Here is a 500,418-nt window from a genome sequence, read left to right as displayed (position 1 = left end):
AATGATGAATATTTTCTTGAAATGGATCAAAGACATAAATTTAGAAATTCCATATTGTGGGGACGAAACGGCATTAAAGGAGACTCAGTTCATGTGGATAGCGATGAAGTTTATATTTCTGATGCCTTCATATTATATGTACCTGACTAACTTCATGGTAGTTTTTTCCAACTATATATTATTCAAGTTTAAGCGATACGGAATTTTATAGAGAGGGGTTCACTAGTCCACGGGTGCACTAGTTCGCCGCTATAGGAAATACTATAAATATGGGTATCAATAAACCTAACCCAACCCTTAAAATTATAGATATCGTCGGACTAATGAACCCACGGAATAGTGATCATTTCCCATTATATATAAATAGCGATGACTTCACAAAATTAAACCAAAATGAAATGATGTTGATCGTCCTACTTTTCTGCACCGACTGGACTAATGAAGACGGAATTAGGCCGTACAATGTGCCATGGTGGCAATTTAGTCCATACAGCGGCGCCACGATCTACTTTTATTACGAATTACAGCTGCCAAGGGTTTCCGTCCGATCCGAACGACTAGACACTTCCCCTGCCTTACAACAACGGCAGCCTCCCCAAAACACAGGGACGGAACTAATAATGTCAGAAATACTATAAAGCTTAGTTTTGTCAGTGTGTATACTAGCTGACGATGTTATACAACCCATAGAATTATATTTCACCGATATCTTCCGGTGTGGTTCTTCCTCCCTTGTCGTTGACGTTGTTACAGGACGGGTGTCTGGCAGGGACAGTGGCTAGTCCTTCGGATGGTATAAAGGGTTATTTTTTTAGATCGTCAGACACTTTCTGAGCGATTTCCGGCTAATAAAATTACTCAGCAAATGAAGTGAAATTTTATTCCTTTTCTAAATCCCTTACGATGGTGGTTTCCTGCGATACTGAACTTGACAAATATACTATTCAAAAAAAGTAGGGGATATTTGATTTTGGGGGCATAATACTAAAATATGCAAATGGAATGCAGGTGATGCTTGGGATCATCATGGGGGTCCAACCCAAGATTTGCACGACTCTGACTTTGAATGTTACAGTCATTGTGGCATTGAATTCCAGGGTGGAAACATCAGTTTAATTGTTTTAGTGACCAGAAAACAAATTTTGATATGCGTCGGCTTACCCAAAATGAAAGGTTACGTGCCCTTGGCATGCTACAGATCGGCACAACACAGGCGGTTGTGGCGCGGACGATGAATGTTTCTCAGTCTGTCATAAGCAGGCTATGGTCCAGATACCGTGATACACAATCTGTACAGGACAGACCACGCTCAGGTCGACCAAGGGCGACAACTGAAGCCCAGGATCGATTTATCCGTACCTTGGCCTTGAGAAATCGTGTCATCACAGCAAATCAGATCAGCGCTCGTCTTCAGACAGACACTGGTGTGAGAGTGAGTGGCCAGACGATTCGGAATCGACTGCATAGGGGTTACCTTCGCGCCCGACGTCCTCGCGTGATCCCTTGTTTGAGAGATCATCACATTCAGGCAAGACGTCGTTGGTGTAGGGATCGTCAACACTGGGATAATCGACGCTGGAGCAATGTGATGTTTTCAGATGAGTCAAGGTTCACTGTTGATTTTTGTCCCCCGCCTTTCGAAGAAAGCAGGGGACTATTAAAATGGGTTCGTCCGTCTGTCTGTCTGTCTGTCTGTCTGTCCGTCTGTCTGTCCGTCCGTCTGTCTGTCTGTCTGTCTGTCCGTCTGTCTGTCCGTCACACTTTTTGGGACACAATAACTCTCTTCCTAATTGAGCTAGAATGTTCAAACTTGGTGTATGTGTTTATTAGGTCAATGCCTTGATAGAGTTCGAAGATGAGCATTTTCCGCTTAGGGTAAGCAGAGATAAGCAATTTGATTGGTTGATGCTTTGGGACACGATAACTTTAGTTCTAATTAAGTGAGATTGATGAAACTTGGTGTATAGTTTCATTACAGTAATACCTTGACTAAGTTTGATAATGAGCATTTTCTGCTCAGGGTAAGCAGAGCGATACGCAATTTGATTGGTCGAGACTTTGGAAAACAATAACTGTCCTACTTTGATTGTCCCCCGCCTTTCGAAGAAAGCAGGGAACTATTAAAATGGGTTCATAAAAGCATCAATTGAGCAATTCCAATACAATCCAATACAATGAATATAGGCAAGGTAAATAAACAAATAAATGGAAAAAACAAATTGAAAAAGAAACTATTATAAATTAATTAAATATGTAGTATGCAATAATGAATTGACATTTAATGACAGAAAGAAAACAGTGAACTTTGCACAACTTGCAGCAAGATGGAAAATAGACCCGTTGATACAACCAAACTCTAGATCTGTAGGCATAGAGCATGTTTTCCCCTTAATATGCTATAATTATTCCATCAAAAACATTGTATGCTTAGACTATAAGTAAAGATATACTGTTTGATTGTTCAATACTTTGTAAAAGATAATTTGTGATAAATTTATATGTGTCCTCTAATTATTTTCCTATTTCGGCGGGGGACATCAGCCTCACTGTTGGCTTGTTTGGACAGACGTAGGAGGGTGTGGCGTCGTCGAAACGAGCGCTTCCAAGACGTTAACGTCATCAGATATGATCGATTTGGGGGTGGTTCTGTTATGGTGTGGGGAGGCATCACTGTTGCTGGAAGAACGGCTTTACATGTTGTTGCAGGGCGTGTTACAGGCCAGTACTACCGGGACAACATCTTGGCAGTCCATGTTGTGCCGTTCGCACGACGTCATGGCCGCCGTTTCATCTTCCAGGATGACAACGCAAGATGTCACAGGGCCAGGATCGTTACAGGTTACCTCCAACAACAGAACATCACCACATTACCTTGGCCAGCACTGAGTCCCGACCTCTCCCCCATCGAGCATGTCTGGGACATGCTTGGACAGAGGTTACGTCAACGTCAACAACGTCCTGCCAATGTCCAAGAACTTGCTGCTGCGTTGCAACAGGAATGGGACAATCTGGACCAAAATGACCTTAGACGTCTCATTAGGAGTATGCCACGTCGGATCAATGCTTGTTTGGCAAACAGAGGAGGATTTACCCGTTACTGACTTGGTTGTGATGCTGTGGTAACTTTGCTGTTTGGCCCCGGGTATCATTTTACCCTTATAATGGTCAGTCTGTGCCTTACTTAGTCTAACGATCATTTGGAATAAATCGATGAATGTGAACTTCATTTCATTTTGTCATTTGTTTCTTCGTCAGTTTCATTAGGTGACTTTAATAACACTTAAAAATCAAATATCCCCTACTTTTTTTGAATAGTATATATGCATAATAATACCAAGGTTGTGGACACGCTAGATGTCACAATCTTTATATACGATTTTGATGAAACTGACAATGTATGTTTAAAACCGAAAGATCTCGGTTTGTTTCGATATTGGCGCATATAGGATCATCACTTTAGAGCTCACAGTTTTTATTTGATTGTACAAAAACCGTTCAAATATATCATCGTTACACCATAATTACGGTTGAGTGCAAATTTCGTGAAAATCGGAAAGAAACTGCCCGACAAAATCTCCGCTACCCTTAAAAGCATGTAATACCCAGGTTGTTGGATGAATTTTCATCCAATCTGATATATCCCAAAGGTCTGGTTTCCTTTGGATATTGTCTGGATTATAACCCCTGATTGTAAGAAATACCATGTTTTTTAGCTTGTGGGCCCGCTAGAGGTCACCATTTTTTTCATCTTATTTTCAAACCCATTCAAATATATCACCCTTACATAATAAATATGGGCGAGCCCGAATTTCGTTAAAAAAAAATCCAACCAAAACTTTCAGTCAAATGGCCGCTCCGGTATCCTCTTTACACAAATAGTATAAACGCATTGAGTGGCCAGGTTGTGGACTATGTAGAGGTCACAATTTTTATCCGATTTAGATGAAACTTAAACCGAGTATCACTAGTTCTTGAATGGGTTCAATTTTGGTGTGCAGTGACCCTCTGCCTTTTACACAAAATGTGAACTTTTGTCCAATTTATGAGTAACCCAATATCATTCAAAGTCTTCGACATTGAAAACACGAATTATTTGTCAATTTAAATCAACAATGATGTTGTGATCTTACTGGGAAAAGATGGGCTTTTGATATCTAATATTTAAGACAAAATAAACATTTTACCATCGTGTACCATAATGCGTTTCAGCGCTATTTGTAACAAGGAACTTGAAGAACGAGACCAGACATCTTCCACAAGTCATGCCAAACGGTGACGCCATATTCTTATCTGGAATAACCAGACGCTAGAGATTGCCATTCGGTTGAGACTTCTGGCATATTTCGCGGAACATATTAAACAAATATTTCAATTGAGTTTCTGCTGAATTATTGCAAAAAGTTCACTCTTGGCTTTTTTATTAAAGGAGGGAAGTAGCTAACTCAATATCGTCCATAATCTTTGACATTGCAAACACAAATTATTGATGTTGTTATCTTACCATGAAAAGATGAGCTTCTGGTATCTAATATTTAAGACAAAATGTACATTTTAAAATTGGCACACAAATTGCGTGCCAGAATGATTTTGAGCGCAATTTGTAATGAAGCGACTCAATGAAGGGGGGTAAACATATCGCATAGGAGGATACTACCGGCGTAGACTGGAATAACCAGATGCCAAAGATTGCCATTGATTTCACCGAACATAACTACTGATTAGAAATTACAGTAAAGATAGGTTGCCAGGCAACGAAACATACGCCCACAGCAGCTAAATCGTCCGGGCAGTCAACAAGAGTTGTCGCATTTTCTTACTTTTTTCGGTAATGAAATATTTATAATACACTAAAATCTGATTAAGAGCAACAACTCATTAAGTAATTATCAGAAATTATTGGAAATCGCTGAAAATCAATAGGATTCTTCGTCTCATGACCTTAAACACTGTGTATAAATTTAAGGTCAATCGGATATTAACTTTGGCCTCTAGAGCGTCCACAAGATTTTTTGAAGTGATCAAGGGCCATAACTCTGGCAGTAATTATCAGAAATCGCTGAAAATCAATAGGCGTCTTCGTCTCATGACCTTAAACACCGTGTATAAATTTAAGGTCAATCGGATATTAACTTTGGCTTCTAGAGCGTCCAAAAGATTTTTTGAAGTGATCAAGTGCCATAACTTTGACAGTAATTATCGGAAATCGCTGAAAATCAATAGGCTTCTTCGTCGCAAGACCTTAAACACTGTGTATAAATTTAAGGTCAATCGGATATTAACTTTGGCCTCTAGAGCATCCACAAGCAATTGTGGACGCCGGACGGACGGGGGCGACGACAATATACGACCACATTTCAATGTGGGCGTATAAAAACTGAAGCAATTGAATGTAGATCAGTTTATATACATTTATAATACATTATTATATGTGTTGCGAATTACGACCCATTTGTGTCCATTTCGAGGTACCAAAGAATAGCGATTTAGCTCCTTTAAATATTACTTTTGAACATTACTGGGATTTTTTTTGTCACCCGGTATTATTTTGTTGCCCTGCGTTTAATTTTTCCTCATACCTAGCTCTAAATTCCGAAGTTTTTTTTAAGAAATATAAATTTTCACAACTCTCCATGAAAATGCACATTACTGCATTTCCCTCTCCCTGAGAGAATCAAAACACAAATCTGATATGACCAAAACCGGTTTATTGTCTTTTATCAAGAAAACAAACGAATTGGTGGTAATTCTGTGAATTGGTATAATTGTTATTGGTCTAGAATTACCATTAAAATATGTTAATAACATCATGACCAAAATAAAATCATTTGAATGATTGAATTTCAAAATAAGAAATACAACTTTACAGTCACTGATCGTCTAATTTTTCACTGCTTCATCCAAGCTAAAATGTTCTCAAATTGATTTTTTAACATTGAATGAAGAAAACAAATTCATATTCCCATGGCTGCAATTGCATTAAAAAGATTGTAGGCGATGCCCTCTAATTTTTTTACCATATCCAGTCAATATCCTATGCAAAGGATGCCAAATGTTGACAAGTACTAAGCAGATTTGAACCATTTTGGGCCATTTTTGAAACATATTGTTGTTTGCAAGACAGTAAAAAGCCTTCAAATGACGATCAAAGACATGAACAATAAAAAATATTACAAAATATATAACAAATTTAGAATTAAAATTAATGCCATTCATGCCTTTTCACCCTCTGACATAACTGTCTACAATAAACATCATAAATAAAATAAAACAAAATAAAATGGATGTATGACAACCCTTATGAGCACGTTTAAAGTGCAGTAAGATCACATGAATTACAAGCACAAAAAAAGGCCTCAAAGGAACAAATATTCAAATCAATTGAATGGATAAATTTTATAAGCATGGTTTTTTAAATAGAGGAACATACTGTTTGAGTAATTAACATATTGCACATAATAATCAAAAAGGTCATCTCAAAGTTGACCATACAATAATATTCATAATGTTCATTAAAAATGTCAGGTATGACTCCTATGGAGCCTGTGAATATTTTTCTTTCTTCTTTGTTCGTATTGATATTTTATACATATACACGTCTGGTACCAATGTACAAATTTTACATGCAACTTCAATAGTGATGAATTTTTGTCAGGTACAAACAAAATTGTTATGTCCAAGACTGATAATATTATTATCAGGCTCGGAACCATGATTTTTTCGGGGGGGTGGGGGGGGGGGCATACATTGGAGCATTAGTGGTTTGGTGTAGTCCCCAGAGCCTGATTATGGAGTACTATGAAAGCTTACTACACAGTTTTCGGTGTCATTTATATCACATGCCTAATAATATTCAAATTATTACACTGTGTCTTTGAGGGGTTTCATGTGAGACAAGCAAGACATACCCCACAGTCAGTACTAAGTATCACATGATTGCCAGTCTACAAAACTGGAGGTCATATTGAATTCCCATCAAGAAGTAGTAATGCAGCAATCAAGGGACATTGTCAGTTCTCGTGAAATTATACAGGGTATGATCTGTATAAATGCCCGAGTAAAGAGCAACAGTGAATGCCCTTGAGGGTGACAACTATTCCTGGATATTTAAAAATATGGAAGATAACAATAGGGTATGGGTTGATGCAATTTTGGCCACATAATAAATATGAATTAGCCCCCCCCCCCCCCCCCACAAAAAAAATATACCAGTGTTTATGGTTACTTGACCGACCTTTTTAATTGAGTCATAACTGCCGACATTAAACATTTTTTCTCATTCTCAGTCTTGGCATGCAGAACATTTCCAGCAATGAAATTTGAGCATTTATAACAGTCTGAATCAGCACTAATTCCAGGAATCTTACTCAGAAATTGAGCTGGAAATGCTAGGAAATAAATAGAAACTCTTTACCATATTTAATATGATATGACAAAGGCTAAAGAATCATAATGCAAGTATCGTTGTAGGTTATTAGAAGATTGATTTACTAGTTCAGTTATTTCTATCCAGTATTACTCCTTGATCGTCCCTATATTTGGGGTCAAGTAACCAGAAACATAGGTATTATTACTTTGTGTTGTACTTTTATGTTTCTATCACATTTTCTGTAACAGTTTTTAAAATCACCAAGGTGGAGTTTCACCAGATACTTCCTTATTTAATTTAATCAGGCCATTCATAATTCTATCTTTATACGCAATTACAAAGCTGGTTATCTTTAAAATTTTAGGCCTATAAGGTGGAGTTTCAATAGATGCTTTCTTATTACATTTAATCAGATCATTCATAATTCATTCTATATACAAACCTGCAAAGCTGGTTATCTATAAAATTTTAGACCTATTATCTAAATTCTTCAGTACCTTGATTTAGTTTAGTTAAATGTTATTAAATATAAATTGTACCGATGTACAGTGTACTGTTAAAATTTCTATTTTGTGTTAGTTTCAATTTCTTTCATAAGACGGAGGACAACTTCTTCTTGATATGGTAGAGCTATACATTGAACATTTACTGGTAGACCCACACCATTTTGACAAAACTGTAAAAGAAGAATTAAAGATATATACTATATGAAATGTAACAAGCCAACAGTGAGGCTGATTGATGTCCCCCACTGAAATCCCAAAATAAATAGATGACACATATTAATTAATTGCACATTTATTTTTTTCAAAAGTATCAAGCAATCAAACTGATTATCAACTATGCACTAAGTTTCATCACTCTCTATCGGATAGAATCAAAGTTATCTTGTCCCAAAGCATCGACCAATGAAATTTCTTAGCTCTGCTTAGCTTTAGCTCAAAATGTTAATCATTGAACTCGGTCAAGACATTCACTTTAAACATTCTACCTTAATTAAAAGCAGAGTTGTTATGTTCCAAAGTCTTGACCAATCAAACTGTTTATCGGTCCTTAGCCTAAGTAGGAAATTCTCATCATCGAACTTAGTCAAGGTAATGATATAATGAATATATACTCAGAGTTTCATCATTTTCACTTAATTCAAACAAAAGTTATCGTGCCCCAAAGCATCAACCAATCAGATTGTTTATCTCTGCTTACCATAAGCAGACAATGTTTATCATCGAACTCCACCAAGGCATTCACCTAATGAACACCTACACCAAGTTTGAACATTCTATCTCAATTAGAAGGAGAGTTATTGCGTTCCAAAGTATCAACCAATCAAATTGCTTATCTTTGCTTACCCTAAGCAGAAAATGCTCATCTTCGAACTTAGTCAAGGTATTGCTTATCGCTCCGCTTACCCTGAGCAGAAAATGCTCATTATCAAACTTAGTCATGGTATTGATGTAATAAAACTATACACCAAATTTCATCACTCTTACTTAATTAGAACTAGAGTTATCGTGTCCCAAAGCATCAACTAATCAAATTGCTTATCTCTGCTTACCCTAAGCAGAAAATGCTCATCTTCGAACTCCATCAAGGCATTCACCTAATAAACACCTACATCAAGTTTGAACTTTATAGCTCAATTAGAAGGAGAGTTATTGTGTTCCAAAGTCTCGGCCAATCAAATTGTTTATCGCTCTGCTTAACCTGAGCAGATTATCGAACTTAGTCAAGATATTGATGTAATGAAACTATACACCAAGTTTCATCACTCTCACTTAATTAAAGCATCAACCAATAAATTGCTTATCTTTGCTTATTCTAAGCAGAAAATGCTCATCTTCGAACTCCATCAAGGCATTGACCTAATAAACACACACACCAAGTTTGAACATTCTAGCTCAATTAAAAGGAGAGTTATTGTGTCCCAAAAAGTGTGACGGACGGACGGACGGACGGACCCATTTTAATGGTCCCCTGCTTTCTTCGAAAGGCGGGGGAAAATAAATATTACTAAGGATGAAGTGAATAACTTATAATCAAGGCTCTAACTTTAACATTTTGCGAGCCAGTTTATGTTTGCATTGTTTTAATTTAAAGCCTCAATGCACCAGTTAGCTAATAATCATTTTCCATATTTAAATTTAACAACAAAGAGGATGAAATGTCTTCTTTAGATAATAATCTAGACAATTAAATTTGTGTCAATCCTTGACACTCTGTGCACATTTCTTATTCTCTGCGTCTTTGTACTGTTAATTTTGATAGTTTCAAAATGTTATCTTTTAGTACTTCAAAATGTGATTGAGACAAAGTTAACACTACTCATATAAAGAGTTCTATTATAATAGATTAATGTTCAAACATTATTAACATAGTATAAAGTCTATTGTCTCCTGAAAAATTTCTAAACCTTGTGATTGCTCTTTTGCAAATGCACCAACAATACTACATTATTCTATGTTATTGTACACTGCTCACCATGGATGCTTTTACGAAATACAATTTATTTCATATCACATCAAATTATGATTGCAAATTAGGTTACCTCTCTTAATTTTCTTTCAAAAGCTTTTTTTGCAGGATAAAAATCTGCATCATTTAACTGTTTTTGATCATTTTCAGTAACCTTGGTAACAGGAACACTACCAGCAGGGAAATTAAGTAAATTCCACAGTACTGTATATGATAAAACAGCTGAAATATAATTGTTTATCTATTTATTATATATTTCATTCACCTCATGTGGAGAGTGTATTGTCACAAAAATATGGTGGGAAGACTAAGACAAAATGTAACACTGTCACTGGTTGTATTTGTTTCTTATTTTCTTCTTAGGACTTGTGTACTTGTGTATATTTTTTATCTCCACTGTTAAGACGGCTATCTTCTCATTAATTAAGACGTTTGTCTTACCAGGAACAACAAGACAACAGTTCCTTTTTACACTTTTTATATCAAGCACTGGTTACATAAGATACAAGCATAGGTTACAATAAAGTCATTCTCTCAATCCCATTCCATCTAGACTCGCTGGGAATCAGTCGATAGAAATTACTACATCTTCTCCCTCTGGAATCTAGCGACTGTCTGGCGATTGCCCAGAGATGTGATAGTTTTCTAGCTTTGAGGTTTGGCTGTAAATTATCTAATTGGTCAAATATGACGCAATTAATTATAATGACTGGTCATTAAGCCTAATGATGTCGAAAAGCACCCTTATATAGACAGTGAAAACTTACCACCAGGAGTGTCAGACGTGTTATTTTGTTATTAACCCAAAATTAAAATGTTAACCAAATTATAGCTGATTTTATGTATCAACTTATCAATCATTCATTTGAGTGTATTAGATCTGACTTCTCTACAATACATGTATATGGACCCAATAATTATTTAAAGATATAATATAATGCTATCATTAATTTATAGAGCAAAAATTCTATCAAACTTATTACAAAAAGTGACACTGTGAATCAAGAGCTCTCCTCATGTCATCTATTAGAAAATAAGCCAACAGTGAGGCTGATGTCCCCCGCTGAAATCCCAAAATAAATAGATGACACACATTAATTAATCGCACATTTATCTTTTTCAAAAGTATCGAGCAATCAATCTATACACAAGTTTCATCACTCTCTATCAGATAGAATCAAGATTATCTTGTCCCAACAAAGTATCGACCAAAGAAATTGCTTAGCTCTGCCTAGCTTTAGCTCAAAATGTTAATCATTGAACTCAGTCAAGACATTCACCCAATGAACATCTTCATCAAGTTTAAACATTCTACCTCAATTAAAAGCAGAGTTGTTATGTTCCAAAGTCTTGACCAAGAAAATTTGCACCATCAAACTTAGTCAAGGTAATGATATAATAAATGTATCTTCAGAGTTTTATTGCTCTCACTTCATTATACCAAAGTTATCGTGCCCCAAAGCATCAGATTGCTTATCTCTGCTTACCATAAGCAGATAATGTTCATCATCGAACTCCATCAAGGCATTCACCTAATGAACGCCTGCACCAAGATTGAACATTCTACCTCAATTAGAAAGGGAGTTATTGTGTTCCAAAGTCTCGACCAATCAAACTGCTTATCTCTCTGCTTACCCTCAGCAGAAAATGTTCATTATCAAACTTAGTCAAGGTATTGATGTAGTGAAACTATACACCAAGTTTCATCACACTCACTTAATTATAATTAAGTTATCATGTCCCAAAGCATCAACCAATCAAATTGCTTATCTTTGTTTACCCCAAACAGAAAATGCCCATCTTCTAACTCCATCAAGGCATTGACTTAATAAACACCTACACCAAGTTTAAAAAATTCTAGCTCAATTAGAAGGAGAGTTATTGTGTTCCAAAGTCTTGGCCAATCAAATTGCTTATCGTTCTGCTTACCCTGAGCAGAAAATGCTCATTATCGAACTTAGTCAAGGTATTGATTGAAGTAATGAAACTATACACCAAGTTTCATCACTCTCACTTAAATAGAACTCAAGTTATCTTGTCCCAAAGCATCAACCAATCAAATTGCTTATCTCTGCTTACCTTAAGCAGAAAATGCTCATCTTCGAACTCTATCAAGGCATTGACCTAATAAACACCTACACCAAGTTTGAACATTATAGCTCAATTAGAAAGAGAGTTATTGTGTCCCAAAAAGTGTGACAGACAGACGAACGGACAGACAGACAAACCCATTTTAATAGTCCCCTGCTTTCTTCGAAAGGCGGGGGACAAAAACAATAGTAAGACTGATGTCCCCTACCTTAATCTTGAAACAAATAATTGACACTTATTAATTAATTGCACATTCATCTGTTTATAAACCATCAAGCAATCAAATTGCATATGACTATGATTAACATGAGCTGAAAATTCTCATTATTAAAGTTATGTGAAGATCTAAAACTAATTTTATTACATTCAGTAAATCATAATATACCTCTACTGCTAAGAGTTATCAATATTCCTAGTATTAGTAAGTCAGACAAACTTATAGATATCTATATTTAACAACCAACACACAGTCTAATTCATTTTGAAGATGTACCATTTCAGAGCTTTGATTTACTCTTTCTCAGGCAAAATTTATAATGTGATAATTGCAATGTTTACCACAGAGTTGACAAAAATAAAACGTTACTTACTAGAAACCTCTAGGCTTTTAAAAGTTGGTAAAGCAGGACAAGCAAAGCCAGGACTGATAACAGCATCCAGATTCATGTCTCTCCAGTGTTGAATGAATTTACTTTTGTACGCCTGTTACAAATACATTTTTTCATTAATATATACTTGAACAGATATTCGGAGTACATAGTCAGAATCCAGAATGTTTGAGGATTTTATGCAATTTGCTTGAATTGTAGAAGCCTATCAACATTTAGAATGGTCCATTAGTAATAAAAATGTGCTAAAACAACAAAGCTGTCAGTGATGAATGCATACCCTGTTGTTCGGCAATGCTGAGTTTTCATTAACTATAATGGCCAAAATGTTTAGTAACTTTATAATGTTTAAAGGGACAATAACACTCTTGCTGGCTTGAAAGCTCCAGAAAATAAATAATATCTCTATCTAAGTACTTGATGTTTAAGTGTCCTACCTGTTGTGTAAATTATCCATTACATCCTATTTTACTTGTCCAGAGGGTTCAAAAATATTTTTAAATCGAAGTTTCATTTGAAAAGGTTTACATTAGACGTTTCAAACCATTATGTTGAATTATTATGTTGAATTTTTCAAAATTTTTAAATAAGGTGTGTTAAGATGAAATTTGTATCATCAATTAATTGAAATATTCTAAAATAGTACAATTTGTTGACCAGAATAAAGATTGGGACATATTATTCAGTTACAACAAGAATGGTATTGAGCCTTTAAATCTACACTTACTGTTATTTCATCATACAGATCCCACCAATCAAGCATAGCCCTATTGAAAACAAGCACAAAAAAAAAGAGAAAGAAATTAACTGTTTTTTATAGCATATAGAGAAGACCTATTCTTAGTGAATTGTTTCTTACAAACTTAAGTGAGGTTGATGTCCCCTGTCGAAATCCCAAAATAAATAGATGACACATACTAAGTATTGAACATGTATCTTTTTGAAAAGTATTGTGCAATCAAACTGATTATCTATACTTAAGTCTAAGCAGAAAATGTTCAAGATCAAACGCAGTCAAGGTTTTGAAGTACCTGGTAGTGAAACTTTACACTAAGTTTCATCAGTTAGAATCAAAGTTATCTTGTCCCAAAGCATTGACAAATGAATTACTTAGCTCTGCTTAGCGTTAGCGAAAAATGATAATCATTGAACTCAGTCAAGATATTCACCTAAGGAACACCAAGTTTAAACATTCTACCTCAATTAAAAACAGGGTTGTTAAGTTCCAAAATCTTGACAAATCAAATTGCTTATCACTACTTGGCCTAAGCAGAAATTCTCATTATCGCAAATAATCATTGATATAATGATGAATCTATATTCTGAGTTTCTTTGGTCTCACACAATCAGAACCAAAATTATCCTGTTACAAAGTCTCAACCAATCAAATTGCTTATCTCTGCTTTATAGCCTTAGTGGAAAATACGCCTGATCGAACTCTGTTAAGGCACCTATTAGACACCTACACCAAGTTTGAACATTATACCTCAATTAGAAGGAGAGTTATTGTGTTCCAAAGTCTCGACCAATCTATCGAACTTAGTTAAGATTTTGATGTAATAAAATTATACACCAAGTTTTATTACTCTTACTTATTAGAACCAAAGTTATCATGTCCCAAAGCATCGATCAATTACTTATCTCTGCTTAGCTTAAGTAGAAAGTGCTCGTCGTCGAACTTCATAAAGGCATTCACCTAATAAACACCTTTATCAAGTTTGAACATCCTACCTCAATTAGTAGGAGAGTTATTTTCTTCCAAAGTCTTGACAAATCAAACTGCTTACTGCCCTGTTTACCCTGAGCAGAAAATGCTTATTATCGAACTTAGTCAAGGTATTGATGTAATGAAACTATACACCAAGTTTCATCACTCTCACTTAATTAGAATCAAAGCCATCATATCCCAAAGCATAATTAAATTGTTTATCTCTGCTTACCCTAAGCAGACAATGCTCATCTTTAAACTCTATCAAGACATTCATCTAATAAACACCTACACCAAGTTTGAACATCCTAGCTCAATTAGAAGGAGAGTTATCGTGTCCCAAAAAGTGAGACAGACAAATCGATTTTAATAGTACCCTGCTTTCTTCGAAAGGGGGGACAACAAGTTAATGTCCAAATGACTGAGAAATAATTTTCGACATCAATGAAAACTTACCAAATTCGCCTTTGACTAACTACCTCTCCAGCTAAACTATCCTGAAAAATAATGGAAGGATATGTTTTGGTATACATGAAAGTAACAAGATTGAACACAGGACATAATATTCAGCTGTTTGAATAACACTGATTAAGCAATAGGGCTCCTACGGCTAGATGGATAACCGTAAACGGTTAGAATTGAACGGTTAAACACTTCGAATTGAACGGTGCGGTTATTTGGAGATGTCCCCCATTACATAGAGTTGTGTCCCATTATATTCCTCTTTATAACAAAAGTTGTCCATTGTCCTTTTGTATTTGAAAATCTTAGAATGTAACTGTCGTCCTACGATGTCGACTGCTAAAAAATAATACAATTAATAGCACACGTCGTGGTCTTACGGCAAAGTCAACGGACCTTGTTCTGACTTTTGCTATTGTTAATCCAATCCAAATACTTCTCGGCATTTCTAACTATATTCTACCTTTTTTAATATTTATTTAAAAACGTAAACACCATTCAAAATATAATCATAAAGGCTAGAAACTGACATGATAGTAGATTTGTTGCAAAATTCTACATGTTTCATATCTCGTAATTTCTCACGAGAATTCTACTTTGGATTTTAGTTAAATTAACCAATCATAAAAATTCTACTTGCAGGCCCGAAATTATTTCTTTATTTTCCAATCAATAGACGCCTTCCAATTTACTTTATTCTATTCTTAATAACATTGTGTAATTATAATTTTATCGTCATATGTCACATACAAAGGGAAACAGAGCATTGTCTTGTATATTATCGTCGATATTGAATTAAAAATGGTTCAAATGAACCAAGTTAACCAGGTAAACAAATATGTATACGGCCTTCGATAGTTTAAATTTTCATTAAAGAATTGTACATTTCTATGAAAAGTTTCCCGAAATTTTTGTGCGAGTAATGCCTTTTTAGGCGAGTATAGCGTTTGCGCGAGTAATGACTCGCACCTACTGACAAGGTCTGTTTTATGTTGAAAATTGATACCAAACGGTTAAACGGTTACTAACCGGTTAATAGCTACATTTATCCGAATAACAAAAAGTCCTAACCGTAGGAGCACTATTAAGCAAACATGTACACTGCTAAAAACATTAATGGAACTGTCCCAAAACAGGAGAAGCCCATCTGTACAAAGTGTCAAAGTGTCATTAAACAACTGAAGTCAGATATATTTCAGTGAATCAAGACAACATTATTATGGAGATATATAAGTATTTATTTTATACGTTTCTTAAAGGAGCTAAAACTATTTGAGTTCAATTGGTTTGATATCAAGTGTAAGGTCCATTAGTGATGTAACAAAGATCTATTTTAGTTTTGATATATTAAGTGGAAGTTGTTTTGATCAGTAACTTTGGTTTTGTTATTGGTTTAAACTGTTGAAAACAAAATCAGTTATATCTCAAAACTGGCTCTTTCTGTTGACCTAACTTCTTTAATATAGACAGATCCACACTTTGCAAATTTATCATCACATGAATTTTTTTTTGTTAAATTGACATTTTCAGTTGTCGTCAAAATCAAAATGGTCTAGTTATTTTAAATTTATATGCAAGAAATAAAACTACTATATAAATTGACTGGTTTGAATTGTTAAATGAGATTCCATTCTGGCATACAAATTAGGTGACAAAATAAATTTGACATTTTTTATAAATGGATTACCTGAGTCTTCATTAATAGACCAAAAAACATGCGAAGAATAGTTGGAAGAGTTTGATATGTGTGGTACATCAACATATATGATCGATCTATCTCATCATCAGCACTTAAATTAGAAAAAGACATATCACAATTGATGCAAATCTTTAATCAACAAGATGCTGGACTGTGCTGGTAATGATATAACAATTGAAGATATTTATTAAATAATATTTGCATCTATATTACCAAATCAATTCACATCCATTTATTATGTAAACAAGCCCCAGTGAGGCTGATGTCCCCTGTCGAAATCCAAAAATAAATAGATGACACATATTAATTAATTGCACATTTATCTTTTTCAAAAGTATCGAGCAATCAGAATGATTATCAACTAAACACTAAGTTTCATCACTCTCTATCAGATAGAATCAAAGTTATCTTGTCCCAAAGCATCGACTAAGTAAATTGCTTATCTCTGCTTAGCTTTAGCTCGATATGTTAATCAATGAACTCAGTCAAGACGAACATCTACATCAAGTTTAAACATTCTACCTCAATTAGAAGCAGAGTTGTTATGTTCCAAAGTCTTGACCAATCAAAATGCTTATTGCTCCTTAGCCTAAGCAGACAATTCCCATCATCGAACTTAGTCAAGGTATTGATGTAATGAAACTATACACCAAGTTTCATCACTCTTACTTAATTAGAACTAAAGTTCACTGTGTCCCAAAGCATCAACCAATCAAATTGCTTATCTCTACTTACCATCAGCAGAAAATACTCATCTTCGCACTCTATCAAGGCATTGACCTCATAAACACCTACACCAAGGTTGAACATTCTAGCTCAATTAGTAGAGTTATTGTGTTCCAAAGTCTCGGCCAATCAAATTGCTTATCCCTCTGCTTACCTTGAGCAGAAAATGTTCATTATTGAACTTTGTCAAGGTATTGATGTAATGAAACTATACACCAAGTTTCATCACTCTCACTTAATTAGAACTAAAGTTATCGTGTCCCAAAGCATCAATCAATCAAATTGCTTATCTCTGCTTACCCTAAGCAGAAATGCTCATCTTCGAACTCCATCAAGGCATTGACCCTTATTAACACCTACACCAAGTTTGAAAATTCTAGGTCAATTAGAAGGAGAGTTATTGTGTCCCAAAAAGTGTGACGGACGGACGGACAGACCCATTTTAATAGTCTCCTGCTTTCTTCGAAAGGCGGGGGACAAAAAACAAAACGAAATATAGATCTGTATTTTAATCAGATTGAACTCCACCAAGGCATTCACCTAATAAACACCTACACCAAGTTTGAACATTCTAGCTCAAAAAGTGTGACAGACAAACGGACGGAGCCACAAAAATAAAAAATGGTTTGTTATATTTAACGTCATTATATCATTACCAACATAACGTCAAAACAGAGATTTACATATTCAGCAGTGAAAGTGTTAAAGAGAAAGTACAACCCAACTGTAATCAAAGATACCTTGAATTATTTTTTTTAAATGACAACTTACAGAAGACCAGCCGCTACATCACACCTTTCAGCTAACACTGTCCTTGTATATCTAGCTACAGCTGCGTGGACATCGGGTGGAGAGAATGGTACCATCTGAAATTTATCAACACATTCATGTATAATTACTAATCGATAATAATATCACATTTGTAGTGTGCAATGGTTAACTCCTTAAATATTTACTTCTGAATTCAAATATTCACTTTTGAAATCAAAATTAGTTTCTCTTGCAGTATCTTTTGAAAACAAGGTTTGTACTTTGACATTTCAAAGCTCAAAAGATTTTTTGATCCAGAGGTTCAAATTGATTTCTTTGAGCAATTACATTCTGCGAATCAAGGAATTTCAACAAGGTTTCACAAGTCGTTATCAAGCATATACACAAATAGATAAAAAATGAGAAAGATATGAATATATATATATATATATTCATAGATTAAAAATGAGAAAGATATGAAAATATATATATATATATTCATATCTTTCTCATTTTTTATCTATTTGTGTATATGCTTGATAACGACTTGTGAAACCTTGTTGAAACGTCGCTGTGAAATAAACCATAATAATTGTTATCCATAAAAGTATGTTTTTGAAGGAATTTATGCATAACCAAATTAATACAATGCAATTGCAATTGATATAAATGCATATTATAACCATTTTCATACAACCCTACAGATGACTACCATCTAGTTAATCACTTGTTTATTAGTTATTCATATTGCTTAGAAAAGAGTTGTAATTGACAATAGCACAAGGTAGGTGTTTTTTTCCATGTTTAATTTTGGTAAGTTACAATCCTGAAATGAGTACTAGTATCTAAATTGCTATTTCAACTTCCATCCTCTGTGCTCAACAGAATTTAGTTTCATAAAAAACGTAACATAACTTACTATATGTCCAAGTTTTTCTAAAGCTTGTTTAGCTTCATGAACAGCTCTAACACAGGCTGGTACTGGTGTAATGATACCATTATCGGTATAATATCCTATACGTAGTGGTACCTTACTTTCATATACCTGAAAAACAGTTATTTTTTGGCCTAATGTTTGCTTTTAATGATTATCCCTGACTTTGGCCCTCCGCTGTTTCACATGGAGACAATTTCGACTACTTCCTTCTGACATATGATTGGTTATAACATACCTTACCATACTTATACTAATTCCCAACAAACATGCATTATGCAAGAGCTAAATCTGCCTATTGCAAGTCTTTCTTTAGGCCTGAAATGTTATCTAAATTATCAATTAGACATTAATTAACTTATCCAGAACATAATAAACTCTCGATGTCAAGGCTAGCCTTCGATGATGGCTGGATTAGATTCCTATATGCCGCTAACGGCCATTGATAATTAAATAAAAAAAAGTGGATAATCGAGACTATGTTGTTTATATTGATGATTTTAGTAATGATGACCGAGACTATGCAAAAATTTCACCCGCTTCTTTCTCGGCTCATCGTGGATCAATTTGACTGAAATTTTCAGCAAATTACCTTTACACTATTTAGTTTTTAACTATTATAGCGAGAACTGCCATCTCTTTATCTTATCTCCCATAATGTATCTTTAAGTTCTCAACCAATTTAATGGGTTAAAGATGGACCGTATCTGTTCAGTCACATCACAGGCATTAATTTTTTGTCCATGCCATCAAAACCTTGTAACTACTCTAAAGGTCAGAGTTCTTCAGATCTATTTGTCAAAGTTCCAGGACTCATGTCTCATAGACATGAACCATGTTGAAATTCAAGTCAAGGTTTTTAACTTATTTTATTTTTCATGTTGTAATGTTGATCACTTCATCATCCATTTGTTGAGTTATTGCTCTTATTGAACAATTTGGTCATTGTTCTATATGTATGTTAGATTTTTATTTCAAATTTGCCATGAATCTGGACAAATTATCTCCAAAACATTAAAATTAGGACAAATGTTTCACTGCCTGCTGACAATCTATGTTTTAATGTATAAGGAGACCTACCTGAGTATTAAATTTTAGTGGAGGTACAAAGGGATCCAGTATAAATTGGGTGTCATCTAATAACACTTTCATGGCTAATACAACACCATCTACAGAATTAGCCATTGGACCTCCAGATGGTTTTACTAAATAGAAAAACAAAACCATCTAAGATCATTATCTAATAGTGGTACACTACATGTAAGTACCCAACAAAGAGAGAACAGCACAGGCAATCCAAAATGGAAAAAATAATGGCAAACCCTTCACTGTCACAGAAAAAAATAATAAAAAAAAGATAATGCACCCAGTTCTAACAGTAACGTCAACACAAAATCACATAACAGGTAACATGTTTATACAGGTCAAACAATATCTTTACTTCTTGACAGCTTAACAGTTTGTCAACAATCTGATTAAAACACAGATCCTATTTCGTTTCGTTTTTATTAGTTCAAAATTTCATTTTACTTGTCTTTACTATACTAGGATCTGGAAGTGTTGTTATATAACCCATGTTCTGGTTGATGTGAGGGATTAGCCAATGAAACGGCCAGTTGTAGTGAGATCTTGGCGTGCGATTCATGGAAATGTGGGTATCCTACTAGAAAGATAAACACTGATTGGTTAATCTAATGTCTAACGTCATAGGGACAAAAGCCAACCTTGTGACCCCGGACGCGACATCCCACTACAACCAGTCAGATCTTCATGTAGTAGAGACCATACAAACTATAACAAGCCAACAGTGAGGCTGATGTCCCCCGCCGAAATCCCAAAATAAATAGATGACACATTAATTAATCTCACATTTATTTTTTTCAAAAGTATCGAGCAATCAAATTATACACTAAGTTTCAGCACTCTCTATCAGATAGAATCAAAGTTATCTTGTCCCAAAGCATCGACCAATGTTAATAATTGAACTCAGCCATGACATGACAGCAGAAAATACTCATTATCAAACTTAGTCAAGGTAATGATATAATAAAGCTATACACCAAGTGTCCTCACTCTCACTTAATTAGAACTAAAGTTATCGTGTCCCAAAGCATCAACCAATCAAATTGCTTATCCCTGCTTACTCTAAGCAAAAAATTCTCATCTTCACACTCCATCAAGGCATTCACCTAATAGCCACCTATGCCAAGTGTGAACATTCTAACTCAACTAGAATGAGAGTTATTGTGTTCTAAAGTCTCGACCAATCAAATTGCTTATCTCTGCTTAACCTAAGCACAAAATGCTCATCTTTGAACTCCATCAAGACATTAACCTAATAAACACCTACACCAAGTTTGAACATTCTAGCTCAATTAGAAAAGGAATTAATGTGTTCCAAAGTCTCGGCCAATCAAATTGCTTATCGCTCTGCTTACCCTAAGCAGAAAATGCTCATTATCGAGACTTAGTCAAGGTATTGATATAATAAAGCTATACACCAAGTGTCCTCACTCTCCCTTTTAATTAGAACTAAAGTTATCAGGTCCCAAAGCATCAACCAATCAAATTGCTTATCTCTGCTTACCCTAAGCGGAAAATGCTCATCTTCGAACTCCATCAAGGCATTGACCTAATCAACACATACACCAAGTTTGAACATTCTAGCTCAATTAGGAAGAGAGTTATCGTGCCCCAAAGTATCAACCAATCAAATTGCTTATCTCTGCTTACCCTAAGCGGAAAATGCTCATCTTCGAACTCCATCAAGGCATTGACCTAATAAACACATACACCAAGTTTGAACATTCTAGCTCAATTAAAAGTTATCGTGTCCCAAAGCATCAACCAATCAAATTGCTTATCTCTGCTTACCCTAAGCGGAAAATGCTCATCTTCGAACTCCATCAAGGCATTGACCTAATCAACACATACACCAAGTTTGAACATTCTAGCCCAATTAGGAAGAGAGTTATCGTGTCCCAAAGCATCAACCAATCAAATTGCTTATCTCTGCTTACCCTAAGCGGAAAATGCTCATCTTCGAACTCCATCAAGGCATTGACCTAATAAACACATACACAGAGTTATTGTGTCCCAAAAAGTGTGACGGACAGACAGACGGACAGACAGACGGACGAACCCATTTTAATAGTCCCCTGCTTTCTTCGAAAGGCGGGGGACAAAAAGATAGGTTGCCAGGCAACAAAACATATGCCCACAGCAGCTAAATCGTCCGAGCAGTCGACAAGGATTGTCGCATATATTTTCTTTTGTAGGTAATTATGGGAATTTAATAGACAATTTCATACAGATGACATTATAATTTTCATCGTTTGAGGGTTCACAAGGTTCTAAAAACTAAAACAAGGGCCATAACTCTGGAAGTAATCTACAGAAATTGTTGAAATTCGACAGGCTTTTCGTTTTACTAATTCAAATAATGCATATAAATTTCATACAGATCGGATGATAACTTTAGTCTTTCTAACGTTCACAAGGTTCAACAAAGTAAAACAAGGGCCATAACTCTAACATTCAATAGGCTTCTTCATTTCACTAATTTAAATGATGCATATAATTTCATACAGATTAGGTGACAACATTTGTCATTCAAGCGTTCACAAGATTCAACAAAGTTAAACAAGGGCCATAACTCTAGATGTAATTAACGGAAATTTGCTAAAACTCAATAGGCTTGTTCGTTTTACTAATTTAAACGATACATATAAATTTCATACAGATCGGATAATCATTTTTGTCAGTAGAGCATTCACAAGGTACAACAAAGTGAAACAAGAGCCATAACTCTAGAAGTAATTGACGGAAATTGCTGAAATTCATTAGGCTTCTTCGTTGCACTAATTTAAATGTCGGATATCAAATCCAAACAGATCAGATGATAACTGTTGTCATTAGAGCGTTCACAAGATTCAACAAAGTGAAACAAGGCCATAACTCCTAATGTAATTAACGGAAATTGATGAAATTCAATAGGCTTCTTTGTTTTACTAATTTAAATGATGCATATAAATTTCATACAGATCGGATAATAACTTTTGTCGCTAGAGCATTCACAAGGTACAATAAAGTGAAACAAGGGCCATAACTCACGCATAATTAACGGAAATTGCTGAAATTCAATAGCCTTCTTCATTTCACTAATTTAAATGATGCATATCAATTTCAAACAGATCGGATGATAACTGTTGTCATTAGAGTGTTCACAAGGGCCAGAACTCTAGATGTAATTAACGAAAATTGCTGAAATTCAATAGGCTTCTTTGTTTTACTAATTTAAATGATGCATATAAATTTCATACAGATCGGTTGATAACTTTTGTCGTTAGAGCGTTCATAAGGTGCAACAAAGTAAAACAAGGGCCATAACTCCAGAAGAAATTAACGGAAGTTCTTGAAATTGAATAGGCTTCTTTATCTCACTAAAGCAAACAACATATATGAATTTCAAAACAATCATATGATAAATGTAGTCTGTAGAGTGTTCACAAGAAATTGTGGACGATGGACAGACAGACGGACCGACAGATGGACCAACGGCAATATACGACCACATTTTCATGTGGGCGTATAAAAACGAGATGAAATATAGATCTGTATTTTAATCAGATTGAGTTTGTCAAGTGATGTTGCTCATACGTAGAAAATCTCTCTACACACCATCTGAAATAAAAATTAGATGGCTTACCATGAGTTTGTCCAGTATTTATCGAAAGTGATCCATTTAAACTACAAAACAAAAGATGTAATTCATACACATGAAAGTAATGGAGTGAACCCGCTACATTACTTTTTTAAATATAATAAATTTGCCAATATTGGTGTTGCACTGTTTAAATCCAAAATCCAAGCCGTTGATGGATTAACTCCTTAATGACAGTAAAACAGATGGGTGATACGGTTGGTGATAAAAGATAAAATTAATAATTCACAGGTAATTTAATATTCCTCAAGGAACAAACTTGACAAGACTGTATTTTAAAATACAGCCAAAGGGTGGGAATACACCTATGCAGCAGCTATGTCTCAACAACAGATTATTTGAAAGGATCTAGGACCCATCAATATAAACCTGTAACGGTAAAACCTGAAACTTAAGAGATGACCAAATTTAGTAAGGATCTAGAACCGATCATTATAAACCTGTAACAGTAAATCTCTTTGATTTTGGGGTATATTCAATGCCCGGAATAACTTGCCGTCTGAAAGTCAGGAGCGGCTTTGGATATATACAGGAGAATTTGGGGTTATTCTTCTGAAAGTCTTTCTCTAAGCCCTTAACGGGTTATTCTTCCTGGGTAGTGTTTTTTTCCCCATAAGAAAACATGATATAAGGTTTTTCTTACAAGTATTCTGGGATATTCTCATTTTGGGTACATGTAAACACTGTACATGTAAACAAAGACGGTTTATAAGCAAGATAAAGTCCTCCACTTCGGTTATGCTGGGGAAGAAAGACTTTCCCCAGCATAACCTCAGTCTCATTCTTTATCCTACACAAAAATCTCTTACATGGCATCTATACAAACAGTCCTACCTTGTTAAAGAACAATCCTATAATTCAGTTGTGTCTGTCGAGAAATTGGCAAATATATTATTTTCATATTTAAATCCAACATTGACTTTTGCGGTATTATCATCACGTGTGCAAGTTTGAAAAGTTGGCTCAACCAGGCATCATTATCCTTATCTGTTTAACCAAGGATCTTGACAATTAAGTTGCAGAGCACTGAAAATCGATATGGTTCTTTCTCTAGCGTTTACGAGGGGGAATAGTTATAACAAAGGGTCAATTCGATACAGGTAGTTTTCTCATGAACCTAATGCTTCCCACCAATTATCAATAAAATCAGTTAAAACTACTGTCTCTTTTAGGAGGACGGATCAACCGACAAACGGACATGGGTGACAAAAAAATGACTATAAATAAATGTGAGAAACTTCCCATGAATTGAAACAGGTAATACAAAAATATTACAGACGGTTTGATGGGATAAATTTTGACTATGTCAAAATGATGCATTCCATATTAAAATAATTAATAGAATACAATATCAAAAACCCATGGTTTTATCCAACATTTCGTCAGTAAATATACTAACTTTTTCAGGGAAGATGATTTATTGTTGAAATCCACATGGCTTCTTCAAATTACTATATGGACAATGCAAATAAATTTCATGCTGATTGCTAGAGCATTCAAAACATTCTGCAAATTAAACAAGAGCCATATACTCAGGCATCGATAATTCCGCGCACATGCGCACGGCGTGCGCAGGCACAATCATTTCAAAAAAATTTTTGCAGGCACATTTTTAAAGATGTAGCCACGCCGGGCGGTGCCTGCGCCCGGCACCATTTTTTGCCGCCCAGCACAAAGAAAAAATCGAAGAAAGCCGCCCAGTCGTATTTAAACCCCTTCGTCCTTCTCTGTACACAAACTCGGCGCTCGAAATTTACCACGGCAAAAACGGCAAAGCCATGGTAAAAGCTGACGTACGTACGTACGTAAACCATGTCTGACACGGCATAATTTATTTTGGTGTGCCGTAGTAGACCCTATCATCCCAAATTAGTTTAAAGAAAGATGTATTGGTATTTTGTTTATTTAGACTTAGAAGATGTGTAGGCCTAGGTCTATTCATTTTACAATTATTCTACGGTCTTTATATTTGTTTATATGCCGTAAATAGGTCACCCAGACCAATTTACGGCACTCCGATGTTAAAGGTTTGAATGTCGTAATTGTCCAACAAGTGCCTGCAAATTTTCACGTTTCTTATCTTATTTCTTACTCGTGTTGACCGTGGATTTGCTACGGCCCGAGAGTAGGACTAGGAGGACGATGAGAGCTTTCTCAGTTTCTGTCTGACCTGATTCTCATTCCACCGTAATAATAATAATATTCGTGAGACACGTACAACAACTTTACAAACAAGTCAAATAATACAACGTGTTTTAATTATCAATATCTACCTGTTGTCATAGATCGTTGTACTCAAATAAAAGTAATAAAGTAATATTTGAAAAAAAAACCCCAACAAAACAACAAATACCGAAAGGTCCTCAACTTATCTATCCAGAGAAACAGAGTGGGGCGGGACAATTTTATGCTCAGTCGGGTGGTGTCAAAAAGTTTTTAGATCCCTGTATCATTGATGAAAATTAAAAAACCCCAAAACAACAAATACCGAAAGGTCCTCAACTTATCTATCCAGAGAAACAGAGTGGGGCGGGACAATTTTATGCTCAGTCGGGTGGTGTCAAAAAGTTTTTAGATCCCTGTATCATTGATGAAAATTAAGTGAATTTGGTAAAATTTGAATATATAAATGGAAATTTGATTTGCACTGAACCAAATACAAAAGGCAGCAGATGCTCTGAAAATACACAAAGAAGGGTTTAATTTTCATAAAAGACCACGCCCCCCTCCCAAAAAAATTTTTGGACTCGCTCTGCTCGCCACATATATTTTTACAACACTCACCAAATCATGGCTACATCCCTGTGTTTCAGTATGACCCTGCAGGCACATTTTCAAGTGTGTGCGCAGGCACACTCAACTTTTATAGAGCCCTGCATATACTCTTGAAGATATAAACAGAAATTATTAGCATCTTTATGTCAATAATTTGAATAATTCACATAAATTAGAGCAAATAGGTTATACAAAGTGATTAAGGGCAATAACAAACCTTAATCTCTGTTCTGTTGGCTTTAATCCTACAATGCCACACATATGACATGGTATCCGAATACTACCACCAATGTCGCCTCCGATACCTAAAAGAGAACCTCCTCCCCCAATAAGTGCTCCTTCACCACCACTAGAACCACCTGGAGATCTGGTAGAATCATGGGGATTTGTAGTAATTCCATACAATGGATTTGAGCACTCAAACCTGTTAACAAAAAGTGTCATAAGCTTAGAAATAATTGAATAGTATTAGTATACAGGCAATCTTTGCACCTTTTAAACCAGACATAATAGACAAGGTACTTTACAGGTATGGAAGTCAAAGGGAAATATCTGCGGCATAATGGAAATCCCATAGTGAAATCCGGAGTTTAAAGTGACAAGACTATGGATGACTGTGACACAAAACTCTGATTCATTCCCATCTAAGACTATAAGCAAACTGTAGCCGTCCAGTCACAGTAATGCGATAAAACCACTGTTTGCAATGAAATTATGCAAATCTGATACAGCTGGTGGAACTTGAGGAATCTAACATTGACATCAATGGTGTAAACATTGAAAATTGGCTAGATACTGATTAAAATATGAGGTCATGGTAGTTTTGAATTTATAACAATTTCATCAGGAAATCTCTAGATTTCGGTCCTAAATGAGTTATCTCCCTTACAGCTATCCCCTGGATCCATTCATTGAATCTGATATGTATATGTTTGTCTGTGATATCTGCGTATTGTGTCTTGTCCATAGATTTGTTTTGTGTGATTATGTGTGGTGCAGTCCCACTGCACTCACTATTAGAATTTAGAAACCTGTAGTTTGTGTAATTCCTTAATTGTTCCCTATTTTATGAGATAGTCAGCATTATTAATATTTAAAGACAATTCTAAAAGAAAGACTGGTACATGTAGAAAGTGGATAATATATTTGAAATAATTTAAAGTTATGATAATAAAATGTAATGATGCTTTATGAACTTATATAAATTAAACTTACGTCATCATTGTTTGTGGTATATTTGTTCTAACAAAAGGAATAGCACCAGCTGCTTTGATTACCTGATAAAATTACACAGAGTTAATAAATGTGAATAGTTAAAATATGATTTATAATTGGGATTGGCTTACCATCCTTGGAGCCAGAGAGAGAGAGAAATGGGGTTTAACGTCCATTCAACACAAACTAGGTCATTTCGGGAATAACACATGGTTCAATTTTATTTCAATAATTCACTTGCGCATTGGGGTCTTTAACAGTAGGAGGAAACCGGAGGACCCGGAGAAAACCCACAAGGTTGGGCAGGCGACCCTACTCTTGTCATGTACAACCATCCTTGGAGCCAACAAGTAAAAACAATATAATTGTTTAGTAATACCTGTATGCTTTTTTCTGATATTTTTAATTACTAAATATATATACATGTATATGTAAAATACTTACCTTTACTAAAACTGCATCATCATCTACAACTTTATCTAGAAAATAACTCATTCCAGCTGTCACAAAATAACCCTGCAAATACAGATTTTATATAATGTTTCAGAAGGCAGTGATACTACATGGCAATATAGGGGGGGGGGGGGGTGCTTGAGTGTCAGTTCGGAATGTCCCAAATTGACAGAATTGCAATCAAGTGATATGGAATTCAGCCCTGTCACAGTTCTGCCAGTCCCGACAACTGGGGTGGTGTGAGTAGAATCGTGACGTATTTTAAGTAACAAATATGTTTCAGCTGTCATGATTGGTTGAGATATTTTTTATGCAGTCGGCACATGTGTTGTACTGCGAAATTCTCCTTTTCACCCAGTTGACACTATTTTTGGAATTGAGAGAATTTAATTCCGGAATGTTCAATTCAGTATCCCCATGCATATGTATGACAGTCTAGTGGCAAATCTTTAAATATACCATACCTTTATACTGTAGCATTCTTTAATACTTATAGGGATACCATGTAGTTTTCCTTTTGGTCCAGTTTGGTTATCTAATTCTCTTGCCCAAACCTAAAAAAAAACAGACAAGAATCAAACTTGACAATAATAATCTGTTAATCTTAAGCTTACATGTGTTGTACATAATTTAACAGGCTGCAATAGGGTACTGTGCAAGACAAGAAATTGAAATGCGATTTGAATGAAGGTGGTTGAGACCTACTGTATTCTCTTATCTCAAATTACAACTGGATGGCTTATTTCAAGTTGAACAAAGAAGTAATACACCAGTTGAAATATCGGATAATTACTATTGTTAAATAGTTTCAATGGTATTTAGTAATTGAATTGAAAATACACAGGACACAATTCTATATAATACAATTACAGTTTCTTACTGATTAACTTTTTGACTAAACTTCTCCAGTCTTTATCATACAATTACTATTTATTACTGAGCAATGTTACTTTTGACATAGCTTCTCTAGTCTTTATCAAGCAATGAAAAAAACATTAGATTTTAACCATATAAATACCTCTGCTTCTTTTATTGGTTCAACTATACAGTTTGTTTTATCATTTACTTCAAGAGCCTGTAAAACACAAATTGTATATCAGAACTTTGTAGATTCCATGGGGCAAATGTCTACATGCCTTGAAATATCTTTCAAATGTGTGTCTGACACCATGTCAGGCTGGATAAACATTGTGCCGGACATTTAAAACTTTTAGTCGGACATAATATTCTGACATTTGGGTTGGCACAATGTCTATCAAGATCTGTTGACTGATATCTTTTGCTGCAATCCACATCGAGTGAGCCAGGCCAGTTTTGCTTACTTTTCGGTTTTTCGACGAAATAGGTTTTGATTTGTCACTGATATAAAAATGTTAAGCATTAAATTGCCGCGAATGTCGTGATACTTGGGGTAAATACATGCCAGTACCCATTAAGATCGTAACTATTTGTTGTATGATTAAATAAAAGATGATCGAGACTATGAGCTATTAACTGTTCGTTACAATAGAAATCCCTAATTTCATTGGCACATATCATTCAATAATATAGCTTCCCGTCTTTGACAATGTTGGCCTAATCGCGCGATAATTTCCTGCCTTTTCTATAAAGGGTTGAAAATACGATCTTCTTATTAATTAATAAAGTATTATTTAGATCAGCAGTTAATAAATGTTGAAAACGATACGAATCTTGACCAATCTCCCATTTTATTTTGACATAGCAAATTCTAAAATATAAATCCCTGTATAAACTGTAGTGGCTACTCAATCTATGTACACGTTACCATGAAAACATGCAGAGATTACTACGCCGTAAATACGACATTGGAATAATAATAATATAATAAGGAACTTCTGGTGTATGGATAATTATTTCACTTCAATTTATGAACATGTAAGAAATTAACAGGAAGCCTTTTTTGTAAATATGCAGGAATAGGTTTCATCAAAATTTTTAATAAAAGGTTCTATGCTGAAATACATACAACCGAATTACACCATTCGACTGACGACTGCTTAATGCGTATCAGCATTGGATTTATTGAGAAAATATCAAATCTCTGAAGCGTGACATCGTATAAATTCCACAACAATATATATTTCATCTCGTAAGATTCCCTTGAATATATGTGACAATAATCGGTAAATTTCAGTATTCGGCACCTATGATAAATTTACTACACCCGTCTTCGAGACATTGTTGTACCTTCACTCATTGGGTTGAACCACGATATCAAAAATATTTGATTGCCCATCGAGCATGACCCTGTCAATATTTGGTTTCACATAGTTTTTTTCTGGTTATGACCTTGTTAGAATAGTTAGGTTAACAAGCCAACAGTGAGGCTGATGTCCCCCGCCGAAATAGGAAAATAATTAGAGGACACATATAAATTTATCACAAATAAGCGGAACGGACAGACAGACAAACAGACAGACGGACGAACCCATTTTAATAGTTCCCTGCTTTCTTCGAAAGGCGGGGGACAATCAAAGTAGGAGAGTTATTGTTTTCCAAAGTCTCGACCAATCAAATTGCGTATCGCTCTGCTTACCCTGAGCAGAAAATGCTCATTATCAAACTTAGTCAAGGTATTACTGTAATGAAACTATACACCAAGTTTCATCAATCTCACTTAATTAGAACTAAAGTTATCGTGTCCCAAAGCATCAACCAATCAAATTGCTTATCTCTGCTTACCCTAAGCGGAAAATGCTCATCTTCGAACTCCATCAAGGCATTGACCTAATCAACACATACACCAAGTTTGAACATTCTAGCTCAATTAGGAAGAGAGTTATCGTGCCCCAAAGTATCAACCAATCAAATTGCTTATCTCTGCTTACCCTAAGCGGAAAATGCTCATCTTCGAACTCCATCAAGGCATTGACCTAATAAACACATACACCAAGTTTGAACATTCTAGCTCAATTAAAAGTTATCGTGTCCCAAAGCATCAACCAATCAAATTGCTTATCTCTGCTTACCCTAAGCGGAAAATGCTCATCTTCGAACTCCATCAAGGCATTGACCTAATCAACACATACACCAAGTTTGAACATTCTAGCCCAATTAGGAAGAGAGTTATCGTGTCCCAAAGCATCAACCAATCAAATTGCTTATCTCTGCTTACCCTAAGCGGAAAATGCTCATCTTCGAACTCCATCAAGGCATTGACCTAATAAACACATACACCAAGTTTGAACATTCTAGCTCAATTAGGAAGAGAGTTATTGTGTCCCAAAAAGTGTGACGGATAGACAGACGGACAGACAGACGGACGAACCCATTTTAATAGTCCCCTGCTTTCTTCGAAAGGCGGGGGACAAAAAAGTAATACTATTGATTAATAGACTTTTATGTCCATTTTCCGATTGTGGGTTGTGACATGCAAGTTAGAGAATATAGAGCTACACGTACGACAGCAAGTAAAGTTAGAAATTCACGAAAGGTAGCAGTCTACCGTACATTTATTTTCTGAAAATGGCCAAAAATCTGCAGATAAATTTTTCCTACGACAAAATGACAGAACATTTGGAAGTTTCGTGGAATTTGACGGGATTTTATCCGTGTCCGACCAGTTATTTCCAGACAGGAATGTTTATTCTACAGAAATGGAATAAAATGAAATGGAGTTTAGCGTCAAACCTTTCTGCACCATCTGGGCATACAGCATGCAAATTCTGCCTACTATTCATCAAATTCTAGTTCCCAACACTTCTTTTATGTGTATTGCATGACATTTCCAGAAAGTTGCCAAAACACATTTGCTACATGTGATAGTCTATGTAAAGGATCAAGTTGAAATATTTTCAAGCCAAATTTTTCCATTTTATTACGTCATAATAGAATAGTTGCCCTAAAAGTCATTCCATTAAAAAACCGATATGTCAAGATTCTGTTATGTGTCAATACATATCTGCTTGAAAAGCTAGATTCCATACCTTATATTGATAGGCTCTTAATACATCAATGGCTTTCAATTCTCCATTTTGAAGTTTACTTTGTAACTGTGTTATTGATAAATCTGTTATTACTTTACTCTTTGCTTCATTTATCTGTAATATAAAGTTATATTTGAAAATCCTGCCAAAGTTTATTGTAAAGACAAAATAAACATCAAGTCTTCAATCTTGCAAGTATTTCTTCAACCAGCGGCTGCCAGGCAGGCTACGCCCACATTTTCGAGAGATGGATAGAAAACAAGCTAAAACGAAAGTGATTTTTCCTACAATCATGGGCCATAATTCAGGAAGTTCCGGTCCGATATGCGCGAATATCGAAAGGAACCGAGATCTTTGGGTTATAAACTTACATTTCAAGTTTCAACAAAATCGGATAAAAATTGTGACCTCTATAGGGTCCATAATCCTTGATATACCATATTCTTACGCTATTTGAGAACGAACGGCGGCCATTTGCCATTTTGTCTGTCAGTTTTGGGCCGATTTTCACGAAATTCGAACTCAACCGTCCTTAGGGTTTAACGGTGATATAATAATACGTTTTTTTTAGATCGGATAAAAATTATGACCTCCAAAGGGTCCACAAGCCAAAAAACGCGTTTTTGCGTACAATCAGGGGCCATAATTCAGGAAGTTACGGTCCGATATGCGCAAATATCAACAGGAACCGAGATCTTTGGGTTATAAACTTACATTTCAAGTTTCAACAAAATCGGATAAAAATTGTGACCTTTACAGTGTTCACAAGCCAAAAACTTGATTTTTCGTACAATCAGGGGCCATAATCAATGACGTTATGGTCCGATAGATGCCAATATCGAAAGGAACCGAGATCTTAGGGTGATAAACCTATATTTCAAGTTTCATTGAAATCGGATAAAAATTGTGACCTGAAGACTGTTCACAAACAATTGTGGACGGACGGGCGGACGGATGGACAGGAGCGACGACAATATACGTCCACATGAAAATGTGGGCGTATAAAAAATTAATACAAACACAGACTTATCAATATTAACGGTTATCGTCTCTAAGAATGAAATAAGTTAATTAATAAACCAAAATTCAATCTTACTCCATCATTCTGTAACTGTTGACGTAATCTGGCACATGACTTTTTAACTTCATCCTTTCTTTGTTGAATTCTTCTCTTACGATTATACTTCCTGTAAATCTGTGTTGCCAATAATACACCAACTCCTAAACCTGTGAATACAAATCAGATTGATAGTTTATAGTCTTTGCTAGACTTACATTCTTTAATTAACCCATGGGTTTCAAGCACATTTGTTCAACTGTTTGAGACAAACAATCTCAACTGGCATATATGCCCATGTTGTAAAACCATGAGCATCGCCCTTGTATCTAGATAAGTTGTCAAGTTTTGTCCTTGTTAGATGTATCTATATTTCAAATATGACCAAATCTGAATTAATGTAACTACTGATGTAATGTCTTACCAACGAGTTTCCAATGTTTCCGCAGGACAGATGCACCACCTCTGAAAGCATGAACGGGCATAGGCATCTTTTCTTCTTTGTTGATTTATCCTAAATAAATTGAATACTGTAACTAAAAAAAGTAAAATCTATTGAGACAAGAATTACCTATTATGTGTACGTATGTGTACAATTTAATCCTAATCCCATGTTATGGTATATACATGTAGTATAAGTAGAATTTTTAAACTAATTAAGCTGTTTGACAGATCTTACAACAAAATTATAAAAGGATTTTTACAAGTATCATGTACAAACTTATTCCACGAAATCCTAGAGCTGGCAAGTGGGAGGAAATTGTAGAAAGACTGTGTGGTAAGACTACTTTGACTTTGTTTTTAATTGAGGTAAACCTATCATACCCACTTAATTCTTAACAGTGACTCAAAGAAGTGACACCATAATATCTAATGTCATTGAACAATGTAAGCATCACTACAGTAGTTGAGATAAATCATAGAGTATATTATATGTTAACATGGTATGTTGTGTTTGGTAATGTTGAAAGTAGGTCAGAGCTTGGGTTTTCAATAATACTTAGTCTAAAATTGTTTTGAAAATTATGGAAGAATAAGTTGAAAATATTATTCAGTTTAAACAATATTTTATTCAATAAGCTGAATTGGATTGAACAACAAGCAAAGGCCTAAATAAGTTCTCTCTAAACATATAAAATTGTTGAATCTTATGTTTACAAAATATTATTTCAATGTTTACAGTTCAAATATACGTATTTTAGTTTTACAATTTGCAATTTTCATAGCTCTACAATACCAATGTCACAGTGTTAAAATATAGAATACACTTTTCAATAATACAAATACAATATAAGTTATTTTTTATACTTCTCCATTCTGCATTTTGCATTATAGAAAAATGCATTATAGAACTTAGCATATTAGAACATACATGTATAACTTATATGGAATCTACGTAGGACTGGACAATAATTTCAGTAAATCAATATATCGCAAAATGTAAATTTTATTGACAATATTTTTTTTACCATTAAAAATACATGTACCACAATAATCCAATATATCATTTGACTCTAGATTATCGCCATTCCTCTAACAATATTCTTGTTTTTTTATTGGTCATACATAAGAATTTATACTTCATAAATCCATACTCCACGGAGCTGTATTAAGGCATAAGAGCTGGACAATAACTTTTATAAATCAATATATCGGAATATGTAAATTTGACTGACAATAATTTTTTGATACTGCAATAATCCAATATATCGCTTGACTCTATATATCTCTTTCTCTAATAATATTCTCTTTAGGAATATCATATTTTATCTAAACATATGTAAGCTTGACCTTACAATGATTTAAATTAACATTCTTCTCATATAAATTTGATTGAAGGGTTTGCCAACCCTTTTCCAGCCTTTTGTCTGGAGAGAGAGAGATAGAGAAATGGGGTTTAAGGTCCACTTGACACAAACTAGGTCATTTCAGGACTAACATATGGTTCTATTTTATTTCAATAAAGTGCTTGCGCATAGGGATCTTTAGCAGTGGGAGGAAACCGGAGGACCCGGAAAAAACCCACAAGGTTGGACAGGCGACCCTACTCCTTGTCACATACAACTGGGGAATCGAGAGAGAGAGAGTAATGGGGTTTAACCTCCACTCGACACAAACTAGGTCATTTCGGGACTAACACATGGTTCAATTTTATTTCAATAATTCGCTTGCGCGTAGGGGTCTTTAGCAGTGAAAGGAAACCGGAGGACCCGGAGAAAACCCACGAGGTTGGACAGGCGACCCTATTTTCATAGATTTTGTGCTAATCATAAAACATTGAAAATGGACTACTAACCACAGAGCATTGGGATTAGACCCTGATCAATTAAAATTATGAAATAAAGTGTGTTTGTTTATATGTTGGCCACAAAGTTGACTATAATTGACAAGGATGTTGTGCCTAATATAATTTATTAAAATATATATAATATACAGGGTATTTACAATTGTGGGGTGATGATCAATTGTTTCCAAATTAATGATGTCTTCAGTTGCTATTTTTGTTGTCCAAACTCAAACAATCGGAAGGTCGCGCAATGTTGTGATTGCAACAGACGTGATTGTCAAAATTTGTCAATCATTAACACACCTTCATCATATTAAGATGGTTTAGCTCATCACATGATGTACAATGTTGTGATGAACACAGTCAAACTTCTTTTTTTGTTGGGATATTTAATTGTGCAATGGCTTTTATTCAACCGGAGATGATTTCAAATACATAAGCAAGTTTTTAATAACAATTTTTCAGTAGTTTATTCACAATACAATCGAAGAAATCCATTTAAAATTTACCACGGTTCAGACAGTAATTTTTGTCCTAGTCCTGACTTTTTCCGAATGCAAATGAGGTTTGTCATAAATTCCTTATAAAGTCTATGTTCTAATGTGTTGGGCACCAAATGCTGGGAAAATTTGGGCACACAATTGTACTTTGTAAAAGTTGTATAAAAAAATATTGTGTTCTTGAATGCGTCCAATTTAACAGCGAATTTAAATTCAGAGTGTCTATAGTTAGGCAATTAAAGGACCTAAGTCCGTAACTCAAAATCCTCCAAAATCTTCGACATCGAAAACACGAATTATTGGTCAATTTAAATCAACATTGATGATGTCAACTTACCGGGAAAAGATGAGCTTCTGATATCTGATATTTAAGATAAAATAATTTTTTTAACATTGGTACACGAATCGTGTACCATAATGCGCTTCAGCCCCAGTTGTATTGAGAGACTCGAGGGACGAGGCTAGACACATTGCACCAAATCAAATGGAGTTATGTAGACTAGAATAACTAGACGCTAGAAATTTGCACTCGATTGAGATTGCTGACTTATTTCGCCGAACATAACTGATTTGAAATTGGAGTAAAAACGGAAACCATTAAATGTAAATCAGTTTATATACATTCATAATACAGTATTATATGCGTTGCGACCCACTTTTGTGAATTTCTAGGTCCCAAATGTTAGCGATTTAGCTCCTTTAAATAGAAATCTTAAAACTCGAACCCTCTATTGTTTGGAGTACAGTAAGCCACAAATTATAGTTACATAGACAACTGTTTTTAGTTGTGTATATTACAAGTAAATAAAATTTAGTTCTCTTTTATTGATGATTTAGAAATTAAGAACTTATTCATCGCAAAAGAGATATTATGATTATTATGTAACATACTACGAAACCTAACTACATTTTTGGGGCACCAACCACCACCGCCCCCCCCAGTAAAAAATTTTCCCGTACGCCTATGTCTATGCCTATAGGCCTAATGCAAATTGCAGAATGGAAAAGTGTAATGTAATATGCAAAAATATAACTAGTATCATTATACTGTAACTGTAAGCCTAAGGTATTTTGTACTATTGAAAAATGTAGGCCTATTCTGTAGGCCTATTTTATTACTGTGACATTGGCGTTGTGGAACAATGGATATTGCAAATTGTAAAACTAAAATACGTACCGGTATTTTGAACTGCTGACATATGCAGTTTGCAGAGAATGTTGAAATAATATAGGCGACGTTGATCTTCCATAGAAAATGTACAATTTATTTAGTCTGAACTACTGAAAAAGAAAAAGGGCAATTTTTGGCACTGTCGGTCTTATTTTGTTATTCCTAACCTAAGAGAATGTCTACCTTCCATTTTAAACATAAATGAATAAATCGTCGTGAATTTCGGCGTTTATAGATGTAAATTTGACATACACGTTCGAAATGACGTAATAAATCCGCACGATTCACTATCTCCTCAAAACATCCGAGCGGTGCAAGGTGTTGGTAAATGATACTGATAGATCCTACGAAGCGAGACCGCTCTAGAGCGAGGCCGCTTAATGTCAGTCAATTTGATTGACAGTTCGATATACGGCCTGAAAATTATGTATAGTACTAGAAGCGGTTAAAATGAGAATTTGGATGTTCCTGCACCTGTTCCTTATGATTATATGTTGGATCATTTTTATACGCCCACATTGAAATGTGGTCGTATATTGTTGTCGCCGCAGTCCGTCCGTCGGTCCGGCGTCCACAATTGCTTGTGGACTCTCTAGAGGCTAAAGTTAATATTCGATTGACTTTAAATTTATACACAGTGTTTAAGGTCATGAGACGAAGAAGCGCTAGCCTATTGATTTTCACGATTTCCGATAATTGCTGCCAGAGTTATGGCCCTTGATCACTTTGAAAAATCTTGTGGACGCTCTAGAGGCTAAAGTTAATATCCGATTGACTTTAAATGTATACACAGTGATTAAGGTCATGAGATGAAGAATCCTATTGATTTTCAGCGATTTCCGATGGCCCTTGATCACTTTGAAAAATCTTGTGGTCGCTCTAGAGGCTAAAGTTAATATCCGATTGACTTTAAATTTATACACAGTGTTTGAGGCCATGAGATATTGATTTTCAACGATTTCGGATAATTACTGCCAGAGTTATAGCCCTTGATCACTTTGAAAAATCGTGTGACGCTCTAGAGGCTAAAGTTGTCATCCGATTGACTTCAGATTGATACACAGAATCTTTATGACTTGAAACAGCTAAATCCATGATGTTAAAAGTTTCGTATACTAAACGGTAGCATGGGACAGAACTTTATAAAAACCAAACAAATTCTAATGGTTTTCTGATAATTACTTAATGAGTTGTTACTCTTTTAAAATCAGATTTTAATTTATTATAAATGTTTCATAACCGAAACCAGCGGCTGCCAGGCAGGATATGCCCACATTTTCGAGAGATGGATAGAGAACAAGCTAAAAAGAAAGTGATTTTTCCTACAATCAAGGGCCATAATTCAGGAAATTACAATTCGATATGCGCAAATATCGACAGGAACGGAGATCTTTGTGTTATAAACTTACATTTCAAGTTTCAACAAAATCGGCTAATGAAGACAGGCATACGCCTACCCATATCCATAGCATCTTCGACATCCACGAAATAGCGGAATTTATCGCACATCGGCCTCGCTGTAGAGTGAGTCTTTTTCTTTTATTTTGAAAGATTTTTGGGTATTTTTCGATTAATTTATATTTAAAAAAAATATATTTCAGTAAGTATTATCCTGTATATCTCAGAAATAGTGACATTCATCACCCTATATCACAAATAGAATACAATTACCCTTGCTGTGCAGTGTGCAGTCAGACTTTTTTTTGCGTTTGAAAGATTTGGGAGTATTTTTTCAATTGATTTTCATAAAATAATATTTCTTTCGAGTGTTTTGCATATATTATTAAGCACATTATCCTATATATCCCTGAAATATGGAAATTCATCATCCAATACCGCGTATAGAGCCTAATCGGCCTTGCTATGCAGTCATCACATTTTGAACCCAATCGGCCTCGCTATGTAGTGAGTCTTTTTATTATGTTTGAAAGATTTTAAAGTATTTCTTTCGGTTAATTTTCATAGAAAAAAAATATTTGGGTAATTTTATTATATAAATTAAGAAAAGTATTTTATATATATCACAGAAATAGTGAAATTCATCACACTATACCACATACGCATTCGGCCTTGCTGTGCAGTGGGTCTGTTTGTAATGTTTTAAAGATTTGGGGGTATTATTTTTTTCAATGAATTTCCATAAAATAAATGGTATTTGATTGAGTAGGCCTATATTTCTTTATTCCCAGAAATTTGAAATTCGCCACCCTGTGTAACATATAGGCCTAGAATCCAATCGGCCTGGACAGGCGCGGATCCAGGATTTTTTGCAGGGGGGGGTCTAGGTTGGATAATTGCTTAACTAATTGCGGTGGGTGTAGCCCACCGCCGCGAGCGCCGAAGGCGCTAAACTTTGTAAAGGTGGGTCTTTGGGCCCTCCCCCAGAAAAATTTGGTAAATTAGATTCAATTTGGTGCATTCTGACGTATTTCCGGAAGGTAAATTCCAAAATTACAGGTCTAAAAATCGCCAATAAAATCGCATAAAATGTCCTTTAAATGTTGATGGGGAATGCTCCCTTCACAGGTGAGGAACAAAATATCTTCAGAAACCATATTATGGTTGTTCTTAACAAGCTTTATTAGCAGTATCAATTTACTATTAGAGTAACCATTTCATTTAAGTATAGGAAAGTTTGACCCCCCCCCCCCCGTGATCCGCGCCTGAGCTGTGCAATAAGAATTTGACGTACTTATTTCAATTAATTTACATGCAATATTTAAATGATTGTATTATATAATTAAGAATATCTTCTTATATATGACATATATATGCATATTAATTTACATAGGCGTACGGGCTCGATGACAGTTAGGGGGGCATAACCCGAAATGCCCGAAAAAATTTCGGATTTACAGACAGCGGCGCGGTCTTCCTCGAGAGGCGAAGAATCGGAGCTTACCTTGTGTGGATCCCCGCTCCCCCAGCCCGTGAACAAAGCAACTTCAAAGTGGTCTAATATAGGCTAATTAAGATGGCTGACTCGAATTCCAATCAAAAGATCAATCGTTTACAGAGACGGGACCGTTGGGAGAAAATTTTGAAAATTTAACTGCCGCAAACGCGTTTTCCGGCTATTGCGGCCTGTGAATACATTGCAGCAACTTAATTTGGTCCAATATAGCCTGTCTGGCTGACCCGAATTTCAAACAACCAACCAATCGTCGCGGGGTATGGGGGCCTCACCCTCCCGGAGAAATTTTTGAAAATTTAACCACCGCATATGCGTTTTCTGCTATTCTAGCCCGTGTAAGCAACTCCAAAAGTATCCAATGGTTTTGTAACCGAAATCCTATTCTGAATTCCAACCATCCAATCAGACTGTTGCAGCTGCATTCACAAATAATAATCGATGCCCGAAAAATGTCGCACAAAGTAGAGTGGCTCTAGACAAAATGTTTTAATCCATAGTTAGGGTGGCCCATGCACCTACAGAAATACAGTCAACCGCTGATAGTTCGAGACTACCACTGAAGCGTGCACATTCGCCGTGTCGAGGCCAACTTTCTGACAGTATGATACTATAAATAGCCATGGCACGTGCAATTCTCTACAAATCTATCAACTATTACAGCCGTAAAAAATTTATTGTTGACGATTTTGAATAGCAGTAAAATTAAGCTTCTTGGTTATTACAGCAGATTTAGAAATTACGTTCGTTTCATTTTTTATATCGCTTTATCATTAACTGTACCGTTAAGAGCGGCATCTTTTGGTTTAGTACAAATACTATCTCTGAAACACTCGGGTTAGACAGGAACATGATACTAGCAGTAGTTTCATTTTACTTTTACAAGCTTCTTAAAACAATTGTTGAGCTAGCTAACGTGCTCATTTCTTAATTCAATTTCTTGTTCTAGCTTTCTATTATGTTTCGTAAAAATGTAGTCTTGATTATCCCGACCTGTCAATCAGCCTTAGAATGGTCGATAGACTGGTTAAGCGACTCTAATTTCAAAACAAGGGCACGTAACCTATCTTTTACTCAAAAGTGTCTGGATGTTATGGACGACACATGGAACCAGTTTTCAGTCTATTATTTATAGATGATTAATATTCATAGCTTATTAAGTACAACATGATCGTTTATTTAGTGACTATAATTGTGTGAAACTGATTTGAGGCTTGGCATATATATAAATATTGTGGCGAAATTGTCGAGATATATGGAGATATTTATTTATGGTGGGTCACCCTACCATAGTCAACTCAGTACAAATTCGTGGTATTCAATTAAAATAAAAGTAAAATTAGTGTTTTATTAGGGCTCGATGACAGTTAGGAGAGCAAAACTAGAAATGCCCGAAAAAATTTCAGGTTTACAGACAGCGGCGCCGGTTTATGGACCTTGTATGGACCCCCCAAGAACATTTTGGAATATTTGAGGGCCGCAAACGCGTTTTACTGCTATTCCAGTCCGTAAAATTAGTGTTTTATTAGATTTCGGGCACTTTATTTTGCCAAGTAGATGAAATAAAAAGTTTTTTTTCACTTTACCCGTCTGCCCGAAAAGTCAGCTTGCCCGAAAGTTAGGGGGGCAGCTGCCCCCCCCCCCGCCCCCCTGGCTCGTACGCTCATTATTATTAAATGATATTTGAGTGATTCACGTATGTTTAGAATATTAGACTATATAATATTCCGGAAATGGGGAATTTTATCGACCACCTACTCCGAGATCAGTAGGCCTACGACCGTTCAGGGGGGGGGGGGGGGGGGGGTAGGCAACATTTTGTCGCTATTGAACTTTCGCACTGCTAGTAGGCCTACCTCGACCGTGGTCGTAGACTTGAAATTTTCAGGGAGTGTAGGGCGACTATTGTTGATTACTCACTAGGACAACGGAAACCACTAGGTACGAGCAGGTTTTGACCCTATGACGCCAGACATTATTAACCAATCAGTATTGATGTTACTAGTGGATTACCCACAGTTCCATGCAAAACATGCCTAAGCTAGCCGTAACAGACCGTTTCATTGGCTATAATTCAGAAAGCCATTCAGAACACCCAATGGTACAGATCCCAGTGTAATAAAGACAAGTAAAACGACATTTTGGTATAAAAAAAACCGAAACGAAATAGGATGTGTTTTAATCAGATTGCTTGACCTGCAAATAAAATGGTGGGGTTGGATGGCTGAATGGTTAGCACGTGCGCGCTGTATCATAAAGCCTGTCATTGAATCAACTGGCGTGGTTTCGAATCCCCGGTTGTACGTGACAAGGAGTAGGGTCGCCTACGTCCAACCTCGTGGGTTTTCTCCGGGTCCTCCGGTTTCCTCCCACTGCTAAAGACCCCTACGCGCAAGCGAATTATTAAAATAAAATTAAACCATATGTTAGTCCCGAAATGACCTAGTTACTGTCGAGTGGACGTTAAACCCCATTTCTCTCTCTCTCTCAAATAAAATGCGGGGGGGGGGGGCTTAAATAAGAAAGGGGCGGGGCTTAAATCTGCCTCGCTCAGCAGAATCGTCAAAATCGGCCTCGCAATGAAGGATCGGCCATTTACCTGGTTGCGGTGGTATCTGAGGGTAAGGGATATAACTCTTTTTAAATAATTGTGAGCTCTTTAACGTTTGGAGAGCAAAAAGGGTGTCTGGGTTATGGTCTCGATGAGCCAGTCTTTATTCCCTTCTTCTGCCAATTACCCCTAAGTACCACTAGAATTTCCAGTCAACAAACTCGGTCGATGGTTGGGCTAAAATTTGATAATAGTTTGTTTGACTGAAATAAAAAACGCACTAACTCAAATATGATTACATCGTTTTTTGTCTATTTTGATTATTTTCCCCCAAGTTCAAATCTGACAGTTGAAGTCACAATTTTATTGAGATTTTCCTTCCAATAGCAATACCCTAAACAACGTGTTGACCTCTCTTTGCGAGTAAGGTCGTCATCTAGGGTTAAGGGTCAACGACTGACGTCATCAACTGAAAACAATGGCCGTACTAATATAAACAACTTGAATTAAGTCTGTGTCCGATGCATAAAACTGATGACAGCATAGTATCTAGTCGCTTCAGTATTTGACATTTTCATGTGGCCTCGTCCAGTCGATAAAATCAATCAGTTAGTTCAGTCGAATAATCCAGTCGAATAAACCAGTCGAAAAGTTCAGTCGAATACTTCAGTCGAATAAACAAGTCGCTCAATATTAAGCAGCGGTGGCAGCGGGCTAAGATAATATAGTAGCAAATCATGCTCGTAGCCATAGCTGAAGGAGCCGGGGCATGGGGTAGGGACCGGGGGGCTTCCCAACTAGTTTCAAGAAATGAAAAGAAATGAAATGGGGGTTCAACGTCCTTCTGTTCTGCTTGGAACTGGGCTAATGAAGACGGGCATACGCCATACACTGTGCTATGATGGAAATTTTGCCCGGACAGCGACACTACGGCCTACTCTTTTATCGAATTCCATCTGTCAAGGGATCTTTTACGTCCACTCCAATATATACACGGGACCTCGGTTTTTCGTCCCATCCGAACGACCAGACAGCTGTACTTGTCCGCCTCGAAAAGAATAGAGTCCCTATATATGATATGAACGTAGAAAGGGGATGGGGTGGGGCGGGGATGAGGTATTTGACATTTTCATGTGGCCTCGTCCAGTCGATAAAACCAGTCAGTTAGTTCAGTCGAATAATCCAGTCGAATAAACCAGTCGAATAATTCAGTCGAAAAGTTCAGTCGAATAAACCAGTCGAATAGTTCAGTCGAATAATTCAGTCGAATAAACAAGTCGCTCAATATTAAGCAGCGGGCTAAGATAATATGGTAGCAAATCATGCTCGTAGACATAGCTGAAGGAGCCGGGGCATGGGGTAGGGACCGGGGGGCTTCCCAACTAGTTTCAAGAAATGAAAAGAAATGAAATGGGGGTTCAACGTCCTTCTGTTCTGCTTGGAACTGGGCTAATGAAGACGGGCATACGCCATACACTGTGCTATGATGGAAATTTTGCCCGGACAGCTGCACTACGGCCTACTCTTTTATCGAATTCCATCTGTAAAGGGATCTTTTACGTCCACTCCAATATATACACGGGACCTCGGTTTTTCGTCCCATCCGAACGACCAGACAGCTGTACTTGTCCGCCTCGAAAGGAATAGAGTCCCTATATATGATATGAACGTAGAAAGGTGATGGGGTGGGGCGGGGGATGAGGTATTTGACATTTTCATGTGGCCTCGTCCAGTCGATAAAACCAGTCAGTTAGTTCAGTCGAATAATCCAGTCGAATAAACCAGTCGAATAATTCAGTCGAAAAGTTCAGTCGAATAAACCAGTCGAATAGTTCAGTCGAATAATTCAGTCGAATAAACAAGTCGCTCAATATTAAGCAGCGGGCTAAGATAATATGGTAGCAAATCATGCTCGTAGACATAGCTGAAGGAGCCGGGGCATGGGGTAGGGACCGGGGGGCTTCCCAACTAGTTTCAAGAAATGAAAAGAAATGAAATGGGGGTTCAACGTCCTTCTGTTCTGCTTGGAACTGGGCTAATGAAGACGGGCATACGCCATACACTGTGCTATGATGGAAATTTTGCCCGGACAGCTGCACTACGGCCTACTCTTTTATCGAATTCCATCTGTAAAGGGATCTTTTACGTCCACTCCAATATATACACGGGACCTCGGTTTTTCGTCCCATCCGAACGACCAGACAGCTGTACTTGTCCGCCTCGAAAGGAATAGAGTCCCTATATATGATATGAACGTAGAAAGGTGATGGGGTGGGGCGGGGGATGAGGTATTTGACATTTTCATGTGGCCTCGTCCAGTCGATAAAACCAGTCAGTTAGTTCAGTCGAATAATCCAGTCGAATAAACCAGTCGAATAATTCAGTCGAATAAACAAGTCGCTCAATATTAAGCAGCGGGCTAAGATAATATGGTAGCAAATCATGCTCGTAGACATAGCTGAAGGAGCCGGGGCATGGGGTAGGGACCGGGGGGCTTCCCAACTAGTTTCAAGAAATGAAAAGAAATGAAATGGGGGTTCAACGTCCTTCTGTTCTGCTTGGAACTGGGCTAATGAAGACGGGCATACGCCATACACTGTGCTATGATGGAAATTTTGCCCGGACAGCTGCACTACGGCCTACTCTTTTATCGAATTCCATCTGTAAAGGGATCTTTTACGTCCACTCCAATATATACACGGGACCTCGGTTTTTCGTCCCATCCGAACGACCAGACAGCTGTACTTGTCCGCCTCGAAAGGAATAGAGTCCCTATATATGATATGAACGTAGAAAGGTGATGGGGTGGGGCGGGGGATGAGGTATTTGACATTTTCATGTGGCCTCGTCCAGTCGATAAAACCAGTCAGTTAGTTCAGTCGAATAATCCAGTCGAATAAACCAGTCGAATAATTCAGTCGAATAAACAAGTCGCTCAATATTAAGCAGCGGGCTAAGATAATATGGTAGCAAATCATGCTCGTAGACATAGCTGAAGGAGCCGGGGCATGGGGTAGGGACCGGGGGGCTTCCCAACTAGTTTCAAGAAATGAAAAGAAATGAAATGGGGGTTCAACGTCCTTCTGTTCTGCTTGGAACTGGGCTAATGAAGACGGGCATACGCCATACACTGTGCTATGATGGAAATTTTGCCCGGACAGCTGCACTACGGCCTACTCTTTTATCGAATTCCATCTGTAAAGGGATCTTTTACGTCCACTCCAATATATACACGGGACCTCGGTTTTTCGTCCCATCCGAACGACCAGACAGCTGTACTTGTCCGCCTCGAAAGGAATAGAGTCCCTATATATGATATGAACGTAGAAAGGTGATGGGGTGGGGCGGGGGATGAGGTATTTGACATTTTCATGTGGCCTCGTCCAGTCGATAAAACCAGTCAGTTAGTTCAGTCGAATAATCCAGTCGAATAAACCAGTCGAATAATTCAGTCGAAAAGTTCAGTCGAATAAACCAGTCGAATAGTTCAGTCGAATAATCCAGTCGAATAATTCAGTCGAATAAACAAGTCGCTCAATATTAAGCAGCGGTGGCAGCGGGCTAAGATAATATAGTAGCAAATCATGCTCGTAGCCATAGCTGAAGGAGCCGGGGCATGGGGTAGGGACCGGGGGGCTTCCCAACTAGTTTCAAGAAATGAAATGGGGTTTAACGTCCTTCTGTTCTGCTTGGAACTGGGCTAATGAAGACGGGCAGACGCCATAAACTGTGCGATGAGGGAAATTTTGCCCGGACAGCGGCACTACGGCCTACTCTTATATCGAATTCCATCTGTCAAAGGGATCTTTTACGTCCACTCCAATGTAGACACGGGACCTCGGTTTTTCGTCCCATCCGAAAGACTAGACAGCTGTCCTTGTCCGCCTCGAAAAGAATAGAGTCCCTATATATGATATAAACGAAGAAAGGGGATGGGATGGGGCGGGGGTGGGGGGGGGGATGAGGTATTTGACATTTTCATGTGGCCTCGTCCAGTCGATAAAACCAGTCAGTTAGTTCAGTCGAATAATCCAGTCGAATAAACCAGTCGAATAATTCAGTCGAAAAGTTAGTTCAGTCGAATAATCCAGTCGAATAAACCAGTCGAATAATTCAGTCGAAAAGTTCAGTCGAATAAACCAGTCGAATAGTTCAGTCGAATAATTCAGTCGAATAAACAAGTCGCTCAATATTAAGCAGCGGGCTAAGATAATATGGTAGCAAATCATGCTCGTAGACATAGCTGAAGGAGCCGGGGCATGGGGTAGGGACCGGGGGGCTTCCCAACTAGTTTCAAGAAATGAAAAGAAATGAAATGGGGGTTCAACGTCCTTCTGTTCTGCTTGGAACTGGGCTAATGAAGACGGGCATACGCCATACACTGTGCTATGATGGAAATTTTGCCCGGACAGCTGCACTACGGCCTACTCTTTTATCGAATTCCATCTGTAAAGGGATCTTTTACGTCCACTCCAATATATACACGGGACCTCGGTTTTTCGTCCCATCCGAACGACCAGACAGCTGTACTTGTCCGCCTCGAAAGGAATAGAGTCCCTATATATGATATGAACGTAGAAAGGTGATGGGGTGGGGCGGGGGATGAGGTATTTGACATTTTCATGTGGCCTCGTCCAGTCGATAAAACCAGTCAGTTAGTTCAGTCGAATAATCCAGTCGAATAAACCAGTCGAATAATTCAGTCGAAAAGTTCAGTCGAATAAACCAGTCGAATAGTTCAGTCGAATAAACCAGTCGAATAGTTCAGTCGAATAAACCAGTCGAATAGTTCAGTCGAATAATTCAGTCGAATAAACAAGTCGCTCAATATTAAGCAGCGGTGGCAGCGGGCTAAGATAATATAGTAGCAAATCATGCTCGTAGCCATAGCTGAAGGAGCCGGAGGCATGGGGTAGTGACCGGGGGGCTTCCCAACTAGTTTCAAGAAATGAAAAGAAATGAAATGGGGTTTTAACGTCCTACTGTTCTGCTTGGAACTGGGCTAATGAAGACGGGCAGACGCCATACACTGTGCGATGAGGGAAATTTTGCCCGGACAGCGGCACTACGGCCTACTCTTATATCGAATTCCATCTGTCAAAGGGATCTTTTACGTCCACTCCAATGTATACACGGGACCTCGGTTTTTCGTCCCATCCGAAAGACTAGACAGCTGTCCTTGTCCGCCTCGAAAAGAATAGAGTCCCTATATATGATATAAACGAAGAAACGGATGGGGTGGGGCGGGGGTGGGGGGGGATGAGGTATTTGACATTTTCATGTGGCCTCGTCCAGTCGATAAAATCAGTCAGTTAGTTCAGTCGAATAATCCAGTCGAATAAACCAGTCGAATAATTCAGTCGAAAAGTTCAGTCGAATAAACCAGTCGAATAGTTCAGTCGAATAATTCAGTCGAATAATCCAGTCGAATAATTCAGTCGAATAAACAAGTCGCTCAATATTAAGCAGCGGTGGCAGCGGGCTAAGATAATATAGTAGCAAATCATGCTCGTAGCCATAGCTGAAGGAGCCGGGGGCATGGGGTAGGGACCGGGGGGCTTCCCAACTAGTTTCAAGAAATGAAAAGAAATGAAATGGGGTTTAACGTCCTTCTGTTCTGCTTGGAACTGGGCTAATGAAGACGGGCAGACGCCATACACTGTGCGATGAGGGAAATTTTGCCCGGACAGCGGCACTACGGCCTACTCTTATATCGAATTCCATCTGTCAAAGGGATCTTTTACGTCCACTCCAATGTAGACACGGGACCTCGGTTTTTCGTCCCATCCGAAAGACTAGACAGCTGTCCTTGTCCGCCTCGAAAAGAATAGAGTCCCTATATATGATATAAACGAAGAAAGGGGATGGGGTGGGGCGGGGGTGGGGGGGATGAGGTATTTGACATTTTCATGTGGCCTCGTCCAGTCGATAAAACCAGTCAGTTAGTTCAGTCGAATAATCCAGTCGAATAAACCAGTCGAATAATTCAGTCGAAAAGTTCAGTCGAATAAACCAGTCGAATAATCCAGTCGAATAATTCAGTCGAATAAACAAGTCGCTCAATATTAAGCAGCGGTGGCAGCGGGCTAAGATAATATAGTAGCAAATCATGCTCGTAGCCATAGCTGAAGGAGCCGGGGGCATGGGGTAGGGACCGGGGGGCTTCCCAACTAGTTTCAAGAAATGAAAAGAAATGAAATGGGGTTTAACGTCCTTCTGTTCTGCTTGGAACTGGGCTAATGAAGACGGGCAGACGCCATACACTGTGCGATGAGGGAAATTTTGCCCGGACAGCGGCACTACGGCCTACTCTTATATCGAATTCCATCTGTCAAAGGGATCTTTTACGTCCACTCCAATGTAGACACGGGACCTCGGTTTTTCGTCCCATCCGAAAGACTAGACAGCTGTCCTCGTCCGCCTCGAAAAGAATAGAGTCCCTATATATGATATGAACGAAGAAAGGGGATGGGGTGGGGCGGGGGGGATGAGGTTTTTGACATTTTCATGTGGCCTCGTCCAGTCGATAAAATCAGTCAGTTAGTTCAGTCGAATAAACCAGTCGAATACTTCAGTCGAATAATTCAGTCGAATAAACAAGTCGCTCAATATTAAGCAGCGGGCTAAGATAATATGGTAGCAAATCATGCTCGTAGACATAGCTGAAGGAGCCGGGGCATGGGGTAGGGACCGGGGGGCTTCCCAACTAGTTTCAAGAAATGAAAAGAAATGAAATGGGGGTTCAACGTCCTTCTGTTCTGCTTGGAACTGGGCTAATGAAGACGGGCATACGCCATACACTGTGCTATGATGGAAATTTTGCCCGGACAGCGGCACTACGGCCTACTCTTTTATCGAATTCCATCTGTCAAGGGATCTTTTACGACCACGTCAATGTGGACACGGGACCTCGGTTTTTCGTCCCATCCGAACGACCAGACAGCTGTACTTGTCCGCCTCGAAAAGAATAGAGTCCCTATATATGATATGAACGTAGAAAGGGGATGGGGTGGGGCGGGGATGAGGTATTTGACATTTTCATGTGGCCTCGTCCAGTCGATAAAATCAGTCAGTTAGTTCAGTCGAATAATCCAGTCGAATAAACCAGTCGAATAATTCAGTCGAAAAGTTCAGTCGAATAAACCAGTCGAATACTTCAGTCGAATAGTTCAGTCGAATAATTCAGTCGAATAAACAAGTCGCTCAATATTAAGCAGCGGGCTAAGATAATATGGTAGCAAATCATGCTCGTAGACATAGCTGAAGGAGCCGGGGCATGGGGTAGGGACCGGGGGGGCTTCCCAACTAGTTTCAAGAAATGAAAACAAATGAAATGGGGGTTCAACGTCCTTCTGTTCTGCTTGGAACTGGGCTAATGAAGACGGGCATACGCCATACACTGTGCTATGATGGAAATTTTGCCCGGACAGCGGCACTACGGCCTACTCTTTTATCGAATTCCATCTGTCAAGGGATCTTTTACGACCACGTCAATGTGGACACGGGACCTCGGTTTTTCGTCCCATCCGAACGACCAGACAGCTGTACTTGTCCGTTACTTATTGATGATAATCTTAATAATAAATTGTCAGTGCGCTTTGGACAGGAGGTATGATATCATTTAATTCCAAGTTTTTAGTAAACTTGTCTCTGTAGTTTTGAAGCATATTTTATTGATAGACACTGTGACTCATTCCATCTAGATAGCAATACAGAACTAAATTAAAATATTTTGCATAATGGTCAATATGAATTTGGTAATGGATCCGGGTCAATCAGTTTTCCTTCTTTTAGCTCTTTAATATTTATCACATTTATTTATGATATTTATCACATATACTTGTATCACTACGAAAGGTTCCAGATTTAATTTCAGTTAAGCTCTACTTTCAATGTACCTTAAAAAAAAAAAGCGTCTATAGCATACCCCCGTTCTCGTTTTTAAGAGAGTATGGGACACGCCTTTTTCCAATATTATGCAAAAATTAATGGATTTATATGCCTAAATAGTATAGAAAAAATGATAAAATAATGTAATTATAAGCCCGAACCATTACATTAGCAACGGAAAGAAAATACCTCCGTCTGAAAAGTAAATGATGTTGTAATACTTACAGTATGGTCATCAATATCATCCATATTTAACGGCACATTGTGTTAATTCCATGAAATATTATAAAACACTACGTTCTAAAAACGTTAGGGGCACGTATTAACTGGCCTACTACTACTATGCTATGTGTTTAACGTCCACTTCCACATATATGAAATGTGTCCAAAAGGGGGCTGCTTTTAAGTATGTTTTTTTGTGTATTGCTTGTGAAGAGCTAGACTCAGTGTCTAGACTCTGAGTCAAACTCTTCTTCGGCAATACACAGAAGAGGCAATTAAGTAATAAATTTAAAAAAAAAACAAAAGAAAGTAATAAAACATCTGTAACTAATTACGTTGTGAAAAAGTCTGCAAATTTGTGACAAAATTTGCAACAAGTCCAACTAATCAAGATGCAATACAGTTCGGTCTACAACAAAGAGAAACAGAATAATGAAAGAAGTAACAGGATAATAAAACCAGAAGAATGATCAAAATACCCCCCCCCCCCCCACGCACACCAACTCTAAAACAAACTAAAATATCAAAGTATCACCTGTAAATAAATAGATGTCTTTGAATATAACGTTATTAACGAACTATATATATATTGAACTATCTATACCCCATAATCTTGTTTCATACATATACGAATTAACTAATTGTCACATATTTCTGATTGTATATACTATATAATAGTGTCGAAAGTTTATTATTCTTATATCCGTTAATTTTAGAAGGATATTGAACTTTCTTTACATAATATTAGGTGTTGTAACTTCAACTGTATAATAATGGGGAGCGCCTTGCATCTCTAATTGAAGATCTTTTTTTCTTTATTTTTCTTTTTTTAAATTTGTTTATTTACAGGCTCTTGTATATGATGGCATCCAATGATATGATGATATTCAAATATATAATTCCTAGAAAGCTCAGTATAGTGTAAGTTGATTCGTTATCATTGTTGATTCGATCTTGGTCAAATGTGTAACCCTTTCAACGCCCATGTATATAATATTGAAATCTGTATATACTTGTCATATGGCATTATGTTTATGTTGTTTTCACCTTTTTAAGTTTGTTGTTTGAAATACAATGTATTTATATTTCTGTAAATAATTTCTTACGGGAAATGAAATTACATGTATATAAGACCTGGAATGTTTTCAGACCCCATAAATAATGTATCTTTAGATTATGTATATTATATTGATTGAATAAATCTTGCTAGAAAAATTTACAGATCCAATTATTTAGTTTTATTCTTTTATTTTATTTCTATATTTATTTTAGAATCTTTTAATACTTTTAAAAGACTAATTAGAACTTATACCTAATGTCAAAAAACAGATAACTTAAAGTTGTTTTTGTGTACAAATTTTTTTCTTTTTTATCCTTTTCCATGTGAGCACTAAATATAACACATTGACACTGTGAGCTGGCTCAAATATCGACCGAATTATACGATTGAGTTATTTGATGAGACTTCTTCTTGTATCCTCATGCAAGTCGATAAAACAAGTCAGATACGTGAGTGTCGTTAACACTAATCCAATATGGGGTCATAGGGTAGTAGCTGGGGGGTGGGGGGCTTTCAAACTAGTTTCAAGCCCAATTTTTTTGGCAAAAGTAGTTTGATAATATAGGTATTTAAGCGATGCTTAAGCCATAACCGTAGGAGCCAGGGGATCGGGAGGAGGGGTGGGAGAGGTCTTCACCAGTCTTAAGTGATACATGTACTTAAGTAGATACTAATATTCCCCCGCCCCCCCCACCCCCACCTCGAAAAAAATAGAGTCCCTATATATGATAGAAAGGTGATGCGATGGGGATACGTGGGGATGAGGTATTTTACTTTTTCATGTGGCCTCGTCCAGTCGAATAATTCAGTCAAATAGTTCAGTCGAATAATCCAGTCGAATAAACAAGTCGCTTAATATTAAGCAGCGGTGGCAGCGGACTAAGATAATGTAGTAGCAAATCATGCTCATAGCCATAGATGAAGGAGCCGGGGGCATGGGGTAGGGGCCGGGGGGCTTCCCAACTAGTTTCAAGAAATGAAATGGGGTTTAACGTCCTACTGTTCTGCTTGGAACTGGGCTAATGAAGACGGGAATACGCCATACACTGTGCTATAAGGGAAATTTTGCCCGGACAGTGGCACTACGGCCTACTCTTATATCGAATTCCATCTGTCAAGGGATCTTTTACGTCCACGCCAATGTATACACGAGACCTCGTATGTCGTATGTCCGTCTTCATTAGCCCAGTTCCAAGCAGAACAGAAGGACGTTAAACCCCCATTTTATTTCTTTTCATTTCTTGAAACTAGTTTGGAAGCCCCCCGGTCCCTACCCCGTGCCCCCGGCTCCTTCGGGTATGGCTACGAGCATGATTTGCTACTAATTATTTTAGCCCGCTGCCACCGCTGCTTAATATTGAGCGACTTGTTTATTCGACTGAACTATTCGACTGGTTTATTCGACTGAACTTTTCGACTGAATTATTCGACTGGTTTATTCGACTGGATTATTCGACTGAACTAACTGACTGATTTTATCGACTGGACGAGGCCACATGAAAATGTCAAATACCTCATCTTCCCCCACCCCGCCCCACCCCATCCCCTTTCTTCGTTCATATCATATATAGGGACTCTATTCTTTTCGAGGCGGACAAGGACAGCTGTCTAGTCGTTCGGATGGGACGAAAAAGATCCCTTTGACAGATGGAATTCGATATAAGAGTAGGCCGTAGTGCCGCTGTCCGGGCAAAATTTCCCTCATAGCACAGTGTATGGCGTATGCCCGTCTTCATTAGCCCAGTTCCAAGCAGAACAGTAGGACGTTAAAACCCCATTTCATTTCTTGAAACTAGTTGGGAAGCCCCCCGGTCCCTACCCCATGCCCCGGCTCCTTCAGCTATGGCTACGAGCATGATTTGCTACTAATTATCTTAGCCCGCTGCCACCGCTGCTTAATATTGAGCGACTTGTTTATTCGACTGAATTATTCGACTGGTTTATTCGACTGAACTTTTCGACTGAATTATTCGACTGGTTTATTCGACTGGATTATTCGACTGAACTAACTGACTGATTTTATCGACTGGACGAGGCCACATGAAAATGTCAAATACCTCACCCCCCCCGCCCCACCCCATCCCCTTTCTTCGTTCATATCATATATAGGGACTCTATTCTTTTCGAGGCGGACAAGGACAGCTGTCTAGTCTTTCGGATGGGACGAAAAACCGAGGTCCCGTGTCTACATTGGAGTGGACGTAAAAGATCCCTTTGACAGATGGAATTCGATATAAGAGTAGGCCGTAGTGCCGCTGTCCGGGCAAAATTTCCCTCATCGCACAGTGTATGGCGTCTGCCCGTCTTCATTAGCCCAGTTCCAAGCAGAACAGAAGGACGTTAAACCCCATTTCATTTCTTTTCATTTCTTGAAACTAGTTGGAAAGCCCCCCGGTCCCTACCCCATGCCCCGGCTCCTTCAGCTATGTCTACGAGCATGATTTGCTACCATATTATCTTAGCCCGCTGCTTAATATTGAGCGACTTGTTTATTCGACTGAATTATTCGACTGAACTATTCGACTGAAGTATTCGACTGGTTTATTCGACTGAACTTTTCGACTGAATTATTCGACTGGTTTATTCGACTGGATTATTCGACTGAACTAACTGACTGATTTTATCGACTGGACGATGCCACATGAAAATGTCAAATACCTCATCCCCCCCCCGCCCCACCCCATCCCCTTTCTTCGTTCATATCATATATAGGGACTCTATTCTTTTCGAGGCGGACAAGGACAGCTGTCTAGTCTTTCGGATGGGACGAAAAACCGAGGTCCCGTGTCTACATTGGAGTGGACGTAAAAGATCCCTTTGACAGATGGAATTCGATATAAGAGTAGGCCGTAGTGCCGCTGTCCGGGCAAAATTTCCCTCATCGCACAGTGTATGGCGTCTGCCCGTCTTCATTAGCCCAGTTCCAAGCAGAACAGAAGGACGTTAAACCCCATTTCATTTCTTGAAACTAGTTGGAAAGCCCCCCGGTCCCTACCCCATGCCCCCGGCTCCTTCAGCTATGGCTACGAGCATGATTTGCTACTATATTATCTTAGCCCGCTGCCACCGCTGCTTAATATTGAGCGACTGAATTATTCGACTGGATTATTCGACTGAATTATTCGACTGAACTATTCGACTGGTTTATTCGACTGAACTTTTCGACTGAATTATTCGACTGGTTTATTCGACTGGATTATTCGACTGAACTAACTGACTGATTTTATCGACTGGACGAGGCCACATGACAATGTCAAATACCTCATCCCCCCCAACCCCGCCCCACCCCATCCCCTTTCTTCGTTCATATCATATATAGGGACTCTATTCTTTTCGAGGCGGACAAGGACAGCTGTCTAGTCGTTCGGATGGGACGAAAAACCGAGGTCCCGTGTGCACATTGGCGTGGACGTAAAAGATCCCTTGACAGATGGAATTCGATATAAGAGTACGCCGTAGTGCCGCTGTCCGGGCAAAATTTCCCCCATCGCACAGTGTATGGCGTCTGCCCGTCTTCATTAGCCCAGTTCCAAGCAGAACAGTAGGACGTTAAAACCCCATTTCATTTCTTTTCATTTCTTGAAACTAGTTGGGAAGCCCCCCGGTCTCTACCCCATGCCCCGGCTCCTTCAGCTATGTCTAAGAGCATGATTTGCTACCATATCATCTTAGCCCGCTGCCACCGCTGCTTAATATTGAGCGACTTGTTTATTCGACTGAATTATTCGACTGAACTATTCGACTGAAGTATTCGACTGAACTTTTCGACTGAATTATTCGACTGGTTTATTCGACTGGATTATTCGACTGAACTAACTGACTGATTTTATCGACTGGACGAGGCCACATGAAAATGTCAAATACCTCATCCCCCCCCCCGCCCCACCCCATCCCCTTTCTTCGTTCATATCATATATAGGGACTCTATTCTTTTCGAGGCGGACAAGGACAGCTGTCTAGTCGTTCGGATGGGACGAAAAACCGAGGTCCCGTGTATACATTGGAGTGGACGTAAAAGATCCCTTTGACAGATGGAATTCGATATAAGAGTAGGCCGTAGTGCCGCTGTCCGGGCAAAATTTCCCTCATCGCACAGTGTATGGCGTCTGCCCGTCTTCATTAGCCCAGTTCCAAGCAGAACAGAAGGACGTTAAACCCCATTTCATTTCTTTTCATTTCTTGAAACTAGTTGGGAAGCCCCCCGGTCCCTACCCCATGCCCCCGGCTCCTTCAGCTATGGCTACGAGCATGATTTGCTACTATAGTATCTTAGCCCGCTGCCACCGCTGCTTAATATTGAGCGACTTGTTTATTCGACTGAATTATTCGACTGAACTATTCGACTGGTTTATTCGACTGAACTTTTCGACTGAATTATTCGACTGGTTTATTCGACTGGATTATTCGACTGAACTAACTGACTGGTTTTATCGACTGGACGAGGCCACATGAAAATGTCAAATACCTCATCCCCCCCACCCCCGCCCCACCCCATCCCCTTTCTTCGTTTATATCATATATAGAGACTCTATTCTTTTCGAGGCGGACAAGGACAGCTGTCTAGTCTTTCTGATGGGACGAAAAACCGAGGTCCCGTGTCTACATTGGAGTGGACGTAAAAGATCCCTTTGACAGATGGAATTCGATATAAGAGTAGGCCGTAGTGCCGCTGTCCGGGCAAAATTTCCCTCATCGCACAGTGTATGGCGTCTGCCCGTCTTCATTAGCCCAGTTCCAAGCAGAACAGAAGGACGTTAAACCCCATTTCATTTCTTTTCATTTCTTGAAACTAGTTGGGAAGCCCCCCGGTCCCTACCCCATGCCCCCGGCTCCTTCAGCTATGGCTACGAGCATGATTTGCTACTATATTATCTTAGCCCGCTGCCACCGCTGCTTAATATTGAGCGACTTGTTTATTCGACTGAATTATTCGACTGAACTATTCGACTGGTTTATTCGACTGAACTTTTCGACTGGTTTATTCGACTGGATTATTCGACTGAACTAACTGACTGGTTTTATCGACTGGACGAGGCCACATGAAAATATCAAATACCTCATCCCCCCCCACCCCCGCCCCACCCCATCCCCTTTCTTCGTTTATATCATATATAGGGACTCTATTCTTTTCGAGGCGGACAAGGACAGCTGTCTAGTCTTTCGGATGGGACGAAAAACCGAGGTCCCGTGTATACATTGGAGTGGATGTAAAAGATCCCTTTGACAGATGGAATTCGATATAAGAGTAGGCCGTAGTGCCGCTGTCCGGGCAAAATTTCCCTCATCGCACAGTGTATGGCGTCTGCCCGTCTTCATTAGCCCAGTTCCAAGCAGAACAGTAGGACGTTAAAACCCCATTTCATTTCTTTTCATTTCTTGAAACTAGTTGGGAAGCCCCCCGGTCCCTACCCCATGCCCCCGGCTCCTTCAGCTATGGCTACGAGCATGATTTGCTACTATATTATCTTAGCCCGCTGCCACCGCTGCTTAATATTGAGCGACTTCTTTATTCGACTGAATTATTCGACTGAATTATTCGACTGAACTATTCGACTGGTTTATTCGACTGAACTTTTCGACTGAATTATTCGACTGGTTTATTCGACTGGATTATTCGACTGAACTAACTGACTGGTTTTATCGACTGGACGAGGCCACATGAAAATGTCAAATACCTCATCCCCCCACCCCCGCCCCACCCCATCCCCTTTCTTCGTTCATATCATATATAGGGACTCTATTCTTTTCGAGGCGGACAAGGACAGCTGTCTAGTCGTTCGGATGGGACGAAAAACCGAGGTCCCGTGTCCACATTGACGTGGTCGTAAAAGATCCCTTTGACAGATGGAATTCGATATAAGAGTAGGCCGTAGTGCCGCTGTCCGGGCAAAATTTCCCTCATCGCACAGTGTATGGCGTATGCCCGTCTTCATTAGCCCAGTTCCAAGCAGAACAGTAGGACGTTAAAACCCCATTTCATTTCTTTTCATTTCTTGAAACTAGTTGGGAAGCCCCCCGGTCTCTACCCCATGCCCCGGCTCCTTCAGCTATGTCTAAGAGCATGATTTGCTACCATATCATCTTAGCCCACTGCCACCGCTGCTTAATATTGAGCGACTTGTTTATTCGACTGAATTATTCGACTGAACTATTCGACTGGTTTATTCGACTGAACTTTTCGACTGAATTATTCGACTGGTTTATTCGACTGGATTATTCGACTGAACTAACTGACTGATTTTATCGACTGGACGAGGCCACATGATAATGTCAAATACCTCATCCCCATCGCCCCCCTAACCCAACATATCATATATAGGGACTCTATTCTTTTGGAGGTGGACAAGGACAGATGTCTAGTCGTTCGGATGGGACGAAAAACCGAGGTCCCGTGTACACATTGGCGTGCACTTAAAAGATGGGGGCATATGGGGATGAGGGAAAAAGTCAAGCATGACTTTATTAAGCCGCGGTGGCAATAACTAAGATAACACCTTAAAGTTTTAATTTGAACAATCAAATTTGAACATGAGGGGACGTAAAAAATAAACAAAAACAATGATAAAAGATATTGGAATTAGTGCGTTTTTTCTTTAACTTATACAGATTACAAACGATTCCAAAATTTTAATAAGCCATCGACCGGTTTATTCGACTGACTATTTGTTTTGGACTTAGGGTCGACTCACTCTCTTCTGACTTTTATTACTGGATAATCCAGAATTTTGTGAGCCATTTTTATTTCCTGTTTGAGCAAACTGCACTAAAAATTTCGAATTCATCATAAAGTGCTAAGGAGAAACATATTCATTAATTGTCACTAAGTAAGGAAAAAGCATTTCTATTTATCTACTACTGCTCATTTTCAGTACAAAGAACAACATTATTTTTGTCGTGGATTTACATGGCACCTAGTACTAGTAGATTAAAACCTAGTAATAGTAATCGTATTAATATGTAACGGGCATTGCCTGAGTAGAGCGAAGCTGATTATTGTCCATTACAAAACCTTAATAATTAATTTTCTCAAGTGATACAAAAAATGTTAAATAATTTAGTTTTTCAAAATTGATTTTTATTTAGATCTCAATTTTATACATTAATTTTGTTTTTAAAAAAAAAAAAAAAAAAAAGTGTGACGTCATTGATTAGACGCATCATAGAAATAGTTCTATGAGGCGCGTAATCTCGCTTGGACGAGATTTGGTAAGTTGACATGCGCATTGCCTGTTTTCTCCAGTGTATACGGTTCCGGTCTGAATGGCTATAGTATATGCATACATCACACCGAACTAGACAATACAATAAAAAAAAAAGAACAGGAATGGGCATTTCTCTCCATATCCGCACAGCCAAAAATAGCATGCGCACATTCTGTCTCATGTGATCATACGTCAATTTCTAAATAAGCTTTACTTTAATAGTAAAAAAGCGTAGTAGTAGCACTGCCTTATGGCTTATAATATAAGTGAAGCAATGGGTGGGGTTTTACGCATGCAATATTTGGGGAGATTTCACCTTGGTGGTGTCATGGCGACTTGTACATTACAAGAAATGTTGCTTCGAAAATGTAGAATGCATTACTGTACCACAAAGAAAAACTATTCGGTAACTATTTTAGTGGTCCAGTCTTCAATATTTTTGATATAATTACTTATTCCAATACAAACTGTAAAGTGTAATGATATGTGTTGACAATTGTGCTTTTGAACCTATTTCTACTTACGCAAGCCCTTTTTATTGTCAATTGTAGCGCTAAACACAGATTAGCTCGAAATATTGTAGCTTGCCGATATCCCTGAAATATCGCAATATTAAAAAAAACGGCAAAGTATCTACTTCCGCTATTTTACCGTACATCGTTTCTGATTGGCTAATTTGTATGATGATGTCATACCTTATTCAAAATGGCGGAAAGTACAGATGTTCTGAAAATAGGAGATAAATTTGAACCCTAACCCTAACCCATTTTTCTAATCCATCAAAATGGAAAATTAAATTAAAATAATTACAATAGTGTGTTCTTAATTTATTTTCAAATTTTGGGATTATACTGACTTTTAAGATAGCCGTATACGGTTAAATTCATCTCATGTACGGTCAAATATTCCAGGAACTGACACTTGATAACGTCACTATATTCCAGCCAATCAGAAACGATGTACGGTAAAATAGCCGGAAGTAGATACTTTGCCGTGTACATGTACGGTTAAATATCCACTCCGTAAAAAAAAAATATAAAAAAAATGTTTCATAATTTCAGTTTACCACCCTTCATTGTCAAAATAAAAAACATGTATAAAAAGTGGGACGTACCCTCTGAGGTCTATTGATTTAACGCATTGTGTAGTCAATATTTATTTAAAATATTTAGCATAATGAAATACAGTATTACAAAAAAATGATCAGACATTGATATATCACGAAGATTTGTTAAAGATGTGTAGTCTATCTAGATCCAATTAGCTGCAATTTTGTGGGAGTCTCTTGTCTTGTCCGCTGATACACCCTTCGAGGCTTTACGCAAGTAAAAAGAGCTTCAAACACACAATTCTCAACATTTACAATGTATCGTCACAGTTTGTATTTAAATAAGTAATTTCTACTACAAATAGTGAAGAATGGATCATTAAAATAGTTACTGAACAGTATTTCTTTGTAGTACCGGTAATGTGTTCTACATTTTCGAAGCGATATTTCTAATGATGTACATTACGCCATGACATCACCCAGGTAAAATCTCATCAGATATCACTTCATATAGCCCCAGCCATTGCTTTCTTTACAAGGATTTGTTTACTATAACCAAATACCATTAGCTCATCTAAATATATGCATGAAATCCATATAGTGTAAATGGAAAATGATGTTTGATCACATGCGACTTAGTGCACATCCTAATTCTCGATAAATGACCGTTTTAAGTACGAAAATGAATGAAATATTAAGTACATGTAGCCGTTGGATTTTATCAAATCAAATGATTATGCTATTAAAGGTTTCACCTTTATTTCAATGGGAATTAGTTTATTATATGTTAAGCTGTATGCAGTACAGTTCATTGTCAATTTAATGATTACAAAACTTGCTCGAATTAAGTCCTTAGAACGATACACTTCTGTGGCTGGTGCAAGAATATCTGTAGTGGAATCATTTCTAAGATATGATGTGCTTGTTTTAGCTACGATTGGAGCATATTCATTATTATTCATATTTTCTTATTCAAGTGTATGACCTCTTGAAAATTCAGTTTACAATACAAGAACACTTAATTAAACTTAACTCATTCAAAGGAACTATAAACATCAGTTGCAATTCTGTCTCAAAATGTATTCATTTATAACCAAGTCATGTAGGGATTTTTTGGATCACAGACTGCCATGACACTGATTATCAGTCGACTGGTACTATCAATGTACATGTAATTGGCATTACTTATATTTCTGCCTTATTCTAGATTTATGTGAAAAAGGCAATCAATGATTCTTTTGAAAAGTCAAAGCACCGATATACACAATTCGTCAGTGGACAGAAGTAGTGGCGATTCTAACAGTACAAGAAATGTTTCCAATTGTGGATTGTTTATCAATCTGATTAAAATACAGATCTATATTTCGTTTCATTTTTTTTTTTTTATACTTTCCATGGCCTACACTACATGAAGATCTGACTGGTTGTACTGGAAGGCCGCATCAGGGGTCGTATGTGCGGCTTTTGACCCCACGACGTCAGACATTGATTAATCAATCAGCGTTGACATTTCTAGTGGTTTACCCATTGGCTAATCCCTCACTTCAACCAGAATGCCAGTAATATAACAACTTTTCCAGATCCTAGTGTAGTAAAGACAAGTAAAGTGAAATTTTAAACTATAAAAAACGAATCGAAATGGGATCTGTGTTTTAATCGGATTGGATTGTTTATGAAAAGAATGCCGTACTGCCCGTACATGACATGTGTTTCTTTGTATCTGTAATTGTAATATTTCTGAATATTTAATATATAATCAAAATATTGCCATGAATTTATTAGAAATAGGCCAATTCAAAACAAGAAAGAGGATATACCTTTACCAACTTACGGTCTTTGATAATCATCGTTTACTGTAAAAGTAATATATTATAATAAAAAAGACTAATATGCTGATGAATTTATTTGAAAATGACCTACCCAAAAGAGAAAAGAAGATATTTAAACGACATGCACAAATATTTCAAGTCCCTACCATTTTTATACGCCCACATTTTCATGTGGATGTATATTGTCGTCGCCCCTGTCGGTCCATCTGTCTGTCCGTCCGTCCGTCCACAATTTGTTTGTGGAAACTCTATAGGTCACAATTTCTATCTGATTTGGACAAAACTTAAAATATAGGTCTATCTCCCATAGATCTCGGTTCCTTTCGATATCATCATGTATCGGACCATAACTTCATGGATTATGGCCTCTGATTGTACGAAAAATCAAATTTTTAGATTGTGGACACTCTAGAGGTCACAATTTTCATCTGATTTTGATGAAACTTGACATGCATGTTTATAACCCAAAGATCTTGGTTCCTTTTGATATTCGTGCATAGCAGACAGTAACTACCTGAATTATGGCCCCTGATTGTATGAAAAATCACGTTTTTACCTTGTGGTCCCTCTAGAGGTCACAATTATTATTCAATTTAAAAAAAACGTCCAAATGTATCACCGTTACACGGCAATGTTGGTTGAGTTTGAAGTTCTTGAAAATCGGATGAAAATGGCCGCGCCCTCTACGCAAATAGTGTAAACATCTGGTATACATGTATCAATTTTGTGGAACCTCTAGAGGTCACAATTTTGATGCGATTTTAATAAAACTTGAAATGCATGGTTAAAACCCAAATATCTTGGTTCCTGTCGATATTCGCACATATCTGATCGTACCTTCCTGAATTATGGCCCTTGATGTATGAAAATCACTTTTTGTTTAGCTTGTTCTCCATCCATCTCTTGCAAAATGTGGGCGTATCCTGCCTGGCAGCCGCTGGTTTAGTACGACATTGACGGCTAAAAATATCAATTATTTATTTATCCTGTTGTTTTCATGGTAAATATTAACCTGGTTATGAATCATGCTACGAATCATATAATAGTACCTGATTCACAATACGTATTGTATAGTGACTGCAGTGGCAATACCCAGCACTATCTTATACCAGTTTAAATCATTGCCTGAAGACTAAATTGTATGATGATTATGTTTCAGAAAAGCTGACTTGATTGTGTAAAATGGGAGAAATTCCTAATGATATGAAAGTTAATGTTCGTGCTGTGTTGTTATCACAGGAAGGTGGTGTACTTGTTAGTCAGTTTATAAAAGATTATAAACATCTTATACAAAAAACCTTACCCTACAAAAATCATGGTTTTGATAATCTTGAAGATTTTTTCAAGGCAATGCCAGATGTTGTCAGGTATGTATTGACTGCCGTGGGCCAAAGTCCTTTCTTTGTTTTTATATGCCCACATGGAAATGTGGATGTATATTGCCATCGCCCTGTCCATCCGTCCGTCCACAATTTCTTGTGAACGCTATCATGATTCGATTGTTTTAAGATTGATAATGAGATGAAGAAGCCTATTTGATTTCAATGATTTCCGTTTATTATTTATATGCATTATTTGAATTAGTGAAAAGAGGAAGCCCATTGTTTCACCTTGTGAACGCCGAGGCTCTAACATCAAAACATATCTGCCAATCTGTATGAAATTAATATGCATCATTTAAATTAGTAAATCCTATTGAATTTCAGCAATTTCCATTTATTACTTCTAGAGTTGTGGCCCTTGTTTCACTTTGTTGCACCTTGTGAATGCTCTAACATCTTAAGTTATCTGCCGATCTGTATGAAATTTAAATGCATCAATTATATTACATTAGTAAAAAGAAGAAGAATCCTATTGAATTTCAGTTTATTACGTCTAGAGTTATGGCCCTGTGGATGTATATTGCCATCGCCCTGTCCGTCCGTCCGTCCGTCCGTCCACAATTTCTTGTGAACGCTATCATGATTCGATTGTTTTAAGATTGATAATGAGATGAAGAAGCCTATTTGATTTCAATAATTTCCGTTTATTATTTATATGCATTATTTGAATTAGTGAAACGAGGAAGCCCATTGTTTCACCTTGTGAACGCCGAGGCTCTAACATCAAAACATATCTGCCAATCTGTATGAAATTAATATGCATCATTTAAATTAGTAAATCCTATTGAATTTCAGCAATTTCCATTTATTACTTCTAGAGTTGTGGCCCTTGTTTCACTTTGTTGCACCTTGTGAATGCTCTAACATCTTAAGTTATCTGCCGATCTGTATGAAATTTAAATGCATCAATTATATTACATTAGTAAAAAGAAGAAGAATCCTATTGAATTTCAGTTTATTACGTCTAAAGTTATGGCCCTGTGGATGTATATTGCCATCGCCCTGTCCGTCCGTCCGTCCGTCCACAATTTCTTGTGAACGCTATCATCATTCGATTGTTTTAAGATTGATAATGAGATGAAGAAGCCTATTTGATTTCAATAATTTCCGTTTATTATTTATATGCATTATTTGAATTAGTGAAACGAGGAAGCCCATTGTTTCACCTTGTGAACGCCGAGGCTCTAACATCAAAACATATCTGCCAATCTGTATGAAATTAATATGCATCATTTAAATTAGTAAATCCTATTGAATTTCAGCAATTTCCATTTATTACTTCTAGAGTTGTGGCCCTTGTTTCACTTTGTTGCACCTTGTGAATGCTCTAACATCTTAAGTTATCTGCCGATCTGTATGAAATTTATATGCATCAATTATATTAAATTAGTAAAAAGAAGAAGAATCCTATTGAATTTCATTTTATTACGTCTAGAGTTATGGCCCTTGTTTCACTTTGTTGAACCTTGTGAACGCCAAAAGTTATCCGATCTGTATGAAATTGATATGCATCATTTAGATTAGTGAAACCACACAGCCTATTGAATTTCAGCCATTTACTTGTACAATAATTATGGCCTTTGTTTCACTTTGTTCAACCTTGTTAATGCTCGATTGATGAAAGTTATCATCCGATATGTATGAAATTTATACATGTATGCATTATTTAAATTTGTGAAACAGAGGTCTATTGAATTTTGGCAATTTCGTCAATTATGGTCCTTGTTTTACTTTGTGACCTTGTGAACGTTGGCCTGACAAAATTTATCATCCGATCGGTATGAAATTTATATGCATTATTTAAATTAGTAAAACAAAAAAGCCTGTCAAATTTCAAAATTGTCTGTAAATTACCTCCAGAGTTCAGGCCCTTGTTTCAGTTTGTAGAACAAACAACAAAAATTATAATCTGATCTGTATGAAACTGTTTTGTAAATGCACCCAATTATCTACAAAAGAATAAATATGCAACAATCCTTGTCAGCCGCTCGGACAATTTAACTGCTGTGGGCGTATGTTTGGTTTCCTGGCAACCTATCTTTGCCTTAGTTGGTAGAACATGTATCAGATAGAAGCTCACATGTAGATTTAAGTACTCTTAGCAAATACCGTGGGCAATGCATTGAATAGGACTACTTAGCATGTTTAAGTTAGGTGGGGTAGTGGATGGCCGAATAGTTAGCACGTGCATGCTGTATCATAAGGTCTGTCATTGAGTCAACTGACGTGGTTTTGATTCCCCAGTTGTACGTGACAAGGAATACATGTAGGGTCGGCTGTCAAACCTCGTGGGCTTTCTCCAGGTCCTCAGGTTTCTTCCACTACTGAAGACCTACATGTATATGCGCAAGCGAATTATTGAAATAAAATTGAACCATATGTTAGTCCCGAAATGACCTGGTTTGTGTTGAGTGGACGTTAAACCCCTTTTCTCACTTTTTTAACATGTTTAAGTATTGTCATGCTGTCGTTAGAGCCAGATTTGGTTAGATTGTTCTTCACTCCACTGACTCCATCCATGTATAGCCCACATTACATTATCCTAAGTTATTATATAAAGATATGTACAACAACTGTATAAAGTAATATCCACATTACATAATGTAATTTATCTTTACTCTCTAACTTTAAAGAAGCTGAACCTGTTAATCAAGATATTCCATATTAGACTTTGAAATATCTTGTTGACGCTCTAGAGGCTAAAGTTAATATCTGATTGACTTAAAATTTATATTTGAAAGTTTAAGGACATGAGACGGAGGAGCTTTTTGATTTTCAGCTCTTTCCGAAAAAATTTCTGCCAAAGTTATGGCCCTTGATCACTTTGAAAAATCTTGTGGATGCTCTAGAGGCTAAAGTTAATATTCGATTTCCGATAGTTACGGCCAGAGTTATGGCCCTTGAAGACTTTGAAATATCTTGTGGTCGCTCTAGACGCTAAAGGTAATATCTGGTTGACTTAAAATTTATACACAGTGGTTAAGGTCATGAGATGAAGAAGCCTGTCAGATATCCCAACTATCTCAGTCCCTTTCCTTATTCACACATTTCAGACCATAACTTGCTGGATTATGGCCCCTGATTGTATGGACACTCTAGAAGTCATAATTTTTATCCGATTTTGATGAAACTTGATATGTATGTTTATAATCCAAATATCGTGGTTTCTTTTTTATATTTGCAAAATGTGGGCGTATTTTGCCTGGCAGCTGTGGTTTTAAACTTGTTCTCTATCCATCTCTTGCAAAATGTGGGCGTATCTTGCCAGGCAACCGCTGGTATAATCAGTATAATCGTGTATTCTGTGGTTTCAGACGCCATTTGTAATGAACAAAGAAAAACATATCCTGCAAGACAATGCGGAAGTTATTAGTAATGGTTGACTTAAAATTTATACACAGTGGTTAAGGTCATGAGATGAAGAAGCCTGTCAGATATCCCAAATATCTCAGTCCCTTTCTTTATTCACGCATTTCAGACCATAACTTGCTGGATTATGGCCCCTGATTGTATGGACACTCTAAAAGTCACAATTTTCTATCTGATTTTGATAAAACTTGAAATGTATGTTTATAATCCAAAGATCGTGGTTCCTTTTTATATTTGCAAAATGTGGGCGTATTTTGCCTGGCAGCCGCTGGTTTAAAACTTGTTCTCTATCCATCTCTTGCAAAATGTGGGCGTATCTTGCCAGGCAACCGCTGGTATAATCGTGTATTCTGTGGTTTCGGATGCCATTTGTAATGAACAAAGAAAAACATATCCGCAAGACAATGCGGAAGTGATTAGTAATGGCTGATTTACAAAAAAATAAAAAATTATTTGAAAAACATGTAGAATGGGCTAAGTAGACGTAAACAACTCGTTTAATTTGAACTGTTCACATATTTCCCAGAACCTAATTAATTAGAAATTACAATTAATTTTTTTTAAAAACGAATATAAATCTCTTTATATACATTCATATTACATTATTATGTACTTTTTTTAGAGACCCATTTACGTCTATTTTATAAATCCAAAGAATAGAGCCATACACCCTTTAACATTAATAATTTAATTTGGATAAATTTTATGTAATTGTCAGGCAGCTATGCCAAAAATGACTTAGTAATACTAGTAATAGTTTATGATGTTACCCTCAATTTGCTAACTTGTGTACACATTTTTTCTGCCCTAAAATAGGCCTTTGGTTCGTGGTTTCAAAGAATCTGCAAATTTTCTCTGAAATACTGATTGGTCCGCAATCATCAAGAATGTTATATATAATTCACAGGCGTGTACATGTACAAAAAACTATTAACTAATTAGTTTACAAATTATCAGTATTTGTATCAGCCTATACATGTAGTATCTTATATAGGTTTTTTCCATAACAGCCTTATTGGCTCATCTCTAAACTCAAACAACTAAAATCATTATCTGATTACGTTAGAATTTTAGTATAATAAAAGTTTGCACTAGGAATAACTAATAGGCACTAGAAACCAATACAGTTTTAATTATTTATGGTAATTACTTCATGAGTTGTTACTCTTGATCAGGTAAATTATAGTGTTTTCCATTAGCAACAAAAGAACAAATATGTGATAGCCTTTGTGGGCTACAGGGACAACTTAACTGCAGTGGGAAAACAAATCATTGCATTGTATTTCAGATTGGAATACTCTAAGAAAGACATGGCTTACAGAGTATATGGAATAATTGACAAAAATACATATACACCATCTTGGGTGGAAAAATCCCAAAAAACCCAAGAAGAAAGGCCAAAAAATAGACATCATTCAGTTAGAAGTAAAAGTAATGGTATGTATAGCAAATACTTCAATTATATGTGTATCGGGATATTTGGTGAACTTAAAACCACTGATTGTCATTTGCAGTTTTGGGTAAATGTATCTACAGTCCAAATGCTGATTACACTATTTTGCCTTATTACACTATTTTGCCTTGTAACACTATTTTGCCTATACCGTTTTTTTAGGACTTCGAATTTTGTCTAATGGTTTGGATTGTTCGTACTTGGTTTTATTTTATTTAACTTTATTTTGTTTTTTGTTATTTTTTTCAGGCAAGTCGGTACCAAATGGAGATGATTTAATACCAGATTCACGTAATAGATATTCGGTAGTATATCCTAGATCTAAAACACCAGACTATACAGATAATGTAAGTAACATGACTAAGAATTTATTATTGTACAGAAAAGAAGGTTCTCAAAGTCAGGTTTTAGACTACTGCTATCACATTCTTGTCCCTATTGATTGCTATTTTGTGATGTTGTTAATTCCCATAAGATGGTTATAAATTGTTCTTGATTTCTTGCAATGTGGTGTAATAAATATGTAAAAGCTAAAAAAAATGTTTTTTTGATTAGAAGGTTTGGACCAGCATCCCTTAACTATGACTTTTAACAATAATCTCTTTGAAAAACTACCAATCTTTGTTAAATGAGCTTTCTCACCATTTCTGTATATGAGTCATGACCACTAATTTTAATCAAATATGTTTTAATAATATGTTTCTATTCAACAAAGTATACTGTATTCACAAGTATTTGTAATATATTTCAGGATGTCAGAGAAAGATTTAAGAACACTGGTAATGTTTGTGATGTTCATATGATTGAAAAGTAAGTATGTTTAGACTCCCTAAACTTGTATTTAATAAATTATGTTTGTAATGATCAGCAGATTTCAGTCTTAATTGCCTAATAAGCTGATAATAAATAAAACATGTTCAGTATTCAGCACTCAAAATTAACTCTGGCACTTGACAGAATCATGATAAAGCTGAAATTTGTATCTGATTATTGGTGATATTATTAAAATTAATTCAGCACAATTATATTGTCATTAAAGTTATTATTATACACATTTCTATAGCTCACTTTACAAGGACAGATCAAGACAATATTTCATTTACATAATAAAATGAGATAACAAAGAGCATACTTGATCAAATATATACCGATAAAGATGTATGAAAAGGATCACTGTGTAAAAACCTTTTTTGTCCCCCGCCTTTCGGAGAAAGCAGAAAATTTCCAGCCATGAGAATGTACTGAAGATGCTGCGTAGTGATCTTTTACCCAAGAACTGAAATATGCTTACTCTGAATCGTGTATCATATTTCACATTTCATTACCATATCATATTCATTTATTCTGTGTAAATTGCATTGGACATTCATAAAACTTGTCCCTGGTTTAACACACAGGCTTTGGATCAAAAGGTCTGTCTTTGACTTAAGTGGTGTGCAGGGCTGTCGGTAATTTTTCACAGATGATTAGCAGCACTGCTAATCAAAAAGTCCAATTTTGCCAAATTTGATTAGCAAATTTAAAAATTGATTAGCTGTTTTTCAGTTTCAACATAAAACACCTAAATAACAAGATTATTTTAATTTTAATTTATAAAAAATGATTAGATTTCATTCTTAAGATTTTTTTAGAATTTTAGCACTGCTACAGGTAGCTGTGAACATTATGAATGTAGACTTTTGGTTAGACCTTATGTCTGAAGCCAATTCTTGGCAGTGGATTTCGAAGTCCCACTCATTTTAATTCTTATTTCTTCGTTAGAAAACAATTTCGTCTGCTTTTTATCGTGTTTTACTATTTTTTTTCAATCGGAAGCACAGTATTTTACGAATAATCTCGATTAACTAGACGCACGCGATATAAACAATAATAGTTTACGGGAATTCTTACTTTGATTTATCATATTTAAATTAGTGAGACAAAGAAGCCTATTGAATTTCAGCAATTTCCGTTTATTACGTCTAGAGTTATGGCCCTTGTTTCACTTTATTGATCCTTGTTAACGCTCTGGGCGTATGTTTTGTTGCCTGGCAACCTATCTTACAATATGTTTACACATATTTATTTTTTATTTTTTATCTACAAGACGTGTTGGATACACTGAATTTATTTTTTTTTTCAAATTGAATACTGATATAATTACTCGAAATTGACATGTCTCGCATTGTGAGTGGTACACTTGATGCCTTATATCCGGTTTAATACAGTAGGACATTAAACCCCATTTCATTTCATTTTCATTTCATTTCCGGTTTAATAGTCCCGATTCATAGAGTTATGTCCCTGTATTATATTGTATTATGAATTGAGTCTGGGTAGTTCGAGAAGAAAATGTCACACGGAGAATTCCGTTTTGTTTATAAAATTTATTTGATATTTTATATACGTTAAAAGTGTTGAGAAATGTGGATAAATCTTTGTGTCAATATCCAAAATGACAGGCATGTTAATGATTCGCAGTTACTGCAAATCAAAAACGTTTCTGATTAGCAACGGACAAAATAGTATCGCAAATTGCGCTGCGATACTGGTTGTCGGCAGCCCAGGTGACATGGTGTATTGTTGTTTGTCCAACTTCATGGATTTCCCCTCTTCACTCAAGCGAATTATTGAAGTAAAATTGTACCATATGTTAGTCCCAAAATGACCTAGTTTGTGTTGAGTCGACCTTAAACCTCATTCCTCTCTCTTTAAGTCAAAATTACCCTTGCTAACGACTAAATGGAATATATTAACCTTATAAAGATGTCCATAGATATGCATTACTATTATGTTAGTCTCAAAATGACCTAGTTAGTGTCCAGTTTCTTTCATGTCTAAATTATCTTTGCTAACGACTAAATATTAAATTTGTAAAGATGGCCATACATATACTTCATCTTATGGTATTGATAAACGGAACATTTTATCCCAATTTTTGGTGTTTTCAATTTATTTCTTCTGTTTTTATTATGCCTGTTCCAGTCATTTTTATTTTTTATTTTGTTAGTAGGAAGGTTGCTAGTTGTGGGTAACAGTCAACTTTGGTCCTAGTCCCTGCAAAGTGGTCCTACTAATGCCCAAAATTTTGTCTGAACAAAAAAATTATTATCCGAATAACAGATCATCCAAATTTGGTTCCAAAAATGGCCATTCTTTGCTTATTTTTCCGTTAATATATATTTTCCAATTTCCGAGGTCGGTGTCAACTGAATCAATCTAATATTTTGTGGGGATTATCTGGGTACTTACCCATATCACAGAAAAAATTTGGTCCAAATCCCAGACCCAAGGGTTATCACCCCCTGCATGGTGCTCTTGCGGACACGCTCTTAAAGGCTATGGTACAGTCATATGGAAATTTATTTCATGTAGCAATTACAAATACATGTATGACTGGGAAAATTTGAAATCTGTCATGTCCAAGATTTGATTATTTATTAGTCTGATTTTACTATCCATACATGTATTATTTGAGACTTACTGATGATATATATTCTTTTCTTAACATCTTTCAGGTGGATTTTTGTAAGGTACAGGAACCAAGATGATGCTCGGAGAGCCCAGCAAATGTACAAGGATGAATTGGATGTCCGTTTTACTGATGGTAATAAAGGAAAATCATCAAAAGATAACACTGCCAACAACAGTAGTATGCTAAGCCCAGAAACACAGAGTTTTGATGGTTCCTTTGGCGGATCATTTGGAGGTGGTGTAGGAGGTTCATTTGTTGGAGCATCATCCGCCAGAACCCCATCAAATTTTGTAGAACGAAAGAAGAATGAATCATTCTCTGAAGAAAAAGCTAAAACTACAGGTTAGTCTGGTTTAAATTACATTTATTAATTAAGCAGGTGTTTGTTATTTCCTTATATACCAAATTTATACACAGGAAGCTGTTGACATTTGCGACAAAATGTGTAATATTGAATTATGATATTCTTGGCAATATTCTTCCATGAATCTGGGTTTTGGTGTTTGGGAAAATGTGATTTACATTAGGGGAGAGAGAGAGAAATGGGGTTTAACGTCCACTCGACACAAACTAGGTCATTTTGGGACTTACACATGGTTCAATTTTATTTCAATAATTCGCTTGCACATATGGGTCTTTAGCGGCGGAAGGAAACCAGGGGACCCGGAGAAAACCCACAAGGTTGGACAGGCGACCCACTCCTTGTCACATACAACCGGGGAATCAAAACCCTCGCCAGTTGACTCAATGATAGACCTTATGATACAGTGCACACATGCTAACCATTCACCCACCTCCCACCCCATTTACATTAGGACATTGTTGTGAATCGTGTTACCAATCATATTGCGGTACCTATTGCAATCTGATCATGATTGAAGTCAGAATACCGAAAACTAGTATATCTCCCTAATTATAGTAATTGATTAGGCCGCGGTTAATTAATTGTTAGTTTCTCATGACCCGCCCGCATGTCTGTTTTCATCCGTAATAATTACGCACTTCCATAATTATTTGGTCAAATTTAGTGAGGTCCAAAATTTGTCCTTTAAAACTATATTTGTTTGCCTTTAAATATGAACAATGAATTGATGCATTAAAATCCACTATTTTTCGATGAACATGACACCGTAGGTGATAAGTAAAGTACTTAAAAGTAGGCTAGAATGTGAATGTGAGTCCATCCGCAAAACGGAAGTGATAAATCCGTATCATATCTGTTATCCATACCAAGGAATGGTAGCTACAACATTTACCAAAAACCACATATATACTCTATAAGGCACTTGTCATTTGTAATAAAATTCACAGAAAGATATAAATGTCTTTTAATTCCTGCTAAATTATTTTTTTTACTGACTAGCAACGGTCCCAGAACTGCCGCCATGAGATACCGACTGGTTAACACTGCTTCACGCCCTTCATGGTATTTCATTAACAACACTATATAAACAGTCTCAAAAGGACACAGATATACAAATAAATGTAAACAGTTTGATTAAGATAGACAAAATGCTGATGTGCCAATGATGGGTTCAAAGTTGACGACAATTAACATACAGGCTATTGCCATGGCATTGGTACTATCTTCCCTCACGGCTAGAGAAAGACCACGTGTGTAGTAAATTCTTTGACTGACTTGTTAAATAATCTAACTTATTTTGTATTTAAAAATCCAAGTGTATGCTTTTAATTATTTATGTCAGAACAAATCATCAACCAGTTTGGAACAGGTCATTTTGTAACCTGTCAAAGTAGGGAAGGATAAAGAAATGAAGTGCCAAGAATGAATGAATTAACAAACTGTTAACTTAGAAGCATATCACTAATAATTTAAACTCATTTATTATGATCAAGTCTTCCGATGTGCTCAGATATTGTGCAACAGATATTTTAATCTATAAATATTTAATAAAAATGTGAAGAAATCGCAGACACTGGTTACCGTTGTGTTGGGTTTCCAACGACCAAGTAACTGACATTAGTTATTGCTGAAAGAGAAACAGCATTAACCTAAAAAGATTAAATTTCATCTCAATAATTAATAATTACCGCATGTAGCATGTATATTTCACAAACTCAGGTCATGAGAAACTGACAATTAATTAACAGCAGCCTTATATATCTAGTAATGATTTATTTGACCAAGTGGAAGTAAAACTAATGTCTTCATTATTCATTGATTTTAGTTCCAATTTTTTTTAGATTCAAACACGTTTCAAGTCTATATTGGAAACTTGGCTAAAGAAGTAACTGAGGTATGTAAATAAACAAGTATATTTTAAATTGATGAGAGCAAAATCATGAATAGCATAGTGTATTTATCGATAACCTGATATGCAACAAGACATGCTTCTCTTCATGCCAATGCTATAGATATTGTATTTTGTTCAACTTAATTACAGTCTTTACATAAAACTAATTGATATTAATTTTGTAGGTTGATTTGGTAGATATTATTAGTGGTAAACCAGTTACTCGTGTGTGTATTAAACGGATGAACAATGGTTCAAAAGTGTAAGTCTTACAATTGTATATACTATGAAGCAAGCAAACTTGACGCATATGAACAGATTGTGAAAAAAAATGCAAGCAGTGAACTGAACGGTGTTTACAAACTTTATTTCTGTTCATCTTCCATCCTTTTGTATAGAATGGTCATTGTGCTCTGCTTCAAAGTTAAAACTACTCAGTATGGTAATCTTCAGTATTCTTCAATTGCACTACTTGACTTAATTTAATTAACTTCCAGCAAATTACAATGACTTTATCTTGCCTTTAATGTTGATATAAAATGTCAGTTGTAATAATTGAATTTAGAAAAGATTCCATGACTATTTGTATCATTTCGTGGGACTCTACTACACCTGTATTTCCTGTCATGGATAGAAATTATAAAAATCAACCACTATGCTTCCACTTTATATCATCTGAAGAGGGTGCTGAATTTTGACAAATTTTCAATTCATATCATGTAAATACTGAATTAGTAAAACGAAAAAAGCCTGTCGAATTTGAACAATTTCTGTAGATGGCCCTTGTTTTAGTTTTTAGAACCTTGTGAACCTTCAAACAACGAAAATTATAATGTCATCTGTATGAAATTGTCTATTAAATTACCTACAAAAGAATAAATATGTGACAACCCTTGTCGACTGCTAGGACGATTTATCTGCTGTGGGCGTATGTTTTGTTGCCTGGCAACCTATCTTTGTATATCTTGCGACCCATTTCTGTCAATTTCTAGGTCCCAAATATTAGCGATTTAGCTCCTTTAAATGATGAATGATGAATGATAAACAGAAAACACATCAATTATAGTAAGAAACAAAGAATATCAAATTGAAAGTCTGTAAAGATATGGTGTTTTCAATTTTTATACGCCCACATTGAAATGTGGACGTATATTGCCGTCGGTCCGTCCGTCCATCGGTTCGACCGTCCATCGTCCACAATTTCTTGGGAACGCTCTAACGCCAAAAGTTATCATCCAATTGTTTTAAAATAGATATATGTTGTTTACATTAGTGAGATGAAGAAGCCTATTTAATTTCAATAATTTCCGTTTATTACGCCTAGAGTTATGGCCCCTGTTTCACTTTGTTGAACCTTGTGAACGCTCTAATGCCAAAAGTTAACATACGATCTTTGTGAAATTGATATGCAATATTTAAGTTAGTGAAACGAAGAAGCCTATTGAATTTCAACAATTTCTGTTTATTATGTCTAGAGTTTCACTTTATTGAACCTTGTGAACGCTCTAACTCCAAAAGTTATCATCCGATCTTTCTGAAATTTATATGCAAATTTTAACAATTTCTGTAGATTACTTCCAGAGTTGAGACCCGTGTTTCAGTTTGTAGAACCTTGTAAACCCTCCAACGACAAAATTTATAATCTGATCTGATTATTACCTACAAAGGAATAAATATGCGACAACCCTTGTCGACCGCTCAGACGATTTAGCTGCTGTGGGCGTATGTTTTGTTGCCTGGCAACCTATCTTTAAACTGGCATACCTTTTATAGTTTGTAATGGATTTAAAATCCCTCAAGTCATGATCACAGCCTTTTCTTTGAATTGAGTTTACAAATTTCTATTTAATTTTTTTAATTTTAGTGTTGGTTTTGTATCGTTTACAAGCCAGAAAGATGCTGACGATGTTATTGCAAAATGGAATGGAACGGTATGGCATGGTAGAGACCTTTTAGTACGGCACGGTAAACAGAGACAAGAAGGTTCAAAGGGTTTGTACTTTCAAATTATGATACCTTTCATACTTTATTATTATTAGGTGTCACAGCTCCATTGCCCGCGTTGGAAGAAAGTCGTTTTTTCCGGATTTGTAACCCTTTTTTAACTTAACGTCAAACAGTGGCTACTTTTTTTTTTGTAATAATTTAAAAATATTTTGGAAGCCGATATTATGTTCTTTTGTTCGATATAATTTTTATATACGTGTTCGTTTTATTTATTTCATAACCGTAAGTTGAAAAACGTCAATTTGCCGTGTTTTGACGTTACGCAGAAAAATTTTGTCACGTTTTTAAATGAGGGTACCCCACTTCAAATGCTCGGCGAGGTCACTCATTATTAATATTTCTTTTTCATTTTAATATCATTAGAAAGATAATTGAACGATCTTTCGATCGGTCAGGGGTGCTTTGTTGACATTTCAAAATACCATGCTTTTTTTTTAAGTTGAGCACTTCAATTCACATAATCTTTTTTTGAGGAAATTTGCCAATATAGCACCCCCGACCGATCGAAAGTTTGTTTTATTGCCGTTTCGATGCTATTAAAATCAACAAAATCGGATCATGTCAAGTGACCTCGCCGGGCATTTGAAAATGGTATACATCGGAAAATGTTTTGGAAAATAATTAATAACGTAGTTTGGCATGTGATGACGTCATTTCAACGCGCGAAGAAAAAAATAATTTCAAGTTCCTAAGACCCATATTCACGGTAAATTACGTCTCAATGCAACTCATTGTTCATTTATGAAATAAGCGTTATGTTATATGAATAAATGACTTGCCTGAAAAGACATAATGATAGATAATTCCATTATTTTGATGCCTGATCTCGACAAGGATCCACAATGTTTACATCACGTGACTCATATTCGCGCGCTTTTATCGAAGGGAAATTTCCTCTCGTCTCAGCTCCTATTACACACGCCTTTACGTTTAACACCAAATATTTTTCAACCGTTAAAAAATTGCCAAACATAGACAAGTATTTCAATGTTCTGAATTACTTAATTCTCTGTTGTTCATGCCTAATTTGAAGTATTTAATGTGCACACGAATGAAAGTGAAATCGGAAAATATCAACACGGTATGGGAGAACCATTTCCGGTTGCGACTTGTATTCGTCTGAAGGAACGGACATAGGATAATAATAACATGATTTCTGACCATTGTAATACCCAAATAAAGTTGGAATGGCAAAAGAATTAACACCAACAAAAAATAATTTAAATAATGGCTCAAATTCTGGAATTTCCGTTGACGATTTACAACATTTCGTTTGAGATTAGTGCCGTGGTAAGTCAATAAAATGGCCATACAGTTACAAAGGCAATTTATTCAATATTTTATCATTATATATCGGTTTTCATACTAATTATTTATATGTTTAATTCATTGTAATTTTGGGAAAATACATTTATTTAACACCAAATTTTATTTGTTAGCCAGTAAAAAACAAATTGAATCTAGGCCGACAAACACAGGGTGAAGGCTTTATTAAATTTAATAGGCCTAGATTTGATGTTGTTGACGAAAATATACGAATAAAAAAAGGGTAGTTGCTCCACGATAGTCTACATTTGGAGGAATAATGAAAATGTTCAAATGTAAAGTAGACCTACATTGTAAAAACAAAACAATTCTTCCAGTCAAAATCCTAGCATTAGTGCCACCCTAGGCCTACATAGTACATGTACCTTAGCCTACTGACTGTCGTATGGGTACCTACCTAGTCTTCTTTTAAAAGTTTTAGAGAATTATTTAGATGCACCACAAATAATTTGGTTTTTTTGGTCAATGTTGTTAGATAATAATGTATATACAAAATAGAAATGTTCTTGTAACATGTAAGCAATAGGCCTACATGCAGAGAACAAACAATAGTTTAACAACAGTTACCGGTATGTTATTTTTAAAATTATATAGTTGCTATGGCAACCACCCAAAGTTCTTAATATTTTACTAAAAATTATGCAATTTATAACAATTATACAATTTATAACATTTAATATCACATTGCTTTTAGATGCTAAAAGCTTTCTTTAAAATGGGTGATCAGTGATCACATGTTTCATTATGGTAAAAACCCGTACCATTGTTTTTCGTTTTGGTTGCTGACAACAAAATATATGTTAAATATACAAGAGTAAAGATATGTAATTTTTAATATTCACAAACTTCTGGACTTGTAAACAAAATTCACTTCAAGATTTCAATTCCTTCATATTTCATTTACAGTATGTCTTAATACCAGCCAAATAAATGGCAATTTGCTACCACGGAATGTTTTCAAAAGGGAACCTCTTTCCAGCTCTTGAGAGAAGACATATTTATAAAGATTTTGATTTTATTTATTTTTTAAAATCTTGCCCAATAGCTTCTGATTTTAAATAATACAATTATCAATATTGATGTCATAATTATTGAAAAATAATGTTTTTTTAAAAAAAATATACAGTGGTTGCTATGGTAACCACTCAAACTCCTTAATATTTTGCTCAAACTTATACAATCCATATCATTTGACATTATATGGGTTTCAAATATTTTAAAATGCTTATTTTTAAATGTGGTGATCACTTTTTGGGTCATGGTAAACGGCGTTGAAAATGGTCAAAAATTGCATTTTTTGTCCCCCGCCTATCGAAGAAAGCAGGGGACTATTAAAATGGGTTCGTCCGTCTGTCTGTCTGTCTGTCTGTCTGTCTGTCTGTCTGTCTGTCTGTCCGTCTGTCTGTCCGTCACACTTTTTGGGACACAATAACTCTCTTCCTAATTGAGCTAGAATGTTCAAACTTGGTGTATGTGTTTATTAGGTCAATGCCTTGATGGAGTTCGAAGATGAGCATTTTCCGCTTAGGGTAAGCAGAGATAAGCAATTTGATTGGTTGATGCTTTGGGACACGATAACTCTCTTCCTAATTGGGCTAGAATGTTCAAACTTGGTGTATGTGTTGATTAGGTCAATGCCTTGATGGAGTTCGAAGATGAGCATTTTCCGCTTAGGGTAAGCAGAGATAAGCAATTTGATTGGTTTATGCTTTGGGACACGATAACTTTTAATTGAGCTAGAATGTTCAAACTTGGTGTATGTGTTTATTAGGTCAATGCCTTGATGGAGTTCGAAGATGAGCATTTTCCGCTTAGGGTAAGCAGAGATAAGCAATTTGATTGGTTGATACTTTGGGGCACGATAACTCTCTTCCTAATTGAGCTAGAATGTTCAAACTTGGTGTATGTGTTGATTAGGTCAATGCCTTGATGGAGTTCGAAGATGAGCATTTTCTGCTTAGGGTAAGCAGAGATAAGCAATTTGATTGGTTGATGCTTTGGGACACGATAACTTTAGTTCTAATTAAGTGAGATTGATGAAACTTGGTGTATAGTTTCATTACAGTAATACCTTGACTAAGTTTGATAATGAGCATTTTCTGCTCAGGGTAAGCAGAGCGATACGCAATTTGATTGGTCGAGACTTTGGAAAACAATAACTCTCCTACTTTGATTGTCCCCCGCCTTTCGAAGAAAGCAGGGAACTATTAAAATGGGTTCGTCCGTCTGTCTGTTTGTCTGTCTGTCCGTTCCGCTTATGGTAAGCAGAAAAAACAAATTGAAAAAGAAACTATTATAAATTAATTAAATATGTAGTATGCAATAATGAATTGACATTTAATGACAGAAAGAAAACAGTGAACTTTGCACAACTTGCAGCAAGATGGAAAATAGACCCGTTGATACAACCAAACTCTAGATCTGTAGGCATAGAGCATGTTTTCCCCTTAATATGCTATAATTATTCCATCAAAAACATTGTATGCTTAGACTATAAGTAAAGATATACTGTTTGATTGTTCAATACTTTGTAAAAGATAATTTGTGATAAATTTATATGTGTCCTCTAATTATTTTCCTATTTCGGCGGGGGACATCAGCCTCACTGTTGGCTTGTTCCATTTTAGTTTAAAAATTCACAAACTTTTTGACATATTCCCATAATTTCACTTGTTTATCTCCATTCCTTCTTATTTTACTAATGACCCAAAAACGCCCCAAAAATAGGCAATTGTGTGTCGCGGAAAATTGTTCAAAAATGAACATATATTCAGCTCTTGAGAGAAGGCATTTAGATATTTTTACTATTTTTTTTTCTGTTTATCTTACTTGATAGCTACTGACTTTAAAATGCATAACAACCAGGTTCAATATTTCAGATATAACATGGACAAGACCATTTTTAATGAAAAAATTGACCAAAATCACTTTGACAAAATGGAATTTTTGAGAAAACCTATGTATTTTGGAGTTGCTGGGGAAATCAGAGTAATTGTTACACAAATGTGAAAATCGAAACATAATTAGCCTTAAAGTTGTATTTCATGAATTTACATCTACATTTTTGATAGTTTCGATACGAAATGAAATATAGCATTGCAAAAAACACCAAAAATGACTTTTTCAAGGTGTTTAAAAACCTTTCTTCCGCGAAAAGTCAAAAATCACAACTTTGAGCCTCCATAAAAAAAAAATGTTCATCCGATTTTGAATCTGTAAAAAGTTTTGTGAGAAGAATGATGAGATCTACTTGAAAAACTTATAAAATCAAATGTATAATCATAATCTCAAAATCACCTTTTCCACCTATTATTATGGCATTGTTTATTTTGATCATTTTGGCTATTGCTGTTGTATTTTTGTACCAGATTTTCCCTTAGACCCTAATAAATATTAAAAATAAACCCTACACTACCTTTTAAATTGTTGTGAATCCTCTTTTTACATGTCGTGATCTATTCAGATATATTCTGATAACTGATTATTTTGTCCATTATGTCATTGTCACTGGGTTTGCTGATTGATTACCAGTGGTTATATTTATTGCTATTGTGTGTGAATCTGTCCTCCTGTATCCTATCCACTATCAAATCCTCTTTAAGTTTTGGATGTTTTTATATACCCACATTTGTTTGTGGACTCTCTACAGGTCACAATCCTTTCCGATTTTGAAGAAACTTGAAATATAGGTTTATCTTCTAAAGATCTTGATTCCTTTCAATATTGGCATGTATCGGTTTAGTGCCTGACAAAGCCTGAATCCTTGCCTGACATTGTCTGTGACAGATGCCTTATTTCCAGGCCTGAATACAAAGATCTTGGTTTCATTCAATATTCGTGCATATCAGATCATAAACTTCCTGAATTATGGCCCTTGATTGTACCTCTAGAGGTAAGGTAACACTCTAATAAACCATAACACTCTAATGTTGGTTGAGTTCGAATTTAGTGAAAATCGGACCAAAACTGCCAGGCAAAATGGCCGCCCCTCGTACGCAAATAGTGTAGATATATGGTATTTCAAGGTTGTGGATGCTCTAGAGGACACAATTTTGATCCGATTTTGATGAAACTTGAAATACATGTTTATAACCCAAAGATATTGGTTCCTTTTGATATTTGTGCATATTAGATCAGAACTTCCTGAATTATGGCCCTTGATTGTATGAAAAATCATGTTTTAGCTTGTGGACCCTCTATAGGTCACAATTTTTATCTGATTTAAAAAAAAAACATGTTTGAATATATTACCGTTACACCCCAATGATGGATGAGTTCGAATTTTGTGAAAATCGGACCAAAACTGCTGGACAAAATGGTCGCTTCTTGTACACAAATAGTGTAAAAGTCGGTAATACCAAGATTGTGGACTCTAGAAATCACAATTTTTATCTGATTTGGATGAAACTTAAAATATATCTTTATATCCCAAATATCTCAGTCAATTTTGATATTCGCTCATTTCAGACCACAACTTCCTGGATTATGACCCCTGATTGTACGAAAAAAAATTTTGTTTACCTTTTTGTCTATCCATCTCTTGAAAAATGTTGGTTTATCTTGCCTGGCAACCGCTGGTTGATATATTTTGTAAACTTATAGTTTCAGAATTCGGGTCATCTAAACAATCTGAAAACAAAAACAATTTGCCAAACAGTATGAATACTGCCAGAAAAAAAGAGAAATCAGACGATGAAAAAAGCATAAGTAGCATTAGTGACAATTTTAATAAACTTCATGTGAACCCCACAATGAAAGATAGTAATGACAATAATATTCAAACATCAACACCAAGACAAATAGTTTGTACAAATGGCAGTAGTCTAAAAGTCACCAAAAACTGTCCTTCACCATTATTTGTTCCTACACAAGTCAGCAGACAAAGTTCTAGCTCATTCAAAAAAAATTTACACACCGATACAGAAGATACAATGCCTGCTTTAGAAGAGATGATGCCAGAACTGGAAGAGATGATGCCAGAACTGGAAGAAATGATGCCTGAGTTAGAAGATATTAAGTCACCAATAGAAGACAGTACATTTTCTAGTAATGGTTATGTGGATCAACCAACAGCAGTATTTGTTGGCAATTTTCCTGCTGGTACAACTGATGTAAGAATTCATTGTTGTACATTCATGATTGTTTGAATGTGGATGTGTGTATATTGCAGTAAAGTCTATGCTGTTATCTTTATTTTCCATCCAATTTTTTTATCAAACTTCGCATATGACTTATGTCTATGAGATCTAGATGAACAGTATTTGTCAATTAGTGGCTGAATTAATATTATAGCCAGTGAGTGACTTTGATCAAAAATAGCTTGTGAACACAATAGTCTGTATTTTTTATCTGTATTTGACTACTGCCATGCCAAAGCCTTAAATGACCACTTGCTTTAGAATAAGTTATCAAGTGAGGAAATAATGTGACTTGATCATGCTCCAATTAAAACAAAAAACTAATAACATTTAATATAATCAATCTATTGGCAGTCACATTAATTTTAATACACAGTATATCAGTAATATTGCCAAGCTTTACACCCATCACAATGATACAGGAATATATTGATTAATCAGTGTGTAGAATAATCAACTTAATGGATAACACTATGATATTTTATAGCAAATGATTCCTACTAGATTGGTAGCATTTATGTCAATTTGAGGTCGCAATAATATGGTACATTTTTTTCTTGTCGAATATGTAGTGAAATCACTTCAAATCAAAGATCACTGTCAAAGTGATAAGTGTATCATTAGAAATATTTTGCATGAGTGAAATTAATACAAAAAATGTGTATGAGTATGACCAGATATATTTATTGACTCAATGGAAAGTTAACTGTTTTAGTTCATTGTAGATAGAGAGAAGTGTGTTGTTATTTTGTTAGTAAATATAACATATATATAATTTTCAGAGAGAATTGTATGCCTTGTTTAATCGTTATGGTGTTCTACAAGTAAAAATGGTTAATAATGCATTAAACCATGAACGAGGCTGGTAAGTTGTTATCACATATCAATATGTCTGGGTTTTTTTACCATCTTGTAACTTTGACTAGAGCATTACATCAGGCATATTAAAATGAGATTGTGTGCAAAATTTGAGATAAATCTGCTAAGTCATCTCTAACAAGCTCTGCAGGTTTTCAAGCAGGTGTATTATGTTTGAATTTTGTGACTATATAGTATAGTTATTTTTAAAATGACATTTTCTTTGGTGAGAATGATAATGCCTCTTTATGTGTACTGATCCATATTCAAAATAATGTTCTAGAATGTGTGTTATTATTTGTGAAATGTTTTCACCTCAATCTTTCTTCAAATTTAGCACTAAAGCTTTCGTAACCCTGGAAGGATTAGATTGTGCTGTTGAAGCTATCTTAGATTTAGACCAGACACCGTATATAGATCGTAAATTATTGGTATCTGCACCACATGGTAATGAAATGTTAAAAGAAATAATTGATAGTAAATTACAGGAATATATGTCTGATACTGGATCATCATTTTGTTCATCTGCTCGAACTTTTTCTAATAGAAGTAAAAGCACCCCTCCATCAACGTGTAAGTAACCTATATTTTTAGTTATTTAAAATATTCTTTGACAATGTATGTTACAAATTATAATTATTATTATATGACAATATGAAGCATGGACATATTTAAGAATGAATCTTTTTGGTATATAACTATATCAAGCTAAATGAGATGCATATCATAGGCCCCATGAAACATGTAATAATGAAGTGTTTATGAGAAATGCACACATTTTACTACTGTTGATGATTGCTTTGGATTTTTATACGGCCGTATTGAAATGTGGTCGTTTATTGTCGTCGCCCCTGTCTGTCCGGCTGGCGTCTACAACTGCTTGTGGACGCTCTAGATGCTAAAGTTAATATCTGATTGACTTTAAACTTATACACAGTGTTTGAAGTCATTAGACAAAGAATCCTATTGATTTTCAGCAATTTCTGATACTTATTGCCAGAGTTATGGTCCTTGATCTCTTTGAGATATCTTGTTGATGATCTAAGAGTCTATGGTAATATCCAATTGACTTTAGATTTATACACACTGTTTAAGGTCATGAGACGAAGAAGCCTATTGATTTTCAACTATTTTCAATAATTACTGCCGGAGTTATAGCTCTTGACATCTTTGAAAAGTCTTGTAGAAGCTCTTGAGGCTAAAGTTGATATCTAAGAGGCTAAAGTTGATAGAAATTCTGTATTTTATTTCTAAGACATTCAAATTGGTATGCAACATATATGTAATAATCGAGATATCTAGTTTGAAGGTTTTTTTTTGTTTTTTTGTTTTTTATAACTTACATTTATGCATATTGAAATGTATGTAATTGTATATTTGTATATATGTTATAGTTTAACCATTATTTCTCATAATTCATATTGTATATACTTTTCTTTGTACTGGAGAGGGGTGATATAGGCTCTGTCCTGTTCCCCAATCCTATTCACTAGTTTGAATAAAATATTGTTTAAAATAAAACAAAACAAAAAAAACCTTCAAACTAGATATCTCGATTATTACATATATGTTGCATACCAATTTGAATGTCTTAGAATACAGAATTTCTATTTATGCACAGTTGTGTTTGTTCTGTAACTTAGAATTCATCAGTTTAAATGCATTTTTGGATAAACTGTAATTAGACAGAACTTTAGTTAAAATTGATCATTTTGAATAATCTGAGGATCAAAATGTATTTTTTTTATTGTAACCCAAAATGGAAATTTCTTGGATTCTAATTGGTCAAAAAGTGGCGTTGAATAAGTATAACAGTCCTCTCAATTTCATTGGCGACTCACTGCATATGAATATTTTCTCGGCCTCTAATTAATGATTTAAGCGGTATCAACTGGACAATCACAGTCCTCTGAATTCTAAACAGTAATTTTAATTTTGTATGATCTTAATACACTATACTTAACCATTATTCTGGCATGTTTAATTCGGATTTCTAGGTCAAGATGTCACTAACATGAGTTCCCAGGAATCAGCTGCTTTATTAGAAACTTTTACTCATATAATGGCCAAGATGACAAGCAGAAAGCCACAACCGATTGAGGTCGGAGATGAGATAACATTATGTGTGACTTCATGGTTAATAGAACAGTTCTACTTTGCTCAAAATGGAAGTGATGTATGTTATTTTATTGTATCTTTAAATTTATAAAGGGGAACAATTGTCAAAAATGATGGTTGTCAACTTCTAGAATTATGACATTATATTTATAGCTGTTTCATAGTCAGACACTTGTTTTAGGAAATTTGAATTGTACAGACATTTATTGTCCCCTGCCTTTCGCCCTTGTCGTCCACTATTTGTTTGTGGACACTCTACAGTTCACATTTTTTATCCGAGTTTGACGAAACTTGAAATTTAGGTCTATCTCCCAATGATCTTGGTTCCTTTCGATATTGGCATGTATCGAACCATAACTTCATAGATTATGGCCCCGATTTTGATGAGACTTGAAACACATATCGGACCTGTAAAGGTCACAATTTAATCCGATTTAAAAAAAAAAACATTTGAATATATCACCGTTACACCCTAATGATAGTTGAGTTCGAATTCTGGGAAAATCGAAAATGAAACTGCCTGACAAAATGGCTGCTCTTTGTACACAAATTGTGTAAAAGTATGTAATACGAAGGTTGAGTTTGAATATCGTTAAAATCGGACCAAAACTGCCGGACAATTTATGTTTATATCACAAAGATCTTGGTTCCTTTTGATAATCGTACATATCCGAACGTAACTTCCTGGATTATGGCCCCTGATTGTTCAAAAAATCGCATTTTGGAATTGTGGATTCTCTAGGGTCACAATTTTTTATACGATTTTAAAAACCGTTTAAATATATCACCATTCCACCATAATGAAGGATGAATTTGAATTTTGGGAAAATTGAAAATGAAACTGCCCGACAAAATAGCCGCTCTTTGCACGGAAAGTGTGTAAAAGTGTGTAATATGAAGGTTGTGGACCCTCTAGAGGTCACAACATTTATCCGATTTTGATGAAACTTAAAATATATCTTTATATCCCAAAGATCTCAGTCCCTTTTAATATTTGCGCATTTCAGACCATAACTTTATGGTCCCTGATTGTACGAAAAATCACGTTTGTTTTTAGCTTGTTCTCTGTCCATCTGTTGCAAAATATGGGTGTATCTTGCCTGGCAACAGCTGGTTTGAAATTGTTATGAGTTGGTTAGCCCTTAATTGTTATATTGATTGAATATTTGTAGAAACACTCAGTGAAGGAGTTGTTAGATATATCAAGAAATATACAGAATTCAGAGAATCATCTAGGTAGACCTAGAGGACTAGGTAGATGTGTAGCTCTTTATATGGGACAGTGGTATAGGTAAGTACACATAGAATACTTTAAAATGAGTTAAATGTAGACAGTTGGAGATTGGATGCTCAGATTGTTAAAGTTGCAATTTCATATTTTTAAGTTATATTTTTAAAATTTATTAAAATAAAGCCTTAAAATAGATGGTATCTATAAACAGTCCTACCTTGTTAAAGAATAATTCTATTAATCCTATAATTCACTATTGCCATTTGAGAAATTGGCAAAAATATCATTTTCATCTTCAAATTCCAACGTTTGAAGATAACTACTCCATGGTGGAGAATAGAAAACAAGGGAGGTAATTGGGAGGTAATTGTGTTATTATTTCCGGTGTAAATGAGTTTTAAGTGTGAGATTGACACCTATGATCGTATCATAGTGAGTTGACATCCTATTGACAAAAGACATAGAAAAAATTATGTTTTGACTTTCTTAGGAAATATGAAATTGTAACTTTAAAGTTATCTTTCACTTGCCTTTAGATTTATGCACTGTTTATGTTCATTAAGAAGCCTAGTGGCTAAAGTTATTGTCTGATTAATTTGAAATTTATACAGTGTATATGTTCATGGGACTAAGAATCCTAAATTCGAACAGCTAAAATTATCATCTGATTGCCGGTACATGTTTTTTTGTCCCCCTCCTTCTAATTGAGCTAGAATGTTCAAACTTGGTGTAGGTGTTTATTAGATGAATGCCTTGATGGTGTTCAAAGATGAGCATTTTCTGCTTAGGGCAAGCAGAGATAAGCAATTTAATTAGTTTTATGACACGATAACTTTAGTTCTAATAAATTGAGAGTGATCAAACTATAACATTCCATAACGAGCATTTTCTGCTCAGGGTAAGCAGAGCGATAAGCAATTTGATTGGTCGAGACTTTGGAAAACAATAAATCTCCTTCGAATTGAGCCACAATGTTCACACTTGGTGTAGGTGTTTATTCGGTGTATGCCTTGAGGTAGTTCGGCGATAAGCAATTTGATTGGTCGAGACTTTGGAAAACAATAACTCTCCTTCTAATTGAGCTACAATGTAGGTGTTTATTCGGTGAATGCCTTGATGGAGTTCGAAGATGAGAATTTTCTGCTATGGGTAAGCAGAGATAAGCAATTTGATTGGTTGATGCTTTTGGACACGATAACTTTAGTTCTATTTAAGTGTGAGTGATGAAACTGCGAATATAGATTCATTATATCATTACCTTGACTAAGTTCGATGATGAGAATTTTCTGTGTGGCTAAGAAACGATAAACAATTTGATTGGTGAAAATTTTGTAAGATAACAACTCTGCTTTTAATTATGGTAGAATGTTTAAACTTGATGTTCATTAGGTGAACTGAATGTCTTGACTGAGTTCAATGATCAACATTTCCGGCTAAAGCTAAGCTCTCTTAGCAATTCCATTTTATTTTAATTCTATCTGATAGAAGTGATAAAACTTAGTGTATAGTTGATAATCAGTTTGATTGCTTGATACATTTGAAAAAGATAAATGTACAATTAATTAATATGTGTCATCTATTTATTTCTGGATTTCGGCAGGGGACCTCATGCTCACTGTTGGCTTGTTTTATCATACGCCCACATTTTCATGTGGACGTATTATTGTCGTTGCCCCTGTCTGTCCCGACGTCCTGTCCGTCCATCCCAAATTTGTTTGTGGACACTCTATTGGTTACAATTCTTATCCGATTTTGACGAAACTTGAAATATAGGTTTATTTCTAAAAGATCTTGGATCCTTTCGATTTCAGCATGTATCGTATCAAAACTCCATGGATTATGGCCCCTCAAGAGGTCACAATTTTTAATCCAATTTTAAAAAGCGTTTAAATACCTTATGGTGGTCGAGTTCGAAAATCAGACCGAAATGGCCACTCCTTGTACGCAAATAGTATAAAAGTATGTAATACTAAGGTTGTGAACTCTCTAGAAGTCACAATTTTTATCCGATTTTGATGAAACTTAAAATATAACTTTATATCCCAAATATCCCAGTCCATAACTTCCTGGATTATGGGCCCTGATTGTGCAAAAAAAATAAATACGATGGACTTGTATTTGTCCGGGAGGCCATTTCAGAAGGGCCTTGGTTCGATGTGACTCTGATCGTTTTTACCTAAAATTGATTGTTCCACAGAAAGTTAATACAATTTGCTACCAGATGGCGCCATTAACCGGGGTTCGTTGAAAAAGTGACTTAAATCATTCTTCCCCGGGGCTGTTCATATGTCATTTGTTTTTTGAATAAATGATTTTCCTTGATCGTTGAGATCCAAAATACATAACCTTAGATTTGAAAATATATTCAGACTGTGGGGAAAATCTATTTGTTTTCCAAGACCGGATTATACATATAAGCTGATGAATGGAGATGAGAGAACAGAATACACCAAAATAGTAATAGCCGATTGACACACTGTAATAGTTAACTTTTTTTATAATTTATTATGGGCTTATGATAGAATTTTAGTTTTCCATGTCGTCGGTCATATGCTTCAAGATAACTTGTTCTCTATCCATCTCTTGCAAAATGTAGGCGTATCTTGCCTGGCAACCGCTGGTTATACATATAATAAATGTTAGCACTTGTAGTAATAAGAAGGTGATCAAATTTTAATTGTTTCTGATAATTATTTCATGGAAATTACTCTTGATCAGTTTTTAGTGTCCTGTAAGTAAGATAATAGATATTCATCCACTGTCAACCTGTCTTTGTGGGTGTTAAAGGGTCATAAGATTTTTATTGGTTTATTTTTTTATGAACAGAGCGTGGATACTAAAAATTGATGATCAACCAAAATATGGCAATGTAAAAGTATTTTATGTCGATTATGGTAATGTCAGTATCATTCCATTGAGTAATACCAGAGTTGTACATAGTTCAGCATGGGATTTACCAGCACAAGCAAAACCTATTAGAATTATGGGTAAGTTCATTTCATTTCTAAGACTTCCTAATGTCAATATTGTTGTCGCCTTGTCTATCCATACCCACTGTCCAAGGGGATAATTAAGAGACATGTCAAATAAACATTTGTGTTTCAAGCTGAATGCGCATTTATGATTAATCCTCTATATTTTAAAATTTGACATTTTACGTTATCTTGTCTCAGGTGAAACTGGATTTAGTGAAAAAGAGCTGGTTGAGAAACAGCTTTCAGTTACAGTGACCAACTTATTAACAGTGGATAAGGTATTCATAATTCTTCTCTTAACTTTTCGTATAAAATCATAATATTAGAGTGGGGAGAGGGGTTGCTGTTTGTACTCTAGTTTGGTTGATGACATATTCTGCTTAAAAGACAGAATCAGAAACAAAATATATTACAAAATATATTAATTTTACAGTATGAGAAACATAATATGTGAATTTTACAGAATCAAAGACGAAATATATTATTTAAAGAGAACGAGATCTATTCAAATCACAAGTCTTAATGATATGACAGAAATTGAGTTTATTAATATAGATAGTATCAATTAATGTGGAATTTTGTGGCCGCGGTCTATCTTCATGAGGTTTGAGGGTAAAATGTATAAGATTATCTAGGTTTAACCATAGTATAACCAGAGTACCCAAATTGTAGAAAATGTTCATGAATTCTCACTGGTTAAACCAAGTTAAGAAATGAACCAAATCTCTACGACCTCTTCAGAGAATATAGAATTCCGCCGACATAATAATTTGAAGAAAAGAATAAAATAATAATAACAGCTACAAATTGAACATTAAAATAACAGCATAAATACTAATGACCAACAATACTAATGATGAAAAGATAATGAACATATAACCAATCAGGAATCAAACAGGAACATAACCAATTAAGCTTTCATAACCATTAAACATACCAAGCCTGAAAAGAGAAAAATAAAACCCGACAAAGTATCGCAAGGCAAAAAGAGGGCGGGATTTGGGCGGGAAAATTGATGAGTTAAATCAAGCAAAAATTTGACTGGGTCTTCTTAAAAACGATAACAGTGAAAGTGGGGCTGGGCAGACGTCGTCTGTATTACGTCACAGTCAACGTGTGAACTACGTCATTTATTTTCCAAATACGGTCATGTCACGTAACGTGCTATTGCCCAAACATAGTCAATTTACCTCCGGTATGATCACGTGATCGATCACATGACCAAACGGGATCCCGTTCCTAAAATAAACACAACTATGGGGTAAACCATAGTTGATATTATTTAAAGAGAACGAGATCTATTCAAATCACAAGTCTTAATGATATGACAGAAATTGAGTTTATTAATATAGATAGTATCAATTAATGTGGAATTTTGTGGCCGCGGTCTATCTTCATGAGGTTTGAGGGTAAAATGTATAAGATTATCTAGGTTTAACCATAGTATAACCAGAGTACCCAAATTGTAGAAAATGTTCATGAATTCTCACTGGTTAAACCAAGTTAAGAAATGAACCAAATCTCTACGACCTCTTCAGAGAATATAGAATTCCGCCACAAGCAAATTAACCACAGTGAATTTGTCCCCCAATTCTATCGAAATTCGTGCAACCCACCACGGGCATGAAACCGTGAACACACCATACCACGTGCTCAAATATACGAACTAAAAGTTCATAAAGCCCACCGTACCACGGGCATGAAACCGTGAGCACGCCATACCACGTGCTAAACAATACGAACTAAAAGTTCAAAAAGCCCACCGTACCACGGGCATAACACTGTGTGCACACCGTACCACGAGCACACCGCTTGGTTAAAACATAGCCCACCGTACCACGGGCATGAAAACCGAGAGCACACCAAACCACGTGCTCAACTATACGAACTTAACGTTCATAAAGCCCACCGAACCACGGGCATAACACAGAGTGCACACCGTACCACGTGCACACAGCTTAGTTAAAACATAGCCCACCGAACCACGGGCATAAAAACGTGAGCACACCATACCACGTGCTCAACAATACATACATAAAGCCCACCAAACCACGGGCATAACACCGTGCGTGCGCATCGTACCCCGAGCACGCAGCGTATGAACATAAGTTTAAGACAGCCCACCGTACCACGGACATAGCAAACCTAAACGTCAACACGATTTAAAATTACCAACCTGCTGTTTAATCTTCTTTGAGATCGACAGCGGCATCAAATTTTACAGAGGTGGGGTGGGCTGTAAAAGCATTTATAGCCTGTATGAAACTTGCAATCAAGCGATCCTTGCCAGAATTCGTCACGTGAACACCATCGCCTCGAAAAAAATGTGGAGTGAAACGTGTGATACTGTGAGATATAATATGACCAGGGGGATTATTAACTACGGCCCTACGGCCTTCACGATTAATCCTCTTTCGTTTAATGTCCAAAGCTCTAAGAGCATGATTTACCTCTCCCTCACTTAAATTACAAGTTTTATCGTTAACTCCCCGCCACGTGAAACGAGGGAGTATATCCGACCATATTAAAGAAGTTTGAGGAAATATCTCCCTCAAGTAAGCCACATCCTTTGCTATTGACTTGGTCAAATCAAAAATAGACTTATCAGTTAAGTCGTTCCCTCCTAAATGTAATATAAGCATATCAGGAGGTCGCTTAGCTTGTAGCATCAAAAACTGTATGTTTGGTAATAACCCAGCCCAGACCCCACCTCTTTCTCCCTTCATCTGCCATGTTTCCTGCAGCACACCAGTAGCTTCAGCTCTGTGTTTAGCCCAGAAAATAATGGAACTTCCCACAAACCAAACAGTGTTACGTGTATCTACAATTAGAAATATGGCGTGTTATACCTATACTATAGAGTACAATTACAAGCGAATATAATTTTTATACGCGCTGGATTTCCACCTGCCCATTCTCATGATATCCTCCTCCTTGTAACCGCGGCTAGCAAGGTCCGTTGCCCTACCTATCCTGAATGAATGCGATTTGAATCGACATGCTGGGAGATCCAAAGATTTAGTTGCTTTGAATAGAATTGCACAAAATTGACTTCTTGTTAATGGTTTCTGATCAGCATGAGAAAAGTAATATTGAGCGTCTTGGGGTCTCATTCGATCAAAAGAGATGATAGCTCTAACGGGGCACGTAGAGTGATTCAACGCTGGTATACGTAAAGTAGTCGGTGGCCCTGACTGATTGGTTTTTGATGATGTTATTCTGATCAGCAAACTACGTTCGCTACCAATTCCCTCGATAGTGACATCGCCTTGACGAAGAGGGCGATCAGCATATGTCGGATCAGAATACACCAACTCACCAATACGCATCAAACCATAATAAGCCAACTTAAATGCAGATTCAAACAAAGTTGCCTCAAAGGAAGTATAACAAATAGAAGGTAAAATCGAACAAACAGCTCCTAAAATATTTAGAGTTAACGGTGCCCTTATATCCTTAGTGACTCGTTGTCTTCTATAACCAACCAAAATCTTTTTAACCAAAAAATGTGATGTATAATCATTAAAGTTCTGAATTTTGTTGAAAAAACTGATTGCCGACAAGTAAGACGTGATTGTTGCAGGAGCATAACCCTGATGGAAGCATGAGGAGATATAACATATTAAATCCTGCAATGACGCCTCAGACAATGAGTTTCCTTTACGGAATTTATTAAAATGTGTGATAGCTTGCACATATAATATTCTGGTGTTAGGAGCCAAGCTTGATTCAAGTAACTTTAATGTGGTTCGCTGAATATCTGCAAGACATGGTTGGGTACTGGACTGGGTTCTAGCTGTGCGTCTGGTGCCAACACACGAAATCGATCCATCTGAAAACGAGAGAGACTGTCTGCAATACCGTTATGAATGCCCTCAACGTGCTCAGCTCTGATGATTATATTATTTGAAAAACAAATTAAGGTTATTTCGCGCACAAGTTTCATAACATGTTCAGATTTTGATGTCATGGAATTGAGAATTTGTACAACTGCTTTGTTATCTGAATGCAAAAGAATCTTTTTATTTCTAAAATTAGGAGTCCAAATGAAAAATGATACAAAAATTGGGAATAATTCAAGTAGCGTTATGTCATCTAACAGACCAATCGCTTCCCACGTTCGTGGCCATGCAAGGTTAAACCACTGTCTGTTAAAGTATGCACCGCAACCTAAATTTTTCTGTGCCGAACTATCAGTAAATAGATGCAATTGTGCGTCCGTCGACCAGAAACGATCATGAAACAAGGAAATACCATTATATCCCGACAAGAACGTTTGCCACATCCTTAGGTCGCTTTTTATACCAGTTTTTAGTCGAATGTGATGATGAGGCTTTGATAATCCGCATGTCGAGTCGATCAATCTCCGACAAAATGGACGGCCAGGGACAATTACTCGACACACAAAATTAAGCGAGCCTATCAACGACTGTACCTGTTTAAGAGTGCACTTGTTACACCTTAGCATTGATTCGATTTTGTCCAAAATATCCTGAATCTTATCATGTGGAATGCTTAGTGTCATATTAAGCGTATCAATATGAATGCCCAAAAAAGTTAAAGCTGTTACCGGACCAACAGTTTTTTCCTCGGCAATCGGAACACCTAAGCTTGTTAGACAATCCTTGAAAGTGTTCATCAATAATGAGCATTCATTAGAATGTGGAGAACCCCCAAACATAAAGTCGTCAAGATAATGTAGCAATTGATCACTGCCAGCTTCCGAACGAACACAATATTCTAAAAATCTAGCAAATTTTTCAAATGTTGAACAACTTATAGAACAACCAAATGGCATACATTTGTCAAAATAATACAAATTGTTGAAAGTAAAACCTAGCTGATCAAAATCTTGCCTACGAACTGGAAGTAGTCTAAATGCACTTTTAATGTCAGATTTACCCAAAAGACAACCCTTCCCTAATGATTGCACCATGCCTAGTGCTGTATCGAAAGGCGTATATTGTACAGAAGCCATTTCCGGGCTAATAAAATCATTAACTGACTGACCAGCTGGATACGAAAGATGGTGAATCAGACGAAATTGACCAGCTTCCTTTTTTGGGACTAATCCAATGGGCGATAATCTTAAAGTAGGAATAGGTCGCTCACTAAAAGGCCCTTCGATTCTCCCGGCAGCTAACTCAGCTTTTATTTTCTCCTGAACCACTTCAGAATTTTTTAAAGCTGATTTCAAATTCTTAACATCTGAAGGTTCACGTGGCCCAGTATAATGGAGCGGAAAACCATCAGAAAACCCCTGCAATATTTCCTCCGCCTCTAGCCTATTCGGATAATTATTCAACTTAAACCGCAGATGATCAATGTTGATTGGAGACTTAGCAAGTGAAAAAGAAAACCAACTGGAATTATCTAACGAATCAACAGAACTTTGAAACACATTATAGCAAGAACTTGAACGAACGAAACCACCAGAAGAACTAGTATCTGGACGACTTTCCCCTACGAAATGAACCCCGCTGAAAACCCCTATTTGCTGTTTGATTGAATTGTTTATTTGTTGACCTGGGATCCTGAAAATCAGATCCAGTTCCACGATTATCAACAGCTGTGGTTTGCTTCAAGCAACTGCTCTTACCATGACCATGGGACCCGCAATTCCCACAAGAATGCTGATATTTACATGGATTATATGAACAATAACCTTGTTTATTGAAATCAAAACAGAGAAAAGGTTTAATGCCTTCTTTCTGTTTATAGCTAATTTGTGCACCGTACTCCGAATGATTCTTTGGCCTAGTTACCATGAGGCGCATCCAGAGATCTGGGTTTACTCTTGCCCAAGACTCACATGTATGCCTCTGTTGCCTCAATCGAAATTGCTCATCATACGAGCGCCACGCCGCAACAGGATACCTCGTGGAAGCTTCTCTTATTACGGACATATACTGCAATAAATCCCCTATTCTTTCAGGAAATTTCTCCCAATATATTCTGGCAAAAATTATGAACGCATTTGTCCATCGATCGATGTCCAAAATCTTCTCCGTAGGCTTCGGCTTAGTTACGATGGCTCCTTTTTCCAAATGTAGGACCGTTGTCAAGTTATCTTGATACTCAGTACCCACCTTAAGTAAATGTGCTAAATTTATGTATTGACACGACCAAATTTTATTTCTTATTGCAACGGGTACGTGTAAATAGAGCGAATCGTCCGCCGCAGATATTACACGTGGCGGCTCTTCCAAATCATAGGCGTTAAACTCTGTGCCAACTACGTTAGCCTGCTCTGACTCGGCTACTATTGGACAGTCATTAGACAAATCAATAGTCCTAGGATTATTAGGCCTAGCAACATAATGATAAGTGTCATTGTTTAAAACTGTAAGGCCCTGTTTTTGAGTTGGAGCAAGATTTGACTGATTCTGGGCCTGGTAATTAGGCCTAGGCCCGTTTGAGTTTGAAGCTACAGTACTCGCAGTAGCGCGTTGATTTTGAAAGAAATTTGTTGATCTTAATGCCTGCTCAAAATCTACAAAACCGTACTCACCCGGAGTATGCGTCTCATTGTTTGTAAGCCTGCCTCCGGTGGCTTGATATCCAGAACAGGATGGCAATTCTTGTGACACGTCCATATCTGTAGGCCTATCACCGGACTCTAAGGCATCTTCGGGGAGCGGAGGGCATAATTGTACATATTCAATAGGCCTATCTGAAGCAGTTTCAGGCCTCGGTATAGTTGTCGTTGATGACTTGGCCCTAGACGGTCTGCCGACAGGCCTTTTCCCTTTCTTCGATAGGCCTAAAACATCCGAATTTTTTCCAACTTTTCCGTTTTTCCCGATCGGCCTATTTAGCTGAACATCTCGCAAAGTAGGTCTCTTCGACATCTTGAAATACAGATTTCTGTCGGATGATTTTAATCAATCGATGATTAAATTACAATGAAAAATTGATGAGTTAAATCAAGCAAAAATTTGACTGGGTCTTCTTAAAAACGATAACAGTGAAAGTGGGGCTGGGCAGACGTCGTCTGTATTACGTCACAGTCAACGTGTGAACTACGTCATTTATTTTCCAAATACGGTCATGTCACGTAACGTGCTATTGCCCAAACATAGTCAATTTACCTCCGGTATGATCACGTGATCGATCACATGACCAAACGGGATCCCGTTCCTAAAATAAACACAACTATGGGGTAAACCATAGTTGATATTATTTTAGAAGGTGAAACCAGATACATACCAATACAAACCTAATGTTTATCACGCTTATTTAATTACTTACTCAAGTTGTTTTATATTACAGTGTCCAGTATTTGAAGTAACTGTCAGTGGTATTGAGAGTTGAAAGATGTTTGACTCAGATAAAGTGTTTGGTGAAGTATATGGCTGTCGTATAACAATCAAATTAATTTACATTAATTTCTTATGTCTTTTACACCGATTGGTTAAGTTTCTTTGTTGGTTGTCTGTATTGGTTTATGTAAAGGGAATCTGTACTTCATATACAATAATGTCAGTTTTCTTTAAATCGTCAACTTACATATGAAGAGTCCAGGGGAAGAACAATCCAAGTCACATTTTTGTCTTTTCGCATAAACAACTGACTTCCACTTTTCAACCAAATTAAGGTCAAATAAATACGATGGACTTGTATTTGTCCGGGAGGCCATTTCAGAAGGGCCTTGGTTCGATGTGACTCTGATCGTTTTTACCTAAAATTGATTGTTCCACAGAAAGTTAATACAATTTGCTACCAGATGGCGCCATTAACCGGGGTTCGTTGAAAAAGTGACTTAAATCATTCTTCCCCGGGGCTGTTCATATGTCATTTGTTTTTTGAATAAATGATTTTCCTTGATCGTTGAGATCCAAAATACATAACCTTAGATTTGAAAATATATTCAGACTGTGGGGAAAATCTATTTGTTTTCCAAGACCGGATTATACATATAAGCTGATGAATGGAGATGAGAGAACAGAATACACCAAAATAGTAATAGCCGATTGACACACTGTAATAGTTAACTTTTTTTATAATTTATTATGGGCTTATGATAGAATTTTAGTTTTCCATGTCGTCGGTCATATGCTTCAAGATAAGAATAAGTTCTAATTGATTTATAATTGAAAATATTTATATTAGATATTAGCATTGTTTTACTGCATGTTAGAAATGAAGTTCAGGTTCCCTTTGATAAACCATATACATGTATGTTTTAAAATGTAAGCAACTAAGTTGTGTTGTTATTTTAATTGGGTTTGTTATATTGATGATATGGTAATAATTTAATAATTATGTTTTGAAATGAAACCATGTATGTAATGTTTTAATTGGGTTTCTAGTAAATTAATGGTTTTAAAACAAAAGATACCATTCTCATTCTGTGCCATAATCAAGCCTAGTATTTTCAGCAAAGTCTCTGATTCTCATTTGCTTAAAGATTATTGCAGATAATTATTTGAAATCGTGCATTCCAAACATTTTCACTTGCCCATTTGTTAGACATGCTGATGGTCAATTTGTTTAAATATAAAGACATGTTTTAAAAAATCTTGTTACTAACATGAGAAAGTTCCTCAGGATTTCCCAGAATAGTTTTCCCTTGTTAGTGTGCCTGGCAAGGTTCCATGTATATGTTGACGTGAACATCTAAACCTTAGTAGTTGGAATTGGATGAAGAGTAGGCAGAAATGCTGCCGTCTTGGTAAAGTTACGGTTATAGCACACTACATGGCTTATTAGCCCAGTTGGTGCAGAAATTCCATATAATTTAACAGGTTTCTTTTTATTGCTGTTGTCTTGTACAGCAACCTTTTCCCCCCATTTGTTTTCCTTTTCCTTTGCATAAAACAAAAATGTTTGAATTTTAAAATTATGGAAAACTTTGGTGTAGTGTTTAGTTTGTATATGTATTATTTGAGGGCAAGCTTTTTTAAAGGTGTTCACTTTCGATTGTTTGTTTATGTTTACATAATCCAGCAGGACTTGTTAACACATAGTTCTTGTTTCTGTTCTGTTCATCTTGGCACTATAGCTGATACTGGTGAATACTTGTGTAGTATGAATACAACTATGGAGTCCATACAAAGGGAGCTTTTTACTCGCTTCATGCTCCTATATGAAGGCATCATTGATTGGCACAAATCCAAATCTAGATTTGTTTGTTTCCTATAATTTTCAAATCTAGATACTGGTAATATGGATACCTAGAATACAAGTAAACCGTTGGACATGTCGGTCTACCACTGACCCGCAACTGGAAAGGCAACCTCAGTTGAGTTCCATGGCAATCAAACATGGCCTTAAGTTCTGTTCAGAAGTGCATAAATTGTTTTGTAATGTAATATGGTAGACAACCCAAATTGCCCATTTGCTTTTTCCGTTGTTAAAATGTAATTAAACCTTACAAGTATTTGATATCAAATCAATGAAATATTGGTAAAATATCGGTTTTGGTGGTATGGAATATGCCAAGTTGTATCATCTGATTAATCTTATGAAAGATAATATATATCTTAATATGCTTGTGGCTTTAATCAAAAATCACTTAACAATCTTCAAACATAAATTATTAAAGTAAAAAATTATATTATTAATTAAAAAAAATTATTGCAAATGGTCTACCATCAATGATGAGCTAAAATGCATCATGAGCAGATCCATATGGCTACCATTTCAACTGTTAGATTAAGTGGAAATTTGCATTGGTTTCAAAAACACCGAATTGTCATGTTTTCCAGAACTTGAATTGGTATCAGAAATTGACATTTCAAAGGGTGTTGTATCATACTAATGGGAATATTTTTTCCTTGAGCTTGAAATAAATAAGTCATTTGTGAAAAACATTTACATGTTATTTATTTAAGTTCTACATCTAAGAGTCCTATAAAGATTTCCTTAATTCTTATATATTAGAAATATATATTTTAATAATTTCCATTATACTTATCAATTAAAAATATATATTAAGAAGGGCAAGTCTTAAGGGGTGAGGCTACCCGAAAAATGCTTTCTGAAATTCTAAAGCTAGTGAATTGAAGATGGCACAAGTAGTTAGGAAATGTAATAAACACGAGAAAACTAACATTAAAAATAAAGAAAAAAAAGTTGTTGCCAGTTGGAAAAAGTATGAAAAAAGGTAGGTACACCATATCTCTGGCACTAATAATTAAAGATATTACATTTCCTATCTACTTGTACTATTTTCAATTCAATAACATTAACATTTCAAATTAAAAAATTTCTAATAGCCTCCCCCCTTAATGAATAAAAGGAGGAGTACATATATTATTTTAAAAATTTCATTAATACTTACATATTAAAACAGATATTTAGAGAAAAATAAAGTAATAAAAGTAAAAGTTCTAATAAATACAAAAGGAGGATTACATATTATATATATATATATATAAACTATCCAAGAGACATTTTTTACCATCATGTTATTAGGAAATCAAAGTCTGTATTCATGGTTATTATGGATATATCAGAAGTGCCTTTTGTGTACAGGCAGAAAACATTCCCCCTTGTGATATTATTTCACATCCAACTTGAAATAGTCTTTAAAGCCATTTTGTCTAAGGGGTAATTTTTGCTATGAATACAGGATTTTAAACAGCCTTAAGTATTAAATGAATGCATGTACTGTCATATTTATCATTTAGGGGGCTGTGTCATATGATATGGCTCTATGTGCAGATATAGCATTTTCCTTACCCACAATGTATCCACACTTTTCCCAGACAATTCAATATAAATTCAAACCATTTATTATAATTTATAATATAACAATGTTAAAGATTAAAAAAAAAAAAATTAAAGATGAAAGAATTCCTTAAATATATCTTCATTTATTTGAAGAAAAAAAATATAATCATCAAATTTTTTTAACTTGCTTATCAAGGTTCTTTATATTAAATCTACAAAATAATTGTATTTTTCTTAATCCGCGTAGAATTCCATTTTGTCGTCAGATATCATATCCTCTGTGAAATCCTAAAAAATTGTGAGAAAAAAAAAGTAATATTAACAAAAGGTTTTATAAAAACAAAAGGAGGATTACATATATAATTTATAAATATTAATATTATTTCTTGGGGAATAAAGTAAAACATCCTTGTGACATTTTTTACCACCAGGATTTTAGAAAGACTTAAGTATTAAATACTTTCATATTTATCATTTATAGCACATTCAAAGAGGGGTTATTTCCTTACTCACCCTGTATCCACACTTGTTCCACACAGTTAATATAAAATCAAGCCATTTAGTATAATTTATGATATAACAATGTTAAAGATTAAAAAAAAAATTGAAGAACAAAATTATTTCATTATATTTTCATTTATTTGCCAAATTTGAAAAACAAAATTCATCAATAAAATAAATTATTATCAACTATCCTTAAATTCTCTGAAATCTACAAAATAAATGTATTTTTCTTTATCAGCATAAAATTTCATTTTTTCATCAGATATCAGATCCTCTGAAATTCTAAAAATTGTGAAACCAAACATTTTCCTTCATCTGTTTGGAAAGACAATTTTTCAGCATGTGTGAAATTAAAAAAAAAAACCTCTGTAACAAAATATTTTCCTTTATCTGCATGGAAAAAGTAGTTTTCATCAGATATTCAACCTGTGTATCGACATTGTCACATCCTCTGTGAAATTAACAAAACTGTAACAAAATATTTTCTTCCATCTGCATGAAAAGAGATTTTTTCATCAGATATACAACAGATGTATCTGTGTTGTCGCATCCTCAGTCAAATCTACAACACCATGTCTCTAAAATATTTTCTCAATATGCTAAATGATGATATTCTATCTTGTTCATAAACTTCTTGAAAATAATATCTTATTGCAATTTTTATTCTACTGCATTCAATATATTTTTGGGGTGTTTTGGTTTGTATTCGACTACATATTGCATGATTTTGGTTAATTCCATGACTCAATGTGAACTTTTCCATTAGCAAAGTTCCCCAATTAATCACAATACAGCATTATCTTGTGATTTCCCACATATTATGTATGGAAAACAGTTGTTTAACAAGTTCACCTCTTTGGTATTTAACCCATTATTGTCACCAATTGTAAGAAATGTTATATAGAGTTATAAATTTTGTAATTTGCAAATTCTTCTTTCAAATGATCACCAAATCCTTTGCCTGGGTAACTAGTTACATTGTTGAACAGTGTGATGGTGAAACCAGAGTTTGTATTTAAATATTATCAGCTACCTTATAAGTGAAATAATTTCTTCGAATTGAGTATTGTCAATCTCAATTAGTTCATTGACCATTATTTTATGTCCATCCATTAAAAAAATATAATATATTGACTGAACAATGATTGATATAAATCTACTCGGAGAAGATTTGTAAATCCTGTTTAAGGATATATATTGTCTACTCAGGATTGATGCCAGTAATATGTTTTCATGATGAACACAGAAGGCAGATTTGATTGGCTTCCGCTGACAGTCAGATAAATTCTAGTTTTTTTGCTTTATTATGTGAAGAATAGAAAACTAGACACAGCTTTTCAGCTATTTTGGTACATTTTGACATTTAATTTGCAGGCTTAAACCATTTCTAGGAACAGTTAATCTGTGAAATCTTAAATTGCTCCTTCAAAGAATCCAGAATTGGACTCTTCTTAGCCATAGGTGACCCTAGTTATGGATAGTTTTGAGTCAGGGTGGCTCTATCTCTACTTAATTACATACGAAAACAGATATTTTGGGCATTTACTCTGAGAGTGAGAGAGACAATGCATGTAGTATTACTGGATTGTGGTCTTTGACTTTCACCATTGTGATGTTCTTCCAAGACCTAAACAACAGACTACTACAGTTCAGGTCCTTTTATGATTTTATTTTTTAATAACATCTGGCTTTGATATTGCTGTTATGATAGTCTGGGTGAGCTATGTCTAATCACAGTCCCGCTCTCTTATTTAAAGCTGCCAACACCCCTAATTGCATAATGTCAAAGAATGACTAAAGTACTAATTTCTAAATTTGGAATAGACACGCCCCATACCTTGCAAATTAGCAGGAACTATTACCTAATTTGGTCAACTAAATACATTCCATTACCATTGGTGCAATTTCATAAATAAAAGAGGATATGATGTGTTTATGATAACCAAAAAGGTAAATGACCAGTCTCTGTATTTTGTTAACCTATGGATCATTTTAATATGTCAAAATATCATATATTTCCATAGTGTTATGTGATGTCCTATCTAATAAAACTCGTTTATGAATTTCAAACCAATAATAGGTCAAGGCCATAATATTGTTACATGCGTCTCTGACATTGGTATTATTATAATAAAACAAATGATAATGAATATTATTGCCATATTTACCATTTTAAAAAAAAAATGTTTAATTATTACAATATATTATTTTATAGAAAAACAAAAAGAGGAGCTGTTCCATATTTTCTATCTTTATGTCCAGTTGACATTTCTTGTTTCAGGTGGATATCAGAGTATGTCCACCACTTGACTCTATTTTATATGTAGTGTAAGAGATGTGCAACAGATTTAAGTAGTTTGTTGGACAGATTCTTTATATTCTTTGAATAATGGTTTAAATTTGTTTGCCTTTCCCCAGCTTGTGTAAATTTATGAATTTTGTAATGTTCCGTCTTCATAATAAAGCATTGTATACTGAATTTTAATATAGTTTTTAATTAGATATTAACATAAGTTTGTTTCATGTTCCTGTAGAGGACAATTTTTATGTATCTGATAAATACTTGGTATTTTTGAAGTATTGCTTTTCTGCACCATATATATTATATGCTAAATTGCTATGTCCTATGTAATGGTGTTTTTGATATAGTTTAGGTGAAAGAAGTGACAATATGAGTTTTGGAATTTAGGCTTTTGTACAGATTTTTATACGCCCACATTTTCATGTGGACGTATGTTGTCATCGCCCCTGTCCGCCCGACCGAATGTCCGCAATTTGTTTGTGGACACTCTACAAGTCAAAATTTTTATCCAATTTTGATGAAACTTAAAATATAGGTTTATATCCCAAAGATCTTGATATTGGCATGTATCGGACCGTAACTTCATGGATAATGGCTTCTGATTTTATGAAAACTCACATTTTTAGCTTGTGGACACTCTACAGGTCACAATTTTTATCCAATTTAGATGAACTTGAAATGTATGTTTATATCCCAAAAATCTCGGCTCCTTTAGATATTCACGCATATCAGATTGTAACTTCCTGGATTATGGCCCCTGATTTTACAAAATATCCAGATTTTAGGTTGTGGACCCTCTAGAGGTTACAATTTGTATCTGATTTTAAAAACATTTAAATATATTAGTGTTACAACTTAATGATGGTTGAGTTTGAATTAATTGAAAAAAGGAACAAAACTGCCAGACAAATTGGCCGCTCCTCCTAACGTAAATAGTGTAAAAGTATGTAATACAAGGATGTGGGTGGACCCTCTAGACATCAGAATTTTTATCTGATTTTGATGAAACTTAAAATATATGTTTATATTCCAGAGATTTTGATTCTGGATTATGTTCCCTGATCGTAGGAAAAAGTGCTTTATGTTTAACTTGTTTTCTGTCCATCAATTGCAAAAAGTGGGCGTATCTTGCATGGCAACCGCTTGTTCTGTTAATTGTATACTTGTACTGAATTTATGTCTTATATATTTTGCTTACAAGAATATTTCGCTTTGCTTTAGAATTTTTTATATGCCCACCTTTAATGTGGACGTATATTGGTGGGCCCAAAAAGCCCCTGTCTCTTTCTGTTTTTTTTTTAAAAAAAGATATCTTTCTCTGCCACTTGCATGTGGTGATTATAAATCGTGAACAATTTCATAATTATTCTTTTCTTTAAAATAAAACTTCTTTATTGAATTATTGATGTATGTTATTTATCACCAATATAAAGTTATACAAGAAAATTCTTATTTATGTAAGGTGTTATCAGTTGTTTTAGCAAGAGCTCAGATACACTTTTTATAGGCCTACATTTACATGCGGACGTATATTGTCGTCACCCCTGTCTGTCCACAATTTGTTTGTAGACATTCTACAGGTCATAATTCTTATCCGATCCAAAAGATCTTGGTTCCTTTCGATATTGGCATGTATCAGATCGAAACTTCATGTATTAGTGCCCCTGCTTGTAGGAAAAATCATGCTTTTAGCTTGTGGACACTCCAGAGGTAACAATTTTTATCCCATTTAAAAAAAAATTCTGATTTTAATGAAACTTGAAATGCATGTTTATAAGTTAACCCAAAGATCTTGGGTCCTTTCGATATATGCTCAATTGCCTGAATTATGGCCCTTGATTGTACGAAAAATCACATTTTTACACCCTAATGATGGTTGAGCTCGAATTTCGTGAAAATCGGACCAAAACTGCCGGACAAAATGGCCGCCCCTCGTATGCAAATAGTGTAAATATATGGTGTATCAAGGTTGTGGAGCCTCTAGAGGTCACGATTTTGATCCGATTTTGATGAAAACTTGAAATACATGTTTATAACCCACAGATCTTGGTTCCTGTCAATATTCACGCATATAGGATCGCAACTTCCTAAATTATTGCCCTTGATTGTACGAAAAATCGCGTTTTTAGTTTGTCTCTCAAGAGGTAACAATTTTTATCCTATTTAAAAAATCGTTTGAATATATAGATAGAACTCAATGACCATTGGACACCACTGTATTCAGTGATATTTTCTTGTATTTGCATGTAGTTATAGAATAAATCACCGTTACACCCTAATGATGGCCGAGTTCGAATTTCGTGAAAATGGGACCAACATGGCCTCCCCTCCTATGCACATAGTGTAAATGATATATCAAGGTTGTGCACCTTCTAGAGGCCACAATTTTGATGAAACTTGAATTACATGTTTATAACCCAAGATCTTGGTTCCTTTGGGTATTCGCGCAGATCGGATCGTAACTTCCTGAATTATGGCCCTTGATTGTACGAAAAATCGGTATTTTACACCCTAATGATAGTTGAATTCAATCTGGTTAAAACAAAGATCCTATTTTGTTTCATTTTTATATACTATTCAAAAAAAGTAGGGGATATTTGATTTTTAAGTGTTATTAAAGTCACCTAATGAAACTGACGAAGAAACAAATGACAAAATGAAATGAATTTCACATTCATCGATTTATTCCAAATGATCGTTAGACTAAGTAAGGCACAGACTGACCATTATAAGGGTAAAATGATACCCGGGGTCAAACGGCAAAGTTACCACAGCATCACAACCAAGTCAGTAACGGGTAAATCCTCCTCTGTTTGCCAAACAAGCATTGATCCGACGTGGCATACTCCTAATGAGACGTCTAAGGTCATTTTGGTCCAGATTGTCCCATTCCTGTTGCAACGCAGCAGCAAGTTCTTGGACATTGGCAGGACGTTGTTGACGTTGACGCAACCTCTGTCCAAGCATGTCCCAGACATGCTCGATGGGCGAGAGGTCGGGACTCAGTGCTGGCCAAGGTAATGTGGTGATGTTCTGTTGTTGGAGGTAACCTGTAACGATCCTGGCCCTGTGACATCTTGCGTTGTCATCCTGGAAGATGAAACGGCGGCCATGACGTCGTGCGAACGGCACAACATGGACTGCCAAGATGTTGTCCCGGTAGTACTGGCCTGTAACACGCCCTGCAACAACATGTAAAGCCGTTCTTCCAGCAACAGTAATGCCTCCCCACACCATAACAGAACCACCCCCAAATCGATCATGTCTGATGACGTTAACGTCTTGGAAGCGCTCGTTTCGACGACGCCACACCCTCCTACGTCTGTCCAAAAAATCAACAGTGAACCTTGACTCATCTGAAAACATCACATTGCTCCAGCGTCGATTATCCCAGTGTTGACGATCCCTACACCAACGACGTCTTGCCTGAATGTGATGATCTCTCAAACAAGGGATCACGCGAGGACGTCGGGCGCGAAGGTGACCCCTATGCAGTCGATTGCGAATCGTCTGGCCACTCACTCTAACACCAGTGTCTGTTTGAAGACGAGCGCTGATCTGATTTGCTGTGATGACACGATTTCTCAAGGCCAAGGTACGGATAAATCGATCCTGGGCTTGAGTCGTCGCCCTTGGTCGACCTGAGCGTGGTCTGTCCTGTACAGATTGTGTATCACGGTATCTGGACCATAGCCTGCTTATGACAGACTGAGAAACATTCATCGTCCGCGCCACAACCGCCTGTGTTGTGCCGATCTGTAGCATGCCAAGGACACGTAACCTTTCATTTTGGGTAAGCCGACGCATATCAAAATTTGTTTTCTGGTCACTAAAACAATTAAACTGATGTTTCCACCCTGGAATTCAATGCCACAATGACTGTAATATTCAAAGTCAGAGTCGTGCAAATCTTGGGTTGGACCCCCATGATGATCCCAAGCATCACCTGCATTCCATGCGGTAGCTATTGGTGCGTTTGGGCGTCACATGTAACTGGAAATGTTTCTTCTGTTAGGTTCTATAGTGACTTTTTTCGTAGTCATTTGCATATTTTAGTATTATGCCCCCAAAATCAAATATCCCCTACTTTTTTTGAATAGTATAGTTCAAAATTTCGTTTTACTTGTCTTTACTACACTTGGATCTGGAAAAGTTGTCATTTAACTCGTGTTCTGAATGGTATCAGCGATAAGCCAATGAAACGGTCTGTTACGGCGAGCTTTAGGCGTGTTCTGCACAGAACTGTGGGAAATCCACTAGTAACATCAATGCTGATTGGTTAATGAAATGTCTGACATCATAGGGTCATAAGTCGGTCTTTTGACCCCTGACGTGACCTATCGCTATAACTTGTCAGATCTTCATGTAGTGTAAGCCATCGAAAGTATAAAATAACGAAACGAAATATAGATCTGTATTTTAATCAGATTGGGTTGAATTCGAATTTCGTGAATATCGGACCAAAACTGCCGGACAAAATGGCTGCCCCTCTTACGCAAATAGTGTCAATTAAATATATGGTATATCAAGGTTGTGGAGCTTATAGAGGTCACAATTTTGACCCGATTATGATGAAACTTGAAATACGTGTTTATAACCCAAAGATCTTGGTTCCTGTCAATATTCGCGCATATAGGATCGCAACTTCCTGAATTGTGGCCCTTGATTGTACGAAAAATCGCGTTTTTAGCTTATCCCCCTAGAGGTAACAATTTATATCCTATTTTTAAAAAAAAACGTTTGAATATAATATCACCGTTACACCCTAATGATGGTTGAGTTCGAATTTCATTTTGTGCACCCTAAGGGCAAGAAGGTGGTTTCAACTTCCAAGGTGCTCTAATGGACATATTTGATTTAGTCTTTATCTTTAACTTTTGATCTTTCGTGAAAGGCATGACACCTTTCTCTAACTTGGTTAAAGATCAAAACCGGTGGCAATACAAATAGTATTAAGAAAGGCCATACATCCATTGTCGAGGACCGAATGTATGAGGTGATATGTCTTTTTCCGGTCAAAGATTTCGACAAGAAACTTAGTTTCATCTTCGAACTGAATAAACTGAACATTGAGATATAATATACAGACATTTGCTAGTGTCATGGCCTATAAAACTAACTCACAGATTCTGGAGCCGTGGTTTGGAAAACCTGTTTAGCGCTCCTTGAATTTTGTCTGGTACCTTTGGTTCACAGGGTGTCTGGTATTCAAACAAAGCTCACTTCCTCGATAGTTTCCAATTCAGGGCCAAATGTGTCTGTTGGACAAGAAACTCGCTATGTACAGTTTACACAACATTCTTTCTATACAGACAAGATCAGGCGGTGTCGAGAGATTTACAACGACTACGAATATACCGCAGAATGTTGTAGTCTGACAATGTGATTGAAAAGAGCGTGCTCTCGGTGGTAAGAACCCGCCAATTTCAGATTGATTCGATTACTGATGCAGTCAACAGACCAGGCATCCCGCACTTACGCCAAGAAACTTATGACAGTTACCTTATCAAGTAAATGGGTAAATATTAAGCGTTTTAACAGAAGTTAATGTTCGGGGGTTTTAATATTAAATTTACGCCGTTTTTGATGAATTGGTAAGCAAGGTTATATCTCTGGAGGTTTGGTACTTAGGATATACTCTAGAAAGCACCATTTACAGCTACGAGAGAGTTGGGGCCCTTTACTGGGTCGGGCGGCTATTCGGCCCACGGTACCTACTGCGCCCCTGAGATGTATGCCATGTAATAGATATAAAAATTGACAAAAATATGTTTCTTATAGCCTTACATCAGAAAATATGGTTCTCTGATCAGTCATTTGAGAAGAACACTTTAAACATACATAAACAACCTTAATTATTAGAAGATTAAAATACAAATACAAAACACTTCTCCCTGTCCCGTCTAAAACAACACAATTCTAAGGAATTCATTTTTACTTTTTTTTACTGCCCTCTTACAAATAATATAAACTTATTCATAATTTGCAGTTGGTGCAAATCTTGTATGTATCTACGGAAATTTATATTTTCAGACTTTGTTTACTATTAAATTCAAACTTGAACTCGCCCACATTACAATGATCATGAAACTTTTAAAACAAATTTGATTTGCTCCTTTTAACTATTGTATGAAAAATTAAGCATGTTTTCTGTATCTTTTTGATGCAATATGTCAATGATAAAAATACATGTGATATTTTCAAGGGATTTCTGCCGTAAGTAATAATTAATGAAAGTCTGGAAAACTTCCAGAAACGTCTATGAACTTAAGGTCTGTTGTTAATGCCTTTATTTTTGGTGCACGCCACTATATGAATATTTAATTTAACCACATAATTTTCTTATTCTATTAATTTTAACAGAGCTGTATAAAAAAAAAAGACAGAACAGAATGATTTACTACTCATTTTTCTTTTTGTCCCCCGCCTTTCGAAAAAATGGGTTCGTCCGTATGTCTGTCTGTCCGTCCATCCGTCACACTTTTTGGGACACAATAACTCTCTTTCTAATTGAGCTAGAATGTTCAAACTTGGTGTAGGTGTTTATTGGGTCAATGCCTTGATGGAGTTCGAATGATAGGTTGATGTTTTGGGACACGATAACTTTAATTCTAATTAAGTGAGAGCGATGAAACTTGGTGTATAGAGAGATAAGCAATTTGATTGGTCGCGACTTTGGAACACAATAACTCTCATTCTAATTGAGTTAGAATGTTTACACTTGGCGTAGCTGTATGGAATTCAAAGATGAGAATTTTCTGCTTAGGGTAAGCAGAGATAAGCAATTTGATTGGTTGATGCCTTTGGAGACGATAACTTTAATTCTAATTAAACATGCATTATGCAAGAGCGAAATCTGCCTATTTCAGGTCTTTCTTTAGGCCTGAAATGTTATCTAAATTATTAATTAGACATTAATTAACCTATCCAGGCCATAATCAACTCTAGATGGCTGCGCTAGCCTGCGATCTTTAGTGGATTGTAAGCCGATTTACTGCATAACTTTCCTTCTCATTAAACGATTAAATGGATAATCGAGACTATGCTGTTTATCGTACTGACTTTAGTAATGATGACCGAGGCTTATGGGAATTTCAGTCGCTTAGTTCTCGGTTCATAGTGGATCAATTTGAATGAAATTTTCACCAAATTGCCTTCTACATTATCTAATTTTTAACTATTATAGTCAGAACTGCCAACTCGTTACCGAATCTCCCATAATGTATCTTTAAGTGAGAGTGAGGACACTTGATGTATAGCTTTATTACATCAATACCTTGACTTAGTTCGATAATTAACATTTTCTGCTGGGAGTAAGCAATTTGATTGGTCGAGACTTTAGAACACAATAACTCTCTTTCTATTTTAGGTAGAATGTTCAAACTTGGTGTAGGCGTTCATTATTAGGTGAATGCCTTGATGGAGTTCGATGATGAACATTGTCTGCTTACGATAAGCAGAGATAAGCAATCTGATTGGTTGATGCTTTAGGGCGCGATAACTTTTGTTATAATGAAGCGAGAGCGATGAAACGCCGAATATAGATTCATTATATCATTACCTTGACTAAGTTCGATGGTGAGAATTTTCTGCTTAGGCTAGGAGCGATAAGCAATTTGATTTTGGAACATAACAACTCTGCTTTTAATTGAGGTAGAATGTTCATTGGGCGAATGTCTTGACTGAGTTCAATGATTAACATTTCGAGCCGAAGCTAAGCAGAGCTTATCAATTTCATTGGTCGATGCTTTGGGACAAGATAATCTTGATTCTATCTGATAGAGAGCGATGGAACTTAGTGTATAGTTTGATTGCTCGATACTTTTGAAAAAAATAAATGTGTGATTAATTAATATGCGTCATCTATTTATTTTGGGATTTCGGCAGGGGACATCAGCCTCACTGTTGGCTTATTTACATGGATTTGCTCTGGTCATTTCTTTCGTAAGTCAACGGGGTATATTTACTGCTTATAAGGGGTTTGCCGTTGCAATAGGAATTAGGCGTTCCTACTTGTAATCCAAATTTATTAACAAATTTGTCATCTCTATAATCCATTTAATAATTTTATAATAAATCAAAAAAAAGAAATGTTACCTTTTCGTTAATGTTAATTCTAACTGGGTATTATGGTTAATGTTTTCATCATACCGGGGTTTTCAAGTACTCAATTTATTCAAATACTATACAATGAATAAGTTCAATGACAAAAAAAAACCTTTTCATATCATTTAAACAAAGCACAGTTTTCAAATTTCTTGCCGTTTTATTTCACATATACGTCTGCATTCCTGACAACATGCATCACTGACAGATGGGGAAAATAAAAAGGTAAGAATTCCTTCCCTTGACGAACTAAATTAAGAAATATTTCAATAGTATCGTATCATTTCTTGTCTTCAAGTTTCGTCTAATATGTACACAATTATTGCATTATGCAACTTCCAAGGATTCACACCTGGTGGCCAACGTTATTAGTCAAACCTTATTTGCACATTTTATGTTAAACAAGGGTGGATAACTCATTCCGGTTGATAGCCATTGCGACTGTCCGATTCCGTGATGTTCGGCCGTCATACACTGGTAATCCATCATCCGAACGACTCTTCTCTACACGCCAATGGTATGTATTTTGCATAACACTAAGAATACAAAACAAAAGACTGATTCCGAGTATAACTGTACACGCCAGAGCTGCCGTTGATCGGAATTTCATAACAATAAACAGGGCTAAAGCTGAAAATAGAGAAAGTCAATTAGCTTTAATGTACCAAGAATGCTTTAGAAATTTGAACAATTAGGTTTGGATTTTGAAAACCCCGAAAAAAAACTAACTCAAACAGCCCCGTAATTAATTCAAAGGGCTGATCATTGCCAGACTTCGTGAATACGCTCGTGGTTTCAGATAAAGGCAAAGACAAATCTAATGCACGTCGATAAAAAAAAACACTAACACGTTTAGTGTCTGACAACGCAATGAGCTGAATTAAGACAAAAAGCATAGGGACCTCCCCAAGAACCTTTCGAGAAATAGATTCGATTTGGTGCATTCTGAGGTATAATTAGGCGAGTAATACAAGTTAAATAAGATATAAATATTAAACATTTTTTTGTTGTTATTCAATCAAGATATGAATCCCATTTGTCCTACTTTGCTCTCCCTATACTAAAGCAAAATCATATACTTTTCCAAAGACGACCTTTCTATAATTTATCTATCTGTCCAAAAGTGTAAATCAAAAAATATGCCTGAATTTTGTACCGACGTGTGAGGTTGTTTTCTACACAACTTCCAACATAAAAGTCGTAGCAGGGTCTACAGTATGTAATTTTAAAAGATAATTCGATAAGCTTTCGATCAATTTTGAATATACTTGTATTGTTTTTCAGGAAGTGGGTATGTATGTGTGATTATTCTCAAAAGCTCGGTACCTTTGCGGGTTCTAAAGACAAAGAGACTTCACCATTGTGGATACCACCTGACCGTCAGTTCTAAAATTGTTATCGAAAAAAGGTCAGGGAAAAAGTCAAACATTTCCGACTACATGGCGATATCATTTCAGCTCAAGACGATATCTTATCCCTCAAAGGGCACGTGTATCCTCTTTTACTTTATTTTGTCAGATGCAGTGTATTTCTCTCTCGTATAATATAGCAGGCAATCTCATGTCTGGCTTTTCAAGGGATATTTCCTGATAGGTATATCATATATACTAAAGACCATTGTATGCAATATTTGGGCTTATAAACACGTCGTAAATTACCGGAAGTGTTGGCCGAAGAATGTTGATTGTGTAAAACACGATTATACTTACCCACCATGTATGCTGGAATGGACAGGAAAAAACTGAAAACGGCAATAAAACGACTGCTAGCACATTCTTTTAAATACTTGAAAGCCCTGTAAATGAGAAACGAATGAGTTGATATTGCCATTACCATATCAGATTATTCATGCCTCATTTGGAGAAAGAGACAGAATATCAGGAATATCAAGAAATGATTTATTTGTAATAATGTAATCGGCTGGCGTAAGTAGGCGATATTATGTGATACTAGTGATAATAGATGTATATTTCCAAATAACTGTAAATTTAGGATATTGCTTAATCTGATTGTCCTCATATCCATTTAAGAAGAAAACGGGATATCAACATCGACTATGGCAACGAACAAGATCGATGTAAGATTGCTTGCATCTTCAAAGAGGTGTAGAAGTAATTAATTTGTAAAGGCAATAGCATACCTTTCAGAACCTTCGTACGTTCTGAGTATTTTAGCAGTGAAGAATAATTGCATAGAACACACCATCAAACAGCACAAATCCAACCCAATAACAAGAGTCGCCAACGAAGTTGTCGCTTCATAAACCAGGGAGTAAGTAGCAGAGGAATTCAACATGCCATCGTTTGTAATGTTCCTATAATCACCATCTAGCTCCACCAGAGATATCAGTATCTGAAGTGATAAAGCTGAGAGAACCAAAGAAGCTATAGACAACACCGCCAAACTGTAAATAAATTTGACAACACTGTTGTCCGTCTCGGACAGGGAGATTCTGGAATCGGCGTCCAGGCTTTGACGTGATAGATTTAAACTTCGCCGTGAAAAACTTGATGGTCGACTCAAATTTCCGTTGGTTCTGGCGAGCAATGCTGATATTCTTGACCCAGCATCACTTCTGGGTTCGTCTGTTTTCTGTAATAAAACATCTAGAAGATCTCTATCTCGACAACTGTCTGTGGACCGATTTATATCTTGCATAATCCTATTGACGTCTTCATGTCACCAACCTCTTCCACACCGTATGGTGCTCTGGCTCTCTAATCTGAAACTAGATAAAAAAAGGAGTCTTGTTTTGGTATAAATAATCCCTATTTAAAGTATAAATTGGAACAGTATAGAATTTGAATACCAAGTGATTTCCCCATCTTTAAAATACTAACATATAAAAAAAACAGAAGTCCGCGTTAATTCTAAACCATTGGTTTTTTCTGTAAATGATTTGTTTTGTTTCACCAGCATTCGAGATGGGCGAATTAACTGAAATTCTGATCACATTATTGACTTGACAAGGGCTTAGCTTGACGTTTTATCAGCTTTTTACCCCTCTACACAAACAGATCAATGGGCCAAATTTGCTTTTAGATCGAGTTTCTTCACTGATGGTTTTTACATATATCTTCTTATATTTCAATGTATTCACATCCCGTTTTCTTTTTTCTTGATATTTTTAAAATTCAGTCAACATTCAGTAAGATATATTTTAATGTGTTATACAGGAATACACAGAGACAGAGCATTAAAGAAAGTGGTGTATATCTCTGAAAGGATAAAACAAAAAATTTATATTGTGGCAAATCCCAAGCCGCCATCTTTTCGGCGTACATGTTGAATTTGTTGCTGATTCCTTAACTCAAGGACGTCAGTTTGTCCGGCCCGCCGTTGCATGCTGAAAAAAAAACATGCTTCTAACACTTCTTACGTAACGCATATAGTACACTGAGTCAGTAACATCACGCGCTACGGGTATGCATTGTATAAAATGTTTTGGTGAGATTAAAATATTTTATTGTTTTTAGTAATTCGTGTATTTCATGTATTGATAAATAAATAGAATGACTATCCTTATTTTTGTGTACATTCAATGTATTCTGTATTCAGTGTATTGAACAATATATATATTTATCCGGCCCGCGCTCGGCATTCTTTCAGTTATATATCTGGCCCAGTATGAAAAAAGTTTGGTGACCCTGGGATTAAACCAACAGAGATTTCAGGAGCAGCAGAGGATGAAATGTTTGTCTATCGAATAATGTATGATTGTATCCGAAATAGATTTTTATCACATAACTTATCAACCTTACAGAAACTTGTACCTCTTGTGTATTTATTACGACAGTCCATCAATATATTAGACATGCTTTATGGGAGTTACAAATTGGTTGACGCTCTTGGATTAAATGTTATGCCCCTAATTCGATTAGTTCAGTTTAGGGTGCCTTGACCTGACAAAACGTAATTTCGATTGACTGTTTTTAAACTACAAATCAGACATTTTTTTTTATCAACAATTGTATTTATATTTACTTCCAATCCACCATAATAAAATATTTTTAGTGAGTAAGGCGTTGGACTGCTAACTTGGAGATTCCGGGTCCGATTCCGGTGCTGGTGGAGAAAGTTCCTTTGGATTTTCCGGCGCCGTTTCCCCTTGAAAGCGGTGCGAACGAATGGGACAAAAAAACGAGGCCCCGTGAGAGAGAGAGAGAGAGAGAGAGAGAGAGATGGGATTCAACGTCCACTCGACACAAACTAGGTCATTTCGGGACTAACACATGGTTCATTTTTATTTCAATAATTCGCTTCCGCGTAGGGATCTTTAGCAGTGGGAGAAAACCGGAGGACCCTGAGTAAACCAACGAGGTTGGACAGGCGACCCTATTCCTTGTCACGTAAAACCGGGGAATCGAAACCCCGCCAGTTGAATTTCCAATATAACTAGCCTCAAATTTAATAGCACCAAAGAAGTAAATTAAGTCTATCGGACACAAATTCAACTCAATATAATTTTTTTTTAAAAATTAAATCAGTTATAACAAATTATAATAAGAATAAGAAGGCATTAAACATTTTCTGTATATGTAATACCTTTTTTGACATGTAACCTAAAGGGTGGATTCCTGAAAAGATGTATATTGTAATCAAAGATTAGTGCTAATTTTGCAGGCAATTACTCAGTCAATCAATAAATCAGTTAGATTAAAAGATATCTTAATCTAAAGGTAACAAATGACAAATCAAACAATGGCCTTCAAGTATCTCATCATTTTATGGTTACTTAATATAAAACAAATATATATTTTGTTTTAGAATAATGCTGAATAATTCATCAGTAATACAATTACTATACACATATTTGGATTGATTAAGAATTTTATAAAATTACATTTAAAAAAATACAGTTAATTAATAATTTATACCTTCATGTCATTTTTCAAGTCAAACAGTGAAAACATCAGTTTTTGTCACCACTGCCCGTCACTTGAAAATTTGACTTGATGTTATAATATATAGAAATAACAATAATTCATACACAGATATCTATTGTAATTCAAGGATTATTTTCAGTTTGATTTTTGTAGGCACTTCATGGCAGAAAAATAAGGTTGTCTTTTTAATTTCTATGAAAAATGTTTTTTATTTATATACTCATAAAGTAATGGGTTATGTTAATTTATTGCTTTCAATGTAATGGGTAATGGTAATTAATTACATTGCTTAAAATGAGAAAGTAATTGTAATGATTACATTTAAAAAGTAATGTTAATGTAATTAATTACATTGGCAATGTAATGGCACCAGTCCCGCCTTAGAGCCGAGCAACTAACTCAATATACGTGATACGTTTTCAAACAACTTAAACCCGCCAGTCAGTCTTCATCTGGAAATGGAGACCGGTGTCCCAAGCTGTATTATTCGGTGTCTGGATAAAACCAGACTCTTATTGTATAAAAATAACCTGTAGGTGAAATTTACCTTTCGTTATCAAGTAATACGCCGTAAAGACCTCTAAACGAATGGCAATAGATTATCAGGTCACCCAACGAAAAAATTGACCCGAAATCTTAAAAGTGTTACGTGTCCGGATAAGCGGATTTGACGTTCACGTCCAAACGACTTTATATTTTGAGCTGAAATTTTGAGACAAGTTAAATACACTATTTCTCTATATTTTGGCGTTTATTTCTGAGACTTTGTTAAAATCGGGATGGTCCCTTTAACTATTATAACGAAAACTGTAAGCTCTTTTTTCTGAATCGTACATAATGCATCTTTAATTTAGCCAAAAATAAGAATTGAGAAAGTAATTTGAGAAATAGGTATTCGGTCAAATAGTGGTCCTTAAAGATACATTATGGGAGATTAGATAAAGAGCTGACAGCTCTCGCTACAACAGTTAAAACTAGATAATGTAAAGGGAATTTGCTGAAAATTTCAGTCAAATTGATCCACTCTGAACCGAGATTTTAGCGATTGAATTTTCGGCCTAGCCTCGATCATCATTACTAAAGTCTGTATGATAAAAAAACCATAGTCTCAATTATCCATTTCATGATTAAATCAAGAATGAAAGTGGAGCAGCAAATGGTATCCAAATCCAGTAAACATCGCAGGCTAGCGATCACGTCAAGAGTAGATAAATACTACAATATTGGACCTTTATAGGTGCTTCCCGCTACTGGATGATTCAGCCGTTTAGTCGTAGAGTATACTGGCCGTTTACATTAGAAGCTCTCCTTACGTCACTCGAGAATCAGACTGCCAGTTATAGGGACATGCTTACATTTTTGTTTTATGGGAGCTCCATGGGTATTTTTCAGGGGATCCAGTATTTTTCTAGTAAGATTGAATGTCTCTACTTTCCATATATGCCATACTTTTATTTGAAATAATTACCATATAAATAATTTCGTGGGGATGTATCTTTAATAAAAATAATTTCAAGATTTCCTGCCTGTTAAAAGAAACAAAGTCGTATAATATCAGAACACGGCCCCTTTTCCTGTATAAGCTCAAAGATACAAGTCGATTGAAATTTAACCCTGTTATTCGAGAAGACGTCGGAACTAATTGTGATGGCGAAGCATATCCCACTTACTCAACTGGTGTTTGTCCAAAATTAAAGAAACACTATAACCATTTGTGTCTTACTCTAAAAATCTCTCAATATAGACAGAATGATTGAAAGCTGCTTAATTTTTCAAGAAAAAACATAGATCAATCTACGATGGAAAATATCGATTTATCAAAAGTCTTGTGATGGATCTCTAGTTCTTTTATTTATCTCGAATAGTTATGGAATTGAAAGTTGAATATTCACTCCATGATGTTATTCCGAGTCGTGGTCAGGCACTTATTGTTATCATAAATATAAATGAAAATGTCTGAATCTATAAAAGCTTATTAAAAACATACGTTCATATAAACCGAACTATGGAATAAAACCCGTGATGTTTTATAACAGACGACATTGTAATATGTGGAATAATGTAGAGAATCTGTAGATATTATATCAGGCTGGCAGTACGTGTTGTGTAATATATTACTATGGGTTATGAGGATCCTGTGTATAATTGATTTCGTGCTACATTACATCCCATTGGTATACTAGATACCTATCACCCAACGATAATCGAAAACTTCGAAACAGATTTCAGACAAACGTTTCAAAAATGAATATTTTTTATTAAAAAAAAACAAAAAAAAACAACCCGATATGATTTTACACCATAACAAGTTCTACTCACTTCCGATGCCTAATAAACTGTTCCGTAATGGATATTACTGTAACTCTAAGATCATTGGAAAATATGCCAATTGGAGAATCTTCTACAATGATGAAGGGGTATGCATATAATAGCCATTGTTGAACAAGCTTTTGGCTGGCTGCTGGCCATCTAACGCATTAAAAAGCGATAGTTCACAAATTGCATTCATTTTCGAAAACATGCGAGATTTAATATGTATTTTCCCACACAAAAAGTTGACTCTTATACATGTTTAACAAAATAATTTTACATATTTGAGTCTTGTATTAAAACATAATACACTGAGATCAAAAACATCTTTGGTTTGTGAACTATAATTTTATATAATAAAAGTCATTCAAGATTATTTCCCTTCCGTGACAAATAACAGGCTATTTTATTTTGTAGCAAATCGACCATTGAAAGGTCAAATCATCAATCAAATAGAATATAAAAGTCTGGTCTCATTGTGACATTTGTTATTAGCCTCAAATGGGAAGTGGTATCGAATGTGCTGACAAAAAGTAAGAATTTTAACCTAGATTTCAAAAGCCAGAACTACTGGGAAATAACTGGCCTTTGGTGACTGGAGAAAGCTGTTCTGAAAACTGCTCTACATAAAACAAGAAAAACTTATGCTAAATGAAATTTTTTCGAAGACAGATTATGGATATCTGATTGAATTCTAATTATCGATGTGAGTGATGTAAAGAAACTTGTGTGGTATCTATATTTAGATATTTTTATAAATCAAATTTCATATGATCCCAAGGGTGTCTAAACAGTGAATACGAACTCACTCTGACAAAGATAAGACAACAAGTGTCGTATAAACGAAAAGCTTTATGACAGATTTACTATAATATAAAGGGATGGAATTCCTTTGAATTAGTGTTATTGCCCTGGCAAAAATGATTCCAATTTCTACGTTTTTTCACTCAAAAGGTTCATCCAGAAAGGTAACATTCACTTATACCATGAAAATTTCAGACCCAAATTTCCCCCGTTAATCCTATTGTTCTCCTATTTAACAATCTGATTAAACAAAGATCCTATTTCGTTTATTTTTTTTTTATAGTTCAAAATTTTGTTTTACTTATCTTTACTACTTCGTTTCGTTTTTATAGTTCAAAATTTCGCTTTACTTGTCTTTACTGCACTAGGGTCTGGAAGAGTTGTTATATAACCCGCGTTCTGGATGATGTGAGGGATTAGCCAATGAAACGGCCTGTTACGGTGAGTTTTTGGCGTGCGGTGCACGGAACTGTGGGTATCCCAGTAGAAACATCAACGCTGGTTAGTACATCAAAAGTCCGACGTCATGGGGTCAAAAGCTGCTCGTATTACCTCCCACTACAAATGGTCAGATTGTCATGTAGTCTAGGCTGTCGAAAGTATAAAAACCGAAACGAAATATAGACCTGTATTTTAATCAGATTGCCTATTTAATATTTATTGCTACACGATATTAATAAAGAATTGTTTCTTCGTCTCTTTTATACAGTTTACACGTCATGTACAAAAATATGGTGTAGTTGATCTAAGAAGAATCCTTAACCCACCTCATTTTTTTCCTTTATCTTCTGAATCTGGGACATTCATCCAAATCCAGGACAAAGAAAAAATCTTTCCTACGTACATTTATGTCTTAAATAAATGTTAAATTAACTATCCTATGAACAAAATGACCAAGGCAAGGTTCGACCTCACAATCTCCCCCTTTAAGTATCAGTGGTTATCACCTATACTGCCCATAATCTCCATCCGAACTGTTTTCTGGGAAATATTTTGAGACATGAAGAAATAAATGTTGATGACCTCAATAATTCCATTGTCTCCTACGATTGGAATTCCATATTTGAAAATGAACCATTACTTCATAAGCTGGCGGGAAAAGTACATGTTGTTATTTTATCGGTTGTTATTCCATCAATTTGTGCCATACAAAATCGTAACAGTGAGACAAAGCGACCCCTAAAGGATAAATCGAAATATTTGTAGACTGAATCCTATCGAAAAGGGGAACACAAAAAATGGCTTTAATTCAGATAAAATACGAAAATCAAAACTTGATGACAAAATAAATAAGAATAAATTCCTCCTTTAAAATTCAATGATTATAAATATTTTGATAATACAAAGCCAATGTTCTAAATGATTATTTCATCTCGCAGTGTTTCGACAAGTAGCCAAACTTCTTACCACGTTGACCTCAACGGAAACCATCAAATTCCAATTTAGTGTCATCTCTCTAGTCAATTACAAGTAAAAATATAATGGGTCGGGCAGCATCAATATTAGGTATATCGCTCACGACAGTTTCAAATACAGGTCTATCTGGTTGCTAAGCGCTCTGGGTAAACACTTTGAATCACTATGGAAACCATTCACATTGGTTTTTTTAAAAGAAGGAACTCTTATCCCTTTTCAATCTGGGGCCTGTTTCACGAAATTTTTAACTAAGATAAAATCCAAATTTTAGTAATTTAATTGGATAATATTAGGTTGATTTTAGTGCTTAGCCAATCAAAATTGAAGTATCCACTAAAATTTGGATTTTATCTTTAGTTAAGATTTCGAGAAACAGGGCCCTGGCTTTCAACCTCAAAATCAAGTCAGTTGTACATCAACTTTTTTTATTCTTTATATTTTTTATAAACAATACTTTTATTCAGATTTACATATATCTGAATAAGGATTTGGGAACAGGCATAGTCTATATAAAACCCCTCCCCTGTCAAATACAAGTGAAAATATTTTTACAGAGACTTTGTTATATTTGTCCCTGTAACCTGGTGACTTCGAGTTTTCAATTCCGCCGAATAAAATAGTAGTGTACTTCCGTGCAGGTGTCCGGGATGACGTCACAATAATCAAAATGAGGCAAATTGAAAGAAGTATAGATGTTTTGTATCGATGTACGGTTTAGTATATCCTAAAGCAATTGACAGATTTGCTGGGTTTTGGGTTTTTTTCAATAATGTCGTTAATATGTTTATTTCATTTGCAATTTCGTTGAAAAGTTAATCCTGTATGATCGGAGACCTCCTCAAGATAGGAACACTTCTTAGAATAAGGGTAGGTAAAATAGGATTATGTTTTGTTGTCAGTGCTAGTGCTTAGGTCTTTAGTGGTTGAAGGATACCAGTTACGTTTTAGTCCATGGGTTAATTTTATCCAGGTCACTGTTTTGAATTTGCGCATTGGATAGGCTCATCAAGTGTATCAATTGATAGAGTTGGGGCTGTGATATTAGTAAAATATTCGTTCGAGTCGGTCACCAAGGCGTACTACACAAAATCACATCAACAGGTATTAGAAAACTTATAAAACTTTGTTAGTTATTTAAAACAATTGCTCTCAGAAAGTTGTCTTGGATAGTAAATGTCAAAAGCTGTAACTTTTGGATTGTGCCCACCTCTTTTACCATGTCTATATACACGATATTGTAGACCATATTAGTTCCAACGTTTTCTTTCTCAGAAAATCCTAAGTGACGATATGAAGCAAGTTTATAATTGGTCAATCAAATGGAAATTAAATTTCAACCGATCGAAAACTAAAAATCTGACCGTTGCAAGGAAGTTGTCTACTTCATCATTCAATCTTTCCTATACATGTAGCTGTACACACATCGACCATTTAACACGCAAAATAAGTATCATGGTAATACTTATATGTTCTTCCTATATTTGACAATCCTGACGTCTGGGAAAATAGCACAAATTTTAATGAAAAAAATGAACAACGAGAGATGAAGTTTGGATACAATAAGAACAATCACGGTTTTACTTAACGAACCTGGTATCGTCACCCTCTCTCTGCTAGATGTCTCAAATCTCATTTCACTGCAAACTGCATCACATCAATTGAAAAACCCTAACAATATTAAACAAATAAATTGCAAAAACTCACATTCTCCAAATTCTTTTTACCACCAGTAATCAAAGACTGGAATAATTTTCCTAGCGACATGAGAAATTCGCGAACGTTATATCACAATTTAAATCAAACTGCATCAAAATGTTCAGTTTAGCCAGCATCCAAACTTTTTTTTATAGGACGAAACCAAATCTTTCACAGTAAATTGCGAAATTTCAAGTGACCTGAAAATTGTTAGTGCATATATCGTATGACCCACTTTGTTCACGTGAAAAATTTACAGAGGGCTGTGCACACTTTTTCATTCACTGCACCAGATTTTAGCAAGTTAGAAATAAAAAAATGAATAATTTTCTATCAAAACTAAAAACAGCCATTCCTTAATTCAGGGACAAAGAAGCAACATCTTTTTTACCGCACCTTCACACGGACAGAGTCCAAATTACTCCAATGCGAGGTTATGTTTAAGATTTTAGGATTATTGAAATAGTGTAAGTAGTAGTTATACATGTACCTTCCTCCTAGAATCTCAGGCTATCAAGGGACTGGAGTTTTAAGCTGAATATGGCGAACCTTACGCGGTGTTTAAAGGACAATATTGGTCATTATCGAAATGAAATGAAATGAAATGGGGTTTAACATCCTACTGTTCTGCTACTATACTGAGCTAATGAAGACGGGCATACGCCATACAGAGTGCTATGAGGGAAATTTTGCCCGGGCAGCGGCACTATCGCCTACTCTTATATCGAATTCCAACTGCCAAGGGATCTTTTACGTGCATTCTAATGTATACACGGGACCTCGGCTTTTCGTCTCATCCGAATGACTAGACAGCTGTCCTTGTCAGGCCCTCCATTCTGCACCACTGACAAGGGGAAACCACGTCGGAAAATCAGGATGAACTTTCTCGGCCAATGCATGGATCGAACACCCGACCTCCAGGCTAGCGAGCCAGCGTCTTAACCACCTAGCCACCGTGGCCCCTGTCAGTCATTATCACATATGTGATAGAACTAATTAAACACGTTCCAAATATAATTTTAACACAGGCATGACTCGTGTTTTCCTTTGGCGTCCCTCACTTCCGATTCAGGAAACCTGTATTACTCAGCTATCGTAACAATGATCTCTGTGTTAAAATTATATTTGGAATGTGTTTAACCAGCTCTATCACATATGTGATAATGACTGGCACCAATATTGTCCTTTAATGTTTAAGCCAACCTCCAGATAGCAATGGGCGTCTAGTATAATGTGTTTATAATCAACGTGATATATTTTTACACTATAAAAGGCACCCAGGATGGTATTGGATGCTATTACCGACAAAGCTTTCTCTCGGAAAGAAAACCAAGATCACGAAAGAGGAAATCCAATTTTGAACTTTTTATGGATACATATCATCAAGTTTCCTGCAATACATGCAACTTGCTGTCAGTTTGTTTATGTTACACTCTAAATCGATATCTCGGTCGAGAATTGTAGATTTTTCTCAATAAACTACGTTTAGTAACACTTGGTGATTGAATGACATGATCATCCATATGGTTTTTCTTGGCAGCTGATGAAGCCCTCATGATATTGATAATGGGATTGTTGTTTCCTTATTATGATACTGAGAAGTCGACTCCAGCAACTGATTTTACATGTAACCTTGATACTAAGACATTAAAATTTGTGAAGTTTTCAAATGACTGCTGCATGGGCGTAATCATGATGTATCAAAATCTAATCAAAACCTCGCTTAAGTCTAAGGGATGAAAGGGTAGTCAATAAATTTTTAGAACTAACAGGATCTAATTAACGGAAAATATTTTACAAAATTGTATAAAAATTAACGAAATAAAGACTCATACCTTAAGAACATCGTAATTTAAGTCCACCTTAGAATTAAATCCGACGGCTATGGCAATCAAAATAGTTACGTTAGACGTGATCTTTGGTCATACGTTACGTAATTTTTTTGCCAGATTGTCATTAACACTGTTTGCCCGTTTGCAATCCGTGTAATAAGAAATCAAGTTGTGCACCTAAACACTTCCTTCTGTCACTTTGTACATATGTTGCACTGTTTCTATTTCAAATGTAAATATATTAACCGTATTGTAAGACCACAATCTGCTAGAGCAAACCTCCCGCTATTCGTCATTCTACATTCCTGATTTTATTCCTTTATTTCTTTACATGTCATTATTACACTCTTGTTACGTGGTGGAGATGTCGAGGAAAATCCGGTACCAAATGGCATCATATCTCTCGTGCATCTAAATGTAAGAAGCTTATGCAATAAACTTGACATTGTTTCCGCAGAATTCTCTGAACATTTCAATTTGATCTTGTTAACTGTGACATGGCTTGACACAAGCATATCATCGGACACCCTTTCTATCCCTTGTTTTAATGCACCAATTCGCAAAGACAGGACTGTAGGACAGGGTGGGGGAGTAGCAGTGTATTCTCGCAACAACATTTTAACAAAACGTAGATCTGATTTATAAACCGACAATACAGAGGGCATTTGGGTAGAAATTAATATTCATAATACACATTTTTAATTGGCACCTTTATAGACCCCCAAATTCCACTGTTCAATTAAATAATTCTATTTTTAATTCGTTTTCATTGGCAGGAGCAGACGACATAAATAATATCTTTATATTAGTTTATTTTAACATTGATCTCTTTACAAAATCCTATACTTTTATTCATTCGGCAGGCAAATGTTCTTTTTGATTTTAAACAAATTATCAAGAATCCAACCAGATATGGTAATAATGATAACAATACATTGATTGATCTAATATTAATGAATTGTTCCGGTTATATTTTTGATTCAGGTTGCTTAGACAATTCCTGTCGTGATCACTGCCCTGTGTACTGTCGGTTAAATTTTCATCGTCTGAAATCAATTAGCTTCACACGTACTATATGGAATTATGATAAGGCTGACTTTGACCAACTACAACGTGACGCTGGGAGTATCTTATGGGACTCCACTATTGAATAAAATTTTATTGACATTACATGTACCGCCTTCACAAGGGAGTTAATAAATTTGGCAAGAACACATATTCCAAACAAAACTGCAACCATTAGATCAAAAGACAAACTTTGGATGAACAACACTATTCGGAAAATGAGCAAAAAGAAAAACAAAATTCACCGGAAAGCAGTAAAATCAAACTTGGACCTCGACTAGAAAAAATTTAGAAATATTAGGAACGTTTATATTAGCTTGATTAGAAAATGCAAAAAAGAATACTATGAAAAAGTAGACCAGAAATTAAATGATAATCAAAATTTTGGCAAAAAGGATCGGTGTCATATAGTCAACTCGTTTGTGAAGGGTCAAAAATCTGAAAAGGGGGTATTCCGCCTCTTATGAATAATGGGGTTCCATATTTTAATCCGAAGGACAAACCAAATTGTTTAAGCGAATACTTTATTAACCAATCACCGCTTGACTACATAAAGGCACAACTTCCTGAACTCGAACAAAATCCTTTTTCACTTTGTCACCTAAAATTAACACCTAAAAAGGTTGAAGGCATGATTTCTATTATTGATTCTTCAAAAGCTACAGACCCAGATAATTCCTGAAATTCACCTGCTTCGAAATTAGCAAACCTTTATGTAACATCTTTAATCTTTCACTTGAGCTAAAACCGTTCCTAATATTTGGAAATCATCAAATGTAACGGCAATTCATAAAAAAGGCGACCCATCTCTATGCGGAAATTGGCATCATAATCAAAATTTTCGAAAAATGCATCTACAAGCATTTAACTACTTTAAGGATCACAATATTATTACTAATTTGCAAAGCGGTTTTTTTTTGCAAGGAGACTCAACTATTTATCAACTAATAGATCTTACGCACTTCTTCTGTCAAGCCATCGATCAAGGTCAATATACGAGAACGGTGTTCTGTGACACCAGTAAAGCTTTTGCCAGAGTTTGGCATGCTACACACTGTCATAAGCTTGGGGCCGTTGGGGTCAGAGGGGACTTGTTAGAATAGTTCAGAGACTACTTGTCTAACAGACAACAGAAGGTTATAGTCAACTGAGCCTCCTCTGAGTTATTAACGGTCTCTGGTGGTGTTCCACAGGGCTCCGTTTTCGGTCAATTAGTTTTCATTATATACATCAACGATATAGTAAATAATATAAAATCAAACATTAGATTACTCGCTGATGACACTAGTTTATATATGAAAATAACTGACTAAAACAGAATGTGCAGAAGTCTTAAATAGTGATCTAGAGAGAATAAATCTTTGGGCTAAGACGTGGCTTGCATCTTTTAACCCGCTGAAAACGGAAACACTAGCACTAGCAAATAAAAAGAATCCATTTCTTCCGACACTAAATCTGGACAATGTTGCAATTAAAGAAGTTTCTGAGCACAATCACCTGGGGCTGACTTTCCAAACAAACTGCAATTGGGATACTCATATAAATAAGATTTTGGCTAAAACAAGTAAACTGGTAAATTGTCTTCGCTCATTAAAATATAGGTTAAGTCGTAGATATCTCCAAACCATGCATACCTCATATATTCTTCCTCATTTCGACTACTATGACATTATTTGGGATGGGAGTACCGCCGAACTAACACATAAATTAGATCTTTTACCAGGACTATATGCGGTGCTGTGAAAGGTGCAGGTGAGAAGAAGGCGACAAAAATAATTTTATTCTACAAAATCATAAACCATATCACTCCCGAATACTTATATAAATTCTTATCGCCTACGAAACCAAAGCAACATCCCAAGATATTTCTGCAGAACTTCTTTATTTTTTTCTTCTTTTATATCAACTACAATTAGAGAATGGAATCTACTCGATCTCTATACTAGAAACTTACCTACTTTATCCTCTTTTAAATCTAAACCTTGATCAAATTATACCTTCAACATATTACTCTGGAAGCAGGAAAAATCAAATTCACCATTCTCGCATTCGACTCTGTTGCAGTGATCTAAACGGACATCGTTTTCTCAGACATATTTCTGACAGCCCTACATGCGATTGTGTTCACGCTTTTGAAGACTGAACATTTTCTTTTAATTTGCCCCTTACATTCACATGCACGATCTGCGACAAATCAAAACTCCCACAACTTTCTCAAAATTTATCATTCGGAACTGAAGACAGAAACAATTCTGAAGAAATGTTTTTGGTAGTACATAACTTCCTCGACATCTCCCAAAGATTTTGAAAACTCCTTATGAAAATGTATGAAATATAAATCTTCTGATTGTGGTTTGTATATATTTTATAATTTAATCGTTCCTCTACTTTACTTTCTTTTCTTTTTTTTTTCTTTTTTACATCTTGTCAATATATATTTATGTTTGTACTGTTATGGAAAGGGGGTCTATAGGCTTCTGCCTGTTTTCCAATCCAGTTTCTGTGAATAAATATTGTTTAGAAAAAAACAACAAGAATCATTTAACGTATAAGCTTATTTCTGCGTAACATAAGTCCACTAAACAGATTTGGCATGCCTATAAATACAGTGTTGGGATTTGAGACATAAGTTTGGGTGGAAGAATCCATTTACACGGTAGAAGCTATTTAACACCATTGTTTCCGCTGCTAATTTTGTGGGAAGAAAAGTCAATATCTGTTATACAAGACAGTCACTTCTAACCCATAAAATGACGAATTCTGGCGGTTACGCTAGTAAAACACACAAACACAATGTCGTACATCAGAAATCCCATTTTGATCAAAATTTAAAGATATATCCCTTATTAAATAACTAAAACAACCAGCGCACAGTAATGATCTGAGAGAAGTTTTCAACAAAAGCAAAAGATCGAACCTCTTGACGAAGATCGCAGTTCCTGGCATGTCAAGGATAAATTGTCATGTCCCAAGATCCTTTGGTTCTCTAGTTTAATGTATGCTATAAAAATTTATCAATTGATTAAAAAAGGTCAATCTTATATTGTTATATTGAACGTTTGAGGGACAATTGTCAAGAAAATTTTTTTCTGAATTCAAGTATTTGGGCATCGAGACTTAACTAATGATATACGATTTCAGCTGAATACGGTTCGTGGATTAGTTGAATATTGTTAAGTAAACAACAAAATTGTACCATTTTCCTAATTTAATATTCTGAGTATCAAATATGAAAATTTTCTATAACAAAATGAAATTGCACATTTTAGTTTAAAGTAATATCGACAAGTTTATCGCAAGGAAGTCTTTAGAAAAATAATAAGATTGAATCAAGATATCGGTTGCGAACCTAGCTAATGCCCCAAAACATTGTTTTGATCCATTTCCGAGCACCAAACATTATTTCACTCCTTAATATCATATCAGTGGTTGAAAAATAATACCAAACATTCTTACGAAACATATACAAATGGACATAATCTTGCTTTTCGCCAGAAATAAGCAATCCAGATCGTTTTTAATTCGTAATTTCAAATTGCTATTCTTATATGTGAATTGAAATCTATGTAATTTATGATTCATATAATAAATTTTCAGAAGGAATCGATATATTCATATCCGTCACTAGACTCTCTCTTATTATCTTATTGTTTGATCAGGATTAAGAATATGAATCTTCAAGGGCATAATTAAGCCTTTGAATATGCTTCAGTATAACAAAATGAACACTTACCTTCAATAATGAATCTCAGCATTTCTAACTTGTTTTATGTGTGATAGAGTACAAGTTAACAAGAGGTGACAGTTCTAGAGGCAACAGGTTCTATTTGGAGGTAATCAGGAAACATTATATAAACTGATGGTGTGCCGAGGGCGAGGGGGAATTCGTAATTCCTGTCTGTCTATCGACCGGTTAAAATGCCGCTGCATCCATACTGTTCTGGCTTCGTCGTCTCCTATATTGATCACACTTCGACTATGTCCCTGATGGGTGAACGAAGCCAACCTTATTCTGAATCACAAAACACACGGAATTCCCACGTCTCGTGTTAAAAATCCTAACCCAATTATTCAAGTCATAAATTTTACCAGCTTGATCGTGCGTTTCCTGTAGATTTTATTTTGTAGCGTTGTGCGAACCAATCGTCTGCTATTAAAAAAAACTATACTAAAACTAGTTATAAAACATGGTTGCATCCAATAAACAGTGAGTAGATTGGTTCTGAATCATGTACCTTTTGACACCCTTAAATACAATAGTAAATTGTGGCAACGTTTACCCTTCTTTCGAGGATCTGATCATGATATACTGAGATAATACTTTATGTTATTGAACCGTGGTTATCTCTGAAATGATTTCTCGGCTCTGGTAATCTGGACAAACTGGATTTTTATCACACAGAGTCAAATTTAGACGAGCAGATTTAAGTTTCTGAGACAAAAATATGTGCCAGAGAAATATGGCATGCATGGACAGAATAAAACATTAAAACGATTTATTTGAAAAAGGATAGATTTCATAACTTTCTGAGCGATTACAAGACTTGATTCCTGCGAACACAAACTTTGAAAATTTCCAGAATACTTTAACAAAAAATTGCAATTGAAAAGTTGACACATTTGGTAATTCACACAATCACGTCACCTCACAGAAGCTTTACTAAATATGTTTTCATTCACATTAAGACAGCTTGTGTAAAATTAGCTTAAACAGTGGCATGTTGGGATTTGGTGATGTCCGCGGCCAACTCCTTGGTTGTATGCCCCCAAGACTCTGGTATATGGTCTAGTACTCAGAAATGTGAGGAAGGAAAACATCATAAATATGTCAAAATATATGAAATATAAAGTAAGGTAGCTACTACAACAGAGTTAACGGTGATAAAATTTCAAATTAACCAAAAAAAACACCTTTAAATTGACCCTGAAACGGACGCCCATGCTACGATAGATGCGTTATGAAGATTTCAAGAACGGGAAGTGACGAACGGAAAAGGAAAACACGAGTTATCCTATTGTTTAAACTATATATATAACTAACTGACTGAAGTGACAAATGATAACAGATACACGGTCGAATTTCTGCTCACTAATAATACCTTCAAAGACCAAAAATTGTTATGAGACTGTGGTCATATTCCCGAAGCAACGGCCCGAGAAATTCCTCTCTGGCCATTAATGGATTGGTTTCTGATACATGAGCTTTTGAGGGAGTGTGTCTATTCTTCCCGTTCAATCAAATCTGTCCCAAGTACAGCAACATGACAGCCCTTCGTTTAATCTGGGGTCTTCCTAAAACTTTGGACGGTGATTTAAGGTATTAACCAGCGGCTGCCAGGCAGGATACACCCACATTTTCGAGAGATGGATAGAGAATAAGCTAAAAAGAAAGTGATTTTTCGTGCAATCAGGGGCCATAATTCAGGAAGTTACGGTCCGATATGCGCGAATATCGAAAGGAACCGAGATCTTTGGGTTATAAACTTACATTTCAAGTTTCAACAAAATCGGATAAAAATTGTGACCTCTGTCCACAACCTTGATATACCATATTTTTACGCTATTTGAGAACGAAGGGCGGCCATTTTGTCTGTCAGTTTTGGGCCGATTTTCACGAAATTCGAACTCAGTCGTCCTTAGGGTCTAACGGTGATATAATAATACGGTTTTTTTTTAAATCGGATAAAAATTATGACCTCTATGGGCTCCACAAGCTAAAATCGTGATTTTTCGTACAATCAGGGGCCATAATTCAGGAAGTTACGTTCCGATATGCGCGAATATCGAAAGGAACCGAGATCTTTGGGTTATAAACTTACATTTCAAGTTTCAACAAAATAGGATTAAAATTGTGACCTCTATAGGGTCCACAACCTTGATATACCATATTTTTACGCTATTTGAGAACGAACGGCAGCCATTTTGTCTGTCAGTTTTGGGCCGATTTTCACGAAATTCGAACTCAGCCGTCCTTAGGGTGTAACGATGATATAATAATACGTTTTTTTTAAATCGGATAAAAATTATGACCTCTATAGGGTCCACAAGCTAAAAACAAGATTTTTCCTACAATCAGGGGCCATAATTCAGGAAGTTACGGTCCAATATGCGCGAATATCGAAAGGAACCGAGATCTTTGGGTTATAATCATACATTTCAAGTTTTAACTAAATCGGATAAGCTAAAAAGGTGATTTTTTCGTACAATCAGGGGCTATAATCCATGAAGTTACAGTCCGATACATGCCAATATCGAAAGGAGCCGAGATCTTAGGGTGATAAACCTATCGGATAAATCGGATAAAAATTGTGACCTCTACAGTGTTCACAAGCTAAAAACGTGATTTTTTCGTACAATCAGGGGCTATAATCCATGAAGTTACAGTCCGATACATGCCAATATCGAAAGGAGCCGAGATCTTAGGGTGATAAACCTATCGGATAAATCGGATAAAAATTGTGACCTCTACAGTGTTCACAAGCTAAAAACGTGATTTTTTCGTACAATCAGGGGCTATAATCCATGAAGTTACAGTCCGATACATGCCAATATCGAAAGGAGCCGAGATCTTAGGGTGATAAACCTATATTTCAAGTTTCATTGAAATCGGATAAAAATTGTGACCTGTAGACTGTTCACAAACAATTGTGGACGGACAGGGGCGACGACAATATACGTCCACATGAAAATGTGGGCGTATAAAAACGGTGAAAGTATTGTTCATCTCCAAACAGTATTGTTTACATTGTATTCGTTTTGATAGCCTAGTTTGTCACGCAATTATTTTTCTGCAATATTATGCTATGCACTGGTTAATTGTCATTATAAAATCATGAGTCATGACGTAACGTTATGTAAACATTTGGTCCAATTTGGAGCTCTGTTTAAAGCGTAATGATATTGTTATGCAGTTAGCTATTGGTTGTTAATGGGACTATTGACCAGTCATAATTTGGAACAGAAATTTGCTCCCTTTACAGCAGTGTTCAGAGGGATTAGGTATAATCAAATGAAACATTGCGAGGAGTATGGACTGTAGGAGGATATCTGACAGTTTAAAAATATAATTGACTGTCACTGGACAAGAGAAAACGAGAAAAATACAAAAAATATATTTGGAACGTGTTTAACAAGTTCTATGAAATGAAATGAAATGAAATGAAATGGGGTTTAACGTCCTACTCTTCTGCACCTAGCCTGGGCTAATTGAAGACGGGCATACGCCATACAGTGTGCTATGAGGGAAATTTTGCCCGGGCAGCGGCGTTACGGCCTACTCTTATATCGAATTCCAACTGCCAAGGGATCTTTTACGTGCACGCCAATGTGTACACGGGACCTCGGTTTTTCGTCCCATCCGAACGACTAGGCAGCTGCATCACTGACAAGAGGAAACCACGCCGGAAAATCGAGATGAACTTTCTCGGCCAATGCAGGGATCGAACACCCGACAACTAGTTCTATGACTGACACCAATATTGTCCTCGAATTAGAACAGTTCGACCACTTAATTTAATTTAAAAATGGTTAATCGAGACTTTGTTTATTATCTTAACGAGAGGTGCTCACTAGTCCGCGGGTGCACTAATCCGCGGGTTCACTGGTCCGCGGATGCACTAGTCCTGCGCTATAAAAAATACTATAAATATGGGTATCAAAAAACTCAGCAGGCATAGTGGCTGATTGGTATCATGTCGTGATGTCCCGGTGTCGCCCTTCATAAGGCGCATGACCTTTTAACCCGAAAATACGACATTTTTACCCGACACCTCGACATTACAAATGTCGTAATGTCGCGTAAAAATGTCGTTGTCCTGTTGAAATGTGATGTCGGCCATCTTCCTCTCAATATACAGTTTGATTATGTACACTGATCCTAGTGTTGGTCAAGAAAGTTCCCCGAGATTTTGCAGCTTGGTTTCGGACTATTGAAGATAGGCATAGGCCTGCCCTACGCAGAGTGCTATGACGGAAATTCTCTATGGACAATGGCATTTCCATCCCAAACTTAGCTAGCTCCATCTGAGAACAGGCCCAAAGCTAATTACCCGACATTTTAATTCCTACATCGGCGGTTTTAGTCGAAAACACTGAGTATGCTTTTAGTAATTTTAAGAAGTATTTATTTCTCTTCTATTGTCATATTGAATGAAAGTAAATATGTTTATTTAGGCGCTATGCGTATGAAAGATGTCAAACTAATCAAAGCCGAATCACAAAATAGTCCTCTAATTATTCAAAATGGCGGCGCCCATAAAAGGTAATTTCAAAGAGGTGGTTTTGTTTGCGAAGACAAATTTAGGAGTATCTAACCTTGTTATGAAAGATAAACAGATTGAAACTCTAAAGACAGTTTACAATGGCAAAGAATGTATTGCAATATTACCCACTAGTACATATTATATATATATCGTTTTTACCGGATTGGCAGAAGTTGACGTTTTGCTAAGGACATGTGTTTACATAAAACACGTGCGTGCTCGGGTTATTTTTACTCTGTTGTGTACACAAAGCTGTGGTCCGGTCGATAAGTCCCGCCCCAAAATGATCACGTGAGCGTTTTAAATGGCGGCTAATTGGGGCAGTGATCATAATGACGTATGACGTAGATGGATCGCTGCGTGCAGTTTGTGGCATTTCTTCATCGAATTCCAAATGTAAAGGGTTCTTTTATGTGCACGCCAATGTGTACACAGGGGCTTGTGTTTTTGTCACATCTACACAACTACACACTATCCTTTGCCAGAACGTTCGTTCTGCACTACGGACAGGGAGAAACCACGCAGCAAAATCCCGGGGATGTTTCTTGATCAGCACCAGGATCATTGTAATAATGATACTATATATTGAGAAATTGTTTCAATGGTATTTAGTAATTGAACTAGAGTATACAGGTCACAATTCTATGGAATACAATTACTGCTTATTACTGAGCGACGCTTCGACTAGGCTTCTCTAGTCATTATCCAGCAATGATAAAATATGATAAGGCAATATGAAATACGTCACGCGAGTCCAATATTTCATCTAGTATAGATAATGTACGATTGGCAAGTTGCCCGTACATTATTGGAAATAATGGTACGCCAACATCAAAGGCTGACGTCACATCTGTATTTTAAATGTATATATTGCCTTATCATATTTTATCATTGCGAGGGAAGATGGCCGACATCACGACATTTTAACCCGACATTATATTTTAAATGTCGTGGTGTCCGGTGAAATGTCGTGTTGTCGGGTTAAATGTCGTGATGTCGGGTTGAAATGTCGTGATGTCGGGTTGTTGGGTTGTCGCCTTATATGAAGGGCGACATCAGGACGTGATACCAATCAGCCACCATTCCTGCTGGGTATTTTGATACTCATATTTATAATAGTTTTTATAGCGGCGAACTAGTGCACCCGTGGACCAGTGAGCATTCCCCATCTTAACGGTAGCAGTGAGAATATAGAGGCTTCACTCAGCTCCGAGTGAAGTAATTTGACTGAAATTTACAACATATTCCCTTTTCATTATCTAGGTTTTAACTATTACAGCGAGTACTGTCAGTTCTTTATCTAATCTTAAATAATACATGTTTAATGAGAAGCATACATCCAAAATATGGTGATTTGAAATTATTATAAATTCATAACAAATTTGCTTTTAAGAGGACACCGATAACCACAACCTATCACTGGAACGTGGTCGTTCATTATTAGCAAACTAAACAGGAGGTCCTGGGTTCCAATCTGTAGGTAGGCGAGATTTTCCAGCGTGGTTCCCTTGTCAGTTGTGCAGGTTGGGGGGTGGGCTGCCAAGTAAAAGAGTCTTGTCGTTCTGATGGCACTAAAATCGAGGCCCCGTGTATGCCGCGGCGTCCAGGTAAAAGAACCCTTGGCATTTTGTAATTATGCCCTTCTTCATTATTCCACTAATTCCAGTTGGTGCAGAAAAGTAGGACGTGACTAATTAGACCTGTTCTTTATACAGTTGAAAAACAAACTTAATTATTGGGAAAGGTTTAATATATTTTTAACTTCTCGTTTTCACAAGAATTTATTCCTATTGATCGAGGATGCATGGAAAAAATCTATTATTTATTTACCATGACACTTCCCTTTCCCTTCCGGTCAGTCTACCACAGACACATTCTTAGTTTGTTTTCTTTATTAACCATCCGTTCGTATTTCAATTACCTAAAATCAATTCCAATCTTATATACGTCTGCATTAGGCACCTATATAACATGAACTCTTCCAGTAATCACCTAATACACAAATTATTACAGCTTTGTAATGTGCGTATGAATCCTGTTGCATTTCGAATAGATTTTTACTTTATTATATCTTTAAAAAAATATATTAATTCAAATTCGTGTCAGAGACGGTTATTGAGGGGTTCACTCATCAGTTCAACCCCCAATCAAATATCGAATTTAACTAACAAAGAGTATTTTGGTTTAAATTATCTTTTGTTAGGTATATGTGAACTATCCAAGAGCGAGAGAGAGAGAGAGAGATGGGGAGGGGAGGAGAGTAAACGTCCACTCGACACAAACTAGATCATTTTGGGACTAACACTTGACTCAATTAAATTTCAATAATTCGCTTGTGAGGGGTATTTAGCGATGGGAGGAAGTCGGAGGACCCGGAGAAACCAACGAGGTTGGACAGGCGACCCTAGCCCTACTCCTTGTCACGTACAAGTGGTAAATCGAAACCACGCAACTTGACTCAATGACGGACCTTTTAATCATTCGGCCACGCAACCCCCCTCCTCAAACGAGAAACGACACTTGAATTCCCCATGTTCGTTGGTAATTGTAATTGCAGAATATCGTCGGCTTCCGAAATTCAAGCTGAAACTACGACACTTTACACTTTGATAATCAGTGACCACTGATTTGCATTAGGCGGTGTGTGGTTACTTTTTCAAGCAAGCTTGCTTTTCACCCATTTGAGTTTAGATCTTATAGACATTATTGAATGACAAAACTAAGTATACGCCAAAATGTTTTTAATGTGAAATATAGGTTACTGGGACATGATGAATTAACATTAATATTTTCAATGAATATCTCAAATACCTTTTCCAATCAAAACCAGTTGGCGGCTTTCATTAAGTTATATTCTATAGTGAACTCAAGATCGTATTTCACAATTTCAAGTCTGTGATTGTGCCAAACAATTGGATTCGTTAAACGATCCGCTATCCTATTTCAAGCCAAGAAAAAATCCAATGCCATTACTATATCGATCTTGGCGAAATTGTAAAATCAAATCGTGATTTGTCATCGTCTAAGTCAATATTTTAACTTGACTGCTATCTTTTTTAACCTCATGGGTTGAGATATTTGTTTATTATAATCAGATTTAGACTGGAAATTTGGATGGTATCATAGTCAAATACAGTTAAAGCGTTTAATTCGTGGATATAATCTATTCTGTTCGTCGGCTACATTCAAAATAATCACAGTATTAATTATATTAATATTGTCAAATAATTGAAGACGGGGTTCGCTGTAGTAGAGTGAAGTAAATCGGGGTTAACGAACTACTTTACTGCACCAACCAGGCTATGAACAGAAATTTTGCCCGGACGGTGGCGTTTCTGTCAAGGGTTCTTTTACGTACTCATCCTATTCGTAGACATTGTTCCTTTTCAGGCACAGTGTCCGCATCAACGACAAGGGTATACGAGACTGAAAAATCCCGAGGAACTTTCTCGGCCAACAGGTGGGTCGATCCCCGGACCTCCTGGCCAGTGAGGCAGTGGTCCGGGGGCTGGATTGTCTCCTACAATGCCCCGATTTCGAGTATCGCCCTTAGTCGAGAAAACCCTCAAGCCCGGCTTTTATTTGTTATGTGTTTGGTGCATGTGGGTGGGACGAAAACCTGAGGTCCAGTCGTATACCTGGCGTGTATTTATAAGAACCTATCACAGATAGAAATCTGGGTAAACGAAATTAAAATGATATGAAATGGGGTTTAACACCCTACTGTTCTGCTCCTACTGGGCTAATGGAGAGGGGCATACACCATACAGTGTGCTATGAGTGAAATTTTGACCGGACAGTGTCACTACGGCCTACTCTTTTTTTTTAAATTTCAACTGTCAATGGTTCTTTCAAGTGAACTCGGTTTTTCGTACCATCCGAACGACTGGTTATGCGTTGCCCCTTTGCCAGACCCTCCGTCCTACACCATTGACAAATCGTATCCACGTCAGGAAATCTCGATGGACTTTCTCGGCTATCGCATGGGTCGAACACGGTTAGCGAGTCAACGTTCTACTCACTGAGCCACCATGGCTCCAATATGTTAATCTCAAAATGAACGAAGTGCCGTTTCGACGATCTGATAAACCTCGAAGACTCATACAATTTGATATAGCTTACAATTAATTAGTGGGTTCAAAAACAACTTAAAAGATCATACAACTATTAATGATAAAAGACGGACTAAGAGACCCTCACATTGCAATACTACTTCATCTCAATTCGTCTGAGTGATCGTAGACACATAGGCTAATCACTAGAATTTCTAGTATCTTATAAAGAAATGATTTACCGCTCCACAAGTGGTGAACTCCTTTTCTTCTTCTTGAAAATCAATCAATAAAAAGAAGAAACCATCGGCGTCACATGATTTGTCTGGGAGTAACACTCGCAATGATGATTCTATATACGAGTGGCCACCAAGGCTGATACGAGAACATATAGTTTTCAGAATCGGGAGCAGTCGACAAGACTAGTTGGGGGTGTCAGATTTTCAAAGTGGAATCAGATATTTGAATATTATGTAGAGTGAATACGTGGTATTGCATGAGCGTTCACTATAGAATATAACTTAATAAAACCCACCAATTTGATGGAAAGGGATATTTAAGAAACTCGTTAAGAATATTAAAGTTAATTCATCATGTCCCAGTCACCTACATTTCACTTTAAAAACATTTGGTGTAACAAAGGTCCCGTTTTGGCTATATCAAGATATGTTTAAAATGTTCGCGTGAAAAAAATCTTCACGTCCATTCTCGGTACATAATATTTCATAAGATGTGTTTATTTTGTGCTTCAATGATTATGCTAAGCTTACAACGTTGGTTACAATAGTTCGAATTCGGGCGTTCTACGCGATTGACTCTCGGGTTTTCCAACTCGCGAGTTACGAGAGTTGATTACCCGAACGCTCTCGAGTCACTCGGGACTAGAGTTGATCGTACGAACGTTCTCGAGTAAATTTCCAATTCCAAAATGACAGCGCCAATAGACAGATTTGCAATTTATGCTTTTCTGGAAGAAATATTGAATGAAAATGATGACTATGAAGACAGTGACATAGCTCCAATTATTCCTGCATTAATTTCCAAAAGACCAAGTGTGCCAAAAGTGGAGGGTTTCACTGAGCTTGTGATTAATTTGAATGAAGAAGATTTTAGGTATCATTGCCGACTAAATAAAGAAACATTCATGCTACTTTTGGGAGAAGTAGAAGCATATCTGGTACCAGATGTTATTTACGTTGGTGGAGGTTATGATTCAGTTCCGCCTAAGAAGCAACTACTCGTGTTTGTGTGGTATTTGAGCAACCAATGCAGCATGAGAAATATAGCCTTCAACTTTAAGTTGTCAAAATCTACTGTGCATAGTATTGTTCATCACGTAGCAGGAGTTATATCAGCTTTATCATATAAGTTTATTCAATGGCCGAATAATCAAAGGAGAAGAGAGATAAAAGGAAAATTTACGAAAATACCTGGCGTCATTGGTGTTATCGATGGAACACATATAAGAATAACGAACCCAGTTGGCAATGACCGGTCTTACTTGAACCGAAAAAAATTCTGCTCAGTAGCGTTACAAGTTGTGGTTGATGATATGTTAATGATTAATGATGTTTTTGTCGGTTATCCAGGGTCAGCACATGATGCCCGTGTTCTTCGGAATAGTCCCATTTATGAAAAGGCGGAGGACCATCGCATCTTCGAAGATGATGACCACTTGCTCGGTGACTCCGCTTACCCTGTGAAAAACTGGCTAATACCCCCATTCAAGGACAATGGACAGTTGACACCCCATCAGAGAAATTTCAACTACAATCTCTCTAGTGATCGACAAGTGGTTGAAAGGGCAATCGGCCACCTTAAAGGGCGATTTAGAAAACTCCGAGACATTCCATTCACAGATCAGTGTGGAGATAGGAGCAGGCTGATGCAACATATCTGTGAATTCATCATTTCGGCTTGTGTACTCCACAATATGTGTGTGTTGGCTCATGATGACCTAGATCAATACATCGATTTAGAAGTACTGGGTGATGAACCAGGACACCAACCAAACGTCCTCATCAATGCGGCTGCTGGATATCAGAAGAGAAACCGTTTAGTCGCCATCGTAAATCGTTGATCCTGTATTGAAATTTGCTCCGAAAATACAGGCCTTATAAAGAGCTTCACAATAAACTTGTTTGGAATTTATTTAAAACATTTATTTTTTAACTTTTGTAATAAATCCGATATTACAATAAAATATACATTGAATAAAAAAAGCTAAACTAGCAAAAATGTGAATTTTTCATCCACGCACTAAGATACGAAATACAATTATGTGGCCTAACTGGAACATCAACTAATTCAGAAACACCGTCAACGACTCACTGTTCAACTGACATGAACAATGTTTTTCAACAAATCTTTGAACATGATAATTATGAAAATTAAAATATTAATAAAACAATTATACAATGTTCTCAACGTATCTTTGAACATGATAATTATGTACATTAAAATATGGATAAAAGAATTATACAGTGTTTTTCAACGAATCTTTGAACATATGACCATTAAATAAAATATGAATAAAACAGTTATAGTTTTTGTTATGTATCGTTTTACGTGTACGACGAATATCGCAACAAATTGTGTTCATTCCTTATCCTTATTGCCAAAAAGTGAGAGGAGCTTATCAAATCGCTCCAACTTATCCTGATGTTGTTTTTCAGCTCGGTCTTCCCGTTGTTTGAATTGCTCTTTTTGATCTTCTTGGTAATTGGAAAGCCATTTCAGAACAGCAGTGGGTTGGCCTCTAATCCGCTTTTTTCGCCCTGGAACATCTTCACCCTCATCATCCTTCTCTAGTTCAATACTGGTATCGGCGTCCTCTGTATCTGCATTATTTTTACCCTGATTCTTAGCCATACACTTGAACTTTTTGGGGGCTGGGGGTTCTCGCTTTTCATTCGCCAAAGTAAACAGGGGTTTTGCACTGTCAGAGGTACCGAACACTTCATCAAACTCATCGTAAAATTTACATTGTAAACTGTCTTTAGAGTTTCAATCTGTTTATCTTTCATAACAAGGTTAGATACTCCTAAATTTGTCTTCGCAAACAAAACCACCTCTTTGAAATTACCTTTTATGGGCGCCGCCATTTTGAATAATTAGAGGACTATTTTGTGATTCGGCTTTGATTAGTTTGACATCTTTCATACGCATAGCGCCTAAATAAACATATTTACTTTCATTCAATATGACAATAGAAGAGAAATAAATACTTCTTAAAATTACTAAAAGCATACTCAGTGTTTTCGACTAAAACCGCCGATGTAGGAATTAAAATGTCGGGTAATTAGCTTTGGGCCTGTTCTCAGACGGAGCTAGCTAAGTTTGGGATGGAAATGCCATTGTCCATAGAGAATTTCCGTCATAGCACTCTGCGTAGGGCAGGCCTATGCCTATCTTCAATAGTCCGAAACCACGCTGCAAAATCTCGGGGAACTTTCTTGACCAACACTAGGATCAGTGTACATAATCAAACTGTATATTGAGAGGAAGATGGCCGACATCACATTTCAACAGGACAACGACATTTTTACGCGACATTACGACATTTGTAATGTCGTGGTGTCGGGTAAAAATGTCGTATTTTCGGGTTAAAAGGTCATGCGCCTTATGAAGGGCTTTAGTTGCCGACTCGCTCCAAAAATGCTGTTCTATCCCACTTGTACTCTGCACTGGTGCCTTACTCGCTTTTTCATTACCATTTATTGGAGCTTTACAGCTGTGGTTCTGGATTTCATCTAGCGTGTCTGTGATAAGCTCACAGGCTTCACATTTAAAACAAATTTCGTTCGCCGCCATTTCATTCAGAAGATCACGTGTTCCGATTCGACTCGATTCGACATGCTCCTCGTGGAATGGGGAGTATTCGTGTAGGTCACTCGAGTTGGTCACATGACCCGACATCACCGAAACTCGGGACGCGCGAACGAAATCGAGTCGACTCAAGTGCCTCGAGTTGGACCGCCCGAATTCACCCATAGTATGTGCGGTCTCCTTCGTCAGGGGGTGTCGGATATTTCCAATGCCTCGCAGATGAAAGTAACACTTTTTGCATAGGAAACTGACATGTGTTTCGTTAAGGGTGAATCCAACCAAACCTCAATATTTTTGATATTGGTCTGTGTTTGAATATCAGAGTTAACAATCGTCACCATTGTTGATTCAAGTTTTGGCAGATTTTTATTTGTACCCACAAGTAGAGCGCCTGTCTTGTCGTTCAATTTAGGCGTGTGTGATGTCATCCACGACTTGGCTTGTTTAGAAGGAATCAGCGTAATGAACTGGTGAAAATTAGTCAATAAACTGAGTGTCATCCGCATACGAGTGATGTAAAAGGTCATGTAGATTATATCTGAGAGTTGGCTGGTACCGGGCCTAATACAGATCCTTGTAGTACTCCACAGATTAAGATAATCTTTCCGATAGTTCTCTACACTTAGAACTGACCGAGTGTGGACATAAAGATACCCCCAAGAGGGTTATCACTAATACCACAGTGGATAGAAAGATTCTCCGGTAGATCACTGTGGCCTATCCTATGGCCTCAAAGGATGCAAATAAATCAAGCATCGCATCACAAGGGAAGCAACATTCCCACAGTCTACAGCACAAAGCAGGTCATTCACAGCCCTGAGCAAAGTTGTGTCTGTGCTATGGCGTTGCCGGCATGCCAATTGATATGTCCAACAAAGAATTAGCAGCAAGATGTTCATTTAGACAAATTTTGATTGCCTTTTCAAGAATCTGATAGACGGGTGACAGTTTTCCAGGATATTTTCCAGGTTATCCTTTTTGAGGAGTGATGTACCACAACCGATTTGAAATTGTCAGGAAAAACTACACTAGCTAAACTGTTGTTGATCATTTGAATAAGAATGGTAATAGTGAGTCAAGAAGTTGGAAAACTAAACATCTCGGAATCGGATCTGACAAACATGTACTAGGTTTTGATGACTTGATGATATCGTTGACTTCATTCTCGTGGAAAGGTCTAAACCTATGCAATTTCTGTCCATGAAATAAATATGTTTGAGTATTATCAATCTCTAATACAAGACTGCTATTGCTGTCATAGCTCGGAAGTTTTGGGTCGGTTTATGTACAATAAGCGATTTCAAAAAGCTATGAACTTTACGAGGAACGTTGTTGCAATTTTTGTCTTACAAACGAGCTTCAGCATATCATTTACAGCTTGGCAATAGATCTGATGGTGGATTTCTAGACCGGTCTTCCGACATTTACGTTCAGCTTGACAACCTAAGTGTTTTGATTGTTGTACTTCATTAGTGTACCATGGGGCATTATTCCGAACTATCACAGTTTTGGTAGCTGCCGGTGCATACTTGTCGAGTAATTTTTAAACGAGCGTGTCATTATACAAATCAACTCGGGCGTTATGTCAGTAATCGGATCCGCTACCCGGACTCAGACTAGCAATTATTTGCCCATTGACTTCAATGTTAAATGACTGTAACATGACAGGCTGTAGCTTTCTGCTCAACATTCCGTTGGTTCCAATCTTTATAGGCACAATGGGGACCCCATTTGGCAATCTCCTCATCATAATTTTGTAGGGGGTTGACCGTTTAGATTTTTTGCTGACTTGATGTTGACTGGGTGAAAATCTCACTTCCTAAACAATGATTGCTCTGCAGAAAGACACTCTAAACCCCCTATCCCGTCGCTGTAAAATCAACTGTATTACCCAAAACTGCTATGAAATTGCAAATTTGATCCCTTTTCTCTAATTCTAGACCAAAAAGTCAACCCAAAAATGCAGGAAGAGGGGATAAAAGGAAAAATTGTCTATTTATAACTTACACTACATCATGAAATAAGGAGAAATAATTACTAGTCTTAGTCCACCTTCTAACACAGAGTTATCTCCCATTTGCCAAAAACCTTGTGAATGTGATAGCCGCTACAGTTTTTAATGCATTTTTTTTTTCAAAATTGGTGTGAAGCATTGAGGACTGACAGATAGGGGTTACAGCAATATACTACTACATTTCAATGCGGGCATATTATAAGAACTAATCAATGCATTAATAATAACCTCATAATTATAATACTATTTACTACTAATAATCATAATAATAAATCTCAAGAATGGATTTCAATCCACACCTTTACATTTACCAATATATATTCGGTTTATTTCCAGAATATAAATATAGAATGTATAAAACAATGTATCTGAATGTTATATATACATATCATAAAGTAGGAGTTAAAGTTTCTTCTCCCCTTTTTTTATGAGCAGCTTAAAAAGCATAAACAAAAGCCAAATTTATAAATTTCAATACAAGATCTATTAACTCTAATACTACAGACCCCTGTGTGTTATTCAGAAGTTTTAAACTTCGTGCAAAAACAAAACTGACCTGACAGTCAAAGTCTTTTTAATATTTATGTCATGGCACCTTCTGGAATAGAGGTGTTAGGATTTGATTCATACATGATTCTTTGTTTTATTTTCTCTTCTATTTGGAGCCAAATTAATTGCAGAAGGAACAAAAGCGACAAAGTTGGAGATGAGAACCAGATTACTGATAAACTACATATTTCTGTCCATATTTCATTACATTTAAATTACAAATGACAAATCCTGTGAATTTAGATGTTGGATTTAATTTAAATATTCATATTACTCCTAGATAGAATAAGGCTTCTATATATGCAGGATACATTTTGATCTAATATAACATGACAATTATAAAATGACCAATTTATGCAAAAAATTCATTTTGGATAGAAATTTTAAATTGTGATCTGATATCAGTTTAGTTTGGTTCAGTTTGTTGCCAGTTGTTCAATAATATCCCTAAAACACCTCTAATATTGGAATGTTTAAATGTAAAATATCAATGTAAAATATCAATAAAATAAGTTTTAAAAAAGCAGTAACCGGTATACAGGTGTTTAACTAGATGTCATTTAAATATTTATAGAATAAAAATACAACCCGTTACAATAAATGTATACATAAAAAGTTCTAATATTTGACACAGAGACTGGTGAAAAATCATCGTATGATTCATATACACATATAAAAAAGATATTAAATTATTTTTTACATCCTTTTTAAAGATATCTAATAATTTGAGGTCATATGTTCATCTATTGCACTTTCGAAAGTTTTGAAGTAGTTTGAACATCAATGGTTAAATAATTAGGCTTTTATAATGTTAAAGATGCATTATGTAAGATTTAGATATAGAGTTGGCTGTTCTTGCTATTATAGTTCAAATTTCATTTCAATTACTTTATTCTTAGCAATGACAGAGAGACAGAGAAATAGGGTTTAATGTCCACTCCACAAAAACTAGGTCCTTTCGGTACCAACATATGGTTAAATTTAATTTAAATAATTCGCTTGCGCATAGGGGTCTTTAGGAGTGGGAGGAAACCGGAGGACCCGGAGAAAACCCACAAGGTTGGACAGGCGACCCTACTCCTTGTCATGTACAACCGGGGAATCGAAACCACGCCAGTTGACTCAATGACGGACCTTATGATACAGTCCACTCCTGCTAACCATTCAGCCATCCACCACCCCCCTCCCTCACCCCTGACCTGCAATAAGCAGATTTAGCTCTTACATAATGCATCTACACTTAATTACCCTTTCCATAGACTTAAGTCAATAAACAATAAATCTAATTTCTTAAATTTGTTCGTTTGATGTAGAATTTAATGGTTAAAATTTCTACATGATATCCACATTTGTAATTTGTAGATCAGCACCTAACTAGGTTAAAATGAAGTGTTGTATTTAGTTGATCTGTTTTATTTAGTTGAAGTTATTTCTCTTAGTGACAGGTAAAGCTTTGTCATATAGGAAAAACAAAATGAAATTAATATTTCCATTATTCATCCAAATCCAAAAGTTATGTTCTGTTATACAATTTTAGTTAAATTCACATATTAAAATTAATATTTGGCTGATCTGCAAAAAATAGACATAATATAAAAAAGTACACAAATAGAATACACTGACTATGCATGAATGAAGATTAATATCATCATTATTAATGCCAAATTTGGAATTGTCTTTGGTTGGGAAATGCATGCAAACCAATAAGATGTTGTTAATCCATTTAATCTAACAAACCTGAGGGCTATTTTCAATTCAGTCAGACTTGAGTGAGACTGTGAATGCAACAAATGAAATTTAGTACATACCACACAAGTTTTCTATGTTCTTTTATAAATGACACAATGTAGTTTGTACCATACATTAACTCAAATGGATAATAAATGTTCAAATTTAGTTAAAGCTACTGTCATGAAAACTTAATCACACAATTAATTATCACAATAATCACAACATGGAGAATAAATATGGAAATTTCTAGGCTGATTTTTTTTTCTCACTGGTTTTCGATTTATATCCAACACCAAGTTTCTTCTTTCTTTGAATATACATATAGTTCATCATTTTGTAGGCAGCTAAAATAACAATATCTTAATTTCAAAACACAGTAACTTCAATAAGAAATAATGTATACATAATAAGATTGTCTGCCAGGCAGGGAAACATATGTTCACAACAGCTAATTGCTGTCTGAGTAGTCCACTAAAGTTGTTGCATATTTATTCTATTGTCAGTAATGAGAACATTTACATGAAACTAAAGATAGGTTGCCAAGCAACGAAACATACACACATAGCAGCTAAATCCTCCGAGCAGGTAATTGGAGCATTTACAAGACACTGATATTAATTTCATACAGATCGAATGTTCACAAGGTTCAACAAAGTGATCAACAAGGGCCATAACTGTAGAAGTTACTAACAGAAATTGCTTAAATTTAATAGGCTTCTTTGTTTTACTAATATCAATAATGCATTTAAACTTAATACAGAGCAGATGATAACTTTTGTCATTAGTGCTTGAAGCGTTCACAAGGGGTTCAACAAAGTGAAATAAGGGCCATAACTCTAGAAGTAATTAACAAAAATTGCTGAGACTCGATAGACTTCTTTGTTTTACTAATTTAAATTATGCGTGTAAATTCAATACAGATCGAATGATAACTTAAGTCATTTGCTGAGATTCGATAGGCTTCTTTTCTTTACTAATTTAAATTATGCATGTAAATTCCATACAGATCGAACAATAATATAAGCATTCACAAGGTTAAACAAGCCAACAGTGAGGCTGATGTCCCCCGCCGAAATCCCAAAATAAATATATGACACATATTAATTAATAGCACATTTATTTTTTTCAAAAGTATCAAGCAATTAAACTGATTATCAACTATACAATAAGTTTCATCACTCTCTATCAGATAGAATCAAAGTTATCTTGTCCCAAAGCATCGACCAAAGAAATTGCTTAGCTCCGCTTAGCTTCAGCTCAAAATGTTAATCATTGAACTCAGTCAAGACATTTACCTAATGAACATCTACATCAAGTTTAAACATTCTACCTCAATTAAAAGCAGAGTTGTTATGTCCGAAAGTCTTCACCTATCAAATTGCTTATCGCTCCTTAGCCTAAGCAGAAAATTCTCACCATTGAACTTAGTCAAGTTAATGATATAATGTATCTATATTCAGAGTTTCATCGCTCTCATCAAAATCAGACAATGTTCATCATCAAACTCTATCAAGGTAATCACCTTATGAACGCCTACACCAAGTTTAAACATTCTACCTCAATTAGAAGGAGAGTTATTGTGTTCCGCTTACCCTAAGTGGAAAATTCTCATCTACTAACTCCATCAAGGCATTATTGAATTTAGTCAAGGTATTGATGTAATAAAACTATACACCGAATTTCATCACTCTCACTTAGAGAGAGAGAGATAGAAATGGGGTTTAACGTCCACTCGACACAAACTAGGTCATTTCGGGACTAACATATGGTTTAATTTTATTTCAATAATTCGCTTGCCCATAGGGGTCTTTAGCAGTGGGAGGAAACCGGAGGACCCAGAGAAAACCCACGAGGTTGGACAGGCACCCCTACTCCTTGTCACGTACAACCGGGGATTCGAAACCACGCCAGTCAACTCAATGACAGACTTTATGATACAGCGCGCACACGCTAACCATTCAGCCATCCAACCCCCCCACTTAATTAGAACTAAAGTTATCACGTCCCAAAGCATCAACCAATCAAATTGCTTATCTCTGCTTACCCTAAGCAGAAAATACTCATCTTCGAACTCCATCAAGGCATTGACCTAATAAACATCTACACCAAGTTTGAACATTCTAGCTCAATTAGAAAGTGAGTTATTGTGTCCCAAAAAGTGTGACTGTAAGACAGACGGACAGACAGACGAACCCATTTTAATAGTCCCCTGCTTTCTTCGAAAAGCGGGGGACAAAAATAGTTAAAATTTGCTTGGCTTCTAGTTCTTACTAGTGCTAACATTTACTGGTAATCAGAAGACAACATCAGCTTTAAGGTTCTTTGTCTTATGAACATAGCCTATAGCAAGTCCATAAAATTCTAACAACAATATCATAAATCTTTGAAAATCAATATGCTTGTTTGTCTGATGAACATCAACCAAATAAATGTATGAAAACTAATATTTATATGATATACATACCTAGAGCTAAGAGAACTAAATATGCATGTAAAAACCACGGGAAATAGAGGATATATCTGTCACTACCAGGATACATAATACTGAACTTATTACTTTGTTCAAATAATGGTATACTCATAATAACTACTGTCCCTATAGAAAAAAAGTTTGATATGCCATTACAAGAGAGATCAGGACAAGTAAAGAAACACTGTGCCATGTTCATAAATTTCTAACATACAAAAAGGTAATAATAAATTAGCATCCATTTGAATTCAAAAACTTTCCCTGTGGCATCATTTTTGTTACTATCAGGATTAATCTTAAAAAGCTGAATTGTTTTTATCATAGCATTTCTATTCATGTGTCATTCAAGATTGATATGTATTGCAACCAGTTTTGGTTTGTTATGTTAAATATGTGATGTATAATTCGTATGTGTGCCTCTCCCACCTACTGTTTCTGACATACAGTTCATGTTAAAGGTAGACCATATTTTTGTATACTTATGTCTTTATTTCTGACACTTCTGCACTATATTCTTGAAATTTTGCTGGCTATTTTACTTTTGTGTATGTTCATTTACATGAACTATAAGGATCAACTCCAGTCTAAATAGACAGAAGGGCATGGGGATTTAGAGGTATTTTTACACATTTGAAATTAAATGATTTACCATCTGAACAAAAAGAACACTTTACCTTCCATAAGAAAACCAAGTGGATATAAAGGTATCCATAAAGTATATCTTAACCAGGTTAAAAGATTAATTTCTATATTAGAACTGCTGAACATATAGTATGGGTATCTACAATATAAAAAATAAATAAATAGTCATGAATTGCTTTAGAGTACATTTAAAATTTAGTTTAGTAATATATTGAATTGCCAGGGCAAAAAAGCAATCATATATGCATTAATTATAAACAGCCCAAGTTTGTAAAGGAGAGAGGGGATTTAATGTCCACTCGACACAAACGAGGTCATTTCGGGACAAACATGGTTAAATTTTATTTCAATAATTCGCTTGCGCTTTGGGGTCTTTAGCAGTGGGTGGAAACCAGAGGACCCAGAGAAAACTCACAAGGTAAATCTATGTAGGTGCTAAGTAAAAACTTTCAAAACCAGCGGTTGCCAGGCAAATTGCGCCCACATTTTGCAAGAGATGGACTGAGAACAAGCTAAACAAAACTGTAATACTGTAATTGTTCATCAAGATTGGATAAAAACTGTAACTTCTAGAGGGTCCACAATCTTGGTTTTACATACTTTTACACTATTTGCGTATAAGTAGCAGTCATTTTGTCAAGCAGTTTTGGTCCGATTTTCACGAGATTTGAACTCAACCAACATTAGTGTGTAACGGTGATATATCTAAACAGTTTTTTTTAAATCAGATAAGAATTGTGACCTCTAGAGGTTCCACAAGCTAAAAAATGTGATTTCTTGTACAAGTTCCATAAAAATCAAATAAAAAATTGTGACTTCTAGAGGGTGCACAACCTTGGTATTACATACTTTAAGACTATTTGCATACAAGGAGCGGCCATTTTGTCCGGCATTTTCAGTCAGATTTTTATAAGGTGTAACGGTGATATATTTAAACGGTTTTCAAAATTGAATACCAATTGTGACTTCTAGAGGGTGCACAAGCTAAAAACTTTATTTTTCGTACAATTTAGGGGCCATAATCCAGGAAGTTACAGTCTGATATGCAAGAATATCGAAAAGGAACCAAGATCTTTGGGATATAAACATACATTTCAAGTTTCATCAAAATCAGATAAAAATTGTGACCTTTAGAGTGTCCACAAGCTAAAATGTGATTTTTCGTACAATTAGGGGTCATAATCCATGAATTTTACGGAGATACACCTATATTTTAAGTTTCATTAAAATTGGATAACAATTGTGACCTGTAAGTGTCCACAAACAAAATGTGAATGAACAGATGGACAGAAACATGGACGGACAGGGGCGACAACAATATGAAATGAAATGGGGTTTAAAGCAGTGATGGGGTTTTTTCTTGTCGGACAATCGGGTTATGAAGACCATAATCAAGTGTCTTAAATTACATGCTTAAAACAAAAGGTCCTCGATGAGGGGCCGACATTTAATGCAAGTGTGTGTCCTCAATAGACGGTGTTGATAAAGGGTCCTCGGTTTCCGAGCGTGAGTCATGTGTGACATGCGCAAAATCATCTTTGTGTGTCCTCTCTTATAGAAGAAATATTCTCATTCTCAAAAACAGTCGGAGGGGATATAGTGTAGCAAATATGGATAAAGAATTGAATTTATATTCTAAAATTGTGAATCATTTCATCGAAATATTGTTTTAAACGCTGTCCTCAATTTGGCATATATATACCGATGTTGACTACATACGGGTCACTGGTACCATACAATACAGCACAGCGTGTGATAGAAATATGTGTAGTGAATTCTTTGGAATTAACTGATGTTAAATAATCCAACTTAGTTTGTATTAAAAAACCCAACGGTATGCTTTCAAATATTTATGTCATAACTAATCTTACAAAGTATTAGGGAAGCTACCGTGCAAGATGGAGAAATGAAACATCAAGAATGAATGAATGAATGAATGGAATTTGTACTGACTGTTAACTTAAAAGCTGTAATACTAATAATTTAAAAAAATATTATCAAGTCTTCCTGTGATGCAACAGATATTTTAATAGAAATTTTTTATTGTTTAACCGGTTGCGGTTGGATTTTTCACCACCAGTTAACCGGTTCAATAATTTTTTAACCGTTTGGCATTATGTCCCTTGAATAACATTAGCACACCAATTATAATTTAAAACAAATTAAATCATATTCTAATATATGAACATACATACCTAACTAATTCTATAAAACTCCATACAACAAATAAATACCATACAACTGGAGCTATTTGTATCAATGGCTCTTGTAATACCAGAAGAAATAAGATCAGATTTCGACCAAATACCTTTAAAACATATCCTCCAAAATAAAGTATACTTTATATAGATTAATAACAATACCAAAATAGATGACACTCATCAATTTATCTTTTAATAAAGCAACCGAATTTATTGCCGCTCTTCTTAACCTGTGCAGTAAATGCTTATTATCAAATCAAACTTAGTTACAGTGTTCCAAAGCATAGATAACCTAAGTAGAAAATGAAAATGCTCCTCATCGAACTCAGACATTCACCTAACTAACATCTACACCAAGTTTGAACATTCTACCTTTTAGAAACAGACTTATTGTGATCTACTACTTTATATTGATCATCAAAGTCAAAGAGTTCTAGCTCCTTTAAATACCTGTGCAAATGGTGCTACCCAACCAGTTTTCACAAGACCTATCATTGGATGTACCACTTCCAATATCGCTACCATTTGACACAACATCACCTGGTTACCAACATCTTCAAATGCTGTTGTTTTGGCATCTGTTAATTCAATATATTTATAAAAATATTCAAGTTAAACAACATTTATTAGAACTGTCATATTATTCAAGGGAAGTAACTTCTATTCTTGTCTTCTCCTGTTTGACTACATTTGAATTTTTATCAGGATGTTTATTTCATGTTTCATAGTAACCTTTTTAATACACTAAATTGTCAGAAATAAATCAAAATGATTACCTTCACCATTTTGTATAAACTTATACTGTAATCTAATGAATATATAGAAAAAGCCAAGAAATTGAAATAAGTTGTATAAGAAAGTGTAGGTTAACTTGAAATTCATTGGATCTGCAAAGAAAATAGGAAGAATTATGACAAAGAAAATCATTATTGTTTGGTTATGAAATATTTATTATTAAAAAAAATAACTGGTATTTCTGTTAAGAATGTTTAATATGTCACAAATTAATAAACTAGAATATAAAGTAAATAGTAATATTGACACACTTACGTTTATCTTTATCATATAAAAAGTTTTTGTCAAAGTCTTCCATTACCCCTGTTTCGTTGTTCTAAATAATAAAGAAAACAACACTAAATAAATATCATTTATAGTTATATTTCCTTCAATAATTCTCTCCCACATTTTCAGCACAGAAAGATTTATGGTTATTATATTAATGTTACTAATAATTTGCCATATATTGATACATCTCTTACACAGACAACAGCAGGAGATAGATAGTTACCAGTTGCCCCTGTATCCTATCAAAACTCTCAAAAAGATTTGTTCCAGATTTTCTTCCAAATAAATTATTTTAAGAAATGTCTCAATGTCATTATACAGACCCTTTCATCTTCAGAGTCATCTTCAAGATGAAATTTATCAAAATCTATTTTAAGCCAATGTAATTTGATTGTTTTTTCTGTCAGTCTTGGCCATATCTCTCCCACACCATTTTTCCATAATTGAACCTCTACAGCCTTTTCAGTCACCTTATATTTACTCTTCTACAAATAAAATAACAATTAGATTTAACTACTCCGTAACTGATGACTTAAGCAAAAGATAATGATATGACAATAATAATAACTACAGCTCAGATTTCTGTTTACAGCATGGCTTGAAAATGGGTTATAGTGAAGTCCGGTATAGTGACATAACTTATAAGGGTATCAATATAACAAATGAAATGAGGTTTTATGGTCTACAGTTCTGCTCCTACCGGGTTAACGAAGAAGGGCATACATACACCATGCAGTGTGCTATTCAGGAAATTTTGCCCGGACAGCATTGCTACAGCCTACTTTTATATCGAATTCCAACTATCAAGGGTTCTTTTATGTGTATGCCAATGTGTACATAGGACCTCAGATTTTCCTCCCATCTGAATGACTATATGCTGTCCCTTGCCAGACGCTTCATCCTGCACCACTGACAAGGGGGAACCACACTGGAAAATCCTGATGAAATTTCTCAGCCGACCAACGTCTTACTCACTGAGCCACCACAGCTCCCCTTATCAATATAACAGACACACTGACAAGGGGGAATCACACTGGAAAATCATGATGAAATTTCTCAGCTAACACTTGGATCAAACACGGGACCTCCCGGTTGGCGAACCAACGTCTTACTCACTGAGCCACCACAGCTCCCATTATCAATATAACAGACATAGTAAATAACATCAGCGTTATAATAAAGCATCGTCTTACTCACTGAGATACCACAGCTCCCCTTATCAATATAATACAGACACACTGACAAGGGGGAACCACACTGGAAAATCATGATGAAATTTCTCAGCCAACACTGGGATCAAACACAGGACCTCCCGATTAGCGAACCAACATCTTACTCACTGAGTCACCACAGCTCCCATTATCAATATAACAGACATAATAGATAACATCAGCGTTATAATAAAGCATCATGTTTTTTTATACAAATTTGTATGTACATGTAAAGGAAATATCAGCGTTCTAATAAAGCACTATGTGTTTAATACAAATTCATAAAGGAATATATTTACGGATATCAATTACCTTGGTGTCAATAGGTAGATATAAGTCAATGTCAATAACATATTTATTTTTTCCCTTTACACCAACTGCAACAGCTTCAAACTTGAATTTGTCTTCTGTAATATTAACTATTTCATCCTGAAATGGTTGTGAATAAATTAAATTATTACAAATTTACATTGTAATGTACAGTTAATAAAATTTTGAGGACAGGCTGGAATACTACTGACCATATATGTACGGTGGCCCATATACGACTTTTAAATATTTTTTAGTTTTGGGTTTTGTTTTTTAGTTTTAGGTTTGTTTTTTTAGTTCTCACCTAGGTGAAAACGTTTTATCACTTAAAGATGTTTATTGCTCTGGTTGATTTACATGTATTTTGTTACTCAGTAATTGATAGGTTGTTTAAGTGTTTGTTAACAAATCGCAACTGAACACATAAAATGCCTTTCGATCCAGTAAGACTTGTGTTGAAACTTTAAAACAATAGTGAATCTAACACTTGCCAAAGATGAAGGCATTGACAGCGGATTAGAATATGTAACAGGCACTGCCTGAGTAGAGCGAAGCTGATGTGATTGCTGTTAAATATAAAACCTTCATTATTAAGTTTCTTAAGTGATACAAAATAGATAATGTTAAATAATTTCGTTTTTCCGAATTTATTTTAATTTAGATCTAAATTGTATAATTAATTTTTTTTTTTAAAAAAAAGAATAAAAAAGTGTGAGAATTATTTTCATTGACATCAAAAATATGTGACGGCTTTGATTAGACGCATCATAGAATTTCTATGAGATGTTTAATCTCACTTCATCGAGATTTGGAGAGTGGACATGTGCATTCCCAGTTTTGCCCAGTGCATCCGGTTCCGTTCTGAATTTTTTTTAATCAACAGTCTGTGAGTGATAATTTTATTTACGCTCCTGTGTTACCGGAAGTTTCGCTCTATATTATTAGAACCATTCGATCTTGCATTTGTATTTCATGCAATGAATCTAAGAACATAAAATGTGTAACTTTTTGTATCAGAATTATTACAGATTTCCATGAATTAATATATTTCATTCCATATTTTATTGCTTAATTCATATCATTATTCTAGCATTCCTATATCATATTTCCATGTCAATACCTATACTAAGTCTTCTTGTTATTTATGTATTTATAATATTTATACCCATGCATCATAATTGTATTGAATGCTGTGCCATTATCCGGATGCGGGTCAGTTCATCCCACGACCGTTTCCCTGCGAGCTGTTTCATCCCAACCTATTTTTTTTATCGGGCTGTTTCATTACGGGCTGTTGCATCCCCCTTGTTATTAGAATAGCAGTTAATTTAACTGAGTTGTACTTATTGTTAAATAAACTGTTAAACACTTACTTATTGTTAAATAAACACGTACTTTATTATTTATTATTAAATAAACACGTAATTAATTATTTATTATGGATTAGTAATAAAAACATGCGGTGAGGGTTGAGTTGTATAATACACATTTGAGTAAGGGAGACTGCATGAAACAGGTGCCGCTATGCTTCGTCATGATGACGAGAAGGACTTCAGAATTATGTAGAGGTAGGTTAATAAATAAATAATAAATATAGTAGCAATTTATTTATGCATATTTTAATCTCTTATATATGGTAACTTTATGCATATCTCTTATTATTAAAAGTACCTTGCCATATTGTTATAGTTATTAATGTATGAATAAAATATCATAAATACGTAATACCTGTTTTTTAATTTGTGGGATGAAACAACCCGATATAAGTGGGATGAAATGACCCATGTGAATTTGGGATGAAACAGCCCGGGGTGAAAAGGTCGTGGGATGAAACGATCTGCTCCCTCATTATCCAACCTGTTTGCGGTAAATGTGTGTATAATATACATGTATGTACATACTATTGTCCTGTTAGTAAATGTATATATAAGCTAGATTAAAATTACCGTTGTCTTATTTGTAAATATCATTTGTCATATTGTTATAAATATATGTACATGTTTATATTGTATGCTGTCCTCAATGGATGTTCCATACAATACAAATCTTACAAATTTTGTTTTCAGTTCATGATCTAATCGTCGCCGCTTGTCTTGCAAAAAAGACTCAATTCTTTGTGATCAGTATGTATGATACACAGCAAATTCTGACCTAACAATCTATATACAAATAATGAATTATATGCAAATACCGTAACGACCCTTAAATCAACCCGCAATGAGACATATTCTTTTGTTTGTCCCCAATATACAAATGGACTGTAAAATTCGGCCATGTTGATTTGATAGGGAGCCTCCAAATTTATGAATCGAATAAACTCCGAAACGGAATGTAACCAAAAGTCGCAAATGAAGACGATTGACAAAATGTGCAGTAAGCCTAAATGACAGTGTAATGTTAAAAATCATATTTTTTGTCTTTCTAAAACCATTTCATTTTTAACAGGTACATTAAACAAGTTGTGGTCCAGAAACAGTAAAAATTGAAGATGCATTAGACCTATTTTCCTGTTATGCTAGTTCAAAATAACGTAATTCAACATGTATATATTGAAAATTTCAATTAAATGATTTTATTCTGAGTGACGTTATCACTGTTTGAAGTTTTGTCAGAAATAATGGCACAGATTGTTATTATCCTAGCTAAAATTATTCATATTTCGTTTCATTATTTTATTAAGTCTAAAATATATTTGAGAAAATAAACGGAAGTAGGCTAGTTCTATTTATTAAGGCCAACTAAATTTTTGTCAAGGTCGCTGAGATATAAATAAGGTTATGGCACATGATTGTTGGCGAGATTGTAGGTTTTTGTAAGCGTTATTGCCAGATCCAGGGTTAGGGTTAGGGTTGGGATTAACACTAGCCCTGTTTACATCTCGTGAGCTTTGACCAAACTTGTTGTTGGCCTCATAGAAATATATTTCTATGGTTGGCCTTATCAATTAGATCTAACCCGGAAGTAACTATTTTTGATTCAGCAATGTGTTTATTATTAATATTTGTTTGTTAATGAAGCGCTAATGCTCGGATTGTAACGATAATTTGTTATCATAATTATCTATCAGATTTGAGAATAGTTAAAAAAAAATTTTGTTATTATTTACTACATACGAATTTTAACCAATCAGAGCTCGCCTGTATCTAAAGCAAAGTTAAGAGCAGATGATAAACATCAATGAAGTAGTGTGTTCACCACTAAGCAAGTAGCTTATTTTGAAGTATTGAAGGCGTGAAAAACTTTGACACTTCAGTTTTCGCTTATAAAAAACTGTGTGATATACAACACGCTACGTTATGCTATCATATGATTTGAAACGGGATTATCACGATTTACAGAATGAATTTTATGTATGTTTGTTGCATTGAAAAATCGCCAGGAATATGGAATTTAACCAAGACACCTTCGAAAATAACTACGATGTAGGCGACGAAATTGGAAGGTAAAGATTAATCTCATTGCTTAAGCTGGTAATTGAACAATATGATGTTTAAACGATTTAGTTTCGGTTTGAATAAGCTATCTAGAGAGTAGAAAGCTTGATTAGATTGATTAGAATCACATATTTATGAATTATATTATAGACTAAACACTAAAACAGCAAAAGAAACGATCGTCAGGATTTCAAAATCAGAGACGAGAGGCACTTTAAATAGAAAGTGCAGGGGGGACTGTAGAAATGGTTCCACTACTGATGTCTTCCGCCTTACTCCAGCCACAGCAGTGGCTCGTCCTACAGAGTTTTTTTAGTGAAATCAATACAAAAAGGTTACTGGCCTATAGCTCCCTTAATTTACACATAAACTGACCCAAAACAGTGCTGCACCTAGCTTCTGCTTAACATATAATAAATCAATTCCTATTGAAATAAAGGTGAAGCCTTACCGCATAATTATATGATTTGATGAAACCCAACTGCTACGCGAAATTTCAACTGGCTGGTGTCATGGCGGCTTGTGTAAAACGTCATTACAAGAAACATCGCTATGCAAATGTAGAACGCATAACCACAAAGAAAACTGTTCGGTAACTATTTTAGTGGTCCAGTCTTCACTATTTGTCATAGAATTACTTATTCCAATACAAACTGTAATGATATGTGTTGACGTGCGTTTGAACCTATTTGAACTTGCGTAAGGATTCTTAGACTGTATCAATTGTAACGTTAAACACACAGTGTAACGTTACAAGTATAGTAACTAGGGGGACTGCACCACACATAATTTACACAAAAACAAATATATGGACAAAACATATTACGCAGAAATCGCAAACAAACGCACAATTCAAATAAAGTGAATGGATCCGGGGGCTAGCCGTAAGCGTCCACTGTGCTGTTACTGTACAGTCCCGGGCCTGTAGTGACACAGACTTCACTCAAATTTGAAAACAATCAGGAATAAAACCCAGAGAAACCTTTGTGTAATGCCAGCATGAGTCATTAACTCATTATGTAAGATTTAGGTAAAGAGCTGACCATTCTGGCATTCTTGCTTTAATAGCCCAAAAATAGATGATGATAATGTAAAATGAAAATATTGAAAATTTCATTCAAATTACTTCATTCTGAGCTAAGTTATCTCTGTTTGTAGTTTTGACAAGATGTGTGCATTGTGGTAACCAGGGCACTGGTATATTCAAGACTAATGCGGTCCATACACGTTAAAAAAATTTTGTCAATTGATTGACGTCAATTAATTGACGGAGAAATTGAACATGTATGGAGGACATTGACGGCGAATTAATTGATATAATTTAATTTAATTAATTAATTGACGGATCAAAGTTCTTTTGATATTTATTGACGGATCGTCAATTAAATAGACCGTGTGCTATTGCCAGAGATGCTTTCATCTCAAAGTTTTTGATCTGAATGAAAATTGACGCTAAAACATTGATCGTCAATAACAGTAGCACAGCGTCTGTACATGGAGTGGACCAGACGATTGATTAATGCCATTGGCACCTGGAACCACACTCTCAGAAAAACCTGGCACAATCCATCCGCTGTGTTTGTTCTGGGTACGACGTTACTAAATGCCATTGGCACCTGGAACCACACTCTCAGAAAAACCTGGCACAATCCATCCGCTGTGTTTGTTCTGGGTACGACGTTGACACCGTTCTGCTGTAGAAAGTCCCTAGTAACTCTGGCGGTGTGGGCACGGGCATTGTCGTGCTGGAAAACGTTGTTTGGATGACGTGCGAAATGTGGTATGACGTGGGGTCTGAGAGCTTGATCGATGTCGCTTCCTCTCCCTGGACCAAGATTTTGTAACACCACAGGACCCACTCCCTGGTTCTAACTCAATATCATCCAAAGTCTTACCATTATTTTATAATAAGACAAAATGAAAATTTTAACATTGGCACATGAATAGCGTGCCAGAATGCTTTCAAGTGCCATTTGTATGAAGGGACTCGATGAACGAGGCTAAACTTATCCCATGTAGGAGAATACAACCAGTGTAGACTGGAATAACCAGGCACCAAAGACTGCCATTCAATTTGGACCCTTCACATATTTTGCCGGACATACATGTAACTGATTAGAAATTACAGTAAAACAGACACGATTGAATGTAAATCATATTACATTATTATCATATTACATTTCAGCATTTTTGTCCATTTCTAGGTGCCAAAGAATAGCGATTTAGCTCCTTTAATATTATTTAATCATGTCAAACTTTTTTGTTTCCTTTTGAGACTTTGTTTATGGATTGACGAGGTGAATAAATACTGTAAAACAATTAATTTGTCAATCAGTCATGGCTCTCATGCTTAGCAGCAAGTGCTAATATAATTACAAAACATTCAGCAGCAATTTAAAGATGTTAACTTCCCGTGATTTATTACAAATGACCAGTGCTGTTTGAAGAAAGGAAAAAGTAACAGGTTATCAATCTTAAAATAATTCCCGCCAATAATGCTGTATTCATGTAGTATGCAATATGCAAATACATATAAGATTGTTTGCCTTAGTGCATGCATACTGTTACGGTTAGCCAATAGTTAAACATACATTATGCAAGAGCTAAATCTTCCTATTACAAGTCTTTATTTATTAATTAGACCTTTATTTACACGACAGCTCAAAATCAACTCTGTAGACCCACGGATGGCATTGGCTTGGATACAGTTTGGATTTAAACAGTCGTCCATTTAAAATTAAATCAATAAATGGCGGACCAAGGTAATGTTTACCGTTAGTGGGTTATGTCACTACCGGAAACTGGTGATGAAAAAAGGCCTGCCAAGCGAGGCTATCATAGCCATTGAGCATGTTACTTGATAATCGAGAATATGTTGGTGGAGTTATCGTCTGTCAATCAAACGATCGCCAATTCTCATAGACGGCACAGACACAATTGAAACCCAATTTCTAGTCCAAACTTCCAACGGTGACAGTTCTGTTCAGAACACTGTAATTTCCAACATTTTCTTTTTTTATCATCTATTTTTGAATTATTATAGCAAGAATGGCCAACTCTTTATAAAACTGTTAACTAATGTATCTTTAATAAATTTTCTAGTGTTTAGACAATTCTAACCAATGATAAAATGGTTGTTTGGCACGCATAGCGATCCTTAGCCCTCTTTGTAAAATCTCCTCTTGATTGAATATGAATAACAGAAACAAAAAAAAAAACGATGATTATTATGAATCAGTGAATAGTTTTTAAACCTCAAAATAAAAACTAACAAAAAAGAAAGAAAATAGATCCAGACAGAACTGTTTTCCAAATGTTTGATTGATCATGTATTGGTATGCAATTATATTATTGAGCTTACTCATGCAATTTTCTATAATAAATGTGTGTGTTTTGTAAGTTTTATAAGCTTACATGTTTTATGTAATTTTTAACTGGGAACTAGAAATATAGGGGTCAGAGCTTGCCACAAAGAAAATGATGGCGAGCAATTAAGCACTCACACAAAACTGACCTTGCACTATTATGGCGAGTGGATAAATTTGCTCATGCAAATTTACTTTACATGAGCAAAAGGCTGCATTCCAAAAATGACAAAAAATTGTATGTGGAATCATATAGTTGATAACTTAAACATACATTATGCAAGAGCTAAATCTGTCTATTGCAGGTCTTTCTTTAGGCCTGAAATGTTATCTAAATTATTAATTAGACATTAATTAACCTATCCAGACCATAATCAACTCTAGATGGCATTGTTGCATAACTTTCCTTCACGATTTAACGATTAAGTGGATAATCAAGACTATGCTGTTTATCGTACTGACTTTAGTAATGATGATCGAGGCTAGGCGGAAATTTCAATCACTTAGTTCTCGGTTCATAGTGGATCAATTTGAATGAAATTTTCAGCAAATTGCCTTTACATCATCTAGTTTTTAACTATTATAGTGAGAACTGTCAACTCGTTTTGAATCTCCCATAATGTATCTTTAAGAGATAAGATTGGCTATGAAGACCTGGTTATCAAAAAGTCCATTTCGTCAAGAAATCGGCTTCCATTCGGTTCTCACATCATTTATTGCTATGTAATGGGCTAAAAGGGTGGGCCTTAATGTCCTTAGAACACCCTTTCAAACGTGTAAAGTCATTTTCTTGCTCATATCCAATATATTTACCACATTCTATGGCAACTTTCTGCGGTCTCAGACATGGCCACCTTGGATTGGATACCAAGCCTTATCAAAGAGACTAGTTTTACTTGAGCAGGTTTACTGCTGCTACCAACAAAAGCGGGCAAATGATTTGTTTTGTTGAAGAAATGGAGAAAGCTGGCTTACCCTGAATGAAACTAATTGGTCATTTCATAGAGAATCAGAGATTTACAATAAGGAAAATTCACCAACTTTGACTTACATGTACATGTATGATTTTGCATGTCGAGGTTTCTGTGGAGGTCGTTATGTCACAACCTCTGATTGGATGCTACTGTTCACATGTCTGTAGATAGCATAGCTATACATGTAAGTCCGGGAATAGTGAAGTAATCTAGCAACGCCCAGATGTTGTAAAACTCGCAGTCGTTGCTTCAGGAACATGATTTGCAGGAGTCTTTAATGACTCCTGCGAAGGAAAGTCAAGGTGTACGAGGGGAGCAGGAGCGAGAGCGCACCTTAAACGTGAAGAACTGATAGTAGTTTTAAAAAAAACGCAATGTCCCATTTGAACATTTACTAGAAGTTAATCCCATTCCATTATTCCCAAGCAATGGCAGTGTATAGCTTGGACTGTATTGATTGTCAGAATGTTCTATCTTGATTGCCTTAATATTAGAATTAGGCACATTAATAATATAAGTAGTTAGCAGGAAGAAATCAATTTCTTTTATCCATTGACAACATCACATATTATTATCTGAATGGTTAAATCCTCTTTGACACTTACATGTATTGCTACAGGTATGATGCAGTGTGATGTTTCATACCCTTTTGGTACTAACATACATTATGTAAATTTACAGGTTCATATTGTATTCATTTTTAACATGTTTTAAGAGCCATGTGTAATTTCAAAATTGAATATGTTGAAGTACATGTACATGTAAAGTAAAAGTTTAACAGGGAATTATTCCATTTACCAAGAAAATAATTGTATGATCATATTCCTAACAATCTTAGGCTCACCATTTTGTTTATGGGATCACTATAGGAAACCAAACTTATGAATTTAAGAAAGAAAATTCATAATAACCAGTTTATACAAAGAATGTAATAATGCTTTTTATTTTGTATTTGGTTCAGTAATGATGAAATTAACAATTTTATCTGGCATGACAGGATGTCCAAGGCAGAAATCTTTATTTTGAAATATTAGATCATGAGAGTTGTCACATTGCACAAGATGATTGCACCCTTGAAACAGAAAGAAATTGAGTTTAAAATAATTTCATAACAACCAGTTTACAAGAAATTTAATGGTGCTGTTATTTTATATTTGCTGCATTATTTAATGATGAAATTGACAATTAATGATTAATGCTTTATACATGTAATGGATGTTCACAACAACCCCCCCCCCAAAAAAAACTGCAAGGTACATGTATGGATATATTATATATGCTCTGTTATTTAATAACGCATGGATGTTACAAAGGTAGAGATAAGAGTACATACATTACATATATGTAATTTGTAAACTGTACCTGTGCAACGCTGGGAAACACAACTAGTTTATTATAAAAACTTTATCAGCAAAATTTGCTTGAATAAGCTTTTATGTACTGTAATGTCTGTTCACTAACATTAATCATATTTTAACTAAGCTCGGATATTATTGAATATAAAGCCTGGATCTCTTTAAGTTTACAATTTTAGTTTCTTGGTTTGCTCTCTCAGTCTCAGAGATATAACTCTACTGGAGGACATAATGCATCCCTTCATCACTAGATCAAGTTGCATGGTATGCAATTTTATTAAGATAGAATATACAGCGATTTTAAACCAATTTCCTGCCAGGTGTTTTGTATAGAGATGTTTTTTTCCCCTTAGAATCATTAAAAGCAATCTGATTAAAATACAGATGTATATTTCGTTTCGTTTTTTTATACTTTCGATGGCCTACACTACATGAAGATCTGACAAGTTATAGCGATAGGTCACATCAGGGGTCAAAAGACCAACTTATGACCCTATGACGCCAGACATTTGATTAACCAATCAGCATTGATGTTACTAGTGGATTACCAACAGTTCCGTGAAAAACACGCCTAAAGCTCGCCGTAACAGACTGTTTCATTGGCTTATCCCTGACAATAACAACTCTTCCAGATCCAAGTGTAAATGACAAGTAAAACAAAATTTTGAACTATAAAAACGAAACGAAATAGGATCTGTGTTTTAATCAGATTGTATTAAAAGGACCATCCTGATTTCAGCAGAGTTTCAGAAATAAAGTCTGTGTACGTATGAAATTTAAGCGACAAAATATAGAGGAATGCGGTGTATTTTCCTTGTCATTTGGACGTGAACGTCAATTTCGGGTCAATTGTTTTGTTGGTTGACCAGGCCCCCGAGTTCACAAAGCATTCTCAGACTAAAGTTAAGAATTTACTCAACTTTCAATCACTGTTCATGAGAAATATATTTGATACATTAAAACAAAAGTTTTATAAAGGGCTATATTTTAGTTAAAATCAGGCAAACAATTTTGAGTAAATTCTTAACTTAAGTCTGAGCATGCTTAGTGTACCCAGGGCCTGATAATCTATTGCCATTCGTTTAGAGGTCTGTACTGTGTATGACCTACGTGCTGTACTTGATAACGAAAGGTAAATTTTACCTACATGTACACCTTATTTTTATAAAATAAAAGTCTGGTTTTATTCAGACACCGTATAATACAGCTTGGGACACAGGTCTTCATTTTCAGATGGAAACTGACGGGTTTAAGTTGTTTGAAAACGTATCATGTATATTGAGTTAGTTGCTCTGCCCTAAGGTAGAGGGTTTTAGGGACTTTTAATACAAAATTATGCAGTTTAATTCTCCAAAATACAATTGGCCCTTTAAGCCACGTTACACTACATTGGCATTTATAAGACAACTGTCAAGAGTAAGAAATTTTTACTTTGCATATTGGCAGTACTCGACTCCTGACAGATTCCACGAATGTGAAATACCTGTACATGATTGACAGTACATGTACATTGTAAGCATCTTGTGTAAGTACATGTACAGTGAAGTTATGATGTAATCTTTCTTATTTAAAGATGCATTCTAGGATTTAGATAAGGAGCTGACCATTCTTGCTACATGTAGGCTATACTTAATAGTTGAAAAATAGATAATGAAAAATTATATATTAAAAATTTCATTCATCATATACATATGGTATTACTTTATTATTCTGCGCGATGTTATAAGTGTTTGAAGATGTACATGTAGCATAGACTATTTATTATCGTAGCAACAGTACCATTTTCTTTTTAAATCGTGAAAGATATAATATGTGTAGACTTGTTACCAAAAACTAGATACTATATACATTTTAACATTGGCGCCTTTGTATTATACTATAGTAGGCCTAAAGCGGCCCATACACATTCAATTTGTTTGTCAATTAATTGAAGAAGAAATTGAATGTGTATGAAGGACATGGGCTATAACATTGCCATGCAACATGAGAGGCTGCATATAACATCAGCGGAAATACTGTACTTTAGTTTACATGTATTAAATATTATGTGTGCAATTTCAGTCTACGTGTATAATTTCTAAACGGTCTACTTTAACAGATTTTATAAATAGTTTCTGTAAATGGAACAGATGTCCTAGAAGTATGTCTTGTCATTGCCTTGTGAACACTGGTTTACCCCTTATCAGTGAGTGGTGCATGATGGAGGACCTGGCAAGGTACATGTATGTACATTGTGTAACAGATGTCCCATGTACATGTTAGCATTTGCATAAAAGTACCCTGGACAGTGGCAATTGAATTCCTGTCCAAGCCGAATTTCCCTAATAGCACACTGTATGGCATATGCATGTTTTAATTAACCTGACTTTAAACCCCATTTCTTTCATTATTCATTTCTTATTATTATAGATGGAGTTTGGAAATCCAATCAAGTTGCGGGGGGTTGGATGGCCGAATTGTTAGCGTGTACGCATTGTATCATATGGTTTCTCATTGAGTCAGCTGGCATGGTTTCGATTCCCCAGTTGTACGTGACAAGGAGTAGGGTCGCCTGTCCAACCTCGTAGGTTTTCTCCGGGTCCTCTGGTTTCCTTCCACTGCTAAAGACCCCTATGCGCAACCAAATTATTGAAATAAAATTGAACCATATGCTTATCCCAAATTGACCTAGTTTGTGTCAAGTGGACGTTAAACCCCATTTCTCTCTCTCAGTCAAATGGCCCGTCATAGCCCAAATAACTATAAACTTATGTTACAAGAAAGTCAGTAAAAATTTGATGGCCCAAAAAATTGTTTTTAAATTCTAATGTTATGGCTTCTAAAAACTACATGTAGTTTTTCTTTATTATGTCTTCTTTTCTTTGTATTCAGTGTCTTTGCATTAATTAAATTCTCCATTACCTTAATTCTGTATTTACATGATGTGTAAACACATTCTATTATAATTGTGTAGTTTCAAGTACAGGTACATTTGTTTTTTAGGGTATGCTTTTGTAGTTAGAGCTTGGACCAAAACACAGTAAAATTAGTAAAATGATCATTACAGAATTGTTTTGATCAGTGTATAGTTGTATGTAAGGTCACAACCCAGTTACACCTTATTATACTATATAGATAATAGAAAACAGATAATGATGAGATTGAATGTAGAGTGACGACCCTTAGGCTCTATTAACGTGTTTGAAGTTGTGACTTAAAGTACATGTAGGTTAATGGTGTGAAACTGTGAACTCAATCAAACCATGACTTGGTTTTGACTTGCTTTCAATTCAAATAAATATGAATTATTATTATATACGTTGTACCAATCCTGGTAATAATAATAATAATCAATTTGTATAGCGCTGAGTGTTCCAGCTACAAAAACTTATAAACATAATAAAACCCACTCCAGTTACTGTATTATGTTTTATACATGTAGACTTATATATAAATACAATGGATGAATTCAAGTCCTGGGTTAAGGTGGTGTAGTGTCTTAACACCAGTTAGATTAGTGTAGCACTGTGCTAACTCAACCTCAGACCCCCTCTGTATTTGAAATCAGTCCGAGTTAAGGTCTGCGGTGTTGAGGTTGTGTTAAATATGGATATGTACCATACTGAAAACATAGAAGTTTTGGGGAATATCTAGGTTATGTCGTTTGAATTGTAAATTGTATGTTTGTCAGCTTACATGTATCTTCCACCGAACAGACCAATTATTATTTATCAGAACTTACAAACATCTTGATATTTTATAATTTACTGAATAATGGCTCCACTGTGTTAATTTAAATGTTAATTGATATTCCAAAAAAGGTGTACACATGTACAGTGTAAACTACACTTCATTCATCCTACACCGTGAAAAATTTACAAACTGCATTGATTTGTTATCGTCTTATTAAGAATTCGAATTTGTATGGTACATGTATATTTCTAGTTGGGATACTGTAGTAACTGTACCTCACAAAGTTATTCTCCTTTGTTACAAAGTCTTCTTAGTGGCTTTATTCTAGATCTGATCTTTTTGAGATTTGATTTTTAGCTCCTATCTGCTAGGAGGACTGTTGTTGCCTGACAACCTATGTTTATGTTTTGAGACACTGTTCCCTCTAAGCTGGAAACATGTGAATGCATACCCATATCGGTCCTTAAATAGTTCAGTTCCAATTCAGTATTTTTCATATATCTATGATGCTCGCTATGCAAGAAGCCCATCGCCCTTTTGTTGTGAGCGAACATAATTGATAGGCCTATTTTAAATCCGATTAAATTTTGATTTTATTTTCTTAATTAAAAGTTAAAATTGTACAGATAACTTGCACACACACTATTGTCACAGGAATAAAATTTCCATGTGCCATGTGTCACAGACATTTTCAGACACAATTTATTACACAACTTATATATGTTTTGATATACATTGTGTGATAATTTGTGTCTGACAATGTCTATTGGTCTGTCCGTCCGCATGTCTGTCACACTTTTTGGGACACAATAACTCTTCTAACTAAGCTAGAATGTTCAAACTTGTTGTAGGTGTTTATTAGGTGAATGCCTTCATGGAGTTCGAAGATGAACATTTTCTGCTTTGGCTAAGCAGAGATAAGCAATTTGATTGATTGATGCTTTGAGACACAATAACTTTGGTTCTATTTTTAAGTGAGAGTGATAAAACTTGGTGTATAGTTCCATTTATCGGTACCTTGACTAAGTTCGATAATCAGATTGTTCGACACTTTAGAATGTAATAACTCTCCTTCTAATTGAGGTAGATTGTTCAAACTTGGTGTAGGTATTTATTAGGTGAATTCATTGATGAATTAAGCTAAGCAGAGCTAAGCAATTTTATTGGTCGATGCTTTGGGACAATATAACTTTGATTCTAACTTATGGAGAGTGATGAAACTGAGTCATTAGTGTAGAGTTTCACTGTCGGGTGCTTCAAAACCTTGACTGAGTTTGATCATGAACATTTTCTACTTAGTCTAAGTAAGCTTATAGGTAATCAGTTTGATTGCTGGATATTTTTTACCAAAGATAAATGTGCAAATTAATTAATACATGTACATGTATGTATCATCTATTTTGGGGGGGTTGTGGGGTGGGGGGACACCAGCCTCACTGTTGGCTTGTTACCTTAGACACATTATACAATAAGTAGAATGTGTAGATTGACAGAATGGAGTGATTTAGTAGTTAGTAATTGGTAAAAAACATCCTCCCCTTCATTTTTACACAGCTGTTGAATGAATGTACTTTAACAAACATTAGTTCAGTTGGCCAAGTACATGTCATTCTACTGTAAACTTTTATTTTCTTCATATTTTCACCATAAAAGTCTTCAGTTTCTCCATTTTAATGTTATTGATTTTAGATATTATAAGTGGTGATTAAATACCACATGGGTCTGCAAATAGGTAAACTTTGAAGGTACCACTGACATGTATTTCTGATTTGACAGTAATATTTCTGCAAGAATGTTGATTGATATTTTGTTTGCATTCAATTTACAAATTTTGTCAATGATCAAGCTGAATTGATAATGAGAGCTGATTATAATTTTGGAAATAGCTTGAGGGAAAAATCAAGAGCCAACAAGAGGTAAATATTTCTGCTTTTAATCTCAAATACAGATTACATTTTATGAGAGAGTTTCTGTGTAATGTGAAGTACATGTGTAAATGAGGTTTTCCATTTTTTCTGTGACAATAAATATTTATAGTTTTTAAGTAAATATTTACATGATGTGCAAAGTCATTTTTTCTGTTGATTTGCTACAAGTTCTGCCGATCAATTCTATGCCAAATCTCGACTAACCGTTCAGCTTATCATGCAAACTAAGTTCACACTTAGTAATCTGCTAGCAGAGAACATGAAAAATTACACAAATTCTTTGCAAAACTCTCGGTTTCATTCATAATAATTCATGGCATGAAAAAGACAAACATCGATTTCTTTTTTACTTTTTTGACACCATTTAAGGCGACCTTTCTTAGGACAATTTTGAATTGATATGCTAAGTCTGTGTAACCTTGAGATTTGATTGATGCCGAGGTGTGTTAGGGTTTACGCTGGGGCGGACGGTGGCAGTCTTCCAGTAGTATTTCTGGTTGTGTGTGATTTGTGTGTTTGAAGCTTACATTGTGTCAAGTTTGAGACAGCCTCTCACCCAACTGTTAATACAGTGTCAGCTTAAGATGTCTTTAGGCTCCACCTGTTACATAAACGTGCCTTACTTTATTTTTATTTTGTAGAATTACTACATGTAAGGAAGTTGGAACACAAACACATGGTGTAGATCTAACAATCGTTCTGACAGTCTTTCTACTCTCAAAATACATTATCGCCAATTTTGTGGCAAAGTTGTCCTTAAGGCTAGAATAAAATCCACCTGCCGATTGGTATTAGCATACATGATAAAACGGTTATATATTGCCGTCCGTTCACACATATTGGATAATTGCACTTGCTTCAGAGGGGGTCACGTTGGCTAAATGGGTAAGACGCTGGCTTGCTAGCTGGGAGGTCGGGTGGTCGATCCCTGCATTGGCCGAGAAAGTTCACCCAGATTTTTCGGCGTGGTTCCCCCTTGTCAGTGATGCAGGATGGAGGGCCTGACAAGGACAGCTGTCTATCATTCGGATGATACGAAAAACCGAGGTCCCGTGTACACATTGGTGTGCACGTAAAAAATCTCTTGGCAGCTGGAATTCGATATAAAAGTAGGCCTCAGAACTGCTGTCCGGGCAAAATTTCCCTCATAGCACACTGTATGGCGTATGCTCGTCTTCATTAGCCCAGTTCGGAGCAAAACAGTAGGACTTTAAATCCCATTTCACTTGCTCCAGAGAGTTAACTCTTAACCAGCTGTGGTCAGCTTTTCTGGAATAGTATTGGGGTAAAAATATGGTTATTGTCAATTTTATATCGGCAATATTTTTATACATGCATATTATGGTACTTGTACGCATTCTGCAGATTAAAGGAGCTAAATCGCTAATATTTGGAACCTAGAAATTGAAGCGCTTATAATAATGTAATATGAATGTATATAAACTGATTTACATTCAATCGTTTCAGTTTTTACTCTAATTTCAAATCAGTTATGTTCTGCGAAATACGCCAGAATTGGCAATCTCTAGCATCTGGTTATTCCAGTCTACACCGATAGTATTTATTGGACATGCTCTCCAGATAAGAATATGGCTTCGCCATTTGAATGACTTGTGGAATATATCTAGCCTCGTTCTTCGAGTCCCTTATTACAAATTGCTCTGAAACGTATTATGGCACACGATCCGTGTAACAATGGTAAAATGTTTATTTTATTTTAAACATATCAGGTTATAATTGTTCAGGTATTTCGTTATGTAACATTTTCTATACCGCCCACCACTACATACAATACAGGTAATACAAGAGGTGGACTCATTCTGGCATCAACATGTTATACATGTAGTCCAATTTTTAAGGACGCAAATTTAGCAAAATAGAAATCTAATCAAAGTTAGATATTTATTTCCCTGCAATCTGGATACATAAGATCTAGCTACATGTACTTCTATTTCAGTTGTCTCTTCTTTTGAAACTCTGATTTGAGCCACTGTGATTAGCAAAAGCATTATTGTCAAAGAAAAAGAATGCTTTCATTAGTCAAATGAGGGGTCAAGTCAGGACAGTTGAACTCAAAAGTACCAACAAAAATACAAACAAAAGTTTGGTCTAATTTCAATAAGATTTGGTACAAACAGTTGGAATAATGAGTGATTTGTGATATGTAAATCAAACTGTATTCCCTGGATCAACAATAATAGGCTTAGACCAACTCCAAACTAGTTTAAACAGAAATAGGTGGTTTACACCTTACAAGGAATGTTCTTGTATAAATCTATCAAATTGGCAAGACTAAGCTATTTCTAATTCTGTGTAATTTTGTTGTTAAGAAAATTTTGTAAGCTAAACCACTGTCCGTATTGATTTCATTGATTTTGTATTTGGATGAATGATAGAATACAGTGGTGGTTTTACTGTTGCATTGCGTGTTGGATATTGATAACTATCACTGTTGAGTCATTCAATACGTAGCTCTTCAGATAACCCTTTGTATAGATCTTTTCTAAAAAGATGTCTAGAATCTTCTTGAAATAAGTCTTAATAAAACTAGTATGGGAGGAAGTAAAACAAAAGAAAAATAATTGTCTAGATTTGTAGTTTTTAAGCCCTTGAAAAATTGCAATTTATAATCCATGTTGTGGAGACTGTAACAAAATGTTGAATCATATGATAAACCAGTACATGTAGCTTTCATTGACAGCATATACTAAAAGACTTCATTGGAATATTGTATTATTGTCCAATACTGTCTACTTAGTAAAATGGTTCATGACAAATAAAAATCATATACTGTAATGATAAAGTTGTAATATAATATATTGCACAAGTAATACATGTGTTTTACTGATTGACTGAAAGGAGACATCACAGATTTTGTTTAGTTCATAAAACTGGTTAATTCTGTGTGGAAGCCTCTTAAAATTCTTTATTCTCATGCCAAGCAACAAAGTAGATGTATCTGAAGGTTTGTTATTTCTCAGAAATACCAGATCCAGTAGACCGGTTGGAGTGAAAGACAAGATTCTTGACTAGCAGTCACCTTGTGCTTGGATAAACTGATGACCAAGGGTTGTGCAATGACAAATTTCCACTATACTTTTGGCTTTTGTTACTCTCTAATAGCAATAGAATTTTGCAGGTTATGGTTATTGCAGTAACTTATCTCTTGTCAAGTTTAGAAACAGCATCAATAAGTTACGTGTGTTTGATTGCATATACTTAAAAGAAATTTTTGATTTCCGGACACCTACTTAGAATTTTCATAAGGTTAAGAAAGTCATATCAAGTTTCGTTGTGTATTAATTACTGCAGTTGTAACAACATACATTATGCAAGAGCTAAATCTGCCTATTGCAGGTCTTTCTTTAGACCTGAAATGTTATCTAAATTATGAATTATTAATCAACTCTCGATGTCATCACTAGCCTGCAAAATTTACTGGATTTGTATCCGATCTGCTGCACTACGCTCATTGATGATTAAATCCAAAAATGGATAATCGATTTGAGACTATGTTTTTTATTGTACAGACTTTAGCAATGATGATCGAGGCTAAGCCTAAAATTCAGTAGCTTATATCTCGGTCAGAGTGGAGAAATTTGACTAAAATTTTCAGCATATTTCCTTTACATTATCTAGTTTCTAATCATTATTGTGAGAACTGCCAGCCCTTTATCTAATCTCCCATAATGACCCTTTAAATACATCAGGATTTAGCTTTACCATAAAGTGCTTTCTTCCACAATATAGTTTATAAAATAGTTAAGTTGCTTTTGTAAATAATGGTTGATAAGTCAAACAGTTGCTCTATGATCAGTTTTCTTTTGTCAACATACGATATTGACACAGGGACTGTGTGGTCACTTGTCCGTCAATGTAAACCTAACTTTAAATTGATGGAAACTTTCATTTGATAAACAAAAGTCATTTCATGAGAGAGGTAGAAAATGTGTGAGCTTAATTGTAATTCTGGTGTGTCAGCATCTGTCCTGTGTTTTCTCACGTTATTGATGATCAATATGAGGATTGTCATACTAACTATCGAGGTGGAACGACACAATAATATTTACCATATAAACTTATCATTAATAAGCTTATACATTTTATAGAATAGTTTATGGACCTAGCATTGAGTAGGCTGTTTTAGTGTTTATTTCAAGCATAAACCTATTGTACATATTTATGACTTTAATAAGAAATATGAAATTTTGTTTTAGTTGACTGGCTTTACAAGTACTGAAACAGATATTGATTTATTTACATATTTTAAACTAGTTTAAAATATTAGTCATCCATGAATAATAAAATTTAATACAATAATTCTCTTTCCCTGTTCTCTGATGACTGTATGCTAACAGATGTCCTGCATCCATAGCCTGTCCTTGAATCAAGTCCCAGTTTTAGGGAAACTTTGCATCCTGCATTACACAGATCAGAGTCTGATTATGATAGTTATATATATTTCTATAGGTATATATATTTGTCAAAATTTACTCTGCTGATAAGAGCTGGAAAATAAGTGAAAACAAACTGAACAATTTTTAAAAGTATGTAAATATAATCTATTTTTTGATTATAGATATCATGTATTAAATTACACAACACGATTGTCTAGTCTTGGTTGTTGTCCCATCACGATTATTGAAAGTACTTAAAAGAAAAAGGGATATTAGAACTAATTTAATATATCTTAATAATAATATTGACATTTCTATATAAATTACAATAAACCTTGAATTGGTAAATTCATTACCAATATATCATCAATAAAATATGCTTTTTGATGCAAATAATGACAGGTTTTAATATTCGCTCCATTTGATTACTGTGACAGGAAATGAATGCAGTTGCAACCTTAAGGTGTTTCATAATCTATACTAATATTTGTGACTGTCGTTTGTCTGTCTGTCTGTTCGGGGTTGGCGGCTACACTAGGTCTGCCCCGAGTCTGAAATTTGGGGTATAGGGGTAGCTCGGACCGGAGAGTAACATAGGCCAGGTGGCGTTAGTCTACCACTTCAGGTTTCGGGGTTATGACCCCCGAGCGAAGCCGGGCATTCTTCTAGTCATGGTATAAAAGCATGTTTTCATGTTTTTCAGTACGATAGGCGATGGGACCAAATTTTACTAAATACAAAATAACATGGTCAAGAACTATACACCTTACTCATCAAGACTGAAATTGCATGAAAGACATTAAGAAAGTATTGTGTGTTTGTTGATCACCATATCTTTTACTGGCGGTTGTAGTGAACATATACAATGTAGCAGTGTAGCCCTATAGATAATTAATGTTCATAATGCCATAAAGTCAACTTTTGCTTAATGAGGAATGAGGTTGTAGTAAATAGTATTATGATAAGTATCAAATGCATTTGAATGAACAGAATATTTTCTTTTTGAACTCAACATTTTGATGGATTAAAAATAAAAACCCTTAGTGCTGTTGTCTTTTTAAATGAATTAAAATTTTGTTTTATTTCAGTGGCCACTTTGCTGTGGTTAAACGATGTACACATAGCTCTACAGGGACAAAATATGCAGCTAAATTTATCCGTAAGAGAAGAGGAGGGGGCAGAAAGGGGGCAAAGATGGAAGATATTAAGAAAGAAATTGAAATACTTAAATACATAGAACATCCTAATGTGATAAGCCTATATGATGTATATGATACCAAAAATGAAGTCATTCTTGTTTTAGAACTGTAAGTATATAAATGCTTGATAGAGTTTATAAGATCAAGCGCTTTTGTCTGAATAGTATGTTTTTGCTCCAGCTATATTTATTTGAAAGTTATTAAGTTCTAATCCATAATACACAGAATAATTATTTGCGGTTGCATGGTAGGTAAACAAAATACATATCTACACTCTACATACTATTAAGATTATATTGACCATAGTTTTCAAAGCTTTCAGTAAAGAGGTATTGATCTTCTTATACAATGTACCAGTCTCCGATATATTCACCTATGTAGGCGTGCACTAAAGACTAATTGATCTTTTATGTTAGTACTATTGATGAATTACACATTTATAGTTTGATTAGCATATATTTGATCTTATTATTTGTTATTATGATTTATAAACATTTAACTAAATTAAAGTATTTCATGATAATAAGCTTTTAGCTTAAGTTAATTTGTCAATTAGACTGGTGGAACAGAATTGTTGAACAAATGTCTGTTTAGTTGTTCGGATGTCATTTCACTATTTGAGTGACATCCACTTGAAATGTACATTTTTTTTGGAATATTTTTCTTTACCCTACAACAAATACAAAGTACACTTGTTTAATTTGTAGAGAAAACATGGTGATATTTCAGGCTAATACAGTACCAATAGATGATTGTGTATACACAAGTCCTCTAAAAAAGCTATCTTTCTATTTCATCATTAGACTGTTTGCTTTTCTGTTTACATGTACTGTTAGAGTTGTTTTGATCGCTGACTTTGTTTCTCTTCCTGAAATATTAAGAATCATGACCCCCAAATCATTAATTTAGGGAGAGCCGGTGTGGGCTGAGATCGAGGGTTTTTTTTCTTCTTTTTTTTATTTAATTTGACTTTTTTTTCAGAGTATCTGGTGGTGAATTATTTGAATACATATCAGAAAAAGATAAACTCAGTGAGGAAGAAGCGTGTAGATTTTTAGTACAAATTTTAGAAGGAGTAAAACATCTTCATGACAAACACATTGCTCATTTAGATCTCAAGGTATATCTGTATTCCTTTATTTATAACTACTGAAAGGATGGATGTTGTTTATACTTGTTTAAAGGAGCTAAATCGCTAACATTTGGGACCTAGAAATTGACACAAGTGGGTCGCAATACTGTAATATGAATGTATATAAACTGATTTACATTCAATCGTTTCCGTTTTTACTTTAATTTCAAATCAGTTATGTTCCGTGAAATAAGCCAGCAGTCTCAATCGAATGCAAATTCCTAGCGTCTGTTTATTCCAGTCTACACACGCCGTTTGGTTTTGTGCAATATGTCTAGCCTCGTTCCTCGAGTCTCTTGCTAGAACTGGGGCTGAAACGCATTATGGTACACGATTCGTGTACCAATGGTAAAATATTTATTTTGTCTTAAATATTGGATATCAGAAGCCCATCCTTTTCCGGTAAGATCACAGCATCAATGTTGTTTTAAATTGACAAATAATTCGTGTTTTCAATGTTGAAGATTTTGGATGATATTGAGTTAGAGACTTAGCTACTTTAAAGTATCTCAAAGTCAAAGCAATGTTTAGTGGCTGAATTGTTTAAAGCAATGCATGCAAACCATGTCCTTTGATGTGATTGTATCAGCACAAGTGTGATCCCACGATTGTTTTAGCCTTACATTTCTAGCATACATTTATAACCTCATGGTTAGGTTATACTAAGTTATAGTAAAATTTGTGATATTAGTAATAAGTAATATTCTTATCTATTTAAATATGTTTGATAATGATGACTTGGGGTTAAAATTAGTGTTACTGTTATTGTCAGGAACCACTCTCACATTGATTAATGATACAGAAGACATATTTCTGACAAAAATTGTCGTGTAAACATAGCTTAAGTACACATGACTTTAATATATGTAACATTGAAGTTGATTGATTTTATAGCAGGTTGTTTTAAGCTTACATTATTATAAGATGTTAGTCATCTATTAGTCATAGATTCGTCATATGTATTAAGGGATTATTTTCAAAAATTATTTTATTTATTACAGCCTGAGAACATCATGCTTCTAAACCACAACAGTCAGAATATTAAGCTTATTGATTTTGGTCTTGCTCAAAAAATTGACCCCAAATCTGATATCAGAGCCATGATGGGAACAGCTGAATTTGTTGGTGAGTCAATAAATAGATATCATTTGCTTGAATGAAGTAACAGTAATAAAAATGAAATTGAATCCACTTCCTGGTTTGTTCCAAAGTCCAAACTAGTACTACCGAAAAAATGCATCACAAAACACACTCCTATTGTGAACCAAACTTGACAACCATGTCAGAACTCAGAGAATCCAGTAGATGTATTCACAAACAGAGATCATTTCTTTGCCTAACATTTTCCAAAAATTAAATTAAATATCTTCTTGGCAAAATAGCCATCAAAAATAAAATTGATATATCTCCTACACAGGGTCGTACATATGATAATGTCTCCTTTGTTATGATCAAAAACCACATTCACTGTAATAGTAATGATCACCAAAATGCAATTCTTATAAAGTCATATCTAATAAAGTATACGAGCTAGAATATTGAAAATTGTACAGATAATAGATATAGTTATTGATTATGGAGTTTGAAATGTATCAGAAAGTCTGTCGTATGGAATAACTGCTATGATTGTTCCTTGCCTCTCAAATCCTAAAGTATGATTTTTACCATTAGGATTTTTACAAATCATTAGGATTTTTACAAATCATTAGGATTTTTAGTATTACTTTTAGGCAAATAAAGACTTTCAGACTGTACACAATATAAAGTACTCTTAATCAAAAAGCCTACAAATTAAAAACAGTACTTATAAGGATATACTGTGTATTTCTGAATTTATTAACATGCTACGTTTCGATACACATACAGATATCGTTATCAAGCAAATAATGAAGCCTACAGTACCCAAAATTATTAATATTAATGGCACTAAGTTCATATATTGCTGCTTTAACAATGACTAATAAAATTTTTATAAAATAAAGATTGAAAATAGAATTGTCAATTAAATAGGTGTTTTATTTATATTTAATACTTTGTGTTTTTGTTTTATGATCCTATGTAATTGACTAATTGTTTTGTATTTTTTATAGCTCCTGAAGTTGTTAGTTATGAACCTTTATCATTAGCTACAGATATGTGGAGTATAGGAGTTATTACATATATTTTGTAAGTAGCAAAATACATTTATTTAGTTGGGTCCTGACTACTGCTACAAATTGACACTACTATGATTCACTTCTTTTATTGCCATTGTAATGTTAGGGTGCCCAACACAGGCAAATTTAAGCTCTAATAAAAGTTGACCCTACCCCAACAGATGGAATGAAAATATGTAACAGCTCCAATACACATATAAAAGGTCAGCACCATGCCTTACAGCTCAACTATATATGCCGGTCATAACCGCTTGAGTTACAGATTGACCAAAATGTCTTTGGATTCGTCATATTGATTGCTGAAATTTCTTTAGTCAATTTTTTATTATTGAATAACTTTACTTCTAATGCAAAGATGTCAACTTGTATTCATAATACCATTACCAGTGTTTGTCCTAACATCAATGCCATTTGTTCATATTTTCTCAACATACTGGTTAAAATGATTGGTTGATCATTTGGAATACAATTGTTGACTGATATTGATAAAACTTGAAATAAACAGCATTGATTGGACTACTGTAATCGATGCCAACTAAGTTTGTGTTAACTACCTATGCAATTGTCAGGAAAGCTATGTTTTCATATTATTATGTAAATTAAGCACATAGGTTTACATGAATGAGGGAACTAGAGTTTAAAGGAGTCAAGTCTTTAACTCAGTATCATCCACAGTCTTAGGACATTGCAAAAAAAGACTTATTGGTCAATTTAAATCAACATTGATGTTGTTATCTTACCGTGAAAAGACCCAATATTTAAGACAACATAGAAATTTTAAAATTGGCACATGTATCACGTGCCAGAATGGTATCGAGCGCAATTTATAATGAAGCGACTCGATGAATGAGTCTAAACATACCCTACAGGAGAATCCTACAGGTATAGACTGGAATAATCAAACGCCAAAGACTGCCATTCAATTTAGACTCTTAGCATATTTCGCCGAACATAAACAAAACGATTGAATGTAAATCAGTTATATACATTCATATTACATTATTATATGCGATGGACCCATTGGCTTTTGTGTCCATTTCTAGGTGCCAAACAATGGGGATTTTGCTCCATTAATGTCATAATGAGATAGTTAAGAGCAAGAGGTATTATAAATATTAAGAAATATTGGAATGGACTCACTCTACTACAATTTTAGATTGAAAAATGGTCATCCAAGTATAATTACCAAATGATCAATTTTAAAATATTTATTTAAAGTGACAATTTAAAACAAATGTATTATACAATGTAGCCCTAAGTGAATTGATGACAAAACCCGATATCGATAATGTTCGATTAGATGAATTATATTATAAGTATCTCTGTCCGGAAAGTTTGTCCCAAAAAGTAGCCATTTAGGAGAAGTTATATTGTTGTGCATAATGTCCGATTATTTAGAGGACAATATGATATTGTGGTTGTTGTCTAACATTGGTGTAAAACATGCTACTGTTCATGATGTTCTCTAACAATGAGTTACTTGTGTAATATTATTACTCACGGATAAAATATCTAATATTATATTACATGTATTGCAAGTAGAATTTACAAGTTGTCAGGAGAGCTTAATCTTATTTGTGCATTTTTAGAACCAATCTTTCACCAACTATATTTCTTTACATAAAAGTTATGTTAACATAAAAGCTAGTTATATGCACATGTATAGTTAATCTTTTTAATTTAGTTTAATGCAACACACATGAGAGATTAAATGTTAAAGATAATTTAAAGAGACGTTATCACTTTCAGCAAGAAAGTAATTAAAATATCACTTTAAAAAATCCAAGCACTGACCTATTTATAGCTAAGCATATTGCTCAAATATGTGTGGAACTCCTCGAAACCCACTCTAGGTTACATGTAATGAATCTTAAAATGTCTAAACATGTATTTCAGTGATAGGTTGACGGATCTGTCAAAAATCAAAATTGAACACATATTTTACTCACCAGCAAACCACACAGATGTTAATTTGCCTTTGAATTATATCATTAAAAATTCTATCACTAGACATGTATAATGCAAGCTCTTAAATATGACAAGTTAAATCCTAATTTGATAGAACAAGCTAACTATAGTCAAGGAATATATAATCTACAATACATATATATATACATAATGTAGGCTTATGGAGTACACAGATAACTAAATCTGTTTCTTATCTTAGAAGTTACAAATGCAATCCATTATTGTGCAGTTTAAGAACTGGTAGCATAGACTTTGTAATCTTCTTCTTCTTGGGTAGATGCTTGTTCTTTGGACAATTCCAAGATGGCTACAATGCCATCATGTTCGGTTTCTGGTTCATATAGCTCTGCACTCTCCTACTTGTTTACATAAACTTTTATTAATTGTTTTAAAAAACTATTATGTTTATTATGAGATTATACGAAGTACTTACTCGTTTTCCTATATTAACATTTTCATACTGCTTTTTGATACCGCAGATAATGCATTGTGGGGATGGGGCACAAGGGAGAGGTATGCAGTAATTGAAACGGTACATTTTTTTTTCTTTGTGAAGTAGACATTTCATTTGTGTTTGAATTTTAATTAGAAAGTAGAAAGTGTGAGTATTATAAATAAAGATGTATAAATGCCTTGTTATGATAAACGATTTATCATTGACTGCTGTGTGTAAACAGGTTTATATTTATGACTGAAGGTATTAAACTTGGACACCTCTGGGTGTTTAGTCTAGGATGTGAGGTGATGAGCACAGAAGTCTCTTCCTGTTCGTGTTATTATACTATGTATACTATATAGTGTGATGTATGACTCCCCTGATCTCCTCTTTACCTGGGTATTAATTATCCCTAATTAAATTAAATCAGGGATAATACAACTTTATATATTATCTCTACCTTTTCACCTGTATGTTAACTTTCCTTGTAATGATTATACCTGTCACAAATCCATCATGTCACGCCTAATAAAAGTGAGAATAGCCCGTAGGCAGGTCAGTGATTGACTTCCTAGCCTCAACTATGACAGCTTCAATAGTAGAAATCTGTATCTTTCGATCTACTGAATATAACAATAAAAATAAAAGGATACGCATACAGATGGTAAATCCCATAATTTCTTTACAGTTTACTGTGTTAGTATGTCGTATTAAGCTGCATGTAGATATACTATTCAAAAAAAGTAGGGGATATTTGATTTTTAAGTGTTATTAAAGTCACCTAATGAAACTGACGAAGAAACAAATGACAAAATGAAATGAAGTTCACATTCATCGATTTATTCCAAATGATCGTTAGACTAAGTAAGGCACAGACTGACCATTATAAGGGTACAATGATACCCGGGGTCAAACAGCAAAGTTGCCACAGCATCACAACCAAGTCAGTAACGGGTAAATCCTCCTCTGTTTGCCAAACAAGCATTGATCCGACGTGGCATATTCCTAATGAGACGTCTAAGGTCATTTTGGTCCAGATTGTCCCATTCCTGTTGCAACGCAGCAGCAAGTTCTTGGACATTGGCAGGACGTTGTTGACGTTGACGTAACCTCTGTCCAAGCATGTCCCAGACATGCTCGATGGGGGAGAGGTCGGGACTCAGTGCTGGCCAAGGTAATGTGGTGATGTTCTGTTGTTGGAGGTAACCTGTAACGATCCTGGCCCTGTGACATCTTGCGTTGTCATCCTGGAAGATGAAACGGCGGCCATGACGTCGTGCGAACGGCACAACATGGACTGCCAAGATGTTGTCCCGGTAGTACTGGCCTGTAACACGCCCTGCAACAACATGCCTCCCCACACCATAACAGAACCACCCCCAAATCGATCATGTCTGATGACGTTAACGTCTTGGAAGCGCTCGTTTCGACGACGCCACACCCTCCTACGTCTGTCCAAAAAATCAACAGTGAACCTTGACTCATCTAAAAACATCACATTGCTCCAGCGTCGATTATCCCAGTGTTGACGATCCCTACACCAACGACGTCTTGCCTGAATGTGATGATCTCTCAAACAAGGGATCACGCGAGGACGTCGGGCGCGAAGGTGACCCCTATGCAGTCGATTCCGAATCATCTGGCCACTCACTCTCACACCAGTGTCTGTTTGAAGACGAGCGCTGATCTGATTTGCTGTGATGACACGATTTCTCAAGGCCAAGGTACGGATAAATCGATCCTGGGCTTGAGTTGTCGCCCTTGGTCGACCTGAGCGTGGTCTGTCCTGTACAGATTGTGTATCACGGTATCTGGACCATAGCCTGCTTATGACAGACTGAGAAACATTCATCGTCCGCGCCACAACCGCCTGTGTTGTGCCGATCTGTAGCATGCCAAGGGCACGTAACCTTTCATTTTGGGTAAGCCGACGCATATCAAAATTTGTTTTCTGGTCACTAAAACAATTAAACTGATGTTTCCACCCTGGAATTCAATGCCACAATGACTGTAACATTCAAAGTCAGAGTCGTGCAAATCTTGGGTTGGACCCCCATGATGATCCCAAGCATCACCTGCATTCCATGCGGTAGCTATTGGTGCGTTTGGGCGTCACATGTAACTGGAAATGTTTCTTCTGTTAGGTTCTATAATGACTTTTTTCGTAGTCATTTGCATATTTTAGTATTATGCCCCCAAAATCAAATATCCCCTACTTTTTTTGAATAGTATATATGCTTTGACATGATTATTATGTCACCCAAAATTTACTTAAAGAATTTTTATTTGATTCTTAAAGATATGATGGCGCTTTAAAGAAGGCAACCATCAACCCAACTCAATACTTTATTTAGACTTAAATCAGAGAGGTTTAGCACCTTTAAATGAAACACAAATAAGAGATATATTATTTTAATTTAGGTAGTAATTTAAAGATTAAGACAAATTGTAGGCTAGATAATTTCTTGATGCTAACTGCTACAAGTCACATATTATTATATTTCAAACTATTACAGACATATAAACGTGACAAAGATAAATCAATGAAAACTAATGGTATGGGGATTCATTTAAATAAATAAATTATTAATCAAAATGTTGTTTGTGTGTGTAAACTTTTGATTTTATATGGACTTGGTTAACACATTACAACAAATGCAAAAGAACAATGCATTACTTTCAAAGATATAGTTATCATGAATGAATCTTTTGACTGCAGTTTTTCTAAAGGAACCAAACCAGACTAAGATTAATTTGTTTTCGAACCAAATAGATAGCTCCATTTATTTCACTTTATAGTATTGTACGAGATGACAGGTTACCCCTGGCTAATACCCACTACGCAGTAGTTATTAATGATGGGTGTGATATTTGTGAAATGTTTAGATAGTTTTATTCACTAAATAAAGTAGTCTGATCTGTTTTCTACCTTTTTTCATTGACTATTTAAGTAGAAGGGCAATTATTGGATCTGTCATTATGATGAATGATCTGACAACCAGGTAATTAATTTGATAAACAACAAAATAGCCAGATTGTTTGTTGATTACTTTGTATCTTTATTTAATTTTAATGATTATTGTATATTAGGAAAAATAGCAATATTAATAAGTGGTAAAAGTACTATTAATTTATTAAGCATTTCTGTTGTTGGCGCTTTATCGTTCTTGGTTATTTGTGATGTAAGCTTATATCTACAGTAAATACTAAATAAAAAGTTTTGTTCCATGCGATCATGAATTTTAGCAACACATAAAGCCCCTTGGAATCATACTTTTCACACAAAAGAATACAGATTTTTTTTTTTTTTATAATAATTGTATAATTTGTATGGGAAAACCACAGCACAGTAAGATTGACATTGAACAACAGTATGTTATATGTTTTGAACTGTGTACAATCTATTCAATCAATTAAGTATATTTTATTCTAATCAAACTCTGGTTACTGGCAATAGTAGAAAGATGCTAATATTTTAGATCATTGACTAATGAAACTTGAATGTTTCATCGAATAAACGAAGAGAATAATTTATTCTGGAATATTACTGACATGAATTAAATATGGACAATTTTTAAAGGGTGTACCTGTCGTTATTTTTGTGGTAATAACATACATCCATAACAAATTACCAAGAATTATTTTTGTTGAAGTCTAGTTATATTAAAGGGAATGTAAGCTTATAATTAACCCATTTCCTACCGGACCTCATTTGACGAATTCTGGTCTGTTCGTTTCAAAATGGATTAAGAACCCTTCTCTGGTATGTGTTTCTATAAACAGATTTCAGTGTGTGATGTTTTTAAGAGATTGAGGTTATCCAAGTAAATCGAATGTAAAATGTACTTCATAACATTGATCAACCGGAAAAATTGTCAGCTACACATACAGATCAAGGACTGGAGTTATTTCACCTTGAAAAATATTAATAACTAATTGATTGTTTATTATTGATAATAAACCTCTTTATTTGGACATCAATGAAGATATATGATACCATAGATACTATAAAGATTGAAGATTGGATATGTATATAGACAGTAACATGATTATAAAATTAATAAATTGTCATGGCACAAGTACTTTAACTCTAGCATAAATATTCTTCTCAACAGATTGATGTTTAAGATTTAAGATTATCAATTATTAAAAATATATTTTATATATAAATTAGGAGAAATTTCACCTGAAGCATGAAATGATTTATTACTTTGTAAAGTATACATGTAATTGTCAAATTGTAATACCCATTCCACTATTGTATGAATTGGGCTTTTACTTAGTGGATAATTAATGAGATGACTGAGGTATATTCCTTCTTTTTAGCAGTGACAAGGTTTTGATGTTTTTTGTACATTTTTTTTCATCAATAAGAATAATGAACCAGCATAGAAAATGTATATTTATACAGGAATTTTGAGATAGAAATTGGTCTTCATACAATGTATCAATTTAAAGTTATAAGTAAATTTGATGTAATGTTTGAGTGTGTAAAATTTTTAATTCTCCTAAGCTAGCAACCAGATAGAATGATCCATTCTAGAAATCAGGGTGATTGTGATATTTAGAAACAGCTGATATTGACATCATATTTACCTAGAACTACTGAAATAATATAGCTATGGCTTGCCAGACAATTAACTTGTTGCCTTAATGTTTATATAGGTAATCTAATACTATTCATCTATAAATCGACCATGTACAAAATGTCATTGATGAAGGAATCTAATAGTACCTTTGAGCAAAATTTAATTATCTTCCACTAAGCATCAGTAAATTTGTTTGACTAATGAAAACTAATTTACCCAGTTCATTATACCGGTTATCATAGTCTTTGACTTTTATGTCCTCTTTGTAAACTGATACAGTGTGCATGATGGATTTTGTGGCTTTATAAAAACATTTAATAGTTTTGTGTCACTACCCAAGATGTACTGATACCTTCATTTCCCCAACTTTGGCATGTACATGTGTAACTTGTAGGTATTATAGTAACTTAAAAAGTGTATTGATCACTATGAATTTTTTTTACACCCACATATTTCTTTTGCCTTATCCCATGAAACATACTTGTTCTTACTCTACAGACCAGAATTTTTTTTTATCAATTTTCGCTACATTTTCGGGAAGCATAAGTTTTTGAGAAATGATATTAAAATTTGTCACAAAAGTAGTCATTACCCTATATTGCCTTTATCATACTCTTTACACAGGGTTCTGTTCTTGACAAATTTTACAACATTTTAAGAGGTAATTGATTCTGAAAAAAAAGAATTTCAGTTTTATTCTTCCTGACGGATAATATATTGTTGATATTTAGTGTAATAACTATTTACATAATTTACTATAGTATTAAAACTTGTTTCGGTAGCATTTTTTTTACAGAATTAAAATGTTTTACTGTAGCATTTATTTATACTATAATATTGAAACTTATTATTGTAGCAGCTCTTTACAGAGTTCGCTATAGTAATGTTTTAAAACTTGTTATTGTAGCATTTCTTTACAGAATTTGCTATAGTATTAAAATGTTTTACTGTAGAATTTCTTTACAGAATTTACTGTGGTATTGAAACTTGTTATTGAAGCAGCTCTTTACAAAGTTGGTATAGTAGTAAGACTTGTTATTGTAGCAGTTCTTACAAAATTTACTCTAGTATTAGAAACTGTTACTGTGGCATTAACTTTACAGAATTTACTATTATAGCATTAGTATTAAAACTTGTGTTACTGGAGCATTTCTTTACAAAATTTACTATAGAAGTATTAAAACTTGTTACTGTTGCATTCTACATGTACCGGTATAGTTTCTTTATAGAATTTACTAAAGTATTTAAAATTGTTAGCATTAAGAGATGATACTGCTGTTAAAAATAAAAGGGGAAAATGAGATGAACAGCTTATTGCTGAACAGATATAATGGCCAGCTTTCTTTATGTAAACAATTACCAAGAACTGCCTGTTTACAACATAAAAATAAAATTAATAACATTCTAACTCTGGATTTCATTGGGAACCATTTCATATTTCTCTTGTTAATCATGACAGTTATAATATAACTAATAAATTTTACAGAAAGCCACATGACTATATCCAAGATTTGTTTTGTATTGGGTGTCTGGAACATGTGTGTAGAAAAGAGTAGACTGAGTAATACCGGTACATGTGCTGATATATAGTTTGTGTAAAACCTATTTTTATCACATTACCTGTGTAAAAGAGATAAACCTGTCTTCCCCAGGCTGTGTAAATTGATACAGTAATTAAGATTTTTTCATCTGTAGACGAAACCCATTAAATAACATTTTATGATGTAATTTTTTTATCTCCTTCTGGCCAATTTTCCACATTTCTTGGTTTTTGTTCTCATTAACTTCTTTTGGGATATGAAGAATAACAAGCAGATTGCTGTTGTTATCCAAATCATATTAAAATGGTGACTCTCTAATTTGTGTTTCTCAAAGTTTTTAATTAAAAAAGTAATCAAAAAGAGAAAAATTCTTTGTGAAGACAATAGCTTCCCATAAAAGGAACAAGCGTTCTTTTATTATTCAAGCACATAATAAGTTTTGATATCTCGTCCAAATATAGCAAGTTGATACTGTAGCCTGATTGGAATATCCAATAGGCTTTATAACCAGCATACATTTTAAAAAGATCAGATGATAAATTATGTTATCTGTGGAGTGTTTATATAGAAACTGTGGACAGCAAAGCAGGAGGGCAACAACAGTATACAAACACATTTACATGTGGCCGTGTAACAAGGAAGACAATAAGCATTATATAATCATGTTACTTATAAATATTTGGGGTTATTCAGATTGTAATAGATATGGATTGATTACAAAAGCTACATGAATACGCGTATATCTGCAAATTGAAAATAATATATTGTACATGTATGCAGTAAAACTGCATCATTGATAGTGCTCATTCAATCAATATGTCTTTAAGATGTAAGATCTGTGTAGTCAGCCATTATGACTCACAGAATCTGCTAATTATATCGTGCTGAGATGATAGATTTTAAATGTGAAAGAAATATTATTTATTAAATAAAGCAGACATTGTTAGTAAGAAGGAAAAAAAAATGGCAGCAGAATTCCTATCAAATTACATTACAAGTACGTGTCTGAACATTTAAACATACATTATGCAAGAGCTAAATCTGCCTATTACAATTCTTTATTTAGGCTTCAGATGTTATAGAAATTATTAATTAGACCTTTATAAACATGACAAGCTCAAAATCAACTCTGTAGACCCTCGGATGGCATGGATACAGCTTGGATTTAAACAGTCGCCATTTAAAATTAAATCAAGAAATGGCCGACCAAGCTAACGTTTACCGTTAGTCACTGACGTCACCACCGGAAACTGGTTTTGAAAGGCCTACCAAGAGAGGGTACCACGGCCATTGAGAATGTTATTTGATAATCGAGAATATGTGGGTGGAGTTATCGTCTGTCAATCAAATGACCAGCAATACTCGTAGATGGTGCAGACACAGTTGATGCCTATTTCTAGTCCAAACCTCCAACAGTGACAACTCCGTTCAGAATAAAGGAATTGAACTGAAATTTTCAATATTTTTTTTTTTTATCATCTATTTTTGAAGTATTGTAGCAAGAATGGCCTACTCTTTATTAAATTCTTAACTAATGTATCTTTAAACATGCTAAACCTGTTTTATTTAGTTATTTCAATTTGTGATGAGCAAGCTCTATATAAAGTATGACAAAATTTTTGTTTAGCGGAAATAGTTTTGTTCGCTAATTGCTGGTTTCAGTTTTGCATACTGTGTACATAGAGCCATTTAGAGATCATATCACCGCTTAAACAGTGGTTGCATACCTCACGATAAAAACAATGTCAAGATATAATGATAACCATGCCACCCATATATGACAAGCATTACTTTAGTTACCCCCATTTCTCACTCCCTAGAAAAATGGACATGTATTTAAAACATTTTATCCATTTAAACAGTTACATGTATCCATTTAAAAGTGGACTTCAAATACACTAAGTGATATTACAATTAGTGTCCTAATAGCTCCCCATATGGCCATTTATCAGTGCAAAATCAGTTATGTGCCCTCGATTTGAAATTCGTCTAGCTAAACCAGTCTATGAGCCAATCTTTGGATGATTGACAGGCCTAGCTATCAAAATATTTTTATATGAAAAATTATGGACAGAGCGGTAATTTTGCCTGGACAGCGGCGCTACTGCCTACTCTTTTTCAAATTCCAACTGTCAAGGGTTCTTTTACTTGAATGTCAATGTGTAGGCTACATGTACATGGTTAGCAAAGCCCCTCCCCCCACCCCCCCTTTGTGAAAAAATTGACGACCATAAAAGAAACCTAGATATACAGTTCCGTCAATTTTACAGCACCCCTGAGAATACTTCACGCCCCCCTTGTTGCTCTGAGCTAGTTACGGCCCTGGTTAGCACGTGCGCGCTGTATCATAAGGTCTGTCATTGAGTCATTTGACTCGGTTTCAATTCCCCGGTTGTATGTGACAAGGAGTAGGCTTGCCTGTCCATCCTCGGTTTTCTCCGGGTGCTGTGGTTTCCTCCCACTGCTGAAGACCCCAACATGCAAGCGAATTATTGAAATAAAGTTGAACCATGTGTTAGTCCCGAAATGACCTAGTTTGTGTCGAGATGAGGTTAAACCCCATTTCTCCCTCTGTCTTATCCCATTTCAAAACAGTGTAATTTGATACGAAACTACAGATTGAAAAGACTATCCTGTTCTTAGCTTGAAAATTACTGAAAGAAAAAACATCTGTCTGCATGTAATAACACACCATACTTTTATCAGTGTGTTGAAAACCTTACATCAGATTAGTTTAAAGTTGGCAATTGCATGCAGTTTGTACAAACTTTTCATATGTATTAATGAGACACTTCCATACCAGTTTGGTTAGGTACCTTATATGTATGTTCATATATATACATGTAATGTGGACATATGTTGTCATTACCTTCATCCGTCTGTCAGTCCGTTGTCAAAATTTGTTACAGACTTTTATTCGCCTACATTAAAATATATATCTACTAGCAGGATACCCGGCTTCGCTCGGTAGTGGTAGACTAACGCCACCTGGTCTATGTTACTCCCCGGTCCGAGCTACCCCTATACCCCAAATTTCAGACTCGGGGCAGACCTAGTGTAGCCGCCAACCCCGAACAGACCGGCTTCGCTCGGGGGTCATAACTCCGAAACTGGAAGTGGTAGACTAACGCCACCTGGCCTATGTTACTCCCCGATCCGAGCTACCCCTATACCCCAAATTTCAGACTAGGGTCAGACCTAGTGTAGCCGCCAACCCTGAACAGACCGGTTTCGCTCGGGGGTCATAACTCCGAAACCGGAAGTGGTAGACTAACGCCACCTGGCCTATGTTACTCCCCGGTCCGAGCTACCCCTATACCCCAAATTTCAGACTCGGGGCAGATGTAGCCGCCAACCCCGAACAGACAGACTTCGTTCGGGGGTCATAACTACGAAACCGGAAGTGGTAGACTAATGCCACCTGGCCTATGCTACTCCCCGGTCCGAGCTACCCCTATACCCCAAATTTCAGACTCGGGGCAGACCTAGTGTAGCCGCCAACCCCGAACAGACTGGCTTCGCTCGGGAGTCATAACTCCGAAACCGGAAGTGGTAGACTAACGCCACCTGGCCTATGTTACTCCCCGGTCCGAGCTAACCCTATACCCCAAATTTCAGACTCGAGGGAAGACCTAGTGTAGCCGCCAACCCCGAACAGACAGACAGACAGACAAACGACAGTCACAAATATATATATAGATATATATATATGGTCATATATTGTTGTCACCCCTGTCCATCCAACTTAACTGCTATTAGTATCCGTGTATGTTTTATCGCCTGGAAACCTATCTTATTCAAATTTGCAAGGCTTGGTCACAAGAGTTATCCTCCATTCAAATATGAAGGCTGTGAAACTATTTAAGAGATCTGCATGTCACTTTAACTATTTACAACCTGGTAGGAATGGTATGCCATTGCTACATGTACATGTTCACATGTTATTTGGAGATGGCAATATGACCCAATGTCTTGAATTTTATTATCTCTACGCTTTAAGCTTATTAATTCTGTATTATGTTAAATGTTGGTTAAATTGCTTCCACATGTGAATTACATTGAAAGAAGAACCAATGCTTATATCTGCCTTTAAATTTCTGCATTTCACACCCATACTATATTACTGTGCAAGATTATTTTCAAATGTTAAATTTTGATGAGTGATCTTGAATTATTTCTTTAATACTTTCTGAAATTCTATACTATTTGTATTTTTTTCACTTATGATTTGATTATAAATTATGATTGAATTACATTTACCAGCATATCAAAAAAAATAGGGGAAAGAAAGAAATATGAACATCTGCTCAATACAAACTAGGTCATTTTGGAACTGACATGATATATATGCATCTCTGTCATAAAGTTTGTAACATGATTGTGTTTAAAATTCTGTTGCCATGATACATGTAGTTATTTTTTGTATATTTTCAATTACATTTAGAGTCCTCAAAAAGTTGATGATAACTGACAATAAATCAATATTAAGCACGTTTATAACCAAATTACAACATCAAATATATGTTAAATAATTTGAAGGAATAAATTAGTAGGTTGCCATTGCAGTTATCCTCATTTTGAAAATAAAATGTGTTATTTCGCTATCATTATTGTTCTCGTCAATATCGATGAAATTTGATAATAAAGAAATTCAATAATTACATATCATAATTGAATTATTTGGCCAAAATAAAATGCTCATCAACAATAAAATTTGGTATTTCCTGCAAGAACTACAAGGGGCCACCATGTCAAGTGGCTGCCATGATTAGCCAATTACTGCTGAGACACTTTTTGGCCAGATTCTCACTCTATATGATATATGCATGTGCTTTTGGCTATAATGAATCTGATTGAATAAAGTTAAACATGACGAAAAGAAACTGTTGTTTGTTGAAAATGATAATTTGGTCTTACTGTGTTCTTTTTGGGTAGACTTTAGTAGAATCTGTTCACCACCTACAGGAGACATCAAGGTAATTACAAAACTTGAAATATAGGTCTATCTCCAAAATGTCTTGGTTCCTTTCGATATTGGCATGTATCGGACCATAACTTCATGGATTATAGTCTCTGATTGTTCGAAAGATGACAATTTTAGTTTATGGACACTCTAGAGGTCACAACTTTGATCCGATTTTGATGAAACTTGAAATACATGTACATGTTTAACCCAAAGATCTTGGTTCCTTTCCATATTGGTGCATATCGGATCGTAACTTCCTGAATTATGGTCCATGATTGTACGAAAAATCGTGTTTTAGCTTTTGGTCCCTCTAGAGGTCACAATTTTTATCCAATTTAAAAAACATGTGAATATATCGCAGTTGCACCCTAATGATGGTTGAGTTCAAATTTCGTGAAAATCGGACCAAAACTGACGGATAAAATGGCTGTCCCTTGTATGCAAATATTGTAAAAGTATGCTATATCAAGGGGCCACAATTTTTATCTAATTTTGATGTCACTTTAAATTTATGTTTATATTACCAAGATATTGGTTCCTTTCGATAATTGCTCAAATCGAAACAGAACTGCTTGACAAAATGGCCGGTCCCTGTACTCAAATAGTGTAAAAGTATGTAACACCAAGGTTGTGGACACTCTGGAAGTCACAATTTTTATCCGATTTTGATGAAACTTGAAATGTATGTTTATAATCCAAAGATCGTGGTTCTGTTTGATATTTGCGCATATCAGACTGTAACTTTCTGGATTATGGCCCCTGATTGTACAAAAAATCATGTTTTTATCTTGTTGACCCTAGAGGTCACAATTTTTATCCAATTTTAAAAAAAAAGTTTAAATTTATCACCGTTACACCCTAATGACGGTTGAGTTCTAATTTTGTGAAAGTCAAACCAAAACTGCCTGACAAAATGGCGCTCCTTATGTATGCAAATAGTGTAAAAGTATGTCATACCAAGGTTGTGGACTCTTTAAAAGTCACAATTGTTATCCGATTTTGATGAAACCATTTAAATATATCACCATTCCACCATAATGAAGGTTGAATTCAGGAAAATCGAAATGAAACTGCCCGACAAAATGGCTGCTCTTTGTACGCAAATTGTGTACAAGTATGTAATACGAAGGTTGTGGAGCTTCTAGAGGTCACAATTTTTATCCGATTTTGATGAAACTTAAAATATATCTTTATATCCCAAAGATCTCAGTCCCTTTCGATATTTGCACATTGCAGACCATAATTTCCTGGATTATGACCCCTGATTGTACAAAAAAAAAATGTTTTTGTTTTTAGATTGTTCTCTATCCATCTCTTGCAAAATGTGGGAGTATCTTGCATGGCAACCGCTGGTTATGATTATCATAAATTTGAAATATTGTATATTTTATTTTCAGATTATCTGGTGCCTCACCTTTTCTCGGAGATAACAAACAAGAAACATACCACAATATTACCGCCATTATTTATGAATTTGATGATGAATATTTTTCTGGGACCAGTGAACTTGCTAAAGATTTCATTCAAAAATTATTTGTCAAAGACTGCAGGTTAGTCCATCTTAGTATTATTAGAATTTTATTTAAAGATACATTATGGGAGATTTTAATAGAGAGTTGGCCATTCTTGCTATAACAGTTCAAAAATAGATGATGAAAGGAGAATATATTGAAAATTACTTTAATCTGAACAAAGTTACCACCATCGTAATTTTTGACTCTCTCTTCACCTCCGAGAATGGCTGATCGTTTGATTGACAGGCGTTAACTCCACCTACATAATCTTGATTATCAAGTAACGTTTTCAATGGCTGTGGTACAGTTAGCCTATTCGGTTTGAGACAGGGTTGCAATTCAATTCGTATCACATTTATTTTTACTACAAATTAAAAATAAGACTTTTAATATATAGATAAGAAGCGAAAGTTTGAAAGGAATGGACCAATTCAATGAGGCATAATTATAGCCAACTTCTTGTTAGCCTGTGTGTACTCTTGTACTGTAACCGGTAGGCCTACGTGACTCCCGAAGCAGACAAATTTCAAATAGGAAACAGTGATCCAATTCAACTGGGGTGATGTTATGTTACCTGCGATGTTTATCAATTTCCATAAATTTTCCGTAAACGCAAGTGACAAAAGAGCATATAATACCGACATCCAAACTCTCATTTTAACCACAACTAAACATAATATCAAGGCCGTATATATCGAACTTTCAATCAAATTGACTGACATGCGGCCTCGCTTCGTACACTCTATCATTTAGCCTCAATCTGAAATTTCCGGGAGTATGACGTCAACGTAACGGTTACTCTCTGCTTACGACGCCATTTAAAAAATTTAATCAATCAATGAAATCATGTTTAAATCCAAGCCGAATCCAAGCCATCCGTGGGTCTACAGAGTTGATTTTGTGCTTGTTGTGTAAATAAAGATCTAATTTATAATTTCTGTGATATCTGAAGCCTAAATAAAGACTTGCAATAATCAGATTTAGCTCTTGCATAATGTATGTTTAACGGTCTATATAGATAGTTTTCTTATGATGTCATGCAGGTTATCACAATGCACTGTCCGTCATCTTGTATGGCAAGACTTTTGTTTACCTGGCTACTAAAGTACAGTCAATTATATACAGTAATGTATTCCATAAATAGGCCTATTACCTTAATTTCATTTGTTTGACTCTACATGTAGGCTACCTTGCATGTATGAATTGGACATTCAAGTGACCTATATCTAATTCTATTAATATTTAATGCCGTAAGATTTATGGCACCACGACAAATATTGTGGCTCGAATTAAAAAGCGTAAGACTAAACATTTATAAAACAAAATCAAATAATTCGGTTCATAGGCGTACGGGCCAATTTTCCTTTAAGCGGGTTGGGTTGGGGGGCTGCTGTATTATTTATGCCGGAAAAATATGACGGCAGCGCCCGAAAAATGAATCTACATAACTTTACCACAAAATAACCGTATTTAAATCTAAAAAAAAACGCAAGTAGCGCCTAGTGTAGCAAATTTTTTGGAATTACAGTTTTAGTTTGAGAATTAGACACCCTAAATCAAAATCAGAGTTGTGTGATTTTCAGAAACTCCAGACCCGGCCTGGGAATTGCACCACCCCATTGCTCAGTAAAACAAGTTCCGGATTTCTGGTACTTCATTTTGCAGGATGGAATAATTTTCATAATTTTCCCTTTCATATATCCTCTAAAATTTTTGTTTTCATCATTTGGCCACTTCAAAAAATTTGATGACCGGCCCAAAAAAAATTGTTTCCCGGCTCCAGGGCCCATACATACACCTATGATCTGGTCAGGAGAGTAATTTAGAAATATAATTTTTAGTGTAAATATAGTCTGTAACGGTTCAGGATTTCGGGCACTTCATTTTGCGGGATGGAATAAATTCATATTTTTTCCTTTCATATATCCTCTAAAATTTTATTTATTTTTTCATTATTTGGCCACTGCCCGAATAATTTGATGATCGGCAGAAAAAATAATTGTTTTCGTACGCCTATGAATTGGTCAGGAGAGTATTTTATAAATATAATTTTTAGTGTAGATATAGTCGGGATGTGTGAACACGTGGTTAATAATAGAATAAATGTCGTACCAGTACGTCCAGATGCATCAAAGTCGTGTTTTGGTATCTAATTATGGATATTTCAGAATTCAAAACATTTTTCAACATCTTTATATTACATTGATTAAAATATTGGATTTGGGTACATGTTTTACTTGAAGGAATCCATATGAATTTGCGTCATGCAGATGTCGAAGAAATAAAACTGTTTTAAATCACCATATTCATATGGATCAAAATACATGTGAGGATAAAATCAATTTAAGAGTGTTGGTGTACTTATATTTAATGTGTGACGTGGATAATTAAGAGTGACAGCTAGGTTACTTGTTGAAGCAACGAGTATTAAAGTAGAAGTGGTACAGGCATCGCTTGCCATTTTGTAATTTACTTACACAAGATATGATTGGAATGACAGTACATAAAATAATATGACATGTATTTCAGCCAATGAAAAAATTGATTACTAGGGGTCTATTTAATATGATTTCTTATATGTTATTTAGCGTTTTTTTACGACATTTATTTGCTTTTAAGGGCGTTGCCATGTCTAAGATTCACACTAACTTTTCAAACTATTTCTCGGTGATACTTTAGTACCTGTCTCCTTTTCCCTTAAAAACATAAATCCTCAACAGAAAGAAACGTTCACTTCGCCAAATAGGTCAGGATAGTCAGTCCAAGGTAGGGAATCCCTGATCTTGGTTGATCTGAAAATAGTATCTAAATTTGTTCTCAACGTCACGGTGAATAATAGAAATAGAAATATGCTTCTGTAGCCGTGTTTTGGTCATTTCTAACTAGACTAGGGGTAATTCTTTCGATCTTGAATAATCAGTCTTTTTGACAGATGCCGATGTTTTGTGGGACGAAGCTCTCATATTATTTTTAATAAAATACACTGAGAGGAACGGTAAAGTCAACTGATTGCTAATTCATGATATTGCATTTTACTTATAACATGAATACATCAGGCTTCGAAAGGACCTTTTTTGTAAACCAATGAAAACGATGAAAAAAATCCAAGTTCTTCTTAACCGATTTTAACAAACTTGGTGTCAAATTGAAGCTTACATTCGGAGGAACATTTCTATGGGACAAGTTGTGATTATATGAAATAGATTTTATTTCAGACCTGTTTAAAGTACGGACCTATGAAATTTTTTGATTTTCTGGAATTTTAGGCTTATTATTGGCACCATGAAAAAACACTCCCGTAATTTAATTAAGCACTAGCTTAGCTATTTGCATGCCAAAAATTATTTAATTTGGATCAGGCAAGACTGAGAACTTTTTAGATTTATGACGAAAATTGATCATTTTTAATCTGATTTAAAAATTGAATATCTCTAAAACCACAAGAGATATGTGCCCAAACTATGACTTGAATCGCAGCTTTAGATGTCTATTTAACGATCATACCAAATTTATGTGGAGCAGAGTTTGATAAATAATATAAAATTAATTGTGAAGTTACCATGGCAACGCCCTTAAAGGGTAATTTGTGTTGTGTAGTGCTGCTTTAATACAAGGATAGCGTACATAGTAACCATGAGGTGCCATACACGATGAATTATGGGTAATTCCTGTCTTCAAAGAACCATTCTTTAATAAAATATTTAATGTCAGTTTAATAAGACTGGTGTCCAGTATTTGAATTAAATGAATTAATATCCATGATGGTTATATGGTTCGTTTGTATGGTTCATTGAAAAAAAATTAAAAGAGTTGAGTTTTATTTTTTTATTTTTCAGAAAAAGAGCTAAAGTTGATGACTGTCTCAACCACCCTTGGATAAAGGTAGGATTTCTTCTATTTTGACATGAGTTCAGAACGAACAAAAGTGTCTCTAAAAGTATCCTTGTTCAGTGTTGTGGCTAATTCCCTGTGAACAATGAACAAAGTGCTTAATTAAAGGGCGATAAAACCCCAAATGCAAAGTAGTTACCGACATGAACCCAGATCTATGTCCCTCTCCTGATTTCACTGCGATCCATCCCTCATCTTCTTACTGACTTAAATTGCCATTCTAAATTAGCAGGGTTGAAGCAGAAAAGTAGGACATTAAGCCTCATTCTTTTCATTCATTCATACCTTTATGTTGTACTGTCGCATTGTCACATATGTTAACTTTTCAGCATAAATAAAATAACATTATGTTTTCTGCACATCTGCACAATTTAGGTTTGGGAATAATGGACAACGAAACTATAAAATTTTAAAAAGTTTAATTAAACAACTTCAGTTGTCACTAGACAAATTTTCCATGGCATTGATGTTAATGAAATAAACACAATCTAAGGTGAATTCTATTTCTATTCATTTATGACTTGATTCAATTTTGAAAATATTTGAGATTGATAATTTGTTCAGTCTGTTCTGGTCTGTTTCTGTGTTATATGTATGATAACTATTGTTAATATTTAGCCCAAAGAAAAACAACATGAAGATGTTAGAAAATCAGCTGTTATCAATATTGACAACTTGAAGACATTCATGGCTAGAAAAAGATGGAAGGTTTGTTAATTCAAATATTTTATCCACAGACCAGAAAACGCTATAAAACATAAGCTACGAATTTACTCATATTTACATCGACAAAACCTCCTCACAAAGTGTCTAAGCTTTATACAGTTTCAAGAAGAAAATATAAGCTCATTTGGTAGGTTGTGTGGTCTAGTGCATTTCAGATCATAAAGTCTGTTATTGAGTCCAAGTAGCGTGGTTTTGATGCCAAGCTTGTATGTGACAACAGGTAGAGTCGCCTGCCCAACTCAGTAGGTTTTGTCTGTGTCCACCGGTTTCTGCCCACTGAATTATTGAAGTAAAATTCGGCCATATGTTAGTCCTGAAATAACCTTATTTGTGTCAGGTGGTCATTAAACCCCATTTCTATCTCTCTCCCCGTAAGCCCATTATATGAAAAAAGGTGTAGTTTTTAGTTTTAGAGTGTCGGTACATTGTAGAGTTCTTCAACATGCAAAGACATGGTATAAGATCGATAAAATAAAAATATAGGTTGAGAGGATAAGAATTTTCTTATGACTTGTTTCAATTTTTTTTTGTTTCTGAAAGGCAATGTTTTACAATCTCGGATTTTGTTTATTATTTGAAAGATAAAATATTTGATATTTATTAAAAGTTAAATAAACATAGATTGTCAGTGATGAAATGATATATTTGGGGTTTGTTCATCAGGTCTTATAGTAAAATTTATTTGTTGTATGATGAGTAAATTTTATAAGTCAATACTTACAAATTTTCTGTCCAACTTTTTTAAAACTTATCTTAGATTTGTCTGATTGGGTAAAAATATAAGTTTATTTACCATATATTTTGTATTTATTCAGATATTTTGATATACACATACAGGTAAATCATTGCATGATATCATCAGGCTAGACTTTGAGTGCTCACACCAATAATTTTTGGTTCATCAGGTGCATTTGTAGGAAACGATTTAAGTAATCTGAATTCCAGTTATAATTTTACTTGGATGTAATTATTTGTGTGTGGCCATTTAGTTTGAAAAGCATGTGCTGTAGTAATTTGAATTTTTCTCCAACTCCTTTAACTGTTTTTGCAGCAATCTTTACGAGTGGTGTGTTTGTGTAACCGACTTTCTCGTAGTATTCAGTTGCGGAAAAGTCAAGATACTCTAGGAAGTAGAAACACTCTAGCTGAAGAGGTATGTTCTTTTTATTTAACAGATTTGTCAAAAAGATATATTTGGATATATTTATAGGCATATGGAATCTTTATAATTGGGATGACTGTGGTTAGTTTGTGCTCAAAATTATCAATCAAATTGTTTCCCCAAATTCTTTCAAGAAACAATTTAAGTTAAAGGAGTGGCCTTTTTGACCCATACACCTTATTATGCCTATAAGTATATTTGCATGACAGTTGCCTTTTATTCCCCAATATATTTATAATAATTTATATGTTATGTAGTTGTCATGAATCTTTATTAAGTGTGTAATGATTTGATCAAAAGCATCATTTATCACATTACATATGAATAGATTTATAATCACATGGATTGAATCACATTGTAATCACATTTATTATAACACATCATAATATAGAAGTGTATAAATATGATGCATGAGAATGGTTGATTTAGAATATACACATTCCACATAATTCGGAAAAAATGGTGCTTTTTAGTCATCTCAATCTTTTTATGACAGTATAAGACTGAATATTGAGAGAAAATTATTCCCCCACCCACCCAGTACCATTTCAAGGGAGATAACCATCATTTTGTGAAATCTGCTCCATTATTTGATTGCAGAGGATGATGAATTTGACATACAATGTTCATCATCAGACATGCGTTAATCACAATCTCAGATTTATGACACTGAAAAACAAATTTTAGGTTTTGGGGGTTTATCTCAAAATTATGAGATCTACACACTTGTTTACAAATCATTAAACCTATCCTTTGGATGTCATCAGTAACGATATGTGTTAACATTACAAGTAACATCCAATCAAAAGGTGCATATTACATCTCTAAATTGTGTCAGTGTGATATACTGTACTGTTTATTGAGAAGTGCAAATTATTCTGCCTTCCTCCTGTCACGTTTTCAGTCAAGTTATAAACAAGTATATGAAGGTAACTAATGTATGAAAAGAGTATTATAATTAATCAGCAATCTGATTGTTTTATGAGACAGTTCAGGACTACATATAAATTTACAGGCATGAATCACATTATCATATTATTATGTAGCATGTGAATCTATTTTTGTAGAGTTTAACTTCATGTAAACTGGAAGAAAGGCATCCTAAATACTATATTAGATATTAAATATTTTGCAAGCCTTTTTATATAAGTGTTGTTAGTGTTATCACCATACAAGTTTAACCATCATATAGGATGTTTATTTGAAGGAACAAGATCAATGCATGTATTCTTAATAAATAGTCATTATTGAAAAGTTAGCTAGCAATAAAGTTACCTGGACATTTATCAATTATACATTTCATTATTTACTTGAAATGTAGACAATTAGAACATATTTATGTTAAATCTCTAAATTGACCTAATCAGAAATTATGAACATTTTAAGATATAGATAGGTTGACTTTATGCTAAATAAATAAACACATTTATAATCTTATACTGATTGTCCCTGAAATGAATTAGAATTATATAGTAAACAGTTGTATAATTAGATGTGAATTGTGTATTTAATCGATGACTGATTACTGAGGGTAGAAAATTTTAATAATTGCTTTTGCTATATGTTTATTGCATACTTCTCAATGTGCAATTTTATTTAAAATCAAAAAAATTCAAGTTACCATATTCTTTTGGTAGGCTGAATTTAATTGATATATCTTTAATTGATATAAGCTTATCATCGCTGGGATAAAAAAAAAACCACCTCATATTGCCAAAAAAGTAAATTTGGATTTTCAAACAGATGTGGCAAGTATTGGTTTCATTTGTAAAAATAACATCAGAATATTAGGAATAGTCTTTTCAAAGGATATTTTTGTCAAAAACCACCCATAGAGAAAATTTTGAACCCCAAGTAGATGATATAGAAAGAATATTAAGAAAAGAAACCTTACATTAATAGGTTAAATCCAGGTTATTAAACCTTTTGTCTATCAATTTCTTATGGAATGGTCCGGATAAAATTAAAAGGAATATGATTAGTCAAAAAATAGAATTTGGCGGTTTGAACATGATTAGTCTTCAAGAAATGATGACAGCCAGGAGCATCTTTTGTTTAAAAAAGATATTCGCCCTGGCTACAAACTTGGAGTTAGTTAGTTAGTGTTAGTTGTATTTTACGTCCGCTTCCACCGAGGTGATATCGCAGACAAACTTGGAAAACCACCTTTGATTTTATAGCAGATAAGTATGGTGGTGATATTCTACCAGCATGTACATGTAATTACAAATCTGAATTAAAAATTTTATTGCCGTTTTATCAGGAAACTTTAGTAACTGGCACAAGATTTATACACAAAAGATCGATCTTTTAAAAATCAGCTAGTTTGTAACAATAAAAATATAAAAAATATCTATAACCATAGGTATGAGGAAACTGTTAGTATATAATCTACTTACATGAATTTATCGGAAATAAAGCAAAGTTTTATATAAAAGATGGGAATGACCAGTTTTATGTAAATAATAGCGTTAGTCTTTAGAAAATTCCTTAAACCCAAGTGAATCTAAATGACACACCTATTCGAACTTATAACAAAGCTATAGATGACATCAACCAAAATTTGAAAGCATAATATAAAAAAGATTTAAAATCTATAACTGCTATGAGACATTTATAACCACATGATTTTAGCTAAGTACGAAAAAGCAAAATTGATTACTAAATGGGAGGAGGAACTAAATATAAACCAATTTAGTGAAAATCAATAAAAATGATGTTCATATTAGCTCAACATGTAAATATTAATTCTAAATTACAGAACTTCCAATATAAGTACATCCATAGAAAAATTTACACACATTACTTTGTAAATTAAGAATGACAGAATCAACTCTGTATTCTTTCTGTCTTTCAGATATTGAAACTGTGAATTGTTTATTTATATGTAATTACACGCAACGGATATGGAATGAAGTGTATGAAATTATTAAAAAAGCAAATATTAACATAACTATAACACACCAGGAAATTCACCTTGGATGCCTAGATAAATCAGTTTTTGATAATATTCACAAATGGACTTTTGTAAATCAAATAATATTCTTGTTTAAGTATTACGTATATAAATTAAAACTAGAAGCAACTATTCCTACCTGCGATAGATACAAAACCTTAGAACTGTAAATTTTTAAAACTAATGAGAAAATACTCAATAAATGAATTTTTTACCGCATATCCAAACAAAACAGAAATAACCAAATTATTGTTACTTAATTATTTGAACTACACAGAGTAGCTATAGAGCTTAAGCGCTTTCCCTTAAAATGTATTGAAGAAGTTGCCATTATATCAACACTCTAACCTCTTTAAGGGGAGATAACACATTTTAGGGGAAGGCCAAGCTAAATATACTTACAGTTACATACATGTATAACAATAAAGTAGTACTCTTTTAGAATGACAGAAGTAACTATCCCCTGCAAACAATTTTAGAAATATAACATGTACTGGCGTGTTTCGGTATGTCACGTCACGTCACGCCTTGTCACATCAACATTCAAGTTACACCATAAATTATTGAGTCATGGACAGATTAGGTCTCCATCTAGATGGTGAAAAGTCGAACAAACTTCAAAGTGAAACCGAAAGTAAACAAAATTGAAATTAAAAAAACGGCTCCCTAAGGATTGTTGCCATTTGGTGTAGGTTCAATACAAGAAAAAAGTTTTTGAAAATTGGAATTAAAATGGCGGCTGAATATCGATTTTGAATGGGTTTTTTTTGTAAAATCCAATATGGCAGCCAAGCAGTTGAAAATGTTATCGAACAAGGTCTTTGAAAATGAAAGATAATATCTGGGGCTAACACCACCATGTGTCATTTTTTGTCTATTTTTAAAATAGAACTATTTATGTTTGGGTAAGGGGGCGTTGGATGGCTGAATGGTTAGCGTGCGCGCGCTGTATCATAAGGTCTGTCATTGAGTCGACTGGCGTGGTTTCGAATCCCCGGTTGTACATGACAAGGAGTAGGGTCGCCTGTCCAACCTCGTGGGTTTTCTCCGGGTCCTCCGGTTTCCTCCCACTGCTAAAGACCCCTACGCGCAAGCGAATTATTGAAATAAAATTAAACCATATGGTAGTCCCGAAATGGCCTAGTTTGTGTCGAGTGGACGTTAAACCCCATTTCTCTCTCTCTCATGTTCGGGAAAAATCGGAAGGCCTCGGTAATTTCTGGAAGTTTTCGGAAGCCGTCACAAAATGTTTTGATATGCTATTTTAAAGGCATTGATGTGTTCCTTATTCCTACCAAGTTTCAACTTGATACCTCAAATAGTGACAGAGATATGCCATCTTGAATGTCGAAAAAATGACGAAAAAAACTTTCACAAATCTTTGATGCTAATATTAATCAAGCAAACTTCTGAATTAAAAACTGTCAGTCAGAGCCCATATGGGATTCGTCCAAAGAATCCAAAAATGAAAATCTGAAGAAGATTCCTAGAGAAATAACCTAGATATAACCGACGCCAACCACATCTACTTTGGCAGAATGTTTGCACCATGTACAGTTTTGACTTCACAAACTGACTAAATAATCCACCCCACCCCGCTCTCTATCTCTCTCTCTCTCTCTCTCTCTCTCTCTCTCAAAAAAAAAAATACTAAAAACATTTACAGAAACAAAAGGTGTTTCGACCGAAATTATATGATATGATTTGAAATTATATGAAATAATTGTATGTATAGATGAATGTATTATAGTTTAAAAAAATATGTAAATTAACCGATGATGCAAAAACTAAACTAAATGATGTAATGATAGACAAAACAAAAATTTGTTCATGGAAACGCAAAAAAGTTGAAGTAAGGCATGCAATGCATATTATCAGGTTTGTCTTACACAAAATACAGCTTGGACGATTGATGTAAAACATATTATATTATATGTACTAGGTTGTCTGTATGTACATCTACAAGTACGCTCGTATGATTCATTTATTTAATAACGTGGTATGATTATTATGTAGTTTTAATATTGATTTATTCGTTCAACCAAACACTGATGTAGGAGTAGAGAAATATTGTATTAAACAGAGCTGAGTAAATAAAATATTTTTATATGGATTTTTACACAGCAGCAAGTAATAAATTATAATTTATTGAAGTGTTTTCAAATTTATTCATTGAAATGGCAAAGTTTGAAATAATGCATGAACATATAATGTTCACAAAGTATTTTAAAATAGAATCTATGTAGTTTAGTAACGATAAAATTATTGAAATTTCTAAACCATGAAAGTATAAGTATCTACCTTGGGCCATAGCAATATCATACCACTGTTAATATATTTATAAAATACATTTAAAAGAATAAATTTTATGGTGAACAGAAAGATAAAAGTCATCTTTATGAATGTATTTGTGAGCTGTTTAAGTCACTTTCAAGAAGAGTATACAGGCATGTATGTTGTTAGAATTTTTATATTATTATATACACTTGAATGCTGAAGAATGCATGTTTCTGCTCATTTAAATGTTTGTTGCATTTTAATAGTAAAAGCATCTGTTGCACATTTAGCTTATTATAGACATAGCTACATTATACTGTTATAATAAAGCCATTATGTATCTTGAGCGAAATTTACATCTTTTAAATGAATATCTTAATAATCTTATTGGCAAAAAATATCAAAAATTACTGGATGAAATGTTTCATTTCAAGAAATTAACAACAGTCAAAATATTTTTGTAATACTGTTTGCTTTTGTTGTGATATTATTTTGAGTTAATTCCTTCTTTAGGCTGGTTGTTGTAGTAGTGTGAGTGTACCTACCAGTCCCAGTGATGATTCATTGTATGTCCGTCCTGTAGAAGATTCATGTATTACACCATCTAGTCCCGTCCGTACCTGGAATGTTGAATCCTCTTCTCCCCATGACACAAATAACTATAATTCTACCAACATAGACCCCCAGACCTCCTTATAATTCCTCTAACCTAATTTAAATTTGTTGTCAATGAAAATAATGACCAAAGAAAACTCATTATGCATCATTAAGAAAATGTAATTTGACAAAACCGAATAAAAATAGATTGAAAGTAACTGAGTATGATTTGCATTTTTCTGAAAATATTGAATCCCTCAGATTTATTATTTAACATATAATTAAGAAAACAAAATCAAAATATCAGAGCTAGATAATCTTCTGGGTTGGATTCAGTAGGATTAAAAAGAGGCCCATCAATTAGAATTCGAAAAACATTAAGATGGTGGTGGTGCAGCATAGATCAATGAAATTTTAATTCATCATATCTTTGTAAATACTAAACTGAATTTAACCATTTTTGGAATGATATTCCTGTTAGAGATTCAATTTCCACAACACCTACTTTGAAGGGTATTTCTGTATTGCTTAAATCAGCTCAGAGACTTTAATTTTCTTTTTTTATTCAGCTTCACATTTAAGGATAAAGGGAAATTCAGAGTGTTATCATTGAAATTATTGTTGTTTAATTGTCTATTTTGTTTATGACGATGATACATCTGTAAATGAAACCTACATGTTATGCAAATCACAAGTTATATTTATAAATGCAAAGCTTTAATTGTTTTTGTTTATTAAGGGCGTTGAGTACTCTAAAATGTATATTTTAAAGCTAACACTCTTAAGTTTTGTCCATAAGATATGACATTTTTTGCTATTTGGGGTGATAAACTACATATTAATCCCTCCAAAAATACCAATTTTATTTACCAACTGTGTTCCAAACTTGACCCAAAAGCATGAAAATAAAGGTACTGATGACAACAAAAGTCAAATTTTCTCGTTATGCCTGCATGGATTTTCATCAAATTTAGCATGAACAATGCTAAATGCAATGCAAGAAGCGTAAGGGACACTTTTTGGCTATAGACCGTGGTTTGTCTGGTATCCATGGAAATGCAAAAAAATGATGAGTTTTCTTGGAAATTCTAGAATTCTAAAAAGAGGTATCAATAATCTGGATGTAAAAAGTAAATTACTTCAGTGCACTACACCGCCGCTCTCAAAATCATTTTATAGATCATAAAATGGTAGTCTTCAACCATCAAAATAGAAATTTAGCGATGTCTTAGTCATGATAGATGGTAGACCTCGATAAATCGTGTCGTAGGGGAATTCCTTCTGACATCATATATAGATATGATGATGATATATAGATATGATGGTCCAGTGTGAAACTGTTGCTAGAGGAAGCCATGATTTTTTAACTGAGGATCCCGTCACGGATGTGTCTGACATCATAATTTATTCAAGAACTGATAGGGTCGGGGAAACCTACTTTACTATAAATAGTTTTTTCTTTCCACTTGTACTTCCATTATGTGTCCTCTGGTTATTTTACACATGGACCAAGTATGCAAAATCTTAATAGGATTGGTATTGAAAAGTAAGTGCGTGTCTTAGACTAGTCAACGCCCTTTAATGTTAAGTATAAGCTTATTGTTTTATGTGAAGGGTTTTTATTAATGTGTTTTAGCTGCCTATATATTTTATGTCAAACAGTTCATATAGCTGTCACCTTAATTGTTAAATGCAAATAAATTTTAAATATTGTAGATTGTAGAATAAAATAAGCATGTTTTTTATGCAGTTTAATTTATATTCCCAAGCAAAGGGTTCATCTGAAAGCAATCATATCAAGAGTTATTCCCCCTATATCTCTTAAACTCGATCTGTGTCCAAAACTGTTCTGATCAAGTAAAATAAACATGAAGAAATAATGATAATAACAATAGCCATTTTTCGCAAAAAGACATTTTCGGCCTTAGGGGCCCGCAACTATGGGGAACCCAAAATTATACAGAGATTTACCATTAGCAATTCAGCATCTTAACTAAATTTGAACCTTTCTCAGCCCATATTTTTTTTCTTTTTGATTTACAAAAATTAGTTTGTGTTTTTATTTTTGTTGAATATCCCAGTAATGAATAAACTGAAATATGCTATTCCTATGCTGACATTCTCTGTTACAGATAGACTTATGTAGTTAAATTCTACCAAAATATAATGAGTAGCATTGCAAAAGCAATGGGTGGACTGTACATTAGTTGTACTCTGCACAAAATCCGAAATATCCTAAGACTGGCACTGAAAAGGTCATTCAACATTTCATCTTAACTACACACTCATGTGATCTCGGGACAGTATTTTCATGGGCATTTACATGTACCAAATTGCCATATCTGTCTCAATTTTGATAAAAACAATATTTACATTATATATTGCTCATATTTGATAATGCTCCACTCTGTTTGCAATAAAACTGCTTCAATTTTACTTATAATCACACATTAATGTTATTTTTTTATAATATATACATGTATTCATTTTTATTGTAATTATTTTTACTGAATAAATAATTATTATACCCATGTTGTGTCTTTTAATGGGTACAACAAGTGGGCTGTCTTGTGTATTCTGTTTTATTTGTAATTGTAAACAATATATATATATATATATATATATATATATATATATATATATATATTATTAAGTACAACATGACTGTTTATCTAGTGACTATATAAATGTGCGAAATGCCTTAAATCAGTTTCGCACATTTATATAGTCACTAGATAAACAGTCATTTTGTACTTAATAAGCTATGACCATTTAACTATCAATAAATAATAGACTGAAAAATCGTTACGAGTGTCAGCCATAACATCCGGGCACTTTTGAGTAAAAGATTACGTGCCCTTGTTTTGAAATTAGTCTCGCTTAACCAGTCTACTGACCATTCTCTGTCTGATTAACAGGCTGGGATAATCAAGACTACTTTTTTACGAAACATAACAGAAAGCTGGAACAAGAAATTGAATTTAAAAACATGCATGTTAGGCAACTCAACAATTGTTTTAAGAACCTTGTAAAAGTAAAATGAAACAACTGCTAATATCATGTTCTTGCCTAACCCGAATGTTTCAGAGATATTATTTGTACTAAACCAAAAGATGTCACTCCTAACGGTATAATTAATGATAAAAGCAATTTAAAAAATAAAAAATTTCTAAAGCCAAAGCTGCTGTAATAACCAATAAGCTAAATATTACTGCTATTCCGAATCGTCAACAATAGATTTTTTACCTTTGTAATAGTTGATAGATTTGTAGAGAATTGCATGTGCGATGGCTATTTATAGACTCGTGGACTCTTGAGCTGAGAGTTATCGCACTGCGTGAATAGCCAGAAATCACTTCATGACAAACCACTGAAGCGTGCACATTCGCTGTGTGGAGTTCAACTTTCAGTAGGGAAAGTTTTGGCTCCATGGGGCACCCTAGCACATGTATATAGAATTATACTGGTAAATGCGAAGACTTGAATATTATCAGATAATTATTTATGTATTTATATTTTATTACCTAGATTGCTTCCCAGTCATCTGAATGTTGATAAAAATTCTAAAAATACATTGAAAATACAGCTTTCATTCTTGGACCAATGGTGAAGTTGCAAACTACTACAAAGCAAAGTTGATTACTGTTCTATTACCATTTGATCTCTCATTAGCTGCAGGGAGAAGCTACATCTACATTCACACTTTGAATATTGCTGGTCCCAGCTTCCTAGGTTGACTCAAATTTCAAAATAGTTATTAACGAAATAAAAACAAAATACCAGTAATTAGGACTAGTCGTATAATAACATAGGAATTATATATATAGTTTGGACTAATTTTCACAATATTGATCGGTTTGTAATTTTGAAATGACAGTTGGGGATCATTGACTGCTGTGATTGATGATTTTATTTAAATCAGAGTAAAAATAATCTTGCTATTCTTGATCATATTACGTGATATACCATAACAAAATCTATTATTTTTCACTAAAAGACTAAGCATATTCCATGTAATAAAATCGATACACTCTATTTTAAGGAATTTGTTTTTCTGTGTTTTGCTTGTGACCTCGAAGGCTGAAATATTATCTGAAGAAGGCAACAGTAAATAGAATATGCATTCTATATGATTTCTTTTTGAACTGCTCAATATTTTCTGCGCTATTGGTCCAGTATTGTAATGAATGTCTTATATAATTTCTTTTTGTTATAATAATAGTTCTGCTCAGATCTACATAATAAAATGTAGTTCACTCATGTTTTGATGCATGTTGGCAGAGTGTTTTGAGTATTTCTTGTAATTATATGTGTTGACGAACTGTGTTGTCAGATACTCTTCTCCTCTCGACTAATATAACCATTCATCTCTTCTACAAGTAGACAATTAGTCTTTACTTTCTACTTTCTTCTCTTCACTAAAATCAAGTCAAATATTTGAACTAAACCTCTTTATACACACTATAGTGAGTTTATTTGGAACATAGCCATATATATTTTACTACCTCAATAAAAACACTTTTTATCATAAAACTTTCCATTCAGAGCGAAGTCAACAGAAAACCATATATATTCCTCTTCATATATACATGTATAAACAGGGCTGAAATAATATGGAATTTCATTTGAAAGACTTACAGTGTTAAGTGTTAAAATATATCTTAAAAGTGCTTCAGGTATATTGCATTACAAAATTAGTAAAAACCAGATCATTTATTAATTGCAAATGGTAATGTGATGTAAAAAGTGAAATGAGAACATATTTCCATACAAATAATTGTCAAACTAATGGAAATATCTTAATTACATACAACACAATCATGGTTTGGCTGCGGGAAAAGTAACTTGAAAACTTTTACTTATTTTTGGTATGTGAAATTAATTAATTAAAAACAAAAAAACTCAATCAATTCATTCTGCTTGAAATTGAATAGATTTACAAGAAAAAGGGAAGGTTTACAATGAGAAAAAGAATAGGTTTACAATGAGAAAAAGAATATGTATACAGCAAGAAAAAAAAAGATAGGTTTCCAATGAGAAAATTAACATGTTTACAATAAGAAAAAGAAAAGGTTTACAATGAGAAAAAGAATATGTTTACAGTGAGAAAAAGAATACATTAAAATTTGTATTGCCTAAAGCACCTTGTAAAGCCATATTGCAGCAGAAGGAGAGTAAACATTTCCTTATTTTAAATTTAACCCAATACTGGGACAAGATAGTAGTATAAATAAAACAAGAAACCTCGGTTAGATACCTTGTTGGCCTTGATGTTCATAGATAGAAACAATTTATCGGTCAGTGGTCGACAGATAATTAAAAAAGAATGTGACATGTGCTTGGCCTAAAATTCTAGTAGATTAGGTCTTTAATAGAACGATAACTGTGGCCTTTTTCCCCTTGATATCAGTTAAAAAAAGTAAGTGATAAAATATGATTTGGTGTTATATCAAACTATCATTGTTAAAAGTTGTTGTTTCCATAGCACCAATATAGATTTTTATATGGATTGTGATTGGCTATTTTTGTTTGATATCTGAAGAATGTAGAATTCTGTCAATTTATTTTATACATGGTGGATTTAAATAACTGACCCAGACAAAAAGATTTATTTTTATTTTTTATTTGTTTGTCTTTGTGTTTTGATAGTTGATCTGTGGCTTGTTTCACAAATTTTAACTAAGATAAAATCCAAATATTAGTAATTTGATTGGATAAATTATAGATTGATTTTAGTGCTTAGCCAATCAAAATTGAAGCATCTACTAAAATTTGGATTTTATCTTTAGTTAAGATTTTGAGAAACAGGGCCCTGACTAAAAAGTGTATGCATTATACATATGTCTAATAGTACATTGTAGGGTATGATATCATGCCTATAAAAATTCCCCACATCCTCAAAAAACTTAACACCTAAATTCTAAAACTCAGGATTGAATTCTGTTTTATAAGTTTAAAATGTTGAATGGTCTAGTGGCACATTCAGAGTTAAGGATGGTCAATTAATGGTCCATGGATGCACTAGATCGATCCTTAGATTTTACCTGACAAGGATTATAGTTGCATGTTTTCTCTGAGTTCTTCGGTTTCCTCTCGGCCCAGCAAACTATCGAAATAAAGAAAGAGGTATATGTTAGTCCTGAAGTGATCTTGTTTCTAACTCTCATAACTAGACCAAGTGTCTACCTCTCTGTATAATTTGTCATTAACACAGAATAGAACATTTAAACCTGATCTGTGGGAGTTATTAATTGATATTATTTTATAGGAACATAACACTGTGATAATTTACCTTTAAAAGCCTACTAAAGATTTGTCAATAAAGCAGGTATATAGATTGGGTTGGCGTACTGATCGTTACCGACACGATATGTTATAGGGAAGCTATTATACATGTGTAGTAGACAACCTATAGAAAGCTAATATACATGTCACACATGGTTAGTCAACAGTTTATGACATTTTCATCAAACTTGTACAATACCTGTTTTTAACAGAGATGTATTATACTCAGATATAAATTGTTGGAGATTCTATACAGGTAGCTAGGCACAGTAGCGGATTAGTATTTCAATAATTGTTACAGTTATATAGTAGCCTGCTGTGTAACATATAATACTAATGACACATGTGCGTGGATCTGCTGTTTATAGAGGAAGTATTTTTGTGAAGTTCCATGACATGACATGTGATAATTATCAAAATATTAATGAATATTAGAGATATAAAACAATATACGATAAAGTGTGCTAGCTATTTGTATTGTTCAGTATGAATGTAGGTAGAGTTTTCATAGCTACCACAGCTGTGCATATGTACTCAGTCATATAGTATTAGTTTAACAATCTCTAAATGCAACTTGTATCATGGTTATTGTAATCCAGGACTAGAATTGGCACAAGATGGGAATGTAGTATGTACAAATGGATCAGTTATCAGTGAGTGTTTTGTGTCAACCTTCTCTACCTGTTGTTATTCACCTTAATTCAACGACTAAACGGAAGCAGGCAGCTTATTGAGTTAGAAATGGCTGAACTATTTATCATGTTAGTAGCTGCATAGGTAGAAAAAAAAATCAATAGTATAAAATCAACACTCAATTTTCATTGCTGATTATCCAAATAGACTTTTATGGAATATTTTAGTTCTATGAAAAACAGTTCTGGACTTACAACTGAAAACCTTGACCTTGGTGCTAAAAATAAGACCTCCGTTGACAATGTGACAGTTTACAGTTTTATTGGAATTACATGTTTGACATAAGTGGAGGAAGTTCTTAAATGTCAACGCCTCAACGGTATGATTTGGTGATTTCAGAAATCTTTATTAAGACATTCCCACTCAAGTGAACTGAAATATATTCGTTTTCATGGGAGTAGCCAGTTATATTTCTGTCTATTAAGTTGGCCTAAACTTCCAACAAAAAGTCATTGATTAATCATTTATTATCCTTTTATTACCATATTTTACACATTATTTATACCTGGTAGGCTTCTATTACCTGGATACCTTACTTGAAGCAAGGTTATCAATATTGTACTGCTATATCACCGTTTTCCTTTCTAGACCAATGTTTTCTCTCTCTGCCTTATTTAAACAAGCATTACACGTGCATTCATACAATTTGTGATATGATTCGTTGGATTTGAAATAGAAATATCTATTTTTGCCTGTAGGCTGATGGGCGTAATTTGTTCAATAGACAAGACTTTTATAAGATCAGTTAGCAGTATATAAGGACATTTATTTATACTGTACAAAAGGTGTAAAATTAGGCCAGGCGGTAGCTGGATTTAGTAGATTTATAACAAACTTGTAGCTTGCAGTTTACTATGTACAGAAACATATATTTGTGATTGCTACCAGTTGTGTAAGATTTGAGTTTTGTTATTGTTGCCGTCTGATGAATACCAGAAAAACCTACATAATATTGGAAGCATTATAATAATCAGTACACTCAAATATGGAACCAATTTTGAAATTTATTAAGAACAATATGTAGTTTTTTTTCTTGCAAGCCTGGCTGTATTCATTTCTATTCATAGTAAGCAGCATAATAAGCAGACATATCATTAAAACCTGTCACCTTGGTATTATTGGATTCCTACCTAAAAGTGTCAGGCTGTTGGATGAAGGATTATCTTGATTTTATAGCAAGGAAAATTTGCAAGTGTATGTTGTAATTTAGCAATTCAACGTTGATTGTTTTTTTTGTTTTTTTATATTTGAACACTATCTCAAGAAGTGAACGGATTACTTTGTGTTACTCTTTATTGTTTCAATTTTATTAAATTCATTAAAACCAGCAGGTTATTAAAGTGCATATTGATTGGAGAACTCTAATATTGAATAATGGATATTGCAAGTGTAGTTAGGCAATATGGAGTATGCATGTACATATAAACATACATTTGGACTGAAATCTTTCGTGTGGACAATAATGCTGAGTAATATTTTCAATGTGTGAGATTAAATCCTACAAATCTGAAATGGTTCTTGGTCCTAATATGGACGGGGAATCTCAGCAGGATTCTGTTGATGAAGTTACAATATCCAACGTGTTTGAGGTAGGTATTAAAAACACAGTAGATAAATACAGAGAATCTGTACAAATACAATTACAATGTAATATTTTTTTAGTTTCAATGAAGCAAAATAAAAAAATTGCATTCATTCCGATTTTAAGAAAACCACCAAAGTTGTAAATGCATTTCATTTATTCATAACCTAAAAACAAATTCATCAAGTGGTTAATACTTCATATCACATGTAGACATCCATAAAAAAAGGAAGGAAAGTATTTTAAATAGGCCAAGTCTCTGTAGGTGATTCTGATATAATTTATGCCTGTGAAGAATTCTCAAAATGTACGAGAAAAAGATGTATTTCTCTGTAGGAAATATTAAAGAGAGAATGGCTGGTTCACCACATCCACTCATTTGGATTTATAGTTCTGTATGGCTTACAATGTCCGTTTTTTAAACATGCATTATGCAAGAGCTAAATCTGATTATTGCAAGTCTTAATTTAGGCTTCAGATGTTATAGAAATTATAAATTAGATCTTTATTTAAACAACAAGACCAAAATCAACTCTGTAGACCCACGGATGGCTCGGCTACAGCTCGGATTTAAATAGGATTTCACTAATTGATTAAATCAAATAAGGGATAACCTGATGAAAATACGTCAGTTAGATCGAGGCTAAATGATAGAGTGTACTTAGCGAGGCCGCTGTAAAGCGTTTCCGTATGCCATTGAAAACTTTACTTGATAATCGAGATATGTAGGTGGAGTTAACGCCTGTCAATCAAACGATCGGCGAAGGTGAAGACACATTTCGCTACCATTTCTAGGCAAATATTACAACGATGATAACTATGTTCAGAATAAAGTAATTTGACTGAATTTTTCAATATATTCTTCTTTCATCATCTACTTTTGAACTGTTATAGCAAGAATGGCCAACTCTCTATAAAAATCTCCCATAATGTATCTTTAAGTGATGTTTATCTTGTGATTTCTGTATGTAGTGCAGTTCTCTGATCATATCATATCTTTCTTAAATTGTGAAATAACTATTTCACTTGTGTTTCCTTTTTCCCCTTCACCACAGTTTACTCATCCACGGTATCTCCTGTGGTCTCATTCCGTTCTACTCCACTAACCCCCGGGTTAATCTGGGGGGAGAGAGGGATACGTTTTCAAGTATTCTGCCCTTGATGATTGTGCTATTTTTATCGACCAATCCCATAAATCGTTAATTGCAAAAGAAGTTGGCATCGGATAAAGTAAGCAAAACGCAAAGGCTCCCCTTCAAGAGACAAGGTTAGGAATTAGCCAGAAGGTAGACTAAATGAGAGACGTCCAAATTATACTAAATGCATATTTATTTTGTAATATATTAATGAATACCGGAGAGGTGTTTATATATATATGTAGGTTCAAGAGTTTTATTGAGAATCAAATTGCCAGGTATAAATTCAATGATAATGTTTATGTATATGTTGGATCAGGAGTTTTATTTAGAATCAAATTGCCAGTTATAAGTTCAATGATAATAAACATAACAGAATGAAATAATTAAGACAAAGACCAAATAGTAATAATAACAAAAGTCAAACATATAGATGTTGTACATATTTGAAATCGGTGAAACATACTACAGATTTTGATAATACAATAAAATATAAATGAATTAGAAATATATACATTATTTACATAAATCATTCAGTAAATGGACATGAATATGGATATCTAGCCTTATCAAACGACTGGTTTTTAAACTGTTTTTTGATTGGTTCGTAGACTTTATCTACAATCAAGGCCAGGGCAGATAATTTGAAATCGTGGAAACCCTATGGCTGAACCCAGGGTATAGTGGAGTAGAACGGAATGAGTACATTGGGGATACCAAGGATGCAGTTTACTATTACTAATATACAGTATGGAAACATTCTATACATTATGGATATTGGACTGCCAATGTATCAGTGAATAAACAATAAAGCTTTTATTTTTACAAAGCATAAAAAAATTGCAAGATATAGTTTAAACAGATTTCAATCATAAATGGAATAATATGAATAATTGGATACATTAACTATCAACTTAATGTTTATATTGAACTGCTACTGGAATAGGGTGCTGGGTGATATGAATATAATTTTAATGATCAGCTGGTAATATAACAAAATAAGAATGATTATCTATATTAGGGTTTAAGTTAAGTGTGGTATGAAGAAAAGGTGTTAAAATAAAAAATAAATGATAAGAAACAAAAAAAAAAGTAGATGGTGGAGACATAAATATTGAGGAGGGGGAAAAAAAAATTTGGATAGAAATTTGAAATAGAAAGAGGCTTGGGACACGACGCCATAAAACCAACACAAAAAAAGGGAACAATATACACCAAAAATTGGTCAAGAATAGTTGATTGGTATTTTAATATACACATTTCTCACGTGAAACTAAGAGTCAGTGGGTTACCTATGGATTATGCAAAGTGGGGCATTAGGTGATCTAACTACTAGTAAACGTTATTCGCATATATGAAAATATTTGTAAAGAATGAAAAATGCCTTCATTTAGGAGATTTGAAGCTCTTAGTTAAGAGCTATATATTTGTGGGCGACTGAGAGTATAGAGATATTATTTTTTATAGAGAGATTGTCATTCCCAAGTAAATGTGAATTAATATTCTTGTAATGGCTGTCCAATGTTTTGATGATCAATCTGATTAAAACACAGATCTTATTTTGTTTCGTTTTTTATAGTTCAAAATTTCGCATTACTTGTCTTTACTACACTAGGATTTGGAAGAGTTGTTATATAACCCCAGCTCTGGATGATTTGAGAGATTAGCCAATGAAACGGTCTGTTATGGCGAGTTTTTGGCGTGAGGTGCACAGAACTGTGGGTAACCCACTAGAAACATCAACACTGATTGGTTAATCAAATGTCTGACATCATAGGGTCAAAAGCCGCTCGTAAGATATCTGACCTGACCTTCCACTACAAGCGATCAGATCTACATGTAGTAGAGGCCATCGAAAGTATAAAAAAAACGAAATGAAATATAGATCTATAATTTTAATCAGATTGTTAAATGGTGAGCCTGCGTTGGTCCATAGAAATTCAATGAAAGAAATAATGTTTGATAGATCCACATTTGTTTCCGCATAAACAGGATGGGTCATCAGATACGTGCATGATGTATTTATGATAATTTAGGTCAGATTTTGAATTACATAATTTAGAATGAATAATAATAAATCTGGAATGTCCCGTCGGCAAAATTGAACTTGATCCGGAACTGTATTGCTGGGTGAACAATACTAAATTGAGAACATTACACCTGGCCAACATGCTCAGGGGTCTGTCATGTGGCTCATCAGATGTGGATGCAAGAGTGACACTCATGTAGTACGCGTGCTTGTAGCTGTACAAGGGTTAGCCTAGAATATATAGTATCTTGCGCTTGTGCTGTCGCAGGTTGCAGACAGAAACCAGACTAAGGGATTAAACTAAATATTACCTAGTTTGGTGGCGGTTATATTCGCAATTTCCAGGTAGAATCTTTTTTCTTTTCTTTTTTGAATGTTCAAAAAACAGCTAGTGCCCCCCCCCCCCTGTTCAGGGCCAACCATGTGGCTGTGGAGCCCCTGATAGGCATGTATGTGGTGTTATTGTATCACTTGTATGCTCCCATGTCTAGAAATATATAGTTTGCTTCTAGATATAGTTTGGTTTGGTGAAATAATCAACTCTAACCACCACTAAAGGGACATAATGTCTGGCATTTTGGATTTCACTATCACCTACTTATTGTATCACTCATATGCTCCCATGTCTAGAAATATATAGTTTGCTTCTAGATATAGTTTGGTTTGGTGAAATAATCAACTCCAACCGCCACTAAAGGGACATAATGTCTGGCATTTTGGATTTCACTATCACCTACTCACTCCATGGCATAATAAACGATTTGAGTGTATTCCTTGACCCCTAAAGCATCTGGTTAGACACCAAAATTATCATCCTAGACGAAGTACTATGGGAGTTATAGGTGATTATTTGGAATGGTGGCCATCTTGGACTCAATCTTGAATTTCTCAAAATGCTCAAGGGTGACTGAGGTTCACCCAGCAGATTCTGAAAGAGGACACTCTAAGCTACTAAAATCAATCATAAAAAAACTTTGTATACAAAGGCAACATTCTATACATTAATTATGTGTATTGGATTGCTAATGTATCAGTAAAAAAGTGTATTATTGTAATATTGTTATGCTAACAACCAGTGGGCTAGATTGTAGCACAGCTGATCGAATATCGGCTTGCCAAATACAAAGTAGCACTGTTATCCTGGTTATGAACTCCAAAACATATGTAGCACAGCTCAGTCTTGTACTATTCTGCAAAACGGGGTCCAAACCAGATTTTTAATAATATCCTGTTACTAGTTAAAACCTTGATTCAATATGAAAAACTCAGGAAAAACATGTTACTTTGAATACCGGTAGTCTTTATATAGCAGAATACATTATAAATGCACAGTTTATAACAGCTATTAGTATTACATGTAGAAACATATGTTATAGTTTATTGGAAACTGTAATAAAGTCTCTTTCTCATTTAACTCACTGTCACCATAGCAGTTGACTGAAACTTTTCAAGATATCAACCTCATCTTAGAATGAATAGGTCTGGAATAAAATCCAGCTCTTACCTTCTTTTATACCCTGAACACATCAAAGATTATAAGTACTTGATTGATTAATCTGCCCAAATTTTATCTTTAATATCTTAATTTGTGAAACTACATACAATATATTCTATAGATTGACAGCGAGGACTGGAATTTTGTTTACAATGTTAATTATGGGGTAGATGTTAGAACTGAGTTTGAAAACAACAGACCCTCATGTTTATTTGACAGATAGATAATTTTTCATATAAATTGATTATCTAAAGCCCATGCATTTCATATGCCGTCAAAGAGTTGATAAATCTGTCATTGTTTAGGTGTTAGGAATTTCTAGCCAATCAATATTACCATGCAGGCATCAGACTTATTTTGCTACATATTTTGCAATTTTTTATTTTTATTGTAATGTAGTCCTATAAAGCCATCACCCTTGTGACAACTACATTTTACAAACAGCAAAATTTAATGTTGAAAATCAGCCGCACTTGAGCATATTTAAAAATGATTTTCATTCTGCATTTCCATTTGATTGACATTAACAGTGTTGCTTTCAGTCTGTTTTTTTATTACCTTCATGTAATAATAGTAAAAAAGACTAATGCTAATCATGTGTCTGTGCCGTGAGAAAGACAAAAAGCTGTAGTTGCCACAGTTGCTTCATTGTTCAGGTGTTTAATGGGAATAATTTATGTATTCGATCAAATTATATGGTAGCAAATTATTGGTGTCTGGATGACACCAAATTTGATGTGAATAGTTGCAATCAATATTCTTTAATCTTCAATTAGTTGTCCTGTAGTCATCATAATTAGTACATGTATCAACGTCTTGCTGATATTGATATTGTATCTTTGGTCATTGAAATTACACTTCAATAAGCAGTCTACGTTTGTAGGTTAATAAATTTGTAATGTTATCTGGGTTAAACCTGATTTTCATTTGAAGCACGTCTGCCAATAGCAGTTGGTCACACAAAGAAACAAGTATGAGTATACTATGGGACAGGAACCAAGCATGATATCATCAGACATCACTGCCATCTTTGAATTGTCAAGTCTGTCAATCGATGTGTATTTGTCTAATGAACAATATGCCAAGTTTCATGTCGACTGTACTTGAATTGACAGAGCCTTAGGCTTTTACCGTAGAGCATCGCCCCCCCCCCCCCAAAGAAAAAGAAGAACACATGAATAATGTTGGTTCCCAGTTCATGATCCAAGAAATATCTTGCTGGTAGTGGCAAAGATTGAGATTGCTTTTATTAAGTGAACCCAAATCTAACCTTTGCTAGAATTGAGGTAAAAACTGGGTTAACATTAAGCAGGATTTGGCAAGTAATACCAAAAATAAGTTTGTTTTCTTTTTTCTGTGAGAGTAATGATACTGCCATTCTAAGTGATTATGATTTTTTATTTAGTACCTTTTACTGCTATCAGAAGACTTTGATTGATGCATTCCAATAATAATTATCATCTTATGGTATTATATTGGATGTCGGTACTGTGGTAATGATCATATTGAAATGTCATTGACATGGGAAAGGTACACGCAATTCATTAATTACATGTGTAAGTCATTCTTCTAATTTTAGCTTTATTTCTTCCGATTTAAACACAAGACTTGAATATTGTAGTATACAAAATTTATAACACCATCTGTGTGTATATATCTTCTTGCTTATAGAACTTCCAGATGTAATCATTGACATCAAAAGACTCAAACCTATTGTTGTATATATTTAATTTGATATATCTTTATGAATACTTATTACTATATAACAAATTAATTCATTTTATTATTGATTTTTTTATTTACTTTAAAACTATGTCAGATTTTTCTGTAAATATCAGATTGGGTTCAAAGGAACTTGAGCTCATCTACCTCAATGAAAAAATAAATAATCAGAATAGTCAAAAATGGGTCAAAAGAACCTGGACAATGTCAGAGAATTGATTTATAGAAAATACATTTAATCTTAATTGGTAAGAAAAAAAGCTTTTGATGACCACAGAGAATAATACATATTTTGTCAAACATTTGATATAAATTTTGAAATAGATTGTTATCATTTTGATGATTATTAAACATACATTATGCAAGAACTAAATCTGCCTATTGCACGTCTTTCTGTAGGCCTGAAATATTATCTAAATTATTAATTAGACATTTATTAACAAAATAATCAACTGTCAATGGCATCGGATACTCAAGATTTTAACTAGATTAGAACGGCTCGCCATTTAAAAATTTAATTTAAAAATGGGAAGCCAAGGCTAAGACTTGAATATACCAGTGCCCTGGTTACCACAATGCACACATCTTGTCAAAACTACAAACAGTGATAACTTGGCTTAGTATGAAGTAATTTGGATGAAATTTTCAATATTTTCAATATTTTCATTTTACATTATCTATTTTTGAGCTATTATAGCAAGAATATTCAGCTCTTTATCTAAACATGACATAATGTATTTTTAAATAAATGCAAATAGTTCTTAATCCAACTTATATTTATCACCACAATTATTCATCACAAAAGGAAAATGAACTTTCTCCTCCCAGGATTATTGTTTCTGTTAAAGTTATCAGATAAGACCATTACATTACCATAGGTATCATTGGTCTGAAAATTAGAAAATCATGTTACATGTGCATATCAAGATGGTGTTTCTGCCATTGTAGAACATCATTTTGTCTACCAGTAGTTGATAATAAAAGTAAAAGATGATTTGTTGAAATAGGATAGTTTTAATCAACTTGATGACCTTTTGGTTATGAATGACTCATAGTAAACTGGTAGATAAAATATGAACCCAACATTAAACACATCTGTTACAGGTATACATAGTGTTGGCTGTTTTAAATAGTATACTCTTGTATTATTTATACAAACTAAAACCTGTATTGCTGTCCTCCAACCTCGTGGGTTTTCTCCGGGTCCTCCGGTTTTCTCCCACTGCTAAAGACCCCTACGCGCAAGCGAATTATTGAAATAAAATTAAACCATATGTTAGTCCCGAAATGACCTAGTCTGTGTCGAGTGGACTTTAAACCCCATTTCTCTCTCTTGTATTGCTGTCCTTCCATAATTAAAATTATTGATAAGATTTTGCCAAGGCAGTGACTTTTACTCAGTGGGAAAATGCCACTTACGGCTGGCAATCTTTTTAAATTAAAGGCGCTTTTTTCTAACAGATTTGCTATTATAGATAAGTTCTTAGAAACCAGATTGTCTATAGCTGGTTTATCACAACTTCTGTTGGTGCTTATGATATTGTGAATCACAAGCGCCTCATAAAGGAAGGGAAAACATGCAAACAGTTTTTGATGACCAGGAATGTGCCTAGTATTAAAGTTACCGGGCAGCACCACCTAGCACCAATATTATCCACCCGGGAAAAATATCTTGAAGCAGGTTTCTGCCCACCATCATTTTCTTGTAAACAAAGATTACTTAAAATGGGAAAAAGCGTAACTGAAACATCTAAAAATAATGTACGTTTTCGGCGAAATTCATTACTTTCGATTTCTTGTTTGCTGTGCAGAGTTAACTAACAGATATGTAGACTCTTTTAACCAGTCATATCAGTGCCATTTAACTAGTATGACTGGTTAAAACAGTCTAGTTTGTTTATTGGCACTGCACCGGTGTAGTTTTGCATTATATTTTTAATGGAATACAATTAATAAATGGTCTTTAAAATATCAATTTTCTGATTCAGATGAGCACGTCTATCATAAAAAGTACTCATCATTATGTTCTCATTTGGAAGAGTTTGGCTAGTAAACAAGTTATCTCCCTGGCAGTGCACGCCATTTTGCACGGGGATTGAAAACATGTTCAGAAATCAGACTGATTCTTCATCATGGTAAAGCTTAGCTCTGTAGTTTTTATATGCCAACATGGAAATTTGGACGTATATTGCTGTCAGCTCTGTCTGTCCATCCGTCGTCCACAATATCTTGTGAACGCTCTAACTCCAAAAGTTATTATCCGATTGTTTAAAAATTGATATATGTGTTTTACATTAGTAAGATGAAGAAGCCTATTTAATTTCTTGAACCTTGTGAACGCTATTACGCCAAAAGTTATCTTTAAATAATAATATGTATTATTTAAAGATACATTCCCGCGTATAAACTGGGTGATTTAATGGTATATATGGACTAAAAACGTATTCAAACTAATTAATTTGTCATAATTTTGCTTCAAATCCTTCTCAAACATTGTAATTGCGAAGGAATGCCCTGCTATAAAAATTCGATCAAACCAGGTCATGTTTACGTCCCGTGACTTACCTCTCTTGGAAGTCAGAGGAGAATTCATTGCATACATAAGACAATGTTGTCTTTAATCGCTTACTATTTATTACAAATATCGAATCCTAATTAAATTCTCGGATTATCCACTACCCGCGTCTCGTTCCGTCATTTTTATCTCAGAAAGTGTTGTACGTCTAACTCTTCATAAAGTTGATCAACTTGTACATCAAGCGCTTAATGTTTGTGTGTGACCTTTGACGTCACGCGTGCAGAAATTCCTAATCGTCGGGCTGTCGATTAGGGGAATCCTTACATTTTTGTCCTGTATACGCTCCATGAGTGTTTTTCGGGGAATCCATTATTTTTCTAGTAAGATTGGATATCTCTACTTTCCATATATACCATAATTGCCATACTTTTATTGGAAATAACCACCCGGTAAATACTTTTCTGGGAACCCATCTTTAAATTAGCGAAAAGAAGAATTTCAGCAATTTCCGTTTATTATGTCTAGAGTTATGGCCCTTGTTTCAATTTATTGAACCCTTGTGAACGCTCCTACGCCTAAAGATATCCTCCAATCTTTCTGAAATTTATATGCATTATTTAAATTAGTGAAACGAAGAAGCCTATTGAATTTCAGCAATTTATGTTTATTATGTCTAGAGTTATGCCTTTGTTTCACTTTATTGAACCTTGTGAACACTCTAACGCCAAAAGTTATCACCCAATCTGTGTGAAATTTATATATGCATGATTTAAATTAATGAAACAAATAATCCTATTGAATTTCAACAATTTCCGTCAATTATGTCTGGAGTTATGGCCCTGGTTTCACTTTGTTGCACCTTGGGAACACTCTAACATCAAAATTTATCTGCCGATCTGTATGAAATTTACATGCATCATTTAAATTAGTAAAGAGAAGAATCTTATTGAATTTCAGCCATTTCCGTCTATTACTTCTAGAGTTATGGCCCTTGTTTCACTTTGTTGCACTTTGTGAACGCTCTAACCTCTTAAATTATCTGCCAATCTGTATTAAATTTATATGTGCCATTTAAGTTAGTAAAAAGATCAATCCTATTATTGAATTTCAGCAATTTCCGTTTATTACGTCTAGAATTATGGCTCGTTTCACTTTATTGAACCTTGTGAACGCTCGAATGCAAAAAGTTATCATCCGATCTTTGTGAAATTTATATGTACTATTTAAATTAGTGAAACCACAAAGCCTATTGAATTTCAGCAATTTATAATAATTACTACTAGAGGTATGGCCCTTGTTTCACTTTTTTCAACCTTGTTAATGCTCAGTTGATGAAAGTTATCATCCGATATGTATGATATGCATCATTTAAATTTTTGAAACAGGTCTATTGAATTTCAGCAATTTCCGTCAATAATTTCTAGAGTTATGGCCCTTGTTTTACTTTGTGAACCTTGTGAACGTTTGAATGACAAAAGTGATCATCCGATCTGTATGAAATTTATATGCATTATTTAAATTAGTAAATTTCAACAATTTCGGGAGACTACTTCCAGAGTTGGGGCCCATGTTTCAGTTTGTAGAACCTTGTGAACTCTCAAACGACAAAAATTATAATCTGATCTGTATGGAACTGTCTTGTAAAGGCCCCCAATTACCTACAAAGGAATAAATATGCGACAGCCCTTGTCAAAGATACATTATGGGAGATAAGATAAAGAGATGGCAGTTCTCGCTATAATAGTTGAAAACTAGATAGTGTAAAGGTAATTTGCTGAAAATTTCAATCAAATTGATCCACTATGAGCCAAGAACGAAGCGGGTGATATTTTTGCATAGTCTCGGTCATCATTACTAAAATCATTAATATAAACAGCGTAGTCTCGATTATCCACTTTTCTTGATTTAATTATCAGTCAATGGCCGTTAGTGGCATATAGGAATCTAATCCAGCCAACATCGAAGGCTAGCTTTGACATCGAGAGTTTATTATGGTCTGGATAAATTAATTAATGTCTATTGATAATTTAGATAACATTTCAGGCCTAAAGAAAGACTTATAATAAGCAGATTTTGCTCTTGCATAATGCATGCTTAACCACTTGGACGATTTAGCTGTTGTGGGCGTATGTTTCGTAGTCTGGATTTTCATTGTAAGGATTTTCTCAACGATAAACAGGCAAATCAATTTCCACTTATTACAAATTACCAGAGATTTCATAAAGAGATTATATAAGAAAACAGCAAAACTGCACCAAACCGTCACGAAATTGATAACTTTCTCCCAAGGGGTTGATCTCTCAAAACTCCCCTGCTATTAAGAGAGGGGCAACAGCCCCTCTTGGGCATCCCTGCCCAAGGCTACCGCCCGGCATGAATATGTTTCTGTGCACATCCATGAATGGCCCAACTCTAAAAATGCGTCTTATGGCAATGTTTTCAATCACAGTGAGTTGACTGCAACTGCAAGAAATCTTAAGAGTGTATCCGCGAGAAGACCATGCAAAAAGTGCTAAGATGGGGGGTCGGAAGTTTTTGATCAAACTTATGGTATGACACCCCCTAGGGGCAAGAGGTAACATGCTGAAGTGGTTACAGTCTGATGTCGCTCTAAAGGACTGTACAGGAATTATTCATTTTAAGGGTAAAATTGCGGTTTTCACATGTGTATTTATCACCTTTTTTAAGCCCAGACTGCATTCTATGGTGGAATAGCAACCTTCTAATTTTGACCCTGTCTGATAAAGCGGGTGGTCAACTTCTACCCCAGCACTAATTTGAAAAAAAAAAATCAGTACATACTAATTTTGTGTGGACTTGTTTTAGGGTACCATATTCACATTGTCCTTATAGTGCAGAAAAAGATACACTGTAACTTTTTCTTTCATGGTCGCAAGTAGAATTTCTTTGGATGGTTTTGAAGTGCTAAGCACATAGTATCCATAGGTGTAAAAAAAAATGACCGGAATGCAACATACTTAAAATATACAGCTTATTGAAAAGTGCTAAAAAAAAAGCTTTTGTGATACATTTTTTTGCAAATTTAATTAGAGAAATAACATTTTTGACTTTTATACGTTTTCATCATATCCATAGCCATTAGTTGTACCATGTTGTACTCTATATAAGTGTGTATTTGTATTTATTGTATATTTGGTATTGTCGTATTGTCCCTTTAACATACTTGTTGTATTGTCTCTTTAAGATTTCATTTTCAAACAAGTTACCGAAAATGGCTACAAAATGGTTAATTTCAGAGCATGTTTCCACTATTCATTTTGGGACACATCCACTGATTTCTACAATACAGAAATGTGGAAGCTTAAATATTAACGACAGGGGCGGGCCCCCCTGAGAGCTCTAATTTTCACGCGGAATCCCCTCAAAAAATTGAGAGTGCGCACGCGAAAAATCATATATACACAACGATTAGTAAAATATATTATGCTGACGTGCAAATGTCTGTCACCTTAAGGTGAAATGGTCTTTGATACATGTATTCATGCCTCGATATGTATAAGATGCAATTTATTATTTGGATAGAAATACATTGTATTAGCATTATATTAAGCAGACCTGTCATGAGTGTCTTGTGTAGTACAGTAGCATGTCTTATAGTCAAAATAGCAGCATAAATTTGGAAAATATGATACCTAGATTTCTCCCAGAAGTGCTTGCAAAACGCGTTTCCCGTTGTCAAATTTCAAAAATTTTAAGGGGGGAGAACCCCCCCAGCTCCCCCTACCAGCGGCGCGCCTTCGGGGCCAGCACGCCCCTGATTAACGGCAACGAAGCCTAATTGCGTCGAAGTGGGTGACATTGAACAGTGTAGTATGGTAGCTACAGCTCTCGGGCACCGTCAGCTGCACCTTCAGGGCCGGATTTAGAATAAGAGAGGCCCTAGGCAAACCCCCTGAACAGGGCCCACGACATGGACCTTGGGGCCCTGGGACAAGCAACTCGGTGAGAGGGTGGGTCGGGGGAAGTCATGCGGTTGGTGTTTCGAATCTCACTTTTAGGTGAATTTTTCATTTTCGTTGGATTATTTTATTTAAAATAATGTCTATTTGAGAGTAATGGATATGTTTGTTAAGATTGAGCACGTCGAAAATCCAATGGAAGGTCGTGGACAACTGCAGAAGTCAATTCCCGTTGACGCCAGATGAGCCATGAATGATTACAGGCCTTTGAAAGTATTTTTTTTTCAAGATATTTTTATAAAACAGATACTAATGTATTTTAGGGCTGGTAGTAAACACCATATGAATGAAAAGGAAAATAAATTGTTAGTTTTTTTTTATCTACTACGGTTAATTATCTCCAAAATAGGGAAATTACAGGTTAATTTCATGGGTTATTATTTCCTTTACCTAGTTTTTGTCAAGTCGATTCCGGTCATTTTTATTTTTTGTATCAAATGTTGGGAGGTTCCTTGTTCACGTGAGCATAAATTTTTTAAACCCACCCCATGAAAGAAGTAGCAATAGGGCGTCAAACTTTGGGTGACGAGAAATGGGGAATTTAGACAGGCTTTGATATCCAGTCCGTATACAGATCTCGTTCGCCAGAATCGTCTAAAGTTAATATTGTGGTAACAGCACTGAGTCATCGATAAACTGTGTGAGTTTGGTCTTTCTGCTACGTATAGTAAAGGTGTAAGGACTTGCCAAAGTTGGTATTTCACCATATGAAAAATGTTTTTTCAATTTTCTCATACAGGAATTGAAAGATTTATCTAATATTGCACATTTATGTGTTTTGGGACTATCCCAACTTATAAACCAAATTTGGTCAAAATCTGTGATTGAAGCCTTAGCACCTTCTGCATGGTTTTCTCGCGGACACGCTCTTACCTGTCATAGCAAATTATCCTGTGTAATCATGCAGTTTAATCCTCTCTAGTTCCTCAGTTAATCATTCTTGACAACCAAATTATTTATCATTTTCCATTAACATATCATTTTACTGTTACCTAAGCAATAAGGTAACTATAATGCCATATATATGCTGTTCAAGTGATTTAACATGTCAACCCACCTGTTCTTCACATTTTAGGACATTGAACCCCATTTCATTTCACATTTTAGATTAGTAAGCTTACATAATCCATATAAGTTGATATGCATTGTCTATCTCATTGAAATGAAGCAAGCTATTGATTTTTAACCTTTTTCAATAATTGCCTCCAGTATTGATTTTCGGTAATTGTTGATTTTGCCCCTTTGTTATGAAGTCTTGTAAGCATCTTAAATAAAGGCTTAAATTTCGATCCTATATTGAAAAGAAGTATACTGTTTTATTGCCTGTCAACCTATGTTTAACCCATTTCAACTTATTAATTCTTTGATTATGATAGTCACACTTTCCTTGTGTCATTGACTTTCAGCTTCCAGACTATATATTATATGTATGAATACAAGCATGGATTATGTAGGCGTCCATCTCTTGAGATTTACATATTGCCCCTGGCTTTGTTATCCCATTTTATTTCATAAACACAGTATTCAGAGCCTTGTCTAAGGATTTGGTCGTGTGCGGCAGTGTCTGGCGAAGCCCGACCCGCAAGCACCGTAGGTGTGAGCCGCATGAACACTGCAGTTGAGAGCCAGCCCAGAGAGAGGGGGGGCTGGGGTCTCTCCCCCGGAAAATTTTGAAAATTGACTCCCTTAAGACTCGATTTCTGAGCACTTGATACACTTGATTTCTGAGATTTGATACACTATTAGTTTTGGCATCTTGTTAAACCATGGATTGATTAATACCCTATAAAATCAAGATCAAAACACTGCTGCGGCTCACCCGCAGACAGAAATATACCCATAAAACAATCAGAAAGACGATTTTGTAAACTTACGCACCATGATATAGTATTGGCATATGGGGAAAACCTTGTCAGCGATTTTCAAAACGTATGTATGTTGCCGCCCAGTCTTCAACTTTTGGGCTCAGTAGGCGGCACAGTTTGGCCAGTGCGCGGCGGCGCCGCCTAGTCACCATGTTAAACGAGGCCCTGCCAGTATTATTTCACCATGCTAGACATTTCTAGTGAATTGAATTTATCGTTTTTAGTTTAAGCTCATATTCAAGAAGACAGACATAAGATTCTATGTGTTCCTTGATGAATGCTCAGGTAAAAATGATAGCTAATCAAATTAGCATTGGCAATTGGTCAAGAAAGGGTGGGTCACATTGTTTTAAGGGGCCCAGAGAAATGATGTATATGAAGGGTTTTCAAAAGTGAGATTTTTAGATTCTATTAATAAGTTTGACCAAAGAAAAAAACCTCATAGTTTTTATTGAGATTACAAAAGGAGATAATGGTGGCCAAAATCATTAAAGAAAATAAGGGTAAAATTAATTGGGAAGACTGATGGTTTCTCTCTGATCCAGAAGTGTAGCCAAACTATGTGACTATGTGCCAATTAGAGTTTTTGAGGAGGGGAGATCAGTTGATCTTATCAACCATGTCTAAAATGTTTAAACAGACAGACTATTAAGTTGTATCATTTACCCATTAAATTCCAGTTTACCTGGTGTCATTTTGTTACATTTATCAGAAAATAGATGAATGGAAACACAGATTCAGGCTTGTTAGAAATGGGTTATTTAAAATGTAGGTTACTTTGTAACTGGAGAAATATTTAGTGTTGTACTATCAAGTTAAGATCAAAGGGGATGAACATTTAGTATCTTATTCCAACAATACAAACATGTTGAAATGGTTTTGACTTTGTAAAAAGTAAAGTAGACAAATTTCAATGACAAGACAAGAGAAAACATCAATTTAGAAGTACTTTTAAAAAAGATGTAAATTTTAACATTATTAAATAAAATTAGAATATTAAGACTGGTATGTTATTGTTATGCTGTACCAACTGCTGACACTGCCACACATCAGAATTTGACACTGTAACATTTCCCTCGATGTTGGTGTTGAGCAGACGTTAAACTCTATTTCTCCCTCAATGACCCAAGATATCAACATTACAACAAAATATATGTTAAGAAAATATATTTCCAGATTCTTTTACTATGCACTCTATAAAATGAAGAATGTGAGGTTTACATAGGAATCTATGATTGCTACGATCAATCTCCAGGATTGACAGGTAGAATAATGACCAGAGATTGTCTCACTATATCCTGTAATTACAATTTTCTCCTTTATAAAAAAAACACCTTTATCTTTCTAGACATGCTTTCATTTTCTCACATTAATATTTTTTTTTTTATTGAATTTCCAATACGTAATATTATTTATCTGATTACCTGTACCAAATGTAACCAACAATATGTCACAGAAACTCAACAAAAACTCAAACAGCGGATATATGGACATAGATCAGATATTAACAACCATATTAACGGACATTTCTGATGCCAGAAAAAGATCAACTGAAATCAATTGTTGTAGAAGGTGATGGTATACCCTACCTTGTACATGACACATGTTACTGCTTAGAAAACAGTTTTAAGATAGTCTTTGGGCCAAAGAGTCACCACCCTTGTGGTTTGAATACAAAAATAAGGTACATCAAAATGTATTAATTTATCAGTAGCTTTCACAGTAGTGATATCACAGAGGATACAAAATATATGATATAGAAAATTATTAATTTGATTATTATTTATAGTTATGACCATCAAAAGTTCACATTACTTTCTATAGATTTCTTGCAGCCCTCTTTTTTCCTTGTAAATTTTGTGTTTATAGACGTCGGAATAATAACATTGTTTAATTCCTCACCAATTTTCATCAAATTTTCAGGAAAGGTTAATAATTGGGTAAAACCGGTTACTGTGCAGTTTTGTTAAAATAAATCACAAATTAAATCATGAAGCTCAAAGTCTTAGTCAAGACCAGGAAAATTTAAGAAGCTGATGATTGTGTTACTAGGCCTGTCAGACTATGTTTTTAAGTAGAATTATTGTTCCTAGTTTTCTTGTCTTTACGATAAAGTAAACCAAACATTGTTTTAACTCTTGGGTTTCTAATTTGAGAAAGGAAAATTCTCAGTCAAAAGGTGTATAAATATAGACTTCATGAATTGCATCCAGGTGTTATCAGACATGTAATAAATAGTTTTCTATGTGAAAAGAATAAAATAAAAAAAGATATGTTTTTTTATTTCTAAATCTAACTTATAAATTTGGGTGTTTTGAGTTTCTTCTATTCCTTTAACTGTTTACATTTAGACACTGCTCCTTTTCACAGGGTGGTTCTTACATATACACCTATTTACAAAATCCTTTCACCAGAATAACAAGTACTCAATACCAGCTGACCATTTCAAAAATACACATATATACAACATTCAAGGCTATCTGCCAAGTCTGGGTAAATATATTGGATATAAAAAAAAGACTACAGTTTACAACCAGCCTACTTTTATGGTAGAATAAGAGAAATAGTTCCTATAGAAATAACTGAACCAAGCCCTTGGTAAAGTTCAATACATAAGTGTTACCCTGTCAATTACTTACAGATATATTTTCTGAACTTATTATTATATACGCTGACCATACAAGCACTAGGGTACACATTAACTATTTTGATTAATGATAATCAAACAGACTTGTCATTTGTAAATAAAGTTATTATGGTATTCTTGCTGTAATGGTTAGTTAAAGTATAATGTAGATGAGATTGTCTTCAGGTTATTAAAGATGACTTCGAGCATACAAACCTTTGGATCAAAAATATATATTCAAACTAATATATCTATCAAAAGTTTGCTTTGAATCCATCTCAAAACATTTTAATCAGAAGAAAAATAATCTATTTTTATCATCTATATTTATCATGTGACTTGATTGAGGAAGAATTCATTATCAGCTTTATTAGATGTACCATAAATATCAAAGCCTAAGTAAATTCCCAGATTATCCTTTGCCAATAACTTGACAAAGATGGCTATGAAATTCGCCACGAAATAAGTTATAGATTTAATGTTGTTGATTGTGATTTTAAAACCACCTATACATGTACTTAGTTTCATATAAAAATAACTTTTATATAACTATTGAATATTTCCTTGTATCCTTGGGTGATATCAGTAGTTATCTCTTATAAACAGCTGACTAAACAGAAATAGGGCCAATTTATTTAATATACAAATTGTTAGACAGATGTTTCCATGATATAATTTTCTATTACATTAGCCATTGTAAGACATTATTATACTTATTACTTGGATCATTACTTATACTGAGGTCATTAATCATTTAGTCTAGAAGGGTCTAAAGGACATCCAATGCGGTCATGTGAATCTTTGGTAAAAATTTTTAGGAAATGCTATTTACTCTAGCCTCTGCTAATGATTCACAAGATTCCTGGTATGATAAACAATTCAATGAAAATTAAATAAATGTTTTATGTATTTATTTCTGTTATTATATAAAGTATAAATTATTGGTTATACTGATGGTAAAATAATAAAAGTGGTTTATTTGGGATTATTTAGGTAACACCTTACACAACGATATAGGCTAATAATTGATAGATGAATTACAGCAGACCAAGATCGAAAGCTTGGGACATAAATTATAGTGTAGATAAGTCATGTGTTTTTTGGTACTGTTTTAGACTCTGTTGAAAATATATTTTTAAAACTGTTGTTTTGTATTTGTTGTATGTAGTACTGAAATAGGCATTATTTTAGATGTAGTGGGTTATAAATTATAAGAATTTGTTTGACCTGCTATTCATATGATTTATTGATATGACAGTTGATGTGACTGTTGAATATGTCATGCTTCGTAACTTGCCTAAAGCACTAATCCATCTTCGTCAAATAATTAGTTTTAAAACCTTCTTCTCAGACTATTGGCTATATTATTAAGAATCCATTTTATATCAATAATTGAAATGAGATATTTTCATGGCTAATAATATGAATATGTATTCTCAAGTCTTAATTTTTGAAAGATTAAATTGCTAACTATTCTTTATCAGTATATGACATGTAAATAGCAAGACAAAATATGTTTGAATGTTTTATTTCTGTATTGAACCAAGGGAGAAAATAAAATTATAGCTCAACATTCAATAGAGTTATTCCCCTTTAGTCTTCACCTTATTCTAATCTGAACAGTACCTTTATTCCTTTACTACAAAGTTTCAAGTTATGTATTAAAATAATATTGTCTTTTACTTTTACAGCAAACTATTAAGTCCTTTGATCAATAATAAGGAATAAGTATGCAAATTGGAATTAATTACTTTTTTACTTAAACAGTTTTAAAAACACAAAACACTGATATTGCAGTTACTGTAATTTTACATTTACAAATTGAAGGTGCAGCCACAACCCCCCTGGAAATTCAATTGTTTAAAATTGCCACATATTTAAATTATTACTGATAGTCCACAACCATCTGTAAGCTTATATCTTTGGTTTTTTGGGAGTTTTGGTTTATTAAACTTGGATTCAAAATTTACAAAAGTTTGCATTTTGTGAGATTCCTTTAATATTTTACTGAATTGGGGCCCTTTGTTGACTTAAACTTTGAGGTGTTTGATTGATATTATTTAGTACTCCAATTTACACATCAGAGTAACAGACCAATTCAATGAAAATTCAGCTTCACAAAGTTTATCCATCTATACAATAGTATTAGTATACATGTACAATGAGTTCACAGTAAATGCCTGTTATCGATGCATGTGGCCTGTAGGGTACATGTATCGCATCAGCAATGCAAACACTCTTAGAATTCTTGTTATACAGATGAGTGCAAATAAATACATGTATATATAAGAGCATGTGTACCTATCAGAGCAATATGTAGATTTATCATATAAAAGGATCTTTTTGTTACAGATTTCAATAGAATTGTAATGTGATCATTATTTGAATAATGGATATTATTGATTGAATAATTCATGTATATAGTAGTATAAGTAAGAGAAATATTTTATGAGTGAGTCACATAGTTTACACTTGAAAATTATTATTATTCCTGACTTTCTGTCAACAGCTTTCATATTACTGTGCATTTGACTGGCTAACAATTAGCACAAGTGATATTTACTGAATGTGTTTCATAGACTGATTCAGTATTGATTCAAAAGACAAAAGTTTGAAAAGTAAAAGGTTAGTTGCATGAAGATCTGTTAGTTAAACGTGAGTACATCTTGACAAACTTATTATTATATCCCCAAGTTGGGTTGTTTGTGCCGTGTTGTTATTTATTACCATTTGTAAACTGTATGTTTCTATATACCATGATCAATCTATTAATTGTTAGCTAGGTCAAGGTGGCAGATTGGTAAAAATGAATAGCATGTATCGTTGAGATGACCATGTCTATAATCAATGCAGATGTTGTGTTTTATGTCACTTGCCAATGAGTTGGATCACCTGTCTACTGACTTTCCAGGTTATTCTCTGGGTTCGCCAAAACCAAACAATTGAAATACTTTCAAAGGCACAATATACAGTAACAAGAATAAAAGTAAAATTTAATTACATGTAAAGTCAAGATACAGACTTTCAGACTAAACGAAACACAAAAAGTACAACACTTTCGGTGCTTAAATTTGTTAAATTTAAATAAAGAAAAATATTTAATGGACTTCTTTATTTATAATACCAATTATGTTTGTAGTATTAGTGTGGTACAAAGTTAAAATTAATCAATCTGTATTAACATTATATTACTTGTGCTAAATATTCTGTGAAATATAGCTTATTGTAGCAGTACAGTATATCAAAAGGATATTATCTTTATTATTTTCTATTTATATCAAGACCAGGCAGTACATTTTGTTAATTATAAACTGGTAAATAAAGTCTAGTATACAATGTAAACATAAGCAATAACAGGGATGACCTTTACACTCTATAGAAGATGTACCTGGCTTCTCCACCCTGTATTATATATATATAATAATGAAAATAACTTCCTCGCAGAAATAAATTTTCTCATGACCTTTCATTAATTAAGATCAGATACCATGAAAATATCGTGAAAGGTTTATTTTGAGCTTATCACATTAACAAATGTGCAATCTACCTGACATGGGCTATGCTTTTTATACACCCACATTGAAATTTGATGGTATATTGTTATTGTCCCTGTCCCTCTTTATGTCATCAACAATATCACCTTCTGATATCTACTGATAGAGAATCAGTTTCAGATGAGTTATTTGCCCAGGAATTTGATGGTCTTGCTTGCGAATATGGGTGTAATAGACATTAGACCTCAGCTTTTAAAAGGGGCATTATGGAAGATTAGATAAAGAGCTGGCAGTTCTCACTATAATAGTTAAAAACTAGATAATGTAAAGAGAATATGATGAAAATTTCAGTTAAATTGCGCCCCCTGAACTGCGTTATTTATAGCGTTTGAATTTTAGGCCTAGCCTCAATCATCATTACAAAAGTCGGTACAATAAAAAAAATGTACCGTAGTCTCAATTATCCAATTTTGAATTACTGGTAAATCATCAATGAGCATTGACCAGCAATTCGGATTCAAATCCAGTGAAAATCCGACACATAAGATGGCATCGAGAGTTGATTAAGGTCTTTTCATGTAAATAAATGTCTAATTAATAATTTCTATATAATCTGGAGCCTAACTTAAGAACTGCAATAGGCAGATAAAGCTCTTGCATAATGTATGTTTAATGTTATTTTTTATTTTTTTTTTTTTTAAATTTTCCACGCGACAGACATCTGTATTAGTTTATACAAGGCAGAGTGGTGAAATGAGTAAAACACTTTCAAGTTTCTGGACATTATTTTAAAATATGAATTCTATCTTTGCTTTATATCAAAATGTCAACATACAAATGAAACTATTTTCTGATCTAAATTTTTGTCACATACATGATACCTTCCTCTAGTAATGTAAACATTATTTTACTACTAATAATAGGCCTAACATATTAAATGTAGTGTGAAGTGACCCTGGAAAGGGTTTTGCTGGTAAAAAAGATTACAGTGATGTATACACATAGTTCTCTTTCTCTAAATTCTCTTTTGATTTTTTAAACAGGAAGAAAAAAAACACTTGTTTGTCACGTAGTACAAACATAAGACTATTAAGAATCCACTTTTTTTTCATTTTTACACAAAACTGGAAACTGGTAAATAAATATGTATGTATGTTTTATGGATAGAATAGTAATACTCAGGGTAAAGATCACAACTTGGCTGGCAGTATTTTTGGCCAGAGTGAACAGAGATTTGTCAGCAAATAGATTAATGTGTCACATCTCCTGATTTACATCTAATTGTCTATAAACTTGACTGTGAACAAAATGTTAACCAACTTTTAGTCACAGATATATCTTTGTACCAATAGTGAAATCTCAAATAATTTGGTGGTCAACACTAGATTATACCATCTTATAAAAAAACTTTGGTAACTAGTAATATAAAATGATGAACAGAGTGTTTGATAATGATGAACTGAAATACTGATAAAAATGTGTGACTTGTTTTGAAGAATGCAAATAATGAAGATCTATTTCTAGTTTGTGTAGTATCTCTAGCTGTACTGCATTTTATGTATGTGATCGTGTCATACAGACTTTGTAAGGAATTTGCATACAGCTCATCAGGTTTATTTTTAGATTGAATACACCCAGTGATAATACTCCACCGCCATAAAGCCTAAGACAGACTATTTGATTGTAATTCCTTTTTTCTTATCCGACAGGATCAATTGAAACATTTTTAAGACATTTTGGTATTATTGGGGTGGGGATGTCTTGCACTTTAAATTCCTACCAGATCCAAGTGTAGCATGTTATTTATAGTTTTTGTATTGAATAATTGCGTCTTGTAACTAGTTTATTCAAATTTGCTGGGACAACAATATCTCTACTTTCTCTTCTTTGAATTCTGTCAAAACAAAGCAATTTACAAGCTTTAAAGAAATTCTTTTAAAAAGCTGTGAATATTGAAACTGTTATATGATGCCTTTTGATACTGGGCATTTAACCCTTTAAATTTTGTTGTAATATAGTTTAAAAACTATGATGTCAAATGGATGCAGACTTAGTTTTATTTGAAATACTTATATGAATGATTCTAATAAATCAAATTATTGTATTCAGATAAATTAAATATTAGTGTCCTGATGTTTGATTTATATCAGTAACTTGTAAAACAGGACATCTATTTGCTGTGACCTAAACTAATAAAAAGACTTAAGGTTTAAATTAGAGGTGGGTTACTTGATAATTCAACCAACAGAAGTATACTTATCACATGTTTTTAAGTGGGAATGAAAGATTTATATTTGTTAAACACCTGAATGTTCCAGTATATGATAAACAATCTACTGTCGATATATATTCAGCAATTACTGCCATTCAACCACTTGTTGATATACTACTACGTGTAAAGATATAGTATTTTGTCATCTGTTGCCAAAAGGAAATATATAAAGATTTTGACTGTGTGAACCATCTAATATAAATGTAATCTGTGGATGACATCTACATAGAAAGGAAGTGTTACAAGATGTTCATTCAATGATAAACATACCCTTGGAAGCTTAAGTTATCAAGTGCAGATAACCACACCAAAGGGTTAATACTAACAGTCTGATTTACAGAACTACAGAAAAGGACACTGCTTCTGATTTAAGTACTTGGTGTAGATATTCATTAGATGCATATCTTGACTGATTTAGATGATGGACATATATCAAGGAATTCGATTTGTTGGGGCTTTGGAATATTTTCACAAGATTTTAATTGATGCCCATGGCAAGTGAAAAACTTCAATACCAATTGAGTTTGATGATTTTAGATTAGTGATAAATGATTTAGTTGCTTCATACTTTGTTAAAAATGATTACTGAGTGTCATTGATTTATTTTGTGTTTTGAGGTTGGGAATATCACTTTTGGCTTATTGGATTACAGTATTCTCATTTGTGCTGCATATACTTACCATGGTAGTTCTTCTAACCATTAAAAATTCTGCCCCATAATTTTTTATGATTTTCTATTGATTTTTGACGTCTCAGAAGGCACAACAGGTACACAGGTTGAACATATGAACTTTTCAATATAAAAATTTACTTTAATATGGTCAAAACTAGTAGGAATGTCAAGTCAACATCTTCATAGAAATGTATCCTGTAAGTAAAAATTCTGTAATTTAGTCTGAATCCAAAACATACCTTGATAATAGTTTTAATCGTTTTTTTTTTTATTTTGATAAAAATATTATAAGGTGTGTCAAGGGTGATGATGCTTTTCTGACCACAAGGCGTAATAAATTATTATTAGTTAAAGAGGTTCATCCACTTGTTGCGTTAATAATGGCTGCAGGGTAATGCCTGTACAGGTCATGAAGTTACCTATTAGTAATAATATAGTTACTTAGAGGAGTAACCTAAGCTATATTAAGCCTTAGGGAAGTAGGTATGTAGGTATTAAGTTTGTATATTGATTGGAAGCCATTGATCTAGAACAACATAAATACATGTAGATCTCTATACTGTATGTTCTTTGCGAAGAAAACACATGGCCTGCCAGTTTCAACACTAGCTCAATTGAATATTGATATCGGTCCATTATGAAGTGATCTAGTTTGTTTTAGAGCGTTTGTGTAAATTTGTGACTTATTTGCATAGAAGGAAAAAAATTCAATATCTGAAGTGTTTTATTTCGTATGGTTGAATAGTGATTGGAAGAGATAAGCGAACTGAAGTGCTTAGAATACGAAACTATGGCAGAAATCTAATGGCATGTATTGATATTCAAATTTGATATCTTTTGAGAAACAGAAGTGAGGAAAACACAGTTGAATTATTGAAACAATAAGACGTGTTATGTGAGCTTCATGTCAGACATATTTGACATTTTGATTGAAGATGACTAATTTATTACAGTTGCAAGTGAACAGGAAAGAATAATATAGGACTATATTGTTAAAATAACACTAAATAACTGTGCATGACTACTAGAAAAAAAAGCTGAAGTTTAAGTGCAATGTTAAGGGATTATTTTTAATAACAAAATAACTAATGTCAGAAGGAATTTTTTTATGTTGATGTTTTGAAGTGTGCTTGATTTCTCGTAAAGCAACAGCATTAATATTACATGTCATTTGAATCGAGATCAAGACATTTGTGTTTTTAATGACTCTGCTTTCATTATTTCTGACAACTAAGCCTGTCTGCTCCTCTTTCTTCATTTTCTCATTATAGGGCCTACAGCTAGAGTTAGAATGTCACTTTGTTGTAATTTGACATCTATACACTGTATACACTGTATACAGTATTCAAAAAACAAGTAATTCTTGTTGATTCTCATTTTTACTCGTTATTTCATCAGAGAAGCCAAGATTATTTAATTATGGAGAAGATGAGAACATGGTGAGCAATTATTAGTTTATAATGAGATTTATTATAAAAACTACTGGTTTGTAGGGTTCGGTCGGTTGATCAGAAAAAAAAAAGAAAATAATGAACAAGATGTAAATCACCTTTGAAAAAAACAACCAGGATTTTATTTGATCATGTGATTTATATGAAATGACATGAAGACCTTGAATTATACACCAGGACACCTTGTCATGAACATTTAGTAATTTGAACACCCTGTAGACCAAAGGATTTCTGTATAAACACTGAAGTATAAAAACAACTGGTGAATGTATCACATTGTTATTGTAGTCAGACTAAAGATATTTGCATCATGACAGCAAAGAGTTCTCATTGCCTGTGGATGGTTAAATAACTGAGCACACATTATAAAGGAGAGTAGTGTTCAAAGGATAGAATCTTGTATTTGGGTAGTATTTAGATGACTCCATGCGACAAGATTACTTGTTATTTTACTTCATATATTTTTCTGAAGGACGAAAAATATTAGTGATGAAATGAAATATGAATCGACTTATATTGTGGAGAGAAATATGACTTGTGTGGTAAAAATGTTAGTGGATTCGGTAACAATATTTTGATTTCTGTGTTAGAGGACAACCTATAAGGATCAAATTGTTAGTGATTCTTATATTTGTTGGAACTGTATTTGCCTATATTGATCTGATTTCTATAATTGTGTGATTGTTTGATGTATGAAGATGCTGGCCACCTGTAATAGGAATACTAGCTGTAAGCTAAGCTGTATAAAACCTCAGGATAATATGTACAGTAGTTTTATCAACTTGGCAGAGGTAATATGTGTTTATTGTATTATAAAATATATTTATTTTCTCTATTCTTGATATATTTACACTACCATATAGATAGCTTACTTAATACCAAATATAAGTCAAGATCAAATACTGCACTCTTCCATTGTACTATTTTTAGTTTTCTGTATACAGATTTGATAATGGTAAGTTTTTAGCACCAGTTGACATCCTCATCAAGATAAAAAAAAAACTGTGTATAGTTCCATATGATTATGAGACACAAATGTTTCTTTACCCAAGGGAGACCAACTCATTCAAAATGCAGGCATGATACAATTCTCCCAACCGGTGTTTCCATAGGATACATTACCGTTAGTTGAGAGTTTTTAAAGAGTTGGCCATTTTTCTATAATAATTCAAAAATAGATGATAAAGAAAGAAAATATTGAAAATTTCAGTCAAATTACTTTATTCTGAATGGAGTTGTCACTGTTGGAAGTTTGGACAAAAATAGGCATCATCTGTTTCCGCACCGTCTATGAGAATTGTCGATTATTTGATTGACAGACAATAACTCCACCCAAATATTCTCGATTATCAAGTAACATTTTCAATGGCTATGGTACCCTCGCTTGGTAGGCCTTTCATCACCAGTTTCCAGCAGTGATGTCAGTGACGAACGGTAAACGTTAGCTTGGTCAGCCATTTCTTGCTTTAATTTCAAATGGACGACTTTTTAAATCCAAGCTGTATCCAAGCCATCCGAGGGTCTACAGAATTGATTTTGAGCTTGAGTGGTAAATAAAGGTCTAATTAATAATTTCTATAACATCTGAAGCCTAAATAAAGATTTGCAATAGGCAGATTTAGCTCTTGCATAATGTATGTTTAAGCATTGAAAGGACTGTAACGGGTGTAGATACCTAGTATATAATCATTTTAATTTTGTAGACTGATTAGGACTAATGAGCATTTAAACACGTACACACGTACTAGGGACCGGGAACCAAGCAGTAATCATTACCACCATCTTGGAATTGAGACTTATATCAAAAATAGAAGTCTGTCAATCAATGCACAATTGTCAAAGGAACAAACATGCAAAGTCCAAGAAGAAAAACTAGAACAAGCGTAGCACTAGGGGCCCCAATTCCTGGCCCAAAACTCTGTTTTGCCCTAATCATCATGATAGATTTTTATGTTAATACAATCTTAGTTTATGATGAATGAATGTCACAATGACCTCCAGCTATTATTGAAGTTAATTATTATCCCATATTTCTCATTTCTATACAGATTCTCATAAACAACATTTATTGATCTAGATTTTATATGTTAGTGGACCCACCTTGGACAATTAATACCTTTTTTATGTCGAGCATGAATCAATGATTTAAAAATTTTGTCAAGGTGTCCTTTTATACTGCGTCAAGTGTTTGTGTGTGTTGGCCAGAAGAAAATAGTGTGCTAATAATATGAAATTGTTGATTGTACAGTTTGATAAGAGAGATTTTAATTACTATATTGGAGATGAATTCCTGCAAGTATGTTTTCTCAGTTCATTTCTAGCCTGATTTTCTTTTAGATTTAATACTTCTTTAGCTTTTATTATAATATTATTATGAAAATGAAATTTATAATGTGCTTTACTTATTAACACTAAAGGATATGCTCAAAATATAATAACCTATCTGGAATACGGGTATAGCCTGGTTAAAGCAGCTTGTCTCATGAGATCCATAAATCTTAGAACCAGACCCTACTTACACTGCCAATAAAACACAGTAATTGTTTGTGTAATAATTGCATAAAATTACCAATATTTAGTTGAGTGGACTAGAATAGAATATATGAATGAAATATCGTATGAAGAACACAAGATATACTGTTTGAGTCTGAATGCTGGAAGAAACCAATAACAGTTTGACATGTATGACAGCCTTCAAGTCTACTTTTTCAATTTTCTTTGATTTTGGTTCACTGCTATTTTCTACAAGGGCATTGTTTGTTTATTAACGATAATGAAAAGCACAGATTCCAGTATTCAGTTCATACAGTTTTTATGTTAATAAGATGGAGAAGCCTTTTGAATTTCAACAATTCCGCACAGCTAAAATTATTATCTGATTACCTGTGCATATATTGTCTGACAACTGGTAGCAGTAGAAAGATTTCTGATAATTATGTCAAATTCAAGAGACTAAAGTTATTATCTCATTGACACATAACTTTACACATGCTATGTTCATGAAGGGTATATTTTGTAGCCTGGCAACCCGCCTTTGTTGGGCATGGGAGGCTGTTGTATTCAAAAAGGCTCGAACCAAACTAATAAAAAAAACTGAGTAAATGTCTAACATCACAAACTGACAATTAGTCTTAACCGAGCTGGAAGTCAAACAGGCTTTACGAAAGATTTGTTATACAGAATCCAATTTCTTTCATTATTATAGAATTTGATTTATTATGTAAAAGTCGTGTGCAAAGCAGATTTCATTTTAAAACTGACAACTGTGCATTGTTCATTGTTTAGTTATCAATCAAAATATGAACAAAAAAAAAATAGACATGATTTTATTCATACTTGAGGTATACATTGGTGTTTGGTATCTTGATTTAGAATATTTTATTTTAAAAGCATTCTCGCACCATAATTTATGTTGTAAAATAAAATTGAAGAACTCATTCTATGAACTATTACTGTAAGAACAAAGTCGAATGTTAAACCCCATTTCATTTACATTAAAAACTTCAGGTGTGTATCTTTCAGATGACTGGCCTTTTGGGCTAATATCCTTGCTATGGTCTCAACTTGGGGTGGGTGGATTGACTGTTGTAAACTTAGAGTGACTAATGACCCAGTCAACATAAATTTTGTCATGATTGGTGTAATGATATTGATATCATAAATTTTGGTTGCAAAAAGCATACAATATTATTGTTTGTGCAGTAACTTGATTAAATACATATTTTTTTTTTCATAATCATATTTGTTGCCACTGATCTAATGTTTAATTTCATTATACAATCAAGTGGTCATATATCATGTTTCTCATAGTTAACATGAATACGCAATAGACTTGATATTGGGGTTATTGAATACAGTAAATATGGATTAATTCATATCCCCATCTTCTGTATTTTTGCAGAATGGAAGTTAAGCAGAAATCAATAATGTGAATATGTTAAATTGATAGTTATACTGTTTTTAAAGTAATTTGTTTTTGACTGTACTACCATTTTCTTGTCAATCTGTTTCAGAATTTTACTTGCCAATCCTTGATCAAAAGATAAACAAAACATTAAAGAAAATGATAAATATTTCTTGTTGAAATCAATATGGGTTATTTGAGAAGGAAATTCCAGCCCCAACAGCTTGACACTATGCACAATGTGTACACAAATGTTCTTAAAGAGACTATTTTCCGAAATTTCGTAGGCCATGTTTATCAAACTAATTGCATCCAATATAATTGTTGAATATGTTTGACGTAGGTATTGGTTTAACTTTTTCACTACCAAGTAAATTTTAAGGCTGTCCCCATGTTAAATGCACACTGATTCTTGCTTGTGGAACTTCATACATAAGACACAACTTATTTATTTGAAAATCTTCCAGGACTCGAGGTAAAGCAATCCTATACTTCATTTGAACACGTTGGGGGGTTGGATGACCGAATGGTTAGCACGTGCGCGCTGTGTCATAAGGTCTGTCATTGAATCAACTGGTGTGGTTTTGATTCCCTGGTTGTATGTGACAAGGAGTAGAGTCGCCTGTCCAACCTTGTGGGTTTTCTCAGGGTCCTCTGGTTTCCTCACACTGGTAAAGACACCTATACGCAAGTGAATTCTTGAAATAAAATTGAATCCTGTGATAGTCCCGAAATGACCTAGTTTGTGCCGAGTGGACGTTAAACCCTATTTCTCTCTCCCTCATTTCAAGACTTGTATTAGCACCTTGACCAAAGAGTGTGTAGCATGGACACTGACGGTTTAAACACACCTCCATGACATTGTCCACTAAATTACCATGTGACAAATCACTGCAGTAAAAACATTAGCATAGATAATGTATAGTAACATTAAAGATACATTATGTAAGATTTAGATAAAGAACTAGCCATTCTTGCTATAATAGTTCGAAAGTAGATGATGTAAAATGAATAATTTGAAAATTTCATTCAAATTACTCTATTGCAAGCGAAGATATTAGCCTTTGAAGGTTTGACAGACGTGTGCAATAATTTAAACCACCGTACTGGTTGATCGAAGCTAAGTCTCAGTCCTACATATTTGATTAATTCAAAGTATCGCTGAGCCATTCTAATCTATTTAATATCAGAGAAATCTGATGCCATCGAGAGTTGATTAAGGCCTGGATCAGTTAATTAATGTCTAATTAATACTTTAGAAAACATTTCAGGCTCTTGCATAATGCATGTTTAACTTTGCTTAATTTTGCCTGTTTGCAATCTGATAACATTTTATGTAAGAAAATTGTGACTTGTCAAAAATACAGAATTAACCAATCAATATTGTACATCATACCATAGCAAAGTTTTAAAGCCTCAATCAATGTGCTAGAAAGGCTTATTTTTAACTTGCATCATTTGTTTTCCTGTAATTTAACTAAAATGGAGGCTGAAAATTGTTCTTTACAAAGTAATCTAGGTGATTAAATAAAAAAAAATAAACATTGGTTAAATGTTATATTGACCTTTCAATACCAGACTGACATATAAAATCAGTAGGAAGTTACGGGAACTTTAGATGGTCATAACTTAATAAGATTGATCAACTATAATGATAATCGGACAAATATGCTTTTTGATGTGATGTGTATTGACTGAAATTTGTATATGTCTGTAATATTGGGTGGGGTCAAAAGTAAGTAATTTTGACATAATGTAACACTAGTGTTCCCTCAAATATAAAGCGTTCAACTGTGGAAACAAATTTAAACATGGCTTTGATAATTTCTTGACATCTTTATAAATTGTTGACCCCACGAAATTTCAAATTTTGTTTATTTTGTATTTATTGCATATAATATTATAATATAATGATATTATGTAATAAATGGTAACATTTTGTACAAATTACCTAACACTTAATTACACCTAACTTTTGAGCTCGGTAGGTGTTAACCCCTAGGGGATAGTATTACTCAACTTCAAGATTAAGGAAACACTAGCATGACACATTGTCTATGTAATTCAAATCTAAGAGAATGTTATCAATTTGGTTATGGTCAAAACATTGTGTTAGTGTTAACTGTAAGGTTTAATTAAAGAATTCAAGAGCTCAATCTGCCTATTGCAGGTCTTTCAACAGATATAAATACAATTGACAGTAGTTAATGGACAATCAAGACTTTATCTAAATCTTACATAATTCCTCTTTAAAAAAATATGGTTTAAGTGCTTGTCTCATTGGAATCATAATTCTCCTCTAATGTATTTTGTCAAGAGACTAATTAATGCAAATGACCACAAATTTATATTTTTGAAATTTAATGCATTTTCCAAAGTGTGGTTTTGTTTGCTAACCTGAACATCAGATTAAGTGGCACAGGTTAATACTTTTACTGGAAAAACTCTAAACACTAGCCTAACTCGTTCTCACCTTACCAGTTGAGCCTATATAATTAATGCTGAACTCCGATTACAAAACTACTGGAACAACACTGCCAACTCTTACAAATTCTATGTTGTTGACATAACATCAATGTCCCTTGATCGTCATAAATAACAAGAAGATGGTGACTATTTTGAAGTGAAAACATACTTATTTGATGGAGAGAACAACAGTTTTATTGCAGCTTTTGTATATATTTTTTCTAACGATAATGCTAGACTTTATGATGCAGAAAATTATTTGGTGTTTCTACATCATTATGCAAAACATTTCACGAAATAAGAAAAAATTGGTTGGGGTTGGTAGATTTGTCATTGTTTGGGGTAAGGCAGTTTTTCTCTTATTTTTAGAGCAGGGAGGTTGGTTGGCCGAATGGTTGGCACGTGCACGTTGTATCATAAGGTCTGTCATTGAGTCAACGGGCATGGTTTTGATTCCCTGGAGTAGTGTCGTCTGTCCAACCTCATGGGCTTTCTCCAGGCCCTCCAGTTTCCTCTCAATTTTAAAGACCTCTTCGTGCAAGCAAATTATTGAAATAAAATGAAACCGTATGTTAATCTCTCTTTTAGAGCAAAAGTACATCATGGTTTGGTCTAATTAGTAAAATAATATGTACCTGATCAGACATAATAATTGTGTAGCAATAATATTTTCAGAAAGCTGATGGTGAAAATATGTCAGGTAATTGGTAGTTGAATAGCTAGACGGATGTGGACACTGTGTTTGATGAGGCATATACTGGATGTGGGCGTGGTCTGCCTCCATATTTGTACGGTGTAATCAGTAGCCATGTTTGTTTTACAAATTGAAAACAAGTATGGTGACGGTTTAGGGCGTTAACTTTTTTTATTTAATTATTTCAGTAGTTTGTTATTGGAGTTCAGCTTTAATAGTACATGAGTACGATGTTTAAATAATGTTTTCATGACATGCCTGATTTTAATTTTATTGTCATACATATAGTATGTGCTATTAATTAATATGTGTCTTCTATTTATTTTGGGATTTCGACAGGGGACATCAGCCTCACTGTTGGCTTGTTCTGTCTCTTTTTACAAGAAGTACACAGGTTCAACTCAGATAAATCAAGTCTAATGAATTGACTACCTTTCAAAGCAAGTGACTTTTTGTTCTTGGTTGTTTCTCTTGATCAGTTTTATTGCCTTTTAAAAGCTACCATTACTTAACACTAATGAGTTAGCCGATGTGGGCATATGTTTCATTGCCTGGCAACCTATCTAGATATGTAATTTTAGCTGGAGTAAGCTTATCAACCATTAAACTTACTTAACTTCAATAAATTTTTGGAACAAGATGTATGAATTTCCAGGGACTGTAAGGTACAGATGGTTTAATATTGTCATGTTAAACTCTTTAATCATGTATTAACTTTCTCTGATAGTATTGAAGAAATTATACAACTGTAATGAAGGATTAACTAGCTTTAAGTCTGTCGGTATATATTAGATTTATTTGCTGAGTGCTTTTAGCTTTCTAAATCCCAACTAAGTAACACCTTAAAAAGTCAATATTATCCTTTGAAGATGGTAGCCAGTGTGGCCAACTGGCTTTCACAGTCACAGCTCATTTGATTATCATTTAACTGTCAAATCTAGAAACTGTTGAGAGAGTTGATGAGAAGTGGTGTCCACTAGATCTCAATCTATTGTTAAACTCAGGTAACTTTCTAGTGTGTCACGCTTATTCTTTATTAGGTTTTACTTTGGAAGGTTTATTAGTGTTTCTCTCCATGCTTGGATATATTGGATTGATGTTTATAACTTAGGTTTCACAAGGTAGTTCTAGTTTATGACAATTTTATTAACATAAAAATAATCCTGTAAATACAACATAAACACAATAGAATGATCTTGAGAGATTTTCTCTTGTAAATAACTAGCAATCTATTTTTGGATAAATTTGTTTGATGTTTTGGTTATTGTAAGGATGAGTAATAATATATTAATATCTGGAATTTGATACATGAACTTCCTGATCTACTGATCTTTCTATGAATAGATATAGTTTGTTCGTCTTCTCTATTTATACAACTGAATTTGAAATATTTATTTAATATTCACTTAAATGTTTGTACAATCAAAACATTAGATAAAAATAATGTTTGTATACCCTATTTGAGTATTATTAAATTCAATATGAATTGAATTTGATTTTATTTCGATTTTTAGTATTCCAATGGTGTTTTAATGAACACCACTAAAAGTTTGTACAGGGCTATGATGACCCAGTAGGTTTGGATTTCTAAAAAAGTGGGTAAATAAACTTAATTATTTGAAGACTGATGTTTACATGCAAAGGCAAAGGTTCAATCTCTTCATTTTTAAATGAATAAGATAGCGTTCTCTTTCAAACTAGTTCTATTGATAAGCTTATATAAAGCTGGTCTCAAGTATAGATGGTATATATTAACAACTAATGTTATGGTTATGGCTATATGAATGTTTTATTACTTGTGTCATGACAAATTTATCTATTTTAAGTAATCATATGTAGAATAAGTCATGTGTTACAGTTAAGCTGCATAGGTATTTATTTTACAACTAAGATCTACCTGTGTCTACTTAACTTACTTTATGTACTTATGATTTTTTTTAATACACTAATAATTTGAAATAAATGTGAATAGTGACTTAAAATAAACAATGTAACAGTTGTTTTAATATTGAATATAAACTGAGTACTTTAAAGATATTTAAAGATGGGTTCCCAGAAAAATATTTATCGGGTGGTTATTTCCAATAAAAGTATGGTAATTTTGGTATATATGGAAAGTAGAGATATCCAATCTTACTAGAAAAATACTGGATTCTCCGAAAAACACTCATGGAGCGTATACAGGACAAAAATGTAAGGGTTCCCCTAATCAACAGCCCGACTATTAGGAATTTCTGCACGCGTGATGTCAAAGGTCACACGCGAACATTGAGCATTTGATGTACAAGTTGATAAACTTTATAAAGAGTTACACGTACAACACTTTCTGAGATAAAAAGACGCGGGTATTGGATAATCCGAGAATTTAATTAGGATTCGATATTTGTAATAAATAGTAAGCGATTAAAGACAACATCGTCTTATGTATGCAATGAATTCTCCTCTGACTTCCAAGAGAGGTAAGTCACGTGACGTAAACATGACCTAGTTTGATCGAATTTTTATAGCAGGACATTCCTTCATATTTGAAGAGTACAAGATTTAGAGCCTTATGTAGCCAGGACTTCATTCTAAGTATTTTGCACGATTACACAGTGGCTATTGACAATTTGGTAATGATATAAAACAAAATCTGGAAATTATTGGAAGGGAATTTCTTCTGTAAGATACTGGACAAAAAACGCAAATTGATTGAGGTTCAGGAGCTCAATTGTGCTCAAGACTCCATTGAGCACCTTGAAAAATAAGTGACTGGATTCCGTTGGCGAAATAAAATGTTTTAAAAAAAAAATAATAATTGGCTTTTTTCTGACTGCTTAAAATTTGAAAATAGATGCCAAATACAGACAGAAAGTTGTAGACATGCGAAAATGTTACCTCATTAGTCTGCTGAACGAATTCTAAACAAATTAAAATACTGAAACTACTGCTTAAAACTCAAAATATAAAGTAGTTAAAATACAGCTAGTGTAATTCACTGTTTATTGACATTCAAATTGGACTATCAGCATAATCAGAGTAATAAAAATTTGATCTATAGAGGTGTAATGAAGTTTTATTGGATTAAAATCTGATATCAGTGTAACAATAACATTAGCATTATTGTCCATTATTAGCATAAAGCATTCATGAATTTGAATTTAAATCAGTGATTTATTTAATGTGGTCAGTAAATCAAACCTCTTCATATGTATAACATAACCTTATACCTAAGGGCTCTCTATCTATCTATGCCTTATCAATTCTACACTCAAATATGTCCCTGGAGCAATAGTTCATCAAACTTCAACATGAATGATTTATATTATATAGGCCGGGCCTCTATATTGATCTTAATATATAATGTATGGCTTGATTTGTTCGCGATCCGAATGTCATGCTTTTGTTTAAGTCCACTCGACACAAACTAGGTCATTTCAGTACTACCAAATGATTCAATTTTATATCAATAATTCACTTGTGTGTAGGGGACTTTAGCAGTGGGGAGGAACCAGAGAAAACCCATGAGGTTGGACAGGCAACCCTACTCCTTGTCATATACTTTCGGGAAATCGATACTACGCTAGTTGACTCAATGACAGACCTTACGATACAACGCACACGTACTAACCATTCGGCTGTATCGCCCCCCTATAACAAAGCTTTGTTTGCGATATCACTCAGTGTAGAAAACTAGAAGCAGAGGTTAAATCTCCAATTAACAACAATAACGTTTTGATCAGATGATTTAATTTTAGTTAATAAAATGAAAGAACATTGAGATGAATTACATATTACTTGTATGTAAAAACTTTAAAAAACACAACATAATGTTAAAATATAAAATGATAATTACCTAATGAGTAGAGTAAACATGGTGCAAATTTTAAAATTAGTTTAAATAATATTTTTATCCCCCGTGCTCTGGAATGACTATATTTTGCACACACGAAAAAGCATTTCTTTGAATTGAAATGGTCATTTATTTGCCTCATAAATTCAATAAACGAATCAATGAATAATAACAATACCTGGAAATAAAATATACTAAATAAAATATATTAATAATATCAAAATGGTTCAATATAGAACCAATAAAATTTAAACATGCATTAAATGTCCCCTTGCGCAAAAGATGGAGTATCTACTACTGCCATCAATAAAAAAAATTGAGCATAAAAAATACTCATAAAATTCACAATTATTCAAAAAGCAATGATAAAAGAGCATACACAATACTTGTAACAATTCACCATTAGTCAAAAGAACAATGAAACATGAGCATAACTAATACTTAGGAATTTCACCATTATTCAAAATTGCAATGAAAATTGAGCATAAATTATAGTTATAAAATCCACAATTATAGAAAAGAGCAATGAAAAATAAGCATAAAGAATTCAAAATTGTTATTAGTAAAAACTAACTGGTGGAGGAGGGGTCCGAAAGAGGAGTCACTTATGATATAACATCATGTTCTTCTTGTATTATTGTTGAAATATAGTTAAGTTTATCCAATTAGCTATACCTAGTAACAATCAACATACAGAAATTATGATGAACTTTACTTAATTGCTATGAAATGATTATGATAAAGAATAATTGGTATCAATGTAAGTTATGCTATTATTCACAATAACTCTTGTGACAAATACAGTTTGTTTATGTATATCATACATATATTCTCTGATAGTAACTTAGTTGTGGTCACAATTATTTTAATTGGAAATCATAAATCAAAGGATTCATATGAAGGTGTGTGAAGTAGAAATTCAAGATGGCTACACCCACCACATTACAGGTACAGATAAGTTTAAATGTTCGTTCAGTCACTGAACCGAATAATAGTGAACATGAAATGATGAGGGGCATACAGGATATATTTTGTATTCATTTGTGTGATGTCCTCTTGTTATATCCTTCTGTATAATAAAAACATTAGCCAACTGTTAACATACTATTCTCATCCTGGTATCCATTTTGTATTTTATAGGAGAAGGCTGATAACTTTGTCATGGCTGCCTTGTTTTGTGCCTCGGAAGAAGGAAATGTAGATGGACTGAAGGAACTGTCCGAGATGGCCAACAACATAGACCTCAACACAGCTAATAGGGTAAGTTATATAATTGGGAAATTGTTGTTGACAACAAAAGGAAACCAGACAGACAGTCGTGATTTCAGAAAGGATAATACCCCACCACCCCCCACCCACCCCCTTCAACAAGCCCAGTGGTAGAAACAGTGAACATACTCTGCCTAATGGAAGAAACCTGTAAACAAATGTGGTGATGGGAGGTAACAGTGCCCCAGCATAGTTGAAGATTTTATTAGGTGTTTTACGAAAACACCCCTGGGCCAACAGTGTCAACAATGAGAGACTTTTCAATAGAAATACCCAACACCAATATTCTAAAAGACAACATTACTTATAGATACAAATATTAGTCATGTCAAGTGGTCGAGCTTACAGGTAAAACAAGTTGGGTGGCATGGGGGAAATGTTGGTCACTGATCAATTAACATCAGATGACATGTTGACAGTAGGATGTAATTAATGACCTATCTTCCTGTCACTGACCTTAATTATCCTTAATATACAAATTTTTTCTTCAAAACAGGATATCTTGCTGTCTTAGTGATGTTACTCTTAGTTTTTATTTTATAAGAACATGAGCTAATTGCAAATAATATCAATCTATTTAACTAGTGGAAAGAATCAAAATTATTTATTATTTTTCCTGAACACTGTTATGTTAGATTGTTGATTTTGGTAAATTTTACATTGTGTCACTGTCAACTGAAATTCAGAGGTGTTTTTTTTCAGTACATTCAATTGTTATTTATTCATAGAGATTTATTGCTTCAAGGACTTCAGTTCAATAGATGACGTAATAAATACCATTTATTTTACCTTGAAGCACCTGTATTTAATACTTTTAATAATGGACACTAGTAAAATCAGAATAATAGGTGCATTGTTTAGTTAATAGCCTCAATCTATAAGTTGTCATTCAGGAGGTAAATACTATTATTTTAATAACTTATTTATATATTACAGCATGGTGAAACAGCAGTACATATGGCAGCCAGTGGTGGTCATGTTGAAGTTATAAAGTTTCTACAGTCTAAAGGTGTTGATATTGCTGTCAAGGACAAGGTTAGCTTTTATCTCTTATTTGTGTTATGCTCTTTTATGGTTTTGTAGGTATATTCTGGATTAGAAAATATTTCCCTTACACATTTGAAAAAATAATACTGATAGATTTATTTACACTAAATTAATAAGTGGCACACTGCAATCAAATCAAGATTTGAATCTTTAATCTTTTTAAAATTCAACAAATTTAGTAATTGATTTTTGAGGATACCATGTACATATTATGGGATTTTATGATGGATAATACATTGATTGTACATGGCGAGTTACTGAATGAAGTCTAGTTTGTGATTGCTGGGGTAGAATTATAATACTAGAGCAACAGGCCAGGATATATTGATTATATACTGTATACCAATTTATGAAATGTTATTTATTTAAAATTTATACTGTATAGCATATAGATATAAACACTTATCTTGGAATAAAGATCAAGAGATGTCCTAAATTTAACAATAACATGATCAAATTTAGTATCCAGGCTATCAACATATGTATTTCATGTGTTATGTCATGCCTGGAATTAAACTACTTACATAAGCTTACAGAAAAAGAAATAATTACATGCAAGGAAGAGGAACTTAGTATTTGACTGATTTAAACGAAATACACTGACAGGAAAAAAAGTAATCAAAGTATGAATTTAAATATTTATCTGCTTTTATATATCAGCAAGGAGATAGTGCTGTCTATGTAGCAGCTAGACAGGGTCATCTAGATGTATTGAAATGTTTTCATGAAGCTGGTGTACCATTAGATTCACTCAATAAGGTAAATTTGCTTTTTATTTTAAAATCTAACATTTTTACTAAACAACCTTTATATAGTAAAGAGTTATTTTTATCCTGGTATTGTCAATGTTGATATTTCGTTTTCATGTCTGATTATGAATTATGGCATTCTATACTGAAGGGTTGATTCTGGTTTTTGAAATCGGACCTTCACTAGCAAATATGAATCAAACTAGAACTGTGACGCAGTGATGACGGATTTCACCGGCGCCACGTTGCTCTTGAAATGACAACACTTCCCGTAACGATGAAAACGTTAAACAGATTAAATAAAGTTTTTATTATTATTATTATTATTATTATTTCCACATGAGCATTGCACACGTTATAAAATGGACGCAGAATTAGCCAATAAATGCACCAGTATCAGTTCCATTTATACAACAAAGACTCAACACAATGACATCACTTCCGTTATCAACAAACTATTTAAACTGGATAACAGAAATAACTACTTTGATTGTTCTTTGCATGACAGAAAATTGATTAAAATTTGAACAGAATTAACCCTTTTCTAAAGCCTTATTAAAATGCAAAAAAACTTAAAAAGTGATCCTGACGCAAGGGAAGACGATAGAAACATTTTTTTGATATCTATATGATTGTATTGATTCATACTATTTGTCCATTGAAATCAGATATTATGATTTTATACTAATAATGAATATCATTTTCTTCAAACAAATATTTGTTTTGGAGGCTAAAAATACTGGTTTTGCCAAAATGACATTACTTCCGGTGATAATGAAAATATTAAATTAGTTTTATGAAATCGTAAATGGCATTAGGCATCATGTGTTGAAAATTTTATGATAATCAAATATAATCGACACTTTTATGGATCAAAATTCTTCAAAAGTGGCCTGTTGAAAATTGTCTATTTTTCAGCAACTGAACAAGTTAGAAACTACTTTGTGATATCTATATGAACACATGGGTTCATTCTGTTTGTTGATTGAATTGAATATCTTAATTATAAACAAATAATAAATACGACTCAGTTGAATAAAATATTTGTTTTGAAGGCTAAAAATACAGTGAAAATGTTATATTAGTTTGACCTAGTCAAATGTTGAAAAAAATTGAAATTTGATTAATAATTGAAACTTTTACAGGCAAATGAAACATAAAAAGTGACAGATGCAAAATTGCCTATTTCTCAGCAACTGCTCAAGTTGGAAACTAACTGCGGTATAGATTGTCTTTGTATGGAATATGCTTGTAATTTGCTTAATTTTACACCTTTTTTCACCTTTTAATCGAATGACACGAAAATGAAATCGAAATTAAAAAATACTGAGATTTAGTTATATCAGATTTAAAAAAAAATATACTTGTTTTCAAAAAGTGGTACTAAACTGTGGAAGTGTCAAAATTGTAGTTTTTGCTAAAATTACCTCACTTCCGGTGCTGACAGGAAACTTTAGCAGCAACAAAAGAAATGACACTTGGGACCACTGAGCATATGAACTTCGTTTTATACAAATTGAACAATAGATAATTAATCTAGGACCAAAAAACTGAATTAGCCCATGGTGGCCAACTTAAATTACTGCGACAAAAATTGTTCACATTTTTGCTCAAGTCCGATGACTTTTTAATCCTGTGTAAAATACCATCAAAAAATATAAATAAAAAAGTTTTTTGTAAAAATTTAAATTTTCTAAATTTGGTGCCTAATATCTACGAAGATTTGCTGAAATCAAAAATCAAAATTAGCGTGGCTAAGTGACCTGTCTCCGGCTATTCCAAAATGTATTGAAAGTTAAAATCCAATGATTATTGTTAAAATTATGGCAGTATATTTTTAAAAATGATAACTCCGGTGATTTCAGACATTTCGCATTGTCGCAGAAAGTTTGAAATAGCTTTATTCTCTAAGTCACTGCAACAAGCAGTTATAATAATAATAACTAGATCTACCGGGCAGATATGAAAGCTTTCATATTCATGGTCACTTCCTGTCATATGTCATGGGTTATATAAAGAATCTCAACAAGAAAAAATAATTATTAAAATCGGTCAAAAACTTATGAAGTTATAAGCCTAAATATAGCGAGAAACATTTCACCTGGGTGAAAAAATAAAGGGAAATAACTGAGACTTGTATTGCCATAATCGGATTGATGTCTCGTTCCAGAAGATTCAGAAAAATGGATCAATTCGTTTAAAAACGGGTCACATCACAAAATAAAATGAAAATGGCGGGAAAGAACTCAACAGGTGGCGGGAAAAATATCGAAAGATTAAATGAGATAACTTTGAATGCAACTTATATTTTTGGAATCAGATTGACCTCAGCTGTTCGAATATTCAGGGCAAATTTGTAAATTTTGATGAAACTTGAAATATAGGTCTATCTCCCAAAGAGCTTGGATCCTTTCGATATTCGTGCATATTGGACCATAACTTCCTGAATTATGGCCCCTGATTGTACCAAACATCGCGTTTTTAGCTTGTGGTCTCAATGCGGTCTCAATTTTTATCTGATTTGAAAAAATTTTTGAATATATCATCGTTACACCTCAGTGTAAGTTGGGTTCAAATTTCGGGAAAATCGAAATGAAACTGCCGGCCAAAATGGCTGCTCTTTTTGAACGCAAATTGTGTAAGGTTGTTGACCATCTCGGTGACGAATTTTCGAAAATCTGAAATAGAAGGTGACAATGACTTTCGTCCAAGGCACTCAAAGAAAAAAAAAAATTTGTAAAATAGGTAAAAAACCCCACCAAGTTATGACTATGCATTGTTATTTTTTACTCAGTGTGAGACCCTAATGAGTCTTTTTGTATGATTACACCCATGTACAAACCATTAGAGAGAAAACTATTCATTATTACCATAGGATTAACTTCAACTATTTTATGACACCTTCATATTAGTGCGTGATTTTAGTTTGTTTGTGGTGAACAACCATGGATGTATGGTATGTGTAAACTGAAAGATGTGCTTAAATTTAAACAGAACTGACTTGATATTCTCAGTACAACTCATGTTAATAATGTACCATACTTGACAGACGTCGTGTCACATGAACAAAGTTAACACAGATAAATCGTGTAGGAGGCTTTAGCAGACGATTTGACATGAACAAATATATCTGCAGATATAACTAATACCCCAGACACAGTCATTATTATAGATATGGATTGTCTGTGGCTTATATAGTCTGAAGACAAAATTGTTTTTAGATATTTCAGCATCCTTTGACATTCAGACTTAATGTTGGTTTTGTCAAGATGACCCCCAGTGCTGAGAGCATTATCTGATTTTTTTGTAAAAATTCTCTATTTCAGTCGAATGAAACAGCTTTACATGTTGCTTCACGTTATGGTCATAGCCATGTTGTTGATTATTTATGCAGTTTAGGTGTTCCAATCAATGTTCAGGACAGTGTAAGTAATCTACCATTTTCTATTGTTTTTGGGTGTTTTATTATTTTTTTTTTTAAAAACAAACATTTTTGACAGGCTTTGAATTCGTTTTTGATTAGCCAGTTTTACTAAAGAGTCTGAATATAACAATAAAAAAAAGCATGTATATTCCTTGATATTAAAATTAATTGTTTGGCTTAAATTTAATTATTACAGTTATTGCATGATATATCATTCCTTAGTGATTAATAGAATTTATTTTCCATTTTAAAAATGTTTTCTCTTAAAATAACTGCTATTTGAAAGACTAAAATACATAAAAGATATAAAATTGAAGTGTCCCCCTCAAAAAATAATTGATTATTGTTTTGAATTTTAACAATGGTGATTGGTAATATTTTGGGGTGATGAATTCAAGGGTAATAACCAAGGTTGTTCTAATTTTGTTTTTCTAACCAAAAATACGAAAATGTGACCTGGCCAAGTCGTAGATTGAATGATAGATTCTGACGAATCCAATGTGTATAAGATAATCAGATATTGGTGTAGATATGAATCAGCCATCTTAATTTATTACTCAGTTTCTGATTGTGATTGTGGCCAATTTTTTCCTATAGCTTGGTGAAACACCAATTCACAGTGCCAGTTGGCATGGTTATGTTCATATTGTACAAACATTGTGCTCAGCCGGTGCTCTCTTTGATATTCAGAATAAGGTATAGTCATCGTATTTTTATCTCTATCTTTGTTACCTAATATTTTGTATTTTGATAACAACCACTTTTATAGGAAAGGGCTAATTAATTGATTCTCAGCACACTTTTCTTTTTAAATATATACAGCGCATATAATATTGTCCACTAAGCAAATATGTGAGTTCACAATTCTTTTAAACAGATGAAGTAGGAAGACATCGAGCAAAAACAACCAAGTTGCGATGTTGCTTTTACAAATTACATAGTCAAAACTTTTGCCTTTTCTGGTCTGGGATGATGAAATATTGATAACTTGGTTTAAGGTCTTTCTAATTCAATATTTGGACTGTCATATGCATGTAAATATTGAAAGATGTATAAAATTTTATATGAAAACTTGCAAACCAACTAGTAAAGAATATGTTGAGCTTACTAATTTAACTTTTAACTTTTGTGACTTGAATTTAAGACCCCGCCCATCCCACAAAAAAAAAAAAAATTCTGCTCATTACTAATAGTTTAGTTGGCATTTTGTGTTGCGCGCATTATTTGAGCAAATATCAATTAACTGAGATGTTGTCATTGAGGGTGTATGCTGTGAAATACTTAACAAACACTACACAATCTGTTAACAAATGTATTTATAATACCAGTAGCTCGATTCAGTTTTGGAATGAATTACGACTATTTTTAGATCTATACCATGTATTATGACCCCTCTTTATGTAAATTGCATATTGCAGACATTTAAAGGGGTTCATTTTTATACGCCCACCCTTTCATGTGGACATATTATGCCGTCGCCCCTGTCCATCCATCCTCAATTTGTTTGTGGACACTCTACAGGTCACAATTTTTATCAGATTTAATGAAACTTGAAATATAGGTCTGTCTCCCAAAGATCTCAGTTCCTTTTGATATTGGCATGTATCGGACCATAACTTCATGTTTTTAGCTTGTGGACGATCTAGAGTCACAATTTTCATCTGATTTCGATGAAACTTGAAATACATGTTTATAACCGAAAGATCTTGGTTCCTTTCGATATTCGTGAATATTGGATTGTAACTTCCTGAATTATGGACCCTTATTGTACGAAAAATCATATTTTTAGCTTGTGGTCCCTCTAGAGGTCACAATTATTATCCGATTTAAAAAAACGTTTTTAATATATCACTGTTCCACCCTAATGATAGTTGAGTTTGAATTTCGTGAAAATTGGTCCAAAACTGCCAGACAAAATGGCCGTCCCTCGTACGCAAATAGTCTAAAAATATGGTATATCAAGTTACTGGACCCTCTAGCGGCCACAATTTTTATCCGATTTTGATAAAACTTTAAATTTATGTTTATATCACAAAGATCTTGGTTCCTTTCGATAATCGTGCATATCTTGCCTGGCAACCACTGGTTAAATTCCTCAAAGATACTTATCAGTTGCAATTTTTGTTTTGTTTTTAAATGTGGTTGTATATTGCTGTGAACACTGTAGAATCTACATTTGTTATTTGAATTAGTGAAACAAAGATGCCAATTGTATTTCTAAAGACAAATGTAATCTGTATGAAATTTATTCACTATTCAGTTTAGTGAATTAAAGAAACCAATTAAATTTCTACAATTTACGGGCCTTGTTTTACTTTGTAGAATCTTGTGAAGACTAACAGCAAAAGTTATCATCTAATCTGTTTTAAATCTGTTATTAAACTATGAAGCCTATTTCACTTTGTAGAATTTTGTGAATGCTCTAACAACAAAAGTTACCATCTAAAGACCAAACTGTTTGAAATCAATTTGATTAAAACACAGATCCTATTTCGTTTTCATTTCAAAATTTCGTTTTACTTGTCTTTACTACTAATACTACACTAGAATCTGGATGAGTTGTTATATTACTGGCCTTTTGGTTGAAGTGAGGGATAAGCCAATGAAACGGTCTGTTACGGCGACTTCTTGGCAGGCCATGCACAGAACTGTGGGTAAACCACTAGAAACATCGACGCTGATTGATTAATCAATGTCTGATGTCATAAGGTCATAAGCTGCTCGTACAACCGCTGACACGACCTTCGAGTACAACTTGTCAGATCTTCATGTAGTGTAGGCCATCGGAAGTATAAAAAAAACGAAACGAAATATAAATCTGTATTTTAATCAGATTGGTTTGAAATTTATATGTATTATATATACTAGTAAAATGAAGAAACAGCAATGTAACAATTTCTTATAATTATTTATTGTTACAGTATAAAGATTTTGCTTTTCATTTGCCTTAAGATTAAAAATGCAATAATGTTCTCGACTACTTGTGAGTGATGTTTTATTGCCTGAAAGTGCAATAACTTTCTCGACTACTTGTGCGTGTATGTTTTATTGCCTGGCAGCCATCTTTTTTAGCAGTTAGTAGTGATAGGGTATTCAAGCTCTTATTAAAGCATTTGATATTACTTATTTATATTTATATTGAGAGCTTTGAATTTATTACTAATATTACATGTGTACATTGTTTTGCAGGAGGGAGAAACGTCTTTACATAACGCATCGGTTCGTGGAAATTTAGAATGTGTTAAAATTTTATTACAATATGGTGCTCCTTTAAATCATATTGATAAGGTATGTTTTTATTATAATGTTAGTGTCAATAAAAGAGGGACCACTTTAACATACTTCTACAATTTATAGCCATTAAAAAGGAAATTCTGTTTGCAGTTATTGATAGTAAAGACTCTAATATTCATAAAAGTTTAATTTTCAATACACAGGATATGTTAGGTTAGAAGGACATGAAAGGATAATACTGAATTGTAAATAAATGTTTTCAATTTTATCAAAAAAGTGTATTAAAAGAACTATTTATAGGAATGTTTTAAATAAAATAGCTAAATATTATATTTGGGTGTTATTTACAGCACGGTAGTTCAGCGTTACACATGGCATGTAACAGACATCATTCCTCCATATCTAAACTTTTATTAAACGCTGGTTGTGAAATGGATCTTATTGATAAGGTAAATTTCTTCTTGTTTTGAATTTTTAATAATAAAATAATAGAGCTATAAAATAAGTAATTTACATTACGTTAGATATTAAAGTTAATGTAAAATTTATATTTTGTAAAACTCCCATGCTAAAGTTAACTGTCGAACACTCATTGTACAATTATATAGGAATGTTTGAAAGTTTTTAAATCTTTTTTCTGCAGGAAACTGGGGAAAGTGCATTACATGCTGCCTCTAGAGAAGGATTATTTTCAGTAGTACAGACTATGTGTAATTATGGCTGTAAAATAGATACTGTTAGTTGCGTAAGTCAATTCTTATTATGTTTTTTGTTTTTTTTCAAGATTGTGGTGAGGTTTTCTTTCTGTTATGCATTATAATGTATCTGACAAGTAGAAGGAGTAATTAATAATTCACTCTTATTAATGATAATTTCAGGATGGGTTAACACCACTTCACCTTGCCAGTAAAGCTGGTCATATTGAAATTTGTCGCTGTCTTCTACAAGCTGGTGCCAATCCAGATATTCCAAATAAAGTAAGTTAAATAGAGGATATTTTTCGTTTTGTCATGAATAACATATTTTATTTCATCGAGAAGCAAGAAAACTTATATTTTCACGAATGCGTTGCATGAGTGAAAATATAAACGTTTTCTTGCTTAGAGATGAAATAAAATATGTTATTCATGACAAAACGACAAATGTTCTATTTATTTTATGATTTTACAATCATTTTAGGTAAAAACAACTAGCCAGTGGAATAACACTTTTATTTCACTGATAAAACGCGGTATTCCACTACTGATCATAAAATAAATATATTTATAGATCAACAAAATTTGAAAAGAAAATTAAAATGATAATCGGCAACATAACAAACATTGCATGTGTGTGCTAAAACCAGGTTGATAAATTTTAATGATGATGTTGTTTGTTCTTCAGGATGGTGTTACTGCTGAAATTATGGCCTTAGCACAGGGATTTACTGCTATAGCTGATTTATTAAACAGGGTTAAAGGGGTAAGTTTATTATTATTACATGCATTTCTTGGGTTTATTTTGAACATTTAGGCATCATTTGATACAGCCCCATTACTTCATAGCCTTAAATATACATTAGTTAAGTGTTTTATAAAGAGTTGGCCATTCTTGCTATAATAATTCAAAAATAGATGATTAAAAAAAAATGTTGAAGATTTCAGTCAAATTACTTTGTTCTGAACGGGATTGTCACCGTTGGAAGTTTGGGCTAGAAATAGGCATCAATTGTGTCTGCACCGTCTATGAGAATTGGCTATCGTTTGATTGACATACGATAACTCCAACCACATATTCTCGATTATCAAGTGACCTGCTCAATGGCTATGGTAGCCTCGCTTGGCAGGCCTTTGTAAATAAATTTCTAATTAATAATTTCTATAACATCTGAAGCCTAAATAAAGACTTGTAATAGGCAGATTTAGCTCTTGCATAATGTATGTTTAAACTAAAGGTCTTGTAACTTGTTTTTAGAATAATTTTTAATGAGGATTGAATAGAGGTTTCTACTTACGTTTTTATTTGATTTTTTGCTCATGAAATGCATAAATTTCTATATAATATTTCTAAAAATGACATTAAGGTAAATCTATATAATTATTTGTTTTTAGGAGAAGGGACAAATTCTCATAAACCAGTTAATACAATCTGTACAACCATTAAGTCGAGTCAAGTTAAAGTTATTAGGATCAACAGGTGTTGGTAAATCTGCTCTCATAGAAACTATGAAATGTGGATTTCTAGGAAGTTTCTTCCGACGTGGCCATCATACATCTAAGGCTAACACTCCTAGTAAAAGCCCAGGTAATTTCTTCCTGTATCTTACTAGTTACCTTGCAGTACTATAGAATTCTAAATTATGTTTATTGACTAACATTCTATTGCAGAAAAGTAAAGTATAAGTTCTGTATACAAGTATAAGAAAAGTAATATATCTTTTGAAATATCATTTTTATTGAAAAATGTCAGTTATGTTATTTAAATGATTTATCTGTTTCAGGATCTCGTAAGAAGTTATCTCGACAGTTCAGTCTTCCAACACCGTTAAATTATTCTGTAGGTAATCCTGTTTATACAAAAGGTATTGATGTTCAGCAGATCAATGTACAAGGTATGTTTATTTATTTTTTTTGTAGTGTGAGTGTTGGGTGCTAGATGATGGTGTACATTATAAGATCTGTCATACATCCCATACACATGTATCTGACAAGATGAAGTGTTTCATGAGGTTTTTTTTAGAGTTTTCCAGTTTAGACCCTTAGTCCTGAGACCTGAAATCACCCAGGTTGTGTTGAGTGGATGATTGAACCAATCTTTCTCTTTTTTGATCTTTCTGATCATTATTTAAGGGATTTTTAATCTATTCGACCTCACAAACTAAAATACTGTTAAAGTTGAATTTCTAAAAGAAATATCTATCCAGACAATATTTACAAAAGGTCCAAATCCACTTTTATCCAAAAACCTTGGCTATAGATTTTAACACATCTTCTTTCAAATTTGATGTGAAGCATTTGCGGTATGGAGGAAGAACCCTTGTGAATGTGATAGTGATCAGATTTCTTGAAAGTCCTTTTAAATTGGTCAACATTCAAATTTTCCTTTTAGATAAACTGTGCGCGCGTATTTCTATGTTCTGTGTATCAAGAAATTTTTTCACCTGTGTATAATTTCTGTTTACAGGTGTAGGAGATTTAAGTATGTGGGATTTCTCAGGTTACGAACCTTACTATATGCTGTATGATCATTTCCTGGGTGATACTAACTGTATTCATCAAGTTATGTTTAGTCTTCAAGATTCCTTTGACGAACAATTAGCCCAAGTTATCTTTTGGTTGAATTTTCTGAAGGCTAGAGTACCTCCTCAGTTCCCATTAGGTAGGTAACTGTTTATTATCGCAAATACTTGCTGCAGTCTGTACCCTGGTATTAGTTAATCCTCCACTGCCTGTACATGTACATGAAATATTTAACTGGTGACGTGATTAAGATGTCAAGTCATTTTATCTATAAAACAGGGCAATGCATTCTTTTGTTATGAAGGCAGTAAATTATAATGTTATTATTAATGAACCCTTTTTTGATTAAAATAACCGTTCATGAATATTTTTATGATTTTGTTTAGTTATAATTAAGAAAGGTTATGGATAACAAGTATATAATTTGATTTAATATGAAATCATTATGGTAACTTTTTCTATAGGCCATTGTGGACGACTACAAAATACAGCTAAAGTTATTATAGTAGCTACACATCCTGATAAAAAAGGTTGTCCTAAAAATAGTAAAGGAGAATACGAATCTGAAGGAGGGGAGATAATAATGGAGAAAGTATTACAGATGTTTCAAGCAGATTTGGATATTGTTAATAAACTGTTTGTTATTGATACTACTAATGCTAGTTCTGCTGATCTGAAAGCTCTCAAAGTTCAACTTGCTGAATTAAAGGCAGAAATTGTTTCGGTAAATGTTTATTTTTAATCTGCTTTCATTTCCATATTAAAAGTTAGGAAATAAATTTAGTGGAAAGATCGCCCTCTGTAATTATCATCCAGTTAGTCTTAATGCTGGGATTTCCAATTTCTATATAAGGCAATTTGTTTTAATCTGATGAATATTTATCAAAATGAAGGTTACTATTACTTTTATTGTACTTTTGTATTTGTAATGTTTATAGAACTATAATATGGTTTTGGGTTGGGTTTTTTTCATACAGAATTTACCTAAATCAAGTGGGTTTTTGGATGCTGTAGTTACTCAACTACCGTTATGGCGTAAAAGTTCTGTTGCTTATCCAGTATTGTCATGGCAACAGTTTGTAGAATATACTCGATTGAAAGTCAATCCTCTAGCATCAGAAGAAAACATGAAATTATTGGCAGAACAACTACAACTAACAGGAGAGGTATGTATAATTTTGACAAATAACCCTTCTGTAGTGAAATGCTGTGAAAAATTTGATTAAAAATCTAACCAATTCAATCTCTCACTATGTTAGTATAAGCCTACTTCTACTAGTTTGACCAAATGTACCAAAATTGGATCACCATTATGTTTTTACTGATACTTGTTAGCATGGCAAGAATCAAATATTAAGGAGAAGCTAATGATATTTGTATTTTATTTAGCTTGACATTCACATCTTTAGTATGAATCTAAAATCAGTGATAGATATTTTCACAGCTTAGGTTCAATCAGATTGAATAGATTAACAATCAAAAGATTACGGTTGGCGCTGGCTTTCGACAATAACATGAAAAAAAAGATGATGAATGTTGACAAATTTACAATTCCTCATGTCTTTGTATTTTTAAAATAATTGACCTAATTTTTGACAGATTTCCTTTTATTGATTCAACTATTACAATATTGTAGTTTTCATCAATTCCTCAGATGACTTTCAGAGACTTTAAAACAATTATCGATTTTAGAGGCAGTTACTAGCTATCATGTGACGGTTGCTAGATTAAATAATTTGATCACCAGTTAATTTGAACATGTTTATTGCACTATTATTATCATCAGGTCTTTCGCATTATAAGAAGAACATCAGGAGTGGTAATAATTTGCTACGTTTGTTGCACCATCAATATAATATAGTTGTGATGTTCTTACACCATGTTTCCTATGTCTGTATTACGTACATGTGTGCCTTTAAATATTTACATAAATATCTCAAAATAAATTTGTCAGCAATCTCTTCATTTTGAAAGGTCTGTCATTGATTCAAGTGCCGTTGTTTCGATCTCAAGTTTGTTCATGCCAAGGAGTAAGCTCCCTTATCCAATGTGGTGGATTTTCTCTGGTTTCCTCCCACTGCTAAAAAACCTTTATGTGCAAGCTAACTGTTGAAATAAAATTATACCAAGTTAGTCCCAAAATGGTCTAGTTTGTAGTGAGTGGAAGTTAAACCCCATTTCTCTCTCTTGTTTTAGAATTATATTTTGTAAATTTGTAAATGTATTTTATCCCTCATAAATATTTCCACTTTTTGTGCTGCTGCACCAATATTTTCTACATGTGAAAAAAATATCTTTTCATGTAGTCTACATTTCTTGTTGTTCGCATTGTGAAAGAGTATGTAATGTAATTTTTATCAAAAACAGTAGATACCAGTATGATATAAATGTGAAAATCTTTGTTGTTTATTTTAGAGTGTATTTTAACTGTTTTAGATTGTAAAGTGTTGCTCAAAATTCAACTTGTTTAATCTTTAATTTTTATGAATATTTGCTCCACATATTTTCCAATTCCCATTTTTCTAAGCAATATTCCAATTCTATCCTAAATAAAATGTTTCATTAGTTATAAGTTACTAATGTTATATAATATTATTGTATGCTATATTCTTTATTGTCTATGGCATATAGATGCAATAAAATGCACCACTTTTATAAATGGATGATTGTAAATATTGTTTGCGAGATACACTTTTGTTTCTGAATGTAACATCAGATCACGATAACGCTGTTGCCTGAAGTTCTGGATGTCATCGCACTACCATCCTGAGACTGACCGCTTCTTCCCAGCAGACTGGGTCTGCTAGAGACTGGCCAAGGCACCTTGACAAGACCAACACACTATCCAGTGACATCTACAGACTCCCAGCTTCTAGTTCTACTGCTACTGTGAGAGGTCCACATGGGTTCATGAAATGCTTGCTGGATGGTCAAACGTTGGATAAATCAACTCCAATACTGACTTCTGATTTTTTCCCCTTGTTACATTGTTAAGGCCCCCAAGGGTTGTTATTGATTTTCTTGTGTCTAGCCTACAATCTTGCCAGAAATCACATTTCAACTGCATTATGTCTAGTCCAGTCAAATTATAGGTGCATTTTCATTGTGTATCTTTAAATGCCTCTCAATCTGTTGTAATGAGATTTTGATCATTGAATGAATATATCCTAATTGTAAAAAGTATACATTATATTTTTTGTATTTTTTAGGTTGTTTATCTGCAGAGTGCATTTGTTCAGGATTTGGTGGTCTTCAATCCAAAATGGCTGTGCTCAGATGTAATTGGTACTTTGATGTCTCATGATAAAATAGTGCAATCTCGTATAACCGGCTGTTATTCTGTGGACGAATTTCATTTAATATTTCCTGATACGGAAGCCATAGATTTATTAACAGTGTTAGAAGCTTTAGAGCTTTGTACCCAGTGTGATAATGATGGAGATATCGAATACGAATTTCCCTGCTTGAATCTGTTGGAATCTTCAGATGATGTGTGGAAAAAAGACTCCAATTTACAAACTGATACGATCTATGGTGGCGTGAGATTACACACGAGTTTCCAGTCTGGTTCTCAGTTAAAATATCTCTTTCCTCGAATACAAGTGTATCTCAGACGTAACATGTTACAGGAAACGGATGATCCTGAAATAGACTTATATCAGTGGCATCATGGTAGTAAATATTGTTGTGGGGATCTAGAAGGGTTATTAGATACGGACAGAAATGAGCAATATCTCGAAATCAAAGTTCGTGGACCAAGGGATGCTAAATCATCTCTGTTTTTCTTTCTTGATGATTTTATAAACATTGTTGAACAAGTGATCGAGGAAGTCTGTCCTGGCTTGTGTACAGAACGTTATACTTTAAGTCCATCACAATTAGGTGATCATGGTAAAATAATCCGCAGTTATTCTCCCACGGAAATCTTACGAATGGAGATGGAAGGGCGGACGTCTGTTGTTTTAACAGGCAGTGTTACTGAGGATTTTCTAGACATAGTTTGCTTCGGTTCGGAAGAGGTGCTAAACAGTATTACGCCTGGTATTGACTTGGATATTAGCCATCTGTCTCTTCATTCACGAAGGTTGTTAAGTTATTTACTTGATCCTTCCGAACCAATGGGCCGAGACTGGTGTTTATTGGCTATAACTCTTGGTTTATCAGACATTCTCCCCAAAATAGAGTCTGAACCTAACCAAATCAGTCACACAGATAAAGTGCTAGAGGAGTGGTCCAAACGCGAACCATCTACCATTAGGAAATTAATTATGAAGCTAAAAGAATTCCATCGTATTGATGCAGTGGAAGCCATTTTGAGAACTTCGTCTATCTTTAAAATATTAAATTATGAGGATCAAAGTACTGATGAGAGTGCTGCTCAGACAACTGATGCTTCGACTAATACATTATCTAATCTATCCAGATGATAATTAAAGTACAGGCTTTATTAGGCAATGAACAGTATGCATCCGGTGTTTATTAGCTATAAATGAATGTTTTTGTTATGGTTTATTGCATGTAAAGAAAGGTTTATAAGGAATGTTTGTATATATACACCACTTGTTAAATAGCACATATAGATATATATATATATCCATACACACACTACCATAGTTAATGATTGTTTAATTGGGGTGGTAGTAATTACTTCTTAATTTCTTTTTATAAATTACTCTATTTGTATTTTTCTATTTCTGTATTTTAGTTTTTCTATCATATTTATGTTGATTTGTTAGTTTCATCTTTTTAATTTTGTTTTTCCTTTTATAAATTCAATACAAATCACTACCTTTTTGTTGTACATTAAAACCATACTCAGGTATTATAAAGTTAATAACATTATAGCTTATAATAATAATAAAACCATGGTTGCTTTGATAAGGTCTTACTCTTTCATTTTGATATAAAGTTTGTAAGTGATTCTATAAGGGAACATGAAATTAGTTTTCATTTTCAAAATTTTGCAGCTCATCTAGCATTTTTGATTAAGTGGATTGGATATTGATTTTGGCAGAACATTATTGCTAATTATTTAGATTCTAATGCAGTGAAATCTAGAAATTTGAATAAGATAACAAAGTTAATAGTATGCAAATTTTACTTGATGTAAGATTATCAACCTATATGATTGCATGTACTCCTATGCATACTATGAATTTGCGAAAATATTTATTATTTATGAAATAGCTCAAAAGAGTGTTTGCTAACTTAAATAAAAGTTCCTATATTAAAGGATTTTTATTATAAAGTGTACATGTTTTACATGTATTGATGAATTGTCTAGTGTTCTGTTAATCAAAATAATATGTCAACAGAAGAAATTTCTGTAGGCTTGTGTATGAATTACTTTAGCTTAGGAACAAAAACAAATGATATATAGTAATTGATAAACGAATATCCATTAGTATGTCAAAAACAAATGTCAGTGCCATGTAAATTTTGTTGATAATTTTTATTACATGTATAAATTGGGTATTTTGATAATTTGAATTCATTCTTCCGAGCTTTAATATATATGCAGCTTACAAAGTTACATAGCTACCATCCTATCTAAAAATTTAATATTGCATAATATTTAGTATTTTTCATACTCTCGTTATAGATAGCCTAAAGAGTATTGTAAATTTTGAATGCATGGATTAATTTTTAAAAGAATAAGCTGGTGATTGACATTAGTGTTATTGAATAGAACATTTTCGATACAAGCCATAAACTTTAAACGGCCACATTTAATGTGTACATATATTGTCGTCAGTCTCATGACCAGTGTTTGTTCACAATTTCTTGTACTGAACAGGTCAGGCTTCTTGACAGATTTTTTCAAATTTTCAGCGATTGGTCATTGGTCATTTTGGAGAGTTATTTCCAATTTACATTTTAACTTGAAAAATGAAATTCTTCATAAAATGTTTTACAATTCAGGGGAATTCTTGATTAGTGTATAAAGAAGAATCTGGTCGAAGGTCAAAATTTTCAGATGGTTAACCTTATCAAAATTAAGGAGTTTTTTCCTGTTTACTTTCAAATTACTGTAATCTAGTAAACACAATACAGAGTCAGAATAGATTTCATGATGGAATATTCTAAAACTCAATGACATTACTCATTACTGAAGGGATTGTGAACTGTTGTCTTTCGATTCACAATTCACCCCCCTCCCCCCTCCAAATATAACAGTATGCAAAACAAATATATTTAATAAATTGTCAATATTAAGTGTATATATACAAAACAATCTCTTGCCAACAAACCATTTCACTGTAATAGTATTCTCTATATTTCATTTTGTTCAGTATAATATATACCTTACAGATTTTATATAATCAAAGTTTTTATATAAACTGTTTGTCTCTTAATATATATACATACTATCTATCTTATTGATGTGTAAATTATATCTGCTTATTTATAATTTTTAAAACAAATTTATTTATAAACTGATTCAAACTGTTATTGTTTTTATGAAATGTGATGGTTTGAAATTGGTGCCTTCCATTTATTTCTAAAACACAAATCTTCAGACTATTTATTGTATTTTTTTTGTTTTCGAAGATATATAAACTTGGCCTTATATGTTGTATATGATGTGAAGGTTAGCCTGTCTGTGATATTATATAAACCAGAGTGCATAAATAAAATATATCAATATGCAACTTTTACATTATGTTCAGGTGTTTTAACCAAGTAATCTTTTATTTGCCAATCTGAAAAGAGAATTGACCTAAAATTGTCAACTAGAGATTGAACACTAATACATATAAACCCAAACTTTACACAAATGTATTTGATAGCAATAGATCGGAATTGGTCATCAAATAAAACACAATTTATGGATAACAATTACTATGGTTTATTAGGTTTCAACAAGATTACACAAGTTGTTATCAAGCATATAAACACAAATAAATATGAAATCAGTAAATGAAAAAAAGAACTCATCTTGTTTTACAACAACTTGAGGGTTTTTCCCCCTGGTTCAGATATAAGTAGTAGGTTTGTTTGTGTGATGACCGGTGTTGTTAAAACCAGACCTTATTTGCAAATATAAAGTATATAGATCTACTTGTATTTTAACATGACAATATATTGATGAATGGTTGTTGGCTGAATGTTAATTGCTTCTTATTTGAAAAGCATATAATATACATGTCATGTATGCATTTATTGTATATAAATTATTTATTTTACAGAATAAAATTAATTCGTTATGATATCCTTATCTAGTTAGTTTTTTGTATGGATTTAAAATACTATAGACTCTAAATACTGACTTAGTGTACATAGATACCTATTCTAGAAGCTCATTGATTAAACATACATTATGCAAGAGCAAAATCTGCCTATTGCAGGTCTTTCTTTAGACCTGAAATGTTCTATAAACTATTAATTAGACATTAATTAACTTATTCAAACCATAATCAAATCTCGATGTCATCTTATGTGTCGGATTTTCACTGGATTTGAATCCGATCTGCTGCTCAACGCTCATTGATGATTAAATCCAAAAATGGATAATCCAGACAATGTTTTTTATCATACCGACTTTAGTAGATGATTAGTAGATGATCGAGGCTAGGCTTAAAATTCAAAAGCTAATATCTCGGTTCAGAGTGGAGAAATTTGATTGAAATTTTCAACATATTCTATTTACGTTATCTATTTTTAAACCTTTATAGCCAGAACAGTCAACTCTTTATCTAATACATGTACATAGAAAGCTGTATTCAAAACAATCTATGGGTGTCATTAATATACTGTTGAAAATTACAGATGGCAGACCTATTGCACATACACTGATGTCTCTGTATACACAACTTAAGTGTTATAGTAAGGACATGTATAATGCATGAGAGGGTTCGTCCTGAAATTATGTTTAAACCAAGTTGATATAAGTCGTGGATATCTTTTGTTTTCTGTGCAATTCCTTTACAATGTTTCCAAGACGTGGTCAGCATGACTTTAGCCCCAGTTAGTAACTACAAGGGCTAGATGAAAAGTTCTATAAGCCTTTCTTTGAAAGACATGTAAAAAGTTGATGGTTTCCATTCCATTTATTTGTCTACATAAAGTCCCCTGCGAGGTGTGCATGTGATACTATCCTGGCCGCGGTCTCCAAAATGAAAAAAGATGTGACACTATCTTGGTCACGGATCTCCAGAAAATGTACTGTGACACTTATCCAATCAAGACTTCCACGTTGTGTATAGAACTTCAATGATTAAATAACTCTGGAGCACTGTGTGGTTATATAACTATGTTTATATATCTTTATAACATAGATAATACAAAGGTTATATAGGAAGCTACACATATCTATGACATTTTGCCTATACCGTTTTTTTAGGACTTCGAATTTTGTCTAATGGGTTGGATTGTTCGTACTTGCTTTTATTTTATTGAATACAAGCTAAATATAAGTTCCCAATCAATTATCATGTGTTCTGTGGCATTAGACTCTTCTTTCTAAGTCTACATGATGATCTGTATTCCGGCCTCTAAGCCTATGTCTCTCTAGGAACACCGCATGATGTCCCTTCTGACAAGATTAAATGATGTCTGAATTCCAGCCTCTAAGCCGAGCAGGCTGTAGGAACGTCTTTCTGAGAATACCAGATACAAATACCTTGAAGTCCTAATGGCGGCAAGAGCCACACGCTTCTTGATAGATCTACATACTGATCTATATCCCGGTCTCCAATGATGTCTGTAAACGCCCCTCCAGGAATGTCGCCATGTGTTCTCCGTAGGAACACTGAATGCTGTCTCAAGCAAATTTACTCGCACTCTTTTAATTCATATAAAACGTTTGATTACTGCTACAGTATCATATGATACTTTTATTATTCATCCAAACATATAATGCACAAGACGCCTTAGTTAATGATTCCTTAGTATTTTAGATAATGACTTCTTAGTTAGCGTGTCTTGAGTGAGCCCTGGTGCTAACTTAAGGCGCTATGACCTGGACTCAAACCTATTCCCAACTGACACATGTTGTACGAGTTCACGTCTTAACTAACGTTGTTGCTGTTCTTGGTGTTTAACGTCCGCTTCTACCCAAGGTGATATCGCAGACATTTTTATTATCTTAGAGCACGCGCAAGAGTCTTTCCTGTGAGAGGAAACTGGAGTACCCGGAGGAAACCCACTAGGTTGATAAGGCGCCCCTATCCCCAAGCCACATACGCTCACACTAGGTATCTAAACCACAACCGCAAGCCAGAGGTGGCGAAGTGCGACACTCTAGGTCACTAGACCATCCCAACTAACACTACCTCGGCTATTAGGGAGGGTAGGTTACCATTTTTGGGTCAGTGTTTCATTTGGACACTTTCTTATGTCAACTTTATTGTATATAATTGGACTAGTCTGTGCATCCGATGGCTGGAAGCAGTAACCCACTTCCAGAAATTGACAGTAGCGGGAACTGTTAGTGAGCTACTGTGAGAAAGTTGAATCTTGCAAATTACCTACTTAGCCCAGTTCTCGTTGTCACCCATTTGTTTAACAACTCCAGTATATTAAACAGAGCACCTTTCATAAAACTAAAACTATAAGGGGTGGGGAGATGGCTGAATGGTTAGCACGTGCGCGCTGTATCATAAGGTCTGTCATTGAGTCAACTGGCCTGTCCAACCTCGTGGGTTTTCTTCTGGTTCTCCCACCCCTACGCGCAATCGAATTATTGAAATAAAATTGAACCATGTTTGTTCCGAAATGACCTAGTTTGTGTCGAATGGACGTTAAACCCCATTTATCTCTCTATAGACATATTACATACACACTGTTGCCAACGATGTTGTAAGGCCTGGATGCCACCCTAAAAAAAGTCGTTCACAGCTAACACGACGACAGCATTACTGGGCAAATGACGACCTACTAGTTCCTTTTTGGAAACAGGTGGAAGTCTGATGGAGGCCAAATCAGACCCAAAATTTATCAGGATCTGCGTCAAAACGGCGCGATTGTCACGGGCGTCAAGAATCTGACACGTTTCTGATCCGCAGCAAAGAGCTTTGGCACCCATCTTGCAGAAACTTTTGTCATTCCTAACTTGTTGGCGATAATGTGCTCAACCCTCTCATGAGAGATGCCCACAACACTGGCAATATGTCGAGTGGTCAATCGTCCATTAGCCATTACCATGTCATGCACCCGGGTTGTTTCCTTGAATGGTTGCTGTTGATGGTCTTCCTGGCACGGGTCATCGTGGAGGCTCTCTCTGCTAGGCTTAAATTCCGCAGCCCACTTCTTTACTGTGGAATAGGAAGGGGTATCATCTCCTAAAGTAGAGACCATGTCGGCATGTATCTGTGTTGGGATTAGTCCTTTCAGTTGCAGGTACTTATGGCTGACATATAGCCATTTTTGTCCATTTCTGGTGATTTCAATGGGTAGGTTCACAAGATGGTCTGGAATGAAGACAATAATAACACTACAGTTGCAGTTCTTGTGTCTATGATTCATTCAATGACTGTACTTGTTGGTGGCAAAAAATTGTTTCAACCCAATTGATCTATCCTTTTCAGGCTTAGAACCTTCAGCCAGTCCTCGTAGGTAAATAATCACAGAGATGTGCTGATTTTCAATAGGCTCATCCATACGATATAATTGAAGTATGAAAGATATTCCATATAGCTTCCTTCTTTAAGGGGAGCAACAGAACAGTGCATCAGGGTGTAAGGCGCTGGCTCAACTATGTGGACCCGGTGTTGGCCTAGAAAGTGCAGTCACAGACACAGTACTATATAATATTATACGATCTATGTGGTCCAGAACAGCAGGGCATTAAACACCAGTTTATTTATAATTTCTGTCGACTATTTACAAAAACTGCATTAAATGTAGGTCTTTAAAAGATTAAAAAAGGGGGGAATTGTGCGGTTGAAAAACAAACTGCACTGGGTTGTTTTTTAACATTGGGTCAGTTATCTGGGCAGGTGTCTCTTCCCTCTACCACATCCTGCTCTAATAATAGTGTATGACGGGGAACCAACCCTGTTTGAACGAAGATGACCGCAAGTTTTATTATGATTACAAGATAAGATTCGTTTGTGGGTTATTACATAAAGTTATAAACCACAAATAATCTGTGAGAATAAAATGACAAATAACACACGGTTCCTTATCTTATCTGCATATTTTATAAACATGTACTATATGTTTCCATGTCCTGGTCATAGAATATTTATTACTTCACATACTTTCAAATACAGGAAGGATATGGTAAGTTACGTCATTAAATAATACCATGAGGTTAATTCGTATATTACGATTCCATTATACCACATTAAGAAAAATATATTAATCCAGGAACTCCATGCATTGTAATTCCTACAAGAAATAATATTCATAATAACATTAGGACATGTAGGGGTTCTGTAGCTGTCGGTTGTATTGGTTTGTAACTTTTGTATTAGTTAGAAATGAAATGAAATGAAATGGAGTTTAACGTCCTACTGTTCTGCCCCTAACCTGGGCTAATGAAGACGGGCATACGCCATACAGTGTGCTATGAGGAAAATTTTGCCCGGACAGCGGCACTACGGCCTACTCTTATATCGAATTCCAACTGCCAAGGGATCTTTTACGTGTACACGGGACCTCGGTTTTTCGTCCCATCCGAACGACTAGACAGCTTTCCTTGTCAGCCCCTCCGTCCTGCATCACTGACAAGGGAGAACCACGCCGGAAAATCTGGATGAACTTTCTCGGCCAATGCAGGGATCGAACACCCGACCTCCAGGCTAGCGAGCTAGCGTCTTACCCACTTAGCCACGTAATCCCCTTGTACCAGTTAGAACATTGGTAATGGTACTTAAGTTCGCGAAATAACTTCAAATTTAAACCATGACATAATTATGAATACAAGTTACATTTCGACAAGGGCCAAAAATAAACATCAAAGTAACTTGCATTCGATGTAATTGTGTCATGTGTGATTCCTAGTCAGTTACTAAATGGCAATTAGACAAGCTTCAAATTTATTTACCCTATAGTATCTACATGTACATTGGATAATAAATCTACAGGGAAAATAAATGTATTTTTCTCATTTTATTATACAGGTATTATAAAATAGACCTCTTGCACTATGAAAGTTTCGTTGCTCATTTTGGTGGGATGTCTTGTGTGTCTTGCGAAGTCATGTCCGGTAGGTCTTCCTTGTTATTGCGGATCTATCATACACTGTGAAAGAAATAATTTAAATACAGTTCCAGCCATTATCAAGACTAACGACCCTTATCCCCTAATGGATTTGTCAGAAAACGAAATAACATCAATACCATCGTCTGCCTTCAATGGATTGGTGGTATCTATTCTGGATCTCAGTGGTAACCCATTAGAAACCATACAAGATGCAGGATTTGATGGCCTTTATGATTTCCTTGTACAGCTTTTAATGCCTGGTACAAACCTTGTTGCTCTACCAAAATCTATGGGCAAATTTAAAAACATTTCTCGTTTGGATGTTGGATATAACAAAATTACTTCGATACCAGATGAAGCGTTTGAGGGATTTGGGCCAGTTTTGAACATTTTAAATATGCAGTCAACAAAACTTACACAGTGGCCATCTGCACTAAGTTACATGACGAAACTGGAGAGTTTAGATCTAGCTTATAACCAGTTTACTCAAATACCCAGTGATGCATTTTCGAGCTTTGCTTCCACCCTTACATATTTGAGTCTGATGGGTTGTTCACTCTCTACTTTCCCCGTCGCTCTTAACAGCCTGAAAGTTATAAAGGAATTGAACCTTGCCCATAATTCGTTCACCAGCTTCCCAGACGCCGCATTTGGTGCCAATCTTTTGTCATCTCTACAGATTTTAGACATTTCATATAATGGTTTTACTTCATCTCCCGGTGCTGTAAAGAAGCTAACCAAACTCACAAAACTATCCATGGGCAGTAATAACATCGGATCTATTGATGCCGATATGTTTTCTGGAATGAAAACATCTTTGCGGGAATTGGATATCAGTAATTGTGACTTGACCTCTGTCCCAACACAAGCTTTCATAGCACTGGGTTCTATTCTCACACTTGATATTTCAAACAACCGCTTGCAAACAATTGACAACTTTGACTTCAGTCAGTTGGTTGCTTTAGAAAGACTAACACTAGATAACAATTCTATTGTTGCAGTGAAATATCGTGCTTTTGAAAGATGTAACAATTTAAAACAAATATCATTTAAAGGGTGTTCTCTCCAGAACATACCCGGTTCTTCCCTGGGCAGTGCTCCAAATCTTGAATATGCCGACTTCTCCAAAAACACCATTAGACGTATAGATGCAGGTACCTTTCCACCAATTGAGAAACTGCGGATCTTGCGTCTTTCCGGGAATTACCTTGGATATGTTGACCGACAAGCTTTTGAATCATTGAATGGAACGGAGATAATTTACATGGACAATTGTGGATTGGTTGATGTTCCCAGGGGAATCCAGTCAGCGCCAACTTTACACCAACTTGATCTTCATGGTAACTCAATAACATGTGATTGTGAATTAAAGTGGATCCAAGCCTGGAAGGAAGCTTCTGGTCTGATTCCTAGAATATTTGGTGAATGCAGTGGATCAGACTTCAGTTTGGATGATTATACAAGATATGGTTTGTCAGACTGTCCATAAATCAATTAAAAAGCATTAAATATTTTAAAAATGGCCGGGATGTTTTATGTTTTTATGCTTATACATGGATCCAAAGTTTTTCGGCGCCCAGAGTAACCCTACCCCCTTCCCTATGATATGAATAATGGGGTTTTGTGTCTACATGGGATTTATTTTTTATCAGTACCACAAGTTCGCTAAAATTTAAGTCGCCTTTTCTCATGTTGATGTCAATTCCCCAAACGGTCCTAAGCCAAAAAAAACCCCAGATAAAATTGAAATGAAATGAGGTTTAACGTTCTACTCTTACGCCAATGTGGAACCTCGGTTTACGTCCCATCCGAACAACATGATGTCCCTTGTCCTACCACGCCGGAAAATAAGGGATTGAACACAGAACCTCCAGGTTTGAATTAGCAGTATCAATATTTAAATCGTTAACTGATAATGCACACTATCTTTGCCTTAATCCTATCCTATACCGACTTGGATGTAGTGCGAGACTTAATCCTTCAGACATAACCTTGCCAATATTCGTTTTGAGCTGTCTCAAAGTACGATCAGGCTTTTTAAGAGCTGATTTGCAATCATTATTATACGATAACATGGTATAATGAGACCTTTAGGTTCAGTAGTGGTCTTTGGAATTGCCTGCTCAGCAACACATTGAAGAAGACCCATAGTAGGAACGCAGGTGATTCAGGATAGATAAGTTATTTCTAAGAGCAATATTGATACCGGACCACGCCACTGTTGATGTCTCTAATTACTGGTGTGGCTTAGTATTTTCACTTGACCCAGGGGCCCTTTTCTTACACTCTGGGGCCCTTTTCGTCGACTCTGAAGTCTGAACCCTGCATCAGGATTCTGATTTTTTGGTTTCATTTTTTTTTTTTTAATATTTTTATCTTTCCCACTACTTTTTGTATGAAGACTGAATATTATCATGTCTTCATGTGTATGTTATGATCTGAGAGTAACTGATCTTTATTTGGGTCTTTATTCCATTCCATTATTTGAAGGTTGAAAGAACTTAACTTTATTTGACAAACCCAGTAAATTCAACTATAAGAAAGATTTGTTTGTCCAAATCTATATCCCATTATCATGGTGACCAAGCTTGTATATAATATATACCTAGTAGGATAATTTGTACTGGACAATGTCTGTGACAATTGCCTTACGTCCAGACTTGTTGGTGACTAAACGTGACAATCTTACGTGACAAGCTTGGGTTTATCATGTGACCAGTTTGTGCAGATGTCAATCTTCATATATTTATTTAACCAGTGCAGTTTTATGCTGTTTTAAGAAATCAATTTATTCATATGTGCAAATAAATTTATTATATATTCAAAGCAAGAATATAAAAACAGGAAAAATAAATAGACATATCATAAAATACAAAGTGAAAAAACTATAAATCATTTTAAACTATTGCATCATATAAAATTTCATTGGACGGGTTATGTTATGTAGAACTTAAACATATATTATGTAGATATTAATCTTCATATACAGAGATGGACGGAATGTATATTCAATTAGGATGGATTGGATGCTACCAGCGCATCTTCATTCAGATTAAAATATAATTACTTTAAAACTCATACTTTTTACATAACAGTATAACAAGATTTTGAACATCTCTCACTAAAAAAAATATACGTGTACAGACAAAAACATTTAAAATAATCTACAATACTGTTTTATGTTCATTAAGATTGATATCACAGTAGGAATATATCTAAATAAAAATAATTTAATTATAAAAAAAATATAGGCACTATCCCAATTACTTTTGATTATGCTTTTTCTTGCAAATAATAATTATTTTTGGAATTATTAAGTGTTTTGGACAACCAGCACATCTTTAAATAGTTCCGTTAGTCGTGATTTTTCTACTTCCAACTTAGTCAGTTCTTGTTTAGCTTCGGCTAATTTCTTCACCGCTGCTTTATGTAACTCAGCGTGATTCTGTTTATCTTTTCCTTTAGCTTTATCAGTTAATTCCATTTCCGAGGTTATTTCTTCTTCCAGTTTTTTAATATGGTCAGATGTTGTTAATATTTTACGACTCATATCAGCAAAATCTGCCAAAAGTTCATCTGTATTCCCCTACAATTGATATATATTTATAATAAATTTTTTAGATTATTCAGTTCCTTTAAAAACAAATGATAAATGAATTAATGAATATATGTTGGCAGTGTGCTATGGAATTCCAACTGTAAAGGATTCTTTCATGTGCATGCCTAAGTGTATATGGGACTTCATTTTATTCTTCCAGTGCTGCACCACTGACAAGGGAAAAATCCAGAGAAACTTTCTCGACCAACACAAAGATCGAATTCCTGGTTAGTGAGCCAGCACCTTATCAATGAACTATCATGGCTCCATATATAGCACTTTAAAGTAATGTTTTTATTAATCAAATTAAGATATTCCTCCTTCTCTTGGAAAACCAAATTACTTTAGAACATAGAATCATTGCACTAGATAATAATTGAAAATAGGATAAAGTGGACTGAATTATGAAATGAAATGAAATGGGGTTTAACATCCTACTGTTCTGCTCCAAACTGGGCTAATGAAGACTGGCATACGCCATACAGTGTGCTATGAGGGAAATTTTGCCCGGACAGCGGCACTACGGCCAACTCTTTTATCGAATTCCAACTGTCAAGGGATCTTTAACCTGCAAGCCATTGTGTACACAGGACCTCGGTTTTTCATCCCATCCGAACGACTAGACAGCTGTCCTTGCCATGCCCTCTGTCCTGCATCACTGACAAGGGGGAACCACGCCGGATGAACTTTCCCGGCGAATGCAGGGATCGAACAACCGAACCTTCAGGCTAGCGAGCCAGCGTCTTACCCACTTAGCCATCGTGACGGACTGAATTAAGTGAATAATGAAAATTTATACAAAAATCTATGAGTGATTCATGAAATTAATATAACTTTATGTTATTTGCAATTTTTGCACTGTTGATTGTTTTATTTGACATAATTTCACCAGTTTTTCTGTACATACCTGTTGATCAGTTGAACTATCCACAGTAACAGTTGCAGGTTCATTTTGTTGATTAATATACGAGTTCCATAAAGCTTCACCTGTCATGTTGGCCATAATATAACTTGTTGGAGCCTTCTTCATTGTTGCTGCCCCTTAAAAATAAAAAAAACTTGATTTCAAAATACCAAGGTGAACACCAATTTACTAAAATAAACATACATATATTCTAACCTCAGACAAACCAGTATTGGAGAGAGAGAAATGACGTTAAACATCCACTCAACACAAACTATGTCATTTGGGACTAACATATGGAACAATTTTATTTCTAGAATTCGCTTTGGGGATCTTCATCAGTGGGGGGAAATCTGAGGACTCAAAGAATTCCCACAAGGTTGGGTAGGCAACCCCACTCCTTGTCATGTACAAGGTACACACTTGAGATTGAAACCACAACAGACCTTATGATACTAAAGACCACCCAATTCCTGAAACCAGTTTTAAGTTCACATATACAACAGCACACACACACACACACACACACACACACACAAAAGTTAAAAAAAATTGATTTAAATACATTTCACTTAGGACCCAAGTCATGTAAAATATTTTATCAGTGATGGATTACCTGATGTGGAGTATTTCTCAGTTAATTTAGAGATTTGTTGATCAACTGAATATGTTGAACCTTGAACATTACTTTGTATTATTTTCTCCTCCAAGTCTCCCAGATTTTTATGTAGCTCATTGTTTTTGGTATAATTAGAATATTGATGTAATCTAAGAAAAAACACAACAATTAAGTAGTTAATCAAGGTAGGTTATTTATAGACGGTCTAAAATGATAAATACGTTGATCACTTAATTACCTAATCAATCCAGCGTATTATCGAGGATAATCGGGTTGAGTGGTAGTTATACAAACAGTAAACTATTAATTTCAGAATTTTGAATATTATTCACCATGTCTTGATGTCCGATTGGGCATATTCCCGGTCGGACAATTTTGGGCGTTTGGAAAAAAGATTCGGACAAGTCCGGAATATACGGGCAAAATCCCATCACTGTTAGCCATCCAATCATAAAAGAGAGAAATAGGGTTTAATGTCCATGTGACACAAACTATTTCAATAATTCACTTGGGCAGACAATCCTCCTTCTCACATACAAGCTCGGGATCGAACCATGCCAATCACTGATTGAACATTAGATAAGTATATTACTAAGTAAAATTTGAAAGGGCAGGTATGGTTTTAATATTAATGGTATACTGAGAAATTTTACAATTGAAAACAATAACATCTTAAGAACTCATCACGTTTGATTACCTATCTTGTATTTTATCTTTGTTAAATTTAGCTCCTTTCACGTCTGTTCCCGTATGAACTTTGACATCCAAAAGGTCATCAACCATTCCAGCTTTTATAGACTCATTTTCAGCTTGACCAAACACAGATTGTAAAAGTTTATCAGCAGCGCCAACATCTCCATTAGCTGAAGCTGTTGCTAGTTTTTTAGCAGTATTCGATGTCTGATGATACCGGGCAAAGAAAAGGTCATTACACACAACACCTATAGCTCGCTGATATTCTCTTGTAAAGTCAGGATTTGAGTCATCAGTTAGATCACCTAAAAGGATATTTATTTGTGTCATAAAAAAGGGCAGAATATGCTTGTAATGTGCAGATTATTTCATTCAGACCATTATATTCCAATTTAAAGGAGCTAAATCGCTAACATTTGGGACCTAGAAATTGACAAAAGTGGGTCGCAACGCATATAATACTGTAATATGAATGTATATAAACTGATTTACATTCAATGGTTTCCGTTTTTACTCCAATTTCAAATCAGTTATGTTCGGCGAAATAAGCCAGCAGTCTCAAGCGAGTGCAAATTTCTAGCGTTTGGTTATTCCAGTCTACATACTCCGTTTGATTTGGTACAATGTGTCTAGCCTCGTCCCTCGAGTCTCTTGATACAACTGGGGCTGAAGCGCATTATGGTACACGATTCGTGTACCAATGGTAAAATGTTTATTTTATCTTAAATATTGGATATCAAAAGCCCATCTTTTCCCGGTAAGATCACAACATGGATGTTGATTTAATTTGACAAATAATTCGTGTTTTCAATGTTGAAGATTTTGGATGATATTGAGTTAGAGACTTAGCTACTTTAACATTGATGGACAAGTTTATTAAGACAAGCCAAACTTGAGGCCGATGTCCTCAGTCCCACATTTACATAGTTATCGTTTCATAAAGAATCAAGCAATCAAACCTGAGCAGAAAATGTTCATACACCAATTTTCATCACTCTCACTTAATTGCCTTTCTCATGCCGTAAGATTTGGCATCAAGCAATTCAGCAAGATTAATGTCAATAATTCATACTAATAGAATTACATCAGTTAATACAAATTAAAGTTATATGGACAAAACCTTATCTAATTTGATTAAAAACTTAAAGATACTTTCCCCCTGTACAAACTGTGTGATTTGATAATATATTTGGACTAAAAAAATATTCACACTAATTAATCTATCAAAGATTTGCTTCAAATCGCTCACAAAACTTTGTACTCACGGTGAGATACCTCAAGCTATAAATAAACTGTTGTTAGAAGCCATTACTGTCTCCTAAACTTTATTGAAGGGGGGGCCATTTTTCATACATAATTAGTTTCTGTCAACTTCTATTTCCGCCGTTTAACTGCAGAGTCTTTTGTAAGTTGACACTCTTCTATGTTCCCAAAACCACCTAACTATTTGATCCAGAATTAACAAAACTCCCTCAGTCAAACTAGCACACAATAAGCTGGCAGACAACAGTCAGGTTGCCAGTTAGTGATACCTTGACATTTTTGCCCAGTGCTTGCCCCATGGGTGTTTTTCGATAATAATCCAGTATTTACCAAGAAGATTGGGTGTCTATACTTCCCATATATACCAAATTTGCCATACTTTTATTGGGAATAACCGCACAATAAATATATTTTGGACAATGTATCTTTAAAGTGTAGACAATGCCAATGTTAACTTCTAATGGCCAGGTTACTGTCGACCTTAATGATAAAAAAAGAGGACCTGTCCCTGCAACCAGTCACTTGATTTGATACGTTTGTTGTTTATTACACTTACTATTTAGCTCATCACGTAGATTTGAATAACTCTACATGTAAATTATTAGAAAGTATTAAAACCTACCTGATTTGATGTGTGCTAGCGTGTGAACTAGTACTAAAATAAATTCTCCAACTGTTTGTAATCTGGCCACTCTAATATATAATATATGATTACTGGCATCATAATGGAATGAATTTCTGTACATATTTCTGGTGAGTTGTTTGTTGGGTGGAAGTTGGTCTGCTAGTAAAATGGTGACAGGACTATGATTACAGTGACAGGCAATAAGATCGGAAACAAAGCATCCAAATTTATAAATGACAAAGGTTCTCGCATTCACTTTATTTAAATCCACAGGTTTTAATTCTTTATCTGATTCCCATTCCGATTCTCGGCTGTCTACATGGCTACTTCCTTTAAATAAAAATAACATAATATTTCAAGAATTTACAACAAAAAACATATTTTTCTTAGTAACCAACTTGGTGGATTACAATATAGGCTATCACCTAGGACAAGGATAGTCTGCACAGATAACTAACTACATCAAGAATAGATCTCTGTCCTGAATGGCTGCCATATCCAAAAACTTAGTAATGCGGTTCTACTCCATTTCACATCTATCATACACACAAAGACTAAATAAAACTTTTCAATTTCATGAAATAGAAGTCTAATAAATACTTCTCAAAATTCTTGAAGTATACTTAGTTTTCTGATTAAAATCGTCAATTTAGGACTTGAAATGTTGGTCAACTAGCTTTGTGTCTGTTGTCAAATGGAGATAATTGTAGATAATTAGTATTGGTCGCAGACTCAAGGCTTTTACTTCCTTGCTTCTATCACAGGTATTAAACAAAATCAACCTCATTCTAGTTTCTCCTACATATCTTTTCTTAGTTAAATCTATCCGTAAGTCCTAAACATATGTCATGATAGAAAAAGCATAAGGTCTATAATCAACTTAACTGCAGCCTGGACTTGGGTCCTCCCATTCCTTAATCTGTCCCTGGAGATAACAGTTGTTGAGATGTTTTCCTCCCTACTAACATTATCTATAAGTGAGTAAATCACCTTACACCAAAGGAAAATAATATCAAACTAACCTGAAGATTTAGATGAAGGTTTAAGACCACCATTAGCTATAGTTTTCTTCATCTCTTCCAGTTTTTGATACATAGGTGATGCCATTAATAAATTGATTAATTCAGCTTCATTTAATGGAGCAGCATTAGAAAATGCTGTTGGCATGTCTTTGGTGACATCTGGATTCTTGGGTGGAGATGTATTGTCACTGGTAACAGCAGCACTCCCAACTGGGTCTTGTCTGGTTGGTAATTGACCAATATTTAGAGTTTCTTGCAGGGCCAACATCTAAAATGTAAGTTTATTAAAGACCAAGATAGAGCATAAGTTAAACTTTTAAAATAAAAACAGAGAAACCCCCACACCATATACAAGAAACAATGCAAATATGAAATAGGTAATAGTTCTACCACCCTGGTAAATACTCCCCACAAGTTACATGTAAGCATTAGTTTTTCCAATGAAGTCTCATTGCGTCATTTTAGTGCAACAGGAATGCCTTGCAAACTACAATATTGTGAAAGATGAATCTCTAACAGGAATATCAGTCCAAAAATGGTTAAATTCAGTTTAGTATTTACAAAGATATGATGAATTGAAATTTCAGTGATCTATTTCGCTTACTATGATGTTGATAAAAAGGCTGCGAAAAATTTGCTTCGAACGAAAAGAATTGATAGGCTTATTTTAAATCTGATTGAATCCGAGCCGGGACATTATCTAGCATTGATATTTTGATGTTGTTTTCCAAATTAAATGTTAAATAATCAATCTGAGTACATATCAGCATGGATTAAGCTTTTTGCTTTAAATAATTCTAATGGCAAACCTCATTTGTTTGAAGTTTTTCTCTAGCACTTTGTTGTTTAGCTTCAAGTTGTCTCTTTTCTTCTTCTAAATTCTCTTTAACTTGTTTTTCTTTACTCTTCATTTTCTCCTCTCTACGTTTTTTAAGTCGTTCTTGAAGTTTGGAGTCCATTCTCAGTCTATCAGCTTCCATCTTGTTCACCAAATTCTGTACATCTCTTTGGTGCTCTTGCATCAAGCGTTCTTGTTCTTCCTTAGTACCACCATCAGCCTTTAATTTTTCCATTGCTTTCTGGAAAAAACACAATTTAATGAATTTTTTCCAATGTTTTGCTGAAGGTTAAACTTTGCATATAGTCTTAAAGAAAGCTACATCAAATTTTAATTAATGCGAAATCACAATATTTCAACGCCTGTAGAATATAGGAGCAAGTCAATTTACGGGCCTTGAAAATCAAGTATTTTAAACCATAAAAAAAACAAAACAAATACAATTATATTTATAGTTTTATGCCTTATGGTTCAAAAATTTAGATCAGGCTGAAACTTAAATTTTTTTAGATCAGGCTAAAACTTATGGCTAACTTGAGTGTAAAATGGACAGGCTAGCAAAATTCTGAAGTGTGAGCAATGTATAACCATAAAAAATTGCTAAGCATTCGTAATCAGACTTTCACATTACTAACACATAATACAAAACATATTACATTTAAAAAAAATGTTACCTTTAATTCATCTTTCTTTTCGTTAACTATTTCTTCTTTACGTTTATTTAAACTGGAAATACTTTGTTCGTGACGAGCTTTCTCTTGTTTCGTCTCCTCTTCTAGTTGCTTGGCAAAAGAGCTCATATCTCTTTCTAATCTCTCCTTCTCAAGTCTTTCAAACTCTGTCAGGAAATTAAAACAAATATTTGATAAATAATCTGATTTTATTTTTTGTAATGTAAACTGGTATGCAGCCCTTTGTAATTGATGCAGCGCTATCTTTTTTTTATATGGTCTTATGATTCTTAACAAAATATTAGCTAATCATCCAAAGAATATTAGTCAATCGTAAGCAGAACATGAACTCTACCATTTTATCACATCAAGAAACAGTTAAATCGTACATGAAACCATACCAAATTGTTCCCATCTGTACATGAAACCATACCTAATTGTTCCTGTTTTAATTTATTCTCTTCTTCTTTTCTTTGCTCTTGTAATTTCTGTTTGACCTCCTCTAGTTCTTCAGCCATGACTTCTGCTTTTTTAACACTATTATGTTGTGGGTTGTATTCACGCAAAGCATCTGCAAATTCCTGTTCAAATACAAATTGTATAAATCTAAATAACTGGCAGTTATCAGTACAAAGCAATGAACAAAGTTCTATAGTTTAAATGCAACTTTATTCAACCAAACAGCTCTTCTTTATAATTAAGGTCATTACCCCTTCAAAGAGAAAAGTTTGCAGGAACCTTCAATGGGATCCTAATTCGTAAATCATTTTAAATGTGATCACAAAACTATTTATGACAACATTCTAAGGAATTTGTTTTAAATACCAAGAATACCAACCTTGTAGTGTTTTTCTTTCATGTTGAGCTTTTCTCTAGCAAACGTAACTTCCCAATCAGCTAATGCACCACGTTTAATATCCCGTTCTTTTTCAGTCAACTGTTTGTCTAATTTTGATAATTCCATCTGATGGTCATTTAATAATTGAGATTGTTTCTCTTGGAACTCATCTGGACTCAATCCTTGTTTCTGAAATATCAAAATTTACAATTAAAATCTATTAACTATGTGAAGATACTCAAAAGAATAAAACAACTTCATGTAGCCTATATACAAAAAAACTGACATTTTTGAGACAATGAACGATGAGATATTCACCTACAAATGGCTTACAATATTGGAGATGTTTGTAGGCCTACCTTAAGATTATTTAATTCTTCTTGATGTCGTCTTAACATGTTGTCTTTCTGCTTATCATATTTATCATGAAGTATATTTAAAGCTTCATCCACCATTACTCGTTTCTTAGCAGTAAATCGATTCTCTAAATCTCTCAATTCCTAAAAAAGGTATAACACCAATAGTTCTCTACTAATGAAACCAATAAATTGATCTATGGAGCCAAACAAAACTCTGGTTACATTTACATAATAATTATTATGAATAACATCTATTAAAAACTGACTTCTATTAAAATCCATTTAAAATGTGTAAACACAAAAAAATATACCTGTCTTCAGACAAATCTGAGTGTTTTTTTTTAATATTTTTTTTAAAATTTGTCAAAGTATCATGTGGTTAAATTGCTTATCACAATCTTCACAATTCAAGGTTATACATATATCTCTTAGCATCCGTTTATTCATGCTGTTTATAGGGGAGAGAGAGAGAAAAATGGGGTTTAACGTCCACTCGACACAAACTAGGTCATTTTGGGACTAACACATGGTTTAATTTTATTTCAATAATTTGCTTGCGCGTAGGGGTCTTTAGCAGTGGGAGGAAACCGGAGGACCCGGAGAAAACCCAGGAGGTTGGACTGGCGACCCTACTCCTTGCCACGTACAACCGGGGATTTGAAATCACGCCAGTTGACTCAATGACAGACTTTATGGTACAGCGCGCACGTGCTAACCATTCAGCCACTCAACCCCCCCTGTTTATAGGACTTCACTTACAATATTACAAATTCAAAATTCCTATACAGTAAACAGTAACTAATTTGGTAGTTCCAAGGTAAATGGTGTTCCTTATATCTACCGTCTCCATGGTCATCATTTCAGTCATTTCTTTGTCATTACTAGATATGGTTCCCAGGATAATTATAATCCAGGATAGAAAAAACTTATTTTAAAAATAAAGCAGATGAAATTGATCGATGGTCTTCATTTTCTGATATAAACATTACCAACAACCTAATTTATGATTATCCAGTGTTAGTTATGATTGTCAATTACCTGGGCGTGTCTTTTAGCCAATACAGCTTGTATAACTTTATCACTTTCTTCCTGGCCGTTTTCTCTAATACCTTCTTCTATAGCCTTCTTCTCTACTTCATGTGCCTAAATTACAAATTTTACTTATCTTACACAATACATTTTTTTGGGTGTCAGTAAGAGAGAGAGAGAGAGAGAGAGAGAGAGAGAGGTTTAACATCCACTCCACACAAACCAGGTCATTTTTGAGATTAACATATGGTTAAATTTTATTTCAATAATTCGCTTGAGCGTATGAATGGTTGGCAGTGTTAGGAAACCAGAGGACATAGAGAAAACACACGAGGTTGGACAGGCGACGACCCTACTCCTTGTTATGTTCAAGCTTGATTCGATGACAGACCTTATGATCTAAAATAAATTTGTTAGACCCCCCCCCCCCCCCTGCACGAAATGAAAGAGAAGGAATAATTTTAATATCTACCTCTTTCAATTTAACCTCATCTAATTCTTTTTGTTGTTCCAACATTTCTTTGGTTAATTCAGCTTCCTGACGTCTGCGTATTTCAGCCATCTTCAGTTTACGTCTTTGGGCTAATCTGTCTCTAAGATCTAACTGTTGTCTGGTTTGTTGAGCGTCCAATCGATTAGCCAAATCCTCCAAATCTTGAGCATGAGATGCCATCATCTATTATTAATAAAATATTATATAAGATTCCATAATTATTGAACATGGTTGCCATAAAAGTTGAGAAAAAACAAAAAAAACAACAAAAGCCCTTTATCCTTGTACGGTAATAAAATTTTCGTTAAATTTCAACTCCTAAACTCATATTCAAGTCGAAATGTGGTCCTACTTTGTGCACAAGCAGGTCCAATAAGACAGATGTTGAGAAAAAGAAATTGTTAAAAACTTACAGAATTAATTTGATCTTGGGTAAGATCTGTTCTGGCAGCTAATTCAGCAGCTTGTCTATTCTTCTGTTCATGTAATAATTTCTCTTTTTCCATTTCTAGTTCTTTTCTCATATCAGTTTCACTCTTTAAAACTTCACTGTCTAATTTAGCTGCCAGTTTATCCCTGTCTTCTTTATGTCTTGTCTTCAGATCATCTTTAATCCTTTGCTATAGACATAATGATATTATATACAAAACTTCATAGTCCATCTGAGAGCACTTGGAGTAGAGAGACACAGAGAAATGGGCTCAATGTTCACTTAACACAAACTACTAGGCCATTTCAGGAATAACATATGGTACAATTTTAAATCAATAATTTGCTAGTGTTTACAGATCTTTAACAGTGGAAGGAGAATCTCGAGGATCTTGAGAAAAGCCCCAAGGTTGGGCAGGCAACCCTACCCCACACAAGTACGAGATCAAAGCCATGACGCACAATGACAGGCCTTGTGATTTAAAGTTGACACATTGGACCACACAAAATTTTTATTGATTAGCACATCTTGTGTATTTCTGAATGAATAACTCAACATAGTATGAAATCTATATGAACAGTATTCAAAATTTAAAAAAAAAACACAAAACAATATCAAACAAAACAAAAAATTAAATGTTCATTCCTGAAAGATAGATATGCAAGATATCTTTACATTTGTTTAGAGAGAGATAAAAGGGTCCCTAATCAATGGCTACTAATATCATACCTGTTCTTTTTTCATGGCTTTTTCTTCTGTACTTTCACCATATTGTACTTGTGGAACATGTTGTAGATCTATATTGATAATAGGATCAGTTATACCTACATCTTTCCTCATTTGTCGAGTCTGTTCCTGGATAAATCTTTGTGCAGCTGCTTCTTCCATTTTGCGTTGATCACTAGCAAGTTTACGTGCCTTTCTGACAGCCAGTTTAATCTGTTAAATTTACATTAAATAAGGACATGATTTGTTTTGTTCCAAATTATGAGTCAGTTGACGTATTTAAACAGCCAATCTCTTAAGCAACACTTCAAGATGGATAAGGATGGAAAAGTCTGACATGTTCAGGAAGGGAATTCCAACAGTTGATGCTGTTTTTAAATTTATTTTTGTCATGTTCAACAAGACAATGTTTACTAGCAGACCGAAGAGTTCTAATAGTCAAAGTTATCAAAATAAGATTAGAAACCTATCAATAAAGGAATATTCAATTTCATGACAAGGGTGATAACTTTTACATCAAAATATTGAGAAATACCAAAATATTTAAGTGGAAAGCAATTCAAAGAATGTCCTGATCTTAATTTCATGGTTATTTGTACATTATGAGAATATATACCTGAAAGTCTGCCATTTGTCTGTCTCTTTCAACACGTAATTCTTGATGTAAACTGTCTTCATCTTGTCGGAACTGATCTAATAATCTCTGTACAGCTAGTTGAGATTTAGCAGGAGTGTTATCAGTAATCTGTTTAATATATAAAATCATCAAAATGTATGGATGTTCATTGACATTGTTCTACTTTAAACATTCATTATGCAAGAGCTAAATCTGCCTATTGCAGGTCTCTCTTTAGGCCTAAAATGTTTTCTAAAGTATTAATTAGACATTAATTAACTGATCCAGGCCTTAATCAACTCTCGATGGCATCAGATTTCTCCGATATTAAATAGATTAGAATGGTTCAGCGATACTTTGATTTAATCAAATATGGAGGACCGAGACTTAGCTTCGATCAACCAGTACGGTGGTTGAAATCATTGCACACTTCTGTCAAACCTTCAAAGGCTAATATCTTCGCTTGCAATAGAGTAATTTGAATGAAATTTTCAAATTATTCATTTTACATCATCTACTTTCGAACTATTATAGCAAGAATGGCTAGTTCTTTATCTAAATCTTACATAATGTATCTTTAAGAGCGTAAATCTATATCTACATGACTTTGATTACAGACTAAATTTATTTTTATTTATTTTATAAACAAATAATTGAACAAAGAAAGAATTATGACATATAGGAATACACTAAGGATATAGATACTAGCATAATATATTGATTGTCAAGATATATACAAAAACATAATAATAATAATAATAATCTATTTATAAAGCGCTGAATATCCAACAAACTGGTTGCTCAAGAGCGCTAGTAATATTGAATACAGTACTCACTCACAGTACATATATCAATTGCTAATGCTATCATATCTAAGGCCATGTATTTGATGTTTTTGTTATTTGATGAAATTTGCTTTTTATTTTAACTAGTTTTCGTACTTCTAAACCAATAAAAATGGCTTTTAAAATATTGTTTCAAAATGTTGTATATGGGGTGTTCCAAAAAAAAAAAAAAAAATGAATATTTAGAGCGAAAATGTATGTCCTTGACAAAAACTTATCAAATTACCATCTTTAATAAGTTTCTATGAATACTCTTTAAATCTGTTGTATGTTCTTCATCTAGAGCTTGTGTTATTTGTTGTGTTTGTTGTCTTTCTTCTAGATCTAATTCTGCAGATAATACTTCTTCTTCTACTTCATGTAACTCATCTAAAGCTTTTATCAAACGCTCTTTATCTTCTTCACTACCCTCTTCTAACATTTTAACAGACAACTGTAATAAACAAATTATAGTTTAAAATGTTGTCCATTTAATTAATATAGTTTACATACTATAGTTTACAATGTTGTCCATATTATAGTTTACAATGTTGTCAATTTAAATAATATAGTTGACACTGTTGTCAATTTAAATAATATAGTTGACACTATTGTCAATTTAAATAATATAGTTTACAATGTTGTCAATTTAAATAATATAATTGACAATGTTGTCAAATTAAATAATATAGTTGACAATGTTGTCAATTTAAATAATATAGTTTACAATGTTGACAATTTAAATAATATAGTTTACAATGTTGTCAATTTAAATAATATAATTTACAATGGAATAAATGAGAGTTGACATTTCTTCTTTAGAAAAATGTTGCCATTTTATCTTATACAGTATTCCATAAATATTTTGTCATTTCAATACCTCTGCTTTTTCTTTTTCTTGTTTATCTCTAAGTACCATCATTTGTTTTCTCTTTCTTTCGACTAGGTTTTTACGAATCTTTTCCAAATGATCTTGTCGTCTGTGCTCTAATTTTTTGGCCAAGTTATCTTCTTGTTGTCTCTGATCTTTAATTAAATCAGCCATTTTCTCGCGGTCAAGCAGTTCTTGATTTGCAAGGCTTTCCTGCGAGTAATAATACCATCATTATAATAATAGTATTCCAAAAGGAATTTAATTTTATGGGGGAAAATTACTGATTTAAGATTTTCTGGAAATACCAAATATTTATTCGACAACTAATCTTTATTTCATAAAGCATAAATGATAGCATCGATAAAAGCGATGTCCAAGGCATTTCCAGAATCATCTGAATAGCTACTGTACAGCTCATTCTTGATACTTTCCATATTTAACAGAAATAAAAAATTAATGTTAATTCAAATTCATTTAACTATGTGACAGCCAGACACCACAAAAATACAACATTTAATCCTTATATTAACAATAAAAGTCTGTTAGCTACGTGAACTCCTAAAAAAAAGACAGTATCGTGTATTCTCAAAAGCATACAACCATTGTCTATTTGAGTTATAGAATAATCATGACAAAGTACAATATATAATTACAATACTTACAATTTGATTTGCCATGTTGTCTGATATCTGTGATCTTTCTCTCTCAGCCAAATTGTGATCCATTTCAGTTTCTGCCATGGCCATACCAGATACTTCTTCTGTATATACAGCATCAAGTCTCTTCTGTTCGAGTTTTAATTTTATATCGGTATCATCAGTTCCACGTACAGGAGGTGGTAGACCTACTTTACCAGTCTTGAATAAATATAAAAAAACAAACAATTGGAACAGAAAACTAATAGGTATTTTACTTATTTGAATAAAATCTAACAAAAAATAAGGACTGAAATGTGATCTACTAGACGGGTATCTTCAATAGAAGGTTTGACCTCGCTGTAACTCTGTACATCTTATCAACCCTTCATGTAATTCCGAATGGGTACTCACCCAGCTTGGGAGCCTATCAGATTACTTGATAATCGCAAATACCAAGTCTTGTGCTTTCCAGCTAAAACGTCTACCTGTGATAATCTAGTTGCAATGTTTAAATGTTCAAGGTTCGTTCAATGTTAAGGTTTCTGTGGAGGTCGCTACCACCTCTGATTTGACGCTACTGTTCACTTGTCTGTAGATAACGTAGCTCAGGAATTGTAAAGTAATCTTTTAAGGTCCAGATTTTGTAAAACTCGCAGTCGTTGCTTCATGAACATTCTAGATTGGGTGACATTTTAAAAAGAGAGAGAAAGAGAAATGGGGTTTAACGTCCACTCGACACAAACTAGGTCATTTCGGGACTAACATATGGTTTAATTTTATTTACATAATTCGCTTGCGCGTAGGGGTCTTTAGCAGTGGGAGGAAACCGGGTGACATTTTAAGACACAATTGTTGACTCCAAGCTGAACATAGTCTCTACCTCAGCTGTCTGTTTATCTTTCAACAGCTTCTCTTTATTCCTCCTTCGTTCGGCTAATTTCTTCCTTAATTCTTCTAGTTGTCTTTCTTTATTTAACTGTAATTTACCCATACAGATACCCAAATCTTTATTATGGTCTGACATAATATTCTGAACTTCATTTTCTGTTAAATCACCTAGTAATATAATTCAGCAAAAATATTTCAAACAAATGAATGTTAGTTAGTGTTAGTTGTATTTTACGTCCGCTTCCACCGAGGTGATATAGCAGACAATGTAAAGATGAAATAACTATAAATGGCTAAGTACAGAGTATTATACTGTACTTGTACTTTGTAAGGCAATAATAGTTCATTTCAATGTATACAATTACCCAATATACACACATAAATCTTTGAATTAGTAAATAATCAGACAATCTAAGTCAGATATACATCACATCAACACATGTATCTAATAGATACTTTTACACACAATATATCACACCTAATATAAATGGTTGTGTATCAAACTAACTAAATACACAATCTCAAGTAGCACCCACAATATACATTTCTTACCAAGTAACCAAATACACAATCTATGTACTTCACACTCATAATATACATGTATTAGTTTGTATATTAACAAGTAACCAAATATAAACACCCATAATATACATGTATTAGTTTGTATATTAACAAGGAACTACATATACACACTCATAATATACATGTGCATATATTAGTTTGTGTATTAACCATTATACAGTGAGATAGTACTATATATCACATCCACAATATACATAGCAGGAGACGGTATTGTTTATTTAATAAGCCTAATTACATACCAATATTGTCTGCGATATCACCTCGGTGGAAGCGGACGTAAAATACAACTAACTACTACTACTACATACCAATATATTTTCTCTTTATTAGTTAGGAATTTCCACTCCCAAACAAATGTCTTGTGAACAACTTTGAGAAGTAAGAAATGAATAGTACCTTGTAATTTGATTTTAAGGTCATCTGACTTTTCTGCAACAGCTAATTTACGTATGTTATCAAGTTCATCTAATAAGTTATTATAGGCTTGTTTCTCATCATTCTCTAATCCTTTCTCCAGATTCATTCTTTCTGTATTATGATTCCTCAACATCTCTCCCTGTCCATGAGTCTGGTAAAATTAAAATTTCAGGAATCAGAAAATTTCAAGACAACCTTCCATTCAAATCGTTTTTATGCCATCAATAGTGATTATATAATATTATAATATGTCCCATAAGGTTCTATAAATTTAAGCTTGCATACAGAATGAAATGGAAATGAAGGATGTGAGCCATTGTTTTTCAAAATAACAAAAGGGATTTTAAAACTAAACTATTGTGAATGTCTGATCAGTCCAAAAATGATTCAATTCCTTCAAGTATTTTAAAAATATGAATAATTTAAAATTTGTCAACATTTGGTATTCTCTGCAGACGATATAAACAGAATATGGTCAAAATAAGCCAGCACTTCTTAATTAAATGTTAAATAACCATTTTGATTATATTTTAGTGGGGATTAAGCCATGCAGTTCGCAAATGCTGATATGTAGTTTTCAAAGACAAAACTTTTCATTTGTTTTGAATTTTACAATTGAGCGTACACAGCTCACTAAAATAAAATAAATACTCCACATACCTGATTGCCATCTGATTTCAATAAAGTATATTTTTGATCCGTTGGTTGTTTCTGTATTTGGTTCCACATTTCAGGTGATAATGGAACATTTCCATTGTTCAGTTTCTCCAGTAATATCTGTAAGGCTGTCATCAATTCACCTTCTCGATTATTTCCACCTAATTACACATCGATTGAAATAAACATAAATAATAAATATGAAGATTAATGACAACAGATATACGCTATGCACCGTGAAATCAGTAAATGTGAAAAACTCATTTTTCTGTTCCATCCATGACTAGATATATCTCCCTTACCAGGGACAAAGGAAAACCAGGCTGTAAAATCTCAAGGAACTCTCTGGGATCAAACTCCTGGATCCAACCAGGAACTTTTTGATCAGTGAGCCAGCGCCATAATCAATGAGCCACCATAACTCCCAAATAGAAAATTATTAACACTTATTAATAAGCTATAAAGAACCATTTTTTCTTTTATTTTACCGATATTAAGCTTCAGAGGTTAATGCGCTCCCTCTAAAATATATGGGTATATAAATATTTATTTTGGTTTGAAGTCTTGTTGTCAATAACGAAAGTTGAAGTTATTAAACATACCTCATACCAAGACTAAACATACCTCATACCCAGACTAAACAATCCCAGATAAAACATTCACAGACTAAACATACCCAAACTAAACATACCTAGACTAAACATACCTCATACCCGGACTAAACATACCTCATACCCTGACTAAACATTCCTCATACCCAGACTAAACAATCCCAGATAAAACATTCACAGACTAAACATACCCGAACTAAATATACCTAGACTAAACATACCTCATACCCAGACTAAACATACCCAGACTAAAATTACAAAACATACCCAGGTTAAAATTGTGTCTGTGAACACCACCATATTTAACATTAGCATTGATGACATTCGGTCCAGTACTTGATGAACCCTGTAAACCATCAGCTGCTTTCTTGCCTTCTCTCACTTGTATAATAGATTCCATGTTGGCTAGTTTTTTGGGATCAATGTCATTTAATAATTTCTTTAGTTGTTCATTCTGATCACAAATCCTTGAATAGAAACCCTGAAGATCTTCTTTCTGTTTAGCTAATTGTGATGCTAGATGTAAATTCTGATCTTCTAGTTTATCATATAACATACGGACATTAAAACCTTCCAATTCTCCTTCTTTCATTAAACCTGATGAAAAATATATAAAATATGTACATACATTTCTTTATATGCTACCACTTCAGACAACAGAATAGTTGCATAGAAATAAAAATGAATTAGAACTGCGAAGCAGTGATGACAGGTTTCACTGGTGCCATGTTACCCTTGAACTTATGTCACTTCCGGTGCAACGATACCCTTGAACTTATATCTCTTACGGTACCAATGGAACCGATAAACAGATTTCCACATAAACATTGCAGACATGTTATAAAATGGACGCAATTTTTGGACATCTATATGATCACATTGATTCAATCTATATGTCCATTGGAGTCAAATATCATAATGTTAAACGAATAATAAATATAACTCATTTAAAAAAAATGTTTGTTTTGAAGGCTAAAAATACAGTTTTTGCCAAAATAACATTACTTCTTGTGATAATGAAAATTTTGAATTAATTCCATGAATTCATAAATGGCATAAGGCATCACATGGTGAAAATTTTTATGAAAATCGAATAATAATTGCCACTTTTATTGACCAAGAACATTGAAAAGTGACCTGCTGAAAATCGACTATTTCTCCACAAAGTTAGAAACCATTTTGTGATATCTATATGATCGTATGGGTTCATTCTATTAGTTGACTGGAATCAAATATCAAAATTTTAAACAAATAACAAATACGACTGATATGAATAAACTATTTGTTTTGAAGGCTATAAATACAGTTTTTGCCCCCAAACTACGCAGTGTGAAACCCTAATAAATAATGCTAATATTGGATAAAATGAAACTTGTTTATTCTTTTGCCATTAAAAAATAAAATGAAATGTAAAGACAATTGATCATGGTAAATATAAAATTAATGACTAGAAACCAAAATTCTTGAAAGATTAAAAAAGAAAACAAAAACACTTTTCATGTAATTCTTCCATAATTTTTCAGTAATCTGCTTCCCTTTTGGAAAGTACATGAAGCTGCCAATTCAAGTTTGGTAGACAAAAAACTTGGCATGCTTGTTCCTTGCACAATTGTGCACTGATTGAAAGAATTTGATTTTTTATATGACATCACAATTCCAAGATGGTTGCGATGATGTCATGCACTGTCCATAAAATACTATTACACTTTTCTAAACAAAAATGTGAAAGTAATGTGTAGTATTTACTTACCCATTAAAGGTAAAGATGAAAATTCAGCTCCATCTCCAACAGTTCTTGGTCCAAGATCTGAGTGGCTTAAAAATCATTAAAAACAAAGATAATATTGTACTAAATATAGTTATAGAATAAGTTTGATAGCTGAATAATATCAAGAAATAAGATATAGAATAGCTTCATGCAAATAAAATGGGGTTTAACGTCCTATTTCTCTGCTCCATCCAGGCAAATGATGGCGGACATATGCAGTCCACTCTTATTCTTAAATTCCAACTGTCAAAGGTTCTTTTACATGCTCCCCAATGTACACACCAGACACCATTTTTTTTTTTATCCCATCTGAACGACAAAACGTTGTTCCTTGGCATGCCCTCCATCACTGACATGAAGTAAACAATTACCGCAAATTATATCAAACCAGTATAAAGGTACCTGTGTTTATCCGGCCAATGATCGGTATCATATCGTATATACGATGGTACTGGCGGTGGTGCTCCCAAACTTCGATATTTAGGTTTCCAATGTTTCATGGGATAGATGACAGAATCTCTAGGTTTCCAGACAATAACAGCAATTACCAATAATATTACTATAGCACTGAAGAAAGCTATTAAACCTGAAATAGAAAACAGCGAAATTTTGATTTGGAAATAATATTACATAATAGTTTACACAATCCTTTCCGAATTTACCCTAACAATTTGAAGGAAATAACTTAAAAAAGGAGTTTAACGTCCTACTTTACTGCACCATGAGTATTGTGAAGGAAATTTTGCAGTATTAAGGTCTAAATACCAATTGTCAAGTGTTCTTTTACACACACATCAATGTCTACACAGGACCTTAGTTTTTCAAAACATCCTATTGACTGAACACAGTTCATAACCCGGCTCTCCGTCCTGCACCACTGACAAGCGGAAACCATGCAAGGCAAAACCTGAGGAACTTTCAAAGCCCATACCGGAATCAAACCTGGGATATGCTCAGCATATCTGAAGGAAATTTGTTTCATCTAATGACTGAACAAATACCCATGAGAGAGAGAGAGAAATGGGGTTTAACGTCCACTCGACACAAACTAGGTCATTTCGACAAATACCTATGAATATCAAGGTTAATTCTCTTGTATCAAGATATGAGTATTGATGTAGTCCCTGTATAAATAAATATTATTAATGTATGTTTACCAATAATAAGTCCCCAATCAGGTTCTTCATTCTGTACGGAAGTTTTAGCTATACCGAATGCTATAAGATTTGTTGGTGATGATGGTACTATTTGTGATACACCAGCTGTACAGGTAGATCCTACTGGCTTTACTGTTACAATTACATCCCTACAATAATTATATAACATCTCAACAATAATTATATAGCATACAACTACACTCCAACAATAATTATATAACACACAATTACATCTCTAAATTTATTTGAACCAATAATAATCTAGTAATTTTCTTCAATCAGAAGTAATATATTAAACAATATTTGGTTTTACTCTCTCTGTACAGTGCAGTGGATTTAAGGCTGGCCCCTGGATCCATTCACTTGATCGATATTTGTTGTTCATTGCTTGCAATGTATGTGTCTTGTCCGCAGGTTTATTTTTTTGATTATCGGTTATGTTTGCATGTGGTGTGGTAATAATGCTTTGACTACATGTATTTCCAAACTGAAAGCTTTGATTTTAATAAGCAGCAATAGCTATAACTTGAAATCGTTTTGGAATCATAGTCTTCAATGAAATTATTGTCTAATACTTCCAAAATCAAGTTTAGCAAATTTTGGAAAATCTTGCTATCAGAGACAATATTAATGTTAAAATGAAACTTACCTGTCTGGCGATTGAGAATCTTTAAATACGTAAGTTCCACCTTCCGTAAAAACATGAGCAAATGATGTAATAGTGATATTAGTATTTAGTAGAAGGTTTTCTAGTTGAGTGAATGGTCCATAGTCAAATGATGGATTCGTATTATATAGATGATCTTTCTGGTAAATTGGATAATGACTCTGTGATCTATCCGTTTCATTTAACCAAACTTTAAACAATATGACATCATTGACGTTCAGACATAAAGCTGGGTTAGATATCTGGTTGGCGGGAACAGATGTAGCTAGCAGACGTCTTCTTCCAAATGATTCACTTGTCACCTGATCTTGTAATGGTGCTGAGAAAATATAGTACAATTTTATTTGTCAATTAATAAACAATTGCAATTATATCTGAAATGAAATGGGTTTAACATCCTACTTTTCTGCACTAACTAGGCTAACAAAGATGGACATACCCGATGCAGTGGGTTAGGGTTAGTGGACAGTGTGCTATGATGAGAAATTGTCTGGACAGCTGTGTTTCTGCCTACTAAAACATTGTCTAGTTAAAGCAGGGACACCTTATTTGGCTTGAGGTAAATAATGAACTTCTATTAGTGAAAAATTATGTCTACCTACATATAGTAGGCCTACACCGCAAGTGAACTAAAATTTATCAGAACCATCCCAAAATACACACGTTTACTTTTTCATTGTATCTATCTGACAGTAGTTGTGGCAATATATAACGTCCACTTGATACAAACTAGGTCATTTCGGGACTAACATATGGTTCAATTTTATTTCAATAATTTGCTTGTGCATAGGCATCTTCAGCAGTGGGAGGAAACCAGAGGACTCAGAGAAAACCCACAAGGTTGGACAGGCGACCCTACTCCTTGTCACGTACAACCGGGGTGTGGAAATATAATAAATACTTGTAAACTATTAGAAACTTACTGAATAACAGCTGAGCTTCTGAAGGATCTTTATATAGTGATGCTGTGACACGATCTTCATAAAAATTACATACAAAAACTGTTGTCAACTCGGTTGTTTGTTCACTTGGCCCATAAATATCTGTTATTGTCTAAAATGACATAATTAAATATAGTTTTATTTCTTTATGCTGTTAATTATGAGATTAAATTCCACAATATAAATGACTTTGTTCATGTAATTTTAAAACCTTCAGTTAAATTGATTCATTTATAATTATCGGAACACAAAGCCTGGAGACTGATCCCAGTAAAGCTAAAATGGATTCACCCATTCTAATTTCACCCAATACCACAATTGATGATAGACCTACCTGACAGCAGCTACTTGATAAGTCAGCATTTATAATTATTTAAATAACTAATGCCAACCACTCAGATTTCAGAAAGTCATATACTATAATTTGGCCCATTTATAAAACAAAATTTAAATAACAACAAAAAGGGTTTCAAAAAAGGATTAAACCATCTGTATTAAAAGTGTAGTGATGACTATACCTGTGTAGTTGAAGCACCTGTAGCTCGATCAATAATACTAATAGATACAGCACCATCTGGTAATAACTGTAAACCAACAGAGGGCATACTTGTTTCTCTACAAGACTGATCACAGATTTCATCCGCTTCACGATACAAGTTACACTTACATCTGAAATACAGAGATAATAAATTCTCATACCAATCTGATTACACTGAATGAATGAGCTAAATTAAAGAGGCATTTTGTGAAATCTAAATCTGTCTATTAGTGAATGTTTTTCTGGCTTTAAATGTTATATAACTGTGGGTAAGAGTTATTATGGTCAAACATTTATAACGTTTTCAATACATTCATTTTTCATTATCTTTTTTCGAACTATTAAAGCAAGAATGACCAGCTCTTTCTCTGCTCTCAAAATCTTTTATAATTTCAAAAAGTGTTATCATACCTTCCTAAATCTATATCTAATACACCACCAGCATCTATACAAGCAGACGAACAGTCATAATCCTCAGCTTGTGAACATGTTCTATCACTGGCAACTCTCGTTTCAAACTGTGAACATCGTAAATCAACAATCTCTTGGCAGTCTTCGTCACCATTTCCTGTTGATACTTTCTTATCCACTTCATTGTAGAATATATAACCCGACATACAAATACAAGCACCATCTGATTCCTGGAAGTTACGGAATTTACCCACACATGTACACTGAGAACTACCAGCAGACGAATAGGAAGAACTTCCACATGGTCGACAAGCCTTCTGTCCTTCCAAATTATTGTAATAGTTAGCTGGACAATTTACACATTGACCAAAATTATCAGCTCGGAAAACCTTTCCATACATACCAACAGGACATTTATATGGTGCTGCTGAACCTAGTGGACAATACGAACCAATTGGGCAAGGATTTGAGTCTCCATGTCCAGTACCCTCAGGACAATAGTATCCAGATGGACAAAGGTCACATTGTGACCTATCTGTGTAGTTACCATAAGTTCCTGCTGGGCAGATTCGACACGATTTTGAAATGCTGTCTCGAACTCCGGCATGATTGTTGGCCATGTAACCTAGAGGACAGATTAATGTCATGTTGGAACCTTCAGGACAATACGTTGGAATCAGACATTCTATTGGTGTATCTGTAGCATTACGACAATAATAACCTCCGGGACAAATTGGTGGGAAACCGGTTGTTCCTTTACAGAAATGACCTGGACGACAATCGATCTCTAAAGATGCTCCTGTTGGACATTCAAAAGTTTCCTGGCATGGGATACCCTGTGTATTGGCTGTATCATTTGGACAGTAGTATCCAGGTCTGCAAAGTGGACAATCTCCAGGACCTGTGGAACCGGGTGTATCTCTCATGGTACCAGCTGGACATATTTCTGGTTCCTGACCAGATAAACAGAAATAACCGGGTGGACATAAGTTGTTTATATAATCAGCCATACCTGTAATACAATATTTACATATTGTTTTAAACCAACTCAAATGAGAAAAAATCAAATCTCGGAAAAATGGAACAAATATATCTAATGATAAAAAACCAGCAACAATAAATTGATACCAAATGAAATAAATTTAAATAGTTTTGTATGATAATCAAAAGACTATAATTTTCAATTTGATATTCTGATTAAGGAGATATTCATTTCAATTAAAAAGGCAGACTATATAGATTTGAGAGGCCATCAGCAAAATGAATTTAATATCATTTTACTGTGATACAGAGAAAGTTGAATTAAAACATACCAGTATAATTACACCAATAACCAGCTTCACAAGGATAACAATCGGTTAATACAGCACCACCACTATCATTTCTATATGTTAATCTTGGACATGGTGTAGTACCATTACCAGCTAAACAATAGAAACCTGCTGGACACGGGATAGGATCAGCTGTACCTTTCATACAAAAATAATCATATTCACATTAATTGACCGAGTGTCCTATTCCAGTACACATTAAATCCATGTAAACAATTAAAAATTTGATATCATAATCTTTTTTTTCTTGGTCCTATTCTGACTTATCATACCAATTGCAAATATGTCATCGCTAAGGCATATGGAAATATAATCAAATGAAATTGGGTTTAACATCCAAATTTTTTTGCCACATCATGGCTAATTTTGCCTTAATGGCAGACCACCAATTGTCAGGAGGGGTTCTTTTATGTGCACGCTAACATGTACACAGGACTTTTGCTTTTCATACAATCCTAATGACTAGACATTGTTCCTGACCAGGCCTTCCATCTGGCACCACTAACTAAGGCATATGAAACCATTCTAATATATAATAATCAAATACTATTCAAAATTGGAAATAAAATTCAAAAGAAATTATTTTCAAAGATTTGTTCATAAATTAATAATATATTGCAAAATACCTTCAGGACAAAGGAAGCCAGCAGGACAATTTATACAATCACTCTGTTGTTCAGCTCCTACTGTGTTTCTATATGTATCATCTGGACAAGGCAGTGGTATGATAGTTCCTTGTGGACAATAATATCCTCTAGGACAGAAACCGGAACAATCTGTATTACTGGCACATACATCAAAATTAATTGTGTTATTTGGCATGTCTTCTTTAGACCCAGATTTACAGTAAAAACCTGCTGAACAATCTCCATATAGCTGACCATTCCTAAAAAATAAAACGCCAACAAGTGAAATTGTCAAATTCTATTACAAAAACCGATGCATATAATTTATTCACCATAGCAGAGGTCCAAGATAAACTTAAACAACAAAATAAAATGGGGTTTAATGTAAACTTTAAACAATAAAGACTGACCAGCAGCTGCCAGGCAGGATACGCCCACATTTTGCCAGGGATGGATAGTGAACAAGCTAAACAAAAAGAGATTATTCATAGAATCAAGGGCCATAATCCAGGAAGTTACAATCCGATATGCACGAATACCGACAGGAACCGAGATCTTTGGGTTATAAAGATATATTTCAAGTTTCATCAAAATCGGATCAACATTGTGACTTCAAGAGGGTCCACAACCTTGATATACCATATATTTAGGTGATTTTTCGTACAATCAGGGGCCACAATCCATGAAGTTATCGTCCGATATATGCCAATATCGAAAGGAAATTAGATATTTGGGAGATTGACCTATATTTTACGTTTCGTCAAAACAAAATTGTGGACGGGCAGATAGGCAAACAGGGGCGACGGCATAATATGTCCACATGAAAATGTGGGCGAATAAAAATTTTGACACTTAAAAGAGAAATGTTTTACCATTCAGATGTCAACAGACAATTCAAAAAGAGTAAAGATGGCAGTGTAACACTAGGACCGATCAATTTTAATAATCTCTTGACCAGTATGTATGGTAATGAATGGTCTGGAAATCTATATATGGCTTTTCGTCTTGAACAGTGTGCCCTTATTTATATACCTATTTAGTGTATTTTTACTTACCTACAGTATTGACCAGTTACACATGGTGAACAATCACTGGATGCTTTAAGTTGAGTCTGATTATCATATGTAAATGTTCCATTCTCACATGAAATAGGATAAGCAGTTCCTAAAAAGGCAAAGATTTTTGAAAAACATTGAAAATTGAAACTTTATCAACTAAACATTTAATAATGTACATGTTCTTTCAAGAAATTAAATAAATTTCGACTTGAAATATAGTTGTTTTCAATGAACAGAAAATATAAAACATAGGTCAATATTAAATAATTGTAATTAAATAAATAATCAGGCTAGCAGAACAATCTAGAATTTTGTTTCATACTGAAGACAACAACAGATTTCTTACCTGTTGGACAGTAGTGGTATGGAGGACAGTCTTTAAGTTCTGGAGATATAGCACTCTGACAATAGAATCCAGCAGGACAGGCTTCACATGATGACTGACCAGTATTAATCTGGAACTGACCAGCTGGACATGGTATAGGGTTGGCAGTACCTATGGTACAATAATAGCCTACAGGACATTCTAGACCTGATGGTGTAGGTGATATAGTTGTATCATTAGCTGGACAATAATAACCAGGAGAACATTGTCCTGTAGCTTCTATCTGACCATCTTTCTCACAATAATATCCACCAGGACATGGTAAACAATCATCTAATACAGCTCCACCTAATCATAAAATATATAAATATATATCAATAACTCAAAACATAGAGATGGCAAATTAGCCAATTTGACACTCACCACAAGCATCTTTTCATGCAGGATTAGGAAGATCGTGCAAAAAGCATAAAATTCCTCTTAAAAGTAGTGGACAAAGCTTGTTAATATGAGAGCATTTTTCCTCTGTCATTAACTATGGTCAGACAGTATCATGAATTATTATATGTAAGAGATGTCGGGTTTAAAGGAGCTAAATCGCTAACATTTGGGACCTAGAAATTCACAAAAGTGGGTCGCAACGCATATAATACTGTAATATGAATGTATATAAACTGATTTACATTTAATGGTTTCCGTTTTTACTCCAATTTCAAATCAGTTATGTTCGGCGAAATAAGTCAGCAATCTCAATCGAGTGCAAATTTCTAGCGTCTAGTTATTCTAGTCTACATAACTCCATTTGATTTGGTGCAATGTGTCTAGCCTCGTCCCTCAATACAACTGGGGCTGAAGCGCATTATGGTACACGATTCGTGTACCAATGTTAAAAAAATTATTTTATCTTAAATATCGGTTATCAGAAGCTCATCTTTTCCCGGTAAGTTTACATCATCAATGTTGATTTAAATTGACCAATAATTTGTGTTTTCGATGTCGAAGATTTTGGAGGATTTTGAGTTACGGACTTAGGTCCTTTAACATCCATCGATACAAACTGGGTCATTTCGGAACATATGGTACAATTGTATTCCAATAATTTGCTTGCATGCGTAAGGGTCTCTTGCAGGTTGGGCAGGCGACACTACTAGATTGGCTCAATGACAGACCTTATGATCTAAAGTGCACAAGCTAAATCACTTGCGCCCCCCCCTCCCCTACATTAGTAAGTAGGCTTTATATACAAAAAATGGTTTACCTGTACTGTTTCTGATAGTACCGGCTGGACATTTAATCATTCTAGATGTACCTTGTGGACAATAATGAGCTATTATACATAAACCATTATTAGGATAAGTTGGTGTTGGGCTCGGAGCTTTACTAGTTGAACCGCCTTCACAGAAATATCCACCATCGCATTCACCTTTAAAAATAACAACTCATATTAATGTAATGAGAAGTGAACTCAAACAGCTATGTAATAATTACTGGAGAATGTAAATGAAAGGTTTGATGATGTTTGCGATGGAATTGAAAGTGCTAGTCACATAATATCATGTTTCTTTCCTCAAGATCCTAATTTTCATAAATATTTAGTTTGATTTAAACTGGTAATGGAAGATCATATCCATATTGGTAGCAAATGTACTGGGCCTTCAAATATAGGCAACTGCCAGACATAAGTTCAAAAGAGGATCAAATGACAAAACCCAAATTAAATAACTTTTCTAATGCTTATATAATTACTCTTATGTAACAATTATACAATATTATGATTTAAAAAAGTATGGTTTATTTTATTAATGCTTGTGATTATGAATATATATATACCTGTTGGTAGAATATTACCAGGACCTTCACAGTATTTACCAGGTGAACAATTTGTACATTGATCAATAATCTCCATACTAGTTTTATTGTTATATGTACCAGCAGGGCATGGTTGTGGTGATATACCATACGGACAATAATAACCTAATAAAATAACACATGCAATAGTTGAAAACAGACATATGATTTAATTTTATTTTTTTACACAGAATGTGAGAAAGGACCTCACATAAAACAGATTAAATGTTGGATTATAGGTCACATAAGTTTTAGATCTTCGAAAAAATAAAATACATCATCTAAGAAATCCCGATTAAGTATACTAAGGCTCGAATTCAATCACTAAATCGCATCATGACTCACAATGGCAAATGGTGGCTAGTAATACTTTGTGCCAGATTATTAGAAATGGCAGTTCAAAATAGTATTTCAAATCTTACATATACAACAATGTTTAGTATATATATTGAGAAAAGGCAATTAAGTACCTTCTTTACAAGGTAATGGTGATGTCATATTCATATCCGGGCATATAAAACCTGCAGGACAAATAGTACAATTGTCTGATCCATGGTTAGACTGGAATGTTCCAATTGGACAACCCTCTTCAAACTCAGCACCTTTTATACAGAAATGTCCTGGTGGGCACATATAACCTTCTATATTATCACTGGGTGTTGCTGTTGTACTACCACCTATACATATATACCTAGAAAATAATACAAAACTTATCATTCATATTTCACTAGCCATTTATATTTATACAATTGGGAGGAATGAAATCATGGAGTTCACGGGTCACATTTTGAAGAATTTTTTTGACCAGCTCAACTTATTCACTGTTAGCTATTTGTTTAGTGTTAAAAAATAAGAATAGAGTTTTACATCTTTATGATTATATTTTATTTCATGTAAATGACTGGTGAGAGAGATAGAGAAATCAGGTTTAATTTTGAGACTAACATATTGTACAATTGTATTTCAATCGTTTGCTTGTGTGTAATTGTCTTTGACAGATGGGAGAAAATCAGAGGACCCAGAGAAAATCCACAAGGTTGGGCAGGCAAACCTACTCCTCGTCACGTACAGAGAATGAAACCGAGCTACTTGACTTGATGACAAACCGAATGACCTAATGTGCATCCATACAACCACCCATCCATCTGTACAGTCGTAGTTCTTACCCAGGATCACACAATGGAGCTTCAGATACTTTAGTGAAAGCCTTGATGTTACAATATCTTCCTCTAGGACATGGTTCACAATCTTCAGGTTTAGTGACTTCACGTTGTGTAGAGAATGTACCAATAGGACATGGTGTAGGATAACTAGTACTGTTAGTACAATAATATCCTACTGGGCACATATCATTACCAGTAAATGTTATATTATTACTGTGATCAACCTGTAATGCAAATGGCAGATTAAAGTGTCATATGCTTATGTCAATGTTATAATACAGAGCTTAACCAGTTCATATTAGATTTCTGTGTTCAACTGATTTTTCCTGACCTCATCGACTCAAAGAAAAGATGCTCTGTTTTGAATAAGAATGGTTTGAACCGATCTGACATCAAACAGAACAGATAACTGATAAGGAATATTTAGATTTTGAGTGTAAATACACAATTTAGAGCAGAACTTAACAATGCTAATAATAATTAGATTGTTTAATAATACTATTAATCATCACAGAAACATCTCAAATGGTAACCGAGACAGTAAATATTTAATGGAGACTTTTGATAAATTTAACATTAAATAAAATTTAATAATAATATTACCATATCATCTATAGGTGTTGGTAGTGAGGCGCCACCTGTACAATAATAACCAGCCCAACATCCACCGCTAGCATACGATAAACCACTTCTCTCACAATATGAACCAGATGGACAGGCTGTACAGTTTCCAATATTACTATAATACATATCTGGGCCATAGGTTCCTTTTGGACAGGGATAAGTTTGTGCAGCAACTGTTCTAGGTGGACAGTAGTAACCTGTTGGACATGGAGATGGAGTGGCTACAGGAATACCTATAGAAAGCAGAAATAAACTAGATTATCAAACTGTATAAAACCTATGTTAAAGAGTTTAATTATGTGTGAGAAAACAATAATCTATCTATATCAATCAGTCTATTTAACTAAAACATTACATGCATATCGATATATGAACTACTTCATTTTAGGATGTATTTAATTGTCTGTTTAGTTGACATTAATATACTTATTACGGCAAAAAAGAATCAGGATAACAAGTTAAAAAATGGTTAAAAATAAGAAAAAATATTATTGTGCTAAAACTATTTGCCAGTATTTCAACATTAAAAATAGAAAAGACAGTTTCAAGGATTTACTTGATAGAAAATTTAACATATTAGATAGTGTAAAAAAATAAGAAACCAGGTGTGCATATAAGAAGAGGATTAGAGAAGATAATATAATCTAGATTATTACCATTAATATATGTAATATTTCCTGAAGAAAACAAATGAATATTGAAATATATATTTTCAACATACATAAAATCTACATCGACATATCTAAATTCTACAGACTATATAGTGCTCCTACGACTAGTCGGATAGCCGTAAACGGTTAGAACTGGACGGTTAAACGGTTTGAATTCAACGGTACGGTTATTCGGAGATGTCCCCCATTACATAGAGTTGTGTCTGATTATATTCCTCTTTATAACAAAACTTGTCCGTTGTAATTTTGTATTTGATGTTTGAAAATTTTAGAATGTAACAGTCGTCCAACGATGTCGACTGCTAAACAATGATACTATTAATAGCACTCGTCGTAGTCATACGGCAAAGTCAACGGACCTTGTTCGACTTTTGCTATTGTTAATCCAATCTAAATACTTCTCGGCATTTCTAACTATATTCTACCTTGTTTATTATTTACTTCAAAACGTAACCACCATTCAAAATATAATCATAAAGGCTAGAAAATGACATTATACTAGATTCGTTACGGCATTGAACACGTTTCATATCTCGTAATTTCTCGAATGAATTCTACTTTGGTTTTCAGTTAAATTAACCAATCATAAAAATTCTACTTGCAAGTGAGGAATTATTTCTTTATTGTCCAATCAATAGACGCCTTCTAATTTACTTTATTCTATTCTTAGTAACATTGTGTAATCGTAATATTATCGCCGTCTGTCACGTACGAAGGGAAATTGAGTATTGTTTTGTATATTATCTTTATATTGAATTAAAAAAATGTTTCAAATGAACCAAGTTAACCAGGTAAATAAATAGCTACGGCCTTAGATAGTTTAAATTTTCATTAAAGAATTTTACATGTCTGAAAAAATTCCTGAAATTTTTGCGCGTGTAATGCCTTTTATAACGCGAGTATAGCGTGCGCACGAGTAATGACTCGTAGCTCCTGACAAGCTCTGTTTTATGTTTAAAATTGATACCATACGGTTAACGGTTACTAACCGGTTAATAGCTACGGCTATTCGAATAACAAAAAGTCCTAACCGTAGGAGCACTAAGACTATAAGGTTATAGCTTACTTGTAGTACATAATGTTAGTATACAATAAAGAAACAACTAGATTCCTACACATGTATAGCTATACTCAGTAGTTAATCAGCTAATCAAATGGATTACTAACAATAGATGTATAATTCTAAACTGACTAGTTAACCAGCTAATCAATGGATTACCAAAAATACATGTATAATTCTAAACTGATTAGTTAACCAGCTAGTCAAATAGATTGCTATCAATGTATGTGTTAACCAGATAAACAAATAGATTACTAACAATGTGTTGCTCTAAACTCAGCAGTTAACCAGCTACATGTAGGAACATCATCTTTATAAAAAACCTTTTTATTTTCAGTTCTATAACACGTGTACCCCCATTTTAATATTTTACAAGTTACACACAATTCAATGTTTGACATTAAATTATGTATAAATATTTGAATTATTCAACTCAAGCATTCCCAAAGGGCATTTTCAACACTATGACAACTCACCATCATTAGGATCACAGAAGTATCCAGCAGGACAGTCGTCACAATAACTCTGGCCAGAGTTTAACTGATAGGTACCATTAGGACAAACAACAGATATAGCAGAACCTCTCTCACAATAATGTCCTGGTAAACACAAATAATCTACTGGTGTCCTCGAGCTCTGACCTCCAGGACAATAATAACCAGCATCGCAGTAATCTGTTTGAATCACATTTCCAAGACCTAGAAATATACACCAAATATGATTGACCCAAAATTATTTATCATCTCAGTTTTTAACAACATTATAGGAATTTTCAATTCTTTTTTATATACTGAAAATGATTAAAGCTTACCCTGACAGAACATTCCTGCTGTACAGTTCTGGCAATCAGCTAGCTGACCACCATGGGTTGAATTGGCAAAGGTTCCAGTTGGACAAGGTTCAGGTGTTGTTGTCCCTTCTATACAATAATGGCCAGTTGGACATTCAAACTGATTAGGTATAGCACTAGTACCATTACAATACCATCCCATACTACAGTTTCCTTAATAAATACAATATAATAAACTTATCAGTCACTGTGAAAAATGACAGTTATTCAAATGGTTTATATTTTCCGACAAGAGTAAATGGAATATATAGATTTTCAGGTCAAAAACAATAAACAGTATTGCGAAAAAGTATATCAGTTGAAAAATTATCACAATGGATTGATATCAGTGTAAGTTATTGCCATCTAAAGCTCACATTCTATTAATTTCAGGCCTGATATTTGCTACATATTTGGCCTTCTATCACATTGCAGCTTTATATAGGGGGAACCTGTTTCTTTTTGTTATGATATTGAAAATTTGGTGAACATTGCGTGAACATTACGTGAACATTTATTGAAATATTAACAGGAATTTTGTCATTTGTAATATGATTCATGATATAAACCCTAACAATGGTGTACTACTGAAATATTTGACTAGATTTCTAATATCAATAAATGGAATATAGTTACCTGTAGGTGTTTCTAAACCAGGTAAAGCACAATATCTACCACCATCACATGACTTGGGTTTACTAGAACCACGTGGACAGTAATATCCTATAGGACACATTCCACCACGTGTTAAATGGAAGTCTGGACAAACACAGTCCCACGTTGGTGTACAAGTATCATTGGCATATAAACCACTGAAATTATAATATTAGAAAAAGTTATTATTACCATCAAATATATGCATTCTAAACCATCAATATTCACATACTGATCTCAAATCAATACTTATTTTCATTTCATGACGTATAGCTATACATCTATTTCTTTGGGATAATAAATCTGATTTCAAAAATAAATTCCTTGAAAAAAATAAAACCTAATTGTATAATTACTAGGTGTTTGATATTCTATTTTTAGTAACATTGATGTTCTTGACAATTGCAAAGAAAAATATTCTAGTTTATCTATATATATATATTTGTGACTGTCATTTGTCTGTCTGTCTGTTCGGGGTTGGCGGCTACACTAGGTCTGCCCCGAGTCTGAAATTTGGGGTATAGGGGTAGCTAGGACCGGGGAGTAACATGGGCCAGGTGGCATTAGTCTACCACTTCCGATTTCGGAGTTATGACCCCCGAGCGAAGCCAGTCTGTTCGGGGTTGGCGGCTACACTAGGTCTGGCCCGAGTCTGAAATTTGGTGTATATGGGTAGCTCGGACCGGGGAGTAACATAGGCCAGGTGGCGTTAGTCTACCACTTCCGGTTTCGGAGTTATGACCCCCGAGTGAAGTCAGTCTGTTCGGGCGGCTACACTAGGTCTACCCCGAGTCTGAAATTTGGGGTATAGGGGTAGCTCGGCCCGGGGAGTAACATATGCCAGGTGGCGTTAGTCTACCACTTCCGGTTTCGGAGTTATGACCCCCAAGCGAAGTCGGGGTTGGCGGCTACACTAGGTCTGCCCCAAGTCTGAAATTTGGGGTATAGGGGTAGCTCGGACCGAGGAGTAACATAGGCCAGGTGGCGTTAGTCTACCACTTTCGGTTTCGGAGTTATGACCCCCGAGCGAAGCCGGGTATCCTGCAAGTACGTAATAAAAAATAGATGCACCTGGTTATTTTTCATATTTAATTCTCGTACGGTATTCAAATTTATGTCAGTAATATTCATACAAAATTGTGTGTTGTCGTAATACGATAGAATGAAAGCGTGCCGACCCGTACCTGTTTCAAATTACTTCAAAATTATCATATTTTGGGGGATATAACTCGATACATTTTTCAGCGGGGCCGGAAGTCCGGCATTCGTCTTATACTCTGTTTCGACTTGCATCCCGAAATTTATTTGGCAGTAATTGTCGCTGTACCACAATGAGCGAGTGACATCTGCTAAAAAACCGCAATCGACCCTAGCACGCGTTATCGTCTAAAAGAATTAACTACTTACATTATTCCAATCGAAATATGCGTCACAATTTTCTAGTGTGTTTATTTATTTATATAAAAACATAAACCCCATTCAAAATATGATCATAAATCTGAGAATATGCCATCAAAATAGAATCTTCAGACGTGTTAGATTCGGCACGTTTACATTGGTTAATTTCACGTGTCTCGCTAGATTTCTACTTTCATTTCAGTTATTGTACCCTTAATTTCACATGTCTCACGAGGTTTTCTACTTCATTATTGATCAACAAACAGTCTTTTTTTTTTAATATTTATCGGACATTCTGAAAAAGAAACCAATTCAAATGAAACAAGAACAAAATTTGATACATCACGCAAGTTAGTCCCAGATTTAGTGACTTATTTTACATTACAGTAATTAATATTAGGTACAAAAATGTTATTATTCAACTGATATTCCACATACACTCATGCCCAGTAAAATACAGTATATGTGGTAATAAATATTTTACCTTGAAGTCCCATTAAGACTAGTGAGGAATCCTGGGTCATATGGTCGTTTTTGGTAAGATTTCGCAGCACAGAAGAAACCTGGATCACAGAGCCCAGTAGGATTATTATTACCTACACCTTGACAATAATAACCAGGTGGACATTCTAAACAATCTGTTGTCTCATTACCACTTCCTGTTTAAAATATATATAAACAACATTACTACTTGCTATATAAAATACATAAGCATTACCACCTCCTATATAACAGAGAGAGAGAAATGGGGTTTAACGTCCACGCGATACAAACTAGGTCATTTTGGGACTAACATATGGTTTGAATTTTATTTCAATAATTTGCTTGCGCGTATGGGTCTTTAGCAGTGAGAGGAACAAGAGCACCCTGAGAAAACCCACAAGTTTGGACAGGCGACCCTACTCCTTGTCACGTATAACTGGGGAATCGAAACCACGACAGTTGACTCAATGACAGACCTTATGATACAGCGCACACATGCTAACCATTCGGCCATCCAACCTCCTATATTTTGGGATATTTCCCTCGTCAATGGTTGATCACAGTAACGGATTCTTGAAAAATAATTTGCATTTATCGTCTAGGTTGAAAGGGGTAAGGATAATAATGTTTTATAAGTGTACCGTATACTCACCAGTGTCATTATTAAAGGTACCCTGTGGACAAGGATATTGTACATCAAACTGTGTAGCAGGTGGACAGTAGTGTCCAACAGGGCATATTACAGGTGTCACTGTTTGATTCTCACAATAATATCCTGAAATAATATATATATTACATACATGTATACAATAATGTCCTGTTAAAAAATAAATATTTATATTACATACATGTATACAATAATGTATTTATATTACATACATATAAAAAAAAGTGGGAAGCCTTTCGTGGAGGAGTCGATCAGTTCCCGGAATTAGAGGCCTGGCCATTTTTTCCGCACCATCAAGCAAATTAAAGACTAATTAAAAGGACTAAGAGATTTTATTATATTTTGATCGCAAAATAAGGGTTAGGAGTTTATAGAGTCTATGCATATACATATTTTTATAACAGCAAGTCTTAAGCGGCTTTCTTGACACTTGACTCCTCCTGTACTTGAGTCCCCAACGACTATATAAAGGGAACAGCTAAGATAATAAAAATGAAAAATAAGACTTGTCTGTGATATCTCCTTAAGCCTGAAGATTTTGCAAAAGAACAGAACTAGTTGTAGGGTGACCCACCATAAATAAATATCTCCAATTATCTCGACAATTACACCAAAATATTTATATATATACCAAGTCTTAAATCAGTTTCACACATTAAAAGTCACTAAATAAAAGGTCATGTTTTACTTATTAAGCTATGACCATTTAATCATCAATAAAAAACAGACTGAAAAATGGTTACGGGTGTCGGCCATAACATCTGGGCACTTTTGAGTAAAAAAAATAGGTTACATGCTCTTGTTTTGAAATAAGTCTCACTTAACCAGTCCACCGACCATTCCCCGTCTGATTGACATGTCAGGATAATCAAGACTACTTTTTTTTACGAAACATAACAGAAAGCTGGAACAAGAAATTGAATTTAGAAACACACACGTTAGGCAACTCAACAATTGTTTTAAGAACCTTGTAAAAGTAAAATGAAACTACTGCTAGTATCATGTTCTTGCCTAACCTGAGTGTTTCAGAGATATTATTTGTACTAAACCAAAAGATGCCGCTCCTAACGGTATAGTTAATGATAAAGCAATTTAAAAAATAAAACAAACGCAATTTCTCAAGCTGCTGTAATAACCAAAAAGTTAAATATTACTGCTATTCAGAATCGTCAACAATGGATTTTTACGGCTGTAATAGATGATAGATATGTAGAGAATTTCACGTGCGATGGCTATTTATAGACTCATACGAATGTTATCGTACTACGTGACTAGCCAGAAATCACTTCGAGACAAGCCACTTACGTGTGCACATTCGCCGTGTTGAGTTCAACTTTCAGTAGAGAAAATTTTCGCTGCATGGGGCACCCTACTAGTTTCAGAGATTGTATGCACAAAAAATTACAATTCTGATATAATGTTGGAGAAGACTTAGCTAAACACTTTACAAATAGAGCATTTCTTATTGCTCTTAATACAAACAATTTGGATGATATTTATATGAAATCTTCTTTACCTTCAGGACATACAAGACAAGCAGACGCAGTATCTGTTGGTGAATATTGACCTGGATTACAAGGTATAGGATAGGTTGAATTGAGTGGACATTCAAATCCTGCTGGACATCGGTCACCCACACCAGTATGAGAAATACCACTGTTTGGTGTGGCCACATTTACACCTTTAACAAAACAATAATTATTCATCATTAGCAAAATTAATAAATTGTGCTAGTCAATAACTACTATTAAATGAAATGAAATAGGGTTTACTTAAAGTTTTACTTTTCTACAATAAACAGGCTAATGAAGACCAGTGTGCTATGTGGGAAATTTTGCTTTGATAGTAGTGTTTCCACCTACTCTTCATCAAACTAAAACTGTTAATTGCTCTTTTACATGGACACAAATGTGTACACAGAACCTCGGTTTCTGTAATATCAACACAACTGGACATTGTTCTTTACCAGGATCTCCATCCTGCACTATGCTGAAAAATCACAGATGGCTTTCTCTGCCAACGTCGTGATCAAGGCCCCAACCTTCAGGTTAGTGAGCTTTAGTCACTAAGCAATTAATTATTAGTCATTCCACTTGAGTACCTTTCACCTGTTGGTTAGTGATATTTACTTGAAATAGCAATATCTACACATTTGAAAATAGAATTGGATTCCACGATCATAGTTTTATGCCTTCAATGGATATAGTCTCCAAATCAATAGTTAATAGGACTTCAAAGATCATAGGATACAGTCTCCAATCAATAGTTAATAGGACTTCAAAGACCAGAGGCATTATGTGTCTGGGATAAGAAGAACATATTTACTAACTTCATTTAAGAGAATCTTTTCAACTCTTATTTATTCTTTTTTTAAACATAAAAGAAAAATTACCAGAAACACAGTAGAATCCTTCTTGACATGGATTGGTTGGTGCTGATAAACCAGGTGTGGCACAGTACAATCCTCCTGTACATAAACTACACTCAGATTCATTGGTCAATTTCTGATTAGCTCCAAAGGTGCCTACTGGACAAGGATAATAACTACCACCTGTACCAGGTGGGCAGTAGAAACCCTGGGGACAGGGTGTGGCTTCATCGTTCTTGGTACAATAATATCCTTCTGGACATGGGTCACAGACATCTGCTCCTGTATGATTCATGAAGGTGGCTGGAGGACAGGTCAAAGGTCGGTCCGAACCGACTGGACAATAGTGACCAACAGGACAGATATCACCGGTTGTACCATCTACAGAGAAAGATATATTTCATTTATTAGCTTAAATTATAATAATTTCATTTGTTTTATAATACAAATATACATCTTAAATAGGAAATGGAGCTAAGACATAGTAAATTTTGTATGCTATTTGTATGTAGAGCTCATTAAAAATTAGACTGGTCACATTATATTCCAAAAAAAACTTCAGAATTAGTAGACATCGAATGCTGGTTTTACTATTTCTAATGTAATTGAAATGCTGTTTAAAGAATCAACTTTAATTTATAAAATCAATTTTGGGATTTTTTCCGATGCATTTTCAGATTTCTAAATTCAAACAAGTAGTAAATATTCTACTTGTTTTAATTGACATTGAATGATGAATACTAACATATCAGTTCAAAAAGTATTGCAATAAGAATATTCGTGAGTACTAATAATGTATACTGAGCCATTGATGATGGACTGTAAAATAATATTTAAAAGATTGAAAGGTGTTCGTAGCAAGATTTAGAGACATACCTGTAGGATTTGGTACTTGTGCTTTACTGGTACAATAAAATCCTTGCATACACTGCCCTGTTACAGTACTATTACCTTCTTCTAAACAATAATAACCTGGATCACAATTAACACATGAACTAGAACTCTTCTTTCCTGTAATAATACATAAACAATACATGTTATAACTTATATAATATTTGATTCCATATCTTTGTTCCACTGATTCAGAAAATGTTGATGTTCCTGTATTCTTTCTGTCTGTTCTGCTGGGCAGCTACAGGGGCGGATCTAGGAATTTTGAAAAGGGGGGGGGGGGCGCCAGAAAATGAGGGCACTGACTGCGGAGACGGGGCACGCCGTCGAGAGGGGTTGGGGGGGGGGGGGGCCCAAGAAAACTATCCGCCATTTCCTTGCATCTGTAGCCATTCCAAGAGCTATTTGGCTGATATTTTCGTCTAAGTAAAAGTTCGGAAACCGTTGCTAAAGCCTTAAAATCGAGCAAAAAAGCCAGTTGAACATGTGACTCGCGCCCCCCCCTTGGATCCGCCTCTGAGTTATGTAAGTGCAGGAATATTAAGATTCAAGCTTGTTCTTGCTATGTTGTTCATTAGGAAGCAGATTCTAACAGGTGTATTTCTATAGACAAGGCAGAAGGACTGTATGCCACTTAACAAAAGGAACCAAAAGGAGAAAATGGCACTATTATAATAATCTAATTTGCTAAGACAATGGTAGCAAGAAAGGATAGAATGGTCTTACCTTCAGATGGTTGATATGTTCCCTTGATACAAGGGACTGGTGACGGTGTACCCTGTGGACAATAGTGACCAACAGGACAAAGATAACCATAAAGTTTAGCAGTAGGAGCAGGTTCTGGTGAACCTATTTCACAATAATAACCGGCTGTACATTGTTCATATGGTTTTATTAAACCTTGTGATGGACAATAGTAACCTGGATCACATGGTATGCACTCATTAGCATATCTTAGTCCAGTAAAATTGTTGTATGTTCCTAATGGACATTCAGTACCTGTAATAAGTAGGCAATATATATGTTAATATAAAATGCAAAAGTACAGAATTACATTGAAGGTTATTAGAATTATAATTGATATTGTAACAGTAGTTATTTTCTATCTTACCATAAACAGATCCTTCTTCACAGTAGAGACCAACAGGGCAGATATTACCAGTTGTACCATCTGTTGGTGTTGGACTACTAGCACCACCTTGACAGAAATACCCAGCAGCACATTTATCTTCTGGTACTGTTAAACCAGACTGAGCACAGTAATAACCGTAACTACATTCTGAACATTCAACTAAAACACAGATCATTATAATTATATCGTTGTTCATTATTTGGGGGTTGTGGGAGTGTGTGGAGGAGTGGGTTGTAGATAAGTAATTATGGAAGACAGTCTTCCATAAGTAAGCAAGGCTTATCCCAATCCAATCAAAACTGGGTTATAATCTCCTTTCTGTTATTTGTTCACAGTCATATACTACCAAGGTGATATTTGTATCAAGCTATCATTTCCTTGGTTCTTTCACCATACTTTTGACATGTGGTTCAATGCCCACTTGACATAAACTAGGTTATTTCAGGACTAACACATTATTTTAATAATTCGCTTGGGATTTTAACCTCTTCACTTGATTCAATAATATACCGTATGATCTAAAGCAAACGAATTAGACCATATTATAACCAACAAACCCCCTCTAATGATTTGTATAAAAAGCTAAAACTTACCACTTGATTCAAATCCTGGTGTATTGCTAAATGTACCAGGTGGACATGGGTTCTGTTGTTTATAACCTGTACCAGTAGGACAGTAATGACCAACAGGGCATTCTACAGGATCAATAATACCAGTAGTATTACCCATTTCATATGGGTCACAATAAAACCGGGATGGACAAGAGTCACAACTAGACTGACCAAATGCAAACTGGTACTTTCCTGTCAACAGAATCAGATATTTATCATTATGTATTTGTTATGTGTATGAGCAGAGAAAAACATGAAAAACTTTCATCAAATACTTCAATTTGTTTTTTTTAAGTATGCTACCGGTATTGAAGAAATAAATAGAACACTAATGCTAATTATAGTTAATTAAGCAGTAAAATAATATATGATGTAGCAAGTTTGTCAACACCAAAAATCGTTTGAAAGTAAGATGTAAGCATTGTTTTACCTCTCTCACATATTATGGGTTGATCTGATCCTACAGGACAATAGAATCCCTTAGGACAAATATAACTAACAGGACTTGATGTTATCTGACCTTCTGGACAATAATAACCAACATTACAAGGATTGGTAACTTCAACTAATCCTAATCCATCACAGTAGAATCCTAGAAATATACAGAACTTTACTAACAACTTGAAATTTAAATACAGATTAATAATAGGGTTACCTAGTCCTGGAGTATATGGTACTACTGGTATTACCAGCTGAGTTAGATGTTATCTGGTCCTGGAAGATATGGTCATACTGGTATACCAGCAGAATTAGGTTTTACCTGGTGTATATGATTTACAGATGGTAATATCAGTGTTGTGGGTAGTTTGATTTTAACTGGTGTACATGCTTTACATTTGTTCATATCAGTATTATTGATACTGTTAGATTTTAACTTACCGGTATGTACAATATATACAAATGGTAATATCGGTGTTTCAAACAGAAAGAAATTTTACCTGGTGTACATGGTTTACAGTTGGTAAAATCAGTATTACCAACACTTTTCATGTAAAGATTTACAATTGGTAAAATCAATGTTCCTAGCAGAGTTTGATATTACATGGTGTACATTAATATTATCAGTAGTGTTAGAGTTTAGTTGGTAAAGTAATATCTTACCTGGTGTACATGGTTTACAATCAGTAATATTAGTATTACCGGTCGAGTTAGAGAATGTTCCTATAGGACAAGCAGTAGGTGTGGCTGTACCTTCTCCACAATAATGTCCACTTAAACATATAAATTCTGTTGGATCAGGCACATTCTGACCACTTGGACAGAAATATCCAGCTTTACATAGTCCTGTTAAAAATGAGTCAATATTTAAACATGCATTATGCAAGAGCTAAATCTGCCTATTGCAGGTCTTTCTTTAGGCCTGAAATGTTTTCTAAAGTATTAATTAGACATTAATTAACTGATCCAGGCCTTAATCAACTCTCGATGGCACTAGATTTCTTTGACATTAAATAGATTAGAATGGTTCAGCGATACTTTGATTTAATCAAATATGGAGGACAGAGACTTAGCTTCGATCAACCAGTACGGTGGTTGAAATTATTGCACATGTCTGTCAAACCTTCAAAGGCTAATATCTTCGCTTGCAATAGAGTAATTTGAATGAAATTTTCAAATTATTCATTTTACATCATCTACTTTCAAACTATTATAGCAAGAATGGCTAGTTCTTTATCTAAATCTTACATAATGTATCTTTAATACTTTATTAAAGCGATAACTCCTCAGGGTATTGCTATCACAACTATTTGACAAGTACTAAAATATAATTTCCATACATACATAATGATCAGTTTGGTGGAAAGGCAACAACATCATTACACAAACATTTGATGAATAATTCCATAACTGCATTAGCAATTAAAGTAAGTTATGGAATGAAAAGGTGTTTATTGTCTTGTAATGCAATACTAAAGTCATTCGAGAGAAAGATGATAATTTCTAATTTTCATGATTACGTGCAAGGTAGGGTAATCTTGCCTGGACATTGGCATTTGCACCCACTCTTCTTCGATTTCCAACAGTTAATGGTTCTTTATATGCACGACAAAGTGGACATGGTTTTCGACCTAATGGCACCTCACCTGACAAGTGGAGGATGACCTTAAAATTCTGTTAAGTATTACCTTTGGGCGTTGATAGTTGGTAATCATCACAATAAGAACCAGCATCACAGTTGACAGGTGCTGATGATCCTTGAGGACAATATGTACCTGGTATACATCTTCCACCTGTTATATTAAACTCTGGACAGGTACACATATCATTTACTGTATAATTACCTATCAATAAGAAATAACTTTATATCAACAACATATCAATTCATTTAAACTTTTGCCCATGGTATGTCTTGAACAATACTTCATAAGCAAGTAAATCACATTAATCCAATTTTAATAAATTATCTTATCCATAGAAAATTTTTAACTAAGATATGATGAACTGAAAAATCTGCAACCAATGCATCCACTGAATCTTTTAATGGGCTCTTTATGATCCAAATGAATCCAAACTAAGGGATTATCGACAGTTGATATTCAATTTCTTGATATTTGAGTACATTTTAGTGTGGATCAAGTCATGGAAAATTTGATTTTTTTTGCTAATAAAGCTAATGACATACAGAGTCTATTATGCTAGTTTACAGCTGCCTAAAATACAATTTCCTACTAACCATAGATAATAGGTTGAGAATGTGTAGCTCCACCAGAACAGAACCAACCAGCACTACAGTTCCCTGATGGTTGACTGTTACCTTGTCCACTACAATACTGACCAGATGGACACATTAAACATGCTGTAGCTGAACTTTTAGTAGTGTCAGAATTATAGGTTCCTTGTGGACATTTATACTGGACATCATATTGTGTACCGGGTGGACAGTAGTGACCACTAGGACATGGTGAGCTGTAAGGATCACTTGTATTGGCTGTACAATAATATCCTCCAGGACAGACATCACATGATCCCTTTCCTGAAATCATTAAAACAGTTCATGATGAGCAAAATAAAAAAAAAACAGACGCACAAAGTGTTGAAATATGCCCATACAACTGCCATAGACAGCCACTTAATGGAAATGAAAACTTGGATGTTGACTAAATTTGATAAGGATGAAAACTGAACGGAATGCAGTTTACTTTGACATGTTCCCCCTACAAACTCTGAATTATTATACTATCTTATATCTTTGTATTGATGGATATACACACTAATATACTGCTCTTTCATGTTATCAATTCATTTCGGGTCATTATAAAGATTATTTTTTATTGTTTTAGTCTGAAATAAATAAAGATACAAAAACTTACTTTTAACTGATGTATAAGTTCCGGCAGGACATGGCACTGGTTGTGTTGAACCTGTAGGACAATATGAACCTGGATGACATTCTCCACCTAAACCTTTATGAGGTGATGAGTCTGATGGTGCAGCTACATCCACACCAAACTCACAATAATATCCAGCTTGACATTGTCCATCTGTATCTGATGACCCTGGTGTTCCACAATAATCACCTCCTGCAAGATAGAGGCAGCAATTTTAAAACCTCATTAACTAAACAGTTATATTCTTGAATTCAATCAAATATCAATTTAAAAAAACTAGTGACAATTTTTTAACAACAATACAAAACTTCAACTAATTTATAATTTCAAGTAAAATGATTTTACCCGTAATTATTTATCAATGGAAAGTTTTTAACAACAATACAAAACTGTTCAGATGATCTCATATTGTCATGTAAACTGAATTTACCTCTACATGGAGTACATTGGGATTCATTGATGAGACCTGAGGCATTTCCAAAAGTGCCGGTTGGACATGGTTGTAGATCTGCTCCAGTACCTTGTGGACAGTAGTAACCTTGACTACAGATATCTGCACTTTCTCTGCTGACACAGTAATGACCTTCTGGACAGATATAACAGCTGGATGCTCCAGTGTGATTCATGTATGTGGCATTTTGACATGGACCAGGAGAAACTGACCCCTCCTCACAGAAATGACCAATAGGACAAATATTACCTGAAGAAAAGATAAAAAGAATATTGTTTTTCATACTTGGGCATATGTCATTAAATAGCATTTGTAGAGAGATATTCCAGTATCAAAATAGAAAAATATCTGAACATTTCAAAATTATTGAGGAAAATTAAACTTTTTCATCCTTTAAAAGTGTTAATAAATAAAAAATGTTTAAACAACATTTTCTCACCTGTATTACCATCTGTTGGATTAGAGTTATTTGCTCTTGATGTACAGTAATATCCAGCAGAACATAATCCTGTTATATTGGTCTGACCCCAACTTTCACAATACGATCCTATTTAAAAAATAATAGAAAGTAGGATACAATTTGAAGAGTTTTGAATATTAACACAGAAATCTTAAAAATTATATTAGATTTACTTTTGAAAAGAGAAGTTCAAACAAATTCAGATAGTCATTTTCTGGATTAACATTACTGTCATAGATTTTAACATTTTCACCACGACATAATTCCTACTGTTGATAGGCTAATTGCTTAATGAATAACAACTATATATATACACCCACCTGCACTACAACGAATACAGTCACTTTCATCACCGAGGCCAATTTGATCTAAGAATGTTCCTGGAGGACATGGGTTCGGAGATGCTGTACCATTAGGACAATAGTTTCCAGCTGTACATTTATCACCATATAGTTTACCTACTGGATCTGGTTCTTCTGAGCTCAAGCTACAGTAATATCCTATAACAACAACCATCATTTATTATTACATGAATACATGCAGACTTCACACAAAAATACACCATTGTTTTAAAAATAAATCCAAAAATGCTTTCCGAGGTAAAATAAACACTGAAACTACAAAATGTCTAATTTGTATTTTCAACAATATTTAATTTATATTAAAAAGTAAATATAATTTAATTTTTGAATGGTGTTTATCGCATTTGGGATAAGACCACCCTATTTCTTGTTGATACTTGCATGTAGTTGATATCTAATAGAAACTAAATTTTGAAGAACATAATGCAATTCATCATTACTTGTTAATGTCTGCGAGTCACATAAATGTCATTTTGGAAGTAGTGATGATGACGTATTCATTAATTTCAGGGCATATTTTGAACCTTAAGAGTGATTGTTTTCAGTTTAATCTTGATCAAACAAAGAATTCACTTACCAGCCCAGCATGTCCCTGACTCGGATATTAAACCTGTTCTACTACAATAATGACCTGGGGTACATTTCTGACAATCTGTGTCTGCCAGTAGACCTGTTATATTACTGAAAGTACCAATCGGACAACCTACGCCATTGATAGTTCCTGCTAGACAATACTTTCCCATCGGACAGATATCTCCTGTAACACCATCAGTTGGTGTTGAATTATAAGCTCCTAGTGTACAGAAATAACCAGACGTACATAATCCTGTGGTTTCTCTATTACCTAGAAAAAACAATAGAGTTTTATTCTCAACAACTTGAACTTAAAATTAGACTGAGTTATCAAATGTCATAATAATTTTAATTATCTAGTAAATTGAATATTAATGTGAGAGTAACTATCTGATCAATAATAAGTAGAACAGAAGCAAAGCATACCTTCTCCTGAACAATAAGACCCTGGATCACATGGTGTACACTGAGTATCACTGGATATTCCTGTCTTGTTGCTATAACTACCCTTAGGACAAAGATATTCTTTGTCATGTTTTGTACCATCTGGACAATAGGAACCAGCAGCACAAATTGTTGGCACCGAAACGCCTCTGTAACTTCGATACCTTCCAGAGAAGTTACCAGAAGAGGTAATATTTGCATCATCTAGTGTTTCATAATCTCCTGCAAAAGTTTAATTGAGAGAAAAAATAGTAGAATAAATACTCAAATAATAAAGAGTTTTCAGCCTTATTAGAAAACCAACTACCTTTTCCAAAATCTATTTCTGAAAAAGGAATAAATACTATAACTTACCAAAAGCCTTACAGTAAGAACCAGCTGGGCAGACATCACAATCACTTTTCTTCCAGTGAGGCTGGAATGTTCCCGATGGACAGCCTGTTTGATTCCAACTACCCGACAAACAGAAGTGACCTGGACTACAGGCTAAATCTACAGGTCTTGGAGATGCTTGACCTTCTGGACAGAAATAACCAGCATCACATGCACCATTTGGTGTTGATAATCCAAATTCTTGACAATAGAATCCTGCACTACATGGCTGACAATCACTGATATTAACATTGCCTTCACGATCTATATTATTTCAAATGGAATATAAATATCAAACAGATTACTACATATATCAAAAGTTGAAACATAAATATCAAACAAATTATATAAAGATGAAATATGAATACTAAACAATTTAGTTATTTCAATAGATGGAATATGAATACCAATTACAAATAATAACAATGTTTAAAGATGGATACTTGAGATTAGTTTGGAAACTAAATGAAACCAGTTTTCGACGTAATCTTTTCAGTACCAACTAGTGTAATTAAGACAGACGTAAGCCATATAGTTGGTTATGAGGGAAATTTGGGCTTGGACAGCAGCACTACGGCCTACACTTATTTTGAATGACAACTATCTAGGGCTCTTGTTTGTACACAGGACTTCAGTATTACTACATAAGATTTTATCTACTGAGCTTACAATAGTTGTCAATGACAATGATTTATACTGACCTGAATAAGTTCCGGGTGGACAAGGTGCTTCTACAGTTGTACCGTTTGTACAATAATGACCGTTAGAACATGGTTGTGGATTAGGAACTATAGAACTACCATTACAGAAATAACCAGCATGACAATCACCAGATGGACTAGACAGAGCATGTATTTCACAGTACTGACCTAATGGACATGGTACTGGTTGAGAACTACCAAGTGGACAATATGTACCTATAATAAAAAGATAAGTTGAGAAACAAGTAGCTTATAAATCCTTGAAATAGACACTAGTGTTTTTCAAAAGCTTTAAGTTAATAATAGCAGTACTTTTTATAATCAAGATCTTTAAACAATATATTTCAGGTCTAATACCAGACATGGTGTGAGTAGTGACTGGACCATGATTTTACAACACATATTTTTATTTCTATTAAATTTTGACAGTCAGACTACGATAATTTAGTTCTAGTACAATAACTTTAGATTTTGATTTTGTGTGACATGAAATGAAATGGGGTCTAACGTCCTACTTTTCTGCACCAACTGGGCTAATGAAGACAGGCATACACCCTGCAGCACTATGGCCTACTCTTCTTACAAATTCCAACTGTCAAGGATTTTCTGGTGCACAAGCGTGCATACAGGACCTTGTTTTTTGTCCCATCCAAATGACTAGGCATTGTTACTTGCCAGGTCCTTTGTCTGACAAGCGGATATCATGCCGAAAGAAACTTTATCGGCTAATACCATGATCGAGCATTGGACCTCCAGGTTAGCTAGCCAACACCTACCCACTGAGCCGCCGTGGATTCCATGTATGGATTCAAATACAATGATTAATATATTACCTGGTGTACAGATACCTCCTGTATTATTTCTAGAGAAGAGGGGGCAGGTGGTATTAATACTATAATCATCAGTAGTATTAACTATGGGTGATGGTTTATCTGTAAATGCTCCACCAGAACAAAACCATCCCTCAGCACATTGTCCTGTTGGTTCAGCTAAACCATCGCCACTACAATATTCACCACCTAGAATTTAAAGACAGATAATGGAAAAGTCAACAAAAACAAATAATGATAAACATTTAGACAGTTTTATAGCACATTTTGTTAATACATATACACTCAGTAAACATTTGATAAATTTAAGGGGAAGAAAGTGGGGAGTGGTGTTTAACCCTAATGATCTACAGTGCAACAGTTACTCGACTCAGTCCCCAACAAAACCACTATGAGCCAATCTAATGCTTTCCAGTACTTCAAAGAACATAAATCTTCATATAGTCAAAGTGATTAATAAAATTTACATTCAATTTATTTTAAGAAATGGTGATGCTCGACTGAATATTCCAGAATTGAATTCTGTCAAACCCAACTAGAGCATCGCTAACGCATATACGTCCACATTCCTGCTTTGATTGATATGGTACTTTTTAAAATGAAGAGAATGAAATATGAAATGGCTGTAATATGACAAGAGGCAAAGAAGGCTAAGCATTTGGTCTGTTTTACTCATACTGATACTGATATCACACATCAAGCCATTTACACTAAATATGAAATAAGTTTTACTTACAAATACGTCAAACGTCTTTATTTATTTTTCTAATACATACAAATTATTTTTTAGAATTTAAACACAAGCACCGACGGCATATGAAAATATCTCAACCAACCATGACAGCTGAAACATATTCGTAGTGTTTTATTACGTCACGATTCTACTCACACCACATCAGTGAGAGGACTGAATTCCGCATCACACGATTGCAATTCCGTCAATTCGGAACATTGCAGACTGAAAATTGAGCATCCCCTATATATTACCTGGACAAGGTAGACAATCATACATATTATCTCCATGTGTCTGATTATTGTAAGTTCCTGACGGACACGGATATTGTCGGGCTGTCTGGGTACCAATAAGACAATACGCTCCTGAAAATGGAAGAGAAAACAAAATGGAACATTTCATGAAATATTGGGCTTCAATAACTCTCTTATCCACAGAGAAATATATCAGCAAATTCTATTTGGATGATAATTAATTTTTAAAGAACTTGATTATAGTTTGATTTTGAAAAATTCGAGACAAATTCGCCAATCCATCATTGAGATACAGAAATTTATGAGTCAAACACAATAAAAGCTATGGTAGTTTTAATGGTTAATCATGCAGAAGGCTTTGTTCTACATAGGCCATTTCTTGGACTTAGGGTCATTTTCAATGATATTGTATAAATCTAAAAATGTCTTTTCCAGTTGAAAGTGATAATTACTACAAAATAATAAAAGATGTATTGAATGTTTACCTGTAGGACAAGGTGTAGATATATATGTAGTAGAGTTAGCTAGACAATAATAACCAGCAGGACATGAGAAGCAGACGGCTTGATGTGTGATATCAGTATAAGTTCCAGCATCACAACCTATAGGATTTATTGTTCCTTCTGGACAATAGTGACCAACTGGACATTCACCTGAAACAGCACAATGAACAGAAAGATAAACACTGAATGTCAATCAAACCAACAAGAGATACATATTGTGCATTAATTTCATGTTTACCAAACCTGACTGAAGAGCAATGGAAGCAAGTTGCTTTTGTGGTTTGCAAAAACTACTGGAAATATTCAGGTTTGTAAATTGTCAATAATTTCAAAGTTAAATTTTGCATATGACAGATCGGTTATGTCTTAAAAAATGATATAATTACCACCAAATCCAGTATTGTTATTATTTGGTGCAGCAGTATTCACACCGCTTTGACAATAATATCCTGGTGCACATTTGGCTGTTGTGTTGATTAATCCCGGTACATCACAATAATATCCTCCATCACAATGACTACATTCTGATTCTTCCATCAACATCTCTGTAGGATTATAGGTACCACTCGGACATAGAGACATGTTAAAGCCAGTTACTGGTGGGCAGAATCGACCTTTAGGACAAGGGTCGGGATGATCTTTGTTAACACAATAATATCTTGCTGGACATGGATCACATTCGTTAGCCAAGGTGTGGTTCATATATGTACCTTTAATACAAATTAACAGTAGCATAATACCTTTAATACAATTTACGGGGTAATAATCTTTAATACAGATTAACCGTGTAATAACCTTTAATACAAATGAACAGTGTATTAGCCTTTAGTACAAATCAATAGTGTAATAACCTTTAATACAAATTAACAGTAGTGTAATAACCTTTAATACAAATTAACAGTAGTATAAAAACAAATAATAAAACTCAGCATTATAATAATTAAAACATCCAGAAACTGAAGCATGCTTCAATCTTTTCTTTATTTATATAAATAGTGATGCTAGAGTTTAATAATCTAAATCATTATCTTACCATCTTCACATGGTAATGGTATTGATGAACCTACGGGACAATAGAAACCGGGTGGGCATATATCTCCTGTTACACCATCATTAGGAGTGCTAGAGTTTGATGAGCTTTCACAATAATATCCTGCGTCACATTCACCTAGTGAACACATAATGAAATGTCAATAAGGGCATATACAAAAATTCAAATTATTTCTTGTTATTTATCTGCCATGTCACCCCCATAGATCGTAATTGTACACCATGCACAAATTTGTCTTAACTTTGTATGTTCTTAATCTGGATATAAAAAAAAAGAATATTTCCATAAAATTAGATTCTAACCTGTGTAGTTTGTCATTCCTTCTTGAGCACAATACTTTCCACCTGGACAATCCAGACAATCAATAATAGACTGCCTGCCAGTATCAGGCAAATATTTTCCTACTGGACATGGTTCAGATGCTCCACTACCTTCTGGACAATAGTGACCAGCTAAACAATAATCTCCATATGACTGACTACTTGGATTTTGGACAATTGCACCTAAGGTACAATAGTGACCACTGGTACAATTTCCTGCTGGAGAGGTCAAACCTAAAAACAGAAAAAATAATGAATATTTATATAATAATTCATGATATAGTTAAGGTAGCTTGATTTATTTTCATTCAAACTACTTATAATATCAGTCTCAAGCAAAACTTTCTATAGTAATTTATCATATGCATACAGAAGTACAATAAAAGTATGTTAAAAGTATGGTATCCAGTGTTCTATGTATAAGCCTATTTATTTTATATTGCCATATAACTAAACTGAGCTATAGTTTGGGAGCCTAAAATATTTGTCATCAATATATATACTACTATTTAAACATGATCAAATGGTTTTGGTTGTGTGAGTCATTGTTTTAGTAAATTAAATACCCACCGTCAACATCACAGTATGTTCCTGGCAGACATGGTTGACATTCTGTGACATTCTGTAACATCACCTGGTTGCTGAATGTTCCAGCAGGACATTTGATGCCTTGGTAAGAACCTCTGGGACAATAATAGCCTGGTTGACACTTATAACCTGTTATACCATCTGTTGGAGCACATATATTGGCACCACTAACACATACAAAACCAGCATCACATAGATCAGTTGGTAAAATTAATCCTGTAAAATACATTTTATACATATATTGACTTAGATGCAATCACAAACATTTAGAATCACCAAAAGATTTTAAAAGATACCTATGATGCTTCCCCGTTCAACCATAGATTATTTTAGACAGCATTCAGCTGTGAGGCTTCTGGAATGATGAGTGAAATGTCTATGGTTTAAATTATTTTAAACAATATTTTTATTTAGGATGTCTGACTGGATGGGAACTGGCTTAGACTTTCTAGAACCCATCTCTCTCCTTTGAATCCTATGTGGATTAAGAAGACTCTTGAGGCCAACGATAGAATGATATCTGGATGGCCTGAAAATTTACCTTCTTGTTTGGATGATTCAAAAAACCAAGCCTCACCTAAAGAAACATTAGCCTGTACAGAAATATGTTGAAATGTTAAACACTACTTGGCAGCATAACAAAATAAAATAGGGTAGTTACCTGGAGAATCACAGTAATAACCGCCTTTACATGGCTGACATTGACTTTCTGTCTGTAGCTGAGTTCCGTTGCTAAAACTTCCTGGTGGACAAGGAAAGGTTGTTTTGGCACCAGTTTGTGATGGGCAGTAGTAGCCAGATGGACAGTCTTCAGGAGTTACCACTCCATGATCCGGGTCTCCAGTAACAACACCTTCTTCTACAGGATCACAGTAACTAAAAATAAAAGAGAGCTTTCACATAGGTTTTTTTATTTTTATTTTTGACTTAACACTTAACAGTAAATGAAACAAGAGTGGATTTAAAAGATTTGGAGTTAATGAGTTCACATACCTTCCAGCAGGACATGTCTTACATAAACTTTGTCCAATTTCATTTTGATAATAACCGGGATCACAGATGACAGGTTGACCACTACCTTGTGGACAATAGTGACCAACTGTACAATTATAGTCTAATGGTGTAGGTGATTGTTGGCCCGAAGGACAATAATAGCCAGCATCACACTGACCAGTATAATTGGTATTAGCTAATCCTGTACAGTAATAGCCAGGGGTACACAAATCACAATCAGTAACATTGGTATTTCCTAAAAAAAAAAATTAAAAATATTCTCATGAACCCAACATGAAAACATTAATAAGAAATGCATAACTAATGATTACTGGTATATCAAATTTTCATGCATTCAAATTGCAACATTCGCAAATCATGAATGTTAATTAGATTTGATTCTGCATTGTAGGTCATCTAAAGACAAGTTACAATATTTCCCCCCATTACCTAATTAAAGGCCTCAGCCAACATAAGGAAATCTGCCATATAATACTATTAAAACATGCATTTGTGAAGCATCTATTCCATCAGAGACATGCACAAATAGCAATCATTGAGGGAGGCAATTTTATGTTCAGTTCAAAAGACCACCAACGTATTCAAAATAATCACCAGGAGCCTTATTCACGAAAACTTATAACTTAAAATTGTAACTTAAGAGAAGCCATATTCACCAAACAATATTATTTCAAGACACAATCGATTTAAGTTAAGTCAGCTACTATCCTGTCTTAAGTTAAAATTCCCAAAACATGGCTGTCAACTTCATGAAATGTCAGTTATTTGGTACACCAAAGTAATAAGAGACCACTCAAATACTCAATCCTGAAGAAGTCTGCTCTCAGTATCATTTATATCCGAAAACCATTATATACATTATTGTAATTAATTGAGATATTTAACGAAAGATGAGATTATGGTACCAAACTTACTTTAGCCACATTAACGACAGCAACAAGGACAGGACTTTAAATCAAATTTGTGAAATACTAATTACAATACCTTTTCCTGGTCAAGTCCCCATTATATTACATCTATTTGTATTTATTGATTTTGAATGTGTTCGCCCTTTAGGATCAATGTGCTATATTTTAACTTATTCTATCCCATACATACTGAGTATGAGTAATGGAATACTATATTTAAATTTATTTTATCCAACACATACAGAGAGTGAGCAATCAAATACTATATTTAAATTTATTTTATCCAATACATACTATATTTGAGAAATTGAATACTTACCATTAGTATTACTCATGGTTCCTGCAGGACATGGTGTTGGTGTCTTAGAGCCTTCTTCACAATAATATCCTGATGGACATAGAGCAGACGGGGGATCTGGACGTGATGCACCACCATTACAGTAGTAACCAGGATTACAAAGACCTTGTGGTGTTTCCAGTTCATACAGCATACAGTACATACCCTCTGTACAGGGTATGGGATAATTAGTGCCGGATGGACAATATGTCCCTGGCCAACATTTACCACCTGTATAATTAGTTAGTGGGCAAACACAATCTGGCAGACTAGTGACATTTTGGGTTGTTATTGGTTGGTCAGAATACGAATTCCCTGTACAATACCATCCTGTTGAACAATTTCCTGTAGGTTCTGACAAGCCATCAACTATAAAAGGAGATATACAAGGACTTCTTTCATTTTTGTGTTTTTTGATATTCACAGACTTTTTTATTTTGTGTTTTTACCAATTTTCAACCCATTAAGTGTAAATAATTTAATTAAATCAATCCGTCCATAATATCATATTTAATGTATTGGACATTAAATCTGTAATAAACAACAACACTATTATAAAATAAGGTTAGGGGACAATAACCAATTAAATTGTAATAAATAATATTATATTCATATGCTAATGCCTATCTTATAAATCTGTCTTTTGAACAATAAATGTAATATTTCACTTAGTGGACTGAGTTATTGACAAAAAAAGTCATTTGATCAATATCAAATCTCAACCTTACAATTTTGTGTTCTAATATTTTACCTTCACAATATTTTCCAGGAGGACAAGACAAACAATCAACAGCTGAATTACTACCATTGGTAGGATTGTATGTGCCTTTAGGGCATGGATATGCCATGGGATTAGTTGTTCCTGGTGGACAGTAGTATCCAGCTGGACAAATCTGTTCATCAAATGTAGTGGAATTCTCTACACAGTAAAAACCAGCAGGGCACATGGTACAGTTAACTTGACCAGCACTGTCACTAAAGCAAAGAATCATTTTTATATTGTTTTTTTTTAATAAACACAACAAATTCTATAAAAAGTAAGCAACCAACATCATATTTTCATATTTCATATACTATGCTAGCGTCCAACACTTGTATAAGATAAGATCAAAGTACTGGTAGTCATGACAGATCCTTATCAAGAGTGAACATTAAGAAAATAGATTTTGTATTACCTGTAACTGCCTGGTGGACAGGACAGTGGTAAAACTGAGGATTCTGGACAATAGTAACCAACAGGGCAAACCCCTCCTTCGCCAGTATGTCCACCAGATGGGGTAGCAGTGTCCACACCTGAAAAACATGAAATATTGACTTAATTAGGAAGGAAAATGCATTCACAATTAATAGTGAATATCAAATAACGTGAATAAATATCAATAACATAGTTAAACATTTACCAGGCCATCTACTGATGGGGGGGAACCAAGATGAAAAATTCTGATGAACTTTCTCTGCCAAGCCTAGACCTCGTGTACAGTGAGCCAGTGCCTTACCAACAGACCCACAGTGAATTCTACAAAAATATTAGAATAATTTTGTATAACGTATATTCTGGCTAATGAACATTCATTTCATATTGATCATTCAATTACATATATTTACCTGAAGAACAGTAATATCCAGCGGAACAATCACCAGTAACAGAATCTAAAGCTGGGGTTTGACAATATTTACCACCATCACATGCTATACAATGACTTATATTGCTCATACCATATATAGGATTGTATGTACCAGACGGACATGGTTGTAGATCTGCACCAGTTTTAAATGGACAATAGTGACCTGTAAATATAATATATAAAGATAATCCATCAACACTGTCTCTTCCCAAATTATGGCAACACTACCTTAATTGAGCTAACAACAGGATCATTGTACAATAATGTCAATTTAAAGTAACGTTTAAACTCACCTGGTAAGCAAGGATCCGCTCTATCTCTGTTGACACAATAATGACCTTCAGGACAATCATAGCAAGAAGCAGCACCAGTATGATTGGTATAAGTACCATTAGCACAGTAATAATGTTGAGGTGAACTTTCTGGACAATATGATCCTGCTGGACAGATATTTCCTGTAATGTCATCATACGGTGTAGGACTGCTGGCACCACCTTTACAGTAAAACCCCTCAAAGCAGTTTCCTGCTGTTTGAGATCCTCCAGTAGCATTACAGAATTTCCCTGGATCACAAGCAATACAATCTGAACTATTCACCCTCCTTGCAAAAGGTTGATATGTTCCAGCAGGACATGCAGTTGGTTGGTAACTGTTTTCGGGACAAAAATAACCTACAGGACATTCATCTCCATAAGATTTTCCTATCGGGTTAGCTTCTTCTGAAGCATTGATGCAGAAAAATCCTGCTAAACAACTTCCATTAGGAGCAGAAAGTCCTGACATGGCACAATACAGACCAGGTGGACAAGCAGTGCAATCTGCTAAAGAGGCAAGTAAAGCTCTGTCTCCAAATGTTCCTTGTGGACAAGATGTTGGTTGAGAAGAACCCTCAGGGCAGTATGTTCCTTGAGCACAAGGACCACCCGATGCTGATAGACTTGGAGTTGGTGTTTTTGATGCCAAGACACAATAATACCCTGCAAAACATTTATCTGTTGGTTGGGTGATGTTTTCAGCTTCACAATAATATCCTGGTGGGCAATCTCTACATTCTGTGAAAATTTCTAAACCTGTTGTATTACTGTATGTACCAAGCGGACAGGCATTGTCTCTGGAAGTCTTAGTATTGTTCATACAATAAAATCCTGCTGGGCAAACTTTAGGAGTTACAACACCATGGGACAGGGCTCCAAATCCACTCTGTTGTTCTGCTATAGCTTCATTTTGGTCACAGTAGGTACCAGCAGAACAATCTATACAATTTCCTTTTCCAGTTAATGGTTGATAAAATCCAGAAGGACATGGTGTTTGATTGGGACTGCCTTGAGGACAGGAGTGACCTGCAAGACATTGATTTCCTGGTGGCTGAGGCTGAATCATTCCTTCTGGACAGAACCACCCTTCACTACAGTCACCATTTGGCAAGGCACGTCCAACACCAGAACAGTATTTACCAGGTGTGCAGGGTAGACAGCTAGAAATATTTATGTTCCCATATAGGTTACTGAATGTTCCTTCTAAGCAAGCAATTGGCAATGAACTCCCCTTTGGACAGTAATGGCCCTTTGGACAAACATCTCCAAAACTCTCATTTACAGGATTTTGAATTGTAGAACTTCCTGAACAGTAATAGCCAGCATCACACTGATCAGTTACATTAGCTAGTCCATCCGAAGAGCAAAAATGTCCGGGGAGGCATGGCAAAGGAGAATCTGATCCTATAGGGCAAAAATTTCCGGTTAAGCATTTTCCTCCTATAGTTGTATTTGCTGCATTAGAAGGGTTTTGTGACCCAGATCCAAGAATACAATACCATCCACCAGCACAATGTCCTTCTGGTTCAACTAATCCAGGAACTGAACAGTACATTCCCGGAAGACAAAGCTGACAATCACTTGTATCTTTACCTCTTGTGTTATTGTTAAATGTACCAATTGAACATGGGAATTGGTTAGAGTATTCTGTTTTCGATGGACAATAATGTCCCTTTGGACATTCTGTTGTTGAATTTGCTCCAGCCTCACAATAATATCCTCCAGGGCACTCAGTACAATTTACCATTTGTTCTACGCTATTGAAGGTACCTGCCGGACAATTTCTTGGTGTACTTGATCCAGCTTCACAATATGTCCCAACAGGACAGGGTCCACCTGTTGATGTTGTTAATGATGGGCTTGAGTAGTTGGAACCTTCAGAACAATAAAATCCTGGGTCACAGAGACCTGTGGGATAAATCAGTCCAGGTAAAGGACAATGATATCCTGGTAGACACAGCTGACATTCACTCTTTGTTGTTATCTTTGTTTTATTATTAAATGTTCCTGATGGACATTTGAATGGATCCTGAGTTTGTTGACTGCAATAATAGCCAGAAGGACATGGCCCAGCATCTCCACTCCCTAAACCAGATGGTGTTGCTGAGTCTGCGCCTAATCTACAGAAATATCCTGGTTCACAAGTACCTGTGACAACTGTCTGATTATGTTGATTACAGAAATAACCACCTGTACATTGAGTACATTGGGTAATATTTGCTAAACCAGTTGAGGAGCTGAATGTACCAGGAGGACAAGATTGCCATATGTGACCAGTACCTTTAGGACAATAGTATCCAGCTGGACAGAGTTCTGGATTTGATCCAGTGATGCAGAAATGACCCGGTGTACACTCTAGACATACTGCATTTAATTCTGTGTCTGTGTATGTTCCTGGTTCACACAGTTTTGGATTTGGAGTTCCTGCTGGGCAATAGTGACCAATTGGACATTTGTTACCCGTTGCACTATCCAATGGTGTTGATGTTGATGCATTTCCTGAACAGTAGTATCCTGCAGAACAATTACCAATTGGTGAGGTCATACCATAGTTTGGACAATACTGACCTGCTGTACATCCCAAGCACTGGCTCTCAAATTCCAAACCTAAGAAAAAAGATCATGCCATTTTACTCTTGTACAAAATGTATTTTCATTTCATACATCATGAAATAAACAAATTCAAAATAATGTCAAACCCCTGCCTTTTTTATTTAGTATTTAGTTTTCATGGAACACAGAAGACTTTAAAATATGATCAGTAAAGATACATGTATATAAACAGATTAACATCTGTGATCTGAATTTTACCTGAAACTGGGTTGTAAGTTCCTGGTGGACATTGTAACGTTGAATTAGAACCAACTGGACAATAGGAACCAGGTGTGCAGATATTTCCTGTTATACCATCCGTTGGTGTGGCTGACTGAGCACTCTGTATGCAATAATATCCACCACTACATGGACCGATAGGTGCCGAAAGGCCAGTTCTATCACAATAAGTACCACCTTAAATATAAACAAGCCAACTGAAGCTGATTTCCCACCCATTTTAATAGTCCCCTGCTTTCTTCCAAAGGCGGCGGACAATAAATCATTTAACTAATAATTAAAGGGAAAGTTTGACAATTTTGTACAATAGATAATCGCTAATTCAATTGACAATAGCTACATCTAAGAAAAATTTATCAAAATAGCTAGTTTCCAATTTATAGTGCGGAAGAAAAAAGTACAACCATTTGAAACATACCTGTGCAATTAGTGCATTCCCCTGCTGTTTTCAAATTTTTCTTATCACTAAATGTCCCTAACAGGCATCCAAACTCGGTGGATATCTTTGTACCTTGAGGACAGTAATAACCTGGTTGACATGGTGATGGATTTTGAACACCATGTGAACATACTGTATCATTCTGTATAGTACCATCACAATAATATCCCTCTGGACACACTTTACAACTCGACTGTAAAATTATAATAAAAATATTCCAGTTTACAACAAGAATAGAGCTCTCCCTGTAGGTTCATAAATATTAATTATTTAAATATTCAAAAATACCATAAAATAATAATTATGTCAAAATTTACCGAAAGAGTGTTGCCCAGTTCAATTTACAGAGTTATTTATTTCATAAATTTTACTATCAAAAAACAAAATACCTGTGCAAATTCATCTTGATATGTTCCTGAATCACAGGCTATTTGAGTGGGACTGCCAGATGGACAATAATGGCCTGGTGTACAGACAAACTCATTAGGTGTACTAGTGTTCTGTCCAGGTGGACAATAATAGTTAGCATCACAGTTTCCAGTTGGACTATCAGCACCATAGCTAGCACAATACATTCCTAAAATAAACAGAAATCATAATAAATTTGTACCATTGTTCAATACATTACATAAGCTAGGTCAGTCCACTTAGAGATTTTTAAAATCTTTACTGCTTTTATCACGTTGAAAATTGACAAAGCAGACAAGATCACTGTCTACAATACCCCTCAGCAAAATGATAGAAATACAAAAACTTTTAGAGAGATAAATTATTGATTAATTATTTTGTATTCAGGGGTTTTCAGAAGTAGGAGGAAAGACAACCCTAGCCCTTGTCAAGTACAAATCTGGAATCACTTTCAATCACTTCAAAAAACAGTTCATCTATTATAATATAGTTAATCATTTTAAATTACCTTGTGTACAGAGTAGACAGTTTGAAAACTCCACATTGCCCGTAGCATTAGAGAAATAGCCTGGTGGACATTTAACAGGATCCCTTGTACCAGCCGGGCAATAGTTGCCACTCGGACACGTTCCTCCAGTTACATCATTTTGTGGATCTGGTCTTGTAGCAGAAGCCATACAATAATAACCAGGATAACATTGACCTGTTACATTAGCTAACCCAGCAATATCACAATAATAACCTGTAATACAATGTATGGCAATATTATAAATCTATGTCTGCACTGTACCAGTCATCTTCAATGTTATTCTAGGGCATCAGAGAGAGAGAGAGGGTTTAACATCCACTCAACACAAACCAGGTCATTTCGGGACTAACATATGGTTTATTTCTATTTCAATAATTCGCTTGAACGTAGGGGTCTTTAGCAGTGGGAGGAACCCAGGGGACCTGGAGAAAAGTCACAAGGTTGGACGGGCGTCCCTACTCTAGTTGACTCAATGACAGACATTATGTTACAACGCGCACGTACTAACCATTTGAGCATCCACCCCACCCCCCCATCCAGCATAAAGTTATTGTTCTATATACAATAACATGCAATATAATATACCACTTACGAGAGTTAATATTATACATCACGATAATAAAATACCACTGTTCTTCTCCAAATGGGCCAATGAAATGAACCTTTGCCCGGACAGTGGCACTACAGCCTATTCTAATATCGAATTTCAACTGCCAAGGAATCTTTTATGTGCATGCCAATGTATACACGGGACTAGGCAGCTGTTCTTGTCAGGCCTCATTCCTGCACCACTGACAAGGGGAAACCATGTCGGAAAATCCTGATGAACTTTCTCGGCCAATGTGATCGAAACCGCAACCTTCAGACTAGCGAGCCAGCCACTTAGTCACCATGGCTCTCATTATAATAATACAACAATCTTTAAACAATATATCACAGAAATAATGATACATGACAATAATAACCAATTATACAAAATATCACAGTAATATCCTGCAATATTATATATATCACAATAATACCCTGCAAGCCAACTGTAAGGCTTATACCCCCTTCCTTAATCACAAAATTTATCTTTCAATCTTTTGATTAAGCATCAGCAAATTAAATTGCTTATCTATTCTTAGCCTCAGTAGGAAATGCACATCATCATATATTTGATGAAGATATTCAGCTGATGCATATCTAGATCTAAGGTTGAACATTCAAAGTCAAACTCAGCTACGCCAATTCTCAGCATAATTATAAAAATACCATGACCATTGTACATGTAATTCAGCTTAAGAATGGAATTTTCTATGAAAGTAATCCACTTTTATCAAAAACAAGCACACAATTATTAAGCTCTTACCTGGTAGACAAGGTTGAGGTTCTGATGATCCTGGTGGACAGAACTGACCCGGTTGACATTGACCACCAGTTAAATTAGCTGGACATGAACAATCCATTGTGGTAAAGTTACCAATATCTGTAGGTTGGGCACTCCATGCACCTCGTATACAAAACCAGCCTTCAGAACATGGTGCAGTTGTTGCAGAACTGCCAGGAGTAGCACAATAATAGCCTGGATCACAAGGTGTGCAGTCTTCTTCTTTCTGTTTTCCAGAAGTTGGATTATATGTACCTTTTGGACATGGGAATTCATACTGATGCTTGGTGCCTATTGTGCAATAAAAACCTTGTGGACAGTTGTTTCCAGAAAATGATGTTGAATTTTCTGGGCAGTAGTAGCCAGCTGGACATAGTGTACATTCTTTCATTCCAGTATTAGGATTGTAAGTTCCTGCTGGACATCCTAGTGGGTAAGAAGTTCCATTAGGGCAAAAGTTTCCGGCAGGACATGGTCCTCCTGTGCTGTCCAAAGATGGATTGTTAGCTGAGGATGCACCTTGTAAACAGAAGAATCCCTCACTACATTCTCCAGATGGTTCAGTTAGTCCTTCTGTTGCACAATACATACCTGTCCAAAACAGAAACAATTGCTTTTAAATTTTTTGTTAAAAGATTGAAAATGAATTAGAACTAAAATAGCTTTTTGTATAACATGCTTAATATATATACAATATTTTAACACTTTTATCAAAGGTCTGCAATTTCATTATGAAAAGAACTTACCAAAAGAACAAAGCGTACATTCAGATGAACTTTTAAGTTTTGTGTTATTGCTGAAAGTACCAGATGGGCATTTCAATGGTGTTGTTGTTCTTCTTGGACAATAATAACCTGGTGGACAAGGTCCTGCATCACCGGTAAACCCTGTATCTGGAGTGGCTGTGTTGGAACCTAATGTACAATAATATCCGGCATCACATTCACTAGTGATGGATGTGGCATTTGGTTGTGAGCAGTAGAATCCTCCAGAGCACTGAGTACAATTATCAGCATCTGATAATTGGATTGCTATGCTAAAGGTTCCTTGTGGACATGACTGCCATAAGACTCCTGTAAATGAAACCCATAAAGGTAGTGAACTTTATAATGAATTTATTTTAGCTATACCCAAAATTACAGAGGTTTCAAGTTAAAAGTCGTTCAACAGATAATTGGTTTTACTTACCAGTGCCCTCGGGACAGTAATAACCTGGTGGACAATCTTCTGGGGTGGTTTGTGAAATACAATAATGACCAGGGGTACAGTTAAAACATGTGTCTGCTCCAGTAATAGGCATGTAAGTGCCATCTGCACAAGGTATAGGTACGGCAGTTCCTTGTGGACAATAATGACCAATTGTGCATGTATCTCCTGTAATACCATTAGATGGATTAGAAGTAACTGCACCAGAGCTGCAATAAAATCTTGCATCACAAGCCCCAGATGGTGTTGTCAATCCTGTTTCATCACAATAAAATCCTCCAGTACATGGTTGACATTCTCCAGATACACCAAGTCCTGTGCTGTTTGACGATGTTCCAAGAGGACAGGGTTCAGGAACTGGTATTCCCTTTGGACAATAATGTCCTTCTGGACATGATTTTCCTGTTATTCCATCAGTTGGTGTTGGTGTAGAAGATCCCCCATAACAGATGTATCTGGCTGAACAATCACCTATCAATATTCAAACACAAATAATTAATAAAATATAAACAAAGGTAATAGAAGAATTTTGACAAGATCTGTGGTCCTAATATTCACATTTCAACTGTCCAGGTTTCCTTTAAGTGCATGTGAATGTGTACATGAGTGGGTGTTCATTTTACATACCATCCAAACGTATGCAGATCTGGATGTGAAAAAGGGCCTAAATTCGAACATGTGTTTTTCTGAAAGCTTATAGCAACATGAACAACATAGTATTTGGATACTGAATTTAGTATAAAATTAGACTAATGAAAGCTTATTACCAACTGAATAACATATAAAATCATAGTACAAAAGAATGCGTCAACAATTGTGTATTTGCACACTGTATTCAGTCTGCATTTCCGCACAATTATATAAAAAATGTTACAGTAAAAGATATACAAAGAGAACTGATAGGTTCGCATTTGCTTTTCTCTGGAATTATTTGTAGAAACTATCAATTTGGTATTACACTATTAAAAAGATAAATAAGATACTCCATACCTGTAACATTACTCCAGCCAATAAAACCACAATATTTTCCAGCATCGCATTTAAGACATTCTGTGACACTTTCTAGTTTTGTATTAGGACTGTACGTTCCTAAGGGACAGCCATATTGTTCTGGCCATTTGGTAGCATTAGGACAGTAATAACCAGCAGGACATGGATAGGGTAGGTAGGAATCTAAATTGTCTGCATTATTACAATAATATCCTAAAACAAAACAGTATTTGTCGTAACACATTTCACATGATTCTGACTATGGATGGGATTAGAGTGCTATTTTAAATGTGTCAATTTTAAAGGGCATTTACATCAATGGATTTGAAATTATGACAATCCCTCGGGCACACTATTATGACATATTTTTAAATGAGAAGATACTCCGATGGTATAAATTAACTCTATCCCAGTGAATAAAACTGATTAATTTTGGAACTCTTCATTTCTAGTCAAAGGAACTATTTAAAGCTCTGGGATATGTTTTCAAAGCAATACCATGGTATGCTTGTCCAGTGGAGTTGGCGATAACCTGTGGTTTAATTACTTCTTGAATAGTTGCGTTCGTTGAGCTATCTTTTCGAAAGGGTTCAATATTTTGAGATGCAAATTTCAGACAGGGTAAATATGCTATTTCTTAACATTCTGGCATTTGATTTGCTATTCTTTTTCAGATAGACAGTAAAAACTGTGACTTCTCTTCCTATTCATGTTTTAGAATTTACCTGCTACACACTCCTTACACAATCCTTGTCCAATTTGATCTTGATATGTTCCAGATGGGCACTTTATTTCTTCAAAACTACCAGTTGGACAATAGTGACCAGATGTACAGATGAAGGGATCACTTTTATTCTGACCAGTTGGACAATAATAACCTACAACACATACAGATAATTAAAACACAGCTTCTTTTGAACATGCAAGTTGATTTATCATCCCCACAATCAACTATGATCAATGAAAATTACTTTTTTGCTGTGGTAAATATTACATCTTCGCAAAAAGTGTTCCGAAATTTATAACCACAGAATTAAATACCTGTGCCCTAATTCATAAATCTGCAGACAGGTGGATCATATTGTGTTAGCACAATGATATTTAAGGATAAGGAGGTCAAGTTTTTAGGTTGATGGCTGCATTCAGCATATTCAACAAGCGAAGGTAACAAATATTATGAATCACTGCCACACTTATCAATCACATGCGATTGTTTTAATGGCCTACCAGGATCGCTGGCATACTAATGAAAATAGTCTATACAACCTCTAGCATTTTTACTTCTAAATTCAACAAAATCCATAATGTATAAATATAAGCAGCATTAGCAGAGAAATTGTGGGCTGACATCTCAAAGTGACTGCATCACACCATAATATTATAAATGGGTTTATATAGTAAGTAAGTAATCATTTTCATCCTATGCTATAATTATAAATTAACATAGGGACCGGACCCAAGCGAAGATAACTAATCAGAAACTCAAGTTTACCATTTCTTCAGTTGTTCCTTACGTTATTTTCTGTTAACAACAACAATGTTTATGGTGAATTTGAAGCCTCTATTTTGTCTAAAATGCTGATGGTTGGGTATGAAATGTCATTGAGTTTATTTAAAAAGCGTATCGCTGGTGTAAACATTTAACAAAAAAACATCAGAGAAAAATAGTTTTAAACTTATTAAATTTACCTTCACTACAAGGAGCAGTTGGTGCTACTAGACCTTCCGATTCACAATAATATCCTTGTGTACATGGTAAACAATCAGTGACTAAGATATTACCAGTTCTATTGGAGAACGTTCCACTTGGACATTTAGGTTGTTCACTTGTTGTTCCTTGTCCTGTATCACATAGATAAATAAAGTTACATATATTGTATATTAATGTCTTTAATATACAATGTTTTGGAAGTATGTTTTAATGACCAATGTTATAGTTTATATATTCTAAAACTAAGCAAGTGTACAGCATTTACGAATTTAAGTACGCTGAATCTACCTATGTACTTGGCAATTAAATTTTAGGTGTTATTCATTTCCAGCCCGAATAGTTTTAAAATGCTAACTGAAATAATCTAAATGTACTCAAAACATAATGCTTCACAAAATGAAAGGTTCATATAATGTACAGTTCAATCAATTCCACAAGATTGCATCTTCTCCACCAAACATATATGTTTGAAGGTTTTTGAAAACAATTTCTGAAGATATGGGGACATTTAGGAGTCGAATTAATGCTTACCACAATATCTTCCTTGAGGACATAGATTGCCTGTTATACCATCAGTGGGATCATTCCTTATAGCTTGTAAACCACAGTAATACCCTTCTTTACATGGGGCACTTACATCAGCCAATCCTGGCAATCATAAGAATAAATAATTAAACCAGCGGCTGCCAGGCAGGATACGCCCACATTTTTCAAGAGATGGATAAGAGAACAAGCTAAACAAAAAGCGATTTTTCGTAACATCATGGACCATAATTCAGAAAGGTACGATCAGATATGTGCAAATATCTGGTCCAATTTTCACGAAATTCTAATTCAACCATCATTACGGTGTAACGGTGATATATTCACACGTTTTTTTAAATCGGATAATAATTGTAACCTCTATAGAAGGACCACAAGGGCCATAATTCAGAAAGTTATAATCCGATATGCGGAAATATCGAGAGGAACCAAGATCTTTGGGTTATAAACATGTATTTCAAGTTTCATCAAAATTGGATCAAAATTCTGAGCTCTAGAGGGTCCACAATCTTGATATACCATATTTTTACACTGTTTGCATTTTGCTCCGATTTTCACTAAATTTGAACTTAACCGTCATTAAGGTGTAACGGTGATATATTCAAACTTTTTTTTAAATCGGAATAAAATTGTGACCTTCATAATTTTCACAAGCTAAAAAACGTGATTTTTCGTAAAATCAGGGCCCATAATTCAGGAAGTTACGATTCGATATGCGTGAATACCGAAAGGAACCAAGATCTTTGGGTTATAAACATGCATTTCAAGTTTCATCAAAATCAGATGACAATTGTGACCTCTAGAGTGTCCACAAGCTAAAAACATGATTTTTCGTACAATCAGGGGCCATAATCCATAAAGTTTTGATCCGATACATGCCAATATCGAAAGGAACCAAGATCTTTTGGAGATAAACCTATATTTCAAATTTTGTCAAAATCAGATAAGAATTGTGACCTGTAGAGTGTCCACAAACAAATTGTGGACGGACAGACGTCTGGACGGACAGGGGCGACGACAATATACGTCCACATGAAAATGTGGGCGTATAAAAATTGTGACCTGTAGAGTGTCCATAAACCATTGTGGAATGTGGGCGTATAAAAAAAGTAGTTTAAACAATTTCATCAAAGTTACTGGATATAAATACAAATTGAACTTCAACTGGTAATAGGGGTTTCAGGTCACGTGACTTTAGTGTGAAATTGGACAGCCAACAGCTGAAATATAGCCCACTTCAATCTACGATTCTGAATTACTATTTTATGTAAATGTATTTCTAGCAATTGTATTGTAATAGTTTAATATCAATCTCAATATCTGCAAAGATTCAGGCTGAAAAATTTTCGAAATGTAAGCAAAATTACCGTTTGTTTACATGAGACGCTTGCTGGAAAATACCGCTCTGACGTCACGCGGGCAGAGATTTTCCATTGCTACGACTCACTTCATTGGTGAATCCGCACCTTAGTTTCTGGTGGAATTTGATATAGAACCAATCAAACGATAGATAACATTTTTGTGTTTATTATGGTCTTTGATACCTTGAGATCGGACAATTACAGTCGTAGAAAACAGGTTTTATCTGTTTTGATGACTGAAATTTGCTAAATTTCGACTAAATATAAAATACTTTCTTGTGGTATCATCCAGATTATAAATATTTGACATATTATCATTCAAATTATTACGATTTTAATAAATCTTAGCTGACAATAACGTGCGGATTTCAGTTTTAAAATTGGTACCAACGATTCTGAAGGGAAAATACCGCTTATGACGTCACTCAAATATGACTGAAAAGCACTTATTTTGGTGCCATTCCACGCATTGACTGGTATAGAGCATTTTGCTTACATTATTGACGTCGATCTCGGATTTTAAAATTCCATAACTTTGGATCTAATTAGAATATTTTGATGAAATAAAAAAATTTGGGTAGCATTTTATGTATATTTTCACAAAATATTTTTAAAAAAAATTTTTTCTGTCATATGAAACTTTGAACTGAAACCCCTAATGGTAAGAGAAAATAATCTGTCTAATGACCAAAACAATATGCTTTAAGTACTTCATAGCAGATAATCAATTGTCAGTGATGCAGGACGGAGGGGCTGACAAGGAAAGCTGTCTAGTCGTTCGGATGTGACGAAAAACTGAGGTCCCGTGTACACATTGGCGTGCACGTAAAAGATCCCTTGGCAGTTGGAATTCGATATAAGAGTAGGCCGTAGTGCCGCTGTCCGGGCAAAATTTCCCTCATAGCACACTGTATGGCGTATGCCCGTCTTCATTAGCCCAGGTTAGGAGCAGAACAGTAGGACGTTAAACTCCATTTCATTTCATTTCAGTTTTGAATACACAGATTTGAAAAAAAATTGACTTTTATTCCTCATATGCTAAAAGGTTGAAATTGTAAATTTTTTATGTTTCAACTCAATTATGGAATTTCAAATGTAAATATTTCATATGAATGGATCACATTTCGAAATAATGTTTATCTAAATACCTGCTATAGCACAATAACTGCCTTCTCTACATGATACAGGTTCATCAGATCCAGTAGGACAGTAAAAACCTGGTTGACATTCTCCACCTGTAGAATTACTAGGACACAGACAATCTCCAGATGTAAAGTTATTATAATCGGTTGGTTTATCTGACCATGCTCCCAATACACAGAAATAACCTGTACGCCAAGAAATATGGTAAGAAAATAACATTGATTGAAAACATACAAGCTACTTTCTGTACTCTGCTATGTTTTATAATTAGATTTATTATTATTACACACTGCTATAGCATACAAATGCCACATAAATGAGCTCATAAAAGAGCATACTTGAAAAAAAAAATATAAATAAAAACTCGGTATTTAGATAGAATTATATTTAATTAGAATAAATCTGTATAATTTATGTATTTAAAGGATCAGTGGATAAAAGCCTATTTAAATAAATATGTCTTTAGTTTAGGTTTAAAAGTAGTAATAGCAGTGACATTACGAATTTGAAATGGAAATCTGTTCCATAAGTAAATCATATTGCTGAAACATTGGGATTTTAGTGTGATGGACACCTTCCATCTATATATGCTTATTTCAATTTTTTTTTAACATTTCTTTTACCTGCAGTACATAAACCAACTGGCTCCTTCAATCCCTGGTTATTACAATATTCTCCTGCTGGACATGGGAAACAATCAGCCATAGATTGACCCCTGGTAAAGTTTCTATAGTAGCCTCTTGGACATGGATGTTGAGTACTGTATTCAGTGCCACTGAGACAGAAATGTCCTTCAGGACATGGATAAAGTTCATAGTCAGTTATATTTTCTGGACAGAAATAACCTGATGGACAAGAAAAGCAGACAGCTTGTCCAGTTATGTTATTGTATGTTCCTGCTGGACATTCTAATGGATATGATGTTCCCTCTGGACAATAATGGCTGACAGGACATGGACCACCTATTGCAGGATCTGAACCTGTAAAACAATGTATAATAATAATTATAGAAGTTAGTCACGATGATGATGAGCATGTACCTTACAGCGTACAAACTGTGATTTGATGATATATTTGGACTAAAAATTTATTCAAACTAACTTATCCATCAAAAGTTTGCTTTAAATACCACTCAAAACATTTTAATAGTAAGAGTACTACCCCATGACACAAAAATCTATTTTAAGAAGCCTTGTTTGTCACGTGACTTGTATTTGTTGTTAGTCATTATGAGCCCTCCTGGGTGTTTTTCAAGGAATCCAGTATTTTTCTAGTAAGCTTGAGTGTCTCTACTTTCCATATACTTGTATAGGGAGAAAGAGAGAAATGGGGTTTAATGTCCACTAGACACAAACTAGGTAATTTCGGTACTAACATGTGGTTAAATTTAATTTCAATAATTCGCTTGCTCGTAGGGGTCTTTAGCAGTGGCAGGAAACCGGAGGATCCAGAGAAAACCCACAAGGTTGTACAGGCGACCCTACTCCTTGTCATGTACAACCGGGAATCGAAACCACGCCAGTTGACTCAATGACAGACCTTATGATTCGACGAACATGTGCTAACCATTCAGCCATCCAACTCCAATACTTGTACAGGAAATAACTACCCGATAAATACTTTTGTGAGCAATGTATCTTTAAACATAAATTTAAATGAGAAAATGTGTTGAAGAAAATAATATTCTTTTTGAATTTGAACTAACCTGTAGGATCAGGTACATTGTTTCCACGGAGACAGTAGAAGCCTTGAGAACATGGTCCTGTTGCATCTGTTAGGTTTGTTGAACCACAATACTTTCCTAATTTACATGGTATACAGTCGCCAAGCTTTGCACCAAACTGAGTATCTCTGTAGGTACCATTTGGACATGGTATAGGATCTTCTGTTTGTAATGGACAGTAGAAACCTTCTGGACAAGGCCCACCTATTCCACTAGATGTATGAACAGTTGGTGTACTGATGTTCACACCTATATAAAATCATCAATCAGCTCACCAATAAAACATAAAATCGTCAATCAACTCACCAAATACATAATCTTAAACCAACTGGTCAAAATTTGACAATAATTAAACCTTCGATCTTTCATGACCTAATGTGCATTCAAGTTCCATTAAGGATACATTATGGGAAATTCTTTAGGCCTGAAATGTTATCTAAATTATTAATTAGACATTAATTAACTTATCCAGACCATAATCAACTCTCGATGTCAATGCTAGCCTGCGATATTTACTGGATTAGGATCCCATTTGCTGCTCAACTTTCATTCATGATTTAATTATGAAATGGATAATCGAGACTATGTTTTTTATTGTACCAACTTTAGCAATGATGAATGAGGCTAGGCCGAAAATTCAATCGCTAAAATCTTGGTTCAGAGTGGATCAAATTGACTGAAATTTTCAGCAAATTCCCTTTACATTATCTAGTTTTTAACTATTATAGTGAGAACTGCCAGCTCTTTATCTAATCTCCTATAATGTATCTTTAAACATCAGAACTATTATCTGTGATATTGATGACCAACCATAACTTAAACCCCCCAAAAATAAGGGGAGGTAAAACACTTACCCAATTTACAGAAATAACCTGCAGCACAAGGACCTGTTCCTGTCCCATTGACACTAAAATCAAAATCAATGGCACCTAGACTATCACAGTAGAAGCCTCCTTTACATGGTTTACAATCATCTATAGATGGCATACCTAAAAGAAATAACACTATATTACTAATCAATGTTTATATCAGTTTAAAAGAAAATGCCTTGTCCTATTTTACCTCGGGAATCAAACAGGAACGCAATGATTTTATTCTTTGCTGTACAAATAATAAATAAATTCAAGATTATCAGTTATTAAATGTTGACTACAATATAATTCCCAAACTTGGTTGGCACGTATTATATCTAATGTAGAATGGTTCATGCTGTAATGATACCACATCAGAGCGACAGCTTCCCATCTGTTAACAGTAGCAATCACATGATATTCTCCTTCCATTCCCCCCTTTCCATCCTTCATATCAATCACACATACACCAGTACTGTAGTGAATTAAAGAAAACGAAGAAAATAAATGCTGCCAAGTAGCAAGAATTGGAACTATTTCAAATCAGCGACAGTGATCAAGGAGGACCATTGTTTATTTCATAGCTTAAAAATTCTACATAAAATGCTAAAGCCTACATAGGTATTATTGTTCGAGTTTGTGATCTCTTATTACAGCTGCATGATGAGGTACGATATCAGCATGCATTGAAATGGGATCGAAGAGAGACCTCAGCGACGTACTGCTGCGTTCTCTAATTCTATCTTTTTGATCATCATGCAATGGGCTTATTCCATATTCCAGTCACATGTTTTATCGAGTGGACTGTTGTACGCTTATGTCTGTTTGCACATGCACAAAAATAGTATTCTCAAAAAATAAGGATTCAAAAAAATAACGTAGACCAGTAAGGATTTTGCACTGTTTATTATTTCCTTTGTCTTAATAGTCACGAGCACAGCAACTCAAATAATCGTACCGAGTGTCAAGCAAATTAATGATTTAATTGTACACAACTCGAATGATATTTTAGATTTACCAAGTCCTTTTGAACAGATATAGGCGACTCCAGTATCAGCAAAACGGTTGAATATCGGTCTTTATATCCCAATACATGCTACTGCTGACGCTTGACATTTGATACTTTTATTTGATTACGAACATCTGTTGAGGTGGGTCCGGTTTTGTTAGAGCTTAAATTGAGCTGGGTGTGAATCCTAACACAGCTCAAGTTGTCAGTTGCTAGCCTTCGGTGTTGGAAACTACTTGAGAACAAAATCAGTTGAAAGCACCTTTTTTTCCCCATAATGAGCTTAAACATACATTATGCAAGAGCTAAATCTGCCTATTGCAGGTCTTTCTTTAGGCCTGAAGTTTTATCTAAATTATTAATTAGACATTAATTAACTGATCCAGGCCATAATCAACACTCGATGGCATCAGATTTCTCCAATATTAAATAGATTAGAACGGTTCCGCCATACTTTGATTTAATTTAAAAATGGAGGAGCGAGACTTGGCTTCGAACAACCAGTACGGTGGTTGAAATTATTGCAAACGTCTTGTCAAACCTTCAAAGGCTAATATCTTTGCTTGCAATAGAGTAATTTGAATGAAATTTTCAAATTATTAATTTTACATTATCTATTTTCGAACTATTATAGGAAGAATGGCTAGCTCTTTATCTAAATCTTACATAATGTATCTTTAAGAAAATTCTATAAAATAATTCCAGGCTCTTTTTACCTAAATCAGGATTGTACGTTCCTCTTGGACAGAATGGTTGTGCAGCTGTTGTATTGCCTGGACAGTAGCGTCCTCTTGGACATCTTAACGGAATTTCACCATCAACACAATAGAAACCAACAGGACAGTCAAAACAATAATCTAAACCAGTTACATTAGTAAAAGACCCAGGAATACATTGTTTTGGTTCTCCTATAAAGTAAAAATGGACTAAGTATTAACATGGGAGGAAATAGAAGAAAACTGTTTTATAAATATATAAAATTGATAGCTCCGATTAAAAGAAAAGAAACATAAATGAACTTACCTGTTCCTGCAGGACAATAATGACCTTTGGGACATTCATCTCCTGTGGCACCTCCATCCATTGGTTTATCAGTCTTAGCTGCCCGTCTGCAAAAATAACCAGCTGCACAGACACCATTGGGTTCTACGAGACCTCGTCCATTACACACCAGACCTGGGTCACATGGGGTACAACCTATTCCATCATGTAAACCAGTGTAATTAGAGTATGTTCCATTACTACAAGGATTGGATACATAATTACCAGTTCCATTTGGACAGAAATATCCCTCTGGACACAAATCTCCAAATGGCATTTCAATTGGTTCTGAGGTATTAGCACCAAGAGTGCAATAATGGCCCGCAATGCAATTAATGTTTGGTGCCGATAATCCTACTGATTCGCAAGCAAAGCCTGATGTACATAAATCACAGTGTGATTCTTCATATCGCCCAACATCCTTCAAAAATGTTCCTCTTGGGCATGGGACAGGAAAACCACTTCCTTCTGGACAGTAATAGCCAGCAGGACAGATAATTTGTTCGATTGTTCCAGTACCATTACAGTAATAACCTTGTGGACAAACCAAACATGAAGATGATCTCTGTGCAGGCTGATACTGACCAGTTGGACATTGTTCAGGTTTGAAGGCACCTTCTGATGTGTAATGGCCAGCAGGAGTGTCAAACTGTGTTGGTACACCAGCCCCACCAGTACAATAATACCCAGCTGCACATTTCTGAGAAGCTGCAGTACTGCTGGAACCAGAACAGAAGAATCCTGGATCACATGGAATACAATCAAACTCCGTCTTGGCACCAGCTGACTTGCTGTATTTGCCAACAGGACAAGGCGTTCCTATAGCAGAACCTTGTGGACAATATCCCCCAGCAGGACACAATCCACCTGTTGGACCATCAGGAGGCGCTGATGTGTAAGCTTTCTCACGACAAAAGAACCCAGCATCACAAAGACCAGTTGGTTCTGTCTGCCCAATACCATCACAATATCTACCACCTGGGCATGGTGCACAGTCTGTACTTCTTCTTAATCCTGAAATATAAGATGAATCCTAAATAAGAATCGTATGTACATAAATAGGTTATTTACACATTTAACCTAAATGTAGTTTTGTTTCAATTGAAAATAGTTACCTGTTGAGTTACTGTATGTTCCTAGAGGACAAGGTTGAGGGAAGGTACTTCCACTGACACAGAAAAATCCCGGTGGGCAATCAATTGGTTCTGCTAAACCTTCTCTATCACAATAAAATCCAGATATACACTCAGCACAATCCTGGAATGACTCCTTAGCAGAACCATTTCGATAGAATCCAATAGGACATGGGAATGAAAATGGATTTCCAGTTCCAAGAGGACAATAGTAACCTCCAGGACAATCAGCAGCAGGCTCTGTCAGCCCAGTGGGGGTACAATATTTCCCGGCAGTACATTGCTGACATTCTGCTAATTCTCTTCGTCCAAGTTCTGCATTAAATGTTCCAATTGGGCAGGGTACTGGTGTAGGACTCACATTACCAGCTGGACAATAGTGTCCCTTTCTGCAAGGATCTTGGATTAGATCTGGTTGTCTGTTCATTCCAGCTGGACATTCTACACCTGGTGGACAAATTCTCATGGTTTCCATAAACGTCTTACTGGTTGTGTTTTTATCACAGTAATAACCTGGTTCACAAAGAGAACAAATGGCTGCTCCTGTGTCCGAGTAGCTACCTTTGGTACATGGTAGGGGTTCAATATTACCATCACCAGGACAATAATAACCTGCTATACAAGCTAAACATATTGGTAAACTCTCTCCTTTTTTCTGTGAATTGTAGGTTCCACTAAAAAAAAAAGAGTCAATGTTGTTAATTTTGGACTAAAATATCAAGAGATGTGACACATAAAGTTATTAGTCATTTCAAAATGTGTAAAAAAAAACATCACTTAAATTTCAATCTATTAAATAACTTTCTCATATAATTCTCAATCGATAAACAAAGAAAGTAAAGTTCACTTACGCAGGACAGGCTGTTGGTAATACTGAAGCTGTGGGACAATAATGACCTTCAGGACAATCAACACACTGTTCATGTCGTGTATTTCCGGTATTATTACTATACGAACCAGCATGACATGGAAATTCATCTCCACTTTTTGTTCCTGACATAGAAATTGACAAACATCAAATATATCCTCAACATTTTCTACCCCCAAAATGTAAAGTAAATTTATTTTCTTAAACTATTTATATGTTTCTTCTACTCTTCATTCTTTTAAATTCAGTAAGAAGACTTAGTCATCAGTAGGTCCTTGGGCATGTTTTGGAAAGTACAGGGTGGTATTGTTTCAAAATTGTCAGTTCAGGTGGACAGAATTAGTTTCAGGAAATAGAGTCAATAAGCTTCTATTCATTTTAATTTTAATAGACTTTCTTATCTGAATCAGAATATTGTATTTCTGGATACTATTCATGATTAGCCCACCAAAGTAAAGACTACTGTGTACAACTTGATATTTCCATAATTAATTCCTGTACCAGGTTCAAGTTCATGTCAGTAATAACCCCGAGTAACTACCTGTCTTTGTTTATATATACAATAGAAAGTGAAAGCAAAAAATCTGTGATATCTAAATACTAAACACTGTGTATCTTCTTTACCAAACCCTGGGTTCTTAATTCATTTTGAAACAAACTGGCTAGAATTGGGTCTAGTCCGGCAAATCTATGGCTGAGCCTGGAAATTGTATACAAAGTTTTTTATGACTGATTTTAGGAGTCTAGGGCATCCTCGTTCAGAACCTGGGTCACCCTTGAGCGTTTTGAGAAATTTAAGATAGCGTCCAAGACGGCGACCATTTCAAATAATCCCCTAGTATTTTGTCTATCTAGAAACAAACTACATATTTCTGGATACAGGAGCATATGAGTAATACCATAACCCCACATACATGCCTATAAGGGGGCCTAGGGCCACATAGCACGGCTCTGAAGAGGGCACAAGCTGTGTTTTGAAAAATTAAAAAAACAAATTCTACCCGCAAAATATGAAAATAACCCCCACAAAACTAGGTAATATTCAGTTCAATCCTTTAGTTGGGTGTCTGGTTGCAACCTGCAACAGCACAGGCGCAAAATACTGTACATTCTAAGCCATCCCTAGTGCAGCTCAAGTACAAGCAAGTGTACCACTTGGAGTGTCACTCTTTCATCCACATCTGATGAGCCACAGGAGCAAGTTGACCGGTTGTAATGTTCTCAATTGTGTGTCCTTAAACCTGCAATACATTTCGGATCAAGTTCCGGCAGATTGCGATCTTTCCCTGAACGCCACACAATAGCATGGTGGTGACATCTTATTACGTTTCCAGCAAATGCATCATTAGTTGGAGCAAGACCACATGGTTTAGCTGGGGATGATGATGATCTATTTTCAGTTTTGGATGCCTACACCAAAATTATTATCCTAGACTAATTACTATGGGAGTTACTGGGGATTATTTGAAATGGCGACCGTCTTGTACGCCATCTTTAATTTCTCAAAATGCTCAAGGGTGAGCGAAGTTCACCCATCAGATTCTGAAAGAGGACACCATAGACTACTAAAATCAATCATAAAAAAACTTTGTAGACAATTTCCAGGTTCACTCCAAATATTTCATCCACATCTGATGAGCCACAGGAGCAAGTTGACCGGTTGTAATGTTCTCAATTGTGTGTCCTTAAACCTGCAATACATTTCGGATCAAGTTCCGGCAGATTGCGATCTTTCCCTGAACGCCACACAATAGCATGGTGGTGACATCTTATTACGTTTCCAGCAAATGCATCATTAGTTGGAGCAAGACCACATGGTTTAGGTGGGGATGATGATGATCTATTTTCAGTTTTGGATGCCTACACCAAAATTATTATCCTAGACTAATTACTATGGGAGTTACTGGGGATTATTTGAAATGGCGACCGTCTTGTACGCCATCTTTAATTTCTCAAAATGCTCAAGGGTGAGCGAAGTTCACCCATCAGATTCTGAAAGAGGACACCATAGACTACTAAAATCAATCATAAAAAAACTTTGTAGACAATTTCCAGGTTCACTCCAAATATTGGGTTTGGCAACCGGACTAGTCAAATGAGGTCCCGGTAAGAAATAGGGTAATTATAAGCTACCATTCTCTTTAACAGACTTCAACAAAAATAATTCTTGGTAATTTGTTATGGAGAATGTTGTATTCTAAATAGGCTAATATATGTGATTACCACAAATATAGCGACAGATAGGTATACCTTTCTGAAAATTTTCCATATTTTTAAAATTCATGTGCCAGTTTTAAGTTAGCCATAGTTTTCAATAATAACGGCAATATTTTTTAAAATTGAGCCTCTGTCAGAATGTGTATAAAATAAAAAATCATAATGGAAAACGCTATTTAAAAAAAAATCTAGCATCGCTGCTTTATTTACATAATACCAACCGATGCATGTCTTTTGTCATCGGGATTCGACATTGGAGATTATCGGAAATATATATTGTTATGACTGCTTCTCAGGATATTCAGTGTTCTATCAGGGGATTATAGTTAATGACTATTTAAATCTAACTAAATCTAATAAATAACTGTTATAAATGAAATTATACAACACTAATAGATCAAAGTTGTTAGTTTACATACATAATGTGTATTAGTTAGTTAAAATTGTTAGTAATCAGGCAGTAGTCATTAAGTAGGTGTTTTGTCACTAAGGTGTTAAAGCTGTGACTATTGAATGATATACACCACTATTGTCCAGGTTTGTGTATTCAATAGTGATGGGTGTTATAAATAGTGGCATCTTTTACAGCTAGTTACACAACTGTATAATTTCTACCCACTTTCTATACATATACTAAACATTAGTTTAGAATAATGACCACATATATGATTTAATGACAACCAGCAGCTGCCAGGCAGGATACGCCCACATTTTGCAAAAGATGGATAGAGAACAAACTAAAAACAAAAACGATTTTTTGTACAATCAGGGGCCATAATCCAGAAAGTTATGGTCTGAAATGCACAAATATCAAAAGGAACTGAGATTTGTTTTTTAAGTTTCATCAAAATCAGATAAAAACTGTCGCCTCTAGAGGGTTCATAACCTTTGTATTACAGACTTATACACAATTTGCGTACAAAGAGCGTCCATTTTGTCGGGCAGTTTCATTTCGATTTTCCTGAAATTCCAATTCAACCTTCATTATGGTGGAATGGTGATATATCTAAACGGTTTTTAAAATTGGAAAGAAAATTGTGACCTCTAGAAAAAACACAAGCTAAAAATGCGATTTTTCGACCAATCAGGGGTAATAAACCAGGAAGTTACGTTCGGATAAGTGTGATTATAAAAAGGAACCAAGATCATTATGATAAAAACATGCATTTCAAGTTTCATCAAAATCGGATTAAAATTGTGACCTCTACAGGGTCCACAACCTTGATATACCATATTTTTACACTATTCGCGTACAAGCGGCGGCCATTTTGTCCGGCAGTTTTGGTCCGGTTTTCATGAAATTCATAGTCAACCTTCATTACGGTGTAACGGTGATATAATCAAACGGTTTGTAAAATAGAATAATAATTATGACCTACAGAGGGACCACAAGCTAAAAAAGGCGATTTTCTGTATAATCAGGGGCCATAATTCAGGAAGGTACGATCCGATATGCACAAATATGGAAAGGATTCAAGATCTTTGGGTTATAAACATGCATTTCAAGTTTCATCAAAATAGGATTAAAATTGTGACCTCTATAGGGTCCACAAGCTAAAAACGTGATTTTTGTACAATCAGGGGCCATAATCCATGAAGTTTTGATCTGATACATGCCAATATCGAAAGCAACCGAGATCTTTTGGAGATAAACCTGTATTTCAAGTTTCATCAGAATCGGATAAGAATTCTGACCTGTAGAGTGTTCATAAACAATTGTGGACGGACAGGGGCGATGACAATATACGTCCACACAAAATTGTGGGCGTATAAAAATTGTCATTACTAAAAGGCCTAGCTCCATTAGTCAACGATATCAGCTTACCAGTGTAACTGGTCAGTGAAACCATCAAATGTATGATCCAATTATTATTTTAATATATACCTGAAATTCGTAGAGTGTGTCAAAGACATGCGATTCCCGAGATTCACAATCCATGCCGATGTCATTTTCCTTCACCATGTGACTTATTTTCATAAAAGCAACGTATTAGACCTGTGACGTATAGTTAGCAAGCTTGTTTTGCTTTTTTACCAGATTACAAAAATTACAGTAAAATGTGCTAATTACTCGGATTATGAATCACATGGCTGATTCTTAGTAAGGTATGACTGTTACAGCCGACAAGCAAGTTGATAGACTTCTTAGTCAACAAGATTAAACCGTTGTAATTTAGCCAAAAGTAAATTAATTTATGATACCAAAGTGGCCATTTCTTTGTTTTATCTATCATCTTTTTTAAACATCAACTACTATAATAGAGTTGGATAAAGATATCTTGAACAATTTACAAGATTTGTTGTGGAATCACTGGTATGGAATACAAAAATTATTCAATTTGAGAAATTTCTGTTTAACAAATGACAAAGGGCTATATAAGGTTGAAGTGTGTTCAAAGTTCCATTAAAATATCTTAAAAGGTTTAGGAAATATAAATTCAGTGCAACAAATTAAATACATACCATCTGGACACCAATGCCCTTTAAAACATGGAGCAGTTGGTGCAGAAGAACCTTCTACACAATAGTAACCTCGCAAACATACGTAGCAATCTTCTTGTCTGTAAAGGTTGGTTAGATTGGTGAAGGTACCAGCAAGACATGGGTGCTCAGTTGCAAAAAGTGTCTTCGATGGACAGAAATGACCTTTAGCACACGCCACTGGTGGTTTTTGGGTTCCACCTGTTGCTCTAAGACATGCTACCCGAGGTGGACAATCATCACACTGTTCTATAGCTGTGAGGTTATTGAAGTTGGTAAAGGTACCAGCAGGGCAGGCATTATCAGGAGAATCTTGATTTGGAAGTGAATTATTCCCAGGACAGTAGTACCCTGGTGAACATCTTTTATTAGGTTCTGTAAGACCATATTCTGTACATGCCCAACCACTTAAACATGCTTTACAAGATAGTGCAGAACCCTGGGTTGTCAGATCATTAAATGTCCCTGGAGGGCAGGCTGAAGATTAAAAGATTAATATCCTTAGTTCAATTAATCAATATAAATTATGCTCTTATTGGGAGCTAGTAACATTAAGATGTGAATTCTGGGCCATGAACTGGGCCCTAATTGCTACTCATCTTGTTCTTGTGGTTGTTATTCTTGTTCTTCTGGTGATGCTCTTCAAAAAAGCCTATCTATGGCTCTGCCAATTCATATACAATCAACATGAAACTTGACATATGTGTGCCTTGGAAATTGTGCATCGATTCATAAACCTCGATCTTTGATATATTGCAATTCCAAGATGGCTTTGAAAACATCATATTCAGTTCCTGGTACTTTTTTTCAATAAGCAGTATTAAAGTTTATATACTTATTATTTAATAAAGTCTTAAATGTCATTAAATCAAATTTCTATCATATGTTGATTTTAATCATCTAAATTAAGATTATTAATTCACATGTAATTATATGATCTACCTGTGGGTGTATCTGTGCCTGATTCACAGTAATAACCAGCTTGACATATTTTACAGAATTCTAACCCTGTTGACCCTTCTTCTTCAGTATATTTACCAGCTGGACAAGGATTAGCAGCACCAGTTCCAGATGGACAGTAGTGCCCTCTTGGACATACATTAGCATCGTAGAATGGGTCATCAGTACCTGATAACAGAATGGCATAACTGAAGTTAGGATCCAACTCATTATTGTTGTGACAATTAGCATGATTACTTTTGTTAAAATTTTATGAAATATATATATGAGATGAGCTGTCCAAATGTCTAATATACCATGTTCTTCTCTGTAACAAAAAGAGAAATTCATGAAAATTGAATACAGTATATGTGCATACCTATTGGACAAAATCTTCCTGGTGGACAATCATGACATTCTGTTACTCTAACGGCACCTAGGTTATTGTAGTATTTTCCTGCTGGACATAGATATTCTTTATAATCTCCAGTTCCTGCTGGACAATAGGAACCTTGTTGGCATAATAAACTAGATGTAGGAATGCCAGCAGTGCCTTCTGGACAATAATAACCCTGTGGACATTCTGAACAATCTGTTTCTGCTGTTAGTCCTAAAGATGTAAATAAATAACAGAATAGTATGTGAATATGCACCAAAAAGAAACTATACTTCATCATAATGACTTTTATTAACACTTTAACATTGTCTAACCTAACTGTTTTATGTTGTCTAAACCTTCATCTATGAATAATTATGAAACGTAAAATGAAATTAACAATGATTTCATCATTAGACTGACACATTAATCAATTTCAATTAGGCAAGCTCTTGGGGGCTTTAAAAGCCAGAATTTAGCTAGGAGAATTCTAGTTCAATGTCAGGATTTGATTCTGGCATATTTGAGTGACATGTCCAAAGTCCATATGTTTCGGTAAACATTCAAGCCTACCTTTTGTTGCACCATATTTTCCTTTTGGACAAAATGTTTCTATTTTACCATCTGCACAATAGTAACCCAGACGACAGGCAGCTGTTGGTGGATCTGGTCTTGTACTTCCTTCAGGACAAGCATAACTGAATGTTAACAAAAATAATATTGATAATTTTCAGAAACATGAGAGGGTATTTTCCAACAGACATGTTTATTAGTATATTCTTTTAAAACTTGAATTAAGAATTTTCTTTCTTTTTTTTTTTAACATTTTACCTAAATCTAGTATTTTGATTTTATACAAATAATGTTCAATAAACTTACCCAGCATTACAATTAGAACAACTTATAGCCAGACCAGAACTGTATTTTCCTGCTTCACAAATAGTGGGTTTTTGATCTTTTTGTCCACAATAGTATCCAGCTGGACAAGGTGAACAAGCTGCTTGTCCACCTAAACTATAATAACCATTGGAACAGACAGTTCCTGTTTGCGTGTTTATGGGACATTGTTCTCCTGCTGGACAAACTGTACAAGATGTAGTGCCTGCTTCAGCAAATGTGCCTGTAGAACAGAGTAGTTTGTAGCTGTCATAAATAGAAGGACAAGCATAACCAGCTGGACATTCCACACAGGCAGCTCTTTTACCTTCACTATAGAAACCAGCATTACATGCTGTCTTGGTGTCGGATGCTGTACTAGAACATGCAAATCCTGCTGGACATTCTGTACAAGATGATTGTTTCCCAATAGAATATGTTCCAGCTGGACATGTTTCCATGACATCTGAACTTGTTGAAGGACAAGCCTTTCCTGTTGGGCATTCGGTACATGCAATGGCATTTCCTATTGAATAATATCCTGCAGCACATTGAGAATTCTGTGAACCATCTTTATTTGGGCACTGCCAGCCAGCAGGACAAGCTGAACAGATAACAAAACCACTGTAAGAATAAAAACCTATTGCACAATCTGTTACTGTAGCTGTGGTAGTCGATGGACAAAATTTACCAGCAGGGCAAATTGTACAAGATGACTGACTTCCAGTTGAATAGGTTCCTGTGTCAAATAAAATAGAAACAATTCAATATATTAATTTAAGTTTCTGCAGTATAACAAAGATTGCTGCTTTAGATACTGAAAAGTGTCAACTTCAGTATCAAGAATACCAAAACTAAAATTCATCTGAACATGTCCTATAAATTCAATGATTTCTATATATTGTGCTAGTAAATTTGTTCCAGAAATATTTCTAACTCTCAGGAGTCAGGACTGGAAATGGTTAACATGTATGTAATTTTGAATATACTATTGAATACATTACCTGGTGTGCAAATATGTTGATCAGCTGCTGTTGTTGTTGATGGACAAGCGTAACCAGTAGGACAATTATTACACGCTGTTTCACCTCCTATACTGTATGTTCCTGGAACACAAACTACTGGTGTGGCATCAGCTGTTGTACATGCATAACCAGCTGGGCAACTTATACAGTCTACTTTTCCTCCTAGAGAATATTCTCCTGTATTACATGCAACTGGTGTGGTACTGAAAGTTTCATGAAAAAAAAAATATCCATCTTATTTCAATAAAACCTCTATAAATATCAGTCTGCAAAATCTGTTATGAAACTATTCCTGTTGCAGGTCATTTATGAAATTCAAGTAATCATCTTTTTTTAAATTTTTTCTCAAAAATTCTTGATGGGAATTTTTATCAAGACTACTTTATAAATGTTATTCAAGTATGAAATAAATATTCTGTTACCTTGTCGAAACACATTTGGAACCAGCTGGGCATTCTGTACATGTTATACCACTACCAAGAGAATAGGTACCAGGTTTACATGTTATAGGTGGTATACTAGGGAACGGACACATGGAACCAGCCGGACAAGCTTTACACATTTCTTCTCCTTCTAAACTGTAGTAACCAGAATTACAAGGACTTAATGTAGACTGTGTCGTATTACATTCTTTACCAGCTGGACATATCAAGCAATCAGCAGATCCCTATAATACAAAATTGTGGTTGTGAAGGTAGTTATCTGTACATTTGCTAAACATCATAGGTTTAAATAGATTATTGCTTTTGCGATATGCCAGTGAATTCAAATGTAATATAGCTAAACTGACGCTAATAACAGTCAACTTACCAATGGACTGTAGTAGCCAGATGGACAATTGGATGGTGTTTTTGAAGGATCTAAACATGACTGGTCAGCTGGACATTGTAAACATGATGTCTGTCCTTCTGGTGCATAAGTACCTTGAGTACAGGCAGATGGTAATGATGATGCACTTGAGCACTGGTAGCCAGCTGGACATACTGTACAAGCTATGTTCTATATCAGATAGAAATAAAGAGATACTATGAAACAAGATATAAAATGAGAATAAACCTTATTTCTATTAATTCATATTAGGAAAGACATTATTAGATAATATAATCCAAGAATTGACTTATACCTCAGTACTTTAAGTAAATGGACAGTAATTAACAACAAATACAAGCTCAAACTGGATTCTCAGTCACGTGACGAACAAGGCTGAAAATTAGATTCTTGTGTCATTGAGTAGTTTTCTTGCAATTAAAATGTTTTTGGAGGAATTTGAAACAAAATATCATACTATAGTGACTATTAAAGCGATTGATGTATCAGAAGAATACAATACCTTGCCCTGAGTACTGTAATAACCTGATGAACAAGCTTGTGGTGTAACACTAGGATCAGAACATTGTTTTCCCGCAGGACATAAGGAACACGATGATGCTCCAGCAGAACTGTATGTTCCTACAATATATATTTAAATTTATTAAAAAACCTTCTTTTTTTTTTTTAGAAACCAGTCATGTACATATAACCAAAAATGTGATCAATAAGATCATTTTAGAGTTTGGTGTTATAATCAGTAAGAAAAATTATAAATCTTTATTATTTAATAAACATAAAACCTACCTGCTTCACAAGAAGAACAAGTTGATTGACTACCAGGACTGTATTTACCAGCATCACAATCTGTGGGTGTTATATAGTTAGTACCATCAAAACATTTCTTACCAGCAGGACATGGTGTACATGAACCTGATGCAGCAGTGCTGTAAAATCCACTTGGACATCTCTACAGAAAAATAAAATAGACCTCAAAATCAGACTACACCAAATTATTCACAAAATTAAAATTTTTGTACTGTTTAACAATTAACCACAGTACTCTAAAGATTTAATGTAAGTAAAGGCCATCATGGAAATAAAGGCCATCATGGATTTACGATGGATGATATTACTTATGTATTGCAACCATTTGTAAAGTTAATGGAAGATTTGTCTGATTTTCTGATATTCAAACTGCTATTTTTAAATATACTAAACAGCTAAAAAAACGTCAGTACGATTTCAAAATCAGAGAGGCACTTTAAAAAAATCATTCTAGAAAACGACTTACTAAATGGATCAAAGCAATTTTTTGTGAACAGTATGTTGACACATTAGTGATTAATTTATCACAATTCCAAGACATTACAAGAAGGTTTAGAGTCTGTACACAGTCTATACATCAGTATCGGGTGTGTCCTCTGAATTTCATTCCAAAGATGTTCAATCGGGTTTAAGTCCGGACTAAGGACTGGCCAGTGCATAACGTTGACACCATTCTGCTCTAGAAAGTCCTGAGTAACTTTGGCAGGGTGAGCACGGGCGTTATCATGCTGGAAAACGTTGTTTCGATGACGTGCGAAATGTGGTATGACGTGGGGTCTGAGAGCTTGATCGATGTAACGCACCACACTTATCCGCAGTGAATATTTGCTAGGCCGCTACAATCACTGATAAGGATGACATCGATGCGGCTTAATGAGCCAGAAATATTAACTTTTTTCCTGCGACAAATTAAATTCTAAAACATTTTTTTTATGTATTGGAAAAATAAATAAAGGCGTTTGACGTATTTGTAGGTAAAAATTATTTCCTATTTAGTGTAAATGGGTATTAAAATGACTAAAATGCAGCATTCTCTCCGAAGCAGTAACGTCTTATGTAAACAATGCACGCGCCATTCAGCCAATGATTGACGCCGCGTGCTGTGACAGCACGTGTTAAGGCAGTCATCTTTGACAGAGATATATCACTAGACTCGTAATTCTCTGTGAAACAGATTGGTAACGCACTGCTGTGATGCCGCCTCCTCTCCCTGGACCAAGATTTTGGAACACCACAGGACCCACTCTCTGGTTCAGGCCGATTCCACCCCAAACCATTATGTTTATACTTCCCCATGAGTTTCAATGACGTGCGAAATGTGGTATGACGTGGGGTCTGAGAGCTTGATCGATGTAACGCACTGCTGTGATGCCGCCTCCTCTCCCTGGACCAAGATTTTGGAACACCACAGGATCCACTATCTGGTTCAGGCCGATTCCACCCCAAACCATTATGTTTATACCTCCCCATGAGTCTCATTCCATGACACATTGGTCAGAATAATGCTGGCCACGTCGAAGTCATTCTGGTCCTGCCATCTGCAGTTGATACGCAATACTGACTCATCTTTGAACAGAACAGTTCTCCATTGCCTGTGTCGTGAGTTCTGGTGTTGTTGGGCAAACTGTAGACGTTCACATCGATGTCTTGGGGTGAGGATCGGTCCACAGTAAGGTCTACGGCAAACGATGTTCTCTCTGGTGAGACGTTGGCGCACTGTATCGGTACTGATGGGTCTTCAGGGTGTTCCGACTGTCTGACGTGCTGTCTTAGATGACTGTGTGTAGGGATTCTACACGTGCTGTTGCACAACATGGCGGTCTTGTTGCCTTGTGGTAACCCTTGATCCACCAGTTGGTGGCCTGAAAGCGTTGCTGAAGCCTGTAGGTGGTCCGAACATTGACCTGGAAGTGATTGGCAAGGGCTTGGGCAATGTGGCCAGCGCCGAGTCTTCCAAGCACCTGGTTCCTCTGAGCTGTCGTGAGTCGTGGCATGCTGCTGACATTGTAGTGTGAATGATTCAAGCAGGTATGAGGGTGCATTATATAGTGCTGGTCCCGGTGAACAGTACGTGCAGCATAGGTTACATGTAGTGCTCCTACGACTAGTCGGATAGCCGTAAACGGTTAGAACTGGACGGTTAAACGGTTTGAATTCAACGGTACGGTTATTCGGAGATGTCCCCCATTACATAGAGTTGTGTCTGATTATATTCCTCTTTATAACAAAACTTGCCCGTTGTAATTTTGTATTTGATGTTTGAAAATTTTAGAATGTAACAGTCGTCCAACGATGTCGACTGCTAAACAATGATACTATTAATAGCACTCGTCGTAGTCATACGGCAAAGTCAACGGACCTTGTTCGACTTTTGCTATTGTTAATCCAATCTAAATACTTCTCGGCATTTCTAACTATATTCTACCTTGTTTATTATTTACTTCAAAACGTAACCACCATTCAAAATATAATCATAAAGGCTAGAAAATGACATTATACTAGATTTGTTACGGCATTGAACACGTTTCATATCTCGTAATTTCTCGAATGAATTCTACTTTGGTTTTCAGTTAAATTAACCAATCATAAAAATTCTACTTGCAAACAAGGATTTATTTCTTTATTGTCCAATCAATAGACGCCTTCTAATTTACTTTATTCTATTCTTAGTAACATTGTGTAATCGTAATATTATCGCCGTCTGTCACGTACGAAGGGAAATTGAGTATTGTTTTGTATATTATCGTTATATTGAATTAAAAAAATGTTTCAAATGAACCAAGTTAACCAGGTAAATAAATAGCTACGGCCTTAGATAGTTTAAATTTTCATTAAAGAATTGTACATGTCTGAAAAAATTCCTGAAATTTTTGCGCGTGTAATGCCTTTTATAAGGCGAGTATAGCGTGCGCACGAGTAATGACTCGTAGCTCCTGACAAGCTCTGTTTTATGTTTAAAATTGATACCATACGGTTAACGGTTACTAACCGGTTAATAGTTACGGCTATTCGAATAACAAAAAGTCCTAACCGTAGGAGCACTAGTTACATGAAAATCATGGAGAACACACTACCATCTGAGAAATCAGGTTGCGTTTTTGAGAACATTTCCTGGGTTTAATTCTGTGTTTGGGAAGGAGCCTTATTGCTCAGGTAAAGTTGGAGATGTGGTCACAAACATACAATAAAAACATTTGGCACGTTTTATGCAATGCATCTATTCAGAGTAACATACCAACCTGACGTTTCTTTTGCTGCTTAGTATACTATTCACCCCCTTTATTGATGATCAACATTTAAAATAAATGTACTCTTAACTTTCACCAATTAAAATTAACTACCATATCAGAAGTGATATTCATAAGCATTTTGCTTGATGTCATATCTCATGCATGATTTTTTTTGTAATTCTATTGAATACAATATTTTAAAAACCAAAATGGAACAATAAAAACTTAAGCTCCAAATCATCAACTTTGATCTAGAATATTGAATCAAAATATACTTACTGAACAAGCTGCTTCACCTGATGCACTGAAATATCCTGCTACACAATCTACTGGTGTTGTAGATACATCGAAGCACGATTTACCTTGGGGACAATCTAAACAATTGACTTGTCCTTCCTGATTCTGGTATGTCCCACTCGGACAAACCTGAGGTCCCGAAATTGAAGATGGACATTTGTAGCCTACTGGACATGGAACACAACTTGTGCCATTTGAATATTCACCACTCTGTAATATATGTACATTTAAAAAATTTAAGAAACACATATTGTTTTTGAATTGGTTTCCATTGTTATATTTTTATTGGGATTTTAGGCAGAAGTTGCAGCCAAAACTGTGTGTGGTGCAAACATTCTGCCAACATAGATAGTGTTGACCCCTGCAGAACAGATGTATTCCATTTTTTCCCGAACATTAATAGTTCACTCAATTTTAAAAATAGATTAAAAATGACATGGTGTTAGTCCCAGATATTATCTTTTATTTTCAGAGATGTTGTTCCTTTACATTCTCAACCATTTTGGGCGCAATATTGGATTTTACAAAAAAACTTCAAATCTATATTTAGCCGCCATTTTGCTTCCAATTTTCACAAACCTTTTTTATTGTTTTGAAGCCAGTCAAGGTAGCAACAATTCTTTTTGAATTTTGATTTTGTTTAAATTTTCAAATATTTAAAGCCTACTACCATGTGACTTTGTATGTCAATGACCCTTGACCTACACTTATTAGATTACCTTGACCTATACAAAAAACTAATATCAACGGGTTTGATCTTGAAGTGTAACTTCTGGTTTTATTAAGAGTTCAAAATAGCAGGTTTTTCCACGTTAATAGGTATTAGACAATATACTATACTCAATAGTTCTTGGTGTATTTAGATAGTGAATGTAACCTGGCGTAACATGGTGTGACAAGAGGTGACAAGGCGCGACATTGTCGATAGCTAATAGTAGGCCTAAATCTTATTAACACAAGGGAGCTAACTCTATTTTATAACGCGAGTTCTGAGCAGAGTTGTTTCCCCATGTATATGGTATGGAATAAAATCTCTATGCTACACCATGCTTGATAAAGGCTATTAAAATAAAAGTGAAAATAAAATTGAAATGATGACGCAACCTGATGCATTTAACCTTCATTCAGAGTTCTAGTTTTAACTTGAATCAATTCAAGAGCTGTAGTCAAATGATTACAAGATAAGGAAAACCATTTAATAAGATATAAAATAATCATTGGGAGTATTTTATATTTGGCATACTGTATTGATGTTTTTAAACTGTTCAATTCTGGTAATGATTTCCTACACACAGAGTTCGCCTAAACACATTCAATTCAAGACTGTGACACAAAGAGCTCTGTGGTCAGTTTTCGATACCATTTGGATCATAAGGTCTGTTATTGAGTCAAACAGCGTAGTACGTGACAAGGAGCAAGGTTGCCTGTTCAACCTTTTGTGGATTTTCTCAGAGTCCTTAGGTTACATCCCACTTTTAAATAACCCTATGTGCAAGTGATTAACTATTGAAATAAAATTTAACCATATTTTTAGTCCCAAAATGACCTAGTTTGTGTTGAGAGTTCGTTAAAGCCAATTATTCTCTATCTCTCTTTAAACTATTTCTATCTGTACATCAAATCATCATTATACCTATTGGTAATTTTTTTCTTCGATTAAATATATATTACAAATAATTAAAGTCCTGATTATCACAATTATAAATTTTCAAATATACTTACGCCACATGTTGAAACTGTACCACTTCCACATGAAGTACCTGCTGGACAGATCTGACACCCTGTAGATCCGGCTGTAGAATACTATAATATATAACAATAATAGCAACAATAATGGCATTACATTTAAAAGACAAAATTGGTGTCAGTCATTATCACATATGTAATAGAACTGGTTAAACACATTCCAAATATAATTTTAACACACTAATCATTGCTACAGTAGATGCGTAACGAAGATTTGAAGGAACAGGAGTGACGCAAAAAATGAAAAACAGGAGTTATTCTTTTATATAACTGACTGAAGTAACGAGCAATAACACACACAAGGCCGAATTTCTGCTCACTGATAATTCCTTCGAACACGAAAAGTTGTTATATGAGACTGCGAGAGGATATCTGACAATACAAAAAACAAGCCAACAGTGAGGCTGATGTCCCCCACCGAAATCACAAAATAAAAAGATGACACATTAATTAATCGCACATTTATTTTGTTCAAAAGTATCAACTATACACTAGGTTTCATCACTCTCTATCAGACAGAATAAAAGTTATCATGTCCCAAAGCATCGACGAATGAAATTGCTTAGCTTTAGCTCGAAATGTTAATCATTGAACACAGTCAAGCACTCACCTAATGAACATCTACATCAAGCTTAAGCATTCTAATTCAATTAAAAGCAGAGTTGTTATGTTCCAAAGTCTTGACCAATTAAATTGCTTATTGCTCCTTAGCCTAAGCAGAAAATTATCATCATCGAACTTAGTCAAGGTAATGATATAATGAATCTATACTCAGAGTTTCATCGCTTTCACTTAATTATAACCAAAGTTATCGTGCCCTAAAGCATCAACCAATCAGATTGCTTATCTCTATTTACCGTAAGCAGACAATGTTCATCATCGAACTCCATCAAGGCATTCACCCAATGAACGCCTACACCAAGTTTGAACATTCTATCTCAATTAGAAGGAGAGTTATTGTGTTCCAATTGATGTGATAAAACTATATACACCAAGTGTTCTCACTATCACTCAATTGGAACTAAAGTTATTGTGTCCCAAAGCATCAACCAATCAAATTGCTTAACTCTGCTTACTCTAAGCAAAAAATTCCCATCTTTGAGCTCCATCTAGGCATTCACCTAATAAACCCCTATGCCAAGTGTGAACATAAGCTTGTTTAGAGCAAAACATTGCCAAAAAGAAGGCTTGCCAACAACTGAAAATAGTTATCACTGGAAATTTTGCTGACTGAACAGTTTTTTTACTTGTAATATAATGCTAGTTTAGTATCTAACCTCTCCTGAAGAGCAAGGCTCTGGTAGTTGAGTTGGATCAGGACATTTAGAACCAGATGGACATTTTGTACATTGTACAGTTTTTGTTCCTATAGCATAATAGCCATCTGGACACTGAAACGTAAAAAAAAAAAATAAACAAACTTTATTAACAAAACCTTAATAAGAGAGCTACAAATCTAGTCTGTTCCTCAATCCTTTTCAGAGAATAAAATGTTTATGAAAAAATAAAGTACTACTAATAGTTATAATAATTGTAATCAGTCCCAAAAAAAATGAATTATGATGCATTTTCAAGGTGTGTTAGGTTTCTTTTTTTGTGAAAAATTAGTATTGGTAGTAAATCATAATATAACCTTCTCATAAACTGTTGACATACAAGTACATATACTTACAGATTTACATGTTTCTAAACCTCTACCATCTTGATATTGACCTGGTGGACATGATACAGGAGAACTGGTTCTATCAGTACATTTTTCACCTGTAATAAATTTATGATTATTTACAGACATATGTAATATCCAACTACACAGAAACAGAGAACAGTGGCGTACAGAGATTTGGCAATGTCCGGGGCCAATTACACAAAATTTAATTTTAATTTCACTCTCTGTTGGATGCCACAATGAAATTGACGCACCCTCTCACACCAGGAATCACTTACTTATATCATCCACATACAGAAAAATATAGAATAATTTACTTCTACACCCCAACTAGACAAAGTTAATGACAACTACTAGACAACTAGAAAATATAATGATCCAAATGAACAATGAGCATAACATTCATGTCTACAGACTACAGCACAGACAAGTACCCACCTTGACCACATTCAATACATGATGTCTGACCAGTTGATGTTTGATACCAGCCTGCTGGACATGCTATCTGATCATTTAATCCCTCTACTGGACACTTATACCCAGCTTCACAGTCTGTACAAGTCTGACTGGCATTACTGGAATAGGTACCAGCAGTACATAGAATTGGTGACTGATCTTTATTAGGACATTTATAACCTCCTGGACATGGTAGACAAGCGGTAGCACCATCCTGAGAATAGTAACCGTTTACGCATGTTGATTCTGAAATACACAGATTTTATAAATAGATTATAAAATCGTCAATACTTTAACATTAAGAAAGTATTTGAGGTAAAAAATTATAGTTTCTCAATTGCCTAAAGCACACACATTTTGTGGTAATGTCTTAATCCAGAGCTCATTCACTTTTCATCCCATGGTAATGGATTAATCTGGAGCTCATTCACTCCTGATCTCATAATATTGATCAATCTAGAGCTCATGCACTCCTGATCAAACATAAAAATACCAGTAATATTAGTACTTCTAATAGCATGGTGTTCTATACCTCAGCAAAATAAAATCGTGATGAAATCCTTTTTAGATTTCAGATTTAAAAAAGAAACTGTATATTTATGTGTATTTTGTTGAAGAGTACCTGATAAAACATTTATTTTCTTGACTTACTTGCAGTGACTGTAGGACATTCAGAACCAGCAGGACAAGCTTGACAGGATCCAATACCAACAACATCTTTATATGTACCTGGTTGACAAGCTAAACAATGCTTCTGACCAGCGATACTATAAAATAATGTCAATGATTATGTTTTAACCCTTTCAGAGTACACTTTTCAGAATAGGAAAGTACCCATGGAATCCAATTAAATTGAAAAATTTGGTTGAATTACTGATCATTTTCATTTCATGGTAATGTATAAAATCCATTGAGCATGGTATGTGAAAACTATGTTTTTGAAGTAAAAGAATGGTCAATGTACTAAATACTCAAATTTGGACATGACCAGTTCAGTGGTCTTCCAGTAGTTACCATGACAAAAACTAGGAAAAAAAGACAAAAATGTGAAGTCAAACACTACAATTTTAAAATCTTTATTCTCTGTGTAAACTCAAACTATGTGTTAAAATTTATCACAGAATAATTATTCAACATCAGAGTAACAATAAAAAATGTAAAATGTGAGAAGTTATGCATAAAAAATATAACCAATTTCACAAAAAATTAACTTTGGTATTTTGACAGATCTCATGAAAACTTTAAAAAATATTCAAATAGGTATCTGTCAGATATTCATTCATAGACATAAGTATTGCTCATACTTACTCAGATATTGAGGGAGAACTACTAAATTTTTATGGATGCAACAGATTTTATAAATCACTGTTTTACCAATATTGTTAGTTCAAACATTTGAAATATGTACACTTACTTCATAAATCCTTATATCATACAATTTATCCCAGAATAATTATTTAACAACAGAGTAACAATATAACAAATGTTTATAGATTACTATATTCCAGAATACTTTTAGTTCAAGTATTTCAAATTTTTACACTTATATTAATAAATCATTATATCATGCAATAACATCAATAACACTTTATTATGAGAAAATATTTATCAAATATTTAGCAATTTGATAAGTTTGATACCCTATCCATATGCACAAACGGATAACTTGACATGTGACATTACACATAGAGCCGCTGTGGCTCAGACAGTAAGATGCTGGCTTGCTAACCAGGGGGTCTTGGGGTCGCTCCAGGTGTTGACCGAGAAACTTCTTCGGGATTTTAGGACGTGGTTTCGCCTTGTCTGGTGCAGGACGGAGGGCCTGGCAAGGTGCAGTGACTAGTGTTTCGGGTGGGATAAAAAAACACAAGGCCCAGTGTACAGTGCACATAATGATCATCTTGTGTCAAACATACGTGACTCAGATAAAAATTGACTCGAGCATGTTCTGCACAGCCCAAAATATCTCGGAGACACAGCCCTCCCCCAAACAATATAAATATTGGGTTTTTGTGTTGCTTAGGGATTTTGTTCCTCATGTGAAATCAGCAGTCACCACGCCTTGTTCCAATGTGAATTTACATAACTACATATGGAAATAATTTTAAATTACAGTAAAACATCAATAATATAACAATAATATAGGCTTAATATAGTACCGGGTAACCAGAAACCAATTCTGCTTTTTATGTTTTCTGGCAGGAGCAGCTTTTCTTTTTCCGGATCATTACAAGCGTAATTAACATAATGATGATATCTATAAAAACATGGATAGCGGCACATTCTTTTATGACAGACACCACATCAATAAGTTGTGTCAACACGATTTGAATGTACAACACATTTAGATTGAGTTGAATGTTTGACTGGGGCATGATAAAGCTTCCTATCAAACTGGATTTCATGGGGCAATTCTGCAGATGGACGTCCTTTCTTTTTGGTAATGACAGCCACCAATAAGACTTTCTGACAACTTCACAAAAAAGTCATACTGATTAGAAATGTCTGCAATAACTCGATTTAGGACCAGATGAAAATTGTGATAATTGTCAAGTAAATGCTATATTTATACTAACAATTGTGAAGTTGACATAAAATTAAATATTGGCGAAAACACCCAATGCCTTCATCCTCGGTCAAGAATATGGTATTGGTTAAATTTTGATTTAAACCACAATGCAGAAAACATAATGGACAAGGGAACATACAGAATTTTGGAAATTCATTAACGGTACTAGCTAGTTATCTCTCTTTCTGTTGAATGTCTGCAATGTCTGATAACAGTATTTCAGGTGCCTGTTGACTGCTGATGCTGTATGATGCACAAGATGTTTCATTAAAATCGGATGGAAATTGTGACCTCTATACCATATTTTACACAATTTGCATACAAGGGGCGGTCATTTTGTCCAGCAGTTTTTGTCCAATTTTCACGAAATTCAAACTCAGCCATTATCAGGGTGTAAAGGTGATATACTAAAACGTTTTTTTAAATCGGATAAAAATTGGGACCCCTAGAGGGACCACAAGCTAAAAACGTGATTTTTCGTACAATCAGGGGCCATAATTCAGGAAGATGCAATCCAATATGTGCAAATATCGAAAGGAAACAAGATATTTGGGTCATAAACATGCATTTCAAGTTTCATCAAAATCAGATCAAAATTGTAACCTCTTGAGTGTCCACAAGCTAAAAAGGTGATTTTTCGTATTATCCAATACATGCCAATATCGAAAGGAACCGAGATCTTTGGAAGATAGACCTATATTTCAAGTTTCGTCAAAATCGGATAAACTTTGTGACCTGTAGAGTGTCCACAAATAAAATGTGAACGGACGGACGGGGGCGACGACAATATATGTCCACATGAAAATGTGGGCGTATAAAAAATCTACAGCCTAAAAAGTGGTCACATCACCAATACTGGGATCAATTCCAATACGATCTTCGTAAGAAAATTTTATATCTGGAGGTTTAATCAAATCATATTTCCATTCTGATTCACACGAATTTACTGCAACTGTAAGTCTAACTTTGCCACGTTCATCTTGAGAAGATTCTAAAGTTACGTCTCCATTTGATCTCTAACAAGGGGTTCCATCAATGCAAGCGATATTGCCATCTACATTTTCCTCGATCAACAATTAAGTCACTGTCTCTTGCCAGCTGTCCCGCTCTAAGTCACTCTCAATGTCGTCATCACTTTCCCAAAATGACGGATCTGCTAAGATTTCATCAACAATTCTTTTGACCATTTAACAACAAAAAAAAGATCGAAAAAAAACGTCCTGAACTGGTGTCTGCATAGTGAAAAAACCAGAGTTATGTCCCCTATATAAACTGCATTCAAAAGGTCAAGTTAAAATTTTCCCGAAACTTTCAATTATTCTAGGGTACGTAATAATACGCACAGTAGTCGCAATGGTTGTTTATTTTATGATGTAATATTATGTATAGTAGTCTGAAAGGGTTAAAATAATACATTTTTAAAAAAAAAATTTAAACAATCTTTTTATTCAGATTGTTATCTTAATAGCGATTGGGGAACAGGCTCAACCTATATTAAACCCCTCTCAATTGAACTACATGTACAAAGGAAGGTAAAATTATTGAAAAATATATGGTAACAGTTAAGTGTTACATCATAAAACTAATCAACAGAAATTTAGGAGCACCCAGTTGAATATTACAATGCATGTGGTTTGATACATACCTTGATTCTCCTTTTCCACATTGAACTGGTAATGTGTCTTTATTCAAGCAGGATGAACCTTCAGGGCAGACAGTACAAGTTCCTGACTTTACAGTATTAGTGTATTCACCATCCGGACATTCTATACACACGCTACTACCTAGTGGACTGTATTCTCCCTCAACACAATCAATTGGGGCATTAGCTGGATTTGGACATTTTTGACCTTAAAATAAAATAAAATAATATTAGAGGTAGGTAACTGATTTTATCAACACCATATTTTCTGTGAATAAAACACTGTTTATATAAAAAAAATACCATTGGATAAAATTTTCTTTTTGATATGTTTATTCTGCACATATGGAATTACCGGTAGGTGGTGGTACAAAGCTGCCTTTTTTTGTATCAGATCAATTTTGTTTAGATATTTTAGAATGTCAGAACATCCTTAAATCAATTCTTAGTAATCTAGAACTTTTCTTTTAAAGATACATTCTCACGAAAGTATTTGGTATATATGGAAAGTATATCGACGCCCAATCTTACTAGAAAAATACTGAATTACCTGGAAAATAATTCAAGAATTTTCTTATGCTCAATATGTATGGTAAATGAACAGATAGAAATGACAAATACATTCTGAAAAATGGACCCTCCCTCAATCAAGTTAGGTGACAAACATGGCTTCTAAAAGTTGATTTTTTATAACTTGGGGTATCTCCTCAAGTATACAAAGTTTTGAGAGGGATTTGAAGCAAACTTTTGATAGATTAATTAGTTTGAATATGTTTTTAGTCCAAATATATCATCAAATCACACAGTTTGTATGTGGGAAGGTATCTTAAAATTTGTTGTTTTATTACACCAAATTTCACACACACAGCAAGATAAAAAAAAAATGACATAAAAATAAAGTTAAATCTGTTACATGTACAACATACCTAATGGACATAAACTACATGTAATGGTATTTGGTGAACTGGCATATGTTCCATTCGTGCATGCTTCTGGAGTTTCAGTACCACCTAGAGGACACTGGTAACCAGGAGGACAGGCTGTACAAGAAGTGGCTCCTGCACCTGCATATGTTCCTTGTGTACACTGACTGGCAACAGACGTTGTTGGTCCAGGACAAGTATAACCAGCAGGACATGTTTTACAAACTGTAGCACCAGCATCACTGTATTTAGTTGATCCACACTGAGTTTGTGTAGTAGATGTACAGTAATATCCAGCTGTGCATTCTGAACAACTTGAAGCACCAGCAGCACTGCTATAAAAACCTGTAATACCAATATCAAAATTATAAACCATTATCTTTCAAATATACACATTCTAAATCAAACATTGATAGTCTGCATCTCATATTATTCTATCTTGTTTAACAAAGAATATCTTATTTAATTTGATATTGGATTGTGGAACAGTTTAGGAATATGTTTACGCCTCTAAAGAATTTGGCTGCTTTGATAACATTTGGTTAAATATTTATGTTTTCATTATTTATATGCATAATTACAGTATCACTAGATGCTATGGCATCAAATGAAATGGGGTTTAACGTCCTACGCTATGGCATCAATCTACAAAGTATGGTTCAATAACTTGGATATGAAGCATGTTTAAACATGGGTGTAATATTTAAATTTATGTACCGGTAATCCATATAAAAATGTTTATTCATTTTTTTTGTCATTTGTATAAATATAAAGCACATAACAAAACATGTGACAGTTTGAATCACCTGAAGGACATGGAGAACAGCCATGGTTTCCTTGTTTACTATAGGTACCAGATATACAGTCGACAGGTTCGCTACCTAATACAGCTGGATCACTACAATCTTTACCAGCAGGGCAAATCGTACAATTTCCTGCACCAATCTTACTATAATATCCTGTAAAACAATTAGTAATGTGTCTTAAATTAGGTTTAACACATGAAACAATTATATGATTGTACACAAGGACTTAATTACTATAAGACAGGTAGTGACCCTCTAGAGACTTACAAATAGAGATTGTACATGTATCTTAAAATAAACTGTGATATATATATGGTTAGGTTTAGTCTTTGCAGTTATATTGAAATGTGTAATTAACACAAATAAATGATCAATTTGACTTTTACAGTACAGGATATGATTACTGTTTAAATGACAAACATGCAACATAAAACACAAAATATATATCAAATTACTATCACAATGACATATGGTAAAGTGACATACATACAGAAATGAGTATTGGTCACAAACACAATAAAATATATGTGCACTAGTGACTCCATGCTTTACAAAGAACATCAGATATTTGTTAGAGAAAAAATCAATACCCAAAAAATTATATTGAATATAACTGAAAAACTGGAAATGATCTTAATGATGCATTATGTAAGATTTAGATATAGAGCTGACCATTCTTGCTATAATAGTTGCGGTTGCCAGGCAAGATACGCCCACATTTTGCAAGAGATGGATAGAGAACAAACTAGAAAAAAATTACGATTTTTCATACAATCAGGGGCCATAATCCAAGAAGTTAGTCCGATATGTGCGAATATCAAAACGAACTGAGATCCTTGGCTTATAAACATACAGTTTAAGTTTCATCAAAATCGGATAAAGATTGTGACCTCTAGAGGAACCACGAGCTAAAAAAGCGGTTTTGCATACAATCAGGGGCCATAATCTAGGAAATTATGGTCCAATATGCGTGAATATCGAAAGGAACCGAGGTCATTGGGAGATAAACCCATATTTTAAGTTTCGGCAAAAATTGGATAAAAATTGGAAAAATAGATCACAAAAACTGAATATATTGAAAATTTCAGTCTGGATGATATTATGAGTGTTTGAAGTTTTGACAGACAGACAGGGCAACAACAATATACATCCACATGAAAATGTGGGCATATAAAAATAGATCATGAAAACTGAATATATTGAAGATTTCAGTCAGAATGATGTTATGAGTGTTTGAAGTTTTGACAGGATATTCTTGATTGTCAAGTACCATTGCTGCGATTATAACAAGGTCTTGATTATCAATTTTATAGTTAAATTATGAAACGCATGAGTGTTCTGATAAATTCAATACCTAAGCCATCTGATGTTCTAGAAAGTTGATTATGGGCATCTCATGTGAATAAATACCTCAAGAATAATTTGAATAACAAGAAGTCAGAAAAAGACATGCAATAGTCAGATTTAGCTGTTACATAATACACCTTAAAGAACAATAGTTATAAACTAAATTATTATGGTGTTTTCCCTTTCATCAATATTTGTGTGTAAGGTAAATAATAAGGTTGAATTAAGCCAGTGATCAATTAAAATTTTAAATAGGTGAGAAGATATTTAAATAAGTGTCTTACGTGTGTGTTCGAGTAAACTTTTTTTTATTTAATTATTTCTGTAGTTTTGTAATCGGAGTTGAGCTTTAAATCGAAATAAACAAGGAAATCAACAACTTTTTGTTCCATTAGTATCTTTGTGAGTTAACTAGTTGACACTTAAGTTTAGTCTAAAAACAATAAATTTCAAAAGCATGGACAATAATTCCATCAATAGTCATTTGACCACTACAAAAGTTGTCCTTCATTCTGGTTTAGTTACTGTAATAAGTGCTGCATAAGTGATCATAGGGTAAGTAATATTACAACATAAAACAATCAAGACATTTAACATGCACCAAAACCAACATTTAATAAAACCAACATTTAATAAAACCAACATTTAGTACAACCCACAGTTTATATACCTGCTTGACAATTTGTGCACCCATAAAATCCTTCACTACTGAATGTTCCGCCTGTACATTCTGGTGGAGCAGATGTCAAGTTGGTTACATTGCTACAATCTTTACCAGCCGGACAGATCACACATGATGCTGAACCAACAATACTATAATAACCTCTTGTACATGATTTACATCCTGCATCTCCTTCATTACTGAATGTTCCTGGTTCACACTTTGTAAGGCTGACAGAAATCAAAGCTGGATTTGAACAATCGTACCCACTTGGACAAATTGTACAATTAGCTGCTCCAATTCTACTATAATAGCCAATATCACAAGCTATACACCCAGTGTTTCCTTCATTGCTATAAGTACCCGCAGGACAATCTGGTGGAAACGAACTGGATATAGCAGAACTAGAACAATTCCTGCCTGCTTGACATATTGTACAATCATTTGCTCCAGCCAAGCTGTAATATCCACTTTGACAAACTCTACAGGTATTTTCACCTTCTTTACTAAAAGTTCCTGATGAACAAATTGAGAGTGTGTCAGTTGAACAGCTCTTTCCCGAAGGACACAATGTGCAGTTACCTGCTCCAACTGAGCTGTAAGAACCAACAGCACACACGCTACAAGAAGAATCTCCTTCTCTGCTAAAACTTCCGGCTAGACAATCTGATGGGATAGACCCAGGATGAGAACAATTTTTGCCTTCTGGACAAATTATGCATTGTGCAGCTGCTTCAGGACTGTAATACCCTGTAGGACAATTAGTACACCCTGCATTACCTTCTTTACTGAATGTACCGGCCACACAGTCACTTAATCCAGATCCATTATCTGCAGGATCACTGCAGTCTTTACCAGCAGGACAAATTGTACATGATCCAGATCCACTTGTGCTGTAATATCCCACTGTGCAACTTATACACCCAGCACCTCCTTCAGGACTGTATGAACCAGCAGGACAATCAACTAGATTGGTTGTGTTGCAGTCTTTTCCTGCAGGACACAGGGTACAGTTTGCTGAACCCGCCATGCTAAATTTACCTATATCACAGCTGGTACAGCCTGCATTTCCTTCTGAACTGTATGTTCCAGCTGCACACTGTACTGGAGTAGTTGCAGCATTGAAACAGTTGAATCCAGCAGGACATATAGTACAATTTGATGAAGCTAAGATGCTGTAATAGCCCTTAGCACAATTTGTACACCCAGCATCCCCTTCTGAGCTATATGTTCCTGCAGGACATTTTGTTGGTGTCACAGCTGGATCACTACAATCATAACCAGCAGAACAAACAGTGCATGAGGCAGCCCCAGCAGAACTATAATAACCTACTTGACAATTTGTACAGCTGGAAATTCTCTCTGCACTAAAAGTACCTGCAGTGCATTGAGTGGGTGATAATGATGGATTACTGCAATCATTACCAGCAGGGCAAACTGTACATGAATCAGATCCCAATGAAGAATAATATCCTACCAAACAGTTGGAGCATCCCGAATTTCCCTCTGCACTGTAGGTTCCTGCTAAACAATCAGTTGGTGTTGAAGATACATCACTGCAATCTTTACCAGTAGGACAAAGTGTACAAGAACCAGACCCTGAAGAACTATAATACCCTGCAGAGCAATTTGAGCATCCTGTACTGCCTTCAGCACTGTAAGTTCCAGTGGGACAAAATGGTAGTGATGTTGAATTCGAAGCTGGGTGGCTACAGTCCCGACCGGCAGGACAAATAGTGCAAGATTGTGCACCAGAATCACTATAATATCCAGCTTGACAATTAGTACATCCTGCATCACCTTGTTTACTATATGTTCCTGCAGGACAATCCAATAGACCGGCTCCACTTAATGATGAATTGGTGCAATCCTTTCCAGGTGGACAGTCTATACAATTTTCTGAACCAGCAGCACTGTAAGATCCTAATGGATAAATATACTTGCATAAATAATGATTACTTATCAAGAATCAACATCTTTCATTTGAAGCAAATATAATAAGCAGCAGATGAAATGATTACATATTAAGAATGAATATCTGTCATTTTAAGCAAATATAATAAGCAGCAGAAGAAATGATCCAATGAGATAAACATTAGATAACAAGATGTAAACATTAGATTATGGGATAGATTATGGGACAAAAACATTAAATTATGGGACAATAACATAATATCGGAGATGTCATTCAAGACCAAAGAAAACATTTAAGATTATAATGAAAATTACTATAGTGAACAATTCATGGATGTTTTAAAATATTTAAGCTCACTGGACTACATAATTATATGGGATATTTAAAAAATGAAATATGATACTCTTATGTCCTTATGACTTACCTGAAGCACATGGTGAACATGATGTAGATCTAGATAATGAGAACTGACCAGCTTGACACTGATTTGCTGTAGTGGTATCTGAACACTCTGATCCTGCTGGACAATCTTGACATGTTGATGAACCTGGAGTAGGCTGATATTCTCCAGAAGGACAAACAGTTGCAGATCCCAATCCATCTGACGGACATTTGGAACCTGAGAAGATAAATACATATGAACAATACAGACCTATACAAAAAAATAATAAAGCTTTACTTTATAATGCTTATCTGCATGAAATATTTAAAGCCACAGCTGGGGAACTTTGCCGATGTTAAGAAAATCAAAGTCAAAACTAGCTTTTAAATGTTAGTTTCATATCTAATCTTTCAATTCGGTTTTATTTTACCAGAGTGACTGGTCCTGGAATTGACCAGTTGATAATTTACCCATTTGTCAATGCACATAAAATGAAATATATAACATTTTTTCAACATCACAAAAAAGAGCAAGGTTTAAATATTCAAAATCTGATAAAAATAGATGAATTCTGAAAATATTTTAAAGTATATCTATACTGAGCGCCATGGAAAACGCATCACTTTTTTTCCCAAATATTTTATTACTAGGTGGTTTTGTATGTATAATATTATGCAATACTATGAACTATTGTTTCACACAATGCTCCCAAACGCAAAAAATATCGGCCCGTGTGCTCAAAAAAAAATTGCACGAGATGCACATGAAAAACCCAATATTCACATGCAGCATTGTGTGTGAGCCCTTTAAAAGCATGTTTTCAACTTAATGTGCAGTACATGAACTGTGAAAAGTCAATCTGTCGTAATTTGTTGTTGGACGTGTGAAGGAATCGAGCTAGAGATGCCAAGACTTACTGAAAATCAACGGAATGAAGCCCGGGTTGGCATGTCTACACATGCTATTGCCAGACACTTCAATTGTCATCAGTCCACTATTGTAAGGTTGGTGGAACGTGTTCGAGTTACTGGATCAACACGTGACCGTCAACGTCCTGGTCTACAACGCGTTACAACCCAGACTCAAGACCGCTACATCCGGGTCACTCATCTGCATGACAGATTCCGCCCAGCGACTCGAACAGGTGCAGCAGTTGTCGGAAGACAAGGACCAGTAATTGCCAACACCGTAAGACGTCGTCTAAGAGAAGTAGGACTCCGTGCACGACGACCTTATGTTGGAGCTATCCACGGGGATCATCACCGTCGGCGGCGTTTGATATGGGCTCAAGGACACCAGACATGGAGAAGAGTAGACTGGCAAAGTGTGCTCTTCAGTGATGAGAGTCGCTTTCATCTTTATCCGGACATGGCACCGATAGAACATGTCTGGGATGAGATTGGACGCCGTCTGTATCGGAGACCACAGATGCACACCATTGCTGCTTTAGAAGCTGCTCTTGTCCAGAATGGAACAATTTGCCCCAGGCCCTCTTTCAAACATTGGTTAATTCCATGCGACGTCGCTGCACAGCGTGCATAAGAGCTGTGGAGGACACACGCGCTACTGACATCTGTGTCGTACTTTTGGTTTTGACCCCTCTGACTTTGTACCATTGATTACAGATTAAACATCCATAAGTGTACAAATGTGTTGTTATTGATGTGTTCCCATTTGAATATTGTTCACCATAAGAAGCAAAATAAATAAGATATGTTTACAGGATCGTTTTGTTATACGAAAAACTAAGTGATGCGTTTTCCATGGCGCTCAGTATATATTGGGAGAGTTTGTTGAATGTAAGACAATAAACAAGGAATTATAGAATGTAGAACTATTTTTACCTGCAGGACATGGTTGACATGATGCATCTGACTGTCGTTTGTACTTTCCCGCAATACAATTAATACAAGCTGTTTGACCACTATTTGGCTCTTGTCCAGCAGAACAATCCTAAAACAAGAATGACAAAAGTTACAACAAAATGTTTCTCAAATATTTTTAGAACAATTCAAACTGCTTACTTAATACTCTGCTTAACCCAAATAGAAAATGCTCATGGAACTCTGTCATGGTATTAATGCAATGAAAATATACACTCAATTAGAATCAAAGTTATTGTGTTCCAAGCATCAATAAATCTCTGCTAAACCTCAGGAAAAAAATGTTCATTATTGAAGTAAGTCAAGACATTCACTTAATAAACATCTGCAGTTCTACAGCAAGTTTGAACATTCTATATCAATTAGAAGCAGGGTAACTTTCTCAGAAAAGTTGTGGAACAAATTCAGGTGACTATGTTCAAAACATAAAATTTGATGTAGTAAATGTTAAATAACGATTGACGTACAGTGCACATACTTCTGTTAAGTTATTCTATTTAAAATAATATTAGCACACATGCTGTCAAATGGTTATTTGAGGATTAAAAACCAGCGGCTGCCAGGCAGGATATACGCCTAGATTTTGCAAGAGATGGATAGAGGATAAGCTAAAAACAAACACGATTTTGTGTACAATCAGGGGCAATAATCCACAAAGTTATGGCCTGAAATGTGCAAATATCAAAAGGGACAGATCTTTGGGACATAAAGATATGTTTTAAGTTTCATCAAAATCGGATAAAAATTAAGACCTCTAGAGGGTCCACAACCTTCGTATTACATACTTTTACATAATTTGCGTACAAAGAGCAGCCATTTTGTCAGGCAGTTTCATCATCAGGGTGATATATTCAAATGTTTTATTTAAATCAGATAAAAATTGTTACCTCCAGCCAGAGTGACCACAAGCTAAAAACGTGATTTTTCGTACAATCAGGGGCCATAATTCAGGAAGTTGCGATCCGATATGCACGAATATCGAAAGGAAACAAGATATTTGGGTCATAAACATGCATTTCAAGTTTCATCAAAATCAGATCAAAACTGTAACCTCTTGAGTGTCCACAAGCTAAAAACATGATTTTTCGTACAATCAGGGGCCATAATCCATGAAGTTACGGTCCAATACATGCCAATATAGAAAGGAACCGAGATCTTTGGGAGATCGGATAAACTTTGTGACCTGTAGAGTGTCCTCAAATAAAATGTGAACGGACACGCGGACGGACAGGGGCGACGACAATATACGGCCATAATTCAGGAAGTTATGATCCAATATGCGCGAGTTTTGAAAGGAACCCAGATCTTTGGGTTATAAACATGCATTTTAAGTTTCATCAAAATCGTACAAGGGGCGGCCATGAAAATGCGGGCATATAAAAACTAAAACAATTACTTACCACAGGAGCAGATGTTGTTGTTAGACAAATTTTTCCTGCTGGACATGTTGTACAGACCATTTCTCCTAGCAAGGAATATGTTCCACTGGGACATGCCGTCAGAGTGTTGGCAGAACAGCTGAATCCTGCCGGACACGCAGTGCATGCCGCAGCAGCACTAACACTGTATTCATTGGCTGAGCATGCTTGACAATCAGACGACAGAGTACTATTCCAATTAGAGTTAGCTGTTCCTGGGGAACACGGTGTCCTTGGATCTGATCCACCAGTACAGCTAGAAGCATGGAAAACAATATTGTTAACATCTAGAGAACATTACAGTTTTATAATCACAAATTTCAGTTGAAACAATATAGAGCATGGTGGAGAGTTTTCTTAATGTTTAAAATGTTTACAAGAAAGAATAATTTGAATTATATGTTATTTGTGTAATATCTATAGACCTTATTTTTCTTATGTAAACTCAGTAAAGTATTATCCAAAGTTGGTTGCTAGCGACTGGAAATTGACCTTGCCATGTTTTAAAAGCTTGCAGTTGTTTTATGCTTTTTGTGTAAGAAATATTAGATAATATATAGTCTAATCCAATAGATACCAAAACTTGCAAGTAAGGAACATGCTGACTTGTTACAAACAAAAGCTTGTGTTGATATCTATGTGAGATTACAGTTCTTTTCATACTTTAACTTCTAATATTCTAATCAACAAAACCACTAATACATGAAAAACGTTTTGCCTTATTCTACTAGTCATCAATATTCTTTTAGAATCCAAAATTAATAATCTGAAACACGATTTTTATTTTTCTAAGGGAATACGAAAGGTAACAATCTCAATAAAGAACCATCAGAATATTTGAAGCCTGATTCCCATTTGTCAGGGATAACAAGGAAAGTTTGCCTAGTCATTCACACAGAATGAAAACTGATGTCCAATGTATACAATCTGCACTTGAAACAATTATTTAAATCATTCTTTAAATTAGACTCAGAAAAACAACTGTATTATGATGCTTTACCTTTACCTCATTTATGCAATTTCATTTATTTTATATATATATATATATATATATATATATATATATATATATATATATATATCAACTTCATTTAATAAAATATTCATTGAAGATAAAACGTCCCTACTCAAGGTCAAGATGTTAGATACTTTATACTAGTTTAACTGATTGTTCCAGGTAATTTAATAATTAATCAAGTCTTGTTGATGTCTTTTGTCTTCAGAAAGGGTTAAAACAACCATTATGCCAAATCAATATTTTCATTTAAATAATGTATGTACCAAACAAGATCTTTTTGAGAAGCTATTAAACCTTTTTTTATTGGAAAGACAGTTAAACCAAAAGTGTTTTGATGTATAGTTATCTATAATATTATTTATAATGCCCCCTTTATCTCCGCTTAAGACAACTTTGATCAACAATTGTATTAAAATGGGGTTGCCAGTTTCATCATTACATTTCTTACATACAAACTAATCATGATTATGATATCTGTGTCACAGGTTTTTTCTGAATTCTTTGTCATTCAACTGTATACACAAGGAAATTATATATCATATATAGCTAATTAAGTTTCAGTCTAATTAATCAATCGTTTCATTTCATCTTTATGGTTATACTAAGTTATACACATGTCCAGGTGTCATCAGAAGAGCTACGTTTTTATTGGCTCTTTTACAATACACAAGTAAAAACACAACACAATGATAAAACTTGGACATGCTAAACAAAATCTAATTTAAAACAAAATGAAATGAAATGGGGTTCAATGTCCTACTGTTCTGTTCTGAACAATTTTAAAACAAAAGAAAAAGGAACTAAAAATTTGTTGAAAATTTAAATAATCATATAAAAACAAAAGGGACAATTACAGCCGATATATAACATTTTAAAAATACAATAGTTTTTTTCTCCACCCATATTTGGATCAGTTTATTTATACAAATTAAAATAGTGTAACTGAATTATGTTCACATATATCATGGATTGTTTACAGATATGATATTTTAGAGACACACCCATTCTTTAACCTGGAATTTAATATAAATTACTTGGTATCTTATATCCTGTATAGTTTTTGCATCAACACGATCCAACATGATATATTGCATAACCAGCGGTTGCCAGGCAAGATACACCCACATTTTGCAAGAGATGGATAGAGAACAAGCTAAAAATAAAAAAAAGGGATTTTTCGTACTATCAGGGGCCACAATCCAGGAAGTTATGGTCTGAAATGCGAGAATATCGAAATGGATTGAGATATTTGGGACATATTTTAAGTTACATCAATATCGGATAAAAATTGTGACTTCTAGAAAATCCAACACCTTGGTATTATATACTTTTACACTATTTGTGTATGAGGAATGGACATTTTGTCTCGAGGTTTTGGTCCGATGTTCACAGAATTTGAACTCAACCATCATTAGGGTTTAATGGTGATATATTCAAACTTTTTTTTAAATCAGATATAAATTTTGACCTATGCGATTTTTTGTACAATCAAGGGCCATAATTCAGGAAGTTATGATCCAATACATGCCAATATTGAAAGGAACCAAGATCTTTTGGAGATATATCTATATTTCAAGATTCGTCAAAATCGGATAAGAATTGTAACCTCTAGTGTGACCACAAACAAATTGTGAACGGACACACAGACGGACGGACGGGGGCGACGACAATATAGGTCCACATGAAAATGTGGGCATATAAAAACTGGATTTATATAATGATGTTCATAGACATATATATTGAGACAAAAATACAAACAATAAATAAATTCCTTTAGGGCTTATAGCAGCTTTATATTAAATTGATTTATAACAACTACCCTACCCATTCTTAAGATAACAATAACAGTGTGATAAACCGATAATTCTATGCATGTATAATCAGACCTATATTATTTTTCAGATATCCATTTCAAGTGTTTATAGGACTAATAATTTGACAATTTGCCAATACAATTTATTACTGTTATAACAGAATGATCATAAGATTTAGAAATTGTCTTAGATTTCATACTTTCAACTAATAATTATATTAATTTCTTTTTAAATTTTAAAATTCTCAGAATTAACCCTTAACACCTAGACTGCATTAAACTGCTGCTCAAAACAGTCAAGTAAAAAACTGTAAGCTATCTAAGGACCATATTTCTATGACTCACGTAGTTTGAGGTGGTCTAGGGAGAGGTGGTTTTGTCCGGTTTTGAAAATGAGCAACCGAATACAAATCGCTATTTTTTTCAGGGAAGTGGGATAGTCAATATTTACATGTACCAGATGATAAAGTTTTGTTTGCCTTTAGTTTACAAGTTGAATGAGTAGCTTGAACAATATTTCAGTAATAAAAAAAATAGTACCAGTATTAGTGAAGCTTTTTAAAGAATCTGATTAAAATACAGATCTATATTTGGTTTAGTTTTTTTTATACTTTTGATGGCCTCTACTATATGAAAATCTGACCAGTTGTAGTGGAAGGCTGCGTCAGGGATCAAACGAGTGGTTTTTGACCCTATGACATCAGACATTGCTGTTTCTAGTGGGATACCCACTGTGGGATACCCACTGTTCCGTGCACAGCACGCCAAGAATTCTCCGCAACAGACCATTTAATTGGCTAATCCCTCACATCAACCAGAATGTGTGTTATATAACAACTCTTCCAGATCCTAGTGTAGTAAAGACAAGTAAAATTAAATTTTGAACTATAAAATGAAACGAAATAAAATCTCTGTTTTAATCAGATTGCTTTTTTAAAAAAAAAATTATCAAATCATTTTGTCCAGCTGACCTTTTGGGTACAATTTTTATATCATATAACTTGATCATTGTATGATGACTTCCATTTGGTAGCATTAGTATAGTCAAACACGTATTAATGGCCAAATGGTTTTCAAATATCAGTTTAATACCATGTGTCAAACTCAACTAAAAAATGACCCATTTAGCTCTAAATAGTGACAACATATCCTTATTCTGTCCTAAAAAACCTAATGCCAAATTTACTTGTAAATTAAACATGATCCATTACTTTGTACCCTTAATTGAAAAAATATCAGAAATGGTGAAATCTGAATGATAACACCTGTTCTTTTTATAGCAGTTATCATAATTGCAACAATTCATATCTATTTTAAATACAGAAAACGATCTTAACTATATGTTCCCAGTAGATATCTATGGTATTATATAAGATTTCGATTATTTTTTTAAATTTCACTATTAACCAATTGTTACACAGATGTCACAAAAATAATTAACCAAATTTTGTTTATATTATGATCATTAAACTCTTATTGATAATTTATAGTGTATAAAGTTAATTTTCTTTTCTATACAATAATTCTTCTTAAAATAAAAAAAATAACTATAAATTGCCTCGACAAAAGCAGGTTGCAAGTTTTTATACATATCAAGTGCTCAATTGTCAATTACCATTTCCATGATAATCAAAGAGGTCTTAATTGATTGTCAGTCCTTTCATCATGGGAAGCATTGTCTAATCCACTTAATATCTAAAACATCCAATGGTCTAGAGAGTTTATTATGGGCTTGTCATGTGAATAAATGTCTAAATAATAATTTATGTAACATTTGAAGCCAGAAACACACTCGGCGACGGGCAAATTTAATTCTTACATAATGCATCTTAGGCCTTAAATGTTATATAAACTATTAATTTGACATTTATTAACAAAACAAGACCATTATCAACTCTTGATGGCATCGGATACTTGAGATATGAACTTTATTAGAACGGTTCGCCATTTAAAAATTTAATTTAAAAATGGGAAAGTGAGGCCAAGTCTCAAATATTTACCAGTCCCCTGGTTACCACAATGCACACATCTTGTCAAAACTACAAACAGTGATAACTTGGGTCAGAATGAAGTAATTTGTATGAAATTTTCAATATTGTCATTTTACATTAGTTTTTTTTTTTTAGCTATTATAGCAAGAATGGTCAGCTCTTTATCTAAATCTTACATAATGTATCTTTAAAGAAAAGTAATTTTGAACAATTAATCTTGTGCCAGAAATGTTGGTCAGAACTTTGTTATTGCCAACATTAATAGAGTTGACATAGGACTTAAAGGTCAGCAAAAAGCATGCAACTATTGAATGAAACTTACATACCAAAGGGTTTTCACTGTCGCATAAAAGAGAGAGAGATATATATATAAAATATATATATTGACAATCTTGAGAACTTGTTGGCAATGGATCACAATAAAAGTGACAAAGCATACGATACAGTCATGGATAAATTATATATTTCCTATGGGACTCTATAATGATAGTCAACTCTATATAGGTATCTGTATTAAATGCCCATTTGGCTTTCAGCCAGGTAGTCAAATAGAAATCTAACTGGGATCGAGAATAAAAATAATCTGAAGTAATTTTTCTGTAAGTGTTGATTTTCAATTTATAAAGCAATAATCTCTGAGCTTACTGTCAATATAGATATACAACTTAAGACACCAACCTTCAACTAGTACTTATAATATCAAATTACAACATTTTAAATATATGCAATAGCAGCTATTGAATAAAATATTGATAAATGCTAGCAATAAGTACCATTACCTTCACATATAAACACTTTTGTTGACTATGCATGAGGAAGATAAAAAAAAATGTCATATGGTCTAATTAAAAGGCCATGGGAGCATCAACTATCTGGAGTATTTCTATTCATTGAGAAATACTTATTTCTAAAAACAGATCTGCCAGGCACTCTACGGTGACCTGAACAAGACAGAATAGTATTTAATGCCCATTCATTACCAACAAGGTCATTTCTAAACCAATGGAAAGATAATCGAAAAATCCATGAGGATAGGGAGGCTACACTAATTGTAACATCAAGTTTAGGATAGAAACAATGACACCTAAATTTCAGATAGACCTGATGATCTAAAGTACACACGCCAGCAGATAAACTGATAAAATTCCAATAAGAGCTCTGTCCAGCATAGCATTCATAATTGGTAACCAGAATTTTGAAAATTTAAAACATTTTTTTGAAGCAAATTACAATGATTTAGTGTTTTTATAATGGAGATGGTCTAACAATAAAGATTGATGATAATGATAGTTACTCAGATCAACATATATAGATTTTAAGTGAACACATTTAATTCCCACTCTTAAAGAATGACATCATCAGTAATGAAATGAAATGGGGTTTAGCATCTTATTTTTCTGCACCAGCTGGGCTAATGAAGACTGGCATATGCAATTTGCTTTATGCTGAACATTTTACGACCTAGAATCATTTTGAATTCCACCTGTCAAGGTTTCTTTTTTTTTTTTACATGCCTGTCAACGTGTGGGGCTACATGTGACATTGGTTTTTCATCCCATCCAAACGACCTGACACTCTTCCTTACCAGGAACTTCCGAATCCCCAATCTCCATGTTAATGAGCCACCATCACTACCTTCATCATTTTTACCAAATCTTTCAGTGTGGCGTCTCCAAATTTTATCAACGGTGTTATTCTCAGTAAATTGTTCAAATTTTGTTTTTCAAAAATAACTATAAGTGGTGTTTCTAATCTTTCGAATTGAAATATGCAAGTTTGGTACTGCCAGTGATATTGTGAAGGAAATCTTTAATTTAGTGTGGCATTTGAATGGCAGTATCATGTTTAGTGAAAGTATTTATCTATGGAAGGGTATCGCTGTCAATATTAAATGCTCTGCTAAAATGTCTTTTCCATTGATTATATGTAAAAAGTACAATGTACAAAGTCCTAAAATCGGTAATGATGAAGTCAAAATACCTCTAAGGCCAAAGTTAAATGTAAAATGTCAAATGTAATGTGTCAAAGGACAAATGTTTGATTGGAAAGGCTGTTTTTTGGCGTGTCTACATTTCCCTCATTACATTTTACATTTGCGTTGAAAATGTAAGTTATCACGTGACTCATTACCATATACGGAAACGAGGCCAAGATCAGCCTGGCACACTATAAGCCAGCACACGATAAGGGGAAATCAACCTGGCACACTATAAAAAATTTACTTACCTTGAAAAAAACGATCAAATTTTGATGGTACTAAACTATATTACCATGATTACGGAGTGGGGGAGGGTATGCAATGTCAACATACGGGTCATAATGCGATATTCACGATATCATGTTACATATCGGTGAAAAGCATGTTCATGTATACATTTTCCTCTCTTTAAGTAGCCTACACGTATATTCATTATTTGTTGGGCACAATGATTATACTTTTTTTTAAAAATTGGATTAAAGTTAATTAGCCTGTACTAAAATTTAGAGAGGATGTGGGGGCGGTGGCGAGGGTTCAAAATACGGGTCTTAATACGAATTCCAATTATCATGTTTATCACTAGAAAGTATGTTTGTATGGCTCTATGAATCTATCAGTTATTTCCTGGCACATTCATAATTATGTACTTTAGAGAAAGAAAAATCCTCCTTGTTTTTTCGACAGTAACCTAATTGCTAAATATAGACTATACTTTCGATTTGTCAAAGGCTTGGATTAGCCATACCAATCACATGATTTTATTGCAGGCACGGCCATCCAGTGAATTTCTTATGGTTTGCCATTTTGATTGCCTGAATATCGTATGGTAAATATCTTGTATGTGTAAAATAGCTTTATTTAACGTACCCTTTCACCGAGGTAATATCGCGGACAATGTAAATATCTGATAGTGTGCTGGGCTGCTGGTTTATAGTGTGCCAGGTTGATCTCGGCTTCATTTCTGTATATGTTAAGTCATGTGATATCCTACATTTGCATATCAAACTTTGTGCTCTGCCTAAGATGCTATGTAGAAAGCGTGAAGAACAAATGTGATGAGGGAAATGTCAAATGCAGATACGTCTAAAACAGTATTTTCCAATAAAACATTTGACATTTGAAACATTGCATTCGATGTTTTACATTTAACTTTGGCCTTAGAGGTAATTTGACTTTATCATTACCGGTATTAAGACTTCGTTCATTGTATTTTTTAGACGTAATCAATAGAAAAGACATTTTCGCAGAGCATTTAATATTGGCAGCGATACCCTTCCATATTTATCGTTATTTCTTTGCCTGGGAGGTAAGAAAATTATAACTCGGTTTTCATGTATAGAAGATGCACAGGCATAGAAGACTCAGGATTGTTTTGCCAGTGCTGCTTAATTTGTGTTTACGATCTCATGTTTAAGACACCCCCCTTTTTTGATTGCAGCAAGTATTTCACACTACTTGTAAGAAGTATGCGCCTTAACACAGATCTCATTTCAGATAAATTGATCTCGATTTCGCAGTCTGATCTGGAGTTGACCCACAAAATCTTACACATTACTAAAAATGTCTGATAAAGAAAATGCCCATGTCAACATATCTGACATTTTCTTGCACACTCTCATCACCATCATATTCTCAGTTATAGCGAACCACTCAGTTAGTAGTACCACTAATGCATGGCCCATGGGGGGAAAGATGGTACAACAGCTAATTTCTGATCCTCTCGTCAACAAGAATTTGCTCCCAGCAATGACCTGAAATGTCAGTAAATGGACTCAAATTTTCAAACTTTTCGCTGGCCTGACTGAATAGTAATGTTAAATACTCGGCTTGAGTCATGAGCTGTACACATCTTGACACCGACTACCTACTCAGATAAAACTGAAACCATTTTTACAATAAAAAATATAAGGAGTGGAAAAGTCTGTTATATAAGTCTATTCTGTGCACAACTGTAAGTTACTGAGCTATTGTTACAGTACAAGTACTGGTTGGAATGTCATTAGATTTTGTCTATTCATGTATTACAAAAGATACTTCTATAACACTAGTACCTGACAAACCAAGTGAATGAGTCTATTCATAAAACTGTATCATTTATTGACCGAACAAGATTATTTGCTGCTAAATGGATTTGTAATAATGTGGATTATAAGGTGTTATGTCAATTGAATTCTTACTACCATATACAAAAATATACAATAGATTAGTCTTAGATAATTTCATTAATAGACTATCTTAAACAATGCCACTGACACATTTATTGTTTAAACTTTTAACAAAAACAAAAATTCTTTTAAAGACGAGTATTGACTCATTAAACTGCTTTCTGCAATTTGAATAATTCATGTACTAATGCACTGAATTGGTATTTTGTCTATTTTAGAAGTCTTGTAGAAGAAGAAACAAAATGAATAATTGTGGACAAATACTCTAAATTGTTATGTTATAGGTTTTTTTAGAAGTCTCGTACAAGAAGGAAAAAAGAGCACGGCAATAGATCTGATATATGATCATTAAGAATGAATATATTAAAATAATTAAAGCATATGTTCTAACCTGCTTTTGGATGAACATCGCCATTGTTAAAATATAAATGGATTATCTAGAATAAACACTTGGAACAGAAGTCATGTAACTGAAGATCTATAATAATTTTAGTGTATTAAAGATGCATTATATAAGAATTTTATAAAGAGCTGACCTTTTTTGCTATAAAAATTCAAAAATAGATAATGAAAAATGAATTGCAGTCAAATTACTGTATTCTGAGCAAAGTTATGAGTGTTTGAAGTTTGGACAAGGCATTCTTGGGTCCTTCAAATATCATTATTTTAGGAGTGGTGTTACAGTTTGGCTCAATATTATTTAGTGCAGATTAGATGTAATTACGTCTGATACGGTACGTGATATTTTTAAAACCCATGATGTAATTAAGTCTGATATGTGATATCTATTAAACCCATGATGTACTTAAGTCTGATATGTGATATTCTTAAAAACTGTGATGTAATTAAGTCTGATATGTGATATTTTTAAAACCCATGATACAATATGCAAATGGAAGACTAAAACATCTTGTACATCGATACATTGATGTTGATAGTTGCACATGTCCATCATTTTAACCACAATTGTGTATCGAGATGTTAATTTTATTGTGAGGTATGTGTGATTGAAATTGTATTTCAGCTTCTGATATCATTTCAAACAATTTTTAACAATTATAGATACCCCCCTCACAATGTCAAATTTCAATATCCAAATGACATCCCCTCACCCCCATTCCATGTCAAATTTCAATATCCAAATGACATGACTCAGATAATTCAACTGTTGTACTTACTAATAGCCTGGTGGACATTTCAAACAAGTGCCTTCATCATAATATTCCCCCGCACTACACACAATAACACAATCTGTAGTACAATTACATCCTACACTTTCTACTGGTTCTGAAATAAAATGAGTTAATTGAATTAATGGGGTACCTCTAGTTACAAATGTATGGCAGTGTGTAATTAATCTTATAATCTTGAAATTAGATACAGATAACCTATCTACTTTTATATTAAATCTTGCCCGTCTCTGAGGCAATTTTTACACTAATGAATACATATTTGCTAATCACTGGTGAAGCTATACAATGTTATAATTACGTATCAAAAATTGTATTCTTATAGATTTCAATTACCATCCAACATAATCAAACCAGACAGAAAGTTACTTATTTTTATTTATGTGTCTATTTCTAAGACAAGCTTTGCTCATTTTGCTATGGGTTATCATTTTCTGAGTACATTGTATTTAGTTGGCTACCCTTCTGGCTTCTATACATGTGAGAAATTTGAGCAAGTTGGATGGGCAATGAATAGTAGTATGATCTAAGGCTGGTTTTAGTATTCTACTAGTTTAAGACATTATTATCTGACTGCTATTCCAATTATTAATTCAACTTAAAGGAGCTAAATCGCTAACATTTTGGAACTAGAAATTGACAAAAGTGGGTCGCAACGCATATAATACTGTAATATGAATGTATATAAACTGATTTACATTCAATGGTTTCCGTTTTTACTCCAATTTCAAATCAGTTATGTTCGGCGAAATAAGCCAGCAGTCTCAAGCGAGTGCAAATTTCTAGCGTCTGGTTATTCCAGTCTACATACGCCGTTTGATTTGGTGCAATGTGTCTAGCCTCGTCCCTCGAGTCTCTTGATACAACTGGGGCTGAAGCGCATTATGGTACACGATTCGTGTACCAATGGTAAAATGTTTATTTTGTCTTAAATATTGGATATCAAAAGCCCATCTTTTTCCGGTAAGATCACAACATGAATGTTGATTTAATTTGACAAATAAATTGTGTTTTCAATGTTGAAGATTTTGGATGATATTGAGTTAGAGACTTTGGCTCCTTTAAATGATCAGCTTTTGGGGAGTATTCTGATTTCTAAACATTGAATCTTAGGGGTTTTTTTTATGTATTTTCCATTTTGTTTATTTTTAAATATTTATTGACAGCATTAAAAATTATTATCTGTCGGAAAAAACAAGAACTGATCAAATTGTATTAGTTGTTATTGACATAAAATAACGAATACCCCATTGAGTAGGCTAATATATTGTATCTTACCAATTATTTGATAAACAATTAATATTCCGAAAATGAAAGGTGGCCAATATCTCATACTCCAATTCCGAATAAATGACCACAATAAAATTTCCCTTTTAGCACTCCTCACTCGAAGTGATGAAACGTCAGTTTCTGATGTTCTTAAAATTTAAAATAATGAACACACGAAAATATAGATCTGACTATGATGGTCTACGAAATTATCTCAAATGTTATTTTTCTGCGATCCAGCGCTTCGAAATGTTGTTGTCATTTTGGAGAACCTTCAAACGAAACTAAAGCGAAACTTATCCGTGCGTTACAGAATGAATGTTATGGTTTATCGAGCACCTGTTGAAAATTCTTTCAAGGGAGATAACCACACAGGTAAATTGAATTGAAATGGCGTCATGTTGCTAGGCAACTGTATTGTGTAATTATATCTTGTCCTGTACTTGTTTATATTCGTTTGCGATAAAACTAATAAAGGGGTTATTTGTATAAACCCCGCCGTTCCATTTAAATAGAAATACAATCCTAATACAACAATTACTCAGTTCTAGTCATATCGCACTGAAAAGTGATAGGCCGACAGTCTGAGGGTCAAAATTAAATGCAAATATTGCAAATAAAAATAGATTGATTATCTGACAGGCAATACTCGCAATCAGGCCCGCAGTCAGCTTGCTGCCTGCGGAGGGGCAGAGAACTTTATAGGAGGGGGAGGGGCTCTCCCCCTAATGTAATGGAGGGGTATGTGTTCGGAGGTTCTCCCTCGGATGGTTAACGCGTGCGATTTGGATCAGAAGGACTGGTGTCATTGAGTCAAGTGGCGTGGTACGGTCGCCTGTCCAACCTCGTGGGTTTTCTCTTGGTCATCTGGTTTCCTCCCACTAAAGACCCCTACGCGCCAGCGAATTGTTGAAATAAAAATGAACCATATCTTAGTCCCGAAACGACCTAGTTTGTGTCGATTGGACGTTAAACCCCATCCTCTCCCTCTCCGCTAAAAACTGGACCCTCTTTCTCCGGAACGGTAAGTCGGAGAACATTGGAAATCGATAGGGTTCATCCTCTTATACCCCCAGAGCTTCCCACCAAATTTGAAAAACAAACGTTAAAATCAATACAGCCTCGATCGCGTTCAAAGGGTTTTCAGAAAATGAGGTTTAACTTTGGTACGCAAAGTCACGGAACGCTGAATATCGACAGGGTCCATCATCCCATGACCACGATACTTCACACTAAATTGGAAAAGAATCGCGGTCACAAGCCAATTGTTGACAAACGGAACGACGGACAAGGCGACGGCATACTACGACCACACTGAAATATGGGCGTATAGAAAGAAAATACCCAAACCTTTGACCTGTGTGGACCCTTTACAAGGTTTTCGTGGCAGGAGCAATATCTCCGCTAAAGTAGAATATCGATAGAATTTCTCTTTCTGATAAGACTATCAGTATCAAGCACAGGCAGTTTGTTTTTAAATAAAACAAAAAAAACCACCTACACACACAGAATTGTTATAAAAATAACCCAAAATAACTTCATTGCAAGTGTAGCAGGCTTCTGTGACAATGGCAATAACCCCACAAAGCATAGGTGCACCGCCCTGACTTTCGATAGGGCTGTTGATAGTCCGAAGTTCGGTGGTCATTGTGATGGTTCCTCGCTCGGGCAATCTGATTAAAACACAGATCCTATTTCGTTTCGTTTTTTTTTTATAATTCAAAATTTCGTTATATTTGTCTTTACTACACTAGGATCTGGAAGAGTTGTTATATTATCGGCGTTTTGGTTGGAGTCAGGGATAAGCCAATGAAACAGTCTGTTACGGCGACTTCTTGGCGTGCCATGCACGGAACTGTGGGTAAACCATTAGAAACGCCAACGCTGATTGATTAATCAATGTCTGACGTCATAGAATCAAAAGCCGCTCTTACGACCCCTGACACCGACACCACCTTATAGTACAACTTCTCAGATTTGCATGTAGTGTTGGCCATCGAAAGTTTAAAAAAAAAACGAAACGAAATATAGATCTGTATTTTAATCAGATTGCGGGTCGGGTAAATTCATAGCTTTTGATGAAATGGAAAATTATTACACTTTGTCGGAAACAAAATGCGCGATTTTTAAGTTCTTAAGCCAATTTCTTTTACTATATTTCGAAATGGCCATATACACAATGCTTTCCAAATTCCATAACTGATTTCATACCAATTTAGGATTTTAGTCTACACTTTAATTGGCCATAAACATCCGTGGATACGCCCCTGGGCCTATTTTTTCGTAATTGGTTGGGCTGACTAGATATATTTCATATCGCTGTAAATATCGTGAAAACCCCACAGCACCCATGGTATGAAACTGTAGTTATTAACCTGATTATTCCATTAAGTTCTAGTGGGTAATTGACATTTTTGGCTGGAAAATAAAAATGAATAAATTTAGATTTTAACTTTTCTTCAAAACAAAACAATTCTAAATCGAACACTATTTTGGTTGTATTTTCTTTTCTTTTCTAAAGTATACTTAGGCAATATACAAATTAGCTACGAGAACGGAGCTAAAAATGTTGAGATATATACTGATGTGCTTGTTTTTAGCTACGATTGGGTGCCTTTAGTTCCAAGTGGCAAACGCAACTTCTTTATTAATGCATGTAACATCTTAAAAATAAGATACTTTTATACTATTATGACTAATTAAACTTACAGAGGCCAATGTAGTGGCACGACTATCGCCTAACCTCAAATAATATTCGCGTTTAAATTAATGACGCGTTGTTTTTATCCGACATACACCGTCATATATATCCATCTTCCGTTTAAAAATGGCGTTCCCGGTAAAGGCTTAACGTCTCGATTTTAAAAACGATGATTTATACCCGTTTCAGATAGGATTATATGCTTAATAATTGTAGTTGGATGTGGCAGAAATGTTATAAATAACAATAATCAATCGTTGTTTTGATGAAAAATATTGTTAATTTTGCTTACTGAGGCCCGATGTGATTTGCGTTGGACTTTGCTACGTGGAACTATATAGCACCATGTCTTATCTCCTCATAGCACACTGTATGGCGTATGCCCGTCTTCATTAGTACAGTTCGGAGCAGAACAGTGGGACGTTAATAAACCCCATTTCATTTCTTTTTCATTTCATTTCGAAACATGAAGGGTTGAGAGATGAGGTTTGTATATACAAATAACACACGTTCGTGACATGGGATGTAATATAATTAGTTAAATCATGAAGAATTCCTGCTCTTTTGTGGGCTTTAAAGGAGTACACCTTTGTATGCTAGTATATATCCTTAGTGTATTCCTATATGTCATAATTCTTTCTTTGTTCAATTATTTGTTTATAAAATAAATAAAAATAAATTTAGTCTGTAATCAAAGTCATGTAGATATAGATTTACGCTCTTAAAGATACATTATGTAAGATTTAGATAAAGAACTAGCCATTCTTGCTATAATAGTTCGAAAGTAGATGATGTAAAATGAATAATTTGAAAATTTCATTCAAATTACTCTATTGCAAGCGAAGATATTAGCCTTTGAAGGTTTGACAGACGTGTGCAATAATTTCAACCACCGTACTGGTTGATCGAAGCTTATAGCCCGTTCAGACGCTTAAGTTGAACTGGTTTAAAAACCCCGGGGATCGTTAAACCAGTTTAACTTAAGCGTCTGAACGCACATGTGGGGCAAATAAACCAGTTTAAAAACCCCAGCTCGCGACCTGTCTTCGAGAAGGCTTTTTATTTTAAACCGGTTCATCTTATAGCCGTCTGAACGGGTTGGCTTAAAAACCCCAGCTCCAGCTTGCTTTGAGCATGCGCAGTACGCAGTAAGTTACATTCCTGTGAAAATATCGGGGTCAGACTGTGCCAATGTTATCTAAAGCGTGCGAGAACCGAATAAAGAATATGAAGCTACCCATGCGCAATTAACTCTAATCTCCGACCGAAGAGGTCAGAGTAGTTAAACTAGTTTGGCTTATAGTACGTGTGAACGCAACACGATGCTGTCTTAAAAACCCCAGCGATTATGAACTGGGTTAAAAATAAGCGTCTGAACGGGCTATTAGTCTCGGTCCCCCATATTTGATTAAATCAAAGTATCGCTGAACCATTCTAATTTATTTAATATCGGAGAAATCTGATGCCATCGACAGTTGATTAAGGCCTGGATCAGTTAAATAATGTCTAATACTTTAGAAAACATTTAAGGCCTAAAGAAAGACCTGCAATAGGCAGATTTAGCTCTTGCATAATGCATGTTTAAAGATATGTGATCTGAAATATTTTGTTGCATATTAATTGACGGGTGTACTTCTTTAGTCAAATATACTGGTTTCATATTATATTGTGTACAATTTATCTTATAAAGACAGTTTCAAGGGGATTATATTAGCTATTAGAAAAAGAACAAACAGGCATTTATTGGCTTCAGTCAGGCAGTGCGTGTATCTAACCTACATAGAAACAAACAAACAGATCGACACTGCATGTCGATACCAGTATTTAGCTGGGTAGGTTTTGGAATTCCTTGTTTAGTAAATTCCCTGTTAATATGTTTTCTTTTGCTGTAAGTACAATTATTATTACAATTTATTTGTATATATAATATACATGTACATAAACCTATTCACAAACATGCCTACTAAATTCATGGTGAGACCAAAGACCGCTTTTTGTCTTCTCGGTTTTCAACTGCTAAATTTTTTCATTAGAGAAGTCACTGAACAAGTATGTTCTGTCAGTGTTATTAGAATGTAGGTTTATGCCATTCAATATCATGTCACATTGAACTTTTTGTAAACTAAGCTTATATATCTGTATATACAAAAAATCCGATTATTGTAAAAGGAATGGTATAAACAAATCTTATAACGATAAGAACGATCATTTAACCACGGTAAGCTATTCAAAGTGTATATTTCCAATAGTCATACTGCAACCTTGCTGGGTTCTTTAAGTGCTTTGGTACCAGTGAAACATAGAAGCCCATCTTTTCACTGTAAGATAAGGTTTGGCTCCTTAAAATATTAGATTAGCCTACCCCTCTCCCACCGCAAATTTATTTTTGGCATTTAAAATATACCCTATCCCGCCCCAAGTAATATTGCCATTAAGAAAGATAATTAGGGCATGTGTCTTTAAAAATATTTTTTGACGACCCAAAGGGCAGAGTGACTAAGTAGGGTCGGGTTCAGTGTCCCTAGTGAATAATTCAGTGGGCTCGTATTTTCCTTAAACATAAATTAGTACCTGTTTTCTACAGACCATAAATAATAAGTTTCTAAACTGAAGTAAATTATTATACTCCATACTGCACAGTAGATATCGCTTGTGTGATATATTTCATAATCTACTGCGATATCTCCTAAGGAGATATCGTTTTACATGAATTTGATTGGTCAGTTGAAAAGGAACTACTTTTTTTATTTTCAAAGAACAGTTCATTTCTTATTAAAAGTAAATTTTTTTTTAAAATTAAAAATGAACTATTGTTATTCAATTGACCTTGATGGAAACACTGGGTCCATATAAAGGACTTTGCAATGGTTGAATTGCTGTCAAAAAATGATGTACCACTACGCCGTAATGTCAGTAAAAGTGATATCTACAGCAAAGAATAATATTTATCTATTTGTGCATGTAAGAAGGGATTGGGTGATAAATAAAATCTCCTACTCGTCTCTTTTGATATCAAAAAATACCAACACTCGTTGATAAAGTAAAAAAAAAAAACTCGACACAGCCTCGTTTTTTGTTACTTTATCAACTTGTGTTGATATTTTTTGATATCAAAAAAGACTGGTAGGAGATTCTCTATATACACATTCATATTACTTTGTTATATACCTTGCGACCCATTTGTGTCCATTTCTATGTGCTAAAGAATAGAGAATAAGCTCCTTTAACTCAATATTTTCCATAATATTCGAAATTGAAAACATGAATTATAATTCATTATTGGTCCTTTCAAATAATATTGCTCTAGCTATCTTAATTGTGAATATATGGGATCCTAAACTCCAATATTCAAGACACTATACTTTATAATGAACAAAAAAAAATAAAATAAAATAACAACCAGCATATGTACAAGACAATGTGTAAGTAATTAGTAACTGTGGTGCAATTTGGACTGTTCCAGTATTTCACCGTACTTAATAAATTAATTGATCAGAAATTACAATATAATTCACTTTATATAGGCCCACATTTATGTTACATTGTACTATTCAGATCCATTTTCGTCTATTTTAAGGTTCTAAATAATAGAGCCATAAAATGTTGAATTGTCAAATAGATCTAACCCGCGACCGGTATATCAATCGGGTTCTCAGCTGGGATAGCCTAGGCGCAGGAATCAACGACAGGTTAAGCTGCCGATCTTTTATGTGGGCCAAAGCTTTAATTTTGCATTAGAGGTTTTTTTTGGGAAGTGTGTATTAGACTTTAATTCGTTTTTGTTTTTTTTATTTTCTTTTAAGTTTTTGCAGATATTAGAGCATGCCACCCCCCTCCCCCGCCCGCCCAGATCTATTTCTTAAGGCCTACTCAAGATTTCGTCAAGGTCTCTGAAAAGTAAGATTAGGGCACGTGATTGTTGGCGAGATTGTGGGTTAGGGTTCGTTAGGGCTAGGTTCAGAGTTATGATTAGTGCTAGCCCTGTTGACATCTCGTGACCTTAGACCAAACTTGAAGTTGGCTAATTGGCCTTATGAAATAGATCTAACCCGGCAACCATCTAACCCCGTGCCACCGCCAGGGTCAGGGTTAGGTTTAGGATTAGTGCTAGTCCTGTTTACATCTCGTGACCTTTTACCAAACTTGAAGTTGGCCTTATGAAATAGATCTAACCCGGCAACCTTCTGACTCCGTGGCACCACCTCTAAAAAAACGCATTAAGGGGGGGCAACTCCTGCAAATTTGGCCATGTGTCTTCTCCAAATTATTTTTTAGCCCTCAGCTACTTTATTTCACATAGAATTTCGAACAAATCGATTGCTAGTAGATATAATCTAAACAAGGAATGACTATTGGTGGTCTTACTATAATTATGAAATGCATTATTAGATTTGCGTGATAAAACACGAAATATTCCCAGTCATGTTTGTTTATATTGACAACTCGTCGCGTATTATTGCGCTGTTTACCGTTAAATGAAAACAGAAAACAAAATAAAAAATAAACTTTCTAGAACCTGTGTAAACAAACCTAAACTGTAAAAGCTGTATTGCATATCTTTAAAGTGGACTAGCGCGTGTTAATAATAGATAGAGTCATATATTGTCCCGAACTATATTCTTCAATAAGTATTCACATGAGTGAAGTGAACAGATAGCAACTAACAGTAAATCGAAAGTATTTACCGCATTAGTGAAAATTAATTATTTATCACAACTTTACACGGAGACCAACTTGTATATCACGCATACAGTATGAATTCGGAAATTTGTAGACGTTTTGAAGGCCCACCACAACCAAGAAGCGCGGCATTTTTAATGCAATGTGACCGCATTAGAGTAAGTTCATTATGATACCTAGCAATTGATAGAATCTAGACTGTCTAGAGCCTACTAGAGGGAAAAAAAACCCCAAAACAATAAATAACTGGGTTACTAGTTACTACCAGTGCATTTATTCAATTCCAGAAAAATGGAAAATTGTATATTTGTTATTTAGATTTCAAATTTAAATACCGGTATATCTAGCATTGGATTGGATTTGAAAAACATTACCGGTACGCAATACAGTCACTGACATTCATCATTATGTACCGGTAGCCTATCGGGCTATAGTCTCATTACACACGCCCTCTGCTCCGTGGCGTTTGCATAATAGGGCAGAGACTTGAAAATTTTCAATTCAGTTGCTAACATGTATTGAGTGGCAGATCCATGTTAGATATCCAAGTTGGAGAATACAGATTTTTTTTTTTTATAATATAAGTGTTGGATACCATTCAGGCTCAGGACTGTTTTTGCCAGGTAATTAATTAATCATTTGATGTAAAATACAGCCACTTAAAAGTTAAGATAGGCCCATGTTCTTATTCTTGTTGCAAAGCCACCCACTAACATTTTAAAAATGCTTTTATCTAGATTTATTTTCTAGTTTAATAAACAATCTAATTTCTGAATAACTTTTTTTTCCAGAAAGATGAAGAAACATCAAATAAAGTATCTCAATTAAGATTGTAAGTATTTCTTGTTCTTTATTAATAAACTACATGTATTCAGTAAATCGCTAAATGTAATTGGTTTTAGATCGAATAGAAATTGCTGTGGTGGCAACACATGGTGGTCAAGTTGACTTGCTATGTTTAGCCTATTTCATTCTAATGATGATTAGGCCTACAGATCTCCAGTTTAAACCTTTAGCACTTGGACCCCCATAAAAATAATAACAATTAAAAAAACAGCCCTTATACAGAGAACTATTCAAATACCGGTATCTCAGCCGGGTTTGGTCTGTCAAGGGGTATACTGGTATGAAGTATATCCCTTTCCTTAATCTTCTTCAAGGAACAGGGGTAGTCAATATTTACATTCAAATTAAAGTTTAAAGGGTTAGTTGAACTGATGTTTGTTGATGTAAATCATAATTTAAGTACTTAACAATGTTGGAAGGAAGTTATGCACATGGAATTCTCATCATTTTGTGACATTTCTTTTACTACAAAACAGTAGAATTGTTTCTTAGCTGAAATTTAATTTTCAGAGAAAAACAGATAAATGAAAGAGCTTTATGGAATGAGGAATTAGAAGAAAAATGTCAGTTTAAAAAAGTAAAAGAAAATATGAAACAAATTCAAGAAGAATTAAAAATGGCCACAAAAGCTGCAATAGAGGTAAATAATGACTATAATGAATTCTGTTACAACTGAATTGTTTCCATTTTATGATTGCAATTGTCAAGGGATTGTCTACATTCATGCCGAGGTGTACATGGGACCTTGGTGTTTTGTCCCATCACAACGACTAGACACTGTTCCTTGCCAGGCCCTCCATCCATCACCACCCATGAGGGGAAACTACGCCAGAAAATCATGAGGAACTTTCTCGGTCAAAAGCCCATCTTACTCACTGAGCCACCCGATAGTACATCCTTATGACTAGCTGCAAAGTTACACTGGCTTGAACAAGTATTTGCCAAACTTGCAGTTGAAAGTACAGGATGCCTTCATTATTTTAAGCAAAAAGTTTTAATTTGAATAGGATATGTCATGCATAGAAATAAAGAAAAAGAATTGACCACAAAAGGGACCATCTTAGAAAACTGTTGGTGGCAATACTCTTTAGTCTATTTAGAAATTAAAACTGGGAGACTCATGCATGATCTTCAAGAAGGGGTGAGGGAATCAAATTTAAAGTTGAAGTGCATGATCGAGTGAACTATTTTTATAGTTAATGATCTTGTTTGTAAAGTTAACTTTACTTAATTTCAAGAGTTGTAAATTACACTTGTGAAAGCACTTTTGTAAATGGATGATCGTAAATCTTGTTTGAGATAAACTTTAATCTTGAAATTCTGGACGACAATATATGAAAATTCGACAAGACAGGCACATTATTTGACAACATTTGCATGTTCACACATGGGTTCATCAGCGCTGACACTGTTCGTCACTGGTTACTTTCTGCCAGAGGGCCTTACACTGAACCGATTCTGAATCTATCCGTGGATTGTTGTTATTTGACAAAGACCGGCACATTATTTGGCAACATCTGCATGTTCACACGTGGGTTCACAGTGCTGACACTGTTCGTCACTGGTTACATTCTGCCAGAGGGCAAAGATCATTCCAAAATCTTATTTCAGTATTGCGTTTGCATTGCATCCCAGTACTTGTGTGCTGTAGAGAATGGTGAAAATCTAGATTTAGCTACACACCTTATTATTTTCTATCATATTGATTTAAGAAATTATTCATCAAGTAGTAATATTACTATATTTTTTCAGATTAGAAGGGTAGCATTAAAACATCAATTAGAAGCAGATAGGAATCTGTATAATCAAGAATTCATATCACAGGGCAAGACATTTTACAAGCAAAGAATATAAATGTTTCATCTATACCCAAGTCAGCCATGAACAATAAATATGAATAAGACAGAGGTGTAGTTATCTGGAAAAAGTTTTTAAAAAAGATGAATTTATTATGTGATACGTTTTTTTGTTCTGAATTTGTGCTAAAGACAGTCATTTTATATAATGATATTCCATACTTTAGAACATTTGTTATGTTATGATATATTTTATGTATATTAATAATCTATACACAAATGATGTTATTTTCTACCATTCCAGCATTATAAATCGAAGAAAGATTTATTTATAAACTTTTATTAACCTGAGGGACAACATCATTCTTATATTTTACAATAACAGCATTAAGGTTTACTGACAGCTTTAAGATATCCACTCATCATAATTAAGATATAAGATTTATTTAAGATATTAAATTTTGTGATATTTATTAAAATGTAAGACATCATTCTTATAATTTACCATGTTATTTTCTACCATTCCAGCATTATAAATCGAAGAAAGATTTATTTATAAACTTTTATTAACCTGAGGGAGAAGATCATTCTTATATTTTATAATAACAGCATTAAGGTTTACTGACAGCTTTAAGATGTTCACTCATCATAATTAAAATATATATAAGATTTATTTAAAATATTAAATTTTGTGATATTTATTAAAATGTAAGACATTATTCTTATATTTTACCATAACAGCATTACGGTTTACTGACAATATTAAGATGTCCACTCATAATTAAGATATATAAGATTTATTTAAGATATTAAATTTTGTAATATTTTTGAAAATGTAAGACATCATTCTTATATTTTACCATAACAGCATTAAGGTTATTTTTAAAAATGTACAGACTTTGTAGAATAAATTTAACATGTATCAAACCAGTTGTTTATTTTGTAATGATCGGTAAATTCAATGTCAGAAATATCTTAATTACCCTTCAATAAGTAACCCCTGTTATAGTGGCTATAGGGACATGACAGCTGAAATTTGAAATGACTCAAACTGCTGTACCACCTAGCAAACTGCTGAAGATCGAAAATGTGTTACCAGTTTTATCACTGGTAGAAGGGATTAAGATATAATTCTCACAACATGACGTTTAGTTGCTTCCAGATTAATAAATCATAAAAATGCAGTATACATGTATTTTTAAAATGTAAACTGCATCAACTTCGATATATAAATAAAAATGTGATTAACTTTATCGTTATAATATCATGCTTTATTCACCAACCCCAAACATATCACAATAAATAATTTGAATTAAATTTGACTAAAATGTAAACTGCACCCAATTCAATATAAGCAATGTGGTTAACATTTATTATTATTTATTCACCAACCCCATACATATGACAATAATAAATTTTACCAACAATTGTATTGCATGTTTCCATAAATGGAATCAGAAATTACACTTAATAATGCATCAGAAAAATAATAACATGTATAAAATAATAACACATACAATAAACAAAAACAGTATTAATGTTCTACAATAACGGAATGATTTACAGTAGGTACCGGTATGCCAATTAAAACTAGTCTGGCTAAATAAATATTCGAAACAATTTAAAAAATAGGTATTTTTAAAAAATATTTTAAGAGATCTTGGTTCGTGGCATGTTGTGATTATTTATAATCAGAGACAAGTTACATTTACTAGCTTAGCCAACATAAGTCATTTTCTCAAAATGACATTACAAATATAGAAAAATAATAATAATTTCATTATCATTTTATGTGATGTAAATTCAACCAAATTTAACCATAAATAAAATCCAATAATTATAACAAATAACAATAGAATACTAGTCACATAACAATCATATCTATAATATAAAGATTGTATCAAAAATATATCATGACATGCAAACCCATTATGCTATACAATTTGAACTTTTCATAAACAAGGTGAACCACATCCTCCATTGACGAAAGTACTATTAAAATTTCACTATGCTATTATATGTAATTCAACCATGCCAGATTGAGGATGCGTCAGATTGGTTGATTCAGTATGGTCTCTTATCATCGAGTTTTAACAAGGTTCTTCCTATCAATCAAATGAACAATCACAGCAAACTTGAAAATTTGTAATGTGTAAAGTGTAGGGGTTAAAAATTTTGTTATAGATTTTAACAATGTGACTATCAGAATATAAAACTATGCTTATAAAATTTAATATCCACATAGATACACAATAATATAGTTATATGCATATATTACCGTGAATAAAATTAAATCCAATATGAAATTAAGATTACTTGACAAGTATAATAATAATATAATAAAAAGTATTTAAAAATAACCTCAGTTTGTCCAATCTGATTAAAACACAGATCTAATTTTGTTTCGTTTTTTTTTTTTAGATCAAAATTTTGTTTTATTTGTCTTTACTACACTAGGATCTGGAAGAGTTGTTATATTACCGGCTTTTGGTTGAAGTGAGGGATAAGCCAATGAAACGGTCTGTTACAGCGACTTCTTAGCATGCCATGCACGGAACTGTGGGTAAACCACTAGAAACGTCAAGGCTGATTGATTAATCAATGCCCGACCTCATAGGATCAAAAGCCGCTGGTACGACCCCTGACATGACCTTCGAGTGCAACTTGTCAGATCTTCATGTATAAAAGTATAAAAAAACCGAAACGAAATATAAATCTATATTTTAATCAGATTGCAGTTTGTCCTCATATAGTTATAATAAACATTTGAGAACAAGTCAATCAGCAGGTGTTATAATAAAGGTCTGAGAACATTCAAACTGTTTGCCTCCGTCAACAGTAACAGGGGAACTAACTTTTCCACCTTCAACGCAAATCATATATTTATATTCTTCATCACCAAAATCAGACATTTCTTTTGCCTTTTCCTCCCATGGATTCCATATGACTAAATGTGAAAAAATAAATAATATGTTTAATGAACAAAAAAAAAAGATGACAAGGGTGATGACAATAGGTGTATGAAAAAAGGCAAAGATTATGTACTAGCTTTCTGATCCATTCCACATACACAATGGCTACAAGTTCTTTTTATTTTGCATTAAAGGTTCAGTGACAAATCCATCTAATCTTTAACATGAAATGTACTCGATAAAATCACTGACAGTTGTCTACTTGACCTGTTTAGATCATGAAGGAAATTTGGCCTGGAGAGCGGTGGTCCAACCTACTTTGCTGTTTCATGGTTTGACGGACACTTGTGAAAAAAGTTAAGATCTAAGTAGGCCAGACGCATCAGTGAAAAATTCCATACTAACCTATATCAGGTAAATTAAATGTCTTGATAGAGAGATTATGTTTACCACATCCAACATGGCTAACTATTAAGTTTTTAGGACATCCAAGGTAAATCCTTAAAGAAAAGTTAATATCTTTTTAATTACAATTCATAAAATTAATAAAGAAATGTTACAGATCCAATCCATACTCCCTAAATAATTCATATTGGCTGTAATGTCAAATGTTTTCAGGAAAGGTGACAAGCTACTACCAACAATCAATCGGATTAAAATACAAATCTATACATGACAAAATGATTACTGTATTTATATTTAACTTTTGTTATCAGTTTGCTCTCTACTGGTCTATGTATGTCTCCCATAATTCCAAGGACATCTCGCTTAAAACTCAACCACCCAAACAAACGATTTCATTAACTAATCCCCCACATCAAACATAACACATATTTAAAAACTTTTACATACATGTAGCATGTACATTGTATCCTACACTATTGAAGGAAAATAAATCAAAATATTTTATTGTTATAATCACCATGGTAACTTATTATGTGATACTTTTTATCATACAGTTTAATTAAAGGTTATTACCTGTCATAGTTCTCATCCATGAATACCTTTTCTCGTAATTCAGTTGATTTTTTGTTTTTCTTCAACTAAAATAGAAAGATATCAAGTTCTCAAGTGTGATTTTTGCAATTGTTCCTGGTGGTGCCTGAATCCTGTAGTTAGGAAACAAAGCAAATTTATCTGATATCATTCAGCTCCATCAAGTCAAAAATATAATACATGTAAAACATTACTAAGATCATATTAAAGGCTCTGACATATTCCAATAAAATGGCCATTAACCAGAAACACATGATGTATGGTAAAGACATTAAATAAGATTGTCATCTTGGATTAACAGCCTGACAAAAAAAACCCCCAAAACACAGGGGTAAAGTCCTACAAAATGATATCTACACCAAAATATACATGAATACAAAACTGTCAGTAACGTGAACCTGACTGCCTTAAGACATCTCTCTCAATCTCAGATAAGCCTAGTGACAAGAGGTATCAACTGTTCCAGAATGAGTGAGTGTACCATGCTTTATGCATGACACAAATCACAACTTGTAGCTATGAAACCAAATTAATTTATTAACACATACGATATGTTAGAAACCTTGCAAATTACAGAAAATCAGGAATGTTTGTAAGCACAGAATCAATGTATTTACCTTATCAATATATGTTAAACCAGATAGTCCAGTAACAGAAGTATTAAGGATATCAGGTGTTCGTATGTAACTGTGCAGAAGTGTCGTGAAATCAAAGGCTTTAGTATCTGTAAAATTAAAATAAAACTGTAATTTTTTAAAATTTATGAGTTGATTTGTAATGTGGAGTACATATCCATTTTAAAGTCTAAAATCCATAGATAAAGCCCATGTTGCGATACTGAGCCAGAAACAAAATGAACAGTAGTTCAGAAATATTTGAAAATAAAATATTTAATCATTAATTAAAATGACACATCTCAATCCATTATTTTGATTTAATTAAATAATAAAGGATAAGATAGTACCGTATTTTAATTTTTTTAAAACATGGTTCCACAAATGAACATAGAAAACAAGCCAACAGTGAGGCTGATGTCCCCCGCCGACATCCCAAAATAAATAGATGACACATATTAATTAATCGCACATTTATTTTTTTTCAAAAGTATCAAGCAATCAAACTGATTATCAACTATACACTAAGTTTCATCACTCTCTATCAGATAGAATCAAAGTTATCATGTTCCAAAGCATCAACCAATGAAATTGCTTACCTCTGTTTAGCTTTAGCTCTAAATGTTAATCATTGAACTCAGTCAAGAATCGATCCTTAGCCTAAGCAGAAAATTCTCATCATCAAACTTAGTCAAGGTAATGATATAATGAATCTATACTTGGAGCTTCATCACTCTCACTTAATTAAAACCAAAGTTATTGGCCCCAAAGCATCAACCAATCAGATTGCTTATCTCTGCTTACCGTAAGCAGACGATGTTTATCATCGAACTCCATCAAGGCATTCACCTAATGAACACCTACACCAAGTTTGAACATTCTACCTCAACTAGAAGGAGAGTTATTGTGTTTCAAAGTCTCGACCAATCAAATTGCTTATCGCTCTGCTTACCCTAAGCAGAAAATGCTTATTATGGAACTTAGTCAAGGTATTGATGTGATAAAACTATACACAAAATTTTATCACCCTCACTTAATTAGAACTAAAGTTATCGTGTCCCAAAGCATCAACCAATCAAATTGCTTATCTCTGCTTACCCGAAGAAGAAAATGCTCATCTTCAAACTCCATCAAGGTATTGACCTAATAAACACCTATACCAAGTTTGAACATTCTAGCTCAATTAGAAAGAGAGTTATTGTGTCCCAAAAAGTGTGACAGACAGACGGACAGATAGACAGACAGACAAACCCATTTTAATAGTCCCCTGCTTTCTTCGAAAGGCGGGGGACAATAAAATCACAAGTCAGTGGTGTTTAAAATGCTAGTAATTAATGAAATAACCATGATATTTCTATAGATATAAACTATTTAATGCATCAATATAAAATTTATTTCATTCTGATGGACACTGACAAAGGAGAGTTTATGAAGTGGTACAAATGTTCAGTAAGCTACCATATTCAATATTATTAACTTTTGCCCTGGTTTAAACTTTTGTTAATAAGTCTGAGATTATACCAGACTTGAGTTTGGGTTCAGTACTTGAGGCATTGCACTACCTTACTCAAAAGATAGGTTGCCAGGCAACGAAACATACGCCCACAGCAACTAAATCGTCCGGGCAGTCAACAAGGGTTGTCGCATATTTTTACTTTTTTCGCTAATGAAACATTTATAATACACTAATATCTGATTAAAAGCAACAACTCACGAAGTAATTATCAGAAAACTATTAGAATTTGTTTGGTTTTTATAAAGTTCTGCCCCATGCTAACGTTTTGTATGCAAAGCTTTTAATATCATGGATTTAACTGTTCAAGTCATAAAAATTCATTGAAAATCAATATACTTGTTCGTCTCAAGATCTTAAACTCTGTGTATCAATCTAAAGTCAATCGGATTATAACTTTAGCCTTTAGAGCATCACAAGATTTTGCAAAGTGTTCAAGGGCCATAACTCTGGCAGTAATTATCAGAAATCGCTGAAAATCAATAGGCTTCATCATCTTATGACCTTAAACACTGTGTATAAATTTAATGTCAATCGAATGTTAACTTTAGCCTCTAGAGCATCCACAAGATTTTTTGAAGTGATCAAGGGCCATAACTCTGGCAGTAATTATCGGAAATCGTTGACAATCAATAGGTTTCTTCGTCTCATGACCTTAAACATTGTGTATAAATTTAAAGTCAATCGGACATTAACTTTGGCCTTTAGATCATCCACAAGATTTTTTGAAGTTATCAAGGGCCATAACTCTGGCAGTAATTATCGGAAATTGTTGAAAATCAATAGGCTTCTTCGTCTCATGACCTAAAACACTGTGTATAAATTTAAGGTCAATTGGATATTAACTTTGGCCTCTAGAGCGTCCACAAGATTTTTCAAAGTGATCAAGGGCCATAACTCTGGCAGTAATTATCGGAAATCGCTGAAAATCAATAGGCTTCTTCGTCTCAAGACCTTAAACACTGTGTATAAATCTAAAGTCAATCAGATATTAACTTTAGCCTCTAGAGCATCCACAAGCAATTGTGGACGCCGGACCACCGGACGGACGGACGGACGGGGGCGACGACAATATACGACCACATTTCAATGTGGGCGTATAAAAACTAACTCAACAAAAAGAGGGTTGATTTCATCTAAATCACTAGAAGCAAACAAATACCTTGATGACCTAGACAACCAAGCCCTTAACTAGATTTATGGGCATGCATGAGTAAATGCATTAGTAAAAGCAAAATGTAAATATTTTAGTAACTCTGAGAGCAAAAGAGAGAGAGAGGGGAGAGAGAGCTCATCTGGGACAGGCAACCCTACTCCTTTTCACATACAAGCGGTGTCCTTTTCACATACAAGTGGTGAATCAAAATCAGGCCACTTGACTCAATGACAGACCTTATGGTTTGACATGCTCGCGTTAAACTGCTAGACCACCCAATGTACAGCCTATTTAGGGTGAATAACTCAACCATAACTCGATACTAAAGCCAAGTGAATATGACATTAACCCAACTTGCACAACCAAATCCTTGAAATGATTTAGTATATGTTTTTACAATGAGAAACAGAGCATCTCAGATAATGTAGATTATGAAAATCAGAATGATAATGATGTATTATGTTACCTGTATTATGTATGCTCAAGTTCATAGTGAAGGATGTTGCTTGTAATTCTAATGTATAAACCAACCTGAATCTTTTATGAAATAAAAAAACATAATGCGTAATTTTATTTTTTTTAAATTTCAATGTTATAAAATTATACATTCTTTTCTAGAGCCAGTTACAAATTTTCTGGATTTAATTCCATATTTCTAATCTTATGTTAGATATTTGTTCACTGGATATGTCTGAAATGTTCCTAAACCAATTCGAAGTCATTGATTGTGAATGATCACATAAAAGAAAATAATTGGAAAAAAAATGTTACTTGTAGTTCCACATTCTTCTGGTTTCTTCGTCATCTTCTAAAGAAATGGCTGCTATAACAGTTCCATGTTTATCCTGAACAAAACAAAAAACAATGACTAATTTATTGTGCACTATTCATTTACTGTATTATCACAATACTGTCTTTATATGTGATTTGTGTGTTAATAGTTTTGAGAATTTCATAACATTTTATTTGTTTATAAATGCAAAATTTGTGTATCATTGTACTGTACCTTGGTTGGTGGAATGGCTAAACTCCATCTCTTAATTCTGCCAAATCCATGTTGTGGTCCTAATTTCCATGGTCCAAAATTAGCTAAAATACACACAAAGCAATGCTGAAGGTAATGCTGAGGCAATAAGGTGTCGATTTAGGAAGTGAAGGGCTAGCCAGTGTTAATTTTATATTTTTCATAATGTACTAGTTTATTTTTTAACTATTGTTCTTATTTCTCAATAGATGTATCCACACCCTGCATGTGGAGCAAGAAGAGATCATCAGATAGAAATGGATGTCTTTAAACATAAAAAGCACAAAGAAATTTTTTAGACTTAAAACATGAATCATTATCAAATTGATCAAAATAAAAATGAGATAATATATCTACTAGACTATTACCCAAATATCTTAATAAATAAATATTGTAATGAATTAGTCCAATGGATCATCTTAATTAAATTTTCAGTAAATGACTAAGCTTATATCTCATTATCTGCATTTATTTCTATTATAAGAAGTCCTCCAACCACAATAAAAAACAGCTTTAGGTAACAACCAACATAAATCAAGCTGTCTGGTTTTTTTTTTAAAATTGGGTGCAGAAGATACAACAGCTCAACTTCTATCAATTTCAACCTCCTCAAATTCATTCCAAAAAGTGTTTTTTTTTTTAACTTTACCCTACACTGTATGTCTAACCTCTAACATATTGTAAAAACTTACGAAAAACTATAGGAATTCCTCCTCTAATAGCCTTCTTCCCATCAAAAACAGACTTCTCACTAAAAAGAGACATGTGTTATTGACTTAAAAATTCTGTTGTCTCTTTTTATCCACTTGTGGATAAAAAGAGACAACAGAATTTCTCTACAGGGGGGATCTGACCCCCTGGTTCCACCCTATCAGTCCTTGTTGAAGACAAGCAATTGAATCTTCTGTTACTGAACTGTTCTGCCATCACCAGTGACAGAATGATACATAAGTACTTACCTAACAAAGAGTATTTCTTCTCCATTAACTTTCCATGATAACAATGTAGCACCTGTAAATAAATATTCCATAAATCAAAATATGTTTGTCAAATAAAAACAGATTTGAAACCTTTTGCCTTTGTTCACCCTAAAATATTGGTCAACAAATCCCACAAGTCGAAAATTATAAGAACTATGAACTCAAAAATGAAATGAAATGTAATACTGTTTTGCACAAAGGGGCCAATGAAGATGGCATATGCCAAGCAGTGTGCTATGAGTGAAATTTTACTGTCTACTCTTTTTATGAATTCCTACTGTCAACGGGTAGGTTATACAGGATCTCAGGTTATTTTTTACCCATTCCTTTAAGGATGTCTTAATGTGTTTTTGTGAATATTTGAATTTCCATAAAAGAGCACATAAAATTACCATATAAAAAAAGTATGTACTTTAAGCCAGTGTTTACTATATCCATTTTCAAGAGCTAAATCTGCCTAATGCAGATCTTTCGTTTGGCCTCAAATGTTACATAAATCATTAATTAGACATTTATTTACATGCCAGGCCCATAATAATCAACTCTCTAGAACTTGGATGGTTTTGATTTTCAACAGATTAAAATATGATTGGCAGTTAATGATTTTAATTAAAAATGGATAATCCGGACTTATTTTCAGCATATTCCCTCTTAATCATCTATTTTTTGACTATTATAGCGACAACTGTCGTCAGCTTTTTATCTAATTCTTATATAATGCACTTTCAATAAAGCAATTTAATTCAAATCTATCATTTATTAATTGAGACAGCTTCACTAAAAGTTGCAAATATAGACCTCCACTAAAAAAGACTTTGCCAGTTATTGAGAATGGTCTGAATCCCCCAAATGCCTGAATGACCAAATGCATATTAGACATTTTTATTCCTGAATTACCATCTACAGACAAAATGTGCAGGCTACTTATTTACACCAGACCGATTCCTTTCCTAATTCTCTAATTAATAAAACAATTAAAGGGGCATTACGTAAGATTAAATAAAGAGCTGACAGAATATGTTGAAAATTTCTGTCAATTTACTTCACTCTGAATTGAGATATTAATAAATAAAATAATAAAATAAAACAATTAAAGGGGCATTAGGTAAGATTAAATAAAGAGCTGACAGTTCTTGTTATAATAGTTAAAAAATAGATAATGAAAATAGAATATATTGAAAATTTCTGTCAAATTGGCGATACAACAACCATGTAGCCTAGATTGTCATTGCTACCATCGTTACGATAATAAACAAAGTCTCGATAATCCATTTTTATGGTAAATCATCAACAACAAAATCTACTTAATATCTGAGCCATCCGATGGCATTGACTTGATCAAGAATTAATTAATGTCTAATTAATATTTAGCTCTTGAATGTTTTGTGAAATGAGCGAGACAAATTGGCATGTAGCTTATTAAAACAGAACTTTCATTTTAGATCCTAATTAGAATTTGTCTTATGTTATAATAGTCAGATTTAGCTCTTGAATGTTTTATGAAATGAGTGAGACAAATTAGCATGTAGCTTATTAGATCCTAATTAGAATTTGTCTTATGTTATAATAGTCAGATTTAGCTCTTGAATGTTTTGTGAAATGAGTGAGACAAATTGGCATGTAGCTTATTAAAAGAGCGCTTTCACTTTAGATCCTAATTAGAATTTGTCTTATGTTATAAATGCCATAAACAAGACAGCCGCTATATAGCCATGCTCCTCTATCCTTTTGATCACATTAATCACAATAAATTTGAGTAAGCCAACAATGTGCCTCAGTATATTTATGTACGGTACATTTCCTCTTAAAGTAGCTAAGCCTCTAACTCAATATCATCCAAAGTCTTCGACATTGAAAACACAAATTATTTGTCAATTCAAATCAACATCAATGTTGTGATCTTACTGGGAAAAAATGGGCTTTTGATATCAAATTTTTAAGACAAAATAAACATTTTACCATTGGTACACAAATCGTGTACCATAATGCGTTTCAGCGCCATTTGTAACAAGGGACTCAAAGAAAGAGGCTAGACATATTCCAAATGGTGACGCCATATTCTTATCTGGAGAGCATGCGCAATAAATACTATCGACTGGAATAACTAGACAGTAGAAGTTGCCATTAGCTACGAGAATGTAACTAAAAACGCTGAGATATACTGATGTGCTTGTTTTTAGCTACGATTGGATGCCTTTAGTTCCAAGTGGCAAACTCAATTTCTTTATTAATGTATGTACCATCTTAAAAATAAGTTAATTTTATACTATTAGTACTTTTTACACATACGCAGTTCAATCTAGAGAAACAACATTCATTTATCAGCAAATATTGTCAATAATGTTAAATCAAGCGTTGTTTTTATCATAATTGATTCAGACGTTCATAATTACGCCGTAATACCTACTGCGCAACTCTGATCAGATGGGTACTTTGATTGGCTATTGCACACGAGGCCCCGCCTTTATGTGTGTACAGACGTAAATTTAAAATGTCGGGAAAAGCGATCTACTGTTGCTTTGATTTAAAAAGAGGGGATTTGTACCCGTTTCAGATAGGATTATATGCTTAATTGTAGTTGGGTGTTGCAGAAATATTATAAATAACAATAACCAATCGTTGTTTTGATTAAAAATATTGTCAATTTTGTTTATAAATGCCGGGTGCGAATCGCTCCCGCATGTGCTACATTGATGGCAATGGCCTCATCTCTCATCTCGAAACACGGAGGGTTGAGAGATTAAGGTTTGTTATCTAGTTGCCATTTGATTGAGGCTTCTGGCGTATTTCGCCGAACTCAACTGATTTGAAATGCGAGTCAACATGAATTTGAAATAAAATTAAAATAATTATTTAGATCTATAGCTTATTGATATTGAATTATTAAATTAAAAAAAATTTCAATAGGCCTACAGTACCATGAAGATGAACCAAAGCCGTGTTACCATCTCCACGATCTAAATGTACTACATCTCCTGCAGGAAAATGACTGGGTAACTGATTTGACATTTTCAAAAATCTAGAGATTAATGCTACTATGTGTATACCGGTACTTTAATCTTATTATGAGACAGCAAAATACCAAACAACAAATACGAGTATTACGACTCTAAAATGTAAATAGAATATGAGCCTCTATTGTCCAGGCGGTATCAGATAAAAATGGACTCCGATTTGATACACACATTTTATGCGCATGCGTCACCACCCAATAACTGATCTTCATTAACGTCCACTCGACAGAAACTAGGTCATTTCGGGAGAAACGTATGGTACAATTTTATTTCAAATGGGAGGAAACCGGAGGACACGGAGTGAGCCACAGGCTATAAGCTGGTGACCCCACTCGATCCTGGGCGCGTCGAATTACCCAATAACACCCAATAGATAGATACTAAGATAGATGTTTATTGCATCAAAACGTCCATAGGACAGCATGCACAGCCTACGTACATATACACTTGGACATAGTCATATACATTCAATAATACATATTACATAGACAACTCAATACATTCATACAAACAGTATACTACATGTACAACTGTACATGTATATCAAATAGTATTACTCCAAAATGTTGACTTTGGAAACACAAAATAACAATTTAGTTAAATTTAAGAGGTACCGCGCTTTGTGCCCAAATCGGTGTTTCACGCGTGAAGGGAGATAACTCGTGTATGTGATTTTTGTTGACAAGACCCTCCCTAATGCATGCTTTCGTTGCAATTCGGATCGTTGTAATGTATTGTAATTAGTGACTGATTAGGTTTATTAAAACAGTAATTATATGCATGAAACAATATTATGGTAGGCTATATACAGTGCAATAAACAATTTGATATTATAGCTAAATATTATTTATATTTACAAATTGTGATGATTAGATTGTCACTTTCGGTCATCGAACACAGTCACAGTGGCATAGCCTACCAAATACATGTACTATAACGCTTTAGTCTTACTGATGTAATAATACACGATTTTGATAGGACATTTTAAGCAAGCAAACAATTGAAAAAAAAACAACAAAAACTATGACCACCATTTTTTTTTTTTTTTTTTATCAGATACATTATAGGTCTATCGAAAGATAGAGCGCGACACTGACGCGCAAACCATCATCTTGGCGTTCTTCAGGTCCCGATTATGGCCCCGATTCCATGCCGGCACCCGGGAACCCTAATGCGGTGACGAGAGCCTCAAACTTATTTCAGCGTCATCCCCGATTGATCGTGACAAGAGGTACAGGGGCGGATCCAGAGGGAGTGGTGTGAGGCGGGGTTTATCCAAACTCCACCCTGCTCAGCTACATAAAAAAAAAATATTGTAAAACAACACATTATGAGAAAGTGTAACGGTCGTGTGCTTTATAATTAGATGGTGGGTTGGGATTGGCATTGTGTTGAGTGGACGTTAACACCCCCCCCCCTCTCTCTCTCTGAATTTCAACACTCCCTCCAACCAGTCAACCAGACGAAGAGCGAGTCATTTATATCAACATAATGGTCCCGACCAGGTGCTCAATCACCAAATGAGCACGCAGTGGCGACACCAAACGACTTCATAATGATGGTTGCTAGGCAGAAGAGTAAAAATTCTAGATTCTAGACTCTAGGTTTTTGAAAATGTCAAATCAGTTACCCAGTCATTTTCCTGCAGGAAATGTAGTACTTGAGCATTCATATACAGTTATTTTTTTACAAAGAAAGAATGGTCAAGAATATGTTTATTCGAGTACCATTTTGCGCAAAGCTTATGTAGTGAGCCTGTATTAAAAGACGTTGGGACTATCTCAAATCACTAAAAGAAGCCAAAAACTTAAGCCAATCTGTTGTAAATAGTGCCCAATAGACTATTAAATTGAGATGTCAAAGGATAACATCAATTAAAACATAGATATGACGTCACCCTTTGATGTTTTTAACCATTATATAGGAGAATGTACGCTCTTCTTAAACAATCGTCTATTATTTATAAAACTGTCCATTATTTTCAATAAATAATGGACAGTTTTATAAATAATAGACGATTGTTTATGAAAATACCAATAATAGACACGTATCTGAAAAATGAGCATGTATTTTGGGATAATTTATTCTCTGAACAAATTAAATTACAGAAAATGAAATTACTTTAAAACCTCATAGTCACCGAAATGTCACATGGCGGCCGAATGTTGATTTCACGTGTTTGTCTACATAAAAAATTCCACTTAAATCCGTCCGTTATATGTTACTTATCCGTTTAATAGTACGTTCGACACTAGATCGGTGATACGTTTCTATACGCCCATATTTTCACACCTTCTTTGTGGACAATCTACAGGTCATAACTTGAAATATAGGTTAATATCCCAAATATCTCGGTTCCTTTCGATATAGGCTTGTATGGGACCGTAACTTCATGGATTATGGCCCCTGACTGTACACACTAGAGGTCACAATTATTAGCCCATTTTGATGAAACTGAACATGTGTATTTATAACCCAAAGATCTCGATTCCTTGCAATATTGGCGCATATCGGACCGTATACTTCCTGGATTATGGCCCCGGATTGAACCAAAAAAACGTGTTTTGAGCCTGTGGAACTATGCAGGTCACAATTTTATCCGATTATAAAAAAAAACCGTTCAAATATATCACCGTTACACCATAATGACAGTTGAGTTTGAATTTCGTGAATTGGTTTGTGCTTTTGATCCTGTGTCCTGTCACTTATATCAGAGTATATATTAAATTTTAAATCAAAATTGGGACGGCTAGTACCCTCCATATTAACCACAGTATTAAGAAAATTATCAATATCTAAATCATTCTCGTGAGCAGCCTTTCCATCACAACTTTGACGGCTATTATCCTCCATATCAAGAACATCACAATTTTTACGGCTATTATCTTCCATATCGAGTACATTACCAATGGAATCAGTATCCAAATTCTTATCACATATATTCTCATTATTAATATTTGTTTTCGACTGTGTTGTAAACATGTCGTCTCCATGTAGAATATTTTGGACTGTCTGTGTATGCTTGCATTGTATGACTGGAGTGTTTTGTCACATGCATTCGAATGAGCATGTGCATGTTGTTTTAAGAATATCATTATTTTATGGCTTGTTGTTTTAGAAAACTATCCATTATTTGTATCTCTATGGTATGGTGCTATGTTTTAAGTTTGATAATAGCCTCAGACTAGATGTGTTCAATTGTCAATAGGATTAAGGTCGGGGCTAAGCGACTATGGGGCGCCGTTTGTAAAATAATTATTTAATTTTTTTTATAGCAAAAACATTAGATTTAACTCCGAATATATATATTTAGATAAATATTAGAACAAAAATGGCATATATGTAAATATCAAAAAATATTGTAGCTAAAAGTCGAGTTTTTGGTCTATGAAAAACTTTAAATGTTATATCTTGATTTCACATCGCTTAGTTAAATATATAGCTAAATGTGCTGTTTTTCGTAGGTATAAATGCTAAATACTAAATCACTGAAAAATCTAAAGTTAAATATTTAGCTAAATATATAAACATTTAGCTAAATATATAAACATTTAGCTAAATATATAAACACTTAGCTAAATATATAAACATTTAGCTAAATATATATAAACATTTAGCTAAATATATAAACATTTAGCTAAATATATAAACATTTAGCTAAATATATAAACATTTAACTAAATATATATATTTAGTTAAATATATAAACAGTTAACTAAATATATAAATATCATGCTAAAAATATATGTTTAGCTAAATGTATAAATATTTAACTAAATATAATTTGTGGTCCCGCCAATATTTCTATTATCGTAAGCAACACAAAAAAACTGCGCATAAAATGATGACGTGTACCTGACACGTGAGCCTTGGCACAATAGGCCTACTAGGAATTAGAAATGGGAGCTGACCACGAACTTGTAACCCGAATCACGGCCGCGGTACTCCGTGCCGTTCGCACAGATCAAGGCAATGAGGACGTCCTACCTACAGGTGAACTTCAGGGAAAGTTGTACACTACGTCATCGTTTAGCGTGAAGTCGCTTACAACAAAAATTATTTTACAAACGGCGTGGTTGGGTTGCGCTTTGTAAATTTAACTATATGTTTAGCTAAATATATAATTATTTAGCTAAATATATAATTATTTAGTTAAATATATAATTATTTAGTTAAATATATAAATATTTAGCTAAATATATAAATATTTAGCTAAATATATAAATATTTAGCTAAATATATAAATATTTAGCTAAATATTTAGCTAAATATATATATTTAGCTAAATATATAAATGTTTAACTAAATATATAAATGTTTAACTAAATATATAAATGTTTAACTAAATATTTTAACATTTAACTAAATATATATTTAGCTAAATGTTTAAACATTTAACTAAATATTTAGCTAAATATTTATATATCATCAAATCTCTTGTTTTGGTCTTAATATTCAATGCTAAATGTTAAATATGAAAATAGAGACAAATCAAGAAATATTTATATATATTATGTTAAATATTGGGATTTTGTTGTATTTTTAGTTTAAATATTAAAAGTGAAAAATTTGCACAAAAGTCGAGATTTAACTATATATATAAATTTAAATTAAATCTAGTGTTTTTTGCTATATAAAAAGCTAAATAATTAATTTACAAACGGCGCCCCATAAGCGACGGCCAATCCAGGACTTGGACACAGGCATTTCTTAAAAAATTCTGGGTAGCAATTGCTGTATGATTTAACACAGTTCATCGCGTGCATTTGCATACCGATAGTTCATTGGCCAATCACGCTATTTTACCGACATTTCGCCTAATAGTTTGGATGCAGCTATAGCGGGTGTGGCGCCGGGCAGGGTAAGCTTACTCCTCCGGACACCTGTTACCACTGTTTGTCGTGTATTTTGTACACGAGGAGCAGTCCATTTGCTGATTACACTATTTTGCTTGAATACACTATTTTGCCTATAACGTTTTTTAGAACTTCGAATTCTGTCTTATGGTTTGGATTGTTCGTACTTGGTTTTATTTTATTGTCTTGTTGAAACGTTAGTCCAGGCCCATGTCTCTGCATAAACGGATGAAGAACAGGTTGCAACATCTGATCCCTGTTCTGGACAGCATTTAAGTTCCCTTGGACAACAACAAGGGGAGAACGTCCATGTGCGCAAAAAGAACCCCAAACCATGACGCTGCCGCCACCAAATCGGTCAACTTCTCTGACGCATACTTGAGCGTAACGTTCACCTCGTCTGCGGTACACTCGGACCCTGCCATCGGCAAGTCTCAAAGTGAATCGAGATTCGTCACTAAAGACAACTGAATTCCACTGTCTTTAAGTAAACCTTATGTGTCTTGTGGCCCACGGCGATGAAGAGGTGTCAATATTGGTCCATTATAGGGCCTCCGAGCTCGAAGACCAGCAGCCTGCAAGCGATTTCGAACAGTTTGTGCAGTTACCCTTCTACCAAACAGCTCTCTACTTGTGGAGGTTGCAGTGACAAATCTGTTTCTAAGATGACGTAATCGTATTGCTTGATCTTCCTGGAGTGACGTCACACGTGGCGTTCCCGCCCTTGGGCGGTCGGCATTAGTTCCAGTTTAAAGCACTCTCATTCTAAGATTAATTATTGTCTGGCGTGAACAATTAAAGGCTCTTGCAACAGTGACCACAGACTGACTAGCATAGAGCCTACCTATAGCACGTAGACGTTCTACATTTGAAAGGCGCTTCTTTTTGTAACAAAGATGAAAATAACAATTTTAATTTGTTTTTTCCAGTTCAAGTTACGTGTGCGTGTTCAGATTAAGCAAACTTGCATAGATTGACCTCACGAGTTTGTGTTTGCACGTGTTTTTCATCTTTATATGCTCAAAAGTCACGTGATCCACATGACTTTACAATTTTATGAAATTAAAGGCTTCTTACTACTTACTATCGTTAGAAACACTTTAAAATTTATTTGACTTACCAGAAAAAAAATTGTTGAAATTCATAAGCGTCAAGTTTTTAATTTGGCTGAGTATCGTTTTTATGTAACGTTTTACAAGAAAACGTAGTTCCAGAAAAAAATTAGTGTCAACGGCTTTATGGAAAGATGTCAGTCATGCTTTGATGTATCACTGCCTAAGCCTTTATCTGCCACCAATTTCGACATTCTCCAGGAATTTCATTTGGATGTACCATTGGAAATGCAACGTATTCTTGAAATGTTCATCAACAAACCACAAGAACTTGTCTGAAAATTTCTTAAATAGAAAATATGAACAATTATACTCTGTATATGAAGTTCTATTGAATACATTTAACACAAATTTGATCGGAATTTTTCAACAAAGAATAATAGACGAACTTTTAATGAACTATCACAGCATAAGTACGCTCTCCAACATAACAAGTAAATATGGCTTTACAGCATCACTGACATTTGCTGAAAACAACCTTATATCAAAGTCGATGGATGATCGGTTCTACTACCAGACCTATACCACGGAGTACCAAATTACATATGATACTATTGCTGGTAATGTGACTCAAATGGTTAGCCTTAGGCAGTGTCACTTGATTTTGATGTTGGATAATCTCGTACGTCTGAAGTATCACAGTGATCCCGATCCTGGAGAACATCGCTCAAAACAACCGTGCATGCTACCAATAACACTTCAAGGGTTGCCAAAAGACTCTAAAGCAACAGAAAACTGGCATGATGTGGATATCTGTGATGGATCACAACACTGCTCATGTAAAAACAACTTTTTTTTGAGGAAAGAGGAGGCTTTTGATACCATTTTGAATCTTTCACATTCAGAGGAAGGAAGTTTGGAAATATTTTTTGTGAGAATGTTACAAGGTGAGACTATTAATGTGCATTAACATCAACAATCTGACAAATTTTTAAAAAAATTTCCCTTTAGCTATAAATAATGGATATTTATCCTTAATTTAGAAAGGGATACCATTACAGTATATACAACGGTGTAGGGCCCAGTTACGTGAAACGATTTTGCTTAACTTCAGGTCTACATTCAAGAATGTTTTTTGTATTTTAAGAATAGGCAGAGTTACAATTAATTTGGGTCATTTATAAGTTGGGTAACAAGAGAATTATGACCCTGTAAAAGTGTAAACTAAACTTGCAGTTAATGAAGGTTTACTTTCAAAATTTCTTTTTTCTTGACAGATGACAACGACAATCCTATAATTCTTCCTGCAGCTAGCATAAATATCTTACACATTTTTAGATACTACTTGTACATTTCCAAAGACATCATGCCTATAACAAGCTTAAGAAGCCTTTGTATTCAACCAAGAGAGGGTGCCAAACTGTATTGAAACCCGCTGAACCAGTTGAAGAACTGAAGTCACCAGACGATTCATTCCCTATTCCTTTAATCCAGGTAACATTTCACCATTCTTTATTTCAAAACGATGAATGTGTTAAGGCGGTGTTTAAGTCAATTCGATTCCACACAGTCCCACTCAAAATATTTCACACTGCAAAGATTTAAAATCTCCAGGTGATTTGTCCTCCTCGATGATTTGCACAATATTGTTCATGATACCTGTAACATTTTAGATGACTCTATGGACCCACAAGGCTGAACAGCTAGGCGACTCTACTCCTGGTCACGTGCAACCGGGGATTCGAAACCACGCCAGTTGACTTACAAGCCTTATGATACAGCACACACGTGCTAACCATTCGGCCATACAACCCCCCAATAAGCTAAGAGAAATCTTAGAAGATATTCTTTAAAAGCTGGAATGGATTAAACATTGAAAGCGAGTCGGTTTCTTTCGATAGAATTCTCTTTGGCCTAGACAATAAAATTGGTATTAATTTGCTGTTCCTTATTAAAGACAATAAAAAATATGAGATATTTTTGCCAGAGTTTCCACTCACCTTCATTTCAGTAAATCCAAGGTCAGTTTAGAAAAATCGCTACGCGGGATTGGTAGAATTATTGATGGTCACGCGTGACGAAACAACTACAGAATGGTCAAAATTAATAACTGCTGAACACATTGATACTGCTACACGACACATTAGAAAGAAGGCTCTCCCAATCTCTTCAGTTTGCTTTTACACTTAAATTTATTCAATACCTACCAAGCACGGGTGCCCAGACATGGAATAATAAGTTTGGTGAATTTATGGTTACAATGAGAAAATTAAATGCTACTTTTGCTCCCCATTATGATATGTAGGCTAATTATTAACGACAGTTGATGACAGTTAACAATAAAGACAAAATAGTCCTTATCGGGCGGGTGGTACTTTTTACCGCTGACCAAATGCTTTTTACCGCCGACCGTCGTGTAATTACCGCCGACCGCATTGTAATGACTTTCGACCGTAATATAATTACCGCCGACCAAATACTTGTACCGCCGACCAAATGCTTAATGATTCCTTCTTACCGCCGACCAAATGCTTAATGATTCCTTGTTACCGCCGACTATTTTACGGTTGTTTGGTTTTGTTTGTTTGTTTGTTTTTTTTTTGGGGGGGGGGGAGGGTTATAAAAAAGAATACAACAAGAATGTTATTTTTTATTTGAGGTGTAATCACGTAAAACTGTCGAAAAACATTCATATATATTTTAAAGAATATAGAAGGACAAAACTACAATTTAGATATTGAAGGGCAAATATATCAAGATTGTTCATAATCTCCAGAAAAATACAGGGTAGATCTTTAATTAATTGAAAATTCACACACATATACAGCTTCTCAATTAATTCTGGATTATGAACTTTGTGGTCGCTATAAAGCATATTCTGTTTCTGAGCAAAAGTGGCTTTGTTTCAGCGAAGAGCAAAAAGAAGAATGTTTTGCAAATTTTCTTAAAGACTCGAAAAGGAAGCGCGACGAAGAAGAAATTATTTGTTCAACAAACAAAAAATTTTGTGTAGTAAAGAAAGCAAAATTACCAGCCAAAAAAACCCATCAAACCAAAAGGTGTAGAAGTGTTCGCACTAATAGAAGATAGGCCTAAAATGTTATTTATTTATAACCAGTAGCTGAAACAATCTTGATATATTTGCCCTTCAATATCTAAATTGTAGTTTTGTCCTTCCATATTCTTTAAATGAATGTTTTTCGACAGTTTTACGTGATTATACCTCAAATAAAAAATAACATTCTTGTATTCTTTTCTATAAAAAAAAAAAAAAAATAGTCGGCGGTAACAAGGAATCATTAAAGCGGAAATTGCAAATTTTTAAGTTATATTTTTAAAATTTATTAAAATAAAGCCTGAAAATAGATGGTATCCATAAACAGTCCTATCTTGTTAAAGAATAATCCTATAATTCACTATTGCCAGCTGAGAAATTGGCAAAAATATCATTTTCCTCTTCATTTTCAAACGTTTGAAAAAAGCTACTCCATGGTGGAGAATAGAAAACAAGGGAGGACTGAGAAGGTTTGATCTCACTTTAACTCTGTACATCTTATCAAGGTAAAACTCCCAGTCGTTGCTTAAGAACATGTGATTGCCCATGTTCCTAAAGCGACGACTGCGAGTTTTACAACTTCTGGATATGATGTACGTAGTTAAAGCGAGATCAAGCCTTCTATTTAAGATGGTGATTGCCCGACCTTTAAATTTGATCGACACAGTTGTTTATGGCTATAGGGCAGAGATTTACGCTCATTAAACTATCCTATAGTTTAGAAAGTATATTATGGGATTAGTCATGTGAATAATAATAGTTCTAAAAAGAAACCCCCCGGATATAAATGGAAAACCAAAGACAACTGTTATTGTTCTCGTACTAGTAGGTTCGGGTCGTTTCTACGGAAGACCAAACAGCTCTTATTTAGTGTTCTTAATTCTTAGGTCTTTAAAGGACAATATTGGTGTCAGTCATTATCACATGTGATATAACTGGTTAAACACGTTCCAAATATAATTTTAACACAGAGAACATTGCTACGATAGATGAGTAATGCAGGTTTCAACAATCGGAAGTGACGAACACGCAAAAGAAAAACACGAGTTATCCCTCTATATAACTGACTGAAGTGACGAGTGATAACAGATACATGGGCGAATTTCTGCTCACTAACAATTCCTTCGAAGACCAAAATTTGTTATACAAGACTAAGAGGATATCTGACAATTCAAGAAAGTAATTCATTCTATACTTTTATAAGGTCCATGGTGACAGTCAATTCTATTTATGAATGGTCAGATATCCTCTCACAGTCTCACACAACAACTTTTGGTCTTGAAGGAATTATTAGTGAGCAGACATTCGCCCATGTATCTGTTATCACTCATCACTTCAGTCAGTTATATAGAGTGATAACGCTAGTTTTCCTTTTGCGTTCGTCACTTTCGATTGTTGAAACCTGCATAAAGCATCTATTGTAGCAATGATCCATGTGTGTTAAAATTATATTTGGAACTGTTTAACCAGTTCTATCACATATGTGATAATGACTGACACCAATATTGTCCTTTAATTCAAATAGTCCTTAATTCTTATTTCTTCATTTGTTGTGGTATTTCGACATGTTTACTAAAATTAACATTTGTATCTTAATATCAATATTTGTTTTAGAAATCAGACATTTGTATCATATATCAGATTTGTAATGTAAATTGTATCTTTGTTTGACTTAATTGTAGGCCTATTTGAATATGATAAAATTTCTTTTAGAAATCAAAAAATTACATTTATATTTCATAAGAAAATTACAACAAAAAACATATCAAATCAACTACGATAACCATAAGAGTGTTCTTTCTTGCTCTAATCTTCCATTTATTTCAGAACTATTAAAAAAAGGAGTAAAGTTCAGGGAATGTTAATCATCTATAAATATATAAAGAACGAAAAAACAATAAAAATTTGTTGTTTTATTCAAAATACAGCTTGTTTTGGGTAAATCTATGGCCCCCTTTTGATGGGCCTCTTTTAAATCAGATTGAAGCCAGGAGAGTATCTACCATTGATATTTTAATTAAATGTTAAATAATAAATTTCAGTACTAGTACATTTTAGCATGGATTTAAGCCAGGAAAATTTCATAATCATCTTTGATAAGTGGATAAGACGCTGGCTCGTTAGCCTGGAGGTCGTGGGTTTGCTCCTGGTGTTGACCAAGAAAGTTTTGAGACTTTCCGGCATGGTTTCCCCTTGTACACATTGGAGTGTATGTAAATGATCCCTTGCCAGTTGGAATTCGATATAAGATTAGGCTGCAGTGCAGCTGCCCGGGTAAAATTTCCCTCATAGCACACTGTACGGCATATGTCCGTCTTTATCAGCCTAGTCGGAGCAGAACAGTAGAACGGTTAGACCCCATTTCATTTACCATAATTTCAATTGATCAAAGAACATTTAATTTTGATAATGAACCTTGGCCATGTGTTATATAGTAGCAAGCATGTGGTGACAGCATTAATTGTAGCAGAGATCTTTCTGGAACTCAAATTGGGTAAGACTGCTTACAAGAACATGCGAACAGTTCAGACTGTCAGATCTTGGTGATGCTAGAAAATATTTAAATGTTTAAAAACACTAGAGCTGTTAACAAACATGAACATTTTACCTTTGAAAAGTTAGAATCTATTAAAGATCTGTTTTTTTTTTTAGCTGCTTGAGTTTTTTGAAACCTATGAACTTTGATGCTGTTAAAAAGTTTTAAAGTTATTTGGAACCGTGTTCCTATCCCTGGGTGATTTTTGCTGTTTAATTTTCATGGATTCCAGACACTAAAATGTAGACATATACCCAGGTTCCAATTGCTATTTAAGGTCAACTCTTTCTCTAAGTCATTCAACCATCAATGATTAAATTACAGATCTATATTTTGTTTCTTTTTTTTTATACTTTTGATAGCCTACATGAAGATCTGACCGGATGTAGAGGGAGGTCGCGTCTATGGTCATACAAGCAGGTTTTTATTCAATGACGTTGGACATTTGACATTTTGATTAACCAATCAACATTCAAGTTTCAAGTTGATATTTGGAAATACAACTTTTGCTTGGTCTTCGCTGCGAATGCCGATCCACAGTTCCGTGCACCGCAGTCCACAAAAAAATTTCATTGGGTAATCCTTTACATCAACCAGAACGTTGTTGTATAACAACTCTTCAAGATCCTAGTGAAGTGAAGACCTAATTGTTGTCTTTGCTGTTTGTTGCCAAGTAGCATGCTTTGTACTGGTGTTTCACAATAAATGAAACTGATAATGCATACAATGAATTGAGAAATAACTGATGTAATCTGCACTCATGTCCTTCGCTACCAAAAAGACAAACAAAATGAATAAAACATCCTAAATTACACAATAATGAAATGAAAACACTTGGTAATAATAAAACAATTTATTCTTCAGAATCATCTTTAGCAACTGCAAAAGGTGTGTCTACTGGGATACTGCCTGAATCAAAAATAACTACTGGTTTTTCTGGTTTATCTTGACTACTTGTTGGGGTATTCTCTATTTTTCTAACAACATTCTGTAGAAAAAAAAAAGGGAAAGAAGAAAATATTGACTGTTAATTGACAACAAAATAAATTGTGGAGACTGAAGTTCAAACAAAATATCTTAATTCATTCTTTTATTATTGGGGGTGGGGGGTGGGGGTGGATGGCCGAGTGGTTAGCATGTGCGCGCATTATCATAAGGCCTGTCATTGAGTCAACTGGCATGGTTTCGAATCCCCGGTTGTATGTGACAAGGAGTAGGGTCGCCTGTTCAACCTCGTGGGTTTTCTCAGGGTCCTCCGGTTTTCTCCAACTGCTAAAGACTGCAAGCGAATTATTGACATAAAATTAAAAACCATATGTTAGTCCCAAAATGACCTAGTTTGTGTCAAGTAGACGTGTGTTGAGTGGACGTTAAACCCCATTTCTCTCTCTCTCTCTCTTTACTGATAACAGTCAATTGTCCAAAGTAAAATAAATGTAGCATAACAAGATGCGTAGCATAAATTTAGATTGTAACAATGTATTATAAAGAACAGAATACATGTATTAAACTATACAACACTTCTAGAAAACAGCTACATACTATTTTATTTGTGCCTGGTTTCGAATATCAATTTGAACTTACCATTCCTTCTAATACCTTTCCAAAAACAACATGTTTACCATCTAACCATGATGTTTTCTTCGTTGTAAGGAAAAATTGTGATCCATTTGTATTTTTACCAGCATTAGCCATAGAAAGCCAACCAGATCCATAATGTTTCAATTTGAAGTTTTCATCAGCAAATTTTTCCCCGTAGATACTTCGACCTGATAAAAATATTTACAATATAAGTACCGTAATACAAATCAACAGACCAACTGGTTTGTAGTACATGTACACTAAAAACAACATAAATGCCCAAAATTTTGTTAAAATATTGCTAATTAGCCTGCTACAAAGTGGGAAAAAACAATACATGAAGTTAAGTTTCTCTTAAAATGGCTAGACCTCTTTGATATGTTATTACAAGAGCATCGCTAACGCTGCAATATACGTCCACATTCCAGCTTTGATTGATATGGTACTTTTTAAAATGAAGAAAATGAAATATGAAATGGCTGTAATATGATCAGAGGCAAAGAAGGCTAGGCGTCGGGTTTGTTTTGCCAAATTTACAGACAAAATACTAACAGTAAAGTGGGTGTGACACTGCCCCAAGAGGTCCGGGCAAGTATCAAAATAAATTGTTGCTGTCTTTATGGTATAAGGAATAAATATGCAAAGTTCCAAGATGATTCAGAATTGCAGCCTGTAGACGATAAATACAAAAACTGGGCGTGGCTCTGCCCATGGGGGTTGGATATGGAAACAATATAAACAGGTACCATCCTGTTATTGAAATGGCAACATCACTAGTTGCCGTCCTTAGGGTATAAGGAATAAGTACACCAAGTTCCAAAATAATCCATTCAGAATTGTGGCCTTTGGGCGTTAAAGGCAAAAATTGGGCGTTGCTCTGCCCCTGGGCGTTGGGGCATTCACCAAAATCAATAGTTGATGCCCTTAGGCTATAAGGAATACATATGCCAAATACCAAGTTGATCCATCCAGAATTCGGGCCTGTAAACGATATACATAAAAATTGGGCATGACTGCCCCTGGGGGTCGTGACATGCAGTTGTCGTCCTTAGGCTATAAGGAAAACATATCCCAAGTTCAAAGACAATCCATTAGGAATCGTGGCCTGTAGGCAACTCACAGAGACACAAAGAAAAAATGGGTGTGGCTCTGCCCCTGGGGGTTGGGCAATCACCAAAAAAATAGAGGTCAGCCTTGGGGTATAATGTATAAGTATAAAAAAGTTTTCAAGATGATCGATTAAGCATTGCAGGCTGTAGGTGACATACAGACACACAAAAAGAAAATGGGTGTGGCTCTGTCCCTGGGGGCTGGGCATTCACCACAAACAATAGGGATGTTCCTTAGGATAGAAGGAGTAAGCATGCAAAGTTTCAAGGTGATACGTTACGAAATGCGGTCTGTAGATAACAAACAATGAATATAAGAAATGGGCGTGGCTCTGCCACTGGGGGTCGGACATGCACCAAGAACAATAGGGATCATCCTTAGGGTATAAGGAATTCATATGAAATTTTTTCAAGACGGTCGATTAAGAATTGTGGCCTGTAGGCGACACACAGACACACAAAGAGAAAATGGGCGTGGCTCTGCCCCTGGGGGTTGGGCATGCACCCCAAACGATAGGGGTGTTCCTTAGGGTACAAAGAAAAAGTATGCAAAGTTTCAATATGATGCGTTAAGAAATGCGGCCTGTAGACGACAAACAAACAAATACAAGAAATGGGCGTGGCTCTGCCCCTGGGGGTCGGGCATGCACCAAAAACAATAGGGATCTTCCTTGGGGTATAAGGAACAAGCCAACAGTGAGGCTGATGTCCCCCGCCGAAATAGGAAAATAATTAGAGAGTTATTGTGTTCCAAAGTCTCAGCAAATCAAATTGCTTATCGCTCTGCTTAATCTGAGCAGAAAATGCTCATTATCGATCTTAGTCAAGGTATTACTGTAATGAAACTATACACCAAGTTTCATCACTCTCACTTAATTAGAACTAAAGTTATAGTGTCCCAAAGCATCAACCAATCAAATTGTTTATCTCTGCTTACCCTAAGCGGAACGGACAGACAAACAGACAGACGGACGAACCCATTTTAATAGTTCCCTGCTTTCTTCGAAAGGCGGGGGACAATAAGCATGAACATTTACTCAATTCGAAGATCAACCAATCAAATTGTTTATCTCTGCTTACCATAAGCGGAACGGACAGACAGACAAACAGACAGACGGACGAACCCATTTTAATAGTTCCCTGCTTTCTTCGAAAGGCGGGGGACAATCAAAGTAGGAGAGTTATTGTTTTCCAAAGTCTCGACCAATCAAATTGCGTATCGCTCTGCTTACCCTGAGCAGAAAATGCTCATTATCAAACTTAGTCAAGGTATTACTGTAATGAAACTATACACCAAGTTTCATCAATCTCACTTAATTAGAACTAAAGTTATCGTGTCCCAAAGCATCAACCAATCAAATTGCTTATCTCTGCTTACCCTAAGCTGAAAATGCTCATCTTCGAACTCCATCAAGGCATTGACCTAATCAACACATACACCAAGTTTGAAAATTCTAGCTCAATTAGGAAGAGAGTTATCGTGCCCCAAAGTATCAACCAATCAAATTGCTTATCTCTGCTTACCCTAAGCGGAAAATGCTCATCTTCGAACTCCATCAAGGCATTGACCTAATAAACACATACACCAAGTTTGAACATTCTAGCTCAATTAAAAGTTATCGTGTCCCAAAGCATCAACCAATCAAATTGCTTATCTCTGCTTACCCTAAGCGGAAAATGCTCATCTTCGAACTCCATCAAGGCATTGACCTAATCAACACATACACCAAGTTTGAACATTCTAGCCCAATTAGGAAGAGAGTTATCGTGTCCCAAAGCATCAACCAATCAAATTGCTTATCTCTGCTTACCCTAAGCGGAAAATGCTCATCTTCGAACTCCATCAAGGCACTGACCTAATAAACACATACACCAAGTTTGAACATTCTAGCTCAATTAGGAAGAGAGTTATTGTGTCCCAAAAAGTGTGACGGACAGACAGACGGACAGACAGAAGGACAGACAGACGGACAGACAGACAGACAGACAGACGGACGAACCCATTTTAATAGTCCCCTGCTTTCTTCGAAAGGCGGGGGACAATAAGTATACCAAGTTTGAAGAAAATCCAGTAAGAATTGCGCCCTGTAGGCGACACAAAGACACACGAAAAGAAAATGGGCGTGGCTCTGCCCGTGGCTCTGCCCCTGGGGGTTGGGCATGTACCCCAAACGATAGGGATGTTCCTTAGGGTACAAAGAATGTGTATGCAAGATTATAAGTTAAGAAATGTGGCCTGTAGACGACAAACAAACAAATACTAGAAATGGGCGTGGCTCTGCCCCTGGGGGTCGGGCATGCACCAAAAACAATAGGGATCTTCCTTGGGGTATAAGGAATAAGTATACCAAGTTTGAAGAAAATCCAGTAAGAATTGCGCCCTGTAGGCGACACAAAGACACACGAAAAGAAAATGGGCGTGGCTCTGCCCCTGGGGGTTGGGCATGCACCCCAAACGATAGGGATGTTCCTTAGGGTACAAAGAATGTGTATGCAAAGTTTCAAGATTATTAGTTAAGAAATGTGGCCTGTAGACGACAAACAAATACTAGAAATGGGCGTGGCTCTGCCCCGGGGGGTCGGGCATGCACCAAAAACAATAGGGATCTTCCTTGGGGTATAAGGAATAAGTATACCAAGTTTGAAGAAAATCCATGAAGAATTGCGCCCTGTAGGCGAACCACAGACACACACACACACACACACACACACACACATACATACATACACACACACACACAGACAGGGGCGACGGCATAATACGTTCACATTATGAATGTGGACGTATAAAAATAAGATTTTATATCATGATTTGTTTAGTCAAATGGAATTTTAGCTTTGTTAAAAGTTTTAATTAACCAATTTTGTACTCCACTGTGGAAACAATAAGACAGAATTAAATTAATCAAGCCAACAGTGAGTCGCTGACGACCTTCCGCTTAAGTACCAAAAAACCAAACAGATGACACTCATTTATTACTTGCACATTAACATTAGAAAAAGCATCAAACAATCAAATTACTTATCACTCTGCAAAAATGCTCATTATCTTAGGTAAGGTATTGGTGTGTTCGTGAAATAGAACACTACACAAAGTTACATTACTCTAACAGAATTAGAATCAATGTTATTTTGTTCCAAAGTCTTGACCAATCAAGTTGCTTAGCATTCTGCTTAACCAAAGCAGATAATGCTCATTTCATCACTATCACTAGCTTATCTCTGCTTAGCCTAAGCAGGAAATGATATAGATTGTCACCTCACACCTAATGAAATGAAATGGTGTTGACAACCTACCTTTCTGCACAGACTGGGCTTATGAAGATGTCACATTATGAACAACCACACCAAGTTTGAACATTCTATTTTACGTAAAGGTAGGAATATTGCATTTCAAAGTTATGACAGTCTAAGCAGAAAATGCTCATCATCAAATTCAGCAAAGACATTCACCTAATGAACACCTCCATCAATTTTGAACATTCTACCTCAATTAGAATCAAAGTTATTTTGTTCCAAAAGATGTGATAGTCTCCTGCATTTATATCTGAAAGGCAGTGGACAAGAATCCACTTAATCTTTTAAGACAGAAATTTAATTGTACAGAGCGTGTCCTCAAAATAACACATTAGACTATCACCAACCCAACTCAATACTTATTTTAACCGAAATCAAAGAGTTTAAGATTCATAAAGCTGGTTCTGTTAACCAATCTTTAGATGTGTCTGGCATATTCGTATAGGTAGCAATAATGCCATAAATTTATGTTGATTGAAATAAAGAAAATGATTACAAATACCTCCGGTGCCATCGCCCTTGGTAAAATCACCGCCCTGAATCATAAAATCTTTAATGACTCTATGAAATTGGCTTCCTTTATAGGTAAGAGTTTCGCCATCTTTTTCCTGACAAAATATTATTAATAAAGAATGTTTACTTAAAGATGCATTATGTAAGAGCTTAATCTGCCTATTGCCTATTTACGTTACATAAATTATTTAGATATTTATTCACATGCCAAGCCCAAAATCAACCCTCTGTCTGTCATATTTACATTAAACATTAAAATGCAAAATCAGGACTTTGTTTATTATCATATAAATCTACAAATGTTTACGCTATTTCTTGTCAAAACTTGAATAAAGTAATTTGACTGAAATTTTCAATATATATTCATTTTTCATTACCTATTTTTAAAGATACTTTCCCATAAAAGTATTTATCAGGTGGTTATTTCCAATAAAAGTATCAATTTTGGTATATATAGCTTCTTTAATCTTTTAATAGATTCTTTTATAGCAGGGGAATTCCCTCGCAAATACAATGTTTTGAGAAGGATTTGAAGGAAAATTTTGATAGATTAATTAGTTTGAATATGGTTCAAGTCTAAATATATCATCAAATCACCCAGTTTGTACGCAGGAAGGTATCTTTAAACTAGTATAGCAAGAATGGGCAGCTCTTTATCTAAATCTTACAGAATGCATATAAATTAATTCCTGGAAACATACTCTATTTTATGTATATAAAGGGGTAATAAATTTGAAAACCAACTTACAAATCCTTCTGCTAATTGTTTAAAGTTAGCTACTGTTTTGGGGACAGTTTTTCCAAATAAACCTATGACAATACGTCCCACGTCTTCATCGCCAATCTTTATATCAAAATAAACCTGAAAATAATCACAATATTGGGTGAGCTCAGGGAATAACGTACAGTTACATATAATTTATTTTTAAAAATAGCATTCTGTAAATATCTTTTGTGCATGTCATAAGATTTAGTAAATTGTATAAATTTAATCAAATCATTGTTGAAGTAAGTAAACCAGGTGTTGACAAAAAAAATCAATTTACCACAACCAATATATTACTTCAAATTTGATAACTAGCTGTATGTCTAAATACTGCCATATAAATTAAGTATTCTTCCTGATTGGGTGGGGAAGGGGGATACCATATCATAAATACATTTGCAAATATTTCCCATAAAACTGACAAACAAATAACTCATCGCTGAATCTGATGCATAATACTACCTTTTGATTAGTCTGGAGGCATTCTTTTGTTTCTATTTATATAATAGTTAAACGTTGTTCCAAGTAATGCATTATCTAGGCTATATAATGATACTACAGTAAACTTCGCATAAGTCGAATTCGTATAAGTCAGATCTTTGCTCAACTCGGATAAAATCGTTTGGACCCTTTGATCCTGCACGTTTTTCTGATTAAATTTGAAACTCGCTGTCTGCTGTACAAGACACTTTCCGGGAAAATTTAGGACATTTTTCAAAGATGGCGACAAAACGGAAGTTATCTACTCACACCAAAACAGAAGTTATCTATTTGCACATACGAACAAAAGCTTGAAATATGCCTTTGAATCAATCATTATTCAGCTCTTGCAGTTTATTTCTAATCGAGCTGAGATTGAATTTCGGTCTTCGGCTAACTCGGATCTTCGCTTAACTCGGATAAAATTGGTCAGTACACTTAGATTCGACTTATGCGAAGTTTACTGTATATCATAAAACACATGAAAATATTTTTCACAAAACTAACAGATAACTTGTAACTTAATATTACCATACTACCTTAATACCATTTTGAATAGCCTAAAGGCACATTTTTGTTTCCAGATCATTGTATATTCTCAAGCTTAAATAAGTTATATACAGGTACTAGGAAGCAAACCAATAAATATTTGAATCTTATTTGATTTCTAATGTAGGGGAAGCCACGGTGGCTAGGTGGTGAAGATGCTGGCTCACTAGCCTGGAGGTCAGGTGTTCGATCCCTGCAATGGCCGAGAAAGTTCATCTGGATTTTCCGACGTGGTTTCCCCTTGTCCGTGGTGCAGAATGGAGGGCCTGACAAGGACAGCTGTCTAGTCCTTCGGATGAGACGAAAAACCGATGCTCCATGTATACATTGGAATGCACGTAAAAGATCCCTTGGCAGTTGGAATTGGATATAAGAGAAGGCGATAGTGCCGCTGCCCGGGCAAAATTTCCCTCATAGCACACTGTATGGTGTATGCCCGTCTTCATTTGCCCAGTATAGGACTCGGGAGCAGAACAGTATAACGTTAACCCCATTTCGTTTCATTTCATTTCTAATGTAGGGGATTAACAATAAGCAGGAAGCTGAGTTTTTGTTTTCATTGTCTTTCATCTTTATTTCCAAATGGCACCCCTTTGAACTACAGTGTATTTCAAAAGTTTCACTGGCCATACTTCTTTACTTGGCAATCTAGCACCTACATGTAGATACTTTGAACTATTCGAAAAAACCTTTACTGTTACTGTTGCACAGATCTCATAGTACTCACAACTGTTGCCATAATGACATGGACTGATCTCGACCAGCAAGTGTCAATCGTCAAATAGTGCTATTTATTGAAAATGACCGGTCACACATAAACGTATAAATCCTATATACATTTTTTATCCAATGGCTATCAAACTTTGACATGATTTTCTACTGAAGGCGCTTCACCACCAGATCCCCTACGAACTTAAGTAGGCCCTGTGTATGGTATGCTATACATTTAGTATTTAGGAAGTTTCAGCAGTCATATCTCCAAAGTTATCCAATGGAATGTAGTAGGGGATGAATACTGATAGGCTACAAAAACTTTTTTCAAGTTTTTGTGAATTTCGTGAAATGTCAGAAATTGTATTACCTACTGTCTGCTCCAGGTGACACTACGACACGAAAATTGCTTGCCATTTCTTCAATTTTTAATCAAAACGGCTAAAATTTAGTGACATACCTGGAAGTCCCATCCCATTACTTTCTTACACGAGGGAACCAATTTCAGATCAAGCTATATAACCTCTCTCTTGAAAAATCATGGTTTGTTTACATCGAGCTACTGAACATCAGCCATGTTTGACCTAGTTATCTGGAATAGTTGATTTGAGCGGGGGCGCTGGTTTCGCTTTGAGTTGTTTTTGCCTATTTGGATGTTAATGAAGTTGTTTCCACCCAGTAGAATATATTATAACTTTCATTTTTATGGGATTGAAGACCACAGTTGTTTGTCCAACTGACTCGAATATTTAATTGGCCCCTAAGGCTGTAGGGTTTTGATATTGATATAAACTACATACAAATTTTATCCTGAACTGAAATGTGATGGAAATTTAAGAGGCGGCTATAGGCGTACACAATAATAACTCGGTTCATATAATAATGCGAAAGTAATTGCGGGTTGCATAGTCACTTATTCCTTTGCTTAAAACTTTGTCTTGAGAACCCTCGGAAATTTTAAAGTTGAATTTAGGCTGGAGTGATGATAAAACTAATTGTATATGTAACCTAATTTCTCATGAAGCCTGCAACAAAAGCAAAAACGATTTTTATATAATAATTATGTCTGGCGCATTATCGCCCAGTTGATGCTGGCGTGCCATTAAACATCAATTACATCATTTCATCTTACAATCAAGGTTATGCATTGCAGAACACGGAATAATTTTTTATTTTTCCGGTTTTATAGATGGGCCCTCCTTTTAAATGGATTTTTTTATGGATGTAATTAATGCGTAGGCAATCTCATTTTTTAGTACATCCTTTGACATCTCGCGTAATATTCATCTTGAAATATTAAATTGTAGATAACAATAATACCGACATATATTTTGCAAATAAAAATGGTTTAGAAACAGCTCAGAAAATTATATAAAACTATAACTGTTATGCAGTCATGACAGGTTTTGCACAGGTGTCACTTAACATATTCCCATGAGCATGATACACCTATAAAAATTTTACATGAAATGGCCATTTACGATAGCATATTGACGTGTGAAACCCTCACAAAGTGACCAATGCCTGATCGTTTATCTACAGTAAATTAGTAAACATTATTATTAAAGGGTATAGAATAACACTCTTTAAAAAAACAAAACAAACATGTTTGCTTTAAGGTTTGAAATTATAGGTTTGTTTTTTTTTTCAAAATCACTATAGATGTATAGAGCAAAACAATGTAAAAGGTACTTTTGGACAATTGCATCAAGTTATAAACTATCTTTGATATCTATATGTTCATATTGATTTGTGTTTAACACAAGTGTGAAATCTAATAAGTATTTACTGCTGCAAAAGAAATGGGCGAATTTTCCATCACTAAATAAATATTTCTAACCGAATAGTACCCGATTTGGAGATCCCTGTCTACCCTTTACGCGAAATGCAAGTGTCCCATTATGCCGTCGCACTCTGTAATGTTTATGTTTTGAGAAAAAAACAATGTCGAAATATGTGAAATTTACAAGAGAATAGTGAATTCATTGAATTTCTAGGTGTTAAGGCTCCACGAAGAGAGCAATGGGATGACCATTTCAGGTATGTCACCAAGTTTGGGCCGTTTAAATTAAAAACTGAAGAAATGGCGAGGAATTTTAGAGTCAGAGTATCTCTTGGAACAGACAGTAGGTGAAGGGATTTGCAGTGACCACTCCGCGTTGCAAACATTTAACCATTTTACCCTAGCCATATCCTTTAACTTTCTTGTAATAAAGTTAAGATGGTCCACAGAGTCTTACAGTCAGTAACCTCTTCATTCAGTAAATGTGATCACCTTCCAAGCTAAATAATGCAGCCAAAAATATTTAGTTGCTTTCCAACAATCTTAACACTGAAGGCTACAGTTGCTCTTTTAAAACGACCTAATGTGTTATTTGCCTATTGTCTGAACCACCGTAAATTATAAACGGATTTCTTCGATTATGAACAAACTACTTGACTTTGGTTATTATAAACTTACCTGTGTGTTTGAAATTACCTCCGGTTAAATAAAATCCATTGTACAACTAAATATCCCAGCGAATAAAAAAGTTCTCTCTTGTAAAATTGAACTCATCACAAACTTTGACATCGAGAAATCAAAAATGGAAGCTAATTACGTCACTTGTCAGGACAGATCATTTCGTATAAGGGGGTCTCAGCAAGGCTTGTCTATCGTAACGGTGTTTGGCTCTTTTACGACAATTCAAATTTTGTGTATGAATAAGCTATTGCTCTCGTGAATAAGCTATTGCTCTCGGACCCAGTAATGAGTTTGGGCGTTTACAAACATAAATACGCCCGTATGGTTAGAGAGTTGGGTGGGATTATTTCTTTTGAACACAGGTGCTGAACAAAAAGAACGACATTCCTTTAATATTTCCTGATGAACTTAAGCAGTCCTGTCAATTAACCTTGGCAATCGGCTGTAACCGCAATACATTTGCCTCGGCAAAATTAATAGCCGAGGCCATTAAATCATTGAATAGGTATAACGTTATTATATTTTTTTTTATAAATACTAAAAATTATTACCAACAACAAATCATAGCGCACAGCGGTTTAATTATCGGCAGATAGTTCCATGTCGTTCTGTTTCTCTTCGAATATTATTTCCGTTGTGCAAAAGCTGTTCAGAATTTTGCGTCTCGGTAACACAATTAATTTCCAAAAATCCCGGCTTCGTTTTGAAATTCACTGGGCAATGCACCATACGATTTTACTCTCGGTTATTAACTATAGGCCTATATTAATTACAAGTACTACTTCATTTTGAAATCCACAGAGAATGGAATTTTCAGATGGCATTTCGTAGATCGCGATCATGCCTCTGCCAAACAACGCTTTAAATTATATTACCGTAAAAGGTACCATACCATATAAGTTATTGTATACTACACTGATGCAGTGAAAATGGTTAAATTTAGTGCGAAACTTGCACGAGTTTTTCCCACGGTCTGCATAATTAACACACAAGACCCAATAATACATGCAATCTGCGATATCGGCTCTTTTGACAAGTGATTTTTTTGTTTTAAATACATTTTTATAAAGACGATAAACGATGTTTAGACATCCCGAACTGTTCTTATCAACAATGTTTCGATTTCAGTATCTATCGAATAAACACCCCAAAGTAATTTAATCAGGAATATTATGGATGTGAACAGTCGGAACGTTAATTAAATATGGAAATTATTGAGAAGCTGTATCCTTTTTTCATAGTTATGATATAAAGTATGCTTATTTATAAATGTTAGCCACATAGTTGCATATAATTGACAGGGATGTAGGGCCTAATTTTAATATATATTATAATACACACTAACACAGGGTATTTACAATTATGAGGTGATGTGAAAAGCAATATTTACGTGTATTTGTGTAATCGGTGATATATTCATTGTGAATAAAAATTTAGTAGACTGACAATCAATTGTTTCCAAATTAATTTTATTGGCTTCAATTGCCACTTTTGTTGTTTGTTGCCCAAACTCAAACGATCAAATAGGTCGCGCGTTGTTGTGATTGCAGCACACGTGATTGTCAAAATTTGTAAACCATTGTCCCCTTCAACATATTAAGATGGTTTAGCTCATCACGTGACATGTACAATGTTATGATGAACTAAGTCGAAAATACAAGCAAAAAAATTTGACTTTTCAAGAGAGAACTTTTTTTTTTTTCGTTAGGAATCGGATATTCAATTGTGCAATGGACTCTATTCAACTGGAGGTGATTTCAAACACATAGGCAAGTTTTTAATAACAATTATTCAGTAGTTTGTTCACAATCGACGAAATCTGTTTATAATTTACCACGGTTCAGACAGTAAATCATGATTTTGATCAGTTTTCAATTTTAACATCGATTGAATAGAAATGTAGCCTAACCCAAGATTTGGGTTAGCCCATCTGAATCTATCAATGAATGAATGCATCCTTAAGCATGCCTTGTTCACTGATCTTGATGCACCGTATCAGTTACATTATTATTATAAAAGCTAATATTATACCTTATCTGAAACTTTTGGACCTTTTGGTTTGTCGTCGCCAGCAAAAACTAAAGCAGGTATAACGATACAGGCCAAAACAGTGAACATGATGATGATAAAAACTCTTTTTCTGGTGGTATTTGATTTAGCTCTTGCGGATGATTTGAATTTAGGTGGTATCTTGATAACTGAATGACCCGAAAGTCAGTTGCATTTATACGTGTCAATCTTTCAACCTGAGTGGTAGTGGTAGTAGCTGGTGGTTTAACGTCGGCTTCCACAATAGTGAAATCGCAGACAATTCAACGTGAACCAGGATGAATAGTTTTAACATGGCGCACCGGCTGAGGTGGTAATATTTTATTGGTTAATATTTTAGTCTCGGATACTAAGACTGGCAATGGTTCATAATTTTTTCATTTTGATATATATCTATTATCTGTTATACTATATCTTTATATACATGTTCATATTGTATGCTGTCCTTAATGGATGTCTTGATACAATAAAATCTTATCTTATCTTATCTTATCTTATTCCATGGGACTTCGTGGAAGCGACTATTTTCACATCTCTATGCTCACAATTAAGGTTCTTACTTTCTCTTATTTTTATGAGTTGACATGCTTAAATGTTATGCCCTCAGCATCGATAGATATTAATCCAACTACAAAGTATAATTTATAGCAGACGACGTGGTCTTGACTAACAAGATGGTATTATACTGCAGAGTAAATTTATAACTTGAGAGTGGCCACTATAGGAATAAATATTAAAGGAGCTAAATCGCTAATATTTGGGACCTAGAAATTGACACAAGTGGGTCGCAACTCATATAATACCGTAATATGAATGTATATAAACTGATTTACATTCAATCGTTTCCGTTTTTACTCTAATTTCAAATCAGTTATGTTCCGTGAAATAAGCCAGCAATCTCAATCGAGTGCAAATTCATAGCGTCTGGTTATTCCAGTCTACATAAGCCGTTTGGTTTGGTGCAATATGTCTAGCCTCGTTCCTCTAGTCTCTTGCTAGAACTGGGGCTGAATCGCATTATGGTACACGATTCGTGTACCAATGGTAAAATATTTATTTTGTCTTAAATATTGGATATCAGAAGCCCACCCTTTTCCGGTAAGATCACAGCATCAATGTTGTTTTAAATTGACAAATAATTCGTGTTTTAAATGTTGAAGATTTTGGATGATATTGATTTAGAGACTTAGCTCCTTTAAATTTAAATGCAAATACACAAGTTTCAAATTTTAGGCTTTAATTATGAATGAATGATATGGGGTATTTAACGTCCCACTTGGGTGCATCAAACGCACCGATTTTTCAAAAGTTTTGATATCACTAGGGGTGCTAGTTCCAAATTATGTCTAAAATCATCCCTAGATTTTTTTTCAGATTTTTGGTTCATCGTCTAGTGGGTCCACACTGGGCTCAACGTTTTGGTCAGTAACTCCTACGAAATTATATGATAGGTCAAACTTGTCAAAATGTTACCATAATTTCACATCACATGGCCATAAAATGTGGCCATCTTTATGTTTATATAAAACAACCCCGATATTTTGTCGCGGGACGGAGATAGACTCTAGACTTGGGGTGTTCGATGGCCGAATGGTTAGCGCGTGCGCGTTGTATCATAAGGTCTGTCGATTGTGTCAACTGGCGTGGTGCGATTCCCCGGTGACAAGGAGTAGGGTGACCTGCTGTCCAACCGCGTGGGTTTTTACCCCCGGTTTCCTCCCATTGCTAAAGAACCCTACGCGCAAGCGAATTATTGAATAAAATTGAACCATATGTTATATGTTAGTCCCGAAATGACCCAGTTGTCGAGTGGGCGTTACCCCCCTCTCTCTCTCTGTTTCTCTCTCTCTCTCTCTCTCTGCAGTATCATAGTGAGATGTCATCAATAATGTGCGTGTTATATGCAGATTAGTACCGAGGATACGATTAAATCTTAATGGTACATCATATTGTGGGGTCTGTTTCTATAGGAAGGATAAACAACAGTGTTGGCCTATACCAGACACGCAATCGGATTGAAGTAAGGTAATATACCATTGGTATAGATATTTATCATGAAGATAAATTCAAAGTTTAATTGATTTTGACCCATCGGATTGCAGTGGGCCAATTAAATATGTGCAAATTGCATTGGTCTTCTTTATACTTATGCTAAACCCTATTAATATTTTGACGGTTCAAGGGGTATTTGTCTTTCTGTAAAAAAAAATAAATATTTTCTTATGTAGATGCTTGACACGAATTGTTTATTTTATTTCACAGATTCATTATATCCCCGTTGGACAAACTGATCTGTATTTGATCAGGGACATTAAATACGCTCCGTAGGAATGTCTCTTTACTAGTAGGCTAACTAATTCTCAAGACGACACTGAAATAATCACAATGCGTATCGTTATTCGACACCATCCTATTCAAATATAGCTTGTAACAGCGTGATTGGTGTTGGTTCATTACAGTGCCTATACATTATTTACGAGTGGGATATCCGATACGTAAAACCCTATATAGACGAATTCTATTACGAGTTTTGCGACGTCCTTTAATGTTAATATTTTAATACGTCCATTTCATTATGAAGAAGGTTTGCTTTGGAATAATGTGCCACTGAGAAATACATGGACCAACGAATATGATTGACATTGATTTAAGGAAAAAATATTCCGAAGAAAAATTTCGCAAGTTTCTACAATTTGTAGGTAAGCACCCTAAGTTACACTTTTTGGATTAGGATTATCCACACCAGCGAACTTATAAAATGTAGGTGTCTAAGACACCGTGTCTTTTGTGATTCATCCGGCCTGCGTTTATTTATTTGTGTGTATTTATAGCAAAGAAAGCATATTGCCCCATCAACATAGGCGTACGAGCTCGATGAAAGTTAGGGGGGGGGGGGGGCAGACCTGAAATTCCCGAACAAATTCTCGAAGGAGCAGAGCTTACTATAGGGACCTCCCCAAGAAATGTTTGAGCCCGTGAATACAGCAACTTCAATGTGGTCCAATATAGTCTAACTTATTAGGTGGCTGATATAAAAGCCAAAAAAACAATCAATCGTCGCTGGGTGTTGGGGCGTAGCCGTTCCGAGAAAATTTACAAATTTAACAGCCGCAAATGCGTTTTCCTGCTATTCTTATAGCCCGTGAGTTAAGCAGCTTCAAAGTTGTCCAATAGTATGCAACCGATATCAAATCGATGTCCGAAAAATGTCGCACAAAGCAGAGTGGCTTCAGATAAAATGGTTTAATCCTAGCCATGTCAGTACAAATTCGTGGTATTCAATTAAACGAAAAGTGTTTTTTAGATTTCGGGCACATTATTTTGCCAACTAGATGATATAATATTTTTTCCCCTTTACCGGTCTGGCTGAAAAGTCAGATTGCCCGAGAGTTAGCTGCTCACCCTGGCTCGTACGCCTATACCCATCCAAGTACCTACCATCCCACTGTCAGGGCCGTCAAACATAAAATGACGTAAAGAAACATATAGGAAAATTCCAGATGTACATTAAATAGCGCTTACAAACAGGTAATCGGGTATAATGTGTTGAATATCACTGCAATCACATACTAAACTTAGGCTGCCTGTCTACAGTTAACTCCACTTGAGAACAGACACTAATAGTTGACCGACATTTTAAGTCCTAAATCGACGATTTTAGTCGAAAACACTAAGTATACTTCGAGAATTTTGAGACGTATTTATTCTGCTTCCAGTTAGTGGAATTGAATAGATTTATTTATAGTCTTTGTGTGCAGGCTATGCCAGATGTGAAACGGAATAGAACCGCATTACAAAACAATATGCTAACAGATTTATTCTCGAAGTTTGAAGATCTGTGTGCAGAATGGCTACAATCAGTGATGAATGTGCTTTGTTATGTTGAGTATACCAAAGCAGAACAAAATTGTATATAGCCATGTGAACTCCTCAAAATAAGATGTGATATGTTCCATGCAAATAGTTACCCCCCCCCCCCCATTTTGTGCACTACGTACGTCACTGCTAATTCCTTTCCTTATCCTTACTTATCCTAAATTACTTTCGAATAATATAATGTTACTTATAACGGTATAAGAGTTAAAATAAAGTCAAAACCTACTTGATTGTAGGGTGTTGCGAGAGAAGTGACACATTTTATGGATTTACAAGCCGGTTGATTGTTCTTGATATGGAATCATAAAAAGGCTACATTAGTATTACTCATTATATATCCACAATGCAATGTTAACATGTTGAAAAATTTGACCCAAATAAATATTATGCGGCAATGTCTATGGTGTCGCTTAAAGGAGCTAAATCGCTAATATTTGGGATCTACAAATTGCCACAAATGGGTCGCAACGTATATAATAATGTAATATGAATGTAAATAAACTGGTTTCCATTCAGTCGTTTCCATTTTTACTCTAATTTCAAAGCAGTTATGTTCGACGAAATACGCCAGAAGTCTCAATCGAATGGCAATCTCTAGCGTCTGGTTATTCCAGTCTACACCGATAGTATTTATGGTGCATGCTCTCCTGATAAGAATATGGGTCACCGTTTGACATGACTTCTGGAATATGTCTAACCTCGTTCTTCGAGTCGTTTGTTACAAATTCAGCTGAAACGCATTATGGTACACGATTCGTGTACCAATCGTAAAATGTTTATTTTGTCTTAAATATTGGATATCAGAAGCCCATCTTTTTCCGGTAAGACCACAACACTAATGTTGATTAAAATTGACAACTAATTCGTGTTTTCAATGTCGAAGGTTTTGGATGATATTGAGTTAGAGACTTGGCTACTTTAAATGGCGACATTTTGGTTATTAACATAAATGTAGTACAATAAACTACTTAAAATAATTTAAGTGGTTGGTTTACTCCCCAGTAAATACATGTAGCGCAGTATCGTTTAAAATGTAACAGCATTAATAAGTATAACGCATTGGTTACGTTTTCTATTTTCCTCCTAGCTTTTCCAGAAATTTGTGGCAATGAATTGTTCTGAAGAATAGTTGGTTTCGAACCGATACCTCCTTAGTCTCAAACATCAACTCTTTGTCGAATAATTATCAATGTACACTTAAATTATTAACATAAATCAAAGAGGTCTAGTTCCTTTAATGATATCTTCCAACGACCTTAATTGGGTCACCTTTTTGATCTTCTAAACTTATGTTTTCTGCACGTATGGTATTTCTGATGATCTGGAAAATAAAATTATAAATTATAGCCTCAAATTACCACTGCACAATTAAATTATTAGATTTATTTAGCTATTTCTTACAGAGCATCAATCACTGAATCTGACATTCGTATCATAGCGCATACATGTGACCCGGTAAAGCCAGTTGCTCTATCATTCATCGTCTTGCAAATGTACTAGCCTACATCATGGCGGTAATGTTAAAGATACCCCCCCCCCCCCCTCCCCATACAAACTATATGATTCCATGATATAGGCTATTTGGACTAAAACATATTGAAACTAATTAATCTTATCACCAGTTTGCTTCAAATTACTGTCAAAACATTGTATTCGCGGGGAGACTCCCCGAGCTTTAAATAAACTGTTATTAGAAGTCCTGGTTGTCATTGAGGCAGGGTCCATTTTTCAAAATGTATTTTTCATTAATTACTGTCCATTTACCATACAGATTGAAACCTAAGTAAATTCTTCATTATTTTCTGTCAACTTCTCTTTCCGCCGTTTAACTTTTTGTACGTTGACACCCCTCAATGTTCACAAAATCGCCTAACTATGGTAATATTAATGTCTTACACACCGACATCAATGTTAAATCTATCCTAATTGATTTCACCTATAAAGTAAGTAATTAATTAAGTAAGTAAATTTATTGCATAAAAACGGCCACGAGGAGCAGCATACAATTACAAAAATTAAAAATTACATTAATACAATACAACAAATATACATGTAACAAATAAACGGACATTTATACAATACAACAAATAACGAACGTATTATCTAGAAATCAATTAAATAGCAAAGGGGGGGGGGGGGGTAATAGGCATGTGCTTCCTTTGGGACTCTTTTGTCTCGGAGTTAATTATGTTATTTATTGTAATTAAGGCAGAAGGTGTAGCAGATAAAGCATCACTCCTTGTTTTTTAAAGCATGGAAATAAGACGGTTTAGCCCTCCTGATATGACAAAATTAAGAAAAGAAGTCTTAAGTTGTACGTGTATTACATTTTAGTAACCACGTGTTCACAAACTGGCATTCATTTTGTGCAATGGTGAGAAACGATTCGGACGACGAACTGATCCGCGCAAGTCAGTTTGTAGAAAATATGGTTGAAAAAGAAAACGTAGATTCTGACAAAGAATTATTTAAAGCTAGTCAAAGTGCAGAATTTATGCAGAAAATATTTAACAAGGATTAAATGTACTCGGATATTTCGGATTGTGAGATACAAATGATAAACGCTTTTCAATTTCGAGTGACGAGTCGTCAGTGAATGTGCCAACAATACCGTGCCCATAAATAGGCCTACCTTACGCAGAAATCAGTGGGCTGTGAACTTTTTTAACAGTTGGTCAATGTGACGGAATAATAAACACGATAGTGATAGCGTGACCGACCATAAATGAATATCTCCAAATATCTCGACAATTACACCACAATATTTATATAATATATACCAAGCCTTAAATCAGTTTCGCACATTTATAGTCACTAAATAAACGGTCATTTTGTACTTAATAAGCTATGACCATTTAACCATCTATAAATAATACACTGAAAGATGGTTACGAGTGTCGGCCATAACATCCAGGCACTTGTGAGTAAAAAAATAGGTTCGTGCCCTTGTTTTGAAATTAATCTCGTTTAACCAGTCTACCGACCATTCTACGTCTGATCGACAGGCCAGGATAATCAAACATTACAGAAAGCTGGAACAAGAACTGGATTTAGAAACACGCACGTTAAGCAACTCAACAATTGTTATAAGAACCTTGTAAAAGTAAAATGAAACTACAGCTAGTATCATGTTCTTGCCTAACGAAAGTGTTTCAGATATATTATTAAATTTTGTACTAAACCAAAAGATGCCGGTCCTAACGGTACAGTTAATGATAAAGCAATTTTTTTTTTTAAAAAAACGAACGTAATTTCTAAAGCTGCTGCAGTAATAACTATAATTGTGAGCGAAAAATCCTGTGTGCGCTGGAAGATATGAGGATATAAGATCTTATTTTTTGGATGTCTATATTCGTCTCGGAAGTAAGCAAAATAAAATTACGAATATTACCCACCGAATTTCGTATTTAGTTATGGGAATAGTTTCACATTTACGGATTAGGAATAAAACTGCAGAGATGGATATACTACACACTCCAGAATTTGAGTTTCAGACAAGTTCTTGATGGTCAGATGAAGAAGCTAAGTAACATGGGCCTGGCAAAGTTCGTCTTCCGAATCGTTTGACAACATTGTACAAAAAAGTGAATAGAATGTTAAAAGAAAGAATTTGTGTCCTTTTTCATTGCAAAGTCCAGTCCGTAAACCTGCTGTGCATGGCGTCATCAGAGGGTGATATCTGATATCGTCCCGTTCTCAAATCCCACATTACCTCGTTAGCTGATATGAGGCGATAACAAACATGGTCGATGCGTCGACAACTGCCGAGAAAACAGTATCATGCATTTATTGATTTAAAAGTTTAATACCGTTCGAAAACTGCATGTAGCATGTTGCCAGTGTAACATTAAGTAACAGAATTGAAAAGGAGTAAAACGAAGTCATTTATGCGTAATACAATACTTATCAAGTTATAGTAATAGATTTTATTTTATGATCAGTAGTGGAATACCGCGTTTTATCAGTGAAATAAAAGTGTTATTCCACTGGCTAGCAATAGCAGTAGTCCATGTTGTTTTTACCTAAAATGATTGTAAAATCATAAAATAAATAGAACATTTGTCGTGAATAACATATTTTATTTCATCTCTAAGCAAGAAAACATTTATATTTTCACTCATGCTACGCATTCGTGAAAATATAAGTTTTCTTGCTTCTCGAAGAAATAAAATATGTTATTCACTCTAAAGCGACAAATATCCTCTATGTATAAATTTGATTCAACTTGTTACCATGGATGCCGTTCACTCATGTTCGAGACTCGTGAACGTGTTCTCGCGTTCTTCCATGGTTCACGAACCTGCGCGAACACTGTTTCGAATACACCCCAGATCTGATTATGACATCATAATAGAGATGGCGTAAATCTGTTTTCAATGGAAAATCTGATAACTGCTAATTGTGCTTTCAAACTAATTATCTGGAAAAATCTGTACGAAAGTCCACTCGATGGAGCTGGATCTGCGGAGAGTAAGTAACAGCTAACACCAAGTGCTTTCTTTTATTGCTTTTAAATTTCATTTACGAATTGTTACATGTGTAGGCCTACGATCTATTATTGCAAGGACGACAACCCTGTCAATGATAATGGAAAATATTCAATAGAGCACAATTAGTTAGGGAGCTAGGTTCAGGTTGTTTCGAAAATCGCGTTCAAAATGTCTACTATGTTAAATGAGTGGGCAGTGATGTCCGATACTCTGAACCTTGATTCTTAAGTTGCGGCTCCCCTTCACATGGGGGTGGGGGATCCGACAAAACTTCGAATTTTAGAGTTTAATTCGATTTTTGCGTACAACAATCAACTTTCGTGCATAAGTCGACCAACTTCAGATGTCGCCAAAAACACTGCTTAAGAAGACCCCCGACCCTTCCTCCCTTAAGAACACCCCCTTTACCCCCCTGAGAGAGGGGTTAATTCGACTTTTGCGTATAACATTAATTTTTTCGTTAAAAGTTTTACTATTGATCCGCTAGAACATAACACTAACTTAAGAGCGCGAAATCCCCTTCCATTCCGGATAAGAGCGACAAAAAGCGGGGCCTATGGGTGGAATAAACAAAATGACGATTTAATTCGACTTTTGCGTACAACGATCAACTTTCGTTCATACGTTCTAAAAAGTCGTTGTGTTGGATGAAGACGTCTATAAGGTATTGTACTTCCAGGTTGAGGGATTCGGGGTCACAAATGGCTTTTTCTATTTTAGTAAAGGTGGTGATAATGCCTGCTTTTTTATGCATTTGGGTTTTTAGATTTGTTGTAGATATATTGGTCATTGTGTGTTGGTTTTATGTACACTGAGGTGGTGAAATTGGAGTTTTCTCTTTTTACCATTACATTAAGAAATGGGAGGCTGCTGTTGGTTTCATCTCCGCTGTGAACTCCATTCTTGGATGTTGGTTGTTTAAATGATCCAGGGAGGACGACGGTATCATCTTCTTTTTGTAACATGACGAAGGTGTTATCCATCTTTCTAAACCAAACTTTTAACGAAAAAATTACTGTTGGACGCAAAAGCCGAATTAACCCCTCTCTCGGGGGGTGGGGGGGTAAAAAGGGCGTTCTTAAGAGAGGAAGGAAGGGTCGGGGGTCTTCTTAAGCAGTGTCTTTGGCGACATCTGAAGGTGGTCGACTTATGCACGAAAGTTGATTTTTGTACGCAAAAGTCGAATAAAACTCGAAAATTTGACGTTTTGTCTGATTCCCCACCCCCATGGGAAGGGGACCCGCAACTTAAGAATCACGGTTCAGAGTATCGGACACCGCTGTCCACTCAACTAGCATAGTAGAAATTTTGTACGTGATTTTCGAAACAACCTGAACCTAGCTCCCTATCTAAATGTCAATAAAGTGTAACAAAACGCCACTACGAGTATTGTCAATATGGCTAAACTAAACTCTGCCCTCCAACCATACATGCAATAGTAAAGCATAGATATATACATGTATAGCTATACATGTATAAGCCTTTGTCATATTTAACAGGACGACATTATGATGTACGGGTTTTGAAAATTTTGATTAAAAATGTATAATAAGTAATTGTTAAGATAATTTATTTACTGTATCGTTTCAGAGACCCAGACCAGACTAGATGCCTGCAAGCAACTACGTAATTTCTCTGTGGTCTATGCAAAAAAAGGAAGGTTCAGATGCCGGCATAGTTTCAGAAAATATGGATATGCTTGGCCAGCACCAGATTTGGCAAGTAGATTGCCCAAAAGTAACGCTAAGGTCACGAACGTCTGTGCATTTCCCTCAATTGAAAAACCATATAAACAGAAAGAACTCCCTTCGAAGTATTATAGCCGCAAATATTCCGTATCTGAAAACGATTCTGAAGGGCTTCGACTACCAGAAGTCAGGGAGAAGACAAAGGACACCTTCAACCAAGTTCTGCTCCGCCGACCAACAACCATGGTACCCCCACCTATTCTGGAGACAGAAGAAACTTTTCAATCACTGGCTAACTCCATAATCCTGAAGTCAATTGTGATCGAAGATTCACAAGGAAAGACTTTTCGATTTTACAGCAACCACTATCCCTTGTTGCTGGAAAAATCACAAGGTGAAGAGGACAGTAAAAAAATATTAAATCGTAGAAATGTTGTTCGAGAAACACGTGAACAATTAGCGGAAAAACGAAGTGTGGAGTTATATAGAAGAATAGAGGATCTTCATTCTGACCTCAAACAATTAGAACATGAAATGACCGACGGTGTTTTTACAACTGAGCTTCGGAAGCAGTATTTTGATCCTCGAATTTGGCCATGGAATAAAGATAGATATATTCAACCGCCTGATAGCGATGATGATGATTAATTTATTAGCTTAATATTAAGATTTTATAGTAACATAATTATATCGTTTACACTTTATTTCATAATTATTCATTAGTCCGGTAATGTATCAGTGCTTGTAGTTTAGCCGTTTTATTGTGTAGTTTCGTTTTTGTTTGATATAATGTATTGTTTTAGGTTTTAAATTATGTTTAAAACATTTCATGGACTCGGTATTCTTAAACTTTAAAGGACCACGAGGTGATAAGGTACCGTCTCCCATGTCCTTAAATACGTAAGTTATTTGTAGAACAGAGTTTTCATACCAGTTGGACAAAATGTTCTGGGCCACTCCACATTCATTTTCCTAAATTCATTTAGCGAAATAAATAAAACAAGAAAATATTAATCTAGCTGTGAAATATAGTTTGAAAGCCGTCAGTGGAAATGGATTGGGTGTTAAATCTCAAAATATCAGCCAGCGCCGTTTTCTCCAGAAATATGTGCCAGATTCTGAACCTTATTGATCCAGGGAAAGTTGTGGTAAATAATTACAGTTAATACTCAACTGTTTTCCAAGAAATATCAGCGAGCTAATTCGGGTCTAAATGCGGAATTGGGATCATAAATGGTTGCAAACTGGGACATTTTATAAATCGGAACCGAAATCAGAGAAAATTGCATACCAGCCAGTTAGTCTATCACCAGCAGCGTTGACTGGCACCCTGTCCCACTGAGGCTGACATCCATCCACAATCCACAGGCTCTTGTAACGTGGAAAATATTTCAAAAATAACATTAAGCTATGACTAAGTATAATATCTAAAGTCTGTTACGTCCATGTTCGTAAAATTATCCACGTGACCCTCTTTAAGTTATGTGGACATTTTTTGAACATCATAGTAGACTCGATTGTCTACCTAGCGAAAATTAGTGAGTATTGCCAATGGTTGACGAAATCTAGAGAAGTGAATTTTGATCCCAATTATTTAATTCCAACCCGTTTCTCACCTTGGTATTATTATATCTACTGAAAGGCGAGTTATTTGCTGTTGTGTTAGAAATTGGTATCAGACCAGTTATTTGTTAATGACGTTCCAGACTTTAGACATTATACTTAGTCATAGCTTAATGTTATTTTTTTTAAATATTTTCCACGTTACAGACGCCTGTGAGGCAACCAGCAGCGAGGAGTGGTGCATTTCCATACGTGTATGTTCGCGGCAGGAAAAGGGGACACAATATTGTCATTAGGGCAATGGGAATATAGTGACATTGACGTGGGTATTTCTTTGAATATTTGAGGCAACTCTTTCAAAATTCGAGGGCACATTTTCAGAAAGGAGGGCAGGGCAGGGTAGTAGTAAAACACTTCTATAAATTAACAATGATTTCATATTATAACAATCATTGCAATAATTACTATGTTAAGAAAATAAATAAAGATGTTATATATTAACTTCCACCAATTTTAGACAATCCTAATAGTTATACTGTTTACCAGAGCCAAAATCTCAATTTTAATTCCGTCCTCATTAGCCCAATATATTATGGCCCAGGCGGAGCAGAACAGTAGGACGTTAAACCCCATTTCATTTCATTTCAATTTTAATTTATCAATCATGATAACAACTGTGCAAGATTTCTAGTCTTTTTCTGCAGGTTATAACCGTCGGCGATTTTGGTAGTTTTTTTATCTGTTTCTTTTATTAGCGAACCATTTCTTTACTTGTCCCATTGTTATAACTCCAACTCATGCTAATTCAATTGAAACTGATGATGATGGGTAAGGATGCTAAATGTTCTGTATACCATGCCTCCATTCTTCTTATAGCTTGCTTGGACAGGATCGGACGGGTTGTAACTGCAGAGACCTTTAATCGTTGGTAATCGATGGTTTTGGGTAACTTGTTGATATTGGTCAAATATGTTGATGCTGATAAAGCCGGCGTCGGTAATTGTGAACTTGATTAGCAGGCGCAGCTTCTGTTAGTTGTCTGCATCATATGAAGAAGTTGATCATTGAGTAATTCTACGTAATATCCATCTCTTGTATTTGATTTTATAGACTGGAATCTTTCCATCTCAATACCAGATGAATGTTGTTACTTTGTTACTTCACGTGGGTGGTGTGATAAGTTCTCTCCCCGCTGGTAGACAAATACATGTTTATAGTGCCGTCAGTTCGTTGGCAAATGTGAGATCATTCATGAATGCATTAATACGGATATAATACGTATTGAGGTTTGCTCTAAAATTTGATTTATTGATACACTCGGACAACGAACGATAATCATTGGAATTTCCCAAACCTGTACAGTTTTGATATTTTCTAATACAATTTTTTATACGCCCACATTTTCATGTAGGTTTATCACCCTAAGATCTCGGTTCCTTTCGATATTGGCATGTATCGGACTGTAACTTCATGGGTTATGACCCCTGATTGTACGAAAAATCACCTTTTTTTTAGCTTGTGAACACTGTAGAGGTCACAATTTTTATCCGATTTGGTTTAAACTTTGCGCATATCGGACCATAACTTCCTGAATTATGGCTCCTGATTATACGAAAAATCGCGTTTTTAGGTTTTGAACCGATTTTGATCAAACTTGACATGCATGTTTATAACCCAAAGATCTTGGTTCCTTTCGATATTTGCGCCCATCGGAACGTAACTTCCTGAATTATGGGCAATTATGGCCCCTGATTGTCCGAAAAATCGCCTTTTTGAGCTTGTGATCCCTCTGGAGGTCACAATTTTTATCCAATTTAAAAACCGTTTGAATAAATCACCGTTACACCCTAAGGGTGGTTGGGTTCGAATTTCGTAAAAATAGGACCGAAACTGACAGACAAAATGCCCACCCTCGTTCGCAAATAGTGTCAAAATATTGTGTATCAGGATTGTGGACCCTCTGGAGGTCACAATTTTCATCTTATTTTGATTAAACTGGAAATGCGTGTTTAAAACCCAAATATCTTGGTTCCTGTCGATTTTCGTACATATCGAATCGTAACTTCCTGAATTATGGCCCCTGATTGTACGAAAAATCGAGTTTTTAGCTTGTGGTCCCGCTAGAGGTCACAATTATTATCCGATTTAAAAAACCGTTCGAACATATCACCGTTACATCGTAATTTTGTCTGAGTTTAAGTTTCATGAAAATCGAACTGCCGGACAAAATGGCCGCCCTTCGTACGCAAATAGTGTAAACATCTGTATCTCTGTATCTGTATCTGTAGGTGTACAGCGCAGGGTCCTGCTGGGCATATAGTGCGCCGGAAAGGAGTACAGCTCTAGTAGCTCTTAAGTGTCACGATTGCACAGAAAGGATGTTAACCACTGATGGATTTCTCCATCTATACTATACTTCTTCAGCTTGAAGAGAAGTTTATTATGGGGCACTGTATCAAAGGCCTTAGAGAAGTCCAAAACAATTATGTCTGTTGGAATCCCTTCGTCATGGTTCTTCAAGAGGTCGTGCATGCTGGTGATTAGTTGGGTTTCTGTAGAATACCCTGATCTAAATCCGTGGTTGAGTTTTGTAAGAATCCTATTTCTGTCTAGGTGGTCCAGCAAGTGTTCACAGAGGATATGTTCAAAAACTTTACAGGATACACAGGTTAATGACACAGGTTGGTAATTTCTGGTAGGTGAACATTCCCTTTCTTGTATATATCTGAGAAGTTGGCGCATGTCCAGTCCTTTGGTAGTGTTCCAGTTGCTAAAGAATTCTGGAAAATGTGTGTTAGAGCTGGGGCCAGTTCGTCTGCACAGTTTTTAAGAATTTGGTTCGGAATGCCATCTGGCCCTATAGCCTTGTGTGTCTGAAGGTCAGCGAGTAGTTTTGCTACTCCTTTCACAGTGAATTTTAGTGATGGCAAGGGGTGTTTTACATTGGCAGTACAGGGTGTTTCTGGTACCGATGTGTCTTTGTTTAAGACTGACACAAATTGGTCCAGTAGGATTTCAATCTGGTTAAAACACAGATCCTATTTCGTTTCGTTTTTATAGTTCAAAATTTCGTTTTACTTGTCTTTACTACACTTGTTCTGAATGCTGTCAGGGATAAGCCAATGAAACGGTCTGTTACGGCGAGCTTTAGGCGTATTTTGCACGGAACTGTGGGTAATCCACTAGTAACATCAATGCTGATTGGTTAATCAAATGTCTGACATCATAGGGTCATAAGTCGGTCTTTTGACCCCTGACGTGACCTATCGCTAAAACTTTTCAGATCTTCATGTAGTGTAGGCCATCGAAAGTATAAAAAACGAAACGAAATATAGATCTGTATTTTAATCAGATTGGCAGGATTTTAGCTTTCTCAATGCTTTTGTTCATTAGGGCTCTCATCCAGATTTTCCGGCGTGGTTTCCCCTTGTCAGGGATGCAGGACGGAGGGCCTGACAAGGACAGCTGTCTAGTCGTTCGGATAGGACGAAAAACCGAGGTCCCGTGTACATATTGGCGTGCACGTAAAAGATCCTTTGGCATTTGGAATTCGATATAAGAGTAGGCCGTAGCGCCGCTGCCCGGGCAAAATTTCCCTCATAGCACACTGTATGGCGTATACCCGTCTTCATTAGCCCAGTTTAGGAGCAGAACAGTAGGACGTTAAACCCCATTTCATTTCATTTCATTTCATTAGGGCTCCATTTAGTTTGAGAGGCGGAACTCCAATATTCTCTTGTCTTCTAGATTTTACAAGGCGCCAGAATGGTTTTGTGTTATTGGTTCTTAATCCCTCCTCTATTGTATTGTTTATGTACACGACTTCTGTCCGCTTAAATTCGCGCTTTCATTTGTAAGCCTTGAACTCAGCCCAACTGCCAATTAACTTGGCTCTGCTGTAAAGTCGTGCTTTCCTTTTATACGTCTGAGGTTCCGGTTAAACCATGGTAGTGATAAGCGACCTTTCATGACTTTAGATGGAATATGTGTATCCATAGATGTTTGGATACCGTCTTGAATGAATCCCACATTGTGTCTATGTCGTCCTTGCTTGCAGTGAGTTTGGTGGATAGTTTCGTTACGTCACGCTTGACGTTCTCCCAGTTTGCTTTCGCATATCGGTAGTATTTTCGTGGCTTCCGGATAACAATATGTGGGATAATGTCAATATCAGTAACTACCATTGCATGATCACTCATTTAATGAGGGATGCATTGTTTGTAAGTACCAGGTCCAGGGTGTTGTTGTCTCTTGTACATTCATGGTGCACTTTGAGTTTTATTTTTGACCAGACTATTTCACAGTTTGTAATTAGTTGCGTTTGTTCATCTGTGATCATTCCTTTTTGAATGGCAATAAATACACTACCACCTTGACCCGAAGTTCTGTCATTTCGGTGTACAGTGTAGTTGTCCGGGAATATCTGGCTGCTCTTTATTGTAGTTGAAGAAGGTGGAAGACCTGGTTTAATTCCTTTGAGCCATGACTCTGTACCACAGATGATGTCGGGTTTAATATAGTCAATTGCTGCCCTAAACTCCGATCTATTGGTTCTTACGCTGCAGCAGTTTATTGTTAGAAGACGCAAATTTCCGTTTTTGCAGATGTAGGGGTTTGCTGGTAGATTATCATTTGTTCACGATTTCCTCCCTGATCTACGTCTAGTTGGTCTCCCTTTGGGGCTGCTGGTGTGGTGAGGGCTGGAGTTAGTCAAAGGTGATATAGAGTCGATAGAGTTATATAACTTCGATAGAGATTGGTAAATATTTGAAGTTTCAAAGCTGTTAAATGTTATGCTGTCAATGTTAATAGAGTCAAATTTATAGCAATGCCAAATTACACTCGAGTGTTCCAGGTGAGACAGATTTCATGAGCTGATATCCCTACATTTCTTGTGGTACCACATACTACAATTATTGCAGTAGGCTCCAATCTGTTGCCAGGTGACAGGGATTTCGCACATGCCGCATGGGAAAATTGACTTATTTCCGGGGCCTGGGTTCAAGTTTATGTCTCCAGATATGATAATTAGAAGGAGAATAATGCATTTACGCTGTCTACCTGTTCCATTGATGTTAGCGTTGTGTACTGCTTGTCTAGTGGAACATGGGAGATGTTCCTGAGATATAATCGATGACACATCAATGTATGCTAGTTTGGTGGTTGAACCTGGGAAATGTTTGTTTCCATGTGTCCAAAAGTATGCCAAAGATGTTAGAACTAGGCAATAAGTCAAAAGAATGGGTGATGTTGATAGTTTTTTGACCATTGTAAACAATTTATGCCGATAGAACGGAAGTTGTTAAATTTCGTGTTGTGATGAGTGGTCGAGGGGTATTACCATCATTTACCTGTGTGTTACATAGTTATTTTGTTCACAAGATCCAAAATTGTCATATAAGTATATGCACCAGAAATGTCTATTTACAAGTTGTGTTTTTCAATCGATAGGATGTTTTTGTTAGTTCCAGTGCTCTCGTTCAGAAAAGACGTCTACCATCTTGCGCATGCGCACTTCCACTGGTATATCAAAGTTGTGAACCTCTAGAGGCCACAATTTTGATCCGATTTGGATGAAACTTGGAATGCAAGTTTATAATTATAACCCAAACATCTCGGTGCCTGTCAATATTCGCGCATCTCGCATCTTAAAGTTGCAATTGGAAATTTTCAAGTTATATTTTTAAAATGTATTAAAATAAAGCCTTAAAATAGATAGTATCTATAAACAGTCCTACCTTGTTAAAGAATAATCCTATTAATCCTATAATTCGCTATTGCCAACTGAGAAATTGGCAAAAATATCATTTTTAACTTCAAATTCCAACGTTGGAAAATGGCTTCTCCATGTTGTCAATAGCAAAAAAGGGGAGGTAATTGTGTTGTTATTTCCTGTGTCATAGATTTTTAAGGGTGGCAAATAATGCCCATGATCGCATAATAGTGATTTGATAACCTATTGAGCAAAAGACATAGAAATAATTATGTTTTGACTTTCTTAGAAAATTTGAAATTCTCGCTTTAACTTCCCGAATTATGGCCTCTGATTGTACGAACCAGCGGCTGCCAAGCAGGATACGCCCAGATTTTCGAGAGATGGGTAGTGAACAAGCTAAAAAGAAAGTGATTTTTCCTACAATCAAGGACCATAATTCAAGAAATTACAATTCGACATGCGCAAATATCGAAAGGAACCGAGATCCTTGGGTTATAAACTTACATTTCAAGTTTCAACAAAATCGGATAAAAATTGTGACCTCTATAGGGTCCACAACCTTGATATACCATGTTTTTACGCTATTTTTTTTAAATCGGATAAAAATTATCTATAGGGTTAACAAGCTAAAAACGCGATTTTTCGTACAATCAGGGGCCATAATTCAGGAAGTTACGTCCGATATGCGCGAATATCGAAAGGAACCGAGATCTTTGGGTTATAAACTTACATTTCAAGTTTCAACAAAATAGGATTAAAATTGTGACCTCTATAGGGTCCAGAACCTTGATATACCATATCTTTACGCTATTTGAGAATGAAGGGCGGCCATTTTGTCTGTCAGTTTTGGGCGTTTTGGGTGATATAATAATACGTTTTTTTTTTAAATCGGATAAAAATTATGACCTCTATAGGGTCCACAAGCTAAAAACGCGATTTTTCGTACAATCAGGGGTCATAATTCATAAAGTTACGGTCCGATATGCGCGAATATCGAAAGGAAGCGAGATCGTTGGGTTATAAATTTACATTTCAAGTTTCAACAAAATCGGATAAAAATTGTGACCTCTATAGGGTCCACAAGCTAAAAATTTGATTTTTCGTACAAACAGGGGCCATAATCCATGAAGTTTCGATCCGATACATGCCAATATCGAAAGCAACCGAGATCTTTTGGAGATAAACCTATATTTCAAGTATCGTCAAAATCGGATAAGAATTGTGACCTGTAGAGTGTCCACAAACACATTGTGGACGGACGGACGTCCGGGCGGACAGGGGCGACGACAATTTATACGTCCACATGAAAATGTGGGCGTATAAAAATCACGTTTTTAGCTTGTGGTCGATGACAAAATGGAAATGGACGAAAATAATGTAAATATTTGAAAAAAGTGGCTCTGATACCGTTTTGTGGGAGTATTTGTGGAAATCAAAACGACTAGATTGAAGAAAAAGCATATCTGAGTGAATCAGCAGAGGTTAAATTGCCTGATATTGCGAATTGTTGAATAAGACCGAGGCGAGAGCAGGTAAAATCGAGGCTTCAACAGGCATTGCATCCTTGTTCCTTTTTATTATATACTATCTGGTTGAGCGTGGTGTATGCATATTATACGGATAGAAGGCCAGACTCGTGTGCCCATACCCATAAAATTTGAGGATCGTATAAAGCTCTTCTCAAGTGGTTCACGTGTTCAGATTAATGATGAAATTTGTTAACTCTTTAATTTAATTCGATTACCTTTTTTGATCAGTAGAAATGATTGATTTGATAAGAATTCACTGAAACCAAACCATTCAGATTTAGGTGGACCAGGTATGGCTTCAGTAACCTCTTCAGTTTGTTTTATGAATTCTGTGTGCATTCAATATGCTTTGATTTTGTTTTTCAAATTTATATGAAAATTATTTTCGTATGAATATAAAATGTACGCATTTTATCCTATTAAATGCTTGCACCCAATTCCGATTTAAAAAATAACAACAATTAAAGTTAAATCTATGACAACTAAAGATTGCGGTAAAGTTCGTCAATGTCATTCAAAGTCATATTCCTAGGGTCGTGATGATGAACGTTTAGTAACAAATAAAGACCGCTCTCAGTTCAACTCAACCCAACCTATTGAGAATGGTTATTCTTACAATCATATATTGCTGAAAGAAAAAATAATTGATCAATATGTTATGCACGGCATTTGTTCAATTTATGACCTTTCCCATATATTTTTTTTGTCTGGGTTAAATCTATTTATCATGTCAAACAACTGGAGTAAGACATTTATATCGTTTTTTAGAATATTGTTTTTAAAATCAATATTCTAAAAAAATGATATTAAAATCCGTAAACTCCCGTGATTACAGCAGAGAAAGCAATTGAATAAACTTATGATAACATGAAAGATCTGATTGATTATCAAAACACCTACTTAAAATGTTCCTCTTGCTCGTAATCACGTGGGATAAGTGAATGAAGGGACGGTAATTCATCAAAGTATAAAACTGATTTGATTATCATTTTAAAACAAAAACACTCTTTAATCACACCTTTTACCGCCGCAATCAGTCAAAAATATTGTCGGCTAATTCTTATAGACTAAACAAAAGGAATGGCTTCTTTCTTTTAATAAAACATATTTGTGATTGTCTTGATCAACAGATAGCGAATCTGTAGGCCTATAAATTGTGAAGACAACTCATCATTACATTATTTTTGATATTCAAAGTGAACACAACTCGAACAATCAAGATGGAATTTGGTACTCCTATGTCAACTGCGCCGGTATTTCAGAATCCACTAGGATTATCGGCCATACCTATTGATGGTCACACCTTCAGAATAGTAAATCTATCCACTCCACAGTCGTTCAGCGAGAGTAGCCTGAATCAGTCACAGTATGTCGCATCTCCGCAACTAAAAAGCGTACATCAGATCGAGAACGTTTTGCCGTTTTATACCTTGCCATCACAATGCCCTACAACTCCACTCAGTGGTAAGTTGATATTCTTAGTTTGTAAAATCTGTCGTACCTACTTACTTATGAGATCTGATGAAACAATGCAATAAATGGCCAATAATGAGTTTCTTTATTTAAATATGACAAATTAGCTTCCTACATCTTTGTTAATACGTCGGAAAGCGAACAAGGAAACAAATAGGAATTAGGAAGAACTTTAGATGGCCATATAGTTTGTAAGGGTGGATCAGTTTGAATACTTGTAAATCAAGCGTAAATCAACGCCTGTCTTAAAACGTTTTCTTATTTTAATTCTTCAGGTACATCGGAGGCTTTATCTTCATTCTTAACAGCAGCATCTTCATCATCATCGTCACAACAATCACCATTGCATGAATATGAATTATCTTCGGTCAGCCCAGCAGACGAATGTCGTCCATTTACAGCTTCGTTCCTCAGCACACCCTCGCCAGAACTTCGCCAGCGATCAGTAACTTCTTTACTAGAATCAGCTCCGTCTACCAGCCCATTATGTCAACATCCATATTTTAGCACGCTCTGTGAAATTTTAGAAACTGATGCAGAGCTACAGAAATTGATATCCAACCAACCGACAAAACCGAATATATCTTCCATGGGGAGAGATCTTCTACAACGACTAAATAAACTGGAATCACGTCATCCACATGAAGTAACAAATCTACGTATGTTTTACAAACAACATGCATCTGATATTGAGATGGAAAGATTCCAGTCTATTAAATCAAATGCAAGAGATGGGTATTACGTAGAATTACTCAATAGCCACTATGATGATCAACTTCGTCAGATGATACAGAGAATTAACAAGAGTGTGCGCCTGCTACAAGAATCAAGTTTGTCATTACCAACACCGCCATCATCAACATGTTTAACTAGTATGAACAAGTTACCTAAAACATCACCAGTTTTATCAACACCCACTACCAGTGGAAAATACAACCATCCGATCTCACCAGTTTTATTAACATCGACCACCAGTGGAAAATACAACCAGATTTCACCAAAGCCCATCGATTACCAACGATTAGATGTCTCTACAGTTACAACCCGCCCGATCCTGTCCAAGCATGCTATAAGAAGAATGGAGGCATGGTATACAGAACATCTAGAGCATCCTTACCCATCATCATCAGTTGTAAGTGAATTAGCCCGAGTTGGAGGTATAACAATGGGACAAGTAAAGAAATGGTTCGCTAATAAAAGAAACAGATCAAAGAACACCAAATCATTGACGGCTATCGCATGCAGAAAAAGACTAGAAAAGCTTGCACAGTTGTTACCATGATTAATTAGAATAGCATCCAATTGAGAATCCAGACAGTGCAAAACTGCTCCGGTCTTCTGTGTCCAAGAAAAATGTTTATTAAGTGCTCTAATAGTTAATTTATGTTGTTAAATTGTTATTTTATTTACAGTCTTTGTTATATTTTGAAATAAAAGTAAATATTCGTGTTTAAATAATGCTTTCGTTTTATTTATTTTGGGACGATTGTGATAAATTGTTTTGTATAATATTCGTGTTAATCAATATTGAATACATATTTTAACTTTTATTAAGCCTGTCCCAAATGGCTGTAGAAGATACCTACGGAACTTCAAGGAATTTGGGGTAGGGTAGTGTACGTGTGTTTTGTTAATATTTATTGGGCCCACAAGTTAATGTTAGGACCTACAACTTTCATGAATGGCGTCTACCAGCGGGTCCTGTTGGCTTACAGCTTTTCTTGTTTCAAATCCAAGCCATCCTACAAAACCGTGCTCTAAAATTGAATCAAAATAGACCCTGTCACTACAGGAGACATCATTTTTTTCCATAAGTCAAGTTACATCACTGTATTTTTTATTCTTGACTCACAATTGAACATGGAAATTACTTTTGATCCTTTTCTCAGGAGTGTTCCTTCAAAGAGGAAGTATGTGAGAAGAGACACCTGTAAGCCTAGAACATTCAAGGGGAGATAACTGTTTGTCCTTGATAATCTAGACTACATTGCTAATTAAATATACAGCTGTCAATTTTATCTATATGATTTGTTCTGTTCCCTTTCTTTTGCAGTAGGGGTTAGAATCGATGATGGAAGTGGACGAGTAGTTATTAGAGATGACTAATGTATTTTGCTTAAATAAATTCACTTATTGTATAATCAATAGGTGTTATTAACTCTAAAATGGCCATAGCTAATTCTCCGTAACTACAAGTTTGGTGACCCTCATGACCAAATCTGCAAAGTTTGGTCAAAATCGCCCGACACCACCTGTGCCGTCTTTTTTTAAAAAAATTTTGCATGGTTCTCTCGCGAACTCATTCTTAATATGCAGCAAAAAACTACTCAGGCAAAATGGTAATAAAGAAAGAAAGGTTTTTATTTTTTCATCACGATTAAAATTCCTCCTGAAAATCTTCCTTCTATAGTGTCATCTACTGATGTAAGTCGCCTTTCGCCGTACATGGCAAACAATTTTTCTAAGCCAGCAATTACGTCATAAGAAACATCATTTGTCTGTCTCAGCTCTTTAAAAATTGTGCGAAATTTGGAATTACATGACGTATCTTGAAAAAGAAAGACAGATAGTCAATAAGTCATTACCACTGAAAGCATGTAGGCCTAGATATTATCGACACTTTCAATACTAATCTTGAATGGATCAAAAACTATATTACGGTATTGAAAGTGTAGATATCCTATATAGTCCATGTGACAGGCAGATATTCATTACTAATTTTCAGTTAGCCTTAGGTCTAAAGTGTCCAAAATTGGTTGATGGACTTCCGGGTCACTTTGCCAAATGTCAGTTTGGCGGCATCTTTAAAAATGGCCGCCGTTTTTGTCTTATTTGAAATAGTGCGAGTCGGGGAAGTCTTCATAACTCCTCAACAGTTTCATCTATGGATATGTAATGTAGATCAAAATGTTCATAATATAATTCTGCATCTGCTGGTATATGATATTTGTTGTTTAATCAATACTATCAGTTTTAAAATAAAAGATTAATCTGAAAAAAGCAACATTTTCGATTTTTTTTACATGTCTGTTCATAAGTTACTAACAAATCGTGTTCAGTCCCATATAAACTAAATTATCTATTTGGTGAGAGAGAGAGAGAGAGAAATGGGGTTTAACGTCCACTCGACACAAACTAGGTCATTTCGGGACTAACATATGGTTTAATTATATTTACATAATTCGCTTGCGCGTAGGGGTCTTTAGCTGTGGGAGGAAACCGGAGGACCCGGAGAAAACCCACGAGGTTGGACAGGCGACCCCCCTATCTATTTGGTCAACTAAGGTGATTTAATAGATATTAGAAACATTGATCATAAAAAATAATCTCTAATATGAGTGTCCCAAATCCAAGATGGCGGAAATTCAAAATGGCGACCAAATTTCCTAAAATGGCTATTTTGTCAGATAATAGTCATTTCATTGTTTGATATGACAGTGTTGCTGAGCTTACAATTAAAGATCCATTACGTAAGATTTAGATAAAGAGCTAGCCATTCTTGCTACAATAGTTCAAAAATAGATAATGTAAAATGAATAATTTGACATTTTCATTCAAATTACTCTATTGCGAGCGAAGATATTAGCCTTTGAAGGTTTGACAAGACGCGTGCAATAATTTCAACCACTCTACTGGTTAATCGAAGCTAAGTCTCGCTCCTCCATTTTTAGATTAAATCAAAATATGGCTAAACCGTCCTAATCTATTTAATATCGGATAAATCCGATGCCATCGAGAGTTGATTATGGCCTGGATCAGTTAATTAATGTCTAATTAATAATTTAGAAAACATTTCAGGGCAAAAGAAAGGCCTGCAATAGGCAGATTTAACTCTAATCTAAACAAAAAATTTGAAAAATCCAATATGGCGAAAATTCAAAATGGCGGCCAGAATAAGCATAACATGAATGGTTTTTTAGAAAATCGTCAATTTTCTGTTTTATATAGCTTATAATATCTCTTTTATAAGGTTTTCCGGGTCACTGAACTTGAATAAAAACTAAACTAAAAAAATTAATGCTGAAAATGATGTTAATGATAAATCTAAAAATGACACATCTTATCCGATTGTAAATGGTGCTTTCTAGAGTATATCCTGGTGTTTTTAGCTTATGCATATATCTTAATAATTCATCAAAAACGACGCAAATTCGTGACTGCGCAAAAACATTGACTAGTTTAGGGACCCCCGACGCATACTCCTTTTGAGTGTCCATCTCTGAAAAGGGAGGCGAAACGTATGATGTTAAATCGGGTTTCAAATTCCAGCATTACTTTAATTATCAGTAAAAATACGCCATATAAAATGATAATTCGTATATTATTTTACAGTTATATATATATAAAAAAAGTTTCCTTTTTATCCAATGAATAATTTATTGTCAGGTCATGTAGAATATGGTGCTTAAACGTGTTGCAAATTTCCATATTAAATGGTAGGGCTTCAAATTGTGTTTATTTTGTCTATATCAAATATATGGCTTTGTTGCTCCCTGGTCACTGTTAACCCCCATCAATTAACTATATTTAAGTTTTAATTATCCTCTGATCAATTTAACTATTATCTTGTATTATAACAGCATTTATCTATGGCTTCTTTTTTGTTTTACTACAAATATCACCTTTTAGTTTAACTAAATATCATTTGTGCTTGATAACGATAAGAGAATACTTGTCGAAACGTCGTGCTATACTTATAAACCAGTGATTGTATTTCCATATAAACTGTGTTGTGTTTTTAATGTGTTCAATCGCTAAATGCCACTCAAGGATTAAACTTATCATAATAACAATTGGTATTTATTTTACAAGTATAAAAAATGTTTCCGTTTTATCGAATGAACAATTTATTGTTAATTCGCGTAGAAAGATATGTTGTTAAACATGTTACAAATTAACAACTGGTATATTAGTCGAGTGTTTTACAGCTACAAGAAAGTTTACGTTTAATCGAAAATTCCAATAAACAATTTATTTTTAAGTTGAAGGGAGAGTCCTACAGGTGGTAGACCATATTAAATGCTGTTTGAATGTGTATTTTCTTAAACTTTGTATGCAGATAGATTATTATACTGAAGGTCCGTCTGGATAGAAAATAAGATTTTGTGTGAAACAGGTGTCTTGGAAAAAATGGGTTCACTAACATCATATATCTGGTTTTACAAATTGTCCCTTGTAATTCAGTGGCTTCGAAAACCGTATATATGATATATCACAAGCCTTACCTTGCTTGATACTCACCCATCCTAACTATAAATTCGTTTTTCGTTAAATTTTGGCGGCCATTTTTGAAATCGGACAGAATCCCAACCGAAAATGACGTCACAGAAGTAACATAATCTCAAATTTTGACACAGAAACAGCCCGTCCCCAAATATCGTTTCGATTGTGACACACTAGCTAAACGTTCTTTAAGTTGGTGCTCTGCCTCGCCGACGTTCAGCATTTTAAATTTGACAGTCTACTTAAGACTTTTGTTGAGTTTGCGGCCACCGCAGCTGTACAGGGGGGACCACTATGGGCGTATTTATTTATGTTAAATGAATAACTTAAGAAGACCACACACATGATTTGGTAGTAGGCCTAAACTTATAAAATAAATCATGAAAACTTGAAAAAAAATGCCAAAAGGTTGCTATATCCAGAATAATCTGTTGATTTGGAAAATATATGATTCCTTCAACAACAAGTATCGTATAGCACTAGATATAGCATTTTCTTGCGGACTTTGTAAGCCACATTCCATATCCATAGATCGATCTGTTCAGAGGTTATGAAGGTTTCCCCGATGCGCTCAATTTCAATGAAATAACGGCGGCCATGTTTTAAAGATGACCGCCAAAATGGAATTTAGCAAAGTGACCCGGAAGTCCATCAACCAAATTTCAACACTTCAGCCACCAGGCTAACTGAAAATCATGTTTCAATTTATTCATCAAATTGGTAGGCTAATGATGCTCCAAAATCCCAGGTCTGTCACATGGACTAATAGAACGGAAAACAAACTACTATAGAGGATACCAAAATAGCATACCTAACCTACTCCATTTCGCATTGCACAAAAATGGAGGCGCTGAAACAAATTTTATTTTGCGTTCTTGCTCGGGCGAAATAGACATCCCAGTCATTCTCCTCGCAAATGATGATCAAAAAATACACATTTTGTTCGATAATGAGATGGTCAAAGGTAGACTTGCATGTCATGGGTAGATGGCGCAAGAAGAAAGATTTTATGGGTGAAAAAATAATACTGTTAACAGGCCTTTCTTTATTACCACCTTGCCGTAGTGGCCTTTTGTTGCACATTAAACGCATCAATTATTTTGCAAGAATATGGAGACAACCTGCAAAAACAGTGATCGAATAAGATGGCCCTGCAATGTGTAGTAGGGTGGAATTTATAAATGTTTTGTTGTATATATATATATATGTGTAAATAAAGTGTATGTAATATATGTATGTGTTTATATTTCCAGTGTTTTTATGCCCTTTGTGTTTTGTTGGAATAAATAAACTGTTTAAACCAGTGCTGTTCGTTCATCTCCTCTAAAACCTACAAATCCCCGAGTGATAAAACTCCGGCTACAAATGCATGGCTGGAATGAAGATTTACAATGTAAATGAGTATCTGATGCATATCCAAAGTATATAAAATATGCAAACTGTTGATCAGCAACCAAGTTAAGATATTTCCCTTAGCAAAAAGTCCTACAGAATACCAGTATAGAATTCTATAGAAAATCTATAGAGTTTTTTGGGGGGCGTGTCCCATTTTCTATCGGATAAAATTCTATAGTGTTTTACAGAATTTTGGGGGCCTGTAGGAAATAATGGCCCCAAATATTCTACAGTTTCTGTAGCGCACATCCTATAGTTTTTCCTACAGATTTATGGCAAAATTTCTATAGGAAAATACTATAGTATTATATAGGTTTTTTTTATTGCACTTTCTGTAGGAAATTCTACAATTATGTATTGGAATGAATACTGTAGTATTCTGTAGTTTGGAAATTGGGCCACTATAGTTTTCTGTAGGAATGGGTACTATAGAATTCTATAGACTTTTTTTTTTATTAAATCTTATTTTGCGAATAAATATAGTTGGCCCATGATTTCTTCTAAATTGATAAGCTTATTTTTCTCTCATGGATTCTTCTAAATTGATAAGCTTATTTTTCTCTCATGGATTAATCTGAATTCTGTTGATGATTCACCAGCCAGAACCATGAAAAGTTCTTTTCTTTGTAAAACTGAAATATAGGGAAAAGAATAGGTAATAAAGTTAAATAAATAACAATATCACATAAATCTTATCTAATTAAAGTAATTTAATATTATTGTTTACATAATTCACACAAGTGCATCACTAAATTCTATTGTAAACTATAGTATGAATAAAAGACATGACCAATTTATGAAATTTGTAGTATAGAACATTGTTTCTACAATAATGTAGGAAACTTTAGTATAGGCTATTTGTTAAAATGGTTTAAGTACAGTATACATATAAACTCTACAGAAAACTATTGAAGGCTCATGCATTATTTTTTTCTCCACAAAATCTATAGAAATTGTTTTCCCCTTAGTTTTCTACAGAATGTCATAGAAAACTATAGGAATATATTACTGACTTGAGACAATAAGTTAGTTCTATAGAAAACTATAGTTTTTACCACCAAATCTATAGGAATCACTGTTTGGGTGTTGCCGGCAGGCGGGCACGATTGAGATGGCAAGTTTTCGTCTGGCAAATAAGGCAAAGGCTTTTCACAATAATTTGAGTATAATATTTAATCTTCAAACAGGCATGGCTTAGTGACAAATAAAAGTATTGAAGTATTTCTTATTATCTGAAAATATATAAATAAACCTTGGCTAAGTAACTAATTGAGAGATTGACAGTACTATTAAAACATGGTAAATAAAACACTGAACAATTATAATTGAAATATGACAATAATATACATAATTATAAGATTTAAATACCTCAAAATTTGTGTGAAGGTCCACCTTCTCAATCGCTCAATCGACAAAACAAGTATGGCTTAAATATTATACTGCACATGTATTAATTAGAACAAAGGAACAATTATTACAACACAGGATACTGTGAAACCTAATATCTGACCAAGTATAAAACTTATAATAACAAAAATGATAATGTTAAATAATGTAAAGTTCAATCTGTTCACAACAGGGTCACATTCCATGAGGGGATATCTGGCTGATTCTTAGACCCAGTTGTAGGAGTGTGAGAACTTATTGTAGTATATATATATTAGCACGCAACACAAATTATTATATTATAAAACACTAACTAAATGTATAACATTAACATCATCTTACAATCACAGCTGACATGAGAATACACGTTAGTTCTATAGCAAACTATAGTTTTTAGCACAAAAGCTATAGAAAACTGAAGGATTACTCAACTGACTCGACAAGTTAGTTCTATAGAAATCTATAGCAGCACCAATGAATCTAGAGCTGTAGGTTTATTTTTTTTCCTATAGTTTCTTACATTATTCTATAGAATTCTATGGGAAATTACACTTGGAAAATATTCATCTACCAATCCTACACAAAACTATAGTACATGTTTTTGAATCTATAGTCATGTAAATAAAAATACAGAATGGATTCGTTTTCCTGCAGCATTCTATAGCATTCTATAAAATCCCACAAACTTCTATAGAAACCTGTACTTTTTCTATAGGACTTTTTCATAAGGGAATTTATCCCGCTCATATTAGGCTACTATTAGCCTATGAACTTTGATTTTGAATCTTCTCATGAAGACTAAGAATAAACTAATATATGTCTCTGATTTACTGTGTTTTTGATTTAAATTTCCAGATCTCTTAAAAGTACCATTACAATTTAATATTTTGAATGACGAAAATTGGTAGAACTAGAACCAAAAAGCTAATGAGAAGGCACTTATTAAGGTCAATTTGGAACGAAATGACTTCTTTCCCCAAAAAATACATGTTACGCCCCCTCAAACGCCTGATCACCAATGCGGAATCTACGTAAAAAAAATGGTCTAGTCTAGAAAAACTTAGTCTCAAGCATAGAGTTATATGGTCTCAAGATTGAATTTTAAACTTTTACGACATTGAATTTCGTATTTGCGACATTTTCTTCCACCAAGACCCACTTACGTTACGAAAACAACATGGTTCTTTTGAGTGACCTGAAACAAAACAACATGTTTTGGGGTGAGTAAACCAATGTTTTTGTTATATTTAACTGTTAAATTTGTCTTTATAAAAAGGATTAGATCTTATACGAAATGACAGTGTTCCTGAATCAAAATGTCTTGTAAAGATAACACATGCGAAGACGGTGAGCGAGCACACGAGAGACATTTTTAAAGTGAAACACGTGGTAGTCGCTGTTTTAGTTTAGTTTATAAATTTAATTAAACTTACGTTGATGGTCTTTGTACTGTTATCGGTATTTATACCGCCATATTTATAGAGGCATATTTTACACGCCTTCTTAGTTTTCCCCCCATTTGCCATCACTGAATAAACGATCATGTTGATTATAACAAGTTATTTTATGTTAATTTAGGATAGAATACACTGCAATCGTTCACACAAATTTGCAGCTCCCCACGATAGCCCCTTAATTTTCTGTTGAAAATTTGCAATGTGAATGTATGTCTGCTTGGCAGATCGACAGGTCAATCCTAAGCAAAAAATCGAATAGCTATACCATTTGATTATTTTTTTTTAGGCAGTGGATATTTAACCGTATACGGCACTTTACTTTATTTACTATTTTGCCGTACGCTTCCGTTTAACATGCGCAGTTCTCTGATACCTGGACTGAGCAGTTTTCGCTTTGGCATTGCCGTCTGACATTAAGCTATAACCCAAAACATGCCGTCTGACATTAACCCATAACCCCTAGCCCTAACCCAACAGTTCTATTTGTTTTTTGTCTAACATTGCTTCTTTTTCCGTTTCTTATAAAGGAAAGGAACAGCCATACTTAAATTTCTATGGTAGAAACTGGAGAATTATTTTTAAAAGAAAATTTAAATAAGATAATAAATGTAAATTGTAGAAAAGCATTTAGAATATTATTCTATTTTGGTCGAGGGCGCATTTCTGCGGATTTTGGTTTTTAATTAAGTACTAAGACTGTCAGTGGTTTATGTTTTTCCCGTCAAATCGTGCTTCTGCGCCGAACTTGGAAGACGAGTTGCCAAAATGGTGGAATATATCTGTACTTTCCGCCATTTTGAATCAGAAACGATGTACGGTAAAATAGCGGAAGTAGATACTTTGCCGTATACGGTTAAATATCCACTTTGGTTTTTTTTATTAATTATTTTGTGGGGTGTGTGTGTGTGTGCGTAATCTTAATCTGATGGATGTGCTTGTGGTACATATACATGTGGGCCTACTATAGCACTTCCTAACCCATCCTCTGTATCCCCAGTGGTCTCATTCCATTCCACATATACGTTAGAAAAGTAACTATAAGCTAATCCAGGCCTTCGACAAATAACATTAACATAAATTGAAAGTATAGTCTGTATTGAGTAATTAGGTTACCATGAACACCAGCCCATTTCTGTCGACAAAACAGTGAGGATTTTTCTCTTCTAAATACGCAATCATGAATGTGCCAGGAAATAGCTTAGAGTGAAGCAATTTGGGGGGAGGGGAGCTTTTAACCCAAAATCCACTCTATTTATACTGTAAATGTATAGTCATTTCTTTCTTTAAGTATAACGTATTCATTATTTGTTGGGCACAATGCGTTATACTTTTTGTTTTAAAATGGATCCAAGTTAATTAGTCTGTAGGCCTACTAAACTCTATTTAGAGAGAGAGTGGGGGGGGGGGGGCTGTGGTGAGTTTATAAAATGTCAAAATACGGGTCTTAATACGAAATTCCAGTTATCGTTCATACATCACTTGAAAGTATGTTTCTATGGCTCTTTGATTTGAATCTATCAGTTAATTCCTGGCACATTCATGATTACATACTTTAAAAGAGAAAAATCCTTGTTGTGTCGAAAGAAATGGGTCGCTGTCCACAGCAATCTGAATAAAATACAGATCTATATTTCGTTTCATTTTTTTATACTTTGGATGGTCTCTACTACATGAAGATCTGATTGGTTGTAGTGGAAGGTCATTTCAGGGGTCATACGAGAGGCTTTTGACCCTATGACGTTAAGACATTGGATTCACCAATCAGCGTGGATGTTTCTGATGGGTTACAAACAGTTCTGTGCACTTTAGGCCAAAAACTCGCCATAACAGACTGTTTCATCCAGAACATGGGTTATATAACAACTCTTGCAGATCCTAGTGTAGTAAAGACAAGTAAAATGAAATTTTAGAAATAGGATCTGTGTTTTAATCAGATTGTGTCCATAGTAACCTACTTATTAAAAATAGACTATACTTTCAATTTATGTTATTTGTCGAAGGCTCCGATTAGCTATACCAATCACATGATTTCATTGCACTCATGGTCGTACAGCAAATTTCTTATAGCGTGCCAGCTTGATTTCTGCTTCTCGTGTGGCGAATATCGTCTTAGTGTGTTGGCTTATATAGTGTGCCAGGTTGATCTCGGCATATTGTTGTGAACGTAAACAATGATTGCTAAGACCAGTTTCTAAACTGGGTTTTTTTTATTGCTTCGCAGACTCAAGCTACGATCAAGGGCAGATAATTTGAATATGTGAATACCCCAAAGATTAGCCCAAGGTATAGTGGAGTAGCACGGAATGAGACCACTGGGGATACCAAAAATGTTCCTAACCTAATGCCATGTAACTTGTGTAGTGATATTCGGTAGCATAAATAATAACAACCATTTTCCTATTCTGCTAAAGAATACATGTACTAATAGTAATATTTTATATTTTCTAATTTAAGGAGTATCTCTTGATGGCGGAAAACGCTATACACAAATAGTGGAAACATCATTTCATATATCTATGGCAGCTTTAGAACAATCAACAGGTAGGGTTCAGAGAATTAAACTAAAAATAAATCAATTTTATTTCAACTCGGCACTTCTTGATAATCATCAATTTAAATATATGCGTGTGTATATGGAAGTATTTATTAATTAATTGTCTGAAGAATATGGCTTTTAGTTTTTACATTGATTGATTATATTGATGATTTTGGTTCTAACACGCTGATGTCTAAATGTACTTTTCATCTTGCAGATGAATTGCCAAAAGGTAAAAGATCAGTATCCTTATGGATTCAACATGAAAAAGCAGAATTTTTATTGTGTACACTAGAACATAACCGTATTATGCAACAACCACTAGATTTAAATTTTACAGAAGGAGAAGAAATAACATTATTTACGACAGGTTGCAATGGTAAGCTTGTAGATCTGCATCTCTTATATGTACATATTAATATTACTGTCCCCAAAATTTATGGAACACATTTTGGAACCCAATAACCCAGCTACTAATTAAGGAAGAACCTTCAAACTTAGTGTACATGTAGGCGTTTTTGCTAAGACTACATATAAGTTGAGTAAAACAATTTGATTTGCCAATGATTTGATGCACAATAACTTCGATTCTAAAAGAGTGAGAGTGATGAAATATTGTGTATAGTTTCATTACATCAATACCTTGATAAACTTCGAACATGAGCATTTCCTGCTTAAGGAGCAATAAGCAATTTGATTGGTCAAGACTTTAATCTGCTTCTAATTGAGATATAATGTTCAAATTTAGTGTAAATGTTCATTAGATGGGTTTAGTGATTAGCATTTTACGATACAGCCAAGTCAGAATAAGTGATTTAATTTGTTGAGACTTTGGAGGGCATTACTGAAATTGGTGACCTTGAGATATTTTATCATTGATTTCAGACTCTACTATCAATCAAAATAATACATATATATATATGTTCATCTCTGGTATAATTTAGCCCGCTAGCCTGGTGGTCGGGTGTTCGATACCAGCATTGGCCAAGAAAGTTCATCCAGATTTTCCGGCGTGGTTCCTCCCTTGTCAGTGATGCAGGAAAAAGGGCCCGACAAGAACAGTTGTCTAGTCGTTCGGATGGGACGATAAACCGAGGTCCCGTGTACACATTGGCGTGCACGTAAAAGATCCCTTGGCAGTTGGAATTGGATATAAGAGTAGCAAACTGTATGGCGTAAGCCCGTCTTCATTAGGAGTATAGGAGCAGAACAGTAGGATGTTAAACCCCATTTCATTTCTGGTATAATTTCAAAATATTTGATTGGTATGATATAATTAAGTGCATCATAGTTTAATAGGAAAGTAACAACCATTGACCAGACACAGTGGACCAGGCAATGAGTCTGACTTGCATCAACATATGACTTGTGGGACTTCTCCTTTATTCCTACATTATATTACTACAGGATCCATACACCTTTCTGGTTATTTAATGGATGAACCAGATATTGAAAATGAAATGCCTGAAATGAGTGAAGAAGAAATGAGTGACGAAGAGGAAGATTCCGAAGGTTAGAAAGTTTTTTGAAACAGTGTTATCTGTCTCACTCTTTCTCCCCATGCCCCACCCAAAATGCATACTTAAAAAATGCCTCAGAATTAAAAGCCTCAATATCAACTTTTGTTTAAACTGTAAGCAATGCATGCTGTCGATTAAATTTTACCATATCAATATTTTATCTGGTGTGGGGGGGGGGCCTAAATAATATTGGGGAGTTTGTGGGCACCCCAAGTAATCTCAGGGATGGGAGGCACAAAGTAATTTCGGGCACCATAACTTTTGTGTTTACACCAGGTAGAAACAATATCAAAATTTTCTCTTGGCATGCCTCACAATCAACTTGGTAGTAACTCAAGCACCTACTACTGTTATTAATTTCACTGGGAATGTACTAAATGAAAACCCTGCCCCCCACCATCCTATTTCTGTGTTTGCTGTTACTTATACCTGGGCACACACCCAGTTAGCCAGTACTTGGCTGTGCCACTCCTCATTATACCATAATCCCAATGATAGCCTGCAGACAAAAGATATATTTTTAGAACACTAATTAAATGAGATTTTATTTGTTTTAGCTGAAGTACCAGAATTATTGCCAGTAGAGGATGATTCTTTAATAATTCATGGCACAGGTAAATCTATTTACACAAAATATCACTGTAGAAGCCTACAGTTGGTATTGTTTGATATGATTAGAAAAAGAGTTGGTGGAAAGGCTGTCGTCTTTGTACAATTCTAATACCCTAAAGTAAAGACATGCGCCATAAAAATAAATAGTATGTAAAACAACACTGATGATATTGTCATTATGAAATGAGTATGCTATGAAAAGCCACCATGAAGAATGGGTTGGCATCCGTGAAAAAGATAGCAGAATTAGGATAGTGGTTTGAAATTAACAGAAATCAATGTAGACTTTAATTGATCAGAATTAATCCGTTTGAATGATTTTTAAGCAAAAATGTATTGTTGAAGCTATGTTTATAATTATGTATGTTTTAAAACTTTTTATCAAACATCTTTTAGTCACAAAATAAAGTGTTTAACATATTCTATGTCCATTTCACTTCATTCCATAAATTTAATGTTTGCATTTCTTATTTATTTTAGGAAAAAAGAGAAAAATGCTGGAGGCACAGACTAAAAAGAAAAGACAGAAAGTGGTTGGTCAAGATTCAATAATTTTATACGTCCACATGAACACTGTAGAGATCACAATTTTTATCCGATTTGGTTAGACTTGAAATGTATTTTTATAACCCACAGATCTCTGTTTCTTTCGATATTTGCGCATATTGGACCATAACTTCCTGAATTATGGTCCCCTGATTGTACGGAAAATCGCGTTTTTAGCTTGTGGACCCTATAGAGGTTGCAATTTCTATCCGATTTATATCACCGTTACATCCTAAACCTGGTTGAGTTTGAATTTCGTGAAAATCAGACCGAAACTGCTGGACAAAATAGCCGCCGCCCGTTTGCAAATAATGTCAAAATATTGTGTATCACTGTTAACGTTGTGGACCCTCTAGAGATCACAATTTTGTTCCGATTTTGATGAAACTTGAAATACAGATGTATATCCCAAAGATCTTGGTTCCTTTCGCTATTTGCGCATATCAGATCGTAACTTCCTGGATTATGGCCCCTAATTGTACAAAAAATCGCGTTTTTAGCTATTGCACCCTCTAGAGGTCATAATTTTTTATCTGATTTTACAAAAAACGTTTCAATATATCACCATTGCATCATTATGATGGTTGAGTTTGAATTTCATAAAAATCAGATCGAAACTGCCCGATAAAATGTATGTAATACAAAGGTTGTGAACCCTGTAGAGGTCACAGTTTTTATCCGATTTAGATGAAACTTAAAACATATCTTTATACCCCAAAGATCTCAGTCACTTTTGATATTTGCGCATTTCAGACCATAACTTTCTGGATTATTACCCCAGATGGTACAAAAAATCCTGTTTGTTTTTAGCTTGTTCTCTATCCATCTCTTGCAAAATGTGGGCGTACCCTAACTTAATATTTATCACAAAAATAGATTTACAAATATATTTTACATGTTGATAAAATTGATTATCTGTTCTCATTGTCACCATTACGCTCGTATTATTATATTTAATTGCATATTATTTGTGTATTGCAATTGAACATTTTATGAAAGTAATTGTTGAAAATGTTATTAGATAGTAAATTGATTTTTGCTTGTTACATTGTCTTAAAACCACTGTGTGCATAATGTTCAACAAACACTTCCTGTTTAACACAATTATCTGTCGGTTGAAATTTGTGGAACACAATAACTCTCCTTCTAATTGAGCGGGAATAATCAAACTTGGTGTAGGTGTTTATTATCTCAATGTCTTGATGGAGTTTGAAGATGAGCATTTTTGGCTTAAGGGAAGTAGAGATAAGCAATTTAATTGGTTGATGCAATAACTTTAGTTCTAATTAAGTGAGAGTAATGAAATATACCTTGACTGAGTTTGATATTTATGGTCCAAATATGTATAATTACTTGTGTATTAATTTTAGGTTGTACAAGATGATGGATTAGATTTTGATAGTGATGATGATGAAGAAAATGATGCTGACTATACAATAGAAGATGAAGATGGTAATATTTTCTGTAGTATGAATTTAAGGGTTATAAATGTCATATGAATGGCACATTGAAATACACAAAACATGCACCAAACTATTGAAATATTGTTCTTAGATGAAAACGAATCTGTGAAAGTGTCGTCTAAAAATAAGAATGTAAACTTTTAATATACTAAAAAAAAATTGTCTGACACCCTTGTTGATTAATAGTAAAAATATGTTGGTTAATTATGATTTTTCCCCCTCTTATATTGAAGTAAGGAGTAAATAATTTAAGTACAACTAGGTTGCCAAATCATTTTTACAGATGTCTTATTGCTTTTGTTTATTGTCCCCCGCCTTTCAAAGAAAGCAGGGGACTATTAAAATGGGTTTGTCTGTCTGTCTGTCCGTCAAACTTTTTGGGACATAATAACTCTCTTTCTAATTGAGCTAGAATGTTCAAACTTGGTGTAGGTGTTTGTTAGGTCAATACCTTGATGGAGTTCTAAGATGGGCATTTTCCGCTTAGGGTAAGCGGAAATAAGCAATTTGATTGGTTGATGCATTGGGACACGATAACTTTAGTTTTAATTAAGTGAGAGTGATGAAACTTGGTGTATAGTTTCATTACATCAATACCTTGACTAAGTTTGATAATGAGCATTTTCTGCTCAGGGTAAGCAGAGCGATTTGATTGGCCAAGATTTTGGAACACAATAACTCTCCTGCTAATTGAGCTAGAATGTTCAAACTTGGTGTAGGTGTTTATTGGGTCAGTACCTTGATGGAGTTCGAGGATGAGGATTTTCTGCTTAGGGTAGGCAGAGATAAGCAATTTGATTGGTTCATGCTTTTGGGCACGATAACTTTAGTTCTAATTAAGTGAGAGTGGGGACACTTGGTGTATAGCTTTATTACATCAATACCTTGACTAAGTTCGATAATGAACATTTTCTGCTGGGGGTAAGCAGAGCGATAAGCAATTTGATTGGTCGAGACTTTGGAACACAATAACTCTCCTTCTAATTGAGGTAGAATGTTTAAACTTGGTGTAGGCATTCATTAGATGAATGTCTTGATGGAGTGCGATGATTAACATTGTCTGCTTACGGTAGGCAGAGAAAAGCAATCTGATTGGTCACGATAACTTTGGTTATAATGAAGTGAGAGCGATGAAACTCTGAATATAGGTTCATTATATCATTACCTTGACTAAGTTCGATTGTGCGAATTTTCTGCTTATGCTAAGGAGCGATAAGCAATTTGATTGGTCAAAACTTTGGAACATAAAAACTCTGCTTTTAATTGAGGTAGAATGTTTAAACCTGATGTAGATGTTCATTAGGTGAAGCTGGGCTATTCAATTTCATTGGTCGATGATTTTGGACAAGATAATCTTGATTCTATCTGATAGAGAGTGATGAAACTTAGTGTGTAGTTTGATTGCTCGATACTTTTGAAAAAAATAAATGTGCGATTAATTAATATGTGTCATCTATTTATTTTGGGATTTCAGTGGGGGACATCAGCCTCACTGTTGGCTTGTTTATGTTGAGTTAGAACCTTGGAAACAATGTGAAATTTTATATTAAGAAAATTGTGCATATTATCTTACTTTTTGTTACTCCTGAATAATTGGCCCATTTTAAAAAGTCTTATATTGTTTATTTCAAAGACAATGACTTATCAGAAGATGACAGTGATGATGATGAGGAAGATGATGATGATGATGATGATGATGATGGTGAGGATGATAGTGATTTAGATGATATATTTGATGAAGATGGGGAGGAAGATGATGACAGTGAAATGGAAGAAAAGGTAATTTTACAAAAAGACAAGAAAAATAAAACACCTAAGAAATCAATTGAGCCAGTTAGAACACCAAATAAGTCTTCACTAACACCCAAAAGGTCTTCCGAAACACCAAAAGTAAGTTCAGATTTTCTTATTTATAACTTTCTGATTGTATTTCTTTTTCTCCATTCTACAGGAAATATGTATCATTTGGAATTTAAAGAGGCATTATGGGAGATTAGATAAAGAGCTGACTGTTCTTGCTATAATAGTTAAAAAATAGATAACGTAAATTTGAATTTCAAGCCTAGCCTCGATCATCATTACTAAAGTCGGTACGATAAAAAACATAGTCTCGATTATCCATTTTTGGATTTAATCATCAATGAACATTGAGTAGCAGGTTGGATTCAAATCCGGTGAAAATCCGACATCCTGGGTTGATTATGGTTTGGACAAGTTAATTAATGTCTAATTAATTGTTAATTATAACATTTCAGGCCTAATGTTTAATCTAGATACTATTTTATGCTTTGACCATGTAAGATCACATGTTGCAGTGGGACTAACTTTAGCATTAGCATGCTATGTCATTCATCTAATATAAGCAATTGGTTGCTTACGATTATGTGGAAATATTGTATGATGTAGAAAGACTCAAAACTTCATACCTGTATTCAAAATTGAAAAGCCTTACTTGCAGAAGTTGTTACAAAGGAGAAAGCAGTGATGATATTGTAGGGCTTGACAATAATTTCAATAAATCAATATATCGCAATATGTAAATTTTATTGTCAACAGCTTCGGCGTGATGGGCGAACATACATATATATACGCAGACATCTTTGATTTGATTTATATAGATAATGTTTTTAGCATTAAAGATACTGCAATAATCCAATATATAGTTTGACTCTTTCTCTCTTAATGATATTCTCTGAAGTATTATTATGTTTTATTTTAAACAGAATGTAAGCCTAACCATACAATGATTCAAATTACATATTTCTCATAGAAATCTTTTGAGGGGTTTACCAACTCTTTTCAATATGTTTTCTTGAAACCTTATAATATTGAAATAATGACAATATATTGCATTAATTTTATATCGTTATCACAATAATGCAAATATCTTCCAGTCCTATGATATGGGCTGTTTCCAAATAACACAAACACAAATCACAAATACTTAAATTATCTGAATATCTGCGAGATTGTAACTGTGAACAGATAATCAGATATAAATTCCAACACTACAATCTATGGTTAATTGTAAATATTTATAATTTCTGTATAGACACCAAATATAAATGGAACACCAACAGAAAGTGAAAGTAGCAAGAAAAAGAAGAAGAAAAAGAATAAAGATAATAACACATCAATTAATACACCTAGTCAATCAGAAAAGAAGTCTAAGAATGAAACGCCACAGAAACCGAATACCCCTAATAGACGTGTTTTAGCTGAAGGTTTAATTGTTGAAGATATAAAAGTAGGCAATGGTCCACCAGCAAAGTCAAGTAAAATGGCAAGTACCTCTCTTTCTCTCAAAACTGGGAGCCATGATGGCTTGCTGAGTGTTTGCTTGCTGACCGGAGATCTCGTGTTTGATTCTGGTATTGGCCAAGAAAGTTCATCTGGAATTTTCCGGCGTGGTTCCCCCTTGTCAGTGGTGCAGGAAAGAGGCCAATATCTATATTATTGCACATTGCAAGACTGTTGGACTTGGGAGTAACAGTGGCTCATTGTGCAAGGAGTTGGCTCACTAGCCCGAAAGTCCCAGCTTCGGTACCGCTGTTGGCAGAGAAAGTTCTGGAATTTCAAAATAAGAGTAGGCCATAGTAAGCATTGCTGTCTGGACAAAATCACCCCAAAGCACACTGCATGCACAGATGAAGCAGATAAGTAGGACACTAAAACCCCATTTCATTTCAATGTAATATTATAAAATTGGGTTGGGTGGCCAAGTGGCTTATGCTTTAAATCGTGAAGCCTGAACATCTGTGCAAATTATTTGTTAGATCACTGATATAGTGAAGGGTACCTTATCTGGCCATATTTTTGCCCTGAAATAACCTGGTTAGTATTGATTGGATGTTAAAACATTTCTCTCTCTTCAAAGTAAAGGTGTGTTTATGAAGCCCTAATGAATGTACTGAATCCAATATATTAATTATTATCACCCAATAATACATTCTACAGTAGATATCGCTTGTGTGATATATTTCATAATCTACTGCGATATCTCCTTAGTTGAAAAGGAACTACTTTTTTTTATTTTCAAAGAACAGTTCATTTCTTATTAAAAGTAACTTTTTTTTATTAAAAATGAACTATTGTTATTCAATTGACCTTGATGGAAACACTGGGTCAATATAAAGGACTTTGCAATGGTTGAATTGCTGTCAAAAAATGATGTATCACTACGCCGTTATGTTCAGTAAAAGTGAAATCTACAGCAAAGAACCTCGTTTTTTGTTACTTTATCAACTTGTGTTGATATTTTTTGATATCAAAAAAGACTGGTAGGAGATTCTCTATTTAGCCTTGATATAGATATTGACTAAAAATAGGAATTTAAAAGATTGAACTATTTATAGATAAAATAATATTTGGTATATTTTTAGGTTCAAATGTATTATGTAGGAAAGTTATCAAATGGTAAACAGTTTGATTCTTGTACTGGTGGTAAACCATTTAAATTTCGTCTAGGGAAACAAGAAGTTATAAAAGGTTGGGATGTAGGGGTCCAGGGTGAGTAGTAAATCTTTATCCATGTATCATTAACAAGTTAACCATTAATAAAGTTATATGACTACTTATTATCTTGGGGTGATTATTATTTTCAACTCTTATATAACAATTTTAATCCGGATGTAAATAGGGAGCCAGGGTTTGCTAAGTGAGTAAGACGGTGGCTCACTAATTTGGAGGTTTTGCGTTCGATCCCTGCATTGGCCAAGAAAGTTCATTAGGATTTTCCGGCGTGGTCCCCCAATCCCATTGTCAGTGGTGCTGGACGGAAGACCTGGCAAGTCTCAATGTATAGTCATTTGGATGGGATGAAAAACGGGTCCTGCATAAACATTGGTGTGCACATAAAAGATCCATTGGTAGTTGGAATTCGATATTAAAGTAGGGCGCAGCACTTTTGTCAGGGCAAAATTTACCTACAAAAATAAATGTTTTCAGGTGGGATTTTGAAAATTTGAAAAGTAATCTTCCTGAAATCTTTTGTAGGGATGAAAGTAGGTGGGAAACGACGATTGATAGTGCCTCCAAAACTTGGGTAAGAATTATTGTTTCTTGAACTGTGATAGTCTTCTTGTGTTTTGATATTGTTTTAGTTCTTTATTTTACTTAATATCTTTCCTAGTTTTATTTCATGCTTTATTTCATGCTTAGTTGAAGGTGGGGGGGGGGGGCTAAATAAATTTTATAGTATAAATAGTGTACTGCTGTTTATTGATTCTTTGTGTGTTCCTAGTGTACAGGACAATCATATTTGTTGCTTCAGACAAATACGTTTTGTAGAGCTTTTATGACAAATTGACGATGAATTTAAATAGGTTTTCCGTCTTGTAATCAGTTTGATTATCAAGATATTACAATAAGGGATCTCGGATTTGTAGACACATGTAGGTTTCATTCCTCTATAATGTAGGGTGACATTAATGATATTGAAACTTATGTGATTTTAAACTTGTTAACTTTGTAATTTATGTGTATTATTTTCAGCTATGGAAATCATAAACAAGGACCTATTCCTGCTAATAGTACTCTTGTGTTCGATGTAGAGCTCAAATCTGTCAGCTGAAAAACAGTGTATATACAAATTTTAATCATGGACATTCAAACATTTTCAAATGTAATAAAATATGTGATATATAAAAATGGTTTTACATTTTTTTGTTACTAATAAAGAATTCTTGACCATTACAAGGGCTGCATTGAGAACAATTTTCCCAGCCTACACTTGGGTGTGCATGTAAAATCTAAAAAGAGTACTGGTAGGCCGCTTCTCTTACCTCAAATTGGACTGATAAGCATAGAAATAAGTATTGCAATAGGTTTGTATCAATATGGAGCCCGCTTCTATTGGCATTGTTTGAGTACGTCATCCCTTGGGATTAACACTGTTTACATTATTATCATTATATTGCCTGTTTCAATAACTTAACTTAGTTTGATCAGAGTGATAAACAATTTGGGATTAAGGCAGGCACATCAACGTCACTGGCATGTTTATTAGACTTTAAAGTTCTCGTAATACTATGCTTTCCCAAACTATTCTTGGTTGTCGGAACAGTGGGATTTGTTTTTCTCGGGTTTGGGGGATTTTAAGACACTCAAAAAGAAGCAATGTAGTATGAGCTTGGAAGATAATTCAGAAGGAATACAATAACATCATATTAGCAATAATATTAAGAATATACATGTATATAATACAACATTATTTGATATTAAATCTAAAGATATATATAGTGTAACATAACCAAATTAGCCGAGAGTTGGTTAGTTCTCACTATAAGCCACATTTTAAGTCCCAAGAATACTTATTCCACCTATGTTTTGTAACTTAAAACCGTTTGAATATATCACACGGTTACACCGGAATGACGGTTGAGTTCGAATTTCGTGAAAATCGGACCAAAACTGCCGACAAAATGGCCGCTCCTTGCACGCAAATTGTGTATAAGTATGTTATACAAAGGTTGTGGAACCTATAGAGGTCACAATTTTTGTCCGATTTTGATGAAACTTAAAATATATCCTTATATCCCACCGATCTCAGTCGCTGTCGATATTCGCGCATATAGGATTGTAACTTCCAGAATTATGGCCCTTGATTGTACGAAAAATCATGTTTTTAGTTTGTGGTCATAATTTTTTATCCGATTTAAAAACAAACGTTTGAATATATCACCGTTACATCCCAATGATGGTTTAGTTTGAATTCCGTCGGACAAAATGGCCACTCCTTGCACGCAAATTGTGTACATATATGTAATACGAAGGTTGTGGGCCCTATAGAGGTCACAATATTTGTTCGATTTTGATGAAACTTAAAATATATCTTTATATTCCAAAGATCTCAGTCCCTTTCGATATTCGCGCATTTCAGACCATAACTTCTTGGATTATGGCCCCTGATTGTACAAACCAGCGGCTGCCAGGCAGGATACGCCCACATTTTGCAAGAGATAGAGAACAAGGTACAATCCGATATGCGCGAATATCGACAGGGACCAAGATCTTTGAGTTACAAAAATATATTTCAAGTTTCATAAAAATCGGATCAGAGTTGTGTCTTCTAGATGGTCCACAATCATGATATACCATATATTTATACTATTTGTGTACCAGGGGTGGCAATTTTGTCCGTCAATCTTGGTCTGATTTTCAGGAAATTCTAACTCAACCATGTAACGGTGATATATTCAACGGTGATATAACGGTGCGTACAATCAAGGGCCATAATCCAGAAAGTTACGATCCGATATGCGCAAATATCGAAAGGACCCAAGATCTTTGGGTTATAAACATGCATTTCAAGTTTCATCAAAATCGGATTAAAATTGTGACCTCTACAGGGTCCACAACCTAGATATACCATATTTTTACACTATTCGCGTACAAGCGGCGGTCTTTTTGGTCCGATTTTCACGAAATTCGAAGACAGCCTTCATTACGGTGTAACGGTGATATAATCAAACGGTTTTTAAAACCGGATAATAATTGTGACCTACAGATGGACCACAAACTAAAAAAGGCGATTTTTCGTATAATCAGGGGCCATAATTCAGAAAGTTCCAACCCGATATGCGCAAATATCGAAAGGATTCAAGATCTTTGGGTTATAAACATGCATTTCAATTGTCATCAAAATTTTGGTCCGATTTTCACGAAATTCGAACTCAACCGACATTACGGTGTAACGGTGATGTAATCAAACTTTTATTTTAAATTGGATAATAATTGTGACCTCCAGAGGGACCACAAGCTAAATAAGGCGATTTTTCGTACAATCAGGGGCCATAATTCAGGAAGTTACGATCCGATATGCACAAATATCGAAAGGAACCAAGAACTTTGGGTTATAAACATGCATTTCAAGTTTCATCAAAATCAGTTTAAAATTGTGACCTCAGTAGGGTCCACAAGCTATAAAAATGTTTTTTGTGCAGGGGCCATAATCCACGAAGTTTCGATCCGATACGAAGTCTGTGAACCTTCTAGAGGTCACAATTTTTATCCGATTTTGATGAAAGTTAAAATATATCTTTATATCCCAAAGATCTCGGCCCCTTTTGATATTTCAGACCATAACTTTCTGAATTATGGCCCCTGATTGTACGAAAAATCGCATTTGTTTTATTTTTAGCTTGTTCTCTATCCATTTTTTCCAAAATGTGTGCGTATCTTGCCAGGTAACCGCTGTATTTTTAACAGAATGTATATGCGGCTACATCCAAGGTACAATTATCGTATATAGGGCCGATCTGATCTATTCACTGGTTAGACATCGATTTTCATCGGGATTCCAACCCGGCATACCTTAAAGTAGTCATTCATTTTCCAAGGATATTATGTCCAAAGCTGAGATACATCACTCAATCACACTTGTAGTTGGTCCGACAATTATCATCTGCAATCTTTATCAATTTTGATTTAGGCCTACTAGTAGAATATACATATTTATTAATATCGTGACTACTTGGACTATATCAATAGCATACCAAGAGGTATCGTATTATTATTCTACAGCGCAGTGTACGCTTACGACTGGCCCCCAAATCCATTCACTTGATTTGATATTTATTTCTTGCAATGTCTGTGTTTTGTCTTGTCCGTGGGTTTTTCTTGTCGGTTTTGTTTTGAGCGTGGTGCGGTTCTCTCACACTTTCTATTATCCTCTGTTGTGTGGAAAATCAACAGATGTTGGCTCATTTATCTCATTAGTCGACATGTATATATTGGATTGATCCTGATCCTAAACATATACTATTAAAGACACAGACATAAGCTGAGAAAAGTTATGTCAATATAGCGTTTTAACATATTTTGTTCAATAGCCTAACATGGATTTGAAGTTGAGATGAATTGTCTGGCGATTCTTTGACATTACCAAACACGTTACATATTTATCATGTTAATGGTGACATATCATTATGTAAGTATCGGGATAATGAGGAGTGGTATATGCCAGGCTGTGAGAGAAATTGTGCCCGCACTTATTTCGAATCCAAACTGCCGACATATCACGGGGCTTCGTTTTCCCCGGCCACCGATTAACGACCTAAGTAGACGCCGTTCCTTCCTTCCGAAACCACACTGAAAAGTCAAGGATAACGTTCTCGGCCAACACCGGGATCGGACCCTTCTGGTTAGTGAGCCAGGGCATTACTGTCTGAATAATCAATGTGAATCAATCGCATTAATTTCCAGCCCCCCTTACAAATGAAAGAAATGCCCAATCGTTCTGTTGCAAATATGTTAGCGCGTCATGTTGGTCCCACCATTATGACGTTCCGGTTCTCTTGTTTTCTCTTCATAGTGCAGAAACACACGACACAGGACCTTGACATCGTGAAGATGCTAGTTGTTACTACGTCCCATATAAAATTGTTGTTTTACTTGTGTAAACAACGGCTAGGTTTAATCCCAATATTAAATTGGCAAGAACAGAACTTATGAATACGTTATAAAAGGAATATATTGACCTGGGGCCTGTTTCACGAAATTTTAACTAAGATAAAAATCCAAATTTTAGTAATTTGATTGGATAATATTAGACTGGTTGTAGTGCTTAGCCAGTCAAAATTGAAGTATCTAATAAAATTCGGATTTTATCTTTAGTTAAGATTTCGAGAAACAGGGCCCAGAAAATAAATGTAATTAATTTTGAATAATATCACATCCAAATAATCAGGGCTGATCTACTTAGATTGTGGTAATTTTATGAGAGCTCGCTAAACAGGCTCATTTTAGTTTTATGACTGATTCCAAAATATTCAATTTTAAGCATACTGAATGATTGACTTAAAAGTTAATTAAAATTAATAATATTTTCCGTTAGATTTTAAGGTTAAATTTGTGGTATTTGAAAAAAAAACTGCGTAGGCTAGCCTACATTGTATTACATAATTAGATGAGTCTATTTGGTTTCTGAAACATTGCAAATTTAATATATATTTCAGTATAAGAATGAGTGCAGTTGTACCATTGTTTATCTTTTACATTATAAATATAATAAACGGTATAATATGTTCTTCTTACTTTATATCTATTTGTATTTCAAAAGCGAACAGCAAAGTTTTTGTTCTTCCTGATTTGCGTTTTGGTAATAGGGTGTTACTGTATGACCGGCACAAACTTTTTCATATTACGCCATTCGATACACGAAGATCATACCCAAGCATTTAAACAGAAACAAAACAAAGATCAATATTTAGATTTATCAAGAAGTATTTCCAATGATGATACCAACATACTCCAGAAACAGCTGAGAACTTTAAAGAAGAAATATCAATCCAGGCATCTTAAGGTCAACAGAAGTCTACCATTTCAGGTACGAAAATAACGATTATGTTCTTTTATGTGAATATCAATATAGCATCGTATCTATTGAACAAATTATAAGAAATGGCTCCCCTGGGTTCATTGCTTTTCAATTTGGGGGGAATCAACGCGGTAGTCTACTATTTCCTCCAGAGCCTATGTTAGCCACAGTACGCTATGATTGTCTAAATCAGCAATGATGTGATTTGCAATTATTGAACATGTCCAGAACCTTTAGTTAAAAAAATAAACGTTTCAGCTGTTGTTGCATGGATTGTCATATCAAGGAAAATATGTAGGATTCTATTATAACATATCTGGTTTCTGCAGCTGTCGAGACCGAATCATTGGGGGAGCTGAAGATTATCCCCAATGCAAACCAAATCAGTCATCAATTGATGTGTATTTGTACGTTAGATATGTTGGGCATTAAATAATTTAACCGGGGTCTTTAAATGGAAATGTTATGTGGTTTGAATTTTTCGGCCAGCTACCAGAATCTGCCCATCGCTCACACGTGCTGCGAAAAGTGATTAGAATTCAGGTAAGCTGTCAGAAACCTAATTATCCAGCTAACAGTAATGTATAAGAATGCAACCCATATTTGAATTTTGCAAAATAAAAACATTGTAAGTCAGACGGAATTCAACCGTAGACAGAGACTAATCATAGACACATAGACTGACTCAATCCAAATAAAGAAAACACAGCTATGAACTTATCAGTAGACACAGTGAATACTCAATTGGGATCACCTGGTTTTTCACATTTTCTTGATATGACACACTTAGGAAGATCTCGCGGCACGTGTGCCGCGGCACACTGGTTGTGAATCATTGATCTAAACATTCTAGGGCCCCTACAGTTTTATGAAGAACTACAAGAACCCGTGTTATAGAGTTAACGATAAAGTGCAGTGTTTGCCTTATTTCTATTTGATTGGTGTCCCAAAAGCTGGTACCTCTGATCTCTTCGCTAGAATATGCCACCACCAAGATGTGATGCCACCTCTTAAAAAGGAAACACAGTTTTGGCCAAGGACGAGATTTAAAGGTACTGGAACTAATTCTTTTAAATCGATGGATAACAGAGACTCCGAAAAAACCTGTGGACAAAATCAAAATCTTGTAATTAATCCAGAATTTATGACCGTGTAAAATACTTTTGACTGATCCTGTAGATACTTTTAAAGGGTCCCACGGCGGGGCGAAGCAATTAAAACGATACCATTTACATGCCATCTACAAAGTTTCGTATTTAGAACACCAGCAACTTCCGAAGCTAGGCCCCTGTCCATCCTCGGTATCCCCAGTGGTTTCATTCCGTTCTACTCCACTAACCCCTGAGTTAATCTATGGGGGACACACGTTTTCAAGTTACCCGCCCTTGATGATTGTGCTATTTTTATCGACCAGTGTTAGCCTAAATGAGTGAAGTCCAAATTATTCTAAATGCGTATTTATTAAAGATACATTATGGGAGATTAGATAAAGGGCTGGCAGTTCTCGCTATAATAGTTAAAAACTAGATAATGTAAAGGTAATTTGTTGAAAATTTCAGTCAAATTGGTCCACTATGAACCGAGATATCAGCTTTGTAAATTTCCGCCTATCCTCGTTCATCATTACTAAAGTTGGTACGTTAAAAAGCATAGTCTCGATTAACCATTGTTTGGATTTAATTATCAATGAGCGTTTGCAGCATATAGGATTCTAATCCAGTCGATATCGAAGGCTAGCCTTGACATCGAGAGTTGATTGTGGTCTGGATAAGTTAATTAATGTCTCAGGCCGAAAGAAAGACCTGCGATAGGCAGATTTAGCTCTTGCATAATGCATGTTTAACAACAAATAATGCAATATTACTGAAGACTGGACGTTCATATACATGTATGGTCAAGAGTGTTATTGAGAATCGTTCGTTCCCGGAGCTTTACGTCCACGTGATAAAATTGCCAAGTATATTTCAATAAAAATAAACATTACAGAATGAAACATTTCAGACAAAGAACGAATAGTAATAATAATAACAAAAGTCAAACATATAGATGTTATACATATTTGAAATCAGCGACACATACTACAGATTTTGATAATACAATTAAATATAAATGAATTAGAAATATATACATTATTTACATAAATCATTCAGTAAATGGACATGAATATGGTTATCTACCCTTATAAAAACGAAGGCGAAACGACAGGTTTGTAAACTGTTTTTTGATTAATTGTTCGTAGCTACAATCAAGGCCATGGCAGATAATGTAATTTGAAATCGTGGAAACCCTATGGATTAACCTATGGGTATAGTGGGATAGAACGGAATGAAACACTGAGGATACCGACTATGGTCCCCTATCATGACTTCTACTATTTGGGCCAAATTCTCCTTCATAACATTGCACACACAAACACAGAAACAGAAATAACTGTATGTTAGTCTCAAAATGAGCGAAATGTTTGTTGTTGAGTAGTTAATTAACATTCCTATTTTTTATTCTCAGAATTTAGTATGATAATTTCTTTTTCTCTCTTTCTGTCTTTCTTAGGTACATCGTATGATTTGTATCTTCAATATTTCCATGAAGCATCACAGAAAATCGACAGTTTAACAAATATAACTGAAAACGGAATGATTTATCATTATGCAATAACAGGTATAACTGAATAATAATTCAAAAACAACAATCACGTAAGTCAAAATCAATAATAACATGTGAAGACAAGCCAAAAACAACAATAATGATATGTACGCGTTCACAACGTTTTCGGCAAGGGTGCATGAGTGGGGCGGAGGCGTAGCTCCGGAATGGAAGGTCACGGAACGCTGAATATCTATATATGGCTCGTCCTCTTATGGCCTAAATGTTTTAAACCAAATTTGAACAAACATCTGGTGAAACTATAGCCTCTGTAATGTTAACAATGTTTCGGTAATCGGGTGATAACTCAGGTACGGTAAGTTGCAGAACTAGGTGAATCGCACCAAATTGTTAAAAGATCCGTTAAAAACTGTAGCCTAAATCGCGTTCACAGAGTTTTTAGCAAAGGAGGTGTGGCGGTGGGGGTAATCCTCTCGTAATCCCGATGATTCGCACTAAATATGAACAAATGTTTTTAAAGACTATATCCGTTATCGCTAATTGTTCTCTCTTCTCAGGTACCGCGACGCCATCTGATTTTTGGGATAATGACCTTTGGCATTACGATATGTATAATACGCATCTCGACGAACCAGCTATCATAACGCCTCACCATCTTTACCATATCAACCCAAAATCCAAGTTTATTATTATCTTCAGAAATCCAGCCGAAAGGTTAGTTTTCAAAAATGCTACCATATTTATAAGGCGAACGATCAAATATAACAGAATATCATGTGTTAAACCCTAGCCTGGATTACAAATAGCAGTTTTGTTTATTCTCTAAAACCACAAATAATATCAAATCTTTATCAAAAATTGTATCTATGTATCTACTCCATATCTTAGATAACAATTTAATTTTCTGTAAAGACCTCTTGTGTTGTTATTCCATTTTTTATTGATTTACTTCTAGAACTACAAGAAATAATGTAATTGTAGATTTAAAAGAATTGTATCGGCCATGAACAAAATACATGTTCTCTAGATCTCAAGTAGTTTTTTTATTGCTAGATTTAATGTACGTGTATTTTTATATTTCTAAAACCAGCACACAAACCTCAACTTATTTCTAAAGAATTGCGTGGATCTATATAGGAGTCGTCTACCGTCTACTTATAGTTAAGGGTAGAATTGTTAACAGTCTTAAGAGCAAAGCTCTAATGAATATTAGAATTTAATTGAAATAAATCATAGGGGGTGCGCATTTTTATAAGTGTGTGTGTGTGTGTGTGTGGGGGGGGGGGGTAACGTGTGTTGTAGTACCATGGGTCTTTCTGTCAGACGTGGAGAGCAGAGAACCAAATCCGGTCGCCACATCCTTATACGTATGTCCAATGCATCTTTTCTTACTACATATCTCAGTAGCCTTGTGATCGTCTTTGCTTCCGCTTCACGTTGTGTATTTTCTTCCTCATATCTATCTCATTTAGTTAAGACGTTACGGCACCAAATATAATATGTAGTACCACGAGTCTTTCTGTCAGACGTGAAGAGCGGGCCACCAAATCCGGTCGCCACATCCTACGTATGACCCATGCATCTTATCTTACTACATATCTTTATAGCCTTGTGATCGTCTAGTATTTTTACTTGTTGTCTTTGCTTCCCCGTCACGCTGTGTATTTACTTCTTACTGTTTTCTCAGTTAGTTAAGACATTTGTCTTACCAGGAATAACAATGCAACAGTTCGTTTTTACATTTTATATACATGTATCATACCTGCTTACATATGGTACAATGCCTAATAGAATAAAGTCATTCTCTCAAACATCATCCAGCCAGACTCGCTGGGCGAGTCTGCTGGTAGAAACTGCTACATCCTATGGTCTAGGAACTCAGATGGTAATCTCTCCGGAATCCAATGAAATCTGCCTTAAAAGTTTACCATGATTTCTTTTATAGGACTCATGGACATATCGCACAGACTATAAGACTATTCATGACCCTGAACCTGTGCAATTACTGATGTGTTTGGTTACTTTAGCCAAATGATGCAATTCGTAAATTTCCAATCACATGTAATCTGGTGGTATTTTTTGACACATAGAATCAGCTATGTTTTGGTTCTATAACTCTTTTTATGTGTTTTATGTGTCAACCTGTCACTTATATTTTTAGTGCACATTTAGTACAATTGGCCAAAGACATTAATTAATGAAATATAATGCCACCATTAATTATAAGAGCAAAAATTCTAGCAAAAGTCTTACAGTGTGTTAGATCATAAGTTCTGCCATTGAATCAAGTATAAGTGTGGTTTCGATGCCCTCATGGGTTTACTTCGTGTCCTTTGTCCTGGTTTTCTACCGCAGCTAAACGTCTTATTGACATAAAATTGAACCATATATATTTATCCCGAAATAACCTAGCTTATGTCGAATGGACGTTAAACACTCTCTCTCTCTCTCTCTCTCTCTCTCCCTTGCACATTTTGATCCATATGTTCGTCAACACAGTGTGGAGAGATGGAGTGAATCCTCTTGCACACTTTTCTGACAGATTCGGTCTAATAATCAAAGGATTATTATTATACGTCTAATTATTGGCAGGTTGTATTCTGATTACTGCTACAGACGACATACACGACCTACAGCAACATCACAGCGTTTTCATGGAAACGTTACCAGAGCTATAAAAATGTACACTGACTGCTTTTCTAAGTATTCAATTAGGAAATGTGTGTATGACCGGAATCTAGCAAGAGATGCCGTGGTAAGTAGTAACGCCCTTCGCAATCTCTTACAATAAAAAAGACTAAACGGCAAACTTTAGGTATATTTTTGTGAACTGATATAGGGTTTATAGCGTCCTACTTTTCTGTACCTAAACCGGGCTAATGCAGGCGGGTCCACTTCATGCCGTGTGCTATGAGGAAAACTTTGCCCGGACAGTGGCATTTCTGTGTACGTCAACAAATACCTCGGATCTGGGTTTTTAGTACCACCCGAATGACTAGACACTGTTCCTCGTCAGCCCCTTCATTCTGCACCACTACCAGGGGAACCATGCTAATAAATCCCAAGGAGCATTCTCGACTGAATCAGGGACATCCTTGTTAGTGAGCCAGTGCTTTATATATATATCCGTGAGCCACCGGCTATGTTTTGTAGTAGTCGAAATAAGCTACGACAAAACACATGTTTTGAATAATATTATGGCATTAGTCTTTCTAAAGCATCTGATGACAGCACTCATGTAAAGATTTTACATGCCAAACAAAAAATTCTCATTGTATTGTGCTACACTTTGAATTTGTAGGTATGGATACGACTAGGATTATATAATATTTATATGATGCATTGGTTAAAAGTGTTTCCAAGGCAACAATTTCTGCTATTAGACTACGATGAATACAGAAAAGACAGAAAAAGATCATTAGGTCGTGTTTACAAATTTCTTGAACTTAGTAAGTTTTTATTGGATTAATTGGGTGTGTTATTTCGACAAGTGATGAGGCAAGTTGAATGCGATTGTTTACTAGATTTAGTTTAAATTTTGGCTCACTGGCTTTATCTACGGTGTTTATACAATCCAAAATGCAAAATCAAAAACAGGGCTCAATCATTTTGTCTCACAAAATGGTTATCAGTTCGAAAAACATGTTTGGTATTTGCCGGGATATTTCAAGACGAAACAATATTCTTACATTGACGGCATTCTTCTTATGGTTTCCCCATTTCTATTGCTCCGAATGAAGTGAAATGAAATGGGGTTTAACGTCCTACTGTTCTGCTCCTATACTGGGCTAATGAAGACGGGCATACGCCATACAGTGTTCCATGAGGGAAATTTTGCCCGGGCAGCGGCACTATCGCCTACTCTTACATCGAATTCCAACTGCCAGGGAATCTTTTACGTGCATTCCAATATATACACGGGACCTCGGTTTTTCGTCTCATCCGAAGGACTAGACAGCTGTCCTTGTCGGAAAATCCTGACGAACTTTCTCGGCCAATGCAGGGATCGAACACCCTTCTACTGCTCCACTCACATACCACATATGCCTATATATTGGTAACTTGACATTGATTGTACATAGTGCAGCGTTTAGGGGTTCTGGGAGTTTATCTAAGCTGCTAAAATGTAAAATGATGAACACGTATATGCGGGTGGAACGCGGGGTGTGGGTTCTGGGTGATCCAATAATGGTTTCTACCTCCGACGATTATAGAATAATTCGTTTCGATCTTTTCATGTTTCATCACGTTTCACACTACTCTGTGAAAGAGTTGAAATTTTTTTGATGTTTACTTATTTATTTCTTTTTAAAGGAACACCAAATCGAAAACAATGGGAACAAATTCTTCAGGGTGTCGCTAAAAATACAAATTTTCGTAGAAAAAAGAAAGCTGGACCCATGCTTGAAGAAACAAGGCAGTTATTAAATAATTTTTATAGAAATTCCAGCACAGAGATAGCCAAATATTTTGGTGAAGACAGACCCAAGTGGAGTAAAATTTGAAAAATCATCCATAATATATTGTTTAATCATTGTATAAAATAATGTTACAATTCTACAAATGTGTGGATTGGGATAATATATTTAAATTTCCCCATACAATGTGCTCTTGTATTGACTTATAAAAGAACTCATTCCAATCTTGTCCCCAGTATGGCTAAATACTAGATACGCAACGGTTCTCGTTCTGATAGGGTCACAAAAATGTTACACGCTGTAATGGGCCGGTTGTGATCTGGTGAGCTAGAGATAAACGTCCTATATTTCTGCGCCAATACGGGTAAATGAAGGTGGACGTGTAGTATGCAATATGGGGCATTTTGCGCAGACAACGGCGTTTCCATCAACTCTTCATTGAATTCCATTAAACATGTCTTATTTGACGTTCACGCTAACATATAGGAAAGTCAACAGGCTACCTCGGTTGTTCGACCCATCCTAACGACTAGACGATTGATCCTTGCCAAGCCCCAAGTGATCATGCATCACAGACAAGGGCGAACAAGGTCAGAAAATCGCAAGGAACTTCCTGGGGATAATCTGACGGTGCTAAATTAGAATTTTGGTAAATAATGGCGCATGTAATAATGACAACCCTGATCTTTTTTTCCGTGCAATTATTATCAATGAAATAATCACCAATGTCATATTTAATTGTGCCATTTTTTCTGTGCCATAATCACCAATGACATTTTCCGTGCACTACTAAATTCAATAATAATTATATATGCTTTCCATTTTATTTACAATATTTTACCAAAGGGAATAGTTTCACATTAATAAATAATACCGTGTATTAAACTTATCGCATATCATTTGTTCAACAAGACACCAGTCTTATAGCGGCTTTTCTCACATTAACACATTTTATCCAAATACATGGCAAACAAAATGATTTTAACATAAATAATATTTGTGCGGCCATTTGTATCCAACAAAAGGCATCACAGCTATGTTCGAGTGTAGGACACCTTATATTGTTACCGAACACCAACATAACAGCAATGGGTGTGTAAAGTAAGATTGTCATAAAGCTGGCTATGCAAACATCGGTAGGTGGCACCAAGCTCGTGTACAGGGGGCGCATTTCGGATACCCTCATCATCGACCGCCATTTAAATCTATAGGTGAAAACTGCCGCTAGCGCCGAAACGATCACTAGAAAGGCGGCGGGGAAGAAACTTAAAGCCAAAAAGAGATGAAGAAGTCGATTGATGTCGAATAAGAATGAACACGTCCACAAACTGTCCAGTGATAGCAGAAAAAGTGGAATCAGAACACCCAAACACAGTATCCATGGCAACAAAAGTAAAATAGTCCGCATCACATTTTGAAGTCTGCCGTTTATGTAACAATAGCAACCAATCGTCATAATGTAATCCATGTTCATTACTGCCACCGCCATCGTTGTCACAAATGGAATAATGATAGAGTAAGTTACTTCTAAGGCTAACTGCGCATGACATATCATTGGACGATTCCATATGGACACATCTATTAATACCGGACCGATATACATACCAAACAATATGTCACCAAGAGCCAAACTGGCCATTAGTAAGTGTTTGCTAGAATAACGAAGTAATTCCGATGAAAGAATAACGGTTAACAAAATGCCATTTGTAAGTATAATAAGTATGGTGAAGACAATCATCAACACAATGTAAACTAAATCCATTCTCATAGTGAACTACGTACGTCTGTTGTGACTGCTGGCAGAAATTCTGAAAAGAGAGGAAATAGAAAGTCTGAACACATAAACATTTAAGCATCTGACGATAGCCTACATAAATATTTATAAAAAATGACATTAAACGCATGTAAACGGTCTATTGTTTGTCTATAAAAAGAAATATGACCTTTACAGTGACAATAATATATAAAGTTTAATAAAACTGTAAGTTGACTCATATTATTAGTAGCTAAAAATGGCTCGAAACGGATAAAGGTGTGTCTTACAGAGACATACATGTAAACCTTTATGGTCAAAGGGGTGGGGTCAAAAAAAGGTAATTGATTTGAACAGATATTGTCAGGCAATGCAATATATGAACAACCAATAGCTTCGCCATGCCTATCACATTTGGTCAAAATCTGTTTCACAGAGGTATATCGAAGCGGACTAGCGAATATTCACTGCTGATCAGTGTGATTTGGTCATTGTAAATAATAAAGTTTTCAACAACAAAAGAGGGTACTTAATTATTTGCGTATAAAAGAACATAATATTTTTGTTGATAAAAATTAAGATACATGGGTGGAATGTAATTACAACTCTTATTAACACTTAAATATTTAGCGAAACATTTTCGTCAAGTAATCTTATACAAAAAAACATCTTGTTTTCGAAAAGAGTGGCATAATCATCAGGTGATATACATTAGAGGTAGGCACCCTTTGGTGCGTTAAAAAAAAGAAAATCAAATTTCGATAAAATTCCGGCCTCGAGTAAATAGACGAAACAAAAAATTTCATAAAGATGGCGAATAACTGCGGTGTAATTATTTCTACACCTTTTTAATAAACCACAATGTATACTATTCTAATATGTTGCAATTGGAAATTGATCATGGAAACATGTAATTGGATGCTTCCCATCACAGCTTTATTGAAGTCAGAAAATATTACTGTCAATGTAATGAACTATAAAGATGGAATGGAATAATAACTATACAGACAAACTAAAATGTCATAGCGACAAGCCCTTCATCACAACCACATAACAAAAATTTCCTACAAATACTGATGAACAGGTCCGTAACTAAGGGAGGGGGGGGGGGGCAGGGGGGGGGGGGGCTTCGCCTCCCTCTGTGAAAAAATTGTCGACATAGATATCCATTGTCCGTCAGTTTTACAGCACCCCTGAGAACACTTCCCGCCCCTCGTTGCTTTGAGCTAGTTACGACCCTGCTGATGAACAGTAGTGGATGCAGCGCCAGCTGCATGAAGTCTGTCACATTAGACCCAACATTTCTAAGACAGTTAAAACAAGATAAGATACATATGTTATTGTCATTGAATAAAAACGCCCACATGGCTATGCTGTAAAACCTGTGCTATAATACGAAAACTGGCTGTGCAGGCAACATCACCCTAACTAAAGTTAGTTAGCTATCAAAGTGATTACACATATTTTACAGAAGTCGCAATCTATATTATATTCTGATGTCTATAACAAAAATGCGGGGTTATCCAGGCTACCTTATATTCCATTCAAATAAAATAAAGATAATTTTGAAAATATTTAATAGAATTTACTTGCTTTTAGCAGAAATAACAAAGAATTTGTGTTCAGATTATGTTATACGGAGAGGCATCCGAGCAGCAGGCTTTCAGGCTTACCTATAGTCCATAGACCATCTGGTTAACATCAGTTTGGCATAAAGAAACTGTTATCGGTCTAACTTTCTTAAATAAGATAGGTCGTTTCGGTGTAGTTTGTACACAGAGGAAAAAGTCTGAACAGCCAAAAGTAGGTCAAAAATACAATAATGATTTTATCCATGAGTGGATATAGGGAATATTAGGAAATAGGTCATCATTAAATGTTATATCCAGACACTAAATGTACATTAACATATCCACGGAGGATGCCATTAAAAGTTGAATTGACTTAACACGTAATTCTTGTTACCCCCGCTAAATCTTTCTTTTATATACATGTGTGTATACACACACAACAAATACTTACATGTAATTATCAGAATTCCAACTTAGTAACAGGTTTTCGTGTACCGTACTTAATATAGCATATAAATGTTCGTGAAGGTTAAACGGCTATCAAGAATTTATCCACTGAAAAATGTCGACAGTAGCCGTCTGGATTTATATATACATTAAGCTTTCATCCACCGTGTTCCTTCCTTGTGTGGAAGCTAAATATAGTTAACTTTGAAATGGTCGGTGATCGAGGATAAATTTCACCCGACTTAAAAGTTTACGTTCTGTACTCAAGCAGCGATGATATTAAAGAGATTCTCGAAGACAAGCGTCATCATGTTTTAGTTGTAATATGAGGCGCGGATTATTTTATTATATTCTAACATTTATTTTGTTCGTGAAAGTGATCATGCCGCTTTTTTTCAAATTAAAACTTTAAGGGTTAAAAACGTTTTCTTTCGATAATATACTATTCAAAAAAAGTAGGGGATATTTGATTTTGGGGGCATAATACTAAAATATGCAAATGACTACGAAAAAAGTCACTATAGAACCTAACAGAAGAAACATTTCCAGTTACATGTGACGCCCAAACGCACCAATAGCTACCGCATGGAATGCAGGTGATGCTTGGGATCATCATGGGGTCCAACCCAAGATTTGCACGACTATGACTTTGAATGTTACAGTCATTGTGGCATTGAATTCCAGGGTGGAAACATCAGTTTAATTGTTTTAGTGACCAGAAAACAAATTTTGATATGCGTCGGCTTACCCAAAATGAAAGGTTACGTGCCCTTGGCATGCTACAGATCGGCACAACACAGGCGGTTGTGGCGCGGACGATGAATGTTTCTCAGTCTGTCATAAGCAGGCTATGGTCCAGATACCGTGATACACAATCTGTACAGGACAGACCACGCTCAGGTCGACCAAGGGCGACAACTCATGCCCAGGATCGATTTATCCGTACCTTGGCCTTGAGAAATCGTGTCATCACAGCAAATCAGATCAGCGCTCGTCTTCAAACAGACACTGGTGTGAGAGTGAGTGGCCAGACGATTCGGAATCGACTGCATAGGGGTCACCTTCGCGCCCGACGTCCTCGCGTGATCCCTTGTTTGAGAGATCATCACATTCAGGCAAGACGTCGTTGGTGTAGGGATCGTCAACACTGGGATAATCGACGCTGGAGCAATGTGATGTTTTCAGATGAGTCAAGGTTCACTGTTGATTTTTTGGACAGACGTAGGAGGGTGTGGCGTCGTCGAAACGAGCGCTTCCAAGACGTTAACGTCATCAGACATGATCGATTTGGGGGTGGTTCTGTTATGGTGTGGGGAGGCATCACTGTTGCTGGAAGAACGGCTTTACATGTTGTTGCAGGGCGTGTTACAGGCCAGTACTACCGGGACAACATCTTGGCAGTCCATGTTGTGCCGTTCGCACGACGTCATGGCCGCCGTTTCATCTTCCAGGATGACAACGCAAGATGTCACAGGGCCAGGATCGTTACAGGTTACCTCCAACAACAGAACATCACCACATTACCTTGGCCAGCACTGAGTCCCGACCTCTCCCCCATCGAGCATGTCTGGGACATGCTTGGACAGAGGTTACGTCAACGTCAACAACGTCCTGCCAATGTCCAAGAACTTGCTGCTGCGTTGCAACAGGAATGGGACAATCTGGACCAAAATGACCTTAGACGTCTCATTAGGAGTATGCCACGTCGGATCAATGCTTGTTTGGCAAACAGAGGAGGATTTACCCGTTACTGACTTGGTTGTGATGCTGTGGTAACTTTGCTGTTTGACCCCGGGTATCATTTTACCCTTATAATGGTCAGTCTGTGCCTTACTTAGTCTAACGATCATTTGGAATAAATCGATGAATGTGAACTTCATTTCATTTTGTCATTTGTTTCTTCGTCAGTTTCATTAGGTGACTTTAATAACACTTAAAAATCAAATATCCCCTACTTTTTTTGAATAGTATATAATGTTCTGCTCACTTTGTTCTATAATGTAAAAATTTTCAAAAAATTTGTGCAAGCTAGGTAAATTTAAGACTAATATAACATTTCAATATTGGTTCTCCCGAAGGTGTCGGAAATAACTCATGTTCAAAATGAAACGAAATGTGGTTTAGACAGTTTTGCTGCAAGCGAGCTGGTGAAGACGGACATACACCATACAGTGTGCTATGAGGGGAAATTTTGCCTGGACAGCGGTTGCCTAGGGATCTTTTATGTGCACACCGATGTGTACACGTATCATACACAAACGCGTGGGATAGACAGTATAATATAGTGGATTATGGACCTCCTGTGACAGGAGCCGCGAGTCCAATAGAAGCGCCTCGCAGTCCAAGAATAGGGCCACTTTGACTTCATTGCAAGCCCCCCCCCCCTCCCGAGTCAAAGACCAAGAACCCCTGTGCATTTGTCCAATAGTAAGGCCGATGCGTCACCCCATCGTTCATCAGTACCGTTCTCATTTGTTTTTTTAAAATATCTTTATTCAAGAAGCTGCGTTAGGTTCACGTGCGGTGCGCTGAATTCGGCGTCTGGATATTCGTTAGCGTTCGTTTAGTTGTTTATGTATGTCTGTGTATATATTGTGTGTCTTGTCCGCGTCTTTGTCTTATTAGTGTTTTTTATGTGTGGTGCCATCCTCGTGCACTTATTATTAGCTATCAAGGTGCCCAAACTGTAGCGGAGAGGGTACCCGTCTACATA

The 500,418-nt window shown here is 34.8% G+C and overlaps 13 protein-coding genes and 1 long non-coding RNA gene across 23 annotated transcripts; 7 read left to right on the top strand and 7 right to left on the bottom strand.

The window, feature by feature from the left end:
- Positions 1-5,436: 5,436 nt before the first annotated feature.
- Positions 5,437-37,314, bottom strand: LOC126819069 (vitamin D3 hydroxylase-associated protein). 7 transcript variants are annotated; one of them, XM_050546891.2, is made up of 20 exons: positions 37,197-37,288; positions 36,951-37,054; positions 33,411-33,522; positions 33,026-33,156; positions 31,930-32,043; positions 29,001-29,057; positions 28,447-28,536; positions 27,974-28,045; positions 27,530-27,591; positions 26,532-26,738; positions 23,525-23,565; positions 19,897-20,021; positions 18,802-18,927; positions 17,904-17,998; positions 16,395-16,497; positions 14,702-14,742; positions 13,265-13,304; positions 12,520-12,631; positions 9,912-10,060; positions 5,437-8,042 (listed from the first exon to the last, which is right to left on the bottom strand). In XM_050546891.2, the coding sequence occupies exons 3-20, from the start codon at positions 33,475-33,477 to the stop codon at positions 7,932-7,934; spliced, it is 1,743 nt and encodes a 580-aa protein (XP_050402848.1). In that variant the 5' UTR covers positions 33,478-33,522; positions 36,951-37,054; positions 37,197-37,288; the 3' UTR covers positions 5,437-7,931. The 7 variants fall into 7 exon arrangements, with proteins under 7 accessions (XP_050402848.1, XP_050402853.1, XP_050402850.1 ...); XM_050546896.2 differs by having other exon boundaries at positions 33,411-33,500; XM_050546893.2 differs by lacking the exon at positions 36,951-37,054 and having other exon boundaries at positions 33,411-33,500; positions 37,197-37,314.
- A 21,001-nt stretch (positions 37,315-58,315) lies between these two features.
- Positions 58,316-104,105, top strand: LOC126817428 (uncharacterized). The gene is made up of 17 exons (XM_050544398.2): positions 58,316-58,402; positions 62,817-63,024; positions 67,697-67,845; positions 68,111-68,208; positions 68,613-68,671; positions 71,359-71,657; positions 73,521-73,573; positions 73,756-73,832; positions 75,435-75,562; positions 81,506-82,014; positions 82,824-82,906; positions 83,237-83,472; positions 84,897-85,075; positions 86,190-86,308; positions 89,075-89,235; positions 89,422-89,501; positions 96,496-104,105. Exons 2-17 carry the CDS (start codon positions 62,840-62,842, stop codon positions 96,535-96,537), a joined length of 2,457 nt encoding a protein of 818 aa, XP_050400355.1. The 5' UTR covers positions 58,316-58,402; positions 62,817-62,839; the 3' UTR covers positions 96,538-104,105.
- A 6,627-nt stretch (positions 104,106-110,732) lies between these two features.
- LOC126818528 (uncharacterized) lies at positions 110,733-137,482 on the bottom strand. 2 transcript variants are annotated; one of them, XM_050545991.2, is made up of 4 exons: positions 137,376-137,482; positions 112,953-113,540; positions 112,522-112,607; positions 110,733-111,442 (listed from the first exon to the last, which is right to left on the bottom strand). In XM_050545991.2, exons 2-4 carry the CDS (start codon positions 113,468-113,470, stop codon positions 111,210-111,212), a joined length of 837 nt encoding a protein of 278 aa, XP_050401948.1. In that variant the 5' UTR covers positions 113,471-113,540; positions 137,376-137,482; the 3' UTR covers positions 110,733-111,209. The 2 variants fall into 2 exon arrangements, with proteins under 2 accessions (XP_050401948.1, XP_050401947.1); XM_050545990.2 differs by lacking the exon at positions 137,376-137,482 and adding an exon at positions 128,554-128,785.
- A 5,725-nt stretch (positions 137,483-143,207) lies between these two features.
- On the bottom strand, positions 143,208-155,439 carry LOC126819253 (very-long-chain (3R)-3-hydroxyacyl-CoA dehydratase). Of its 2 annotated transcripts, XM_050547190.2 has the most exons (10): positions 155,345-155,439; positions 153,157-153,273; positions 151,957-152,118; positions 151,619-151,679; positions 151,345-151,455; positions 151,019-151,146; positions 150,563-150,675; positions 148,400-148,506; positions 147,720-147,851; positions 143,208-145,599 (listed from the first exon to the last, which is right to left on the bottom strand). In XM_050547190.2, exons 1-10 carry the CDS (start codon positions 155,426-155,428, stop codon positions 145,502-145,504), a joined length of 1,113 nt encoding a protein of 370 aa, XP_050403147.1. In that variant the 5' UTR covers positions 155,429-155,439; the 3' UTR covers positions 143,208-145,501. The 2 variants fall into 2 exon arrangements, with proteins under 2 accessions (XP_050403147.1, XP_050403148.1); XM_050547191.2 differs by lacking the exons at positions 153,157-153,273; positions 155,345-155,439 and adding an exon at positions 152,831-153,150.
- An 876-nt stretch (positions 155,440-156,315) lies between these two features.
- On the top strand, positions 156,316-268,261 carry LOC126819252 (death-associated protein kinase 1). The gene is made up of 25 exons (XM_050547189.1): positions 156,316-156,595; positions 173,367-173,585; positions 174,459-174,597; positions 175,611-175,734; positions 176,700-176,775; positions 191,663-191,815; positions 195,616-195,661; positions 196,289-196,378; positions 197,448-197,549; positions 249,246-249,365; positions 250,311-250,409; positions 251,082-251,180; positions 254,497-254,595; positions 255,192-255,290; positions 257,784-257,882; positions 258,179-258,277; positions 258,472-258,573; positions 258,707-258,805; positions 259,212-259,289; positions 259,919-260,111; positions 260,308-260,418; positions 260,991-261,185; positions 261,511-261,770; positions 262,024-262,212; positions 264,256-268,261. The coding sequence occupies exons 1-25, from the start codon at positions 156,537-156,539 to the stop codon at positions 265,471-265,473; spliced, it is 4,167 nt and encodes a 1,388-aa protein (XP_050403146.1). The 5' UTR covers positions 156,316-156,536; the 3' UTR covers positions 265,474-268,261.
- Positions 207,495-210,966, bottom strand: LOC126819255 (uncharacterized). 2 transcript variants are annotated; one of them, XR_007679561.2, is made up of 3 exons: positions 210,890-210,966; positions 209,433-209,494; positions 207,495-207,991 (listed from the first exon to the last, which is right to left on the bottom strand). It is a non-coding gene; the product is annotated as an uncharacterized LOC126819255 (long non-coding RNA). The 2 variants fall into 2 exon arrangements; XR_007679560.2 differs by lacking the exon at positions 210,890-210,966 and adding an exon at positions 210,561-210,601.
- Positions 268,262-272,216: 3,955 nt separating the features above from the next.
- On the top strand, positions 272,217-274,709 carry LOC126818532 (leucine-rich repeat-containing protein 15). Its single transcript, XM_050545996.2, has 2 exons — positions 272,217-272,272; positions 273,115-274,709. Exon 2 carries the CDS (start codon positions 273,141-273,143, stop codon positions 274,683-274,685), a length of 1,545 nt encoding a protein of 514 aa, XP_050401953.1. The 5' UTR covers positions 272,217-272,272; positions 273,115-273,140; the 3' UTR covers positions 274,686-274,709.
- A 1,291-nt stretch (positions 274,710-276,000) lies between these two features.
- On the bottom strand, positions 276,001-393,057 carry LOC126819809 (uncharacterized). The gene is made up of 119 exons (XM_056100271.1): positions 392,881-393,057; positions 391,591-391,699; positions 381,430-381,703; positions 379,991-380,099; positions 378,189-378,383; positions 373,039-373,380; positions 372,116-372,320; positions 368,553-368,668; positions 367,884-368,147; positions 367,452-367,540; positions 367,057-367,170; positions 365,756-365,836; positions 364,016-364,243; positions 360,486-360,648; positions 360,202-360,320; positions 359,682-359,870; positions 359,294-359,538; positions 358,851-359,074; positions 357,850-358,585; positions 357,544-357,668; positions 356,974-357,204; positions 356,598-356,783; positions 355,638-356,132; positions 350,941-351,082; positions 350,072-350,763; positions 348,939-349,970; positions 348,632-348,823; positions 346,910-347,044; positions 346,038-346,304; positions 344,956-345,312; positions 344,338-344,517; positions 341,817-341,933; positions 341,264-341,416; positions 340,300-340,452; positions 339,575-339,787; positions 338,567-339,055; positions 338,125-338,451; positions 337,361-337,969; positions 335,989-336,222; positions 335,462-335,649; positions 335,052-335,265; positions 334,613-334,810; positions 331,781-334,408; positions 331,468-331,650; positions 331,038-331,155; positions 330,614-330,837; positions 329,845-330,231; positions 328,597-328,852; positions 328,265-328,479; positions 327,586-327,819; positions 326,998-327,249; positions 326,678-326,812; positions 326,031-326,354; positions 325,627-325,794; positions 325,142-325,252; positions 324,158-324,343; positions 323,325-323,540; positions 322,606-322,887; positions 322,234-322,473; positions 321,812-322,078; positions 321,193-321,372; positions 320,852-320,959; positions 320,392-320,661; positions 319,944-320,153; positions 319,307-319,606; positions 318,759-318,914; positions 317,734-317,916; positions 317,063-317,224; positions 316,615-316,824; positions 316,001-316,180; positions 315,616-315,888; positions 314,875-315,009; positions 314,023-314,379; positions 313,147-313,311; positions 311,616-311,738; positions 310,965-311,139; positions 309,065-309,240; positions 308,411-308,602; positions 308,076-308,297; positions 306,525-306,545; positions 305,848-306,101; positions 305,248-305,468; positions 304,552-304,772; positions 304,064-304,207; positions 303,492-303,656; positions 302,255-302,581; positions 301,906-302,014; positions 300,851-301,110; positions 300,207-300,362; positions 298,894-299,905; positions 298,463-298,613; positions 297,927-298,056; positions 296,986-297,322; positions 296,337-296,485; positions 295,582-295,765; positions 295,162-295,226; positions 293,679-294,008; positions 292,804-292,961; positions 292,123-292,294; positions 291,137-291,312; positions 290,281-290,475; positions 289,625-289,828; positions 288,992-289,198; positions 287,921-288,049; positions 287,308-287,517; positions 286,562-286,768; positions 286,128-286,331; positions 285,665-285,769; positions 284,627-284,767; positions 284,268-284,456; positions 283,863-284,010; positions 283,433-283,596; positions 282,730-282,999; positions 281,921-282,188; positions 280,896-281,228; positions 279,015-279,315; positions 278,315-278,466; positions 277,702-277,835; positions 276,001-276,782 (listed from the first exon to the last, which is right to left on the bottom strand). The coding sequence occupies exons 1-119, from the start codon at positions 392,933-392,935 to the stop codon at positions 276,510-276,512; spliced, it is 29,565 nt and encodes a 9,854-aa protein (XP_055956246.1). The 5' UTR covers positions 392,936-393,057; the 3' UTR covers positions 276,001-276,509.
- A 6,455-nt stretch (positions 393,058-399,512) lies between these two features.
- LOC126817520 (uncharacterized) lies at positions 399,513-404,050 on the top strand. Its single transcript, XM_050544537.2, has 4 exons — positions 399,513-400,410; positions 401,044-401,084; positions 401,609-401,738; positions 402,851-404,050. Exons 1-4 carry the CDS (start codon positions 400,327-400,329, stop codon positions 402,950-402,952), a joined length of 357 nt encoding a protein of 118 aa, XP_050400494.1. The 5' UTR covers positions 399,513-400,326; the 3' UTR covers positions 402,953-404,050.
- A 2,773-nt stretch (positions 404,051-406,823) lies between these two features.
- On the bottom strand, positions 406,824-415,246 carry LOC126817922 (uncharacterized). The gene is made up of 8 exons (XM_050545095.2): positions 415,008-415,246; positions 412,069-412,120; positions 411,802-411,860; positions 411,092-411,174; positions 410,857-410,930; positions 410,552-410,622; positions 407,377-407,526; positions 406,824-406,849 (listed from the first exon to the last, which is right to left on the bottom strand). The coding sequence occupies exons 1-8, from the start codon at positions 415,096-415,098 to the stop codon at positions 406,824-406,826; spliced, it is 606 nt and encodes a 201-aa protein (XP_050401052.2). The 5' UTR covers positions 415,099-415,246.
- A 12,194-nt stretch (positions 415,247-427,440) lies between these two features.
- LOC126817347 (peptidyl-prolyl cis-trans isomerase B) lies at positions 427,441-440,437 on the bottom strand. The gene is made up of 5 exons (XM_050544229.2): positions 440,104-440,437; positions 433,851-433,964; positions 433,092-433,197; positions 428,187-428,371; positions 427,441-427,590 (listed from the first exon to the last, which is right to left on the bottom strand). Exons 1-5 carry the CDS (start codon positions 440,188-440,190, stop codon positions 427,456-427,458), a joined length of 627 nt encoding a protein of 208 aa, XP_050400186.1. The 5' UTR covers positions 440,191-440,437; the 3' UTR covers positions 427,441-427,455.
- Positions 440,438-461,150: 20,713 nt separating this feature from the next.
- On the top strand, positions 461,151-461,778 carry LOC126817921 (uncharacterized). Its single transcript, XM_050545094.1, has one exon. It carries the CDS (start codon positions 461,151-461,153, stop codon positions 461,736-461,738), a length of 588 nt encoding a protein of 195 aa, XP_050401051.1. The 3' UTR covers positions 461,739-461,778.
- A 7,755-nt stretch (positions 461,779-469,533) lies between these two features.
- LOC126817844 (46 kDa FK506-binding nuclear protein) lies at positions 469,534-482,243 on the top strand. Its single transcript, XM_050545006.1, has 12 exons — positions 469,534-469,680; positions 472,372-472,458; positions 472,671-472,832; positions 473,861-473,965; positions 474,531-474,587; positions 475,066-475,118; positions 476,502-476,583; positions 478,228-478,484; positions 479,647-479,877; positions 480,977-481,103; positions 481,590-481,638; positions 482,088-482,243. The coding sequence occupies exons 1-12, from the start codon at positions 469,638-469,640 to the stop codon at positions 482,164-482,166; spliced, it is 1,332 nt and encodes a 443-aa protein (XP_050400963.1). The 5' UTR covers positions 469,534-469,637; the 3' UTR covers positions 482,167-482,243.
- Positions 482,244-487,776: 5,533 nt separating this feature from the next.
- Positions 487,777-494,021, top strand: LOC126817843 (carbohydrate sulfotransferase 15). The gene is made up of 6 exons (XM_050545005.2): positions 487,777-487,964; positions 489,463-489,570; positions 490,074-490,230; positions 492,109-492,271; positions 492,818-492,965; positions 493,831-494,021. The coding sequence occupies exons 1-6, from the start codon at positions 487,781-487,783 to the stop codon at positions 494,019-494,021; spliced, it is 951 nt and encodes a 316-aa protein (XP_050400962.1). The 5' UTR covers positions 487,777-487,780.
- Positions 494,022-500,418: the final 6,397 nt, after the last annotated feature.

Source organism: Patella vulgata, chromosome 4 (genome assembly GCF_932274485.2).
Source record: "Patella vulgata chromosome 4, xgPatVulg1.2, whole genome shotgun sequence".
NCBI lineage: Eukaryota > Metazoa > Mollusca > Gastropoda > Patellidae > Patella > Patella vulgata.
Note: the sequence above shows the minus strand (reverse complement) of the source record. Positions and strands in the feature narration are given on the sequence as shown.

Excerpts from the sequence above, each read along its gene's own strand:
- LOC126819069 (XM_050546893.2), bottom strand. The coding sequence starts at position 33,477 with ATGCCTATGCCCGTTCATGCTTTCAGAGGTGGTGCATCTGTCCTGCGG. Across the intron at positions 33,157-33,410 it reads GAAACATTGGAAACTCGTTG|GTTTAGGAGTTGGTGTATTA; the intron begins GTAAGACATTAC and ends TTGTATTCACAG. Across the intron at positions 20,022-23,524 it reads AAATACTGGACAAACTCATG|TAAAACCATCTGGAGGTCCA; the intron begins GTAAGCCATCTA and ends TTTTCTATTTAG.
- LOC126817428 (XM_050544398.2), top strand. The coding sequence starts at position 62,840 with ATGGGAGAAATTCCTAATGATATGAAAGTTAATGTTCGTGCTGTGTTG. Across the intron at positions 68,672-71,358 it reads GATGTTCATATGATTGAAAA|GTGGATTTTTGTAAGGTACA; the intron begins GTAAGTATGTTT and ends AACATCTTTCAG. Across the intron at positions 75,563-81,505 it reads GAGACAAGAAGGTTCAAAGG|TTTCAGAATTCGGGTCATCT; the intron begins GTTTGTACTTTC and ends GTAAACTTATAG.
- LOC126818528 (XM_050545991.2), bottom strand. The coding sequence starts at position 113,470 with ATGCAAGATATAAATCGGTCCACAGACAGTTGTCGAGATAGAGATCTT. Across the intron at positions 112,608-112,952 it reads ACGTACGAAGGTTCTGAAAG|GGCTTTCAAGTATTTAAAAG; the intron begins GTATGCTATTGC and ends TCTCATTTACAG. Across the intron at positions 111,443-112,521 it reads CATTCCAGCATACATGGTGG|CTTTAGCCCTGTTTATTGTT; the intron begins GTAAGTATAATC and ends CTCTATTTTCAG.
- LOC126819253 (XM_050547190.2), bottom strand. The coding sequence starts at position 155,428 with ATGGCCGAATTTTACAGTCCATTTGTATATTGGGGACAAACAAAAGAA. Across the intron at positions 148,507-150,562 it reads AGTTTTATAGAATTAGTTAG|ATACCCATACTATATGTTCA; the intron begins GTATGTATGTTC and ends TTTATATTGTAG. Across the intron at positions 145,600-147,719 it reads TTTAGTTCTCTTAGCTCTAG|CTGCCTACAAAATGATGAAC; the intron begins GTATGTATATCA and ends TTGTTATTTTAG.
- LOC126819252 (XM_050547189.1), top strand. The coding sequence starts at position 156,537 with ATGGAATTTAACCAAGACACCTTCGAAAATAACTACGATGTAGGCGAC. Across the intron at positions 258,806-259,211 it reads ATCCAGATATTCCAAATAAA|GATGGTGTTACTGCTGAAAT; the intron begins GTAAGTTAAATA and ends TTTGTTCTTCAG. Across the intron at positions 261,771-262,023 it reads TAAAGGCAGAAATTGTTTCG|AATTTACCTAAATCAAGTGG; the intron begins GTAAATGTTTAT and ends TTTTTCATACAG.
- LOC126818532 (XM_050545996.2), top strand. The coding sequence starts at position 273,141 with ATGAAAGTTTCGTTGCTCATTTTGGTGGGATGTCTTGTGTGTCTTGCG.
- LOC126819809 (XM_056100271.1), bottom strand. The coding sequence starts at position 392,935 with ATGAGATATTGGCCACCTTTCATTTTCGGAATATTAATTGTTTATCAA. Across the intron at positions 365,837-367,056 it reads AGCCTTGCTCTTCAGGAGAG|TATTCTACAGCCGGATCTAC; the intron begins GTTAGATACTAA and ends TATATATTATAG. Across the intron at positions 292,962-293,678 it reads CAGACACAATTTTAACCTGG|GTGGAAATAATCGAGAAGGT; the intron begins GTATGTTTTGTA and ends ATGTGTAATTAG.
- LOC126817520 (XM_050544537.2), top strand. The coding sequence starts at position 400,327 with ATGAATTCGGAAATTTGTAGACGTTTTGAAGGCCCACCACAACCAAGA. Across the intron at positions 400,411-401,043 it reads TGCAATGTGACCGCATTAGA|AAAGATGAAGAAACATCAAA; the intron begins GTAAGTTCATTA and ends TTTTTTTTCCAG. Across the intron at positions 401,739-402,850 it reads CCACAAAAGCTGCAATAGAG|ATTAGAAGGGTAGCATTAAA; the intron begins GTAAATAATGAC and ends ATATTTTTTCAG.
- LOC126817922 (XM_050545095.2), bottom strand. The coding sequence starts at position 415,098 with ATGTCAAATCAGTTACCCAGTCATTTTCCTGCAGGAGATGTAGTACAT. Across the intron at positions 410,931-411,091 it reads TAGCCATTCCACCAACCAAG|GATAAACATGGAACTGTTAT; the intron begins GTACAGTACAAT and ends TGTTTTGTTCAG. Across the intron at positions 410,623-410,856 it reads AGAAGAATGTGGAACTACAA|ATTCAGGTTGGTTTATACAT; the intron begins GTAACATTTTTT and ends ATTTCATAAAAG.
- LOC126817347 (XM_050544229.2), bottom strand. The coding sequence starts at position 440,190 with ATGTTCACTGTTTTGGCCTGTATCGTTATACCTGCTTTAGTTTTTGCT. Across the intron at positions 428,372-433,091 it reads CAAGGGCGATGGCACCGGAG|GTCGAAGTATCTACGGGGAA; the intron begins GTATTTGTAATC and ends TATTTTTATCAG. Across the intron at positions 427,591-428,186 it reads GAAAGGTATTAGAAGGAATG|AATGTTGTTAGAAAAATAGA; the intron begins GTAAGTTCAAAT and ends TTTTTTCTACAG.
- LOC126817921 (XM_050545094.1), top strand. The coding sequence starts at position 461,151 with ATGGAAAGATTCCAGTCTATTAAATCAAATGCAAGAGATGGGTATTAC.
- LOC126817844 (XM_050545006.1), top strand. The coding sequence starts at position 469,638 with ATGGTTCTTTTGAGTGACCTGAAACAAAACAACATGTTTTGGG. Across the intron at positions 476,584-478,227 it reads TACAATAGAAGATGAAGATG|ACAATGACTTATCAGAAGAT; the intron begins GTAATATTTTCT and ends TTTATTTCAAAG. Across the intron at positions 481,639-482,087 it reads ATAGTGCCTCCAAAACTTGG|CTATGGAAATCATAAACAAG; the intron begins GTAAGAATTATT and ends TATTATTTTCAG.
- LOC126817843 (XM_050545005.2), top strand. The coding sequence starts at position 487,781 with ATGAAGAACTACAAGAACCCGTGTTATAGAGTTAACGATAAAGTGCAG. Across the intron at positions 487,965-489,462 it reads GCCAAGGACGAGATTTAAAG|GTACATCGTATGATTTGTAT; the intron begins GTACTGGAACTA and ends TGTCTTTCTTAG. Across the intron at positions 492,272-492,817 it reads ATCTAGCAAGAGATGCCGTG|GTATGGATACGACTAGGATT; the intron begins GTAAGTAGTAAC and ends TTGAATTTGTAG.